Source organism: Pteropus medius, unplaced genomic scaffold, assembly GCF_902729225.1.
Source record: "Pteropus medius unplaced genomic scaffold, Ma_sr-lr_union100, whole genome shotgun sequence".
NCBI lineage: Eukaryota > Metazoa > Chordata > Mammalia > Chiroptera > Pteropodidae > Pteropus > Pteropus medius.
Window position 1 is genome coordinate 1 of NW_024353787.1, and position 548719 is coordinate 548719.

Here is a 548719-nt window from a genome sequence, read left to right on the forward strand (position 1 = left end):
ATGACAGCATCTCTCTCTCCTCTCTCTCTCCTCTCTCACACACACACACACACACACACACACAAATCTGCCTCTTGTGCTTTCATTCCCTGCACAGGTGTCTGTGTCACTGGGCTTCACTGTGTCATGGCTGTCATAGCACAATTCTCTTGAGTGACTTTTCCACTAGACTGTAAGCTCCACCAGAGCTGGGACCAGTGTCCCCAGGGCTCAGTAGGGGACCTGGTTACAAAGTAGACAAATTTTTATTGAATGAATGAAAGAACATACCAGTATAAAATAATTGAAACAATCCTGCTTACCATATCGATTGAGTGAAAGACAAGGCATCCATGTGGTCTGTAGTTCCCAGAGTCTGAGACGGCCTGGCCAAAGGAGCCCGGGTGGAGGGATCTGACGTGCTCTTTCTCTCCCCCAGGCCTGCTCTCTGTGGCCAACTCTGGCCCAAACACCATTGGCTCCCAGTTCTTCCTGATGTGTGACAAGACAGATTGGCTGGATGGCAAGCATGTGGTATTTGGGGAGGTCACAGAAGGTCTGGATGTCTTGCGGCAGATTGAGGTGGGTGGCCGCCTGGGCCCTTCCTTGGTGCCCAGCCTGGTGGGAGAGCTGGGGCGGGTGCCCTGTGGCCTGGAGAGAGGAGTCCTGGCTGCCTCCAGGAGGAGGCTGCCTCTGCTCAGGCTGGGAGTTGGGGGCTGTCCCTGAGCCACCTTTTAATCTTTACCCTCCCTCCCCTGGTTTCCCCTCTTCTGTTCCACCCACAAGGGCCCAGGGCAGCAAGGACGGAAAGCCAAAGCAGACGGTGATCATCTCTGACTGTGGGGAGTACGTGTGAGAGGCACGTTCTCTGCGCTGCCCCTGCGTGTCCAGGAGCAGTCAGCCTGGGGAACCAGCACCCGAGGGTGTCCTGTTAAGCAAGGGTCTGTGTCCTGGCCCTTCTCAGGATCAATTTGGAGCAGCTCCTCTGCAGGCATGGCCTGGGTTCTTCTGGCTCTTTCCCAAGCGAGACTGTGGGCCTGGGAGCCAGCACAGGCGCCAACCCACTCTCCCCACTGTGGACAGCTGTGCATAGCTGTTGCAGCTTTGCTGCCAGGGCGTCTCCTGGGCCCACCAGTGTGTCTTCTGGACATTTCTTCTGATAAATTAAACCCTGGTTCTTGTACTGCTGCCTGCCAGCCAGGCCCCTATGACTGGGCCATCCCTCTAGGACAGACTGGAGCACCTATCCTGCTGCTTCCCTTCCCCTGCAGGCTGTCCCTGAGGGCACACCCTTGTCAGACAGTGAGGCAACGGGTCAGAACAGGTGGCAGAAATGCCTGTATTTTCCCTCGCTCTTGCTACCAGGAAGGCGAGTCGGACTAGCCAGACTGTGTTCTTGCCTTCACACCTGCTGGTCGTGTCTAATGGGCACCTGTATTCAGTCTCAGTGACCCATTTACTTTTCGTTCGTTCATTCGACCAGTAGTCAGAATCATATTGCTATAGAATGCCCAGGGCCCTTCTTTTGCCAGGCACTGTGCTTGGGACACAGGAAACAAGCCAGAGGTGGTTCCTACGTCCTCCCCTCACCCCAGTTCCACTTGGAAATTGAAGTTTGGTGCTACAGTTCATAGCCTGTACTAAGCTGGCCTCTCACTCTGCACCATTTTTTAGCCAGCCACGCCACCACGTCACAGGACCAGAAACTATCAGTTCCTAGAAACCTCCTCCAGAGCTGCTACCTGCTCTCCTGCCGCCTGCAGTGTTCCCAGCAGAGACCCCTGCTCCTTAACCTAGATCCCCCTCCTCACCGGTGGTCAGTCACAACTGTCAGGACAGGCAGCAGTGAGGCCAAGAGAACAGCAGCTGTTCAGGGCTGATGTGACATCCAAGGGAGAAGGAGGGCATATGTAAAGTACTCAGCACGGGCAGTCTGAGTATGACATGCAGGGACATGAAGGCTGGCCTGAGGCCCCAGGAAGAGGACTGATCTTACAACACTGTGAAACAAAGGGAGAGGTTGTGGCGAGGACTTTATCACTTACTCTTCTTCCCTGGTTGCCCTGAGGAGATGGACCAGTGGACTGGCCAGGAGGCCGGTGGGTTGGGGACCGTGGGGTGGCATTACCCTGTGCTGTGCAAGAGCATTCCCAGAAGTTACCCCATGGGTTCCACCCATGACCTTTGTATGGGTGGTGACCTGAGACGCAGAGGTGAGGTGCCAGGTCCAGGGATTCCGGGCTAATGGCCAGCCCAGTGACCGTGCAGGCATTGTCTCTTCTGGATGCTGGGCGGGGCTCAGATGGGAGGGTGGCGGGGGCCCCACACGGCCCTCTGGGGAAGGAGCGGTGAGACCTGGTTTGTAAGTGAGAAAACTGAGGCAGAAGTCAAGGGATAGAATGCTACTGGAAGTTATGTTTTCAAAGATTGTTTAATACCAAATTTTCAAAATATAAATTGAATAAATCAGATCACCAAGCAGTGCATAGAATATGATCCTAACTTTGTAAAATATCCACGTTATGTATAAAGACAAATATGTATGTGCCAAGAAAAAGACTGGAAGGCAATATTAATGATGGTTTCTCTCTCTGGTGGGATTATGTATGTTTGTATTGTTTCTTATTTTCAAAGATTTTCCTGGCATAAATGTAATATTTTCTTAAGTGAGGAAAAACTTAACAAAGAGAGTTAAAATGGTTGCTCAGGGCCTCCCAGTAAGAAGAGAAACCTCAGAAAATTTCTCCCTTCAGCTTCCTGTGAGGCTTCAGATGGGCGCCACGCTCCCTGGCAGGGCTATGAGGGAGGTGGGGCCGTGGGCCACTGCGGGTCACTGTCAGCCTGGGCTCCTTCCACGGGCAGGGGAGGGTGCCAGTCACACCTCATCCCAAGAGATTGCCAAGTTTAGATTTTTTAGGAAAAGCACAGCTTTGAAGTAAATACAGCAGCACCTCCTGGATACATTCTAGGAAGAGCGAGTTTTCATAGGAAGGCACACAAGGAGGTCCACATTTGCAAATTATTTTATAAAGTAAGAGCACACTCATGTTTAGACATGGTGCTAAGTGCTCTGTGGACGGACCTGATCCCCATCATGGCTTTATACATGGCATGTACATGTCTAACTGAGAGTTTATGTAATTTATTCACATTAACAAGAGGCAGAGCCAGGATTTAATGCCAGGTCTACTGACTGCAAAACCCACCATTCTGTTTAGTCTCATTTCCTGTGAAATTGTAGGGGATTTCTTGGAGCGCGTTACCTACTTCCCTACACAGAGACACAAAGGAATAGGGCTTTGCCTGATAACCTGGCCTCAAGGCCAGTGCTGAGTGTGATTGTGAAGATGAACACTTGGCGGGGCGGTGAGGTGGACAGAGTAGTTTGCCCCACACTGAATGGCCCCAGACTTGGCCATTCCTTTGCATCTTCCCTTCATGTCAGCATTGACTTTGCCATCAGTGGGCCTGAGTTGACCACCCTTATTTATACTTCTACTGTGCAGCCTTGAATGCAACCTGGGTTGCCAGGGGCAACCAGTTAAACAAGATGGCCTTGGTAGCTGAATACTGCCACCTTGTCTTCTATGTTTCCAATCTCCCTTATCCGAGGCCTTTTCTGTTGGGTTTCCCGTGGTGGCTGCCTGGACCACTGAAGGTGCTAGAAGTCTCAGGAAGGCCATGGCCACCATGGCTTCACTGCATGAAGAGGAAATCCTGTCATGGCCCTCACGTTCCCAGTCTGCACACTGGTGGGTGAGGCAGTCCGCATCCTTAAACTTTTAATTTCAGACACCTTCCCGGTAGCCCAAGCCATGCCAAGTTCTGTGCTGTAGGCATTGGAAAGACCACACATTGCCCCTGTTAGACGTTTCCAAGCCTCCACGACCTTGATATTGGGAGGAGACATGGTGCTAAGTGCTGGGCCCTTGGCTCTGAGAAGGGTTGGGGTGGAAGGCAGATTCTCTGGCTTGAAGGACCTCTGCAGAATAAAGAGTCCTATGTCCTCATGTCATGGATCAGAAACTAAAGCCTGAATCAGGAAGGGGACTTGTCCAGACACCAAGCAGGTCAGTGGCTGAGTTGGAACCAGAATACAGGTCTCCTGACATCCCAGCTGGTGCCTAGTCCAATCCCTGCCAGCCTGAGCACAAAGCCCAGGCAAACGGGGGTGGGGGTGGGGGTCTCTTCCTCTGCACTTGCTCCCATTGTCTCCTGGTGGGGGGGCTGCTGCCCCACAGCATGGCCCCAGCCTCCACCCCTGCTCTAGACCCGCTCTCCGGGAGCCTGTCTTCAGGGTGCAGTGAATTCCAGGATGCGTGTCCTTGGGCACATGGGTCGTGCTCCCTCTGCGGGCTGTGTCTGTGGGTTGGGGTGGGCCTAGGACCTGCTTTTAATGACACAGTATTTCAGGATTCAGGCAGCTGGACTCCGTGTGCTCCAGCAGGTAAATTACAGGCTTAGCAAGTCAAAAATCAAATAAACACTCCAACTGCCTCAGCTGCTCCAAGGAGAACAGTGGTTTCCGGGAACCTCCCCACGCAGCTCAGCCTAATTATCGACTCCCCCGGGACAGGGGCCTTTTCTTTGGCTCAGAGGCCCCAAGAAACAGGACAGGACTTGGGCACACGGGGTGACCAGCCTGTTCTTACCTCCTAGACTCCAGCAGACACTGACAGTGTCTGGCCAGAGGCGGCCCAGGCACCGTGCTCTGGGGCAATGGATTGCTCCTTCGCATGGCAGGAGCAGGAAACCAGTTCATTTCAACTCTGAACCGCTGGTGGCTGCCTAGAGATTTGTGCTGAGGGTCCTGAGGCCCTGTCCAGGTTCAGTGGAAAAAGCACCCAGGTTGATTCTGATGGCCATGGGCAAGGGGATGGGCAGTGGGGCATCTGTGCTGTGTCTGCCAGGACCACTCACTGCACAGACTCTTTGCTTCTGCTGAGAGTTAACTTTGTCTCGGTGCTGAGCTCCACGTGGAGACTGAGGGAACTGGAAGCCCCCAAGGCTCTTGCTTCCCGGGGGTGTCGCCTCTTCCCCAGGCAGGAGAAGGGCAGGCCCAGGGCATGAGGACCCCCAGCTTGTCCTTTTTCTAACGTGCTAACGGCCAGCGGGTCAAGTTAGGAACTCAATCGTGCACTGTGCTGAGGGCATGCACATGCCCGGAAAGGCCCAGCGTTGCCCTGGGAAAAGGCAGACCCTGCTCCCACACCCAAAGGCTGTGGTGAGTGGCGCAGAGCCCAACAGCCGCACTTATGCTCCAGGTGCAGCTCAGACCGTCCCAGGTCGGCCACAGTGTGGGCCAGGACGGCCAAGGACAGGTCCTAAGATAGGCCTGTGCTGACCGCAGACAGCGCAGTCAGCACACCAAGGCTGCTGTGTGCATCAGGCCCTATGGGATGGAATGGGACAAACCACAAACCCCAGGGGAGGGGGCAGAGGGGCCTGGAGAGGACCAGACCCTGGCTGCACATGGACAGAGGTGTGAGGGCCCTCCCTGTGGCCCGGCCAGAGCTCTGCTGGCATTCGAGGGTCTCCTGCCCCTGGAGAGGGCCCGATCTGGGTGGCGCTGCAGTGGCTGCCGGGCAGGGCCTCAGTGGCAGCCGCAGGCCTTGACCACCATGTTGCGGTGCTTGCGCAGGATGACGTTGTTGCTGCTGTCATAGTAGAGCACGGAGGTGGCACTCAGCTTGGTGGGTGCACAGCACGCCTTGGGGACTGCGTCCGGCTTCATCAGGTGCACCTGGCCACAGAGGGGGCGGCAGGCAGAGGTGAGCACGGTGGCTTCTCCCAGGACCCGCCTAGACGCGGCCGAGCTCCTGCCTGCACCTGGCCTCCTGCCACTCTCCTGTCCCCTGCTTTATTCTCGAGCCAGGGCAGATGTCACGTGCACATCAGCCCCAGCCCTGACCTCCCTGACCCATTTGCTGCCCGAGGCCCTCAGGGCAAGGCCTGGGCACCAGCTCCCTGCCACAGCAACTCCCCTCACCTGAGGACCCTGCTGGTCCCAGAACAGTGTGGCACCTGGTGGCGGGTGCCTCTGCCTGATGCTCCTGGAGCACCAGCCCTCTGGGGTCCCCTCCGCCCCCTCTTCCTTCTCTGTGCTTCTGTAACAACCCTGACCCTGTCTTGTCCGCTTTGGCTGTTTATGGTCTTTCTCCTCCTCCTCCAGGGAGCCGAGGGACCGTGGAACAACTGGATAAAGCCTAGGATTCTAGGTTCACCCCTAGGTGTTCACACCATTATTTCTCAAAGTACTTTTCACCCCTCGTAACAGCTTCTAAGGGAAGTATTATTCTGGGAGATGAAGAAATGGGACAAGGCCACGTGACCTGTAGCAGGACTTGGACCCGGGTGTACTGATCCCACTCCCTCCTTCTAAACAGCTTTACCCACCGAAAAAAAAGCCTGATCGAGGAGCTATTTCAGCCTCCATACAAATATTTATCCTGAGACTTGGCAGGGTGAGCCGAGTTTACACTGGACTCCTCATCAAGGCCCCACATGGACGGGCCCTAAAGACAGCCCCAAGCTATTGGGGGCAGGCGGGAAGAAAAGCCTGCTTCCATCCACGTGTGTTGTGGCCACTCTGAGGGGCCAGGACCGCCCGGCCCTCACGGAGGCTGCTGAGCAGGACCTGGATGAAGCTGTCTGATGGGGTGACCTGTGTGACAGCCTGGCTCCTGTTCCCCAATGCCCAGCCTTGTCCCAAAAGCCCCAGCTCTGAGCCAACCTGCTGGGAGGGCCGTGAGACGCCACTGGGCTCGCTTGGGCCAGAGCCTCTCTACAGCCACAGGGGAAGCCGAGGCCTCTGCGGGGATGTCCAGCCAGACTGGGACCTGAGGGGCCACTGCTCCCCAACTTCCTAGTCTCCAAATGCGGTGTCTGGCTTGGCATTCATAGACCTATGTGAAAAACCAGGTGACACCAGCCTGGTGTGCCAGCCATGGGCTCTAAGTGGCTAGAAACTGGGGAGGGCCTTTCCTGAGAGAGAAACCGGGCCCACAGGGCTGTGGCCATTCTGTGACCCCACCCCAGACCAAGCTCGATCAGGTCAGCGACAGAAGAGAAACGGCCTTGCATTCCATCTGGCACCAAACAGATTGATTTGCAGGGTCCAATGTGCCATTCCGTTAGATTCGCCTTGAGCCACTAGGAGACCAATCAGAGGGTCTGTCACTTTGAGTACAGTTCGCTCACTGTGGGCCTCAGTTTTCTCCTCTGCAAAATGGGTCTAATGGTACTTTTCTCATTTCCAACACAAATGTATCTCGGACACGTGCCTTGTGCCTGCCGTGCCAGGACGGGGAGCACAGAAATGTCCCCAGACATGGTCCCTGTTCTCAGCCTCGGTGGGGTGGGAAGGGAACACGGACAACACTCCAGTAAACAGCCAGGACCCACGGAGTGGCACGACAATCGCATCGGGCCCTGAGTGCTGTGGGAGCACGAGCATGGCGACCACTCCTGGCCGGGAAGGACGGCAGGTGAGGCTGCGGGGCAGGCAGGAGTTGGCGGGGCCCAGAGCAGAGGGGGAAGCCCCCCCGGGTGGGCCGGCAAGTGCAAAGGCAGGGAGGTGGGGACCCGGGGCACGCGCTGGCACTGAGTGTCTGCAGGGAGGCGAGGGCACTGGGGCGTGTACTAGGGGGCGTGGGAGAGGTCAGTAGGGTGGCTAATGAGGGGCCCCGCGTCCCTGGCTGAGGGCTCAGACTTCCTCCTGGAGATAATGGGCGGCAAAGGGAAGTTTCTCAGCTGAGAATGAGGTCAGATTTGCGCCTTAGTGAGACTGCAGAACGGCCCGAGGGTGAGCCTGGAGGGTCATCTTCCTTCTCTTGGCCCCCAGGACACCCCGAGGCCCTCTCACATCACTCCCCCAGTCTCCTCAGGGCTCCTCTTCCTTCACAGGCCTCTCCTCTCCTGGGCCTGCTGTGTCCCCAGAGAATCTCATCTGCTCTCAGGACCCAAAGACCAGGCATGGGCCATGTCTCAGTGCAGAGCTTCAGCCTGGCCTCTGAACTCCAGACTCAGGGATCCAGCCACCTGCCTGCTTGGTCACATGGGGTCTCATTGGGCCTCAAAAAGTGGTGGCAGAAGCAGACAACCATTCCAGACCCATTCCCCCAATCCTCCTCCTACCCCAACAACTCTGCCCCCAGGCCTCACACACCAGGTCACTGAGCCCTCACCCGGAAGCCCCTGGTTCCTCCCCTTGTCCCTCCCTCCACCTGCCTCCACCATCCCTATGGCCTCAGCCACTTCTCACAACCTGCCAGCCACCCTGGTCCTCTTGTCAGGTGGCCACAGCAGCCTCCTCACTGTCTCTCGGCCTCCTCCACCCTCCAGCCATGGTCCAGCCTCTCATCCTCTCACTGCAGCCAGAGAGATACTTCTAGAGAGTCAGGTCATGATATTGTCTCCCTAAAATCCTGCAAAGGCTTCTTGCTTTACTTGGGACTAAATCCACCCACCTGCCACCTTACCAAGGACCCCAAGGCCTATGTTAGGGCCTCTCCGCACCCCAGTGTAACCTCCCTCGGCCTTCCTTTGCTCCCCTCCAGCCTGGCCTCCCTGCAGGCCTTGAGCCCATCCAGCTACTCCTGTCCTAGGGCCTGGATCCTTCTGCCTGGAACGTTCTTCCTCCTTGTGGAGGCCTAGTCTTCCTTTCTCACAGGACCCATTGTCTTGGCCTGTGCTTGGCTCACGTGTTCACTGACAGACCTCCTCGAGAAGGCAGTCACTGTCTCGTTTGCCCCCAGCACAGCCTGAGGGCTCACTCCTGCTGACCTACCTTGGGGATGGAGGGCCAGGGTCAGGGCAGAGGCAGGGGAGGGAGAGCCCTAGAGATGCAGGTGCGGCCGTCAACCCATGTCCCTCTCAGGCCCTGGGAGATGCATGTGCTTGAAGAATGGAAGCCCCGGTGGCCATCACACAGCGTATCCCCTCTGAGCGTCCCCAAGGTAGGCGGCCCCTAGGGTCTAGCAAATCCCATTTGATGTTGAGAAAGGAGGCCTTACAGGGTCAAAGCCACTTTTTACAGTCATTTACTCTCACCCTAAGGCATCACCTTGACAACCTCTTATCAGATAAAAATAACGCTAGGGATACTAAGAACTAGGAGTCTGGGTAAATGGTTCAGAAAGAAGTTTCAATACAACAGACATTTAAAACACTGAGCGATAAGCAGTAGCAATGATATTCCTCACAGAAACTATTATTCGGCATTTAAAATTACCCCAGAAACCAGGGCATCAAAAACCACACCATCCGTGGAAACACAAAGAGCTGGGAGGACCAAGGGAAAGAGCCAACAGGGAGCAAACAGAAGGCGGAGCCCTAGTCAGAACTGCCCCGGCACATGGGCACACGGTGACTCTCCCTGCACACGTCCTGAAGAGTGAACACACACAGCTGTCTCACCCTGTGTGCATGTGTCACAGAAGGTCGGACACACCAGGGTGCATGGGTGCACGTGTTCAAATCACACAGGTGCCGAGGTGGGTTACACATCTGTTCTGTGCGTGCATGTGACCACAAGCAGGCCGCCTTCATGAGTCTGGGTTCCACCACCCGTACCTGCATGTCTCCATATGCATGTGTGTGCATATGTGTGTGCACCTACAGAGTCTACACATGGTGTGGCCCCACAGGGACCAGCATCTACACATGTGTGGGAACCTGACTACGCTGCACGCAGCAGCAAAGGCTCCATGCTGAGGGAGCTCCGAGACCTGAGCAGGCACTCCCACTGCCGTCCTGGCTGTCTGAGACCCTCTTCCCAGTGCACCCTCCCCAGGGGTCCAGGCAGGACAGGTGCAGTACTGACCAGGGACTGCAGGATGGCGTGGTTGGTGGCATTCATGCAGGAGTCCAGTGGGAAGGAGCACTCTCCCTCACAGTAATAGGCTGAGTAGCCTTGGGGGGCGATGACCCAATCCTGGGGGTGAAGGGGGAGAATGGAAGAAGGTGCATCCCACCATGTGGCCCCTCCCGAGCCCCTCTATCCAGCACCTGTCACAGATGACTCAGGGCTGCCCCTTACCTTCCCCCATCAAACCATGCTCGGGCCCCTCCCAGTGGGCTGACATCCCGTTGAAGACCCTCAGCGGACAGGACTGGAGACAAGCTGTGTCCCCTTCACCTGCCATCAGCACTCAGCGTCATCCTCCCAGCCCAGCCCCCACCGACCACGTCTCCTGTAGCTGCTGCTGCAGCAAAGGCACAGAGGCGCCACCACCCTGGCCTCGGTTTCCCTGTTGTAGTTTTGACATTTTATGGCTCAGGATTCAAACTGTCTCCATTTTCATGGTTTTACAGAAAAGCACTTTCTCACTATAAAAGAACAAACTGGTGATTGCCCGAGGGGAGGGGGGTTAGGGGCTGGGTGAAAAAGGTGAAGGGACGAAGAAGGACAGACTAGTAGTTACAAAACAGTCACGGGATGTGGAGTACGGCAGAGGGAACAGAGTCAATGTTACTGTCACAGCTGTGTGTAGTGCCGGGGGGTACTAGAGTAATCGGGGGATAACTTTAATAAATTATGCAAATGTCTAACCATTGTACTATGTACCTGAAACTATATTTTTTGAAAAAAGTGACACATTCTCCCTTTTTGAAAATGTGGAAAACTCAGAAGAAAATAATACATGAGAAAATGAAATTCCCCATAATTCTGTCTCCTCCTGGAGACACACTCACGATCTTTAGAGGGAGGTTGTCATTTAAGAAAAAGGGGGAGAGTAGAAATTACCAGCCAGCCGAGGTCCTGGAAGCTGACATAGAGCTCGTGCCGACGGCAAACATGCCGGCCGTGGGAGCCGTGGACGTCATCTGCAGGGGAGAGATGGTGCGAGGTCTTTTCTGGGGTCCTGCTCTGTGCAGCAACCACGAGGGCTCCCAGAGTGGGGGACGCCCTGATAGGCATATTTGTGGAATGAATGAATGACGGGAAAGTAAACCATTTGGTCTCATAAAGCCTATTCCTGCAGCTCTGCTGGTGCCATGACCCAGCTCAAGAACCTTCGATGGCCCCCAATGGCTCCCAATGGCTCCAGAGTGACCCTGCGCTCAGCTCAGCCTCCCTGCTTCCAGCCTGTGGGCCTAATGCTCCAATAAACAGCCCCGGTGACGCTTGGTCATTGGGCCGATGCCTCCCACTCTCAGCTCACCTCCCCAGCCACACCTGTTCCACGAGTCACGTGGCTCACACTGAGGCCAGCTGAAGGGCCGACTCCAGTGAAGGAAAAGAGGGCACATAGTCAGGTCAGGCCTGGTGGGGAGGCCTTTGCCTAAACAACTGTGCATCCTGCAGGGTGCCTGGGAAAGAACTGAGGGCCGCCAGGGCCCGGGCTGCCTGATTCTAATGGAGATTTCTGGGAAGGCCTGGTGAGCCAAGGGAAGGCAGAGAAGGGACAGGGTAGCAGAGAGGCCCGAGAGACAGTGCAGTGGCCAGTCCTCAGGGGGCATGGGACAAAGGAGGCTATTAGGAAAGGTGGCTGGAGAGTGACCATCGGCTTGAACCCTACAGAGAGCTGGAGGGTTCTGTCGCCACCACTGGTTCTCGGCCAAAAGCCTGCGGGCTCCGACCCGGGCCAGCCCTGGACCTCACCGAAGATCCCTGGGAGCTTGTTCGGCTGCGGCAGCTCGTTGGTTTTTTTGGGCAGCCTCCTCTTCAGGGGCCTCACTGCCCGAGGGGCTCGGATGGGGCTGGAGCTTGCCCTGAAAAACGTGACCATGAAAGGCTGTTTGGAGCGCGGCGCCCGTTGCCCCAGCAGACCGGCCAGGCCGGGATCCACGCTGTGCCCTGAGACAGAGAGAAGAGAGAGGGCGGTCACTCGAGGGCAGTGGCCAGGCACACGGACACAGCAGGGACCTCTACCGGGCTTGGGTGAGGACTTGAGCAGGACTCACTGTCCCCTCGGTTTCCTCCTCTGAAGACCTAAGTCCCACGTCCAGTCCCAGCCCCCAGGCAGGCAGGTCTGAGGGAGATGGTGGGAGACGGGCCTCGTGACCGTGGGGTCGGTATTAGTGACAATTGAGTACACTGCCATTCGTGAAGCATTTTACAGGTTTCAACGTTATTTCACATGGATGATCTCACTCATCTTTACAGTGATCCTGGACCTCATATGTCACCGAGAACTTTCACAGTCACCCCCTGCTGGCCCGGAGCCACACGGCCAGGGACTGTCAGAAACAGGATTCCCACCTTGGTCTGAGGACTCCTAGGCCTGAGGTCTACCTCCACCGCCCATATAGGATTGATAACACTCTACGGAATGGAGTGGCTGACAGGGCTTCTCAAGTGCTTGCTCTGCTGAACAGGGCCCAAGAGCAGAAAAAAAGAATGTGTTAAAAAAATTACTGGCTCCATCCACATTATCCATGATTCCTTTAACCACTTTTCTCCATTTCTACTGTTACTCATAAGCCCCTCCAAGCTCTCACCTGGACACTGGCTCCCTGGGCCTCTCTGGCTTCACTTCACTCTTGTTTCCCACGGTTTCCACCTCTCACTAAATTCAGGAGGTGTTTATTTTATGCATGTAATAAAAAATTTTTTACTTAACAATAGTTGAGATTTACAGAAAAATTGCAAAGATGGCATAGAGAGTTCCCATATACTCAGACCGAGTGTCCCCTGGGAAATGTTAACATTTGTAGTATATGGTACATTTGTCACAACTAATGTACTGATATTGGCGTTTTATTAATTAAACACCACAATATATTCGAATTTCATTAGTTTTCCCCAAAGTCCTTTTTCTCTCCCAGGATCCCATCCAGGATGCCACATTGCGTGGTTACACTGCCTCAGGCATCTCTGGGGCTGTGACAATTTCTCAGGCTTCCCTTGCTTTTGATCACCTTGACGGTTTTGAAAAGCACTTTTCAGGTATTCTGTAAGAAATTCTTCAATTTGGGTTTGTCTGATGTTTTCTCATGGATAGACTGGGGTTATGGGTTTGGGGAGAAGGCCCCTGAGAAGGGCGCCCTCTCATCTCATCATATCCAGGGTACACTGGAGCCATATGACTGATTCATGGGAACCTCGATCACCTGGCTGAGGTGGTGCTGGCTAGCTCTGTCCACTGGCAAGTTACCTCCCCCACCCTCTACACTGTCCTCTGGGAAGCCAGTGACTAAGGGTAACCCACACTGAAGGGGTGGGAGTGGTGCCACAGATCCTTGAGGGGGGTGTCTCAGAGGGGTCTTCTATAAAAACCTGAATCAGATCCTGCCATCCTCCACTGCTACTAAATTCAAGAAACTCCCTAAAAACCTTTACCCTGGTTTACCCTCACTCAGAATGCCCCCTGCCTGTCTCTCTCAATCTCCTCTCCTTCCAACCTCGCCCGGGCCTTCTCTGCTCCAGCCACGGTGGCCCCTTGCTGTAGTCCAACACGCCAGTCCTGTGCCCACCTTCAGGCTTTCTATCCCCACTGCCTGGGATGAAGGAGGCTCTCCCTGCCTAACACCTGGTGAATGAATGAATGCGTGAACCCTGCTTCTACAGATGAGAAAACGGAGGCTTGGAAAGGTAAGTAACTTGCCAAGGTTACAGAGTTATTAGAAAGCTGAAGAGCCGGGACTCAAACCTAGGCCTCCCTGATCAGAGCCTAAGGGCGTAACCAACTGCCCTTGTGCCCCTACCCAGTACAGAAACTCCCAACGAGAAGGCTCCTCCATAGAAAGAATCACCTATTTCTTGGGGAGAGAACATGGACTCGCTCCCTTAGCAACTCCAATGCTGGTTCTGCAGGAGAGGAGGCAAACCACTGCTGCCTGGGGCCTCCAGCTGCCTGGAACTATGGGGACCTCACCCTCTTTACCCCCTGAGCCCTGGAGTTTGGGAGGGACGTTATCACCCCAGCGGCACAGCTGAGAAAGGAGTGGCCTTCAGGCCAGTCGAGGGGGCTCCAGCTGCGCCTGCTGCCAGCAGCCTCGGAGGAGCCCCCAAGAGAAGGTCCATTGCCCAGGCCCTGAGTCCTACCGTCCTCTGTTTCCACATAGAGGCGGAGTCCCAGGTCCTTGTTACGGTTCAGCAACCAGCGGTCACTGGCTGCTGTCACGTCCAACACCAGCCAGCCCTCGTCCCCAGCTCGGAGCGTCTGAAGATCCAAAAAGAACAAGTCAGACTCCCTGTGGACATGAAAGAACAATTAACTGAGGGCTGGCACAGCTGCCTCCATGTTTCCAGTGCCCGCCTGGGGGACTCTGAGTGGGGCGTCGACCCCCTGGCTTGGGCTGGGCGCCTCGGGTGCCTCATCTCACTGTATCTACCGTAGAGAGGTGTTACTGTGCCGTGGACAGATGGGGAAATAGGCCGGGAGCTCAATGGCCCGTTGCAGGTTCCACAGCCAGGATGGCAGGGCAGGGACTTGAAGCCACAATTGACACTGGGCCTCTCCCCAGGGTGCCGGGGCCTCAGGCCAAGCATCCCTCATCTCTGGGGGTGTGCTCCCAGAAAGCTCCCCTTCTGTCCTCTGGGAAATGTGCACCCAAGGGCTGGGCCGGACACACCAACAGGCTTGACCGGAGCTGGGGCGCAGGGCAGGCACCTGTTGGCCTGCTCCCTGACCACTTCGAACATGCTGACATGGAGGGTCCTGTTGAGCAGACGGGTGCTCGGCAGCTTGTAAATCCGGAACTCGGCGGCTGTGACCGCCTCCCCGGCCGGGATCTGGGTCAGGTCGAAGCGGAACTCCTTCCAGTGGGGCTCCTGGTGGCCCAGGGCGCGGTCGAGCTCCACTGCAAGACAAGGCGGGGCTGGCGCTCAGCCCTGGCTCCAGGCTCGGGCTCTGGAGTGGCAGGGCCCAGTGGGAGCCCAGGGCCGAGGAAGCCTGGGCAGGGGGGTCTATTTCCTCCTTGGGAACAGGCTTGACCCCAGGCTCTGCCCTCCGGGTGCTGAGGGGGTGCTATGAGGCCTGTAGTGAAGTGCCCAGCACAGCGCCTGGTACATGATGAGTGCCAGCAAAGGCAGCTTTCATTGCTTCCCCCGCAAGCCTCAAACCCTGCAGGCCCTGGCTCAGCCCCTCACTGGCTCTGGGACCCACAGATAAGGCAGAGGACAGGTCCCTCCTCTGGGGAGATGGACGTCAGACCCAAGGTAGAAAAGGGCCAGCCTGATGGGCAGGGACATGGCTAAGTACTTTTCAGAGTCTGCCGATGTGTGTGGATGGGTGTGGGGGAGAGTGAGTGCTCACAGCCTTGAGGGGTGACAGTGAAATTGCCACGATGTCATGGGAAAAGGACACTGCAGAGGAAGGACCAGGGCGAGCAAAGGTTTAGAGCTGAGGGACAGACAGCACAGGCAGGAAAACAACAGCCAGAAAACACAGCAAAGTGGGGAAGAATGGCAGGTCCCTGTTAGAACAAGGTGAAGGAGGAAGGGCCAGAGGGAGAGGTGGAAAGGAACAAGAAGTGAGGCAGGGGTGACCTCTCCTAGAGAGGCTAGTCAAGAGCTGGGGAAGTCGGAGGGTCCCATGGTGTGCTGGGATCTGAGCAGGTTTCCTGGAGGAGGTGACATCTGAACTGGCCTTGAAGAATGGGACAGAGTCTTGGAGGATGGAGAAGGTGGTGGGGAGGGCATGCTAGGCAGAGGGTACGTTGTATGCACAGATTGGGGGTGCCGGGCCACCCACAGATCACTGGTGTGGGGACGGGGCGTGAGCCTGGCTGTGGCCTGACTGTGGAGGGCTGGAGTTCCGGCCTGGGAGCGTGGGCTGTGGCCCTGGAGCAGGGGCCAGGGCTCCGGGCAGCAGAGGAGCGGGTGGCTGGGTGGAGTGGACGCTGTGCGTGGAGGCGAGAGTAAAGCACAGGCCGGGGGGGACCTGAGGCGGCGGGGCCTGGTGCGACGCTGGGCAGGAGGCCGCGGGCGCGGAATAAATCCCACATTTCCCCAGCTGCCGGGAAATGCCCAGGACCGTATATTTAGGGCCATCTCACTTTAGCCCCTTGTCCCTTTCAAACACTAAAAATCTGTGTTTCCGGAAAGCAGGGGTGGGAGCCGCCCAGCACCTTCCCCAAAACCCAACACTGAGATTTTAATTACACGTCTGTGAGTCTTTTTAAAAATTCTCTCTTTGGCTACTGGGTTCAGTGACCACAAGTCACCAGGCTGGTGGCAGAAGCGGATGTGGGGAGCACTTCCTGTCCTTGAGGTAGGGACATGGTCCAGTGATGGACAGGCAAACAGCTGTGCTGGGCGAGGCCAGCGGGCATACTTGTTTGGGCAGGAGAGATGAGCGTATCACCCCCAGACTGGGGAGGATTAAAAATAGAACACCCATCGTCAGACAGGGTGCTGGACACACAGCAGATGCCCACCCGGAGGCAGGCTGTTTTAGGTGCAGCTTGACACAGGGTGGCACTGGGTCCTACTGCACAGGTGTAGAGGGCAAGGTCCTGGACCTTCTCCGAGAGATGCCACCATGAATTTCTACACGAGTACCCCCCTCCTTACAGACATACTCACACACACACACACACACAACTTGGGTGACAATTCCCATGGATTCAGGGGCCACACAGACCACCACCATCCTGTGGCTGTGTAAGAATCCCCAATCCATGGGAGGAAGTAGGTCCAGGCTGTTGGCTGCCACAAGGTGCCGCACGGAGGGTAGGGAAGGGTCACTCCACCACACCCTTCTCCAGACTCCTCTCAGAGCATCATTAAGTGTATTTGACCCCAGGCACAGCAAGGGTGACGGGTGGGTCCCAGACGCTCACTGGGAGTCTCTGTCTGCAGATCTGATGCTGATTTCATGTTGGATCTGGGAACCGAGGGGACAACCCACAAAAGTGCCAGCTCCGTGTGGGCACCAAGCCATGCAGCCTCCCTCCCTTGCTGGGTCAAGAGCACCTTGTTCACCTGAACTGACCTCATTTCCAAACTTCCGTTCTGTGGGTTTGAAATCGATAAACCACGCAGTAGTTCCAGCAAAGGAAACAGCCCACCCCGACTGTTCCAGGCAAGTACCAGAGGGTGGGAAACTTTTAGAAAAATAATTTTCATCAAAAATTGGTGAAATTTCCTGAAGTGTGAAACTGAGGAAACAGAGCAAGTCGTTTATCTGACGGTCAGTGCGGAGGATGGGAAGATACCTGTGGGTCCACAGCTTTTTTAGTTAGGAGAGATATTTCCCAAAAGTGGTATTCTGGGAAAGCATTTTCTGGCCCCTCTGTTTCTTCCTTGATAACTAAGCAGGACAAGTCTGCTTTAGCCAGTGAGGTAGCTTCGGGCAGTGTGGAGCTCTCTAACCAGTGGTCATCGCAGGCCTGACCCTGCACCAGCCAGGCATATATTTCCCCACTTGGCCTTGTCTTTTCCTCTGTGAACTGAGAATAAGGATACTGCCCAGCCCTCCTCACGGGGCTATGAAGGGGCTTTGTAAACAGTCAGACCACGGGCAGGGCAGGGTGGCCATTCAACAGGAGTATCGGATGAGCCTGACTTACAATCTCCCAACTTTGTGCCAAGATGTGATACTGTCAGGGGGCCAAGCCAGAAATTCCAAGGCCGTGGGGTGGTGGGAAGGGGAGCCTCTGAATGACGTTTTTCTAAATAAATGTAGTCATTTGCTCACTTGTTTGTTCATTAATTTATAAATGAATGTATCAAATTCTTACTGTATAAAGACTCAGTGCTGGACCCTGGGAATGGGGTAAACAAGACGGGTAAGTCAGGTCTCTGCACTCATGGAGTTTACAGAATATAAACAAAAACAAGTAAAATAGGGATATTTTAGCTATCATAAGTGAAATATAGACGGTTATGGGCTCAAGAGTAATGGGAAAGGGGTGGGGGTGCTTTTCATAGGGTGGACAGTGTGGCAGTCCTCTGAGAAAGAACTACGTAGAGTGGATGAGAACACTCTCACACGACGCTAGTAGGAATGCGATAAAGAGGAATCTGGCAATATCCCCTTGTAAGATCCTAGCACATACATGTGAATTTACCCTTTGACACAACAATCCCAAGGACACAATAGAAAAATAGGAGAAGCCATATGCACAAAGCTATTAATCGGGCATGGGGACCAGACAAAGTTATCCCTGGCTCAAATAGAGACCTCTAAATGTTTATTTTCAACAAAATTATCAGAGCTGCCCAAAATGTCCAAACATTGAACCAGCTTCTGTCTGGGAAGCAGCAGATGAAATTAGTTTCTGAATTGCCTTAATGTGGCTTCCGGAACAATAAATAATCGTGAATCACCGTGTGGTAATGGGACTCTGGGCCTTCTCCAGCCCGTGGTTAAACAACCTTTGGGTCCCACATCTATGGGAAGAGACTGCTATGGGCAAGAGGCGGCCTTCACCGCCTGGTCGCCATCCACGTTCTGCCTCTCCATTTCTGGGGTCTTGCATCAGCCACCTACATGCTACACCTCCAGATGCCACACCACACTTTATGTCCACCAGCCCGACACCAGCAGAGACTTCAGCTATTTTTATGCCCTGGACAAAATTTAGAGTAACCCAGATGACCTAAATCGGTTGTGTTTCTGACTGAAAAGTAAGACTTCAAAAGAAACCTCCCCTTCCTCGAGCCCAGAGCCGCTGTTAAGAGAATAGAATCTTCTGACCTGTCTGTCTGTCCTTCCTGCCCTCAAACCCGTCTCCCCAGGCCTGCAGGCTCCCCAGGAAGAGCCCAAGGTCCGCTCTGTTTTCCGGGACCCCCTGAGCTGGCCCATCCCGTCCACATGGCCTCCTGGGCCTCCTGGCTGCCATCACCTCCCCCAGTCCCTCCCTGAAGCCGCTCTCTCCTGGGTGGCCCCCATCCCACCATGTCTAAAGGCTGCTTTCCTCTCGGTCCAGCTGTAAAAGCCCCTTGTCCTCCTCTGACCCCACACAGACCAGCCCGCCGGTCTCGCCCTTTCCCCCAACCCAGGAGTCCCTGTCCCTGGTTCATCTGCCCCGCTGGATGGTGAGCAGTTCCAGGTCAGGGAATGAACGATGTGGGGTGGGAAGGGAAGGCTGCAGCGGTCCACTTCTTAGGCCCCCTGTGTTCCAGGGGCCCAGAGGGAGGCTCCAGCCCCTTCTTCCCAAGGGCTCCTGGTCCCCTGGAGAGTGGCTCAGTGTCCAGCATCCACGGGTCCTTGGGCGGGTGCATCTCTGCTGGCCTGGGAGTGGCTTCCATGTCACAGCATGTCTCCATCAGAGGCCACCCATGTTTTTGCTTTGCTGTGGGACTTGCTCCCCCAGGGACCCGGAGGCAGATGGGCTGGGCCTGTCTGGCTGGTCTTGCCGGTCACAGAGGCTGAGGGACCCACTTCAGACCTAAAACAAGACCCAGGTCCCCACGGCCTGTGCAGGCCCACAGCAGAACCACAGAATTGATTACCTATCGATTCTCACCCCGAGGGCTTCCTCCCACCCAAAAATCTCAGTACTGCCAAAAGGAGGCCCAAGCCTTCATTTCTGAGGTATTTTTAGACAGTTCTCATTACTGACTTCTTTCAGAGCTGTTTCCATAAATGGCTCTGCACTCACAATTACCGGTCTGGGCCTCAGACGGCTTCAGACCGCAAATTAAAAGGGAACACCCGCGCGCTCTACCACATCAAGCCCGCCAAGGCCGAAAATAGGTCCAAGGAGATGTGAGCAAGAAAGACAGGATTTCTCCAGTTCAAACCGGGGGAAAGAGCTGCACTGTGGGCGTTGTTCAGAAAGATCTGGTCTTGGTGACACATCCCTCTCTCCCATGGGGATGGGCTCCCATGAGGAGGTGGGCTGGGTGTGCCCCCTGCCCTGTGCCTCACCTCCGACAGCCCCCACCAGGAGGCAGGGAGTGGGCACATTCTCTGGAAAGGCCTTCAGGGCAACCCTGAATAGATGGGGAAACTGGGGCCCCGAAGGGGTAGAGACTTGCCAGGGGTCATGTGCCAGGTTAGGGGCCCTTCACGTGGACTTTCAGACTGATGTAAAATGAGAGGCCCTAGAGATCCTCTGGGTGGCAATACCAGGATGAGGGATCAAGGTTCTGTCAACAGGTGCCCCAAGAATGCCTGCTGAAGCCCCCTTCCTCCCTGCAGAGACTCGGGATCTCAGAGGAGGACCCAGGGAGATGCTGCACCCTTTGTTGGCTTCCGAAAAGACAGGGAGGCTGGCCCCGCTTTGCCCCACCTGGTCCCAGCCCTGCCTCCCACTGAATTCCTCTTTCCTTCACGCAGAGGCTGGAGTGCACAGCGGGCTGGGGGGTGTCATGAAGAGTCTCAGGTTGTTCATAGTTCTCTTGAGAGGAGGAAAAAGAGGGCTAATGCCCCTGAATCTATAGGCAAAAAGTGACTAGAATCCCAAGAGGAACACACACAGTGAAGCCTGGGGGCTCTAACTATGGAAGATGCCTTGGAGAAGAGATACTTGTCTAGAAAACATATTTGAAAGTAGTGGAAGAATTTTGACAAGCAGAAATGGAGCACAGTGTACTAGACAAAGGCACAGAGGTGGGAAATAATGTGCCAGCTCCCATTTTGAACTGTGTCAGGCACCGTATTGGGCACATTATACACACCATTTCTGCTCATGCTCACCCAGGCAGCCTGCTCCTGGAACTTTGCTCTTTACCACTTGGCTGCAGGTCCCTAAGCAAATGATGGGATAGAGGTATAGGTACACACAGCAGGCTCTTCCCTCATCATACTGACAGCCATTCCGAGCAGGTGTTTGCTACCTTCTTGGTTGCCTTCCCTATTTACCCATTCTACTATGACACAGGCATTATTATCCCAATTATAAAAGTGAGGAAACCGAGATGCAGAGATTTTAAGTAACTTGTCAATAACTCACAGCTCTCGAGTGGTGGACAGAGGATTAAAACCCAGTCCTATTCCAGAGTAATTTACCATCCTGGTGGCCAGACAGGGTTTCAGAGAAAAGGGACCCACCTCCAACTCTTGGGAAGAGAAATACCTTTGGAAACAGACCACCAGCAAAATGAAAAGTCAACCTGTGGAATGAGAGAAAATATTTGCAAACCACATACCTGATAATATCCAAAATACATAAAGAATTCACACAACTCAATAGCAAAAAATAAAAATAAAAAATAAAAAATAAAAAATTTTTAAATTTAAAAAAGGGTAGAGGAACTGAATAGAATTTTTCCAAAGAAGACATACAAATAGCCAAAAGGTACATGAAAAGGTGATCAGCACCACTAATTATCAGGGAAATGCAAGTCAAAACCAAAATGAGATATCGCCTCATACTTCCTAGAATGGTTATCATCAAAAAGACAAGATAACAAGCGTTGGCAAGGAAAAAAGGGAACCCTGTGTACTATTGGTGGGAATGGAAACTGGTGCAGCCATTATGGAAATCATTATGGAGGTTCCTTTAAAAAATTAAAGATAGAACTACAATATGATCCAGCAATCCCACTTGTGGGTATTATCCAAAGGAAACGAAAACAGGATATCAAAGAGATACTTCTCCACCTCACCCCATGTTCATTGTAGCATTATTCACAATAACCAAAACAACCTAAGTGTCCATTGATGAATAAATGGATACAATAGAATATGACTCAGACATGAGAAAGAAGCAAATCTTGCCATTTGTGACAACACAGATGGACTTGAGGGCATTATGCTAAGTGAAATAAGCCAAACAAAGGTAAATACAACATAGAATCACCTATATCTGGAATCTCAAAAAAAAGAAAAAAAATCAAAGTCTTCATAGAAACAGAGAAGAAAGTGGTTGCCAAGGGCTGGGGTGTGAGGGAAATAAGAAGAGGTTGGTAACAGGGTGCAAACTTTCAACTATCAGCTGAATAAGTTCTGAGGATCTAAGTAAGGTAAAACATGGTGACTGTAGGTGATAACACTGTGTTTGTATAATTGAAATTTGCTAAGAGAGTAGAACTTAAATACTCTCACATACACAAAAGAGAATAAATATGTGAGGTGATGGATGTGTTAATTGACTCATTGGGGGAAATCCCTCCACAATGTATACATATATCAAATCATCATGATGTACACTTTAAATATCCTATAATTGTAAATGTCAACTATACCTCCATCAAGCTGAAATAATTAATTAGCTTTTTAAAAAGAAAAATACCTTTGGGCATGTGGTCACTCTAATAGTAAGTTTTTAAGATGGATAAAGAATTTACTGTTAAATAAAACACAAAGTAGCAAAACGGTGGGCATTTATGTCCCACTCTGTAGAAAAATAATAAAATGTTAGCATCTATAGTGATAAAATACCAGGGCCGGTTGTGGAGGGTTACATCAAAGAATTAACACGCTGGTTTTCTCTGAAGTAGAGGGAGGCTTACTAGGGAGGCTTACTTCCAAATTATGTTTCTAAATATATGGTCTGAATTTTCTATAATAAAATTCTCTAATAAATCTATGAGTTTTTTACAATGAACATGTTTTCGTTCTATAAATCCCAAAATATCAATTTTCTTTAAAAGAGATTCTCGGTTTTCAACATACATTCAGTACAGTCCGATTCAGTAGCACTTACTGGACCTAATGATGAGCCAGGCCTCAGGGTGGTGGAGAGGCAGAGACCGTGCAGGTGGGGAAACGATCTGCTGTGTGGCCTTGGGAAAATCACCTAACTTCTCTGAGCCTCACTCTCCTCTTTAAAACAAAGATTGACAGTAACTGTGAGATGCAATGTCAGAATAGACGTGGATATAGTCTGGGCATATAGTCATCACTAGGTGTCATTTCACACGACCCCTGAGCGGACCCACAGGTAAGAACTGTGACAGTCTCCATTTTATAGAAGAGGAAACTGAGGTTCCAAGAGGTGAATTGGAAAGTCCAGATCACACTGAGAGTAGGTGGAGGAGTCAAGATGCAAATTCTGTCTGTCTGCGTCCCAGATCCGAGCCCCCACCCCGGTCCTGTCTGCTCACCCACTGTTCGTCCCCTACTAGTTTCCAGATGGGGGAATGGCAATGTCTAGACCACTTGACGATCATCTTTATGACTTCTGTATGTGCTATTTGTCTCTCCCACTAGGTCAGCTCTATGACGGCAGGGACTTTGCTCTGTTCACTGTCATATCCCAGAAGCTAGAACTGTGCCTGGCACAGAGCAGGTACCACATGACTATTTGTTAAATAAATTAATGAAAAAATGAAAGAAGCCCTTGGTAAAGAATCAAAGACAGTGACTCTTGGAGTAAGTGTCAGTCACCCCTTCAAGGTTACGGGGCTGAGCAGGACTTGGGCCAGGTCCCTCACTGGGTCCTGACTCTCCCAAACCCAACATCCTCAGCTCGTTAACACTCCTGTCCTTGGCTGCCTGAGACCCCAAGAATAAATTAGTCTGGTGCAGGGAAAAGTCAGGACATAAGTGAAGATGGCTCCATTCATTTCTGACTGGACTTCTGCCTGCATGGCTGTTCCTGCCTCAGTGTCTCGATCTGGAAGATGGGCACCTGCCGCTCTGCTGACATGTGGAGAAGAATTTAGGAGGAACAAACAGAGTTGGTCCTTCCTGCCTCTTTCCTCCCTCCAGAGGGGCTGGGCCAGCCAGAGGTACAGCCAGCCAGTCACACCTGCCTCGGGTGAGGGGATGGCATGGTGTTGTCAGAAGGTGCTGGGGGCCCCTCATTTTTCTGACACTGCAGACTGGATGAGAAACCAGAGGCCCAGAGAAGGGAGCGCGGCATGATTTGGGACATGGAGGAATCGATGGCAGGCCAGACAGGACAAGAACCTGGGTGTTGCCTCCCAGCTCAGGGCTCTCCCCTCCCTGAGCACAGACGACACCAGGGGCAGGCTCTGTCTGCTCCACGTGGGTATTGGCCCCTATTACTGTGTCCTGGCCAAGGGCAGTCAAGATTCTACAAAGCTGAGAGTGATAGGCCAGCAGGGTCTCTGGCACTCACCACAGAACCCTGACCCATATGCCAGAAGCCTGAGAGAGGCCCATGGCCTCTGGGTCCCACAGGCTGCCACTGATGATCAGGTACTGGGCCGGCACCAGGCCTGGCTTCTCTGGAGGCAGATGAGGCCAATAGGAGAGGTGGAGCTGGAGGCAATAGGTGTGGGAGCCTGGGCGTGGGTGCTGACAGCACAGCGACTCCACGGTGGTTTAAGGGCCTTAACCTTTCATGGGCCTGGGGCCAGGGCCTCCAAATGAGGAAAGAATCCTGCTAAGCATCTAATCACCCACATCAGCCTAGATAATTACTAGTTAAAACCACTCTCACTGACAGCTCTACTAGTGCAATTAGTATGTCAGAATAAAGAAGGCCCTTCTGACAGCTGGCTGGGCCCATTCACAACTGGGCTTCCACTGAACAAGGACCTGCTTGTTGATCCCACAGAGTCAGAGGCCTTAGGTCTTAATGAAACACTCAGATGGCAGGGGAAGAAGCTGGGGTTTGGAATCCACAGCCTGAATGATGCCATGGACATGCTGTGTGGCCATGGGCTGGCCATTTAACCTCCCTGAGCCCATGAAATGAGGCTGGTAAAACAGCTTCGCATGGTGCTGCATATGAAATGAGAACTTTTATAAGGATATAGAACTTCGAATGCTGGTTTTTATTCTATAAATAGGTGGAAACACCTTTGGTTGGCTTTCAAAATCTGTTTCTGGGTTTTATGTGTGTATAAGACACGCAGGGACATTCCTGTCACATCCACACCAAGGCTGGGCAGCAGCTGGGAGGGACCAGGGCCAAGTTCACTCTAAAGGAAGGGCTGACTTTTTGCTCCTTCCACCTATCAACCAATGACATGGCAACTCTGAGGATACACTGATGACCAGGAGCCCCATTTTACAAGTAGGGACCTAAGGCTCAGAGGGGCTTGAGATCACATAGCAGAGTCAGAAGGGGAAGCAGACCTTTCTGAGCTCAAGGCGCTGCTTGATTCACAGCAGCAGCTCCCACTAGGGCTGGGGGAAGCAGAGGATGCTGGGGGAAGCAGGACGTGGGCTGGGCAGTAACTCACTCTAGTAGATGACTCCCCTGGGGCCATTCTCAGAGTGATTGCATCCACAGCTCTTCTAGGTCCTGAGCCATGAGTCAACATGTCCGGAAGACAGAGCCTCAATTCTCTGTCCCAAGTGCCCATGCCTGTCCTCTACAGGAAGGCAGCATACAAAACTCACCAGCTGGAGTCTTGTGCTGGGCACTGGGCTCCCAGTAGAGGTTAACAGGGGCTTCCTGCTGTTTACTCCCCCACCTCAGCCCACCACCAGTTCTGGGGTAAGAGGCACAGAGGCCTCCTTGGCTGTCCCTTCTTTCTGTTTTTGCTTAGGAAGCAATTAGCTGAGGACCCCACAACATTTGTTGCTGCTCCATGTCCCCTGGATTCCTCTGCCTAAATCACTCTGAAAGCTCCCTCCACCCTGAAAGCCCATCCTCTTGACAGTAGAAATGTCCTTGAGGACTGGATATAAGACCAAACAACCTGGGCCCATCCTGGCTCGGCCACGTAGAGGTTGTGCTATTCTGAGTGTGACATGGCCTCTCTGAGCCTCGCTGTCCTCATCTGGGAGATGGTAATGAACATTATGATTGTTAACTGGGTTGTCGGGAGGATTGAGAGTGATGCTGTAGGTGAAGGGAGGCTGGTGGCCTTGGCAAGGGTCCTCTCCCTGCTCTCAGCCCCAAGCTCTCTCCACCCCAGGCTGAGTTGTAGTTCTTGGGTCCCCAGGTCCCAAGCCCAGACCTCTGCCCCTCGCTGGCCACAGATAGGAGGCAGAGCAGATGGGGAAACAAATATTCATGACTGTAGATTAAAGAGAGATTAGTGATGGAAAAAGATATCTTTGAGAATTTTAAGGGTAAGTGGCTCCACGATTTAGAGTGAAATTTCTGCAGAAAGGAAAAGCTGGGCTTTGCCTGGAAGAACAATGAGGGTCCGAGCTGTCCACAAGGTCACTCCACAGGCCTGGACACTCAGTGCATTTCAAGCTATGTTCTGGGTGCTGGTCATGAGTGACAAGACCAGGGACTGCCCCACTGAGCTGTCTGCTCCTTCTCTGCCTGCTCCCCTGACAGCCACACCTCCACCTGCAGGCTCCCAGGCTCTGGCTATTGTGGACTCAGGACATCTGGGTTATCCTCTCAGCTCTGGTCATTTCGGTGATGTGACTGGGGTTTTCCATGCTGAACTTTGCCCCTCTCTTCAGTACTGACCTTATCACAATGACAGCATCACAGCCTCTGTTTACTCATCCATCTCCCCAGGACCAGACTGTCTTCCTGGCACTGCCCAGGTCCACCCGACATTACATGATTCCTACTCTTGGGTGTGTTTGGGAACGGGGTGACTGTACACACCCCTGGGACTCACATTCCTGCATCCGCCCCTCCCCACCCACAGCTCTCCGACCCCACAACCCTTAGACCTGGTCGCCCTGACCTGGCAGTAACCACTCCCCTGTGGGGCCCTGTCCACCACACAGCCCAAGGTTGTGCAATCTCCTCTGCAGCCCGTGTTCCCCCCCGAGGGGGCGCCCGGACACTTGGGTCCCCGTCCTCACACGCGCGTTCTCGCGGAGGTCGCACGGGCACAGCAGGGTCACCGACGCCCATCCCCGGAGCCCGCACTCACCCATGTTGACGAAGCTCATGACCAGGTCCGCGCGGCCCAGGAGCCGCTCCCGGGAGCCGCCATCCTCGTCGTCGTCGCCGGCCATGGCATGGTAGAGGTCCAGCATGAAGAGCGGCGCCGACAAAGGCAGCCGGGCGCCGGCAGGAGGTGCGCGGGGCCGGGGCCGCCCAGGCAGCCCGAGCACCGCTAGGATCTCGTGCTGCAGGTCGCGGCGCTCGCGCGGGCCCAGGCGGCGCTGCGGGCAGCCGGGCGCGGGGCGCGGGCCGGGACCGCCGCCGCTCAGCGCGCACAGCGCCAGGCCCAGGAGCCAGAGAGGCCCGGGGCGCGCGGCCATGGCGGGCTGGACCGGACCGGCGCTCACCGAGCGCTCATCCGCTCCGCCGCCGGCCCGGGGTCCTGGATCCCCGACGGCGAGCTATACGTCGGGCTCCGGGACGGCGGGACCTGACGGGAGTCGTCCGCGGCCGCAGCGCGGTGCCTACAGCGCCCCGCACGCCGCACCTGTCTTGTCGTCGGGTCGGGGTGGCTGTGGCTGCCAAGACCTCACGGCAGAGGCTACTCCGGGGACTGGGGGCCGTCAGCTAGTGTGTATGTCGCCGCTGTCCTGTCCAGTCTGATTGCCGCGAGGCTCGCTCCGTCTGCGCCACGGGAGAGCTGCCGTCGGGTATCCCTGAGGCTGGCGCGGGCTCAGCCGGACCTGCTGTTTGTGGTCAGCTCGCCCGCAGCTGCTGCGGCAGGTCCCGCGCTGCACAGTCGGGGCCCGCCCCCTCTGGGCATGGCCAATGGGGACGCGGGGGCGGGGCCGAGGCAGCAGAACGCCTGTCCTGAAGTGCGTGGGGGCGGGGCTGGTTAGATGAGAGATCCGCAGCCCAGGCGTCGTTGTCATCTGGGGAGTCAGGGTCGTCCTGGGTGACCCTCCCATCCTCTGGCCGCGCGATTGGCGCGGGGCCTCGGCCTCGGGACCCCAACGTAGGGAAAGCGGCCCGAGGCAGGGAAAGCAGAAACCTGCGCTCTCGCGGGGCATGTCCTTAAGCGCCCTCGCACGGGCGGAGATCCCGAATCTCATTCCCGCCAGCCCCAACTTGGTGCGCGAAGTGTCGCCCCCGACCCAAAATGAGGCCTCAGTCCCTTGTGGAAGGGCCCCATTGTGCCAGCCCAAAGAGTAAGACGTCTTTCTCTGCAGCCGCGCCCGGGTTCCTAGCCACAGCAGCCCCTCGCCAGCCATCTGGCGCTCTCCCCGCCGTCCCCTTGCGTACACCGCTAAGGGCTTCTCCTTCCCCAATGCCTACTCTGTCGCTGCTCCCAGCGCGCCCACCTACCTGGCTCTTGTGTGCTCCCGACCAGCACCCCCACGACCCACCTATGGGTCGAATCTCCCAGGCGCTGACACCCGCGACACCAAACACCAGCTCTAGGGCGCCCGCTGTGGACCCTGCGTGCTGATCCAGCCATGTGCCGCAGACGCGCACCTGCCTCCAGCCGGGCCAAAGAACTCTGGGGCCCTTCCTGAGCTCCTGGGAACCGCCTTTGCTCATCTTAATTGTCAAGGTCCTCCGCGGCTTGCAAGAGAAGGCCCGTAAAGAAACTTCTGGATTGACCAGCACGTTTCTGCACAGCCTGCTCTTCCCTGCTCTTTCGCACTGTGCTTATTCATTTATGATTAAGGCCCTGCGCTGTGAAGAAGTGACTCCTAGACTGAGCTTGGACTGTTGGAAGGAATTGGTTGGGACAACAGGAAAGGTCAGTGGGAAGAGAATGTTCCACTCAGAGGAAATAGCTGTCAAGGCCAGAAGATTCCAGAGAGCATAACGACGGCAGGTAACACTTAGCACTTACACCTGTTGGGCATAACTTCTTTCACGTTCACACATTGTTATAGGGTAGATGCCAGCTAAATTCTCTCTTTAAACAGATGAGGAAACTGAGGCACGCAAGGTTAAGGGATTCCCCTGGTCACACACAGTGGAGCTAGGTTGGGGCCTCTGTGCATGTGCAGGTGAGCATTCAGTGGAGCCTGGAGAGTGTGGGGGCATTTGGGGAGGCTGAGCATGAAGGGTGGTCTAGCTATAGCCCCAAAATGGACTTGCAGGGAGGGTAGATGGGGGCTCTGTACACAAGGTGGTTATGGTGTCTCAATGTAGATTCAAGACTGAACCTCAAAATAAACATGATGTCCAATCAAATTCATTTTCTCATGATCACTTCAAACTTTAAAGAAATATCGTCTTAAATCTAAACAATCATTTGCTGGTGCCTTAAGCCCATGCCTAGTCTACCTTTTACCCAGCAGATAAATTCCCAGTTTGTAAATGCAGATAAGAATGCTGCAAATTAGCCATTGAAGGCGTCCAGTGCAAGGCCAAAGCCTGGATATAGTGGGGACTATGAATTGGAGGGTGGGAGACTGGAGTCAGGCCCTGTACTGGGAAGGGTAGAGAGGATGATGACTGATCCTCTAATGGTGATGGGGAGAAGGGCAGAAAAGCTATTTAGGAGGCTGAATCCACAGCACTTGGTGATTGCATGCAGAGGCAGGGAACAGAGTAAAGGGGGTATTCCCTGTATCAGGCTCTGTCAGATCTCTGAATCTCCTGCCCACTTCACTGTCTTTTTCTGTGCCCCTGGGCATCCCTCTGCACTCCCCTTTGAGTCCACATCACATCATTTGGGGCCTCGGACATAGCCTGTTTCAGGTTACGTATTGCCCAATGTTGGACTCCTGGCTAGACTGGAAACAGCCCAGGGCTGGGCCGATTCTTGTAGTAACAGGAATCACTTATCTCAATTTAGGATGAGTGAAGATAGCTGTGTTCTTTAAACAATGACCTCACATTTCCATAAACAGGCTGCTCTGTGCTGTGCCCTATCAGAGATGAAGCAGACCAGCTCCCTGCCCGCAAAGCTCCCACTCTAACAGGGTGACAGGTGAACAGTCTTTTTTGAAGGCAGAATGAAGGTTGTGCTGAGGGGTCTGCAAAGTACCTGGAAGAGACAAGTAGGGGCGGGCGATGTGTGAATGGAATCCCGGAACTCTGGAACTGGAAGGGAACTGGGTGGGGGTTTCTTAGAGAAAGGTATCAAACAAGGGCTTTCCCCAGCCACCTAGCAACTGTAACCTTGGGCACGTTACTTAATCTCTTTCAGGCTGTTTTTCATCTACAAATGGGGATCCCGATTATAGGATTGTGATAGGGACTAAATTGAGATTGTATACAAAGTACTTACGTGACTGGCATACAGTAAGCACCTGATAAATGGTAGCTATTGCCATCCAGGGCCTCAGGAGCCCCCATTCATCTGCTACCCTACACCAAATTTGCATTACTGGTTTAGCACTTGTGTCACGACTAATCTTACTTTAACCCCTTTTCTGGCGGCACTTTATTTCCCACATGGTCTTGCATACAAGTGTTTGCTGAATGAAAATATACTTTCCGCAGTTTCCACCACCAGCTGAGCTTTGTCGCAAAGACTGAGGGAAAACCTGAATTACTTGGAAAGAAAAACAAATGACCAGGGTCAAGCTGTTTTTAGCATATTTCTGCAGCCAGGAGGCCTAGAGAGGGAAGCAAACTTAGGTGAAAACACTATCCTATGCAAAGTTTTGGCATCAGTTCCTTGGAGAAGAGTAAGCACTTCCCTCAAGATTCCTTTTCATCTGGATTCATGGCTTCTACAGCTCTGGCAAACATGGCCCATGTCACCAAATTCTGCCATCAGGAGAGGAGTATGACCTAGTGAATAAGAACACAGGTAGCTGAGTTTGAACCTCTCTTAACCTCTCAAGTTCTCTGCTTATTTCCTAGTCTAATTTGTTTTAGAATTAGTTAATATTTGGCCGTTCTAATTATTATAAAGCCAGCTAGGAGCTAGAGGAAATAAAACTGCCAGACTTGAATAGGGAGTCAAGGATTAGATTCAAAGTCCACATTTGCTATTTATGCTGTGATCTTAGGCCAATCATGTTCTCATCTACTTTCCCATTCCAGTTTCTCCCTGTGTAAAACAAAGGAGCTAGATTCTATGACCATTTTGATTTCCACCTCTGAAATTCTATCATTTAACTTGAAATTTCAGTGTACTGTGGGAAACTGGCCCCATTTTCTCAAACCCCAAGATCTCTGTGCTTTCTAATTAAGAAATTTTACATATTGGTATTTGTTTAATCAGATAGGTGGGGGCAGATTCCCTACAGATTTACATTAATATTCTATTTCTCTGTTGCCTTGTTAAATGAGGATAAACAAAAAAATCTAATAAGGTCCATAATCTATCCGTTAAGACATCTTGATTTGAATGATGCATTGAAAGACCTAAAACACAATCATATCCCAGAGTAACGTGTTATAGATAAGGTAATGGTTGAGAAGAAAATCAGGAAATACAAAATATTTGTTACTGCAAGCAATTTTAATACAAAAGTGTCTTGTTTTTAAACAGTTCATTGGTAGAGCTTCAGTTTCTGCCTCAATTAAAACCAATTGAGATATCACACAGCAACATGGTCGGAGCTGAAGAGGAACAGCAGCTAAAAACAGGAGCCTCAGACAGCTCCTCTTCATGGTCACTTGGTCAGTTGACTTTATTACGCACAAAAAAAGACGGAAGCAAACGGGACTTGTTAACAAGTGTGCTGGTGAACTCCTTTAAAGGACGAGCAAGTGTTTATGTCCACATTTTCAGAATAGGCTTGTGGAATTCATCCTTCAGTTTGTGGGAAGTTGATCGACCATTTAAATAAAAGAAAAATTGCAGATAAACGAATCTATAATTCACAATGCCGCCAAGGAATCGCCCCTTGCCAAGGGACTGGTCCTGGTGAGCACAGGAGTTATTGGAGGCCGGGCTGGATAGGAAGTTACAAACCAGGACTCTTAAAAACCCCAATGTTCTGACATTTTCCGAAGAGTTACAGTTACCCCTGAATTCTAGCAGCTATTTGTCCTTTAAACACCCATTACTGAAACAGTATTCAAAGACAGTATTGCAATGAAGTCCTTTTGCTGTATTATGTGCAAATGTTACCTAGATGAGGTTCCCTCTCTTCAGCTAAAATCACACATTAAAAATAATGGAAAAAGCAATTAGAAGTGCCCTCCCCTCAGTTCTTGCTAATTGAGGTGTCTGTGATTTACAAAAAAGAGTTCCTTAAACACTGCAGGATTCTTATTTATTTTTTTTTTAAATATAATTTATCTTGCTGAGATAGCAAGTCAAGTTTATAAAGATGCATTTAGGAATAATCCTAAAAGATAAAGCAGGTTTATAACCCTGCACCACGCAGAAACCCTATTTAGAGGCTTTTTTCTTTTTCTTTTTTTTTTTAATACATATTTGTATCTTGACCTTTTCACTTGTTTTTCTCAAATATTTCATTTCTGGGCCCCATCCATTACAGGGTTACCAGGAGGCAAATTTTATCTACATAAATATTCACATGAAAATAGTAACTTACAAAAAGAAAAAAAATAAGGCAGCTTCATAACACAATTATTCTTTTACACTTTTAACAATATAACTTCTCCCGTTCAGAATAAATATACACCCAATGTATGGAGCAGGATTCAAAGTGGACAGAGGGATGGGGGTGCTTGTACAGTGTTATCGCTTGGGACCCAGAGTCCTGGGGGAGGCAGTGGTGGTCTTCTTAGATATGGTTGGGATTTTGGAAGGCTTGTTCAGCCCTCTCCTGGAGTTGCCCTGGCCCCCAGCGGCACTGCTTTCTGAAGTATCTGAACAAGCAGACTGCGTCTCTAAAAGGTCAAAGTCAGAGGCATCACTTCCTCGCCGGCTGCTGGCTCGACTCCCGGCTCGGCTCCCAGCTCGGCTCCCAGGGCGACTGGCTGACTTTTTAGGGTCTAGAATTCAAGAATAAAGCAGCAGCCTTAATAGAGATGTCAGGGTTCTGAACCTAGTACCACCGTGCGACCTCAGACAGAGCCCTTCCGAACTCCCATCTCCTCATCTACACAGAAGTCGCTAAAAGCTTTTCTGGCTTTGTGAGTCTGCTAAAGAAACTTGTCTCCTGAGGATTAGAAACCAGCTTCTATCAGGGGCACTGTTAACCTCATATGTCCCCAAGGTGGTGTCGAGCAGGACTGATAACTGGGGTCAACCATGGGCAGATTGAGAATGGGGGTGAAGTGATGGCAAACAGATGTGATCTTCCCTTCACTGCTCACCAGCAGTGATAATAAATAAATATGGGGTATTGGAAAAAGTAACTAGAGAACTGCCAGTCGCAACACTGGACAGGCTTCTGTGGAAGGCCCTGCTTCAGGAAGCCCGTTCTTCCTTTTATATTCTCTCAAATATGATCATTTCTGACCAAGAACAGGTGGTTTGGCTTTGGCTGTGGAAGCATCTGCTCGCAGAAGGCAAGACTGAGCTGGCTGTAGTGATAGGAGAAAAAGTAAAGGTCAGAAAATCTGCAGGTCTGTCTTTCTGGGCATCACACCTAAGTGCTGCTCTCAAGGTCTGCTCCTTGTGGAGCAGTGAAGCACTGACGATGGGCTGCGGTTTCCCAATTCCGGGCCTGGCCGCCCCCTGCCTCCCATCCCAGTGCACAGGTATTATGACAGGTACTTACCTGCCCGATTAGTTTTGGCACCTGTGGAGGCTGGGGAAGAACTATTGCTAGTATCACCAGCAAGGGATGTTCGACTAGAATGAAAGGTTGGTGTTGGCCGTTTCAACTTACTGCCTGTTGATGGAATAACCTTAAAAAAAAAAAAAATAAAAAGGTTATATTTACTCGGTGAAATCTTTGATAGAAACTAAAATATACAATTAAAAATTTAAAAGGCTTCCTTATGTCTAACTGAAAAGCAAATTAAAAGTCCAGGAAAACAAAGACTGATTTTGAGAGTGTCCCAGGTCATATATTTTGATGATTCCCAAAATAAAGGTTTCATGTTCCAATTTAAAATTTCAAAATACTTCCAATACTCTTTATCTTACTGCCAAATTTCCACTAGAAATGGAAAAAGAAATCCTCAAATGGACAATAGTTATAATGAACAAAAATATAGCGAATGAGTAAAGGAAAAAAATCCAAATAATCCCAAGCATCAAAGTTTTGGGGTTAGAATGTGAAATGAGTTCTAGTCCCAAATATTTAATATGGAGAACCAAACATTAATCTCTATCACTAGGTAGGTGCAGAAACTTCAAGTCTTTCAATCTATTTACTCACTAGTTAAATGCAGGGAAAATTACTTGACTTGTGGATTGAATGATCAGAAGTACACAAGAGGGGCTACTGTGATATCAGGAGCCAGAAGACCTGGGCTTGGGTCTGGGTCCCATGATTCACCTAAATTAACATCTGTGTCTTTACTTCTCTCTCAGGAAATCAGGGCTAGGTCTTGCCTTTCGGACTTCATTTCTCACCTACCCCCTCTCGTTCAGTCCATCCCAGCACCACTAGCCTCCTTGCTGTCCCTCTGACAGCCCAGGGAGGTTTCCTGTTTGTTGTCTGTCTTTCCTGTATTAAAGTATAAACTCCATAAAAGCAGGGATTTTGTTTTGTTTACTATCATACCCTCAGCACCTAAAACACTGTCTGGCACAGAAGAGGGGCTCAATAAAAACTTATTGAATGGATAAATCATGTGTTGAAGCACTTCCTAAACTGGAAAAGAGCTGCTACCAGTAGGAGCTACATTTCCTGTTTTTTAAATAAAGACAGTAGTAGACCTAATTTGGAGAAAGAGTATTTTAAATTTGTTTAAAGTATCACTTTGTGCCACAGCATGATATTCTATTTTTTCTTTGAAATCAACTGTGTAAATTGTTTTCCAGGACCTTTAAAGATGTTTATACAAACAGAAGAGTAAAGCAACACATTTCATTGTGATTCTTGTATTTCTTTAATTTATAAAGAAACAGCAGAAGCGACAGAAAGTGATTAACATTTAAGCGCAAACCCTCCTGGCCCACACAGGAGGAAGAGCACCAGTTTCAGAATCTATCATTGGTGATGACCACAGCCCCGGAGAACCTAGGCTGGGATCCGCAACAGGAGATGGCCTGGCTGCAGAACACCAACAGGCAAGGAAAGATGAAATCACAAAATGAAACGAAAGGTAACACCATAAGACAAAACAAAAAGGGTGACCTATCAGAATCCTATGAGAATTTGCAGTTCATAATTAAAACATTTAAAATTTTAGAACCTTTGGAACTTTCATGAAACTGGAGCCATTAAGGAAGAAGAAAAGCAAGAAAAGCAGGTTGAGTCTTGGGGTTTTAGTGGCAATAGGTCCCCAGATCATATTCTAAACCAGATCTGTTTCTGAACTGGAGTTTTAGCTTGGAGCGGGGTGAATCCCAATGCAGTGGTCCATTCACAGGCATTGGCTTCTTGTACCTCTCGAAATCTCGGGCTGAAGCACTACATGACTGAAGGCAGTGCGATCTTCTGAGGCACAAGAACCCAATGTTTCCCAGCATGAGCTGGAATGCAAATTGTCCTGCTATCAGATAAGCTGCTAGCCCATGTTTTGTTTCTGAAACACTGCTCTTCCAAAAGTGCTGGGGCATTTTAATGATCGCACATGAACATGCTCGACTGTTCATATGCATTCCAATCAAGGCTACAGAAACCCAAGTGCCTGGGCCAAGAAATCCAGAAGCTAAATTCTGAGCCTCAGAGCAGTGTTTGCTGATAGTGCGCTTGGCTGAAGTAGGCAACACCCACGTCCCAAACTAGCATAGTGACGCCAACCACCCTGGGGATGTGGCTCAGGGAAGGGGCACCACTCTTCTGTTCTCAGCAAAGACAGAAAACTCTTGAACATGCACCATACTTGAATTTCAAGTGTTCATAACTCATCTGTGTATCTGACAACTGTAGGTTCAAAGAAGCCTGATTATAAATAATATTAATATACAAATCACCAGGAATGACCTATGTTTATCACCCTCAACCAATATCATTCTAAAGACTATTAGAAAGTTGTTAAACAATCTAGTTTTAGGCATCTCTTATTTATTTCTGATTTTGGTGAATTTGAGTTAGAAACACCTGAAAAACACTTGACTAGATGAATTGGCTGTGAGAGCAAGCACCATAAAGATGGAAAAGAGCATGGACTTGTGTCAGGAAGAGCGGCCGGTCAAGTTCTTGGCATCAGCGAGGGCCTCGCCTTGACTGTGTCTTTTAGTCAGCAAAGCCATACTCTACCTCGGGGCTGGGCAGCTGGAGGTCAGGATAATGACTGTCCCTGACAGGGGTGCCAGCTTTACTGTTTACCAACCAAGGTTTGTCATAACAGCGAGAGAACTGAAGTGGCGTCTGCGAAATGGAATCCAAAGGGAAGGACAGGAACAATTGAAAATGGAACAGAAAGGGAGCAAATTGGGAACATAAAAAAACAAATAGAAGACACTAAATTTTAAAGAAACAGAAAACAAAAACAATATGCACAACAGTCCAATGGGATGAAAATAACCAGGCAGAAAGGCAACAGCATTCTTCATATACAACCCATCCTAACGACAAACTTTTCTGCTAGCTCCAGCTGCACAGACAGTGCCTGGATTTTCAAAATCCGTAACTCTGGATGGGCTGAAATTCAAACTGAGAATATGTGGAAAAAAAAAAAAAAGTACTTCTGACTTAATGATGGGAGTCCATATTTTAGTGAACGTCCTTTGCAGTCACCTTAAAGGCCCTTATTTGTGTACTGCTAGGGCCTGGTCAGCCTGGCCTAGGTAGAGCTTGGTGTGTATGTCCCATGTTCCTCTTCTCTGAAGCCTTTCAGAGGCTACACTGAACAGTGACATCTGCAAAGACGGAGGTGGGGAAGGAGGCCATAAGGGTGTTCAGTACGTACCTTAGTACCACTTGCTGGGGTGGCTGGAGAAGACGGCATGGATGTACAGCTGTGGTTACTCTGACTAGCACTTGAGCTGGAGCGGGTAGGGGAAGCTGCCCGGGAAGACGGTTTGGACCTTCGACCCCGTGACCGGAAAGGTGTCATTCCCTGGGACGCTCCCTCAGGGAGGATGAATTTCTCTCTAAGTTCAATGTTAGTTCTACCTCGTGCTATAAAAGAAAATAAACACACACACACACACACACACTAACGTTAATCTTAAAAAAATATATCTTTGATGGTCATACAGCTGCTTGACCCCATAAATTATATAAGTTATGAGTTTAGTACTATCTGTGGATTCTTCTAAAATAAGAGATTAATCCATGAGCTATTAGCCTTGTCATGATTCTTGCACACAGCAGACACATTAATAAGCCCTTTAGTTTGCTGTAATCAAGAAATCTTTGTATACAAATGTATACAGAATGCTACTGCATTCTGCTGTCACGAGTGTATCTTGCCACTGTCACCTGGGGTAAGCACATTGTAGCTGGTCAGGGAGAGCAGATGCAGCAGTACAGACTTCTGAAATCGAACCCCTTTTCTCTCTCATAGGACATGTGTACTTTTTAGTCAGCTCTTGCAGGATACATGGTAATAAAAATGTGGAGAAAAACAGATCATTGAAATTGACATTGTCCAGACTCTTCTATTTGAATTCAGTCGATAACAATCCTAAAGGGGCCCAGGAACTTGGGACATTAAAAAGGTCAGGACAGAATCACTAAGAAGTAAACATGTGGGAGGAGAGAGAGAAAGAGAGAAAGATCAAGACCATGCATTAAACTTGCCAGTGAGGAACTGTTAGGTTAAAAACTGAAAGCTTGAGGGACATCTACAAGTGGGAGAGAAACAACAAGGTAGAAAGAAATGGAAACAGCAGTGAAGGCCAACAGGTGCTGTCCGAGGCTTTCTAGAGCTATAAGACCAGAACTTAAAATGTGGATTCAGTCAGAAGATACCAAGTACGGCCAACACAAATGTTAAATGTGAAAGACGTCAATTCAAAAGAAATAATTCCTCTGGAATATGTTCTTAGATTATTTCTCACTGAAAGGTGTTATATTCCAATAACGTTCTACTTCCTCATCCATCCTCAACTATTTGCTTTTTAGAATGTAGTAGAAAGATCTACACAAACAGGACTGCTGGTGAAGCTGGGGAAAAGAGAACCATTATAAACAAAATATTTGTGGTTCTTTTTTATATTAGATTTTTTACTTTGGCCAGAAACTACAAGTCTAGAAGGTTACAGTCAATTGTGCCTACTCTCGCTTCTGCCCAACCCAGTATGTCCTCAAGAAATCTGAGGAATCTTGGTAGATTCGGATTTTAAATCCGGTTGTATGGGTGTCCCAGCAGAGTGCTTCCATATTCCTACATTAAATCCAAATTCTTCTCAATATATTATGTTGATATGACATACCAAAGTATCAGGTTAAAAGGGCTAACCTGGATGTCTAAACCTCCGAGTTTACAGTCCAGGCCCTGCTGCCAACCAGGTGTTCCTGCTCTGGGTGGCCTCGGTTTCCTCAGGGTTACGAGAGGGGATTGGGCTGACTGATCTCTAAGACTAGGGTCTTCCTTGTCTGCATGGTCTATGATTTAAAGAAATGCTAAGCTGTTTCTTTCTTTCTTGGGCCCCAACAGAACGTGCCCCTTGCAGTTCCTTCCCTGGCCCTCAGTTCTCTAATAAGCATTTCTGGACTTGAGTGCTATACTCTGTGCCTACACTAATGAGTCTCAAAAAGAATTTCCTTCAGCACTAACTTAGGTACATCAGTAAGACTTCACATCACTAAAAACTTATTTATCTTGTGTTTGCTGAAGGACATCCTAAGAATTGTTTATTGCCTTAAGCCATAAAGAACTTCAGATGTGTGGTTAAACCTAGTAAACATTTAATAGTTCACTTCTGAATCAACTCTCCCAGAAAACAACAAGAGTGATTCAAGAGGAAGACTGTGAAATGGCATCTCAGATGAGGGTAACGACATTTTAAATGTAATAATGTAATGACAATATTCTGTTTCCCATGCTCTGTATAACTTACTAAGTGTGATCAGGGGCAGCAGTACACTTGACTGTCACCAGCAACCAGTCAGCCTCTCTATGTCAAATACAAAGAAAGAGCAGCACTCACAGAGGCTGAGGTCAAGGAAAGTCATGGTAGAGCTGGGACTAGCACTGATGTCTTCCACGCCCCCACACCCCCTCGGCTTTTTACATCATCTACGCTAGTTGTCTCCACTCTCCCCTCATCCCACTCAGGCATAGTTCTATCCCCACCATGCCACTGAAATCACTCTGGCAAATAAACACTAATAATTCAGGAGGGAACACTTCTAATTGTAGAAGTTTGTAAAAGACAAAAAAAGTACAGAGAGAATAAAAATTGCTTAATCTTACAACCTAGAGGACATCACTATTAACATGTTGGTGTGTCTTTACTCCCTTGCACAACTGTATATAATATTTAATACAGAAATATGAGAACATTTCTTCATGCTCTACATGTCATGCATAATTTCAACCAGTGGCAAAGTATTTCATCATATGGACGTCAATTTAACCAATCTTATGTTTTTAATTTGCTTACAATCTTTTAAACATCGTATACAATGTGATAAACAACTTATAAAATTTTTGCAGACATCTGATGTTTTCCTTAGGATAAATTTCTACAAGTGGGTTTGCTAAGAAGAAAGAGGCAGACTTAAGGTTTCTGATACATGTCAAGTGATGTCTAAAATTTTATACCAAGGTACAGTCTCCAAAATAATGTACGAATATATTCGATTTACTTCACTCTGGCCAATGCTCCTGTATTATTGAGGGAGAAAGAGTGAGTGAGTGAATGAGAGAGAGAGAGAGGGAGGGAATGCGCATGTGTGCAGGGGGAACACACATGTATGTATGCAGGTAAAAATCTACCATGTGACAGGTAAAAACAGCTCTCTGCTGTTAATATGCACGGAGGGTGGGATGGGGGGTTATTAACTTCTCTTTTCCTGAAGCACTCCCCTCCCTTGGCTCCTAGGACACTGCTCTCTTGCTTCTGCTCCTTCCTGCCCACTTCTTAAACATTGATATTCCTTTGGGTTCTGTCCAGTCCTGTTCTCCCTCTTAGATTTTCAACCTGGTGATGAGCTCATCCACCTGAGACTTCAGTGCCATCATAGGTCATGGCTGACTCCCAAATATATCCCAGCAGACCCTACTCCTGGAGGTCAGAGGTTTTGCCAATCATTGATTAGACATGGTCAAAGCCAGAAACTTGGGAGCCAATACAGGTCCCTCCCTCCTGATGGCAGTTTGGTTTATTGATAACCTTCTAATGCTTCTTGAGTCCTGGAGTCTTTCCACGCCCTCCTACACTGTGTGGTTCAGGCAGCATCTCCTCCACCCTGGATACTGTAAGGGGCTTCTAACTGGCCTCCTTGGTTCTCATCTTATTCCCCATTCCTCCCTTACTCCTCACCCCTGACTGCAATTCTCAGTAAAAATCTGATATCTGTAGACGACTCAAAAATCCTTCCATGGTCTTTCATTGCTAACAGAATGAAGGATTTGAGGAATCTCCTACAAAAACAAGTTTAGTAAATACTGTATGCAACATTTCCCCGTGGAAAGCCCTAACACAATTGCTACTTTGTAAGCTCTGAGAAATCCTGCAGTAACGAAATATGCATTTGACCATTATTATTTTTTTTTTTGTTTTTGAGGATCACGTCTTGCAGACCAGACTCTGAAGGTAGCCATTTCAAGTTCAGTTTTCAATTACCAAAGAGGCCATCATTTTCTAAGGAACTTATGCTAGCCACCTGATGTTGGCTACAATAGGCTTGTTAACATTTGATTCTAAGCTATCGTTCAATGGGTATAGTCTTGGTTTTATAAGATGAAGTTCTATGGATGGGTGATGGTGATAGCAAAACAGTGTGAATGTACTTAAATGCCATTTAATGTAAAAATGGTTAAGACAGTAAATTTTGTTATTTATGTGTATTTTATCATAACTTAAAAAAAAAAAAAAAATCAGTTCTAAGCCAAACCGTGTCTTAAATCTTTAGAAAGTTTTTCTATATTTTCACTAAAATTTGGGAGAACTAATTGGTGTAATGCTCAAAAACATACACAGTACCCTAGGGTAAAGGTATATCTATTCATTAGGTGGGGGCATTGTTTTTATCTCCATCCAAAACATCATGATTTCCTTTGCCATGGATGGATTCAGAAGCTGAAATCTCTCATTCTGGCAGTACCAGGAACCTACCTAGTTGAAGATTTTCACTTTTTACATTTGGCTAAAGCAATGTGCAGTTTGAGATGTCTTTTTAAACAGTTGTGTAAAAATAAATGATTGTAAACACTGGTATTATAACCTTGTGTATTCTGTCTTCAGTATAAGAATCGCTATGATCCAGAGAGCCAAGGAAAAGCAACGAATACAAAATCTACTCCAAGTGGAGCTTCTAGAAGCCACAGTGACCCTCACAGGATCCTAGGCAGCTTCAAGAAATTTTTCTCATGATGCTCATGCCTTTCCAAGTCACTTATAGTCACCCGAGCCCTTAAGTGTTCACCTCCTAGCACAATTTTTATTTGAATAGAAGTAGCTCATCCTGTCCATCACTGGTAGAGTTATAATAGCTAAGGCTGCCGGGGAGTTCCGGATTCTGCAACCAAAGGAATTGAGATGATTATTGAGCTCTAGGAGGGCACACCTATAGAGGCAGAGAGGAAAACCTTACCTTATGTGCTCCAAGGGATGCTGAAAAGGGTACTATGTTCCACAGAAAATAGCTACTAGATGGCCCTCCAAATTTCCCTGGGGTTCCAATTTTTAGCTAATAAGGACAACGCAAGCAGTGCTCTCCTTGGCCAGCAGCATAATGTTATCATAAATACAGCAAGAAGAGCAGGCAGCAAACAGGCATCCAAAGATCCCAAAATGTCACATGCAGTGCCTCTTTTGTTTAGTCCAATCATACATGACACAGAAAATAAAACCTCATTAATAGATTTAAAAAGGAATAATGTTGTTTTACTGAGTTAAGGTTAAAATGATGTCTATTACTCCTCATTTAAAATAATGAAAGAGGACTTTTATATCAAGGAAATTGGTTTGTAATATAATTAAATTCTAAAACTGATTAAACCCTTTCCAGTTTTGACCAGAGGTGTTTCAAAATTAACTATTTTCTTAAAAAAAAGAATTAATGAAAATTGTTACTCTGGTTTAGTGGAATAAATGCAGAATTAGTTAAAATAAGAGGAACCATTTATGGGAATATCTGAATTCATGTGAGAACTGTACCTTTTAGATCTAAATGCTTCAGAATATGACTATAAACCACTTCCAAAGAGGTTATGTAACCATACTATAAACATTTTTGCTAGGTTTATAAATAAGCCTTAATACTTTAATTATGCAGGCTGAACCAGTAATGCACACAAAATGGGGGAGGTGGTGGGTATGTCAGTTCCTGAGCCACACAGTGTATCGGTCAGGAGCACATACTCTACAGCCCGACTGTCTTGGATTTAATCCAGTCTCTGCCATTTATTACTTGTCTGTTCTTGCTTAGGTAAGTTATTTAACTTTCCTATGCTTCAATCTCCTATTATTATCTCTAAAATGGAGATAACAATAATAACTACACCTTGTGTGGGTGTAAATGTGTTATTGTAAAGTGTTTATAATAATGTGTGGCGTATAAAGTTATATGAGTATTTGTGAAATAAATAGAACTCAACGAATTCTATGGGTTTTGGCTCAATAAGAGTATTATATGCTGTCAACTTGTAGTTGTTAGAAAAGCTATGGTTTGGCTATTTCAAAGCATTCATAAAGGCAGCAAATACAGAGCCAAGAGGTGCTACAGTTTATGAAGCAAAGCCATTCTCAGCAGGATGGGGTAAGGGTAAGAGGGACAAAGCTTAAAAGCCAACCTATGGGAGACTGACTGGAAATCGAAGAGCTGGAATCAGAGTGCTTTATTTTACTCCCAGGATGGTGAACTAGAACAAAAAATATATAAACACAAAGAAACAGAGCAGGAAATGCAGAAACTAGTCAAGAAAGACACACTGGCAGACAGTGGGGGAGCCTCTTGTATACCCACATGCAGCTTGGCTAAAAGGAAAAAGGAAAGGACGCAGTTGAGAGGATTTAGCAACTGGAATTTGGTTATTTCTCCCCTTGCTGCGGTCCTTACACGTCTCTAGCTGTAGGTGCCACCACTCATATTAGATGTACTGTTTTCTTTTGTCTTTGGGCTGTAATGCCAGCCTTTTCATGTTTAGCAGACATACTCCACGGTCTTGCTTAGGTAATCATCTGTCTTAGAAGTGTTCAGGCTCACTGCTAGGTGTTCCTTATCTCGCCTCCTGGTCAAGGGAACGCCCCAGTCCTTCCTTGCATGGGAGGGGCCTGATACTCTCCCCTAGTTTCAGACAAAGGGGTCTGGAGCATAACAGGGACCCAATAGGGCTTCATCAGGCTCCTTTCTAGGCTACTGTTTATTTAACACCACACACCGTAACAGTCGATGACACCAATAAAGTCTCATTACTGTCTCCCCCAAGAGCATGAACCTCTCCTGCTTTCTCCCCATGGTCTACTCTGTCATCCCCAAGTTCTAATCTGCGCTAGTGAGATGACATCTGGACAGCTCAACAACAAAATAAATGAACAGACCCTACCACCAACAGTTTGTATAAGCACAAAAGACCAGTGGCGAGGGCGTACCTAACGTGTAATTCATGTTCAGGATGGTTCCTTACCTCGGCAGGGGTCGTTTTTCACTAAAAATTCGTCCAGGGCCATCCATCCTCCACCGACGCGGACCATCACGGTGCTGCGCAGGATGCGGACCAGCCGCAGCTGCTGGGAGTCTCCGAACTGCAGGACCAAGGAGAAGCTGATGAGTGCACGCCTCGGCGCAGGCAGACCACCTGCCAGAGCAGACTGTATTCAGATGCAATGGCCATTTGACAGTGTGGAGAGAACTCTATTTTGCATTTTTCACAAAAGAATTTAAAATATGGAAAAGCCAAAATATCAATCTAAAGGCCAGTGGCTTGATATATACTTTCCACTGGGATAAAGTTGACTTCTGATGGTTATGCCCCAGACCAAAAGGGGAAGGAAGAGGGTAAACAAAATGTTAGCTCACTGATTCTTTTAAAGATTCTACCCAAATTAAAACCCAGTAATAAAATTTTTCATAAAAGGTAGATATAAGGTAGATGTCAACTTCTGAATACAGTGTGCTCCAAAGTTAAATGGAGACCAGCAAATAATATTTCAAGCTTATGGAAACTCTTGCAAAACCATTGTTATTATTACAAGCTTAGAAGGAAATTTGATTTTCCGCATCAGGTTTTCAGAAATAAACCCAAAGTATTCTCTAATTGTGATGTCACCAGCAGAAAAGTTTCTTCTGTTGAAAAAGTGATTAGGTCTAGTATTTATACTAAAATTTAGTTGAAGAAATCAAAATTTTAATTTACCATGCTGATTATAAATAGTATTCAACAATCATTTGGGGATGTTAAGCATGACTTTCTGATATTTATTTTTCTCTTTTTTCTTGCCTAACATTCTTACTTCTCAGCTCCACTAACATTTGAAGTTTCCCACTGCATAAATTACGCTCTTCCCAAAATAAACTATAAGACAACAAAAGAGAATTATGCTGAGATTCCAAAACAAAAATCGAACTGTTGGAGAAATAGCATTCCTAAAGTTATTTAATTCAAGGAAAATGTTGGGGGGAGAGGAAGGAAAGGGATTATTTAATCACTTCATTAGGATTTTCAAAGTTATAAAGAAAAATCATAACTTTGAAATAATGCACAAAACCTAAAATGTCAGAAAGGAATGTATTTCATTGCACTGACTTAAGTGCAGTTTATATAGGTAAGGTGACTAAATAAATATCCCCCTTCCCAAAACTTTACTTTGAAAATAAAGAGTCCCATATCTTTCATCCCATACAGTTTTCAAGTTTTTATACAAGGTGACCACAGCAATAGCATGGTGTAGTGTGAGGAGCACTGCAGTGGGGACCGAGATGTGAGGGAATAAACGTCCTGTCCTGGGAAGGAAGCTGCCCCTCTGGCTTCTTCAGGAGTCTCCCTCAGACACTGGCCCAATGAGTGAAAATGGGGAGACCCTTTGGGAGGAATTGAGGATTCCACCACACCCAAGGGCAGTAATGGCCTGACTCAATTCAGAGTTCTAGCCAGACAGGTGAGGAGAGGAAGGAAATAAGGGCCTATGTGTTCCAGGGTGAGTCAGGAAGAAACCCCAAGATGTACTTTATTCTTACCTTACTGTGCCCTGTAATTTATTTTCAGTCTTTAGAATTACTCCATATATTTCATTCTTTTTCTCTTTAATTTCTTACTAAAGCTCCCTCTGAAAGATTCTAATTTGTTTCTGCTGAGCTACGGGGAAAAGGAGGTTTGACCCAAGCCAGTAGCCCAAGCGGCTGGGGAAGCTGAGGACAGAGTGATAAGTGGTGGAAGGGGTTATAGCAGCTCTAAAAATGGGGACATGAACAAAACTGGCAGAGCTGGGTTGTCAGTGAGGCAGAGCTCAGAACAAAGTCTGAGTCAGAACAGTACCTTGTTTCCTTCTCTTAAATGGAATTTCCCTTGCAATGACATGAGTTTTTGCAGTGGTTGTATTAGCTGTTTGACTGTTGGCATGTGACCCTTTAGGCCTCAGATGTTTTACGTATAAAATAAATTGCATAATTCTGTTCCCAACAATGGAGCCAACTCATCTAACCCTCTGCTGGTCAACAGAACAGTAGGGAAGGGCATCAGTGCCGCTTTGAAGGGGCCCTTGGTACCTGCATGCAGTCATCGGCAAACGGTTACATCTTCTAGGTACTACTTGGCACTCTTATGCAATGATTTATTTAAATCAAACTTCACTGTTCTTGTCTTTAGTTTCTTTCTATCCTGTTCTCCCCACTGGCCTAGAAGGTTACTGTAGCAAGTGATTATTATAGCGCCTGGAATTTAATGGTGGCCAAAGGCCTCAAATCAACTTGGTGTTTCTGATTTCATATCACAAGACAAATTTTACTCATGCAACTTCCTTCCATTTGAAGACACAGGACCCCAGAGCCCTCAAAAAGATCTGAAAGGTTAGTGTTACCAAGTGGAGTCAAAGGCATTCAATCTTTCTGCAAGTCTAATCTGATCTCATTAGATTTTGGCTGGCGGGCATAATCAGCAAACTTCAGGCCAGGGCCAATTACAATTTCCACACTATACTTCTCTGGTACCTTATAAGTACCAAATAAGTGTTAATATTATTAATATTAATAAGGTATTTAAACAGACAGTATTTACCCCAAGGCTTTTTAACTTAGTGTACATTATAAAATTTGTATTAACTATCAAAAGACTTTGGTATAAATCAGAAGTGTGCTATCTGGTATTGACTTCCAACACAGAAGTACAAGACCAGGCTCTTTTTAGAAGGATAGACTGATATCACAGCTTCAATTTCTCCTGAACCATATTACTTATAACTCAGTTCAGCATAATATCATCATCGTCTTTAGCCAATCTAACTGAATGGAAAATTTCATCTCTTTAAAAAAAAATAGACATATCCTTCTGCTGCTAAGACAGCTCTGTAACAGTAGCCCTGTTAGCAGTTTCTCTACTTGGTAAGACAACCATATGTGATGCAGGCATGCTTCAGATTACATCCTCTCCCCACAGCAAAGAACAGGCAGCATTAGCTACACAGACCACTTCCACCAAGGGGAATGTTGCAAGGCACACTGTACCTGATTGCCGAGGAAGAACTACAGACAGTAAGAGCAAAGGACGGAGAAAAGGAAGGAAAAAAAAACAAAAAAAAAAAAGAACATTTTATCAAATTAAAACTATGGAATGAAAATATGTAAACATGTTACCAGTCTTCAAGCATAATGACACATGCTAATCATATTCTCACCAACCTCCTGCCACAGGGATGTGGTTATACAAATTAAGACCTAACTTTTCCATTCTATGTCACTCTTATTAACTCATTTCTCTCATAGGTAATTAAAAAATCCCCAGCAAATAAAACTCAATAAGCAAGCAAAAGACTGCTTGGAGCTTTATTAACTAAATGCACTGAGCTGGTCCAAGGCAGAGTTAGCCAACACACCTCAGCTAAGAGTAGCACCGTGAGCTTTTGGTGTACTTTGAAGACATTTTCGATATACTAATGGAATCTAGTTTTTTCCTGTTTCTAACCTGGTGCTTGTAACTGTAATCTGACATGGCCATTTAAATCAAATCCTCTTTGCCAATCCTAGATTTTCCTTAGGACTTCAGAGAACACCTGACGAGCTGCTGAATATATTTTAGGAGCCCTGTTGCAGACCTCTCCTATGTCCTGACTCTGGTCCTAAAAAAAAGCTAAACACAGCATAGTTCACTGTCAGTTATGGCCGCACTCAGCAGGGCTTCCAGGAAAGACTACTGAGCCCGGCACCACACGGTGCATCCAGGCCTTTTGTAGCCCAGCTCAGTGTAGGCAGAGCGATCTTTGGGGCCTTGACACAGTTCCTCTGGCCCTCTCTGAGCCCAGGCTCATAATGACCAACTCTTTGGTCAGTTAACAAGTTATGATCAGTCATTAGATAACTGCTTCCTTATCTTACAGTAGAGGTGTCTTCATTTCTCTAAAGACTTTAGTCACCAGTAAAGACAAGACTCTGAAATGTCTCCTATACTGAATTCAAGTATAAGCTACTGTTAGCTAGATATGGCACACTTTTTCAGATGGACCTATGTTAGGGCACTAAGCTTAGCCCAACACAACACCTGAAAGTTGGAATCCATAGAGACAAGGGCCAAAGAATGACCATATCTCATGTCCCACTGGCTCTGGTCTTCCAATCACCAGCATGGGAAGCAAGGTGGAATCATCGAGTCTGCTGTGTGTCAGGTTGCTTTCACCTGTAAGGGACATGTGGGTGGAGCGACTACCACAAAGGACTGCTTTGCTCTTCCTTACCCGGTATTTATTCTCTCCAATTTGCTCCACCTGAAACCTTTTTGCACATTTGCATTGAGCCACTTGTCTTGTGACCTATTAGTTGTGAACAACAAAAAAAAAATGTAAAGGGTAAAGTAATACTTCTTCAAAGAAACACAGATTTTTACATGTAAACAGAAAAGCTATTCATTATATATTTTTAAGGCATTTCAGGCTCTTGGCACACACATTTAACTTCTATTCTGAATTAAAACACATTGTTCTAACTAACTGGAATACTGACGGCATCCAGAGGGAAAAAGTATAAGAAATTCTCAAGTAACTATAAAATGCATTCTTCCATCTTGCTTCGAAATTCTTTCAGAGATATGTATTAATATGCACGCATCAAAATCAACTAATAAGACAAATTATAAACTGATTTAAATTTCAACCAAGGAGTCCAAGATTCCCCAGAAGTCAGTCCTGGGGAGTTCTAGGCCACTCCCAAGACCTGCCCTGCTGCTTCTCCTTTCTGGATCAACAGATCCTGGGATCTTTATGTGCTTCTAATCAATTTGCTGTTTTCAATGTCGTATATATAGTTCTTAACTAGGCAGAAAGCTTGGGGGGTACATAGCATCTTAAACATTATATTTCACCCTTAAATGCTACATTTGAAGATCCACTTCCCCCAACTTCCCCCAGAATCCTAAGTCAGGATGCTCAGGACTGAGAGGTGAACCTGGAAGGTTCTCTGCAAACTGTAAAGCACCATACAGATGTTATATCACTTGAATGAGAATTCATTTAGACTGAGCTAGAGTATAACAGCCAGCAATGCCATCCAAAAGGGGACCCCCAAATAGAACTCCAAACAATCACCTCCCAACAGATAAGTCGCAGGGCTGATATAGCAAAAACATCTGACCAAACTCAAGACAGTAGAAACCTATGGTCAAAAATGTACTCAAGATACAATTATTTCTCATACCTCATCTTCAATTTTATCTGCATCGGTTGTTGGTCGATAAGCATCTTTGTTGGGATGAAGAGCAGCCACAAATTCATAGTAATCAATGTAGCCATCTCCATCTCGGTCAAAAATGTCAGCGACAGCCATCATCTCTAACTTGGTAGTAGGGAACTCTGGAGAAAGTTAATCACATTGGAACATTAACTAAGAGGGCTTACTTGGTTGGTTGGTGGTTATATAAATACTTGAAAGAAAAAACATTTGTCATGATTTTTTTTCTGAAAAGCAAAACATGCTCTACTTTAGAAAACTTAGAAGACAGACTACTCACTAAAATTTCTGCTTGTTCCAAATGCAATTAAAAAAAGGTAATATTTCAGATATACCAAAAGGCATAAACATAATATCACTAACACTCAACTTAAGAATTTATTTAACCACTCTACTATTAGATTATTTCAGAATAATGACAATTCGGAATAGGATAAAGTTTTTTTTCCTGATAATTGCCTTAGATTCTCAACAAATTGCTTTCCAAAGAAGGTTAATATTTACAGTTTTATTTAAACTATAAATCAGATTATACTGTCTCTCAGCTGAAACCCTCTGGTGGCTGCCCATTGTCCCACTATCTCTAGAATAAAATCTAAATGCTTCACCATGGCCTATGAGGCTCTGCATTAAGCTGTAGCCTATCCTTCCAACTTTATCTCCTACCTTTTCCAGTCATGTTAACCTTCCCATGCCTAGAACTTGCCAAGTTCATTCCTACTCTCAGCACTTTGTATCTGCCGTTCTTTCTGCCTCTCTTCTCTCAAATCTTGAGGTGGCTGGATCCTTTCTCATCATCTAGGCCTCAGCTCAAATACCACCTCCACAGACAGACCTTTCCTTTACTACTTCCATTTAAAGTAGCAGTACAGCTGCGGGATGTGCTTTGTGATCCTGGCAAAACACTTAACTACTTTACGCCTCAATTATTCCTTTTGGCAAAAATAAATGAGATCATATACTTTGTAAGCTGTTATATAGATGCCAGAAACTGATCTAATGAAAAACTTAATTTTTTCAAACATTTTACTTAGAATGTCATCATTCACAAAAGTTAGCTCCTTATTTATACCTCAAATATGTTTTGCTTGCCACAATGTGTCAAACAAGACCTGCTTTTTTTTATTCTCAGTAAAATGAGGTTATTCTCTCCATGAAAACAATAGACTAATTTTAGTAAGCAGTTACATTTCTTTCCAAAGACTACAGTTTTAACTTCAAAAGGACTGATTAACCAGATTAAAGTCTGCTTCTTAAAAATAAGGAACCTAGGTGTGACTGTGTTTGGAATTATGACTGGACTCACTGGATGCTAGAATGCCATCGATAAACTCCTGACGTGTTATCTTCCCATCCTGGTCCTTGTCAATCCGCCGGAAGAAATCCATCACCCGAGACTTTTTGTGATTCATCCAACGCATATACTTTTTCCTCCAGACATCAAAGTCAAAGTTGGCAAACTCTTTCAACTAGACAGAAATTGGAGGTGTCAACATGACCCAATGTACAGCCCTCAGACCTGCCCAGAGCACACTAAAACTTTCAGACACTCCGTAAAGCTATGCAGGCCTTCTGGAGGGGCACCAGCAATGACATCCACGTGCTGCCTCTTTTGTGAAGGAACACTCTGGCTCCTTCACTTAAAGCCACAATTACATGAGCTGTGGTATAATGGAGCAGCGGGAGAAACAGCAACTGAACAACCACCGTGGGAAATACGGAGCACGGAGAACAAGAATGGGTGGAGTCAGCCTTGCTTTCCCTCTGCACTTTTTCAAAAGGCTCACCCTCCTAAATGTAAGGGAATGGATTCTACCCCAGAACAGATGTGCTTATTAGCACTCCTCACTTATGTGATTTTGGAAGGAACTGTGCTCACACAGAGAGGCCCATGTGAGGAGGCTCCATGTTTCCCACCACTTTCTGAGATGAGAGTTCTGGCTAGAGGCATTAAGAATCCAACCCTGCATGCAAGCATGTTTCTTTGGAATGGCACCAGAGAGGGCAAACTGCCCATCCGACCTCCATGTTAAACATTTGGCTTTTACAGACAACAGCAGGCCATGATGTAGGCAAGGCAATATTTAGCTACTTGGATTATGTTAGTGATACTGACTCAGAATGACTTAAACAGTGCAGCAGTTTTTCCCCTGGTCTTTCAAACTCCAAAGTTGGAAGGAATGGGGAAAAAAGAAAAAGCCAAAAACCAAATATGCTTAAAGCTCAACTGACCTACAGAAATAACAACAAAAAACACAGAACACTCACTTCTGGGCAAAGCTGCTTTGATATGCACGAATGAAAAATATAAGATATTAGAGGTTTACTTTAGAAACTAGGAAATGTGGTACTATGTTTTTTAGACTGCTTTTGATTCTTCGAAATATATTTGCTTTTCATAATCTAGTGAAACTAACAGAATAGCAAGAATATAAAAAATTACTCTTATTTCATAATTGTGTAGCTTATAGCTTTTACCTAAAGGGCACTATCGTGGTCATTTTTGTGATAAGCTCCACAGCTAGAGGTCACTTTGCAAAGTTATGGTCCTGATTCCTGACCACAAACAGGTGCTGAGGGGGTGTGGGTCACAGGACTGGTTGCTTGCTTTTCACAACCAGGTGCTGTGGCCTATTTTGTTGTGAGTGGTTTACTCACGGCTGTCTTTTCTCCTACGGGACCTGAAGGATAGAGTACTGGCTCACACTGGTCTGTTCCCATTTCTGAAGGAGTACGTCAAGACACACAGGTGATATTCAGATAGCTCCAGAAAGGCTGTCTTTGATAAAGTCACTTCCCCTCAGTGATGGCTGCCCAGCAGGACCTTACCTCCTCCAGTCTATCCAAGGCATCATTCAGCTTTCGCTGACGCTCTAGTGCTAACAGCCACACCTGCTGCCAGCGGGCAGAGAGCTGGTTAATGCGCGGGTTTTTTGCTTCAGTTTGTGAAAGGATTGGCATGGGAGGAGGTGTGGGCTGACTCAAGGACTTCCCTAAAAGGAAAATAACCACGAGATCAGAAAAGTTGGTTTCGTCAGTTCAAAGAGAAACTGCCATATGTATGTATGTACTTAGGAGAGCTCCAGAATGATACCCAGTCAGTAACTAAGAAACACGGGAGCAATATTTAGCTACAGAAGCTTATTACTTTCAAAACTACTGACTCTCCTCCCAGCTGACAGGTACCTACCTGTCTCTTATTTTCAACCAATTCTATCCTACCTCAGTGAATGGAGGAAATGTCAAATCAACTAAAAAAGCAATGGTTCTAGAGATTCATTTAGTTTACACTTAAATTAGTACAAACCGAATGTAAAAAGCTAGCACTGATGACCAAAATGATGAAAAGGGCACTGCAAAACAATGTTTATGAAATTTCATAGTAAGCCCCCAAAATAGAGTATAGTTACTATATGTCAATATAAGAAAAGTGAGTTTCAAAAGAGATTTTAGTTCAAATCCAATATGGTTTTTGAAAATGGAAAAGACATCGATATTTAGAAAGTGCTCATCTTCAACTAGCAGGAACGAAGCATCCTAACACAGTGGGTTGGAAACATACTGCTGCCACCGCGGGATTTCTCAATGAAAGGCCCATGGGAAGGCTCTATATTTTTCCTTTTGTATGTCTTGGTGACCCGGTCCACATCAGGCTGTTTGCGAGTCATCTCCTCCATAAATGTCTGTTAAACACAAACAGAAAAAAAGAGTTGAGAGTTTTCTTGGAATAAGATGGAATCAGGCAACTTCTTACTAACAAGGGCCAAACCCGTGACAGGAGACCAATTATGACAGATGACTGTACACTGTCTCAACTCATTTCAAAAAACACGATTGAGCAAGGCACTTCATCAGGTGCAGGAGACCTGGAGGAATAAGATTGGCTTCTGCCTTCAAGGTGCTCACAGCTGAGTGAGGAAAACCAGGAAGTCAGAGCAGTGAGTGCCAAAGGAAGACCTAGCACAGGCATGCTGCAGTCTAAGTTGCCTGGATGCTGGTGCTTGACCTGAGTACTGAGGAATGAAGAATTAGCCAAAGACTGGGAGGAGGGCAGTCCCAGCAGAGGGGGCAGAGTGTGGGCAGACCCAGGGAAGCCTGACAGTGAAATGAGCCAGGATTCTTCTGATCAATGGCTGAGCCGAGGCTGTCATCAAACTGGCAAGAGGGAGGGCAGGAGAAAGATGCAGAAAGGCCTTATGTCAGACTAAGGGATTGGGATTTTGTTCTGGGAGCAATGGGGGGCAACTGAAGGATTTTGATCCAGAAGAGACATGATCAGATCTAGTTTAGTGCTTTTGCTCTGGCTTCAGTGTAGAAGGTAGAGCATGGTGGGGGACAAGTAGGAAACAACTGCAGTAATAGATGCAAAATATGGTGAGGGCCTGAACCAGGGCAGGAAAGATGGAGCCAAGAGGTATTTTGAAAGTAGGACAGATAACACCCAGTGGCTGGCTAGATGTGAAGAGTATAGGAAAGGGAGGAGTCTCACACATCACAGGCTTCTACGCTGGGTGACTGGGTGGATGTGAGAGGAGACAGGTTTGGAAGGGAGATGGGATCAGGGAAGGATAAAATGGAGTTTTAGAGCTATCCCTGGTTTACTGCATGTCTGGACTTTAGGAGACCATGGTGCTGGAAGTAAGGAAAGAGATGTAGAAGTCTTTGATTTACAGGTGATGGTTGAGGTTGGTGTGAGAAGAGGGTCAAGAATGGAACTTCAGGGAACAACAATGTTAACAAGAGAGTAAGGGAAGAAGAACCAGCTAAGAAGACTGATAAGAAACAGCGAGATGGGAGGGAAATAAGATGGAAGGACACGTAAGTCAAAAGAGTTTTGAGAAAGAAGAGGCAACTATGTTACACATAAAATAAGACAAAGATTGAAAAGCATCTGTTGGATTTAGCCAGTGGGATGTGACTGGGACAGTGTCAGTGGTCTGATGGGATATGAGAGCCAGACCACAAGGGCCTGGGTAGAAGACAGGGAACAAGAGGCTTAGCTGAAAAGGAGGAAACAATGGGGGTAACTTAAGGGGATACAGGATTGACAAGACATGTCTACCAGATTCAGAAGAAAGCAAATAGGAGAGCTTGAAGACACAAGGAAGAGAGCGGGTAACAGAATCAAGGATTGTTCCTGAATTGAAAGAAGATAATTTCTTAGTCAGGAGAGAAGGTGTCAATGTAAGCAAACTTGATAGGAAATACAGGGAAGTCTCACTGATGAGGCAAATTATTTATATACATGAAAAAAGCTGTATGCCCATAGCATAACTAAGCAAGACACACGCTCGTATTCAATATAAATAATCATGGTTAAAAACCACATTTGCCTCTTAAAGGTATACTATAAAGACAGCTCAACTGAGTTTTTCTTCCTTCAGTTTAGTTTTAGACCCTAAACTTGATGTGTTGTCTTGGTCCATTTCTGAGTTCATGCAAGAGTTCTTTCTGAACCCAGGAGTAATGGAGACAGACTAATGGGACCTTGGCTCAGAGAAAAGTCAATAGAAACAGGATGTGGTGGGCAGATTTCTGAGACGGCCCCTAGGATTCCCACTCCTGGTGTATATGCCTTGTGTGATCCCCTCCCCTTGAGGGTGGGTAACACCTATGAAAAGGATGAGATAGTCACTCACTCCCTTGATCACATTTTATGATATAAGATCTGTCAGAACAGACTGGGGCATTTCTCCTGCTGGTTTTGAAGACTTAAACTGCCACGCTGTGAGTCCCATGTAGCAAAGACCTGATGGCGGCCTCTAGGAGCTGACAGCAACTCCTGGCTAACAGCCAGCAAGAAAATGGAGATATCAGCCCTACAACCACAGGAAATGAATTCTGCCAACAACTTGAATGAGCCTGGATGAGAACTGCAGCACTGGCTGATACCTTATTTTTGGCCCGATAAGACCCTAAGAAGAACCAGCAAACTCATGTCCAGACTCCTCCTGCCCCACAGAAACTGAGAAAATAACTGGGTTGTTTTAAGCTGGTAAGTCTGTGGGGATGTGTTAAACAGCAATTTGAAAAAGATACAAAGGGCAAAGGAAATGGGCTCCACAAGCAACGCAGGAAACAACAGTGAGCACACAATGTGGTAAAGATACCTGATGCTCAGCAATAAGGGCTTTAACTCGGTCAATGTTCTGAGGGATTGGCTCCTGATCCCGCTGGATGAGGGTGGTCTCTGCCCACTGGATCCACGCCAGAAGTTCTTCCAAGAGCTCGGCGTTAGCCACCAGTTCTGACAGGGCTGTTTCAAGACGCTGCTGGTGCTGCTTAGCCCATGTCAGGACCTGGGAAAGAGAAACCATCGCCTATTTTAGTCAAGCACATCCTTTTGCTTTTTTCAAGTCCTTTTCATCTGATCCTAACAGTGACTTTTTAGGAGAAAGACCATCCAAGTAGTCTAGAGACTTCACTCTTACTCAAGTGACAGAGCTGGGTTAAGAGACGGAATAAGAAAGCAGCTCTTCTGAAATCAAACCTAGTATATCCTATTAAACCAGACTTCTGAGGAAAGAGGAAGAATTCACAACATGTTCGCTGGAAGCCATCAACTAACACATCGCTACACTGGCCCTTGGTCTTCCAGATTTCTGCACATTACCAAGCAAACAGCCATTACTAAAATGCTAGCTTAATTCTTGTTGAGGTTTTCCCAGTGACTGAAAGATTCCGTATCTGGGGGAAAAAAGGAAGTTCTGTAGTATTTTATCATTTTATTAGGCACATGTAGTCTTCCTCTAAAGCCGAGAACATACCTCCTCAAAGCGGGCCCGGATGATGGTGATCCAGTGTTTGATGGTAGTGATGCAATCTGGATGGCAGACAGCCAAGATGACTTCTCCCATTGTCACTGCAGTGTTCACATCCACTCGCTTTTCTTCCACTTTTTTCATGAATTCCTAAACATAAAAGATTGGAAAACAAAAACTTAAGAAATCTACTCTAGCAGAACTGTTAGTTTACACTATGAAGGGGGAAATTTTCTGTGCAATTTTTCCCTCCATGTGTTTATAGACACAGACGTCTAAATGCCTGTATTTAGGTGTCCTTTGCATTTTCTTTTCAGCTCTAAAAGACATGAGAAAGTGAAGGGTTTATACAAGAATAACTTTCTCTGCTACAGATGACACTGGGTATGCCCCTTTTCCTATTCTGAATTAGTTTCTCTCTTCAAAATTCTGTTTTTATTCATTTCCGTATGTGTAAGTAGTACTATTTTTGACAAATAACAACTATAAATAACACTATAATATTCTTAAACTGCCTACAAAGAATACAACGACAAAACCAAGATTTAAATCTCCCAGTGGGTAAGAAAAATTAAAAAGGGAACACTTCCTACTACACTAGGATAGTCACACACTGAGGCCCCAGATACTGCATCATATTCTGCAGCCTGGTAAGAGGTTCTAGGGGGGCTGGTCAGGCCTGAAGCTAGTAACAACAAAGAAAGTCAACAAAGTTGTGTGCAGGTGAGGAATAAAGAAGGTGGAATAGTCTGTTTTTTTCTTTATATAATACTATGATCTTTGATTTGTTTAAACCAACACATATTAGTTTTGTAAAAACAAATGAATCATGATATTTAAGGTGTCACAAAAACCAGTCACTTCCTTCTCATTCCTGCTAAACCAACAAGCTGGGCCCATTCTGGTTCTGCTCCTTTGCACATGAGATCTGAAGTTTGCGAGCAAAAGCTGCTTTCCTTTAGTGGGGGGGCGGGGGTGGGGTGGGTGGGTGTCAGCCCTCACCATGGTGGGCACCCTGGGGGCTGAGTTACCTTATGGGTGTCGATGAGAGACTGTAGGGCCTCTGTGTCATCAGGAAGTGCTCCCCGAAAGCGAAGTGTTTGCTCTGCTTCTGAAAGCCATTCCAACAGCATGTGGACTGTGTCCCGAAACTCTTCTGCCTGAAATAACCAAGCACAAAAGACTGAACCTCTCTCTCTGCAGCCAATGTCCTGGACACTGAGAATGCCATAGAAAGGATCTGGGTCTGAATTTGTTAGTACATCATAGACATTTGAAGAACCTATCAGAGCCCCACAAAGGTTGTCTTTCATTTGTAGATCTTTGAAAACCAACTGAATTCGTTACTTCTCTAATATAAACGAGTGTGAAAATCTTGTAGAACATTCAGAATATAAATGTTTGAGTTTATGTTCATTTTTGAGATGGGCTGGAACTGATCCTAATACAGACACTAGAATGAATCTGCTCAGTCCCACCCTGGGGTTGTCCTCTAACGTCTCTGACCTGTTTTAAGGCCTGCTCAAGCCGACTTTGTTTGGAGACGGAGAGTTTACACACAGTGTCCCAGCGAGTGCTCAGTTCCTGGAGCTGCCCTTTCACCCACGTGGTGTCATCGCGACTATTCTCAATCAGCTCGCGGCCTGACCGCTTCAGTACCTGAACAGTTCCTGTTCGCTTTCCCAGTTCCTTCTGGAAAACCTAGAAAAGAAAACAGGTGAATTAGCTTGAGAAATGTTTGAATCCAAGAAGGAAACCCACGAAGAGAGTAATCTTTTAGTTCAGTGTTCTTTGGTAGGTTCCAGTCATGTGTCTTATGCACAGAAGGAGGCAGGACAATGCATAAGAAAACTCAACCAGAAAAGATGGCTCTAAATATAAGCAGTGTGACTTTGGGTAAGTTGCTTACCTGGAGTCTCAGTTTCCTAATCTGTAAAGCAGGAATAATGTTATACCAACATTTCCAGAATTGTGACAGTTAAATAAGGACATGTATGCACATAATAAGAAAATGATTTAATTTCAAGGTAAACTGAATGCTTTTTGCTAAAGTAGAGAGACATCATGCAGCTCAACACGACAGGAGTAGGTTACACCAAATACTGGTGCGCATGGTGCTGGGCTTGTTAGGTTGAGAAGGAGTTAAAAAAGCACTCGTTTTCATTTTAGATGTCAGTGGAAATGGGTATCTTAAGGGGCTCCTGAATTTAAATCCATTCCGTGACTCAACTGAGAGATACAAACAGGAAGGGGGTGGGAGAATCTCAAAGTGAAGTTTACACATTGCCAAGTCGGAATCAAACCAATTTTGGTCAATTCTTTATGACCAATGTAGAATTCCGGCAGCAATTTGTTTAAATACAAAGAGCAAGAAGCCGCCCCCTCTGACAAGCAGAGATCCAAGCTCTTTCAGGCTTCCTTCTTTCCCTAGAAGGCACACATAGGTGGAAGTCACAATGGCTGTGCCCTCCATGCAGCCCAGATTTCACCCCTTACCTTATGGGCATCCATGAGGTTCATGACAAGATCGAGGTCTCCATGCACGGGCTGGTCCTCAGCCAGCTGCGGCTCCACCTTGTACAACCAGTCAACCAAGGCTTGCAAAGCATCCATGAACTGGCCTGAAAACAGCAGGGCCTCCTCCAACTTGTGCTGCCTGAGAAAAGCACACAAACCTTATCATTATTAGAGATTCTTTTATGAAAGGCCCACAATTCTGGCTGCTGAAAGGGAATACTGCTTGAATTCTACATAGAGAGGAACCTCCATGTTGGAATGGTTAGAAATACAGTAAAAAGTGAGTAAGAGAGATGCCTAGACGTTTTTAATCAAACCACTCTCTAGAATCGATAAAGTGTAGTGCAGGAGACAGGTATAGATGTCCTTCTGGCACTTTCGAGTTGACATATGGACACACCCTAATGACCACAGTCTGTGTTCATTACCTCATACCACTTCAGTAGAGATGATGATGACTTTGGTAATGGTTTGGAGCCAGGAGTTCAACTCCTAGGTCTATATCACTTATGTTTCTTTACCTCTTTGAACCTCAGTCACCTCATCTAAAAATTGGGATTACAAATAATATAGAGATACTTACTATAACACTGAGCATAGCATAGTGGGTAGAAATGGATAAAAGTACTACTTTTAGAACCAAACTGAATGGCTTCAAATCACAGCTCTGCTTCTGAGTAGCTGAGTGACCTTGGGGAGTTAAGAAACCTCTTTATGACTACTTCCTCATTTGTAAGATGAGAATAACGGTACCACCATAGTGGCTGTTGTGAGGGTTAAATGATTAGTAGGCACATACACAGTAGAAGTTACTCAGTACGAGTCAGGTATTGTGATGGTTAAATGAGACAATACATGCAAGGCTTTGCATAGCGTCCAACACATGGTGAGAGCCCTAAGTGAGAGAGCTACTAGTATCACAAATTAGTGATTTAGTTACTGATCTTTTATGGTTGGCTTGATTTTATGGGTCTCTCTCTTCCTAATACAATAGAATCAAGTTTAAAATGAGAGAATTTTAATATTTTATTTAAATTATTTCATAACTCTCATTGAACTAACTGGAGATACTGAGATACTACAAAACTTATTACTGACACATTAGCTTTATTACCACTTATGGACTCCGGTAACAGTCTCTTAGTTTTGGCATAATACACAGACCCATGAAGGGGACATTCATGCTCACCTCTCCACAGACTTGCCACAAACAGTATCCCATTTGTCTCTGACTTCTCCCAGTAAGTTGTCAAGTTTCTGAGTGTCATCAGAAAGCAACGTCTTTTCTTTCAGGGCTCTGCCAGTTCTAATTGTGGTATCATATACAGGCTGTTTGCCACCAAGAGTTTTCTGAAATTCCTGTTTCCAAAGAGAAAAGAAAAAGACATGCTAAAGTGAGAAGACATCTTGATTTGGAACAAAGAAAAAATTTTTTGTGTTTTCAGGTTGGTAATTAGATACAGTATGTCACTACTTCCTGAACTACAACTAATAAGAGCTCATCCTTAACAAATTTACGAATTTGTGTTTATGCCACATACAGCACTGCGTATTTCTAAAAGTCTACAGTTTTAACTGTTTGAACTGTTATTTAAATGAGCAATTGTCATGGTTAGACACTGTCTAGACATAAAACGGAATGCTGGCTTCATCATCTTGACTTTTTAACATTAACCGATTAATTTTCTTTTGACTAGCTCTGATTTTCACTTTTAGCAAGCTACAATCTTCAGTGAATACCAAGCTCTGGACCGAAAAGAAACAAACTGCTTTACCTTATGCTTAGAGAGCTGAAGTTTAATTTTGTCTGGGTCATTGGATATCTCCAGTTCTGAGTCCAGGTGACTCTCTGCATCTTCTAGCCAGTCAATCAGTTTTTTCCAAGCTTCATGGAACTACAATTATGTAAGAAATAAGTTATAACAGGAAAGAATATGCAAACTATATAACACTTTTATGTGAACCAATCCAAAGACTCAATAATACACGTAGCCCAAGGTTGTTCAGTAAATCAGTATCTTTCTTTTATAACTTACTTGTTTTGCTCGCTTCCTGGCATCATCTAGTGATCGCCCTCTTTCAATAGATCGCTGGACAACCTTCTCCCATCGAGACTGGACACTAACCAACAAATTCTTGATCAGAACAACATCCTGCTTTTGGCTAAGGAACTTTAACTGATTGCCGGTTTGATCCAGCTCAATGATCTGGTCTCGATGAGCATTCACTTCATTAGCAAAAACCTGAGACAAAAATATTGCTTTTAAAACTGAAGACAAGATAGTGGTGCATCTCTTTCAACCAGTCCTTTCAAAAGGAAGGCAACATCATAGTGTCATAGTTACCTTGTGCTCCTCTATCTGGGAAAGGACAGTGTTTAGAATCAGGCTGGGAGGAGAAGCGATGTTTAAATTCTGCTCTGCTAGAGTGAGCCAGTTGATAAATTCTTGCAGGGAATTCTGGAATTCCGTTGCCAGGTTGAGGGCCTCTTCCAGCTTTGACTGAATTTTAATTAAAACACACACAACACACACACAATGAAAAAGTGCCAAATTCAGGAATTATAGCTTCAAGGACAAAGGCGTTAATTGTACACCAAATGAAACGACCTCTAAAAAGGAAGTCTCATTTAATCAACTGCCAAACATTCTTTGTTTGCAAAGAAGGGGACACTTTAGTGTCTGAAACTGAAAACAACTGTATGAAAAAGGAAAGATCACAATTTGCAGCTGAGTTGCCTTCTCTGCTATTTCCTACTTCCTAGGACATTAAAGAATAGGATAAAACTATTCAACATGTAAGTAAGTGAACAGACCCATTAGTGGTGACAGGTTCTGCAGCCTGCTTTGGGCAAAGTCTCATTTTCTTTTAATGTTCTTTTTGTGGCATAAAAACAACAAAATGAAAAGTACTTTACTATAAAGATGATGCTCACGGCAGTGCTCTCTGTTTAAATGTTTTCAGAAAATATGGCGCCTAAAAATGTCTGGGTCTGAAACTTATTCTTATGCTATGAACAGAAAAGGTAATAATAAATATTTCAATAATGTACAGGTCCGATATAAATACATCACACGGAAAAATAAAATCTACCTCAAATCTATTATAGAAATGCTAAGGAATATATTGCCAAGTTAGATGGCAAGAAATCCTCCACATCATTTTATTGATATATTCTTTAATATAGCACCACACATACTTAATACACGATTTTAGTGAACCCGAAATGTAATGTTCTTGTGAAATCTGAAATAACTATCCTTTGCTTGACCAGTTCCATTGATGGGTATATCTTGAGGCAACATGCTCCACTGCTGGGCAAACCCTCTAGAAACTGATTTTAAGCCAGAATCTGCCTTGGTTTCTTTAATTAGTCTTAGTTCTACATTCTGCAGGAACTGTAGGCAACAGCCTGTCCCAAGAATTAGAACATAGCCTTACACCCAGGTCCTCTAGCCATTCTCTGTATAATAAAATTACTAGACCCTATGTTAGAAAAATTGTATAAAATTAATGATCTCGAATCACTTTTCTTTTGAAGAGAATTTGACTTTTGAAGAAGTGGGAAGAGGCCACATAATTTACTTCTCTCTTGATTTTTAGTACAATTCTTTGCATACTATACTTATACTAGAATCCAAATTCCTTGTATGAAATTATTTATTAGTCATACTACCTGAATGCTCTGTCCCCACCCTCCCAAACCTAAGTCACCAGTTCCAACATAACCTTGTTTTTAAGTAGGAACACAAATCTGATTAGCAATGGATACAGGGTCCACCATTGAACATAATGTCTTAACTGGCAGATGCTAAAAAAAAAAAAAAAAGAATACAGGCAAATATTGGCGGAAGCTGGTATCATCAATGCAACTTGGTGTGGATGGAAAATAGAAATTTAACGGCAGAAAAGATAAGATGATTAGCACAAAGGCAATTCTGAGACTATCAATTCTGCAACTTCTGGTATAATATACTAGTCTTAAAAAAGTCCTCATAGAAACCAGATGGTAATTACATGCCACCACCAAGCACACCATGCACTACACTATATTTTGTGGTGATACCTTTCTTTCTTCCATCTTACTGCTGACCACATGCCACTTCTGTTCCAGGAGTGCTACACTCTGTTCCGTCTTTGAGCCAGACCCAGAATCATCACGGCTTAGAAGCATGAGCCTGCCCTTGTCAAGTAGTTGATTATAAGTCTCTTCCTTGGCTTTGAGCTGGGAATAAAGTTCCTACAAGAAAAGGCAGGAAAGGTATCAATAATGCCAATTCCCTGAAAGACGGCCACATACAGATTATGAGCACAGTATGGAAAAGTCCAGGAAGGTCTCGTCTTGATTAGAATCCTTTCTTTTGGATTCGGTTCAACTGCTGAGCAATTAGGAAATGAAACCCACCAATATTCCTTAATATTAAAATAATCTGCTGCCAAGTAAACAGAATTTTTTTAAGGATCAGAGATTATAAAAATAGACTCCAATAATTTATTTCTCCTTTTCCTGAAGGACTTGCCTAGAAATTATGTTGCTTTTTATTCTGAGCCACTTTCTTAAAATATTGCTAGTATCTACTGAATTTCCCTAAATCCCACCTAAGTAGTCTTTTTCTTAAGTACGACTGCATCTGAGTTGTGTATTTGTCTTCTTGATGCTCTCACTTCAAGTCAACATTCTTGTGCCCACCGAACTAACTCAAAATTTACCAGCTCACTAATGTATTTCCAGCCAATTCTCCCTTGTCACCAGTGGAAGCCTGTGGCCACAGGCTTTCAATACCCTTGTCTGTGGTAGGGTATTAAAAGCCTGCATATAGGCAGCAGTCTGCAAGGTTGTACTATACTGTCACTAAAAAGGCACTACTTTGTAGACTCCCAGATACATATCTTTTTGTGAACTCAGAAAGGAGCTATTGAATATGAAATGCTTCTGCTCAATTACCATATGTGTATCAAGCTGCTCCCTAGCAGTTTCAGGAAGTCCTCCTGTGGGCTTAGATGCAGAAAGTTGGGTCTCCATTCTAGTCAGTTCCAAGAGGAAATCTTCAATTTCACTGTGGAAACCCTGGGCCTTTTGATAAAAGACACATCAACAAGGTCAGCAGTCGATTCTAGCTTCAAAAGTAAACTTTCTAAATGACCAAAAGAATAATCTATCTTGAGGGAAAAGTTCTGAGCTGCTCGCAGGCAGAGCTGCTCTGTTACTGGATTAGCATGGGGCCAATATATTTATTTACTTTTAGAATCTAGCAGAATCTTTCAGACCTCACTGTAACATATTACAGATGTCTGACACAGTTGAACTGGTTGACTAAGGTACTGTTGAATATGGATATGGAGGGACCTGACTTGATAACTGAATCTGTGGACAAGGTTTTTTATAGCAAAGATCTACTAACTTTGAATAGTAAACAAAGAGACTGGACTACATACTGTCTCCCCAAAACCCATCAAATCAAAAGCTGTTCTTTCCAGAAAAGTTCTAGCACAGAAATGACCTTCCTCTCTAGACACAGGGGGCTCCATCCCAAATAGCTTTCCTTTTGTTGATTTAGGCTTTCTTCTGAATGTTGCTATGTGCCCAGCTCTCCTTACCTAACTGGGACGATGCACGTACCTGCTGCAGTGTCGACTGAAGCTGCTGCTCCCTCTCCTCTGTTTTTTGTAACACTGACTCCCAACACTGGTTCATAGTTTCCAAACGGCTCCTTAAGCTGCTGGCATCATCTCCAGCACTAGACTCCAGTAGTTCATTGCCAGCTTTGTTGACTGTTTCCACTGTGGCTTGATGCGCCAAAACATCATTTTTTAGAACCTAAAGAATGTTGAAAAACATAATTTATCTCTACAGATAACCTCAAACCTGGTTCTCTAGGTACACGTAATATCAAAAGACCTCTGGTGGCAATATCTGGTCTCAAACCAATAGGCTTAGAGATGAAAAATAAAAATACTTACATGGTGCTTCGCGAGCTCAACTTCAATGACTTTTGGATCTCCACTTATTGGTCTCTGAGCATCTAACAACTCTTCGGTGTGAATCAGCCAACTCATTAGTTCTTCTAAGGCATGCTGGAACTGGCCAAGGGCCAAGAGAGCACCTTCTAGCTTATGCTACTCAGAAAAAAATATAAAGAGAACAAGACATTGTTAGAAAATTAGAAAACAGCAGGCAGTAGTCCATTTATGTACGCCGCCATTTGCTTTACCTGTCTGTGGGCAATTTTTTCACCTAGGTTCTCCCAGAGGTGTTTGAGTTCCGTCAATGGTTCTCGTATAATGTCTCTGTCTGTTTCATCAGTAGCTTTCTTTAACATCAGTTCGCCCTGGTGATTGAGCTTTTCCATTTCGATTTGCTGTTGGTAAACTTCCACTTTGAACTCCTATCGAAAACATAATGTTAGCATCCAACCAAGTCTTTAAAAACTATAAAGAAGCAAACCTTCTTCAAAAGCCATTCCCAGATACAAACCTTCATTTCATTTAACTGATCTTTAACAGTGTTGAGGTCAGTGCCGACAGGGGGCATGGTGCAGAGTTTAATCACAGTGTTATCTAGCCAGTCAAACATAGCCTAAAATAAAAATACAAATAAGCAGTCAAAAAAACAAAAGCGTAAGGAGTCAGGAGAGAATTAGCATTATTTCTGCTTATTTATCAGAGATAAAGTACCATGTGCTGTTTGTTTTTAGGTGAAAGGCAGTGGTAATTTATTCCAGTAATATGGGGATTTAAGAATAAAGGCAACATTATTGAGATAATATCCAAAATAAACTATAATCTGAAAAAACTCAATGTGAATAAAAGTAACATTTCTCATGGTCAGCTAGCAAGCTCATAATGTGCCAAAGCTACTGTGCCAGGTTGTGCTTCAAGATAACCTGGGTTTGGAACATCTCTCAAGCAATGATTTTCACAGCAAGGCCATCTTCACTGCATAGCCACCATGAGGATAACTATGATGAACACAAGATGATGAAAAACACGGCAACAAGGGTAGAAATTTGGGTATCAGTACTTTTTACACTTAGAAGTCGGAAACTGGTTAGAAATACAGAAACAGGTTGTTTTAGGCTTGAGAATGTTGTGGTCCTTGTAAAGGTGGTCCACTCTCATGCTGGATTCAGAATATGCCAACACAGAACCTGTTATTTCTGTGGTGATCACCTTATGGTTTCTCACCTGAAGAGTATCCTGATATTGCACAGCAGCTTGCATGGCATCCTCAAGCTTTTCTAGCCTCTCTTTCCATGTTTTGTTTAAGTTCTCCCAGGCATTATTCATCTAGGGGAAAAACAGATTCTTTAATTAATACCGCTCTTCAGTCTGAGTCCACTAGTATCAGAACTCCTTATCCATTTCTCCACACCTCATCAATGCTTTTCTTCACTTCAGGCTTCTCAGTTTCTCCACAGGCAAAAATCAAATCTGCTCCAAGGATTCGAATAAACTCCAGTTCCTCATGTAGACCATCTGTCTCTTCCTTAATAGTCTATATGTAAATGAAGAGAACATAAGCCAAAACAGAAGCAGAACAGAACTTCTCAAACTTTGCAAATGTAATTATATACCATCAATAGCAGATGTTAAACAGGACTGTCAATTTCACAAAAGCCTTTCAATGTTCTTATAGTATTTCATTTATCTAAATAGTGAAGTTTCAGACTCTGGTTATTTATCATATACATATACAAAAAATAAGTGTTTCAAGTCTATTTATATATATAACTATAATTAATAGTCTGTGAAAGGTACAATAAGCTTCAATAATTTACCAAAGGTTCATCCTTCCTTCCTCCAAGGAGATTATAATCTATAGCTAGAAATCTATTATAAAGACATACATTAACGAGAGTAAATAATATAGCACAAGTCACAAATTTAATTGAGAGACTTGTATAATAGACTTGCTAGGCTATATAATCTTGAAGAAAGCCGGTTCTGTGCCAGATCCTAAAAAGTGGTTCATGGACTGGCAATGACAGGGGTGGGGAGAGGGAGAATGGTTGAAATAAAAGACATAAGAGAGACAATATCAAAATAGGCTTGGCTTGAACTAGACTGAAAAAATGAGGAGATAAATGCATTTAGTAAAAATAAAAACTAGGCTCCCAAAAGACTATAAAAGGTATGTCAAAGAAGCGACTGTTATCTTCGGACGATGAACACAGAATTTATTTTTCTTTTCCACCTTCTACTCTTTTGCATTAAAGAAATTTACTTGAGAAATAAAATAATGTATACTATAGCAAGGACTAAATTCAGAAATAAAAGCAAAACTGGATTTTCTAAGCATATTATACTAATTTAAATTAAGTTTAAAACTAATGAGAAAATTAGTTTTGTGTGATGAAACTGTTCTATATCACGATCTATAAGCAGTAAAGCTTGTATATATAAAAAAGGAATCTACTATTTATAGATATTTCCTTCAAGTGGAAAATATCCCATTAAACTTACAACAGCTTTTAAGGCACTCAGCCTGGCTAAGCAGTTAGTTAACACAATGTACTTGGACAAAACGCTTTTCTTGAGGACAAACATATAAGGGTGTTTTTTGTTTTTACCTCAGCAGCTTCAACTTGTTGTTTGATGATGGATGGGTCAATGCCTGGGCTTTCTAAGTCATGGACGATGTCCTGGGTGTCTTTGATGGTGGTCAGGAGAGCTGCCATGTCATACCAGAACTTCTCTGCTAGTTCAAGGACATCAAGGAACTTAATTTCTCGCTCTTCAGCCCGAGCTTTGATGTCCTCCCAGAAGAATACCATTTGATCCAATTTGTCCTGGATTTCTGAGGGTGTAAAGGAGGACTGCTCTAAGTACTTGAAATCAGTTTCATCAGAAATACCATCTAATTTTACTCACATTTTCACTGAAATTATCTTTAAAAAAGCTCTAAGAATTTATAACTGAAGGATAGTTTTCTATCTTAGTTTTATTATTTCCACATTTACATTTTCTGCTTATGTTGGTCTCACATATAAAGAGATCGCAGTGGTAATCTGGAAAAGAATTATCATCTAATATAAAGGTACTGGAAAGATACAAAACACCTAACCTGCTAACTTATAAAGGGACTGAGATTTCTATTTCCAGTGTTCTGTGTTGAATTTGCTGTTTTCCATGAAAGTGTTATAAAAGGCAGTTATGTTCTATCCACTATTGATACAGCAGTTCACTTATATTAGGGGTTAACGGAGCATTTGTTTCCTGGCCTGGGAATCTAACTACCGATTGCAACCTTGTTTAAATGAGATGTGTTTTGAATTTTAAATGCCTTCCAAATGACTTTCTGGAATAGTCATTACTTGGGAACTTTCTACATTCAATGAAGTACTTCTGGTGGGATGCTGGAAGTAAACACAGCTTAGAATTTCTTCTATTGTTTTTCCTTAAAAATAGTTAGATTCATTAAGCACCTTTTGCAGCCAGATCTTTGTCAGCTCCCTGAGATCGCCCAATGAGCTCTTCTCCACGGCGCTTCAGGGCCTCAAAGGAAGGCTGCAGTTTTTCTAGCTCCATGGTTGCACTCTTATTGTCACTGATGCACTCTCTGATCTTCTCTACTTCAGCTGGGATCAGTGGTGGCATACGCAGGCGAGAAGAAAGATTCTCCAGAGTCTCCAACATGGGCTCAATTTTATCATGGAACTAAACAAATGCCAGACCATTAGCCATCACAGCAATATTTCATCATACTTGTGGGGGAAGCGTCAGGGAAGATAACACCAAGGTATAAATCTACTTCTATTTAGGATAACCTACACACAGCCATGCCCAGTGGATGTTGGGCTCGGCTTAGGAACTGTTTTGGGCATAGTACACTAGAGCTGGCCCATCAGAAAAAGAAAGTAAATGTTTAAGAATCAAAAAGATATTAAGTAATATACTAGAAATGTGACGAGAAAGGGACAAGACTATGAAACTGGTGAAAGTCAGTGTGTCAACATCTCAGATGACAGTTGCATGCAACAGATCAGACCAACAAGTTAGATGCCCTCCACCAACTATGTAAGTAGATGGGGAACTCAATATGCTAAATGACTTAGAATTTTAAATTATCATAGCATGCAACTTAACAACCACTGTAGATAACAGTGAGAAAGGAAAATGTTGGCACGATGAAAAAAAATTAAGGAAGGCCAAACCTAACCTTATTCTAAAAGAACAATTTCCTCTTTTCTGGTACTTTGAATAAAATGACTATAATTGGAAAATTTTCATTTACAATCTGAAGCAGAGAGGGGAGAAATGGGAGCGAAATAGCTAAGCCTGCCCCCTAAAAAAGCTATCTAAAACCTACTTTGGATTCATTAATTAGAATAAGGCTTATCCACTGTAAGTGTCTGACAGGAAATAGGTGGTGGGGTTTCCTTAACAAAATCACTTCCCATCACTCCTTTACTTCTAGGTTCCACCCCAAATGAAACTGGCATAATTAACTGCACTAATAAAATTCGTTCCACTGAAGTTTAGGGAAATTTCCTTATAGGTAATCCTCTCAATTCTCAGCTTCATAAGAACACTCTAATCCCAATGGGGTTGGGTACCTTACCTCTGTAATCTGTAATGGTGGGCGCGGTCAACACAACAATGAAATGTGACGATGTGGGGAAGACAGGAGCAGGCAGCAACAACACAAAGTAACACATTCCACAATGTGAGTGAGAGATGGGACGGAAGGTGGGGGGAGAAACTCGAGTAAGTACAAATATTAACCAAGAATATTGACTAAACATAGGAAATAAAATACCCAGACATGACAAAAGTACCGTTCACAGTAATATATTAGTTGAAAAGTATGTAGTTACATGCTTTAAACTCCACTGCTGGTGGTTTATGCTTCTCTTCCACTCTTATGTCTCCCTACTCAAGCATCTTTCTCTGAGCTAGGAGCTAGCAAGCCAGTGGCCTCTTGAGTAGAGAACTAATGTGCTGTCTTCTAAATCTCAAAAGTTAACAGGCCCAATAATAATCTGACTTTTCTTTTCTTTTCTTTTTTAATGTCTACAGCACATGGTATTCCAAGGTGGTCTCCCATCCAAGTACAAATCAGGCCCGACCCTGCTTATCTTCTAAGATCAGATGAGATCGGGCAGGTTCAGGGTGGCATGGCCGTAGACTTAATCTGATTTTTCTTAAGGCATTTATTACTTTGAAATGAATTTATCCAGAATCATCCCTGCTAAAGGATTGTCACAATATAAAGTCTTTAAGGAAAGCATCAACAGACAATATATACCAACTGAGACATGTTTAACCCTCCTGACAAGTGTCAGCATACCCATGCTCCTTGAATGAAAATGCAGACTGGCAAAGGTTCCTAGTCTCTGATAATGTATCACCAACACGCTGGTCTAGACACTCTTGAGCATAGAAAATACTTGATATACAGACTTCTTGCTTAGACTAAAGGACAGTGGAAGGAGTTTATGACACACACGTACCTGAGCTGACTGGGAAATAGCCTCGTCCAGAGCCAGGGCCCGCTGGCGTACCTCCTCTTTTATTTGGGCATACATGTTTTCTGCTTTCTGATATTTTTCTTCCACCATTTCTCCCTCTTCAGGATTTAGCTCCTTTAGTTGTGGGCCTATCTTTAGCAGTTTATCAATATGAGGTTTGTGTTCAGCAATGGATTCCCTTAATTGCTATGTGAAGAAATATGGATTAAAATGAGCATGTTTATATCAGTTTATTTAAATATTTAATCAGAGCGCATGCCAACTTTGGGAGGAACAAAATGAATTACTAAACACCAGCAAGTCCCAGCATTTCATCATTTATTGAGAGGGAAAAAAACATCTAAGTCTTGGGCTCTGGACACTACCTGATTCTTTAACTATTAAAAGCCAGTGATGCCTCATCGCCCAGGGAGTGTTCCCAGACTTTCACCCTCTGATATAAGTTTATCCCATCATCTTCTGTACTCATGAATACTTATGCATACTAATAGTAATTTCCATCGTTTAATACCTTTCTCCCTCCCCAGGCTGAGAGACACTAAGCAGGACGAGCTACAAATAGCAACATTTCGGGTAATCCAATCACTCCTTGACTTTACTGCTGACTACTTCTAGTTTACAACTTTCCAATTACAGGAATGCAGAGATAGGAATGAGCACAAGCCATAAACAAATATTATAAGCATTAAAAAGTATCTTTTTACAGTGGTAATAGCATATGTTGAAGAGTCTACAAACTTCCCTTTCATCTCAACTATATGCAGCAAATGCTTTCTGACATTCCTTCATGGCTCACTCCAGCTGGGGACTAACCGAATGGAAAGAGCCACCCTATTGTCTACTGGAAAGATATTAAATTCCCTAGATGTTTACTTAGTTCTTTGTTTACTTCTGCAATATCCAGGTTCCTGGTATTTCCATAATATTTTCTTTAACTGATTCATATTAAAGGACAAAGGAAATAATTCAGATACGTATTTTTATTGTGTAAAGAAGTTCTAACCGATTAAGCATTTTATAACATAGACCTTAACACTCAGTAGGCACTAGTAAATATGTTTTTTAATAGATTGTGGAGTCCATTTTCAGTTCTGCAGTTAAATGAAACTCAGCATGCTCCTTACCCTCATTTCCTCTTGCTGTTGCCTGAGCTGCTCATGATCAATAGCTGGAGGAGGTAACTGTGCTATTAGTGCCCGAGTTTCTTCAATCCAGGGGCTGAGCTCCTCATAAGTTTCCCAAAATTGGTTCACCAAGACCTGTGCCCGCTCTAGACGGGCATAACGCTCTGAATTGAGTAGACTAACATCTTCGTATTGCTGTATTAGAGACTCTGTCTTTTCCTATGAACAGAAGTATTACTATTATGAACTCTTCTAAGAAAAAAATGTAGGTATATATACATTAAAGTCTAAAGGACAATATGATTTCACTCATATGTGGGATATAAAACTGAAAGCAACAAACAAACACGACAAACAGACTCATGGATAAGAACAGTAGATTAGCGGTTACCAGAGGGAAGGGGTGGGGGAGGTAGACAGGGATAAAATTGGGTCAAAATATTTGGTGATGGAAGGAAACCTAACTTTGGGTGGCAAACACACAACGCAATATATATATGACATACTGTTGATCTGTACGCTTAAAATTTATTTGATTTTATTAATTGATGTCACCCAATAACTTTTAATTAAAAAAAGTCTAAAAGAATAGACACTAAAATATTAAAAAATATAGATTAATCTAGTAAGATTAAAAGGAATTTTTATTTTCTTTATACTTATCTGAATTTTCTACATCATACATATATGTATTATTTTCCTATCAGATATTTTACCTGTATGATTTTTAAAAATATGAATGTTTCAAATATAGTAAAATAGCATAAGCACGATACAGTAAAATTAACATTTTAGTGAATAATCTTTTACAACTTTCAATACAGCATTATAAGAGATCAGTTTAAGACTGAACATCTCAGGGGCTAAGATGAAGTCATTTGTCCATCAAGTTTCACTTGTCTTTTTTCCTGATAAAAATGTCTCCACAAACCTGGCATTTATGCTTTATATGTTTAGAATGAGTAGCTAAGTCAATTTATGAAAATTTCTGAGGAAATAGTGGTTACCCGTGCCCTTTATAAAAATAAACAAACGAAACTAGAATACAAATTAACTCTCTTGGCCAAGCCTTTTAGAAATGGGGATTATGTTTTGGAAGGACCTATAAAAAAAAAATTCTGCATATGGTTCAGAAAAATCTATCATAGATTTTTGAAAGGTAACTCTTAAATCACTCATGTACTGAGAATAAGCAGCAATTTCTCTATTATAAAAAAGATGGATTTGTAACATGTTTCACATTACGTAGTACAGCTGTTTAGACATTTGTGAAGACAGGATTAGGAGTATGAACTCCCCAAAACATCGCTTAGGACTTTAGTACCATAATTAGTAATAGAGGAAAAAAACCTTCTTAAACTATAATTTCACAATTGTACTTCTAATTCACCATAATCAAGACAAGACTATGGTAAATTAATAAATGCAATTTACCTGTAATACAGCTTTTTGCTCCTCTCCACATGTGCCAAAGATTTCACCACGATGACTAAAGAGTTCATCCATTGAATCTTTGTGTCGAATGATGTCAATGGAGAAAGCCTTTGAAAAGTAAGCTACAGTTAAGAAGAGGACCCCAAGCCTGTGTCAGTGAAAAGTTAGATATAACCTATGAAAAGTTCTTTGCTTTAATAAAGCCACATCAAAATTATTCTTATAAAGTTTGACACTTTGCCTACCCACACATCTTCAATGTTTATCTTTTAGTAGCTAACAAAAATATCTTTCCTCCTGAAAATCATCCAGAAAATTATTAACCTTTCCTGGATTAATGAGCCTATTACTCTCTCTTCCTCATCCTAATAAAATATTTATAAAATCAACCTCTATCCATACCATGACATTGAATCATTCCACTTGTCTTGGAATACTAGTCAGAAACTCTTCTAGTCACTCTAAGAGACTGCTGATTATACGAGCTCAGGACACAGTGGATGTGTCAATGTTATACTTACCTTCTGTACCTGCAGCTGAGCTGTGGTCTGGTCCTGTTCCAGGCGAATTGGACCCAGTGCCATCAATTTCCGTTTTGTTTCAGCAACCCAAGCTAGTTCTGCATCAGCAGCTTGCTCATACTAATAGACATATTGAAGAAAAATGAACATATTATATATGCAGCCAGGGTCTACCTTCTTGGAATTCTAATTTATTCAACACAGAAAAGCCTGGATTTTCAATGACACAGTTTATATCTCACAAAGTAAAGCCAAAACTGGGGAGAATGTCATAAAATCACAGTCAAGATGCAAACAATTTAGAACCAATTATACTTCAACATATACGAGTTGATCCTATTTCAAATTCTTTAGAAAGATGTTAGAGAACCCAGTTAGTGGTCCTACAGCTAGCAATGGCAATGGAAACTGACATCTTAAAAAGAAATATACTTCTAATCAGTTTTTTTATGAGGCTGTGCTCTTTCTGCCAATCCTCTTTCCTATTCATACACTGAATAGTAGGTTTTAGTCATGTTTAAATATAAACTTAACATGGCAGCAGACAGCTAAATCAAGTGAACTTGGAAGCCTCAAATTCCAAAAGAACATCAAACCTTTAAACAGTTAGGCAGTAACAAAGGAAAACTAAGAACATGTTCTAATGTGACTGCTGTTTAATGAGGGTCCCTCAACCTTTTATCGCTTCCTTTGCCAAACTACACTGATATTTAAAGAGGAAAGAAAGCTTCTCCCAAGCACAGAAAGTTTCATACTGAATTCTGGCCAAGATTAGGGTTATCAATATAGACTCATCGAGGATGCACTTAAGAGTCAGAACAAACTTCTATGTGGTTCACAAATCATTTGCTTATCACTATAAACCCAAAGAGTTATGTTATATTATTTTTTTGAACATTAATATTATATTATTTTTAGCACATTAATAGGTGCATATCCAGATGCAAAGAAAAGTAAATAACTTTTTCAAGAAAGCAGGAAGAAAAAAGATCAAGGGAAATATGACACCTGTGTTTACTGGGAGGTTCTATTTTGGATGGCTTTGCTATTTTGGTTAGCATATTTGATGGTAATTATAGTTCTTGATTCCTTCCCCTCTTCCATCTAATGTTAAAACTGCCGATTATATCAAACTAAGATTGTAATGCATTTGGATGTTTTGGGTCTAGATATTATATACTCCCATCACCACCTGCCTCTTAGCAGGGCATTATCTAAGAAGAGGGCTCGCATAGACCTCCTCAAGTTCTCCACTCAAAGAGGTCAAGTATTTTGGGTCAAACCTGGAGCCATCCTCACATACCTTTACCCAATCACTTCTCATCACTGAAAGAGTCTGTTGCATCAGATTTACCTTGATCTCATTTTTCCTATTCCTGAGGCTATATTTTCATAGTTTTGTACATCTCACATATATCTACGCTGCCTAAAAAAATCAATGCATAAGTGTTTATAAACATTACCTGTTGTGACCTCTGAATAGCAGCATCAATTTCATCCACTCTCTGTCCAACAGTATCACTGACTAGCTTGTATTGCTCGTTGGCATCAGACACAAGTTTATCCAGCCCTTCTCTGGCTCTCCAGGGCACCAGCTCTAAGAGTGCACGGCTCACTTCATTCACTGTGTCCAACACCAGCCTGTGCTCCATGACCTCCTTCTTTAATTCCTAAGGAGAGAAAGAGTTTTCAGGCCAGATCTTGCTAAATTAAGCACATTAGCAGCTGTGCTGGATAGAAAGTGCTATCTCTGCCACACATCCCATAAGGGCTTTGACCTCCTTCCTTCACTTATTTTTTCGTTTCTTGGATTTTTCAATCATTCCAAGGCTGATTTTAGGTTTAGCTGTTGCTTAGAACTGTCCATAAGACTTCTTGAGTCAGACTGTCTCTGGGTAAAATAGTGCTTTTTCTTTTTTTCCTCCTTACTTCAAAAGAAACGATAAATACTGCTTTACTCATAGGCATTTAACTCAATAAGTATCTAAACAGTATTTCTATGCCTCCGGAACTACACTAGATACTGGAGGAAAATCCAATATAACCATGAAGCACTCTTCAGAGACTGACTCATAAAAGTAATTCCTAAAATGTTACGTACAAGTAAACCTTCCAGGGACTTGGAGTCAATCTGTTTTCTTCTTCAGACCATAACAAGTGTTCTTATATCGGTCTGTCTTTATGTCAAATATTCCTGTCCATGAGTAAACAAGAAAGGAGGCAGGCAGAAATTTTTCGTTTAGATTTAAGGTAGAGATAGTTGTTGACAAACTTAGGTATTTAAAATTAAGGTTTTGACTAAGGGAAACTTCTTTTCCTTTTATAGTGTGAAATGACAGCTCACCTTCTGTCTTTGCTGAAACTGGGGTATTTGCTCCCCTGTGGGAGACTGTCCTCCACTGGCTGCCAGCTCTTCCTCCACCTCCCTGAGCCACCCGGTCAGTTCCTCATAAGTAGACTGGAACTTGGTAGCCAGCTGCCGGGCCTGCTCTAATGTTCTGAGGGCCTTGGAGCTAGTGACTGTGATGTCTGTGTAGCGAGTCTTTATTCCGTCCAGTTTCTCTTGGATAAGCAATACCTCTTCACCTGTGGGAGATCACACACAATTATTCATATGCAAGAGAATACGAGGGAGTCCTTAATCCCTTTCTTCAAATCAAGAGCATATATATGCTTTCTCCCTATAATAGTGATCTTCACCTAGCATCCCACACTAAGGGAGGAAATAAACCTTTCAATCAATAAAAGGAGTCTTTTCTGAGATTATTAAGATCTGAGTTGAACTGGAGGTATTTCTAGATGTTTTCATAACCTTTCAGTGAATGCTGGCATTTGACATATTAGAGGGCAGAGGGAGTCATCATCTATTACCAGATGTGAGACAACAACAAAGTCTTTTAGTTTTCAAAAGATTTAGCAGGAAATAGGAACCCAGGCCACCGGCCTTCTGGGAGCACATAATAATACAATCAGTGAATACTAAGCTTCTGTATACAAAGAGAAGTGCTAAGTGTAAGGTGCTCTTTTCCCTGGATATGTAATTATATGACCACAGAGGTGACAAAAGATGCATTTTTTCAAAGTACCTGTGGTTTGTTTTAGAAGAGCCTGACCATTTTTAATTGCTTGATCTACATTCTTCTTTCTATTAACAATTTCTTCATTTAAAGCCTGAAAAGATAGAATATCATTAATCCTTAAACTATGGAATGACAAAGAGAAAGAAATGAGACCTCTTAAGATGAAATTTAAAATAAGGAGATGAATACCAATTTAGTTTAAACAGCAGATATTTGATTCCTTCATTATCTCTTTGGTTACACCATTAATTACTTAAAATAATTAAATCGGATACTTACAGGGAAGCTTTCCTTTGTATTGGATAGAAAAGTTTTAGGATTAAATCAGCTTTACCAATTTACTGAGACTTAACCTGAACTCAAGAAAGGTAGAGCAGAATTCAGCAAAAATGTCTACTATGTCCGAAACAAAGAGTAAGACAGAAAGTTCAAAACAAAGTCAGCGAAAACAGGCACACTGAAATCGGATCCTGGTTAAAAACTCTCAATATATGGTATCAATGAAGCAGAAGAATTTGATTAAAAACAAAAACCCCCCACTTTGCCTATTTTTACCATCCCAAAAGAAATTTCATTAAAATGAAAAGGGCAAATTCTAAAAATATTTTAAGTTATAGAAATGTGATCAAACCTTGGGTACTAGTTAAGCAATCTAGTTTTATGAAAGTTTCTGCTCAAATGGAAACTGAATGATGCATTATGTAATGATGCAAAACATGAGCAGGAACTGAGATGGCCCCTGACTATACTCTGGATCATCTTCTAGAATTATTCAGTTTGTTAAGTGCCAGTATTTCCATGGATTCATTAGAAAACAGATTAGTTCTTAGCAACAAGTCTGTAACTATGTACTTGTATATAAAATAAAGTTGAAATGTTTGGAATAAAAAAGAAATGAAGAGAAACATAAATTACAAAATAACTTAGTAACATAACCAATAAGAATGGAAAATATGAATACCAGGTGGTCAGCATGCTGTTTCTGTAGGACATCCTGTCTGTAATCCTTTACGAACACTGAACTGAGCTTGTCCTCAACCTCAGCCAGCCAGTTGAGCACCTCCACCTCATCCTCCCCGAACAGTCTAGCGTTAAACAGTGCTTGTTCAAGCAGGGCTGCTTTCCGACAGCACCGGTCTTGAATCTCACTGAATCGAGCCTGCAATGAGTCTAGCTTTTCTGACAGCACACCCTGTTCTGCAGAATATGTCAGGGAGGAGAGGGAGTGCCCAATTTTGACTGCCTGGTGCACATCTGTTGCATGGCTTTCTATTTCTTCCTCCAGAGCCTGGAAATCCAGATGGAAAAAATGAATAATGGAAACAAAATAAATGAAAAGTAAACACAAAACAATGAATAACAAATGAAGTAATAATTAAATAATAATATAAAAAGTTTACCTATTGAAGGCAAAAATAATATAAAAATTGAGAACAAAAGCTGTTTTTCTGGTGGTAGCTTATTACTTAATATCTATTTTTAAGTATGTGACTATTCCAATTAATAATCTGACCATATTTTAAATTAAACTTTAAACCGCCCCCACAAAACATATCTTTTAGAATGTTGCAGGTAGTTTTGTAAATTTCTAGGACTTCTGACTCCAGTTCTTTGTTTTCATTTACCATAACTCCTTCCTACCTTGTGCCGAATGATCTGCTGCTGTATTTTGGCAGTCTGAGTGCCAACAGGTTCTGAGTTAGCAAGCTTTTTCTCTGTGACAGATAAGAAGTCAGAAATAGGCTCAGCTGTCTCATGGAATTGCTTGGCCAGAACCAGGATATCTTCCAGCTGTTTTTGCCTACACGAATATATAGCACAAGCTGCTTAGGCAAAAAGTCACATGAAGACGGATAATAGTACTATATTCAGTAAAAGACCAATCTTCATAGGCACATTTTAAATACCAATAGTAAACAGAATATATAGATAGCACTTTGCGGTTTTAAAGGGTTTCATAAGCCTTACCTTATTTTGAGTCTGTTATAACCTTGTAAAGTAGGCAGAATAATTATCCTACTATTGTAAAAGAGAAAACCAACCTGACGGCTTAAAGAAAGATTTGTCCAAGGCACCCAGTAAGTAGCAATAGTACAATGAGTAGGAGAATCAGACCTTCTAATGCTTTCTCCTATGGAAGGTAGCTCATGCATTATCTGAACAGGTGACCAAAACAAAATTTAAGATAGTCAAAAAATCATCCATCTTCATTTCTTTCTCTCTCTGCCACTGCTACCTTCACTTTTGAGTGACGAGAAGAGAGCATTTGAAGGGCAAAGGCAAACTATGAACTAGAACTCCCTTCCCATCTCCTCAAATCCAGTCAGGCTTCTAACAATTTCAAGCCCCAGAAAATAAGTCTGAATCCAAATTTAAGGCAAAAAATGACCTCAGACTAACTGAATTTACTAACACAAAGGGCAGAACTATGGACTTTATAGCTCACAAATCTTATTTAATATAACATTAATACTAAGCTTAGATTTCAAGTTCTCTATAGATTAAAAGCAGCAAATTACAAAGGAGAAAGGTAGCCTGAATATTGGAAGCAGCCTGACAAGGAAGAGACAGAAAAACAACTACAGAACTGCATTAGCACCCAGATTAATAATAAAAGGCCATAACCATGACTCTGAATCATTAACAGACTAAATGCTATGTCATTTAAAAAGGCCTGGGAATGTATGATGCCTTTTAGTTCAGCAAATCTTTACTGAACATTTACTTTGTGCCAGGTCCTATTGACAAACTTTTCTTAGTTTGTTTATGCCAGTCTTCAAAATACATCTTTAATACATCTAAAACATATAATCTTAAAGATTATTATTAAACTAGAATTTCATGCATTTCTTGAATGCATTTATATTTAACAGAACCACAAACTAGCTCCTAGATGCAAAAACATCTAATATTATGATAAGCTAACAGAAAAGAAATATGAAAAATTCCAATTCCAAGTATTGAAGATGTTATTTATAAATATGAAGGGGAAAAAAATCTGTTTCAAAAACTCGGAAAATAACTAGCTGGATTGTAGGAGTCTGTGTCTGTCATTTGGAACCATGATTATGCTGCAGCAAAATAACACGCAGAAGAAAGAGCCTTCTAGTTCTCAGAAATTTGTGGAGGAGCTGAGGCTCATTTCCTGAAGTTATTCTGGTTATGTGGATCATCTCTAAGAATGTACCCCTCTTCAAGATAAAAGCCACTGAACATCTTCCAAAGCACTGTATGAATCATCAAGGAGCTTTCAGAGTACCTCAGTGATAGGCATCACAAACGGGACAAAATGAATCTTCTCTGACCCATTCCCAAAACCCCTTTGACCTTACCTGGCTGCTGCTTTGGTGAGCAGTCCAGTCCACCTACTTTCTAGACTCTCCAACTGTCCAGTGATTTTCTCTCTGTCAGCCAGCTCAGCCGACTGGGCTATTCTGCCTCCTTCTGCTTGAAGCATGTCTACCGTAGCCTTTCGATCATCTAGGAGCCGCTGGAGCAACTATTGTACACATGTTTAAAGCAAATAAAAAGTAATAACATGGAGTCAGGTTATAATCTGAAATAAGGATAAAAAACAAAATTCCAAATCCCTAGCCCATCAAATCCTAAGCTTAACTGAATAACAGAAGTTTTTTTTCTTCCTGAAGCAAAATCATAAGATATACAGCATTGTTCCTACCATCCATATAAACTTTTCATATATTTAAGTTCTTAAATGGTAAAGTGACTGTCATTATTTGACTAACAGGAAACTTACTTTGAACCAGGAGAAAAATGCACTGAAAGTTAAGCCCTGCCCTGCAAAAAACCATATACAGATAGAATCTTAAACATAAACACACAATTATTTAGAATATTGCTGACCCTGAAAACACTAAAAACCTCAAGATAAAGCTGTTATTGAAACAATGAAATAGGATTCACAAACAAGTAAAATTGTTCAGTCTACTATATACCACACTAAGCTAGTTGATTAAGGTATGATATAAATAAATTTCCACCTTTCTTTCCAGGATCACACAAAGTAGGTGAGGCTTCTACTAAAACTCCTAAATATGCTCCTTAAACTATAAGCAAATGTGTTGTCTGCCACTCCCTGTGGCTGTTACAGTTCACTGTCCCAACATTCTCACTTACCTTCTGTTCTTGGATCTGTGCCTTCACCACTTTATACTCAGCAGATGGAGGTTTTTGATTGGCTATGAGCTCCTCAGTGTCTGCCAACCAGCTGAGCAATGGCTCCAAGGCATCTTGAAACTTCCCACAATGCAACAAAGCCTCCTGTAGCTGTGCAATTCTTTGTGCAACCTGTATCACAAACGCAGAGGCTCATTATAAGAAAGGAGAGAGCTTTTAAATTACTACTGATCCATTTTCGTAACTACAGATTGCGACTGTTAAATTTTTATTTGCATTCAGGTTCCGTGGAAACCTTGAATTTAGATGTCTCTTTTCTATGCCCTCCATTCCCACCCCACCCCTTGCAACTTACCTTTTTATTCAGTGTGTTCCATCGAGCATTGATCTCTTCCATGTCATGTTCCAAACCCTGCACATCACAGTTTTTTCCAGCACTCTGAATCAATCCCTGGCCAAGTCCATTCACTTGCTGTAATTTCATTTGAAGAGGATCCACCTGTTCTTTCTGAAACATCTAGATAATTATAAGCCAAAGATGATTTAATCTAATGGCAATCAGACCCTCTATACCAGCAGTCCCCAACCTTTTTGGCACCAGGGACTGGTTCTCCTATGAGAATCTAATGCCTAATGATCTGAGGTGGAGCTGAAGTGGTGATTGATGCTAGAGCTAGGGAGCGGCTGCAACTACAGATGAAGCTTCACCCTCTCACTGCTTACCTCCTGCTGTGTGGCCTGGTTCCTAATAGGCCACGGACAGTACTGATCTACCAGTGGCGGTCTACCACCCTGGGGGCTAGGGACCCTTGCTCTACATCACAGAGTGACTGGTTATTCTTGGGAGATTTATGATTCAACAAAGGACGGCCAGGAGTAAAAAGTGAAAACAAGCCATTTGTACAGGGAACCATCAAAGAAACAGATGGTTTCATATTTCAACGCAGTTGCCTATGGACCAGTAATTACAGAGAGTTATGGCACTACTTACATCTTTAGCCCAATGACTCATGGTTTGTTTTTGTTTGCTTGTTTTTCTTTTTTAAAACTGTTTGCTTAATTTTTAATGCAAAAAATCTACAGAGAAGAGAGAAGCATCAGCTTCAAGTTATCATAAAAGTGTGATGTATGTCAATCCTAAAAGAGACGAATTGATACCAAATGACTACTATTTAAGATTAAAAATACCTTGGGGAATAGCTTTAACTGACCACTGATATATGCAGTGCTCTTCTCTGACTAGGACTGATAAATCAATTAGCCAAAACATATTAACAGTGTGAAAAATGCCAACCTCATAGCTTAAACCCCCTGTGGCCATTTAACTCCACTCTGTTCCAGGGCCACAGACCACACACAGCCAATAATCCTGAAACAGTACTCTTCTGATTACAAAGGGAAACAGGCCAGTAATGCTGGGAAGTGCCCTTAACAACTTCAGACTCATACTCTCAGTAAAATGCAGATATATATATATATATATATATATATATATATATATATATATATATATATATATATATATATATATATATATATATATATATAATATTTCAAAAGTAATATACTGTATATCCACGTTCACAAAACAAAAATCTAAAACTATGTAAAGAAGTGTAATGAACAATGTGCATGCTTCCACTGTAGTTAAGCTCCATCATGACTTAGAAATTTCTAAAGGAAACAAGAGAATGGTGCTTTTGCCACTCTAAGCAAAAGAATGAAATAAGTATTTGTCCCTAAGATCAGATTTCTTTCAAATTATCAGAGGATAAAAATCGGCCATTCCTTTTTCTTCCATAAAAAAGTTTCTTCAGTTTCAGTGAGAGAGCTGTCAATTCAGACTGAAGGATGACAGAAAATGGAAGAGGACAAAAATAAATGTAAAAAAAAAAATTTAAGTTTGGGTAAGACTAATTTTGGCCTATATGAGACCACAGATCACACGAGGATTGGGAAACTGATTCTAGAAAGAATGGTCTATGGCTGGATGGATAAGTGAGTCATCAGGGAGGAAAAGCCCCAGGGAACACTGAAAAATAAAGGTTACAAAGGTAATTACCAGTGGGCTTCATTTTATACTGTAATTTGATTACACCATATTTTGTTAGGCAATACTACAAGGCATTTCAGCTAAAAATGACTGTTTCCCTAACATGGTTCCCAGAAAAAGCAAGTGCTATGATTCCAATTTATATCAAAGATGTTTTCACCGCAGAAAAATCAGAGCAGAGGGACTCCTGCAACTCCCATGTTCTAAGTTGCTTAGGTGCAACAAAACGGTGGTGTTAAGATGGGAGTTGGAAAGGTAAAGAAAGCAGAAAGTCAAATGTACAGAGGGAAGATGTCAAGTCCACTGAAGTATCCCCGTTTACAAATAATCAAATCCTGTCTCACACTTTGGCTGACATTTACATTCTTTATGTGTTGTCCAATATGGTAGCCACATGTGGCTATTTAAATATTAACTAAAAATTCAGTTCCTCAGCCGCACTAGCCACATTTCATGTGGTCAACAGCTATGTGTGGCTAGTGCCTACTGTATTAAGTGGCACAGATAGAGACTATCTCCATCTTGGCAAGAAGCTCTATTGGATAGCGATATAAATTTAAACACAGAGAAGGAAATGTATTTAAATAGCTTAATAATCTCTTCCACATAGTAAATTCTTTTTTTTTTTTTAATTTGGATTTACTTTGTTTATGAACATTTCCTATAGAAGCATTAGATTTCTTTGGTTCCCACCTCCACCCTATGGATCGCATTGACAGGGAATGCGTACTGTCTCATATTTTCTCAGAAGTTTAAAAATATATGAAAGCAACTCTAAATAAATACTATCTAAATATTTATTTTGAACACAAGTGAACAGAATGTTAGAGAAAGTAAATTTGAAAACACTTGCTCCTTTCTTTCAACTCTCAAATAAAACTGTTTTGCAAACCCAGTGCTTTAGACATATTAAAATTCTGACTCCTTAGTATTTCAATGGGACTGTGCCATGCTCTTAACTAACCAGTATTGGCAGACATTTCCCAGAGCAAAATACTAGTAAAAATCATTGCAAGGATATAAGGTACAACAGGAACATAAAACAGAAAATTTTGCAAAGAACTTCTTAAAACACTTTTATCTTTGGTAATTTCACATTCTCCCAGTTTTCATCCTGACTGATCTTTTTTTGACGCCTTTTGCTCTCTTCCTCTTTCTCTTCTAGACTGCCAAATGTCAGTCTCTGGCGGCAGGGAAAAGGCCCTCTTCTCATGCTATACTCTTCTAGGCAATTCCATCCATTCCTATGGCTTTCAGTGCTAACCATGATAAATACTTATGTCACTAAAACTGTATATCCAACTACTTTAATACTGCCATACAAATGAATCACAGGCATCTCGAACCTAACCCATTCCAGTATCGAACAGTACTTCCTATTTTCCTCTCTCTCCAAACCTATTCTTCCCTAAATCAACTACTTACTACAGTACCCATCCTTTCAGTTGTACAAACCAGAACCTAGATTCAATCCTTGATATCTTCCTTGCCCTCTTTCTGAACATAAAAGCCATTATCAGGTCTTGTTGATTCTACCTCCAAAATATTTCTTGAATCCATCCAAATCTACTTAAATCCCTCTAGTCCAAGCCACCTGGACAACTGCAGTAACCTAGCAGGACTCTCTACTCTTTGATCCCCTAAATCCATTCTCCACAGAGTAGACAGTGTAGTGTGATTTAAAAAAAAAATTGCACACCATAAGTGTTCTCTGTATTTACACCAATTATCTATAATACAGACTAATAAAACATAAGACAAAATGAGCTCTATAAACCCCAAATGATGTTGAGAACGTTTACTGTCAATGTGGACTTGTTTTCTCTAAGCCGAAAGCAATTAAAAAAAAAAAAGTAAATGAAATCATTTCACTCCCCTACCGAAAATCTTTGAATACCTTCTCAAGGTTTTTAAGGTACAGATCCCTTTGAGGACATCTTCCTCAGTCTCTGCATCATCTGGCCCCCTGCTTACCTCTCCAGATTTACTTCAAGGCACTCTTCCGGAACACTTGGTCACTGTGGTCTAGCTATTTCACCACCTTTTAGTTCTAACATGCCAAGTTCTTCCCATGTTCCATTTCCTTTGTCTAGAATACTCTCTCCTCTGACTCTCTGCCTAAGTAACTTCTACTTATCCTTCAGGTTTTAGTTTTAAAATCCTTTCCCTGACATCACAGTTGAAATTAAATACCCCTATAATTTGTTATCATGGCCTTTATTTTTTATTCAATACATTTATCATAATTTATAACTACATTTGTGTCATTTTTGCTTAATGTCTGTCTCACTCACTATAAGTTCCACAAAGGCAGGGACCATGCCCAATTCTATTCACTGCAGGAGCCCCAGTACTTGGTACAGAGTAGGTACTCAATAAATATTTATCCAGCGAATAAACGAATCCTTGTATAGCAATGGTGTTATTGAAAGCAAACAAATTCATGAAGGTTCTGCTTATGAGTTGAGGATTCAAACCTAATTTTTGCTTAAAAAGACTTTTTTGGGGGGCATATTTTAATTTTATAGAACCCTTATTTTATACATAAGGTTTTTTTCTTCCCCAGTGATTGGAAACAAGAGTAAGGAAGTCTATAAATGAGAAGAGCGTTTAAATAACCACAGATTGCTCTCAGTGGGCCTAGACTCCCACTATAGAAATAGCAAACAAATTCTGACATTTTGCTTCTTCTACCAAACTCTTATTATTAGAAAGCTTGTACCTATTTAACCATGTATACGTGTGTACATTTATACATAGATACACACACACAGAAGATCTAAAACAGATCATTCCAAATCACATTCTGGATATAACCACTTGTTAAGTTCTAAGTGTTTATGTATAAAAATGACAGGTTCAATTGCCTCTATGGACCCTTTTGGAAGAAATTAAATCCACACATTTTCTAATCTTGGAAAAACTTTTTTTCTTCAATAATATTTCATCAATTTAGCAAAATCTGTATACTCATGTTACCTCTATAATGATATTTGTCTTGTTTCCATAAATATTTTCAAAACAGACTCTGTACATTCTTTTTAGTAACAGTCCTGACTGTGGCTATGGCTTATATTTCTCCTTTTGTACACAGATGTAGGCATCCTGCTTCTATATATTTCATAAAGTAACCACATTTCAATAATGATGGACTGATTACCCTGCAGCTGGCCTACTATTTCCTTCTCCTGTCATTTATATCAGGCAATATGTCTTAAAATGACCACCTCCTGTAGTTATAAGAATCATTAGGTATTACCTAGCCTCATCTACTCATTTTGCAGATGGAGAAGCAGAGGTCCCAGAGACTGAAAGAAAGAGGCTTTCCTGAATTTTTTTTCTTTATGCATATTTGATTGACTCCTTATAAATTTAATTCCTATATTTCACTGACGATTGCTGTGGTCTTTATACTAGAAATATTCTGTATGATCAAGAATGCTTGTGACTTTGGACAGGTTACTGGGATCTTGGTGTCAATCCCAAATCTGCTAAAATTCAGAAAACTGAATCAAATCCATCAATATGAAAGGTGATACATTCTAATTTGATGGGATGCTACATTTCTAAATAACTGGTGAAGCCCAAGGTGACACCGCCACCACTCAGCTGAGGAGGAAGATCTGTGGCAAAATTAGCAGCGTATGGCCCACAAGCGAATGATTTTTCGTTGCTGGTAACTGCCTGTTTAAGTGGTGCTCTAGCTAGCTAAGGCTGCCCTGAAAGGCTCTGCAATGGGGTGATGAGAGAACCCATCTTTCTTGAAGCATCCATGGATATTCAGGAGACTGACATTCATCCAGGGAGCCAGTCAACAGTGAATGCCTACTACAAGGAAGATATTGTTTCGGGTCCTGAGGATGGTGTACATTCAAAACCAATTTTGTACTCAGTAATCCCTGACTGTACTAGATTAAACTTCTAACTCTTATACTCCACTCCTTACCACTGACCAAAGGACACTGGAGCAGTGAACTACAGACAGGTGATCTCAAAACCTTCACTTCCTAGTGAAGGAGTGCTCAAGGATGTGGACACTGTTCCCAACAGCTTCCTAACATAACATAGTCTATTCTCTAACTTTAAGAATCTCAGAATGAGGAGCTAAGAGAGACCCAGGAGAACACTTAGCCCAATTCCCTTATTTCATAGGTTAAGAAACAAGAGGTACAGGAAAGTGACTTGGCTCAGACCACAAAGTTTTACAAGATGACTAAAATATCTTTTTCATAAACATTATTACGCCTTATTCTGGCTTTAAGAAACAGGTTTGTATTTAAAAGCTATTATTCACAGATCTGTATATTGTTTTTAACCTGCTTTGGTGAATTCTTTCAACTAACCAACATAACTATTCGAAAGGAGGAGACGACAGATATTGACCGTGATTGAAATCTTATATACACTTAGTGCTTTAAATGGGTTATCTCATTTTATTATCACAAATGAGGAAATTGGAGACTCAGAAAATCTAATTTTCCCAGAATGGTTAAATATCCCATGTCCTAGCCCAAAGTCCACTCTCTGGTCTTTACCTGACTATTGACATCACTGATCAATTAGCAGTCTCTCAATTTAGGAAAGAAAATGCTCACTGTAATTTTCAAAAGCAGAATCATCCTCTCCTTCTAATAATCTTTGTCAAAATGTAAACCAATAACTGTTTACTTTCCTGTTTTCTTTGGGCTTGGGTTATCACTGAATAAAAAATGGAATATGAATTATAAAGTTTTTGCCAGATGAAAGTAAGGCATATTCTCCCTCTTCCCCAATAAACTCAATAGAAAAACCAGAAAAGCCCAAGCATCCCAAAGAGAAACAAAGTATTCTGTGCCCTTTCTAATCACCACCAAGTCCTAGAACTTGCAAACCTCATTATACTCTCCAGATCCTTCAACAAAACGAGCAACAATTACCTCATTTGAATTTAATCCATCAGTTGCAGCCTGAGGCATTTTCCCAAGAAGCACTGTGCCTGTCACCTCCTTTATTCCAAATGCTGGGGAATCAAGGTCCTCCTTGATCCACATTCCAGCAGGAGGATCCTCTTCTAGAACAGAAGTTCCTTCTTCTGAGATAGGCACTGAATCAGTGTGGGCAGTATCTCCCAGGAAGGGCACATCAGCAAGGAAAACTTCCTCCATAACAGGCACTGCACCAGTTGCAGATTCCTCTGGGGTGGGCACTGCAGCAGCTGGGGCTGTAGGTTCCTCTGTGGAGGGCACTGCAGCAGCTGGGGCTGTAGGTTCCTCTGTGGAGGGCACTGCAGCAGCTGGGGCTGTAGGTTCCTCTGTGGAGGGCACTGCAGCAGCTGGGGCTGTAGGTTCCTCTGTGGAGGGCAGCAGCTGGGGCCAGGTTCCTCTGGGTGGCTGCAGCAGCTGGGGCAGGTTCTTCTGGGGTGGGCACTGCAACAACTGGGGCTGCAGGTTCCTCTGTGGCAGGCACTGCAACAACTGCAGTTGACGCCTGCTCTGGGGCAGGCATTGCAACAAATGGGGCTGCAGGCTCCTCTGGGGCAGACACTGCAACAGCCGGGGCTGCAGGCTCCTCTGGGGTGAACATTGCAACAGCTGGGGCTGCAGGTTCCTCTGGGGTGGACACTGTAACAACTAGGGCTGTAGGCTTCTGTGGGGCAGGCATGGCAGCAGATGGAGCTGCAGGCTTCTCTTGAGTGGGCACTGCAGCAGCTGGGGCTGGAGGTTCCTCTGGTGCGGGCACTGTAGCAGCTGGGGCTGCAGGCCTTCTGGGGCACTGCAGTATCTGGGGCCGGCGTCCGGGCTGGCACTACAGCATCTGGAGTTGCAGGCTCTTCTGGGATGGGCACTGTAGCAGCTAGGGCTGTAGGCTCCTCTGGGGTGAGCACTCCAACAGTTGGGGTAAAAGGCTCCTCTGAAGCAGGCACTGCAGCAACTGGGGTGACAGAACCTTCTGGGATGTCATCCCCTGTAGTAGGCACTGCAGTAGCTGGGGCAGCAGCCCCCTCTAGGGCTGATACTGCAGCAGCTGGAAAATGTGCCTCTATGGTGACCACTGAAGCAACTGGTATGTCCTCCTCTGGAAAGGGCACTGTAACAGCAGCTATAGCAGGCCCCTCTGGGGCAGGCACTGTAGCATCTAGGGAATCTTCTATAATGGGCACTGCAGCAGTTGGGGCAGGTTTCTGTGGGATGGGTATCCATTCCTCCAAAACTGGTTCAGTATTACTAGCCTTGGTAATTTGTTCCTCCACCGAGATATTTAGCAATGAATCTGAATCTTTCATTTCTGTTTCCCTTCCCTTCAACGACACCACATTTGGCTTGGGCTTTATGTCGTTCACAGTTTCCTCTCTGCTATGTCTCCATCCTCCACCCAGCAGGTGCAGATTCAGAATCTCTGGCTCTGGAGACATCCTCTGAAGTCCCTGGAAGGCCTGTTCTGGGAAGTCTCTATGAAAATGTGCCGAGGCTTGGCCCTCCAAAGGCTGGGGTTCATAACCCAGCTCTTGTGCCTCACCGTGAACTGTCTCCATGGACAACAATTCACAAGGGTCCACATTTCCCAAGGAAGTTGGACTGTTATTTTCTTGATTAATAACTCCTTGCTCAGTTTTCAAATGAATTTCATCTGTTAGTAAATGTGAACCATATGATAACATCTCTACTTCAGCTCCTGAGGTAACATCTGTTAGTTTATAGCTGAAAGCAGAACTGAGGGGAACCCTCTCAACACGCTCTTCAACGTTCCCCTCAATTTGACTGCAGTCTACCTGGGACAAATTGCCATTTTCTTTGGCAAGCTCAGCTTCAAAGGCTGATAAGTTTTCTTCAGGGGAAGCCCTGTGATCAGAGCTGGGCAGTCCTCTCGGGTCCAGCTCTCCCAGAGACTCCAGATAAGCAGGGTATTTGAATTTAAGTTCCCCTGCAGTCGAGGGGCTAAAAGGCACTTTTTCACTCTTCTCACTAACAGTGGAAGTGTCCCTCCTGGTATCGGAGTGGTCAACAAGTTCCACAGCATTAGGCACCTGAGAATCATCCAGGGCATGAAAATATTCACAATCCAATCCAGTATCATAGTCCTTTATCCTTACCTTTAAAAGTCCTATGTGTTCCTTTTCTAAGGCAGCCCCTGGAAAATGACTAATTACCAGTGAATTTTCTGCATCCTGGGATGGGGCCAGCCCTTCAAAAGAGGCTTGGTTCTCCAGCTCAACTAGAGGAGTTACTCCTTCACATAAACACTCTTTTTCAAGTTCAAGAAACATCTGCACTGAATCTGTGTCAGAAAGCTGCTCTGAATCGACAGGACCAACAGTGCTCTCTAAATCAGAAACAAGATCCTTCAGCTCCTGAGCAGTTCTGTTTATCGACTCATCCACTACACTCTCACCTGTGACAACATAACTGTAATCAAGAGGTATATCCTTGAGAACAGAAGCCAAAGGGTTCTTAGCTTGCTGTAGGTCATCAGAACAATAAATCTGACCAAGAGCTAGGTGGTCAAAGGTCCCCAAGACAGCAGCTGAGCCATTGGCTCCGTCCTCCACCAGTGCCATAGTGTTTGCTTGTTGTCTTTCTTCAAAAATATCTGCCAGACTGTTCTTCTCATCTGCCATTAGAAAAGTGTTTCCTCTCTCTGACAGTTTCTCCTCCTCCCACTCCTCCTCAGCCTCCATCATGATCCATCGCTCATCCTCCTCAAACTTTAGTTCAGACTCTGTTTTCTCTCTCAGGCTGGGAGTTATGAGAACATGCAATTCTGGATCCAACAGCTCTTCACTCAGGCAAGGGGAGAGAGGTGGCATTTCCACAGTACAAGCTGTGTCCCCAAGGGGGTGCTGCTTCTCACTGAAGCCTCCCTTAGTCAAACTTTTCATGGCTCTGGGCCAGGTTGCACTTGAGAATCTGTGTTCCTGCATTACATCTGTGTTACCACTTGCTGCTACAGCTTCTGATTCTAGAGGCTGGAATTCATGGGGAGAGCTCTCACTGTGTTGCTGAAATCTGAAGTCTTGGCAGTCTCCACTTAAGTTTTTCACATCCTGCACTTCTGGAACACCTATGGATCTGGACACATGTTCCAGAGTTACTGACTCTGACTGAGGTTCCCTGTGGTCCAAATGACCAGAACTTTCTGTTAATGCAGAACTGGAGTCCTTTTTCTCTTGCAAAGAAGGATTTGAAGCACCAGCTTCTGAAACTTCACTGAGAGAAGCTTCCATCCTTTCTGCAAATTCTGGGAAATTGGGTGGCATGAAGGACTTCCATGATCTCCTGTTAACATTGTCTTTGCGTTCTGCATTTGGTCGCCTTCTGGGCGGAACAGGTGCTGACTTCTGCACATCGCTGCTTAGCTTCAGTGCATCAAATATTATTCTCTCATCCAGTTTTTTGCCTTCTGGTGCTCTAGACTCAAAAACATTAGATGCTGCTCCTAACGTACCATTGCTGGATATACTACTTCCTTCCATCTTTTCCATGGTGCTCTTTGAAGTCTGATTAAGCTTTGACCCCTGGTCAATTTGTTCATTTATCCTCATTGTGTCATATATAGACCGCTGTGGAACATAGCAATCCTCTATATAGCCATCCTCTTCCTCTCCTTTCCCCAGGCAGGTGGGGTTCTGCCTTAAACAGTCTGGCCTGCTGAGTGGCTTACCCATACTTTTTAAATCAAGATGAACCTTCAACCTTTTAAAAGTTTTTCATGAGTTCCCCCAAAATGCATTCTGCATAAATTAAAAACCTCTTTACATATTCATAATCTCAAACCAACTGGATTTGCCCTTCAGAAAGGCCTGGAAGTCCCACTTTGAAACCATTCGGGGGGAAGTTCTAAGAGGAACAGCTTTTTCCTCACAGGCTAGCAGCCTCATAGTTGCAGGTAAGTGACCATTTAATCAACAAACATAAAATAATTCCTTGTATGGCTTCTGTTTTTAAAAGAGCACTGCTCCAATTTAGTCAATAAAAAAAAAAATCACGTGATATTGACAAGTCTTATTCAATATCTAGTTTCACTCACTTCTCTCCCAGAGTTGGAAGCAGAGGATTTACCGATTGTGTCCTTTAACAACAATGGCACAGCCCCTTAGTCTTCATGTATGGCCCAAGCTCCCAAGAATTCCTTTCATGTTATCCTCAGTTCCAACCCTGGATAAGGAGTCCAGCTGGTCTGAATTAGCCATTCGTCCTCCCTAGTTCGGGTGTTTGCATTTGAACTGGGCTGGTAGGCGGATATTCCTGCAACTTTAAACACAGGAAGTCCTTCATTCGGGGCCAGCTTGGGGCTTCCTGTCTCCAAAACATCATGGCATTGTTGTGGCTCCCAGAACAGCCCTTCGCTGTGACCGCAAAACAAGGCGAGTGGAGCCCGGCGCCCGGCCTTTCAGAGGCCGGCAGGCTGCAGCAGCAGCCGAGGGTCTGTTGGAAGGTCTAGCTCAGCGCGGCCCACTCCCCCGCGCCATGCCACGCGCCCCAAGGGCCAAGGTCGCCTCACCGCAGGCTGGCAGGTGGCTCCGGGCCGCGGCGGCCTCCCGGTCCCGCGCTCAGGAAGTTAGTTTGTCCCTCCGGCAGCTGAGTCCCGCGTGCTGTGGGCGACACCTCCCCCGCCGCCGCCGCCAGTCCCCGGCCCGCAGCCGCCGTGCCGTGGGCTGCATGTCAAGCAGCCGTCTCTATTCTCCGCCGCCGCCAGTCCCGCCGTCCTCCCCGCCCGCAGCTGTCACGGTCCCGGCATGCAAACTTCTGGCTGGGAACAAAAGGCTCCGCTCGGGCCGGGCGGGGGCGAGCCCTCCTCCCTCTCGTCGCGCAGCGCGGCCCGCTCGCCCGCTGCTCGCTGGAAGTGCTAGGCTGGCGAGCGGCTCTCTCCCCCTTCCCGCGCCGCCGCGCCGCCCCGCCCGGGCAACCCCCCTGGAAGCCCGGGAGCGCGAAGCGGAGAGCCCAGGGGAGGAGGGCGGAGGCGGAGCCGCGGCGGGGGCAGGGAAAAGGAGCGACTCGAGCGGAGAGAGAGGGAGCGGCGGAGAGGATTGGAGACCGAGGCATCGAAGGAGGGGCTGCTGCGCGGTTCTGGGCGAGGGAGTAAGGACGCCAGCCGCTCGGCTCAGCAAGCCCACGCCCCCCGCGCCCCCAGGCCCGAGGGAAAGCCCCGCCCCCGAGAGGGCGAGAGGAAGGGAGCTGCGCTGCGCTGCGCGAGCCTCGGCCGCGCCGCGCAAATCCCCTGACAAAGGAAAGGCCCGCCCTCCTCCTGCCTGTCAAGCCCCCTGCCGCCCCCGCTGGGTCCCAACCCGCCGGGCTCAGTTCTCAGTCCAAGGGCGAGCAAATCCAGAAGGGGCTCCCCCGCCTCCTCCAGCTACCAGGCTGTCTGGCAAGGGCCACTCGGGGCCCCATCTGCCGGCAGGGTCGTGCCGGCTGCAGCGGGCCGCTTGCCTCGCTCTGCAGCCAAAGGCTGTCCGAGTCCCTCCAATGTCACCTTTAGCGCGCCCCTGCCGGGCCCAAGAACACTCTAGCCTTAAACCCAGTACTTTCCGGGTGTCCGAAGGAATTCAGTCACGCTCAGAGTCCAAGTTATTGGATAAACTACAGGTACCTTCTCTCTCCCCCTTCTCATGTACATTAGGTTTTGGTCCATTTTCCCACCAGGATCTCGCTGCCCACAGACCTGAGTAGTGTCATTAACTGAGGAATAGGGATTGGGGGAAGGAGGCAGTGGAGATGCCAGCTGCAATGCCCCAAACTGAAACACCTGGGCTCCTTTATTGCTGCCCACACCCAAGGAAACCTGAGCCTCCTTGGGGCTAACTGAAAAGCATGAGTCTGTATTTAAGGTTTCAAGACGCAAAATACTAAAGAAAGGTGGCCCACAATCCCATCCACAGCTTTTTGGCTTTTAGAAAAGCCATACAGTCAGTCACCTGGTGACTGTTGAAAGTACAAAGGGCAACCCAGGAAACTGTCCACCAGAGGCAGCTACTTTGCTGAAGGAGTGCAATACTCTGCTCCCTTTGTGGTTATTTTCTGAAAGGAAAACAAAAGAGATCTAAAATTTCCGAATCTCTGTTGGACCTAGGGTCAATATAGATGGTCAAACTTATGGAAAGCTATTTCTATTCTTTACACAAACACTAAGTGAAGCCAACAGTTGGTGTATGGAGATCAAACAGTGAAACCTTGAGCTGGGCCTTAGGCCTACTTAGGGAGCCAGAGGGGTCCTTGGGAAAAATGAGGTATAGGCTGAAGCCTGTGATCAGAATTAAGTAAGTAAAAGACCTTTCACTGGCAAAATGATTTACACTTCATTTCTCATTTCCAAAGAGGCTGCTGATCAATTCTGCCCACTGAAATCCAAAAGACTCTCTCCCCGTCTGTAAACTGACCCGGGCGGGGCGGGGCGGGGGAGGTGCGGCAGTGGTGCAGACTAGATTGTTTTGACAGACTTTCTAACTTTAATATTCTTTAGTTCTAAAACTTTTAAAGGAGCTGCCCCCAGAATCTTGAGTCCTCCTGGTCCTATACTGCAAGACACTAGAAATCCTTGTCCTCTGAGGAACAAACAGCAGAAAGAACCAAGAATGCCTAACTTAGGGAAGGTTTCAGGCAATATGATCAACAAGAAATATCTGAAGGACTGGGATGTGGGAGGAAGGAAGCTTGTTCTGGATGTCTCCTTAAGCTGGCACATTAAGATCCAAGGGCAGAATTCCAACCAACAAAGAGCTTTCTCACAGCTATTCAAAGAATAGGGTGGCCCCTAAAGTGATGACATTCCTGACCCTGGAGGTATTTGAGCAGAAATTCAAGCAATCACTTGGTAGAGATTTGAGGAAACGAATTTACAAATCCTCTATTAGTTTGTTCAGAATAAATTTTAAGGTCCTATCTAACTGACATACTGTGTCTTAGGGCTTGATCAACTTACAAATCTGATACTTAACATTTCAGGGAATCCAGGTTTTAATTTTCCTTTAATTATTCAGTACAATTGGAAAAACCCAGGGAAGGCAAGATCGATTTCACTAGCAAATCTCCCTAGCCAAATACACTCACTTAAGTGTTCAGATATCATAACAGGCTGTTTATTGTGCCAGGGCCCCTCTGGTTGGAAGAATCTGAGGAATTCTGGCTCTGGACTAAGGGTGGATGGTTATTCTATTATAAAGAATGATCTTGATTTGGAATCACAAACTTCATGGGCAGAAATTCCTTTCCTGTTTCCTCACCATGTCAGTTGCCAATCAATTCAATATTTTCTTAATCCCACCCCACACCTATCTACCCTATTTTCACCACTCTCACCAATGCTTCAGATTATAATACAAATAAGTGGAGCATTTTAGCAACTATGAAGTTCAGATTCAAATTACTTTTTAGCTTAAGTCACACTCTCTCTGACTAAAGTTTAGGACAGTATTACAGAGAAAACCTCCAAAAATTCAAACACAACTCTGTAGAAAGGATAACATAAAGTTGACCAATCCCCCAACCCAAAACAAGAAGCCAAAGAGTGCTTTGCTCCTTATTTTTTTTTCTTTTTTTATTCACTGATATGTTTAGAAAGAAATCAAGAGAGGAAGCACAATGTCTCTTTCCTCCATGTCTTTTTATCTGTTCATGAGTTTCTCTTTAGTTTTGGTATGTGGAACTCTGCCAATAACCATTGCAGTGACTGAAATAAATACCTGATACAGCTTTCAGACTCTTGTTACCCTGATAGCTCCAACAACAGCAACAACAACACAAACAACAACATAAAACATCTGTTCATTATATACGCTGTGTGTAAACTTTTTAAAAAAGAAGTACGGGGAGCTCCAAAGAACCACTTCAGATGCTCTTCCTACTCCTGTAACCACGAATATATATGCTGAAGCCAAATTTCAAATTAGTTTCCAGTTAGTTGATTACAGAGTTCAAAGAATTCTCTACTCATTTAGAAATTCCTAAGAACAGAATTTGGTGTCAGATTTTCCTTCAGTGAACTTAGAAGAAAGAACAATCCTGGCCCTTCCTGCTGTCTTCCTAATTAAAGACAGCCGGGTAGAGTCTCTACATGCCCTAGCATAGCTCTCTTTCCAAATTTTGGACCTGGCACTTTGCCTTTTTCTGCGCCAGACTTAAACCACTAGACCCCTAGGACAATCTGGAGACCCCAGATCCACACTTCCTCAGATTTGATAATGCCTTTTCATCCACCCCCTCTCCTGGAGGATTAGTTCTGACTAGAGTAGGATACAGAAGACTGGTTGGATCTTGCACATTTTAAATCTACTAAATGCCTTTCATCTTAGGATCTCTAGACTTTATAAGCATTTATTTAGTAGCAAGTGGAAACTCCACAGTATATTAGTCTGTACCTGTTGGGCATCAGTCACTACCACCCTTCGATGTTTTTATTATATAAACATGGCTACTGAATGGCTTATTAAGCAATAGAGCAAGATGTAAAGCTTGCTCTACATGGGATACTAAGGATTTTGCCGCTATTTGAGCTCTCATGTATTCCTGAACCCATGAGAAAACTTGCCACATGCCCTGCAGGAACTCTCATGACCCCTGTAAGCCCTTTCCTGATTGTAGACTTTCCAAAAGACAGTGTATTAATCCCTCTTTTAGCCACTCACCAAGACAGTGCTGATGACGAAAGCATGGGGCTTTGCAAGTTAGAAAAGACCTGACAAAAGAGTGGGAAGAAGGCAGGCGGGGGAGCAGAGAGGCTTTATGGAGAAAATTAAGTTTACTCTTTAGGACTTGTATATATAGATATGATGAAGATAAGAATTTCTAAGGGATAGAGGCAGGAAAACTAAAAAGGCAGAGACCCTAAAGAAGCAAATCTGAAGTTAGTGTGGCTTGAAAACAAGGTGTATGAAAAGGAAAAATGAGAGGTCAGAATGGTAAGTAGCTCAAAGTCAATTCGTGAGGGCTCCTAAATACTAAGCCAAAGAATTTATGCTTTATTCAGAAAACCATTACTATGTCAAGATTTATTTGTTTAAATCTACCAGGAGTAATGAGAGTTATTGAGTGGTGTGTGAAAAGTTTCCTAAGAATTTGGGAATGAGTGTTCACTCAGCTGCCATTTAATATATATTTTCTCATTAAAAAAATCCAAATCCTTAATTTATAAATGAAACTTGGGATGGTAAACTTACCTGTCCAAAGTAACAATTCCTGGAGTTGAGCGTATAGGTCTAGGGATGCTGCATTCGTGTTAATATGTACAGATAGATCATACAAATGAATACTGAAGTTGGAGCAATCAGTTAGGAGGATTTTAGGAAAGAAGTAACAAAAGCCTGAACTTGTGAAAATGAGGAAGGGGGCTATAAAAGAAATTGCAGAGGCAGGATATTTGGATTTCAAAACTGACCAGATAGCAGGTAGAGGTTAAAGGGAAAAATAAATTTAAAATAATGCTGTAGTATTATTCTTGGATTCCCGAAGGCATAGTACTACTATAAAATGGCAGCAGGGAGGAAGAAAATATTTGAAGATAATACAGTCAATGTAGAGCATACTGAGTGTGAAGTACTCAAAGGCTATCCATATGGAGGTGTCTAGGAAGGCCTCTCACACAAAAGATTGATGTTCAGGGTAGAGATACAGCTTTGGAAGCCTTCTCCCATAGAACAGTGAGGGGTTGGATATCTCAGAGTTCACCTGTGGAGTGGGGAAGAAGGCGAGTGACAGAATTTCAGGAATCACATGTTTGGACGGTAGGAGGACAAACCAAAAAAGAAAGCAGAACAGCCAGTGAAGAGAATGGAGAGAGTACAATGTCGGGAAAGTAAATGGACAGGGGGGCTTTAAGAAATGCTACATAAAGGATGAGGACAATGAGTATGACAAGGCCACCAGACTTGGCAACTAGGAAGTCAGTGAATACTTTCAAGAGAACAGTTTCAGCACTGTGATGGGGTGTGGATCAGATTAGGGATTAAGGATAAGTAGCGGTGAGAAGTAAGTATTGGTCCTCCCCTCTTAAGTTTCTGTTCTTTTGGCTTCCATTGCACTTTGCTATCCTGATGCCTCTTTTCTAGCTGGTCCTTTTTTGTTTCTTTGGGCTCCATTTCTTGACCTCTTAAGGCAAGTAATTTCACAAGGTATATCCTTGATTCTTTTCATTCATTCAACAAATATTTACTGTGGTCTACTATGTGCCCTAAACTATGCAAGGGAGAGTGATAAGCAAGACGGGTCAGGAACTCACATTTTAGTAGGGGAGACAGACATTCATTTTAATTCAATTGTGACAAGTACTCTGGTAACAAAGCAAACAATGCTATGAGAGCATGGATTAAGGGGCTCAATGTGGTCTGGTGGTTCAGGGGAGGCTTTCCTGAGAAAATGACCATATGGGCTTTCACCTGGGACTGAGAATAGTCTTTCAAATTCAGGAGTTACATGACTTCACAACTTTTACAAATTAAAAACTTCATAAAGTTGCTTGGCTATTTCCATTTAACAGGTCCCTGGGTTGAATCTCTCAAGGAATTTTGCTGTAGGGATCCTCTCTCCAATATTAGAAAAGGAGATAGAATAAATGATACAGATGAAAGAGATTTCTGAAGATTATCTCTTACATTTTATTACTAAAACAATTCTCATCATTGATTACAAATAGGTAATCTAGGTTTGAATTTAAATAACTATATCAAAATCAGAACTCTTCCTTTGGGAGTGAATTGTAAGATGATAAAGATATTAAATGGTTCACTTGAATGGATACAATAAATTCAAGCTGGAAAAGACCTAAATTCAATTTCTTTGAATTTGTATCTTCTTCCCCTGACTCATATATATATATTACCAAATATTTGAAATACATATTTGCTGAAACTATGAAGAATTGAAGCTTTCTTATAAAACATCTTGATGTGGTATAAATATTTGGCAGAAAGATGAATTATACCTGTGTTTTTGAGCTGCTTTCCTCTGAAATTAAGATATTTTTTCCCTTCACATCTCAATGTTTTAATTAATGATTAATGTTAAGAGGTGTCTCTCCCAAAGATGCTGACTTGGTAGTTGCCATTGTATGGCAACAGAGGACAAGAACATGGTCTATGTTAAAAACTAATTAGGCCAAGGACCCTGAGATCAGTAAAGCTGATCTGATGGGTAACTCTGAGTGACTGGGGAAGTCACTGAGCTGGTAACTGGCTTCTGGTTAATTCTGGCTGATATAAAAATACCATTGATTTGTACGTATATAAGCCAAGGTCAAAAAGAAGAGGTGGGATTCTGATATGAATAAATTAACAATTTAATGAATAAACAAACACATGTATATGTATGTATGTATACATAAAGTATATTTAAAACTGTGTTACAGAGTCATGAGCTAAACCCACATATGTATTGCTGCTCTAGGATTAGAAACAAGCCCTACACTTGTTCCCCACAAAAACTGCTCAGGGAGGCTATTTGTCCATTCACTTGTTTCACAGCTTTCATCAAACTAATTTTAATTTATTCTCGTTTGCATTTTTCCAAGAAGAAAAGAATGAATCTAATCTTGGGCTGGGCCTTAGATTAAGTCTTCTGGAGAATGATCATCCCTAGGCAAAACTTTCATTATTTTTTAATATAAAATTAGAAAATTTAATATTCTAATTTGTATGTCTGGATAAACTTTTTTTTTTTTTTTAAATAAAAGGATATTATCATTTATCGATCACTTAATATATACTTAGGGCTTGCATCTACATCACTTTATTTAATTCTTATAAAAACTCTAAAGGTATGATTTACCACTCCTCACATTTTATAGTTGAAATAACTATACAGAGGTTAAGTAATTTCTCCGAAGTTCACTCAGGTAGTAAATGATAGAGCCAGAATTTAAAGTGGGATATTTGTGACTCACACTCATATTAAATTTTTTTCACTACATCAAGTTAAATGAAATATGAAGACTTCTTAACTGCCAACTGATTGCTTAAATGACAATGACTCTAATCTGGCTTTCTTTAAGTACATCTGAAGTAGCAAATTCCTTTCTTAGTTTTGCTTTGTTTGGGCTAATACTGAAATGAAATTGTGTTCCTCTAACATATTCTAACTGGTAGAAAAGGAAGAGAGCCCAGAAGCAAGATGGAGAGATGAGGAATCTAGGCCAGGATTAGAATTTCTCAGGACACACAAAGAATATACCTCGAGTCTTGCAGAGTAGACAGAATTTTGAATCCTCACATGGCTAATGAGAAATAAAGAACATTTATTTCTCCATTTATACCAATATGCTAACTACTTTGAGGGACACAAAAACGGATTTATTGAGATGAGAGACAAATACATATAATCAGAAAATGCCAAAAATAGGAAGTATATGATCAAGGCCAAATGAGTTACACATATTAAATGATCTAGGAGATCAGGAGTGGTGAGCTGGGGAGATCAAGATGGCTTTGTGGAGATATAGGACTTTAGCCAAGGCTTCAGGTATGGGTAGAAATCAAATAGGTAAAATATATAAGGAGTTTGGGGAATAAGTGGATGGAGTAGATGGTCTATATAGGAAATAAGACTGGAAAGATAGTGGGGATCAAAAATGTAGTTTCCAAGACTGGAAAAGAAAAAGACTGAAGGCACAGACACAGAACAGTTCTGAAGAATGCCACCATTTAATTCATCAGATCAGATGTCTCTTGCATTGATCTGGAGGAAAGATAAACATTCACAGAAAGAAGGGTTAAAAACAGACAGAAGCTAAGGGAAAACCACCTCGGAAGCCCAAGTTTTAGAAGGCTACAGCATAATTTATGTGGTTTTTTTTCCGTGGGAACCATGTGCGTACACGCTGGCTGTCCAATCACACTAGCTTTCTGCATTCTGAACAGAGGATCCTTTGTTCCTAACAGCAAGGCTCAAAAGAGACCGTCTGATAAAATCACACTGAGATCAGCACTCCCAGCTGGTGTAGGGGCTGATGCCATTCCATAACACACCCTACAGGAAGCAGCTTCAGATACACAGCTGATTGATTTCCACAGCAGGAGCCTTGTGGCAGGGTGGGGTGGGGACTGGTCAAGCATGGAGAGAATTCTTTAGCCACTGACTCAAATTAGTTTACCAAGATCCTGACTTTATCCAACAGGTCTGTATAAGTCACTCTCGGAACCAACACTATTTCTTAACTAATTCTCGAAAAAAGGGAGGAAAACCACGAAACTTCCCCAGGCAGTGGAACTATTTCATAGTAAGTTAACTCTTACTTGTCATGGAATCTGAAGAGGGCAAAATACCAAACCCTATCTTTCCAGAAGTAGGCTGAATGATTCTCTGTTGTAAAGGGCTATCCTGTGTATTATATGATGTTTAGAGGCAGCAGCAGCCTCCCCGGTCATGACAATAAAAAAAATGTCCTTGGACATTGTCAAATGTCCCCGAGGGGCAAAACTGCCTCCAGTTGAGAACCACTGGTCAAGCATGAGCTTTGGTGCCAAAAAGACCTTTTCATTTCCAGTTCTAACATTTACTTTGCTGTATGGTTTGAACAAGTTACTTAACATCTTCAAGTCTGTTTTCTTACCTGCAACTGGGATTTCAAATGTCTGATTTACTGCGGGGGTGGGTTAGAGATCATTTAGACTTGGGTCTCTCTTACTGCACTTACTTCTACATCACTACCACTGCAATTCTTTGTGTCTGTCTCCCATACTATACTATTGTCTTGAGACTCCAGCACCTACCACAAGGACTGGCACAAGCGCTCTGTAAGGATGGACAGAAAGGAATATGGAACCCCTTACTCCTATCCCCCACAAAGGGATCCATAACCACGTAGACCATAACCACGTAGCACTTATTCTCATCCTTAAGTGGTCAAAGTTCTGAAAGGTCCACATTTGAAATCATAGTACTGGTAGTAGGAAAATAGCTTGTGCAGGCCTAGGGAATAAGTGTATCCCATTAATCTTCCACAGCCAATACCAGAGACTGGTATTTGAAAAGCATTTGGTAGTGGCAGTGGCATAATTTTGAGGAAGGTGGGGAGGAAGCACATTCTCCCCATAGCTAGGTTTTTCCAACCCAGACAGCTGAGACCTGGGAAAAATCTGTTTGGCAGGAGACAGACTTTTGGCGCAGTGACCTGACACGACTCCCCGTGGGACTCATTTTATTCCTGGTGGACCAACCAACTCTAACAATGAAACCTTCAAAGCAACTCATTGCACTTCCTAGGGGCTCACTACAGTTCGTGTGCCACCCAGCTAGCTAACTTAAAAGTGCCCAGGGTACTTTTCTGAAGTTCCAGGACTAGGCTGAGGCTGAGACCACTTACCATGCATTTCCAGACACAGTGAGAAACTGGCCTGTTCTGCAAGTCTGTGTTCATCTCAATCATGTTCTCTCGTCGAATACTCAACAATAAACATGAGTTCTACATGCGGTAAATTCTTGTTTTTCTTGTACAAAATCATAAGAAAAATCTTAGCTGCAAATGTTACGTGCTGACACTATATGTGAAGAATTTCAGTAAACTGAAATCAAACTGCTCAGTCCTTTCTTCTGGTTGAGGATATATTCGTTTAGTTGCTTTAAAATCCTCTCTTGCTATCAAAATTTCCAGACAGAGTTTTGTGAAAGCCATCAGCACTTTCTTACAACCTTCCATTAGGTTTTCCAACATTCACTAAGGCGTAAGGCTCCTTTAAGATGATGTAAAGGTTGCAATCTTGGGATTTTGTTTGTGGTGCTGATGTTTGAAACACTAATGGCGATACTTTAAAATGGGGCTGGAAAAAGTTCAACGTGAAGCAAACTTAAAGGCTCCTTCACCTTCTCCCCACCCAGTTCCTATGGTGGGTGTGGAGAGGATTATTACAGAGCGGTGGAATTCTTTTTTGGGGGGGGATGAGGGGGGTGGGACGGGAGGTGGTCACATAAGGGATATAAATATCAGCAGCGAGCTGTGAGCTCCTGGGCTGAGAACAACTGACAGGCTGTAGTCTCCCCTTAAAGGCACAGAACAAGGAGGCTCCCTGAAGTATTTCCACAAAGGAAGCTCCTCTTTAGAAATGCATCATCAACCAACACCTGCATCAACAACTTTAGGCAAAACAAACTGCAGATGCTAGGGAAAGTGACTAGGAGGTTTTTAAACCAGGCACAAATTGATACCCATGAAAATAAAGAATCCAGGGCCTGGCCTAAAGAAAGGCTGACTTAGAGGCAGTTGTTGCTACTACAGACACATAATCAGATTATCAGAAGTTTGCTTACTACATAAATATTTAACTTAATCAATGAGCACTCTTTCCAACTGAATGCTATTTCCCACATATAAATGGCAAATTTCTTCCAAGGCAGTGGTTCTCAATTGAGGAAGTCTGCTTTCCAGGGGACATGTGGCAATGTCTAGAAGACATTTTTGGTTGTCATACTGGGGAAGGGCTGCTACTGGCATCTAGTGGATGCAGATCAGAGATGCTGCTAAACATCCTACAAAGCACAGGATAGCTGTTCAACAACAAAGAATTATCCAGCCAAAGATGTCATGCATGAGTGCCAAGGTTGAGAAACCCTGTTCTAGAGCATTCTTTTTATATCCTTGGAACCTAGTAGTTACTGTTGGAGTAGCCTTGTTTAAGAAGGGAGAAAAAAATCAACAAGCCAAGCCACGGGTCAGCACAAGGTGGGGATAGGCATGCCTATCCAACTTATCTTGGCTGCTGTAAAGCTGGAGATACCTAAACCTCCCAGTGACAGACAGGTCATACCAAGTGTGATTTCCTTTCTCTCCAAGGGCAGGTAGCTAATGCTGACCTCATTTGCTTTATTCTCTAGTGACTCTAACCGGCCAAAATGTAGATGGGCTGATCCTGTCCTTGTAATTCAATGAAAGGAAGGAGTAAGTATCTTTGTGCAGATTGGCAGTCTTTCAGCTCCGTGTCAGGCTCTGTCTTCCAAGGGTTTTCACATGTGCTCTTAGGGAAGACTAAGCTTGCTTTCCATGATGCAAAAAATCAAATGAGGTTTACAGGGTTTTCTCGTTCTGGCTCCATAGTAGGACAGACAGTAGCTGCCAAGTATATGTAGTCCCTGACCCTGGACTCTGCTCAACTTGAATTAGGACAGAGAATAGTCCTAGAGAAGGCTGCTGCACTGACATCCTGTCAGCCCAGCCTCAAAGACAAGGAAGGAAAAGGCCGACCGCCTTAGATGCTTCAAATGCACCACTAGAGGAAGTGAACCTTGGTGAGAAACCTACGGACCCGAAAAAGGCTTCCATTTTTCCCTCTTGTTTTTTCTTGTCTCTGAGTGGAAGAGTGAGTCTGAAGCCTGGCCTGAATACATAGTAAATATAAACACATATGAAATACAGAGTGCATGAAGGCACATGCAGGTTTCTTGATATGGCTCATCAGTAGGATGCCACCACCACCACACACTTCCAGACTGAAAGGCCAGGCTGGTTCAGGGGGTGCAGGCGGGGAGGTCGTTTAAGGCTCAGAATGATCTCAACTCTTGACTACAAAACCTACATAGGGAGAATTTAAAAATGAGGAAAGCCTCTTATTTTCAGACTTAATAGATTTCTTCTCTAAATTTCAAGTCTTTTTCTACCCTTCCCAGAAAGTTTACCTTGGGAGAATTCTTTGGCTTAAGTTTCAGTGAAATAAAGGTCTCTCTCCTTTCTCGCTAGTCTCCTGCTATGTACATACAAGTCCTTTTCCTCAATAATTAGAGTCTCTCTTGTTCAGGAAAATGGAATTTCCTGAAGAGATTAGCCAAAGTCTTTTCCTTCCTGTTTTCTGAAAACATGCTCAGTATTCTCCTTTATGATTTCTGGAATGATTTCTTCCTTTCTACTTCTAACAGAGAGATGAACCCAGGAAAGTGCCCTGAAGTCTTTGCCATTTCCATTTGCTAGATCCTCACTGGCTGACCATATTCTATCAATTATTCAGAAGTAATCGAGGAAAGAGCTTTTCCTAGCGATAACGACTTTCGGTTTTTTGTGTTCATTTAAGGAGGACATAATTTTTCCCATAGGCTAACTGCCTCTCCCTGCATTTATCACCACTATTACACAGTCCCAAATAAGACTAAGGTTCTCCACAGACTTGATTCATCTGTCTATTCCATCCATCCCCAATGGGCTTATTAGCTAGGTCAAAGCAGAGCCCATGTTTCTGTCTCACAGATTCGTATCCTCTTCTCTTCAGGAGAGTCTGTCCTGAGAGCATGATACCGTTATAAAAAGAAGAGCTGAAAACAAAGCTTATGATTTTTTTTAAAAACATTTATCTTCATCTCTGTTTTTTGCCTCTATTAAAAACAATTTTAATCTGAAAGCAGTAATACTTTATGAAGCTGGTGTGAGGGAAGAATAATCTATTGCGGCACAGTAATCCAGGAACTCAGCACACAAATCAAGAAAATGACTTAGTCCTCAGAATGGGTCCAAGAAAACCTTCCCTTTACTCAGCCCCCAGGGAACTGTGGAACTGACAGAGCTTTTCCTCTCTCATTGTTTTCACTTCCCATGAGCTCAGTATGAACTAAGCCACAAGTGTGCTCCTCCCCTTATGACCCCCAAGACCTTTGCTGGGAGGAGGCAAAACTGCCTCCCAAAGTCTTTGACTTTATAAGGTGGATCTTATAAGGTGGAACCAGGCTTCTGATTTGCATCCCCAACTTGGGGAGGATATAAGGTGGATCTTACTTATAAAGTGGAACCAGGCTTCTGATTTGCATCCCCAACTTGAGGAGGACAGACACAGAGCATTCAACTTTACCACTCTCCTTCTCTCATTCCTCTTTCAGTTTTGCCTTGTCAACACCAGTCCCCTGAAGATAAAACACACTGTGCAGGTGACCAGCTGATCAGTGTCTGGTCCCAGCCTTCACATCTCTAGTATTGGTGGTGGGAGGCTTATTCTTAAAAGTCAGTGAAACGAGACTGCTATAACAAGCAACTAAAGCAGCTACTGAACTCTGAGCACTACTACGCAACATACTAGGACACAAATAAAATATGGTAATGTCCAGTAATTTCTCAAACCTTCTAGCAACATCAAAATTCACAATGTCTCTAGAAACCCAGGATTAAATGAAAAGGAAATGATTATTGTTCTCAAATCCAAACACTCTATATGCCTGCCTGTGAATCCTTTTTAAAATTCTAGCTGGTATTTAACACAATTTTAACAGGCTTGTTTACTTCATTTTCTAGCTCATTGAAGGCTGGAAGAAAGGGGTAGGTTGCTAAAGGCAGGCCCAGTGACAGCAGTGAAAATAACAGCAGTAAGAAATAATACCTGATATCATGGTAATGGAGAAAAACCAGAAACTACACACTGTCCCCATACGTATATACACACTGACAATCCAGCCAGTATAGCAATGCAGAGGCCCTAAACAAGAACTTCAATACAGAACTCAAACTGCACAGCTAATTAGGAATATTTAATACAAAGCAGCTCCAAATGTTACTAATATTCTTGAAGAATCACCACAGGAGAGAACGGTATCATCTTTTTAGTAATGTTAACCTGCACTCATAAAGAAAAACTTACGCATAATATAGTATTTAGAAAATTAGGCAAATAAAATTTAAAATAATTCCCATATATGCCACAATCTAGTTGATAAAACTATTTTGAAGCCTAAAGGGATAAGTTTCAGTTTTATAAGAAATGCATTTAGTTGGTTAGACAGTTAATTCTAAGTAAACCGGATCCAAGTAAACTGGATCAATGAAGCGTGCCTGTAGAAGAGTCTTTGTTTTCAAAGAGCTTACAGTGGAAGAGGAAAGGAAATCGCATATGCTGAAGCAGGGAAGGTCACCCTGCCCCTGGAGCAGAGGTATGGGAGTCTCTAAGAGGAAAACATGTGGGCCCATGGGTTTGAATTTTCTCTATCTACCCTTTCCTTATTTGGGTGCCTCAAGAAACCCAAATACGATGACTTGCGTTGCTCCAAACTGCGCTATTTCTAAACATGGTAAAGGGCCGTTAGCCAATGTCTCACTGTAATGCTGAATATACCATAAACTCCCAGAGAGGCTCTTCTGAAACAGCCACCTTTCTGCACTTGGACCTTTCTACAAATTTGTGATCTCTCTCAGGACCATGTGGATCTGACCTGGTGACAACACCATCTCTCCACCCATGTTTTTAACAGAAAGAATCACAACAGGAAGGGACTCGGAGAGACAACTTAACTCTGATGGAGTGTTAACTGTGTAAGTGGGAATAATCAACACTAGTGATGGAAATAAAGTGTGAGAAGTATTCTTTCCAAATCCACTCCATACATCAAAAAGGAAAAAGCAGTAGAGAGGCCTCTAGCAGTGGAGTGAGATAATTTTAGGTATTTACAACAAAGTAAACTTTTGGGGCGAAAGGCACATACAATGAGAGCCAAGACCCAAAGTCGGTTCCGAGTTCCAAGATCCAGACCCACCAAACTTGTACTTTGAGTCAACTCCTCTCATCGTCCCCTGTTGTTTTAAATTAAACTCACAAAATTTTGGGACTCAAAGAATTAAAATATTTTTTTGCAACTAAGGCAACATATCTCAAACTCTATAGGCAGAGAACTTGTATTCTTGAGGAATCTGGGGTGTAATTTTAAGCTACTTACTATAAGTGGAAAATTTCTTTCAAGTGTCATGTTTTAATTTAATCCTGAGAATTCTGCATTTTATTCTATAATATATTAATCAAATAATTTTCCCTTGAAATCTGTGATAAAAATCAACACTTTAGATAGGTGAGCATGCCATGTTTATCTTATGGCTTCTTATATCTCAATTTGAAAAACAGAAACCTGAAGAAACAAGCACTGCTATTATAAAATCAGTTAATCTGAAATCAGAATTTCATAAGAGGAGGTTCTTAAGAGATGAGATTTGGACATTTCTTTCTATACCCTTAATTGGTTATAAAAACTGAAATAAATTTTAACAGAAAAATGTTTAAACTAATTGCTCAGAAGTCCAAGAGACTGTTCAGTTTCCAAAAACTATGCTTTGATGGTGATGGAAGTGAGAATAATGAAATCAGGGACAGAAGTTAAGATGTATACTCAATCAGTTTCCAAGTTACAAGAAAAGAAATATACATATTAGATAGGAAAAGACTGAAAAACAAGGGCAAGACTTACTTTAAAGTCTGCTAGTTGTTGGTTGATGATATCCACTTCAGTTCCCACTATCCATTGGAGGGCCTCTCCCTCCTCTGCCGCGGTGGTCATGTCATTGAGTACCTTCAATGTCCTATAGAAGTCCTCTACACGGCCCAGTGTCAGCTCCAGCTGCTCCTGACGAGCTTTACTCCTTTCTGTCAATTTGCCACACTGTTTGTTCAGGGCTTCTAGCTCCCTCTTGAGACCTAACAAATCCAGAGTCCCCTCTTCTTCCAGCATTTGTCGGCACTCTGCTTCAGAGGCCTCTATGTCTAACTTGAGAGCTTGGATTTTGTTAAGGAATAGCTGTACATCCTCAATTTGGGACTGGAGACTGTCAGTGTCTCTGCCGATAGCACTCATGCCATCTAGCTCATCATCCAGGTCTGCCAATTGAGAAAACATCTCTCGGACTCGGCAGTGAAATTGGCCGATTCCCTCCAGCTTGTTTTCCATCATCATGCAACTACTGTTCACTCTTTGCTTCACTTCTAGGAACTCTTGCTGGGTGACCTCAGCTTGATGCAGAAGTTGGGAAGCATCAGACCCATCTGGAGCATCTTCTACCAGACCCTGAGTAAAGTTCCTCAGATAGTCTACCTGAGGCTCCAGGGCCTGCAGCACTTCCTGTTGGGCTCTTAGCTTCTCCAGGTTCTTGTTGCTACAGGCTTGAGAGCCTAAAGCATCAAAGATCTCAAGTTGGTGTTTGGCCCCTTCGACCTTCTTTTCAATATTCTTAAAGCTTTCCTGGAACTCCTTGAGTCTCTGAGTCATTTCTTCGAGTGACCCTGTTTTGGCCTGTAGCTCTTCTGTAACAGAATCCATGTTCTGGTTGATTCTAGCCTTCTCATCTCGGATATCATCCTCATCTGTTTCTGAAGAATTGATCAGAATATCAGCAGCATTGTTCAATATTTCCAGCAGGGAACGACGCTTTTCCACCTCACTCAGCATAGCCTTTGATCTCAGGAGACTGGACTCTAGCTGCACTGGATCCAGAGTGACCTGCAAATCAGACATCTTGGCCTTACAATCTTCTATCCATGGCATGAGGTCTTCCACGTGCCACTGATATTTCTGAGCTTTCTGCAAACAGTCCTTGAGCCTGGATTGTCTGTCTGTGGTTTTTTTACTAAGTTCTTCCCATTGGCTTTTGAGCTCAACCAACTGGTTTTGTAAAGTCTTTTTCTCTTCTCCAGGAGGTACAGAAAGAAGCAGAGATTCTCCTTCAGCCACAATCACCTCATAGGAACCACTGTGTTGGTTAAGACTCTTCTGAAACTCTTCATTCTCCTGTAGCTGAGACTGTAGCCGCTCCAATTTTGCAGAAATTGGGCAGTTTTTTGCTTGCTGACTTTGTTTGTCATCCAACCAGGTTCTAAGCTCATCAAACATTTGCTGGAACTGCTGGGTGCTGGCAAGAGCTGCCTGGAGCCTGTTCATGCGATCAGCTGAAATGAGGAAATCAAATTTAAATCAATCAAGCATTTAAAATGTTTGCTGAGAGTATAAGGTCTAATCTTAGGGGAAGGAACCTAAGGTTAATTGAAGGCCTACCATAAAGGAGGCATATAGCTAGGCTCCCCCACTTACTACATCTTATTTAATACTCATTAAATCTTGTAAGGTGATCTAAGTAACAGAAGTAAACTTTTATTTCTAAGCTGGTATAAAGGCACAAAATGTCTCCAGAAAAAAAGGCAATGAATTAATGACAAATTTTTTCTTGTACAAGGTCATGATAAGAAGTCCAGAACATGTTCTAATTTTGTAAATGCGTGTGTATAAGTGCATGGTATAAAGAAAATAAGTGAGCATTAGCAAGGAATAAGTGTGTAACTCCACCTATAAGTACATCCATGAGCATGAATCTCTAGAATTATGCTATGTAGTGCTTCATATATTCCTTATGCCCAATCAATCTGCAATGACCAGCTCTCACTGCAGCTGAACAAAGGGATATATTAACACTATTCTGAGTCCAAAAGATACTACAGGGTCATTCTAGATTCTTGGAACTACCACTAAACCACTCCTTCTTTTGGTTTGCCATTAATAATGGCAGCAGTGTGCTCTTCACCCCGACTCACCTGCAAGGTCTTCTAAGCCTTTGAGAGGCAGGGCAACTGTTTCCAAACGCTTCTTCAGCTCATCCTTGAGGTACTGCTCACCAATGAGCACTGAGAGTTCATCGCAGAGTGTCTGCGCCTCCTTAATCTCATGATCTAATTGTTCCACATCTGATCGAATCTCACTGGTCTCCTCCAATTGCTGCTTTACAGCCTCAGGTTGGGTGCTGATGGCCGATTGGCCACTAAGTCGCTGTCCAACTGCCTTCACTTTCTGTGATAGGTCCTGGAGCAGTTCCTGGTACTGGGTGCTTTTGACAATAGCTTGGTCAATTTGGCTGGAACGGGAATTGAGTTTGTCTGTCAGCTCAATCCATTTCTGATTGATGCTCTGGAGTTCTTTCTGTACTTGGCTGCTGGGTGGAGAGACATCTCCAGAGCCTGTTAGGATGCCCTGAGCTGCCTCATTCAGCTGCTCATGCTGTTGCTTGCGTGCTTCAAATTCCTTTAGCATAAACTGTAATGGAAACGACACCAGGATGTTTAGAGAGAAAAGACAGATCTAAAAATGGTGTCAAAACAAAAACTGACTTTGGATTGTGCCAAGTAGTACTAACTTCTTTTGAACATAAACCAAAAAACTCCAAAGACCAGGTTATTAGGAATATACATATTATTTATATTGACTGCTGAATAAAAATTTGTTTTGAAAGGATCATTATGTCCATTTTATTTATTTTCCTTATCAGTCCTACTCTGTTTTAACGTCGGTTACTAAGGTCAGCCATGGTTGGGAAATTAAAGTTTGTTTTCCGGATTGGTACTTATCAGCTTTGCCAGGCAAAACCCAGGCTTCTGAACTGGGCACCTGGATCCCAGAGCCAGCTATATTACTGGCTGGGCTTGCTGTCTGAACTCTCAATACCTCTGTTTTCTTAGTTTCTTTCTTGGCATTCCAACAGCACATACAATCTGTACATTATAATATAGCACAATTAGATAATGAGCTTCTTTAAAACAAGTACTATGCCTTTTTATGCTTTTCTATCCACTGCTTTACTCATCAAAAAAGTTAGGATTTATAGGTTCTGGAGTCAGACTGTCTGGGTTCAAATCCTGACTCCATCCCTTAATAGCTGTATAAACTTAGGCAAGTTTTTAAAAAGTTCTCCAAATCTTAGTTTCCTCTTCTTCAAAATGAGGATAGTAAAGTACTTACTTGGCTGTTGTAAGGATTAAATAAGAAAATTTATGGAAAGTACTCAGCACTTACAGTGCACAAAAATAAGTAAGACACAACCTCAAGGAATAACAGATGTGTAAATAATAAACTATAGTAGAATATAACAAAAGTAAAAATGTTAAAACACTAATGTGAACATGAAACTGTGAAAGCAAGGAGTAAAGGTGATTAATTCTACAGGGGCTGACAAAAGTAGAAGTGGGCAATCAGGAAAGGCTTCACAGATGACATAATAAAGAATATGTAAGAGCAGAGAGTAAGGCTGGCTGAGGGGAGGCCCTAGGATTAGAAAAGGCACAGGGCTGTATGAGTGCGACATGTTCGGGGAAAAACACATTATCTGGTATGGGCAGAAACCTGGGTATATGGGGGCAGAGTTGAAAATGAGGTTGGCAAAACAAACTGGGACTAGATTATGAAAACTCTTATATATCGCATTGAGCAGGTATTTGGACTTTAACAGGCAGTCAAGAGCCACTGAAGCATTTTAATATATTCAGATATATGATTTAAGGAGATAACTTGATAATTGTGTGGAATAGAGACTAGACAAAGAAGCCCCTTAGGAGGCTGTTGCAATGGTTTAGGCCTGAGATTAAGCCTACCGGAGGCATTTAGAATGGAGGAGAAGGGATGGATTTAAAACAGTGGTTCTCGAATTATGCCCGCAGGAGTCCTAAATTCTTTCAGGGGATCCATGAGATCAGAACTATTTTTATAAGAATACTAAGGTGTTATTTGCTTTTAAAATTCTTGTTCTCTCATGAATGTTCAATGGCGTTTTCCAGAGACATGTGCTATCACAGCAGATTGAATGCAGAAGCAGATATGAAAATCTATGAGAAAATTCTATTAAGCTAGATAGTAAAGAGATTAGCAAAGATATAAAACAATGCCACTCTCATTAAATGTTTGTTTTTGAAAATGCATTTTTTATATAAAATGTTACTTATATTAATTTTATCGTTTTATCATTATTTTAAAATTAATACATATTTAAAAAGTTCCTCAGTGTTTTAATATAGTAAATATCCATAGATAGCAATAGATAAACACAAGCTCTTTGGGGTCCTCAATAAGTTTTAAGTGTATAAAAGGGTTTTGAGACCAAAAAGTTTGAAAACCACTGGATTAGAAAAATATTTGTAAACTGACTGAATGGGACTTGATAATTAATTGCATGCAGGGGCTAAAAGAAAGTTTTCTATCAAAAATTACTTAGGTCTCAATTTAGGGGACTTGGTGGATGGTGAAAAGAAATGCAACAAGTTAGGGCGGATGTAGAACAAAGAAAGGTTCTAGGCAGAATTTCATTGGAAATGACATAATTTGGCCTAAATTTCATGATGTTAGCCACTTAAGCCAATTTTTTTGAGGTTTGGTCAGCAGAAAAGCTTTCAGTAAAGCCAGAAGATATAAGTTATTGCATTAAGTAATGTGGATGGCTATCACTGGGGATTATAAGTAAAATATGATTCTACAATTTAGTCAGAAGTTCACTTTCTCACATCACTCATCTTACTGACTATTAATGATATTACTAATAATTGTTGACGATTTACTGTTTGACAGGCACCATGACAAAGACTTTAGAAATATCTCATTTGAACTAAAGATCAAGACTCTGAGAGGTTAAATGACTTGCCCGGGGACTTATGAAACCTACTTGCTGAGAGCAGCATGCAAACCCAGGTTCATGTGACTCTAATTTCTTTGCTCGAAAGCATTCAGCTATACTGCTCACCTGGACCTGCTGCTTTTGTGCATTCAGCATGTTGGGGTCAATAGACAGGGGCCCCAGCACTCCCATCATCAGTTCCTTCTCCATCAGCCAGGGCCGGAGTTGGGATTCTGCAGCCTGGAAGCAGGCCAGATGACTTGCAGATTCCTCTAGCTGCCTTTGCCGAGCCATCGTCACCTCCGTGGCCCTTTCCCATCGGGAATCTGTAGAGAGGAAATGAGAAAATATATTCCTTCACTCTCATCAACCACAAGCCTGATCCCTAAATTATGTTCCTAATATACTACAGGAAATGACTTATTTATTTAAATGTTTAAATATTTTTTTAAAGTTAAAAATAATCTTCCATTAATTTTAACTAAAGTAACACAAACAGTTTTGTATCTTGATTGTGGTAGTAGTTATATGAAACTAGACAGGGGATAAAACTGCACAGAAGTACATACACACACATAAATGAGTGCATGTAAAGTATCTTACACTATAAAGATATTATTTCATAGCCTTTTAAAAAATTTTTCTATATTATGAATATCTTCTGTGCCAATAAGTATTTTCATACCAATATTCATCTACATTACTTATAGTTCAATATTATGAACACAGCATAATTTATCTAATCCTTTCATTGACTAGTTAGATTATTTCCCATTTTTATCATCAATGCTCTATTTAGTTTTTGATTACAGCAGACTGTCACTTTGACTTGCCCAAGAAAGCCAAACTCCTGACACTTTGAGTGTGAAATCTCTAAATTTTTTTCCCTAATCAAGCTCACTCTTTAACCCTATCTGGACTTCTTATTTGCTTATGAAAATTAACTAAAAATAATTCCTGCTTTATAGGATATGCTAAAATGCTGTATTTGCTTTGAAGACAAGCAGTTTAGACAAAGTGAATTTGTAACACCCATGTGATAACTTACTGAGCTCCTCCTGCATTTTCTTCCAGTTTTCTGCTTCTTGTGAGTTAGGATATGCTATTAGTAATTCAGCTAGGGCTTCCTTTACTTTTTGGATTTTTGGAGAATTCTGTTCCAATTCCGCCAGGAAGGCCTAGGGAAAGAACATCATGTATGCCATGAGATTTCTGGATGGGAAACAAAGATGTGAGTGTGGAGGAAATGAGTGGAAGGTTGAGTGGCTATCAAGGCTCTAATTCTGATTCTATCCGTGACCTGTTTAGCTATTTAAGATACTTAACCTTTCTGCTTCAATTTTTATTTAAAATGAGAATCTAGATGGTAGTATCTAAATTTTTTTTATGTACAACACATCAGTAGAACCCAATAAGAAGGAATTAATAATCCCTATAAACTAAAAGTGTCGATACAATCATGACGATGATGATAACAATGGTGATGCTTATGTAGTTGGAGATGACATGCTATGCTCAATTGGAATATAAAAAGTTTTGGCAAAAAAAAAATTTTTTTTTAGGTGAGGCAACCCTTGGTTGACCTCACAGATTGCAAGGACCTTGTCAGTTTACAATCTTTTATTTTTTATTTTTCACGCCTACAGCATCTGATCTTCCTAGGTGGTTTCCCATCCAAGTACTAACCAGGCCCGACCCTGCTTAGTTTCCGAGATCAGATGGGATTGGGCTTGTTCAGGGTGGCATGGCTGTAGACGGTAAAAAAATTTTACAGGATTTTCTATATGGTTTTATTTCTTCTGATGTTCTTCCTAGTCCAATGTGTCAATCTGAAGAAAGAACTGCAATCACAGATATTTAGATCCCTCCAAGAGCTGGAAAGTCACTTGTTATGAGAATGGTTTGGTTTTAAGCATCATACAGAAAATGAAATCACATTCTCAATGAGCTCATGCATCTGAGGAGGGTTATTCTCTTTCTCCAAACACATCTGGTTTTGTTTCTGAATCTGATTTATAAAAATTTCTAATTTCATAGGTAAGAAGATTCCCTAGGAGAGTTTAGGCATATTCCTCATTTGAAAGTCAAACATGCTGCTCACCATGGCCCTGGGTGGTTGGCCATGTCTCACTCTCAGGTCCCTGGGCTCAGGCAGGAACACTGGTGCAGCAGTCTCTTCCCCTTAGTTTTTGGGATGCAGCTAATGTAAACAATACCTTGTTAGATTCGGCTTGGGCTCTCACTGTTTCTGTCTTGGTTGGAGATGAAGAGGCATCCATGCCTTTTAGGATTTCCTCTTTGGATTCCAGCCACTGTAGCACTGAGCTTGTCTCCTTCTGAACTTCCTGCATTCTGCTGAGGATAGCCCGAAGGTTTTCCTGGTGTCCCCGAAGTACTCCCCCAAGTTTCTCATATTTCAAGTTTATGTCTGACATGTCACATTGGATCTCCGTCAGATCTAGTATCATAGAAAAACAAATCAGATTGGGCATAGCTCTCCAAACAACCCCACTGGTTCCTAAACACTAAATTTCTCATCAGGATTAAGCATCTCTCCTAGTCCTTCTCGTGAACTAGAGATTATCTTCCTGCTAAATCACATAAAAGTTCCTATTTGCATACACAGAGTGAAAGAGCTCTCATTAATCTGCTTTTTGATTTCAGCATTATTACTCACATGTATGAATAAAACATGGGAACAACAAAAGTGAGGGGAGTTAAGGATCTGGGGCATTCTCCTGCTCTCTCTTCTCTGAACTACAAAGAAATCACCTAACTGGGAGGTCGAGGGTAGACTAGACTACCTCTAGTATAGCTTCTTTAAAATTCAAAGATTCCCATATTTTATCTTCAAGGTCTTTCCTCATTGGTTTGACCTAGTGGTACAGTTTTTATTTCTTTAGTATCTGATTTCACTTGCTGCCAACCCGTTAGCCTATAGCTGGCAAACAAAAAGGCATCGCACTTGCTTCTTCCTAGATTTTTACCCTCACACCCATCCTGGCAGCAGTTCTTCCACACATATATGGAAACATACACAGGTTCAAACACGAACACTGTCCTAACACACCCAACAAAGAGGCACTGTTGAAATGGCATTCTCACCTTTGCAGGTGTGGTATCCGTTTACACTGCCTACAGAGCTTCCTACAGAGGGCAGTATGGAACCTGAGCAGAAGGACAGAGAGACAAACAGGGCAAGACAAACGTGTTAGGAATACATAGAGGCACTGAATTTGTTCTTTGGCACTCACTTTGAGCTCAGGTATCAGGAAGTTAACACAGCACAAGACAACATACTCATGGAAAGAGACAAATCATTTTAGCTGCCAGGCAACAAAGTGTTACTTGAGGTGTTTCAGCTCCTTAGCAGTAATGATTTCTAACCCTTTCTAGAGGAAATCCAAATTCCCTTCTTAAATTTCCAACTTAAATTCTTTGGACCCTTCCCTAATTTTGTGAAGTACTGGTAAAATGATTAAGTCTTTAGAATGTTATTTGACATCCTTTAGAATGAGGATTTATAATGAAGCCAAAAGGTTCAACTTTAACATCAATGTCTTTCAACATAATAAAAATGCATAATATGTACAATCAAGGACATAAAAGTACCATTCTTTTAATAATGACATTAAAACCAACTCTTCTTATATTGTTTCAAAAGGAAGATTCCTTATCTTTTCTCTCATGACTTTCTGCTCTCCTTCTTAGATCAGAAAACAAATTCTAATTGCCAATAGATTTGGCTCATAAACGTTCCCATGAATTCTGCTTTAGGCCTTTGGTTCTGCTTCTAATTACCACAATTTCACCTGTGTTCTCCCCAAGTTGATTTCTTGTATTTTGGAGGCGTGTCCCAAGTTAATATTAGGTCATATAATTATAAAGATTAAACAGAAATCTGAAGAATATTCATGATATACTGTTGCATTAAAAGGACGGAATAAAACTCATGTACCCTGATTTTTCGCTGTGGAAAAAACTCAAGTTATATTAAAAAATGGATCAAACAGAAAGATCATATTCAATTGTAGTGTGGTGACAGCCGAAGGAAACTGGACTCGTAATTAGGTGAAGAAGGTCCTAGTCAACACCATCACTAACTCCATATGTGAGCCTTCTTCCCTAGGATATGAAGATAATACTACCTATCTTGTCAGCTTTCATGGGGTTACTGGAGAGAGGTGGTGAGGTAATGTATATGAAAGCACTTTATGAAACAAAAAGCATTACACAAATGTAAGGAACTGGAACATTCATGGTTTTTCAGAGTTGGAACAGAACTTTGAGAAAAATCAGGCTGGTGATTTCAAACTGATTTTCAAAGCACCTAAGGAGGTACTCTTTAGGGACTCTGTAAATGTTTGGTTCAAATTTAATATTCAGAATGTATTTTGAACTACTTAGAAATGGCAATAAAACATGCATATTCAATTATGTTCAACCACATGTTAACCCACTAGATACAACCAATTTACAGTCGTCTCTCAGTAACCACGGAGGGAATGGTTCTAGGACACCCTCAGATACCAAACTCCACGGTGTCAAGTTCCTTCTATCAAATTGTATAGTATTTGCATATAACTTATGCACATCCTCTCATATACTTTAAATCATCTCTATATTATTTATACCTAATACAATGTAAATGCTATGTAAATAGTTGTTATACTGTATTGTTTAGGGAAGAGGACAAGAAAAAAGTCTGCACATGTTCAGTACAGATGCAACCATCACAGGCCTAACTACATAGTACATGTCTGCAACAATGTGACATTTTCCCAAATATTTTTGATCTGCTATTGGTTGAATTGCAGATGTGAATACTGAGGGCCAAGTGTATGCTCCTTTTGGGGGGAGAGCAAAGAAGCTCCTGATGTATACATTTTAAGTTCTTTGAGTGTCATCGATTGGAAGGTTGTAGCTCTTCACCAGCACTCATTTTATAATATTCAAACTTACACATGTCCATTCATGTACAAAGAAAAACATACAGCATATGTGTACTACATTAAATAAAATGTCAAAAAAGGCTGAGGCAAAAAAAAAAAAAAGAGAGAGAGAAAGAAAGAAAGGTTGAGGCCCATCTTCTTAGAGAAGGGTCTCATCAAGGTAGAATTGTCTAATAATAGTATTCAGGTCATAATGATGTTGGATGTTGGGTTATAGACAATTTTTGTCCTCAGTGCCAGTTTTAGGTGCCTTCCATGTTTAAGAAAAAAATGTGAGCCCTCAATGAATATTCTTGTTGAATTAACGTTGAAACAAGAATTTCTCATTATATCACTTTCAAGCTTCTAGTTTAGTTTAATCAAAGAGTATTCTGAGAATGTAGAGTGAAATTTTAAAAAAACATTTGTCATCATTTTCAACCATTTATCTGTGTGAACCATATTTTCTGGATGCAAGGCAACCAAACAAAATTTAGAAATAAATAAATCAGATGATGCTGTCAACCAAAAGGCCTCTTTAAAAATTTTTTATGTTTACAAAGATAAGTCTCAATATTCTCATTAATGGATTTCATAATAAAGAAAGACTAAAATGAACTTATAAGGGAAATTTATGCCCACAAAATATCTTTCTTTCTTTGCTTTCTGTAGTAGAGTTCTACATGAAATTTAATTAAAAAAAAAAAGAGATTCTGGTGCTTTAGAAAGTTTGAACAACCAGGAGTTAGCAAGCGATAGCCCACCAGCCATATCAGACCCTCTGCCTATTTCTGTACACAGTTTCATTAGAACACAGACACGCCCGCACATTTATATTCTCTGTGGTTACTTTTGTGCTACAATGGCAGAGGCATATAGATGTGACAGAGACCACATGGCCCGCAAGGCTAAAATATTTTTTATCTGGCCCTTTGTAGAAAAAGTTTGCTAACTCCTGATGTAGTCATACGCTAAGTCACTGAATTTAGAGGTTTATGTGTCAGAATATAAGAATCACCAATTCCCTGAACTGTTGTCATTATTAAATAATTCAATGTTGAATGCAATTCAATACTGAAGTTCTGGGGAGTTCTAAGAGATCTTTAAACTTTAGGATATGGTAGAAAAGTAGCCATTCTCAGGAAAAGGAGTGTAAACTTTTCCTTTACTATTTAAGTGGCTATAAGAGTACACTAACATCGTCTGGTAATAAAACCTACAAGATATCAATTAACAACCAGCAAGTGACTGAGTTCATAATGAATTTGTCTGAAAGACTTAATTTGCAGCCAGAGATTATTCAGGTATCTAGGCACAATCTTTGTATCTACTTCCAAGAGATGTGTCAGTCCCTGGTGTATCCATACTAACTCCTAAATATTAGCCTCTCCCCAAATATCACATTTATACCATCCAGAGCTGATCCCAGTATAAAGATGATGTGTAGCCATCCATTCACATGTACAAAAGAGAGAAATTCCTCAAGATAGAAAATTCTGTTTTAATATTTCTATGTTCATTTGACAGTTCTAAGCGGGCCAACTAGTCTCTTTACTTTTTCCCATCGCAGGAAGAGATTTTGTAAAATGGAGCAATGTTATACAGCAAATGAGAAATAGATCAGGTTGAGTGGGGAAGACTGCTTCATGGATCCCCATTTGTTCTCATAGCCGACCTTGATTCTGACTTTTATTAAATAAGAGGTCATCACCAAAGGCCAAAGCAAAGAATGAGGTTTATTCTCTATATGTTTCAGAGCCTGCACTCACCTGTTTTGGCCTGGGAATCAGGTGCTGTGATCTCCATGATGAGATTTTCTAAAGATGTGCCTGTGCAATTGATTTCTTCTACCAAAGTTCCCTTACTTGTCCAGTCATCTAGGAGACCCTGTTTCAAGAACAAAAAGCTAAATGTAACATCTGAGAGCTTTCTCCTCATAAGTGGGGATGTCTGTTCTTCTATATATACTCCCTAGTTATGATGAATTAAAAGACCATCCTCATATATTGAGCCATTTCAAGATCTTAGACAGCCAGGTATGAAAGAATGATACCTTGAAATAATCAGGACCTTCGCATTCATTCATTCGTTCATTCATTCATTATTTAATGAGTATTTACTATAGGCCAGGCATCATGTTAGACACTGGGAATACAAAATAAGGATACAGTTCCTAAAACCAAGAGTTCAGATTATCAATTGCATTGTAATGTAATATCTGCTATTACAGAAATATAGACAATCAGTAAATTTTGAGAACACAAGAGGAGATACAACTAACTCTGGCTAGAGGGAGGAAAGCTCTGAGTTAAGACAAGAGGTTGCCAAGTGGCCAAAGGTAACAGCATGCATGTAAAGAATACAAAGGAAATGGCCTCTGCAAAGTAAAATGAGGAGCTAAACAGTGATGTGTAGAGACATACACAGAATCATAGGCTACACTTTGCATTTTCAAGGGAACTTTTTATTGGGTTTAAGATAGGAAATAATGGCATCTGTTTTAACACTTAAGTAAGTACCAAGTCATATTGTGTCTAAGATGTGGACTGCCTACCATGGTAATAAGATTTTACTCTAAAATAGGGACACCATCCTTGCCTTCAATCCCTTCCTCCGCACTGAATTTCCCTGATAATTAGTTTGCTTTTGACTTAAAGCTGGAGAGCAGCAACAGAGAAAGACAGAGAGCCATGAACATCTAGCAAGCTCATGCTGCCTAACTTCAAACTGAACCTTATCAATTCATAGCTGCCAATTTTTATTAATTACTCTTGACTCCAAAGGGCCACAGTTCTCAAATTATGCACTGACTCACAGGACATCTTAAATTTTTGAAAGAAATACAGTGACATCTGTTGGACACCATATGAACAACTACTATATTAAGTTGTTTGGACTTGACCACTTGGCAAGTGAGGTTTTCTATTTTTGTTTTTGGCCTTTGTGCTGCCATGAAAAATTTCTTGAAACATAAGGGTACTATGAACCAAGAAATTGGGAAACTTCTGTCCTAGTGAATTCCCTACACCAAATGCTCCTGGTACTCTCTTCTGTTAAAGCAATCAAACTCTTTTCTTTCATCTGCTCAAGATAAATCCTGCTTTACTAAGATAATAAGGATGAATGCATAAGAGTTAGTTGGAGGCTGGTTTCAACAAGAAGAGATATGTTAGAAGTACAAGCAGAGGCCAGATGACTACAAATCAAAGATGGTACAGAAAGACTCTGCAAAGGATAGGAAAACGGTGTTCTACCTTTGAAGGCACCTTCCAAACATCTGATCCTAACCTTTCCTTTATTAGTTGTAGTACTAGTTCTTATCTCCTTGATTTCATAATCATATATCTAGTCATTGGCTCGCATATAATTGTTTAATTCTCAAACATACAATGAGAGGTTAAGCTTCTCAAGGACGGAGTTTGGCAACTGTCTGTCTTTTTTATGATGCACCATAGCATGAGAGGCATCTAAGAAATTGCTGAAACTTTACAAGTACTAGTCCCAGATTATTGTTTTGGTTTTTTAAATAGGAGATGTTTTGGTGCTTAGTGCTTGGGTAGGGGTGGGTGGGAATTTCTATATTGATGCTCATGGATAAATTGCATTTCTCATACCACTTCTCCACCACATTTGGAGATGAGTCCATACACGCTTCTAAACCGCTGTCTAGCTTGATTCCTAGAGATCTTTTTGTTCGCTTACCTTCAGGTGTTCGATCTGCTTTTCCAGCTCTTTAGTACTCATGAAAGTCTCTGTAGGTGGAATACTCCCTTCAGTTTCTTTCAGCCATTTCTGGAAGGTCCTAACCAGCTTACGGAATTCATCCAATTGTTCCTGGCAAGATGACGCATCTTCTTCTCTGTCAGTGAAGACGTTTTGTTACTTGCGAAACTAAGCTATGTGGAAAGTTAACTTGAACTAAAACAAGGTTCATTCTTGGATTCTAGGCATCGGTTTCCTAACAGGGCCTTTCCTTTCCATCATTTTTTCCACAGCAGCTCTGGCTAAACAACCACATATAATATAGGAGAGCATCAAACTAAGGAATCTGTTGCCCTTGTTTGGACATTTCTGGGGAAAGAAGTCTTCAATCTTACTCTAGGCCAAAGTGAAAGTGAGAAAAACTAAAGGGAGCCTGCTATTTAGGTACTAGGATACAGTGGAAAGAATGCAGGCTTTGGATCCCAAGTCCGGCTCTGTTACTTTTTGGGTATTTGACTCTTTCAAGGCCTAATCAAATGCTAATTCCTTTAGTAATTAAGATGCTAAAAATGAAGCTCTAAGAAGTTAGGCTAAGTACACCGATATATAAAATAAATCAAGGAGAAAGGATTTTGATTTCTCCTTTCCCCTTGATTTATTTTATATATCGGTGTACTTTTTGGAATTCAGTTTTAGAAATGGCCACATTTATCAGACTTCAAGCCAGGTATTCTGGTTCCTCAAATAGCTAAAAGGTCCTCAGCAGAGAGGAAGAAACACAAAGCCTTCTTGCCTTTGTCCGCCTCCCTTTCACTAAATAACCTGCTGCTTATAGTATTGGTTTGAGCAATTTCTTTCCTCTAATCAATAATGCCAATATTTGCTATTATATTTATGGCTAAACCAAGAGAAAAAGTCTTATCAAGCTCTTACATCTATGTGAGGTTTTCTAATAGAGGAATCATGGCTTTTCAACAATGAGCAGATAACCTGAAACCAGCCACCTTTGTCATATATTTCCATGTTTGCCTTAAAAGAATACAGACACTCCTCTAAAACAGCAACTTAAATGTGGTCAAAACAAGCAAGGTGAGTGCCAACATAACCTTTAATTATGCCTGGGAAATCTCCTCTAATTTTTCTCTTTATTTCAAATCCTGCCACAATCCTACTTGGTCTCCCAAATTTGTTCTATTTGGTTCAGGTAGCCTGGGTTTTTGATGGTACAGAGAGGAACTGAGCCCCATTACAGAGAAGGAATTATTTAGTAATAGAAAAACCACTAAGCATCAAGTAGCTTGGGTAGCTGTGGCTGAAAGAGGCACTTTTCAACCCACTATGACTCATTAGCAGAGTTCTTGATGCCATCTTTTCTAGTGAAGAAGGAACAGATAATCATTTCACTCAACAGCAAGAAAAAATTAGTTCCCCAACACTGACCAATGTATTTGAGAACTCACCTTTCTTTAACTGTCTTCTGGAGTTCTGTGAAGTCCTTTTTGAGGTTCTGTACCCTGTCCTGGTGCTGGGACAGGTCCAGTGCAAAGCCACAGGAGCTCAGTTCAGTGACCAGATGCTCGAGAGTCTCAAGGTTCTCCTGTTGGTCTTCCATTTCCAAATTGAGCTCCTGTCAAGCAAACAGGAAATGTATTAAGTCCTCTGGTCCTTATAAGTAAATATACACTAAAAGATGGAAGATATCTAGACAGCATAACAGAGTGGAGGTTTTTGGAGTCAAAAAAAAAACAACCCCTGAAAGTCAATCATGGCTTTGTCACTTATTAGCTTGTGATCTTAAGCTATTAAACTTCTCTAAGGTTCTACAGCCTATCTCTTCTCCTGTAAAACAGGCAAATACACTCTCTCCATTATTATTTAACACTGTATTGAAGATATTAGGTAAGAGAAAATAATGTGCGGCATAAACATTTGAAAAAGAGGTAAAACTATATTTTCAGATTACATGAAAAGATACTTGCAAACCCAAAAGAATCAACAGTACAACTAAACCAAACAATGAATTCAATAAATAGCAGGACATAAAACCAACATATGAAAATCAAGAATGAAAACTTCATTTACAATAGCAGTACAAAAGGTACAGCTTTAGGAGTCGACTAACAAGAAACGTATAAAACCTTTATGAATAAAACTTTAAAAAACTTCTGAAAGACACAAAAGCAGATCTAAATAAATAGGAAAGATCCATAAAAATACGTGTATGTACGTATACATGCATGTATGAATAGCTTAATTTAATGCGACCCAAATAAAAATACCAACTTTTTCTCTCTAGAACTAATAAAGTTGATTCTGAAGTTCATATGGAAAAACAAATGTGCAATTATAGCTACGAAAAAGCCTGTAAGAAAAAAAAGTAATTAGGAAGACTGGTCTTAGATATTAAACATACCATGAAGCTTCTATAATTAAAAATAGTACGCTATATGACTAGGTAGACCAGTGAAACAGAATGGTGCAGCCATTTGAGAGCTCGAGTTGGCCACTCCTTGGTCAGATGAAGTACATGCATATACTATAACCCAGCGATTCTGCTCCTGTACATACATACATATCCGTGGTAGGTAATCCTTCTCACCAAATATTTCTATTTCTGTACATTCTAGGTACATGGTAGGATTACATTTCACCATAGTCAGATGTGGTCCAGTGAAACTTGCTTTGACTAATAAAATGTGAACATATATGATATCCCCTCTTCCCACTGAAGCGATAATTATGGAAGCTATGTCAGGATGAAGTTTCCATCAACTTGAGTCCCTGAGTGACCATGATGAGATGAGTAACTTGCTAATTTGGGTTGAACATGTAATGTGAGTGAAAATTAAAATCTAGGCTATGTTTTTTAAAAATGGGAAAACAGTGCCTGCTTTAAAGGATGGTTGTGACAATTCTTTAAGTTAGTGCACGTAAAGTTTCCAGTATACTGATTGACATATTGTATGCTCAGTAAATGTTGGTCCCCTCCCTTGCCCTTCTTTTGCCTTTATTCTGTTAATCTGGGAGATAATCCTCACCTGGATCTGCTGGAAAAAGTGTGCAATATCTTGATCTGGCTGATTTCCAGAGGCCAGCATCCGACCTTTGTTTTCCATGAATTGCTGCAGCTTATCAGAGAGATGTTCAAACATCTCTGCCTGGGGCAGGAGCTTCTTTAGGGAGTTCTCCTTCTCTTGCTGTTGTAGACAGAGCTGCTCGAAGCGTTGGCTCACCTCTGCCAGTTTGCCCTGCAGCACTGCTGCTGTGGTGCTGTCTGCTGTCTCCATGAATCGGGTCACCATCTCACGGGTAGCCTCCAAGCTGCTCTTTTGCCGAGCAATATCCTGCTTCAATTTCTGTCATCAAGAACATGTCTGTCAGCTCCTGGCTCACTTATTCTAGGATATCTGAGCCACAAACTAATAAATTTCTAATAACTACATGTTCACCTCCTCAAAGATGGTTGGAGGATTGCATCTGAGCCTTCAGAATACCATGCATCTCATCCCCTTAGTTCTCTAACCAATTTCACCAAATCACTTTGCTATCACCACTGTTCTTACAGTTTAACAATGGTTTAGAAATTGAGTAGAAATATCTTCACATGGATTAGCCATCACCCCTACGTCTCATTAGAAGATTTATAGAAATGACTTCTGATACTTTTTCAAAAATGATGCAGTTATGGAACATGGCAAATATAACCTTCATGGGAACTCAGGGTAGAGGTCTTACCATGTTAGTGGCCAGAGCTTCTTGGATGACTCCCGAGGACAGAGATGCCACCTGCTCTTCTTCCAGATTTTTTTCAACTTCCCTGATGGACTGTAACAAGCTCTCCAGGCTTTCCTGGACACTCTGAGATTGAGCAATTGCCTTCTGCAGCAGAGCAGAGCGCTCAGCCAGGCTACAGGAGAAACTTTGGAAATGGCTAAGTATGAAACCTGGAAAATCAAGGCCATGAGAAGAGAGTAGAGACTATTTTTGAGTTGTGCTTTTAAAAATAATGTATTTAAATCTCACATGTTTATTATAATAACAGACATCAAGATGAATAGAAGGAATAAGCTTAAAGGGTATTAATATTTGAGCCAAATTCAATAAGCACTATTTATTTAGCCCTTACAAAGTGCTAGGAATTTCTGTCATTAAGAACATATCTGTCCTAGATGCTGAGGACTAAAGATAAATCAAGATAAAGTCCCTGCTTTCTACAAACTTAAAATTCTAAAAGAGAGCACAGGCAGAGGAAGGGACATCACAATTAACCATGAAAATAAAATCCTAAGTGCTATTTTGGTACTAGGAGTTCTATACTGGAAGAGCCAGAAATAAGAATGGTTATTTATCTTTTATATACCTGGGGTGGTAATCATGACTTTATAAAATGTAACCTCTTGGCTATATTTTGAAGCATAAAGAAGATTTCATGATAAGCAATATTATCAGCTAAGCAACAGGAGAAACTTCAGGAGTAAAGTAATGAAGAAATGACCAGTTTACTTTGGAAAGAAGTAGTGTGTGGCTAGAAAGCAGAATGCCTGGGGAACAGAGATTGAAGCCAGAATGCAAAGGTACTTCGATGATGCAAGAATGTTCATTAGAGGGTGAGCTATTATTCATGTTTATATCCTCAGCACCTAGCTTGCGTCGGATACTTGTGCAACACATTGTGATGTATTACAAAACAGAGGTACATACTAGGAATTGAGAGAGCACTATTACTGTTGCTGCTTCATACCTGTAGTTTCTTGAATATGCTTGTGGTCTAGGGCTGGCTCCCCTTCAATTTCCATGAGGTCATGAGCTACTTTTTGGAGCTTTTCTACAGGTACTTGGTGCTCAGCCAATTCCTCCTGCAACTGCTGCTTGTCCATGAAAAAGAACAAAAGAAAAATATCTGAGTGAGTAACCAAAGCTGGTTCTAGGAATCTAGAGTTACTAAGCATCTTATAGAGTAATTCTCAGCTTATCCACAGCCACAGATATTAAAGTATTTAGGGATCAGATCTTGTCCAAAGAATCCCAACCATGGCATTTAACCTATGCCAGTATTAGCTTTGCTTTGGGGTACTCTAAGTAATGCAATACAATGGCCAGTGTCCTGGCTTACCTTTGTTGTTGCAAGCTGCTGTTGCAGGACCCCAGGGTCAGAGGCAACAGTATCTGAGAGGAGCTTCTCCACACTGGCCTCACAAGCCTGCATCCAGACCTGCAGGCTGTCGGCACTGCTCTGGAACTGCTGATACTGGCCTAGCAGCATGCTCAGGTGAGAGCCCAATCGTGTACACTGCACGAGAGAAAGAAGGGAAAGCAGGCTTAAGCAAGGCCAGGCCAAAGGCAGAAGCTTCCTAGGCATGGTCTAAAGAGAAACCTGCCTTTTTTACAGGGAACTCACCGTCACTATAGTTAGGGGCAGTGCGGGGGTCTCCACGGACAGGGATAGCAACCACCTTCTATGAGTGGGGTCTTCATTGTTTGAGCCATACCATTCACCTCAACTTTATTATATATAAGAGAAGATTTAGTGAGCTGTATAACAAACCACCAAAGAACTATACATCAGGTTGCAGGCAGAAAGGGAATGAGAGATACAAAAGGTGTTCCTCTTTGGAGGTTAGGGGTATTAATAGAAAACACAAGACAGGTAAGAAGAACTGACTAGATCCTACATCTTAGGAGCTAAAGGGAGTTCTCTGATACAGAAGAAGATAAGGATTTACCCTAGATGCTCTCTCCAGGAATATAGCCTGTGTACTTGGTTTAAGTTTCCCCTGTACATGTCTCTAGGGAGCCTGCGTCTCCTGGTCAGAACAGAGGAAGGCGAACACCTCTGCCTTCATCACTGGAGTGAGACATCCCCCGATATTGCTAGGAACAGATATTAGACTGTGGGTCTCCATGTTTTTTGCATTTTTGTGCAGCTTGTAACGACATTCTGCCTGTGGTTGATATACAAATTAGCTTGCTTACTATGTCCTCAGGTTTCTGAGGCTCAGAAATCACCCACAGTTGTGTAAGGGCAGCCATGATCATTTCATCACAGGCTGCCAGGAGCTTCTCCCATACCTTTGCATGGAGAGCAGTGTATCTCTCTGTTGCATCCTTCAGCTTATCCTTCACTAAGGTTCCAGTTGCTAATGGTTCTCGGCCTTCCTCAAAGCTGTTTTCAGTGTCCAGCACTTTCTGTCCTGAGATAGTCACAAATCTCAAGTCTCCTTTGTGGGAAATTACGTCTTCTGAGAAGCTCCCTTGCCGCTTTAGCAGGGAGGGAAGGGCTTCGGGGCTGCTGCCACACTTATGCATATTCTCCAGCTCCTTCTCAGACCGTTCCAGCCAGTTTTCAAACTCTCTATGGTCCTGCAGAAACTTCTGTAGCTCATCTCGTAGCGTCTGTACCCGCTTCAGCTCTGCTTCTGACTGGGCCAGGGAAGTCGCATATTGTTCTTTTAGCTCTCCTAGCTTCTCTTGCAACATCTGTCTTTCCTCAGGTGTGAGGTTGTGGCCATGCTGGTCCAGGAATGCCTGAGCTGACTGGGTGGCCAGGATGAAATTCTGCTGCTGAGACAGCAATTCTTGGTGACAGGTCTGGCAAAAAAAAAAGCCCCCAAAACGAAGGACAAAATCAGTAGAAACACCACAATAATTTGTTTACATTTACAGCTAGAAATAGAGATCTCTGTAGGTCACTTTTCTAGCTGCTTGGCAATCACCAATATTTCTCTTTCTCTAAGCATTATGCCATATGCTAATCCAAACTGAATTGACATATATAGAATCTTATAGTTTTCAAAGAGATTTTACATGTATTATCTCATCTGATTTATGGTACAATCTGCAATGTAGGAAGACAAAATTGTGAATACTAAAAAATGTACTATGTTTTGACTGAGGTCATACAGATAGTTAAGGGATGAACTGATAATAATGGAAGGTGAGACTAAGTTGGGTGAGCTGTATATATGACAATACAATGATTTTTAATTCTTAGCTGTGAAACATGCACTCACATATTGACGAAGACTGTCCCTACTAGAAAGATCTAGGAAAATTAATTCATTAAGTAAACAGTTTATATATTAGTGAGAGTAAACTGTGTTTCTGGATAGTATAGGTAATTTGTATCTTTATGTGCATGTGCTATGTCTATGTACTTATAAACAGAACTTTTTTCTATTCCAATGGAATATTAGTTCTTTCAGAATAGGGGTTGTTTTAACAATGTTCTTCCCGACTCTTACAGAAGTCAGTTAGGAATTCAGTCTGTGTTCCTGACTATCTGTTTATGCAACCACCTAGAGAAGGACTATAGCCTACTTTTCTTCAGAATATTGTCTAGTTTCAATCTGTATCAATAGCAACCTGACAACTTCAGCTTCCAATGTCATCTCAGGGAAGCTGAGATTCCTTCCCAGAATGGAAATGGTACTTGGTCAGGCTGATTGCTGCCAGTGAGAGGTGTCAGGGAGGTCCCTATAACAGCAGGACCATCTCTACTCTGTGTTGTTGTTACAAGATTGCCAGGGCCTTAGGGGACACATTATAATAAATCTGCCAAGTATAGAAGTGGAATGCCAGAGACGGAAATCCTACTAATACAAAATAGGGCAATAGCCTACATAAGCCCTTCAATAGAAGCACTCCAGCTAATTCACATTTTCTTTCCTAGAAAGGTGTCACGACTAAAATATGTGATCTGTGTGTTTTATAAGTGCCCTAAATATATAATTATCTTTCAATCATGCAATATAATGTGCCTGCATGTGCCAGTTAATGTCCCAGAAGATGGTTTATCTGATTGGTTCACTGGTTTATCTCTAATGCCTGTCATATAGCAGGTGCTCAATATTTGCTGAATGAATGAATAAATGAGTAGCACTATATAGTAAGAAATAGTTTCTTGAGGGCAATAGGGAGCCATTAAAAGGATACACACACATATCTCATTTTAGAAAGATCACTTAGTGTGGGGGATGGATTGGAGGGTAAAAGCCAACAGGCAAGGAGACCGGTAGAAGCTACTACAATAACAGAAGTGAAAGTTGATAGTAGTCTTAACTACAATAACATCTCAGTGGATATGAAGAAGTGTGGCTGACTGTGAAAGAGATATAAGCAGCATGAGATTTGATGACTGAGTCGATACAGGACAGTGAGATAGGGAAAGGAATCCAGGATGATGTCCAGTTCAGGTAATTAAGTGTGAATACAGAAAATAGAACATGTTTAATTGGGGAAGGGGTTCTATAGTAAACAGAAGTTCTGTTTTTCATTTTGAGGTGCTTGTGGTACTAAGATGCAAAAAGACATGTAATGGTTTGAAGCTCAAGATAGGAATCTGGCCTGGAGACAAATATATACATGGAATTATTTAGTACCAATGATAATTGAAGTGTTGTGAATGGATGACATTATCCAAGAAGAGTATATTCTGAAAGATGAGAAGAGGTCTTGACTATTACTTGGAAGCACATCAATATTTCAAAAGCTGGCTAGGGGAAAGGAAGAGATTATCAGGGCACAGCAGTGCTATGGAAAGCAAGGGAGAAAGTATTGCAAGGGGTGTGACCAACAGTGTCAAAGCTATTGAGACATCAAAGAAGATATGGACTAAGAAGTGCTCACTGGATTTAGGAGCAAGAAGGTTATGGTGACCTGCTTATGCAGAAGAAAGTCCCTAGCATAGTGTGGACAAGCTAACATCCTTACCTTCATCTTCTCACATTGCTGGTCCAGTTTCTCTGAGGCTTGGTTGACCCCCATGTGACCATCGGTGGTATCCAAGGCTCCTCTCTCCAGGCTAGCTCCTGAGAACTGCTGCATTTGTTCACCAGATGATCTCACTGAAGCCACCCAATCTAAGAGAGCATCGATCTTACTCCTGTTCTCTGCCAGTTCCTTGGCTGCTTTACTCTGAAAACCACAGAGGAAGTCTAGTGATAAGGCCCTAAATACTCAGCAATTAATGTACAGGTTATGTAAAGGGAGAATTTTTTATGCTTAAGAAAAAGAGGAACTCTAAGACGGTATAAACAGTCTTTGAACCCATAAAAAAGAATGAGCATCTTCTAAATTTGTTGAACAAATAATTATTTAAAACGATCTCTAGATTTTGTCTACATCTTACTGGTTTGAAAAAAAGGCGGGGCATGGGGGAACAAATCCTAGGATTTAAAAAGCTTTATTTTATTAAGAGATGATTTAGTTCTGGCACCTCAGCAAGGCTTCATGGAATCCTTTCTAGGAACACCCAAGTGATACACTGGCTTGCCAGGGTAAGAGCTAGTAGTCACACTCAATTACCTGGCTGCTCTACTCTAAGAGAAACACAGACCTCTCCTATCCTTTTCTCTGCCAAACAGAGCACTGAGTTCTGAAACTAACCTCTCAAATTCTATTTTCTGACTCTTTTCAAATATTTTAGTTAATTAAAAAGTATACGCCAGGTGATATATTCATGTAGTTTAGAATTCATCTTTAGGCATTTCTTGTTTTTCTACCTCCTTTGTTAGCATCAAGAGTCCATGGCCAGACAGAAGGGTCTAATTCAATCTGCTGGCGCCGAGTGGGATGCAGGAGGCCATTTGTAACTACTTTCTCCCAGGCTTATCCTAGTGCCATAATTCCCACAGAGACTACAGTGGCAGCTTGGGGATAGCTTTCGGCCCACTAAGACTCCTCAAATGGTTCTCCCAGCCCTCTGAACCACCAGTCCAGATTCACGTTAGAAACCTGCCAGTTGCTTTTTTCTCCCCAGGGTAGTATTACCCTTCCTCACCAAGTTCTTTCTGACATTAGTCAGAGTACTGAGTACACAGAGAGCAAGATTTTATTTTTTGGTGGTGGGGATGGTAATATGAACTTTCCATCAACTATCCCTGACTTTAAAAGTCCTTCAGGATGTTTCCTATAAAAATAAATACTGGCTCAGAGACCAGCTCCTGAAGTTGCCCTTTTTTATGATTTTATGCTTTCTGTAAGGCAGTTTTCCCTCATTACCTTGCATTTGTGTAGGTACTGAAATTTTCTTTAAAAACAAAACAAAAACAAACCCCAAATATCATAGCAGTCTGGTTACCTTTTCAGTCTCCTGCTGTAAGGCTGAGGTCACTACTTCCTCCAGCTCTTTCTGGGCCACCCGTGTCCGTTCCTGGAGAGCCTCATATTGCTCCTTAGCCTGATTAAGTTTTTCCCGAAGAGCTCTCAGTTCCTGGGAGCTCAGCTTGGTCTGGTTCTCTTCCAGGAACCCTTCAATGTCTTTGACAACACTAGCAAATGAGGCGGCACGATTCTGAATGTTGTCCTGCAAATCCTTAACACATGAAAACAGGGATGGCAGAGCCTTCGACTTTGGTACTCTAAAGACCTCTAAGAGTATGAGGATGGAATGACTAGGATGATGTATCTGCAATGGGTATATGTCCCTGACTACTATCTGCTTAAGGTTTAAGCCTAAACCAGTGTGAATAATACACTTAAAAATATTTTTAAGACATTTTCTAATTAATTTTCCAAGCAAACTATAAATTTCTAAGCAGATATTTAGTGAAGACAAAAAATAAACTGCCCATAAACATGTTGTAGAACAGAGATTTTTATTTTGTAATAAGTTATCCTCAAAGAGATCATTCTTCTATAAAGAAGAGTTGACAACTGGATTCTAGGTGAGTCAAGGCCTGGTTGCTCCTTTATAATCTCTTGGTTATCACTCCTTATCCTTAAAGTAGCCTTTAAGACCCAGCATGATATAGGTTCTGCCTAGTCTACAGCCTCATCTTTCACTAATCTTCCCTTTGTTTTGGTCTTTGTAGTCTAAATGCACTAGCTTTCTTTCAGTTCTTGAATATGTTGTTCTCATTCCCATTTCCACCTCAAGAATGATGCATAGGCCTCTGCCTGGCATATTCTCTTCCACCTCCTGCCTCTTCATGCATTAACTCTTACATATTCTTCATTTCTCAGTTTCAGTGACACTTCTTTGAGGTAATCTTTTCTGACATCCGAAACTAGATGGGGTCTCTCTGTTACATGTTCTCAGATAACTTTTCCTTTATAGATATAATAGTTAAAAATTATATGCTCATTTTGTGATTATCTGTATAATATCTGTCTTTTCCACCAGACTGTAAGTTTCATGAGAACAGGGATGGTTACTATTATATTGCTAGCACTGAGCACTGTGTCTGGCACATAGCAAGCCTTAATAAATATTTGTTGAAGGAAGGAAAAAAAATGAATTAACTCATACTAACCTTCAAGTCACTTTGGTTCTTCTGTAAAGCAGAGAGATCCTGCTGGGCGGCTTTTCCTTGGTGGCCCACCAATGCTCTTTCCACCTGTTCTACCCAGCTGCAAAGATCCTCCAGTTTCTGGTGACAAGTATTTTGTTGTTTCTGCAGAGTCTAATTAAAATGCAAAGGGGCCAAGAGACAATTAATAATTCTCATTTCACGAATAAAAGATAACTCCCTGAAATATAAAGAAAGAAGGTTATATCTTAAGAATGAAAAAGTTGACGAGAGACTAGAACAAGAAGAAGCACAGAAATCATATTCGGAAAGCTCCCCTCATTTGGACAATCTGTTGATCTGGGTCTATGGTCTGGATTCTCATCAAGGGTAATTTCAAGTGAGAGAATGCTCCCAGGTTTTGGTCCGGGAGCTCCTTTGCTAGATTGCTATTATCCTTGGAAATGGGGAACAGAGAGGCCAGATACTTGAAATCCACAGATGATAATAGTGATGATAATAAATTAGTGGTTCTGATCAATTCCTCCACTAGAACTAGAGGATGTGGTACATATTAAGTCAAAATATGCAAAATTAGAAGTACTGGACTAGGAGGAAAAATCAAGATACTGAATGACAATTCATAAGCTGATTGAGCTTCTAGATAATTTAGCTGACTTTATAAATCAAACATCTTACAAATGCAGACACCCATTAAATGGAATGATTACATGCCAGACATGAGGAACGTGACTATTTTGAGAAGGAAACTCCCCCAAGATTAGCAACTGGCTCAGTCCTTCAGGTGCCTACATTGATATCAAAGAGAAAAGCCAGGCCCACGGGGAGAGAGGGAATATGTTTCTGTGCCTGATCTTTGCTTCAGATCTCATCTCAGTTGCCTGACATTGAAGCACCTGATTGAGCAATTGAGCATGATGCGTTCTCCTGACCATCCTTCTAAAACCATTTTCCACCAGTTTCTACCTTCTGATGGTGTTTTAGTCACCTGCACTTACAAACAGGTGCCCAAATTGGCCCTCTCTCCCCCTCTTTAGGACAAATAGAAGGGCTGTGGAAGAGAACTCCTAAGAGCTTTTCAGCTGTAAAACGGGATCCTCATGAGTTAGGATGGGTGCAGACTGAATCTGAAAAAAGCAAAGCAAACAAGTTAACACACAGACGTACACATGCATTCAGGGCAAATATAGAGAGAAGCAGAACATTTCTGACAATAACAAGGTTAATAAACATTGTGAAATTAATTACACACTCAGAGAGAATGCTCACATGCAGTTCTATCACCTACTGCAGCTCAGGGGCCTACCCTGGATCTGGGCTATGTCTTAAGGTGGCTCAGATTAATGCTATTTCATTAACTGTCCACAGGTTACATAAATTCCCAAGTGAGGACACTGCAAATTTTCAGATTTGGAAATTAACTTAAAACATTTCATTAGTATTTTATTTCAATTTCAATTTCAATACAGTCGAAATAACTAAGCTGTAATGGAGGACAATGAATTGACTAACCTGATTTCCTTTAAGTCTGACTCAAAAGCTCAATTCTGCTTTGCACAATATTTAATAAAGGGGACCCTGAGATGGACTTGCTAGTGACAACAACAATTCTAATATTGTCTTGCTGAATTCCAACTTATTATTCAAACAGCAGAAATGGCATAAGCATCATTCTTGGTATTCTAAGGTTATTTTTCTCTTAACGCAGTTATGTTTTGTAAGAGGGCTGTGATGGAAGGTGGTAGGATTGTTATTTTCCCAAAATGTATCACTCCTGCTTCTACACAGTTTTCCATACTTGAATAATCACTGAGCACTATAGTGTGAAGGTGCTGAAAAATAATTAAGAGGTGCTGAAAAATATGATTCTGATAAAAATTTCCTTGTCAGTTGTTTGAAGGTTGTTAAAGAATCTTATTGTTAATTATTTAAAAAGCCCCATAATAAAACTAATTTCAAAACCATTCTTAAGAGCTCAGAGTACCTAAATGTTCCTAACAGCTTTCAAAAGAATGCTGAGGGAAAAATAAGGGCTACGAATGTGATTTTCATTTGTAAGTCAGAGACAATCAGATACAGTGAGGGTAGAGTCTCATTAAAAGAGAAAATACTTGCACAGGCATATACACATAACACATTCTTTCACGTGCACACATAAAACCAAAAACATGGCAAGAAAAACAGCCAGAACAGCTGCCTCCTGGACCAGAACCAAACTGGCCTGAATAATATGAAATTTCAAAATTGGTAAATGCAGGCTCTTAGAATCATGATAGACGGAGTTTGGCCAGAAAATCCAAACAGAAGACATCCCAAAAGACAAATTGAGCCCAGCTGCTGGTTCAGTCTGACCTTGACCTGGGCTGCCTGCTCCATTTGTTGAAGATGGCCCTGTAAGGCATTCATCTGAGTTGCAGTCTGCTCCACAAGGTCCTGGAAGGACCTCTGCAGTTCATTCAGAAGCCTCAGCATCTGTCGGTTCTGCTGAGGGGACAAGTCCTGGGCATGCTCAGAGATAAAGAACTGAATATCAAAAGCAAGAGCATCCAGCTGAGATTTCCTTTCAGACATGGGCTGTTTCAAATCCTAAGGTAAGTAAGGAAAGAGAGGAAAAAAGAAGAAAGAAATAAAACTTCTAATTCTCTGTTGAAGTCGAAGCTTTTGGTTCTAATCAAAGAACCAACATAATCACAAGAGGTTAATTTCCTCTGTATTTTTATAATTGACACTGATAATTTCTAGAGCCAAATCAGCACCGGTGGTCTCTCTTACTTCTGGTCTCTCCGCATTCCTCATAAATTACAATTAGGTTTCCTTTACTGCATATTCATTTCCAAATGCAGCAATCTTTCATTCATTTATGTTACAGAATTACACTACTGCTAATCCCAAATATCTGCAAAAAATATTTTTTTTAAGTTTTGGAAAATATAACAAATTTCTGGTCTGAGATATATCTGTCTAATTGTATTTTCTTAGGTTCAAAAATCTATTTGCATTTGTCCAACAGCGAGTTACCGGTAGGTCAGAAGGGAGAAATTACTCAACTTATTTGCAGTTCACTAAAATTTGATTTTTACAGTAAATAATGTTGCTTATACATTTTAAAACTATAAAGGATTATAGTCAGACTTTCTTATGTGTTATATTGCTCCCTTAAAGCAGTAAAAACTGCCTAAACACTAATAGTATCTGTTTTCAGATAATTAAAATCATGTAATTTTTCCACAAACGTTTAGTGACCATCAGATATATTACACTGGGTACAATAAAAACAATTAAGATATCTATATCTCTACCACTTTGAAAATGAGAGCAGTCAGCAATCCTGCAAAGCAGGCTGGGAGGGCTTCTTGGATATTTATCATAAGACCATGCTTCCTTCATCTGTGAACACATAGATTTTAAATTATGTGGAAATTATCACTAGGGAAACAATGGCTTTTAGTCCATAGCTCTCTTCCCATAAAAGAATTCACAGAAGTTATAACTATGGGAAGAAACCAATGCATGATATGTTCTGTGTTTTTATATCTTATACTAAGTCATAGAAATTTTTCTCACCCTTGATTCTTTATAATATCCTGTCAGTGAACAGATAGAGTCGGCTACTCTTTCCCCTAATTTTATCTTGAATAAAAGGGTATGAAAGAAGAAGGCAGGTCAACTCTTGCGAGATAAAGAGGAATGAAGTTGTATACCAGGAGCCTGACAATGGACAAACCTTTTTGTCTGTTTCTCTTAAGACTAGGGAAAAGGGACAGGATGAAACAGAAGGAGGGGACATTTCTGGTTCTGCTCTGATTTTTAAAAGAGTTTAAAGAGAGGGATACCTATAGCAGAAGGCAGATAAATCTTTGTAATATCTAATATTATCTTAAATATAACCCCCACCCCCCAATCCCAAAAAACAAAAACCAAAAACAATGTTGTGGAGGAAAACCCTACTGCTCATATGTATCTCAGAATCTTACCTTTCTCTCACTGACATAAAAAGAATCAATTAATTTGGGGCTTAACAGAAAAAAGCATCTTCCTAGATCATGGATTGGCAATCTACGGCCGCCGAACTCAAATCTGCCTGTCACTTACTTTTGTAAATAAAGTTTTATGGTAACATATCCACAACCATTCCTTTATGCGTCTATGGTTACTTTCATGTTTCAATGGCAGAACTGATAGCTTGCTACAGAAATGGATCATTTGAGTATGACCTGCAAGGCCTAAAATATTTACTCTCTGACCCTCTACAAAAAAAGTTTGCCAAGCTATGAACTAGATCATTGGTCAAAAATTCTCCTGAAATTGGTATATGTGCATAGAATTAGATTTTGGGCAAAACAGAAACAAAAGACAGATACTAGATGCTCAGTTATAAAGAGGAGATAAAGTTGACAATAATAATCCATTCTGTAGACTCTCTCAGAGAATAGCTGAAAGAAAAAATAATCATAATCTCTAAAGCTCTCAGGGGTATGATAACCTAAAAAACTAAACATAGCAGACTATTTCTGAAATAGAAAATCAGACTTTCTAAGGAAGATAAGTACAGATACTGGTTTCCCTAGCTGGAAAATAAAGTTCACATAACTCAAAGGACAAATAAAACATGCTTAAGAATGGGTAGAGTTTACCTCATACTGTTGGAGACACTGATTCAGGCTGTCAGCATCTGTTTTGCTGTTATACTCCTTGTTCAGAATAAGACTGGTATTGCCAACCCAGGCTCTCAGATCTTGAAGTTTGCCTTCTAGTTGTTCATGCTGATTTAACACTCTCATCTAAGAAATAAATGGCAAATTAGATTATAAAAATCTCCAATCCTGCAAAGACTTTGTGGATAAAAACAAGAAGCTACCTTTTTTACTTCCACAGCATTCTGGAGGTGGAGTAGTCTGGAATTCCAGGTGTTACTCACAGAGCTAAGAGACTTTTGAAGATTCTTGGCGTCTTTCTCTAGAGCCTTCAGCAGTTGAGAGGGGACTTCCTGAGGCTGGCTGATGATAATCTGATTCACACACTCCAACTCCTGATTCACCAAGGTAGATAGCTCCTCTAGCTCCTTGTCTAACACCTGAGGGGATAAAGTGGCATTACCTCCAAAATCAAGACTAAAATCTTGCCATCGAAAAATTGGCTGCGAACACATTTTTTTCTTACCTATAGGCTTCAGGGCTACTAAAATGTTTTTATATATGTTCATTAGTTTATTTGGTTCTCACAATCACTAATCCTTGAGGTAAGCAGAGTAGGTATTATAGTTCTGAATTTACAGAAGAGATGCCTTCAGCACTTAAATATAATTTTTTAGGGGGCTGAGGTCACCTCACTCACATTGTAAGCAACAGAGCCAGAACTTGATTCAGATTTTCTGACTCAGTGCAATTACCCTTCCACTACAACTTGTTGCCTCTCCAAGACTGTTACTGCCTATATCACGTTATGCAAAATAAGTCAATCAAAAGGAGAACTCTCACTCCTAATTCCAAGGGGGCAGAATCAAAGAATATAAAAATATCCCAAGCCAGCTTTCCCACTCAGATCGTCTACAATATTGTGGTCCTCAGCTGAGATACCGGAAATAAGCCGTGGAAAAGCTACGTATATCTTTTGGGCATCATCGTCCTCAGCAGTATCTGTACTTGGCATCTTTCTCTAGAGCCTTCAGCAGTTGAGAGGGGACTTCCTTTAGCCACTCTACCCAAGGCCATACTCTTGCTATTGAGAGAACTGGTAAACTCTACAATCTCTGCCCTCACTGTGACTCCAAATCTGTGACAATTCTTAATTTCCAGTTCCAATAAAAGAGCTCTTCTTCCTCCCTTGTCAAGGCCGTCTAATTCTATGTCATCAGAAGCCTCACTTCATCAGTCATCGCTTTCTCTCTCCTCTAACTTCAAGTTCTCCTTTTCTACTGGTTCTTCCTCCTCAGCTCAAAAATATAATCAAAACAATCATCTTTCAGTCCATCTCCTTTAGCTAGTGTCCTACCTCGTTCCCTGCCTGCACCACCAAACTTCTGGAAAGAATGATTTACATTATTTGTCCCCACCTTCCAACCTCCCATTTATTCCCACTGTAACCTAGTTTCTATTCTACCACCCCACTGAAACAGTTCTTACCAAGATCACTAGTGACCTTCAGGCATTACTCCCTCTTTTAGTTCTCATTGTACTCAGTCTCCCTACTGTAGTTAATACTGCTGACTACTCCAGTGAGCCTCTTCTGCTGTAGTTTCTTTGAAACCAGTATTTCCTGGTGTTCTTCACAGATTTCCACTTACACTTTTTTAATCATACCAAGAAGTACCTTTTGACTCAACAAAAGCTCTTAAATCGGAAATTACAGTTTCTAGAGTAGACTTTAAATGGTGGTGTTTTTTAATGTATTTTTCTTCCTGAACAGTCTCTATTTCCTCCAAGCTGGTGGGTCTGGAGGAAGTGTCTGGAAACCTACCTTGGCCTGACACAGCCGATCCTGTAGCTCTGTCAGGCTTCGCTCCAGAGGTTGAATTTGTTTGGTTCTCATTTCAATGTCTCGTAATAGAGACAGGTAGGATACCAGCTTCTCATCGTGTTCTAGACAGAGTTGCCGGTTAAATACATTCTGTAGAGGAAAACAAAAAACAAAAAACAAAACGCATTCAGACCTGACATTCTCCTTTAAGTTTGCTTTTCAAAGCAGGCTGGGTCTTATTGAAAGACAAATAGAAATTTTTACTACACTTAGGGTGAGATGAAATCACATGCTACTTTGTCTATGTCTTCTCAAATCAATAGAAAAAGACTGATTTTATTAACTTCTTCGGGGAGCAAAAGCTCATAATTATCACTTTAGCAAAATTTCCAGAAGCTATTCTGACTGACTTCAGGTAGCATCACCCCAGTATTTCAAGTTAGCTCCAGTGTTAGTTTTTAACTTAAAACCCTTGCAAATTTCAGAAAGACATTCAGAGCCATTGCCTAATTTTCCAACAACTGTGTTAAAAACAGATAATGGTAAATTAAGTTGCACCTTAGAGAATCATCTAGTGCTCTGAAATGTATGTATGCATATAATTATATATGTAAACTCAGTATCCAGTCAAGAGTTTTAGCATTAAATTAGTTATTTTTAAAAAACAAGACATAACAAAAAAACATGTACAACACAACACACTACTGGGAAACTTACTTTAGTTGCTCTGAAGGGCTCTGGGTTTACACTTTCATTTCCCTTTTCCCTGGGTGCAGTCACGAAGGGAGTTTGTTCACTGCCAGGGCTTTCTCTAAGCTTTTCTTGTGGTGTCTTCTCATCCATCTTTATTGTAGGGTATATGAGGGGCTTTGTCCTTTCCTCACTAGTCTCTGGTACAGTGGGACTAATGGTGGCATCCGGCTGCCCTGTACTCTCTTTTTGAGACACATCTTTGAACAATTTCTCTGGAAGCGGGAACGCCAAGACTCTAGGAACTCCCTGAGTCACTACACCTTCAGGGGATCCTGACATTTCTAGAAACTTCTCTCCAGTTATTTCCTGAGTTGCTACTATTTTAGACTCAAGAATTCCACAAAGTTCACTATCACTTTTGCCATTCTGATTATGGAGGTCCTTTCTCTCTGAGAGTTCCAGATAATTGACTTCTTCTGGGTCTACTCTAGAAACTGTAATTTCCGATTTAAGACCTTTTGTTGAGTCAAAAGGTACTTCTTGGTATGATTTTTCTTGATATTCATTAGATGAGCAAATCACATCTTTGGTTTCCTTACTCTTAGAAGTAGCACAGGAATCTTTATAATAGTTGGTCTCCTGTCTGGTGGTTCCTTGGAAAGACTTGTCTGTTTTGGAAATTCGGGATGTATTTGCAACTTGGGCTTTTCCAACTGATTCCTGGTAGTGCAGTCCTTTAGGTCTTGGGGCCATAGACGAGAATGATTCACTCTGGGCCCCACCAGTAGTAGTTTGAGATAAGTTTTCTTCTGGTTTTAAAGTCAAGGAGAGGCTTAAATTGACTTTTCCTTCACTGACCTGATTAGAGTTGAAAAATGGTAAAGCATCTTGATTTCTTACAGAAATTTCTTTGGGTACCATTGGGGAAGAAGAGTCTTCAGCTTTACAAATAATAGAAAATCCCAGCTCTCTATCAGTTTCTTTCCCTTTTTCACTTACGGTTATTTCCACTGACTGACTCTTTATACTGGAGTCACCATCATCTTGAATGGCAGTTTCTTGATTTGACTTTTCTTTCGAAAGAACTGATAGTTTACATGTTTTAACATTTTCTTCTACAATCATCTCCTTCTTCTCTGTCTTCCTTTTCTCCTTGGTGTTCACTGCTTTCTGCATTTTGCCTGAAGTTTCACAATTTGATTCTTGTGCTTCTGGTATAATTTCTCCTGGGTTTTCTCTTATTTCTTTAGGAGCTAAACCTGATGCAGACTGTTTCATATGGGAAATAATTTCTATTTCTGGTAATATTTTTTCCTGTACTTCATTTGTATCTTTTTCCATGTTACCTTTACAATCACGATCTTTAGCATCTGGTAAAGCTCTCCTCTTATCCTGATCCTTGCACTGCAATTCATTGAATGAAATTTTTCTGCTCTTTTTTGCCTGTTCCCCATCAGAAACTCTCGTTTTAACATTTTCTTGTACAGATTGACTTTTGATTTGAAATAATTTCTCACTTTCTCCTATGCTACAACTCATTTCAGCAGTCTGATTACAAGCAGTTAACATTTCCTTTCTTAGAAGTTCCTTCTTTAATTCATATACTTCGATTCCACTTTGCTTTTCAATCTGAGTCTCATGATCACTGGATTCTAAAGTATCTACTTGGATCAAAGTTGCCAGTTCGGGGCTAATAAATCTTTTCTCAACAGCTTCCTTTAAAGTCACTCTTTGGTCATTAAATATGTCAACAATTCCTCCATTTAATACCTGATGAGATGCAATAATTCTGACCATGTTTTCATCCACTAATTTCTGTTCCAAAGCTGATGCCAATGTCAGTCTTCGTCCCGTGGCAATGTCTATGATTCCCCCAGTATTTGCTTGAGCTTCCAGAACCTTCAGTGTAGATGTAAAGTCTACCTTTCCAAGCTGAGTTGCTTGAGACAATGTAAGTACTTTGTCACTAATTCCATCTTTAATGTCTGAGAAGGGAATTACTTCTAGATATCTCTGTCCAGATTCAATATCAATCTTACATTTCTTTACTAATTCTGAATAGGGAACAATTCTGTAATTCTCAGGATCTACAATCCCATGCATCATTCCTGAAGACAATATTGCTTTATTAGTTAACAGTCCTTCATTTTTAGCTTCTGCCAAGGTCAATCTCTGGCAAGAAATGAGATCCATGAAGCCTCCGGTTGATGCCTGAATTTCTTGGATTTCTCTTTTCAAGTCTGGGGCAACAAGATCTAATTTTATAGCTTCAGGAAGGGAAATCATTTCCTTTGTTTCAGGATGAAAAAACTGATGGTGGCTTAAGTTCTCAACTTTTTGTAGTTGCTTGGCTAAATCTTCATCAATGATGCCATGTTCAAAGGCATTATCAACAGAAAGTCTCATCCCAGATACATGGTGAATGATACCTCCATCTACTACCTGCTTTGTCAACAACTGAATGGCCTCCTCTCTCTCCAAAAGTCCTCTGTCAATGGACTGCATAACTGTTAAAGGGGCCTTATTATCAGGGTCCATAATTCCAGTTGTTTCCATTTGTAAGCTAATTAATCTCTCCCTAACTGTTTTTTCAGCACCTCTGCCTTTGGAAGCTTTCTCCAAATTTATAAGCTCTGTCTGGTTAGCACTGTCCACCAAGCTAAGATTTGAGGCCAAAGTCACCGAAACCTTTTTGCCTCGTTTCAGGTCAACGATTCCACCAGTTACCACCTGCCCCTCTAAAATTCTGGTGGCTGTTTGTGTGTCAAGAAGTCCAGCTGCAACTGCTTCCTTCACAGAGCAGAGTGTTTGCGTACGGGGGTCTAAGACACCACTTATAGCTTTGTCTGCCATGAGGACGTTATGTAATAATTTCTCATCCATCAGCCCTTCATTGATGACTTCTTCGGTCGTCAAAGACTCACAGGTCTGAGAGTCAAAGAAGCCCCGAAACATGTTCAGCTTTCCCATGAGTTTCACAGCAGTGTGACTGGGCACAATGCCTTGGGCTATTGCTTCATTCAGTAAGAGCCGTTGACCCGTGTGTTCATGAAAGATACCACCATCTAGTAATTGTGCAGATAATATATTTAAGGTAGCTTCCTCAAGCAAATCTGAAGGATGACTGCATGACGGGGAAATTTCACCATCATTACCTGCCTCATCTGTCTTTTCTAACATCATCAGACTACCACCTGCAATGTTTTCTCCTTCTGGACTTTGTTTATGGTCATTGCTACCTGGAAGTGTTTTATTTAAGGCTTTCTTTTTGTCCAGAGAATAAACATTCATGTCATTTTCAGACTTTAGTTCCGATTCTAAATCTAGAGTTTTCTCTACCTGAAATTTTGACTTTTTGCTTTGGGGTTTCATGAGTGGTCTTCCACTTTCACCTGGAATATGTTCAATTTCAAGTGTGTTTGCTTGTTCTTCCTGACACATAAAGGAAGTCTTTCTGAGAGTCTTCCATTCTTCCTTTGGTATTTCAACAGAAAAAGGATCACTGTCTACCACCAAGGTCACGTCTTCTTCCTCAGGGGGTACTGTAAGGAGAAATCCTCTGCTGACATTTTCTCTGGTAGACACTTCTGTCAAGACTTCCTTTTTGGTACCTAACGACTGCCTTTTTAACTCTGATTTAACTTTATCTTTGACTTTCAAAGTATCAACATTTGGATTTCTCACTATTTGTTTCCCTGCAAGGTCCTTTTCAGGGTTGTCTACAAAGGAAACTTCTGTTTCTATAATGGTCTTTTGGCCTTCTGCTTCAGTGCAATTTGCCTGATCAGGATATTCTTTGTTCTGAGAAGAGAACTGGAGCTCACATGGCTTCACAGTCAGCCTCTCACAGAAAGTTTCTGTGGGTTTCACATTCACTGATTCTTTTAATTCCTCAGGAGTTTCTAGTCTCTGATGCCTAATTCCAAACACTTCTGGAGGACTTATTTGATGTTCGCCTTTTGCTGTTAGTGTCTCTATCAGTTCACTGTCTAGCAAGAGCAGCCTCTGTCCATTCTGCACATTAATATAGCTGTGAGTCATCAGTTGAAACAACAGCTTCTCGTTTTGGTTTGCCATGCTCTCAGTTTGGCCCTTGCTGCATGACAGACCTGATACTCCAGGATTAATGTTTAATTTGCTTCGTTCTGAAGAATCTGTTAATTGCATGTGGGGCATCACATCAGGTATGCAAATTGATTTTAAGTTATTGGCAAGATCTTTGTCCAATACACCATTTTCTATTGCTTTTTTCCAGGAACAAATCTCTGTGGTTGCTGGTAGAAACAGAGCTTTAATATGCTGTCGGCCACTAAGGATTTTATGAGCTAGTTCAGTAGACACAATACCTTGTTCCAGGGCATCTGTAATTGGGAGGATCTCGCCAGATTCAGGCCACAGCAACCCCATGAATGACCAAAGGGACTCCAGAATTACAAGAGCAATCTTAGCAGCTACCAGATCATTGCTCACTGCTTCATCTACTGTCAGCCTATGCCCAGTGACAGTGTCTATGATGCCTCCTGTCTGAAGCTGCCTTATGAGAATGGCACAAGCCATATCTTGGTCAATCAAATTATGTCTTACAGCCTCTTCCACTGTAAGTCTATGTCCTGTTCTCGGATCTACTATGCCACCAGCAAAAAGCTGAGCTTCCAGCAGCCGGACAGTGACCTGCCTATCTATTAGCCCTTCCTGAACTGCACGGAAAATGCTAACCTTCCGGCCTGATTTCAAGCTCACCATTCCCCCTGCCAATTGCTTGACAGGTAGCAATTTCTGCCCTGATTCTTGGTGGACAATACATCTCTGCATCAGATCCAGCAAACCGATTTTCTCAGCTGTGTTGGGGTCTATCAAATCCTTGGATGATCTCAGGTGAGACTCTAACACTGAGTGAAGCCATTCAGAAATGAGGCCTTGTTGAAAAGCCTCCTCTAGGTTAATACAGTTCTCATTAGAGGGGAGACTGAAACCTCCGGTTGCCAGGTGAACTTCTAAGATTTTCAGTCCAATTCTCTCATTGATTATTTTCTTCTCAATTGCTTCCACTACAGAAAGAGGGCCTTTGCTCTCAGTAAGCCTGCTTATTAAGGACAGAGTATCTTGTAGCTTCTGGAGTTGCTGGAACATCTGAGGATTAATGAGGTTTCTGGCTAGGCCCTCCTCCAAAGAGAGCTTTTCATTGGTCTCAGGGGCAATAAGACCAGACATGATAACCTGGGATTCCAGGAGCACAAGGCCTGTGTCTTGGTCAATGAGGCCCTTTTCCATGGCTCTGAAGATGGGAAATATCTCCACTGTGCCTAGGTCAATCACCCCAGCAACTGCTTTGCAACCCTGAAAGAAAAAATGAAAAAGAAAACAAAATCAGAGAAGCACAGTTGTTGAAAGGAGTCATTCAAAGAACTATAATCTATCAAACTCTGACAATAAGAAAAACTCAGCCTGGGATGAGCCCTAACAGGAAGGGAATACTCTGAAGCCTGGCAGTGTTAATACTAAAAAAGAAGTTTTCTAAATTGCAGAATGTCTAACATGGCCAGAAGTTCACAGATTACTTAAGGGATGGTAGCATTAAGCATATCAAAGTGATCAGCTCTACAAAGTAGCAAGCAATGAGAGGAAAGCTATCTTTAAGACTAAATCACAACAAAAGTTCTTACAGACACATACCAGGTCCCAAAAGTGAGAATTCATCTTTATATAGCAATTTCAAAGTGCTGCAACCCATGCAGAAGACTCTTGAAGCAGTACTTCCCTGCTGATGAGTTCAGGACTGGTCCACAGGATTAAGAGATATCTAAGCAGCTTGACAGCCACACAACAGATGTGTATCTCAGTAAATGCCTGTGTATGTTACTCAAGCAGCTGTTTAGCAGCTGGGGTAGTTATACTCTCAGTGGCCAATGCTAGCATCTGCTAAGGCAACGACTCCAAGTTAAATTAGTCCTGGGAATTGGAAGTAGCAAGTCAAGGAAGGAACAGACTGAGGACCCTTGCCTGTGGAACCACTAATAACTTTTCTTCTGGTCTAGGCTAGAATGGGTAGTAACCACCATGATTGAGCACTTAATAGATTTACTGAGCACTTAAAATGTTTATTGAGTTTATTTCTTGATATTTAACCCTCACAGAAATCCTAGGAAAGCAATTATTTTAATTTTTGGTTTGCAGATAAGAAAATGAGGCACAGAGAAGTTAGGTAACTTGCCGAAGGTCACGAAACTAGTGCGCTCCAAAATCAAACCAAGGTCTGACTCTAAATCTTGGGCTGTTCTTCTGCCTTTCCCGTCAGCTCCAGAAGAACATGAAGGATAAGGACAGTGGAGTCACCATCTTACACAAGAATTGTGTAAGTGAATAATTACTGAGGTGAGTGAATAAGGCATACCTTATACATAGTTTATCTAGCCTTGCAAAAAAAATCTAAAAAACAGCTCATAAAGAATTCTTATTCTGAAGCCTTTTATCACAAAATAATGGCATTCAGAAATTAAATCATTCACGTGTTTTACCACTTACAACACTTCATCACTTTTACTACTCTCAAACTTTCTAACTGTTGTTCACATTCATTACCTTAATCTTCTCATATGGTTTCATCTGTCTGTCTTTGGTCAGTATTAATTTCTGATCCTTATTTAACTCTTTGACTTATCCATGGAGGATCTTATTGAAGCAATTGTCAATCACTTCCCTGCCTCTTAAATAATGCATTTTACTTCTGTCTCAGTGGAAAGTGCCGTAAGAGCAGGTACTTTGCCTGTTCAGTGTCTACGAGCAGTACCAGCAATTCAATAAACGCTTGAAGAATAAACAGATTGATAAATAGTAAAGAAATCCTTAACCTCATTAACTTATTTCCCCCAGATTTTAGAAACGTGCACTGAAGATTTCAAGCTTGATTAATAGCACACTCTAAGAGATGCCAAATGGATAGCAAATGAAGGAACAGATTTTGTTCACTTCTCCATCTCGCTAGATTTGTTCAAATAATGGAACGACTGACAAATTGTCCATATTATTTAAAACACGTGTCATTCCCCATCTCGCCCTTGTTTTCTGACCCAGAATGTCGAGTTTAACTTGTATAAGGTGAATGTATGTTACGTGAATCTACTAGGTATCTAGTCTATTGAGACCGAAAGAAAAATTGCATTGCCATATGACTCTTCGAGATATATGAAAAACAATTTTGACAAAATTCATGTAAAGACTATTCGGAAGTAGATAATTCTTTTGTAAATTTTTAATTTCTTCTGTGAGATTCATGAAGTTTCGGAATTCTGATATTGAAGAAAGGCCTGGAGTCTAGCCAAAGAGAAAAGACTACACAGGAAGCACTGAGCTGGGACATAATCCAGAGAAGACCATTTCAGTCCCACCAAACATGGGCATTCTGACCTAAACAAGCAAAAAAAGACAGAGGGAGAGGAGAAAAGAAAACATAAAAGGCTTTTACTTACCAGAGTTGCAGGATACGCCTTGGGCAGATAAGAGACAGAGCCTTATGGAGCAGCTCAGCCGTATCGCACACACAGTGTAAGCTTGGTGTTAGCGTCCAGCATGCGACTGTTTTTGTTTTGTTTTTGCAATAAAGAACCCCAAACAGGTCGTCCTCTTTTCCCTTTGTGCATTTGTGCTTAAACTCCAAAGGGTTAGTGAAACTTGTAAGCAAGGATGTCAGTTAATCAGAACAATACTTCACATGAAACACACACACGGTAACAGGGACACATCATGCTCAATGTAGTGGTGCTCAGCAGCTTGTCTTTCTTTTTTTTTCCTCCCCTTTTTTAAACTTTCAAAATGAGAACTGAATGTTCTCAGCAAGCAATTGTTAAAACTTTTCACATAATCCCTTATATGGTGAAGCAACAAGCCATTAAAAGTGGGCCACCTTACATAGAGAATGCTAAACCAGCACATTCCTTTTGGAAATCTACTCTCAAATAAAACATAGCTGGTTCTGTCTTGTGATCTTTTCAACTCTAGCTCCTGCTGCACAAATTTCATATCCATGGACCAGAGTCAAAGCATATTTTGTCTGAATATCATTTTGAGCATCATCTATACCAAATTTGGTTACCACACGAGCTTTAATTTTGGCTTGCCCCACATAGGTTGGCCATTGCTTCACAACATAGGAAATAAGCAGGCAAACACACATATATATCCCAGAGACACATGTATATAATATGGTAGGTTTACATATACACACAAGTATCCAAGAAGAACTTAGGACAACCAGCAGGAACTTAACACTTTCATATGGTCCAGGAAATGAACATGAGTGGGAGCTGGTAAAGATGTCACATGATAGGATGACTATGGATAAGGGGAACCAGCGTCTCAGTCAGTGCAGCTAATCTATCAGTTTGCTTTGTAAATGAACGCTTCTCATTTATTTAGTAGATATGAAAAAAAGTATAGGGGAAAAGGTTCATGGCCTTTACTTCCCAATATTTAGAACTCTTGGCTATCAACTTTTGAGTGACAATACCACAAAGGAATATTCTTATTGCTCTGTATTCAGATATAAAATTTATTTTCTCCTCAACTGCAGTCTGCCACAAAATGGTAGACAACAAAAACAGTAAACCAGGTCAAAAGGGTTAGCCGTAAGTGCCTTCTAGTACTTTTGACTGACCAACACATCATGGAACCCCAGAAAAGAAACACAAGACAAATGGCTGCTATGGTGAGGTTAAAAATTAAGTCACACTGCTCATGGAAAGCTAGTGATCATGACTCTCAATCAGCAAAGCTGTTTTCATACCATTCAAAGGTACCCTCCCAACATTTGGAGAGTAAAACTACAAGTACCTTTTGCTCTGTCTGCTGGGCCAACTGGCTCTGAAGCTGCTGAAGCTGGTTTGCGGAACCGTCACAAAGATCATGGTAAGCCTTATTCAGGGCATTCAATTGCTCAGATATCTGTTCCTTCTCTTTTTCTGAGAGCCTACAAGATGAAGAATTGAAGCTCTTTTAGAGAAAAACCTTTCTCTAAAATGTCCTTTATTGCTTCAAAATTATGACTCTTCCATCTTGGATGGTATTCTTAGTCACTATTGACTCTGGATCATCGAGTCAGAGTTCCACACTCATGGAACACTTTGGCATCTAGCTCAACGTTTTCTTGTCCACCTTAAATCAAGTCATGATTCTTGGTGATGTTAATGTTCACGTCACCAACTGTCTAACACTTCACGTTTGTAGTCCTGCAACCTCTCAATCCAAATGGCCTCCACCCCACTTCAGCCCCACCCCACACATGGCAAACCTGACCCTGCCATCGATGATCAAGAATTTTTCCACTTCTGAAATTTTAAACTTCAAGAATCTACTATTTAATTATAACTTCTAATTATAACACTAACTTTCCAGTTTTTTTTTACTCTTATACCTCTTTTAAAAATATTTTAAACAGATCAAAGAGAAGAATATACCAAGCTCTCATTTATCCAACTATTCAGCTTTACCATATTTTATATTTTACCACATTTGCTTTAGATCTCTTTCTTACAAATAAAACATTATGGATATAAAGTCCAATGAGTATTTGTCATCAACCCTGTTACTTTCCTTTTCTCCCCAGAAACAATCACTATGTTGAATCTGGTGAATTTTGCAAGTTCCTTTTCTCATTCTACATTGTTTTTGAGAATGAATCCTATGATTCGTATTACAACTATCCATCAACTTACTGAGATTTCCCAAGTCTTCCTTGACTCCTCCATTTTCTCTTAATCTATCAGTCTTCTCTATAATATTCAGTTTCTTCTCTTTAGAGTCCAGACCCCACAGTTCATCATCTCAGTCAGTTCCTTACTATTATCCTTGCATTTCCTCTTCACTAATCTGATGAAACTCTAGCCCAAGACCAATCAAGCCATTGGACTTTTCTGTTCCCACATACAGGCTGCTAAGTATATCTGGTGGAGAGGGTAGGGAATCCCACAACCATGTAGAAGAGCTCTTACTGGTTTCCAACCTGTACTGGACTCTAATGCTTTCTGACAAACCTCTTGGAGGCTTCCCGTCCATCCTTCCTTCCTTCCTCTCAGCATCACTCCAACTTTCATCAAACAACCTCTCTATTTCAAAGAGGAAATACAGACCACTGGGTACTAATTCTCTCACTTTCTAGCTTCACTCCTGGCTTATCAACCTCTATCCATACCTTTTCTAATCTTTCCCTCAGATCTCTGAGAAAAAACTGTTCCAACTATTTAAGGTTGTACTTCCTACCCACTGATGAATTTTATCCTCTGGGACCCCTCTCCGATTATTTCAATATCTTTCTCCCTTTGGTCCTTGAGACATGGTCCATAAATACACTTAACACCCTCTGATATTTTAAGAAAACAAAACTATTTTTCTGATCATGTATATATTCTACTTTAATTACTTACTGCATGCATTATTTCTTTCCTTTCCTATGGCTAGCTTCTTGAAAGAGTAGTGTAATTTCACTATCACTACCTTCCTACCTCACTACATGTGCTCCCTATCATACTAAATCTGACACCATCCCCCAACTTTTCACCAAAAACTTCCAATTTGCCAAATTTAACAGACATTTCTCAGTCTTAACCTTCTTGGGATCTGACCATTCCTTCTTTTCGGAACTGTTCTCTCTTTAGTTCTGAGATATGTTCATAATTTTCTTTTACTTTTCTAGCTTCCTTTACAGGCCTGAGAAGCACTGTGAAGACCTTGAGCCTTTATTAACTAATTCACTCTTATGGTTTCTACTATACTGATGACTCGAATCTCCATCACTTTAGACTTCTCTCATCAATTCTAAATTTATATGTATAGCTGTCCTTTAGATAACTTTAGCGGAACTGTGTAAGGCATAAATTAATGTATTAGGTGCTTCCTAATACATACTAGGTATTTCCATTCTGATGTCCTGTGGGATCTTCACATTTATAACATCTAAAACTAAAGATGTCCTCTTCTCCCTCAATCCACACCTTCTTCTTAATATCTCTCTTGGTTAATGGTATCACGATACACCCAGTGACCTAATCCAGAAACCAAAAAGTTACATCTGATATTTTCTGTTTGTCACCAAACTCTGTAAGTTTATCATCCTTAATATCTTTTTAATCTTTTTCCCCTCTCCATCCCTTGTCATTTCTTGCCTATATTATCAGAACAACCTCTTAACTGGTTTCTCAGGCCCCTACTCTTGCCTCATGTCAATCCATTCTCTATTAATAAACTGTTCTAGAAACCTTTACCAACAAAATCCAATCATGTTTAACATCCCTCCACATAGATAAAATGTGAACTCCTCAGCGTGAACTACAAAGGCTCTTTATAATCAGTTCTTGCTGCCCTTAATTCTCCAGCCTAAATTCTCATCACAGCCCTAAGTTTTAGACAGGTAGATCTGGTTCCCCAAACATGCCATAATCTCTCATTTAATATTTACTTATGACTATGCTTGGCCAAGAAGATCTGTGAAGTTTTAATGGCCTCAGAGACTTGTTCCCTCTTGGTTGTCAGCTCCTCTGTCAGAACCTATTTAGTAGAAATAAAGAGAAAAACTTTAGAACCTTAAAAATTAAAGCATCAAAAATGATTTGAAATAACTTTTTTAAAATCCTAAAAAAAACCCTAGCTTACGTTAAATTATTACTAGTGAGCTATATTTAGCTGATTAAAAAGGTAGAAATATAAATAAGATGTCTCCTTAAGTTTCAAGTACTGCGAGTTAACATTTACTGTAATAACAATTGTTCCTGGGTGGCCCATATGTGACTTGTATTATTCCACCTAATGCATTATCATATATTATTGTGACAGATGGACCTTCTACTCACCTGCTGTTCTAAAATAGCCTTTTCAATGTCTGCTGATTCTTTGGTCTGAGATGAGGTAGCTTTGCTTTGTGTATTCCTTGCTAGGGTAGACACCCAGCCCAAAAGTTCTTTAACCTTCTCCACATGTTCCTGTTTTTCCTCTTCTACCACTTTCTAGAACAGGAAATAGAAAATCAGTATGTTGGAGAGTTACAGTGAAGAGATTAAAGTCTACAGAGATTAAGTGAGGTAGGTACTGACATAGAGGAAGATTTTTGCTAAATTTATCCTGGCAAAAATTGGTATGGGTCAATGTCTCCAAAAGCATTTCTTTTGTGAGTGGCTGAATATGTGGAAACTTATTTTACAAAGACAGAAGATTTTTATAATTACAAAATATTACATATCATTACAGGAAATTCAAACAATCTGAAATACATAACATATACTTCCTTAATCTCATTTCTCTAGAAATTTGGTATATATACTGCTAAACTTATTTGCATGCTCATGTTGTGTCTTTGTGGTACATACAGCTTTGTTTTTACTGAAGTCATAATTACACACAGCATTCTAACTTGCTTTTATTACCCAAATAATATATTATGAATAACTTCCTATGTCAGTTCATTTAGATTTACTTCATTATTTTTAATAGTTTCATATTTCATTGTATAGAATCTAGATGTTTCCAATATTTCTCTTTAACAAATTACACTTTGTTAAGGATCTCTGTTCATATTCCATTCTTCATAGTTATATTATTTCTGTAATACAGATAGGTGGAAATGGGAGTGTTAGTATATAGTCAATCCTCATAATTATTACAATTCCCTATTTGTGATCTACTCATTAAAATTTATTTGTAACCTCAAAATCAATACCTGCGCATTTTCATAGTCATTCTCAGACGTGCAGAATGGCAAAAAATTTTGGTTGCCCAATGTTCCCAGCTGGGGTAGAACAAGGTGACACTCTATCTTCTTGTTCCAGCTCTTATACTATAAACAAGTGTTCTTTTCACAGTCTATTTAGTGCCATAGTTTTCATATTTTTGTGTTTTTTTGTTGGTGATTGTGCTGTTTAAAATGGACCAAGTGTAGTGCTGTCCTGTGTAGGATCCTAAGTATAGGAAGGCTGTAACATGCCTTATAAAGAAAATGTGTGTTAAATAAGCTTTGTTCAGGAGTGACTTAGAGTGCTCTTGGCCATGAGTTCAATGTTCGTGAATCAACAAAATATACTTAATAAGGTGTTTGTAAACAAAAACACGGAAAACAAGGTTATGCTTTATCTGCTGATAAAAAAGTTGTGATCGGAGGCCAGAGAAACCTAACACTCACTATACTCCCTCTAGGTGCAGAAGTTTAGTATTTGCTAATGAAGCATTTACAGCAACCTCGTAGAACAGGACACTGTGAATAATGAAATCAGCTGTGTGTACTTTAAATTCTGATAGATAGGCATAGGGTTTTTACTTCCATTTTCAAGATGATTTAGGATCCAACTATCCTCACCTCCTCCTCTTCCAGCCGCCGGAGCGCATCACTGATATACTTTACATGCTGAGTTGTTAAGGTCACCAATGCTGTGTAGCGAGTCCTTAAGTCCATGAACTATGGTTCGAAAAAACAATTTAGATAAGTTTTCTGCCAGAAAGTAAACGAAAATAGTTGAAAATATGAGGAAGTTTTCATGAAGTCACATGCTTAACGGAAAGGTGAGCCCTAAGTCAAACTGCAAGGCCCAAACAAAAGAATCTTCCTTAAGGGAAGACAGTGGCTTATGTCCTTCTCCCCCTTTCACCTCTTGTGTGATGGCATCTGAAGAGGAAAGCATGCGACGGCGCTTGCCAGGAGATTTCTGCTGTGACTCTACAAAAGCCTTGTATGTCATCAGCTGCAATTCATAGTCCTGAGGAGGAAGAAATTTCACTATGTTTACATAGGGCTTTATAGCTCACACACGTCATGTAACAGTATCATAGTATTTTACTGCTGGAAGGCATTTTGCTGATTTTTTTAAATTAGAGGTTAGAAACATTTCCTGTACAGGGCCAGATGGAAACTACTGGGCCATACTATCTGTCAGAACTACTCAACCCTGCCATTGTAAGTGAAAGCAATCAAAGACATAAGTAAATGAAAGAGCAAGTCTGTGTAACGATAAAACTTTACTTATGGACACTGAAAGTTGAAGTTCATATAACATTCAGGTGTCATGAAGTATTATTTGTCTTATGATTTTTCTAGCTATTTCTCATGAGCCATACAAAAATAGGTGTGCAGGCTGGATTTAGCCTGTGGGTCAGAGTTTACTGACCTCTGAGTTTGCAGTTTGATGTTTGCTGACCATTCCTTTTCATCTCACATATGGGAAAACTAAAGCCCAGAGACAGGAAGTGAGTTCCTGTAGTTAATTCAATGGGTAAGCAACAGAATCAGCCTTCCAACCTCTAAACCAATGCCTTTCTCAGGCTGCCACGCTACTGTCAGTTCTGCAATCCTGAGAATGCTGCCCTAGTCCGGGCCCTCTTCATCTCTTACAAGGATGGGTGCAAGAAACTCTTATTTACTTTCCTGCCACCAGAATAACTTTTCTAAAACACAAAGATAATAACTACTGTGTTCTGCTTGAAAGCTTTTGATGACACAGAGCAGAGCTTTTCAAGTATCAACATGCATAGTAATCATCTGAGGATCTTGTTAAAATGCAGACTCTGATCCAGTAGGTTGAAGATTCTGCATATCTGACAAGCTATTAGGTGATGCTCCTGACTCAAAGACCACATTTTGAGGAGAAAGAATAGAAGGCAAAGTCAAAGGAACTGAACAAGGCCTTTCATAGGTTGGCCACAACCTTCCTTCTCATTTTCCAGTCACTGCTTCTTATGTACCATATACCTTCTAGCTCTACCAGAATATTTGCTATTTCCTCATATAATCATTGTATGGTCATTCCTCTATGTCTTTGATTATGCAGTTCCTTTTGCCCAGAATGTCCTGTTTTCTACTGTCTCCTTAGAAAACTCTAGGCATGAGGAACACATGGAATGAGATTTTTTGTGCTGTCTGTTAAAAAAAATAGTAGTAGTAATAATAAAAGCATCTGCTACTATTTACTGAATGTATTTTAAGTTTGTGGCACTGTCCTATGTATACATTATCTCATTTAATCCTTACAATTACTTGGTAAGGTTAGTTACTGTCCCCATTTTGTAAATATAGCAACAGAAACTCAGAGAAGCTAAGTGCTTGCTCAAAGTCTGAAGCCTGGAAAATGATGAAGCTAGGATTTGAACTCAATTCTTTGTGACACCAAGTCTTCTGTTATTAAAAGAAATTCATTCATTTGAAAACTATTTGTTGAGCATGTACTATGTGCCTGTCATTGTTCTGAGTGTTACACATATAGTGGGGAACAAGTCAGGAAAAAACCCTGGAACTGACATTCTAGTGAGAAGGCACATAGTAAATAAGTAAATATATAATAATCTTGGGTCATTTTTATTTAAAGATGTTATCAGAAAAGTAGGAAGTGGGGAAGCAGATCATCCATAGCCTCATAAACCATATAAGGATTCAGAATTTTATTATGAGTATGATATTGGACAGTTTTGAGCCAGAGAGTGACAGGATCCAATTAACTATGTTTCATCTATTATAAGGTATACATTTTCCCCACATTTTAGAATCTCTAAAATCAATGGCATTTGCATAGTTGGCAGAGTTTCTTCTCTTTTGGTAGAGCATAAAATAATGGTAAGGCTTATAATCACTGGTGTCTGAGATTCCATGACATACAGTATGTTCTATAAAGGTGAGTCTCTCTACAGTGTGGGAAAATAGCCTATTGGCAGGAGCAGAAGCAAGAGATCTGCTCAGAGGTACTAAGGCAGTCTAGGAAAGATTCCTCACTTGGATATAAACCAGGAAAATGGTGAGTGGGTAGGTAATGAGAGGCAACTGGATCCAAGACATACTGGAAGATGAAGCCAACTTGTTCACAGACTGAACAGAAAGTTTAAGGCAAAGAGAAGTGTTAAGGATGGCTCATGGGTTTTGCCTCAGCAAATAGGAAAATGGTGATACTATATCCTGAGATAAGTAAGACGGTGAGAAGCATATTTGAGAAGAAAACCCAAATGTTGTATTTTTGACTTGGTAAGTTTAAGAGGCCTGTGGGTGATCCAAATGGAGACTCCTCAAATCACAGCTGATGTCTGGTACTTCTGAGCATCCTCAAATGCAGAGCCACAAGGAGTACACACCCACACTAATGGAAAGATGGGGCCAGCCTCTAGTAGAAGAACTCTGCTGATTTGCAGCAACAAATCTATAGTGACAATGCAGATCTTCCTAAGCTGGAGATCATTTATGTTCCTTTTGGGACATGTAAAGTTACCTTTACGATAGTGGAGTATTGCTGGGAAAATTTTTGACACTGGTCCAGTTTTGTTTGATTTCTCTCAATTTCTGCAAACAAATCCTAGGAACCAAAATATCATAACATTATTGTTGTCATGACCATCACTGAAACAGCTGAACATCTGTTAGGTTCTAAGGCAATAGTTTTCAAACTGTTAGCTGCATCGGGAATCACCTGGAAGACTGCAGAAAACACAGATTCTGGGCCCCACCTCCAGAGTTTCTGATTTGCTAGGTCTGGCTTTGGGTCTGAGAATTTGCATTTCTAACATGCTTCCAGATGATGCTAATGCTGCTAGTCTGGAGCCCACAGTTTGAAAACCACTATTCTGAATATTTTACATGTACCGCTTTATTTAATCCTAACGACAATAACCTTATGAGATTGGCTGAACAAATAACAGACTATGTCTATTTTATTGATGAGGAAGTAGAATATTGAGAGATTAAGTAATTTGTTCAAGGTCTCATAATAAGTGAGCAAGCCAGGACTGGATCCAGGCGATATAACTCAACTTCATACTCTTAACTATAATGCTAAACAACAAAAACAAACCCCAAAATACCCACAAATAAAAACTGCTTTGAATGAGATAATTTTCTTCCGCTCACAGGTTTCCCTGGGTTTTCATTCTCCCATATTCTAATCCAAGTAAATAAAATGTAATATCGAAGAAAGTAAAACAAGATAATTTTAATCTGTTCATCTAGTGATTTTAATACATACTACAGAAACTGAAGATTAAAAGGGACCTTATAGGTCCTCTGGTCTAAATGCAAAATCAGTATCTTGAGATCATGCTGCTTGAACCCTTTTCCGAAAAGGGGGCTTGAATGTATTGCCATTTGAGGAGAAGCTTAATTGCTAGCATATCATCATCTCCTTTTATGATGATCTAACCTCCCCTACACCCCCCACTAGACTGACTTCCATGGTGCTACTGCCACACCCACCGTCTGCTGGCTGAGCTGCTCCGATAGCACTCTGCTATCCTCTGCCTGGCCTGGTTTCATCATTTCCTGCTGGGCAGTGGTTTCCTCAATCCATCTGATGAGAGTTCCATGGCAGGCTCTGTAATCTCCTAGAACTTCCTGAATACTTTCTAGCTCAGATTGGCTGGAGGAGCACAGAAAGACTACTATCAGATATCTTGGTATCAATACAATAAAATAAATGAAGCAATTCCTTTCTTAGCTTATGCCTCCAGTTAAGCGTGACCACAGAGGATACATCCTCGAGGGGAACAGCAATGCAATTCTGAGTGAAAGCATGTACCCAGTGCCCCACCAAGTAAAAAGTGAATAGAAACCAGTTGTGCCCTGCTGGCCTTGGAAATTGCCTGGGGCCTAGCATCCCATGATAATCCTTGTCAATTTTTTTTACCTAGGTTGCCAAGGATTACCAGGGTTGCCAATAGGTAGTACTGGCTGTACACTTCTGTCCTCTGTTCACAGAGTACCTGTTAGATTACCCCAGCAATGAATTATGAATCACTGTAATTTCTTGAGAGGACCGTGGGGATGGGATCAGTAAAAAATAGTAGTTATTTACTGTTAATTTCAGTAACAGTTTCTTATATCACTTTTGATAGCCTAACCAGCCTTGGGATAATAAATCAATTATAGAGAATCAATCTAAACTTACACAAGTTGTGATAACTCCTCTCTCCATATATTTGCCTGCCTAGCCTAGCTTCAGATAGGTTGATTTCTGTCTTTCCTAATTCAAATCTGTCATCGGAAACAGGACCTTAAGTTACAGAAATAAAAACCACTGTATTAACAAATGAAAAGGAAGCAAGAAACTCTGCAAAGGTCCACTATGAAAACGGCTCATATTTAGATTCCAAACTAGTAAAATAAGAACTAGAACTCAAGTTCTGTCCTTGAGAAAAGATCACCAGGTCATCTGTCCAGTCTATATTCTAAGACACCATTGTCATCATGGCTTAACTGGGTAAGACCAGGGACACCACAGGAGAGGCACAGTTTAATAGGACCATCTCTGCTGATCCAAAAGCAAGCCTCAAGTCTGCTTCAGGGTCGGTGATCCCAACTTCCTGTCGCTTCTCTTGCCCAGAATTAATGCTGTCATTTAATTTCTACCTCTCCCTACCTTTAAATGTGAACACACAGATATAACTCATTTTTTGTTTAAAGTTTAAAGTCTAGTTTAAAGTCTAGTCCCTGAACTCTAATAGGAAAAAAGGTGAGGCCACCACTTACCGGGTCTCAAGCTGGGCAATGACCCGGTGCCAACGATCCTGCAGCTGGGAGCCTTTTTCCTGATAGCGCTCCAAATCCAGGTTTCGCTCTGGGGTCAGACGACTCAGCTGCTCTGCTACTGCCTTAGCTTTGGCAATTTCCTCATCCAAGACTGAAAATACTGAATTCTTGCCCTTCACATCACTAAGCCAGTGCTATAAAAACATAAGTACAGGTTAAATATATTCCATGCTAAAAAGTAAAAAACTCAGACTAAGGTAGACCCCAAGGACATGGTCTACGGCTGGCTCCACATTATATTTGTGATTCAGAAGCTATGCCCTACAAAGAAGTGCCTCCACAGTCCTCATGCACACTGGGAAGTCAATGGCAGGCAGTATAGTAAAGAGAAATGAGCAAATAACTTGTGTGTGAAACCTGGCTCCACCACTTATAAGCCATGAAACCAAGACAAGTCATTTACCCAATCTGAATCTTGGTTTTCTCACCTGTGAATGGAGATGAAAATCTCTTCCCTATCCACCTCACAGATATGCTTGCGAAAATCAAATGAGATAACAGCTAAGTGATTTACAAACTTTACAGCAAAATCATTAATTGTATTCAATTATGCCTTGATTTCATTGGGGAGAAAAGAAATAGGCATAGTTCTTTATCTCTCTTTTCTAGCTAGACGTATTTCTCAGTCTCTTCGTGGAATCCATATTAAAATACATTAAATATGATACTCTGCTTAGTTCAAATACAACCTTAAGTCAGTGTCATGCCATCCAAAACTGTATTGCTCTGCTAACCCGAAGTAATGGGTATGTTACGTCAACCTCTAAGACACTCAGAACAACCAACCCGTAACGTAGAGCAATGGGACTCCAGAGCTGAGAGATCTGCTGGTACTGCTTCTTCTTGACTTAGCTTAATTTCATAACCTTTGACCAAGAGTTCAGCGTCCTGGATGCTACGCACTATAACATCGATTGTCTTGAGCCTGTGAGGGTAAAATCACCTTCATTAACACACTCATTTTGAGAGCTGCACCACAGACCTGGGGCACTATAAAGAAGTTCAGAAAACATAACTGCCGAAATCAATTTCATCATTACTAGATGATGACAGTTTCATAAAAAAAGAAAGCATGGTATACATGCTGCCAATTAAAGTTCTAAGTGGCACTGGGATATATACACATGCAATGAACTCATAGGAGAAAAGGCATGAGGCCAGAAACCCACTCAACACACTGAAGAATCTAAGATCTGTTATTCCTCAAGGTGGGGATAGGTAGGTAGAGGGAAGACCTTCAAAAACCAGTATTTAGTTTAGATTAAAATTTTTCTTTTTATTCTTTAAAGTCCTTTTTTCTTTCTTTTTTTTTTTCCAGAGGCATTTAATTAAACAGAAATGAGGTAGAAAATAGTCCTAACACTGCAAATCAACACCCACACTGGCATTTTGTTCACTGCGGCCCATATGAATCCGCTCCATACTTAGAACTAAAACCAAGGTCTCTTGTCATGGGTGCATGCTCTTCAAGATCTGCAGTCTCTCTGGATTGTTCATGAAAAACTCTGGACACTTTCCCTTCTCATCCCAAAGGAAAACATTGCCTTTTGGACCCAAATCCTCAGCTTACTCACTTGTTCAGATAAACAGTGGAGAGACCATATACATGGTCCATTTTTTCCACCACCAGATTGAGTTCTGTGCGCAGAGTTGGGACACTTGAACCAGACGGGGACTGATGGAGAAAGCTGTTGCATTTCATGGAAACAGCCTCCAAGTCTGACCTCACTTGCTGCAAATCTTCTTGGGTACGCTGTCAGGAATAAGACATACAACAAAGACGGAGACAGAATGAAACAAAGAAAGTAAAAAGAAGTCCTTATTTGTAATAGCAAAATATTGGAAACAACCTAAATGCCAAATATAAGAGAGTGGTTGAATAGACTATGAAACATCACTGAAGGGCACAGAAGGGAAAGAATATGAACTAATTTCTGAACAAAGTATCTGGATTATCAACATACCTTTAGGCTAATGACAAAAAGAACTAGAAATAACTTCAGTGAACTTCAGTTAACTACTAGTTTTTATAGTAGTATGAGTTAGCAGTTCTGAAACTACTATCTCTACATGTTAGAATTAAGCAATAAGTGAAGTTGTTGCAGATAATGTGAAGTAGGTTTTTTAGTCTTAGGGAAGGGAAAGAGGAAAGGTTAGAATAAGTTCTGTGGTATTGGTTTGGAACTGGGTGGAGACAGGTGTGTTTGTGTGTGTGTGTGTGTGTGAGAGAGAGAGAGAGAGAGAGAGAGAGAGAGAGAGAGAGAAATATATTGATCTACCTTTGTGATATATTTATATATATATACACATATGAGCAGATGTATGTATAGATATAGGTGTATATGAATAACAGGGGTGTGTCTGTATGTGTGTATGCATATATGGTTGTAAGTATTTTTCTAGCTCTACTTGCTGAGCAGTCCTAGAGCAGTGACACCCCATCAATAATGAGCACACTCGGCACCCAGATCTTGGTTTCTAAATAACATTCACCACCTAAAGGAAGTAGGACTTCTTGAAGAAGTGGCTGATTCCAGGGTTGGGGCTGGCAAGATGAACCTGGAATAACCTGCTTTGTTGAGAAATAATAAAGCACTCAAAGAATAATGATGACATGTTAAAATGACATAGAAGCCAACTTGAAGGGGTTCCCAATGGCTAAATTTGGAAATATTTGAACATCAAAATAAAGATAGTAGCAAATTACAAACCACTAAATAAAATAAGAATCTGTAAGTCCATACTGACATAAAGAAGGAAGAAAGGAGAGAGGGAGGAAGGGAAGCTCTTCTCTTTTAATAGAATGGAAATTTTAAAATGTAAAAGGAATGATAGAATTAGAAAATCACCTTTTGGCAAAAGTCAGACTAAATCAGTCAAGAGTCAACAATAGATGCTAAAACTAGTTGGTGAAACTTTGATGTAAAACAGGTTTTTACACAGTCTCGAGGTATCTCCCCACAAGATATTTAGTAATTGTAAAGCGGAAAATAGCAACAAGTGATAAAACTTATCACCACTAGTGGGACAAATCAACATCACATGCCTCCTGATATCATGCACCAAGGACACAACATCACTTCTGTGGTATTACTGCCAAAAATGTGTAACTTGTATCTAATCATGAAGAAGCCTCAGATAAACACAAATAGAGGGACATTCTACAAAATAAATGGCCTACACACTTCAAAAATATTAAGCTCATGAAAGATGATGAAAATAGAGACATTGTTTCAGGTTAAAGAAATCTAAAAAGAGACAGAGCAACTAAATGCAATGTGTGATATTGGATTGACTCCTATATCAAACACTTTTTGTTTTCTTGGCAAGGGGGAGAGGGTGAGGCAGGAGAGGGGTGCTACCCCAAAAGGCATTATTAGGTCTACTGAAAAAATTTTAATAAGGTCCTATATCAATGTTCATTTCTTGATTTTAATTATTATCCCATAGGAATGTAAGAGACTATTCTTGTTTTGAGAAATGTACGCTGATGTATTTAGAGGTAAAGGAGCATCATGTCGGGAGCTTACTCTTAAGAAAAAAAAAGATTATTATTTTGTATACATATATGTAGAAGGAAATAATAAAGCAAATATAGAGAAATGTTAACATCTGGGGAGTCTAGGTGAAGGGTATAGGAGAATAAAAACTTTTCTGTATTTCTAAAACTATTTCAAAATAAAAAGTTAAAAAAATAAAACGTCCTTCAGAAGAACTGAATATTAAACTTTATTTCTTAGAATGGTCTTGCCTTATTTCTTAAGATCCATACTCTCTTGCCATTCGATTCATTCTGAAAGCAATTACTTGGCAACCAGCACCTATCTTGCTCTTAGGGCTTACCTCTTGCTCTGCAATCCTTAATGCACTGTCCTGCCGGGCATCTTTGTCAGTTCTAGAACTAGCTGGGGTCTGAATTCGTTTAACTAGCCTCTGTTCACACTCCTCCAGGTGCAGTCGGATATTCTTCAGCTCTGAAATGTACATCTTGGCCACAGTTTCCTCTTTGTCCTCTGTGAATGTACAAGCACAGACCATTAAGCACCACACCAGATATCAGCAAACCTGAAAACAACAGATTCACCCTCAGACAGAAGACACCACTGGTTCTAGCAGACCTGATATTCCACCAATGAAAGCAAGACCTTATATGGGGAATCTCATGCCTGATTCTAAATTCCCTGCATTATATAATGATCTTTAAAAATCCAAACATGTTATTTCCACAAAAAAACATGATAGGTCAATTAACAATAGAGACTGAAATAGGGCCTCTTCTTCCATGATCTGATTTTGAGAATTCATCTCTACAAATTTTTCATTTTAGTGGTGACAGTACTTTCTAGTTACTATGATCGGTCTAGTGGCACCCTTCAGGGCTTTCATTCCACCAGTCCTCTCCCTCTTCTCAAGGCACACACCATTTTCCATGGATTTCATCAGGTGCTGGAAGTGGGTTTTACAAGCCTCCACCTCCTCTTCCAAGCGCAGACGATCAGCCACTGAGAAGAGCACCGAGTCACAGCTATCCTGCAGAAAGTCATCACAGTGGGCCTGAAGGTTCTTCATAACCTGGTGGCACTCCTCTGGTGCTAACGATCGAAGCTAGAGAGGGAAAGCCATAAGAAATTTCAGTAGAATGGAAACACAAGCATCTCTCCCTCTCTTTTATTGACATTTAATATAGATGCAAAATAGTGCAAAACCAAAATGGTAAATATGTTGATTTTTTTCACAAATTGAACTTGTCCACATAATCAGCATTTAGATTAAGAAACAGAACATCACTAGCATCGCAAGAAGCACCTTTGTGCCCCCTTGGACATAACCCTTAATAGCGGTTAATTCACCAGTATTCCCTTTACTACATATATCTATGCCAAAGAGATGCTTGTTTTGCAGTAGGAAGAAGACTACGGCCTTCTCCCATTACCAGGAAGACCAAATATGTTATTTATTTCATTAGGAATTTCTTTAACCATTCAGGCTGCTGTTTCTAGTTCCTAAGATCCTTAGGCCCCTAACTCTGAAACACTATCTCTGACTCTCCATTATTCCAATTGGGTGGGTAGATGTCTTAAAATAATGAAAAAAGTTTCTCTTGAACAAATCTTGGCAGTTGGATGTGAACCTGGGGTAAAGTTTTCACAATTACCTTTTCCAGGTTCCAGGTCTTTACAAGGTCAAGGTCCTTCCTTAGATAGTTCCAGGAGATAAGGCTTTTGGTATTAATGTGTAGCTGATGCCAAAGGGTCATCACTTTTTGATAAGACTGCTCCACTCTAGGAACAACACAGAACCTGGTTATATCTTTTACAAGACTTGAGCTTCATATTAGAGACCCTCTAAGGAAAAAAATGTGATTGCCTTAGCAGAACTGAGCTTATATGCTGAGCAGAGAAAGGCAACAAGTCAAACCTAACAGCACGGGAATGTTTAGAACTAAATTGAGATCCCCAAACACTTTGAATTTGCTACACTATTAGTTATAGTATGTCAGCACATATTTAGTAATCTCGTAAGTGTTACCTGAATGCAATATAATTATGAGAAGTCAGAAAGGAAATACCCAGGGAAAACAATAATAGAGAAAAGTCATGGTACAATAACTGCGTTTATAATTGCTAAAAATGATAATATCAACCTTTACAAAATGATTGCTAAAAATGATAATATCGACCTTTACAAAATGATTTGCTATGTTTTATATATTTACAAAACTGCTAAAATATTTGGAAATTAATAGCAATTTAAGAAGTTAATCTGACACATAAAAAGGAAACTGCAGTATGAAGACCTTTAGAAGAATTTTTTTTAAGCATCCATGCCTAATTCAATTTCAACTTCTGGAAGACTTACAAACACACAGATACACAGACATATTCAACAAATACCAACATACCTTGAATTTCTTCAAAATGAGAAATGTTGATATTAAGAATAGGATGGAAAACTAAAAGCCAGTTAAATAAAAGACATTAAACACATTAGTTTATCTTCTCTTTTTCCAAAACTTCCACTAAAATGTCAGCAAAGTTGAAATAAAAGTCAGGAACTCTCAAAGAAGAATAAAAATACAAAGAAATATTAAACAGAAAGAAAATTAGAGAATCTGTTCAAGAGGTCTAACATCTGACAAATTAGAGTTCTTGAAAGTAAGAACAGAAGAAACACAGAGAAGAAAATAATTAAATAATCCAAGAAAAATTTCCCCAGATCTGAAAGATATGGGTTTCCAGTCTGAGCTCAGGGTTAGCACAAAGACTACCCCGAACATAGAGCATTCCCTCCACAGATTAAAGACAAATGGAAGAATTTTAAAAGCTTTAGAGAGAAAGATTTCATTCAAAACGTTCTGCATCATTTCCTTCAAACTGTTCTGTATCATGACTGTAGTGGGGGATACACAATTCTATGCATTTGTCAGGACCACAGTTTTGCTCACTACAAAGGAAGAATCCGACAGTTGTATAAAGTATTTAAAAAAGGAAAGATAAAGAATGAGAATGGTACTGTACTTCTCAACAGCAAATACTGGAAGCTAGAATCTCCCCTCAAGATTTAGAGTGAAAATAATTTCCAAAAGAATTCTGTAAATGACCAATTCATTATGAAGGGAAAAGAAAGACATTTTCAGATATGAGAGGTCTCAAAAAAATTTATGTCTCATGTACCCTTTTTTCAGTAAGCTACTGGAGACCGTACTCTCTTCAAAGCAAGGAATAAACCAATAAATAAGGCTTGGTTTCTAGGAATCAGAGGGTCTAGCACAGAAGAGAGGTAAAGAAAATCTTCAGGATGAAGATGAAGTGAAATGCCAGGGAGGCAGTACTGAAGCAGGTCTACACAGCAGGCCCAGACTGGAAAAGGAAGATAGAATGATCCAGAAGAAATGTTTCCAGGAGAAAATAAAAATTATCTGTGGTGTTTGGTCATATTGAGAAGCCTTTTACAGTAAAGTAGGAGAATTAGGGAATAAGTTCATAATATGCAAATAGATAACTAAGCAAACTTAAAAACAAAAGGATTATCATCTCCAAGGAAACAAAAAGTTATACAATAAAATAAATGAAATGATTTATTCATACACCCACCCATTCATTCTTTTCTTCAATAACCACCTACTGAGCACCTACTATGTGCCAAGAATGATTCTAGGTGCTGAGGCTATAGAGGTTAAAAAAAAACACACAAAAACCTGTTCTTTTGGAACTTCTAACAGGAGGAGAAAGGCAATAAACAAATACATAATCTGTTAGGCAGTATTAAGTGTTCTGAAGAAAAAAAGATGAGTAAAGGAGACTGAGAGTGATAGGCAGTAAGTGGGGTGGCGGGGAGGCTGCATGAGGGCAATAACATGAATTGAATGAAGTAAGGGAGTGAATCATGTAAATATCTGAAGTAAACAGAAGAAGCACAAAGACCTGAGGAAAGAATATCTGTGTGGTGTTTGAGAAACAGGAAAAAGATTAGCGACTAGAACTGAGCACAAGCAAGGAGACTGGCAGAGGATGAGTTTAGAGAAGTAAGGCACAATGGGGTGAGTCTTAGCTATAAAGAGTTTAATATAATAATAACACAAAAAGAATCAATTTAAACAAAAATTGTGACATAACTACATTTGGAAGATGAGAAAAGGAAAAGTGTATGCAGGTGTGGGTGCAGCAAGCTAAATGTTAATTTCCTAGAGTAGGAAACTAAAGTTGGAAAAATCACATTATTTAAAAATTTGGAGTTAAAACCAGAAAAATCTGCTTATTTAATCTGGGAAGCAAAACTCTGGGGTGAGAAGGTGATTGCTAGTTTTTATTAAAAATAAAGTAAAAAATACATTACTTTAATAAAAAAGAAATTAAAGAAAATTACTATCATTTGTGAAAATTAATCTAAGAGTAAATTGTTTCATAACCAAGAATTCTTTTTAAAAGAATTATCATAGAATATATTTCAATTGAACATAAGCATTTACTGAAAATCTACTATGTAGTTGGTAGTGCAAGACTTGATATCCTAATAGGAGGTCTTTCCCTAATGAAGCTTTAAAACTGGATTGCTCTGTTCAAGGAGATCACAAATGCAGATTCATCCCTCCATCAGTTGACCCAGGGCAAATAGCAGAGGTGGCAGTACAGAGTAGAAGCTGAGCAAAGTTACCTGCTGGCCATCTCAATGGCATCCTTATTGGGTGGGGGGATGAGAAAGCAGACCGATGGCACCATCGCCTCATTCCCTGTGGGGCTGATTACTTTCCACTTGGTCCTTTGTGAATTATCTTCCAGCACACATTCATCATTCTTGCAAATAGTGATCTGAAGAGACAAATTTACAAGTTATTGCTAGTGGATAAATCAATAACCTATTATTACCTGGAGCCTGATCCCAAGGCTATGAATTCTTTAAGAAAAAATCATTTTGGAAATCTGTCATCACTAAGAGTTCTTGATTCTGACAAAAAGATGACACATAAAAATACCTAACACAGGAAAGGTTGTGGACATCAAATAAATCAAGGAAGCAAGTGTTTATTAAATGCCTGTTATATGTCAAGAAACTCGGTATATCAGGGGTAAAAAGAGACTGTAAGACCTCCAAGAGCCATCTCTGCATCCATAACCATTAGGGTAAAAATTAAAGGGCCATCAATACAACTTTGCTTCTGTGATACTTCCTCCTCTTCCCTTACTGTCATCCCACCCGAATCCCTGAAAATGTTTAAGCATTTGGAATCAATAATTCTCTCCTGGGAAACAAGAAACCAGCAGCATTATCCTTATTTTACAGACAGAAATATTGAGACAGAAAAGTACAGAAAAGTTCATTCTTTTGTGTAACAAATATTTGAGCCCACTACATGTCTGAAAGAATGCTAGGCCACTAGAGACAAAAATGGTAAAATGGCAAGCTGACAAACATTGTCTGTATTCCACAAATTCTGGTGGGGTATATAGTTACAATATTGTGTGACAAATGAATTTACCAGGGGATGAATACATGGAAGGGACTTGAGTCTTGGTTAGAGAAATAAAAAAAAAAAAATTACTCTGTCCTTGAAGCCACATTAAGGAATTTAGACTTTCTAAACAGAAATGGGGAATTACTGTAGGACTTTAGCAGGGGAGTGACGTTTTTTGTAAAAGATTGTGCTGGTGGTAAGACAAAGAATGCACTGAATGCGGAGGCTGATGAAATGATCCAAATAAAAGAAATTATGGTGTAACTTAGGGCAGCAGCAGCACAGACAGAAAGAAATATATCTAAGAGATATTTATTTACAAATTAGTGTTGACTTGGTAATCTTACTAGCTATGGGGTTAAGAGGGAGAAGTCAAGGATATCTCTCAGATGCTACAAAGTATCATTTCTGTCACTATTTTGGCAACTGGGTAGATGGCGATGCCAATCACAGAGGCAGGGAGCAGATCAAGATTGTAGAGGTGAAGCTTTTAATGATAAAGATTTGAGCATGTTTAAGTTCTAATTTTTAAAAACTCTATCATTTGATTTTTCCTTATTATAATAAGCATAACTTAAGGCTTCCATTCTCCCTTCCTTCCGTCCAGAGTCAGAGGTACCCTTTTTGCCTCCTTACCTCGATCTGCCGATAGTCACAGATGGCCTTTACAGAAATGGTGCTCTTTAGCATGTGGTCAGGACTGCGTGGCTTTAGCTGAACAATGGTTTTTGATCTTCCAACAAGACTGGCAACGAACTCTTGGACTGTATAAGCTGCTCCTTCTCATCCTACAAAATGAGAAGAAAATCCAAAGGACATTAATGTTGTTACTCAGGGTGACTAAGTCAACAAAGAAAACTGAATGCTCCACTCCCTCAGAGAATGCCATTTCTCATAGGGATCCTTGATGGAGCCATCTTAGAATCACAAAGATAAAGAAAAAGAGAGAATATTTCTCGTTTTCTACCAAGTACTTTTGGACTCAAAATTTGCAGCTTTCTCCCTGTGCCCTTTCAATGAACCATAAAGCCGCATGCAAAATAAAAAAATAAATAAAACAAAGAACTTCTAGCTGTTAAATACAGCTATAAAGCTAACAAAGGATTTTCCCAAATCAGATTCAGAGAACATGGATGTTAAAAACAATAACGATGTTGTTATTGTTTTACTATTATTCAATTTCTCACTGGTAGAAGCCAGTTATTGCCTTCTGCTTAGGGAAAGCTAGAGTTATACGCTTTAAAGTTTTTGTTTTTTTTTTAAATTATATCTCCCAAGCTCTACCACAAATGTTTTACTTTCTTCAATTGAATCAAACTTTCTACAAAAAGATCTTATTTCTTCAACCAACAGTCTACAAACCATACTGTCAGTGAAGGCATGACAAATGATTTAGAGTTTACTTTTTAGTATCTTGCTATGCCACAGTCATGTAAATTTGATTGTTTTGAAAAGCAATGCCATGCAAAATTGAAACTCTCAAGTCTCTGCAAACCCAATTGTGTAAAAACTAACGAACCTCTTGTCAAAAAAATTGGTAGCAATCTACTACCAATTCCATTAGAGTAAAAGATTAACCAGGATGTTTCAAGCCCATTTTGAGGTATAAAAACTCCCCAGAAGAGGGCTTTCTTAGGATGGAAGTAGATGTAATGAGAGTAAAGAGTTAATAATGTTAAGAAATGCCATTAAAGAATTAAGAATATATAAGTAAAGAAAAAGAAATGCTTAAATAAACTACCTGTGCCTGTCCCCGGGAGCATGATTGGAAGAAATACAACTTTAACTTATTAGTTAAGAAAGAGGAATGGAATATATCAGGGAGACAGCCACATTGTTCCATACTTGAGAGCTGATCTACCCGTGTCATTGTCCTTGCAATAAAGATGTCAATTTCTGTCTAACCCACAGCCAAACATCTCAAACTCCAGAGACCAAGTGCTCAGCGTGGTAAAAGTTCTGAAAGAACCAGAAGCCAGGACAGATGCTCCAGAACCTGACGGACAAGCTGAGGACAAGCTGAGGAGCAGACCCAGGTGACTCCATGCCCCGATGACGCCGCCAACCCGATGCCCCTGACCTGGAGAGGAGGGAACAGAGCAGCAACCCTCGAGAAGAGAAGATATGACAACAATTGCAGAGAAGTTACCCTATGACAGGAAGGTATTCTGTGGGAGGGAGGAGATAATAGCCAAGGATTATTATATTCCTCCTTCATATTTCAAGGACCTCCAAGAGACAGACATTCTAGAGACAACATCTGAAAAGTCAGGTTTTTACCCTTCATTCCAAATTAATTAACAGGTTATTTGCCCAGGTGAAACACTGAATGTAAACCCATTCATAGGTTTACAATACTTGAAAGTGTAAAAAACAAACAAACAAACAAAAAAACTAATGTTCACAAATGCCCAAATCTCCACCCATGAAAAAACGACACTGTTTTGAATTATTCTGGTTCTCTTATTTATAATATTTTATTGAAATGTGAAAATCCTCTAGCTTCTCATAAAATATAATTCCTCAGGAAATATAATTCTCTATTACACACATATTTCTATCTCAATTTGAGATGTACCTTGAGCCCTGTCTTGGCAACTCTATATAATATACATTCAATAATGTAAGTAGTCCCGTTGCTGATTTCATTACCAGCACTCTTGAAGGAATAATTCATTGGAGAAAATAAATATAAAATTGATTTGGATTAAATACTAGATGATACTATTTTTAAAAAGTAAATATTGCTACATAAATATACTGGATACTATTGCATTACATCTAAATAAGATTTTAATGTTGTCCTCAATTAAAATAAATTTTCTAGTACTTCATCATTACCAAAAGAAAATTGCCAAGGAGGAAAAATTTGGCTAAGGTCTAGTTCATTGGAGTTTTTTTGTTTTGTTTTAATTCTCTTTGCATGAGAGAGTAAAAAAGAATTTGATATCAGTTAATCCCTTTTAACCCTATTTTTCATGCTCTACACTTCATCTTTGGCTCCCGCTATTGAATTAAAATAGATAAGAGCAATGCAAAAGAAGCATGAGGAACACGAGGGGGAGATGAAGAGGCCTTTATTTCAATAACATACCCAAAGGAATCTTATTAGCAACTTCTCTAAAGAAAGAAGGGAAAAAAGGAAAAAGAACAAATAGATTAAATTCTATCTGCATGTGACCCAAACATTATAACAACAACCCACTGCCCTGGAGCTTTCAAGGATATAAACAGCAGCCGCTGACAGTATTTACTCTGTTTCTCAGAGTATGTTTCTGTAATCATCCCACTGATACGACACCCACCATGGAGTCCTGAAGCAAGTCCTCAAGGCGGGATAAGCTGGTGTTATGGTCACAGGAATATTTTCGTTTGATGGAGTCTTGGAGGTTCCTCAAGAATGACTCCAGGTCTCGTGCATCACTGAAGAACTGTGGGGATAGAAGGGAGGGGCGCCTTGTGCTCAATATGTCACAACACCAAGATCTTCACTGAGCAAGAACAATCTTACTGTGCAGAGCTGAGCAAAGCTGATCACTCTCTCCTGGATTAGTGATGGTTCATTACAAAGGCCACAGAAGTATAAACTGGAGATTTTATAATGCTATGACCGGGAAATGTTAGTGGTAATGAGTACAAAGGCTACTGAACTCTGTGGGAAAGTCAGTCTGTTTCAGCCCCTCAGAAATCACTGCTGGTTCCTCCTGACTTCTGGCTAGTGACAGCATTTGGCTGTGAGGTGTATCTTACAAAAGTCTAGTGGTAGAGTGATTAAATGTTTCAATTCATTGATAGGATTACACTGATAGGGTTATTTAATTTAGGACAAAACCAAATAGAGATAATAGCTTATTTCTTCCTCCTGCCCTCACCTGAAAACAAGTAGTATAATCTTTATGCTGTGACAGATTGTAGGAAAAAAATGGTCCTGATATTTTACAGCTCTTCTTATCAAGAAATGGAGTTTATTTCTCTTCGTTGAAGCTGGGCATGGCCACATGACTTTTTTTGGCCACTGACACATTAATAAATGTGACAACGCAGAAACAAGTACACTGGGGCTTACTTTCTCTTATTGCTATGGAACACAGGCACTGTAGGAAGAAGCCTAAGATAGCCTACTGGATGTTACATACTTGTATATAGATGTACCCTACATACCCCAACCAACTGTCAGCCATGACAGTGATGCCATTTGGGACCAACTAGCCCCCAGCCTGCCTGTCAGCTGCCTGCAGCCATGCTTAAGCCAGGCAAGATGAAAAAAACCACTCAGCTGAGCCCAGCCCAAATTGTCAACCCACAGACTCATGAGCTAACTAAATGATTATTGTATTAAGGAACTAAATTTTGGGGTGGTGGTTTATACAATAGAAGCTAAATGATGTAGATGAGTTTTTAACCTCACCTTTCCCATGCATATGCATGTACACACACATACACACACACACACAATTTTTTGCCGGAATGAAAACAAATATTCTTCTCCTCTCTGATGCACACACATGTACACACAGACATGCACACAGACAAACACAAAGTCCACATACCTGAAAGTAAGCAGTATTTTCTTTCACATGCTGCTCAACACACAAGCACAGCTGCTTCATCCACTGCAACTGGGACTGGACAGCGGCACTATAAGCCTGCAACAATCAAGCACACACACAGAAGGGCATGAATTTAACAGATCCAATGTATATGTGCAATGCTCTCTTTTAAGTACAACTCTGCTAATGATGGAGAGGCCAACAGAAGATAAGTGGAAATACTTGACTAGCAGCTGCTGAATGCTTCCCTAAGAGGCTTGCTTTTAGCCAACATGGATTTGTTAGAAGGGGTTACACAGAAAAGGCCTTTTCCACACATGGTTACAACCAAATGATCTGGCCAATCAAAACCCAAGCATAAATAAATCCCTCCTGCATTACTCCACCGTCTCTCTTCTCCACACAAAGAAACAACACCAAGAGGCAGAATCTGTCTAGTTATTTGAAAAATTATGATCCAATTCACTTTTCCCATGAAGTTAGAAGTTAATATCTATTCTTGTTTCTTGTAGTATTCTCTTTAGACCATCAAACTGTTTGCGGTCTTTTGGGGGCTGGGAAGAAAAGGGAGAAAACCCAAGACAAGTGATCCTGACACTTCCTCTAGCTCTTTCGGCAGAACAGAGCCTCTGATCTGAATACTTTTATAACATCCACCTCTGAGCACTTGACCCTCACATATTCTCAAGTCACATACCTCCACAGTCTGCTTGGCTGGATGGTTCTCAAGTGAGAGCAGCTCTGCTGTATCTTGTAGAGACCGAAACACATCCTGTTTCTCCTCTAGTTCCATTATCAACTCCTGAAAATTGAATTCAGTTTTATGCAATCAGTGCTATTAAGGGAAGAGCAGCAATAAAGAAAAGACTGTGTTCTCTGCCCTACTTTAAAAAAGCCTACAGCTTTTTGGCTACTGGATTAGTGCCAAAATGAGATGTATAAACAGTACATGCCAGAAGATTTCAGAGAAGAGCAAAAATGCTGGAATTACTGGAGAATGATTCACAAAGGATATGGGACTCACGTCAGACCTGAGAAAGTGGGGGAACACAGATGAGCACTGGAAGCAGTAAAAGGAGATAACTTGGCTAGCATGGCTAGTTCGTGTCAACACCCACCTAACACAGCATCTGATACACCAGTGGATCTGTATCATTGACTGGCTGGCTTTGCTCAGACTATTCCCTTAGCCTGCAGTGCCCTCCTCTGGCTCTAAATTCTATTAACATTATGGACCCAATTTAGATGTCAGCTCTTCTGTGAAGCTGGGTACTGAGACTTACTATTATATCTGACCCCTTCTCCTTGATGCTTTCCAAGCAGTTTCTTTATATCACTACCACAGCCTAATTTCCGTTCTCATACAGACTGGTTATTGTATTATTGGATCTAGCTTTTCTTCTTTTCTTCAGAAGGATCATATGCCACTCTCTAATCAGGAGAAGCTTATTTTTCCTTTTTAAAAATCAAACTCTAAATTAATTGAATTAAAGTATCTAAAGTATGTGTTAGTAAAAAAAAGTTTCCTTTTGTGTAAGATTTACAAAATGTTTAAAAATCCTGAGATGTAGAAATACTAAAAGGAGCAATACTAACTCTCCTTACTTGTATACATCTTTCACTGAAACAAATACAAAGAATTGTCCTATAGTCTAATGTCGAATTTTCCTTCCCATTTACAAATGAAGAGATTGAAACCAAAAGATTATTAAATGAATTTAAGAGAATTCAGCATTTGCGAGAAGAGTATACCTCAGTTAAAAAATACTAAGCCCGATACAAGTCCTTTGCTATTTTAGCTTATTAAATCTTACTCCATCTTTTACACAACTCTTTGAAGTAGTACTATTATCTCATTTTACAGAGGTCAAAGGAGATTAAATGACTTGCGCAAGGTCACGGAACTAGAAAATGGAAGACTAAGATTTTGAAATTAGGTCTGTCTCACTCCAAAGCCTGTGATCTTAACCACAAAACTATATTGCTTCTGACATGACTCAACTTGCAGGCTGCTGCTCTATCCACCCAAGACGCTGCCTTTCTAAATGCATTCTAAATAAATTCTAGGGCTCGATTTCCCTCTCTTCATGTACACTTCTCACATGTACAGATGCATTAAGTAGGGTCTCTATTTCTATCCAGCAGAATGCAAATCCAGAAACCTAAGCTCTCAGCAGACTAGCTCTTCTGTCTCCTTCTGTTGCTATTACATAAATATGACAGGCCTGTTGTGCTAGACTCACAGAGAAGTAATTTCTCTTGGCTGAGATATTGGGATTGTTGTCACTCCAATCATATGCTAGTTCTTCCTCCTCCTTCTCATTCAACCAAATCAACTCAGCTGTAGCTCTGGCGACAAATTTATGCAGGCTCTGAAGGTGCCTCATCCGGAAGCTAGAAGTTTCCTAGACAAAGCAAGGATTACAAGGTTAGACTACCAACCTCTCATCTATAGCAGATAGTACATTTAACATCAAAGCAAAGAATAACTCAGGAAATAAATTTAGCCTTGCTTTTTAATCTCTGGGTGGTTCTTCATGGACTTAAATTTAGTACAGGTTTGGTATAAAACTCCCAGAGCCCCTGTCAATCCTAGCTAGAAGTCAGAACCCACCAGGACCTGTGGGGCTCTCTGGAAAAAGAATGATCTTGGGTCTGTCCTACTCTGGACAATCTGGAAAGACAGGAATGAAGAACAACAGATAGAAGTCCCCTCCCTATCGATCTCAGACTTTTAGTTTTGGTGTCTCAAAGCACATATAGCCACTGCTTTGGTGAAGCATGATGGCTGGGATAAGCTCTACTTACTTACAGTTTGCTGAGGCAGTGGTTTCTGATCCATTAAGAAAATGTTATAATACATATGAACAACTGCATAGTAAATGACATAATCTAATAAACAGAAAAACAAAACAGGGCCAAACCAAGAACTTTCTAAAGTAGGGAAAAGAATTGTTTGGACAAAACCAGATTCTTCATGAACAGACTGTAAAAGAGTTAATGAAACTTACCTTCAACTTACAATACTGTGTCTCCAGCTTTCCAAGAGTTTCGACATAACTAGTATGAAAATTTTGGGACATTTTTCCCTGATAAGAAAGGAATGAAATAAGAATACATTAAAAAAAAAAAAGGTAAGTACTAGGAATACCAGGTGCTGTAGACATTAAAAAAAAAAAAAAAGAGTAAGTAAACTATACTTATGGTATGGTTTCAACTATGTAAATGCTATATCTGCGCATGGGTAAAGATTGGTTACTCTAGGGAAAACAAAACAAAAGATGCTTAGACAAAAAATCTCTTGTCTATTTTATAGCTGAGAGCAGCACTAAGTGAGGAATAAAATTTAGTACTTAAATTGGACTTAAGTTCAGCAGGATGAATACAACTAACAAACCTCACTATCGTGTACTTCCAGTAATTCTGGGAGGTTACTAAGCAAAGCCTATGCCTAATGATTACCAAACCACTCAATTGCTATTTTGAAAGGGAAAGTTGAAATAAAAAATGAGAAGGCAGAATGAGTGAGGGAGAAGAGAGACTGTATAGTTTCTCTATATCACCTCTCTACTGTAGACAGAAGAAGTGGAAAGAGCATAAACTTTTGGAGCAGAGGGCCTGAGTTTGAAAACTGCATCCACTACTTAATAATTTTGACCTTAGCTTTCAGTATTACTTTTCAGTGCATACTGTTCTGATTACTCACACCACCCCACTCTCCATAATGGACTCTGACTGCCACATACCTCATACAACCTGGCCTCTTTGACACTTAAGCCCAGTTCTTCGACACTGGTGTGAATGTGCTGCTGTGTTTCCAGCTGCAGCTCCACGCTAGGCAGGTCATTGCCCCACTCTGCTCGCTCCAGTTTCATCTGAGAAAGAAAAAATACAAATATGATAATTTGCTGCTAAGTTGGCAGAAGAAGAAAATTGTCAGAATCAATGTTTAGACAAGGGGGCTTGGGGTAGAGGACTGGGCAAAAGGACATTTTAACCATCTCCATCATGGCCTCTTACATGAAAATATGCCATAATCACCCCAAGAAGCTGGGGACTAAATCTCATCAGCTATAGCAACAGAGGCAGCCTTTCACTGCTACATTATGGGAATATATTCCTAAATTTACCAACCAGAAAGGTGCTTTCATTTCCCTTAATGGAGTCTCTTCATTTCACAATTGGGATGAATATAAAATATCTGAAAATATTAAGCTTCATTCATGGCCATCAACCGTTGGCCAACAAATTTTAAAACATTAGCTTGCCTTTGAATGTTTTTATTTATTGGTACATGAGGAATCCATTATCAGGAGATGGGAAGAATTTTTTTTTTTTTTTGCATTTTTTGTTTTTTTTTAGGTGAGGCAACCCTTGGTTGACCTCACAGATTGCAAGGACCTTGTCAGCTTACAATCTCTTTTTTATTTTTTATGCCTACAGCACCTGGTCTTCCTAGGTGGTCTCCCATCCAAGTACTAACCAGGCCCAACCCTGCTTAGCTTCCAAGATCAGACGGGATTGGGCTTGTTCAGGGTAGCATGGCCGTAGACAGGGAAGAATTTCAAAGAAAACAAAAGGGTTAGAAAAGTAGGACAATATTGAACTTGAACCATTATCTTAGAATATGTGTAAATAGTTCTCCTTAGGGATATAAAGTACAGCATAGGGAAAATGGTCAATAATATTATAATAACTATGCATGGTATCAGATGGGTACTAGGCTTGTTGGAGTGATCACTTCATAAGTTATATAAATGTCTGATCACTATGCTGTATACCTGAAGCTAATATATTATATGTCAACTGTAACTGAAAAATAAATTTTAAAAAGTAGTGCTGTATTGTGAAACACAGCAGCCTTGCTTAAATGTAAGAGCTAAGGCCAAAACAAAAAGTGAAGAATAAGCTTCTCTGCCAGTGAGGAAATTTCAGAAAAGATAACTAAGATTTATAGACTCTGCAACTTCTCCCACAAGCCACCATTTAGAGCACAGTTATCTGAAGGGTACAGATTCTCAAAGGGCTTCAAATTAGAAAAGCCTAAACTATTTGGTGTGAGATTTTGAAGATTTGAACTAATCCTATCCATTTAAAATTTAAGAAGAAAGGTGTCTGGGTCATAGACCGCATCAATAAGTGAGTCTATACAAGCAGCGTAGAGCAACTTGGTCCCCTTAGACAAGTTGCTGGACCCAGTAAATCTTAGCATGCTGTATAAGCATTTGGAACATACACACACCTGCATTTCTTCTACCCAAGACAGTAGTTCATACACAAATCGGAGATTGCCTTCATCTTCAGAGGACGAGATAGACACAAGTTCAGCCCTAGTCATGGGCTTTCGGAACCAGGAGGTAGAAGAAGAATGGGTTCCCTTGGTCAAGGGTTCCGCCTTCAGATGAGTAGTGGTTAAAGTAGAGGGTGGAACCAATTCAAGTGAAGTGAAATGGCCCTTCCGATACAAGTTTGTGCATTCTAGACGCAAGGTGACTAGCTCATCCTGCAGACGCATAACCCTGAAATGGAAGAGAAAGAAGGAAGAGACTTAAATTTGTAACATACTTTTTGAAATAAAACCTTCCTTATCCATTTGACAAGGATGAGGTAAAAATAAAAATGAGATCATATCAGGAAACATGCTTTGTGAAAGAAAAAGTGTTATATGAATGCAAGGCGGTATTAATATCTTCATTGTTTAGAGTTGCCTTTGAGACAAATACCAAGTTATAGTGTTAACTGGAGGGAAGCAAATCAACATCAGTTTATATAACTCCTAGATGGTAGATGTGGGCCTTAGTCTTGGCTCTGTACAAACTATGTGACTTTGATGATTCTCATCCCCTCTGTAGGTCTGGGTTTCCTCCTCTATAAAATGATACATTGGATCACCAGTAGTTCTAAACAAGATGTAGTACCAGACCCTTGCAGGTCACTTGGAAATAAGTAGGAAGTGATGCCACAATGACTGGGAAATCCTGCAAGTACTTAGTGGGCGGGGCCTGCAAAAAAGGAAACTGTCTTCCACCATGAGAGTTTTCCTGCCAAAATACCTGTAGTAGCCCCACTGAGGCATTGGCCTCTAAGTTTCAAGTTACAAGATTTAGTACCTGATTCTTGACCCATGAATCTCAGCAATAAGTAAACCTTCCTTTTGAGTCCCATGTTCCTCACCTAAAAGCCAGCTCTTCTAGCTGGTAATAATTCTCATCCCGTAGGATCTGGAGATCCACCTGCAGCTGCCTGATAAGACCTTCGCATTCCTGAATGTACATGATGACATCTGACTCGCACTGTACTGGTTGTCCTGATTCCAGGTGAGCAGCATCCTGAGAAAGAGAGAATAAGAGTAGGAAACTCCCATTGCTCCCACCCACTAGGACCCGAGGAAGCCAAGGGGCCCACTGCAATTCCAATAGTAAGGAATTAACACAGCTGGATTCCTCAATGGTTAACTTCGATCATTAGAGCCCAGGGTGAGAAGTGGAAAACATATGACATAAGAAGTGAAACAAAACAGAGGCTTACGGCCTGCAGTGTATTCTTAGCTAGTGTCAATTTTTCTTCACAGTTCAAAGCACCATTCTGGATTTTGTTTGCAATCTGTAGCAGCAATTCCAGCCTAAAATAAGATCAGAAAACCACAGTCAAGTTATGGCCCAGTAAGTTATGTCAGATCTCCTTCAGGCTCTGGACCCACCTCTCTACAGCTGGTCGAAGTGATTTCTCTCGCTCCAGCATTTCGATGATGAGCTTTCCCCACTCTTCTTCTACATCATTAGGGTGATAACCTTGAGGCAGTTTAATTCGGCCGAATTCAATCCACACCTGAAAAACCCAGAGATACCCTTTTAGTCCAATACACAGCCATGCCCTTGGGCCCTAGTTTTAATTTATTCTTCCCATATCACTTCTTGCTTCTTTATCCAGCCATTCAGCAGTTCCCCTGCCGCCACCCCCGCCAACGTCTAATAAGAGAAAACAACGGAACATTTAGCAGTACCTCACCTTGAGGTGAGAGCAAAATAATCACCTCTAAAATGCAAGGACTACCTGCTCTAAATCCGTCCATTTCTTCTACATTTTACATAACTCTCAATAACTACCATTCTGAAAAGGTCAAATGCCTATCTCCACAGCTTCGAATTCTCTAGGAATCACAATGTGAATGGGACTCTCTTCCTCTGCCCCCCACCCAATTCTTGTTTCTCAGAGGGAAATTAGCTTCCCTCTGAGAAACAAGAAAACTCATCCACAAAACTTAAGATTTCTGAATAAATGTATGCCATTTTTCGATCGCCCCTTTAAAAAATACAGATGGTTGCTACTACCCCTTTATCGCAAGTTTTTAAGACCAGCCTGAGAGTGATGCTAGATTTGTCACCCTGAGAATACTGCTGTGAATGCAGGATGGAAAGAGGATGCAGGGGCTCTAACAAAAGCAACAACAGGGCAAACCAGCAAACCTCAAATCTCAGCAAAAGATAAGCTTTCTTACCTCTAATAATTTATATAATTCCTCAATTCTTCCTTTTTCTCTCTCCTTGGCCAGAATTTCTGTTTCTTTGAAGTGTATATACTGGTTATAAAGTGCCTACAAAATTAATATTCGGTAAATGAATGAATAAATGAATGAATGTATATAAGCAACCTGACCCAATTTTTTATACCATCTCACCCAGAAACCAGCAGCAACAAGCTCTGAGACTTACTCCCTAGAAAGAATTTATAAAAAACAATTTAAGTCCATGACTTTACCTTTAGTTCAACAGGGTTCTGGGGAAAAGTTTTATCTGACATCAGTATTGTATGCTGCTTGATCCAAGGAATGAGGGAGTCCACTCGGCTTTGGTATTCTTGCCACTTGGAGTCTACTTCCTATTGCCAAAAGGTAAATATCACACACTTTCTGATTAGTGGTATGTAAAACGACCACAGGAGAAAGTAGCTCAAGCCATCCTAAACCACATAAAATCCTTCCCCTCTAATTGCCTACCCAGCTGCTCAGTTTAATGCTCAGAGTCCCATTTTCAAAGCTCCTCCCTCAAGGGCTCTCAAGATGGGATTCAATTTCCTGATAACTAGATTAGTGTAGGCTGGATGCTACAAAATTAACAATATTTAGACTCATTCCCAGGGACCACAGACAATGACCATATATAAAGACCATGGTGTGGGTTCGGGCTGCTCTGTATAAAACCGCTCTGGAACACAGTTCATATAGATAGATAGATAGATAGATAGATAGATAGATAGATAGACAGACAGACAGACAGACAGACAGACAGACAGATAGACAGACAGACAGACAGACAGATGGATGTACATGTATATACATACATATATATACATGTACATCTATCTATCTATATATATATGTATATACGTGTATATATATGTACATATATGTGTGTATATATATATATAAATAAAATGAGTGCTTAAGAAGCATGGTCTAATCAATACATTCTAACCAAACAAATCAAAGTCAGAAAGTATCTTAAGAATGTGTTCTTTTACCATAGCATTGATCCCTTCTCCACCCTCAGGGACTTTAGGGAAGGCATCATAAATTGAAGACACATAAGTGATCACAGACTTTTCATCTGGAGATGGCACATCCACATCTGAGAGAGAAAGGGTAAGACATTTCTTAGAACCTGCCAGAAGGAACAGTGAATATATGCTACATACATACAACTTCAGTCGACTCTTACCTTCTGCATCCAGTAGTCGAGTGACCCCCAGTCTTTCTGCCACTTCGAAAGCCTGTTCCAGATTCTCTCGGTTACTCTGGATTTGTACCCTCTCCATGTCTACCAGATCAGGTCTGTAAAAGTTCACCAAGGTACATGAAAGGCCACCATCTACACACCACACACCAAGTCCACACAAAGAAAACCTCTTAAAAGTACCCAGAGCTGAAAAACACTCATTGAGTTAGAGAGAAAGCAAGAGATTTAGAAAGGTATTAATCCCACTTTTAATTATAGCCCAGAAGTCCAGTGCTCCCTAATTCTAACCTTACACAACAGTAGCCTTGTTGGATTTCATGGAAAAGGTATCCCAGTACAAAATGAAAATTGGGGCATATGTATGACCACTAAGAGTGTACTAATTTTGATTTGTCATTCAAAATTCCTGTCTTCCTCACTAATCTCACTCTAGTCACCTGCTATTTCTCAGGCACTCCAAGCAAGCCCCAGCTTCAGGCCCTTTACACTTGCTATTTCCTCTAAATAAACACTCCCTCACGGCACTGCTCCAGAGTCCTCATCAGAGAGGCCATCTCTAGCTGCCCTGTCCAAAATACCACAACCCCATGACTCTCCATCCCTCCACTGCACTTACCACTGAATGACAGCATATATTTGTGCATTGCCTAATAAATAAATAAGCTCCATGAGAGCAATAATTTTTGTTGTTTTGTTCACTGCTATTTGAGCCCAGTGCCTAGAATACTAGGAGTTCAATACATATTCCTTTTTTTTAATGAATAAAATGAATCAGATTCTCGATTCTTGGTTCAGGAGGAAAAGTGACATTAAAACTAACTACAAACAGATGAAAAGAAGCCCCTCCAGGCATACTGAAATTCTACTGTATTTACCTGTATCGGTGAATAAGGGCATTAAACATCTTCCCATCACTCCAGCAGGAGGAAAAGTTGGTGCATTTGATTCCTGTGTAACCAGCTGTCACTTTCTGGGTCCACAGGAGCAGCTTTTCCTTGGCTGACATGTCCCCTGACTCTCCGCTAATGTAGATATCAGAGATCTGCCAAAAGACAGGACACAGAATAACTTTCTCTTCTTCATACACTACAATTCTCAGAAGAGGGAGATCCAAGGCTGGCAGCACCTCAGATGACAACCCTAACATATATTCACTCTCTTTGGTTAGCCAAAGAAATGCAAATTAAAACCAGGAGAGGTCACTTTTTCACCTATAAATTAGAAGTTGTGTGTTTTGTTTTTTTTAATGATACTACTCAGTTTTGGAGAGAATATTTAACATTGGATGTTCTCATGCACTGCCACTGGTGAGAATATAAATGATGGCAGCTTTGAATGAAAAATCTTAAAATATACATACACTTAATAGAAAACCATCAGAGACGTGCAAATTTTATCAAAATATGATAAACATTAGAGCAGAAAGTTATAGAGCTTAAACTCTAAGAAGGGATTGATTAATCACATATTATAGTATATACACATGGTAGAATTCTTTGTAGCACTTAAAAGGATGTTAAAAAATTTTAATGACATAGAAAAATGATCACCATATTTTATGAAAAGAAAAATACAAAACAATATACATAGTAACACTGATTTTATATAAACAATATATATTTAACTATACATACATATATATGTATAATGTATATAATAGATGTATATATGTATATGAGTATAAACACAGGAAATACACCAAACTAGTAATCATAGTTATCTCTAAGTCATAACATTATAGGTGATTTATATTTTCCAAATTTTCTATATCATGTGCATTTTTATAAAAAGAAAAAAGTTATTTTAAGATCTTCCCAAAATCTATCATAGGACCAACTTTGAGAGATGACAGTGTGGGAGAGAAGAAAGTACATGCCTTTGATTTCACATAGACCTGGGTTTGAATCTCAAACCCAAACTCAAACTCAAGCTAGACCTCAGTTATAAAACTGGGAAAGTGAGAAAAACACCTATTACTTTTTCAGGACTGCTGTGATCATCAATGAGGTTACACACAGTAAGGCACCTAGCCCAAACACAGGGCTGTACTCAACAAAGTGTCCCTGTTGCTCTTTCTTGTGCAGATGATGGTCTTCCTTTAATTTTTACTTGTCTAACTTCCACGGCACTAATACAGCCTGTATCATCATTTAATTAAATGTTATCTTGCATTATTGACTATTATTTCATATATTTCATCTTATCTCTTCAAGACTGTAGGTTTCCTGGGGAGTTGACACCAAATCTTAATATTCAGAACCATCTAAAATTGAATAGCAGCCTCCATTAGGAAGAGCTCCTTCACCCAGGACATGTTCAAGCAGAAGCTGGGACGTCGTGGAAGAAATCACCTCCGGCTCTGAGACTCAGTGATCACAGTCCTTCCGAGTATCGCTCATTGCACCTAGCATTGTGCTGGTCATATGGTGAATGCTTAACATGTTTTCACTAATAATCTCTTGGTTTATAAATAATAAAAATAAACAAATGTATTTTGGGGTTAGGTCCACTTAGAACCCTGAGACACATTACTTTTACGACAGCAAACTTACTTAACAAATTCAAAGCAGCATGTATAATCAAACAAATTTGGGCTAATATTAATAATGGTTGTCTCCCCTGGAGACAATTTTCTTTTTCTTTTTTTCAGACTTTAAATAAAAAGTAAGCATATCTTACTTTTATAATGAAAACTATAAAATCATTTTGTCAATAAGAAAAAGCATAAGCCTTTGGATCAGACGGATATGCATTTGAAAGGAGGGATTTACTAAGAAATGACCTCAGGCAAACTACTTAAGCCTCTTGCACTCCATCTTCCCCATATTTAAAGCAGAATAATGACCTTCTCTTAGGGTCACTATAAGGATTAAATAAGGTGGTGCAGGTAAAGTGCCTGGTGAATATGTATTTCCTTCCCATAATAATGAAACAGCATGCCTAGCACAGTTTTGGGGCTGGGTGATTTGGGCAGGGAAGGCAGTGCATGTCAACAGAACAGCTGTCTCTCAGTTGTCTCCATCGGGTACAGCACTGTGAAAGTAATAGCCTCCCTGGTGGCCAGTAAAAGGGACAATCACCAATAAGGCACTTCTGAGTCTCTGAGTGAGTATTAAATTTACAAACTCACCTCATAATAGGTTAGATTCAATATCAGCAGAAGACACTGTAAAATCAGAAAAAACAGGGCCAGGAACTTCTACTAATACTTTATTTAGTGTAAAAAAAAGCTGCAGACTAAGAATTCTTACTAAGAGGTCGAAGAAAGACAGAACAAAAAAGTATGGGTAGCCTGCATGGAGTCCAGAAAAAGGAAATCAGTATGTGTTTCCTCTAAGACTGTGTGAGAGAGAAATGGTGACCTAACCAGCTCATTCCAGGATTCTTGTTCCCTTGACAGGTACATTTCTGCAGGAGAAATCAAGCTGCCAAACTCTGATGATGCCAGCTAGTAATATCATCCTGCAAATCTCTTCTCTACCCACTACCTCTCTGCTTTGACTCCATGTTCACCTGACAACCTCCAGATTATTACCTGCTTCCCATATCATACCCTAAAGCAACGAAACGCACTGAGTGGCTGATTCAGATACTGTTATCACTTGGCAGTTAAAATTCATATTGTAAATTAGTAAATTTAAATCAATGTCTAACAAGTATGATCACTGTAAAGTCAATCCCCTAAAACTCAATCTACTCGGAGTACACTGGGGGTAGGGACGGGGAAGAGCTACAGAGTTGCAAAGCTGAGGATCCAACCATGGATAATAGTGTCCAAGCCATCATCCTGTGAGTACAGGGAAAACAGCCCAACCCTAGTACCAATTCTGTTGCAGTTCTCCTTAACATTTCCAGCTGCTTGTTTCAATGGCTAGATACCAACCACCACTGACATATCCCAGTACTTTGACTGTAGCCACTTCACATACATATTAAGGCTAAACATGTATGTGAAGCAAACAGGAGATTTGTTGAACTAAACAGATAGAACTTGAATAAGCCAAATGAAATCCGAATGTTTATGTTTTTTACCCCAAAAAGAAATTCCGGTTAATTAATTGACATTGTTATGTCCAGTGCAAGCACGCTATCTCTGATGGTATTGCCTACCTGCAAATCACAGTATCTTTGTATATTGCACTGAAAATGGTTCAATGAATACCCTTACTTCAGATTTTCCACACAGAGAAGTGTTTGGATCTCTCAAGGGGGAAAAAAAATATCCTGTTTGAATTAGGGCCCTGCCTAGACTGTGAACTGGATGAGAAAAATGGGATTATCGTCACAATCACCTCAGTAATTAAATTTGGCTTTTGTCCATCTCTTCAGTTAATACTCACATGTGATATGCACAGTGCGATCCTTTGGAATACACAGAAGCTTTTACCTTAATCTTTCAAATGCAGAAACCCAGTTTTAGTGTCAGGGAGCTTTCCCCTTCATCTAGATTTGTAATGGAAAGCTATTTCGAGAGGGAGAAAAGCCTCAATACCATTCCAGAGACATGTACATCTACCTGAATTCTCTTTCAACCTACACTTATCAGGGCTTGACTCATTCCTTTTCTGAAGCATATCTAGAAACTTACTATGTTCTTAGTAATTCAATAAGCATTTACTGAACAACACCTCATCTGTGCTTAACGCAATTCCAGGCACCATGGAGAACAAAAAAAGTCAAACATCATTTATTCATTCGGCTGTTATTTCTTGAGTAACCATTAATGTTCTAGGACCTGTGTTTAAGTTCTTGGTATCTCAAGATAAAAGTACATCCTTGAGCCTCAAGCTCAAGAAATTTAGTAGAGGAGATAATGTGTTATACAGAGACTAATGCTGTGACAGAGGTAAGTAACCCAAACAATGCCAAGGAACTTCTCTGAGATAACAACATCTATGCTTAGTTTTAAGATGTAAGTAGAAGTGAGCCAGGTGAAAAGGGGAAACAGAAAAATAGACATGGTTACCCTGTAAGAACTTATTTAAGACATGTCGTATTGGCTAAAATAAGGCAGTCCCCAAATTTTCCCAAATGACAACAGATGGATGAGAGAGCAGAATGGAGGAAGGGAAGTGTGGTCCTCTTGAATACATAAACTTGTAGAAATTTATTTATACATATACACATATTTAAAATTAAGCAGCATATCTAATGCAATAATTTAGTATTAATGCCTCTTCTATTTTTACATTTCATAAAACCATGTTATTCAAACTCTGCAGCTTTGACATCAATAAAACTACTTAAAAAAATAAAACTATAGTTTAAGTAAATACTCTAGAAAACATCCTCTACATTTCTTTTTAAGATTTCTGAGATTTGACAGTACTTTTCTGAATCCATGCAGTCACTAGAAATTTTACCCTCAACCATAAGAATCCAGTTGCATAACATTGCGTTAGTCTTTTATTCATTCTGTTGGTATTTATTTATGATTTCCATAATATAAAACACACATAGCAAGTGGTTACAAGTGATATGAGTGATTTTTAAAAGTTTTTTGAAAATATGATTAAGACATATACAATTACATTCAACATTTCAAATTAGGTCATAGTCCCAAGAACAATAACTAAAATTTTCTTAGATTTTTGGGCTCTCTTTTTTGTTTAACCAATTATGTCAGCTGATCTCTACAAAAATTGATATAAATTGAAATAGCAGATGGTGACCCAAATTCATTCATCCTTTTGATGAACTGACTATAGTTTCACCGAGAGCCCAATAACAAGAAAGACTTAATAAAAAGTCAAATACAAAGAGATTCCCTTTTTTCTGAAGGCTAATTTCTAGGGGAGGAGGGGATCTTACCTTATATTTAGTCATATGTGGTAGATCACACGAAAGAGTTATATGTAACTTAAGGCCCCCAGAGAACAACAGTGATATAGTAAATAGTAATGTCCAAAAGAGGATCAACAGAATGAAAAATCAGTATGGCTGGAGTGATAAAAAATATTTCTAAAGAAGTATGAGTTAAACTAATACTTGAAGGGTACTATAGAATAGACAAAAAAAAAAAAAAAAAATTCCAGGTAGAAAGTAGATGCAAAAATTAGAAGTTGAAATAAGTTGAAAAAGGAATAGTAGATGGTTAAGGGGTTGACCTATTAAAAAGGAAGGTTCAAATTGGGGACTGATATAGGAGAGAAGATTCGATTACGAAGGGGTTGGAATACCAGGCTGAGGAGTTTGGACATTGTCTATGTAAGTCTCAGGGAATGAGACTAGATGTAATTAATAAATAGATCTTGATTTCTAGCTGACCTCAACCAACTACAGAGAAGGTATGAGACTGAAAACTTTCACTCAAGAAGCAGATGAGAGCACGGAGCAATAGTTCATTACAAATGCTTGGCTAGAAGGACCTAATAACAGCTTTGTTTCACCAACATCAGAGATAGGTAAAGGTCAGGGGTATTCCTTTCGATAGTATTCCAATCAGAATCTTGGAGGTCTCTCGAGGGAATATAATTAGAATGGAAATCCTAGGGCATAGAATATGGGTATTTTTCAGTTCTACTAAGTAGTGTCAAACTATTTTCCAAATAACAGTACAGTTTATACCTCTACTCACAAGGTATGAAGAGGTTTTCTGCCACTCTACATCCTTACCTACACTAGGTATTCCCAAACTTTTCATTTTCTGCCAATACGATGAGTGTTAAAAGTATCTTATTGTTGTTCAGATTTCTATATTTTTGATTACTAGTGAGAAAGAAGCATGTATATGAAGCATTTTTGGTTTCCTTTTTTGTGAGTTGCTTATTCCTGGGCTTTGCCCTATTTTTCTACTAGGGCATATTTCTTTTTCTTATTTGTAGTGATTCTTTAAATAATATTATTAATAATTAACATTTCTTGTGCTTTACTTGTATTAACTCATGTAATTCTCACAGCAACCCTGCAAATTTTATACTATTCTTAACCTCAGTTTACAAATGAGAAAATTATATCACAGAGAAGTTAAGTAACTTGCCCCAAGGTAACACTGCTAATGAATAGTTGAGCGGAATTCAAACTCAGCCAAGTTGGCTCCACTTTCTTAACCATTACTCCTATACTACATTTCCTATATTCTGGATATTAGTCCTTTTTTGGTATATGCATCATATAATAATTTTATATTATTTTTCTTAACTGTCCATCTGAAATGAAAAATTTCAAATATATACAAAAAAAGACAGAATGGTATAATGAACTCCTATGTACCCAACACCCATTTCCAACTACTATTAACTCATAGCTCAACTTATTTCATCTGCACTCCACCTACTTCACCCTTCTCCTATTATTATGAAGCAAATTCCACATATATCATTTCTTTCATAAACACTTCAGTATGTATCTCTAAAAGATAAGGACTATTTTTAACATAACCACACCACACCACTGTTATACCTAAAAAAAAAAAAAAAAAAAAGATTCCTTAGTTATATTTTTAATTAAGTATATTTTTTTTTGAAAAAGAAAATCTAACTGTAACTTCAACTGCTACATTCCTCCAATAGTATCATCTGCTTAATTTTGCTTTCTTCTTGCAATATAAAGCCAATATTAGTAAAACAAATTATAATTAAAGAGGAGAAATGGGAAAGGAATACTTGTACCCTGAAAAGGCTGAACCCGGAAAATAATATACCAACTGATCTTTTTCTCAGCATACCTAGCATCCAATGATAGATCCTACTATCATCCAAAATTGCAGGGACTATAAGATAGGTTTGTGGCAAGGACACTGGAATAGAGCCAAATTCTTCATTCAACAGAATCTACTAATAGTGTGGGAAGATTAGCAGTAGGAGCCAAGATAGGAAAGAGGAAGGGTTTTCAACAAATTTCCTTGCTCGCTCCATAAGCCAGGTGGTGTGGACACTGATGGCAGCTGGGAATAGGGAGTCCTCCTGAAAGAAGGAATGGGCCAGAGAAGGCCTTGGTCCAATGTCAAAGTACAAGGCTGTTAATCTGTTCCCATCCAGCTCCAAATCCTCATCTACTTGTCACTCTGAAAACCATTTTTGCCAGCTGGCCCCTGCCATCTTGTATCTGTTAACTACTTCCTGACAAAGGAAGAATGAACTATATTAGGTAAATAAGAAAGCAGACAACTTATGTTCTATTATCTAAATGCTGCGCTCAGCAAGAATTAGACTCAGTTCCTATTTATCTCTATCCTGTAAAGAAACAAAACACATTGCAAAGTTTATGACCAGCCATAGCTGGGTCCCACTCCCATTGACATACCCTGGTCTGATCAACAACAGAGACAATGTGACCAGAGTTATGCCAAGGACACACATCACCCTGAACTCGAATTATTCTCTGAGGAGAGTTACTACTCTAACATATTAAAAACAAAATGAGCATCAAAAAAAAACAAAACAAAAACAAAAACAAAAAACAAACAAACAAACAAAAAACCCCCAACCTTCCCCCAAAAATCCACTCTGTTGAGCTGCCAGCTGTCTCCTCTTTAGGAAGGAGTTGGTGTGTGACTAGCAGCAGCTGCTCCCCTGACCCCCATGTCCTGCCAGTGCTCTCAGAACTCAGCAGAGGGAATTCAGGCTCCAGTCAGATGCTCTCACCTCGAGTCTCAACACACATTTTACAGGCCTGCAGTGTCAGAACACGCTGCCTCTGTCTCTCCGGCTGCTACTATCCTCAGGCCTTGTGAACAGCCTGCCAATGAGGGAGCAGCTCCCTGGAGATAGTCTCTTCAGAGGCCAATGAGGGTCTCGGGCCCCTTGGCCTTAGGGACTTGGATTCCTCAGAGATATTACACTTATTTTGAGAAGTTACTTCTTATCTGTCATATGAAATGGCCAGTCTGTGGTCCCCACATCACACAATGGACACAGAGTCTCAGAAATGTGTCAGCTGTCTGAGCTGATGGTCAGTTTCTCAGCCTGGGCTATACAGCTGAATAATCTGACTGTGCCTGCTCTGAAAGGGTAGAAGGGATGAGATGTAGAGCTTGGCTGCCCCCAAAATGCCATAATTTGATTCACATACTGAACAGCAAAAGAAGTCACATGACTGTCAAACTACTGACCATGGTCTAAAGGTCTCTCCTACCAATCTTTTCTTTAAGACTCCTCTCAGAGTTGTTCAGAACCTTCCCTTCCCAGTGTGAAAACCCCATACTGAAAGTGTCAATGGTCACCTAAGGTCCCTTATCTAGAACTGATTTCCACTAGGAGTCTCTTAAAATTTTACACTCCAAACTTTTTGAAAATCTCACACTCAATTATGAGCATGCATCTTAAATATTATGTCTCCACGACTTCAACTTTAATGCTAGTGGTATCAAAAGAGCAATCAGTTTGGCAGTTGGTTTTATCCCCAAGTACTCTATATTCATTCCACAGAAAGATAAAAGCACAGTTTGACATTCTCTCTCATTTGATGAAACTCAAATAATTGTACACCCCACCCCAGGTGCCCCTCACTGCCTTCCTTCCCAACATCTCTCTCTCTCTCTCATATGGAAAATCCCAAGGAGGTCTCTTGCCCAACCATATAATATTTTTCAATGGTCACTTTTCCCTGTAGCTATTGGGAGTCTCCAAACTCTATACTAACAAAGGGCACTGAGATGGGCCTAGCCATGAGGGAAATTCATCCCCCAAAGAGGGCATTTTAAACATAGATCAGCTAAAAATTTGTGTCTCTCCTTAGCGTCACGCTGTTGGTGATAAGGAGGGCACCAGCAGGTAAGACGTCAGGGCAGCTACCCTCAGTCTCAGCAAGGAAAACGCCCAGCTTCATCTTCCACCTCTTGCTGCTCTGGGATCCTAAAGTGTTTATTTCTTCTGCTGTAGAGGCTGCCATGCCAACAAAAGTTCTTCATCACTGGTGAATTATAACTTGTCACCTACACAATCACACACCCACATGCCAGACCCTGTGCCACTCAGGGTCTTGCTGAGTCCTCCTCCCCTCCTCTCTCAGTGTACACATCTCTTGAATTCTCACTTGTTCCTTGACCTTAAAAACATTCCCAGCACCCACCGCCATCACTACTAACACCACCTATGCCAAACAAAAACTTGGAGCTATAAACAAGTCCAATCAGAAAACCAACTTTTATCTAGCCTCAGACCTTCAAACTTTCCCAATTATCTCCTCTGGATTAACCTCCAGATAACTCTATGTCCCTCTCCTCTAATGCCAAAATTAGGAACCAAAGGAAGATTAGTCCTCTCCACCTGTACAAATATTGATGAGAGTTGTCACTAGCAGTGTCCCTGCAGGAGTGGGATTGCGTCAGCTCTCGTAAGAACATCATTCTCTCAGGGAGAAGAGCAATTACATGAAGATAGCTGCTTCGACCCTCATCCCTTCGACGTCCCTCACTCCATCTCCACTCACTCCAGGCTCGACTAGGCCTCCATTATCTTTTGTGCCACACCGCAAACTTCTTGTGGCAGGGAGGCTGATATGCAGACCCACCTGAGAGTTAAGTATTAACTAGCACTGAATCTTGAGAGAGAACTCCACGTGACAGCTTGAGCAATTATGCTGCATGGTTACTCAGAATCAAGGATTCTCCAGGGACAAGACTTGGTTCCAAGCATCCTGGGGCGGACCCAAAATAGATTCATTTGCCAAGCCCAGGAGTCACTAACTCCCAGTCCCTGACATAGGGGTAAGCTTGAGAAGAAGCCCCAAGATCCTCGCTGCTCACCACACTAACTTTGATAAGTTTGAGGGCCAGGAATCCAAACAGCCGTCTGCGCATCCCTTGGACATGCCCACCTACCTCCTCCAGACCCCACAATGGGGTGTGGTTTGCCTCCAAAGAAAGGGTGCCATCCTCTTCTGAGAAGGACGTGGAGCTCTTTTCAGGTTCGGTATCTTTAGGTTGGATCCCATGTAAGTGAGGCCCGTCGCTGCCATAGCCAGAGGAGGAGGGCAAAATGCTCACAGTCATGCCACCAATGGACAAATCACTGTGAGAAGCAGGCAGCCTGGGACCATGGGGCGGCACTCGACCCACGTGGGCAGGCTCTGTGCGACTATGGCCACTCGACTGGTCCAGTAGTGATGAAGGGACAGAACACTCTGCAATCCAGGAACCTATTTCAGGGGCACTTAAAATACCCTTGGTTCCTCCACCCACACTCCAGCCCTCTGAGTCTTGATTTCCTGTGTTGGTGGGGAAGTCTGTCCTGGGGAAAGCGCTGCTCTCATATCCAGGCTGAGTATCTGCTTTCTCCACTGCAGTCTCTCCTTGCAAAGGCAGCAGCACGGCCCGGCTGCTGCAGGATGCTGTCCTCGGAAATTCCACCAGTTGGCTCACTGACTTCTCACAGTTCCTTTCTGCTGGGTTATCAAGCAGGTGAGCGATGACAGTCATCCCCTCTTCCGGGGAATCCCAAACCCCTCCAGCAAGTGAAGACTCATTCCCTAGCAAAAGGTGGGCAGTCTGGATTTCACCCTGGAATCTCCCCTTCACCTGTACAACCATTCCCTGATCTCCAACCTGTGAGTTGGAAGCCGAGTCCCCAGGAACGAAAATGTCTCGGGGGGGATGCTCTACACCTCCCACTCCTTCCTTTCGGAGACTCACTGTTAACTTCGTTGGGGCTTCAGTCTCTTCAATGACTCCAGCTCCTTCTACGGGTTCTTCCTCAGGAGATACCTCTGGAGTAGGGGTTTTCTTCCCCCTCCACTTCCTTTTGAACCTAACTCTTTTCTTAGGAGATATAGGAGCCTTCTCAGGAACAGCTACTGAATCTTTCGGCTCCTTAACACAGCCCAGTGAATTTCCCATCGCTTTCCCCTCCTAATCTCAGCAAAAACGCAGCTAAGCTGGTCCTGGGAACCCAGAGAAATCCCAACCTTGGCTTCATCGGATTAGATGCACATTTAAAAACATGCACTATGCCGGCAAACCCTCCAATTCTTTCTCCCTCCCTCCCCGCCTCTCAGTCTCTTCCAGCCGCTGCTGATTCAGACAGCCATCTTACAGGCTCAGAGCTGCAACAAGACAAATTCAAAGCATCTCACTGCAGTTCAGAAATCACTTGACCTAAAAGCAGACAGAGACCGGATTGGCTGCAGCTCCCTCTCTCCAAATATGAGGTAATTGGAGCACTGCCCTCAGAAACACAAACAGAAAGCAAAAAGGAGCTAGAAACCAAGGGAGGGGAGAAATTAGGGAGCGGGAGGAGGAGAGGGAGATTTTAAGAGTAAAGAGAAAAGGGAGGGGGAAAGAAGAGGCCATGGGAGAAGGTAACATGAAGGAAAGAGGAGGAAGAGAAGGAGAAAGAGGGAAAAGGCAAATCAGCGCTGCTGGTACCAACTAGGAAGGGGTGGGCCAAGAAGAACCATGGCTGGGATGCTGCAATTATGGCCCCCAGACTTAAAAGATTTCAGTTGTTGCAGCAAGATGTCCATAAGAAAATAACAAGCAAGACAGATATATTTTCTATTTTTTCAGTTGGCAATAAAATTATTTTAATCAAATTATAACCTAAGAGAGACCAGAGCCTAATCCTCACAGTTAAGAAAAGAAACACAGGCTTTAAACACAGGTTTTGCTAGCCTCCTATAGCATTAATTTAGAGGGGTGGGGGAGGAAGGAAGAGAGAAAGAGAGAGATCTGTTAAATCTGCTGACCGATGATACAAAAAAAACCAGAAATCGGTCCTGAGTATAGTATATGGACACTTGGTAAAAAAGACACCACTTCTAAATACAACAGAGAAGCAGCATCTCTGCTGAACAATATGTGGCAACAGTAATTACTGCTGCTAACATTTTTTTTAGCATTTATGTGCCAAGCCTATGTGCTAAGCTATGGATTATCTCCTTTAATTCTCACAGTAACCATAAAAGGTCAAAACTATTATTTAACATTTGACAGGTAAAGAAAGGGAGGTTTAAAAAAGTTGATTAGTTTGCCCAAGGCTACAAAGCTGGTAAGTGGCAAAGCCAGAACATGAACTCTTGTTTTTTAAAACTTTTAATTCCAATCTCAAGTCATGCTATCTTCTAACTCTCGCATGGATGGGAAGTCTGTACTCAGTTAAGTAAAGCAGAAAGATTCCCTGCTGTTCTGAACTGATAACTAGACTTATAAGGACCACGGGCTCAAACAAAGAGATAACACTTGCTATTTGGAGTAAGAGAAGAAGTTGCACAATGAGGCCCAGATGATTTATACTTCAATTGCAATAAGGCAGAAGTCGGAAGTACAGGTCTAAGAAGTTGAATTCAAAAGTTATGTCAATGGGATTTGCCTACTCTGATTTTTTAGTACAGTGTCTCTAAATGGAGTGGAAGGAAAGAGATTATATAAGTTTCTTCCCAGTTGCGGTTGTTTAGTCTACACCAAAAGGATCCAGACCACACAGCAGAGAGAAATAACCTACCTGGCTCTATGTCAGCCCTAAAGATTTCTATTAGTACAGCCCTACCCACCTCTCCTGGAAACCTGAAAAATGCCCTCCACAAAAGGAACGTATTAAGAAGCCCTAAAGCAACAGCTCCTACACATACACTTCTGAGACCCAACTGGTTCCCCGTCTGCTTCACAACTGCAATGGGTATTTCTTCCCAAAGCCTTTTCCTAAGGCTAACTGCAAAGCTGCAGCACCATCTTATGGCCACAGCCAGAAACAAGACAAGGAGAATAGCACGGGACAGAAACTTATTAATAAGACTACAGGAAATCATTTAATTAGCAAAAAAAAATCTGGCATTCTAATATAATTCTCTAGGCTGGCACCAGGCCTTCATTCTCCAACAAAGAGAACTGGAACTCTGGAAATTTTAAGATGCACACCCTAAGGCATAAGCTTGAATTTTATTCATGAATTACAAGCCAACCAAATTCCTGAAAGTGATCACCTCAGGGCCAAGAGAGACAGCTGTTTTATATGACTGCTGCTGCTGGAGGGCTTTTCTGAGAAGGCTGACAGAACTGAGCATATTTACTTCTGGGAGCATTTTCTTTTTAAACTTCTGCATATGTCGGCCAAATCGGGCCTTTATTTCCTTCTGCTTCAAAGGAAAATTGGCCTAGGAAAGGAGCAGAGAGATTTTAGTAGGGTAGACAGACCTAGGTTCAAATTTCCAGCTCTGTTAACTTAGTAGCTAAGTAGCTTAACTTGCTAGGTAATTCAGTTACCTTACCTGTAAAATATGGATTCCCCTTACTTAATGGGGTTGTAGAAAGAGTCAATGAGATAATGTCTATAAAGTGCTTGGCTCAGTGACTGGTCTACAGTAAATCTCTTTTCTTCCTATGTGTTATTGGAGCTAAATGGTTTGAAATACTCCACCACCGCTACCACCACCAGGGTCCAAAGTTCGGGCACTTGTTTTCCTTTGCAGGCGCTCTGCTTCTACTTATTTAAGTAAGTTCACTCTGACCGCCAGGACTTTCCCCTGGGCCTTTTTCTCATTTAGCCTGAGTTCTTAACAGGGGACCTGCTGCCTACTGGGAAAGCACTTTCAGGGCCTACCAATTCTTAAAGTCTCTTCCTTTGGCTTTCTCTCATTAACTGTTTACTCTCCATAGGTCTTCCATAGAGACAGCCAGAGGAAGGAGCTCATTCATTTATTCATGCATTCTACAACCGTGAATGGTGCCTCATCTACATGCCAAGCACTAAGTACCATAAAGTACACAAAAATGTGAACCTCAAGTCTCTACCCAGCTAAGATCACTCCTAACCTGAACTCTCTAAAGTGTTTAAATTTCTGAGTGCTAGACATACACTGTATTTAGTAAACATTTGAGAGATGGAAAACTAATTTTGTCAGATTCTGACTTTCAAGAACTTATCTTTTAGAAAAACTGTAAGTCCTAACATGTCCCTTTAAATAGGCTTGGACGAAATCAAGCAACAAGAAATCTTATTTTTAGTATCTGGATGTGTAATCCAAAAAGTCAGTTAATCTCAGTGTTTCAGTTTGCTCATCTGAACAAGGGGACAAAAAATAGATTTTACAGTCTATTTCTCTGGTCTACCTACCCCACAGCTTTGAGACCATATTCATAAACTATCCATTCATTTAACAAATATTTATCAAGCGTCTATTTAATGCCGAGCAAAGAACAAAACACAAGAGACAAAATCCCTGCCATTATTAAGCTTGCATCCTAGTGCAAGGATCTATGCTTCTGAGAGCAATTTGGCAAAATAAAGGAATGTGTACAACCCAGCAATTCCAGTCCAGGTATCTACCCAAAAAACCCTCTTTCCTATATGCATAAGGACACATGTACACAGATATTCACTGCAGTAATGAATGCCTTCTTCATACAATTAAATAATAGACGGCAAATAATAGCTCTGTTGCACAGCTGCAGGGGGCTGCACTCACATTATAGTCTACATAAATTAGTTAAGATGAATATATTAGGTCTTCCTTTATCAACATGAATAAATCTCAAAAACAAAGTTTAGTTTAAAAAAGAAAACAGGATATGTAGAAGATACTCTTTGTTTCAAACATGAAAACATACAAACAACAGCACATATTGTTTATGATTATCTCCTCTGTCATAAAGGTACAAAAGCATATATGGGAATGATACACATCAACTTCACGGTAGCGTTTACCTGGGGTTAGAGGGAGCAAGAAAGTTGGTTGCATCTGAAATGTTTTATTTCTTTAAAGAGAAAGAGGAAAACAATCTGAAGCAAATGTAACAAAATAGAAACATCTGTTTTATTTTTAAAGTGACCACGCACATGAAGATCTGTTGTATACTTTTCTGAGTACTTGAAATTTTCATAACTAAAAACTAAAAAGAAGAATCCCTATTATTTAGCATACATTTTTTTAATATGTGTTCAAACATTTTGGAAATCATAAACCTCTTTATAAAGTTACCAATACTACCAGTCACAACAGTAGTAGCAATTTTTAAATCTGGAACCAGCCTCTCCCTCAACTGAACACTCCTTTGAGATGACAGCCACCACCTATATCCGTATTATTATCCTAGTTCATTAGCACCAATAACAGAGATCAACTATAATGAGTGTTTTACTGATCCCCTAACATTTGATGGTTCTAGTCAGCATTTCTATTTTGCTTTATAAAGCACATGTTCTTGGTGAGAATAGCTAATAGACACTTCATAATAAAATATTAGAAAACCACAGTGATACATAACTAGCAAGATACATATCACACCCTATCTGAAGCAAGACAAGGAGGCTGAAGACTCTATGTAATCCTTTATCAGCCAACCAAAAGCTTTGCAGGCAGGGACCCTTTCCCTACACTCCCAAACATGTAGCTAGTCATATAGGCAAAGAAAGGAAATCAGTAGGAAAAGCATCTGGGAAAACACTTTGGCAGCAAAACTTCCCTCACTGAGAAGACAAAATAAGCAGTCAGCTAAGTTGAAACAGCAAACAGAGAAAAGCAGGTAGCCAATACGCATCCAGAAGACAGACTGAGCCAAAGCTGTTTATATCTTTCAATAAAACTGATAACAATGCAGAAAAACAGTGGGCTAGGTTGAATGCCCTAGAAATTATAAGATCCGTTAATAATTATAACAAGTTGCTATGAATTACTGAGCACATACTATATTCCATATCCCTGTCCCATACCTCCCTGATTCTTTAAACCTCTATCAAGTTGTGGATGTCTCTTCTCACTCCCTTGAATTATACAGTCAAACTGGATGGAGTCTGTGTCTATTTCAATTTTGTTATCTCCCACAGACTCTACTCAAGACCTTGCTCATAGCTGGTCCTCAGTAAATGTTTGTGTAATTCAGTTAAAGAATACATTTTTCTACAAACAAAAACCACAAAGAAATACCATTTCGTCCTGTGCTGGCTATTATCTAAAGAGCAGACAACAAATGTTGGAGAGGATGTGGAAGAACCCACATACATTGCTGGTGGGGGTGTAAAATGATATGGTCACTTTGGAAGACAGTTTGGCAGTTTCTTAAAAAGATATACAAAAACTTACCCTACAGCCCAGTAATTCTACTCCTGTGTACATATACAAAAGAAATGAAAAGACTAATACTCAAATATTCATATCAACACTGTAATAGCAAAACAACGAAAACAATCCCAATGTTTATCAACTGCTGAATAGACAAAACATATGGTATGTTCGTACAACAGGATACCAGTCAGCAATAAAAAGGAACGAAGTACTGATATATGCTATGACATGGACGAACCTCAAAAACATATGGCAAGAAGCCAGACAACAAAAGCCCATGTATCATATGATTCCGTTGAGACGAAATGTCCAGAACAGGCAAATTCATAGAGAGACAGAAAACAAGTGGTTACTTGAGGTTGGGGATGGGAATGGAGAATTGTAAATGAGCGACTGGGATTTTATTGCAATGATGAAAATGTTCTAAAACTGGATTATAGTGACTGTTGTACAACTCAAAAACCATTGAATAATACAAGGAAAATGGGTCAATTTCGTGATATGTAAATTATACCTTGATGAAGTTGTTTTTTTAAAGTATGTATTTTCCTAAAACAAACAAACAATAGAATGATAAACAGAAAAGTTTTTAAAACGTTAGCTAACTATAGAGAAAGGAAAGAAACAAGATGGAGGAAGCAGAGATGGAAGCTAGACTTCTTTGAGTATAACCTGTACACATTTTTAAAAATTTCTCTTTGGAACAATGTAAACACATAATGTATCAAATATAATCTACATAATGTAAAATGAAATTGAAAGGGAGCAAAGCAATCCCTAAAAATTGAGAGCAAATAAAAACAAATGAACCTAATAGTGTATTGAATTGATGGCTTAACAAAAAAGAGAGAAATTATTTCACATAACTTTAAATTACATTTATTTGTACGTCCTTAGAAAATATACACTAAGGACAAAAAGAAATGCAAAGAAATCAAATACTTCTTAGTAATCATATTGTTAATAACACTGATATTGTTATTTTGATTCAAATATATTACATTTATTATATATGATTTTATAGACACATGTGTATGTGTGTATGAAAAAGGGAATAGTAATATGTTACTGTTGTTAGGATCAAGATTTTTAGCCTAAGGAAAAAAAGGACTATGAGAAATGAACCACAATGTAAACACACACACACACACACACACACACACAACACACACACACACACACACAGTCACACACACGCCTTCTTCATTAAAAATGTACAGCTGAAACTTACTGGATTTCTTTAACCAATGTCACTATAAAAAATAAATTAATTTTTTAAAAAATGTTAAAAAAAGAAAAAAGGATACAAATATAAAGTCAAAGAAGTTAAATAAAGCTCTGTAATTCTAAATTTGATTAGAAATATCTATTAATCCATGATTTTTTTTAAAAGAGAAAAATACAAATATTGGCTAGCTCTGTCTACAGAAAAAGCCTAGAAACAATGACCAACCAGTAGCACTCAGGCTGTCAATAAAGAATTAGAGTTCCATGAAGAAATTGCTAATTCCAGGCGTAGGACAGGAAATATAAAGAGCCTGGAACATCTCATCACACAAGAAAAAAAATTATCAAAGACTATGAGGATCATGCCAAAGGACTCAGAGTCAACCTGAAAAGGCTCTTATTGGCCGAAGATGAAGCTATATATAAATAATTTCTTAAATTGATCAAATGTCCAGATTTTTCTTAAATTGATCAGTGTCCAGATTTTCTCCAATTATCTCATTTTAGAAAAATGGTTGGTCTGAATCAGAATCCAAACAAGGTCCACATACTGCACACATACACGTACATACACACACAAATATGAAGTATTAGAAAGCATTATAGCTATACGTGATTGAAACACATTTAAGTCTGTTAAAAAATCCATGAGTCATAGTGATAATAAGGGGGGGAAAAAATCAAGAAAGAAACTGTCTTAATTACCTTTGGAGAATCTGAGGGAACCAACTAATTATTCTGAAAACTGGTAAATAGAGGTAAAGACAGTGCATTTATCTTTTTTATCTTGCCTTTCTTACAGGAGCTATCTCTCCAGGTAATTGATATGGTGAAGTTCTTGATACAAGTATTCTAGCTAAACTATGAAGAAAGAATTACAGAATTTGAGTATCATCATTTTGCCAACTAATGAAATAATAGAATTAGCAATGATGATCAATAGCTGCTAAAACTATTAGATGAAGAGCTAACAGGGAATGTAGAATGGATGGATCAGGCTGATAACACCTGACCCCATTAATCAATCTTAACATCATGAAAAGAGAGACAGCAGACATTATGAGCCTCCTGATATATACAGCAATAAAAGTATACAGCATAGCATTGCCATCCTTGCCCTGTCCCACCCCAATGAACCTGAATGCGATTGAGCCTCAGGTCTAGAACTAAACTACCAGTTTATAGACAATACAATAGAGGGATGGAGGACATTGTGAGAAAACATGCCAGAGATGCTACCGGCATCTTTATAAACCTTACAGGATAAAAGACTTGATTTCTTCAACAAATTGCAAAGGGAGTAAAGGGGGTAAAAGGAGTGTGGTGGGGATTTAATATAATATGTGGACCTTGTTTTGGATTCTGATTCAAACCAACCATTTTAAAAAATGAGCTAACTGGAGAAATCTGAACACTAATCAGATATTTGATGATTTTTAAGAAGTTATTAATTGTATGTTCAAAATATTACGGCTTGCTTAAAAAAAAGGGTATCTTTCAGAAATACACACTGAAATACTTACAGATAAAAGTATATAAAGCCTGGGATTTCTTTCAAATTAACCTACTGGGGTTTGGGGAGTGAATCAGGATATAGAAGAAATAATACTGGCCATGACTTAATAATTATTGAACTAGATGATGGGTAGTTTTTCATATTATTTTCTCTACTTTTATAAATGAAATTTTTCATAACATCACAAATTTTTAGAGAGAAAACATTTTCCTTATGGAGCTCTTCAGGATGGGAACAGACCGATTTCCCCCATCTCCTCTGTCTCAGCAATGTTTTAATTAATCAATTCAGTTTTCATTCCTTAGCCCGTGTTTTCTTGCTAAAGAGGTTCAGTTGTAGTCAGGGTAAACAGAGACAGCAGACAGATTCCTCTTACCTCACACCTATGAGACTAACATTTGGCACTCACAGTGAGGGCAGGTTTGTGGCAAAAATACGGTTTCTCTGAAGAAACAAAAACCCTCCTCTGTTTATAAGAGTTCCAGCGGGGTAACTCTAGTCTTCTATGAAAGCTCAACAAAGTTTCTGTTCCCACCCTTGCCAAGTTCATGTTCTTGATTATCCCTATATCCAAAGCATACCTGAGACCATCCCGTGGTTCCACAAAAATACATGTTACCTCCACACTTCCTAAGCCTACCCATGCTGCCAACTGCCAGCAATGGCTCCAAACCAGAGCCTCAAGAAATAAGCCCTAAACTCAGAATTGTCTCTGGTCTTTAGGAATTCTGGTATAGCGCTGTTCTGCAATCAACCAGCAGGTGGCGCTGACTCCCCAACTAGGACATGACAGTGGCCTCAGTACCTGGAGTCAGTCAGTGCCTTGAGATGTTTGTTACCTTAGCCTTCTTTCCCCACCTGCCCCAAAAGTGCTCCCTCTAATTGATCAGCCTCTTGTACAGCAATTGGGTATAGGAAAGCTGACTGAGAAATAGCTTTTTTTAGTTTGGCTAAAGTGATTCAAGATAGACTTTATAAAAATAGGGCTGTACTTACTTGAAAAGGCTTTGCCTTCTTAGAAGGCCATGTGACCATGTAAACACTACCAAGATGCCACACTGCTCTTGGGTGTGATGGATGCTACAAGGTTGTACTTTTGAGCACATATACAAACCCAGCTACTAAGGTGCTTGCTATGGACTAAATGTTTGATCCTCTCAAAATTCACATGTCGAAGCCCTACCCCCGAAAGTGATATAATTTGGAGGTAGGGCCTCTGGGAGGTAATTAGGTTTAGATGAGGTCAAGATAGTGGAGCCCCTATAATGAGATTAATGGCCTTATAAAGAGATGAAGAGACATGAGATCTCTTTCTCTGAATGTACTCGCCAAGGGAAGGTCTTGTGAGGATATAACCAGGAAGAGGGCTCTCACTAAGAAGCCAATCATGCTGGCATCCTGATCTCAGATTTCTAACCTCCAGGACTATGAGAAATAAAGTCTTTTAAGCCACCCAGTCTACAGTATGTCATTACAGAAGCCCAAACTGACAAAGAGAGTGCTACAATTAACCAGGCTTATTTTAAGAGCATTAAAGATGAGGGAAAGTCTACATCAAAGCAGGATTATAAATCTTCACTCCACCCTCCCGAAGCATCGAAACCAACCTCTCTCCCCACCCCTCATACTCTGAGTCCCTAAAGAGTTAGTTTTGACTCAGCCGAGCCAACTTCTAATAAGCAGACTGTCAATGACAGGGCCAAGCAAAACAAGTGAAAAATCCCATTTCATCAAGAAAATGATTAGGAAGTTCTGGGTTTAGGCTGCAACAGCTTTGTCTCCAGGCCAATCCTTATCTTCCTTTCCAACTCCCACTCTTACCCTTGTTCCCTGCCAAATACAGAGAAGGAAAGCTCAGTGTGTCTGTGGAAGGCAGTGCAACTTCAAGTTCTTTCTAGGCCATGTCCAAACCAAGCAACAAGGATTCTAAGCTTCACAGACTCTACCTGGAAGTGCAAAATAATGGTCCAGATCAGGCCTAGGGTCAGTTTCGGGTTGCCATCTGTGATGTCATCATTGCGAATATTCACTAGTTTCACCTGAAAAACAAACAAAAGCTGGTCTCAGAGTGCTGTGACTTTTGATTTCATTTTTATAGATTTTCATCATTTATATGCAGTTAAACTGATTTTTTGGTGTACAGTTCTGAGTTTTAACACATGTATAGATTTGTGTAACTACCACTGCAGTTAGGATAGTAGAACAGTTCCATCACCCCAAAAAGGTGACCTCGTGCTATCCCTTTGTAGTCAAACCTTGCACCCACCAACTCCTAGCAACCATGGATCTATTCCCAGTTTTGCTTTTTCCAGAATGTCATATAAATGGAATCTTTTGATACTGGCTTTTTTTTTTTTCCACTCAGTGCAATGCCCTTGAGATCCCCGTCCAAGTTGCTGCATGTCTCAATAGTTTGCTCCTTTAAGTGCTGAGTAGTCTTCCACTGTATTGACACTACACTGTGTTTACCCATGCATCCACTGAAGGACATTGTTTCTTGGGGCAATTATGAATAAAACTCTTATATTCGTGCACAGGTTTTTGTGTGAGCATATGTTTTCATTTCTCTAAGGTAAATTCCTAGGAGTAAGATTACTGGGTCATATGGTATACGTTTAGCTGTATGAGAAACTGCCAAACTATATTTTCTAACGTGACTGTACCATTTTGCATTTCCAGCAAGCAACCTTGCAAGCACATGGCATTATGAGTTGCTTTTTTATTAAGTCATCATAGCCCTTTTTTCTTTTTTGTTTTTTAAGGTAAAGGGGTAGGGGTGGAGGAAATGCCTCTTCTCCCTCATCAATCTTTGGCCTGTTCTGGCCTCCATTTTCCCTCCATTTCCACCCACTTTGTCGCAGATATCCCCACCTGCCCATGACTCACTCCCATAGCATCTGCTTTACTCCTAAAATCTCAATCCAACAACACAATGTGCACAGACACACAGGCCCTCCCCTCTCTAGAATGACCAACCGTCCCAGTGTGCTAGAAACTAAGGGGTTTCCTGGGACATGGGACTTCCAGTACTGAAACCAAGAGTGGCCCAGGGAAACCAGCCTACTTCTACCTCAACCCTTGTGAGCTTTTCAACTTCTGTCACACCCTCAGGGAGCTCCTGTTCAATTATGGCAAACTGTCCTTAAGCTGCCCTGCCCTCCCTTTATGTCTTTAATTGAACTGAAATCTGCATGTCTCTAAAGAACTCTAGTTTAGACATCAAACAGAAGCCTCACTTCTTCCTTACACTAAGGGTGACCAGTACCATGCACTGAATACCTGTGTCCCTCCAAAATGCATATGTTAAATCCTAACACCCAATCTAATGGGATTTGGAGGTGGGGCCTTTTGGGGTGACTAGGTTATGAGGTGGAGATCTCAGGATGAGATAAATGCCCTTATAAAAGGGACTCGTTACCTCTTCCATCATGTAAGGACACAGCTAAACAGCCATCTCTGAACCAGGATCGCACTAGATACTGAATCTGCCTTGATCTTAGGCTTTCCAGCCTTCAGAATAGTGAGAAATCTCTGTTGTTTATAGGTCACCCAGTCTATGGCATTTTTGTTACAGCAGCCTGCATGACTTAAGACACCTGGGAAAGTTCTTTCCTTTTCTGTCTCTCAGTCACTCTCTGGGGGTGGGAGAAACTGCCCTTTCAGTTTCAGAATGAAGTTTTTGTAATCACTAATCAGTAACAACCCACAGTTAGTTGGCTGGCAGTATCGGCCTGGTCCATATTCCTCAGTGCCCCTCCCTCAGCATTCCTCTTTAATTCTGAAGACCATCTCCCTGGGCCAATCCACTTTCCACCCTCTGCTAACCCTTCCTTGATGTCTTCAGCATCTAACTCCTATTCTTCTTTCCTACCTCATCTTCTGCCATCTTTATTGGCAATTTTAGCACCCATCTGAATGACCCAAATATCACTCTGTCTGCACAATCCATCTGCCCTCTCAATTCTGATGACTTTCATTTTCATTCTGCTTTGAACGCCTCCACAGCTACAACTTGGACCTTACCTTACCATTACCAAGAACTGTTCTAAAGTGCTCTCTGCCCTTCTCTGAGTCTACTGTGCTTACCTGTCCACATTTTCATTCTATCATAGTAACTAAATCTACTCTTGATCCTTTAGCCTTCTGGCCAATCAACTGTTCTCTATTTACCTTCCACACTAAGGCCCCCTCTGGTTTCCTCTGACTCCACACATAGACGTTTCAGTGCTGTTTTCTCCAGCGCCCTAAACACTTCAGCCAACAATTCTACTATTCATTTATCAATTTATTTCAACAAATATTTATGAAGTGTCGATTATGGACCATTCATCATGACAAGAGATGAAGATAAAAATGTTAAGTAAGATCATGTCATCCTGTCCTCATAGAGCCTATAGTGCATTACAGCAAACAGAGAAGCAAAATTAAATATTATACTAGAAGTAAACTGCTGTGGGAGCACACAGAAAATTTCTGAAGTTAATGAGAATTGCTGATAAGAGTGACCAAAAATGAACTGACTCCAAAAATATGCATACCATTTAATGTCATCTTGACCCATGCTGTTGCCTAGCAACTGTAGCTATCCCAAATCTTTCCTACACAGCTCTCTCTAAGCAGATGAAATTTCTGACTCCCTCATCTGTCTTCCTCTCCACCACAAACTATCTTCATCCCTCCTTCTTTCCTTTTTCCTTCTTGTATCTCAGAAGAGTGGAATTTTTTTTTACCAACCTCTTCCCCACCCCCACCCCTATCCCAACCTTAAACCTTGGTAATGACTAACCTGTCCTCCATTTCTATAATTTTGCCATTTCAGAAATGTTATATAAATTGAAAAAATACAGTATGTAGTTTTTGGAGATTGGCTTTTTTTTACTCAGCATTAATTTCCAAGTCGTTTTGTCTACCAATAGTACACTCATTTTTATTATTGAGTTGTGTTTTATAGTTTGAATGTACATTAGTTTGTTGAACCATTTATCCACTGAAGAATGATTGGATTGTTTTCAGTTTACAGCTATTATGAATAAAGCTACTATGAAAAATCATGTAGAGGTTTTTATATGAACCTATTTTCATTTCTGACATATGCCTAAGAGTGCAATTGCTGGGTTATTTGGTAATTGAATGTTTAGTTTTATACTAAACTGATAAGTAGTTTTCCAGAGTAGCTGTATGATTTAACATTCCCACAAGCGATATATCTGTGATCTAGTTTTTCTGCATGTTTGTCAATATTTGGTGCTGTCACTATTTTTTTATTTTATATTAGTTTCAGGTGTACAGCATAGTGGTTAGGCATTTATATAATTTGTGAAGTGAAAAGAGGCTTTTTTTTTTTTTTTTTTTTCAAAGAGAACCACACTGGCTGTGCTCTGAATCTCATCACTCAATCCCTGGACCTGGTCTCATCAATTGGGAAGCAATGGGAGGAAGGTCGGTACATAGAAAACAGCATGGATAGTGGAAGAAGCATTAAACTACATGTCAGGAGACCTGGGTTAAAGTCTCAGCTTTGCTCTAACTTGTGTGATATGGGGCAGGTCATTTCACCTATCTGGATCTCAGTTTCCTTAACTATAAAATGAAAAAACTGGACCAGTAGATCTCTAAGGTATCTCTAGGTCTCTTAATTCTCCTCACTCTCATTTGCAGCCTTCTTCTTCACTGGCTTCTCCTATGTCTAAAAATGTGTTGCTGTCTTCCTTTCATCTAGAGAGGAGAAACTTATTTTTCCCCTTCCTATATCCAGGTCCAATATATTCTAAATACTTTTCTTCTCTATTAAAACTGCTGTCTTAAGTCGCCAATGCTTAATGGCTAAGAGCTTCTCCTCAGACCTGATGCGACACCACCCCTTCATCTAATTTTCATGATAACATGATAACATGGCACTCTGGTTTTTCCTTTTCCTGGGTGCTATACCTTTTCCCCACCTTCTTTGGTGGTTTACCTTTCATCTTCCTTTTGACCTGCGTCTAAGATGGGTCCATACAGTTCAAACCTTAGCATCTAGATCTTCTGTTAGGTACTCCCTCTCAGGTAGGCCATAAGCCCAAGCAAGGACCACCAAATGATTTGTCCAACCATAATACAATTGCTCACTAGGCGAGTAAGACTCAGAACTGGGTCAGTCAGATTTAGCAATTACCGAGGGCTTATTAGGGGCACTGAGAACATCCTTAAATAGGAACCAAACGCCAACAGTTCCCGGCAGAATGGGGAACACACGGGACACTCTCACCTGTCGCTGCTTTAGGAAGTCCAGGGCAATCTGCACATTCTGCAGCCTATGAAAACGCATCCTGCCCTTCTCCCGGGGCTGCAAATGAGCAAAAAAGAAGGAATGTTCATTTTAGCTACACCAATTTACCTAGGCAGACCATTTTCCTCCTCACACCAAGGACTAGAAGACCACAAAGAATTCATCGCGGTTGAAGCCAGGCATGGGAGCATTACATAAAGCACCCTTCAATGGCAGGAACTGTGTGTGTTTCACCATGCTCTCTGAGGCCTCCAAAAGGCTTTGTTTATCGACATGATTCCCGTAACCATAGCATGTTTCGGCCACTACCACTGAATCAGTACCGCAGCTCTACAGGCTCTTCTGTAGTCATATGTGGCAGAACTTGATTCTGGATGTGAGATTAATGGGAACAAAGACTTTGGCTCTATAGCCCCTAAAATTACTGTTAAAGTCTATTGTCAGGGAAAGGTGGAAAGTCCTAATTGCATATTGCACAGTAATGAACAGAGCCAACCTTATTGCAAACCTGGCAAAAGATTAAGATAGATGTAGCTAATTGTAAACTAGGAAGTGCTCAATAAACAACTGAAAAAATCCAAAATTAGAGGCAAAAATCAGGAAGAAACCCATTTTCCGGGAAGATGGGTGTCAATATAGGAAAGCTACCCTTTACCCCAGTATGAATTACCCAGAGCAAACAAAATCTTGATGATGTAGGGATGTTCAACATGATAATCCAAAGAAAGGTAGTTTCTGCCAGTCACTCAACCCTGGATGTCATACAAGCCACACTAGAGAAGCCCATCTGCATCCGGTGCTTCTGGTGCCCTGTCCACAGCTCAACTACTATCCAACCAAAAGTGTATGAAGTTGTTTGCCCAACGAGTATATGCAGGGATGGTTATCTACCTCTGGAATGTTTTCTCCCACTCACTTTCCACCATTGCTTTTATTTTCCTAAAACTGGGACTAAAGCATCACTCTGACTAGATTATACCCAGTTCATTTGTAAATGCCAAATTGGTACTAATTAAAGGTTGATAAAAATATAAAGCAGCTCTTTTGTGGGTGCCTGCACAGAGGAAACGCTCCCCCAGGTTGAAATGGGAAAAAAGTAACCCAACACGTGGAATAGGTAAGGGTGGAAGGATCTCTCCGGGCGCCTCTCAACACTTCTAGGCATCACTCCCAAACTATGATAATCTACAGATGTTGAGGCCTCTCTGGGCAACAGGATAACTTTTTAAGTCAAAAGTTTAGGAAAAATCTTTTTAGCAAAAACCAGTTCTCAGTCATTTCAGCTAAATTACTGTGAATATATATTAAAAAAATTACTGTGAATATGGCTTAGAGAATGACAGAGCCTAAGAAACTGAAAATTCTAAGGCAATGGGAAAGGAGATCAATGAGGTAGAAAGATGACTAAAATGACACGGAATGGGAATACTGTCTAATATCTGTTTCTGGAGAAAGATCAGGGGCTATAATTTAGGGCCTGCAAGCAGGACATGCCCCTCCACCACACTCTAATCTTTATTCCCATGTACACCAAAAATTAATAACCTTAAGAACATGCAAGTTAAATTTCTGTTCTCTATTGTAACTACAAATGTTATTGACCAAGGCAGAGTATCTCCATGCAGTGAGTGATTTACAAAGAGCAGGCTGTTTTGAAAACAAATGACATGGTGTGTAGTGAGAACCTAAGGGCTAGCTAGAGAGGTGGAGAGAGAGTACCAGTTAGTCCAGATGAGCAATTAACTGTCATGCTGTCAAATTTTCCAAAATTCTGCAATTTGGACTCACACAACACAGCAAGGCCACCAGAAAGCTATGAGTCTCCAGGTCACAAAGGGACTTGACACCTCCAAACACCATTATTCTTTTTGTGCCAACCATTCTCAGATAAGCAAAACAATTCCCACTTCAAGACCATCTAACAGTAGCAAGAGGCACAATTAGTTTTAACCACTTTCTTTGGGACCTACATTCCCAGGTGGACAGGGAAGAAGGCAATTGGTAACTGAGCTACTGGAGACCTAGAGAACCTCAGACTCTCTGATGGCCCTGCAGTGCCAGCTGGGATGCTGGCATCCTCAGGAGAACCTACTACATCATCATCATCTTCCTCCTCCTGCTCCTCGCTGTTTGTATGGCGCCAGGAGGGCATGCTCACCAGACGGAGGGTCTTCAGCCCTGCTGGCTCCTTTGGCCACCAACCAAGGCAAAGACATGACAGAGTAACAGGAAATTTACAACACAAAAATGAAAAGGAGATGAATGCAAAATTTAAAAATATGAAAATAAATATGAAAATACCCTCCCACCTCCAAACATGCAAAACCAGAGCAGATGGTTTTATTGGACACATCTTATGTTGAAACACATCTTCAATTCTCCAAGGGCCACCTACCCTCTCTGCTTTTATGAATCAACTAAGGGATAAAGAGATAATGTGAATAACTGTGAAAGAGCTATTTGAATGGTTTTTGGTGATAAGATAATATTCTATGACAAGCTCCATATACACCTGCAAGTTTTCGAGAATTAGGAAAAGAAATAAGGTTGAAATGGTTTTAACCTGTTTTGCAAGCAGTGTCAGCAAAAATGTCGCTTTCCAATATAAAATCACTACAAATTCATCATATATACCAGCCAAGTTGCACAAAATATAACTTGTTGAGCAGTGAAAAGTAAAGTCCAGCACAGTGAAGTTAAAATTTCAATTACTTATGAGATTTATAAATGAGGGCCAGAGAAGAACGAGAATTCACCATGTGCTGCCTGTGCTAATAAAAGCATCTGTCAATATTAGGACAATAAAAATTATAAAATTAATTCTATTGCAAGGCAAAATGATGTGAAAACCAAGCCCAATCCTAGAAGAAGCTGAATATTACTTAAGGAATAAGGTCTAACATGCCAAATTCTGTTCTAGAAACACAACAAACAATGACTAAGAATTCACCAAAGGCAGTGAGTGGGCTGAGCTTCCCAGACCACTCAAGCTGTGCACCTCTCCTCAGTTCTCTTTCCTCGCAGATGTTTCCAGTATTCAACCCACACAAAAGTATGTTGTCTACGCTGCTAGAGACAGAACAGAAACTGCACAGGATCACCTGCTTCCATTAGGCTCGAATATATGAAACAATAGGACCGCCAAGTGAGGTTGTTTTGATCCTGCAAACAAATCAAGAATTCTCAACTGACAAGCCAAATCACGCGGGATATGCCCTCAGATATGTAGGTGTTTCCTGCAAGCAATGTTTAATACATTTTGAGAGGTGGCAGGCATAATTAATTGTCCAAGGAGCCCAAATGTACTGCATCCAGGGCTATCCTCAGGTATCAACTTCAGCATTTCTCTAAACCTGTGAGACTCAGTAAATCATAGAAGGAAGAAAGTAAGGTGAATTGGGGGAAAAAAACCTCTAAACATCTGGGCTTTCATGTGTAAACTTCGAGTCCTTAGCTGAATGCAGAAAATTAAACAATTCACAATAAATGGAAAAGTGGGAGAAGTCTATAAAGAAATAGACATTCAAAAATGTTTAAATATGAATCTACTATTCCTGAAATATTACTAATATCTATAGATAAGATAAAGAACAAGTAAGGAGAAAACATGAAGTTGTGAAAGGAATATCACTGATACTTGAATCCATCATGTAATGAGAATATATGAGATACATCGATGTAAATTAAGATAAAATTACATCATTTGTAAACTCTATGTCACCAACAGGGCCACACCTGCGACGTCATTCATTAGGATAAGAGAGCAGCTCACCAGTTTGATGCCCGAGAGGACCTCCAGCAGAGAGATCAGGTTATGGCCATCACGCAGATCTTCGTAAAGATCGTTGATGTGCTTGCGGACCTGTGCGCAAGAGTAAAACAGAGTGCTTTTTATTTGATTCTGAATTATTTTATTATCTACACAAGAATCTCTGGTTCAAAGTAAAACACAAATTTAAAAATTTGAGACTGGAAACAATGATAAAATTCAGACACTTTCAGGTTGTAGTACAACACATGAAATAGTAACCCTTACCAGAAGAGTGTATGTGTTTTTAAAATTGAAGCCAAATCTATTACACATTCTAGCCAACGCTGAACAATATTCTAGAAAGTACAGACAAGAAGATGGAGAATCTTAAGCATCGTGAAACATCTCAGAAGTTATTATGGACCAAAATGTGGTACAATGGCCAATAGTGGGTAGATGAGTCCAGAGGAGCTAGAAAAGCCTTCCAGAATGCTACGAAGGAAACTAAAATGTCAGGCGCTCCATGTTTCATGGGCATACATCTAATTTAATCCTTGTCTTACCAAGTTCTCATAGTGAATTTGAGAGTTATTTTCTTTTGGGGAAAAATAATTCCAATTTTATATCTGAAACTAAAGAAAAACAAATCTCATTTTGGAAAAATGTGTGGTTAAAGTTAAACACTGTGCTAAATGCTTTACATGTTTTCTCATCTATCCCTCACATCTATAAGGCAGGTTTCATTATTATTCCTATTTACACAAGGAAACGAGGCAAAAAGCAGTTAAGAAACCTGCCCAAGGTCACAAGTAAAAAAACTGCTCTCACTTTGGTCTTTTGGAGTCTTCGCCATTCACTACTATGCTTTATAATCACCATAATCTCATTTTATTTACTGAATCCAAATAACTGCCCTGTGAGCTTTGTTTATTATCCATATTCTATAAGAGAAACTGAGGAAGCTGAGGCTCTGAGATGTTGAGGTCACATAGCTTAGGTAAGTGGCAGTAGGTCTTCTGACTCATTCTAAGCCTAGTGATAACTTCATTGAGTGATAATTACAACACAGAATCAGAAGATTAGTGGAAATTACAAGGAAGGGGATTCATTTCAACATAATTTTCTAGACAGTGATAAAAAGGGCTACTTTCAGAAGTAGTAAATTTCTAGTCACTGGAAGTTTTTCAAGCAGAGACTGGGATATTGGGATTTCTACATTTGCAAGGAAAACTAAAATGTAGTCCTTTCCAATTGTTATATTCTAACATTCAAAATGGGAAGGAAATCAGAAAAGATAAAGACTGGAAATATCTGGGAAGACTTCCTGAAAGAGAAAACACTTGAAGGGTTATCAAATGTTTTGATAGAAAGAAAACGGGAAAACCATATATGACAACTTACAGAGGTAGAAACATGCAAGGTATGCATGCTTGTATGTGTGTGTGTTAAGGAGTAAGGTGATGGGTAGATTACCCGATTGGAGAAAATGGTTCATGATGAACTGCATAACAGCTTTTGAAAACTGAAAGAACATTTCTTCGATTTTCTGTACTATTCACAATGTACTCACTAAAGACATGATACACTTTTTAGTTTAATCTGCAATATCTACATTTTTCTCTATCACTTTAAACCTAGACAATGAACAAAATAATATGCCCAGCTCGGACTTGTACCATTTGTTGATTTCCAGGATGTAAATATTCCCACCATGACCAATTTCAAGCTGCTAATATAATATGACAGAATGTGATGTTGGGAAGACATGTACAGTAGCACACCATTATATAGTATATTCATCACAGAGATACAGACATAATTAACCTCAAAAGCACAGACAATAATAACATGTAGTAAAATAATTATGAAGTGATGAGTTTTAAGTAACGTTACCTTTATTTTAAATAGCATTTAATTGTAAATTTAGACAATTTAATTTTCAGTAATGGTTGTGCTTACAAATCAGCTCATAAAATTCCCCCACATGTGATATTTAGCTCTGTGAGCCCATGTAGCTGGCTCCAATACTTCAAGACCTTTCCCTCCAATGGGTCCAAGGTTTCAAGCTTTGGGCCTGGAACAGCCACAGTGCGCCACTAACAGAAACGAACAGTCACAAGGGTTAGAAAGGAAATGAATTTGATAAATTCAGTTTTAAACATGTTGAATTTAAAACAGCAACAAAGGAGCTACAAATGGAAATGTTTTTACAGCAGCTGGAAATACCAGAATTCAATTTGGGTCAGCTGAGAACTTAAGTTTAGAAGTCATATGCATAGAGGTGCTAGCTAGAGACATGGGAAATGTTGGGTTTTCTGGGTTAGGGGCAAGAAAGAAGAGCAGAGTGCTAAGGACTGAGCCTGAGGGAAAAGCCAAAATTAGAAGGCAGGAATGGAAAAGCAATCAACAAAGGAAGAGGTGGGGGTGGAGAAGCAGTGAAAGAGGTAGGAAAAAACCAAGAAAGTGTAATCAAGGAAGGGATGATCACCAGTATCTAATTCTACAGGACAAAGAGGATGAGAACTAAGAAAGGGATTTTTTAAATTTCCTACAAATATGAGTGTTTTGTGAAAATAATTTTCTAGAGAGTAGTGGAATGCAAATCAGACTATAAATAAATGATAGATTTTTTTAAAGTCAGAAAATATTAAATACTTGGTGTTAAGGATTAAGAAGAAAACAAACAATGAGGAATTTATTTTTGATAGGTAAGATCTGGATATAGGCTATAAAAATTGAGAATGGGCATTAAATAATTATTTAAATAAATTCTAGTAGGGTTGAAGACCAAGTGAGATCATGTTACAATAGAATACTAAGTACCACAGAAAACTGAAAAGAAAAAAGTCACTTTGAAATGTAAAATTAATTTCACACCAAGGTCCCAAAACTTCCTAAAAATTCCAGTATATTTTACACTTGTGAATAGCAAAATTCAATGACCTTATAAGAAACTTAGAGGAGAACTAGTTTATTATATCTCTCAGTATTTGTCTGATTATAATAACCAAATAACTATGAAAACCAATAGAGAGGGATATAGACAGAGGTAATGGAGGAGGGGAGTGCAGTGAAATTTTTTTTCTTGGAGAATTTTTAACAACAGAGAACCATAGCCTGTTTCTGAAGCTCTGCCTAGAGAAGGATAAAGAATTAGCTAACATTTACTAGTGCTTCTACGTAAGAAAATATTCAGATGCAGATATGGCATCTGGAGGGCTCAATTAACATCCTAAAATCACACAACCAGTAAATGGCCAGGCTGATCAAATCTAGGTTTGCTTCATTCTAAAGTCTTTACCTCTTCTGCACAGACCAGGCTGGCTCTGAAGTTTCCCACAAAATCTCTTAAGAAAAGGTCTCATAGACTAAGCATCAGAAGTTTTAGAGGCAGCCACATGAAGCCAAGCGTGCCCAGGAATCATCAATATGTATGTTTCTTTCCAACAAATAATCATGCTACTCTGTTAACAAATAAGATGAGTGAAAAACTTCAACTATCCAGGTCCTTGACTGTTTGCACTCCCTGTGAAAATCACTGTCAAAATTAGTCGATGCCTCTAAAGAATACATACAAATGGCTAACAAATTCATGAAAAATACTCAATATCATCTTTCCATAAGGAAATCTATAAGGAAAATGTAAAGCAAAACTACAGTGAGATACCACTTCACATCCACTAGGATGGCTACAATCAAAAGAACAGATAAGTGTTGATGGGGATGTAGAGAAATTGGAACCCTCATACACTGCTGGTGGGAACATAAAATGGTGCAGCTGCTTTGGAAAACAGTCTGATAGGTCCTCAAAAGCCTAAACACAAGTTACCATATGGCCCAGTAGTTCCGCTTCCAGGTATACCCAAGAGAACTGAAAACATGTCCAGAAAAAAAACTTGTACATGAATGAATGTTCATAGCAACATTCATTGTTCATAATAGCCCCAAAGTGAAAACAACTCAAATATCTAACAATCGATAAGTAGATAAACAAAATGTGGTTCATCTATATAGTGGAATATTATTCAACAATAAATACTGATACATGTTATAACATGGATGAACCTTGAAAACATTATGCTAAGTGAAAGAAGCCAGTTACAAAGGAAATGGCCACACATTAGATGATTCCATTTATATGAGATATCTAGAATAGGCAAATCTATAGATAGAAAGTAGATCAGTGGTTGTCTAGGGGTGGGAGAGAATATAAGAGGGTTAGGGGTGATGACTAAGGAGTACAGGGTTTCGTTTGGGGGTGATGAAAATGTTCTAAAATTGATTGTGGTGATGGCTGCACAACTCTGAGAATATACTAAAAGACACTGAATTATATACTTTAAATGGACGAATTAATAATGTAGAAATTAAATCCTGAAAAAACTATTTTGGAAAAGTAATGAATAACTAAATTTTGAGAGGCCAAGTCCATCCTAACCCAGGCCAATCCTCCCCAATCCCCCGTGCATTAATAAACCAAGGAAATCTCTACTCTCCCAATCTTTTAAAGATTGTCTTGAAGTTATAAAAAAATAAACAATTTCTGAGTGGCTAGCAAAGGGAATAAATTCCACTTAGGTGCTTGGAATCAGAATCTGAGCCCAGAAGACTTTAAAGATTACTTAACTCTAACACTCAGTTATATATGGGAGAAGTGTGGCCTGGAGAAGTTAAGTAACCTGTGTGAGACCGTTTAGCTGGAAGTGTTGGATCACTCTCTCCTGACTGAGTTCAATATTCTTTCCCTTCACAGGCTTCCATGATGCTTGAAGGGTGAAATGACATATTATCAACATTATTAAGTTATAAAAGGACTCCCCAAACCCTCCCAAAAGAACCGAGAATTATCGTGTAGTATTATTTAACACCTGCAGAAAATCTGATCTAGAAATGCTTTCCTAAGACTGTCAAAACACAAGCAGCTCAATTTCCTTGATCCAAACTATGTTGAAGAGCAAAAAATAGGTCAGAGGAGAAAGTTTTAAAGAGAAAAGTGTGTTAATTACTCTCGTCTACACTTATTGAAAGGTACAGGGAGAGTGAGAGTGAGTCTGGTAACTTGGAATGGATTTACAAATTTACAGATTTCTAAACTATGAGAGGGTTATTTTGTATTGATTTAGTGGCCAAATCTATTCTCAAGGAAAAGCCTATTGCTAAAAAATCAGATTATAGTTGGCCTAGACTTTTCACTTGGGGAAAAACTGTGCTCAAATGCAGGGAGTAATAGTGGGACCTGGGGATCCCTGTTGAAGTAAGAGGGAGAGAAGGGAGCAAAGTGTGAGGCTTTTTGCAGATAAGAATTCTATCATCTCTCAATTTGAGAATTCCTTAAGTTTTGAGAAATCTAACAGTGGTACCAGCCAACCCTGATTAACAAAGATTCTCTGAGGATGAGGATGATTCTAAAACCCTTAAAGGGGAGCTTTACTTAATAGGCAGGCACTTACACACAGAGAGTAGAAAATCTAAGCCCAAATGTAGGCCCAAAACTTTCAGTGGGGGTTGAGATGTGCTTAGAATCAAATCAAGCCCTGAACACTCAGGTCCAGGAAGATAGCCACAAACCACCATATAGTCACACTTTGGTAACAAAGGCGACACTCCTCTCCTCAGTGTCTAACCAGCACTACGTTGTCAATCTCTTAAACACCACTGCTAGTCTTCTTCTGACCTTTCCCACAGACATGAATAAGCAGAGTTGTGAAAGTACACCCAGTGCTTAGCGAGCAGTGAGCGGTCTCATGCGGCTACAGCAGAGGATGCACAGGAGAGAGTGCCTGCCTGGAATCATCAGAGCTGTATACTACTCTGTGTTCAACCAGAAGACCTCAAACAGACAGAAAAATTGAGAACATTAGCAAAAATTTAGAGTTTAAAAACTTTTGCTCATTCGTCAGGAATTTTTAACTAAAATCCAGAAGGCTAGTGGCTTCTAGATTGCATACATAAGTAAAAAATGAAACAAACTATTCCATCTGCTAGATTAAATACTGGCCTTTCTTTTCTACATACAAACTTCTGAAGTCAATAGGAACTGACCAGAGAAAGCATTTCTCTTCCTTCTTACAAGCTCGAGCTCTCCATTCTGTCTCATCCTCTCACCCTTTCTTGAAGTTCTCTCTGAGGGGATATACTTTATCAGCTACTAGGACCTAGATATATGGCAAGGATAATTTAAACAAAACCTCATTTAAAACCCTAGATTTTTCATTTTGGATGGTTCTGGCATATAAGCAGAATTCTTGGGTTTATAGGCTTGTATTCTAAATTAGGTTATTTATATAGTTCAGATGCTTACATCTTTAACAAACTTCTTTTAAGACTGAATCGGTAGTGTTCTCAACTAATAAAGAGGAATTAATTTGCTTGTTCCAGAACAGATGAATATTTGGGAATCTGAAAGATCCCAGGTCAACTACATCTAGAACTGGAGAGACTTGGTTGTTTTGATCTTATATCAGTCTACTTGCCAACGGCAATAGTAATCTGTGTGTACTTGGAGAGCACAGCAAAGGATGCCTGCATTTTAAAAAACAAATCTCGATACCTAATTCTCAGCCCAAAGTTCAAAAAATTCCAGTAAAGGAGAAATGATTCTGATTAGCAGTGACTCTCTCTCTCTGAAATATCCCAAGATGAGAAAACGCCATTGGAACAGTAAAGCTGGAAGTCTGAGAAGAGATGACAGATAGCTCTGGCTAGCCTCCAATTTCTAACAATGCTATGATATGTTCATCTAGTTTCTCTCTCCCTGGGCTTCCTGTCATCATACAGCACTGAGGCAGAGGTCCAAGAGGCAACATTAGCTACAAATGAACAGCAGGGAACCAGAGGATTTGTATTCAACTACAGAATTTAGGGGGACAAGCTTGAGGCTGGATAAATTCAGTTCTTCCGATTATTAGAGACGAGATATAAAAGCAGAGCAAGTTGCAGGCATAGTCAGTAGAAAGAATAAGTACTTTTGGTCAGAAGACTCATGATTGATCATTAGCTCCATCCTTCACTAGCTATGTGATCTTGGGGAGTCATTTCATCCTTCTAATTCCCACCTTCTTTAATTATGAAAATTGAAAGGCGAAAATACCTTGACCTCCTTCAGGCTGAAGTCAGAGAAGAATGTCCTTTATAAGCTATAAAGCATTATCAAAATATTATTCACTCACGGCAACAAATACTTATTGGGTACTTCTTTTGTCCCTGGTGCAGTGCTTGGTAGAGAAAGTAGCATAATACAGTCCTAGCCCTCAATGAGAGCTCTAACAGAGGACACCAATGTGTGAACATACGAGGCATCTCTCCAAAGTGGTATGGAATAGAGATGAAGGTGCAATTAATTTAGTCCAAGGGATGGAGGTCAGTCTTAGGAAGGTAATATTGGACCTGTGTAAGTAGATGATGGCCAAGCAGAGAAGCTAGGATGTGCATTCTAAGGGGAGAGAAATGAAGAAGCAAAGAGTTATGAATGTATATAGTGTTCAGGGAGCAGTGGGTTGTCTTGTGTGGCTACAACACAGGCTACACAGGGGAGAATGCCTGGAAATAAAAGTAGACAGATGAGAACCGGCTGAAAAGGGTTCTGCATTATGACAGAGTTACATGTCATCAAACTAGAGGCAACTGGTACATACTGAAAGAATGACAGGGGAATAGCAGTTTTTTCCTCCCCTTTCTTTGTCCTCGCACAAAAAAAATAAGAAAGAATATCTACCTTCAAGTTACAATCCAGCAAAAAGATAAATGCTACAGGTATTATAACAGAAGTATGTACGGAGTACAGGGAGGGGCATAAAAAAAAAAAGGGTTGTCAATTCCATATGAGAGTCAAGAAAACATTTATTAAGGGGGTGTTAGTGTTACCCAGGTAGAACAGAGTTAGAAGGGAGCACAAAGGGAGCAGTGAAAGCAAAGATATAGAATCATAAAATAGCCTGGCACATAGTTCAGAAAGAGCTTAAGGTATGAAGGGAATTTGATGCTATAACCTGGAAAGGTAGGCGGAAGCCGGTGACAGTACTGAAAAGGTGAAGAGTGCAGGTTCTAGACTTTAGGTTGTCTGAGTTCTAAAATTTCAGTTCTGCCTCTTTGTAGTGCTGTGACCTTGAACAGGTTACTTAACCTCTCTAAACCTCACTGTCCCCACAGACAAAATGAGAATATTAATAGAATCCACAGCATAAAATCACTGAAGGATTAAATGAGATAATTCATGCGAATGATTTAGTTTAGAATGTCTGATGTATAGTAAACACTCGATAAACCACAAATATTATCATTATCATTATTATAGAAAACTTTATTAGAAAACTATTATAATGCTCCAGGCAAGAGATGAAGAGGTCTTAGACTAGAGAAGAGTAATAGGGATGGAGAAGAAAAGTTACATGCAACTCTTTCTGAGTTGGAAGTGATTGACTAGAGTTGGTGACAAGGGAGAGATGATGGGCAAGACAGAATATAGTATGATTCTAGGTTCCAAATTTGGATAGCAAAGTCCATGAGTGAAAATATTTAGCAATTTGGGATGTGCTGAGTATGGGATATGTCTGGGTAACATCCAGATGAACATGTCAAGTACACTGTCAAATATACAGGACCTTGGCTTAGGAAAGAATGCAGGAAAAGGTTCATTTTCCATATCTTATAGTTTGAAAATCACCCTCACCTGTAGTGCCCGTTAAACAAGTGGCCCTAAGGAGCCATGTCTGATTTATGCAACCATTTCCATGGCCATAGTTTACTGAACTGTAGATGGACACCTGACTCATGGAGGAAAAGAAAACCCCAACCAATCAGGTTGTTTGTGTTTGTGTCTTTAGAATTATGTAGTTGTGGGGGTTTGCATCACCATTTGAGGGACAGTTCACACACAAGCAATGGGAGATATGCAGAGAAATGAATGTAGGAGACATACAGAAAGAAATAAAAATGAGGGACTACAATGCTTCAAAGAAAGAAAAAAGAGAGTAGCTATCCCATAACGTTTAGTTTTCATAAAGCCCAGATGCATCCAGATATCAGATCCTGTGAGATGGGCCTATATCCTTTTCTGTTTGTGCTTCCTTGCATTCCATGCAACCAAACAATCTCCATGACTAACACAGAAGAGGAGTTAGACAGAGGAAGAAAAGCCAGTAAAAGAGGCAGGAAAAAAGGCATTCATAGAGGGAAGAGGAAATTCAGGAAAAAGCAGTATTCTGGAGGCCAACATAAGTAAAGGCTTTAAGGAGTATTAAGTTAGTCAACAGTATCAAGTGTTACAGAGAAATCAAATAAGAGGAAGACAAAACTAGGCTACTGGATATGGCAATTAAGAGGTCACTGATGACCTTTCCCAGAGCAGTACTTATGATAACTCAAAAGCTGTTTTCAAATCTTTCGTGGGGGCGGGGGGGGGGGGGGCGGTGGTGCATTTTTTGCTCAATATGTCTATGAGACTCATTCATGTTTTTGTATATGCAGTCTTTTTCACTGCTGTCTATTATTCTATTGTACAATGATACCAGTATTTACTCATTCTACTTTTGATAAACATTTGGGTTATTTCAGTTTGGGCTCTTATGAACAAAGCAGCTATAAATATTCTTGTACATATGTTTTATAAGTCCTCATTTCCTTGGGGGTATATGCTCATAAATGGAACTGCTGAGTCATAGTGTATACAATTTCCAAAAGTATTGTTTTCAAATCTTGACTGCCACATTAGTCATACTGTTTATCCTTAGGTGGGCCTTTAATATGTCTGCCTTGGTTTCTCCTCTGTTTAAAAATAAAAATAAAATCTTCCCTCCATATTGTCCTAGCCAAAAAATTGATCAGTAAAAGTTTCCATACTGTTATGACTGTGTTCATCGTTTAATTGGCGGCGGGCGGAAAAGCCACACATGTATCTCCATGAACTTGAACACACGGCAAGCAATCTGAACTATCTGAGAGAAGGGATTGATAGATCCAGATTAAAAGCAGCCAGAGGTGCTAGGGCAGCATCTATGAAGGAGTCTTACCTTCATCAAGTGCTTGTTGACCCATTTGGTGAACGTTTTCTTCTGAACGCGGTCTCGTTCATCTGTAAAGGAAACACAGAAGGCACTGGCTTAGCACTACCTGGGCAACAGATTCCCACACCCGTTTCTCCAGGACCATGGGGACAATTTCCACAGAACTGTGAGACAGTATCTTATTGTTGGGAAGATTTGACCTATATGAACTTCCTCTTCCGTAATGACCATGTTGTTACTTTCAAGAATACAATCATGTGCCTCAAAAATCATGACATGGCAAAATCTCCTTAGCATCATAATTCTCTGGGAAGCAGAGTGATTCCCTGCTTTCCCCACAGCAAGCTCCAAAAAGCCAAAGCTGTGAATACCACCAACAGAAAGGGTGGAGTGGCCTCGGCATTTGGGACATTCGTGTTGCAGTGCTTAAATCTCACTCTTCTTACACCATTCTGCCTGATCAATGCTCTACTCCTCCCCTCTCCTACCCCAGTACTTCCTATGTTCTAATTTTCTCATCAGCCATTACCAGCCAGCCAAACTCTCAAAGCTGCCCAGTGTTCCCTCACTGCACAGCTCCTCCCTCCCTACCTTCTCCTAAATCTTACAGAGCCCCCATTTCTTTGTAGGCAAACACTCCATTCTCAACTTTGTTCACCTCTCTGACACAAATATGACTATCAATACTTGAAAATGACTGCTCCACAGAGGCTCAATCCTGCAGAGGACTCACTTTCTCCGACAACTGCCAATTGCCTGGAGCCATTTTCAGAATACTGATCAGCCCTACTCCTCTAATTGTTTGAAGCCCAAGCCATTCCCTATACCATCTTGTTCAAATCATCCTCAAAATGTCATCGCCCATTTCCTGTTGCCTGCCCCCTCCACGTGGCAAATCTACCTTAACCTTCCCTGACAATTTGGTTCACATTTATTATTTCTATAAGTACCCTCTGGCAGGATCCCCAAATTACTTCAATATATATGCTGACGATGTATCGGAGCCTGGTTGGCTCCACTGACCTTTATCTCCTAATCATATTCAGCCACATCCTTTCTTCAAACATACCATTTGGCAGTTACCTTGATCAATTTCTCACACCTCCTAATCATTCTCAATCTTCAATCACTCAATTCTTATTTTCCCCTATTTATTAAGAACATCTAAGATTATCCCTGTCTATACCACACAATATGGTTAAGCGACTCAAAGCTGCCTTCACTAATACCCCAGGGACTCCCACCTGCCTAATATTCTACTACTTTGTTCACCATGACAACCTCTAAGCCTGAATTATCGACATTGATTAACTCATCCATTTCTTCTCCAAGTCAGAGAACATTTCAGAACAAAGTGGCAGAATTATACAAATCTAGTTCACTAGTAATTCATATAAACTTCAGTTAGGTTTTCTCTCCTACTGCCCAGTTATTCCCTTCATTCTAATCCCCTAGTAAAAGCTAAAAAGGGGCCATTCCAAACAATGCCAACACTCTCTCTCTCTACTTCCAGGTAAATGCATATCTGCTTACTTTTCTAAGTTTATAACCATTCAATAGTCTTACCTTCACATCCTTCCTTTCAGCCTTGAATCCTTCCCTGCTTTTCAAGGAAAATTTATCTCTTCCTACTATGGGACCACAAAACTTAGGAATTGGAATGAACCTTAGAAGTTATCTAATTCCCTGCTGATACACAAATCCCTCAACAACAAAAAATCGTATGTTCAGAGCTGAAAAGTCTGTCTAAACCTTGGATACATCTATAATAATCCTGATTCTTAAAACTTATAATAGAGAAGTCACTTTCTCATAAAGTAACACATACTAATTTAAGTCATAATCTGCTTCATAAATTCTACGTATTGGTTCTCATTTGGAACTGTTATAATAATAGTTCATAGAATTCTGCAAGCATTTGAAACCAGGATTTTTATTAGATTTGACCACTGTCATTCCAACATGTTGATCATTTGATCTTTTTAGATGATGATTCAGTTATCCAACATCATCATCCTTTCCAAGCCTGTATCATGTGCAAAGTGAATCAGCTTGCAACTTTAGTCTCATTTAAATCACTTTCTCTTCACAGCATGCTTCTTTCTTCCTTTCCATCTCTCCAAATGCTTATTCTTTAAAATCCAGCTCATTCATTCACTTATTTATTCTTTAAATAAATCTTTTTTAAGGACTTAGGCTGCTTGGAACAGACTGTTACAAAAAGTCATCACAGTCCCTACCTTTAAAAGAGATGATAGGCTAGCAGAGAAGAAAAATAACTTTAATACGCTCTGATAAATGCTATAACAGACTTAAGCACAGAGGGCTCAAGAACATAACACAAGTGGTTAAGCCAACCGGAGAAGGGGAGGGAAGCATGGGAGGTTAGTGAAAGTTTCTGGATAAGTGGCTCCAATTAAACCTTAAAAGATGAGTTGAAGTTGACCAGAAAGAGAAAGGACAAAGTTTTACCTAATACAAATTCATGGAGAGAAGGAGGAGCTTATGTTCAAAGAACGGCTCAGGATTAAGGATGGTTGACAGATAGGCAGTGTATTAGGTCATGGTGAGAATTAAAACTAGATAGGATGGCACGGGCCAAATTATGACTTTTCATGACAAGCTAAGGAGTCCAAACTTTATCTCCAAGAAACTGACAAGGGGAAGGTAAAGGGAAGCATTGAAAGATTTTAAATAGGAGAATGACATGACCAGATTTGTTTGAGAAAAATTACTCCAGCAGTCTTTCCTTTCTCAATAGCCTCTTTGTTCTCCAAATTTTTATGGTAGTTACTATGCTAATCATTCCATCAGCACTTATATAATTACATAGAGCTCTGACTTTTAATACACTATTCTTACATCACCAATAAGATCATTAACTCCTTAAGGAAAGAGATCATGCTTTACTTTTTTGTATCTCCCACAGCTTCTAACAGCTAAAGCTCTATATAATAAGACCTAAAACAAGAACGAAAACTTTCTTGATTGGCCAATATATGGTTAGAAGACTGGCTAAAGAAACACATAGAATGAAACCAGAACCAAGTTACCTACAAGAGTCGAGTCCATAGGTTAATATCCCAATACCCCAACAAGCATCTTCATCTGTGTGCTGAGACATGCTGACATGACAGAAAAACAAAATTAAAGCTAACTAAAAATTCTGCCCACCACATTTTCACCAAAACCAGACCGACTCTGCTTCACTATATTTATTACCTTTATAACCAAGAATAGTCTGTTTCTAGTTGTATAAAATTCTTACTCTGAAGTCATAAGTTTTCTCTTATTTTTCTTTTTAGAATTTCTTTTACTATAAAAGTGACATATGCTTGCTGTAACAGGTTAACAATACACACATAAATGGAAAAGAAAAAGTTAACAGATTTCCTTTTAAACTAATCAACATTTTGAAGAGGTAGAATTCATGTGATTCCTTTTTTAGTCCACTGCCTTATTTCTTTTATCTGAAGAACTAGCAAATTGAGTCTTTTTAATTTTACTATTCATAGTTATTCTGCTCACCTACCAAGCCCTCCCATGGGGATAATGGACTCGGGAAACCTGATGGTGTCATGTCAGTCATGCTTCCAAGAGCTAAAAAACTGACTTTCAATTGAGGGGGAAGAGGTCCAAGTACTTATTCTGAATATAAATGTAAGGGCAACATGATCATAAGCCCTTCCCAAGAAACAGTTTGCCTGCTCAGAGCTGAGCCGTAAGTTCCTCAGAAAAGGTTTTATAGAACAACTTTGCCCCAAAGCTGGAAGATTCTTTTTTTAGGGTCCTATGTTACACCCCCATCAATTACATGAAAGTTCTTTCATGATTTAAGCATCAGGACAAGAGGATATTACAGAGCATGGAGTTTAAGATCTTACTATTTTAGCAAGGAAATTCATTAGGGAAGCCAAGAAGCAACTTTAACACAGACCTTCAGAATGCCCCAAATAGCCCAGACTTTCGAAGTTAGTAATAAGTCTAAGCTTTGGCTCCCTAAACTTAAATCCCTAATTTAATTCCAGGTCCAGCAAAGATCTTTCTGGAGGTAGAATTTTCAGAAGGTACCCTTATATGAGAAGAAAACAGTCAATCACAGAAAAAGCGATATTCTTTTAGATGTTTCTTATAAGTTCAGCCCTACCAAAGGCTATAAACTGACAAAGGAGAACCCAACTGCTCACTGGAAAATTCTTAGGTTGAATACACTGAGGCACCAATTAATCACTTGGGGGTTACTTAATTAGAAGGATTCAATATTTGTTTCCAACTTTAAAACTGCTACAGGCCACCAAGCTATCAATACCTACCCTAATTTTCTTTATTTTCATTTTACTGGCAGAGATATCCCTCCCTGTAAACCAGGCAAGTCCATCTACCTAAAATATGGATCCCACTTCTTCCCTTCTCCCCAGGAACCTTAATCCAACAATTATCCCCTAGCTTGTATATCTTGTAGCTTCCACCTCTCCTTTCCCCTTGGCTTCCTGAAATATGATGACAATGCTGTCTCCACTTGCTCACCTCTTACTCTCCCAGGTAACCTGGCTTCCAGCCCCACAAATTCACTAAAACTTTTTCCTATAATCATCTAACTGCCAACCCAGAAGACACTGATGATCATTCTTTCATCTTTTAAACCTATTCTCCCTCTTGACTCTGAGGCTCCATTGTACCCTGGCTTTTGTCCTTCCTCTTTGGTAGTTCCCTCTGTTTTGCCCACCCTTAAATGTTTACTCATCCTTACTTAGCTTTTTTTCCTTTTCATTCCAGATTACAGGTTCTTGGGACATCCACGGATCCAAGGATCCATAGATGGGTTTGGAGATAAGGGTGTTACAAACCATCTAAAAATGCATATGCAAAACATAGTTTTTCACACACATGCACTGACAAAATAGTTAAGAATAGCTGTTCTCTTACATTCTCCCCGACTGATTTCACCTACTCCCATGGTTTCAACTACAGCCTATACATTGATAATTTCTAAATCCATATCTCCAGTTAAGCCCTTTATCCTAAATACTACTCTGTGTCTCCTAAAAGTTTGGACACGTATTTTGCCTCCTAAAAATTCCATGCTCATCTCAAACTCAGCTTATCAAAAACTGAACTCTCCTTTCTTCCTACTTCTAACAAGTTTCCCTGCTATAATCCATATGTTATGAATTGAATGTTTATGTTCCCCTGCCCCCACAAATTCATATGTTGAAACCCTAACTCTCAATGTGATAGTACTAGGAGAGGAGGCCTCTAGGAGATGATTAGGTCATGAGGCTGGAGCCCTCAGGAATGGGATTACTGTCTGTATAAAAGGGACCCCAGAGAGCTCTCTCGCCCTCTTTCTACCATATGAGGGTAAAGTGAGGAGACAGCCTACAACATAACCTACAACGTGGCCCCAGTGCATCATGTATTATTAAAAAAGCAAATGAGAAAAGAGCCTTTGTTTGTTTCCCTGAAGGCTGCAGAAAAATCACAAGTGGTTCAAGAACCCCAAGAAGCACCAACTGCCTGGAAATTTAAAACTGAGATACCTGAGCTGACAGAGAAGGGAAATAGAGAGTCAGAATAGGCCTGTTCACAGACTTCATGAAGTCTACAATCTAGTGGCAGAGACCAACATGGAAATAATTAACAATAACACCGAGCAAATAATACAACAGATACAAGCTGCATAAAACACAGAGTTGGTTAATTCTGACAGAGGGATATAAGAGTTCATGGAAGGCATGGTGTTTGAACTATAAACCCTTGGGTGACAAGTAGGATTTTGGCAGCCCAAAAGGGGGTTAAGGAATTCCAAACTGAAGGAAAAGCACGAGCAGCGCTTTGAAGATATGTAAGTATACAGGATGTGTTTTAGGGAATGGTAAAGCTATGTACAGTGTACATTCAGCAACATTATAAGAAAGGAAGCTAGCAAGATCAACTGAGGTCATATCACTCCAGAAAGCTGGATGACTATGTACTTAATTCAGTAGATAAAAAAGTATCACTGAAATTTTCTGAACCTAAAGGTGTTTTGAAAAGATTAATCTTCCATTGGACTGAAGGCCAGACTACAGCAGAGAGACAGAAGAAGTAGAAGAACCAGTTAGGGGTCTACTGTGAAAACCAAGAAAGACATCTAAGATCTTGAACTAGCACCGTGACAGCAGGAATGTAAAGAGGGCAGGCAGATCCACATGATAATAGCCCTTAACTACAGGACTAGAAGTGTTCAAGAAAGGGAGAATTCAAGATAGAATAATTCTAACATTCCTAGTCAGAACAACTGGGAGGAATAAGTACCTTGAGATAAGGAAAATAAAAGGAGGCACAGACTGGATGAAGGTAGGTTGGGTAAAGTAGGAGAAAAATAATGCGGTATTAACAGGATCTTCTGGCAGAGAGTTGGAACTTTAGGCCTATAGTTTAGAAGAGTACTCAGAATTGAGGGTACAAGATCTGAAGCTAACAGCTGACAGCTGAGATTGTGGTAATGGAACAGCCTATTTTGACAAATCTTCCTAAATCACCACTTTGCCCATATTACCCCTCTATTCAAAATCCATTAGTGGCTCCCAGAAGACCAGAGGATCAAGTCCAACTCCTTAGTTTCCATAGCCAGTTACAACCCTATGAAATTCAATTCCAGTTTTTATTCACTAAGGTTAAGTGGCTGGAAGAGATAAAGACATGGCCTCTGACCTGAAAAAATTTACAACCTACTCTTCCAACTTTATCTTTACACTCTCCCCTGTGTGACTCAACTACATCCAATCTGATCTCATTGTTTCCAAACTCCACTTTCACATTCTTGCCTTTGTTCACCCTTTTCCCCCTACTGGAATATCTATCTACTCTCCTCTTCTTAGTTTATCTAATTTAGAGCCTTCTTACCAGGTCCTCCTGAAGTCTCACTTCTTTTACACATTTCTGGCTATGCCAGACACCTTTGGATGCTTATAGATGCGTGTTTATTCAATTTACTTGGTATCCAGCATATAAATACTACTGTTAGCTATCTCTATATGTAAATCCCATTTTTCTACTTCTCTATCTGAACTTTTAGGGCTTTGGAGTCAAGAATCATGTTTTATATTTCCTTATATATGTAACATTTAGGACAATAGTAGTCACTCAAGAATACTCATTCATTTAACAAATATATACTGAGAGTCCACCATGTGCCAAGGTTACATCTATAAGGATACTTTAAGAGGGTATTTTCAAAGTCAGACTAAGAAATATTCTCAAATAATAATTAAAAGATGGCTTTTCAGCAGGGAGCAGAGATTTCCATTCGGATGTCCCCTCTACAATTAGCTTTCCTAAATTCTTGCCACATCTGGACCCAGGTGATTTTGCACTACTTAATGTAAACTCAAAAATGGGCTGAAATGGCGATCAAGCAACTGTAATGTCTCACCAATAATGCATAATGACACCAGCATGATAAATGATTCCTATCTTCGTTAGTATATATGTCAACTTTAGGAGATAGGACTGACCTAGATATTTATTGCATTTACTCTGTGTTGGCAGGTACTATGCAAAGCCTGTCTTATTTAGTATTTGATTTAATCTTCATAATTCTATCAAGTATGCATTATTTATCCTTGTTTTATAGTTCAAATTGGTGCTCAAAAAGGCTTCTTGATAATTTGCCCAAAGTCGCATAGTAAGTAGAATTAAGATTCAAATTTCAGTCTATCTTGGACTTTTAACCACCAAACTCTACTGTCACTATGAAATTATTAGAAGGCAACACAGTATCGTCTTATACAATGAAGGGCAGAGGAGAGGTCAGAGCTATAACTATAACAGGGATTCATGAAAGGCTTCTATCATCAAAGGTTGGTGCAGACTCAAAATGTCTCAGACTTGGGAACTTGAGGAAGTGATAACCCTAGAAACTTCAACGCAAAATTAAAATTTTATGTTATTTCTTAGGAAAATCTTAACTTTATTAATGATAATTCTTTTCACTATTGGGAATCAAAGAACACAGGACAGATTAAAAAAAAAAAAGCCAGAAGAAAGCATTTTTGACAAAAGAAAGCCACAGAGATGGAGAGAGAGGCATATAAGGGAAGAGAAGAGGGAGAAAAGTTCAATAGTTTCTACAGTATTTATTGGAGAGCCACATTCAGGAATACTAAACACTTCACAGATACAAAGAGATAGAGATTTAAGAATCCTTAAAAAAATTATGTTAAAGATGGAGAAATCAAAGTCAAGAGAGATTTAAGAACTTAAAAATGTCACATGGGGGCAGAATCAAAACTACAACTTAAATTCCTGGCCTCTGGTCTACGGTTCTTACCTTATAGGCACTAATCTCTCCCTCTGTGAGTCTGAGATTCAAACTGTAAAATGAGCAGTTTGGGCAAAATCAATGGTTTCTAAATACCAGTCTGTGAACCAGCCATACCAAAATTACCTAAGGAGTTTACACTGGGCTAAGTGCTTTAATCTCATATACTCCTCACAATGTCTCTACAAGTTAAGGACTATTTCAATCTCCCGTCAACAAATGACAAAACGAAGGCATAGAAAAGTTAAGCAATTCTTCCAGTTCCTATAACAGCTAAGTGGTTAGAGCAGCAGCCCCATGCAGATGATTGATGCCGAAGTCCATTTTCTTAACTATCAGGTCCCACTGCCAGGGGACTAAATAAGGTAGGATGCGCTGGGGGATATGTTTTTGCGGTGAAACTTTTAATAAAGAGTCTAGATTTCCTTATACTTCTCAGATTACAGAAAAAAAAAAAAATCTTCTGCCTTTTATCTCCAGGCAGAAGATTCTTTCCTCTAGATTCCAGAGAAGAAATCTCAATGCTGAGAAGATAGAAAGCTAGACTACATAGTAATAACTGACTAAAGCTGCCCCTCTCTGTGCCCCAAACACTATTATAGTACCAGCTTTGTTTTTCAGGAAGCACTTAAATATTTGGCAGTACTGGCCTAATAGTCAGGAGACAGGATCAGAATCTACTTGGGTAACAATTTTGTTCTGCTTTAGAGACAGAATAGAAAATCAAAAGATATTAGTAGATTATCAATCCAGTAGTTCCCAAACTTAGTTTTCACAAACCAGTAGATTCTCTAAAATAAATCAGAAAACCTAACATTGTCAACTTTTTATTTTGCTAAATAAGGACATCTAAAAACAAGCTACCACTTAATAATTCTTTCATAATTTTTTGAACATAAAAATAGGAAGGGCAATTTCAGAATAAAGGGCAGTTCTTTGGGTAAGTTTAGCTTTATGAAAGACACATTATATTTTTCTTATCTATTTATTTTACCCAGAATTGATGAATTAATATCTCATTCCAGTACCAGTCTATACGCCCTAGTTAAAAGCCAAGGAAACCTCTAGCCAAAAAGGCTAGGCCACCTGCTCAAAGTCACAGAACATTATTTAAATGAATTCTTCTCCTTTATCAAGAGAGATCTATGTCATAGCCAATAAGACCTTCCTCCTGGCCTCTAACTCCTTGATGTCCCAGCCCCAGACCATCATCAATCCTTTCCTCCTTATAGCTGGCAGAAGATAGTAAGTGTAAGAGAATGAGAAATCAGCTCCAAAGAAGAAACCTAAGCCACGACTCCTCCCTTCTCTCCACCCCACCCCACCTCGCTTCCAGTTTGCTCAGAGGTAGGCTCCCTAAGCAACCAACTTCTGCTAAAAATACACCCTGCACTTTCAGAACTGTGCAACTTCAACTTAAAAGTGGTTTCCTGATATAGGCAGAAGCGTGAGCATGAATTCAGTCTCTATAAAAAAAAGTCCCACACCCAAAGCTTAGGCTCTTAATTGCCAGTCACTACAAGCTTAAGAAGTTCCCCAGGAAGTAGGGCTCCCCAGCCTATTCCACTGCATGTTTTAACAAGCCCAAAGTTTGTAACGCCTGCAAGGCTTCAAAACCCATGCAATCCTATGAGTCAATGAGCGCAAGGGCTATTTGGGACTCTCAGGACCAGGCAAGGAAAAGAACTTCACATACTAACCCATACAGCACATGCGGCAAACCAGGTGGGCGTTGAATTCGTGTTCATCTTGGTAACTGGGCCACATGGTGCCCCTGTGTCTGCTGACCTCACCTAAAAGGAGGGTGTCCCAAAGGCCCACCGGCTAGTGGTCTGTGTACCCGCTGCAGCTCTTCAAAAAAAGGCGTTGAGATGAACAGACAGCCAAAGGGCTGTGCGATGAATAGAGAAAGACAGCAGAAGTACGGAGAAGTGGCTCCGCCCACCACTTCCTACTGACCTCCTTCTCCTCTTGAGGTCAGAGAAGAAGCTCCTCCCCAGGGCACTTCCAAAAACTGGGTCCAGGTATTCAGGCAAGTAGCATCCTATTTAAAAGCAGCACCAGTTCAGTGTTTTCAAACCAAAAGCAGCATGCACAGGTGGCAACTTCATATGTAAAAGTCTAGCCGAGTTATTAAGTGAGAAAGCCTGAGCAGATAGAAGCTGGTCTTTGAGTTATCCTCTGTTTGCAGAGCAGAAGCTTGTGACCTGGTGAATCTTAAGACAGTGGCAGGAGAGCTGGTGAGGTAAAATGGCTTACTTCCAAGTCAGGAACAGTACATTCATTGCTCAACAACCCACTCCTCAGGCTTGCCTCTTCTCAGGCAGAAGTACATATAAAGTGTTAACCAACTGAGAGGATCCCACAATGGGAGACACTATAGTAGAGCGAACCCATACACTGTCTGCTGCCAACAGATTTCTAGATTCCAAAGAGAGCTTCATTTCCCCACATTTACAGCTGCCCAAAGGGAAGAGTCGTTCTCTCCCCAATGATTCCACCTACTTTATAGAGTAGCTCAGCCCCAGCCAGCCTCTCAGGTAGATTAGCACCACAGATTTCATCAACTTCAAAAATACCATTTGCTTGTTGCTCCATTCTTTCCCCTCATCCAGCCAAGAATGTCATCCCAAAGTCCCCTTCCTCTTCCTATGCCCTCCGACTTTGTATTTGCAATCAGCACACTTAACTCAGCTGTGCCAGAAATCCCTTTATCCATCAGTGGAAGGCTGCTTGCTTGTTGTCCAACTTGTTTTCTGAGCCTTGGCTAATTGTACCAGACACTGGAATGCTGACAAAACACAATGAAGGGCTTTTTCATTCAGATGGCCTAGCCCATCTATTGCTTCTTCGTAATTCTGACCCAAACAGGGGACAGAAAAGCCGAGCCTCTCCCGATGTCAGGGAGACAGACACCCTGATCCTGGCCTCATACCACTCAGAAAGGCTCCACTAAAGATAAGGGCCTAATCACTGGCCCTCTGCTCCAGGTCCCTAAATAGAATGACTTCTTCAGGCTAATGCTACTTCCAATCCTGTTCCTGAAGGCAGGGAGGGAGAGGCAGCACCCAGTAAAGCAAGTTTCCAGAGATAATCCCAAAAGACTTCAAGTGAAAAAAAAGTAAACCAGAGTTTGCCTAGCAGGCCTTTCTGATAAAAAAGCCCTGTAACCTGCCTCAGTCCCCTGACAGCTTCCTTCACTTCCTACTGGGCATCCCTCCCACCTACAAACTGCTAATAATCCTGTTACCACTTACTAATAACGGGACTCGCAGCTGACTTTATCCCTCCTTGACTAAGCTCCCAGTCACCCCGATAACCTGTGACAACTCTACTCAGTTTGTTCCTCTTAATAGACTCTTCTTAGTCAACTCTGGAGAGGAAGGGTCCTCTTAGAATTTACCTTGTCCTAGGATAAGAAATGCATAAGGAATACGGAAGAGAGAATAGGAAGGAATAAACATCTCCTGATTCATATTTAGTAACCTTTTCCTTTATTAAATTTAATTCCTCAAATGCAGAGTCTACCTTTTGTCTTTATATCCCAGTCTCTAACATACTTAGAAGGTACTCAATAACCTAAGCTAAAATTAAGTGAGCATCTACTATAACTGTTAGTTCACAGGTAATGTGCTAAACACTTTAAATATTATTTTATTTAATCCCAACAATGCTCTAAGGAAGGTATTACTACTTCTATTTTAGAGATGAAAATACTAAGACTTAAAAAGGTTAAATAACTTGACCAAGATTACAAGCTCTATCCAGCTCCAAAACTATGCCTCCTGTTATACTCTGCTGTTTCTGAGGGGGACCTAAACCAGAGTAACTAAACTGGGGTGGAGGAGCTGTTATGTGTAAGGAGGTAGAATATTCTTAGGAGGAACACTTGACTATGGCCAACTGGAGATTTAGGGCATGTTCCAAACAAATATGTGGGGCTATTTCTAGAAATACTAAATAATTTTACAGTCTCCAAAAATCAAAATAATCATTACTGGGTAAGGGTTGAAGAAGGTGAACCAAAGACTGTCTTCTCAGTCTGCTGGCATTCAAGCAGAATCTTGCTCCTGAAGGCACTGCAGACTGAGGAAAGTATGGGAGAGTGTTGAGGACAAGGTCAGTCTAGCTGCCAGGAGACAGGCCTTCCCTTCAGGTTCCTAGGAGGTCCTGAGCCTCAAAAGGGAAGCTCCTGCTGACAGTAGAGTCAGCTCTTAATTATCCAGAGAAAACCAACCTGTATAGTAATTATCCAGGCCATTCTCTTTTATTTTTGCCCAACCACTAGTCATTTCATAGTTCATTAGATGTCCGGGGATGTTAGAGGTAGGAAAAGGTGAGTTTGGCTGCTACCTGCAGATCTTTAAAATGTTGAGGGAAGAGGTTCAGGCCAAGATTTCTACACATGACCAGAAGTTATCTGAGGATTTACAGCTACTGGCTTTCTTACAATAACACAGATTATTGAAGTTATATATTTATTTTCTAAAATGTCGAAATCACCCACTATTAAGGATATTAAAGCTGATGCAGAAGTTTTTCTTTCCTTCTAATATATAAGATAATGATTCATAATATAACACTAACTTTTTATATATTCCCACATTGGCTTTTATCATATTTCATTTTTCACTTAGAAAAATTTTTTTACGTTCATTATATTAGTTTCATGTGTACAGCAATTTCTTTCACATTTCTTAATTCCCAGTTGTAAAGACAAGCACTTATATTTTGTTCCAGCATCCCACAAGAAAATATTGTCAATATCTTTTGTGCAAAAATTATGATAGCGGAAAAACAATATAGTCTTTACCATATGCAAAAGGTGTCCTAAGAGCTAACTCAAATCAACCATGCAGTATTATTGATCCCGTTTTACAGATGAGAAAACAGAGGCCCAGATATATTAATGTCATTCTGTCAGTAAGGGCAAGAGCTAGGATGAATACGCAGGCAGTCTGACCCCAGACTCTCAACCTGTTCTCAACCACAATTCCATACTGCATTCAAGTATGGGCCAGATGCTCACACTTCTAGAATCACAGAAAATTAGAGATTTTAGTCTTTTTTCTTCTCATACAGATTGGAAATTTGAAGTCCATGGGAAATAAGTCTAACATCACATAGTAGTGAGCGGAAGAGTCAGGAGTCAGAACCCAGATCTTCTGACTCCAGGTTCAGTGGTCTTTCTACCATATTGCACAAATCTAGGGAAAAAAAACCTAAAGAAAGAAAAGAATAAAGACTGCGCCTTAATTAAAACACCTAATGCTTTAGTTATTTGAGCAAAGATACATTCAATACATGACCACTTATTTAAATATTTATTGAGTGCTTATTACATGCTTAACAAATTTTTAGATAATACAATGGGAAGATGCACGGTTAAAGTCATAAATAGAGAAATCAAAGTTCAAAGCAATCTCAAAAAGCTGCAACAGATCTCATAGGAAAAAATTTAACGAGGATACCTATAAGTCTTATGCTTTAGTTCAAGAAAACCAAAGGTACAGCAGTCTCTGGAGGAGAGACAATAATTTGTGTACAGGGTTTGGCCATTTTATAACTAACTTAAGTTCAATATGATTCAACAGTGTGATAGAGCCGCTTTAAAAAAAAAAATGATGATGGTCCAGATCCAGGGATTATAGTTGGTCCTCCTAGAAGGATGCTGGAAATGGAAAAAACCTTAAGAGATTGGGTTGTCCAATCCTTTTGTTTTATAGATAAAGAAAACAAGACCCTAGAGAGGAAAAATTTTGTCCTTTTGCAAATACACAAAAATGCAAATGTTGTTCTCAACTAACTAGAAAGTTCTTTTCTTGTTTATACTACCACGATGTGAGATATTAATAAACTAAAACACAGGGCAACTCTATATCATTCAATTAATCTATAATGAGCACCCACCTCAGGCCACACATCAAGCTACGCCATGCTCTATAAATACACAAATGAACAGGATATAGTTAAATTGCTAGTTTATATCTAATGCTATCTTAATTCCCTTTTTATTAGTTCAGGTAACATTTACTGACACCTCTTTTGCTTGACACTTGAGAATCTGAGATGCCTAAGAGTCCCTGTTCTTAAAGATCTTATAGTCAAATAGAATCTAATTAGTGAGGAGAGAGACAAGCTAAGAGAAATGACGATACAGGTTTGAATAAGAAGTACTAACAGTACTGGGGCACAGAAGAGTAAATCTTATTTCAGTCAAGGAAGGCTTTCCTGAGGTGCTACTGGGGCACAGAAGAGTAAATCTTATTTCAGTCAAGGAAGGCTTTCCTGAGGTGCTACTTACCTTAAAGGACAAGTATCAAGCAGTCCAGTTAAAAAGAGGGTACAGGCATTTCAGGTAGAGATCTGCAAGTTTTTAAATGATGCTAGAATACTAAGTGCTTGTGAGGCCACGACAGGAAATGAACTAGAGAAATAGGCAGGGGGCAGATCATAAACATCCTTTCACGTCATGCTGTAGAGTGTGAAATTTCTTCTAAAAGCAAAGGGGAAGCATTGATGGATTTTAAGCAAAAGAGTGACACAGCTCTGTATTTTAGAAAGATCACTCTGGCTACAGTTAGAAGACAGTTTAGGGGTGGGTATGGGGGTGGGCTGAGAATGAATAAGGGAAAGAGATTATTTCAACAGTCCTAGAGAGAAAAAGAATGAAGACACACAATAAAACAGTAGGAAGTTCTGGAAATAATGAGATAATATATATAAATGAGTGTATGGACAGGATGTTTTGAAAACTATTTAAAATTCTAAATACTAATTGATCGCTAAACTCTTATAAGTATTATAAGGCTTCAGTACAAACTGTCTATGTCTTCTGTATCTTTCTGACATCTGCTGAAGAAATAGTGACTTGGGAACACTGTTGTAAAAGCCATGTACTTATATAACCAGATCTCACCAATGGAACCATAACACCTAGAAAAAAATAGCTAAGGTTAGCTAAGGGATAGTGATCAGTGATTCCTTCCCCATGTTTCTGCTGCAGTCCCTTCACCTGCACACACACACACACACAGAGAGAGAGAAGAGAGAGGAGAGAAAGAGAGAGAGAGAGAGAGAGAGAGAGGAGAGAGAGGAGAGAGAGAGGAGAGGAGTGAGAGGGAGAGGGAGAGGGAGAGGGAGAGAGAGAGAGAAGCCACCGCATTTTCAAAGCAAAAACAATCAGTTTAACTGTCCAAAGGGAATACTAGAAAGATAAGGAGTTAGAAAATCATATATAGTAATGAAAAGGAAAGTCTCTAGGCTGGATAAAACAGCCTTCAAATACAAGCAAGCCTGACACCTAGAAGGGAGAGTAGGCTTGATCTTAGCCAGGCTGAATTTGTACTAATGTACATAAGTTACAAAGACGCAAATTTCAGCTTAAAAAAGAATTCAGCAGTTATCAACAAAATGAAGAGCCCACAGTTTGTATGTTTAACAATCAGAAACCTTCAAGCAAAGGAAGAATTACTTCCGACAAGAGGACTAAGAGATTGGACTGATAAATATGTAAGGTCTTTTCCACCCCTAAGAGCAAAATAGAAGATGTTATCAATTTTAAGGATGGAAGAAATCACAAATCTATACAGTGAGGATTTACTAGAATACAGTATGTTAGAACTGCAGTGCTGAAAGGAACCTCAGGAATTATCTACATAGAGGTTTCTACTCTGAGAGAATACTTTTTCCAACAAATCTTATATGGAACTCAACATATAGGATAAATAAGTGCAGTATTTAATAGCATAAATCAATCATAGAGGTTCAAATTTATTTTACTCATGTTAAAGCCAAATAACATAACCAAGCAGGTAATTGTGATTGAAATTAAGAGATTAATTACAGTTATATCAGTCTCAGCTTCCAATTTATTTCTATGTTGTGTTTTACTGCATTTAAAAAAACTGATTTACACAAATAGAAACAATAAGTTTTACAATTTGCTTGGTAATCTCAGGATTTTATTCAAATAAATTGATATAAGAACCTGAAAGAAATATGTTTCAAAGTTGAATACTTTCAATATCTAAAAGCTATGTACATTCTTTATGATATGTAAATATGAATAGAAAAGTAGGGCAACAAGCACAAAAACTTTTAGTACACACATCGAGCCAATATTACAATGGTATCACTCAGTAATGTGTTACCTACTCACTATTATAGGAGTATGTGAGCCCATACAACAGAGCCTTGCCCAGAGCTTAATAGGCACAGGACGTATGTTCTGCAATAGTGTACACACCGCCAATTAAAAAAAGACAAGAACAGGACAGACAATCTTCACCTTTTTAATCAAGTATACATTTATAAGCAGTATGATAAACTTTATTCTGGTGATGTCTAACTTTTAGACACTACATTAGTGTAATTATTTTTAAGTACATTTTAAAATATACATCTTAAAATTAGATTTATAATAAATGGGTACAGAATCTCTTAAGTACTTCTGTGGTAGCTTTGGTATCCACAGCCTCCAATCAAAATACCACTGCTCTAATTTTATGGATAAACTGAACATAGCAAGTACATTCCCAGTATAAGGTACCAGGATCAAAGTTGTTTCATAGAGATAAAAAGGCTTTTACAAAGTATTTTTCTTTTTATTGCAATATAGTTTATGGCTGTTTATGAAATTAATATTTCTAAAATATAAAAAAGTATTTAAAGATAAGACTGTGATTCTTAAGTTCCACAGAAAATTCCATACTAAAGATAAACTTTTAAAATATTAATCAATATTAATGATTAGTAGTTTAGAAATGTCATTACCATAACGCATAGGGAAAGGAAAGCAGCAGCTTCCGTCTAAATGATATTTCTTTCTCTCATGATGTATGAAATAGTATACAGGGAGAAATAACTCATAGCTGCCTACTCTGTTCTTTCTAAGCTCAAATACAGGCTTGCATTTCAGGAAAGCCACTTTGGGGTACCTTTTAAAACACACCATCATACAAGCGAACATATTTCTAAATGTCCTTCTGTTTTTGCTGACATAGAAACAAGCTGAGATCTGAATATTTAGTCAAAAGCTTTTCTTGGACTTACTGGAAAGGACGCTGGGAATGACTAAATCTAATTCTAATTCTGTCAAGCATTCATGAACTTTTAATAGAAAGCTAAGTAATGTCATCAAATCTCCGTCTTAGCTTAAAAGACACCAAGTAACATGTAGAGCAATACCTAGTCTGAAGGTAGTCAGCAGATCACAATGACAATACTGAAGTCACTGAGATCCAACAACATACTCCAAGAAAAGTTAGGCTTCATTAATCCTCAACTATGAAGGTTCAGAATCAGCCAAACATGGAGCTGATCCCAGCACTGGGTGTTCAAAAGTTAAAAGAATATAATGTAAAGAATAGCAATATGAGATGAAAGCAGGGTCTGTTGCCATCTAAATTTTTTTTTTTAATTTTTTAAATACAGTACCCAATTCCCTGGGGAAAAGCACAGTTAACTTCTTTAGATTGAACAGAATGACTTAGATACACAAACTGTAGAGGTGCCTGCGGGGAAAGAAACAGTTTCAATCATATCAAAGAGAACACAGGCACTCCAGTGTTCCAAGATGCACCTCGGCAAGGACACCACTCAACCCTTTCCTCTCACTGACCTTTCCTCCTCTGCTTTTTCTCACCCCAAAATACACCAACTCCAAAAACTTCTCTAATCCTACAAGTTTTCCCACATCTATACCTGGAACGGGGTGACAGAGTTATTATATGCTTTTGGTTAAAAACAAAGCCCCAAGAACCACTTTGAGAGTGAGAAAGTAAGGAAAGGAAGGGGTTGATTCTCTGAAGAAAGACAGAAGTCAGTCGAGTTGCCACTTCCCTCAACTTCCAGCCCAGACATCACCTCACCTAATCAGCACCCCCACCCCCAGCCAGATTGCTTCATAGACCAGGAAAGAGCCTGGATTCCCAAACTGGTCCCAGGGCAGCCCAGTTTTCTCAGTAGGTCCACACGCACATTCAAGTCTGTCAGCACTCCAGTTAAAAGGAAGTACTGGCCCTTTAAGGAAAGCAACTGGGAAGATCTCTGTCTCTTATCCTACCCTCAAAAGCCCCACAGTAGATTTAAAGAATAACTCAGTAACAGTTACCTGCTCTGCTTCTGGCATATCTCTTCCAGTATAGAACACCAGCAATTCCAAGAATGTGAGTCAAAATAAAGATGGTTGATGGCAAATAAGTTGAATCTAAGAAAGGCATTGCCAGGCCCGTCCTTTCTCCTCCACTGAGTTAGCCACAAGCCCAGAGCTTGGTGAGGGCCTCCTAAATGCCTTTCTCCTGAGGTTACTGCTGTCCTTTACTATCTGCACAGAGGCAGAGGCCGGCAGCTCAGCGTTGTCAGAAACTTCCTGGCGGCTTTTCCTCCATCTCGCCTCTGACTGTTTTTCAGCAACCAGTAGTAGACAGGGACTAAAACTGTTCAGTGTGTCTCAGACAAAGCCCAGGAAACAACTGCCAGAGGGGGAGGGGAAAGGGAAGGAGGAACAAGGAGAGTGAAAATGAGAGCCTAAGCTAGTGTTGAGCTGACTCAAACTCTATCTCTGGCATCCTCTGTTTGGCTTAAACAAACAAACCTCAGACCCCTCTACAAGAAGGGAGGGTGTCAGAGGACGTCACACTCAACTTTCCATTCCCAGCCTGGATGGAATGCCAGACTTCAGGATGAAGCCAAAAGAAAAAGGTCACGGAAGCACTAGGGAACCACTTTCTGGGAGGAGGCAAAGTGCACAAGGATGTGTAAGTGTCCACAAGTATCCTGGCACAGCTGGAGAGCAACCCTTCCACACCTGTAGCCCAGGGTGAGGCAAGGGACCTGAATGTCACTGCAGAGAGGACCACATACAGAACAAGTTCCATGAAACAGACCTGACATCAAAGTGTAATGCGGATGAGCAAGGAGAACAAAAATCTACCTAATTTCCACTCGCGCCCAAGGGAATATCAGAACACTCAATGACAGCAAAAACACAATGCCTTCCACAAAACTAAGGCCTGCTTACAAATGAAAATTTGATATGGATGTTGCAGCAGCAGCTCAAAACACTTTACCACTACACTCCTACTACAGTGACTAAAATTCCAAAAAGTGATAATATCTAGTCTTGGCAAGGATATGAAGCAACTGAAAATCTCATACACTGCTGGTGGGGTTATAAATTGGCACAACCACTTAGTTTGGCTAAGCATACACATACCAGATGACCAAGCAATATCATGCCTAGGTATTTATGCAAGAAAAATGAAAACGTGTCTACACAAAGACCTGTATGTGAATGTTTACAGTAGTTTTACTCAAAATAACTAAAAACTGGAAACAACCCAAATGTTCATCAACTGGTGAACTAATAAAATTGTGGCACATCCATACATGGAATACCACTAAGCAATAAAAAGGAACAAACTACTGATACATAAAACAGCATGGATGAATCTCAAAAGCATTACGCATGATAGAAGCCAAACACAAAAGGCTACATAATGTATGATTCCATTTATATATGACATTCTAGAAAAGCAAAACAGAAATCAGATAAGTGGTTGCCAGGGGCTGGGGGTGAGGGAACGGAAGTGACTACAAAGGGAGACAGGGAACTTTAGAGGGTGATGGAAATGTTCTATGTGTCGATGTGAATGATGGTTCACACTGTGATGATGGTTCCATGACTGCATATATTCGTCGAAATTCACAGAATTGCACATCCAAAAGGGTGAGTTTTACTGTATATAAATTATACTTCAATAAACCTAACAAGCACATTTAAAAGCTGGAAAGAACCTGAGAAGTCTGCATGACCTAAACTGAATATGCAAACGTCTCGTAGTACCAGTACAAAGGGTCTTTGATGGAAGAACTAATACAATATGAACATTTTAATTTAGCATCAAGATCACCTACAATTCTGTTCTAACCGACATTTCATTCATGAAATATTTACTGTGTACTATGGGCCGGGCCCTATTCTAGGTACTGGAGAACAACGCAAAGACCTTATTCTTGTGGGGCTTATATACTAGTAGGAAAATAAGATAAGACATAAAATAAACACAAGTAAATATATATTTTGTCACATCAATGCTGTGGAGAATAATAAAGAAGATGAAGAAGAGAAGGGAGTGCCAGAGGAGGAAAGTTCCCAGTTTTGTCCATAGATGGTCATAGAAGGCATCTCTAATAAGTTGACATTTGAGCACAGACCTACAGAATACTGGCAAACAAGTAGTATGGCTATCAAGAGAAAGTACCAAAGAAAAGAGCAAGTGTAAAGGCCCTGAGGCAAAAGCAGGTTTGGAATGTTCAGGAAACTACAATGGTTGGAGCTAAAAGAAAGAAAGGGAGAGTGTTAGGAGATAAGGCCAGAGAGTGGGGTCAGATCACCTACGGCTATATAGGCCATTTGTAAAGACTCTGGCTTTTATTTGAAGTGAAATAGGAAACCTTTGGAGGGTTTAGTGTGACATAGTGACATGACTTACGTTTTAAAAGGATCACTCTTGCTGCTATACTATATTGAGAACAGACTACTGAGAGGCAAGAGTAGAAGCAGGGAAACTAGTTAAATTGCCATTATAATAATCCAAATGAAAATTGGTAGCTGAGAAATGATGATAGCTGAGACCAGGGAGTGGTGGTAGAGATGGTGAGAGGTGGACATCATCTGAATAAATTATAAAGAGTCATCGGGGTTTGATGATCGACTGGATAGGGAGTGAGGAGGGAAAGAAAAGAGTCAAGAATGGCTCCAAGGTTTTTGGCCTGAGAAACTGAAAGGACAAAACTGCTATTTCCTAAGATAGGAAAGACTACCAGAGAAGCAAAGGGTTTGGGGTTCATTGTGGTTGTGGATGTTTGGTTTTTTGGGGGATGGATGGGAACTCCCTTTTGGATACATTTGGTTCGAAATGCCTAGCAAACGTTCTAGTGGAACTTTGCATATGCAACTCAATACATAAATCTAGAGTCAAGGAGAGATCTAGGATGAAGTTTGAAAGCCAGGAAACTGAGTGAGATCACTTAGGGAGTAAACAGAGAGAGAGAGAAAGGAGAGATCAAGTTCAAGGACTAAGCCTGTAAACTCTCCAATAATAGGTTGGGAAGAGGAAGACTCACCAAAAGAGATTTAAAAAAAGAGAAGTCGGTGGATTAGGAGAATCAAAAGAACTGCTGCCCCAAAACCAGGTGAAGGAAGTGCTTTAAGAAGTAGTAATTAAACCATGCCAAAGCTGTTACTGTGTCATGATGAATCTGACACTGAATTTAGCAACGTGGAGGTTACCCATGACTTTAAGAAGGGCAGTTATGATGACATGGCAGAGAAAGGCCTGATCGGAGTGATTCAAGAGAGAATGGGATTCATGGGGATGTAATGTACAGGCTGCTAATTATAATTAATAATGCTGGATTCCATGTGTGAATGCTGATAAGAGAGTAGATCTTTTCTCATTACAAGAAAAAAAATTGGGGTAACTATATAAAGTGACAGATGTTAACTAGGCTTACTGTGGTGATTGTTTCGAAGTGTATACGAAAATCAAATCATGTCGTACGCCTAAAACTAACACAATGTTATATCAGTTACTCTTCAATTTAAAAATAATTTTTAAAAATTAGATATAAAAAAAGAGAATGAGAGGAGAGAAATTAGTAACAATAAATAAAAACAACTTTTTCAAGGAATTTTGCTGTAACAGAGCAGAGAGAAGGATATAGGGTCAAAAAAGAAGATTTTTTCTTGACATGTGAAATATAATAATGGAGTTTGCTGAAGGGAATAAGCATTAGACAGGGAAAATTGATAGTGCAATCTAGTGGACACTAAGCTGGAGCTCCCTCTAGAGCAGGCTCTCTTGTGAAACAGAGCATTTCATTCATTCATTCCATTTAAAAATATAGAGCATTATGTTAGACAGAGTAGACACCAAGATGATAACGACACACCCCTTACTGTGGACACGTTCCGGAGCTGGGACAGTCAAAGAAAATGGACTTGCTTGGAAGAGCATTTATTACAATATACTATACTAACACTATAATATACTAACATTTATTGAGCAGTAACTAGAAAGCACTTTCACATCTGTTACTTCATTTAATCCTGATAGTATCTCCTAAGAATCCCCATTTTAGAAATCAAGAACTTGAGGCTCAGAACATTCAAATTATTTTGCACGATCACAAAGTAAGAGAATGAACTGACATCTGAATTATCTGTCTGATTTCCAATCAAAATATTTTAGCACGCTGCCTCCCTTTGCTAAAATGTTCTGGCAAAATAAGTACACTAACTTGAAATTAAACAATTTTAGGTATTTATATGTTTGGAATACTTTCTCTTTGTAAGGAAGACTTAGACTATACCTTAGCTCTACCTGGCTCTAAGGAAAGAATCTCACTTCAACTCAAAACATTACAGTGCTAGTACTGTCTATATCATCATTATACAACTGTTTTCTTGCAATCTTATAAATATCCTCATCAGATTTCATTTCTCAAAGTGAAAGCCATTTCTCTGCCTTATTCTGCTACCAGAAGCTACTGTTAAACTGTCTTAATTAGAAAATCAAATATCATACTTGTTCCACTCGAAAATACCTAGGAAATTTGAAGGAAAAATAATCCAAAGCACTTAAATACCAAGATTCCTTCTGAATCTACCATTATTAATAGAGAAGATAATGAAAGGTAGCCAAAGTCATTTATTCTTCTTAAGATCTTCATAAGATGGCATCCTATACCTTGGATACACCATTTTTCTACATGTACATATGTTTGTTTGAAGGAAGAAAAAAGAGGGGAACTAAAAATAAATTTTTCACTTAGCAAAACTAAGATGAATCTGTATGCTGTCATTTATAGGAAGTGGTTAGAGGCTGGCAGGAGGGAGTGACAGTTTCTTTTTAGAGATCACTTATTATACAAGAATGGGCCATTTAAAGTCATATTTAGCACCCCCCAGGATATCCCTTGCTAACAGCAAATGGGCAGGGCCCCAAAGCATCAAAGAAGCCTTGTAGAAGCAAGACTCTAAACTTTGTTAAGATTTTTAGACCAGGCCTCTCTTTAAGATTACTTCACTCACAAGAATTTAGGATGGTCACCCACAACCGTTACCCACAAGAAATCTCAAAACAAGGCAATACCCCAGAATCACTTTAATGTTTGTGACAAGATGAAAGCAAGTCTGTGAGAGGGGAGGCTGTATGTCTTATTCATACTGCCATGGAGTTACACTTGGTCTCAAAATAGCACATCCATGAGCATAACTTCAGCAGATACAGACTAAAAATGTAAGACCCATTGCGATTAAAATTTCTGAACTCTAGAAAAAGAAAAGTAATGCTTATAAAGAGAGACTGAAAAAAAACAACAAATATAGCTGAGATTGTGACTGATAGGATGGGAAACCTTGGGCTTCCGGGACTGGCAAGATCCAGGCATCCAAACCTGGCCCTGAGCTCTGTCATCTGTCTCCTTTCATGAGTCCAGTAGGCATATAACTATAGATAGGCAGGGGATGTGGACTTCACAGGAGCTAACTGGGAAACATCATGACTCCTGTCTCTAATGTTAGCAATGTGAGATTAAGACAAAAATTAAGATGCAAAGGCCCAGAATGCCTTTAAAGAATATTCTACAGACCCAAATGTCAATGAATACGGTAAAGTTAGAAAAAGCTCCCAATTTCTTGCTCAGTAACCTAGATGTCATGAGCATTATAGAAGTATGGCAATTACAAAATCAATCTTAAACCAGTCTGCCTGGGTTCAAACCCAGGATCTACTACATGTGTCACATTAGTACCTTGAGGCAAGTAACTTCATTAACTTCACAGACTTCAGTTTCCTGGTCTGTAAAATGATGATAATAATAGTACCTGTCTCATATAGTTGTAGTGAGGATTAAATGAGTTAACTCATTTAAGGCGCTCAGATAGTACCTGGCATACAATATACACTCAATAATTATTGACTATTATTATTATTTGGAGGAGCAGCAAATCACAACTGACCACAAAGACCTCTGAATACTGTTCAGACTATAGGAAACCTTGATAAACTGATAATTTACCTAATCTAAATTGCCTAACTCCGGTCTCCAATCTGCCAATGCTGTCCTCATCCACTGTGAGATTAATGTCCCTAAAGCATGCACAATAACTGGCACACCTTAAATGCTCAATAAATGTTTGTTTGTAATTTCATTCTAAAACTTTCAATTCCCCACTGTCAGCAAATTAACTCCAAAACTTTCTGGCTTTACAATATTTCCCTAGTGTATCCTAGAATGTATATCCTTCCCATCTCCACATGTCAAAATCCCATTCCTATGGACCAGCTGAAAGCCAATACCGCCACAGAATTTTCCATGGGATAGATTCCCTCTATATCAGTTAAAAGTAAACTTCTCCCCCTCTTAAATTTATATTATACTTTACATGTTTCTCTCATGACGTTTAGCATTTCCTACTTTATAATATAGTCGTGTGCTTATTTTTACTCCCTCACTAAAGTTTTTGAAGCTGGATAAATTCTGTTCTATATAAAATTTAGTTACTAAATAACTATTTGTGGAATGGATGAGTAGAAAGATAGATAGATAGATGAACTAATGAATGAACAAGAGAGTTTAAAGGGCACTGCGAAAACAGGAGTGAAAGAGCAAAACTAGATCAATAAACCATGAAGATTCCCAAAATAAAAGCAGTTCTTGGGAATGTACACATTTTGACCACAAATACATACACCAGAGAGCAAATACCTCAACAACTATACATCTTATGGCAGGAATAACTCAATATGCTCTTCTAGATAGGCCTACAGATAACATACACTAACAAAGAGGTCGAGCCACTTTTAACACTGAAACTTCCAAATCTATCTGGGAATTTAAGAGAAAAAGTAACCAAGAACACTAGTATAAGTTCCGCCCTTCTTTACAGCTGGGAAAAAGACAATTTCTTGATTAGAAATTCTACTTCTACAAATCTAACCAGAGATGGATTCTGCCCAATATCCAAACTCTGGGTGGCCTTCTTGTCCAGCTCAGCAATTGAAGCTCTTACCCTTGAAAAGAAAAAGAAATGGAAAGTAAAAGAGTAAAGGTAGAAAGTAAAGTGGGAAAAGCTCTGGTGTAGCACTTAGAAAACTCACTCTTAAAACCCAAGTGCCTTTCTCTCGGCCCAGGACTCTACATTTACTATAACCTGTTAGCCAAATCTGTATTTAAATTCTGACTTCACAGTTTTGAACCAATTATTTATTCTCTTTAATCCTCAATTTCATCATCTGTAAAATGGGGACAACAAATTACCACTTCACAGTGTCACAGTAAGGATTAAGCGAGAAAATGCATGGACTATTTGGCACACGGTTAACCCATTAACTCATTAACGTTAACTATTGTTATTGTTACTACACTAGAGCATTTATGCCCTAGCAAGGCATCAAGTCATCTTTGGTAGCCAATGCAAAGAGAAAAGTCAAGGTAAAGTGAGTGTTATTTAACAGCGCTAAGCCACCAACTCAATGAATAAATCGAATTAGGCTTCAATGGCATTGCTTCAAAAAGGGAAAGGGCAAGAATATTTAATCTTAATATCCATAGTACTATTTAAAATAATCCCTCTCTTTTGGATCATTTGGATTCTGACCATTTCCACCAAACAAAATAATAAGATCTAGTTATTAAACTTTTTCCAGGAACGTCTGGTAGTCAGTATCTTAAATAAATGGAGAAAATTCAAAAAACAGGAGCCCTATGGGGACTGCTTCTAAATTTTGCCAAGGTTGTTATTTTTGTCCAGAAATATCTCTCATCCCAAATGAATACAGAGTGAAAAAGAAAGTGAGCATCTTAATTCTACCCAACCTGCATGCATTTTTAAATACTTCCCAAATAAAAACAAAAAAATGGTCTCAGACCGCATATTTTTTAGTGTGGTCTGGCTAAGAAACACGTGATCCACTTTAGTTTTCCTGAGACATCTTAAGTACCAGAGGGCAGGAATGGGCATGTCATTGAAAGGGATCAGGAGCTCAACAATGAGGGAACCTGGTAGGCTTGAGAATGCCAATAGGTAGTTACGTCTCAGGCTCAGAAAAAGAGTCTAGGTAAGGGTAGATAAGAGAGACCAACTTAAACTATTTAACCATGGACACCAAGCTTTGAACATAAGGAATTAATTTCAGATGTGAGATAGTTTTCCAGATCCTGGCAATAGCCCTAAATGAAAAAGAACTTACCACTTGAAGACAGACAGACTTGTCAGCTTCTTTACACTTGTGGACCCTTGCAGCCTGTTCTGAAGCCTAATCCACAGCACAGTAATCATCTCAGTCTTTGTTAGGAGAATCTACCACCAGGCTCTGCTTACTTTCTAATAAAACCTGCTCCTATGACCCCCTTACCAGGGTCAAAGGAGCCAAGTCAAAGGAAACATGCCTACCAGGATCTCCCCTGGTAGTATCACTATTAAGTGACCTTAGGGAATCCACTTAATAGTTCTCAACTTCAGGTTCCTAATATGTATGTATATAAAAATATCTATTGTTCAGGGTTCTTGTCAAGATTAAGTAAGGAATAAATCTAAAGTAGGTAGGTATAAGCCAGATGCTTAATAGTTTTCTTCTCGTCTCCTTTCATTTTTTTTTTAAGTTGCTCTTCAAATCTTATTCATAAAACAAATTCCATTCTCAGCTTTGGTTTCTTGCTTCACAAAGCATTTGGAATAATCTGTTCTTTAAATACTCAATAGATCCACAAAGTTCTTAATACAGGTTTGCATCTTTTGTTTCTGCTCTAATATAAACAACAACAACAACACTCAATGTCCAAAGATGCCACAGTAAAAACAAGGAATCTGATTGATCTCCATAAGATTAGTGAGTTTTTCTCATTTAGAGCTTAAACCCCCAGTGACCCCTACTGGACAAAAAGATACAGAAGACTGAGTTTTATAACCAAGACAAAGAGATTTTGTGATGGCTTTTATTGTACTGAAATTCTCACACATAGAACTTTCATTACACAAGCTCAAGCTTGCCTCAAAACCCATACCCATCCATAACACAGAAGGCAACAGAAGTCCAGTCTGCTCATTCCATTCACGGGAAACATTATCATCGCAAAGTTGATTGGCTTATTGGCAGCCCCAACTGGATCCCCATGTCCCTAGCTTTGTGATGAGTCCTTATAGAGAAAAGCACAGGCAGAGAAGGAGCAGTCACTGGCACACAACTCCTACCTCTGAATACCCTGCAATTTTTCCATTCCCTGAGCTGACTCACACTCAGCTCGGCCAGAATGCCAGCCAGCAGTTAGGGCTACTACGTGTGCCTGGTGAGTAATGCTTCCCCCATGCATCCTCCCAGATGCTCCTGACTTAAAAAATCATAAAAGGAAATATCAGTAACAGTTTTAAGGGAAGAGAACACACGCCCCATCCTGGAAACATGGATTGTTCCTCTCAGATGCCCTGCAGGGACTCAGAGCTATAGTGAATTCCCCCTCACGGCAGCCAGGTGGCAATGCAGAAACAGGCAAAGGCAAAAACACCAATGAGTACAATAAATCCTGACTCTAAAATCTGGGGACAACAGTTTCTATTTTGGATAAAACCAAAAGTGATGGGCATGAGGCAGAGCCCAATCCAGCCAAGTCGGTTATGGTTCATTCCACCATAAACTACTTGTCTAACAAAAGCTCTGCCTAGTGGAAATTGCAAGCCAACCCCAACATCAGACCATCTGCCATTATTCAGCCTGACACTGTGAAGTAAAACCCTAATGGAAATCAAATCTCAGAGGAAGAGAACAGCCTCTTAAGTAACTGCCCACCCACCCTCAAATGCCCAAAGTAGAGGATGAAGAAAAGAATGGCATCTAGATTTTGATCAGTGACTGGCACACTTGTTATGCATCAGATCTTAGACAATAGTTGTAGTTCAACTTTCTCACAATAGCTATTTCTGGAGCATCTAACTCCTCTGACATGATTCTCTGGAGCTATCTCAAACATTCTGGAAATGACTACCAAGAGCTAGACAACCCAGGGAAATAGAGAATGATCTTTGACAGATAATTTACTTTAAAGATACGTTGGACAATGATCCTTGATGAATCATCAAACAGCAAAACTTTAATTAACTAGGACCTGATTAAATTGGGTCTGTAATCCAAATACATAATATCACTAATTTTTAAAAATTTTCCTGAAACCAGAGCACTTTCAGTACAGCTGCCTACATTGTTTTTTTCTCACCTATAATCCATGAATCCCTGATACGTTGGAAGAAAACTATTATCCAGCTCATTTTAGACAAAACCCAGAATGTTCAAGATCCCGATTTATCAAAAAAAAGAGAAAGAACCTATGACTATTACCTATGACAAAATTACCTAATTACTAAGATCAAAAAAATACGTACAAAAATTTTCAACAAGAATGAAACAAAAGTGCCCTTTGGTTAACCTTGTATTAACCAGAATATTTAATTAAGCATATATCATATTTTATCGCTACATTTAGCAGCTTGAGAATTTGAGAAGGAGGTTATATTTCCAGCTTTGTCCCTAGCTTATTATATGACTGCAGGATCATTTACTCACACTGGATCTGTTTATTCATTCATAAAATGAGTTGACATTCTAGATCACTAAATTCTTTTCCAGTTCTAAAATCCTGTGGTTCTGTGAAATATTTAGTTGCCTAAGTTCTATGTTAATTGTTAAAATAACAAAAATAAAATTACAAAACCAGTCTTATAATGTACTATACTTTAAGAGCTTACAATTTAGGGAAGTGGTATGTGTATAAACAATTACAGCATAAGGCAATGTATGCTGTGTTATCAGGGTGGCAAGACCACAAGAATTCAGTGAACAGAACTTTAGGAATTCAGTCGATGGGATGGTCATTTCCAGCTAGAGAAATTTAAAAATTAGAAAGAAAGGCTTCCATGGATGAGGTATATAAGCTGGGTCTAGAAGAATACGTAGGACGTTAACAGTCTGAAATGAGAAGAGTAGACATTCCAGGAGGGAAGGTGGCATGAGCAAGAAAATGGAAAAAAGAAGGCATGAGTGAAGCTAGAGCACAGGGTTTGTGTATTTAAGAGAGAGAAATTGGAAAGATTTCACTTCTGCCAACTTTAGGTTACATGTAGCCAACTTAACATGCACATTTATCTCCATTTCTTTCTGAAACCTTAGAAAAATGATAATAAAGGAATAAAAATGGCACAAACCCACATGAAAGAAAATATAAACAAAAGTTTGATAACCTGAAGAGTGAATAGATAAATGGTCACCAATTTAAATTTCAGCTTTCTCTTTCTGCTAAGTGCCTGTGGGGAATGAGGGACAATAAGAAACAAGGTACACTGTGCTGCAGGACTCAGTCTCAGGGACTGGAAGCACCAGGTACCTCTGAAGTCTGGTGGGAAGGGGAAGGAGAACTGTAGGGCGAGGCTGAAAGCAAGACCGGTTGAGTGTCTTCAGGCCCTGAGGAGGTGAGAAGTGAGGTGCCTTACTGAAAACAGGGGTATTAAGTGAAATTTGACTTAATGAACAAGCCTCTCCCTCCTGCCTCACTGCCCTGCTTGGCAACCCCAGGGCTCTCGCTGTCTGGCTTAAGAGAGAGGCCCTAGACAGGAAACCAGCCAATTCCTCTCTGAAGAAAAGGATCTCTCCTACCTGGTCATTCATTTAAGAGCACACCAATCAACAAGTCCCACCAATTAGATTTTTAGGGGCTAACTCATAAATATGAAGATCAGCAAAAAACATCAGACATTTTAAGAGAGTCTCTAACATGAAAGACAGAGACTAAAATGAACAAACAGAAACTTGAAACAAATAGAGACAATATTGGATGGAGAGGAAATCATTGAAGGGACTGTAATTAATATCCTCAAAGTCCTAAAGGGCAATATTGCCACAAAACAAGAACGAGTAGTATAAAAAGATGGATGGATGTTCAGAGAATAAAAAAGTTACTCAGAAACAAAAAAATTGCAAAAATAAATAATTCTAAAGAAGTGCTGAAAAACAGAGCTAAGGATCTTTACCATAAACTAGAATGAGAAAGACAGAGAATTGTAGAGGGGGGCAGAAAAACCAGAAGATCCATCAAAGTCCAATATCCAACTAATAGAAAAACAAGAAAGAGAAAATGGAGAAAACAGAAGAGAGGAAATTATCAAAGAACTAATAAATAAAAAAAGAGTGTTTTCAAATAAAACAGACACACAGAGAACTCAACTCAGTAAATTAAAAAAGATCCTCACAATCCTCATCATAATTTTCAGAACACTAGGGATAACAATAAAATCCTAAAACATAGTAAAACTAAAACAAGTCACAAACGAATGTCAGGCACCAGGATGGCACTGGACTTCTCAACAGCAACACTGGAAACTCGGAAGAGGTAAGCCTTCAAAATTCTGATAGAATGTCATTAATCAAATGAAAAGTAGAATAAAGACATTTTAAGATAGGTAAAATCTCAAAAATATTTATCTCTCATGTATCTTTTCTCAGAAAGCTACTCTAAGATATATTCCAATGAAGAGACAGAGTAAACCAAGAAAAATAAAAGCCTGAGATCCAGGCAACATGAGACCAAAGATGGAATAGAGATGAAGGAATTTCCTAGTACGACGGTGAAGGGAAGTCCCAGGATGACAAATTTACTAAATCCTTCAGTTGGAGAACAGATATCTCCTAGGGGATATCTCCAAAGAAAGTGTTGAACCAAAAGATTATTTGATATGTTCCAACATATTTAGAGTTCTCTTAGAGTTTCATGGGAGTGTGGAGATAGGTACATAGAACAGTAAATAAATGAGAAAATAGGGCAATTAGTTCCAGGAAAAAGTTAAAAGGTAGTCAAGAAAGAAAATGTAATTGCAGAATACTATGTAGCTCAGGTTTAAACAATGTATTATAATCACAATAATCTAAGCACTGAATACCATGCAATGGAAAGATGAGGAAGAGGAATTACGTGTGTTAAGGGGGTAGGGATGAAAGAAAGAAAATCTAATCTTTTCTAGTAGGACATCAACAGATAATGTCTAAAACTGAAACATCAAGAATCACTTGACAAGAGTATATTTAAGAAATGCAGTGAAAAATACTAAAAGACACCGCTAAATGACTTGGAAGCAATTTTCAGAGGTGGGGAGGGATGGTACAGAAGATTATTTTTCTTATATACCTCAGTGATATTTGACCTTTTAAAATAAGAATAAATCTAATTTTGATAAAAATAATTTCATGGAAAGTTGGGCTGGATTATGGAAGATCTTGAATGACAAGATGAGTTTGGATTTTATCCTATAGGTGATAATGGGCCCTTAAAAAGTCCTTTTCCTCCCCCACCAAAAACAACAAAAAACCACCTCAAAGATATTCTGAATCCCAGCCCCCATATATCAATTCCCTTAACATTCTAGTTAATTGGCGCATCAAAATAGTTCTCCCTTACCACTGCTCAACCTCTTAATTAAAGGCCTTTCGCTCATAACCAAAGGAAGGGAGAAAGGAGGCAGAACATGTCTGGATCAAGACTGCTCCTGCACAGACTCATCTGACTCAGTGGAATCAGGTGCTGACTTCTGAAACAGCATTATCACAGATTACTCGCAGGGGGGCTCCCAAATCAAGTCCGCCCCAGGGACATTTTTCCCTGGGTTCTTTGGCATTTCAGGTTGAAAGTCTCTTCTAATAATTTGTTACTTCATGGAGACATAAAGGGAGAAGCACAACTAGCACGGAGAAGGAATACTGCTAACTAGGGCCCAGGAAGTCCAGCATCGTTCTTTAAGAAACGAGTTATCAGACTCAGTCCCTCCTGGTTCATGTCCTTCTTACCCTACTCCAAAGATCAATTTTAGTGCCACAGTGTATCTAATAATATTGTCCAAAAACAGAACTCAGGACCAGTCAGAAGGATGCAACAATTAAAGAGAATGCCAAGTAATACGTAAAGCTTTCCTCCTTCCCATTCCAATTTCGGGGGGATTTTTTGTTTGTTTGTTTTTACTTTTTCATCTTGCTTATGATGTATCTTAAAGAGTCAGTATCTTCTGCTTTTTGGTGGTGTCCTATGCTACTTAAAAGTCTGTATCTCCATGCCTGTTTCAGATGAATGATTTATAAAGCATAAAACCTGTAAGTGATAATGTTGTGCCATCTCTCCCCAGATATTCCTCGAGAGACCTAAATCCTGAGGCAGAATACTACCAATAAATATCCCCTTTTGTCTTTTTGTAAACTGCTGATTTAGCCTCCAACCTCACAATGACTCAGACTCTGGCAGTGCTAAGGCACAGAAGTGACCTGGAGCACTCTCTTACAACCTTAGTATAAATGCGAGACTGAATAGCTAACCAAATTTAGTGCTTTGCAATATGAAAAAAAATAACAAAACTTATTTATCCTTCCTCCTTCCTCCTGACTGTAAGTTTCTCCAATTCTGCGGTTCGTCCATAAATATCAGGGAGGGCCCCCAACTCAAAATAAAGAAAGAAAAGGGAGGAGGGGGAGGGGAGGGAAGGGAGAAGAAAAGGAGAGAGAGAGAGAAAGAAGAAAGAAGAAAGAAGAAGAAAAGAAAAGAAAAGAAAGAAAGAAAGAAGAAAGAAGAAGAAGAAGAAGAAAGAAAGAAAAAGAAAGAAAAGAAAGAAAGAAAGAAAAAGAAGAAAAAGAAAAAGAAAAAGAAAGAAGAAGAAAAAGAAAAGAAAAGAAGAAAGAAAGAAGAAGAAAAGAAAGAAAAGAAAGAAAGAAAAGAAAAGAAAGAAAAGAAAGAAAGAAAGAAAGAAAGAAAGAAAGAAAAGTGTGGTTAAAGCAAAGATACAGCTCTTATCAAAACTCTGGACAGAACCAGAGTACTTTTGGCAATAAAGTACCTCAGACGTGACCTCCTGATATCCACGCAAGTTCCTGTATCTAATAAATCGGGGTAAATGCCACACCTCAAGCCACCATGAGCATGTGAGGTTCAATTCCAAGACATAGACCCTACTAGCCATGGGGCTGATGCACAGAATGCAAGAACCCATACACAACACTGCATATAAAATCCATGCCTGGCACAGGATGCTCACTCAGATACAAACACGGTACACCCAAAACAGGCATAGACTTGACCAAATGCTCTGAAGGCACATGAACAGCACTGCCCACACCAGGGCTCATGAGAAAGGAACTAAAAAACAGGTGACGTTTCTTATGATCTATGCTAGTCAATCATTCTGACTGCCCAGGCAACTGCACTATTCGACACCTCCTTCCTGTGCCTCAATCAAGGTTCTTGTCTCCACTTGCTCCTCTGACATCATCCTGTCTTTATATTTTCTTTGAAATTCCTTGGATGAAAAATGAGTCATCTCTTCCTGCCAATACAGGCCTAAATCCCTTCCAGGTAAGTCATTCTTTTAAAGTCAATCCTCTGAGGGCAGGGCACCTCCTAGCGGCTACTCCAGCTACCATTTCCACACCTCCCAGGAAAGAATGCTTCAGACCAAGATCAACAGCCTGCAGGAAAAATGTAAGAAATGAAAGACGTGAGGTTCTTGGCTGAGCTGGGAATGGGACCTGGAACCCAAGACATAAATTATGCATTCCAGTGAGACGCACAGTGAGAGAGTAAGTAAGAACTGAAGTAGGACACAGAGTGTCACACTTAAAACTTAGAAAGGCTTCAACCTCAGAGTATTCACCTTGAAAGGTTTGGTTCCTGATATAAAGTGCCATTAATTATTCTGCAAGAACTGAGTGCAAACCTAATTTCTCACCTTAAAGTGCTGAGGCGACAGTAATCTGCCCAGTACTCAAGACAGTGATGCTCTAACTTCAAGATTCACAGTGGCAGGAATAAAAGGCTGAGTACAAACTGACAAAATACTATTTATACATACAAATCATCCTAAATATTTTTGATAACAGCTTTACTGAATTTAATTCACATACCATATAATTTATCCTTTTAAAGTATACAATTCAATAAATCTTAGTATACTCACAGAGTTGTGCAACCATCATCACTGTGTAACTTTAGAACATTTCGTTACCCTCACAAGAAACCCTATATCCATCCATTAGCACTCACCATTCTACCATTCTACTGGCAACCACCAGTCTACTTACTGTCTCCATGAATTTGCCTATTCTTTATAATGAATTTATACAATATATGGCTTTTTGTGTCTGACTTCTTTCACTTAGCATAATATTTTCAAGTCTGATCCATGTTAGCATTAGTACTTCATTTAGAATGAATATTTTATTCCTTTTTATTGCTGAGTAATATTCCATTGTATGAATATGCCACATTTTGTTTATCTATTTATCAGCTGATGGATTTTGGGTTGCTTCCACTTTTGAGCTATTATGAATAATGCTGCTATGAACATCTGTATACAAGTTTTGTGTGGCTATACGTTTTCATTTCTATTGATGTATACTTAGTGGAATTGATGGGTCATGTGGCAACTCTAACTTTTTGAGGAACCGCCAAATTGTTTTCCAAAGCAGCTGCACTATCTTACATTCCTGACAGCAGTGTATGAGGGTTCCAATTTCTCCACATCCTCCATGTGTCTTTTTGATTATAGTAGCCATTCTAGTAGGTATGAGATGGTTTTGATTTGTATTTTCCTAATGACTAATAATGTTTGAACATTTTTTTCATGTGATAATTAGCTATTTACATATCTTCTTTGGGGAAATGTCTATTCAAATTTTTTGCCTATTCTCTCATTTGTGGGGTATTTTTCACTTTTTTAATAGTATGCTTTGAAGCACAAAAGTTTTTAATTTTTAACTTTATTTCTAATTTTTATTTTTTATTATTATTTATGCCTACAGCACCTGGTCTTCCTAGGTGGTCTCCCATTAAAGTACTAACCAGGCCGGACCCTGCTTAGCTTCCAAGATCAGATATCGGGCTTGTTCAGGGTGGCATGGCCGTAGACCATAGACCATGGCTCCACTGGGGCGCAAACCCAGGACCTTCTGCATGTAAAGCAGGCGTGATAACCACTACACTATGGAACCACATCCAAAGTTTTTAATTTTGATTAAGTCCAGTTTGTCTATTTTTTTCTTTTTCTTTTGTCACTTGTGCTTTTGGTGTCATATTTAAGAAACCATTGTTTAATCCAAGGTTGCAAAGATCTCTAAATTTTATCTTAATAGTTTTATAGTTTTAGCTCTTACACATAGGTCTATGAGCCATTTCGAGTTAACTTTTGTATATGGTATGAGGTAGGGGCCCTATTTCATTCTTTTGCATATGGATATCCAACTATCCCAGTATAATTTGTTGAAAAGACAATTCTTTCCACACTGAATTGTCCTGGCACCTTTGTTAAAAGTGAATTGACCATAAATATACAGGGTTATTTTTGAACTCTTGATCTATTTCATTGATCGGTATGTCTATCTTATGCCATTATCACATATGGTTGATTACTGTAGCTTTGTAGTGAGTTTTCAAATTGGAAAGTGTGAGTCCTCCAATTATGTTTTCTTCTTCAAGATTATTTTGGCTATTATGGGTCCCTTGTGTTTCTATATGAATTTTAGGAGCAGCTTCTCAATTTCTACCAAAAAAAAAAGAAAGAAAGAAAAGCCAGTAGAAATTTAAGAAAGGTTGCATTGAATCTATAGATCAATTTAGGGAATATTGCCATCTTAACAATATTAAGTCTTCCAATTCATGAACACATAAAATAAAAAGCAATCTGAGCCACACTGTTTTCTGATATTTCGAGACAAAAATACTCAAATTTCCTTACGCCCTTTCAAATACTTAGCACACTGAAAACACGAGATTTGAGGATCCCTCCCCCCAAAAAATAATATGCTAAAAGCCACAAAGTATCTTTCAATTTCAAAGCAACAAATTATGCTTTGTTTCCAAAACAACCTAGCACTCAAAGACCTAAGACCTAGAGACTTAGTCAAGCATAGCTGGGGCTGAGAAGGGATGGCAGAGGCTTCGTGATGTGCCAGGCCCCACTGGCCTTGGCTTATTCCACTTTAGTAAAGAAAAAAGTATGGAATAACCATGATCCATTTCTCTACCACAAATGCCTCAAATATGACAAAATAAAGTGTTCAGAAATTATCTCATATCTTCTTTTATGCAAATTGGCCACAAATCATTCTTGAGGGAAATGAAATCTTTGCATCAGTACTAGGATAGGGAACCAGAAATTTTATATAAAATGGACTTGTTTGTAACAATCTGGTTAGAAGAGGAGAGGCAATCATATTAAGTCTTAATCCAGCATTTATATGACAAACACTTCATTTAAATTTATATATTGTGGCCGGGGTGGTAGTGGTGGAGATTATGGGGGTGCTAAAGGCCCTCTTAGCTCTCCTTTGGGTTGCTGCTACACCTACCAGACTAGAATAAAGACAAAGAACAGGATAATTTTATACATTAATATATAAACTATACAATTAACATTATGTAGTTAAGTAGGCAAAAAGCTAACCAAAGGCACTCACTTTAAAGCCTAGCATCAACTCTGACCTTTTCAATCACACAGCAAAGCTCTCACTTTCAAACATAATTAAATGCCTACTATATGTGCCAGGCAATGATCTTTACATACATAACTCTAATGCTCTCTAATTCCTACTCTTTCAGGTAGGAACTGACACTCCCATTTTACAGAAGAGAAAATTGAGATTTACAGAGACTAAGTACTTGTCCAAGATCACACAGCTAATAAGTAGCAGAGCTAGGACTTCAACTCAAGCATCTTCGATTCCTTATCTGGTGCTTTTCCCATTAGTCCAGTGGCTTTCCAAATATTCCAAATCTCTTGTCCATGCTTCATACCAAGACTTCAAGGAACAAAAGACACAGAAGGGCAGCCAAGTCCTACTCCAACTCTGTTCTGAGTGGAACTGGTTTTCCTAGACCAATTAAAGTGAGTGCCTTTGGTTAGCTTTTTGCCTACTTAACTACATAATGTTAATTGTATAGTTTATATATTAATGTATAAAATTATCCTGTTCTTTGTCTTTATTCTAGTCTGGTAGGTGTAGCAGCAACCCAAAGGAGAGCTAAGAGGGCCTTTAGCACCCCCATAATCTCCACCACTACCACCCCGGCCACAATATATAAATTTAAATGAAGTGTTTGTCATATAAATGCTGGATTAAGACTTAATATGATTGCCTCTCCTCTTCTAACCAGATTGTTACAAACAAGTCCATTTTACATAAAGAGGGTGATGGGGGAGAGGGACAGAGAGAGAAATATGATTAAAGACAAAGATGGACATCATTAAAGAAGTGTGTGTGGGAGTTCACCTTGCAGCTAAGAAGGAACCTGAATAAAAGCAAGCGGCCCTGGTCAACAAAGAGAAGATGACTTTTTTTCCTGATGATTTCCATTTCTCCCCTGCAAACAGAAGTTAAAATATCATTTAAGCACTGCTTAATCATTCTCCAGAAGTTCACTGTGGTTTAACTTATTATATTCTGACAGCATCCAGCATGATCCTAGAAAACCCTGGAAGGGAACTAAAGAGACCATCAAGAGATTGTCCCAAGTTGGGCTAAAGTTGACAAGAAAGCAGAAGAAAACTTTCAATAAGCATAAGGCTCTACTTTATCAAGCCGGAAGTTTTATATTAAGTTCACAGGCCACCTGTTCTTTCAGCTTCCCAATCTGACACCTAATTCATGCCATGGCCATGGCTCACTGAATAAGACGCCAGACCAGAATTTCACTCCTGAGGGCTAGGGCTTTAAGACTACTGGAATGTGCCTAGTAAAGCCTTGGGGGTGTCTGGGCAGCTGAAAGCCTCCACGAGGGAATTCAGTAAGGACAACTGCTTTCCCTCAACCCGAGGTTGTGAATTTAAAAATAAACTTCAGTGACCCTTATGCCTTAAGAATTATTTGGGAAAGAATGTTGTTGAATCCAGCAACTATTTGTCCCATTGGGGTGAACCAGAGAGAGGGAAAAAGAAAGAAATGCTTATACCTCTCTCAAGGAGTCTGATAGGACAAAAAGATGAGAGAAATCCCAAGTCGGCTTTCCCAAGAGCAAAAGCTCATAAACTACTATATGTAGTCTATTTCTAAATGACTTGTATTTTCTGATTTTAAGAAGGATGTTAGAGCACGTGCAGCATCTGTGAGGTACTGAGATTATGTTCAGTACGTAAAGTATTTTTAAAAGGAAAAACTACAGTGTATCTGTAAAGCAGTTCACTTGCAGGCCCTCTGTGCTCTGCCTGTCGTACTGGGGAAAAGAATTTGTACATAGAAGGCAGTGGGGAATAACGGTTTCCCTGACAGCCTAGATACTGTGGAAATCCCCTTCTCAGTGATCCCATTTCTCAACTTGATTAAAATAACTACCACCCAGATTCTTGGAAATTGCCATTTTCCTTATTCAATTGGGAGCTTTATCACCATGGCAGTGCAGCTTTTCTTTACAGCTAAAGAGCTACAGGATTTCAGCATTATTCTCACCCAAATGATTCTTAAGACTTGACGGTCACTGGGAACAGCCTAAGGGCACTTTAGAAGGCAGTGGCTCTCCCATTCACTATAGCTGCTGGTAGATACAGCAAAGTAAACAGTGCATAGAGCAGAACTGAGATGTTTCCACAAAATCACCTCGTGGAGCTGACTCTCTGAAAGGTTATATTACCAATGCCAATTAGAAACTGGGCACAGGGCCTGCAGTCCTACCTTTGTGCACACAAATCCCCCTACCACTACCACCTTCCCTCTCTCCGTTAGCAATAAAAATGTTATAAATGACATGTGGGGTGGCTCCCTCTCTGATGTTCCTTTTCGCACAGCAAAAGGATGACAGCCAGGGCCTAATGTAGCTATTTGTACTTTAACCACCAATCTGGAAAACTGTTACATAAGAAATTGTTAGGTAGTCCAACACCTGAGGCTCCACAAGTCAATCATGGTTATTGACGTTTTTGTTTTATTGGAGGGTTTTAGTGGTTCATTTTTCTGTGTTTTGTTTTCTCTGGGGCAAAGGAGAAATATATGGGCTGGAACTAACCCATTTCCCTTCCTTAGGATTGAGAGGGCAAGGACTACAGTTTTGACCTTTGTTACAATGTGATGTTTTAAAGCAACAAAAGCTGAAGGAGCTGACAATACTTAAGGGACAGGTTGGAGCAGGGTAGCAATGACCAGAACAACTGTATGCCCTTCCCTTCCCAGCCAGAAGCCAGAGGCTCCTACTGCCTCAATGTCTGAAAACACTTAATGCATAAACTTCTCCCAAGCCTGATGAATTGTGTGATTTACATGCAGCAAGGGCTATCCTTTGCAAATCATTTTTCTAATTTTTTTTTTTTTCTGATAGCCCCCACTGCTCAAAAGAAATAGTTGAGAGGGAGAGAGGAAGAGAGGGGAAGAGAGGAGAAGATAAGGGGAGAGAGGGGGAGAGAGTTTAATGCTTACCAGTAGATTGTAGACGGAAAAACACTGGGAAGAAAAGGGAGGAAAGAGTATAAAGAACCCCATTTCTTTCAGTGAGTCAATACAACTGGACCTTGAGACCCAGGAAAAACCCCACCTTGACCTATCTGAGGACCAAACTAGCATTCAGTGCCTTGTATTTGGGGATTGTTCCTAGGTCCCAATGAACGGTAACACTATCCCCTCCACATCTGTGACCAAATAGGACAAAAGAAATTATAGCCTCACTGAGGTATCTCTCCAAATACACATACTACCTTCTTTACTCAAGTTAAGACAGGGGTACTGCAAACCCCTTGAACACAGGGGCCAAGTATGTATTCCCCAGCACCTAGTCCTTTGTCTACAAAGAGTGAAATTCGATAAATGTTTGTTGACCTTAAAACTGCCCTTCTGTGTTCCAGCTGATTCCTACGCAAACCCTCACCCTCCCAGAACTACGGTCACCCATCTCCCTTGTCTCAAACCTCTAGGCCAGTGACAGTGATTCCCAGTCCTCCAAGTAGTATAACACAACTCTAAGTTTCCAGACTACCCCAAGAGATTTCAAACACATCTTTGAAATGGAGCTAATTTTAACCCTCTTGAAGTTCATATTGTCTAGCATTTTTAAGGAAAGGAAATGAAATCAAACTAAACAAAAGAAAAGTCACAATTCCCTGAAGGCTGGGAAAAAGGGAGAAAAAAAAACAGTTAAAAGTTCTTACAAAGGACTGCTCCTATTCAAGGCTTTGAGGGCAAGCAATGTGATTCAGAGGAAAGACTATATGTCAGGAACCTGGGTCATGGTTTCAGCTTGTCATTAACCATCTCTGTGACTTGGGGAAAGTGTCCTTTGACCTCTCTGGGTGGGCTCTGCTCCTCATCTATCACTTTAGAATACTATGAATTTGGGGTTGATCCAAGAACCAACTAAATATCCGGAGCTAAATCAGTGTTGGTTAATAGATATAACAAGAATTCATTTCTAACTGGCCCAGCACAAGCAGAAATTTTCTACTGGAAAATGACCTAAAGAGGGAAAGTCTTTCCTAATGAAGGAAAGAAAGGACCTTCTATACAAGGGATAAGAATCAAAAGTTAGTAGAGGACCTGAGAGGAAAGTAAAAGCTATGACTACAGAATTTAAATGAAGACGACTTTAGAGGTCTTCCCCTCCCACTCATTCTCTCTCCTTACCACTCTTTCAAGAATCCTGAACTCTGAAAATAATTAAGAAATGCAACACACCGACACACAAACAAGCATTCTAGACAAGAGAACTGCCGAGAGCTATAAAACTGGTTTAGAAGAAGAAAATAAGAATTTACAAAATGGAATAAGACAAAAAACAAAAAAGTATATATAGGAGAATCACAACACACTTACATTTAACCACACGAATTTGACCAGAGAAATAAATTAAACACATGCAGAGATTTTCTCACAACTCCACTAGATGAAGTTTTACACCAAGGTGAGGTTATGTCCTGGGGTGAACATGAGATGAGAGGACATGAATCCGAGACGTCAGCAAGTCTCAGTTCCCATGTGCCTCTCACACTGTAAGCACCTGAATTATGAATATGATTCTAGTACTTGAGATTACTTATTTTCATCTAAAATATCCCCTAATTACAGGCCAACTATACACAAACCATGTTTATATACTTGATTGATGGGTCACTTAAAATATTTTTCAAGGATAATTTTGATTATTTGGGATTTTCACTTTATGTGCTGACTTTAGAGCCTAACTTCCTGCAAGAGGTAAGATGAGACTTCACCTTGTGCGGAGGAGAAGGAGAAAGAAAACACAGATGTGGAAATCCTTCCTAAATGCTAAAGACAATATAGAAAAGGGCAAGAAAGAGACAACAAACTTAAATTTCTGGGTCGCTTCCTTAGCCCCTACAACTTGGGAAAGGAGGTGGTAGCTTATAAAAGAGCCCAGAGGCGTAGGGTAGATCATTCAGCAGATCTCTTACTCACGGCCAGGGAAATACAGTGGCCAAGCACTTGCTCAGACCTTCCACTAATGACACTCCTAGCCCTGGTTCTAGAGTCACTGTGACCAGCCCAGCCCCAAGGATACCCGCTTCTTCCCTAACTACTGTATATTTGGAGGACCAGGGCCCCCTCCTCTACAGCTTGGTTCACGCTCTCCTGGAATGCAAGAAACCTCACTACCCTCAGAGACTGAGAAAATGGATAACTTCCTGTAGTCATGACCACTCCCACTCCACAAATAGGAACTGCTTTGTCAAAGAGTAATAAGTTCCTCCTAATGAAATAGATTCCCTTGCTGACATTCAACTAAGGAGACACTGAGCCTCTATGATGTGTCACATAGAGAATAAACCTGTGCCTTTGCCTCCAACTAGTAAAAATATGCTGCCTAATGTGAACATTTAGACTAACAAGGCAAAGGCCTGACTCTGCTAGCCCTAGAAAGCCACATTTGGAATTAGTGATCAGGAAAATAAAGCTACACTCAACATTTGCCATAGATTATATTTACTGAAATAGTCGTTGATATTTCCTGAGCACTTACTTAAGTGCCAGGCATAGTTCTAAGTACTTTCTACATGTTATTAACTCATTCAATTCTCATTACAATGCAGTGAAAATGGTCCTATTCTAACCCTCACTTTCAAGCCGAGAAAATCTGGCCTAAAAAGAAAGGTTAAGTAACTTGCCCAAAGTCACACTAAATGGTAGAGCAGGGTTCAAGTTCAGATCAGCCCTACAGGTCCTTCGGGAACTACTGTTTTGGATTGATTTCATAAACACAGGAAGAAAGGCTAGTAAAAGCAGTCACCAAAAATTGGACAGATTTTACTGTTTTTTTTTTTCTTTCTTTCTTTCTCCCATCTCTGCATAAATGAGTGGTAAAGCATGATTAAGTCTCTCCAAGTTCTATTTTGCTATCTGTCCTTGCCCCAAATCCCTCAAACAACACCTTCAGCGGCTCTGAAGTCTTCCCACAGCAGCTTAAGAAAAAAAGAGACAGAAGAAGGCCTTAATCAAAAGCCCTTTTCTTCTGGCAAACAAAAGGCCTTGGTATTTCCACAGACAGACTAGTTTTTCTTAACCCTAACCAAAGATTCTTTGGCAGAGAAAGAAATATGAAAATGTTAGGCTTGGGGGAATGGCTTGTGCTTTAGGCTTTTGTGTCCCACTCAGTAAAGCCAGCCCACTGAAACACAAACCAGCGGCCCCTCAGTAACTCTAGGCCAATTCAGTCAGCTCCAGGATCTAGGGAGAAAGAGAGTAGAGTCCCCATTCCTGATGGTCTAACCTCTTTCTCCCCACCCCTTCCCCTGAGAGTTAAATCGTTATAAAAGTACACTAGAAATAAAATACATTTGAAGATACAGACACATAACAGATCAAATTCAGATAGTGAAAAAAAAGCAATGAGGTAGGGGAAGAGGACAGAAGGCCTCGCTTCCGTGCTTCTCATCCCAAATAAACAATTCAGAGTTTAAGCACTTTCCTAAGTAAACTGTTAGGACCTGGCAATTGTTTCAAGGGCTTAGTCCACTCAACACTGGGTTTCAGAGGCATAGTGTGGCACTGAACGGCCTTAAGTGGTCGACATTTTCCCAACAGGGTAGAGAGAAATTAAGTCTATTTTATATAATAGACCAGTAAGGGGGAAAAAGGAAGGGAGATAGTCTGCCAGAAGACAAGCAGGCCTAATCCCAGATACAACTAGATCAAACTCAGAATCTGTGACGCTCCATTCTTTGCATGAGCATAATAGCATTACTATAGCAAAGTGCCAGAAGCATTTACACCTAGTCAACAGCACCCTCCCCTTGCTGTCTTGCCCAGGATATTATGAACAAAAACCAGTATGAAGACATCTCCTAGCAGCCAGGTCTCTATTACAGTGGGGAACAAGAGTAGCCAGGTATGAGGAGTCTCAGTTGGTTTAGAAATCCCCTGCAGTGAGCAGCCCAAATTAATGTGTGATTACTATCTATAATGGTACCAATCCCCCAAGGTATTAAACCATGACGTAATAAGGCGCCATGTGGCTCAGATTCTGAATCATCTCTGACTACCCTGGAAGTAGGTCCTACTTGCTCTCAGGCAGTATCAAAGGTCAAGAGAGTAAAAGGCACTGCTCAGCCAGGCTCAACCGATGGCGAGTTTCCAATGTCTGGCATATAGTAGGTTCTCATATATATGTTGAATGAATAATGTATAAAACATTTAATCTTCAACTGCTATAATCAGTTCCTTCCTACACCCAAGGAGGTAGGAGTGTCAGAGAAGAATTCTAGACGGTAGAAAGAAAAACTTTTCTTTTCCCTGGCAATCAAGCTCTTCTGTGCAAAGCATAATGCTCCCTTCTATATAAAATTCATTACTCAACTGTTCTCTCACAGAGAGGGATAACAGGCCACACTATCCTGATCACGTACAATGGTTCTTCTGCAGCTGGTATGCAACATACAGAGTCCTCTGAAAGATGGCAGAGTATAGTCAGAGAGATGTCCACTGTAGCAGTTTTTGTAACAGCAACAAGTTGGAAACAACCCCAACAGGCAACAATAAGAGAACGGCTAAGTAAAGCCATTATCAAAATTACAACTTAATAACTTATGACTATAAGGAAACACTAAAAAACTTATTTGTATATGTTACTATGTGAAAGATGCCAGACACAAAGGCCACATGTTATATTATTCCAATTATATGAAATTCCACGATGCAAAGCAAATTAGAAAACAGATTGGTGGTTGCCAGGGCCTGGAGGAGGAGGGTGCTGAGGACGGTGCTGGGGGCGCGGGTGGTGGGGAGGTGGATGGGGAATGACTACTTAATGTACAGGATTTCCATTTGGAATCATGAAAAAATTCTGAAACTAGATAGCCGTGACAACTGCACAACCCTGAAAATGTACTTAATGTCAAGGAATTGTATTTTTTTATATGGTAACAATAATAAATTTTATGTTATATGTATTTTACCACAATAAAAAATGGATTGGAAAAAATATATATACGGACCAGAATTACAATTATGTACAAGTAAACATGGACCAGAAAGGAACACAGACAAATCCCAATATCTGTTAAATTAAAATGGGACTTAATTGATGCTGGACAATAAAAATCAGGAAAGAAAAATAAAAATGCCAGAAGCACACAGCCAACCCTAAAGCCATAATCACAAGCCTACAAATAAGTGCCTACCAAGTGGAGGACAAGTTACATAGCTCACAGAGGCGCCAGAACAGCAGGTGTGTGTGCTATGGGGTAAGGAAGAGAGGTCTCAGGCCCTCTGCAGCCCAGTACTCTCTAATCCCCCTTAAAAACACTCCCTAGGGCAGAGGAACCATCTGTTTCAACAAAGCCTAGAGCCCTATAAGCATATTAACTCTTTCAGTGCTGACCTCCTACAGATGGGCTTCACCCCATATTAAGTGCTTTTAATTTTTAAAATGCCTCTAAATGTTAGAACATAAGCTCTCCAATGGAAGAGATTTGACCTGTTCTCTTACATATCCTTAATGCCTAGAATAAATTGATATTAGTGGGTACTCGATGAATGATTTTCTGACTGAATCCATTAAATGTCTTTTCCCTACAATAACTGTTTCATCTATGCCTTATTTTCTAAAATCTCCCTCTTGTCATTTGTCCTCAGAGTCCAACCTGGTTTCCTCAAATTCATTTGACCAATCAATATCTGTCAGCTTACAGTACAGTATAACTAATCTCACTGTGTGATTTATTGCTGGATCCCAGTGCCTAGCACAGTAAGCATGGCAGGTGCTCATACATATTTGTCGAATGAAAGAATGATTCACTTTAGTCACCACACCTTCTAAGTGCTCAGTAATAAGCACTTAAACTTGATTAGATATGAGCTAGGTCCTGTGAGAGTTGCAGAAATATAACGCCCATGAAACAGTCTCCTCAAAAAGCTTATAATTTTAATAGGAAGACAAAACTAGAATGTGGAAAGTGATATGTCAACATGAACAATGATAATCAAAGTCTTCCTGGAGAAGAAAGACCTGAAGTGGAAAAATGGAGAGATTTCAGTTAAGTGTAAAGACCAGGGCATTCCAGATAAAGAGAACTGCACAAGAAAAGGCCAGAGGAGAGAATGAATGAAGTACTTCAAAGCACAATGGAGAGATGGACTTGTTTGGAGCTAAAGGTGTTCTAGGAAATTATGTGAGACAAGCCTACATAACTGGAGCATGTCACAGCATGAAAGGTCTTACTTACTTTGGGTAATAGAAAATACTACAAAGTAGCTGGTAGTGTTAACTGGAAGGGAGAAACAGGACACAGCGAACAAAATATGAGGTAATTGCAGTAATTCAGGCATGAGGTGATGAGTGACTAGAGTCATGGCAAAGGGAATGGGAAGGAAAGGGCAAACTTAAGAGAAATTCTAAAGAAACAAAAGAACTTGATGACAGATTAAAAATGAGGGTTGATGAAGAAAGAAGAGTCAAAAATATCTCCAGGGTTTCTGATCTCGGACACTGGAAGAATGTGAGCACAACTGTCAAAAATGGGGAATAAAGGAAGAGAGCCAAGTCTCAGCTTGGTTTTGAAAATACTGAGTTCGTGGTGATATCCAAGTATAGATGTCCTGTAGGCAGCTGGAAAAAAAGAGACTAAAAATCAAGAAATTTTTATGCCCACAATGAAATATTATTCAGCCTTAAAAAAGGAAATCCTGTCACATGCTACAACATGGATGAACTTGGAGGACATTATGCTAAGTGGAATAAGCCAGTCACGGAAGGGCAAATACTGCATGATTCCACTTATGTGAGGTATTTAAAGCAGTTAAACTCATAAAAGCATAAACTCGAATGGTGGTCGCCATGACGGGAGAGAGGGAAAAATGGGATGTTGTTGTTGAGTATAGAGTTTCAGTCATGCAAGATGAAAAAGTTCTAGAGATCTGCTGACAACCAACATGCAAAGAGCTAACAAAACTGTACCATACATGTAAAAAATTATTAAGAGGGTAGATTTCATGCTATGTTTTTTGCTACAATTTTTAAAAACACCTAAAAAACTGAGAGATTTTAAGCAGTAGAAGACAGATGCGGGATTGCGCGATTTAAAAGAAAAACTGAAGCCAGAAGAACTGGCTAAAGAAAGAAAGGAAGGTCAGGAGTAGCATAATAATAATGCCAGTTATGTTTGTACCATGTGTTTATGTGCCAGCACTGTGTTAGAATCTTTCCCTACGCCATTCCATTAATCCTAATAATTTTATGTGAGAGATATTATTACCCCCATTTTACAGATGAGAAAACTGAAGCTCAAAGAAAGTGAGCCACTTACCCCAAGTACCATAGACACTTGGATTTTAACCCAATCCAGCCCGGATCCAAAGCTCGTGTTCTTCCAACCTCACCACACTGCTTCACTCCTCAGGAAACTACCAGAGTAAGAGTCAGAAGGAAGAAAAGACCCAGCAAAGGCAGACAAACAGCAATCATGATGGGTAAAGGAAAACTAAGAAATTCTCTCACTGAAGCTAAAGTAAGAGAATATTTTAAATAGGCAGGGAAATAATCAACAGTGTCAAATGCCAGCATTCCCACACAAAATGAGGTCGACATTCCAAATCCACCTGTAAAGGGTCACATAAAAAAGCCCTGGGCCAGTATTGAAGTCCAGAGAATTTCAAAGAAACACAAGCCCTAATCAGAGCTAAATGGGCTTCTTTTCACCCTCTTATCACTGACAGACACGTGAGGCTGCCCATCACCCCACTACTCCATAGGCATCATGCTGAAGAGGATCATCTGACCAGTCCCAGGAAATACCAATCCAAACACAAAGCATTGCACAACACTAGGCTGGGTTCAACTTGAGCTGTGGGAGAGATGGGATCTCCACCCCAGCTATATAGTTCAACGTACATTTTGTTTCTAAAACCAAACTTCTTTTTGAAAGATTTCATATGCTTGCTCTCTTTACCTCTTCTGTCATCCTAGACAAACTAAAATCAGATACATACTGGTTTACCTGCAGCCCCACTTCCCTATTAAGCGATCTCTTATACTTCTGCCAGTTATACTTCTTCCTCACACCAAAAAAAAAAAAAAAATACACACACACACGTATATAGTTTATGTCATTCCTCTGCCTTAAAAATATCTAGTGTCCTGAAATGCCTACCATTATTCCTTAGCCCTTTATAACAAAGACTCAACTTTCCATTCCAGCTTCATCTCTCTCCCTAAACAACTACCCATTCTCCCCAGCTTCCTACTTTATAATACTTCTCATGCTTCCCCACAGGAAACAGAGACTTTCATGAGTCTATTCCTTTGCACAACCTGCTGTCTTCCCAGAACACCTTTTCTCCCTTAACTGGCAAACTCCTACCAACTTCAAAATTCAGCTCCAACATTAATTCCACTGTAAAGTCTTCCAAATCATCCACCATGCTGCCCCTAGTAATCACTCCATCTTGTTCTACAGCACTTTGTTCATATTTCTATTATGGCACTTGCCATAAATATATGTTACAAATATATATGTTTCCTCACTAGACTGTATATAGGACTGACAATCCTTCAGGGACAGGGGCTGTCATTAATCTTTGTATCTCCACTGCCTTGCTTAGGGTCTGGCATACAGAAGGTTCCCAATGAAAGAAAGGAAGGAGAAGGATACAGCAACTTCCAGCGAAAGATACAAGAAGCATGGAACATTACCAGGGAGTGAAGTAGTTAGTTGATAACGAACTGTAAAAAGTGATCTTTCAAATCAAAGGACTTCAAGATACATCAAACCAGAAGAGGTTCTTGCTACTCCACAATGAACAAAAGATGCTGTTTAGCAAGTGGTGTGCATTCAGAAGGAGCATCTCCAGTTGCTGTAATGAATAACACATACAATTAGGATTACTAGCCTGGAGTTTCTCCAGAACAGACAAAAGAAACTGAGGCAGAATATTGCAGATAAGAGCCTTAACCCCTTAATACTAAAGCCTACTTCAAAAAAAAAAAAAAAAAACTCAAGACCAAGGATGGGAAAAAAGTGATCATTTATTTATACTTTCTTAGGCATAAAAGCTCCCTCTTTGAGGAAAGATAGTGTAACACTCATCTCCAATTAACAAAAACCACAGAACTATCCCTACACATTTGAGAGTCCAGAGTGCTAAGCATTACACCATGGAACCCCATATTCCTCACACATTTCAAACCAGCAGCAAGAAAGGACAACCTCAGTGTGAACTTGTGCTGATGCCCCTCTTCGGCCTCTTCAGTGACAGGAGTAAGCCTAAAAAATATACAATTAACAAGAGGATAAACTTAAACAGTACAAAACTGTTAAGCATCCAGACAAGTACAGGATTTACTCAGAGTCTACAGGTGCCTAGTGCTGAAAAAGGTGTTGGCAGGTCTCACCCCAGAAGCACTCAGACTCCCAGATTCCTTGTAGTGAAGTGAATTGCCCCATTGTGATAGGTTTGCTTAAGGGCTCTGGGAATAGGAGGAGCTGACAGTTCTCACTGTAAAGGATGCAATCCTGTTGGTGACTCAAGCCACTTTCCACTATCCTGGCTGCTGCAAAGGCATTCTTATTGACCCTCCTGCACACAAAGTCCCACACATGTGCCTCCTTCTCTCAGGCCTCAAGCTAATCTCCAAATGCCCACAGTCAGTCTAACATCAGTTAGAAAATCTCACACTGTCTGCTCCAGGATGTCAATTCCAAGTCAGTCTAAGTAACAGAAGCTGATTTGTACTTGACTACAGTATATTGATTTAAACACACAGCACCAATTCCACTTCTTCCAGAGGCAGACACCTACCCACAGCAAGACGACATAGTAGAATTTGTCAATCTATTATATCAGGTTAAGCTGGCCCAATTTACTAGCTAGGGGCTAACGCATTAACAGCAGGAAAAGAAAAAGAGAATCTCAACGTCATACTAATCTGGGATTTCAATATGGTATTTCTAAACAGCACTGATTAGGTCATTCTTGGTACCGCAGTTTCCTGATCAACAATGACGAATCTCTCCCAGTACAAGAGGAAAAGGTACTATGGTTGGGAGGATCAATGAAGCCATTTAAATGTCTGGAGCTTCTGGGAGAAAAGCTTCAGAGTAAAACAGTGCAGTGATGTGATGATGACATGTGGGAGCTGCTGACTAAGTAAAAGAGACACTTGGCACCTATCCCATGATGAAATTAACTGGATAATAAAACATCTGAAACTAGCTGGCCATTAGGCCTGAAGATAGGGCTGTCCCTAGATATCAAGGGGCCAAGAGCTAACAGAGAGGTATTCATAGTGTTACAGGTAACTTTTAAAAGTGAAATAAAGTTCAAAACCAACACCTAGAGCTTTGAATATATGTATTAAGACCAGTAATTCCATTTATAGAAATCTATCCCAGAGATGCACAGGAAAAATTACTTATAAGGATGTTCACTATCATGTTATGGTAGTGAAAAATTAGAAATGCACATGCCCACAACTGGGGAATGTTAAAGAAATGATCCTTCCACTTGAGGATTGGCTGTTAAAAAATGATGTTATAGACAACTACTTTTAAAGGCACAAAAAAATGCTTACAAAATAACAAAGAACAAGAGAAAGAACTGTATTACAACAATAATAAATATATAAAAACAGCATTTTATATAGATATGGATAGAAAAAGACTAAATGGAAATACAAGAAAATATTAACATAGTAATCTGTAGCATGTAGGTAGGTTTTGGTGGTGTTTTGTTTTTTGTTTTTCCATGCTTTCTATAAGGACAAAATAGTGCATCTACTTAATGGCAGGGGCAAAAAAAATAAAATCTGTTTTTTTCCCCTAGCATTCTCCTTTAGCCACATTGAAGAGAGAAAAGAACATTCCCACCCCCCAAAAAAGGACTTTCCTCTCAGGTGTGAAGGCTTGTCCTGCTTGCCCAGACATGGGAATAGGGGCCAGGCTTCTAGGTTGGATGACTAAGTGGATGTCCAAAGTAAAGCTAATAAGATAAAGATGATGTGACAAACATATCAGAACTAATGGAACCAAACTGAGTGCATGCCTTCTCATTAGTTACCTTGTTCAATTAACAATGTTGCCGCTGCCCAAAATATACCTGGAACCTCTCATGAGGAACTGCTTACAGACTAGTACCATCTTTCGGATGTTTTCAAGAGCAGTACATTTCCATTCTTTGAGAATGAATTTAATGTTTCAAAACAGCCAGTCTTGGAAAATATCATTTTCTGACCAAAAATTAGGTATGGCTATAAAATGACTACAGAGTTTTTTATGGGAGTCATAATCTGGCACTGAAGAGAAAAACCACAAAAAGAGGTTTTATAGATTTATACAGCACAGGCAGCATTGTCAGAGTATTTTTTTAACCTCTTGTGTTGACTACTGAAGGACATTGAGATATATGAGTTTAGTTCAATTCCTCAAATGTTTCTTAATATGTACCAGGCAGTATGCTAGATGAGGAAGATAAAAGAATAAATGAGACACAGTTCCCACCCTTAGCAACAGTATATAACTAACGTCTCCTGGGCTCTTGCGCCCTACCAGGTGTTCAATTTACCATTTCATTTAATCCTCACAACATCTGGAGGTAAATTCTACTATCATCCCCATTTTACAAATGAGAAAACTAAGGCTTACAGAAGTTACAGAAAACTTGGCCCAAAGAGTAAAGACTAGCAGGAAAATTAAATGTTTAATAAAACAACTTTAACAGTGTGATATGCTCTAAAGTATGTTTAAAGTGCCGTGACAACACAGATGAATAAAAAAGAAATAATTCTACCTAGGAACACAACAACAACAGCAACAACAAAAACTATGGGGGAAAGTGACATTGAGCGAGGCACTAAAGGATGAATACAAGTTTGGTACAAGGAGAAAAGGGTAACAGTCTAGGCAGAGGGAGCAGGACAGTCTATGCGAAGGAAGAGAATGATGAAAGCGCATAGGAATTTTGGGGCATTTTTTTTTTTTAATCATTATTCACAGACCTATCACAAGTTTTTCTTAGCAAAGGCTAGAGAACCACTTTCTCATCACTACCACCTCCTTGCTGCCTCCCAAATTAATCCCCAATTACCAGTCACAGCACAGGACTGGGCTCTGCCAAAGAGCAGAACTTGGGCCAACAGTTTGACCAGTCATACCTACAGGAGAGGTCTACCTGGGCAGAAATTATTCAATGGCGATGGTTTTTGTCAGCCTTGAAAAATAAAAGTTAAAGCCTCCCAGAAGCAGCAGAAGCAGCAGAAGAAGAAGCAGCAGCAGCAGCAGCAGCAGCAGCAGCAGCAGCAGCAGCAGCAGCAGCAGCAGCAGCAGCAGCAACGGAATATATTGCACAGCAACCCTGGCATCAAAGCACCAAAGAGTCCCTGGAAACTGGGGACTAGAACTTTAAAAGACTTCTCCCACTGGGCTCCCTTCAACAATTACCCACTAGATGATGGAGGAATGGCTGCAAGCTGAACCATGTCAAGAAAAGCAAAGTCAGTAACTAAATGAAGAGGGGAGCCAACTACCTCTTTCTGTCAGCCTCTCTGGAACACACAGAGATACAGGTAAAATGAAAAGCAGCAGCTATTCACCATAATCAGGGGACACAGTGGGTGAAACTCAACCCACAAGAGAATTTGACAAAGGCAATGGTTTGTATGTAATTGCATGGCAGCCCAGGGTTCTCTACAATGTTATTTGTCTAAGACCTATACTAACATTCTAGAAATGATAACAAGGACTAAACCAAAACAGCCACATGCCCTCTTCCCAGGAACTCTCCCACCTGGAAAAGATTCAGGAGAGAAAGAAATTAATCAGATGTTTTCTTTGGGTGAACAAGACAAACTGCTGTATATTATCTGTATATTATATACCTTATGACATAAAGACTATTGTACAATGTATATAAGTGAGTGAAGGATTAGAAAACAAGACACAGCTCAAAGCACCAAACTGCTACTCTCCCTCAGAGAGGAAGGTGCCCAAGTGTGTTTTATACAAATACATGGTCAAACATGGATATTTTCTCCCAGCTCACATGGTCCCCAGCATCACACAGCAGCACAATATAGCTATTTTGGCTGCTATACTCCCAGGCACTATTATGTCCTTAGCAGAACAGATGAACCCTGCTCCATGCCAGCCAAGTTGGGTATACCACTGTAAACTGTCTATGTTATGGGAGTATTATAAGAGCTACATTGAATACATGTAAAGTGCTTAGGACAGTGCCTAGTCCATAACTAACATTTGCTGAACACTATTGTTATTATTAATATCACTAATGCTGTTGTCTTCCAGTCTAAACCATCATAACTATCCTATGGTGAGATCGAGTAAGATCTGAAGCCAAACATGTGAATGGGTGACAAGGGCTACAACTTCCCAGTCAGACGGTGACCTGATCCAGCTTATCCTGGACCACAGCAGGCACTGTGATTCAAATAAGTCTCCAGGACGGACAGAAGAAAGAAGAGGTAGAACATTTAGTGAATTCTGACTACATATCAGACACTAAATTAAATGTATATATCCTCTTGTTTAATGCCTATAGCAGTAAGTGTTTCAGAGTTCATCTTAGAGGTACAGAACCAAAATAACATGGCAGAGAGCACATGTCTGGAGTGGAGTGGGAGCTGTACTGCTGTGGTCTTTTCTCTGATTTTGGCTCCATACAGAACATTCCCCATGATGGCACATCTGGTCTGTTATTCATTCCTATAAATGTTATTCATTTATTCCTAGTAAATACAGGGCAAAGGAAGGAGGGAAAAAAATAACTGTATAGGTGGGCTGAGAAAATAAATAATTGCCAAGCTAGTTTCAATATAACCTCCTCTGAAAGCAGAAATAACCCTTTGTAGGGTGCAATTTCAAACCTCTACATCCCTGAGAAGATCAAATCAAGAGCTATTTGTTCCATTAGCCCCATTGAGAAAGTCAGGAGAGTTAGAGGAGATTGGGGACCAAATCAACTCCTATTTAGGAAGTAAAAAAAGGATTCCTTCCTCCACGCATGTTTTATGGGAGGAAAACGAAAGCCCCCCCCCACCAGTCATACCTGCTCTTTGTTCCTGAAGCACATACAGCAGAGGAGGAGAGTTATGAGTGGTACCGTTTCCTGAGAACGTCAGGAATCTACTTAGGTCACTTCTAAACCTGATCCACACAGGCTGTGGCCATCTTAGTGTGGTTAACTGCTCATCTAAACCCTGACACAAAGGGGAACCAAAAGGAAAAATTATCCCCCAATCCTATGGATTAGTAAATTTCCAATAGTTCCATCCACCACCTGTCTATCTTCAAAAAGCTCTGGTCTTTTATCAGTAGAATGACACTAAAGGTAATAAGGAGCTCAGTGTTCAAGGAGAGGAACTGATTCTTCTACTGAAGGAACATGCACGTTAATTAAAGTTTATTAATCCTTCCAGGAGTTTTGTAAATGCAGGAGGGAAAAGGCCCCTGCTATTAGGTGGGCATCATGCCCAGGAATATTGAAGGATCCCTCTAAGACAAGAAATAGGGCAAAAAAGGAGGACTCTTGCATGGGACAAGGGTACATTCTTACACCTCCCTTCATCCCCCAATAAGGCCCAAGAACTAAGAGTCACTGAGAAGGACCACTGGTTTCTGTCCCCCATCTCTCATCATTCCCCATGAGTCTGGATGAAGCAGCCCAGACTCTCTGCCTTCTCAAAACTTCCTGTGACAGGAAAGCAACAGTTAATGTCGCTCATTCTTGCTAAGACCTGTCTGATGTGTGATGAGCTTAGAGTCCTGAATCTAAAAGCGGTTGGCTCCAGCTGTCAGAAGTTCTGAAAAAATGTTTGTATGGAATGTGGAGAGAAAATGGAAGAGAAGATAGAGATAACTGAACAGTACTTTATAGCTGCAAATCCCTTTGTGGCATATAAAGCTCTCAATATATATGACCTCTTAGAAATAGTTTTTCAACATATAAAAAAGTAAAATATCTATTGACTCTGGCATAACAAGAGTCCAGATCTCCTGCCATTCCCCTCAACTCTAAAGAAACTCACTTTACAACATTTTCCTCTACCTTCCCCTACTCTCTCCACACCCCACGGTTACTCTGGATCCAGAATCCTAACTGCTAATGAAAGAAGGGGGGTTTAAGCACCTTCCTGAACAGACAGATGGCAATAAAACCACCTTTTAATTGGAGAAAGGGAAGTAAAAAGATTTCATTCATTTTCCTCCTTAATAGCCAAAAGGAGTGCTTCATCGTCATATCTGAGAGCATTTTTCTCATCTACAGTTAGTGAAGAGTCTCCAACCCTGCAAAACGAACACTATCCTCTTTAAATACCATTTTAATAAAAAGACACCTCCTTTTTAGTCATTGATTTACCCTTCACAGCAGCATTTCTGGCCTATCAATCTGACTCCTCCTCTCCCACAACCACTCCTGACTCCCTGTTCTCTCCAGATGATCTTCTGACTCACTGTAGACACAGGCAAGTGGAAAACCTGGCCCAAGAAACCTAATTACACCTAGGTGAGGCTGCAGAGCCCAATGGCAAGAGCCCTCCACTCACACTGTCTAGGGAGTGCCGTGGGCTCTGCTGATCTCACGACAGCAGGGGACATTTCTTCAGTGCCCATTCAAGCCAGAAAACAGGCTGCTGCTGAAGTAGCTGAGAGGATTCCCTCCTACTCGCCCATGATCATGTTTATAAACTCTTTCCCTTCTATGTAATTGCCTAAATGTGGCCAGCTTAGAGTAAGAGGGCTTTCTAAGCCCCTAAGGGATTGATGAAAAGTAAAGACCCCATACAATAGAGAACCACAGTAAGTGTTCACACAATCAGCAAGGACAAAAGGCAGGGAGCCAGAAAGCTTGTAATAATACCTCTAAGGTTGTTGAGTCCCTCCAGGAACTTCTGGTACTTGTAAGCATTCATGCCCCGGCCCAGCTGTGTTGGTTCAGTGGCTGGAAGTAGGCGCCATGGAGCACTGACAGCTGAGAAGTGAGACTGATCTCTACTACTGCGTCTCCTAGCCCCCAAGAACTGGACTTTGACCACATTTACAAGTGACGTCACCAGAGAAGCCTCATTGCATTACAGCCCTTTGTGTACCCTCATTTGTTGCAGTGAGCGGAAATACCTCCCTAAGAGAGGCCAGCTCCTCCTTTGTGCAAATGAGACAAGAGACCACAACAGCCCCTGCCTATCATCTGCCTCCTCATCTGCCACCTTCTCTCTAGACCCCAGCTCAGGCTCCACTGGGATTACCTACCGTTCCTTTGGTTTAAACTCTAGGGAGAGAGGCTAAAATGCTTTCAGGACACCAGTTAGGGGCTCATCTAACATTTGAGAACGAAACCTTTAAAGGGCCACACTTGCCACAAGAATGTAACCATAACAGGAGCTCCTGGGCAAATATCACATGGTAATGGGGCAGGTTTTACAAAATAAACAACCAACTCTGCACTCTCCTCACAGCAGTCATGTTTACAGACTGGAATACAGCCACACACACACAGGAGACACTGCACATCAATACAGCCCAAGGCAGGGAGAGGAGAGAAGCAGAAACTGTTAAGCCCACTCCCTAAATGCTGAAAGCACAGTTCAAGGAGGCAGGACATTCTCTATAGATAGTTAGGAAGAAACTGCAGTCCAGACAACCATCCACTTGCTCTCTACTCCAGGGCACGATTTCACTCAGCTGATTTGTTTTTGGTGAGTTCACTAGCTGCTACAAATTTCATTCTAGTCCATTAGCCTCAAAAAGATGAGCCCTTCCACCTCCCGCCACCACCCCATAGTTACAGGCTCTTAGGATAAGCTACAGATTATAATCAGAGGAGAAAAACAAGAAATTTCTACAGCATGTTTGTTGTAAGAAATTCGAAGTGGTCCATCTGCGTTATTATACTCATTTTAGAAATGATTTTTAAAATAAAATAAAAAAATGTAAATTTTCATTTACAGATGAGAAAATAGAGGTTAAGCAATCTATCAAAAAGTCACACATCAGGCCAATGACACAGCATGGAAAGAACCTATGTTTCCCAAACCTGAGCTTGGAATTCTGGCTCATCTTACCTTGGCATCCTAGAAAACCATGGGCAACTGAGTCTGACTCTGTTGTATAACCCCTCATAAGAGGGATATCCCTCTCCCAGGTTTGAAGTTTTTCAGAGCAATCTGCCATGCAGGCTGCTGTTCAGTGACTTGGAGAAGAATTGACAGTGTGCCACATATAATGTTCCACAAAACTCCCAATTATACAGGTTAGATAGATGCAGGTGGAGAAACTGTAAGTAGCATTGAGAAAACAAAGAGAAAAGGGAATATAGTATGCCTGTTTGAAAAGATCAGGCTAAATAATATTAGCAGCTATTAAGATAATGGAAAGATAAAAATTTAAATGCTACTGGTCAGTCAACAGTACCAACCAGGTAGCCAGCCACTATGTGCAGATCTGAGTATTAATTAAGAGTCACTGGGGACAAAATACATGATTCCCTTTCTTAAAGAACAATTTAATGGGCAAGATTAAAAGGCCAAAAAGGAGTTTAATGCTTACAGAGCATAAGTTAGACAGTGAAATACAGTTTAAAAAAAAAAAAACAAATATAGATTTTACAATATACTACTGTGAGAGTCAGTATCTCTGAGGTCACCTAGTTCAACATACCAGGTGCTTTTGAGTTCTCATCTGTGAAATAAGGCTGTGGATGAGAAAGACAAACATTCAATAACAGTTTGGATCATGTGTGTCCATTTCCTGGTGTTATTCCACCATTTCTCCAGAAGAATATGGATAATAGAGTACAGTGGAAAGAACTTTGGTTGTAGAGTCATGACACCTGTATGCCAGAGTCTATCTCAAGATCCAACTTTGCCACTAATTAGCTATGTGAGTGGGAGTTCCAAATTCCTATAAAATGCTAGTTCTTAACTTTTTTTTTTAGGTCACAAACTCCAGTGAGAATCTGATGAAAATTAAGGATATTTTTCTTAGAAAAAGGCACATATTCACCTACCCACAAACTTTTGTTTACAAGTGGAGAGGGGTCAACGAACCACAGGTAAAGAACTTCTAGAATGATCTCTAAGACCTCCTTTGTGCCATGATATGAAAGCAATTAACACAGTGCAATCCAAATCTAAGCAATGAAAGAACAAGGTGTAAAGGAACGATCCATCAGCCAGAGGACAGCTGCGTCCTCTTGCTTTAATGCCACTGTAAAATTCTATCAGACACTCCTCCCACCTGAGGGAGGAAAAGCAGCCCAGACGACAGGAGTCTAATGGCAGGAACTGACTTTTTAAAATAGCCACTTGAACTAAGTGCATTTAAAAGACAACATATGCTAGTTTGTTATTTCCTGTGTGTTTCACCATATCAGATAAAAAATAAAGAAAAACAAGGATGTTTGGAATGATTAAGTGAGTGATGGTTCCAACGTGAGGCTCTTAGGAAAGGGTGGGGAGGGTACAGTGGCCTGGATGGACTCCAGTTCTTGCAGACGATGGACCTTTCCCCAGAATAAGAGCATTCCAAAGCACCACAGTCTAACATGTCCATACACCCTTCATGGCTGTTCACCTTTTATCCTTCAATGGGTCCCACAAGGGTGAAGAGTGAGATGTAACACCGGGTGTAAGAGAGATCCTGCCCTAAATTCCAGACAGAGAGACAAAAGTGAAGGGCTAAGGATCTGGCAGTCCAACAGGCACTCTCTGGCCAACTGCTGACAAAGGGGAAAAGAAAGCCCTGCTGTCTCCAACAGCCTTTACCAAGGCACAGACACCTAAGAGCTGAGTGGAACTTGACTGAATGCAGGCAGATCAGGAAGTCCAGACTACAGTGCATGAGGTGTGGTCCTTATGGCTTCTGACTCTATAACGCAGATATCAGTTAAAAAGGAATACCTGCCCTGCCCTGGAGTGGGCTCAGGGATGCCACAGCCTAGGTAAGGAGAAGACCTGAGTCAGGTTCAGGATGTTGCTCCTAAAACAGGCAGGCAAGGAAAGTTCTAGGTCCATGAGGAGAGAACTTGGAGTTCCCACAGTTCCCCTAAACCATCTAGAAATCAATACCTCCTATAATTCCTTCAAAGCAATCTCTCTCCTAAAAACAAAGGTCCTCTTCCCACAAAGCAATTCCATAAGCCCCTCAGTGACACTAAATCTGGATTGCCAGTTGAAGGAATTCACCCAACCACTCATTCCACGTACATCTGTTGCACACTCACCATGCACCAGGCACTGACCTAGGTGCTGGGAACACAGAACTCAGAGTCTAATAAGAGAAAGCAGGACAAAAAAGGATTGCCTCTGTCTCCTCAGGTTCAGAGAAGGGTCATGAGTGGTCAGACTGAGGGTACAGCAGACTTCTAATGGTTCATTCTCTAGACCAGCCCTGAAGACAAGAGGCTCAGAGACATGAAAGGTAACTCTCCTCAGAAATACATCCATTTTCTTTGAGGCAGAACTGACACCCAGACAGCCAGTTGCCACTGTTACCCCACTGTTACTCCAAAGCAGCTGCTGACCCAGGAAGACAGCAAAAATGTCTCCGGTGACTTAAGAAGCCAGTAACAAAAGCAGGTGCCAGGTTCATGATCCTATTCAGGGAACAACAAAGATCACTTTCTTCATTGTCTTCCCCTGGCAGCAGTGTCTGATGCAGTACGGGGTTGAATTACACCTTGTCCCTCTGGTCTGCTAGAGAAAATGAGTTTGCCATCGGAAGAAAGGGTTGTGGCCAGGGCCAAAGCTCCCTCTGCAGAGCTGAGGACCAGAAGAAAAAAGGAGTCAGATCTCGTATGCTTAGAAAGAGAGGACTGAAATGGTATGACCAAGGGAGGCCTGCATGGAAACTAAGTGCTGGTTTGGCAACAGGGCCTGACAATGAGCCCATGCTTTCGGCCACAGATCCTCAAATCACCTCTCGCTCCTTGATCCTTTTCTTTTTGGCTCTGTGGTCCATGGAGAAATAGGTGAATCCCATGAATCTTCTCCTCCCTACAGGGGTTATGTAATACTATAAGACCAAATAAGATAAAAAGGGCTGAGCAATTGGGAGGGAAAGCAAAAATACCTGCTCTTAGAGTGAATCTATACCTGCATCACTTCAGATTCTAGCTCTACCTAAAACTAAGGCTCCTTTCTAAGTTTATAAAATCATAGGATAATGTAAATGCCTCACTGCTGGGAATTCTGAGGACCTAAATAAAAGATCAGAGGCAAGAGTCTCTGGAATGAGGTTACAAACCTCTGTTGAATTTATTTCAACAAAAGCATACTGAAACAGCTATACGTATCCAGGTATAATAGAGATCAACAGCTTCCCCACCTCCTCACAAGAATGGTTTCTCTCATCAACTCTACCAGGACCCAGACAGAGAATATAGCTGCACTTCCAAGTCATTTAAAGCAGGGATCCCCAACCCTCGGGCAGATCAGGAAGTCCAGACTACAGTGCATGAGGTGGTGTGGTCCTTATGGCTTCTGACTCTATAATGCAGATATCAGTTAAAAAGGAATACCTGCCCTGCCCTTGAGTGGGCTCAGGGATGCCACAGCCTAGATAAAGAAAAGACCTGAGTCAGGTTCAGGATGTTGCTCCTAAAACAGGCAGGCAAGGAAAGTGAGCTGAGGGCCAATGAGCAAAGCTTCATCTCTATTTGCATCCGCTCCCCAACCCAGGTAGCACTGCCTCAGCTCCACCTCAGATCATCAGGTATTAGATTCTCATAGGAGTACCGGTCCCTGGTGCCAAAAAGGTCGGGGACCGCTGAATTAAAGGAAGGCACCTGCTGAGGAGAGCCACACTTAGTTATTCTGACAAACCTGGGTGTGGGGGGAGGGGTGCTTGCTGACTCAATTCACCTGGGCTCCTCCACCACCAAATAAAACGAGTCTCCAAAAAGGCCACCAATTTCCTTTGTTGCGTCTGAGCAGAGGAAATAAGCAAAATAAATATTTTTGAGAAATCAGATTCTAGACACTAAAAATAGTACAATGGAATTTTTCTCGGAAGCTGTCTTTTGCTAACAATGAGGTTATATTAAAAAAAAGAAAAAAAGAAAAGAAGTCTAAGATAGACTATATAGACTCCAGGATGGCAGGGTATAAGCTCTAAGAAACTTATTATTCTTGAGTCCAATATAACATTCTGTGGGAGGACACCACATTGTTACAGAGGTGCTAAAAGTACCTAATTGGCAGAACCTCAATGAGGGTGTCAACATCTGTTTAATGAGAAGTGGGTACATATGTATCTGCTATCATATTGTCTATACTTATCTATATGCTTGAAACATTCATAATAAAAAATTAAAGCAATGGATGAAACTATCCATCAAATCTATAAATATGCAGATCCTTTGACCCAGTAATTCCACACCTAAGAATTTTTCCTAAAGATATACATACGCAAAGTGACAAGTGTACAACAAAGTTTTTCATTATAGCATTTTGTAAAAAGCAAAAGATTGGCAACACACTAACTGTCCATCAATACGGAACTGGCTAAATAAATAATATATTCATATAACAGGAAATAAACATGGAGCAAAAAAAGGTCTCTATAGGCTGACACAGTTTTTATGTGCTGATATGGATGAATCTTCAAGATATAATAAGTGAAAAAAAACAAGGTCAGACTAGAGTGTATGTTAGCTCTCATTTATATTTTTAAACAGAGGAAGAATATATAGAATTTAGGTTCCATAAATACAAGGATTTTTATTTGTTTTGTTCACTGTTTATCCCCAGAGCCTAGCATAGTACCTGGCACATACCAGGTACTCAATAAAAATTTGCTTAATTAATTTCTTACTTCATAAGATACGTGAATGAATAAATGCACAACACATGTCCGGAAGGGAGCACAAGAAAACGGATAATACTGATTATCTTCCGGAAGGAAAAAAGAATGGTGAAAAAAAGATTTCTCACTGTGAATCTTTCTGTACCTTTTGAATATTCAATTATGTGACTGTGTTCCCTAGTCAAAAAATAGCTGGAGGTGTAAAAGCCAAAAATGTGAGGTTCTGAATCCTGATCCCAGCACAGCCAATCATTCTCACTCAATCATTCATACATTTAACAAGGCTACCCCGTGTGCCTGCCCTCTGCCAAACGTGAAGAGCACTGAGATGAAGGGCTCAGAGCCTCTTTCCCCAAGCAGTTTACAATCTAGTGTGGGAGACAAGCAAGTGACCCAACACATAATGTAGTTCAGCCGATGCTGATAAAGGTGCACAGAAGCATAGAGAAGAAGCACAGAAGCCTAGGGAAGGCTTCTGAAAGGAGACGATGCTGGAACTGGGACTTCAGGACTAGAGAGAACTAGATTGATGGGGACAGGAATGTTGCAGACAGAGGAAACACTATAGAGACATGAAAGAACATGATGCATTTAAGGAACTTAAAATAGTTTGATATAGGGCACTCTCAATCCTGGAAGAATGATGGCAGGACATGAAAGCTTTGCATGCCATGCGAAAGAAATCAAACTTCAACCTAAAGACAACGGAAAGTCACTGAAAGGTTTAAGCTTGGGAGTGACAATTCTTTTATGACCAAACATTAATTTTAGAAAGAGCATTCTAGCAGTAGTGAAAAGAAGGGGAGCAAGGCGAAGGGAGGGGAACAGTTAGGACACAGTTAGGTTATATGCTGAGAAACAAGAGAATCCGAACTAAGAAAGTAGAATTTGGGATGGGAAGAAAGAAAGGGATGTGAGAGCTGAGGCAGAATTATACAGTATTTGATCACTGTTTTATTTGAGTTGGGGTGAGGTGGCGCAGATGGACAAAGAAAAGGAAGATTCTCAAGTTGCTTGTGAAGATAGTGCCTTAAATAAAGTAAGGGACAGGGGAGAGAAAAGCAGGTTTCCTGGGGTGAAGGAGGGTTTGGTTTGGAACATGCTGAGTAAAAGATACCTATATACAATATCCCAAAGAAGTCCTCCCTCCAGTACTGAGAGATAAGTGTCTGGAGTTCAGGAGAAAGACCTGGCTGGGAGATCTGGCCCAGCAGTTGAAGCCATGAGTATAAATAAGGTCACTCAGAAAACTACATAGAGGGCCAAAAACCAAATCCTTGAAAACATCTTTATTTATGGAAGATAAATCTGTAAATGAAGAAAGAAAATCAGGGAAAGATAAGGTCACAAAAAGTTAGGGAAAGAGAAACTTTCAAGGAAGATAGAGTGTTTTATATTAGTGTCAAGTACCACAGAAAGGTCAGGTTAAGATCAGGGCTGAAAATTACCATTGGATTTGGCAATTTGGAGGTGACTGGTGACCCTGAGAACAGCAATTCAGGAGAGTGGAAGGTGCTCTTAAGAATCTTGGGGGAAACAAAGAACATGTCTGTAAAAGAGGATTCTCACTTAACATCTCTTATTTTCCACTTCCCCTTCCATAATATATCTGAGTGTTATTTTAAGATAAGTAGGAAAATGCACATAAAATAGTGTTAGCACTATTAGGTGTTACGTACTGAATGATAATAATCCAATGTGCTACTACTTACTACTACATTAAAGTTGGTTCCATTTACTCCATAAATCACCAAATTATGTGTGGACACTTATGTGCAAAACACAGAGCTGGCAATGTGGGAGATAAAATAGTTTATAACACTGTCCTAAACCTCTAGGATCTCATAGAAGAAAATAAAACGTATATACAAACAGGATATGAAAATACCTGAAAAGAAGTGACCATTAGCATTTAGGTAGGAAACTGGAAACTTACTTCCAGCAGGGTGATCAGAGAAGGTTTCCTAGAGGGCTTTGAGGTGGGTTGTGAACAATGGGTAAGGTACAAAGCAGACAGTGAGTGAAGGTGCTTCAGGAACAGTTTTGTCTGGCTTAGATGTAAGGAGGTAGTTGGCAAGGATGCTGAAAAGGTTATTATGGAGAGCTTTCGATACCAGGCTGAGAAAATGGAGTCCTGCTTCTCTGCTAACTGCTGCTCTGCCGTGCCACCTGCCTGTGGGGTATTTCCACCTAAGCATACCACAGCAACTAGAACTCAAGTTATTAAAAGTGAATCCACATCTCCACTTCCCTAAGTCAATGCCTCGTTTTAATTTCCCACTTTGAGTAATGGCACCATCCTTCATACAACCCACTATCAAGTCCTATCGGTTCTTCCAAATGCCTCTCGATCATCTTCTTTATTCAATGGTCAACCTCTCCTGTCTAATCCTTACTACCTCTCACCTGGATTACTAAAATAGCTCAAAAAATGGATTTCCCTCCTTCTTATCCAATTCATGTTGCATGTGCTATCAGATCAATCTTTGTAAAACACAGCCTTAATTAAATCATTCCAATACATAAAACCTCCAACAGCAACACAAAACCTACCACAGAAAAAAAATCTCAGTGAAGTGCAACTCAACCACACGGTATAACTTTTGTGGAGCGTAGTCTAGCAAAATGTATCCAAATTTTTTAAAAGTGTGAAATGACTTTTTACTCAGTAATTTCACTTTTAGGAACTTATATAAAAGAAACGTGGTTAAATATGCAAACACGTGCGCGCGCGCGCACACACACACACACGTATATTCATCTCACTGTTTACAACATCAACACAAAACTACCTAAAGTTCAACAACAGGGGACTGGCTCAAGTGCAGTGCACCCATACGAGGGACTATTGGCAGCAATAGCAACTATTATATGGATACATATTTAATTTAATTTTATTATTAGTTTCAAGTATGCAGTACATTGGTTAAATATTTATATAGTTTAAGAAAACATTCCCCCAGACTGCTCTTTCTCTCCTCTGCCTCTACACCTAGCCATTACATTATTGCTGACTGCATTCCCTATGCCGTGCTCCCCATCCCTGTGACCATCTATCAACTACTAATTAGTACTTCTTTAACCCTTCACCCCTTTCTTCCAGTCCCTGGACACATATTTTTTGACACTGAAAGATTTTCAGCATATAGTATGTGAAGAAAACAAGTTACTAGTAGTATATTTTTGCAAAATATGTATTTACATGTATATATTTGCAGAAGAAAATATCTAAAAGGAAATAAAGCTAAATGAAGAGAGAGTCTACCACAATACCCAATAGTAGCATAGCTCTTTCAGACTTTCCAAACATCCTTTTTCTGGAGATAGCAAGAACTTTATATATAATCCAACAATTCAACCAATTATTACAGCACCAAAGAAACTAGGGTGAAAAAGTACAGTGTGCCTTCAGTGAACTCATGATCTAAAGGAGCCAGACAATTAAACAGACAATTGTAAAATAAGATGATAAGTATTATTACAAAGGGATGTGTAAAGTACAAAAGGATGAGAACTCAGATGAGGAGGTACATTAAATTTTTCCCGGTTGGGGTGGGAGGAAAGAAGCTGAACCACCACAAAAAGCTAGTTAGTTTTGAGCTAGAACAATTACTTTACTGAATGAACAAGAGTTTGTGCAGCAGATAAAGTAGAAAGAACATTCAAGGCATAGGAAACAGCATAAACAAGGAACAAAACTTAGAATCATACAAATGCTCAGAAGTCTGAACTGTACCCTGTGAAGGAACAGAAGGCAGTGAGCACTGGAGTTTTTAAGAAGAGATATGGCATGATCACTGGTAGTAAGCCAAAGACGATGAGAATCTGAAATAGGGCAGTGGGTCTAGCCAGGATGGACAGGAAAGGATGATGTTGAGATGTTTCAGAGCTAGAACAAACAGAACTTAGTGTCCAATCAGATTCGGAGAATAAGGAAAACAAAAAATAAACAAACAAATAAACCAAACTGAATTTCCTAGCTTGGGCAAATAGGTGGAGAGTGATACTGGTATCTGAAACAGGGTGTATATGAAGAAAAGCAGGTTTGGGCAGGGGAAATAAGGGGAATAATGATTAGCTTGGTTTCGAATATGTTACATTAGAATTTCTGTTTACTTCAAAGTGGAAAAGAACAACAGTCATTGGGAAACATAAGTTTGGACCTCAGAAAAGTTCATATTTAGAGATTTTTGATCTGAGAATCATCACTGTACACATAGATAAAGCTGATAAATGAAATCACCAAAGTAAACTGGTCCAGAGAGAATATGCAGAGTGAGGGGGAAAAAGGAGGTCCAAATAGTGTTAAATGCTGTGACAAGGTTACACAACAACTGAGTAATGAATATTGCAGCTCATCACTAGTGAGAGCGAATTTGGTTGGGTTGGTGGGCACAAAAGCCAGGCTACAGTGGGTCAAGATGTCTAAAGGAATGTAAGAAAGGCTATTAAAGAGGTTTGGGGCGGGGTGGTAAGGAGGAGAAAGTTAGTTTGAAGAGGAGACCAGCTTAAAATAATTTTTCTTAGGATAGAAAAAACCTGAACATATTTATAAAGTCACTAGGTGGAAAGAGACTAAGAATACAAACTATGTACACACCCAGAGGCCTGCCCCTGAAATATGAGGAATGAGGTGAGGACTAGAGAAGATCATAGATAAAGTGAGAGGTAGAGCTATGGAAAGTAAAAGGCTCAATGACTTGAGAGTTTACGAGGTGGGGTGGAGTAGCAAGTTTGAGGAGAGTGGTGAAAGTATGGAATAGCTGCTGGAGGGAAAAGGAATGGGAGCCAAGAAGAGAACAGAAAGATTTCAGGGCAGGGCTGAAAGTCAAGCTGTGGCTGGAGCTCATAAATATGTAAAGAAGTCAGTCAGCACAATGTTATGCAGTAGAACTCAATAGCCCAGTGAAGAAAATGAACATGGGTCCAGCTTTGGGGAAAGGAAAGATGGGTGTGGCAAAAAGAGATGAGAACGCTAGTCCAAGTGTTGTTGTATAGGACAGGTAGGGAAGGCAAGGACACCGTATAGGGGCTGACTGGGAAATGAGCAGAGACCAGGTTTTGTGGCAGAAGTGGAAGAAAGGAGGCTGTGACCAGACTCTGGGATTTCCAGGAGGAGGGGAGCAATTTTAGACCACCTCGAAGACTTTTCCCCAAGAAACTTAGCCAAGACAAAAACTGATGCCATGCTGACTTCTAAGCCATGTTCTGATATGTAAACTAGTTCTTCAAATGGGGCTAACACATCAAAGGTAGTCTCAAAGAATTACAATGAGAAAGTGGCAGGACTGAGTTCTCCTAAGCTTCTTCCTTCCAGATTTGATCTGGATCTCTGGGCTCAATATCAGTAACTATTCTTTTTATTGACTGGGAGATCATAAGAGTTGTCGCGCACGTGTGTGTGTGTGTGTGTGTGTGTGTGTAGTGGCTGAACCTAACCTTTAAGAAACTGCCTAATTGCTAGTTTAGCAATTCCCTCAGGGTCCCAGAGCCAACTGCTATAGGACAAGAGTCACTGTCCCTCTCAGGGCCTTGGATCCTTCCCCCAGTACTGAAGTACAACAGTAAGGACAACAAATTGAGCATAATAATCACATTCAACAGGGAGGTAGAAGTTGGAGTCTGCTAATAAGGTAAGTGACATCTAAGATAGAAGTGGGAAAGTGAGTTCACTTCTTTTCACTGCAAAAAACTGCAAAAAACTAATTCTAACCCTTGTATCACAAGGACAGAACAGTCTCAACAAGCTACTCACTCATTCCCTAAAGATCTGGGCTTCTATCAAGCCTAATATCCCAGCCTGCACAAAAAGAAAGATTAGATTCCTCTCAGAGGGGCTGCAAACAAACCAGAATATTCCGCCAAAAGGGGACTACTGGCTTATAGTGCCGATTCACTCTAAGTGCTCCGACTTCCTTTCAAACTTTCTCCTATCACCCAAAAGACAAAGGGTAGAATTATAAAACGTAATTTCTCTTATTAAAGTACACTAATCAAAAGATAGAGAATTCAAGAGTTGGTTGTCTGGATAAGCATCTGGAATTTGGCCTCACATCAGCCTGGTCATTCACTCCATTTGGACTGAGATGGACCTGCTGTGCGAGACAAAAAAAAAACTAACCAAATGTTTGTTTCATGTAGCTCTGGTCCACCTTCACTCGGGTCACCGCCTTCTTTTGCTCACAAACACATAATTGTCTCTAAAAAGTAGGTCAGGGCCTTGTGGAATAAGCTGGAGGGGCAGCTAAGACTCAGCCTATCACTCCAACAGGCCTGGAGAGGCCCAAGCTGTGTCTAGGAGACCAAGACCAGTCAACAGGGCATCATGCCAAGAGCAGTCCAGGTGCTCCAGGCGGCAACCTGGCTACTGTCATTCCTAGGTGGTGATTCAGCAAGCTGGGAGAGCAGAAGATGCCCAGAATTCGGGGCTGAGGCTCATGTGAGTCCAAAGAAACACTTGTCCCACTCTGATGGCTAATGAGGTGTCTCTAATCATCCCTGAATGGAGAGAGCAAGAGGTGAACAATCAGAATGCTAAACTTTCCCCCACTGTCCATATGGGCCCTTCTGTAGAATACCAAGCATTGCTCAACCATATATGGAGCTGTCTGAACTTCTCCTCACTTCTTCTCCCAAATATTTTCTTCAGGATACCCAAAAATAAGTACGACTCCTTATCCATTGGCTAGAAATACATTCTTAGCACTGTAAGATGTCATTTGAGCAGACCTGATGAAGAATGGGTTAAAAATTTTTAATAGGATACATCTTGTTCCTGGGCCCAAATACTCCATCCATCCAAAACTCTAAAGTAAGAGAGACTCCTTCCCTAGAGCCCCCTCCAACCTCTAACTGGCTAGTTCACTAAATATAGGATATTGCTTCAAAGTCAAAAAGAAGGGGCCCAGGCAGGCGACACAGGATGAGGCGACACAGGGCTGGTAGTTTGGGAAATAGCTACCAGAGGGCCAGCTGTCCAGCTGGCTCTGGAATCTGAAAACTTCCAAACCTAACAACTGCCTTTCTCAGCAAGAATCAAAAGAATGTGAATCAGCTGTGGAGGATAAAGGCTGCAGAGTCCAACTTCAGAAGCCAATAGCAAACCATTTCCTTAGCCATTGTTCCCCACAAAGAGCAAACTGCCATGAATTTCACCTCCAGATCAGCTACAAGCTCTAAGAAAGAAATGGGAAAAGGAGTTAGTTATCTCTCTGACAAACAGTGCAGGCATCTCTCTCAATATTTCTCATTCTCAATATCTATCTACCTATTTCCCTCCCACTCCCTCTCTCCCTCCAATTCTCTGGTTATAAAACCAAAATCACTAACAACCCCAATCTTTCTAAATTCTGACAATATAACTTTGCATTATATTCTGCTCCCATGTATCTGTGCTCTTCCTGATCTCCCACTGCTTCTCCTGCCCCACAACATACATGCACTTCACCTCTAAGGTACTTTAGAGTCAGAACCACAATAAATAATACCTGACTTCAAACCATTTTTATTTTTTTATTAGATTTAAGTCTAGTCTTTGTAGTTATACTGTCAAATCTACAAAGGAAGAAAGGAACCATGTCTTAACATCACTATCGTAGCTAATACTGCACGTTTACCATGAGCCAAGAACCATTCTAAGCACTTTACACATAATATTCCATTCAATCTCCATAAGAATCCTATGATATAGGTGCTATCTGTACAGCCACTTTATAGATAAGAACTAAAGCACAGAGAGGTTTAAGAACTTGCCCACTTTTAATGGTAAATGGCAGAGCTTAGATTCAAACCCTTATAGCTTAAATCCAGAGTCCATGCTCTTACGACGCTCTATACAAGCTGTCCAAGACCAGCAGCATCAGCATCTCCTGAGAACTTGTTAAAAACACAAATTCTCAAGCCCTACCACAGACTTACTGAGTCAGGAACTAGGGGTGTAACCCAACAATCTGAGTTTTAACAAGCCCTCCAGGTGATTCCTGATGCAAGCTAAAGTTTGAGAACTGCTCTACAGAACTGTGACAAGCTGCTTCTGCTTTTCTTTGAGTCACACCTAAGACAGAAAGAAGTCTAGAAGGAACTAATAATGTAAAAATATCCTGAACAACCGATTATGCATAATGTTGTTAAGGGTGCATGTAGATTCTAGAGCTGACTGTCAATGTAAAACCTACCTCTGCTGCTTACCTATGTGGCCTGGGCAAGTCACTTAGCCTTTCTGTTACTGTTTCATCAAGTATAAAATAGAGATAAAAATAGTACCTACCTTCACTTAGTTGTTGGGATATCTGAACAAGTTAATGTCATGTTTTATTAACTATGGTCTTTGGTCCATTTTACAATTAAACAAATTAAACAAATATTTATTAGGCATCCATGTGCCAAGCATTGTGCTGGACACATGCATTCATCCATCAACATCTCCCCAACCCATAAGCAGCCTTATATGCAATACTCTGTACTATGGGATATGAATGCATTGTGCTGGACACATGCATTCATCCATCAACATCTCCCCAACCCATAAGCAGCCTTATATGCAATACTCTGTACTATGGGATATGAGAGTCACAAAAAAAACAAGGCATTAATCCTTCCTTTAAGGACAGCACAAAGTAGTGGACCAGCTACACAACTGTAACACATAGTAGCGAGGGATAAGAACCATAAGATAGCATTGTTCGGTGGAAAGAACATGGGTTTTGAGGTCATAGGATTTATATTTAGTTCTAGCTGTGTGTTACCCCTCAGGCCAGTTACTTAACCTCTGTGAGACTCAGTTTCCTCATCTGCAAAACAAATGTGATAAACTATCTGTGAAGCTCAAAGAAGCTAACATGTGAAAGCATTTTGTAAAAGGCTATGTAAATGTCAGTTGAAAATATTATTACTATTACTTGTAGGTGAATTTCTTTTAATACTATGTAAGTTCACAAAGATATGACTTGTACCTGAGGAATTAAGAAAGGCTGCACACATATGCACAATGTGACATTTGAGATGTAGGTGGAAGGACAAATAAGATGTAGAAATGAAAGGAAAATCCAGGTAGAGGAAACAGCATGAGTAAGGCACAGAAGTAGAAAAACACGGCATATACAGGAAGGGCACGAGTTCATTTTAACTGGAATGTAAAGAATAATGGGAGATAACATTAAAAATGTAGGTAAAGGGCAAACAAGGGAGAAAAATGAACAGATCTCCCTACCACAAGCATCTTTGATAATTCAACTAGGAGTAAATGATAAAACAATCGGTTAAAATTAGTTTTTCAGAGTTACCTGTGAAGCTGAAGTACCCCACACATGCTCTGCTCCATTTTCCTGAGCTGATTAAGAGCCAGATATCTTGTACGTATGGAAAACGGAATACCTAGAATTATGCAGCTTGTGTGGGGGCCAACCTGAAAACAATGCTGTTATTTCTCATCAAAGTTTCCCACTGGAAACTCAAGAGAGAGACAAGCTCACAAAGACTATTTTGGCCTTTAGGACCTTTCGACATCATTATTCAAATAAGAGAAAGCTATGTTTATCTAACACCAGCTACAAAATGAAGTAGAAAGGGTTCAATCCTCAGCCATCTTTCGAGTGTTTGTTAGTACCACTATTCAAATAAATATGAAGTACATTCATTTTGTTTTGGTTTTTGTTTGTTTTGTTTTCATTCATAATTTTTGTACAATTAGTATGCCAACAAGATCCTTGAATGACAGGTAACACGTAGTCTAGAGTAGTATTAATTTGTTAATACAGAAATTGAGGCTTCCAACAGCTTGTTTCAGACAAATTTTTTAAAGATTTATGTATGTCGAAACTGCTGAATGAAATAATGTACTTTTAATCTAGAAATTCTTGCTTGCCAGAGAGTATCGGAAAGTAAGAAAATAAATTTAACAAACTTTGAAACAAATCCATTTTTAGTCAACTAAGAGTAAATATAACTTCTCAATCATGCCAAATATTTTATATTGAAAATCTAACTGGCAGTTTTGCATGAAGAAAAATGCATTGCATAAGAGAAAAATATTAACTTTCAAAGGAACAAGTTCAAAAATCAAACTGAACACTCTTGTGCTTGTCTTTACTGTCGTACAAGTGCCCCCTACTGTCGTTCATATTTAATCTATATTTCTCTAAGATAGATTCTTTATATATTCACTTTCAAATCCTTTCCTGTAGTGGCCTTCACAAACCACAAATATAATTCTTTAGTCATATGTACTTATACAATCATAATTGACTAATACTGTGATCCTTACTAATTTAATATAAAATTCTTTATTATATTGACAACATAAAATCATCCTGAATAGCTTTTGAAAGATAACTAGTATATAGGCATTGGAGGTTTGAAGCAGGAAATGTGAAGGTAGGCCAACTTGGTTGGGGAAGTGAACTGAGTGGATGTGTCCCTGTGTCCATGACACACTGGGGCAAAAACCCCAATGACACTGCAGTCCCCTGAAGCACAGAGAAAGGACTGGGGACATATTGGTATAAACCACCTTTTACCCACTACAAATAAACAGCAGAGTCCACATATAGGGATCCAGGAGTTTGAAGGGGCTGCCTCTCCTTCTCAGCCTCCAACCTCTATGTCCAGCATAAGTGCAGGACACAGAACTCTGGGATCTTGGACTTTTCCAGATCTAATTTAGGTCTAACTTTTTTTTTTTTTGAGAGCAGAGAAGTCATAGCAGGAGAGTAGTCTCTCTTCAGAATTTTGGTAGAAACTGCAAGAGCCTGTCCTAGCTGTCAAGATCCTCCTGCTAAGGAACTTTATGCTTCAGTCACCTTGGAGACCTCTCCCATCATCCTAGGGACTCACTGTTGTTAATATATATATTCTCTAAGATATAGGTAGGCTGGGTTAAGAGGGGAGCCAGAGGATAACATGTATCTCCTTTATTGTATTAATTGTCAATGACAGAATATGTATGTGCATATACATATGCATAGATGTGTGTGTACATATATGTGTATATATATCCTACAAATCCTACCCTGGCAAGCCAGTCTGGCACACAGCTAGCCATTCACTATGCTTACTCCATGGCTGTACAGCAATTTTTCCTCAGCCCCTGACCTGTGGCAAAACAAACTGGGTCTAGATATGTCACACCAAGGGTCCCATTTCATAGTATGAGCAGAGGAAAGAGGCAGGGAGGCAAGGCTGTCAAGCTATAGGCACTACAAAGCAGTCTATCCTTGGGGGAAAAAAAAATTAGGCTAGAAAGCAGTATTTTTTTCCCTATAGGTCTGCCAAGCCCAGGTCCTCTGAACAGGCTCTAGTGTCAAGCTCTTATCAAAATGGGTCCCGTAACCAAAACCTAAAAGATGAAGTCAACACACAAGCAATAGTTTCTTTTTTTGCTTCATTCTCTTCCTTATAGCTCTGGGAGCTCTAACTATAGAGAATCAACCCAACAACATTACTATAAAAATAATCATATTGTTTGCAACCCAAGTGTCTATCAATGAGTGAATGAATAAAATGTGGTACATACATACAAAGAAATAGCATCCAGCTATTTCTTTAAAAGGAATAAAATTCTGACAACACTAATGAACCTTAAAGACATTATGCTAAGTGAAATGAGCCAGTCGTGAAAGTATAAATATTGTATGATTACACTTATATGCAATGTGTAGTCAAATTCAGAGACAAAAAAGAGAATTTTGGTTGCCAGGGGCTGGAGGAGGGGGTAGAAATGGGGAATTATTGTTTAATAGGTACAGAATTTAAGTTTGGGAAGATAAAGTTCTGAGTATGGACAGTGATAATGGTTGCATGACAGTGTGAGTGTACTTAATGCCCCTGAATTGTACACTTAAAATGGTTAAAGTGGTAAATTTTATGTTATGTATATTTTAACGCAATAAAAAAGTCATATTATATATGACTCTTACTAATAAAAAGAAGCTAAGGTTACATACCTACTAAGTGCCAAGCAATGTGCTTTACATATATTAATTCATTTAATCTTTACAAAAATCCTCCAGGATAGTTATTAATACCAACATTTTGCAAATGAGGAATTAGAAAAAGCACACACAGCTCAGAAAGGTTAAGCGACTGTCCAAGGTCACAGCCAGTAAGTACCAGAACCAGGATTCCAATGCCTACACGTTACCACTGTAAAATGTTTTCCATCATCAAGAGAAATTTATCTGATAACATAAAATAGCCACAAACTGCAAAAACCCTGGAGCAAGGAAAAAGGGCACCTGGTCAGCAGCAGAGATAAAAGGAAGAATTTACAATGACACACCGAATAAGGACATTTCCATCAACGTGGACAGCATATGGCATATACAACGGTGGTCCCATAAGATTATAATGGAGCAGAAAAATTCCTGTTGCCTAGTGAAGTCATAGCCTTTGTAACATTGTAGCACAACACATTACTCACATATATAAAAATACAGCACATATAATTAAGTACAGTTCATTAATACTTGGTAACGATAATAAATGACTATGTTACAGGTTTATGTATTTACTGTCCTATACTTTTCATCATTATTTGAGTGTACTCTTTCTACTTATAAAAAAAAAAGGAAGTTTGCTGTAAAACAGTATGCCGTAAAAACAAAACAGTAAGCCATACTACGCCAGTAGTAGCCTCATGCATCTCATGTTTATTGCCTCTCTTGATTGCATCACTTTCTCTTGTGTTTGATTTAATCTCATGATGTTTTGTACAGCAACATGCTGTACAGGCTTGTAGCCTAGGACAACAGGCTATACCATACAGCCTAGGTGTGTAGTAGGCTGTATCATCTAAGTTTGTGTTAAGTGTCCTCCATGATGTTCGCACAATGAGGAAATCTCCTAATGACACATTTCTCAGAACCTATCTCCATTGTTGAGTGGGGCATGAGGGTACTGTTGAAAGTTAGGTACATACATGTTCACTGATTCTACTTATACGGCTGTTCTTCCTCTGATGATCTCTAAGAACTTTAAACACATCGTGTAAAACCTAGCCACGTAAAACCTCAACAAATCTAGGAAACATCATTTGTGTTAACCACAAAACCCAAAAATGACATTTCTCATAACCTACCAAGCAATGTCTTATGTCGTAAGAACTTCTCCAAGGTCAACAAAGAAAATCTGAGTGTGTTGCAAAATTAAACCCCAACTCGCCAAACACTAAGCAGAGCTCCACTAGAAGCAAAGGGGATCACGATGGCTTCCTCCCCACTCTTCCCTTTTCTAGTCCTCAGTTCTCACTCCAGATGGATCAAGAACAGGCTAGTCTAGATGGTCAGACAGCTCTTGGTTAGAAAAACAGAAGCTGTTGTTTGGATCCACAGGTGGAGCTACTTCTTACTAACCAGCTGCCACCTCCTCCTCCCTTAATCCCACACGCACCCCCAGAGAGGAAGCTGCAGGGTCTGCTTGGGAAGACAGGGGACAGGAAATCTGGATGGCTAGATTCCAGTCCCAGAATGTGTCATTCAGTCAAGGCTCAGGGGGGCATCCTACCAGGTTCCATTCCAAGGGTGGTGTCATTTCCACCAGGAACTAACAGTTGCTCCCCAGTTTCCGATTTAGGCACTAAAAGGATTGATCAGAGGATGTGTAAGAGTGGAATCCACAGCATGTAGGTCTCCATGAGCCACCAAGCTTTTCTGACTAAAGTAAGAGAAGGGGCTTTACCACCACAGGTCAGGTAGGAAAGAGATTCAAAGCGATTCCTTTAGGTTCTGTACCTCTCCCAGGGGAACGAGGAAGCCTGGGTTCATGTATATGCTTTGAATTCCTCAAATGAAAGCCATTCTGCTGAAAACGAAAGCAGCCTCCATCCCACCCCCACATCCCAACTGATTTATAGTCAGCAAGTGTCTCCTGGTACTAAGAAAATATGCTATCAAACAGGAAATGAAAAAATATCCATTTCTTCCAGAAGGAAGGGTGAGGGAACACATCCCTCAGACACAGGAAATCAGCTGATCAGGATCCAAGCCAAGCTCAGGGAAATGACTGCTCCCTTCTCAAGGCAAAGGGGTTGTGCAAAGCCTAGTTCCTATCAGGCTTCAATCACTCCTTATGTAAGAATTTCCAAGTCTAGGCCATCTTGTTATAGATATTTACTAGTTAAAAGGGGGAAATGAAGGCACCTCATGCCCTAAAGCCAACCAAAAGTACATCTTCACAAACGTCCTACTTTTTGCTCATGGGCTAAAGGAAAAGAGCCAAACAGTAATGTTTGCACAATACTCAGAGAAACCTCAAGAGACATTTGCCAACTGCTGCAGGTGATCCAAATATTTAAAGTCTAAATCCACTCAATCTGAGATTGTGGCTTGGTGTGGGATATAAACCAGAGAAGAGGCTGAGCAATCATCACAGTAACAGCTTTATATTTCTACAGTGCCTGGCTAGCAGGGGCTCAAATTTTCTTTTCCCACCCCTAATCTAATTCTGAGCCCCACTGAATTTGCAGAATCCCTCCATTTGAGAGAGATAGGCAGGTATCTTTGGTCTCTGCTACAAAAACGTCACAGTGACTTGTACAAGGTTATTCGCTAGTCAGATGAAACTAACACAACTTCTAAATGCTTTCCCATGTAAAGGAAGACTGCAAAAGAACTATTTCTCAAGAAATTCTTAGGCAATAAAAATTTCTGTGTCCTATCTATAAAAATTCCTTTCTTTCTCTATCTCCCTTATCCATCTCCACTTTATACTAATATCTCCCAACTCGATATGCCAAATATGTATCTGCCTGTAGTCAATTCATTTAAAGCTTCCCTCCACTGTTCAACTCAACATATATTTATAGAGACTTCAAATTGGGTACTGTGTTAAACATCAGAGACACAAAGATGAATGAGATGCTATCCCAGCTCTCAAGATGCTCAGTCTTATGGAGGACAGAAAGACACACAAATAACTTATTCAGAAGGATCAATAACATCAAAAAGGAAAAAAATATGCTTAGAATTCTTTACTTCTCAAGCCATAGCTAGGGAGGTTTGGTTTGCCCAGTAAAAAGAACATTTCTCTCAAAGAACCTCTGAAAATATTTTTACTTTCTTTATTTCCAACTTAACATCTCCAAACGATGCTACCCAAAATGCCAAGACTGTATACTGGTACATGTAAAAACAAGAACGTCACCATCATGGAAGAGAACTCTTGAGTCAGCTCTCAGAGGAAGCTCTGCAGAACCGCACCCAGGAAACAACCTGAACAATGAGGTGAGTGTACTCACTTTTTCCCCTGTTCACCCCTCCCAAAGCCAGAGAATGAGACAAGTAGGAAGAATTATCTGAAGAGGGAGAAAGAAGTAGACACCAAAACCCACGTCATCCCCTATGGACCAAAACCCTCCCACCAAGACAGTCACAGTAACATAATAATGTTTAATGATCTAAAAAAAGTCATTTAATATTGTTAGTCCCTCCAGACTAGTCTGCAGTGAAATCATTCCACAAAAAGTAGAGGCATCTAGCTTAAAACAATGTTATTTTTAAAAGGGTGTTTTCAAAAACAAAAGCCCAGTCATTACAAATGTATTAAAGTCTTGCTATATTTATACTCTGTTCAAAGCACCATTAATTCTCATCTTCTGATAATGAGATATCCCCTAATAGAGAAAAAAAATCAAGTCCAAGAGTGATCTTTTCACCTTCAGGGCAGCTACCAACCCCCTACACAAGACTTTCTCTGGGTCCATATTACTCAGAGCAAAAGAATGAAGAATGCAGTGAGGTCTATCAACAAAAAACTAGATCCTCATATTGGAAGGCCCCAAGACCCCTAAATCAAGCAATTGAAACATTCTGCCCTGTAAGCCACAGAAGACTTAAAACTATCACACTCCATTTCCTTTTTTCTACCTTCCTACCATCTGGAGAGGGCAGAGTGGAGGATAGAGAGAGATTACATTTGATGTCTTCCAGTAACAACCCTTACTAGCAAATACAAGGAGATCCTGGCAACCCGAAACATCTAGGGCTGGTAAGACAAACGAGAGAAAGGAATATTTCCATCCCTTGCCTCACTGTGACTATTCTGCATTTCTTGGATTTCCTAATTCTGAACCAAACCCTTTCTCCAGACTCACCCTAATGAGAAAGCAAGTAGCTGGGTGGTACAGCTTTATTGCAAAGAAAATAAATGGCAATTAATAACTGGTTTGCACCAGAGAAGCTGGTTTGACTAATCAGCCTACTGGTTCGAAGAAGCTTCTCTCTGCATTACACCATCCTTTTATTTATGTTTTTAATAAAGCTATATCCCCACGTCTAATGATATATTCTCCCTTCCTTCCCCCTGTCAGCCCTCCTCCTACACCTCTCTTTTCCCCAGTGTGGAATCTGAATCCCATTCATTAGAGAAAGAAACATAACCTGTTACACAAGTATTTCATCGGCTGACACTCCTCTCAATGACACACACCACATTATGACAGGCAGCCAAGATGACGTCATCAGTTGAGTGTTCCCTCAGACTTCCCGCTCTGAGCACCTAATCTTTAAAAGGGTGTAAAGTACTAAGAAAATCAATCACATCAACATTTGGTGAATACCTGCTAAATGAAGGGCACTGTGCTAGGCAAAATGAGGAATAGAAAGAAAACTAAATCATCATCTGTGAGCACCAGAAGCATAATCTAATTGGGCAAATATATGGGAAGTTAAAAAACAAATAATAAAATACAGCATTACATGGTCAACTGACTATGAGTGGCAGAAGTTAATGCTATGAGTTCAGGATAAGAATAAATTGTCACAGGATTAGAATGGTTTGAAAAGGATCAATAGGAAAGGGAGAACTTGAGCTGAGTTCTGAAGACCTGTAGGATTTCCCTAGGAGAGGTGGGGAAAGGTCTTACAGGAAAAGGGGATGGCTCTAGCAAAAGTACAAATCCTAAGCACCAAACAAAGGCTCAAAAGTAAGCTAGATGTTCAGCAACAAAAATAAATAAGAGGCAAATATAAATTAAGAAAATCTGTCACCAGGAAGCTATCCTATAGAATACTGGTAAAGAGTTTTTCAGGCAGAAAAAAAATGATCCCAAATGTAAGACTGGACATTCTGGGAGGAAGGAAAAGCAACGTTAAAAAAAAGGTAAATATCTGGTAAATCTAAATGAATATTGTCGCATAAAACAACAACCATAATTGGGTTTTTATTTACTTAATAAACAATAAAAATATACTAAAACATTTGCATTAAAAATAAATGGTATGATAAAATAAATAACGCATGCATAGAATATTAAAGCAGAGAGAAGAAAGTGGATAATTCATTCATTTAAAAGAGCTCAAAAAGTCATCATTAAAGACATAATATTTGGAGTGCATCTGAAAGTATACATTTTTCAATAAAGTAGACTTAGGAGGACTTTTCAGACAGAGACAGAAGTGTGAGCAAGGCACATGGACAAGAAACAATCTGGAGTGTGAGTAAACTGCCAGCAGAGGGGCTTAAATACAGCAAAGGATTATAGGGGTATCAGGCAAGAAATGCAGCGAGGAGCCAGGGTGTAGAGAGCCATGTCTTCTAAGAAATTTCACCTTATGCTACACTGGCACATAATCTACAGTCTCTCTCTCTCACGTGGCCCTTCACAATACAAGACTGCTTTTCACAGGGCATGTAGGTGAAGGTCACCTTCAGAAAAAATAAATAATAAGAGGTCAGAATGTGAGACAAGAGGAGACATGACGACATGAAGGAGTAAAGGAGAGAGAAGGGCAGAGCCAAAGTACGTCTGGCAAGAAAAAAGCTAGAAGAATACACACTGAACCTTTCCTACTGGTTAACCTGACAAGTAGGACTAGGTGGAGAGACAAGGAAAGAGAACTTTTACCTTTTTTTGGTACTGCTTAAATTTATTATAATGAGCATGTACAATTCTGTAGTAATAATAAAGAGAGTCAGATAAATATAATAGGCCTGTGTTTTTCCTCTTCAGTTCTAAAACAGTATTTTTTGTTTTAAAGAAACTCCCAACGTCCCACACCTGACTAGGGCCCCTTGGCAAGACTTAAACCACTAAGTAAAAAGTGCCAACTGAAGTCACACTCCCTTTCCCACTCAAACAATAAGAACTTATAAGAATGCAAGTAAAGGTCACTTCCCTGACCCCTTAAGTCGGCATGATTCCAGAACTAGGACTTTTTAGAGAAAAAAAGGAGACTCAGCCAGACAGTTCTATTCAAGTAAATGAAGGGAAAGTATAATACCATGGTTAAGAGCTGGATCTCTGTTGTCCCACAGAGCTAGATTTGAATGCCTGCTCTACCGTTTACTAGGTGTGACCTTGGGCAAGTTATTTCACTGGCTGAGCCTCACTTTTCTCCTCTGTGAAATAATAAGATCAACTTTACGGGGTTTTAATAAGAATTAAATGGGCTAATATATAATATAAAGTGCTAACACAGTCCCTGGCACATAGTAAAAACTCAACTAATGGGAGCTATTATTATTACTATTATTTTTATTAATCTACTCAGCCCATAAAAGGGAGACATCTCCCATCAAGCTACAAATCAGGCTCATCTCAGCTCTCTTCCCTAAATGCTGCCAAAACCTAAGTGCAGAATTAGCCAGACGGGGGGTGAACCTGGGTTCTTCCTGCATCCCAACCAAGAGAATCTTAGTAAAAAATAAAAAGTCTTAAGAGACCAGCAAAAGTTAATTTCAAATATGCTCTTCTCTACAGGTTAGAAAGTAGCTAAATCTTCTGTTACAGGTTGAATTGTGTCTCTAACAAGATGCTGAAGTCCTAACCCACAGTACTGTGATGTGACTTTATTTGGAAATAGTCTTTACAAATGATCAAGTGAAAATGAAGTCATTAGCGTGGAACCTAACCCAATATAAAACTGGTGTTCTTTTAAAAAGAGGAAATTAGGACAAAGAGCGAGACACATACAAATGATTTATAGGCACAGAGAGGGAACACCATCTCCAAGTAAACAAACTCCTGAGGCTATCAGAAGCTAGGAAAGAAGCCTAGAACAGATTCTCCTTCGGAGCTTTCAGGAGGAACCGACCCTGCTGCACCCTGATTTCAGACTTCTAGCCTCCAGAACTGGAAGACATTAATTTCTGTTGTGTGAGCCACCCAGTGTGTAGTACTTTATTATGGAAGCCCCAGAAAACTAATACACTATCTTTTTTTTAAATTTGTATTTATAACATTATAAATTATGTATTTTCAAAAGGAATTTTAATTTAAAATAAAGGTGAGTTATTGAAAAATGACAGGACCTGGTTATACGCACACTTCTTTCTGTACTAATTCTCATCTCCCAACAATCAGAGTACCACCATGGAAAAAAGACATTAAGACCAAGAGAAATTCTTACTCCTTTTGAATCTAGTATTTCTGCTTCCATAACCATTACTTGATGAACAGAAAGCAGGAAAAAAAAGAGAACTCATGTATACTGAGTATCCCTTGTGTGCCTCACATATGTTAGGTGCTAATAATACACATTATCTTACTTAACTTCACAACGTCCCTGCAAGGTATGAACTATTCTCCCTTTTATTAATGAGGAAATCGATGTTTAGAAAGGTTAAGTAAGTTGCCCTACATGAGATAGCCAGGATTCAAACCTCTTGTTCTCAACTACACCAACTTTCTGGAACAAGTACTTTTGAAGCAATTCCCTAGATATGATTTCCCACCAAATTTTTTATTTCAATCATTATGTGTTGATTGAATCAGTGAAGAGACCTTAATAATCTTGTCTAATTCCTCCCAGTTTTACAGTAAGAAAACTGGCCCAAAGAAATTAAGTAAATCAATGTCACGAGTTAATGGAAGAATCAAGTATCCAACCCAAGTCTCTTAATTTCATTACACCAAATAAGTTTGAGGACAATAGCAAAATATGAAAAGGGCGTGGATATTAGAATCAGAATCCTTGATCCAAATCTTGGCTCCGCCATTTACTGGCTGTGTGATCTTTGGCAAGTCACTTAACTTCTCTGTTCTGTTTCCTCATCATCGGAAAATCGAGATGCCTTTCTCACATGGTTACTCTAAGTACTGAATGAATTACTGTATACATAAAATACTTAAAATAGTGCCTGGCACATTTATTTGTTCATTGCTGCTGCTACTACTATTAAATAATGCTAAGCAAACACCAGAGTATGTATGTGTGTGTGTGTGTGTGTGTGTGTGTGTGTGTGTGTGTGTATATATATACATATTATATATACACACACACACACACATTGACTCCAGTTTTATAAAATTGCAGACAAATGCACTCGCTGAGCAATGAAGAGAGAAAAGAGAGGAAAAAAAAAGAGGCTGTTTATTTCTGTAAATTTGCTTAATTTAATTATTATTAATAACATGTATTTAATCTGTGCCAGGCTCAGTATCTGGTGCATTCTGACATTACTAAATCTTATTAAATCTAAGACACCATCAATTGCAAAATGCACCAATATTTCATTTACTCTCAACAGCCCTATTAGGTAGAGTTCATATTTTGTGGATATGAAAATGAGGTACATAGAGGTTAAGTAATTTATTCAAGGTCACACAGCTAGTAAATGGCCAAACCAAGTTTCAACCCCAGGTCTGTCAGACTCCAAAGCTCCTTGTACTAAACCACTTAATCACCAACTCAGTGCTTCTCAAACTTTAATGTGCACAGAATCACCTGGGAATCTTGCTAAAATGAAAACTGACTGAGCAGGTCCGGGGTGGAGCCTAATGTTCTGCATTTCTAACAAGGTCCTAGGTGTTGCAGATGCTGCTGGTCCTGGGATCATCACCCAGTGCCTGACTATTGTGCTTCCCATTACAACTGCTCCCCATCCTGAGTCTCCATCCCCCTCTCTGCAATCAGCTAATGTAAAGGGCCTTAACTCCCAAAAGACAGAAAAAACCTCCTAATTAAGCCTTTGTTTCTCTGCCACTTTCACTATTCCTCTCCCCTCCTGGGCCACCTCAGCTCAGTCCATACTCTCTAAGGTAGGCTACACAAAGCTACCTGAGAGGAAACTAACAGGGAGTTCAAAATGAATGGCTGTGGTACTAAGGAGACCTCTTAATGAAAATAATGTTAACCTGATGCTTACATGATTTGGGGTGACAAGGAGCCAATTCAAAGTCCGCATCCCGACTGTGACTCTGAATGGTGAGCGAATACTTCTGGAGTAAATTGGAAACTAAGGGTTATTTACTCCCATCATTTTTCCAAAGATAATAGGTGTGACCTTTCCCTACCCCCACTCTGAGCTCTGGTCTCTGAGCAACACAGGTAATTATGGATCTGCCTACTTACTACAGAAAGAGCTAGTTTCAATTGGGTTGTCTTCCCCTGCTCTACCTGTCCTACATTTTAGGCTTCATCTTTGTGCCTAAGAGCACTACTAAACACACTTGGAAGTGACTGTACACTGCACAAGAGTGTGACATAATCACCTTTCTAAAGTTGTCCTGGATGCCCAGATTAAAAATGAAGTCTGAAATTCATTTATATGTGATATAATTGAGTGGAGGTATATAGCACTACCCACAGCATAGGACTATTCAACTCAAGAGCCCTTACAGACTCCTATTATTACCAGAGCACCAGTGCTCCATGGAGTTGTCCATAAACAATTTTTGCAATTCTACTTGAGCAGCAGTTCCAATCAGACCATTTTCAAGAGCAGTCTGACTTGAAAATCTTAAAACAACTCAGACACAAATTCAAAAATCATATTGTACTTAAGGTAAGAAGGCCTATTGCCAAGTGGAGTTAATCAGGCTTGGGCTCAAAACCCAGTTCAGTCACTTGCTAGCTGTTTGACCCTCGGAGAAGTTATTTGGGTTCCGTAGGCCTCAGTTTCCTCATTTGTAAAATCTACTAATGTGATTGGACTGTCACAGGATGTCATCTGTGGTAACTAAATAAGAGAAAGCACCTGGCATTTAGTAAAGGCATCAATACATATTAGTTTCCTCCCTTTCCCTCCCCCATCCATGCTCATAAAAATATACAGTTAAGCCCATAATGCACATCAGTATCAAATTACATAAAGGAAATGTGATTATGTGTGGTTTCATTAAAAAAACACCACTCATCTGGTGAGGTGATGTGGCTTTAATACTAACTAGTTATATGACCTTGAGCAAGTTATTGAACTTTGCATGTCTCACTATGAGGAACAAAAGTGAGCTGAACTGATTTCTAGTTCATTCATTCAACAAATATTTACTGGGAACCTACTGTATACTAGACACTCTTCTGGTTGCTAGGGATACAAGAGTTAACAGATAAAAATCTCACTCTCAAGGAGTTTCCATTTTAGCAAGGAGGAAGAATCAGATAATAAACTTAGTAAAATACATTAAATAACAACAAGGAGTTCCAGGAGTAAGGTGAAGTAGAATTATAACATTCCAAAAGAAAAAATGAGTTGAGAAATAGAGGTTAGGGGCTTATATAGTTCTAAAATTCCATTAGATGGGAATTAGAAGATCATATTAGTGGATTTTATTATATTCTGCACATTACAATTCTCCATTTGATTGTAACACTGGCCATCAGCTCCTGGAAAGGATAGATTATACATTTAGTATACTCAAAGCATTTAGCACAGAAGCATCTCATACTAAATCCTAGCCATATACTCAGATCAGAAAGCCAGAGATCTAAAAGGGTCCTCAGAACATCTGGTTCAGTTTTCTGTCTTTGGCAAATGAATTAAACTATCCATGAGAGTGCTCTATTTTCTTCTTGAAAATCTTAAGAGCAAAAATGACATACTATCCTAACAATCTAATGTAATTACCTTGAAGCTTAGTGGAATTTCTCCTATTATTATTTTAAGCTGTATCTTCTTATTATTTAGATTGATTTCATGCAGTGAACAACATTTATAACAAATCTATATGCACACCTTCGTTTATTAAACATCTCTCCAGTACCTTTATATGTCAAGCACTGTGCTAAGGCTAGAAAACGAAGTGTGGAGAGGAGATACCATATAAACAACCAAACTATAATCCTCTGTGATATGACGTGCATATTAGAAAAATAAACTTAGGTACCAGGGAGGAAAGACATTCACCATATAGAAAGAGAGGGTAAGGCAAGGCTTCCGAACAATAACAATGTCTGAACTGTGTTGAAAGGTAAACTAGAATTTGCTGGCAGGTGAGGTTAATAAGTGAAAGAGGAATTCCAGGCAGAGAAAACAACATGGGCACGTAGAGATATTCTCCAGCCTGGCATGCTAAGGAAGCTAAACATAATTCATCCTGACAAAATGAAAAATGCAAGGAAAATGAGGTTACAGAAGTGGGCAGGGATTAGACCATCACGGACTTTGTTGCATGCTTGGTCTTTATTGTCTAAGCAATGGAAACCACTGAAGGTTTTCAAACTATACATATTCGCAACTCAGAAAATGAGATGTAACCAACAGAAAGAGGAGGAGGAGGAGGAGGAGGAGAAAAAAAGAATGCAGGGACAACATATGTAGGCAAAGGGAATCAGATAATGACAGCAACAAACATTTTCTGCTTTTATTATCGCCTTAATATTGCCCCCATATCTATCTTCATACCACCTATGCTACTGCCTCCACTGCCTCTCCCCTTCCTAGGAGCCACCAAAGGATGATCAAAGAGGAGGCCTGAGAACTGGGAATCTAATGCTCCCTCTATCTTTCTCTCCTCAAGGGAGGACGGAGGGAAATTCCAGCCCCTGACAGATCCCCATTCTTCCTAATAAAGGCAGTATCTCATGAATACTGTTATTGTATGAATTAATAATAATAAAAACAATGAACCTGTCCTACAAGAGAGGTGAAGATCTCAAAGCATCCCAAATACACTAGTCTGGTCTCTGTTTTCCATCTGTGAAACTAACAGAACATGAAGTGGGTCCAACTTTCTTTCCCACCTATAGTTGCCCCAGACCAGGCCAGACCAGCTTCTTTCCAACCCAATGCTGACCCCAGGGCTCATGGCTCATTTGCGGCGTTTGTGAGCACACAAGTGTCTGCAGTAGGTCTGGGATGAATTTCCTCATGTTACAAAAACAATTGTACCAGAAGACCCAAGTCTTCTAGGTGTTCCAGCCACAGGTCACTGGAGAGTGAGGCACCCTGGTAGGAGCCTGTCCTGGCTGTATGGAAAGAAAACATGGCAATATAGCCCTGCATGACTGGAAAGGACATTAGAGAGAAACTGCTTGGCACCAAAGCACTACTGATGGCAGCTCCTGTGCCTTCCTAGTTGGAACAAAGATGATCTTGTCTCTGTCAATCCCCTCTCCCTCTGGAGTAAGTCTCATTTTCGGGATATCTTTGACTGTGAAAATGATAGCTAAATGAGTGGCTATCCATTATTTGTTCAACTATTTACACATTCTTGTTTTTGTCATTTGTAATGTCTATTGAATACTATAAACTCCTAGAGGGCAGACAAAGGGTTTATGAGCTCTATTCAATGTTAGACACTATACTACATGCAAAGAGACTCTAAGTAGAGGCATTTTTCCTGATGGTGATGACAAAGGTAGTAGAGGGAATCCATACATGTTGTGGCTTCCCCTGGAATAGACCATCCACTGCAATATGTGAAATCAGAGGCAAAGGGACACACCAGTATACATGTATACATACACACACACACACACGCCCTTCTTGAAGGACATAGAAAGAAACTGTACCAGATAAGCTAAGCCAGAGACTGAGACAAGATCAAAGATTCTCCAAATTAGTGGAGACACACCTTCCACTCCCTGGAGTGACTCATGTCAAGTTTATCCAATACAGAGTCCAAATTTACAAAACAAGGAGCAGAAAACAAGCCATACTGTGGGGAATATGCCAGTTAAGGACTAAAAAATGCAGAGTGTGCCAAAAGGAAAAAGAACTAAGTCCGTTCTGAACTGGACCTAACACATTAAGAAATATCCTCTACACTAGACTAAGGGTGAAAAGAAAAAACAAAACAACAAGCAAGTAGAGGACAAAAAGAATAGTAACTAAAACTCTTTAGATATAAAGGTCAGATAAACTCTGAAGGACACTATCATGATCTGAGAGGTAGTGATTATATTGAACCTGTTAAGGTTATGGCAGGGAGCGTTCTGAGTCATGAGAACAAATACATCACGTTAGTTCGCTGTCCGCCTGCCAAAATAAACGAGGAGGAGGCTGCATCTTCTACAAAAGCCACTTTCTCTAGTCTTGCCAAGAACCCGGGTCTTCACAAGCCTGGTCTGATGAGAAAAGGGAATATTAATTCTGCAGTCTTTATGGAAAGCACAAATGTTTCTAAGCTCAACTACCCTGGGGAGAATAAGTGAAGCTAGCCTGTGAGATTTATGCAGAAGCTAAGCCTGGAGTTCACTCTCAAACCAATGAATCCTTTACTCTCCATATCAGATAGTGAGCTGAGGATTAAAGATCACAGGTGAGAAAAGCCTCTTCTACATCAAGAGTCAAGATACCCCTGACCACAAAAGTCAGATTAAGTCAACAAATAGATAAGAATCAATTTCTGCCCTGCACTTTACTAAATGCTATAAAGGGATACAAAAATTACATAAATGGTTCCTGCTCTGAAGAAGCTTACAGTTTTGCTGGGGTGACAAAAATAAGCCAACCAAAGAACAATCAAGCAGATGTTACACTTTTTACAAGGACTCCTTTTTCTTCCATCAAACCTTATGCTGGAAAATTCTCATCCTGGATCAATCCACCTGTCTGCTTTCTCAGTATCTACAACCAGGTTGTTGAGTGCTTCTGGCGCTAGAGGGAAAGAGAATGCATGCACTTCCACATGCACACACGTAAGCACATACACAAAGACACGGCCCCTACTCTTAGCAGATAACTTCACCCCCTACTTCACAGAGAGAATAAGAGCCATAAGGGGAAATCTCCCAAGTTCCTACACCTCTAATCAACCAGCTTAACCAACTGCATTCTTGCCTTTCTCTGTCTTTCTCATCAGACACATTTTTCTTTTGATTCTGGATCCCATGCTCCCATTAATTATTGTCCCCCTTAAATTTTATTATATCTCCCCTTCTCTACTGATTCTTTCCAAACAGCACTTAAACAGGCTTAAGTCTCTCCTATGTCACAATAAACAAACAAAACTCCCTCCATCCTACATTCCCCTCTATACTCTATATAATGCCTTCCTCCTCTCTGTTGCTTCAAAATCCAGGCTTCAAAACTAACTGACTCCACTTCTGCACTTCTCATTTACTTCCAAACCCATAGCATTCTGGATGCACTTCCCACAGCTCCACTGAAAATGCTCCACATAAAGGTGACCTTTATGTTAGAGCCCAAAGTCCTTATCTTGCTTGACCTCTGCAATAATCTGACACTGTGGTATAACTTCCTTCTTGAACTCCCTTTAGGTGGACCATTTCCTTCAGAGACTACTCTTCCTCTGCTCCCAAAAGTACTCTCCCCTTAGAGTTCCCCTGAGATTTTGTTTCAAACCTCTTCACACTGTACACACACTCTTAAGCAATCCTCTTGTTCACAGTCCGGTGGTTTTGATTTGCTAAGGTGATGGCTGCCTCAACTATAGCTCTCTGAGCTCCACATTCTATACAACCACCTACCTGCTAGACACCTCTATAGAGCATCCCACAGAAACCTCAACCCCAAAGCAACCAAAACTGAATGGAGTATCTTCCCCTGCACCAGCACTGCTACCACGTTACCGCAAATAACCTCTCTTCTCTTATATTCCCTATTTTAGTTAATGACACCACTCACCCACACAGAAACCCAAGCCAGAAACCTGCAAGTCATCCTAGGTTCTTCACTCTCCCCTAATACGCCACATTCAATTAGTCAGCAAAACACATGAATTTTACCCCTTAAAATTTCTTGATTTGCCCACTTTGCTACATTACTACTTTTACAACCTTAGTTTAACCCCTAATCACTCCCTGCCTAAATTACCAACAGCCTCCTAACTGGTCTGTCACTAATCTAGAACCTCTCCAATCCTCCTCTGCACTGCTGCCATAGGGAAAATATTTCTAAAATGTAAATCTAATCATAGTCTTTCTTGCCCAAGATCCTTCAATGGCTCCTAAAACCCCGTAGGATAAAGTCCAAACTTTATACAGCATGACACAGAAGTCAGTTAACTTCCCACCTCATCTCATTTCTCCTTCTCTCACATCCTACATTCCAACCTTACCAATACCCCATATTCACTCTCCTCAAGCTCTCTCATCCCCTTACTTTCGTTCACGCTGTCCAGAATGCCCTTCACCGGAACTGTCTGCCCAGAGTCCCAAATCCTTTAGGTGACAGCTCGGTCATTTCCTCTTGGATGCCTCCCCTGACCCTTTCTCACCTTGGCTGTAGTGGGTACTCTTCTTTACTCCCAAAGCACCAGCATTTACCTATATGATAGCACTCCCTACACTGGTAGTAATTGTCAGTTTACCAATATGTTTCCCTCATTAAATTGTTAGATCGTACAGATGCAAGGACATCTTAGTTTCCTCAGCCCTTTGCCTACTGCCTAGTTCAGAAGAGACATTTAATAAATGTTTATTCATTATATGAATGAAGAAATCCTTCAAACAAGCCCCCTGACATCCTGGGAGATTAGCAGTTCAAGATATAACTGAAAAATTTAGAGCAGATTTAAGAGGATTTCTTATGCCATTCTTGGCAGGTATTCCTAGAAGCATATAGTGACGTTTGTCCAGAGTGGCTAGAATAGGTGTTCTGGGGCACATAGCATTGCTAATTTAAATGAGAAGACTCAGAAACACAATCTTGAGTCATAGGTTCAAATACACAGCCCTATCTAACAAGTTCAAAATGAAGAAAATCTTTAAAAGAAGGTTTTAATACAAGAAAAAAGACTTCCTGGAAAAGCCATGAGGGATAGTTAATTTTTAAGACAAAATATTCTAGGAAAGAGTTAACAATGTTATTATCTAAATTTAAGTCCCTATATCTGCCCAAAATGTCTCTCAGATACACCCTTCTCTTCACCAACTATCTCTTAATCTAACCTCATGACTCAATTACAACAGTGGCCTCTTAAAGTAGATCTCTACTTTCATCCATCATTTATATAGCCACTACATTAAACCCACCCACTGTATAAAACTGAGTTTCCTCATGCTTACATTCTGGATCTTCTCTCTCTCTACCCCTAATCTTAATATCATTCTCTCAACACTTCTAAGTGGCCACCCAACTCCCCACTAACGTTACCTTTCCCCAACACAGTATCTGCTTATAGGTACTAATAGAATGCAGTGTTCAAAGTGAGCTTATTTCACTGCTGTTGACTGACTAAAAAGCGACCACGCGCCCCCCGCCTCCCCAAATCTCTTCTTATCTGTCTCAATCCAATATTATCCTGCAGGTTGAAAACCATCTAAACTTCAATAGACACTTCAAGCAAGCTCATTCTTTTCATCAACACAAAGGAATTGTGTTTACTTTTTCTGAACAAAAATCATGACAGAAATTCGCTGTGGTAGAAGAAGATTCAGCAGTACAACTGGCAAAGTACTTGCCCAAAGAAAGATGTTGAGTGACCAATTAACTTGTCCTAGGCGACCACCAAAATCATCCCTGATGACTGGCACATCCCTGATGACTGACTGACACATGGTCTTGCAGAAGAAAGCAATTTTCAATAGAAAAAGAAAAATAAATGTTTGAGCTCAATGAAAGCAGACTTATACTATAACACAAATTTATGGAGCCACAGCTATCAGATCCTAAGCTGGCCAAAAAGGGCGTATCTTTGAGGACTCCATTCTGTTCAGGCAGGCACATCTATCTATATTGGTCTGCCTGCCTCCCCACCCTATCCCTACATACACCCTCTCACACACACACAACTAAGGAAGGCCTACTATCTAAAGCTCTATATACACTTTCCTGTATTTCTTACAATTTTCTACATTAAACACATACTTTTATAATACGAAAAGAAAATTATTTTAAAATATAACTTGAAAGTACTGACTGCCCCTTCTCCTGAAGGAAATTCCCTGTCAATCAACCACATATGAAAGAAATATAAAAAGTCCCTACATTATAAGCACATAAAACCTCAGGGAAACGATTCTAACAGATGTGAGGCAATATAAGAATACAAAACAGTATACAGTTAAGAAACTAATTGAGAGGTAGACATAAGAAATCAGAGAAAGGAGAGATCAATGTCTGATGAGTAATAAGCAATGGGAGAAAGCTGCATGGAGGACACAGGTCTAATGCTTAGCTTTAATGTAAAAAAGAGGTAAGATCTGAATAATTAGAAAGAAAGGGAGAGAGCATTCAAGGAAGAGAGAATATAAAAGCACAGAGGCAGGTATGAGGACCTAGGGGGAAGGATTACTGAGACCTGCCCAAAGGGAGCATAGAGAGCTGTGTTGGGCATTAACAGTTGACATAATCAGGTATGGAGAGCAAATCAAATTATGAAAGGACCTGAAGCTGGAGACAAAGAATTAGAGATTCATTGTAATTTATTCCAGGAATTGGGAAGTTCTGGAAGGAAAAATAATATTTTATTAGAAGTAACAAAAAAGTTGGAATAAATATTCTTACATACTACAAGCCAACTCAACAGGTCTGAAAGGCTTCTCCAGGTCAGGAAATTAGTAAATGCCCCTGGTAGAAGCAAGACAACAGACTTAAACTCCAATCAAAAACATGAAGAGCAAAAGCAGGAGCTTTAGCACACCACACAAGCTAGTCACAACATGGCTCAACATATAATTACCAGAAACTGAAATGGCCAACCGTGTTTAATAAAAGGAGTAAAGCCTGGGTGTTTACAAGACCACTGAGAAAAGACTACAAACTCATTTTGCAACCCATAATTATTTACTTGTGACTTTTGATCTTCAGATGCTTCTTTTCCCAGATGTGCACTCTGAAGTATTCTTTCTACCATGAGCTCTAAAACCCGAAATTGGCACTTAAAAATACTAGGACAATAAGGCGTCAGCTTATGCATTTCCCTGGCCTGTATTATGTCAATTACCCAGCAAGCCCAAGACCAAAGCAGTAGCTCCCATAAGTACTGTTAGCATATGCACACATTTTATGATTTCAACAGCATGAAGGTAGCCAAAGCTTGTGATTTCCCAGCAGACGGACTTGATTCACTTTCTGAATTAACAGTGTCCATGTCCAGAGGTAGCAATTACTTTACTGTTCTGTCTAGGAGCTATCCACTCCAATTCAAGAGTTGTGGTCTAAAATGGAACTTAAAAACTGAGTCTACATTTAACCAAGAGGTTGCATCAGAGTATCACTTAGGTAAACAATACCAAATCCTCAGCCTATATTTTCCAACCAGGGTGTTAACAAAACTTTATCACTTCGCACTTCATTGCTTTTGATAAGAATTTCAAAGTGATTTATATGCCATGAAACCTCTCCCATAATGAGAAAAGAAATTCTCTGTAGTTCATAGATTTGTAAATGTAGGCCACATAAGGTGTGTGACTTATAGATCAAGAGACTAAAAACTATTAATAATAATACTGACAAAGCATTTTCACAGTTATCTCACTTAACCCAAGTCACTGCTCTGATTTTAAAACTTCTTTCTGAGATACACTGTGAAATCATCTTGAAGTCCAGATGCTGGGACTTGGATAATAATTTAAGTCCCCATGCCTAAATTTACTCATGTACTTAATATCTTCCTTACAGGATATGATAAAGGTCAAATAAGATAATGCATATAAAACTGCTTTGCAAAATAAAAAGTATTATATACATGAAGGTTTTTCTAAACATTAATGGCCTAATCCTTATATACTCGGGAATCCCAAGGAGTTAGTATTATTGTCTCCATTTTAACAGACGAGAAACCCAAAGTTTAGACATTAAGCAACTTTTCCAAGGTCACACAGCACAAACAGTAGAACTAGGACTGGAGCACAAGACTAAAAAAATTCAAAGCCTAGACTCTTTCTACTATATCATGCTGCCTTGCTGGTTTTGTACATTAAATAATATGCAAACCCTTTACTCCTCTCTGTGCAATAAGTTGTGTTAAGTTGTTTTCTGTGATGATGAACAAAATCAGTCCCTAACCCAGCTTCATATAATCCATGACACCTAGTAAGAACTCTTTAAGTTTTTAAGTACCAGATCATCCATGTTACCAATGTCGAAATGTGAATGTTCTCTTTTATTTCTAGTCCGGCCTGGCACATAAAGACTCATTAGTCTTTAGGGCTTTGCGAAAACAAAAAGTCTAATTCTGCCTGAGCCAACTTACGTATTACTTTTTCTGCTTAACCAACCACCATGAACCTAGATTGTGTTTGTTTTTAAGCCTCTTTTCCAAAACCTAAAACTATGCCCGTATGTGGCCAGCTTCTTCGTAGACTTTGTCTCTATCCTAGAAGAATCAGGTCTTGGTTCTCCTACCTCTCTAACTGTTCCTTCTTGGTTTCCTCTGGTGTTCCTGAGGACCTCAATGTACAGAGAGGGAAATCTTGTGACTGGTTCATATCATCAACTAGATAGAACAGTCCTCAGTACAATGCACCTCTCTTGTCTCCACGTTGACCAAGCAATCATCTGATTGCTAGCTTTATAAACACTTTGGTGTGGGAAAATGGTGCCCCAGACAGCGATGTAAGTGTTCCAATCACTGGACAAGTATGTCCTCTACTATAAATCGATAAAATTGGCATACTAAGTGTTGCTTTTTAAAAAACTTTCAATGATTGACTCCCCCACTGCCCACAGAATAAAGCCATAAAAGAATCTTTACAAGCTGGATTCAGGGTCCTTAACAGTATCATCTGCTTCCATCAAAACTCTAACCCTTTAGTCACACCTACCTACTCACATTCCTCAAAACCCTCCATTCACTTTCATACCTCCATGCCTTTGCACATGCTATTTGTTCACTCGACCTTCTCCCCTCCCCACCCTCCTCCATCTGACCAAATCCCATTCATCCGTAAAGGTGCTCTGAAGTGTTACTTCCTTTGTCAAGTCTCCCACTGAACTCCAAGGAAAGATATTCATCCCTCCTCTTGCTTCCACAGTACTTTATACATACCTCTATTCTAGCACTTAACATAGTATCATAATTATTTGTTTACATATATCTTTCCTTTGCTAAATGTGAATAACCAAGAGCAGAAACCAGATCTCATTCATAATTCTCACATCTCCAGGGCCTAACACTCTGTTACCTCTAAGATATTTAATAAATATTGGAGTACTGGAAGAATAAAGGACATATCCTGGCTCTTTTGGTTGCTGCCCACTTTGAACTGTTAGGATCCAGAGTTATTACCTAATACCTCCTCTTGTTTGCTGGCTAGTCAGGTTCTGAAAGAGCCTCTGGGATATTTAGGAAATGAGAGAGAGTGTTTATGTCCATGCTGAATCATCTAATCCTGCCAAAACTATGCTTACCTCCAATACACAGGGAAATGGTTGCCAGGCACAATTCCGGAAAATCCATGCTTGACAACCATTCCTAATACAGCTATAATATACTGCTCTACACTCTTACACTGCAAATGCGTCATTTTCTTTCTCGAACCTTTGCCCCTTCTAGGGGCAGTTTATGTAGCTGAAAACTTTAGTTCTCCTTCTGAATACAGAAATCCTGTTTCATTTGTAGAATGAAGCACTACAAAATAATAGCAGCAGAGAAAGAGATCCAAGTAATTTGGTGACCAACCAATGAAAGACTAGAACCCCCATAGTCATCAATATTTCCCCAACTCTCTCCAAATCAAATTCCTGGCTTTAACTTCATAAACTACTTCCCCTGATCACTCTACTGATTCCAGCTTAGGCAAAGAGTTCTCCTATTAAGGCAGTAAGGCGGATTTCTAAGTCTGGAAAATGCAGGAATTCCATACAGCATAGTAACAAAGGCCCAGCCCAGATGCTAATCCATCCTGGCTTCCCAGTGAGAATGGTGCAATGGGGAGGGAAGAGAAATTCTTCTGCAGCTACCATAGGGCAGAATGCACAACCTCATACAGCTCAAGTTAATTTACTTGGGCCAACCATTTTTGATTCATTCCCCACCCCTCAAGAAAGAGATCTGTGCCTAGGAAGGATCAAATTCCTACACACCTGATCAAAGTCCTTCAGAGGAAAACCAAACTGAGTGAGACAGCTAAAGTGACTCAACACAAGAGGCCTCTCCTGGAACAAGCCCTACTTCCCCTTTCTTTCCTAGTTTCATTTGCTAGAAATCCAACTTCCTTTCAGCTGGAGGCCACCAGCAATATGATCCAGTGAGGTACTGAGATTTCTTCACCTGTTTTTGTTTTAATTCTGCTGATTTTCCAAGCTGCCACAGCCTGAGGCAGGCCCAGAGTATACTCCCTCTGAAGAGTGCAGTGTTGCTCAAAAGCCTGGAAATGAAATTTAATAAAACCATTCACTTAGCATTTTTTTCAATGAAGTTCAGCAGCACGATCTAACCTCTTTGTGTTCGGAAATGAACCACATTTCTTAAAAGATCACAGGGGGTTGACAGAAAACTTGCTGCAGGCAGGAAAACCCGGACTTTCTCCTATTTGATTCAGCTGTGACTGGGCCTTTAGCTTACAGGAGCTAATGCAGAAGGGAACAAGTAGAACTCCTAAGCTGGTCCATGTTAGCATTGCATCCATCTTTCTCTCTTTCCCTCCCCTCTCTCTCTCTCTGCATTCCCAAGCAGAGCTCCAATGGCACAAGGGGAAAAAAAGGAGCATTTTACAGCTTCTTCATTAGTTTCCCTTCACTGGGTAGGTGTCGTAAACAAGTATGCTGGACTCAGTCAAAAGGGCTGAAGTTTCCTTGCCTCAGATGAAAAGAAACTAAAGGCCCAGTCACAGCTGAATCAAATAGGAGAAAGTGCTGCCTATGTAGTTTCTGGGAAAATCTCCATGTCTGTGGAAAGCACAACTGCCACACAAAGCAAAATCGCAGAACTGGCTCTTAAAGATCAAAGCTTGGGCCTCCCAAGGCCACGCATCCGTGGCTTCCACTTAAGGAGCAGCTACAGCAGTTAGGGCGATGCTGTCCCCAGACTCTCAGGCCTGTCAAAACTTTCTCGATCTTCTATACTCCAGATTTAGGTGAGGCATTAACTTGCAGCACTGCTTAACAAGAGAGCCTCTAGGGGCCGAAATCCAAGCTCTGAGACAAATCTTTATTTTTGAGAAAAGAAGTAATAGACCCCTGCTTCGGTCAGGCTCAAAGTCTCCCCACCACCCCGCCCCAAGGGGGATGAGGGAGGGAGGAGGCCTTGCCACCAAAACTGCACACTCACGACACTAGCCCCAAAGAAACCATGTGGGTTCACGACCCCGGCTGCCACGCGACTGATGGGAGACTGAAGGAGACAAAAGGGGGCGAGGGACCCTCGGCGGGCACGCAGATGTCCGAGACTCTGCGAGGAAGACCCGCACAGGAGGCAGAAGGGGTGGCTTCTCTCCCGCCCCACTCCTACTCCCCGGCAACTCCCCACAGCAGGAGGGCTCCACAGCCAGCTCCTGGTCTCGCCTCCTTCCAGCTGGGCCAGATAAGAAGCAAATAATGTAACTGGCGCTGTGGAAAGCGCCGTCTACTGTTGGAGAGGGTTCCAGGTCCTCATCCGGATTCTGTAAATAAACTGGCCCAGAGAAACAGCGCCCAGGGGCCAGCCCCGGCGCTGGGGTGGGCGCGACCCCGCCCGGCCGCCCCACCTGCAGCGGACTTGGAGGGCCACGCCGCGCGCGCGCCCGCCCGCGGACTCCGGTTCCCAACGAGCCCCCGGCCCCGACCCCGGCCCCGGCCCCGGCTCCGGCCGCACCTTTGTAGCGCTCCAGCACATCTTCGTACGCCTGCACGAACTCCTTCTCCTGGCTGCGGTTGGCCGGCTGCTGACCCGGCACGTAGCCAGCCATGGCCGCCCGCGCCGCGCTCTCCCCGGGCCCCGGCCGACGCGGGTTCCAGGCTCGCGCGCTGAGGCGGCGGCGGCCCCAGCCTCGGCCCTTTGTGCGGCTGGGGGGTGGCGGCGGCGCCTTCGCTCTCGGATCTCGGCTCCCCGCCCGCCTCGCCCGGCCTGGCAGTCCGTCGCGTTCCGCTCCTCAGCCCGCTCGCACCCCGCCGGTCCCGGCTCGCGTTTCCGCCACCCCACCCCTCGGCTCCGCTCCTCCCTCAGCCCGCCCCGGCGTGGCGGCGGCGGCGGCTGGTGGCGGCGGCGGCGGCGGCGGCTCCTCCTGTCAGGAGCGCCAGGCCCGGCCCGTTCCCCGCCCCTCGCACCGCCGCCTCCGCCGCCCGTCGGGTCCTCGGCCCCCCGGCGGCGGCCGGCTGGGCCCCGGCTGCCCACAAGGGTCCCCCGGTGGCCGCTGACCAGCGCCCGCCGAGAGACCGAGAGACCTGAGCCCGGGGGGCGGGGAGGTGTTCGGCCCGCGTCCGGCTGGGTAGGAGGCCTCACGCGCGTCAGGACCGGCCGCCGCTGCGGGGAGACCCCGGGGCCGACTCCACGGGGTGGGCGGAAAGCCGCATTCAGCGTTGACCTCCACCCAGACCTGGGACAAAGGAGGGAGCCCCCTGGCTGGAGCGCAACCGAGCTGGGCCTGTGCAGCTACTGGAGAAGGACCTAGAGAAACAGAAGGGAAGGGAGAGAGCAGAAGATCTAGATGCCTGAGATCCCAGGGCTAGACAGGGTCAGAATGAGGACAAGGGCAAGACCCACACAGGCTGCAGTGTGAGGCCGAAGGGAACACCGAGACCACAAAGAATCTCAGGAACAAAGGGTTTCCAGAAACGGAAGAAAATGAACTCATAAATGAGAAGGCAGACCAAGCACCATGAAGTAAACCAGGCCAAGGAAGAAGAGCCAGAGGCTGAGAAATGACAACTCAGAGAGGAATGAAAACAGGATTCTAACTGCACCATGGGTGAATCGGAGCAGAGACCCAACAGGATTATTACACTGTGACAGCCATTCGAACAGACTTAGATCAAAAGGGAGAAATGTGGGAACCTGAGATTGAACCAGGACTGTTAAGGAACAAAGAAATGGATTCTGGAGACTTAACTGGTCGGGGAAGAAGGAAAGAGAATGATCCTCTCTACCAGGGAGGGAAAAAAAAACGTAAAGAAAGGAAACTGGCAAATATGGGTAGAGATTTATGTGGGACCATTTTGAGGAGGGCGTTCCCAACATCTTCTGATCCTCCATTCAGCTGTGTATCCTTCAATCCCAACATTCTTAAGATTGTGTTACGGCCAAGAACTGTGAATGAGGAATTTGGGTAAATGCAGGTGATCTTTGTGCCCACATCTACCCCCAGCCAGCCAACATCATCTTCAGCTTCATCAAGTCTGTTAACTCGATTTTTCTAGGGGTGGAGAGGTGGTTGTGGGTAAAAAGTTAGGCTGGCTGATCTCACAATAACAGCACAGTAACAAGTAAAAAAAGAATTCATGCGACATTGAGCAGCCAAAATTGAGACTTGGGCTTCCATTATAATTCCCATTCTCTAGCTTTTCAGAGAGCAGCTTCTTACCCTAGGGGGCAGGGCCTGCATCTTTGTACACTATGAGTAGTGCCAAGTATTTGGTCAATGCTCAGCACATTAATAACAAGAAGAAATGATGCTTTTCACTAATAGGCGTACACTGGTTGTTTCCACATCACGCCATGATCAGAAATCGGGTGAGCAAGTCATTAATCATAAATTTTTCCATCAAGTTTTGCTGGCCTGCTCAAGTTCTAGGCATAGAGATCTTTAGGGAAGGGACTACAAGAAGAGAGACAGGGAGGTTCTTGGACAAATGCTCATTTCCTCCCAGTTTAGTCCTTTGTGCTTAAAAAAAGCTAGTTCACAGTTTGGTGTCAGCTGCTAATGAGCTCAGTTGAAGAAAAGGAGGTGAATAAGCTTGAGGTTTATTCTTTTTTAAAATAAATAAAAGGCTCTTAGTAGAAAATGCAGGATGAAGGAGTTGGTGATTGATGGCATAAGCACATTTTTCGTAAACAGCAGAGAATATAGAAATGCTAACTCTGGGGATCTTGACTGTGTCAGTGCTGAGTCATCTGCATTTCCCATATTATTTTATGTCAGTAGGGCTAAGAAGGCCCAGAAATATTCTTACATGCACCTCCACCCTCACCCCCGAATAGACATCTGCCTCCTCATTTTTATTACAATAAATAGAAAATCCCCTCCGTCCCCTCCTGGCACTGCTACATGCGCCACTTTGTGAGCAGATCCCTTAAGAATTGTAACTGAGACTCACCAAAGGTGAGGAAAGACAGGGCAAGAAGGGAAAGAGAGTCTGTTCTGGGAATCAGGCTTTGTTGAAGGCTTGAGAGGTTTGGGGGGCGAGGGCAAGGTGTTGAGATTCCTCTTACAAAACATGGTAATCAAGGAAGAAAGTTCTGGTTTGGGTTGTGGCTAGGGGACTTCTCAGACCCAAGTAGCTTCTCAGACTCAAGATTTGCATTTAAAAGCTCCCATGAGATTTTGAAGTAAAGCATTCTTCTAATGAATGGAAAGGGGGAAGTCCACATGTTTGGCTGATGTTCCTGTTTTATTCAGAGAAAATTTTACAAGGATAGAGGAACAAAGCAACTTCTGGGGGGATGGGAAGAAGGAAGCCTAGGAAGGGAAGGTTTTTTATTTTTTCCAAGAAACAGTCTAAATTTATAGCCTGACCACACAATTGGGACAGCTCTGAGGCTTTCTTCTCTTGGTCTATGATTTTCCTTTGCTCCTGATGGTGAGACTGCTGTTGCATTTCTAAGGCGCCTGCAATGGAGGAGAGCAGAAGGAGGCTCATGTACTCGGAAGGGCATCTAGTGGGAGGAAAGGGTAATACAAGTAAATAAAGCCCTATTTTTTTTTTTTTTGGTTGGGGGAGTGTCCTCCCCTCTTAAGCCTCTCAAGTGCGTTCTCCCCAAGGCCCAGCTACTTTCAACTTCTTTCAGCTCCTCAAACATGCTCTCTCACCTCAGAGCCTTCCCTCCTACTTTTCTCCCAAGCTGTAATCCTTCACTGCTCTCTTTTGACCTGGCTCATTCCAACTCTTGCCTCTGCTGAAACTCCAGCAGGGAAGCCTGCCTTGATCCCCAGGTTTAGTAGGTCCTACCCGCTATACTCCCCTTTGGTAATATCCTCCAACCTTGAAGTTATAGTTTGTGTTTTTCTTTCTTTCTTTCTTTTTTTTAATGCCTGTAATATTTATTTAAATATTTGTTTAAAAGTTTGATTATATTCATGAATGAGTGAACCAGATGACCCTCAAATACTCAGCTGCCTGTGGCTTCTGACTAAGCTAGAGGGCCAGGGTATTTAAGAAGAAAGTATGCTTATCTCTCACGACATTGCCTATTTGTGCCTGGCATTCAAAGTCCTCCATATTTCGACATCTACCTTCCTTTACGAGCTTATCTCCCATGATACCCTTATGTGCAGCATTTTCTATAATCAAACTCTAAGCCTTTGCTTGGAATGAACTCCATCCCCCAACTCCACCTACTGAAATCCTACCCATCTTGAAAGCTCATCCTACATGACTTGAAGTTACTTTTAATCAACCCAGGTAGAAGAGGCTCTTCTCAAAATCCCAACCACATTTTCTTTCCGCCATTCCTGGAGCCGCCACATATGTGCATCACTGTGTCTGCGTCATTGCCTCCTTAACCTCCTGGTCCTTAAGTTCTTTGAAGCAGAGACATCTATTTCATCTTTCTTCATTATATATAGGGCCTAACACAATGCTTTGCACCTAGTAGATGTTCAATAAATATGTGCTGAAGACATGAACATCTCACTGGAGACATATGGGGGTGAGGGATGTGGGCTAGATCTATGATTCAAGACAATTGAGAACTCAATTCAGTGTCTACTCAATGGCCAAGAGCTGAGGGCACTTCATGTGCAGAGACAAAAGAAGGAAGTGCAAAATTATTTCTCCTTTTACTACTACTCCTCATCCAACCTCTAGAAGGCTTACTTCCAGCACATCTTCAGCTTGGCTTATGCTGCATTATTTTACGTTTTACATTAATTGATGCTTTATAAATAAATTCTTTGCTAGTAGGGTGCGTGTGTGTGTGTGTTCATTCTGTCTGTTCCTCCTTGCAGGGATAGGCTGTTTCCTGTGCCTTTTACATTACTCAACAGTAACCAGAACCAAACACAAGGGGCTGCCCCAAGCCCTATCCTTTGGCCAGCTTTTGGAAGAAAATCGTCTAGTCCTAGACTCTGGAGACCTGTCTCAAGCCCCAGGCCCACCAACCTTTCAGACACCTGAGCTTTGGCCATCCCAACCAAAACTCTCTTTCTGCCCAGCTGCTAGAAACTAAGCTTTGCCTCAAGTTCCCAAATTTGTTCTGGGGTAGGAAGTCTTTGCCCACTTTCATGCTGCCCTCTTCTGTTCAGAAAGTGCAACATCATTAATTTAAGGGGCCTGAATGGTGCCAGCCACCCAGGAAGACAGGATCTCTGCCACCCAGCAGCCCGGCACCCCATTACCATAGCAACCCTCAAAATGGTTACTCAGCCATCTGGGTTACCATAGCAACCGGCCAAGTCTCCCCACCTCAGCCTCTCCCTAAGCCTTTTCCCCTGGCTTGTCAGAGCCAATGCTAAAGAATCTCAGGTCCTTGCTGGAGGAAATGAGCAGAGACTGGACCCCTGCTAGGCAGCTGTCCCCAAGAGGCGTGGAATGCCTCACCAGCTAGGGGCTTGGAAGCACAGTGGAGATAATGGGTGTTAAGGCACTCTGTGAACCTTGAAGTGTAGCGCAGATGTTAGCTATTATTAAACTACTGTTCCTTGTAATGGGGGAGGCAGTTGGGTTGCCCTAGGCGGAGATTGTGCCATTCCCAGCTTGCCCCTTACTGACTGGGAGACCCTGAGCAAGTTACCGAACTCTCCAGGTTTCTGTGTACTGTAGCACATCTGCCTTCTAAAATTGTTTTGATGATTAGGTCAAATAAAGCATGTAAGATGCTAAGCACAAAGCCTGGCACTTGGAACATATCAATAGTAGCTAGAAAAGGTATTGGACCCTCTGTGAATAAAACCTCTGGGCATGTTTCTTGATTCTCTGGAGAGAATCAGGCTAAAGTGAGCCCTGCTCACTCAACCATACCCAATCTCCCTTCATGCTCTGGGGCAGGGGAGGGTCTCATCCAGTGTGACTCCTTACCTATGAAGCTCCTCTCCACTTGAAAGTCCAAATATCTCCCCATCAATACTGCCTCAGGATGGACACCTCTACAGGGGCAGTGACGGGAGGCAAACTTCTACAGAGGTGGTGACAGGCAGTACAAATCCTGAAAAGGCTCTAGAGAAGTGGTGGCTGCTGCTGTTGATTGATGTTGTTGTCACATGGGACAGTTTACCAGCATTAGGTCAGGCCTAGAGCACAGGCTTCTCTTATAAGGCTAGAAATTCTATGATTTTAAAGACTTCAACCCTATTGCGTCTCAGCTTCAGTCTCTCAAGACTGAATCATCAAAATCCATTTTCAGAGTACTTTCCTCAATTCCTCTGGCAGGGTCCCAGTTCAAACCCAGGATCCAGCCTAGCTCTGACCCTGCTCACACTCTAACTCTCTATGTTCTGGAAGGACTGGAGAATCAGACAAGCAACACTGGAAGGGACACGCTTCCCCTGGGGTCCTTGCATTTAGGAGTGGACTCTCATGATGCCTCTGCAACATGGGTCAAGTGGGACTGGTTACAGTCTTCTGATACGGCTGCTGAGTAGATAAACCAATATATTTACTACTGGGCAAAAAGTGGTATAGTAGTTTAAAAGTTTGGGAGGTACAAGTATGTGAGCACTGGAACTTTCGTCTATATAACTGGGGAGGCAGGAGTGGGGTGTGTGAATGAAATAAGATTGCCATGAATTGATAATCCTTGAATCTGGGTGATGGTGGTTCATTACACTATTCTCATTACTTCAGTATATGTCTGAAATGTTCTGAAGAATGCGAGGGATTTTGAATTAGGCCAACTTGAGCCACAGCAGTGAAGAACTCCAAAGGGCATACTGCACATGTTGTGTTCCAGGGGGCGCCCTGCACAGTCAGCATTGCTGACCTCCAGCTCTACGCTCTGCTTGCTGTATGATCACAGACAAGTCCCCTAACTTTTCTCCTTTGTAAAAAGAGAGAATAGCAACAACTTCCCAGGGTTTTCGAGGATTACATGATATGTGTAAAATACGTCTGGCACACATCTAGGACCCAACACACAGCTTTTCCAGCTATTATTTACAAGGGGATCCCAGCTGGCATCAGCTCACAGGAGCTCCTGGACTGACTCCAGAGTTCAACTCCCCAAACCACCCTCTGGATTCTTTAATTCTTAACTTCCACCAGCTGTTCTCTCTTCATTTCCCTTCGTTCCTTTCTACTGAGGCCAAAGAAAGGAGAGCAAGAATAGAAATAAGCCAACAGGGATATACCCTCTCTCTTCAGGTTGTTCTAGTAAATCTCTATTTTTCCCCCAAGTCCAAATCAAATGCTACCCTGCTCTATTCTAGGAGTGAGGGCAAGGAGTAGGGAGAAGCCCTTATTCATAACTTCCTAATAACTCTCTTTGGGTTTGCAGTGTACATAGCTCATGCCTCATTCTAGCTGCCTTCATAGAAGGGAGCTGGGTTCTGAAGCCCAGTCTGAGCCTAGCACAAAGAAGTCATAGAAATAATATTTGTTAAATGAGCAAGTACATAATCAGTGAATATGCAAAGGGATGAATCAATACATTCATCAATTAGTGAACAAGTATATGAGTGAATGAATGATATTAATGAGAATAGTTAATATAAACCAAGAGCTGGCTGCATAGCAGGCACTGGGCCAACTGCCTTACTCCTACTGCCTTGTTTAATCCACCCTATAAGACTCTGCACTCTTGGTCCCCTGTTTTAACCATGAGAAAGTGAGGCTCAGTGAGGTTAGTAACTTCTCAAGGTCACCTAACTGGCCAGTGAAGGAACCGGTACTCTAACTGACTCCCAAAGCCATTCCCTTGAGTGAATGAATAGAAGAGTGAGCAAACAAGGAAATTAATAAAGGAAGGAAGAGGGAAGAACAGGGCCAGAGACACACCCCCTGAGGCTCCAGGAAGAATCCTCCCCTTGACCACAAGGCAAAAGCCTGGTACCTTCTGGGGGAGAGGTGAGGCACAGAAATTTCAGCTCATAATCACTTTCCAAGTTACAGGGGCTCCCAGACCTTCTCTGCAGAAGCATCCAAAGTCCAGGAGGAGATTCCAGCCAGGTGCACCAGTTCTGCTATTGCAGGAGAGCCAAGGCAGAGCCAGGAAGCTGGCCAGCTTCTACCTGACAGGTGGCAACAGGCAGACCCAGGGCCAAGTCACAGCAGGTCCTAGCCACAGTAACTGGCCAGGCTCAGGACAGCACTTTGCTGATGATGGGTTATTAATACTCACACCCAGGTATATTCACAGACTTTTCTCCAGGGGAAAGACTGCTGAAATAAAAGACAAATGCAGCCATAGATCCTGCTGCATTGTCAGCTCCTCTGGTGGCATCTAATCTCAAATCCTATGGGATAGAAATGGCAGCCTTTCACCACCACCAAATTAACCAGTCCTTCGTCCACATTCCTAACCATAGTCCTTGGCTACTCCAGAACAGAAAGGCATGTCAGACTGCCATTCCAAACCTTTTTCCTTGTCACCTGAGCAGTCACTAAAAAAGCATGATGGTTCACCTCCAGCATAAACACAATGCTTTGCAATGCCGCAAACACCTTCCCTCACCAGCTGGGGTCCCAGAGGGACCCTGAGCTCGGAGAAAAGACAGCTTGGCTGTCTTTTCTGCTGCCTGCACAGAATTCTGCCCACATGATCATTTTCCATCCCTCCAGCTACTGTGACCCAGATTTACTTTCAAAGAGCAGGGGGTGAGCTGGTGGTGTGTAGCTACAATTCATTCTGCCCCACTTTCAGGAAACTCTCCTGCTCATCTCTGCTACTGAAACCAAGCTCCAGGACAGGGCCAGGGACTCTGAGGACACTGCCAGGAAGAAGTAGACAAGCTGAGGAGGAGGGAGCCTCCCTGGGTGCAAAACTTGAAAAGCTTCAAGGCAAGGAAGGTTGTCTGTTCAGGAGTAAGAGTTCTCAATACAATTGTTTTTAGGGCCAATTTCCCACCCCTGTATTCCCTTCTCCTCACCATGGCTTGGCCAGGAAAATACCACTTCCATATGCTCTCTGACAAAGCTCTAGAGTGAACAAAAGAAAGGGATGGATCTAAGAGGCCTAAAGCCCGTTCCTTGCTTGCCTGGAAAATTGCTACCTTTCTAGAGTCTCCACCCCCTCTTTTAGTTACCCAGGGAAGTTACAAGAATGACGCTGCTAGCGCAGTAACAGGCATGTGAACTTGTGTTTGTCAAGCACATTCTGATTCTCACTCAATGATCATTTGAAGCGGATATCATCATCTCCCTTTTACAGATAAGGAAACTGAGGCTTTAAAAGGTAATGTTGTTTGTCCAAGTTTTCTAACTCTAGATCCAGTTGTCTCCACGGTACCTTGCTCATAGCTGGAGCTAAACCCATTTTTTAAATTGAATGAATGAATGAAAGAATGAAAGAGTGAGTGAGTGAGTGAGTGAGTGAGTGAGTAAACAAGCACAGAAGTGCCTTCCAAGAGCTTCTATCCTGGAGGACAAACACATGGGCACAGAAGGGTAGGCTCCTTCCTCTGACCTGACCCAGGTAATCAAAGCTGCCTACCCCAGGGCAGGCCCTGGAGTGATTCCAGCAGCTGAGCTTAGGCTCTGAGACTAGGAGAAAACACTGGCATCTGGGCTACATTTAACCATCCTCACTGAGCCTCTAGATTCTAGAGCCCACACTCAGAGATCCTGGGGCAACACTAGGAAAGGTAAGATGGACTCCTGACTACAGTGAACACCAGGGTAAGATAGACTCCTGACTACAATGAGCGCCAGATCTGGTGGGGCAAATGTGCTTATAAACAATGAACTTTAATATAAGACCAAGTGAAACAAGGGTTGGGTAGAGATATAACTGCCACCTGACTAGAGAGATCAAGGAAGGCTTCCTGTGGGAGGCAACACTGGAGCAGATGTTGGGGATAATGATTTCACCAGTACCTGCTGAGAGGCTCCCAAGAATGAATTCTATAGCTATTATCTACTGGTTAAATAGGAGCCAGTCCTTAGCCCTGAGTCACTGTGCCCCCTCTTTCATAATACACACAGGAATGTAATTATTTTTTCCCTCTGTCCTCTCAACTCGACTGAGTTCCATGAAGAGGGGACCATGAGTTCCATGAAGAGGGGACCATATCTTCAGCCATCTTTGAATATCAATGCCAAGAACAGGGATGCTAGAATGGATGAATACCTGATTGATAGGTGGATGATGAATTCCTCCAGCACCCAGTCCATCCCTGAGCCAAAAGTGATTCCCTCTTCCAGACACTTTACTGCCATCTGCAGGAAACTTGTCATAATAAATACACAAATCTACAATGACAAGTATGAATGGCTCCCCCTAGAGTCATGCAGTATATAGCCATGTGACATGTCCTGTACCTCGTTTTTCCCCACTTCCCACAAGCCCTGAGCGATACAGCCTTCTTTCTTTCCTCCTTTTCAACCCCTGTGGGGTTGAACTCCTTGTTAGAGTAACTTCCCCATCTCCCCAATTTCTTGTTGCCTCCTACCAATAAATTATTCACCCATGACAGAGCCAGAGGGGAAGAGATCTTTGTCTCTGCCTTTTGCTATAGGCCAGGATCTTAAAGTCTCTCCCAGAAGTGACCAGAAGGTCACTTGGATGAATCTGGAGGCCAAGTCAGCTATTTAGATTGTCACCTTCAGAAGATTCAGGCTGGCCTGGTGGTCAGGTATTACCTAAGGAAATGTAAACAGCAATATACCTGGAGTTAGAATGTCTGGGTCCGCCAGTCCTGTGTGACTACAGATGAGTCTCTTAAACCTTCTGGGCTTCAAACCCTAACACGTGTCCTAACACACGTAGTTATTATGAAATCTCTATGTAAACCATAACACCGATCAACAAAAACAAAGCATTCACATTGATGACTATTGTTACATTTCAGTGTGGCTGGGCTTAGAGAGTTGAGAATAGGGCTGGCAAAGAAGAGGGTAAATGGAGGGAAAGGATGAGGATGGGAAGACTCATGTTACAGCATGCATGGAGCCCCTAGAACTTCTTTTGACTTTGTAGAATGAGATCAGCAGTTTTCTCAGCCCTGACACGTCTTTCCCCTCTGACATGTGTGATCAGCAGGGGTTCACCATCAGGCGACTCAAGCCCTGAGACGAGCTCAGGACACCAATGGGGCCAGGGAAGGGGGAGGTCTCTGTAACTGCTGAGACTGATTCAGACACCCCCACTTGGCTTCCTAACCCAGAACTATAGGGAGGAGAAAACTGCAGAGGCCATAGCTACATTCCTGTGTAAGACTGACTTCATTTCCTCCCAGAAAGAAATTTCTAGCTTCTGAGAGCCTCAGAGCATAGAGGGTCTCCCAGAACTGTCCCTCCTGCACCTCACAGGAAAGAATCCCTGCAGAGTAAGGCTGCCTTGTTAATTACCCTGCTAGAGCCCCCACCACGTTCTAAAATCACAGGAAGATTGCAGCCAGGCCCTGAAGTAGCAGTCCCGCCTCCTCTGCTGCCTCTCTTCTCTCCTGCTCAGGAAACACGCCCAATTGCAGTGCACAAGTTATTTTTAACCATGGCAGCCTCCCCATTTTCAGCCTCTCTGGCCCAGCCCCCTCCTCAAGACAGTCATTGGCAGTGTCAGGATATAAAGAAGATCAGTATGGATGCCTGAAACACAGCAAAGCACCCGCCGCCCCTTTGCTCAGTGTTGCTCAGGCACTCCCTGGGGATTAAACCTTCTTGAGTCCACTCCTGTTCTAGACTCAGAATGTTCAACAGCAGGTAAATCATCCCGTGGGGCTCCTTGGAGAAGGCTGGAAGGGCAAATGATCATAAAGGGACCTATAAGTGTGCATGCCTGATGGTGGGGGTGAGGGTGAGGGCGGTGTAGCTAGAGGGCATAAGGAAGGGAGGAGGCCTCCACGCTGCTACCTTCAGGAGACTGAGGAGTTTGTGAGTCCAGAGGCTCCTCAGTTGTGGCCCTTCAAGGCTGGAGACTAGTAAAGTCCTTCCTGCACCCAAATGACATCTCTGAGAACTCTATTCACCAGTTGATGCCACAGGCCCAAAGATCTTGAGATGAACCAGAGTCCTTCTTCCGAGAGCTCCCTATTGCCCAACAGAAAGAGTTCGAATTCTCCAGCCCATCTTCCAGGTCTCCTCCCTTGCAGCTCACTTCCTCTAAAATACTTTCCTGATTACCGGAGCCTACAGAACCCTCTCCCTGTCTAGCTTGCCATTACAGCCCACTGCCTGTTCCTGGATTACAATCTGTCACATATTGTCCTCTAAACACTCCTTGCATCCATTCAGTCATTCAGTGTTGATTGATCTCCAACATGCACAAGGTCCTGTGCAAGTAGCTGGGGGTTAAAACATAAACAAGACACAGTCCTGAGGGAGTGACAGGCACCCTGTGGGATAACTGCTATATTGTACAAGGGAACACAGAGGAGAGAAAAGTATGAATACAAGAGTGGAGGAGGGAGCTTTGGATACCACTGGAGCATTAGGGACAGAGGAGGCGGCACTTAAAGGAGGAGGCGGGGTTCCCAGCACCTTGCAGAGAAATTAAAGCACAAAGGTCTAATCCTGCAAGATGTACGGTTCTGGGCTCAAGGTACAGTTAAATGTGGTAGGGTGCTTGTGGGTACAAGGTGAAGCTGAAGAGGTAAGCTGGGGCCTGATTTTACTGGATCTTTATGAGGTAGCCTTTATTCCACAGGCAATGATGAGGCAAAGAGGGTTTAGAAGCAGCTGAGTAACAGGATGGGGTTTGCATTTTAGAACAAAATACTGTGTTAGTCATGTGGAAGGAGGGCAAGTCTGGAAGGAGAACTGTTAGATGGTGGGTGGAAGGTCCAGGTGAGAGATAATAAAGTGAAGGGGGTAGGGGGGGCAGGATGCATTATTTGAGAGACACAAAAGCCCTAGCGACAGAGGCCTTGGTGATGGATTGAAAGTGGGTGATGTCACTGAATTAGCTGCAGGCACTGCTCTATCTTTCTGTCTGCACTCTGGCACCAGCACCTGCTGAGATGCTGAGCACAACCCATGGAGGCAGCTCTGGATGCCTTTGGTGGGAGCAGCAGAGAGAGCACTTCACAAAGTTCCCCTCCCTGAGCCAAAAACTGTGCTGAGAGCTTTACCTCCATTTTCTAATGCTCAAGGCAGCCCTACACAGAAAGCATTTTTAAGATGGGGAAAGTGAGGCTCGGCCAAGATAAGAGACTTGCTCAGAGCCACACAGCTGGTCAGGGGCAGGGCCACAATCCAGCCCCTCACCTCTCTGACTCCAAAACCTATGCTTGTAACCACTGCACTGCCCTGCTTCGCTGCTTGATGAAGAAGTGGGCAACTCCCACCACAGGAGGAGGCAGCCCCAGCCCTCGCACTAAGGCCAGGCTAAGCATGTACCACACCTTTTGAGGGCAATGTGAGTGAAACTGCCCTCTCCAAGGACTTTATCCCAGGAAATAACATAAGTCAAGTGTTATTATTCATAAAGATGTTCACTGCAGCACTATTATGGTGAGAAGGTGAAAATGAGTAGGATTTTTAAAATCATAAAATATTACACAGCCTTTAAAATGTTAACTATAAGCCTAAGGTGTAATATGGAAAATTTTTTTGATATAAAAGTCAGATCCTGAATGGTACATAAGCCACAAAAGCAACTGCATGGAACACATAACTGCGTGGGGACAAAGGCAGGGAAAAAGTTGTGAAAATGAAAACAGGTCTCATGTTAGCATAGACAAATTAGGGTGGTAAATTTTCCTCTTTCAAGTTCTGCTTTAATGTTACTTCATCATCTTTCCAATAGTCAACATAATAAATCTAATTCATAGAGCCCTGGGTTGGACCTCTCCCCTGCTCACCTAGCCAGTGCACACTGGCCCATTCTCTCCTCCAGCCTAAGGCACCCAGCTCACTCAGGGCCTCCCTCTCTTACCAGCAACTCTGACCACAGCACGTTCTGCAGGGTCCAGCACCGAATCCTGGCTTTTCCGCTTTTTCTGCTCATGTAGTGGTAGGTTCCAGGGTAAAGTGTCCCCTGGGGGACAGGGAGACAGGCTCCCTGACCGCTCACTCCTGTAAGACCGTTCACTCCGACACGACCGCTCACTCCGGCATGACCGCTCACTGAGCGTTTCTTCATCCGAGGAAGACATGGCCCAGGTGGGGACTGCAGCAGGAGGGCCTAGGGGCCCAGGGAGAAGTGATCTGGAGGAGAGAGGAGTGCATGTGAACATACTGAAGGGGTCGCATAAGGAACCCTGGGACTTGGGAGGCAGGGGTTCTAGTCTTGGTTCTGCCATTGATTTCATCTCTTTACCTCTCTGAACCTCAGTTTCTTCATCTGGAAAATGGGATAATGATAATACATGACAAAACTAAATCACAGGGTTTGGGGGAAATCATATGAGGTAATATATGTGAAGATCTCTAAAAATCTTAAAACACTGTAAAAGTTAGCTCTTATTACTAATAATTGCCGTGATTCTTAATTGGTACATTCATTTGAAGGATTAAGTTTATAGGTCCCATAGACAGAAAGATGAAGATTCAAATTCTATCCCACTATTTACTAGCTGTGTGACCCTAGGGAAGCCATTTAACCTCATTGAGCCTCAGCATCCTCATCTATAAAATGGGGGTGATGATAGCACTTAACCTGACAGGTTTGTTTACAAGGAATAAATGAGATCCTGCAGGTAAAACACTTAACGGTACCCAGTGTCCAATAAGCACTTAATAAACAGCATCTATTATTACATTCCTGTTCTACTTACCTCCCAGGAATGTTATAAGGATAAAATAGGGCAACAGATGGGAAGTAGTTTCAAAAAGCTAAAGCATGATCTCAATGGAAGTCATGAAACAAAGCATAAACTAGAAGAGGTAGAAATTCTTTATTTCTCTCATTCTGTCTCTGGCAGATATATTAGAAAAAGTTCTAAACATAAAGCAAGACAGACCAGAGTATAAATTCTGGTTTGGCCACTTACAATTGGTGTGATCTGGGGCAAGTCACTTAACCTCTCTGAGACTCAGTTTCCTCATCTGCAAAATGGGGGTAATATTTCACCTTAGATGATGTTTTAAGAACATAGTGAAATGCAAATGTAAAACTGGCCAGTGCCATGCATGGCACACAACAAGCATTAGATAAAATGTCCATTTGCTTATTCCAAGAGCTGTAGGAATAAGTGGCACAGCATGGGTGGTGGGGGAGGTCAGCTTAGCTAGTGGAGCAATCTGAGTGGAAACAATCACTCTGGGGCCAGCTGGGCTCCACCAGCCAGACTGGGCAGCCTTCCCTCAGCCAGGCCAAGCTTACTTCCCAGAACCATCTGCTACGTATGGCCCACCACCCCAACAGCCCCATTGGAGCCTGGATAGTGCATGCCTTCAGCTACCAGCCTCCAGGAAGATTCCATCCCACGTTCAGCCCAATTAACCAGCTCTCACTGTAGCTCTAGGGTCCAGGGAGGGCAGGAGACCGCTGAGTTTCTCTTATGGAAAACACCTGCACACAGAGCTGTATGGAGACAGTGAGGTGGCCTAAATGACTAGACACCATGGGTCTCTGGGCACAGCTCCTCCCGGACTCTGGGAATCTCAGCCCCGAGGCAGCAAAGGGCAGAGCCAGCCTCCTGGGTCATTGGCAGATCTCTACCATAGGCACGAAATGGAAACAGATAACAAAAGAAACATCACACTGTGCAGGCAGCCTTGGGCAGACAGAACAGCCCTGACAGGGCACCTCCTGGCGAGCATTTGGGCCTCTTCCCGTGGAACATCAAAAAAGGACCAGGCCACAGAAGGCGGAAAGGAAGGAACCCATGTCCTGGCACAGCTTTACCTTTTATCCTAGCATTTATCCCCTCCCTTCAATTACCTTCTGGTGCAACCTCCCGCCTCTTATATGGCAGGTCAGCAGGTGCTGAAGTGACTGCCCCTACCCCGGGGAAATTCAGGCCGTGTTTCCAACCCTACCTTCAGCCCTGGGCAGGAAACGCCTCTCCTCCCAGACCACCTGCTTCATCCCAGAACCGCCTATTTCTCCCCAAGTCGCCCATTTTACTACAAAGGCCCGCTCATCCTAGGCGTTCTCCAGGAGAAACCGTCCCTCCCCGGCTATACTCGGGCCAGTCTTCCGACCCCCACAAACACCTGTTTGACCTCGGGGTTCTCACCCCACCCCTCGGTCACCTGAGTCACTCCATCAATTCCAGATTCACAGGAGCGCGCGCCCACGCCCCCAATCCACTCCGAAGGCCGCAGAACCGGTCCGCGACGGGTACCTCACCTGGAGCTTCCCAGTGTGGCCCTCCCACTGCCTCGCTCCCACCCTCTTCTCCACCGCGGAGGTAGGGGCGCGCCACGAGCCAGGGGCAACACGGGTGGGTCCGCGTGCCCGCCGCGCGCGGCTGACAAAGAGCGGGGCCGCGCCATGCGGACGCGCGACTGGGAACCCGGTGGACGCCGGGGCGAGCGGCCGAGACCTGAAGCCGGAAAGCGACCTAACATTCCCGGCCTTGCCCGCTCCCGCAGGTCTCTCTCCCCGCCCGGTTGGGCTCAGTGTCCCATTTTCTCGGAGAACGAGCCTCCCTTTGGCCCGGGCAGCGCCCGCCAAAGGAAAACCCCAGCTCCGTGCGCTCGGCACTGCCCGGCGCGAGCCGCCGGGGCTGCAGGTGCGAGGCCGGGACGGCCTCAACGCCCGCGCCTGTCAACCCGCCTTCCCGCTGCCGCTGGCCACCCGGGCTCGGGCGCGGCCGCCCTGCAGGATCAAGCACGCGCTCCACTGCCGCGGCGCACCCGATGCAATCAGACAGGAGCCTGCATCCAGCCCCGCGCCCCATGCCTTACCCTGGGAGCCGGAGGAAGGGAAGACCGGCCGACGGAAGCAGCAAAGGCGGCAGCGGTGGCGGGGCGCGCCCCAGGCTGGAGCGCAGCGGAGTCGAGGGGAGCCGCTCCCACAATGGCCGAGCTCAGGCGCCGAGCCCCCCGCCCCCCGCGCCCTAGCGGCAGCGGCTGAAGCCGAGCCGGCGCAGCCGCCCAACTCTCTCCCCCACCCCCGGCGCCGACACCGCCCCCCGCCCCCGATGCGCCTCCCCGCCCTGCCACCACCACCTGCGGCCGCAGCGCTCCCTCGGCGCCCCTGCCAGGCCGCTGCCTCTCGCCTGCTCTGTGCTGACCCCTCGTCCTCTTGATGCTCGAGAGCCCTATCTCTCGGTCTCTCCCCCGACAACTCCTCCCCTGCGGCCGCTGGTGTCTCCGGGCCAACTCACACTCCCGCATTCCCTGTCCTCTGCTCCCGCGCCCTCTCCGCCCCGGCCCCGCGGCCGCTCGCTGACCCTGGCCTGGCTCACCCGGCCCGCCCCCTTGAAGCTCCTCACCGCCGGCGCCCGAGTCGCTCTCCCAGGCTGCTGGGCTGTATCTCAGTCTGTTTTCCTGCCTGCCGCCTTTTTGCCCTAAACCCACATTCGGTCCCGACTCCTGGAGCTCCCGCTCGCACTCGGGGAGAGGCTCTCCGCCCGTCCACATACCCGCCTGGCTTCGGAAACTGATTGTAGGAGGGACCAGGAGGACCCATCTTCCCCGCAGGGTAAAGCGCAGAGGGGAACCGGGCCCCAGGAAGGAACGAAGATTTTTGTTTAGACAGCACCAGCCCCATTCAAAGCCTTGGAAGAGGCTTCATCCACTGTGAAAACATTTATTGACCTCTTCTGCGTGCTCTGCCTCGTAATACTGAAAATAAGAGCCAGGAGTGCCTTCAGTTCTCTCATAGCACAGATAAATGAATATGCCCACCGAAGAGAGGATATTTGCCTAAAGTCACCCCATTAGTAATCTGCATAGCAACAGCTACTATTTGAGCCTGCCTCTTGGGGACCTTGCCAGGTGTTTTACCTAGGTCATGTCATATCTAATCCTCACAACCTTGTTCGTTCATTCAACAAATATATACTGAACATCTACCACTTGCCAGGCCCTGTGCCTGGTGCTAAGGATACAATGATGAACAAGATGCATCTGGTCCCTGCCACTGACTCCACTGGGCTTAGCAGTAAAGATAGATAGAAATCATAATGCATCCCATGAGGTAGTATTACGATCTTCAATTTCTGGATGTAGAAAATGAGATTAGATGATTTACTCAGTCATCTAGGAAGAAAATAACCAACACAGGCCTGAAATCCGTGTCTTCAGACTTCATATCCTGTGTTCTTTTTTTCACTGTAACTGTTGGGAAAATGTGGGTTGGACCAACTTACAGAGGCTCTTGAATTTCAAACTAAGAAATTTAGTCTAAATTATATGGTTATGAGCAGCCAAGGAAAGTGGAAAGCAGAAGAGTGAAGGGTAACCCAAGGACAGGTACAAGGTGGGTGTGAATGGTTATGCCTGGAGACTACTGCAGTAGTCCCAGCAAATGTAATGAAGCTCTGATCCCAGGAAAGGACAGTGGGGGTGGGCAGGAATGATTTCCACTCTCTGACACCTTCTGTGTTTGCATTCATTCCCCCACATTAAATAAGAGAAAGGAACTACCATTTACTAAATTCCTACTAAGCACTAGGCAATGCCTTGGATATTTTGTGTATATTATCTGGTTAAATCCTCTTCATACTCCTGTGCAGTAGTACCCTTAATATCATCCTTTTACAAAGAAGGAAACAGAGACTTTGAGAAGTTAAATGACTTACTAAAGCCCATAATGCAAACTAGTGTTGAGGCTTGGTTTAAAGCCCAGGCCTGTCTCTAAATCTCATGCTATAATTGCCATTCTCACTGTCTGGAGCCAAGGCGAAGAACCCAAGTTCTTCGACTCAGCTAAGTGTTCCTTGGTCCACAGGTATCTCTGAGACTTCCAGAGAAAGGCCAGGGGTCTATAATTGTACCCTAAACCATACCTAGACATCACCCCACAGAAGCCTGCAGGGGCTCTGCCCAGGAGAATTCTATAGTCTGGTCGGAAAGTTCCTATGGGGGTGGGCTGAGAGACTTTGAGGCAGAAAGCTGAAGAGGCAATTAATGAATCATCCTCAGCTTAGAAATGAGTGCAAAAGCCCTTCCTTGGTAAGAGAGGAACATGGGCGCCAAGCAGGAAGACAAAATGAAATATAGCAAAAGAGTATGGAGCCTGGGTATGGAAGTGAGTCTCCACAGCTGTGGGGATCTGTGAGCAGGGCCAGCTGGGAGAGCTCTTGGGGAAGAGCTGTCAAATCACCCAGGAAGCCTGCAATCCCAGCCTCTCTGACTAGAGCGTTTCTAAATATTTCTCTCTTCTCCAACCTCAATGTCCTTCCCTAATCTGACCACCAGTCCTGTCCTGAATTATTCATGCTGTGGGCTGTGAGAAGGTGAAACTTCTGGAAGCTTCCGGACCTCAGGACTTAGGACATTCATTTGTGTTTCCCTTGAGCTCTAGCTCCAGCAGTGTTACCCTGGGATGGAGCTGCTAGTGAAATGTGCCAAGCTTTTTGCAGCTGGCAGCCACCCAGTAACCTTGGGCTACTGGGCTTAGATTCATTTTGGCAATCTTTTATTGAAGAATACTATGTGCTGGGGACAGTACTGGGTTTTGTCGGGAACACAGAAGTGAATCAGATCAAGTCTTCGCCCTTGAGGATTCACAGGATGATAGAGGGGGCAGGCACTTAAAAATTATTCCCTTCTACAATGTCCTCTGGGTCTTAGTGTTCCCCTCTACTGTCCCCCATTTCACCAACTGAAGGCCTCTGCTAATTCCCTCCAGAAGGTAGTGACTTTGGAACTAGGGAACCTTGCACCCAAACAATTGAGCAGAGTTCTCTCCTTGGAAGGATGCCGAAACTTCTTACCCATGTACATATTTGGAGTCGTGACTAGGCCCCCAGATTGCTGCTTTAGCCCCCAGCTTTCCAGTTGCATCAGGAGAATGACATTCTCTAACCCATCCTTTCAGCAAGCACTGATTCAGCATTGACTCAATGCCAAGTGTTGAGCTTTGTGCTGCTAGTTCAAAAATGCATCAGACAGATATGGCTCCTGTCCTCATGCTGCTCACAGTCTAGGTGGGGAGATAGATAAGCAAAAGGGCAATTATACTTCAGCTAATTCCTTCTGAGATGAGAAAAGTACAGAGTACCCTGGGAGAGAACACTGAAAGGAAAAGGGACACTTCCTAGAAGCCTGAGGCCAGGTAATTTTACCAGTCCTTTCACCCTTGTCTTTCTAGGTCCTTGCTTGAATGGAAACTTTCAGTCTTCTCTCTTCATGGAAAAGCTTTCTTCTTCCATATTGGCTTCTCCTTCCACTATCTTCCTCTATCCCAACCTGTTCCTCTGGACCATCTAGAATCAGACAGGTGTCCAATTGAAGGTGAAGGTGAGAGAAAAATGAGCATGGGTAGAGGCTGGAGCCCCCCTGTGAAGGTAAAGCTATCCAAACAAAGGAAATATCACAGAATCCCCAAACTGAGAAGGACCTTAAAGATTTCTAAACTCTGCCTAGAATATTTTTTCTCCCACCTTTCTCTGATTGATCCCTCCCATCTATACACTGATATCGTACAGATTTGTATACCATCTGAATCTCCATCTCTCATCTCTCTCCTCCTAATTCCAGACTCATATCCAACTGCCTCCTTAACATCCCCTCCCACCTGGATGTCTGATAGGCATCTCAAACTCAAATTGTCCCATATCTCTTGATATTTGTTCCCACCACTCACAAAACTTCCTCTCTCAGGCTTTGCCATCTTATAAAATGGCTCCACCACCCACCCATGCACTCAAGTCAAAGATCTAGTTGTTACTCTTGATTTTTCTTTCTCTCATTTCCCTCATCTCCATCAGCCCAATCTGACAAACTACCTCCATAATATATCCTGAATTCATCCACTTCTTCCACTTTTATATTACTACCTTAATCCATTGCTCACCTGGACAATTGCACTAGCCTTCTGAATGGTCTCCATGTTTCCACTCTTGCTTCCACCCCATTTCAACCCATGAAGCAGCCAAGAGTGAATCTTTTAAACCATAAGTCATGTCATGTCTCCTAACACACACTTCTAATTTTTCTCTTAGAATAATATACAAACTCCTTATAATGATCCATAATGCTCTGCACAATCTGGCCCTTGCTTAGACCTAACCTCAAGACTCCTTGGTTACTGGATTCCAACAAATCTGTTTCTATGAGTTTGGCTTTTTTTTTTTTTTTTCAGATTCCACATATAAGGATACCATGCAGATTTGTGGTCCTCCTCTGTTTGGCTTATCTCCCTTTACATATTGACCTCAAGTTTCATCCATGTTGTGGTAAACAGCAAAATTTTCTTCTTTCAAATGGCTGAATGATATTCTCTTGCATATATATACCGCGTCTTCTTTATCTGTTCATCTGTTGATGAACACCTAGGTTGTTTCCATATCTTGGTTATTGTGAATAAATGAGCATGGAAGTGAAGATATCTCTTTGATATCATGTTTTTATTTCTTTTGGATACATAACCAGGTATGGGATTGCTGGATCAGATAGTAGTTCTATTTTTAATTTTTTTGGAAACCTCCATACTATTTTCCATAGTGGCCGTACCAATTTACATTACCATCAGCAGTGCATAAAGGTTCCCTCTTCTCCACATCCTTGCCAACACTCTTTATCTCTTGTCTTTTTGATGATAACCATTCTAACATTTTAAATAGGGGAGGGACTTAATCCAGTATGCATTGTAGAAAAACTCACTTTGGGTGTTGTGAGAATAGACTACAAAGAGGCTAAATTGAGTGTGAGAAAGCCCCTGGTAAGTGCCAGTTAGAAGACATTTAAACGTTTCCTTGCAAGATTGAACAAAATCTTGGACAACAGTGATAGTGAAGATAGGGAGAAGTTCATAGCATGAAAGGTGCTTAGAAGAGCATCAATAGGACTTAAGGATGAACTAGATACAAAGGGTGAGAGTGAAGAGGTGCTAAGAATGACTTCCAGATTTCTTCCTCAGACAGATTAATGGTGTCTTTCTCTAAGGTAATATAGAAGGAGCAGGTTTTGGAGGAAGATGCCGTGTTCATTCTTAGACATGCTCCCTTTGAAGTGTCCTTGGGCTACTCAGTGGAGATATCTAGGTCCAAAGCTCAGGAGAAAGGCCAGGGCTGGGAATAAACTGGTGAGTTGTCTGTGTAAGGATAGAGGTAGATCCAAGTTGAGCTCATTGGGCAAATGTGAAGAGTAAGGAGAAAAGGAAGAACTCTGTGCCGTGTCAACAATTAAGGGGTAAGTGGGAGAGAAGAACTCAGACAAGTAAGAGGAAAACTAGGAGAGTGTCATGGGACAAGGGAGAGATGACTTTCAACAAGAAAGAGGTGGCCGAAAAGTTGAACACAAAAAAGACTGAAAATAACATTGCCTAAGCCAGTCAGTGATGGGCTTTTCCTCTGTCCACAGAGACTGGTTTTGGCATGGACATGTGGCCACTTCAGACTGGAGAGACACAAAGAAGATTGGTAAGATTTCTTACTCCCAAGACAGTAAGGAAGACCCTCCTGCTGTTGCTTTTCTCTTGTTGTCATTACTGTCATTGCCATTATTGTCAATGACAATAGACAAGAGACCTTTGGATTTAGTGACATTGAAATATGTCAATTAATTAAACAAGTATTTATTGGGCACTGACTATGTATCAGGTACTGTTAGAGGAGCTGGAGATACAGTGATAAACAAGAAAGAAGAAGTATCTGCCCTCACGAAACTTAAATTCTAATGGGGGACACAGACATTAAACAAATAACTAAATTTATGGTATATTGCAGTTATTAGTAAGTATGAGGAAGAAGAATAAAGTAGAAAGGAAAACATGACAGTGGGAGCTGTGATTTTAAATAGGGTAGGGTGGCCGGGGAAGCCTCACGGAGGGGGTGATTTTGAGCAGAGACTTGAACAGAGGAAGAAAGGAGACCTGTGAATATCCAGAGCAATGCTGTCCAATAGAAATATAACATGAGCCAATGTGTGATTTTAAATTTTCTAATAGCCACATTAAAAAAGAAAAAAAGCAAAGAGCAGTAGTTGCCAGAGGTTTTGGGGGAAGAAGGGATGAATAGGCAGAGCATAGAGAATTTTTAGGGCAGTGAAACTACTTTGTATGGTAGATACATGTCTTTATACATTTATCAAAACCCATAGAATGTACAACACTAAAAGTGAACCTTAATATAAACTGTGGACTTTACATGATAATGATATATTAAGTTCATCGATGGTAAAAAAAAATGTAACACTGTGGTGTGGGTTGTTGATAGTAGGGGAGGTTGTATGTTTAGGGGAGTGGGAAATATATGGGAATTCTGTATTTTCCATTCAATTTTGCTCTGCACCTAAAACTTCTCTAAAAAAATAAAGTCTATTTTTTTAAAAGTAAAAAGTAATAGGCAAAATTAATTTTAATGATATTTCAATCATATAGTTCAAATATCAATATATTTAGTCCTCACCACAACCTACGTATCTAACATATCTGAAATATTATCATTCTAAAATATAATCAGTATTAAGCAAAACCATTAATTAAAGATTTTATGTTCTCTTTTTTATGTACTAAGTCCTCAAAATTCTGTGTGCATTTGACACTTGTGGCACATCTCAGTTTGGAGTAACCGATTTCAGGTACTCAGAAGTCACACGTAGCTAGTAGCTTCCATATTGGACAGCGAGCATAGAAGAACATTTCAGGCAAAGGAAATGGTAAGTGCAAAAGTGCTGAAGCAGGAATGGCAAGAATAAGTTTTGTGAGTTTGAGGAGACCCAGCAAGGACAGAAAGGAGTGAGGGGTGAGTGGGTGGACTGGTAGATGAGGCTGGTTACAGACAAGGGCAAGAGCCAGGCCCTGGATGGCCTTGTACAAAGCAGTTGGGAATTATTCTAAGTGTGACTGGGAAACCACAGACGGGATCTGAGCAGGGAACATGTTTTGTCCCTTTGTGACATGAAATGCGCTGTGGATGTTCTTTATCGTTATATTGCTTCTAATTACAGAGGAGGCAGTGTGGGGCTCTATATCCCTCTTGGGTTGCCCTAGGAAACCAGCTATCCAGTTTCACATTTGCAGACTAGAGGCCCAGAGACAAAAAGGCCTGCACCAGGATGCACAGCAAGTCTTTGTTATTGCTGATTGGGCATGAGCAGAATTAGCAGACTTTGTGGGGTAGAAGCAAGGCTGGAGTGGGTTGAGGAGTAAGAAGAAGATGGAGAAGTTTGGCAGTGAAGGGAAGGAGAAACGATAGGGTAGTAATATGAGATGTGGAGTTGGGGGTTGGTTGGCTTATTTGTTTTTAAGCAGGGAAAGATTTGGGCATGTTAGAATACTGATCTGAAAATAGTAGTAGAGAGGGAGAGGTTGGAAAGAATGGATCATGGATGGTGTGAGGTTACTGAAAAGGTGGCAGGGACCACTGTAGAGTAGGGGAAGGCTAAGCAGTGATGGAGGTAGACCTGGAGACTTGGCAGCAGGAGAATCAGCTGCCTCTGTTCCAGCCTTCCACAGCCCCTGTCCCTCTGCCATGTGGATTCCTGGGACCTGTGTGCCGCCTTAACCCTGCTGCCCACTCTTCTCTTTGCTTGTCAATCTCAGGCTCCCCAGATCAGAGATGATCCTGGCAGGGGCTGCTACCCACCATCTGCCACTTCTCCACACGCTCTGAGTTCCTGAGCTCCTGCTAGGAAATGCTATTTAGAACCTGCTTTTCTTTTACACTCTTCTATTCTCCTGTCCCAATTTCTGGATGCTGAGTCACTCTCCCTTCCAAGCCCTCTGCATGAGCCTCCTGGTTCTGACATACAAAACTCAAAACTACCATGTTTTGAATGCTTACTGTGTAGGCACAATACTACATGCTTCACAAATATCAGTCTATTCAGTCCTTACAACTCTACAAGGTATATACTATCATCATCCCATTTACAGATAAGGATAAGCTCAGAAAGGATAAGTGTCTTGTACAAGGATTCATAGTAAGTACCACAGGAAAGATTTGCCCAAGTCTGTAAGCTCCCCAAACTGACCTTATTCTATGATACCACACTATCTTTTAGGTGTCAGGAATAGAGCTAGATGCTTTGCAGATCTTTTCCCACGTGGGCAATGGGCTAGGATATAAGCAGCAAAAAGGGGGCTTAGCCATGGGGATTGGTTCCAAGAAAGAATGTAAGCTCTACAAAGGCAAGAATGGTGCCTGTTTGGTCACTACTATAACCCCATTTCTCAGAATAGTATTTGGCACATAATAGTGCACAATAAATGTTTATTGAATGAATGAATGAATGAATGAACAAACGCTGGCCTTTGAAAGGGCTGATCACAGCACTGAGATTAAATCTCATAAGAGTACAAGGCAGGGACTAAGGGCCCAGAACTGGCCCCTAACCAAGTTAAGTTTTGGTTATAGGAAAAAGACAAAGGTCCAGCATTCTTCCCCAGTCCAGTGGGAGGGATCTTGTAAGCTAAGCCTAAGCCAATCAAGGCATTTCATTTCTTGACCACAAAAATCAATTCAGAGAAAACCACATAAATAGCTCCTTAGTTCTTTATAAACAACTGCATATAATTCCATTATGTATATGGATCATAATTAATTTCATCAGTCCCCTATTGATGGACTTTTAGGTGATGCCAAATTTTTTGCTATTACAAATAATGCTGCCATGAACCTTGTATAAATGTCAACACTCACAGATATGTCATATCTGAAATATAAATTTCTAGAAGTGAAATTCTCAAATCAAAAGGTGTATGCACTTATAATTTTCATAGATATTGCTAAATTGCCCATATTATGGTTGTACCAATTTATACTGCCTTCTAAAATGTGTAAAAAGATCTGCTTACCATATTCAGGTCAAAATGATATTATCAATATTATCCTTGATAGTCCAATAGATGAAAAATGAAATGCCATTCCAGCCTTACTTTGCACTACTCTTATGAGCGAGTGTGAGCATCTTCTCATGAGTCTCAGAGGGTTTTTTCTTTAAATCCTACTGCTTAAAAAAATCTCTACAGCAAGAAGTAAAAATTTGCTTCTACTTCCAGATTCCAAAAGCAATTACTGTCAACGTGTTATTGTGTATCTTCCAGACTGTTTCTTAATTTCATATAAATATATTTATACAATTTCACTTAAAGAAAATATGTGTGTGTTTATACATAAAAATATACTTGAACTCTGAAACTTGCATTTTCTTTCTTTTTTAAAAATCTTTTGCCAATATTTTATTTGTTATTTTAGATGCCTTGTGTTTTCTTTTAATGTAGAACTTTTTCAAGGTCTGCCTCTCTTTTTTTTTTAATGGCTACTTAAAATGACATTTGGGGCATGCATAATAGTTTACTATTTCCTCTTTGACATTTTGCTTATTTTCAATTTGTTAAATCCAAACGACACTACAACAAATATTCTTCTTAATGAATTTTTATGTACATATGCTATTATTTCTTTAGGCTTATTCTCAGAAGTGGTCTTTGGTTGCTTTGAATGATAAACTGGTCTGAAGCTAAATAGATTGGTCTGGGATGGGAAAGGTTTCCATTTAAATATTTTATCTACTGTCTTCGGCACATAAAACAGGTCCACTTGTCAATTTGTTCTTAAATATGAACTTTCTTTCATATCATAAATAGCTGTGTGTTCCCCTGAACGAAGGGCATTACAATTAATCAGCAGCAAAGGATTCTTAAGTGGCTGCTGGGTTCACTGTAAGGATGGAGTTAGACCAATAGAAACGTCCTACACTCCAGCTCACAGTCTAATAGGGAAACGGTGTAGAAAGAGAAATAGTAACCCAAATGATACAAAGATTAATCGTCCCTGGTCCAGACTTTCTTCTCCGATGTCCTAGGACAGAGAGAATATAAACTAAGGTTGGCTGGTTGTATGTGCTTACTCCTTGGACTACAAGGAGAAGAATGGCTCCACATAAGTTAGCAAGAGACAATCTAAATTATGCCATTATGCCGGAGGCTAGAGTTGCTTTCTCCTCTCCAACGTTTGATAAACATATACCTATGTCTATTCCTTATCAGATGCTAGAGAGGCAAGGGAACCCTTGCAATGAAGCGCTAAGTAATCTATGTTGATTTGTAAGGTATTGGGTGGCAAAAAGTAGAATATTCCAGTGTTCAGCCTAGAAAAACTCAGGCTGAAAATTGATATATTTTGTTTGCTCCACATACTTTTGTTTTATTTTTGTTTTTTAACTTAAAAAAACCCAACTTTCTTGAAGCGTAGTTTATATACAATAACATGTACTCACTCATTTTCAGATTCTGGTTAGATGAGATTTGAGAGCTGTATCCACCCATATAACCACTACCACAATCAAAACATAGAACATGTCCATCATCCCAAAAAGCTCCCTCGTGCTATAAAACTTTTTAAAAACTTGTTATTTTGAAATAATTATAGATTCACAGGAAATTGCAAAGATAGTACAGGAAGGTTACCAGTTTTCCCCAATGGTTACATCTTACATAATTATAGTACAATATAAAGAGCAGGAAATTTACACTCATACAATGCGAATAAGCAGTTCTGTGTAATTTTATTACCTTTCAATTCCAGCAACCACTTTTGTAATCAAGACACAGAACGGTTCCATCACCACAAAGAGCTCTCTCATGCTGCCTCTATATAGTCACACTACCCTCCCCCATCATCTCTATTCCCTGGCAACCACTAATCTGTTTTCCAGCTCTATAGTTTTGTCTTTTCAAGAATATTACGTAAATGGAATTATATGGTATGTGACTTTTTGAGATGGTTTTTGTCACTCAGCCCTTGGAATCCATTTACATTGTTTCTGTATCAAGTGTGGTCCTTGTCATCAATGCATAGTATTCTATGGTGTATTTGTTTCCTACAGCTGTCATAACAAATTAGCACAAACTTGGAGACTTAAAACAACAGAAACTTATTCTTTCATCGTTCTGGAGGCCAGAAGTCCTAAATCAGGTTATCACACTCCAGTCTCTGCCTCCATCTTAACATGGCCTCCTCCACTATGTCTGTGTCTTTGCCTCTTCTATCTCTTATAAAGACACTTGTCGTTGGATTTGGGGCCCACTTAGATAATCCAAGATGATTTCATCACGAGATCTTTAACTTAATAACAGCTGCAAAGACCCTTTTCCCAAATAAGGTCACATTCACAGATCCAGGAGTTAGGACATAGGCATAACTTTTTTGGGGGTCCACATTTAACCCACTATACAAAATATGGATGTACCCACTTTGTTTAACCATTCACCTAATTGAGAGATATTTTGTTGTTTTTTTTTTTTCTCAGGTTTTGGCTATTACAAATAATGCTATTGTGAACAATTGCCTATAGGTTTTCATGTGGACATAGTTTTCATTTATCTGGAATAAATAACAGGGAGTGAAATTTCTGGATCATATGGTAAGTGTACATTTACTTTTTAAAGAAAATGTCAAACTATTTTACAGAGTGCTGTTATCATTTTATAGATCTACCTACAGTGTGTGAGATTCAGTTTCTCTACAACCTCACCAGCATTTGGTATTGTCACTATTTTTTATTTTAGCTGTTTGCATAAGTGTATAGTGATATCTCATCATAGTCTTAATTTACATTGTCCTAATACTGATGTTGAACATCATTTCATGTGCTTATTTGCCATATGTCTTGTCTTTGATGGAATGACTCATCAAGTCTTTTGTCCATTTTCTAATTATGTTTTTGAGTTTTTTTTACTGTTGAGTTTCGAATGCTCTTTACACATTCTAGATTAGAGTCATTGGTCAGATATGTGATTTGCAAATATTTTCTCCCACTCTGTATTTTATCTTTTCATCCTCAACAGGATCTTTTGCAGAGCAAAAGTTTTTCATTTTGATGAAGTTCAATTTTTTTCTTTTTTGAAATGTGCTTTTTTTGGTGTCATATCTAAGAACTCTTCACTGTGCCCTAAGTCCTGAAGATTTTCTCCTATGTCATCTTCTAAAAGTTTTTATAATTTTATGATTAAAACTGTGATCGTTTTAATTTTTGTATAAGGTGTGAGGTTTAGTTGTTAGAGTTGTCGTTTTCTTTTTCTCCCACTACCTTTCCTCCACTGAATTTCATGGGCTATTTCTGGCCTCTCTATTCTCTTCCATGGATCTATGTGTCTCTCCATTTGACAATACTGCATAGCTTGATTACTGTAGCTGTATGATCATTCTTTGTATTGGGTACCATGATTCCTCCCGGCTTATTCCTCCTTTTCAAAATTGTTTTAGCTATTCTGGTTCCTTTGCCTTTACCTGTACATTTTAGAATAACATTGTCTATACCTACAAAAAAAATCTTGCTGGGATTTTGATAGGAATTTTTTTAATCTTGTTTATAGATTTGGGGAAAATTTACATCTTTGCTATGATGAGTCTTCCAATCCATGAATACAATATGTCTTTCTATTTATTTAGATATTCTTTGATTACTTTAAAAAACATTTTGTGGTTTTTATCATATGAGTGTTGCACTTGTTTTGTTCGGTTTACATCTAAGCATTTTTTAAGTGACCGGTATTGTATTTTAAATTTAATTTTGGTGTCCATGTGTTCATTGCTAATATGTAGATATACAATAGATTTTTGTATGTTTATCTTGTATTCTGGAACCTTGTCAAATGTACTTATTCATTCTAGGAGTTTTTGTTTTGTTTTGTTATATTTTTGTTTTTAAGATTCCTTGAAATTTTCTATGTAGACCATCATGTCATCTACAAACGAGAACAGTCTTATTTATTCTGTCCAGCCTGTATGACTTTTATTTTTTTCCTAGTCTTATTGCATTGGCTAGAACTTCCAGCTCTTTGTTGAATAAGATTGGTGAGAGTGGACATCTTTGCCTTGTTCCCATTCTTAGAAGGAAAGCAAATGTATTGAATTTTGTCAAGTGCTTTCTCTGAGTTGATAGATTTTTCTTTAACCTGCTAATTTGTTGGATGACATATTGGTTTTTTAATATTAAACTAGCTTTTTGTTTCTGGAATAAACCCCGCTAGGTCATTGTGTATAATCTTCTTATTTAATGCTAAATTCTATGGGCTAGTATAAAGAGTTGCTGTATTTATACTCATATTGAAGGATATTAGTGTGTAGTTGTCTTTTTTCAGGGGGTATTGTCTTTTTCTAGTTTCAGTATCAGGTAATACTGACCTCATAAAATGAGTTAGGAAACATTTCCTCTCTTTAATTGGTGTTAATTCCTCTTTAAATGTTTAATAGAATTCTGCACTGAAACTATCTGTGCATGGGGATTTCTTTTTGGGAATTTTTAAAATAATAAATTCAATTTCCTTAACAGTTATAATACTTCTCAAATTATCTTCCTCATATTGGGTGAGTTGCAGTGATTTGTGCTTTTTGATCACTTGGTCCATTTCATCTAATTTGTTAATGTGTACAACATTGTTCATAGTTTTCTTTTATTAGCCTTTGATATCTGCAGATCTATAGCGATATCCTGTTTTATTCCTGATATTTGTAATTCCTGTCTTCTCCCTTATTTTTTGTCAATCTTGCTATATGTTTGTCAATTTTATTGATCTTTTCAAAGAAACAGCTTTTTGTTTCATTGATATTCTATATTTTTCCCCAGTTTCATGGATTTCTGCACTTATACTATTTCCTTCTTACTGCTTCTTTTGAGTTTTGTTCTTCTTTTCTACTTTCTTGAGGTGGGAGCTGAGATTATTGATTTGAGACCTTTCCTTTTTCCTAATGTAAGCATGAATTACTATATATTTCCCTCTCAGCACTGCCTTACCTATGGCTCAAACATTTTGATTTGTTGTATTTTCAATTCCATTCAGTTTAATGTACTTTTTATTTCATTTGAGACTTCCTCTTTTACCCAAGAATTGTTTAGAAATGCGTTACTTAGTATCTAAGTGTTTGGAGATATTTTGGGAGATTGTCTTTCTGTTACCGATTTCTAGTTTGAGTCCATCATAGTCAAACACTCTGTAAAATTTTAATTCTTTTAAATTTGTCGAGGTTTATTTTATAACCCCGGAAGTGGATGATCTTGGTGTATGTTCTATGGGTGCTTGAAAAGAATGTGTACTCTTCTATTGTTGGGTAGAGTCTTCTATAAGTTTTGATTGCATCCTGTTGGTTAATGGTGGTGTTGAGTTTTATATCCTTATTGATTTTCTATCTAATAGTTTCATCAATTGCTGACAGAGAAGCACTGAAGTCCCCAACTATAATTGCAGATGTGTCTCTTTCTCCCTTCAGTTCTGTCCATTTTTGTTTCACTATTTTGCAGCTCTGATGTTTGGTACATTTGCATTTGCTATGTATTCTTGAATGAACTGATCCTTTTTTCATTATGTGACATTTCTCTCTTGCCCTGGTAATTTTCTTTGCTTTGAAGTCTATTTTATCTCATTTTATTATAACCACTCCTGCTTCTTGTGATTAATGTTTGCATGCTATACCTTTTCCTATCCTTATACTTTTAACCTACCTTTATCATTATATTTAAAGGAAGTTTGCTTTAGACCGCACATAGGTTTTTTTAATATGCTCTGCCAATCTTTGTCTTTTAATTGGTGTGTTTAGATCACTTGCATTTAACAAATCATCGATTTGTTAAGGCGTAAGTACGTTTTTGTTTTGTTTTCTGTTTTTTCTATTTTTCATTTCTCTATCTTTTTCCTGTGTCCTGTGGGTTACATCAATTGTTTTTAGAATTATATTTTGATTTATCTACAGTGTTTTGAGTATACATTCTTGTATTGCTTTTTCAGTGGTTTCTCTAGGTATTACATTATGTATACATAATTTATCAGTCTACCAGTGTTGACATTTTACCAGTTCAAGTGAAATGTAGAAGTCTTACTTCTCATTATGTCCCTCTCCCCTCCTTATTTATAATGTAATTGTCTTAAGTATTGACATACATTGAGAACTACATTAGACATTACAATTTTTGCTTCTACTGTCAAACATAATTTAGAACATTCAAGGGGAGAAGAAAAGTACATTGTATATTTATATATTTGCTCTTCTTTCTTTTGTTCTTTTTTCCTACCCGATGTCTCAAGTTTCCTTCTATTACCACTTCCTTTCTGTTTGAACTTCCTTTAGCAATCCCTATAAGGTAAATTTGCTGGCAATTAATTCCCTTAATTTTTCTTCATCTAAGAATGTTTTGATTTCTCTTCTTTCCTGAAGGTTGGTTTCACTAGGTATTAGATTCTAGTTGCCAGTTCTTTTTTTTCAGCATTTGAAAAACGTGCCACTTCCTTCTGGCCTCTACGGTTTCTGACAAGAAATCATTTGAATTTTCTCTCTAGAGGTAATGTATCATTTCTCTTTTGCAGCTTTCAAGATTAATTTCTTTGTCTTTAGTTTTTAGTTTCCTAGTAGGCCTTCACTGCTACCACACTGGCCAGGAGGGGGGCGGGTACCTCCTTTCTTCTCCCATGTGGCCTCTGTGGGCATTATGAGGAGAGATGGCCTTATTATTACTGATCAGTGGTAAAAGTCCTGAGTAGATAACTAGGCCTCTTCTGGTACTACCCTAGAGTGGAGGGGAAGTGGTGCCTCATTACAGCCTGGCAAGGGTATAAATCTAGTCTTTTCAGTTGGCCTTGTCTGATGTGGGTAGACATAGGACTGGAGTAGAGAGGGAGTATTGTCTAAATGTCTGTTTTTCTAGGCTGCTCCTTTTCTAATGTTTTGACTAAAGAAAGCAGGTTTTCCTTAGGGCTTTTGTCTGTATCCATTGGCATTTTTGGGGTTGTTGGCTTCTCCAGTAATCTGACATATATGAGGCAAAAATAAAACTCAGGGAACTCACTACTGAGTTATCCCTTGGGTCTTGAGGTGCTAGCCAGTCCGCCTTCTTCTCCTTCAGAATCTTCTTGTGTTTGTTTTATATATAACGTTCAAGGTTTTTAACTGTACTTAGCAGGAGAAATAGTGAAAAGTACATCTATTCCATCTTTTTAGAACCAAAAGGTGTTCCATATACTTAAAAAAATTAAAAACTGTATTTAAAAATTACCTATTTGTCCTAAACTCATAGACTTCTGATTTTTCATGAAACATTGGAAGATAAATCATCCTGGCCTATATTTCTGCTTGGTAACAGCTGGCTGGAGCTGGGCATCTACTGCCCCTGTAGATGGGTGATAATGAGTTTACTGTAGGTCCCGTCCCTCTTGAAATGAATATATTTATACTTACAAAAGACTTGTATCCCTAGTTCTTACATTACCATAGGAGTCTGAACTTGCTACCTCTGTATCAGAACTTGTGTTTCATCTCCAGGAAGTGTTGGCCACAACAAAGATTGAATGTGACACCAGAAGAGGAGTCACTGGCAAGATCCTTAAAACATTCTGCTACATCATTGCAGAAATGTTTTCTCTCTCCCAGCACAAAACTCTATTTTAGCACAGAGTGTTCTAAAGTGGTTACAGTAAAAGAAAAAAAAAAATCCCCTCTCTCATCTCACAAAACAGCTAGCTCATTCCTCCTCTTCAGAAACCCCTAATCATGAAATGACCCGGAGTTAAGCTCTCAGCCCATTCTTGTGGAAGCACTACAGAGTGAACCAGTTGGCCCATAGAAACATGTTAAGTCAGCAGAAGCCTTGGATTCTCAGTGGCTGCAAAGTGAAGCCCCGAGGGGAGGTAGCTTTGTGTTTTAAAAGAGCAAAGAATGCTATGTTGGTAGCTCTAGACAGATTGGTGATCCTGGCAATGTGGAATTTTCAGTAGGTCCAAGGAGAGGCCTGAAATGACCTATTTCTCATCATGGGTTCAAACAAATAGTTCTGTTAACCTGGTCAGCTCTACCATTTCAGTGCCCAAACTTGTCAGCACCAGTGGGGAGGCAGAATCACTCTCGAGGCAGATGTTTTCAAACTTTTGCGTTCACTGATCCTTTTCAGGGACATGAGAAGACTTCATGAGCCACCTGGCCTTTTTGATCTAGTGCAGTCTGGCATCTCCCTGAGAAGGAACTATCAAGAGGAAGGCATTGATCTTCTGTTGCCTGAATCCTCACTCCTCCCAGTACCCAGCTCATCACCTCTGGAGTTCTATGGGCAGGAACAGCCACTGCTGCTTCTGACCAGAACTGAGAAATGATGAACAACCTCTTTGCTCCTAAACCTACAGGGGCTCCCTAGTGCTGTCAGTAAACTTTTGTCCTTACATTCATGGCTCATCTCCTGTATTAGTCAAGTTTCTCTCTTTGTTTCCCTTTGGCTATTCCACATTGGTCCCCATGGTTCCTGAACTTTTTTTGGTTGCATTAGATGCTAACACATAAACCATTTCACAACGGACAACCTCTGGTTGAAGAGGAATTAAGGGATCTGCTAATAATCCCTTCTCCCTTTCTGTTTGAAAACCACTGCTTGAACCAAACGATTTTGATCACAGTTGTTCTCAAATACTTCTATGCTTTTGCTCACGCAGTATCCTCTGCCTACAATACCTGGTATCTCTCATGTCCAAATCTTATGTCCTTTAGGGCTCAACATGTTTGCCACAAAGCCTGCAGCACATCCCTGCTCCCTACCCCCACATCCACTCTCGCCCCACAAGGCTTTCTCCTTTCTCTGAGCTCACACAGGACTTGTGTTTCCCCTATGGAACTGAGTACTTTCTACCATGGACTGATTATTTGTGTCCACATTCCATCTCTCACTGTACTGTGAGCTCCATGAGGGCAGGAACCATGCTCTATCATCTTTAACTCTTCCACAAGGCCTAATATAATAGCTTGTACTCAGTTTCATGCCTAATGCCATGGCTTGAATAAAAATGTTAGGTAAATGAAAATAGGCTGGCCAATCTCAAGCTTCATCCTGTGAAAGAGAAATTTCTATCCTTTTCTTTTTCAAACTGTATATTGTAGAACACTAGGCCCATGAAATGCTTCATCAAAAATGGGTTCTATCACCAAATATGATTAGACTACATTCTATATTCTAAATAGCCCTATATTCTATTTTTTTCTTGGAGATCACAAAACATATTAGCATAGTAAAGTCTCTAAGAAATTCTAACGTTAAAAAAATAATAACTTGGTTTACTCAGCATTACTAAACTATATTTGACCGTTTCTAATTCCTCCAAAGGATACCTATTGACATTTCATAGAAGTACTGCTCTACAGCACACACGTAGGAAATGCTGTTCTAGATTGAAAGCCTGGTCCTCATGTTCTCTTTCACATGACCAAAGATGACATTTAAGGAGACCTGCTTTAAGTCAAACACAGCACTGATGTTGAGTAAGACTGTAACATCTTTCAAATTGGGGACCTTTTTTCTGCAGGTAAGCATCAAGAAAAGGGACATACTCATAGGGAAGGACTAAATTTATTGCCTTCCTTCTGCAGACACTTCTAGAACCCTGTACTCTTGGGTAAGATTCCTCAGCCTGGAGGTCACTGCCCCAGTTTGGATCCTCCTGCCTTTTTAGGTTTTCTCTTCACTTCACTCTCCCCATCCCCCCAAACATCTAGTCCTCACTCCAAGGATGGGGCTCTTGCTCTTCTCTGAGCAGAGCTTGTGCTTGCCAGTGACCACACCTTTGCCCATCGAAGCTCTGCCTGCACAGCCATTCTCACGAGTTTACCAGTGGAAATCCTGGCCACCTTTCAAGCCTCAGTGCAACCTGCATTAGATTAGCTGGAATTTCATAGATCAAAGAACTTGAGTGCCGAAAGAAAACTTAGAAATGATTTAGTCCAAACCCTTTGTTTTATGAAATGGTGATTCAAACTGGCTTATGTGACTTATGTGAGAACGCTCCGTAAAAGGTAATTCAGGAAAGAGTTCCTCTTCAGAGTCTTTTAAAATTTCTCTCCAGTTGTTATTTATCCTATTATGTTTGAATTACAGTTAAACTTCAAGTCCCTCGAAGGACAGAATTTACTTTTTATCTCCATTACTAAGTCATAATGCTGTGACCAGAGAATACAGATAGATAAGATGTGAATTCAGTATCTTTCAAGAGTATGAGCTTTGGAGTCAAATAAACAAGGACTTTAAAAACTGAGGTAACATTTACAATAAAATGTACACATTTTAAAGACTATAGTTCTATGAGTTTTGACAAATATAAACACTTGTGTTAACTACCACCATATAATAAAAATGTAGAACATTTCCTTACCACCAGAAGTGCTCTTGTGCTGATTCTTACTCAGTCCCCTTCTCTCCTCCCTCCCCACTACCACCGATCTGACTTTTCCTTTATTAGAGTTTCTCATAAATGGAATCATACAATATGTACTGTGTATGGCTTCTTTCGCCCAGCACAAAGATTTTAAAATTCATCCATGTTTTTGCATGTTTTTATACTTTATTCATTTTTATTGCTAGGTTGTATTTCATTATATGGGTACACCACAGTTTATCATTTGGGCTTTTCACTATTATGAATAAAGCTGCTGTGAACATTCGTGTGCAACTTTGTTTAAACATACGTTTTCATTTATCTTGAGAAAATATTTAAGAGTGTAACTTCTTGGTCATGTGGTAAACGCATGTTTAACTTTGTAAGAAACTGGAAAATAGTTTTCCAAAGTGGCAACAAATACCATTTTCTATTTCCACCAGCAATGTAAGAGTCCAGATGCTCACATCCTCACCAACATTTGGTGTTGTCAGTTTAAAAAACAATTTTAGCCATTCTAGTGGGTGAGAAGTGCTGTCTCATGGTTTTAATTTGCATTTTCCTGATTAATGATATCAAGCACCTTTTAATATGCTCGTTGACCACTTGTATATCTCCCTTTGGGGAAATATTTATTCACGTCTTTGTCACTTAAAAAAAAACTGAGTTGAGCTTTTTATTGTAGATCTTCAGAAATATAATATATACATGTCTGTGTAGCATGTGTGTACACACACATACACTCTGGATATAGGACTTGTCAGATACATGTATTTTGGAGATTTCTCCCAATCCCGGTTTGCCTTTCATTTTTTAAATAATGTCTTTTGATGAGCAAAAGTTTTAATTTTGATGAAATCCAATTTATCAAATTTTCTTAATGGTTAGTGATTTGTGTTCTTCGTATCTTTGCAAACCCAAGATCACAAATATATTCTTATGTTTTCTTCTAAAACTGTGCTGTTGGTCTATTTTCAAGTTCACTGATTCTTCCTTCATTTTCATTCAGCTACTGAGTCCATATAGTGAGTTTTTTATTTTGGTTACCCTATATTTCAGTTCAATAATTTCAGATTCATTTTTTAATTTATTTTTCCACTTGTTGAAATCTTTATTTTGTTTCAGTGGAGTTTGCAATTGTTTGTTTAAGCATTTTTATGGTGACTGCTTTAAAACCTTTGCTAGATAATTCTAACATTTAAATTTTCTTTGTGTTGACTAGGTTTTCTCACTCAAGTCCTTAGTTCTTGGCATGATGAGTGATTTTCTATTGAAACCTGGACATTTTGATATTATGAGACTCTAGATTCTATCTAAATCTTCCATTTCAGCTGGCAGTCACCCTACTTAGTTTAGTGTGCAGGTCCTGGCTTAATTTTGTGAGCTGTCATTCCAAAGATGATTTAGTTTTCAGAGTGTCTTGCAATGCTATTCTGTTCTGCTTTGTTTGTATGCTACCAGAGACCAATGTGAAAGTCTGTGTGGTATTCCACACTGTAATATTTGCCATTTAATTCTATTCAGTTTGATATGTGGGTCATTCAGTGGTCTGTCTAAGAATTCACATACAGGTTTAAAGAACTCTTTCCATCAGTTTCCTCTCTTCTAAAACCCTCCTCTGGATGGATGTGGTTCACTTTGTTACTGCTGGGTGGTAGGAGTGGGGTGGGGTTTCAAAGTACCAGGCAGCTTACAACATGGCAGCTTGCTTCTTCAGAGTGAGCAAGTAAAAATGAGCAAGAGTGAAGCATAGAGACCAGCAGGATGGAAGTCACAGTCTTTTGTAACCTAATCTCAGAAGTGACATCCTATCACTTTTGCCATATCCTATTTGTCAGAAGAAAATTACTGCGGGAACCACGTACAGCGTGAATATCTGGGGATGGGGATCACTGGGAGTCATTTTAGAAGCAGCCTACCACAGTCTTCTCTAATTTCTCTCATCATTATTTTCTAGTTTTAATACACATTGAGAAGACAAAGCCATATTTTAATTATTTAAGAAATAATTATTTGTTAATTATTATTTATTAATATGGTTGGGTTTAAGTATACCACTTGGTATGTTTCCTTTTTTTTTTATCTCATCTGTTTCTTGTTCCTGTTCCTTTTCCCCTGATTTCTTTTGGATTAATCTAATACATGCAGTAAAATACACAGCTTTTAAGTGTATAATTCCATGAGTTTTGATGTGTGCACTCATGTAATCACTATAATCAAGATATAAAACACTTTCATCACCTTATAAAGTTCTCTTATGTTCTTTCCCATTTAATCCCCATCCAACTGCCTCCGAGGCAATTACTGTTTTGTTTTCTATTACCAGAGATGAGTTTGCCTGTTCCTGAAGTTCCTGTGAATGTAATCATATAGTCAAAAACATCATAATGTAATATAAGTCAGACATATATAATGTGATTGGATTTTGAGGTTCCATTGGCTTTTCTGCTATCCCTCTTTGATCTATCTTTGATATCACTGAACCTTTCTCTTGCTGTGTCTAATTTGTTAAGCCCATCTAGTGAATTTTTAATTTAAGATATTGTAGTTTTCAGCTCTCCAATTTCATTTGGTTCTTTTTTCCATGTTTTCATTTCACACCTGAGATTTCTCATCTGTTCATGCACTGTGATTATCTTTTCCTTTAAGTCTTCAAACATTTTTTAATAGATGCTTTTAAGTCCTTGTCTACTGATTGGACTTCTGAGTCTGTTTCTGTTTACTGCTCTTGTCTTTCACTATAGATCACATTTCTTGTTTATAGTATACATGTCTATTCTATATTGAATGTTGTGAATAAAAGTTCTGGAGACCCTGGCTTGTTATTTTCTGTACTGTTGATTTTTGTTCTGTTAGGCAGTTATATTACTGGCTGCTCTTGAACTTGATGGAAACTTGATTTTATCCAATGTTAAGATGAGTCTTCAAAAAGACCCTCTAATTTGTACACGGTGTAAGTTGGTGTCTAATTTCATTCTTTTACATGTGGATTATCCAGTTGTCCCAGTACCATTTGTTAAAATGACTATTCTTTCACCATTGAATGGTCTTGGCATTCCCATCAAAACCTACTGACCATAGATATGTTTATTTCTGGACTCTCCATTCTATTCCATTGATCTATATGTCTCTTCTCATGTCAATACCACACTGTCTTGATTACTATTGCTTTGTAGTAAGTTTTGAAAATGGGAAGTGAGGGTCCTCCAATTTTGTTCTTCACTTTTGATCGTTTTGGCTATTCTGGGTCCCTTATAATTCCATATGAATTTCAGGATCAGCTTGTTGATTTCTACAAAGGTCTCTCAAAGCCTTCTATAGTTAGAAGGGGAACTCTAGACCTAGATTCAAATCCTGCTTCTAGTACTTACAGATGTTTGATATGAGGTTACATTACTTCACTCTTCTAAGCCTGTTTCCTAAAGTGTAAAATGAGGCAATTTTGATACATTTGCTATTCACTTGGGCCTTTTTTCATTGATGAAAACCCAACCAACACTGGCTTAGACAAAAAAGAATTTTTGGCTCATACAACTTCAAAGTCCAGGGATAAGGCTAGTCTTATGAAAGATCTGCTGCAGAACTCTTATTACCAGGAAGCAGTTTTTCTCTTATTTCTCTTATTGCTCCTCTTTATCTATTGCATATACCTTTGTATTTCTCTTCTTACAGTAAAGTGGGTGCTTAACAAATATTTGTTAGTTGAATGAATAAAATATGTCTTAAGCATCTACAGAACTTAAACATCCTCAGCATTAAATCCAGAGGAATCCTCCCTCTTCAGGATTCCAAGCAAGTCTCATTTATTGGCTCCAGTTAGATCACGTGCCCGATGAAACATTCTTGAAAATGCATTAAGGGAAGAAAGCAAAATTATGTACACAATTTGCTAACAATTGTTTTAAAAAGGGCAAAAAAAAGTGTGTATGTATATGCACAGATTATCTCTAGGATAATCAAAAACACTGGTTGCCTCTGGGGGAGAGAACTAGATCACTGGGAGAGGTTTTTCATTACATATCCTTTCTACCTTTGAACCATATAAATTACCTATACAAAAAAATTAAATGAACATTTTAAATGTAGTTGCCAAAACACACAGTGGTCCCCCTTGTGTATTGGTTGCGGCAGTCAGGGTTAAAAAGCACAAGTCAAAGGGGTTATAAATCCCATTTACCAGAGTGCAAAGAAGGAAGGGAGCAAGGGCAACAGTCATGATGTTTTAAAGGAGTAAGTAACCTGTCCTCTCAGAGTGTTTACTCATCAATTGTAAAGAACCTCAGTTTTCCCACCCTCCCGTCCCCCAATCTCAGTTCCATTCTCTACCACCTAGGTGGTCAAAAAGATACAGTCCTAACTATGCTTGTTCTTATTGAACAGGGGTCAGGGAGCTGGCTTCTTGCTTTCACTGGCTCATAACATTGCTGTCCTACTTTCTAAAAACAAACAAAAAATCCTGCTAAAAACAAACAAAAAACCACTATAAAGGCACAAAGTTGACCACATATACAAAGACAAGAGGCTAGATTGCTTTGTCCCACAGCTGTTTATGGTTATCTGATATAAATGAAGGCTTTCGATATCCCATAAAGACATCAAAGCAATGCTTTCAACAAACAAAATTAAGTGTTCCCCGTCACTCATGTTTTACCTGTAGGTAAATACAATCTAACAGGATTTACCTTCCCTTCATTCTACAACCCAGAGCCCAGGAATAAAAGATATCTTTGAATGAAAGGGCATGTACCTACTTTGAGCTTTGATTAATATTCTGCTTTCCTCTCTGGCATTTTCAATTGGCTTTTGATTTTCCATAAGTATGTATGTATTTAAAGCCACTGAGACTAAAAATTCAGAAGTTTGTGTGTACAGAGCACAATTTAAAAAAATCTAACACAGGGCCACAGCACAGAATTTTGCTGGAAGGACTCCAGCTGGCTTCTCCACTGCAATTGATAAGTGATTTGTTTACGAAAATGCTGCTTGGCTAAAAATTTGCTCTTTAATACAAGGAATGAGGATGATCCTGGTCAAAGCCAAATCAAATCCCATATTTCCAATTTTGAGATTAGGACACAATGTACTTTTCCTTTTGAGGAGAATTTTATTTTCAAGCCCTACTGTTGATGTATATCACTCAAAATGCTGCAAGACTAACAATAAACAGTCTGAAAGAGAAATTACAAAAACAATTCCATTTAAAACAGCAAAAACAAACAAACAAACAAAAACAAAAAACAAACCCACACAACCAACCAACTTAGGAATTAACCTAACCAAATAGGTGAAAGATTTGTACAATGAAAAGTACAAAACACTACTGAAAGAAATTAAAGACATAAATGAAAGCTATCCTATGTTCGTGGCTTGAGACTTATTAAGACATCAATATAACTCAAAGTGATCTACAGATTCAATTCAATCTCTATCAAAAGTCCATTATTTTTTGAAGAAACAAAAAACCCATCCTAAAATTTACATAGAAACTCATATAGAAACTGAATAGCCAAGAGTCTTGAAAGGAACAAAGCTGGGGAATCACACTTCCTGATTTTAAAACTTACTACTAAGTTACAGTAATCAAAACAGTGTGGAACTGGCATAAAGACAGACATATGGACTAGCAGAAGAGAATACAGAAATAAACCTTCACACATATGGCCAAATAATTTTTAACAAGAGTACTAAGACTATTATGAGGAAAAGTCTTTTCAACAAATGGTGCTGCAAATCTGGATATCTAAATGCAAAATAATGAAGTTGGACCCTTACCTAACACTATATTAAAAATATTTACTCAAAATAAATCCATGACCTAAAACTATAAAACTTAGAAAACATAGGGCAAAAGCTTCACAACACTAAACACTGATGTCTTGGATATGACATCAATGGCAAAAACGACAAAAGACAAACTGGACTTCATAAAAACTTAAAAATTTTCTACATCTAAAGACACTATCAGCAGAGTAAAAAGTCACCTTACAGAAGGGAAGAAAAAACTTGCAAATCATATACATCATGCACCACTTAACAAGGATTATGTTTTGAGAAATGCGTCATTATGTGATTTTGTCATTGTGCGAACATTATGGAGTGCACTTACACAAACCTAGATGGTATAGCCTACTACACACCTAGGCTACATGGTATAGCCTATGGCTCCTATGCTATAAATCTATACAGCATTTGTACAGATCTATATTGTACTGAATGCTTTAGGCAACAGTAACACAATGATAAGTATTTGTGCATCTAAACATATCTAAACATAGAAAAGGTACAGGAAAAATATCATACAGAAACTAAAAAATGATACATCCTTAGAGAGCACTTACCACAAATGGAGCTTACAGGACTGGAAGTTGTTCTGGTGAGTCAGTGAGTGGTGAGTGGATGTGAAAGCTGAGGACATTACTGTACACTACTATAGACTTTATAGACTTTATAAACAGTGTACACTTAGGTTGTTACAGTAAATATATAAATCAACACGAGATTAAATCAAACATAAGAGAAAATGATGTAAACAAGAGATGCAGTAAACATGATACATGAGGTTGCTGCCAGCATAACATGGCACTCTGTTAAACAGCAAACATTTTTTTAGGAGTACGCTCTAAATAATAAAAAGTAAATACATAAATAACAGTCATTTATTATCAACTATTAGATATTGTGCATAATTATATGTACTATACTTTTATGATTGTCAGCTCAGGTTTGTTCATACCAGGTTTGTTGTTATGTTACAATGGCTACAATGTCACTAGATAGGAGTTTTTCAGCTCCATTATAATCTTATGAAACCATCCTTGTATATGTGGTCTGTTGTTGACTCTATCTGATAAAGAATCAATACCCCAAATATGTAGAGAACTCCTAAAACTCAACAACTAAACTAGATTCAAAAATAGGCAAAGGACTTGAAGATATTTATCCAAACAAATTAAGCAAATAGGCAACAAGCACATGAAAAGATGCAACACTAATCCTTAGGGAAATCAAAACTACAATGAAATATCATGTCACTTCCATTAGATGATTATTAAAAAAAACAAACAAACAGAAAATAACAAGTGTTGGTGAGGATGTAGAGAAATTGGAACATTGTGCAATTTCAGTGGGGATGTAAAATGGTATAACCACTGTGGAAAACAGTATAGCAGTTTCTTAAAAAACTAAAAATAGAATTACCTTATATCAGGCAATTCTACTTCTGGGTATATATTCAAAAGAATAAAAAGCAGGGTCTCAAGGAGATATTTGTACACCAATATTCATAGCAGCATCATTCACAATAGCTAAAACATGGAAGCAACCAAAGCATCCATCAAGAGAAGAATGGATAAGCAAAATGTGGTATACACATACAAAAGGATATATTCAGCCTTGAAAGGAAATTCTGACACGTTATGACATGGATGAACCTTGAAGATATCATGCTAAGTGAGAAAAGCCAGTCACAAAAAGAGAAATACTATATGATTCCACTCATATGAAGTACTTAAGGGTAGTCAAAATCACAGAGATAGAAGACGGAAAAATGGCTGCCAGGAACTGGAGGGGAGAATGGGAAGTTTTTGTTTAATGGGCAGTTTCAGTTTTCCAGTACAAAGAGATAGATGGCAGTGGTTGCACAACGTGAATGTACTTAATGCCACTGAACCAGACACTTAAATGTGGTTAATAAATTTTGTTATATTTTACCATAATAACAAAAGTTGGAAAAAAAATGCTGCAGCATATGAGGTTTCAATTACATTCTCGACACATATTAATTTTCTAAGGTTTATACCTTTCCTTCTACATCCGGACTTTTCTTTTAAACACGTTTCTAAATGTGTCAGTTAAAAGTACTAATAAATATACCACTAAGGTAAGATAGCAAATTGAAACAATGGCAGTGCTTCTTCAAAATTATCTGAACTGGACATCTGCTTAGCCTTACAGTTAGACTTCACAGACTTTATAGTAAACACACAACCACCGTCTCTGCTGCTTCTCCCTCTCGGCCCATCTGTGCTTCATGGAAAATAAACCAGAATCAAAGCATTAAAGAACACTGTAACTTCTTAAGTTGAGTTACCATTTTTAAAGTACCTCATACATATTAAGCATTCATTAAATTTTACTTATTATTCCCTAGATGCTAATTTTTAAGGCATAGGTAGAGGCATTTTTCCAAACTTAAAAATTGGTTGCAATCTGTTATAGAAAAGTATGATCCGGAGAAAATAGAATAGAATGAAGCAATCTTTTATTTTTAGACACTTTAACAAAGAGGTTGTCAGTATGTTAACTTTCCAGTGGAGAAGAATAAACAAGAAAATCAGCCCCAGCCATCAGCAGCTGCTCTGCTCAGAGTTTAGAATCTTCCTTCCCCAAGTGGTGGGGTGGAGGCGTGTACTTTCCCTCCTTTATTAGCTTATCCCGTTGCTTCATGATGGCGCTCAGACGTTTCATCTGCCAAAGGAAAAAAGTATTTAAACGAGGGGAAGATATGCACCAGAGAGTGAGCACGGGAGAAACTGAATGAAAATTGGTTTCATTTTTAAACTATAGAAGCTTTTCATCCTAGAGGGCCTCTGAAATGAAACTCAGAGTCTTTAAAGAGCTAACTTTAAATCATGTCTCGAGCTTTTAACTAATAAATTTCTGGTATATATAATATCTCCCTGAAAACTAATAACGAAAATGCTCCTGTTATATATGGGAATACAGTATTTACAAAAACAATAACGAATAGATACAGGTCCAAAACCTTCAAGAGGCAAACTTGTGCACAGTAAAATCTTTTAAAATATTAAAAGCTGAGATCATCTCACAGCATATGTATTCCTGACTTCTCTATGTGAAGGTGGCACTGCTGCTGGTGACTGTTCAGCGGGTATGAATGATGCAGAAATAGACAATATAAAGTCTCTTTTTATCACATTGAAATAAAAGACCTGATATGTGCTCAGCTACTAGTCATTACTAGTTGAGCCCTGAGTTCTGCTTCATCACCACACTGCCTCCTCTCGGTGTAAATTTTCCTTGAGTAAAGTCTTAATCTGAGCAAGAAATAACAGGTTTGCAAGAAGAGAAGTTAAGACATGTTGTGAACTAAATAGCTGGTGGGTGGCCAACCATGACCCATTCACTGTCCTATAATATACACTACACTATAATATTACTCACCTAGTAATCGATATTCCTGCAGAGATCAATACAAAATTATTACCTGACACTCTCTCATTCCTTCCAAGTTTGGCTTCACTTTATCCAAATGCCAATAGCAGATGTTAAAAGATAAGAAATTTTAAATTTTGATACAGTTTACTTTGTGATCAATTTAACTGAAAATCTAAATTGTCTTCCTAAACTCTAAGGAATTGGGAGTAATAGAAACATTTCTATTTGTTATATCTGGAGCACAGAAATAGGTAAAACGACAGTCCACATCCAAAACTTTTTCTAAGGGAGAATAGGGCCCTAGATATTAGGCAACTCACTCAACCCTTTAGGAGGCAGACACCATGCTGTTAGTATTCTCTCTTTCCCCTGCATTTTTGGTTAGGCTCACCTAAAGCAATCACATTAACACCTCCATCTTCCCCAGAGTAGAAATGAATCTAGAGATTGTTATATCAGGTTCAGTCCAAGAGACCTGCCAGGTTTTAACCTCTTACCCAATGAGGGTTCAATGAATTTGAAAGATTTTTACCCAAAGATTTTCAAAGACAAATATCCAAGACTGGTTGATATTCTTTGCTTTATGGCCTACTGCAAAGTAGAAAGAGACACATGTAATTTCTAATCCGATGGCTACAGCAAGGTACAATGCTAAGGAAAATATGTGAGATGAAGAAGGACACTAAGAACAACAGGTCCTCCTCAGATCTGAAGGCATTTGACTTCCTTGACATGGTATCTAAGTAGAGGGATTTCACCACAAAAGTCTTGCCAATTCACACTGGGCAAGTCACTACCCAATGACCAATTAAAAACACTGAAAATAGCCCCAAAGAAATAAGGAAGTAATTCAGCTCTCATCTCCATCACTCCCTCACCGTTTTCTGCCGAAGCAGACATTCTACAAAATCATCATATTCTATCTTGCACTCTTTCTCCGCGCGGATAAAACCGATTCCATGTGCACATTCTATCCATTCTTTTTCAAAAGCATGGCACCGAGATGAAAGCTTGTGAGGCTGCTCAGCACTTTGGATTGACATCCAGCGGTCTAAGTCAACGCCCAGCCTTTTCTGTATATCAAAGAAAGGCATGGCTGAAATGGAAAATAAAAAAGATATAATGTCAAAAAAGTGCAATTGAATGAGAAATTTCTAAGTAAAATGAAATAACTATGAAAAATAGCCCTCTAGAAAGATATTTTACACTATTCTCCCAATTTCTTTTCACCATTTTTTCATTAGATTCTTCAGTTTATGGTAGATAAATAATTTCTGTGCTTTCACGAAACCCAAGGAAAAGAAAACTAGAACTAAAAAACAATGCATAAAAATCCTCTCTTATTGACAGTCATTTTTATCAAAGTCAAAAAGTTTGTTTTGATTCAATAATCCCAATTCTTTCAGACAGATCTGAAGATCTGATAAGAACAAAAAAGCATAAGCATAGAAACATTTTATATTATTCATTATCACTTAAATGACTCCTCTCCCGAAAAGCCATCCTGACGCTAGTGTCCCTTCTCTTGATAGTATATCATTCTCAACTTCCCAGAGTGCTTTGTATGCCACCGTAATGGACTATTTACCTGAATGTCTCTCCTACTGGACAATAAATGCTGCAAGGGCAGGGACCAGGTAGGGATTCAGTAATTGCCTGTTGAAAAAAATTAATTTCAAATAACTTGAGTGTGCAACAATAAACGGATAATTAAACCCAGTATCTACTAAGTAGAAAATGATAGATATTGGGGAAAAAAGATAACATACATGGAACATACATTTTAATATCAAATGAAGAGAAGGACTACAAAATAATGCCAAAGAAAAACTGTCTGAAAAAGAAGACTAGAAGGAAGCACACACAAAAATGCCAATACAGCTATGTATGATTGGTAGATTTACAGGTGAATTCATTCCTTCAGTGATTTACTGCGTAATAACGTTTCAGGCACTGGGATGGAAGAAGCAGCTGCAATGTAAGTGCTAGGATAAGATACACAGCGAATTGGGAATCCCAAGGAAGGAACACAACACCAACTCTGCCCAGGAAACTTGAAAATGCCTTTTAAGATGGGTTGAATCTGCCAAGTGAAGGTCAGTGGGCAGAGTATTCCAGTAGGGCACAGCACGAGTTACAGCCGGAGGTGCTGGGTATGTCTGGGGGACACTAAGGACCCAAACGTAGCTGGAGCGCAGAGTGCAAGTCGGGGAGAACGAAATGAGCTGAAGCGGTGGGTAGGGCAGAAATCACGCAGGGCCTTGAAAGCCGGGACAAGGAGCATAGGCTTCAGGTCAAGGAACAGAATGCCAACGCAATAGTCCCGCAGAAATCTAAGTTACCCTGGAAAGGTGCGGTCTACAGGCTTTGGTGACATTGGCTGTGTGGACAAAGGAACCTGGGAAGGCGGAAAATAGCCCGGAGCTCGGGCCAGGGAGAATGGACACCCAGCAAGCCAGGAGGAAATTAGTTAAAGATACCGCGGAAGAAAGCTCCGCAAGCTAAATTACCCCGCAGACATATGCAGGCCCTACCGTCCACCTCCGGTGCCCTTGCCTCCTCGCAGGCCGCCGATAGGGGATGATCTGCTTGGGACACCGAGAGCTGCCGCAAAGAAGGTCCGCCGCGCGACGCTTGCAGCGCGACTCCGGGAGTAGACCTTCCTTCCGCCGTCTCGCCCCGGAAACCATAGGAACCAAGTCCGTCGATCTGCGTCTGCGCGGTTGCGTGCGTTGACCTCTGGAGACATTGACTGTGTGGATAAACTGACCTTCCCTAAAAAGCTGGGTTAGAGGCGGCCGAGTGGTTTTTCAGTTCCTGTTGCCTCCTCGCGCTGTGCCTAGCACTCTCGCGACAGCTTTGACTTGTGAGAGACTTGACGAAAGCCACACGAGATAAAAAAGTGTCCCCTCCGCCTCTCCAAGCGAGGTTAAGCTCATGTACTGTGGGCCCACCACGCCGGGTGGGTTCACATTCTGGCTTCGCCACTTGTGTCTGACCCTGGGAACGTTTCTTAACCTCACTATGCCTGTTTCCTTAAGATAAAAATATGCTCTTAAAGATATTAATAATACCTACAGCGTAAGGTTGCTTTGGGGATTAAATAAATGCTATGTAAAGCAGAGGCGGTTCCTGGAACGTGGAAAGCATTCTAAGGCAATCTTAGTTCCCTGATGTCTCAGCTTCTCAAGTTCGCGGATTCGTCAAAGTCGACGAACACCATGACCCTCCTGTTTCAAAACCTCCAGTGGCTCCCTTTGACTACAGCTCCCCCGCCCTCCCCGCACCCCGCCCCCTTCCCCCGGCAAGTGGAGTGTATGTATTAGTACCATAGGGTGTGTGCGATGATACATTGCAGGTGTGGGAAGAAGATACTGGAATATCTTTAACCTTTTTTAATTGCCATTTTTATGTTTATAAAGTGCATTACATCACTGCAGTTGTATATATAACTTGTAAATATCTATGTGGCGGTTGAGCAAGAAATTTTTCAAGTGATGTGCTCCTAAAATGGTTTAGAGAAGTCCAACCTTCCAATCCTTTCCAACCTCATGGTCCATAATCCCCTGCCTAATGCCCCAACCAGGAGCTCGGTTGTTCCAATGTATTACAGTAAAAGTCCTGCCATCCAGTCTCCTTGATTCCCCCCTTCCCCCACTCCTTTGGAATGACGCCATTTCCACACCATCTCCATTTTTGCATGCCAAATTCCTGCGTCAGTATGGGTGTGAGGGATGTTGGTCTAAGGTCTTCCTCTACCACAAATTTTGGGAAACTACAATCTCCAGAAACCCCATCCCTGACTGAGCCTGCACTGTTGCTATGGTGATCACACCAGCCCTTTTGGATTGCATTTACTGTGATGTAACTCAACCTTACAGGAGGGTTGTTGCCCCCTTCTCCTCTACTCCCTTCTTCCCCTTTACCTTCCCACTGTTTTGCAGATTCTTTGCTTCGTGGAAGTGTGATTTTACAACAAAATTAAAGGATTTTATGCACAGGGAGGCAAGCCTGAGCGGTTGCTTCTTCCATTTTCTATTTGGGAAACTGAGGCTCAGAGACCTGATGGCACACTAGGCATTCACCGCTGCGATCTGTTCTTCCCAAACATAGCATTGTTTCCACCTTTAAAACATAAAGAGCGTGGGAATTGAAGGCACCCATTCCCATCCTTCTGAAAACTAGCCTCAGCTGCTGTGTGAGTGTGGGCTGTAGACTGTCATAGGCTGTCTGAAGCCCCCTAGGTCTCCATTCATGGGACTTTTGTCTTTGACCGGTAGGATTTCCTCTTGTTTACATACCTCTGAGTCATAACCTGAGAAAAGCATTAACACTACCCTTCCATAGATAGGCTATCTATCATTTAGCACACTGGGAACTTTAGGCCTGTATCTGATACCACTGCCACACAAATTTAAGTAAATTGGGTAGCTCATGGATCCTAGCACATTTGGGAAAGTCAGTGAGTTTGTACACTTCCACCCTGACCCTCACCTGCAAGCCCAGAGCTGTAAGGTAGAGGCAACAAAACCAATAAGCAAACCTGAAAGACAAAGTAACGGGTTTTAGAATATAATGGAAACCAGAGTGATCGTTTAAACTTAAAAAAGAAATGCCATTTGGGGATGGAGGAAATATCAAGTTAGAGGTGCAACAGAATCAGGAACCACTGAAGCAAACTGAAGTGGAGAGGAAGTCTGTGTCAGGCTCACAGTGGCAGAGGTAACTCGATGTTGGTAAACACTCCATGCCTAGAATTCACTCCCCCCATTCTGATATGTGGAGCTGCCTCTTAGCTTTGATTAGGCTTCCCAAGTGGTATGATTACATGAAGAAAACACACTATTAAGGCCAATGAGGCAGTCTGCTACAGCTGAACGTATTTCTCATCATAATTTAGCACACTGGAGTCTGACTTTGTAGACCAATATGGTTTTCAGATCAGGGTTATTAAACTACCTGGAGGAAACCTGCCAGGGCAGCTGAGTATCCTTCCCCATGAAACACCCTGCTCGCTCGTTCTCCGGATACACAGAACACTTATCAAAGCAAGTTTTATCATATTTCTACTTACAGTGTGAGCTTCTCTAGAGTAAAGATTGCATCTCTTACCCTGGCTACAAAAAGACAAACTGCAGAAGGCTTAAAATTACTTGATCTGAGAGTTAAGGGAAAGAGTTTCAGGCAGTGCACTGTCTGGAAAAGGAGAGGAGCCCCCTAATTCATTTAGTCGCTCATTTAGGAACCAAGAGGGATTAGATAATAACTCAAGGTGCTACTAAGAGCTCTAAGAGCCACTAAAAATGGAAGAGTCATGTAGATACATAAAGCATTATACAGCTTTAGAAAGGCATAAAATGAAGTGCTAAAATGAAGTGCTATGTTAGTACATCTCCTCAGAAAGATCCTTACAATCCAATTTAGGCATCTAGTTACTCCTATTGCCATTTTCCTCTGACACTTTTAAATATTAAATGAACCTGTTTACTAGTTTGCCTATTTTGCCTCACAAGAATGTAAATACCACAATAGCATGGACCTTATATGTTGAGCTCAGTGGTATAGCCCTAGGGCCCAGAACAGTACTTGGCAAATAGTATGCGCTCAGTAAACATTTATCAAGAACTTAGAAGATATCGGTAATGCTTGAATGACTGAAAAAACTCCAAGCCAATATTAACATGTCTTTCTCAACTTAACTCCCATTAACACAAAGGAATATTGAATATCAAACCAGGTTAACAGCCTTCACAGACAATAGCTCCGATGAGCAAAAAGTACATAGAAACTTGCATTTCTTGAAACTGAGCATCAGGAAACTTGGAACAACCTACTGCTAAGTCCAACTAAAAAGCAGCAGAAATATAAAAATCATTTTCTTAAAAGCATAAAAAGTCTAACTAGGTAATGAGGAATTACTGAGCCAAAATCTGTATCAGCGAACCGAGAGAGCATAGAACTCAAAGCTGTTCTTTCCCTTAAGGCATTTATCAATCTGGAAGAAGCCTGAGATGCATTTTTAGAAGGCTCACAGACTGAAGAGGACAAAAATCAAAACCTAAGGCCAATTAAAGGTGGGAACTCCCACCACCGATACCTTAAAGCTAGGATTTAAGTATTATACTTTCGAGATACGGGTAAAACAAAAACCAGTCCTCACATGGACCTGATACCTAGTTGTGTGCCATCCGGATGATCTAGGGAACCTCCAGCCTTTGATCTGAATTAAGGAGGTTTGGTAATATTCTCAGGCACAGGCAGCAAATCTTTCCTAGAGGTAGACACCTCATCCTTGTCCTCTTTATTTCTACAAATAACTTTCCAAATATACTCACAGATAACCTGGCAAAAAAAGAGACAAGATACTATCAACAACAATCAGTAAAAACAAGAGACCCATGAAGTCTTCAGGTCTTGAAATTTTAGAAAAAGTTATCACACCTTCCCTCCGATGAAGTGCCAATTATTTGAAAGTATGATAAACTTGCTCCTTTCTTCCTGAAGGTGTTCACCTTATCCAAGGTCCAGTTTCACTGTAGCTACAGAAGACTGTAGGACTCTCTGAAGCTATTTTAAAGGACTCGCCAGGGCAGCAGAGAAGTCATCATTCCTTATGAACAAGTCAATTATCTTTAAACTCATGTTATCTTCTAGTAAAAACAAAATCCTCATAAACCACTTTTGTATCTAGAATTTCAAATAGGCCGAAGATGAAATAACTAGTCATTGTAAACCTCCCCCACCTCCAATAGTATGCTGTCTCCATCCTTGAATTACTGCTCTATAAAGTTCATTAGCTTTTTTTGTACCTCGCTTTGGCAATGTTTTCACTTGTAAGCAGTGGATTTTTTCATCATACCTCAATCTGAGGTGTAACTCCCCTAGGAATGATAAATTAGGGCATGTGTCCACCAATCCATGATGTATCGAGTTGACCTTGTTTGTGGGCTTTTTCAAATGCATATCATGCTACAGGGGCCCACAAACTTTTCTGTAAAGGGCCAAAGAGTATTTTCAACTCTGTGGCCCATACTGTCTCCGTCTCTGGAGTCGCAGTGTGAAAGCAGCCACATGCAAACTCACAGGTGTGGCAATGTTCAAATAAAACTTTATCTACAAAAACAGGCCACAGTTTGCTGATCTCTGATATAGTGAATAACAAAATACAGATTCACTGAAAGGCATCACTGAATTCATTTGTCATTCATCTTTTATTGTTTTCTTAGTCAAACACTTAAAAGTACAAATTCTAATAAGAGAATGTGAAACTTTGATGTTAACAAGGGGCTCTTCATACCGGAAAGCTGAGAATCACTGCTGTTGAAAGGAAGATTTAGGTCTTCCGAGCTAATGAAGACCACTGAAAGAAACCTACTGTAACATTTTCAAGTGTATATTCTATATCCCAAGCTGTGCTAAATACTTTCTTTACATGGACTATTTAATATAATCTTGCATTTGAAAACAAAACCCAATGATGTACATACAATTACCCTTGTTTTACAGATAAGGAAACTATGGCTCAGAAAGTTCAGTAACTTGGCAAGGCTCACATAGCAAGTTAATGGCAGAGCAGACTAAACCCTAGGGCTACAAACATCTGAAGGCCATTCCTTTAACTACAATATTAGCCAAGCAATCCTTCCTGGTGGGCAGAGAAGACTCACCATGTATGGAAGTTGGCCCAAATTCTTACATCTCCTAACGTTCTTCTTTCTCCTTGGGGAGTTCCTAACAATTGTTGCTGCCTCAGAACTTTGGAACTCTGCTGTACCCTCTGACCTAGGCAGGGACACTTACTCCTTTCATGCCCCTTAAGCTTAAGACTTTGCTAAAGATAACAAATAAAATTAAAATGATAAAAAAAAATTAACTAGCTCACTAGATATGGCTGTTCTGTGACCACAGGTTCTGGTCCATCCTTATAGATCTCTGTAGGTTTACTTCTTCCCTGGGCATTGACCTATGTCCATGGGACAAAGACACTTCTCTACCTGGGAATGTCCCTAAATTCAAGTCCTAGAAATCAAGATCTAGCAGGAAATCCTTTTGCTAGTCTTTAAGACCTACCTTACAGGTCCCCATAAGACAGGTCCTAGGAAATGTCTTAAAACAGTAAACATGTCTAGTCCCTTTGGAGGAGATCCTAAAACCCAGCCATGGTGGTGTGGTTTTATCCTGTGGTCCAAAGGGCAATCATATCATAATACAACAGCCTGTTATTTTCCTTATAGAAACTCACTCTACTTTCCAGCCAGAAGCCACTTAGGAGGAATGGGGCCGACGCTTGCAATAGTGAGTGGGCATATCACACTGATTTGTAACAAGACTTCAGTCTGGCAGCATTCCCTATTCCTGGTCTATCCTTCAGGACTTCCGATGGCCCCTACAGCTGCCCTTCCTTTGTTCTGGTGTGACTATCCCACTGTAAGGCCACTCCCATTACTGCCACTGCTATGCTCCTCTTCCAGGAACAAGTGACTACCCTGGAAAGAGAAGAGATGAAACAAACTGCCCTTCAAATATGAAGTATAATAATTCTTTAATCATCAAAAGATCACTGCTGGGATTTAAAAAAAAGTCTATAACTCTTAAATGTAGTGTTGAACAAGGGAAATGGATATAGCAGCCTCACATAAATTATTTTAATAAACATTATCACAGTATTAAGAAGGCAAGGTAAACAAATAGCTTAAGTATTTTATTTGTTTGCAACTAAGCTTGTTAACACTATATAATGAAAATGTACAAAGAATAACGTTGCAGTTTTTGGTTAGATTTAAGTCAAAGACATTCATTAATAAGGAATCTTCCAATGTGAATATCCCAGAAATTTCTCTAAGCCATCTCATCAGAACTGTCACCGAATGTTACCTTACTTTGGAAGGTATTGGCATACATTTGAATTAAACTCAGAATTTTTCAAAATAAGCCCTAATTTAAAAAAAAAAACTATTCTATATTCGAACTAAAACAATTTTAATAGAACTTTCCTTTCCAGAAACAATAAATGAAACAAGGCATTTGTAAAATGTGGTCCTGAACAAGTCACAGTAAAAAATAAGTGTGTACTTAACTTCCACCTCCTCAAAACAGAGGCTACTTTCTGTTCCTCAGCCTTACAAACAAGGTGAAGAACAGTCTGTAAGCAACTTCGGGTAGGGGGTTGCCAAAACAAAGATCAAGCAGTTGAACATGGACACCTGTCAAAAGAATTTGGGGGAAGCTGACCAAAGGATCCAAATCTACCTGTGATAACTGATACAAAGGTGAAGTGGCTCCTCCCAAGTAGCAGTGCCATCGGGGCCTGGCCCAGCCCCGTGCTCAACCTATGGTATGCTCCCAAGCAAACCCAGATGTTCCTGATTCTGGGGAGACTTTTTTTCTTTTCAGAGGTTCAGTGTCCACGGGAGCTCTTTGTGTGAATGAGGTGAGCACAGACTCCATGTGGGTATTTTAAGGCTTGGAGTCAAAGTATTTTTCTAACACGGCTAGGCAGAGTCCATGTGTCAAACGGCCCGTCTCCGGTTGGTTCTAATTCCTCACCACACATCTGTAGACCTAGGACCACAGAGCTATGTCATCATAATCACATCTAATGTCCATCCTAACGTATGATTCATATTCTGTGCCTGGAAACAGTCCCTGTATTTAACAGTAATACCTACACATAAAACAACCCACTGTTACAACTTATATGGTCACAAAACATTAATGATCTTCTGTAGATCAAGCAAATGTTTTTAACCATAATTGTCGTGCATCAAATTCACAGCCAGGATCCCCAAGATCAAAAAAATTTGCACAATACAAATAATAACTTAAAATACACATACACACATATACACACACTCTCACACACACTTCTTACAGAACTGTGCTTGGGGAAACTCCATTTGTTGAGTGCCACTGAGGGCATATTTTGCTAAACTGCTGCTCCAGGTATTGTTTGGAAAATCTATCACAGTAGGGCACAGCTGTTTATTGGATGAGCAGAAAAGAAAGATATGCTTGTGGCAACCAGAAAGTTTTAAGGTCTTTCAAGTTGTATAAAATGGACCTGCAGAAACATTTAAGTGTTCTCAGGATGCAAAGTTGGAGTTGAAATGTGATATCAAACCAGTTGCAAAAAGTGTACAGCAGCCGTCTCTTGAGGTCAAACCTGGTACCCAGATATGCAAGAAAGCTTCAGGACACATCTATAAAGTAGGATTAAAAACAAAAGAGTGTAAGAATAGTAAAAAATATAGTGTTATGCTTTTTAAATATTAACTAATGGTAAATGTGATAAACTGCATGAAGGATATGGGTCATCACTTAAATTCTCAAGAATTTAAGAAACCTGGCTCGGTTGTTTTGTTTAGATATACAGCTATTTATAGATTATGCGTTGAGTAACTAACTAGTAGTTGCAAGATGTTTAGAATTAAGAAATTCTGACCATACACTTGATAAGTTACCCTAAAAAAATCAACTTCCATAAATTAACAGTTGAAACTACTTTTCCAGGGGAAGGCCACGTAATAAATTGGCACTGGAGTCAGACTACCTAGGTTTCAACCCTGGCTGAACCACTAGCTTGGACAAATTATTAACTTCTTTGAGTGCTATCTTTACCACTCCCTCATATGGGTTATTGTGGATGAATTTAATGGTTCCTCCCTCATAGGGTTATTGTGGATGAATTTAAACTTCGTGAGGATTTAAACAGCTCAGCACAGTGCTGTGCATGTAAGTATTCTTTACATGCTAGCTATTATTTTACTTCATAGGGTCTTTTTGCTCTTAGGATATAAGGTATTCAGTTTCAAATTTTTGCTCTTGGGAGTTGGGAAATTCAAAGAAAAACTTGGTAATACTTACAGCTTGTGGGCCTTGTCCCATATCGTCGCATAATCTGATCATGTGTGAATTTCACAAAAGATTCATATTGTTCTGTGAGGGGAAAGACATTATATACTATCCCCAGTAACTCACCCCAGTTTTTCAAGAATCAAGTGTCAGGATTACATCTAGTTTCTCTGTTTAATTCATCCATTCTCAGGCCCTCCTTACAATAGTCACGCTGATATCTGTTACTTCCTCTTAGATCCCAGAGCCAAACCTTGGCTCTTAGATTTGGTTATCGATCATCTATAACATAACATTTTCCTAATAATCTTGCCCCTGCCATAACTCTATTTCCTACTAATGGCTTTCCAAGATACAGACAGATATGCTCACTACCACAGACAAGCAAATTTTAGGACATCGCCTATATGACCTGAAGCTTGAAGCTCTTTTCTGCACTTTATCATGCTATAAATTTCAACACACACACTGAGTGAAAGAGGTGGGATGACTATAAATCTAAGAGAAAATACCTAATTGTAGAGTTCCACAGAAGAACCTTCCTAAAGGGAAACTCATTAGACAGAAGGTTGTCTGACATCTGTGAACACAAAAGTGACTTAGAGCCAGCTGGTGTGAATAATTTGGGAGGGGGGTAGGAGAGGGGAATGACATACCAGTTTCTTCTTATAATACACATTGGTATATTAAAAGATCAAAAAAGGTCTACTATAAAGAAATCCATTTAACTCTGTTGTTAAACCAACAGTTCCCACTTTCAAGCAGACTTATTAACATTCTGAGGAACCATGTGGTGGGTCACCAGATTAGGAAACAAGTTACCAGAAGACGATGTTGCCTCAAACCTCTCTCTGCTCATAACACTGTTCTCTTTCACTAAACAGGTACTTCTTACTCCTGATTTAGATCCCTTCCTTTCACAAAAGGCTCTAACTTGTGGCCATCATTAATCACTCCCTTTGTTCTTTCCTGACCTGTGCTTTTCAAACTTTAATGTACCTCCAAATCACAGGGTGCCTGACTTCCCACATCCACAAAGTGACTCCCACCAGGAAGTCTGATTATGTTGGGACACTGGACTATAAACCATGCTTCCCAACCACCTGTTGAGGGTCAGCACTATCCTAACCACCAGTCTACAGGCCAGCTAGCCCAAATAACCCACTCAATGCCTTTGTTCATATAGGAAATTCTCAACAGAAAAGCTTGGTTTATCTTATTTTAGAAATGTAAATGAAAAGTCCTCCCATATAAAATATAAATAAAATGTTTAGAACCATCAAGGGGAGTAACTTAATATAACTCATTAAACCTTCTTGCAGAATGTCCTACTCCTATATTACCATTTACTTAACTGGGGTTAATACTCACTGAACCTCATTAACAATGGCATAGCCACTGCCTCAGCCTACCTGCTAGTTTGGTATTGAGGATTTGCTCATACTCCTCTCGAATTTTATCTTCATAATCTTTTAAGAGACGCTCACATATTATGCCAACTTGTCGGAGAGTAAAGGTGGGCTGGTCTTTCTTCATCCAGGAGGAACCTGGCCAAAAGACAAATCTAGTTTACATAATAAATTTTAGTTCTAAGGTTCTAACATCCTACAAATAGTCCTAAGATATAAAAAATGTTTAGAAATATGATATTTTCCACTACTTTACATGGAATATTTTCACAAATTTTTCTGAGTTTCTGACATTTGTTTTACAAAGCAAGGACAAAAGTAAGTTAAGTAGGAGGAACAACATGTATCCAGGTATACTAGCTGATCTGCATAGAGAAAAATAGTTCTGATGCCAACAACCTGAGCTCAGATTCAGGGAACATTTGGTAAAGGACAAGAAGAAAAAGTTTAAAGATGACATAAAGCCTCTATTCTGGATTAGAGAAAGTAGAGTCACAGCACAAGAACTACCCAGATGCTTTGAGAACATCTAGATCTATGTTTAACCAAGGTGGTGCATCATAATTGTCTGTGAAATTAACAACAAAAAGATACACATTCTGATTTAATTCTGGGGTAGGGCTTGGGCATATTTTAAGTTCCACAGGTGATTCTGATAGGAAAAGGTTAGAATTTTGACACTTAGGAGACCAAGTGACTTGCCTAATATGAAAAACTGTTAGCAAAGTCATTGAAGTATGAATGGAGACACTAAGGCACTACAAATCTCATCCTTGATCCCTTTTTGAATCTAGGCTGAGAAGAGTGAAATGTTCATAAGATAGTAAGTAGGAACCAAATTATCCACTGGAATGCCAGAAAACATGAAAATCGACTTCCTGCTCATGATAAAGGCAGCAGCTCCATTGATAGCCCAGTTCTGAGTTGTTCTTTAAAGCTTAGCCTGGAACCTGTTTCTTTGATTCTTAGTGTCTAAACTATTTAATACCCTGAAATTTATTTTTTGCTTAAATCAAATTTTTTTCTCTACAAATGAAACTTGACCAAAACATCTAGCCAATTATTATTTGTAATTGCTCCTCTACCCATAACATATTCTATTACTTCAAAATTATATTATTAAAATCTTGAGAGAAAATGGAGACTTGCTAACTATTACCACTGAAAGGTCTGTCATTCGTGTATGTGCAAGAGCAGTTAGAAAGGATGTTGTTCCACAGTCAAAACCTTTGGGTTATAAGACAATTTTAAAAATTATTTGAGTCTACGGCCATGCCACTCTGAACGTGCCCAATCTCATCTGATCTCGGAAGCTAAGCAGGGTCACGCCTGGTTAGTACTTGGGTGGGAAAGCACCTAGGAATACCAGGTGCTATAGGCATAAAATTAAATCAATCAATCAATCGATCAATATTTAATTTGGTGAAATTCACATAAAATTAACTATTTAAGTGACGAATTTGATGGCATTTAGTATAGTCACAATGTTGTACAACCACCACCTCTATCTAGTTTCCAAACATTTCTACTATTCCAAAGTAACACCCTTTAACAATGAAGCAGTTTCTCCCCCATTTCCCTCTTCCTCTAGCTCCTGGCCAATCCCAATTTGTGTTCTACAAAGAGACAATTTTTAATCAAGGTAATTTTAATTCTTAGAACTAATAAGAAGTGGAATACTTTGTGAGCAAATAAACTCCTCTACTGTTAAAGGAGACAGAGTTCACCACTTCTGGAGATGTTCAAGCAATGGCCTGTTTGTCGACTCTTTGCAGGATATGGCAGGCAAGACTGGTGGCTAAACTATATGACCATGAAGATTCACTCCAACCCCAAGATTCTATTTTTGAGCACATCCTCTCTAACCATTTGTCAATGATATACAGCAATGCAGTCACACAGCTTTCTTCGATGACATAAATGTACTATAGTTGTGCTAATACAACAGCTACATGTAGCTACTAGGTACCTGAAATGTGGCTACTACATCTGAGAAACAATGTTAAAATTTTATTAAATTTTAATTAATTTAAAATGAAACAACCACATGTGGCTAGTGGCTATGGTATCAGATGCTGCAATTATAGAGGGTACTGTTGCATTGGGTGGATGGAAGCCCAATCGAATCAATCTAAGGTCTTTTCCAATTTCATGACTCTATGGTTTTAAAGTATTTATTAGTAGTAATATAATACATACACTTTACAAATTTTATTACTTTAGACAAAATCAATTCTAGATTAGAAAATCATTTTAATATCATTTACAAACCTTAAATGCGTTGTGCAAACTAAAGTGTGCTTACCTGGAGAACTAGGTGCTGTGAGTGCAGAGGAGTGAGGCTGACTTTCTGAAGTACAAGCTTCATTTTGATTAAGAACAACTTCTAAATGTCTCCACCTCTGATAACGACTATATTCTTGTTTTATATTCTGAAAAATTTGCTCTAAATAAAAAAGAAACAAATCTGAGCATTCACTCTGTCATTTCTTCAAACTTCTTATCCCTCCCATGTTATAAATATTAACAAGAAAAATGTTTATACTGAATAAAGCACTCCACCTAGAACCCGCAAAGTGTGCCCTCTTATTGTTGCTATTTCAGCAATACAGAGAATAGCAGCTATTTTGGCATAAGCTACCCAGACAGTTCCCTTTGCTTGTTTCCTGTAACAACGAAGACCAGATCTGCTGTTTGCTATAGGATTAACTAGAACAACTTACAAGAGGAAAAAAAAACCCTTCAACCTAAGAGGGAGCTGTTTTTTTTTTATCTCCTTTAAGTTGCACAATTTCACAAACTGGAGCATTAGAGGTGAGTCTCTTACCACCTAAGACCTTCTAACAGTGAAGCTCTCATCTTGTTTGGGACTCAAGATCTTTAGAGAAGAGGAAAGTAGAAATTACTATGTTCACAGACAGGGGAAGCCCTGAGATTTGTTGCTTGGAATTGATGATCTGTACTTACAAATTTTCTGATCTTGTAAGAGGCAATATTTGGTAGGATTCAGATTACTATTCTGAGTGAAGGTAATCACAAACCAAATTTAACATTATTAAAAGGAGTCCAGGATACACAAATCACTAACCACTTTGAAGTACACTCCTAGAGACAACAAAGAATCTGGAAGAATATGGTTTTCAAGTTTTGCAATTTTGTGGCAGAATATATATTCACTTTCCAGATATTAAAGCCTCCTTATCAAACAATAGCCAGAAAAATTTATCAGCTCCTCAACTCACATTATTCTAATTTATATTTTGCTATAGCCATATTTTTTTTTAATGGGGGAAGTGTTAACAATGCTATTTTGCTTCTTCCCAGCTGTGTGACTATGACCTTGGGAAGTCATTCAGACTCTTAGGCTAGTTCTGCAATATAAATGTTAAATGCCTGTCCAATAAAGTTGTGAGAATCAAAATCAAAGATATTAATAATTCCATGAGTGATGGTACAGCCCAGGAACTGACATGAACTCACGGTTGCTCCATTTATCGCTAAATTCTGTAACGCCCAGCCTAAACACTGGAACAAAATAGTAGAAGCGAAGCTTTCTTTTAATACTATGAAGTTCATATTTTAGATCCTTGACTTTATGAAGTCTTTGTTTCATCTTTAAAATGTATTATTCTCCAAGTATATACTTGCCAGATACGATACAAGATTGTAAGGAACTGCAAAGACTTGAAACAAGAAAGGACAAGTATGAGGACAATTCTCGTGAGAACAGAAGGCCTTTGATAAACCTCTAACTTGTCTCCTGTATGGCAAAGTGAACAAATGTAAAGATACAAATTTGAGGCTGGTAGAAGGACTAGGAAGTCCAAGAATCTAAACATGGTATGCACAGAGAAAAATAAGGAAGCAGAGGTGATTTTCTTTTCAAGGCCACATGAAATAAGAAAAGGCATTTTCTTCTTAACAGTGAATAATTTTAATCTTTGCCTCCCATTATTATGAGGTTGTTCTTCCAAGTTATATCAGACTAAGCCCATTATTATTCCAGTTCCATCTCCCACTACAACCCAGTTGCATTAAACTAACCTGAATTTGTGGGTATTCTGGCCTTTGCTCAAGCAGTTTTGCTTTCCTTGCAATGGGGAGCCACAACATTAAGACCCAGCTAAAATGCTACCTCAATCTGCAAGTTATTCCCCAACCCTCAGGTCACGAGCAATTAATTGCTTTGCATCTAGACTCACTCCATGTTTACAGACATATCCATGAAGTCAGCAAGCCTCTTGTATGCTTGGTATCCACCTCACTCATTTAAGCAATAAAATACTTAATTTTATAGGCCCTTTCCACAAAAAGACACATATCATTTTTTTTAAATGAAGTTTTAAAACATAGTTTTTTGATCATTTCTGAGAGAACTTAAGAACCCTTGAGGTAACAACTAGGATGTTACAAAGTGAAGTCACTGATTTTTAAATTCACTTTTCTATTAGTTGGCTTTATTCTTTCTATTTGTATAGCAACTAATATTTCCTACCCCATTCTTCCTTTTTTAATCCAGAGGCATCCTTTTCTTAAGCCAAAGCATCGAATAATGAATTGTTCATACTTTCTTTCATGACAGAACCATATTCCAATAAGCATTAAGAAACAAATATTTTAAATAAAATATTTTAACATAAAAATGTCCAAGAAGTTAGTTTGCATAATCTATGCAAAGATTAAATTTTAAGATTAATTAAAAATCTAGTGACCCCATTATAGATAGCACTCTGCCATATTCAGGTTTCCATATACATTCAACAATCATTTATTAATTATTTGCTGTAATGTGAACTGTAACAGAATTAGCCTAGAGGGTGGTATTGGAAGAAATAAATCATTTACATAATATCCATCGAGGTAGATGGGGCAAGTATTAATTTTATTTGCAGAAGAGAGATCCAGAAAAATTATGTGGCTATCTTTGGGTATCGGTAGGAGTAGTGGAAGAAAAACAACAACAAAACATCACTTTAACTGGGCATCTACACCCCTGCTTTTGAAGGGCTCTTTACAAAGAACTTCTGCAAACATTCTCATTCAGTACATAAGGCTTTTTGCAACACTAGGTGGTTGTGGAATTTAAAGTAGATCAGAGTTCCTCAGGGAGCTGGGTTAGTCAAGTAAGAGATGGGAGACTTAAGGAAATAGAAGGGCATGATGGCCAGGATACAGACAGCCAAGAGGGTCTGGGGGAAAAGGGCAAAGGCAGAGTTTGGAAAATGTATAAAAGACTGATTAGGTAAGATATGGTTATAGTCGATAAAGCTTTTCAATGTCAGCATAAAGAAGAGGTGAACATGAGTAAGGATAGTGTCTAGGAGAGCTTGGCTGAGAACTGCAGGAATCTTGGTTGGAGAGGATGAGGGCCTGAAAACTGCATTGTGGATACAGGAGGAAATAAAGCCTAAAAACACTGGTAACTGAAAAGGGGTGAGAAAAGAATGATTTTAAGGCACCCCAAGGTTTTGCTTATGCTTGAAAAATAGAAAAAAAACACACAAAGAAATGCCTTGCTAAAGTCCAGTTTTGAGACTCCCCCCATTTCCGGGAGACCTTTAAAACTTCTAAATATTAATTCTGATGCGCTTTCTCCGCAACTCCTGCACAGTGGTTAGGGTTTTTTTCCTCCTTTTTTTACTTTATTGTCACACAAGCCCTCCCCTTTTCTTGGCCAATTTGGAATCCCTTATTGAAGGCGAGTCTCTCTGCTACGGATTGTTGAATTCTTGCTTCCGGAACCTCTGTATGTTTAAGGATACTCAAATTCTAGCTAACGACCTACCGATTTCAAGCCATATATGGTACAAGACAATAGCCATACAATAAAAGAACATGGCCAGTCCCTTAGAATTAGGATGAAATCGGATTCCATGACTTCTGCGGCGGCCTCTGGTCCCTAAAGACTTCTAGAAATCAGGTCCCCCTATTGCTACAGTAGAGTGCTAAAGAGCACACGCTCGGGCCCATTTCTAGTAATCAGCCCCCAACCCCCATCCTCAAGGCCGGATTCGTGAGTGGAATCCAATTTTCCACTGCCCACTGGATCTGCAGGGCGCCTCGTGCAGGCCCAGGCAGCAGAGACAGAGGGGGCTAGGGGAACCGGGAGGGCCCCAAGCGGTCAGAGATATTCCCATCTTCTTGCTGCCGACCCCTCTAGGCTCTCCAGCTCCAGGAAAACCGAAAACCGACACTGTGGCCCCACTACCCCTCCCGGATGTCTCCCATCCCCGGAAGCGACCAGGCCCAGCGGCACCCCAGTTCCCTTTTCTCAGGGCAAAGAAGGGGTCTGTGGGTGAATTAGACTAGCGTCCATAACCCTCCTCCCACCCCCAAATGCCAGGGCCTGGCTGCCTGCCAAGCCCGCAGCTTCGGTTACCCGGAGTTGGAAGGCGCCGCTCGCTGCCGGGCGGGGCGGGCTGCTGTTGAGCCGGCGGTGGGGTCTGCATCTGGAGCGGCGGCGGCTCGGCGTCCGGGGGCCTGAGGCCCGGAGTGGGGCCGGGCAGAGGGGCGCAGCGCCGCCGCTTCGGGGAGCCCGGGCTCAGCAGCGCCGCCTCGAACTCCATGGGCCGCTTCAATGTCGCCCCACACGCCATGCCGCTGACCGGCCGGAGACTAGGAGCGGCCGCGGTTGTAACTGCGGCCCAAGATACAGCTCCTCGGAGGAGATCGCAAGCTAAGCCGGCTCCAATGGCGCCTCCAGCACCCGGCAGCGGCGCTGACCCCGCCTCCTGTGACGTCACGGACTTGGCCACCACCCGGTAGAGGGAGGAAAGCCGGAAGAGGGCCGCTCCGGGTGGTCCATTAGCAACGGTCCAGCCCACGGCAACCCCTCCTGAAGAAATGGAACGGCCTAGGCGGAGAGCTTGGTCACTAAGCAACCTGGGGAAGGCCCCCACCCCCGCCTCCGCCCCTCCCAGGGTCCCATCCCCCCCACTCCTTCCCGAGCCGTCGCTCCGGGGTGGCCCCTTAGGTTTTCGCACCTGCGCGGCACGGGCATGGGGGAGGGGAAAGCTCGGAAGGGCCTGTTGAGAGCCCGCGGGAGTCAGTGTCCTCAGGTCCAGTAACCTCCTCTTATCTAGTTCTAGTCCTCGAGCTAAAGGAGAGGGTGATTCTAAAAGGTCCTCAAGGGCATTCCCCTAATTCCTGGGAAGTCTTCACTTGAGCATAACCCGAGATCTGAGGATGGACTTTAGGAAGTACACCAATCTCGTGAGATTGTGTGCAATATTTTGTGTGTGTGTGTGTGTGTGTGTGTGTGCGCGCGTGCGTGTATTTTAGGATAGATGACCAATACCTTCATCAGCTCATGAGAGGGGTCTGTTACTGAAAAAAGTTAAAACAAACAGAAAACACCAACTACTTTAAACCATCCAAGAATGGTGTCAGAGTGTTAACTTCAGCTGATAGCTGATAAGCCAGTCTCTTCGTCTGACTTGGCAGCTCAGCTGCTTCCTCAGTTTTTTCCGAATTCTCGACAGCAATGCCACTGTAAAGTGATTCTGTTATTGAAGAAAGACACATAACAGGAGGGTTCTGCTTTCAGAAACTGTGCTTGTATGATTATTGAGGAGCAGATCCAGCGCTTCCAACAAATCTTGAAAGGGATCTGTGATCCAAAAAAAAGTTAAAACCTTTTCATAACTATTCGCATACATTAAATAATGATGACTGCTGGGATCTGTGTGCTTCCACATATATCTGGGATTTTCAAGAACAATCTAAATTTCAGATACTCTCTTCTCACAGGTGATATGCTGGATCAATGTGCTCCAATATTTGAGTTGGAGAATATGGACATACTATCTCAGTCCCATTCTTTGTCCCTTTCTGTTGCTTTTCTCTGGGCCCTCCCCAGTTTCTCCAAAGTTTATAAAGATGCAAACATAGGTCAAGGGTTTTGTTTTGTTTGCATTTATGTTTGACAAATAGCAGAAGTAATTCTAAAATGCTTATACATAACAGATGTAAAATTTATTTTATCTCTTTTCCATAAGGACATAAAGAAGTTTACAATAGGCTAGAAAACTAGAAATAGAACCTTAGGGCCAAAGAAAAAGATTATAATTATCTTTTAATTATGATTATCTGGGATTGCACATGATTGAATTTGAAATTTAGTTCTGAGCTTCCTGACTGCCAGGGTAAAAATGAAAACAGTACATGTTGAATAGATTTTGTCATCTGAAAGGAATCAGTTCATCAGGGGAGACAGATCATAGGTGTTTTTGTTTTTGTTTTTTTTCCCCATAGCACTAAATTCTAAGGTAGTTTCTTATATGACTTTATTAGGAACCAGTGAATGACATAACAAAGCAGTCAAGAAGATTTGAACAACAAATGCAAAAGCAAAATTCATACAGGTATTTCTTGTTATGTCCAATAAAAGCCAAGGGCATAAATAGCAACCTAGTGATGGTTATTTCTTTTTGAGGGGCTTGTCTAATGTGGTCTGAGGAAATTGCTTCCTTGTGGTCTAAACTGGTTCAAAGTTAGAGCTTAGAAGGTTTAAAAGTTTGTCCCTTGGGTCATCATTCTAAATAGCACTTCTAGCTAGGGTTTTGCTAAGTGCTTTGATAGTCACACTTTTCTCTGTGATCTTTTAAAACTCTGACCATGCCTTGTAATATTAGTGTTTTAAAACGAGAAGTTATAATTTGTTTACAAGTCTGTGCTTCATAACTAGAAATTCCTTGAAAATGATAATCAGGCTTCATTCTTTTGTGTTTCCCCAACCTCTGCACAGTGTTTGAATACAGTAGGGGTAGGCACAGAATAAATATTGGTTGAATGAATAAATGGTAATTATTTCAAGGTTGTTCTCTCTGTCCTTGAAACTGAGAGTTCACATTGCTGAATGAGGGTGGGTTCAGATGATTCAGAAACCAAACAAGTAGGTGGTATATCCTATTACGTTGCAGTTGACAGTAGCCCAACCAGAGAGATGTCCTTGAGAGAAGCAGATGGGCTGCTCTGACAGCCACTCAGTGTGGTGTCTCTTTATGAGGTCGCCACAGTTCAGATCTGCTTTACTTTGTGTATCCAGACACTTGACTAGTCATATACACAAGCCATGTGTGCGCGCGCGCGCACACACACACACGTTACTAAGTACCTTTCATGTGCCAGGCACTATACTATTAGGATTGAAGGTACAATGGTATGAAAAGAGACACAGTTCCTGCCCTCCTAGGGCTTCCACTCTGTTAGAGATGATACACATTAATCAAACAATCACACCAACAAATATACAATTAAAAACTGTGACAAGTACTATGAAGGGAAAAAACAAGGTATTTTGAGAGAGTACAATGGAAGTCTTACTCTGTCTTGGAGAGCAATGAAGACTTCTCTGAATAAGTCTGATTTGAGCCAGAGATTAACTAAGCAAAGAGGGGGTGGGAACATCCCAAGCAGAGAAGGCAGTGTATCTAAAGTCCAGTGATAGAAGAAACCATAACGTGTTTGAAGAATCAAAAGAAATTCTAAAGTGGCTGTGGTACAGAGCATGAATGCAGAGTCAGGGGAGAAAAAAAATTGGTGAAGAGTGAGGAAGGCAGGAGCCTGAGCATTTAATGCCCTGCTGGCTGTCATGAGATTTTTTACCTTTCTTAAAAGCAGCGGGAACAAAAGAGCTTACATATGATCAGATTTACATTTGAGAAGATTCCTGAGAACAGGTTGGAGAGCTGGAGGTGGATAGAAGAGAACAGTAAAGAGGTTATTGTATCTGTCCAAATGCATGCCTTATAGTATTAGTTTTACAATATTGCAAGGAAACTCCCACCTCCTGGCACACAAAGATTCTTTCATATTCCCACCTGTGGGTGTTTTTATGATAGTGTACCTTCTAGAGAGCTCAGCAATAGGTCTGAGACTATTTACTGGTGCCAGCAGTTGTCTGTCCCAGGAGCATAGATGGCCTAAAGTTGGGGCTGAAAATGAAAGGAAAGAAGGATACCGATCTTCCAAAATCTTCCAGGATTCTTTGCCCAAAGTTTCTGAATGAGTTGTCTATATTTGCTATCTCCTTTTGCAAACCTTCCACCCACCACCCATCAACCCACACTCATCTGATTTCTGCCCCTCCCATGCTACTAAAACAGGTAAAGTCACCAACGATCTCCAGTGGACTGAGCAAAGTTTAGAAGATGAAATGAATAGATGTTGGTGAGTATTAGGTAAGGAGGTGAGAGAAATGGACTCAGGCATGACTCGTAGGCTTCTGGCTTTCTCAGTACCATTTTCTGAGAAAGTTTTCATTAGACAAAGACCAGACTTGAGAGGAATATATAAATGTGGTTTTGGACATTTCGAGTTATAGTTTCCTTTATAGTATCAGTTGGGATTCTCAAAGGTGTGTGTGTGTGTAAATACGGGTCTGAAATTCAAGAAAAGTCTGGATTGGAGAAACAAATTAGGAGAGCCATTGGTGTAGAAATGGTCATTGAAGTTGTAGGGGCAGTTGGGTTTGTCTAGGGTAGGAATTCTTAGCCTTTCTTGTGTGTGCTATAAACTCCTCTGAATATTTTTAAGTGTATTTGATAGAATACATACGATTACAAAGGTGATCAGTTATATATATATTTCTAGATAGTCTATCAATATCCATTGGCTATTCATTTGATACTGATAGGCTACCTGGAAATATGTAATATATATCTAGTGGATATTAGAATATTAATAAATTATCTGGAACTGTATAATATAAAGGGTAAAAAAATGATTATTGAGATAGGAGAAACATACTACAGGAAGGAAATTCCAATTATAGCCTGAAACAAAGAGTACCACATTGTCTGAGCAAAATCGAGGAACTGAAGTGGTAGTGAGGAGAAAAAAAGTGGTAAAAACCCATCTAAAGGTTTCATGTGACTGGAGAATGGGGAAATAAAAGTATTCTAAAAGATTTTATCTTGTTGGGAGAAGGAAAGGAAAGGAACTAGGTATCTCATAAGGCAAATAGTTAATGTATTTTTAAAAAATATAACAACAGTAGCAAAATATATGTGCAATAATAAGCATAGAGAAAGGAAAAAATCATACGTAAAATGGAAAAGTGTGGTAGAACTCAAAAACTAACAAGAAAAAGGGAGAATAATGGTAATTTCATAAAACCAGAGGACTCAGCAAAGTAAAATAAATAATAAAATAGTATCAGTTGGCAGAACTAAAGTATTATCAATTGCCATTAAATGTAAATATACTGAACTATTTCATTGAAAGACAGAGGTTGGTAGATTGAGTTCAATATAAACCCAATTATGTACCGTATATTTGAAAAAAAGATTTCAAACACAGTGATAAAGAAAAGTTGAAAATAAAGGAGTGGGCAAGTCATATCCAACAAATGCTAAATAAAGGGAGAGTAGAAGAGGCAATGTTAACATCAGGAGGAATCTAAAAAATAGCACTAAATGGGGTAACATGATGTAATAATGAAAAATATAATTTAAGAAGTTTTAATAATCATAAACTAAACAATATGACAGCTAAATTTATACAGCAAAAACTATTAGAAAGGCAAAGAGAACTTAATAAGAATTCAATCACATTATGATTAAACAGATTTTGTACTGAATAATAGGCAAGGACATAGAGGAATTGAATAATCGAATAAACAAATTGGATTTACTAGTTATTTATGGAACCTAATGTCTACTGAATAAAGAATATCTTTTCTCCCGCCACCCCAAATCAACATGTGTCATTTACAAATTAGACCATATACTTGGGTCACAAAACATTAGCACATTGCTTTTAAAAAAGCAAGCTTACAGGTCACACTTTAATCATAATTCAATAAAATTAAAAATACATAATAAAAGGTAATAAAACCTTTGGATGCCTAGAAATGAATAAGCATACTCTTAGATAATATCAAAATCAAAGAGATAATTAAAAGCGAAATTGTAAACTATTTAGAAAGCAATGAAAAAGAACACTTAAGATTAAAACCTATAATATACAACAAAAACTGAAGTCAGAGGAAATTTTATAGATTTATTGCCTTTATTATTGAAAATGAAGTACTAAAAAGCCATTAAATTAAAACTTGTCTTAGGAAATTAGAAAAGGAACAAATAAACTAAAAGAAAGTAGAAACAGATTATTGATAAAGGTAAAACTGAAAATAAACTAGTAAAAAGAATGAAAAAATCTGAAAGCTTTTTAAAAAAGATAAACTCCTTAAAAGACCCACTAAGAAAAAGAAAAAATATTTAAGATTAGAAATGAGAAAGAAGACAATCACAGATGCAGAAGAGATAAGAAGCATTATAAGAGAATACTACTTGCAACTTGATGGCAACATATTCGAAAAGTTAGAAGAAATGGATAATTTTCAGTTAGATTATAAATTATACAAATTAACACACACAAAGGTAACTGTGTGAAGTGATGGTGTGTTGGCGTGTTAATTAACCTGACTGTGGTAATCATTTCATGATGTACACATATATTAAATCATCACATTGTAGGCCTTAAAAAGTCATGTTGTACAACATAAGTAAATTTTTTATTTGTCAATCATACCTTGATATAGCCGAGAAGAAAAAAGACACTTTATCCGCAAAGTATCTGTGTAAACTGAAGGTGCTGAAAACATTTCGGTAAAATTCGAATACGTACATATAATTTAAAGGGGAAAACATTTGAAAAAAAGTAACTCTTTTTCTTTCATATATAGTTTTTAAAAAAGAAATGGAAGAAAGAAAATGTAGAAGACAGTAAGTACGGCCTAGGTATAAGAGTAGACCGAGGTGGTAAACTCAGAAAAGAAAGATCTACTTGACTTAATGAAACCTTTAAATAAATTTTAAAATAAGCAACAAATTTGGGATAAAATGCAATAGAACAGAAAATTAATATTTATAATGTAAGATGGATTCCCACACACTGGCAGGAAGGGGACTGACAACCCAAAAGAAAAATGGACAAAGGATATGAAGAAATAATTCACAAAACAAATCTGAATGGAGAAGACGCATATGAGAAATGCTCAAGCTCCCTAATATCCAGGGAATTGCAAATTAAAATAACAATGAGATATCACTTTAGACTTAGGAGACAGTGAAAGTTTAAAAATTCATATGTTTATTGCTGGTGAGATTGCTAAAAAGAGGCATTATTATATACTGCTATAACTTGGTACAGCCTTTTCGGAAAGCATTCCAGTAACATCTATTAAAAATGAAAACATACCCTTTCACCAACAAATTTCACTTCTGGGAAGACACCCTATAAAAGGAAAGCGCTGGAATATATTTACATGGAATGTTTATTGCGGCATCGTTCACATTGGCCAAATGCTGAGATTAAAGAGAACATTCATCATTCAAGCAGTGATTGAACAAAGTATGGTACATTTAATGCAGCTATTAAAAACAATGGATCAGAAGTATGTAAATTTACATGGTAGGATTTTAAAAAAGGAAACTAAGGTATAGAGAATTTATGTAATTGACTAAGATTGCATAGATACTAAGGAGTAGGGCTGGGATTCAAAAAGTCTGGGTCCAGAGTCCAGGAATTTAGTCACTATACTATGTTGCTATTGGAGGGGAATTGAATAGGAAGTTGGTAGAAGGTGGCAAATAAAAAAGAGAAAAAGAGAGATATAGCTAAATATTATGAATATCAAAGGAGCACAGAACAAAGGGGGAATAATCATCCAGTAGCAACTGTTTTATCCCAGGCCTCCAAGACAAGACAAGACAAGACAGCAGAAGCTTCGGTTCCTAACTCTCGATATGGTGTGAGAATGGTGACTTCGTAGGCCACCAGAGGTCACTCCGGCTTCCTTTGTTGGGTTACAGAACCTGTTGAGTCTTGGCAACAGGTACCACAGTGCTTTGGGTCTTCTTGCTCTCCTGCCCTGAACTGCTCCTATGTCTCTTCTCTGCTGATGTGACTCTGACTGCCACTTCCCCTAGCTGTGGCTGGTTCAGCTACCCCTTTCCAGAGATGGGAAGTAACAAGGCCTCTCTTCTCCCTTTCATATAGCAGTGATGTGGTTAAAACACGGAACTGGGGATCAGGCAGATGTAGAGTCAGGCAGCTCTATTATTGATCACTTTAGGTAAGCCTAAGCCAGTTACATCTTCTCTGAGCCTTGGTCTGCCCACCTGTAAAATCAACCTACATCACAGATTAATTATCAGAATTAACTGAGATAATGTATCTCAAATGCTTAGCACAGATCTTATTATTAACAATCAGAAAGTTTCTCTCAGTGCAGGCACTTGTATTCAGCTAGTTTTCCTTTACTTTTCAACTCATAACCTTTCTTCCCAGCATTTGCGATAAGACTCCAATAAAGAGTTAGCCAACGAGCCAACTGTTTTGCATACCCTCTAAAATAACTTTGAAAAACTGTGTACTACTGTGCATTTGTTTAAGTTGACATTAACATTTTTTTCATTCTAAGATTAAATATTGCAAAGGATAGAATTTCCAGTATATTGCAAATATCAAAATTATTAAATTAAAAAATTATATAACTGAGTATATTGAGTGGAATCTAAATAGGATGAAGCGGTCTAGAATGAGTGCTCTGACTAATAAGGGCACCAAATCAGTGTTCAACCCACCTAAACATATCTCTTTATGAGGCATTTGACTATGCATGAAACAGCAGACAAAAAGAAGGCATAAGCAAAAACCACGAGGTAATAGCATCTGGGAGAAAGAAGAAATCAAGAGGGAGATATAAGGAGAAAAAAGAGAAAAGCCATCAGTAGAAGTAGTAGGGAGAAGTAGGGTCAAGGACAGAGATGAACTGTCAGGAGGATGGAGGAGTGACTTGGGGAGAAAGCAGTAAATGACCATCGATGGGTGATGAATGGAGTTGTTTTTTTATGCATTAGAGCTGTTACCGTATCTTAAATGGCAAAGAACAAGGGTTCAGTTGCACAAAGCCTGATTGTCCAGTCTGAGATGTTTTTTATGGTCCTTATCTCTGAATCTTAACAACAATAAACTCCCATTTCCTGAGGTAAGCTGGGAATGCCTTTGTTTCCTTTGGTCTGAAAGAGCTTATAATGTAGAAATCAGCACCAAAGGTGAGGTTGTAAGGAGTAGACCTTCAGAAGTTGTGAAGAAGTGAATGTGGCAACCATAGTAAGATGGCGAGCAGTGAGAAACTTCTATTAGTTGATGGATAGTGTAGCCATTAGGAGCATAGACTCTGGAGCCAGATAGTCTGAATGTGAATCTGGCTTTGTTGGAAGACTTTGGGAAAGTTTCTTCACTTCTCTGGGCCTCAGTTTCATCCATAAATGGGATATATTAGTTTCCTATGGCTGTAGTAACAAATGACAAACTTAGTGGCGTGAAATAACAGAAATTTATTCTCTCACAGTTCTAGAGGTCAGATGCCTGAAATTCGTTTCACTGGGCCAAAATAAAGATGTTGGCAGGGCTATTAGACATCTGAAGACTCTAGGGTAGAATCTGTTCATTGGCTCTTCCAGTTTCTGGTGACTACCAGCATTACTTAGCTTGTGGCTGCATTATCCCAGTCTCTGCCCCTATGGTCACATTGCTTTTTCCTCTTCTGTCTGTGTCAAATTTCTCTCTGACTCTGTCATACAGTTATATGATTGGATTTAGGGCTCATCTAAATAATCTAGGATAAACTCCCTATCTCAAAATCCTTAACTTAATTATCGTTTTCCACATATGGTAATATTCTGACATTAGTGTACTGTAATACAATTCTGGCACTTCTCATCCAGAGTTACTGCAGAATCCATAAGTTAAAGGGTGTAGTTCCCAACAAAACTGCTCTCACTTCAGATGACAGCTGCACTTCAGTCATTCCCAGGTCACTTGCACTTTTGATCAACTAGCCATAAATTTTGGGGTTCCTATAACCTCCCGAGGTTCAATAATAGGTAGAATGACTCATATAAATTAGGAAAGTGCTAAATTTACAATTACAGTTTTATTATCGAGAATACTAGTCAAGACCAGCCAAATGAAGAGACACATAAGGTAGGGCCTGGGAGGGTCCCAAAGGCAGAGCTTCCATGCTCTCTCCCTGTGGAGTCAGGGCACATCACTCTTCTGGCACATCAGTGTGTTTGCCAACCAGGAAACTCTACCAAAGCTTCACTACCCAGAGTTTTTATTGAGGTTTCATTATATAAGCATGATTGATTGAATTATTGGCCATTGGTTGCCCATCAATCATTGGTTGAACTCGAAGTTCTTCCTCCTCCTGCTTCCTCAGAGGTCAGGCTGATATCATATATGTATGCAATGATATCTAATTGTTGTTTTTGATTTGCATTTCTCTAATGACCAATTATGAATGATGCTGTACCTCTTTTCATGTGCTTATTGAACATTTGTATCTCTTCTTTGGAGAAATGTTATTCAAATTCTTTATCAATTTTGCATTGAGCTGTATGTCTTTATTATTGAATTATAAGAGTTCTTTATATATGCTGGACAAGTCCCTTATCAGATATGTGATTTTGCAAATATTTTCTGGGCTGATTTTTGTGGGCTGATTTTTTACTTTTTTAGTGGTATTGTTTATGGCACAACATTTTTAACTTTGAGGTGCCCAATTTGGTATATTTTTACTTTCATCAATTGTGCTTTTGATATTGCATCTAGGAAACCATTGCTTAATCCTAGGTCCAAAGATTTATTACTATTTATCTTCCAGGAGTTTCATAATTTTAGTTCCTTCATTTAAGCCTATGATCCACTTTGATTTACTTTTTGTGTATAGTGGTGAGGTAGGGGTCCAACTTCATTCATTTGCATATGGATATCCAGTTGTCCCTGTAATATTTGTTGAAAATTAGTACATTTTGAGCCAGATGTTCAACAGTTCCAGAGTGCTAGATAGACACAGAAAGTCTTCTTGCCACATTTCATGATGGTTCCGAATTTTAAAATTTGCTTTGAATTGGGAAAACTAAACTAGAATTTTCCCTTTCTTGCTGTAGGTGATATAACCAATTACCTCTATCTTACATGTTTCAGCTTGTAAAATTGTTCTAATCAAGTCCTCAATGTCTTACCTTCAGAAGGCACATCATCTGGACATCAAACAATTACAGTTAATTAACTGCCATAAACAGCAGATCACTATAGAGTGCCAATCAGGGTTGTCGGTTGCAACAATAGAAGCCAAAAGTGGCTAACTTAGAGGTAAAAAAGGAATTTGTCAGAAGAATATTATGTACCTCATAGAAAGAAAGGGAAAAAGGGAAATTCAGGCTTGGAAAATGAACATAAAGCCATTTGTCTGGCTAAAAGAAGCTAGATAGCTTTAATCATCTCTTACCACAGGAAAAGTATATGTACTCCCTGCACCACCACTGGACATTTGTTGCTGCTAGATTCTTGACGTCATTGCTGCAGCCCTTTATAATCTCAAATTGAATTTTTGTAAGACTCCAGATTCCCAGGTATGAGCATCTTATTAGCTAAGCCTCAGGTATTGGCCCATGCCTAGATGATAAGAGAGAGGGAAGGCAAATACCTACGTCTCTTCAAACTTCTATAATACAAGTTGGGCTTCTTCCTCAACTGAGACCTATAAATGAGACCTTCCCTCAAAATATAAAAGGTATTCAGACATGAGATGGCCAAGGAACAACATGGTTCATAATAAAAACAGTAGCCAACATTTATTGAGAGCTATTTATGTACAAGTTTTACACGTGTTAACTCTGTTAATGCTCACAACAGCATTATGAGTAATGTTCCATTTTTATCCTGTGTGGTAGATTAAATAATGGCCCCTGAAGATATTTATTTCCTAATCTCTAAGACCTGTGAATATGACAAAAGGGTGACTATTTCCTATCTATAATAAAGAATTTCACTGGTCTTTGTCTCTGTTATGTGAATTATATGTCAACAAAGTGTTAGAAAAATTTATTAATACAGGGTAAAATTGCTATGGAAGAGAAATCCGACTTCACCATGAAGGTGGGCCTGCGGCCACCAGCAGTTCCAGACTCGCATAATCACAATTTTTTTAACCGGAAAGAAAAGGAACATCTTTCTCCCAACTCTGCTTTGAAAAATCTCAGGGAAGATGCTGATTAACCTGTCCTGGGTTATGCTCCACCCCTGTGTCCCAGGGAGATCACAGGTCTGTGATCAGAAGAGGGAGATGAGTCTGGGAGGACAAAAACAGGATTCCACTGCAGCATAGAATACATGCAGACTAAATTGCTGCAAAAGTTGCCTAGGGAATTTTGGCAGAATCGGAGAGAGAATCTAGGAGCTTGACTTTCAAGGGTCTACCACCAATAAACAGCAAGTGCAGTTAGATCAGGCTTGCTTGTTTGCTTTGAGGAATCTCAGTAGAGACACAAGATTTAAGGAATTAATTAAGGCTGTAACCACATCCTTAATAGCTTGCAGGGCTGTGACGCAAAAGTGGAGCCAACACTCTAGCCAATGAAGATTTTGGAACAATGTAGGGGAAGAAATTCAAAGGCATAAAAACTATACACATAAATTGTATAATGTTATTAACCAATATTATCCCAATAGATTTATTTTTTTTAATTCTGAAAAAAAAAAAGAGAAAACTTTACACATATATAAATGTGTAAAGAGCTATTTTTACACATAGCTCTTTACACATTTATAAATAGATAGATACAGATAAATAGATACACAAACTACAGCAGCTACTTTTTGGAAATGAACTTGAAAGAGATTTTCATTTTTCACTGTTAATCATTTTTGTACCATTTAAATATTTTCAAAAATATTTTATAAAAAATAAAGAAAGATTCTTTTAAAGACTGTGTGAAAAAGAAATGGGGTTCTCGTTGCTGTTGGATTGTCCCTACCTGGTGTTAGGTTTCCCAAAACTCCTCTTCCACTGCTGTTAAAAGTAGATGGGAAAAGAAAAACAATATTTTATGCTCTATATATGTAAAACAAAAGAGAGGGTTATATAGACACACATGCGTAGATTATTTTTGGAATGATAAAAAAGGAAACTGGTAAAAGTCAATGATTCTTGGGTGGAAAACTGGAGGACTGGAGGACAAACGTGGTAAGAGACTTTTCATTGTCTAGTGGTGATAACGTTTGAATTTTCTTTACCATATGAATGTATTGCTTATTTTAAAAAATTATTTTTAATGTGCAGCATTCAGAGATTGAATAAGGTGGAATAGGTGGCACATGAGGCAGATAGACTAGGTCACTTGCTCAGTGGGTGCACCAATCCCTTCCTATCTTGCCTCTCTATGCTGCAGAGACTGGAAAGCTAAATTGGATTTCCTAGACCTCCTTACAGTTAGGTCTCCAGATGTGTTTTAAGTTCGCCGATCAGATCCATGCCTAAGGTTCGTGAATCTGGAACTGAGTTAAATGGTGGGAAATGAGGATTTAGAATGTCATGGTTCTGGAGCCGACAGCTCTGGCAGTGGCTTCCTGTTCCCCAGGTTTTGGCTAAGATGCATGTTATTTGAACCAATAGTTAAGAACGTGGCTTCCTAATTTCCCAGTTTTCTGTTGTACTGGAGATAACAGTTTTCTTAGTGGTAGCTTGATCCTGACTTAAATCAACCCTCATTCAATATCCAGCTCTAAGTATAGATCATTACAACTTGTGAGTCTTGTTTACAGCAGGCTCTGCGAGGTATACTGGCACCAGGCCAAAGTTGATGCTCCTGGCAGGGGTGGTCTTGAAGGTTAAGGGTTTAATGGATACTGCTGGATACTTCTTTTGGGCCCCCAGGATTGGAACCCCCTGTCCTACATTTAGTGAATTCCCTCAGGTTATGAATCTGAGATATAGGGCCTATTATCCTCTGCAAAAGCTGAAAGTAGAGGGCTTCCTTTCCCACATCCCTTGCTAGAGCACTGGCATGTGGCCTAGGCTCTGCCAGTCAGGCACACATACCTCAAAGCTAGCTAGAGAAACTGGTTTCAGGAAGTTCAATTCTTGGAAAAGCAGTGACTGAGGGGTGGTGACGAGTCCAATATTCAATGCTAGCGGCATCGCTGGTATAAGTTGTAAGTCTAGAGCTTCATAGCCGTGGTAGTAGTATTCTTATCACCAGACCAGTTCTGCAACTTGACTTTGGCTGTTTCTCATTGTGTAGTCCAGAATATGACTCTTCTCTACAGTCCTCCCACTGATTCTATGAGCTACTTAATATTCTTTGAATGCTTTTTTCTTTTCCTGTTTAAAACACCCAGGTTTGGTTTTTGTTACTTGCAGTTAAGAATGCTGGTGCATAAGTAGGAAGAAGACAAATCCTCCCACTTGGATAGGGTTTCTGCCAGCAAGATTTGCAGTTTAAGGAACACACTTTGCATTAACAAAGTATGGCAATAAGTGATAGCATATATTTGCTCGTACTATCATATATTCTAGTTCTATTAGCCGGTGTTCTCCAAATGTATACATACATACATATGTATGACAAATTGGCTCACATGATTATGGAAGCTGAGAAGCTCCACAATCTGCTGTCTACAAGCTGGAGACCCAGGAGAGCCAGCAATGTAATTCAGCATGAATCCAAAGGCCTGAGAACCAGGGTTGCTGATTAAATCCCAGTCCGAAGGTCAAAGAAGACAAGAGGAGATGTCCCAACTCAAGCAGGCAGCAAGCAAAAGGGGTGGATTCCTCCTTCCTCCACTTTTTCTTCTATTCAGGCCCTCAATGCACTGGATGAGGCCCTTTCACATTGGGGAAGGCCATCTACTTTATTCATAACCTTTCCCTTGGTTGTACTTTTAAATTCCCTCTTTAATTCATTTCAACATTAAACATAATTAAATTATATTTGGTAGGTAATAATAACAATATTTGCTGCTTCTACTTGTTGGGATTTGTTTTCTTGTGTGGTTAGAGTCTTTTTTTGTTTTTTGTTTTTAATTGTAAGTCATGTTACTTGAAACTCTGAGAATCTTTGAGGTCTGGGTTGAATGGCATTCTTCAAGAGAGAGTTGGGGTTTGCTTCTTCCAGGCACCTATAGGTCCTAATAATCCAGAAACACTTTAAATTTTCATCTTGGAGTATTTGAGGATACACAGATAAGGTGAGTATGTTGCTAGGTGAATGCATATTAGTGGAGGTGTGAGGCAGAGAATTCTCAGGAGAGACAGTTTTTTGTTTGTTTATTTTTTATTTTACCCTGATCCAAGGCTAGGACAACACAGGACCACATCCCCACTGTCTCTCTAGTTTGGCAGGGGTTTTTGTTTGTTTGTTTTAGTTTACTCATTGCCCACTGAGGATATTAGTGGTTTTAGGGCTTAAGGATTCTCAATCTTGTCTTCAGATTTTATTTCCTGTATTCAGGTTAAAGATCTTTCACCTCCATGTCCCATGAAAACATAGGTACTAGGTCATTAGGGACCCATACATGCCCCCAGGGCAAGTAGGGCTCTCACAATCACTTACTCCTACAGATTCCTTACCTGCCAGCCAAGATCAGGTATGATTTAAAAATTCTTTTTCTTTATATCTTATCTAAGTTTTTTTTTTTTTTTAACTTCCGCTGTACTGGGTTTTCTGTGGATGGTTAGTATGTCTTTTTTCCTAAACAGAATCTCTATTTTTAAAATTCATACTAAATCTCAGAAGGAAAGCTAATTTATTGGGAAACATATTTTTCAGCTTTTCTAATACATTTAGGAGAGAATTCATCATTTGGGAAACATTCTTAGGGAGTCTGGAATAATGCAGGTAATTTTATGCAGCCTAGATTATATATGGCACCTGGGACCTCGGAGCTGTCTCAGGTGGTCACTCTGCACACCTCCAGTGACTCACCTACCGTTTTACCACCCACCATGGATTATGATTCAGACAGGGAGCTTGTTGGCTAGAAGCCACAGAGACATAACTTGACGCTTGCTGGTGGCTAGGGAGCCTTCGCCTGCTAAAGGAGGGAATCTTATCATACTCCCTAGTTCGAAAGTTCAGCAAACATTTATCGTTTCATACTTTGTATCATATTTTGAGCATAACTGCATGGGTACAAAAATGAAACAGAGAAGGTTATTGCTCTTAAAGGATTCATACTATGGGGCATGCCCTTTAGCAGGGAAAGAGAAAGACATAGATAGAGATAATTTAAATACATTGTAGTAGATGTTATGATGTGAGTAAAATAATAAAATATATATATTGGTCTCTGCCCCCAGTTCCTGGCACAAAGCCCCTAAAACCCTCATAATTTCCCAAGTGATAAGAGCACTAGGAGCATCTTTTGTTCTAATGAGACAACTCTGAGTGGGATCCTGGATGGGGCTGGTCACCAGAAAGACCAAGTCATGGTTAGAGCTTAGAATTTTCAGCCCCCTGCCCACTCTCTAGAGAGGGGCTGGAAATGGAGTTAATAATTGATCATGCCTATGTAAAAAAGCTTCCATAAAATCCCAGTGGTATGGGATTCCAAGAGCTTTCAGGTTGGTTAACATCCACATACTGGGAGGGTGACACACCCCAACTCCATGGGGACAGAAGCTCCTTTGCTTGCGACCTTCTCAGACTTCCCCCAATGTATCTCTTCACCTACCTGTTCATCTGTATTCTTTATCATATCCTTTCATAAACTGGTAAACGTATTTCCCTGAGTCCCCTGAGAAACTCTAGCAAATTAATTGAACCCCAAAGGAGGGGAACATGGGAACTTATGATTTGTAGTCAAGTTGGACAGAAGTTGCAGGTAACCTGGGGACCTATTACTTGTGATGGCATCTGAAGGAGGAGTCAGTCTTGTCGGACTGAGCCCTTAATCTGTGTGATCTGACACCATCTCCAGGTAGACAGTGTCAGAATTAAGTTAAATTGTAAGGCACTCAGCTGATGTCACAGAGAATTGTTTGGTGGGGAACCCCACTCCTCACTTTTGATGACCTGAAGTGTCAGAAGTGAAGTGTTCTGTGTGGGTAGTGAAGGAGACACAGAGGAGGGAAAGACTGGGTTTTCCCCCAAATAATGTGGTAAGCTCAGAGTGCTGTGGAGATTGGTTTACTCTGCACCTCCACACAAGAATTCTCTTTAGCTCCAAGATTTACTTCTTTTAGTTTCAGCTAAAAAAGCAGAGACAAAGTAGAGTCTTCTTATCCCTATTGCAAATTTTTAGGAAAGGGAGAGGAATTGGCCACCCTGAGTCTAATGTCCTCCGTCTCTAGTCCAATCACTGTGACCAATGTCCCAATAACTGTGACAATGTTGATCACAGAATACATAAATGACAGCCCAAGTCCCAAGAGATGGTGTGGGTAGGAGCTGTTCTCCGAGAAATGGGGCTGTAGTTGGCTGGAAGGATGTCTGGCCCTTGTCTTTCTGCACCATTTAGACCTGAATCAATCCTACCACTCTCCTTCCATGTTCTTTGTCTGAACAGCTAAGAGTTGCTGGAGAAAAAAAAAAAAAAAGCCACACAAATATTTTTAGAAATTTAAATTGAAACATCTAAATGGGAAAAGATCCTTTAGGCCTCATGAGAGATAGGGAGGGATGATGCTAGGTTGGGTAGAAATGTGGAGAAGACTGATTTGCTGACCCCAAAGGGACATAATCTTGGTGAAGTCAACATAGTCCAGGGTCAGGCTCTGAATTTTGCAAGCTTAGAAACGTGAGCTTGTCAAGATCTTTGAACTAATGTGATTTGTAGGTACTGATTCATGTTAATGAGCTTCCCAAACAACTGATATACAGCTCCTAAATAAGAATTTATTAATTTACAAAAAATATTTATATCAGCCCTCCTCAGATCTGTTTTGCAAATACCTTTTTGAAACCCAACTCAATACCACGCCCTGTGCTGGTTGCTGAGGACACAGAGGTAAATAAGATACAGGCTTTGCTCTCTAAGTGCTTCCTAACTTAGGTGCATCGGGTATGGGCAGACACCTTCACTTTCTGAAATTGCAGAGCTGGGAAAGAAAAATCACAATTAGGAAGCAGCTTTTTGAGGATGAAATCGGACAAAGGAGGTTGGTTGCAGGGTCGGAATGGTCAGTCGTATCTCTGACAGCCTGGGTCCAGCTTTACATGGTGGGGAGAACTAGATACTGGAGTTGACCTGGCACAGCCACCTTCCTCTGTGCAGTTCTGTGACCAAGAACTGTCGGTGTTTGTCTCATGTGCTCTTCGCACTTCCATGACTGTCCACAGCCCTTTTGAGCAGGCGTCAAAAAGAACTCTGCCTTCTTTCAGGAGACATTTTCCATCTTATATGAAAATTTAATCTCCAGTCTTGGGGGTCAAATGGTATTGGTGGCATTCACCTTGGGTCTCAACCATTTTGCATTGACCTGACTGTGATATCACCTGGGACAGGACCTGCTTTTCTCACTTTCTCACTTTCTGGGGGAACCTCTCACTCCTGCCTCCTTGTGGATCTGATTGGGATCTGGTCACCCCTCGGTGAACCTCTACATTACTTTGGTCGTTTTTCTCTCCTCCTAGCTGTTTTTCAAATATTTGACTATTTCCTTCAATCTCTCACCCAATCTTGATCCCTCCAACTCCTAGCAGGTGACCTTATCACCTACTTTAGCTAGAAAATAGGGGTGGGGTGCACTGACGTCATACGTAGGTATGAGCTCCCCACGAAACACCTCAGCTGCCCCTCTCTCCTGCTTCAGGCATCTCCCAGCCTCCTGCTCTCCTTCAGCCTACTTGTTTCGTCCCCTCCAGTTCTCATTTACTTTTAAGGGACCTGAGTCTTGCCTTTGGCAGATAGTGCTATGGACTGAACTGTGTCCCTTACAGCCCCAATCTGTATGTTGAAGCCCTACCCCCCAATGTGATGATATTTAGAGATGATGCCTTTGGGAGATAATTAGGTCATGAGAGGGTAAACTCTTCCCATAGTCACTAAGCCTCACAGTGCTATCCTCTAAGCATCTATTGCATCTGGCTTCCCTCCAGAGCACAACCAGATGCAGAGTGATAGAGACCACCCTGCTAAGGTCTTTTCCCAGAGAGCTGAGAATAGAAGGCAGAAGACCCAGACATAGAGCAGGAGGGTAGGACTTGGAGGAGGAATGGAGTTCAGTGCCTCCACTACGGAGAAAGAGCAGAGAGGCTGTCACAGGCTCCCTGGCTCAGGCCCAGGCAGGAGGAGGGGGAGGACTCATTCATCCAGGGCCAGCCCAGGAGTGAGACTGCCAGGGCTGGCTGGCTCAGCCCCGCTCAAGGCTGGGAGGGGATTTCCTCAGGCTCCCTCCCCCAGTGCAGACTGCTGGGAACCTGTCCGGCAAATTTAGTTCTGGGAGGGGCCAAGGAGCGCCCGTCTAGGCGGGACCGGCAGGGTAGTAGAGGCAGCCCCCTGGCCCAGAAGGCCTGGAAGGAGGAGAGCAGCCAGCCAGTCCTGTCTGGGACGCCTTTGGCCTCCAGAGGGAAGGAGGTAAGCTGTGGGAGCTGGGAGCGGGTGGAGGGGGTCCCCTTTGGGGACAAGGGAGTTGGTGGCAGGAAGCATGGGGGCAGGAAGGGAGGCAGGCCAGGGCTAGTTCGGGAAGGAGACTGACTTGTAGGGTGCTTCCTTGGCAACCTCCCTTTTGAAGTAGCCTCGAGAAGTGGCCGTTTGGGATCTTGTAACTTTCTTTTTAAACTTGGCAAAATGTTAGGCCACAAGTCAGGGGGCTGTTTCTTGGCTTCTCCCCAGGAACAAGGTGGGGGCCAGGTAATGCTCTTCTGCTTCCTTGCCCTGGTCTTCTTTTCCCTTCATCGCATTCTCCCCAGTAAGCTACCCCCCAACTCCTGCCTCCCAGTGTTTCCTTCCCTCCAACAGAGCTCGTTCCTAGTTCTCCTGGGTGGCTTGTTTTCTGCCCCTATCCAGCGCCCTGGAGACCACAGCCAGGGAAGACAGTCTCTGCTTTCTTCCTGTATTTCACCTCCCCAGGGTTATTTGTTTCCTTCTTCCTGGTACGGCGCATATGAAGGATATCATTCATTCATTCATTCATTCATTCATTGATTTGTTATTATCCATTCGTTTATTCATCATTGTTTGAACATGTATCTGGATTTTCTGGGGTAGGGGAACACACGATTTCTGCTCTACCTGGGAATAAGAAAACTGAAACTTATTAAACAGATGTTTAATGATCATCTATAAGTTGGTGGGCAATGTGGCATAAAGGAACATTTTTTTAGAGTCGCAGAGACACTTGGTTTCATATCCCACCTCTCCTGTTCTCTTCCTGAGCCCCAGTTTCCTCATCTGCAAGCGGTATTATTATGAAGATTACGTGAGACAATGCATGTCGATATCGAGCCAGCACATAATGGGGCCTCAATATGCATCTGTGCTCTTCTCTTCTTCTTTGGCCCCCTTCCTACGCGTCTCTCCTTAACCACCACCTCCCGTAGGCTTATAAAGATATATAAGACAACCCCTGGCCTTAAAAGCACAGAACTGCACTGTGAAGAAACAGAGGCCAAGAAGGGGGGGGTGGGGCGGGATGAGGCTCAACAAGGAAGGAGCCTCCTGGGAGTCTGAAGTAGAGGTCAGGGCCGGGACCTGGAGCTGGAGGGAGATGTTGTCCACTACAGGCTATACTATTGTGTTTCTAAATCTGTGCACTCACACTGAGCAAATGGTGGGAACTACAAGTTCCAAAAAACAACTCTGCTTTTAAATGCATTATTTTATTTAATCATAGCCCTGTTATATTATTATCCTTATTTTACAAATGAAGAAATGAAGATACGCACAGGTTAAAGGACTTGCCTAAGGTCACATGGCTAATAATTTTCTCTATATCAGACAGAACAAAAGGATATCATCAATCTCCAACTTCCTAGACACTGGCTTCGTACTTCCTGTACGTCTCTGCTCTGGCATGCTTCATCTGAGTGGGGAGGAGCACATTCCTTTTCTGATTCATTAATTCATTCACTCATTCATACATTATTTATTCAATCAAGTGCTCTGTTGGTCCCAAGAGGGCAGGGACAGTGTCTGTTGGTTCATGGTTGTATAAGCAGTAACTTGTATGTCCTTGGTATAAAAATGTTTGATGAATCCTTTGTGAGTTAATGAATCCAGCAAATATTTTAGATGCATTTCATGGGCTCCATAATAGGGATTTGAAGATGAATAAAACAGGAGTCCTATTCTCAGGGTGCTCACAGCCTTTGTGGAGGAGATGGTGGTAATATAAAGATGACAATAGTACCTTAGACAGGAACAGTTTGCTGAGAGAACTAAGAGGGGCATTTAATTCTGCCGTGTCTGCTTTGTTCTCCACTGTATCTAGTGCCCAGTGCAATGGCAGGCACATGGTAGATGCTCAATGTGCCTTTACAGAGGAGGTGTTTAGGACAGAGCCTTAAAGTGGGTGTTAGGACTTCACCAGGAGAACAAATTGGGGAAGGAAGGTATTCTAGTAGAGGGAGGTATGTGAAAAGGCCTAGCAGAGAGAGAGAGCTGGAATTGCTTGGGGGCTCAGTATGGCTGAAGTATAGGGTGTATATGGAGGCATGGCAAGAAATGAGACTGTATAAATAGGCAAGACTCAGGTCGTGAGGTCCTTATGTGCCTTGCTTTGGAACCTAGATATTTTATCAAGGGCATTGGGTAACTATTGGAGGGATTTAGCAAAGGGTGAACATCTGATTTATGTTTCAGAAATGTGGTTGATGCATAGGGGTGGAGGAGATGACACCAAGGTCTCTAAGCCTGATGGGGTCCCTATCTGTCCGAGGAAATAATCCTTCCTTTTTAGGGCTTTAAGATGGTTCATGAAGGGCCGGCCTCCTGAATGGTCCCATGTCCTGATCTATGGGCTCTTGGCCTCAGCTATATGCTGGGTTGCAGCTAATCTATTCTTCCTAATAAAAGTACTAAAATTTATGAATGATTTACATTTGTACAACCTGGAGCAAATTCAGGGATATATTGCTTACTAATCTACAATTCTTGCTCTTTCTTAAGTTAAATAGAAAGAGATGGAGTTTTAGTTGGGACACCAGGAATTATATCAAGCTCCGAATGTGCCCAGGGAGTTTGTGTTGAATACACCAGTGCCCTGGAACTGGGGGAATGTGGACATGGATAGCTTTAGGGGAATCAGTTTCCAGATTGTCAAATTCCACGGGTACTCTTTCCTGAAAGCAATCTGCTTATCTGGATTTTTTTAAGTTCTCCTTTTCAACTCTGCTTTCATTATTTCCCTTCTCTTTACTAGATCCTCCCTGAATCTTTCTACGGTACGTTTCTTGGGGATTGTTTAATGCTAATTATGTGCCTGGCACTATCCTAAAGGTTTTATAGCATAATAAACTTGTTTAATACTCATATCAGATCTATAAAGTAAATACGTATGCCGTTTTTACAGATGAGGTTCCCAAGGCACCCAGAGGTTTATTTAATAAGTTGCCCAAGGTCACAGAGCTATTAAGTGGCAAAATCAGGACTTGATCTCTGTACCTTTCCTCTATAATGTGTGCTCTTAACCATTATGCTTCTCTATCTTAAACAAAAGTGCTCTAGCTCTTTATCTATGTATTATAAAATTAGAACTGTGGGACTTGAGCTTGTTGTCATGGGGATGCAAATGAACTCATTTATAGAAATTTTTAGAAATGAAGGTGGATTTTCTTACAGTCAGAAATATTCTGGTTTGGTTGATTGATTTGATAGGGAGGACTGCCTTTGACAATTGGATTATATGGTAGACAATTTTGTGGATCAAAGAGGAGCCATATTCTAAATCTGACCAAGCTCAGGGGAGGCCAGCATGGGCGGCCCTACAAACTCAGAGACTGAAAGTAACTACATAGGATGGTCTAAGCATAAACATTTTTAATGAAAAGTGGGCCATGACACATAGTCACATCTTAGAACTGTAGCTTTGTTGACAAAAGTCAATTTTCACTTTAAGTGAGCTTATCTATTGTCTTTTTGCATCTAAGATAACACACCTTTGAAATGTCATCATACTCTCCTTTTCCAGACCCCTCAGGACACACCTATTGCATTAGAGCAGTGGTCCCCAACCTTTTTGACACCAGGGACTGGTGCTCCTATGAGAATCTAATGCCTGATGATCTGAGGTGGAGTTGAGGCAGTGATGCTAGTGCTAGGAAGCAGCTGCAGATATAGATGAAGCTTCGCTTGCTTCCCACCACTCACCTCCTGCTGTGCAGCCCGGTTCCTAACAGGCCATGGACCAGTACTGGTCTATGGCCCAGGGGTTGGGGACCCCTGCATTAGAGCATGAGACTACAAAACCCCTCATTGTTATCTTGTTACCTTTATACCATTTTTATGTGCTGTAAATATTAATTATTAATTATCCTGTACCCACCACTGTAAAAGAAGTATGTGTCTATTTTACTTTTTATCCAGTCTTATAGATTTTACCCCACTTTGCTTTTTCCCACCCCCTTAATCTAAACCAATGGATTTTATGTAATCCCCTTTATGTCTCCCCTTTTGATTCTAATATATAAAATAAGCTGCAAAATTGCCATTTTGGGGAGCACTTTCTCAATCCATTGAGATTTTGCTTCCCAGCAATTGTTGTCAGTTTGGCTCAGATAAACTCATAAAAATTCCCTATAGGTTTGGATGTTTCTTTCATTGACAATTTCCATAAACTGAAAAACTAAATCTTAGCTTCCAAGTTTGGGTGAAAATATATCTAAAGCATGTCTCTAATAAAGACTGTGCCAGAAAATTCTGCCTTGGAATGAATTTTAACTTGAGAAAAATAATTTTAGTTATTAACTTAAAAATGTATGAGAGGGTCATAGCTTTTTCAAAATTCTTATGAGGGCTCATGAACAAAAAAGTGAAGACTTCTAGTATATGGCGCACATAACATCACTGGCCATATGCATCTTGGTGGGGATGAGGATTCTGATCAGGTGAGGTGAAGTGGCTCGTCCATAGGTGAGCAGGGGCAGAATTGGAGCAACAAGCGGGGTTTTCCGACTGCCGTTATTTTAGTGTTCTCTCTACTACTCTATACTTCCGTCTTCTTTCCTTCTTCATTTACATGATGGTTTATTAGGAAAGACTTCCTAGGGAGGTGTTATTTGTTATGAAGGAGCTAGCCTCGTGTATATGTGTTGGTGTGTGTGTGAGGGACAGAGGAGAAGGAGTTAGGTAGAGGGAACGGCAAGTGCAAAGACCATGAGCCTGGACAGTGTGGTATGTTCCTGGGACAGAAAGAAGGCCCTGTGGTATGCAGCCTAGAGATGTTGGGTGAGACTGGTAGGATTCCACAAAGAAGCAGGAGCCAGGTCATGCAAGTCCTTATCAGCAATGGTAAGGATACTGTTTTTATGAAGATGATGGGAAACCATTGAAGAATTTTAATCAGTCATATATTCTGATTTACAGTGTGTTGTGTTTTGTTTTGGAGGGGGCAGGAGTGGAAACAGATGGAGACTAATTGAGAGTCTGTTTCAAGTGAGACGTCTGCATCTCCTTTATGGAGGGATAGGAAGATGAACAGTGTTTGTGGGAAGGCAGAATGGCATGGGATGTCATTCTATCTTCTAGTTCCGAGGAGGTGTGTTGGTAGCTATGGCTGTATAACAAACCACCTCAAAACTTAGTCTAAAACAACAACCATTTCATTTTGTCATGATTCTTTTCAGTTCCTCTGCTCTATGTGGTGTCAGCTGGGGTCATTCACTTGGTTGTTTCTGACTTACGATGGTTCAACTTAATGATTTTTCGACTTTACGGTTGTGGGAAAGAGATATGCACTCAGTAGAAACTGTACTTTGAATTTTGATCTTTTCCTGGGCTAGTGATATGGAGTACATACAGTGTTCTCTTGTGATCCTGGGTGGTGGCAGTGAGATGATTTTGCCGAACTGCAGGCTAATGTAAGTAGCGTGAGCACTTTAAGGTAGGCTAGGCTAAGCTATGATGTTCAGTAGGTTAGGTGTAATAAATCCATTTTCAACTTACTATATTTTCAACTTACATTGGGTTTGTCAGATGTAACCCTATTGTAAGTCAAGGAACATCTGTATTCAGTTAGTGGATGAGCTGAGCTGGAAGATCCAAGAAGGCTTCATTCATAGGTCTGGCATCTTGGTGCTCTTCTATGCGGCCAATCTCTCCATGCGAGTAGCTTGGACTTCCTCATAGCAAAGTAGCCTCAAATAGTCAACCCTCTTATATGGTGTCAGACTTCACAAAGGGAGGAGAATTCTAAGAGGAACCAAAGTGGGGGCTGAGATCTCTTGAGGCCTGGCCTTGAGAGGTACCCAGCACTACTTCTGCCATGTATCATTGGTCAAAACTAGTCATAAGGCTGGCCTAATTGTAAGGAAGGGAAGGACAAACCCCATCTTTTAGTGGGAGGAATGGCAAATAACATGTTTCGTCTTTAATCTACAACACTGGGCTTCTGGGAACTGAGTAACTATAACCACCCTGATGATGCTGACCCATTTTAAAATCTAAATTGCTGTATTCTATATTGGAACAATTTGTAGGTCTTTATTTCTCACTGGATAGAGAGAGCCTGGGGAACAGGAGGTGGCTGTTTTTTTTGTTTCGTTTTGTTTGCTTTTTTTCCTTGTGTTTCCAGAGCCTAACATATACAGGGCATTTAGGAAATGCTTGTCCAATGAATGCACACATCATGTAAGAATTCATTAGTTATCAAACTGGGGTGTACATAAGAACCCCCCGGGGAGCTGTTAAAAAGGCATGCAGATTCCTGGGCAAGACCCCTGAGCAGACTCTCTGAATTCAGATTTCTAGGGGAGGAATTTTTAGTTTTGGCTGCACATTAAAAAATACTGATACCCAGGCCCTAGTTCCAGAGACTCCGATTCCATTGATCTAGGGTGAGCTCAGATGTCAATACTTTTTTACAGTATTTTCAGACAATTCTGATGTGTAGTCAGGGTTAAGAACCACCGCCCTAAGATTAGAACCAATTGTCTTTGCCTGACATTCCCAGATGATTTTGATATAGGTGGTCTATGATATGGTGACTAACTATCCTCAGTTTGTCCAGAACTGTCCACATCCCAAGAAATCCTTAGTTCCATGCAAACTGGCACAGTTGGTCATGATCAATGGACCACTATTTAAGAAACACTGTAGATGAGGCAGTGAAAGAGTTTTGAAAAAACACCTACAAATATCTAATCAAAGCAATGATTCTGCCTCCTTACTGAAGGGACTAACGTAGAGTCATAATATGCTATCAGAGTCAAGTTCTGGAATTAAGGAGGAGATGGCTCAGGGTCAGGGTTTTCCTTCAGCTCTGTGTTCTTGTGTGCTAGGTCTGTTCACAAAGTTAAATAGTGTGTCCATCTTTGAGAATTCTTCTGGACTGTATTCCTCAGTGTACATGAGGCAGCTTTGAAGCCCGACTGCAATCAACAAGGAAGATATGTTGAGGATGGTATGAGATACAGGATGAAGTTCTTTGTCTCTGTACCAGTGTGTATTATTATTAGTATTTTTCATATTGTAATAGGGTAGTAAAATATACGTAATATCTTAAATAGCTCCGTGGGGAGGCAGTGTGGCGTAGTAGAGAGCCTAGGATCTGGCCTCAGAAAAATGGGTTGGTGCCCTAGCTTTGCTGTGACTAGGTATGTAATCATAGGTGCCTCTTTTTGCCTTGGTTGTTCATCTGTAAAAAGGAATAATAATGACGTCTTGGTCCCAAGACAGCTGGGAGGATCCACTGAAATAGTATAAGTGAAAATGGTTCTGTAGACTGGGAAGAAGAGATATTGTGATTGTCTTGGAATGGGAGAGACACAAAGAAACTATTGTGCTGAGTGGCCTTGCACATGACCAAGACCCTGGTCCCTCCACCCTGAACCACGGCCACAGTTGTGGGATTCCAAAGAAGCTTTTAACACATTGTGGGCATGCAGAGACCTCAGGGAGCAGAGTGTCCCTACCTGAGTTGCCCTCACAATTGAGGGCAAGCTGCTTTGCTTCAGGAAGAAGGAAAACTTTTGGAAAAGAGGGTTTGTGAAGGCATTTTATGTTTTTAGATCTTTTGCCTATTTATTCCAAGTGTACCCTCAAAGACGTAGCAAAAAGAAACAACCACAGCCACTAACCCATAATATTGAAAAGCTGGTTCTTAATTTGTGTAGCTAAAAAAGCACTCTTTCAGGCTATAACCACAGAGATTGCTGTAGGCCTCTGGAACTGGGAATAATGATGGTTTGCAGTATGATGAAGGAGGCTCTTAATCTTTGTGGCCCAGAAGCCCAATCCGTGGCCTCTCCAATTACCCAGGTTGCCTAGCAACACCACCAAAAGCCTTCCTGCCAGGCCCAGCTGGGCAGCAATTGGGCACACCCAGCACAGCCTGCTGCCCAGCCTCCTGCGCTCCCAGGCCACATCAAGGCTGCACTCAACCTCGGCAGGGGCCCGCCTGGTACCGATAAATGAATGTGGCCAGCTGTTTAAAAAAACAATTCAGATATTTAGAAACTACTTGTTTGAATGCAGCTAGGAAAGCAGCACAAGCTAATGATCTAAAATTTCTTCTGCCTGAGAGGAGTTGTCTAAGGTGGTGGCCAGTGTTCTCCTGAGTGAGGTGAAGAGGAGAAGGTGAGCCTGACTTAGTCCTTTGGGTTCTTAGAGAGGCAAATCCTTCCTTTCTGGGACGCCTGTCTCCACCCCGACTCCTTGTGGCAGACACGGGAGTGGTGGGGATTCCCAGCCCCATCCCCAAGGCTTGATGACCTGCCAATTCTTCTATAGCTCTGGGAACTCCTAAGGTCTAGTTTGGGTCAGTTTGGGGAGCTGGATGAAGAAGAGGGAGAGTAGGGGTAGAGGGAAGGATGGAATGGAAATAATCGAAATAAAGATGTACACTTCTTTAACACTTGGTGTGTAGAAATCAAAGGGCAGAGGACCATGTGGAGCTTTTGGAGTCAGATGTCCTAGGCTCATCTCTGAGCCCTCCCCTCACTGGCTGCAGGACCTTGATCAAATTCTCTGGAGGCCTGAGTTTCCTTATCTATAAAATGGGGACATTATCATCCTACCTACGAGGTTGTTGTGAAAATTAATGAGAATAATTTTGTAAGATAACCACGGGAGAGAAGAGCTCTATTTTATAGCTGAGGAAACTGAGGGCCAGTGAAATTAAGCATGAATTCTGGGAGTAGAACTCAGATCTTTACAGTTCCAAGCACAAGGAATGGTGGTCCTCAAAGACAGGCCACGAGCCCTTTTGTAGCCATTATAGCATAATGATTCCACAGGTCACCGCTGACAGCTCAATGATGGCGGAGCGATAATGGGGTGGGGTGGGGGTGGGATGTATGTGCAGAAGAAAAGGGTGGTGGGAGGTGCTTTTCAACATGCAATGATGTAACGGTTTATGTGGTGTGGGTAAAATTCCTTCCTGCCCGCTCCCTCCTCCTTCCCTCCTTCCTTCTTTCCAGTATTCTTTTAAATAAGCTTTTTCTTTTGGAATAATTTTAGATTTACGGAAAAGTTGCAGAGAGTTTCTGTTTACCCTTTACTCAGATACAAGTACTTTCTGAACACCTGTGTGCCAGGAAACTTTTGGGCACAAGGAATACAGCAATAAAACTGTGTCTTCCATTAGAAGGTGAGAGTATGTGAGATGGAGTGGACCTTGGAGATCCTTAGTTTATGATTCTCAAAGGTGCTGCTGCCTCCACTTCATTGGTATACTTGTCAGGGATCTACTAAATCTATTAAATTAGTTTCTTCAGAAATGGGGATGAGGAATCTGTATGAAAACAGATGTTGAAAAAGAAGTTCCTGAAGGGATTCTAAAGCATAGCTTTTAATGGTCTAGTACAGACTGTTCACTGTGCATGTGAGAGAACTGTTGCTCAGAACTGGGGAAGGATTTGTTCCAGGTCGCATAACCAGGAAATGGAAGAGTCTAGACCAGAAAATAGGTCTACTGGTTCTGTGCTCTCCTTACACTATGTCTCCCAAACACAGAACAGGAAATGAGTTTACTTGTAACAGGAAGACCCCAAATAAAGTTTCAAAGAGTTTCCTGGCTATTCAGGTGTGTTAGTTAGGTTCTTGGTTGCAAGGGACAGAAACTGATTCTGGCTGATTATATCAGTAAATAAATGTTATTGAAAGGACACTGGGTAGTGAAAGGAAAACTATTTCTCTACTCCTACTCACACTTCTGGCACCAAATGTGAGTTTTCTACGACAAGCAATTCTGATGCTTAACTGCCCCACAGATGAAGGGCTCAGTCTCACAAGACTGCTCCCCACTTCAGATGCCAATTGCAAGTCTGGGTTTCCAGCACTTCTGATTATACATTGAGGGTTTCTATGTTCCCTTTCTCAGGTTCAATAATTTGCTAGAGCAGCTCACACAACTCAGGAGATGACTTTCCTTACTATTACCAGTTCACTGCAAAGGATACAACCCAGGCATAGCCAAATGGAAGAGATGCATACGGCAAGGTACCTGGGAAGGAATGTGGAGCTTCCACGCCCTCTCTGGGTATGCCATCCTTCCAGCACCTTGATATGTTCACCAACATGTAAGCGCTCCAAATCTCTTTGTTTAGGGTTTTAATGAAGGTTCCATTACATAGGCGTGATTGATTAAATTACTGATGATTGGTGATGAAACTCAATCTTTAGCCCTCTCCCTTACCCAGAGGTGGGGACTGAAAGTTCCAAGCCTCTAATCACATGGTTGTTTCCTTTGGCAACCGGCTCCCATCTGCCAAATGTCACTTTGTTAGCATAAACTCTAGTATAGTTGAGAGGGGCTTATTATAAATAACAAAAGATGCTTCTCTCACTCTTATCACTCAGGAAATTCCAAGGATTTTAGAAACTCTGTGCCAGGAACTGGTAATGAAAACCAAATATTTATTTCTTAGTATATCATAATATCACAGGTAGACTATAAAATCACTAGAAGGCTGTAGAAACAAGGTTTGGGAAATAAGCAGACACAAAGGGAGACCCAGCACCTAGAACTATGCACAAATCACATCACAGAGCCAGGTAGGCAAAGACAGCCTCATTGTTGTTGCTGTATGCTCACTGCTGCGGCCATCATCAAGGATACCGCTAGCACTGGATGCTGGATGCCACACTGATCCCAATGGCAAAGGTTGGATACTAGATATTGCTGCTACTGCTTTACAATGAACTATGTAAAGAATTTCCCCCATCTCCAGCTGTAGCATCAAAAATCCTAAGCAAATCCAGCTGCCGGGTCAAGCTGAAGTCACATATCTGAGCCTTAGCTGTCTAGGAAAGTGAGTGTTGGTAATTTTTAGCTTCTGTAGTGGGAAGTGGTCCCTGCTGCCCACCAAGATTCATAGGATGAGGAATTCTCCAAGAAAATTGACAAACGATCACTACATAGGCATTATCAAAAGAATACACTGTTAGTCCTTAACATTTGCAGATTCAAACTTACAGCTTTCTTATTTCATTAACTACCCTCAAAACCCATTGTAAATGAATGTGACTTGAAAGACTGGCTTTTCCTGTGTCAGTCATTTACCAGTTAGTGAGCTAGGCCTACTGTTGCACCTTGACATCGTGCATGACTTAACTGTTTATTCTCTACTAGTGATAGCCTTTAAGTAACCTGCATGCAGTGATTAAAATCTTTGTTTCTTGTTGGAGTAGAAATGACTCATAAAAAGAAATCACTTGATAGTGCCAGAGAGAGAAATGAAAAGAAAGTGACTTTTTTTTTTGCCATAAAGAGAAGTTTTGGATAAATTGTCATGGAATAGCAAATTTGGTGGTGTCTAGGATCTCTGATATCAATAGATCGCCATGTGGGTCACACAGGTACAAGGAAAAGTTCTTGGGAAGTGGTTGTAGTGAGTGCTTCACCCAGTGCAGAAACTGTTCTTTGAGAGAGATTAAACTACCAAAAGATGAAAAGAGACACAAGTTTTCCTTTTCTTTTCTTCTTTGGGACCTCAGGTGCAAAGCGTTGAACATGGTTAATTCTCCTCAAATGACAAATTTTATAAATAACTTTACTTTGGCATTCAAGAATGATTTAGGTTCTGAAACAGAATCACTTAAAACTTTCTTACTCTAATTTACAGCATAATTGTGAGAGACGCTATGTGGCATATAGTGAATGAGGACACCTGAGAGGTCTTTGGAACAATCCCTTGCTGATGTTAAGAGTCTCCTCTGTAAATCTCCTTATGAAAATTTATATTACAGTTTTTTTTTAAGGGTGGACGGCTATTCTGGGTAAATGAGCACAGCCCTGCCCTTCCCAACCCTTGGCCAACACACAGGTGCCATGATTCATAACACAAACAATGCTTCTAGCAGATAAGTCAGGAAGTAGGGAAGTTCATTCCTCTTTTCCTCTTCTGAAGAATACTTGCCGGCCATGAGGGGAAGGAAGATGTTTGGTTCTTGCAGTGCAGGGAGAACAGCTCCATCTTTAACCAGAAGGCTATGAGTCTTTTCTATAACTCCAACATTCTTTCTAAAAATCTAAGCCTGCTGGTCCCTACTAGTAGGATGAGAACATTTCACAGCAATGCTATCCCATTTTGGGGGGTGTGTGTGTGTGTGTGTGTGTGTGTGATTTCAACAAAGAGTAGGCAGCCACTTGCTACAGATAAGAGGTAGGAGGTGAAGCAAAAACATCAAGCCAATATTAAAGAAAGCTCAAGAAACCTGCATGATCTTTGCTTAGTAAGAAAGTACCACCAGTGCAGTAAATAATTCCACTCAATGAGTAACACTGTGATGAGAGTGGCCAAATAAATAAGCTGATAGCTGTTGATGCTTTTATAACTCTGCGAAGTTGTGATCATGGCTTACTTGTTTTGAGACTCCTGCCCTATTCAGTTGGACCTCCCCAAATCCTGGTAATACGAAGTTTTCAGACACTCCATCCCAACTTTGACCTACAGAGGCCACACGCACGCAGGGACAAAATTAATGACATGACCTTAGATTAGACTCGCTTTGTGAAGCCTTAGGAAACTTTCGACCCACGAGCAGAAGTGCTGGTGAGCAGATTTCAACACAGAATAAGGAAGAACTACCTAAGAATTAGAACTGTCAGAAAATGCGACGACTTGATTAAAGTACATTTGGTTCTTTGTAATTTTTTACTGCTCTAATGGTTCTGTCCAGAACTTCTTTGAAATATGCCTTGTGTACTTGCTCAAATTCATTTGTAGGATAGATTTCTAGAAGTAGTGTGGTTCTATTAAAAGGTAAATGCTTTTCATACTTTATAGATACTGCCCAATTGCCTTCCAAAAAGGCCACTTACACTTCATAAACTGCACCTATTTCCACACACCATCATAAATATGGATCAGTTTATTTCTTTGTTGCCAATGTGTTTGGTCATGTTTTCAAGGTGGTGAATTGTGCTCAGAAATTCAGGAGTGGGAGCAGAAGATAAATAGGAGTGAGAAAGATGGGGCATGTCAGTGACTAGAAGCAGCACCTGTGAACATCCAGTACCGGATGCTGAAGATAAGATGAAGCAGGGAGAGGCTCCTGTTCTCAGGGAGCAAGGCACACAGACAGGTATAGAAGTCAGAGTGTGACAGTGATTGACTGAGAGGTAAAAAGAAAATGCTGCAGTCGCTACCAACGCACTCATCTGTTAGAGCCTAAAGTAGCTGGAACTACATGTCGGATCCCTTTACTGTACATGCCAAGAAGAGAGCAGACAGCAGTGAGTCTCAGAGAAACCCAGTGGGTCCGATATCTTTGCAGCACAGGAAATGTATTTCATTAAAATATCTAAAATATTGGGCTTGAAAATTTCTGGAAATTTTGAAATTGGGAGAAAAGAGAAAATTGAAGGGGAATGTACACCTCACTTTTCTAGTGTCTTTTATAGATATAAAGTTGTATTGTTAACAATGTGGAATTTTATTTCTTCATAAAATGAACGTATATGGTGTTAAAATTTACAGTAGGGTTTATTAATACTATGTGAATCATCCCTAACTGAACTTATTTTAAAAGTGCTTTAATATTTGTGCTTAAAGCTGCTGATCTTAAATTCACACTTTCTTGCCAATTATGAGAAGTGACAAAAAGCTAGAAATAATCATCAATATCCAAGGAAAATTAAGAAAATAGTTATGTCTGTGGACTTAACGTCTGACCTTGCAAGTCTGGGTGAGCGCGAGGGTAGAAGATGGGGGGAGAGAAGGAAGAAGCCTTTCAGAAAAGTCACCGGGGAAAATAAAATGAAAGGAAAATTCTCTTCTTCCCTAGATTTAAACTCTAACCTACTGTAATGTGGAAACTTGCCTGATGAAATACATTTGAAAACACAATGAATTTGACTTGATTTCCAGTCATCCATCTATCCACACACCCACCTTTCCATTCATAACCAATCATAACTAACAATTATGGACTGTTTACTACGTGCCAGATACTATTCTGAGTGCTTTACATGCGTTTTCTCAAAAATCTTCTCAACAATGTTCAGGTAAGTGCTATTATTATTCCCACTCTAAAATGGAATCTGAGGATTTCTCAATAGGTTAAACGTAGAATTACCATATGACCCAGCAATTCCACTCCTAGGTATATGCCCCAAATAATTGAAAACAGTTGTTTAAACAAAACTTACACAGGAATGTTCATAGTTGCTCTGTTCAAAGTAGCCAAAAGGTAGAAACAAGCCAATGGCCTTCAAGAGATAAATAGATAAACAAAATGTGGTATATCTTTCTATGCAATGCAATATCATTCATCTCTAAAAAAGAATGGAATACTGACACGTGCTACGACATGATAAACTTTGAAGACTTTTACTAAGTGAAGGAAGCCAGACACAAAAGGCCATATATTGTACAATTCCATTTAAATGAGACAACCAGGATAGCAAAATCCATAGAGACAGAAAGCAGATTAGTGGTTGCCAGGGGCTGGAGGGAGGAGGAATGGGTGACAAAGAAGTTTTGGAATTAGATAGTAGTGAAGGTTGCACAACATTTTAAATGTACTTAATGCCATTGAATTGTACAGTTTAAAATGATTAAAATGGTTAATTTTATGTCATGTGTATTTTACAACCATTTAAAAAATATAATTTGAGGCTCAGAGAATTTAAGTGATCTAAGGTTACAGCTGATATGCTGTAGAGTTGTTTTAATCTCAGTCATCTGGCTCCACATGTCATGCTTTAAAAAATAATTATTTTGGGGTCATTTGGGAGGTGTAGATACATTAAACTAAGCTGAAAACATCAGTGGCATTAGATACTATTTATTAAGTGCACACTGGTGACGAACATTATATGCTATCTAGTCTTCACAATGACCCTGAAAGTTTAATGTTACTGTTTAGTTTTTGTATGTGTGTGGTAAAATACACATAACATAAAATTTACCATTTAACTATTTTTAAGTGTACATTTCAGTAGAGTTAACTACATCTACATTGAGCAACCATCACCACCATCCAGCTTTTTTGATCATGGAAACTTTCGATTGCGTGATTTAAGTAGTTTAATTTAACCAGGAGTGAAAAAATAACAGAACCAACCCAAAAGGAGAAGGACAGGACAGATAGCATCATGGCACAGGGAGAAGAAAGAGTGTGTAAATCAGGCCTCACTGTTGTAGACATGCTGCCCAATATCCTAGTATCTGCCTGGTACCACTTAGCACTGTTGTAATTATATAATTATTTGTGTAATTTTTATTGACCTCTGTCACTTCCATTACATTATAAACATTTTGGAATAGGGATGGTGGCCTGATACATAGTAGGTTTTCAATGAACATTTGTTGAATAAATGTCCGAATGACTGAATGTTGAGGATTGAGTTCAAGGGAACACTGGGTGTAGAAATTAGTAGAAACTCAGCCAAGAGTTTTAGGTGTCAGAGAGTTATCGGTTAATTTTATGTCAATAAAATTAAATAAAATTAAAGTTATTAGGAAGATGGATTTCAGCAAGGGTGCTGATGCTGTACCTGGAGAACCAGTAGGGAATGGCCTCGTTAACTCAAGTGTGTTGCAGAATAGGCAGCAGTGATGTTTTAGAAAGGATACTGATAATTTCGAAAGAGAGGATGTAAGTTTGAAGTTTATCAAAATTATGCGGTTTTTGGGAAATGGGTGGGAACCTGCCTTTTATCTATAAATGGAGCTACAAATCCCTACTTCCTGGGGTTGTTGTGGGAATCCAGTGAGTCAACAGATGTGACAGTCCCCAGCATAGTCCCTGATACATAGTAGATGCTTAATAAATGACTTGATTCTGAATCAGAAACCTAGGAGTGAGATGAAGCAAGATGAAACAAAGAGGGGAAAGGAGATTGCTCAGTTAAGCTAGACAAAACTGAGTTCAATTATGCAGTATGTATGGTTTGGGTTCTGAGACACATCACCTTTGGGGCAAAACTAATGGATGATTTGAAAGTCAGTGGCAGAGGGGAAGGAAGGGGTATACAAGGTAGTGTTGCCACTTCAAGACTCCAGTCCATCCGCTTGGGTGGTGGCAGTAGATGAAACCAGAATTGACCCCTGGGAGCCTTGTCCCTTGTTTGGAAAGACCCTAGCACTTTGTCACAATTACACACTGGTGATGAGGATATGGATATTATGAGTATTTGGGCACACAGCAGGTCTTCAGTTGCCTTCTATTAACATACAGTAAAGGCTTTGGAAACCAATAATTATGCCAGAAAACTCAGGAAAGAACCATGGCCTGAGGACTATAGGGTCATTTGGTTTTCCCTGATATTCATGTCCCTTTCAGGTGGAGGTAGGACCAAGGATGATGGCTGCTGCTCATGATTTGGAGATGGAGGATGTGAATATGAATATGGGTAGAGACATAGAAGAAGAGCTGGAGGAAGAGAAGGAAATGAAAGAGGATGGAAAAGGTAAAGATCCCTTCAAGAATAAAAAGGTCCACAGGATTGTCTCAAAGTGGATGCTTCCTGAAAATGTCCGAAGAACATACCTGGAGAGAGCTAACTGCCTCCCACCTCCAGTGTTCATCATCTCCATTAGCATTGCTGAGGTAAACATGCTGGGTGGTGGGCACTAGTGTGAGTACCATTGGGAAACTGCAAATGAACTGGGGTTTAGCTCAGATCTAGGTAAGAGACTGGAAAACGTGTGAGAAGAGAGTTCGAGGGTGGCAAGTACAGCATGCACATAATTTAACCTCAGCCTCTGCAGAGTTCCCTCTCCAGGTTTTTCCTATATTCCCAGTTATTTTTAGTCAAAGGTTAAGCGTTATTTTTCAAACAAGTCCCCTGCCCGGCAGTGACTATAACTTCAGTGGCTTCACTTCATTTTAGCTGGTGGGGGTTTTGGAAACCAAATATTCTTGAGACGGCAAATTGGTTTGATTTCGTGAACTGACTTAGATTGGCTGGTGAGCCATATATTTACAAGAGTTATTGGCTGCCTCCAAAACTTAGTGGGAAAAAAATGGGAGCCTCTAATGATGTCTACAATGGGCAGCATGAGTGTGTTTTCAGACTCAGATCTAGTCAGTCCTCTTGTTTTCCCAAAGAGAGTACAAGGCCCGGAGATGTGGAATAACTTGCTCCAGGTCACATACATAGTGACTGAGCCAGGACTGGGCTTCTCCTGAACCTCATTAAACTTAGGCTTTTTTTCCCACACCATGAAGTCTCGTAAAGAAATTGGCAGAGGACTTCAAGGGCATTTGGAAGTCCTTAATGTAATCCTCTTAATTCCCACCAATGCCTCAACTTCCTTATCAGGGACTGTGTTGGTCAGGGTTCTTTAGAAGAAACAGAACCAATAGGATGTGTTTATGTACACATCTATCTATCTATCTATCTATCTATCTACCTATCTATCATCTATCTATCTACACATATATTGAGAGAGAGGTATTAATTTAAAGAATTGGCTCATGCCATTGTGGAAGCTTGGCAAGTTCAAAATCTACAGGTTGGGCAGGCAGACTGGAGACCTACGGGATAAGAGTTACAGCTGGGATTTGAAGGCAGTCTGCTGGCAAAATTCCCTTTTCCTCAGAGGGCATCAGTCTTTGTTCTATTATGGCCTTCAGCTGATTGGATAAGGCTCACCCATATTAAGGAGGGTAATCAAAGTCTACGGATTTAAACATTAATCTTCTCTAAAAATACCTTCTGAGTATTGTGGTCTAGCCCAGTCAACACATAAAATGAACTATCACTGGGATGTAGCCTCTTATGGCTCAGATAAAGATAAGACTAACGTGTAAAGATTCCTGGGAGAAGCTTTTGTCAAGGCTGTTTTGATTGGAGAGGCATAGCTCTAAGTTTTCTCAAGGGGTTTTATTGTGAGACAACCTGCAATTAGGAAGCCATAAGAATTCTTTCTGCTTTTTTCAGCATTCTATCTAGTGTTCTCCTTTTAGCCACATGTCCACATCACGTGGTGGCGGTGGACAAGAATGGGATATGGTCACATGGTACACAACATGATGGCTTAGACAATGAGTGCTATGGACAAGGCAGTTTTCCACAGAAAGATTATGGGGCAGGTGCTGAGATACCTGCCTGTCACAGAAAGAGCAGCTTTTTTACTAAAAATTATTTTCAAAACATTTTTTATTTAGAATAATTTTAACTTGATAGAAAAGTTACAAAGATTGTACAGAGAGTTCCCATGCACCCTTCACACAGTTTCTCCCACTGTTAATATCTTACATTTCCATAGTACATTTGTCAAAACCAAGAAACTTGTGTTGGTATATTACTATTGAGTAAACTCCAGACTTTGTTTGGATAATTACCAATTTTTCCATTAATATCCTCTTTCTGTCCCTCCTGTACCCTCCAATGCAGGATGTCACATTGCATTAAGTGTCATGCCTTCCCAGTCTCTTCTAATCTGTGACAGTTTCTCAATTTGTCTTTGTTTTTCATGACTTTGCTAGTTTTGAGTAGTACTGGCCAGGTATCCTATAGAATGTAGGATTTGTCTGATGTTTTTCTCATGATAAGACTGGAGGTATGGATTTGGGGGAAGAACACCAAAGAGGTGAAATGCCCTTCTCTTCACATTCACATTGCATCAGAGAGTAAAGGACATTCCACCTGATATCCCTGATGACATTAGCCTTCATCACTTGGTTTAGGTTGTGTTTGCCAGGTTTCTCAACTGTAAAGTTACTATATTTCCCTTTCCCTACTCTATTCTTTGGAAGCCAGCAGTGACTTAATTTCATAGTAAGTTGTAAATGAAAGACCAAATGGTGGAGGCAAGAATGATGAGCGCAGTGGGTATTTAAGAGGAAAAAGAGGTTAAGAAAGAGTCTTTGCAGTTTGGGCTAGGGCTGCTCCTAATTTCTTAAGGAAGTAGGATATGACCACAATTATATGGTCAAATATATGGCAGGGAAATGTAATTTCTGTCATCTTCTGAACACATGCTACGGAGTGTCCCACTTGACAGCTAACCATTTGAAACAAAGGTAGTGCCCAATGGGCTTTGGGAGGGCCTCTCTGCAGAAGGTGTGGTTAATATCCATGTCTGTCCCTCCCTGTCAGCTGGCAGTGTTTATTTACTATGCTGTGTGGAAGCCTCAGAAACAGTGGATCACCTTGGACACAGGCATCTTGGAAAGTCCATTTATCTACAATCCTACGAAGAGGGAGGAAGCCTGGAGATTTATCTCATACATGCTGGTACATGCTGGGTAAGGAATGACAGTTAAGTCACTGATGTTAGAAGGGACTATCAGTAATTGTAATCCTTAACATTTGTTCAGTGCTTTACCATTGATAAGGTTCTTTCATGTCTATATCTTGTTTGAGCCTCACAGCAACCCTAGAGGCAGGTGTAACTCTCGCCGTTTTATGTCTGAGGCTTAAGGGGTGTAGTTACTTGCTCCTTGTCACACTGCTAAGTTGCAGAGAGCTAGGACCTCACCCCATTAGTGCTGACTCCAAGTCCAGTGTACTTTACATTGCATTATAACTGCCTAATACTAGTATTTACATAGAGATATTAATGAGAAAAGATCAAATCATTACCGAATCAAAAACATGTCCCCTGGTTGTCTGACATTGTTAAATGTTTCCTTTAAGAGATGAAACATCACTCCCCACTCTCTCTGCCCTATCACACACTTAAAAAAATTAATTCATGAACATTTTGATGAATGTAAATACCATTATCCATCTAAAATAATACAAACAATAGGAGATGCAGTGTCTGCCTTTTACTTTTGCTTGTAATTCTTAAATGCTAATAGCCTTTTATGACCTTGCTCAGAATCCATGATTCATCATGTCCACTGCAGACGGTGGACAACTTGCTGCTGGCCCCACCTCTGTGGTGGACTTTTGGAGTTTCAGATGAGGCCAACTTTATGTGACCTAGCCAGCCCTGAACCTTGAAGGATGACTGTAGCCTGTGGCTAAATAGCATTCCATGGCAGGATGTGGGCTCAGAGGCTTGACAAGTCAGGGACAAAATTGCCCAGTTTTTGTGGACACTTCCACACTTTGGTTTTCCATTTAACAAGTATGTTGTAAGCAATTGTGGCTCCTGCACTCAAAGAATTTAAAATTGTAAGGGGGGAACAGTTAACTAATAATGCAAGGCAGTATAATATTATAATATACAGTAGTTACTTAATCTCTTTGTGCCTCAGTTTCCACATCTGTAAAATGGGGTAACAGTACCTACCTCATAGGGTTGCTGTGATTAAATCAGACAATGATTATAACATAATTTTCACATAATTGACACACGTTAAGGCACTCAAAAAGAATATGCAAGGCTGTGTAGGACATGTCACATATGGGGTTGCATAAATTAGGAATGTTTTTCGATGCAAGTAATGAAAAAATCTAACAGGCTTAAACAAATGAAGGCCAATTTTTTCCCGTGTAAGCAGCACACAGGTAGGTGGTTCGTTCACCAGTTTAATGAAGCCAGGACTCTAGGTCCTGTGCTGGAACCCCGGCTTTTCCCTTGGCCTTTCTTTCATGGTTGCAAGTTGGCTGCTGTGATGCAGCTAACCCTACCAAAGAGAGGTTAGGAAAGTATTAGCTCTTCTAGCCTCAGTAGAGGAGGTAGAGAAGGGATAAAAAAAATAGATGTTGGATTAGCTACGGTAACATGAACAGAAAGAGAGAAAGATCAGAATGGGGATAGCTTCACAGATGACATGAATTTATGTTAGACCTTAAAGGGTGAATAAAATTTGGATGAAAAAATTAGTTATTTCTATTTCAGGTATTTGATAGGATCTTATCTCTCTGCTACTTCTACTCTGGATGTTTAGCAGCAGAAAGAGTGCTTGGGGTGATTCTTTGGGATTTTTGTGTTATTGGTCACCTCGTCTTCGAGCTGTTTCCAGAGGACAGGATGGGATGGATGACTTTCTTTGACCTTGTTCGCTATCACAAAGTGCGCATGGTTCCAAATCCCCTTTATGCTTGAGGTCTCCATAAGACTAGTATAACTGTCCTTGCTAGACTATTCTTTGATGAATTACGTTACCTCTCCTATATCTGTGAAGATGGCTTGGACAGAGAGTTGTGGCTGGGTGCGCACATGGCCATAAGGGTAAGTAATCTGTTCTGCCAGGTATGCCCAGGGAACCTCTTTAGTGATCTGCTGGATATTTGTTAAGTAAATGATAACGTAAAACAATACAAAATCTGCTGCATTTTGTGGAAGATCCAACAACTACTTTGTTTTTTAACTTTTTGCTTTAACCTGAAATCTCTTAAAAAAAAAAAAAAAGCATTGTGCTACATAGCCACTAAATTGAGGATTACTCTAATGGGAGAATTTAGCATATTACATTCAGAGATTCTCCAGAGATCCTTGTGGAGTGTGACAAGCAAAATAATATGAATTTTATTTTAAAATATTTTTACCTATTTAAAAACTATAATAAGAAACACTTGTACTCCAATATGTTATATGCCAAATTGTAGTACATGAGAGATTCCATCTTTAGCTAGTGTTTCTAGGTAAGTTTTTTTTATTCTCACAAACTTTTTTTAAAAACTGGAAATGAGGTTTCTCTTGCCATCTCTGTTTTATTATAGAACATTCTGAGATTGAAGTTGTTTAAAAATCTATTGAAATGTAAACTCAGTATGAGTGAATTGGCATTCTCTCAATACTATGCAACTGAAACAAAATCAGATGCTAAGGCTGACATAAAATGGCAATTGTTCTCTAAGCCTAATTTCAAGTTTACACTCCTTAAGCCAGTCTCATTGCTCTCTGTTTGACGTTATCAGTAATTATTATTAAACAGAAATTGTGAAATAAATGTATGCTTCTAAAATACCTTTTTATCGGTTTTCCATATTGAAGCTCCATGTAAGATTTTATTTAAAAAAAAAAAAAAGTCTTGCTAAAAAATTTAGAAAATGGAATTCAAGTTAAGCAAGTCTTTAACTAGAAACAACACTTCAATGCCTATTGCTCCCCTAAGGAAATAGCTGCCTGGGTTAGAATATTTGACAACTGTATTTGTCTCTGCAGAGTTCAGCACATCTTGGGGAATCTTATTATGCAGCTCATTTTGGGTATTCCCTTGGAAATGGTCCACAAAGGCCTCCGAGTGGGGCTGGTGTACCTGGCAGGAGTGATTGCAGGTTAGTGTTCCGAGGGCAACATGAAATCAACACCTCTGGACTCTTAGTAGGTAATAAAGCAAAGGTAATAAACATTGATAATGGGCTTCTTATTTAAGATGTATTGTACTTCTAATACGTGCTAGGAAATCTAATAAGCCTTGGAGATAAGTTAATTAGAGATATCAGAGAAAAGATAGGCATATAGAAATAACTCATTATGACTATCCTCAGGTAGCTATCTCACAGACAGGGTTTTGCACAATTGGAAAATGAGTAGTTTGATGCCTAGGTGCATATGTTGGGTAAAGGCCTAAAGTCAGATCATGAGGGCCCTTATGTGTCAGACTAATGATTTTGGAAAGTAACCTGATCAAATTTGCATTTAAGAAAAAGAAATTTAAGAGAATTTAGAGAATAGTTAAAGAGGCCCAAAGACTGAGTAGGGACTAGTAGCATATACCTGTGATCTTTAAAATTGGTTGAGCCTAAGATGATACATTACAGTATGGGCAGAAAATATCAGAATATTCATCTATTTATTTATTTATTTATTTGAAACATTTTTTAAAGTTAATTTATTTTGAGGCAATTATAGATGTACACTGCAGTTGTAAGAAGTAAATACCTAGAGGTACCATGTACCCTTTATCCAAACCCCACAATGGTAACAGCTTGCAAAATTATAGTACGGTACCACGACCAGGATATCCACATTGATACAGTCAAGACACAACACATTTCCAACACCACAAGCTATGCCCTCTTCCCTCCCACCCCCAAACCCTCCTTTACCCCGGGCAACCACTAATCTGGTCTCTATTTCTATAAGTTTCTCACTTCAAGAATGTTATATAAATGGAATAATACAGTATATAGCTCTTTGGGATTGGCTTTCTTCATTCTGTATAATTCTCTGGAGATTAATTATCTAGGTTGTTGCATGTATCAATACTTCATTTTTATTGCTGAGTAGTATTCCATGGTATGAATATACCACCATTTATTTAACCCTTTGCTCATTGGAGGATATCTGGGTTGTTTCCAGTTTTTGGCTATTGCAAATAAAGCTGCTGTAAACATTTGTGTACAGGTTTTTGTGAACATCGGTACAGAGTTTTGTGAACACGAGTTTTCATTTCTCTAACATAACTGTCCAAGAACACAGTTGCTGGGTTGCATGACAGTTGCATATTTAGTTTTATAAGAACCATCTAAAGTCTTTTCCAAAATGGCTGGTCCATTTTACATTCCTCCTACTATTGTATAAGTGATTCAGTTTTCCACATCTTTATCAGCATTTGGTGTTGCCACTGTTTTTCATTTTAGATTTGCTCATAAGTGGGAAATGATATCTTATCACGGTCTTAATTAGCATTTCTCTAATGGCTAGTGATGTTGAACATCTTTGCATGTGCTTATTTGCCATCTGTATCTCTTCTTCAGCGAAATGTCTGTTCATGTCTTTTGCCCATTTTCTAATTATTTTCTTTTACTGTTGAATTTTGAGAGTTCTTTATATATTTTAGATCCTAGTCCTTTACCAAATATGTAGTTTGCAGATATTTTCTCTCAATCTGTACTTTGTCTTATCATTAACAGGGTCTTTCACAGAGCAAAATTTTTTAATTTTGATGAAGTTTAATTATCAATTTTCCTTTTATAAATCATGCTTTTGGTGTCATTTTCTCCTCTGTTACCTTCTAAAAAAGTTTTATGTTTTACATTTAAATATGTGATCCATTTGAGTTGGTTAATTTTTATATAAGGTGTGAAGTTTAGATTGAAGTTCTTTATGTTTGTTTATTTGCCTACGGAAATCCAATTACTTCAGAACAATCTGTTGAAAAGACTATTCTTCCTACATTGAATTACTTTTGCACCTTTGTCAAAAATCAGTTGGCGGTAATTGTATGAGACTATTTCTGGATTCTCTTTTTTTGTTCCATTGATTGATATATCTATCTCTCCACTAATACCACATAGTCGATACCACTGCAGCTACATAATAAGTCTTGAAATCAGTTAGAGTAATTCCTCTCATTTTTCTGCTCATTTTGGAGATTAGTTTTTGCATTTTTCCCCCTTTTTTACAAAAAGATGGCTATCTGATTTACTGGCTTTTTTTCTGGGATGACAAAAGGGTTTCAGAAGTAAGCTATCTAACAGATGTTAAAAAACAAACACAAAATATGTCCTTTTGAGGACATAATGTTATTTTCTCTTAAAGAATAAGAATGCAACTGCTTTTCCAAAAATATTTATGCTATGAAAAGGACATTTTGAAAACTGGTCTTTGGAAATCATTCCATTTTTATGTGATTTTGCTTCTGAAAATGATGCAATAACTCTTACAAGTTCTCACTTTAAGAGCTGGGAAACAATTTCCTAATCTGTTTTAAAATTTCTCAGTGAAGAGTTTTAAATTTATGTATTGCAACTCTTTCTGATTAGTTTGCAAGAATCAATGACTGACATAAGGAAAGGTGGGAATTAATAGCCAAATTACAGCAAAATTTTTGCATAATTGGAGTAAGCACAGCCAACGATGTAGTTCTTCCATTTTAAATTATACATCATTTAAAAAGTTTTATATTTTGGCTATGACAGTGATTCAGAAAAAATTTCTATAGGAAAGTAACTGAATTTAGAAGTATAAAGTAGTCCCCCCTATCTGCTAAGGGTAGCTTCCAAGGCCCCCAGTGCATGCCAGAAACCACAGATAGTACCAAACTCTCTACATACTGTTTTTCCCTATACATACATATCTATGATAAAGTTTAATTTATAAATTAGGCACAGTAAAAGATTAATAACAATAACTAATAATGTAACGGAACAATTATAACAATGCACTGTAATAAAAGTTATGTAAATGTGGTCTCTCAAAATATCTTATTGTATTATATGTACAGTGTGGATATGCTGGACAAAGGGATGATTCACATCCTGGGCTGGATGGAGCAGGATGATGTGAGATTTTATCATTATACAATGGCACTCAATTTAAAACTTATGGATTGTTTATTTCTGGAATTTCGAATGAATATTTTTGGACTGCGGCTCACTAAGGGTAACTGAAACGGGAAAGTGAAACCACAGATAAGGGGGGACTATTGTATCTGTATTTCTGTGTCATGATATTTAACCAGGATTTAAAAAAAAATAGGATGCTTATTTAATAACACTGCTCATTGAAAGATTTTTTTAAAATTAAAGATTATTTTTTAGAGCAGTTTTAGGTTCACAGCAAAACTGGGAGGAAGATACAGAGATTTTCTAAACACCTCTATCCCTACACATGCACAGCTTCCTCCATTATCAACAGCCCCCAACAGAGTGGTACATTTCTTACAACTGATAAACCTACATTGACACATCATAATCACTCAAGTCCATAAAACATAGGGTTCACTCTTGGTCGTGTATATTCTATGGTTTTGGGCAAATGTGTAATGATATGTATCATCATGGTATCATAGAGTATTTTCACTACTCTTAAAATCCTCTGTGCTCCACCTATTTATTCTTCCCCCAACCCCTAAGTCCTGGCAACCATTGATTTGTTTACTGTCACCATAGTTTTGCCTTTTCCAGCATGTCATGTAGTTGGAATCATAGAGCAGGTAGCCCTTTCATATTGGCTTCCCTCACCTAGTAATATGTTTTAGTTTCCCCATGTCTTTTCATGGCTTTAAGGCTTTTTTTTTTTTGTTTAATTAAAAAACTTTAAAAAAATAGTTTTTTACTTCATTAATTATGCAATACAAAATATTGTGTAATTTATATGTCCCATCCTTTAAAATTTGATTTTTGTGTTTTCAAAAAACAAATTAGTGCAGTAGCACACATACGTGTAATTTATAAGTCAGTAAACATACCTATATTGTTGTGGATGGTTATACTAGTTTCCTACGGCTGCCATCACAAAGCACCACAAACTGGATGGCTTAAAACGACAGAACTACATTGTCTTACAGCTCTAGAAGCCAAAAGTCTGAAATCAAGGTGTCAGCAGAATCATGCTCTTTCCTCTGATCCTTGCCTCTCTCTCCCTAGCTTCCGGCAATGGCCATCTGTCCTTGATATTCCTTGGCCTGCAGACATAGCACTTCAATATCTGCCTCCAATGTCACATGGTGTTCTCTCTTTGTGTGTCCCTCTCTCCTATTCTTATAAGGACATAGTCATATTGGTTTAGGGGCCCACTATACGCCAGTATGAGTTTATTGTAACTAATCTCATCTGTAAGAGTTCTATTTCTAAATAAGGTCACATTCTGAGGTGCTACAGGGAGTTAGGACTTCAACACGTCTTTTGGGGGTTGGGGCACAGTCCACCCATAGAGGTGCTTAAAGTTTTTTTACCAATCAAAACTTTGTCAGCCTCCTAGAGCAGTGGGGATGGAGAGTGGGAAGCAGCTATGAGACAGAACTGGCAAGACTTAGCGACAGACAGCTCCCCATCCTACTCTCCTCCTACTTTTGTGGGTCCTGTTTATTCACCTTCTAGTTCTGTTCCTGCATACACCTTTTTTCCTGACCTTGAAAGCCTTTTGTGTTTCCTCCACAGCATGATTTCAACCTGTGGAATCAGCTCTGCCCCAGTTTCAGAGAAGGGAGAACATGAATAACCTGTTCAGATCCTTGCCTATTTTTGCAATAGCTTCTTGGCGGGTATCTCTTTGATATTATGGTATATACTTTACACTGCTGCCTGGGTCACCTTCCTCAAACACAGATTAGATCATATTATACCCTTCCCAGAACATTTACAGAGGCCAAAAGAAAATCAAAACGTCCAAGATTGCTCTTTATTACCTTTCACTGCCTGGTTCCATTGCCTTACTCCTCTCTCTCTTTTTTTCTCTCTCTCTCTTTCTCTCTTTATGGAAGAATGAAGTTCTTTACTAATGTCTGAAAAAGAAATTATACATGAAGAGGTTAGGGGAAGATTTGATGTAAAATGTCCTTTTTTAAAAATCTTTTTTTTTGAGGTATGATTGACATACAAAAATCTGTACATATTTAATGTGTACAACTACATGAGTTTGGAGGTAAGTATACACCCATGAAATCATCACCACAATCTCCGCCGTAAATAAATCCATCTCCTCAAAAAGTTTCCTCTTGCCCATCGTCTTTCTTGGTTTGCTTTTTTTCTAGATTCCTTCATAGGTAACATAATTCTAGTTTCCCTACTCTTGCTCCTGGCAAAGTGTGGTCCATGGATCAGCAGCATTCACATCACCTGGGAGCTTGTTAAAATGCAGAATGTCGGACCCCAAACCAGACCTATTAATGAGAATCTGCAGTTAAACAAACGTATAGGTGCTTGAGAAGCAATTCGGCCCAGGGACCCCAATCTGACTGATCATCAGAATCAACTGGAGAGCTTGTTACAGCTGATGCTATCCAGATCCCACCCAGATCTACTGAATCAGAATCTCTGGTGATATGGCCTTGGAATCTGAGTTTTTTGTTTTTCTGTTTAGTGAGGTGTAATTGACAAATAATAAACTGTACACATTTAAAGTGTACAATTTGATGTTTTGATATGTGTATATAAAAACTATCATCACAATCAAGACAATAAGTGTATCAGTGCTCCCCCCATCCTGCCCACTTTTGCTTGGTAACCACTGATCATTATAAATTAATTTGCATTTTCTATAATTTTATATAAATGGAAGCATAAAGTATTTATTTTCGTCTGGCTTCTGCCACTCAGCATAATAATTTTGAGATTTATTCATGTTGTGTATATCAATAGTTGATTCCTTTTTATTGCTAAGTAGCATTTCATTGTATGGATGTACCACAATTTGCTTACCCAATCTTCTGATGACGGACATTTGGATTGTTTCCAGTTTGGGGCTAATGCAAATGAAGCTACTATGAACATGTGTGTATAAGACTTTGTGTGGATAAATACATTAATTTCTCTTGGGTAAATACTTAGAAATGGAATGGCTAGATCCTGTCATAGGGTGCGCTTAATTTTTAAGAAACTTGCAAACTTTTTAAATAGCTTTACTGAGATATAATTCATTATACAATTCACTCATTTAAAGTGTATAATTAAAAGATAAAGCGTATAATTAAATGTGTTAGTTTTTTTTGGGTTAATTCACAGGGCTATGCACCCATCATTATAACCTAATTTTAGAACAATTTTGTCCTTCAAAGAAACCCTATACCCATTAGAGTCACTTCCGACTGCTCCCCCTACAACCCTTCTCTGGCCTTAGACAACCACTAATCTACTTTCTGATCTTTTAGATTTGCCCATTCTGGACATTTCACACAAATGGAATCAGATAATATGTGGTCTTTTTCACTTAGCATAATGTTATCATTTATCCATGTTGTTGCACATATCAGTGCTTCATTCCTTTTTATTACTGGACAATATTCCATTGTATGAATATACCACATTTTCTTTATCCATTCATCAACTGATGGAAATTTGGTTGTTTTCACTTTTTGGCTATTATAAATAATACTAATACGAACATTTGTATACAAATTTTTGGGTGGATCTTTTGGGTATATAACTACGAGTGGAATTGTTAGTTCATATGGTACAAAGTGCTACCATTTTACATCACCAAAAGTTGTAGTTCCTTCACATCCTTAACAACACTTGGTATCATCAATCTTTTGAATTTTAGCCAATCTATTGGGTGTATAATGATATCTCATTGAGTTTTAATTTGCATTTCCTAATAATTAATGATAGTGAATATCTTTTTATGTGCTCATTTGCTATCCGTATATCTTCTTTGTTAAAGTATATTTAAATCTTTTGCCCATTTAAAATTGGATTATATTCCTTATTATATATATTATATATTCTGATTACAAGTCTGTTATCAGATATATGACTTGCAAATATTTTCTCCTAATCTATTATCTTTTCACTCTCTTAATAGTATCTTTGGAAGACTAGAAGTTTTAAATTTTGATTAATTTATCAGTTTTTAAATTTTAGAAATTGTGCTTTTAGTGTCATAGCTAGGAAATTTTGCCTAGCTCAAGGTCGCAGAGATTCTCCTGTTTTGTTCTAGAAGTTTTATAATTTTAGGCTTTACATATAGGTCTGTGATCCCTTTTTATACACAGTATGAGATATATTGAAGGGTTGCTTTTTTGCATGTGGATATCTAATTGTTCCAGCATCGTTTGTTGAGAAGATTTTGCTCTATTGTTTTCTCATTTGCATCGTTTTCAGTGAGAAATCATTTAGCATCTTTGTCTTTTTACTATGGCTATTTTTTAAAGATTTGCCCTGTTTTCAGCTGTGTGATTTTGTTGTGCCTTGATGTGGTTTTCTTCATGTGTCTTGTGCTTGGGGTTGGTTGAGCTGCTTGGATCTGTGGGTTTATAATTTTCATAAAACTGTGGAAAATTTGGCCATAATTTCTTCAAACCTTTTTTCTGTACTTGCCGCCTTCTTTTTTGGGGAATCCAATTATGTATTTTTTAGGCTGCTTGAAATTGACCCACAACTCAATGATACTATATGTATTTTAAAAAATATTCTTTGTGTGTTTCATTTTGGATAGTTTGCCATGTCTTCATGTTCACTTATCTTTTCTTCTGCAATGTCCAATCTGCCAAAATCCCAACAAGTTTATTTTTTATCTTAGACATTGTCGTTTTCATCTTTAGAAGTTTGATTTGAGTCTGTTTTATATCTTATATGTCTCTACTTAACGTTTGAACATATAGAATATAGTTGTAATAATTATTTATTGCCCTAATCTGCTAAATCTAACAGCTGTGTCAGTTTTGGTAGGTTTTAATTGATTTTTTTCTCTTCACTATGGGTCATATTTTCCTGCTTCTCTGAATATCTACCAATTTTTGTTTGGATGTTAGACATTTTAACTTTGGATGGTGAATATTACTGTATTCCTATAAATATTTCTTAGATTTGTTCTGTAACTCAGTTACTTGGAAGCCAGTTTGACCCTTTCTGGTAAGATTTGCTAGTTGAAACTATGTTTTGAGTCATGTTTAGTGCTAAGTATTCCCCACTGCTGGTGTAGGACCCTCCTGCATACTTTACTCAATGCCCCATAAATTATGATGTTTCTAGTTTGGAAAGTTGCTTAGCCCCTCTGGTGTAGTGTGAGCAGGAGGTACTTTTCTCTCAACTCCTTTCTGGTGGTTCCTTTCTTGGCTCAGATAATTTCCTCACATGATCTTCTCTAGAGTTCTCTATGCAGCTCTGTCCTCTCTGGTGCTGTCTTTCAAACTCTAGCTGTCTAGATCTTTCTGGACTCTAAACTCTATTTCATCAACTTACTGAGATCTATCCAGGTTCTCCCTTCATGCACTGCAGCCCTGTAACCTCTTTCAAGGCAGGAAACTGGGAAATCAGATAACTCATCTCATTTATTTTTGTCTCTTAGGGTTCATTGTCTTTTGTTATCTGATGTCCAGTATCTTGGACTATTGTTTTATATATTTTGTCCTGTGCTTTTAGCTATTCCAGGTGAGAGGGTAAATCTAATCCTTGGAACTCCATCATGGTCAGAGTGGACATTTGTATTTGTAGTCTAAAAATAAATTTCTCATTTGATTAAGATGCAACCACCTCAACCCTAGTCTGTAGTTTAACATTTGAGAACCACTGCTCTAACCCTGTTGAACTACTACTCACTGATCTTCAGTCATCCATATACCTTCATTTCTATGTCTTTGCTATTCCAGATCCCTAAGTCCTAAATATCTTCTTTCTCTTTGTTTTCAATGTCTAAATGTTAAAGATTCTTCAGTCTAATCAAAAAGATATTTCCTTCTTCTGAGTATCAGGGCCTCCACCCTCTCTGCTGTGAAAGTCATTCCTTCCTAGGTGCTTCCACGGCAAATTTGTTACTTTTTAAAAATTAGAATTGTTATATTCTGCATTTTAAAATTGTTTGCTCATCCATTTGTAAGATTCCTAAGGTCAGACACTTTGTCTTTCCTGCACAAAGTAGGTATTATACCATTCCTATGGAATGAAGGAGGGCCTTGAAAGCAAGAGACTAAGTAATAGAGCTAAGCAGTATAGAGAGAACATCTCAGAGTTTGCACAAGGTGGTTTTAAAGCCTTGTTTTGGTTCAGGCAATCTAAGATTGAGTTACCAAATAGGTTTCATCTTGCTTGGTGAATCTGATTGAATGGTATGTTGAGAAAGATTCTGAGGCCACGTCTAGACTTTATGAGAAAGTTAGCCATTAGATAATAAAATGGTGGCATGTCTATGATATTTCAATAGTTTTGGCTAAACAATGGGCTACTCTGAAACAATAGCTAACAAGTATATAAAACCTGTCAGGCAGTGTTCTAAACATCATGCACACATCAGCTTCCCCTGATAACTTACTGAGGTAAATTCTATTAAATCAATATTTTGACGGTAGAGAAACTCAAGCACAGAGCAGTTAAGACTTGCTCAAATCACACAGCTGGTAATTCTGGTAATTCTGGCTCCAGAGTCTGTGGTTTTATCACTATTATACTGTCTTCATATTGAACATTTAGTGTTTTGGAAAAATTAAGGTAATTAGCCCACATAGCTATATGTTTATAGTATGGAAGGGACAAAGTGAATATGTTGCTTGTTACCCAAACTTTTACCTTAGATTAAAAAGATTTATCTCTCATGATTCTTATAGTCATATTTGATCCTTTTTGTTTTATTTCTTTAGGATCCCTTGCCAGCTCCATCTTTGACCCACTCAAATATCTTGTGGGTGCTTCAGGAGGAGTCTATGCTCTGATGGGAGGCTATTTTATGAATGTCCTAGTGGTAAGAACTTTGGGAATGAAATCTATAGATCTTTTTTATAAAACAAACAAACAAACAAACAAAACAGTAACTGGTATTTGGTTTAGGGAATCTTCATTTATCAATATTTACTGAGAATTCATCTTCCTCTTGACCACCAGAGTTTTTCTTTTGTATTTTATCTTTTTTCCCCTGATCTCAAAAGTAATGAATACTAAATAAAATTTTAAATTGAAAAATAGAAAGTCAAAATCCCCAATACAATATTTGTTAAGTTTGATATATATACTTTCAGACCTTTTTAAAAAAATATGTATTCAAATCTTATCAATACTGCAAAAATGGAACCACACTTACATTGTTCTGTATCTTAACACTGAATAATATTCTAACCACTTACCCACATCAGTACACAGAAATCCACCTCAATCTTTTCAAGTGTTTCATAGCATCCTCTATCAAGCTGTATCTTGACTTAATCTTTCATTGTAAAACAATGTGAGGTGATTCTAGCTTTTCACATTTACAAATAATGATGTAAAGAATGTTCTTTTACATTTACCTTTTCGCATTTGTGTAATTTTTTTTGTAGGATAAACTCCTAGAAGTGGATTTTAAAGCCAAATCACCCTCCAAAGTTTACATACTATTTTACACTCCCATGATATAGTATGCGAGAATGCCAACTACTTTTTAAAACAGGCTAAAATCCTGGATAGTTAACTCTTTAACCATGCAGGTATACTTTAAAATAAAGAGTATTTATATTTTATTTATATTTATACTTTAAAAATACTGTAGGAGGAAAAATATGAGGCAATTATAACTGTTTCAAAAATAGAAGTCATTTAGAAAAATGTTTTTCAAACTTTGGATTAAAATCCATTAGTTGTTTGAACTCAATTTAACTGTTGTGAAAAATTAAACAAAAAGAAAAATATGAAAAATATTTCCGTATGCACCATGTGTAATAAAAGTACTATTTGATTTATGTGTGTACTGGATTATGTAAATTATTTCTTACTGTAGGTCATGGTCACAACAGTTTGAAAATAATTGATTTAGAATAAACAGCTATCCTTGCATCTTTACTACTTGGAAAGAGAGTTAATAACTTGAAAGGGAAGAGAGAAGTAACTCAGTAAATGGAAGGGAAATGTCTTTCTGATCAGTTCTCTTGTAGCACTGCAAGCTGGGCTGAGATTTTTCAAACCTAAAATCAAACCGTGTTTTTTTTTGACCAATGTTTACAAGTTTTTTTCAAATTATCTCAAAAATTAAGGTAATACTCAAATTTTAGTTAAGTCTTTCTTAACTCCTGCCTGGAAAGAGGAAAAAGAAGTATCAAATGAATTTCAACCAAAAAAACTTGGAAATAGTTCATCAGACTTGTTTGACAGCATCTATCTGCCTGCCTGCCTATCTATCTATCTATCTATCTATCTATCTATCTATCTATCATCTATCACATATTAAGTGTTGATTTTATATTACTTATATTTAGATTATTTCCTGATACTAAAATTATGCCTAGTTTGTATCATAGAATTAAATACCATGTTTCATTTTGTTCTCCAAAGTGCACCAGTGTTGTACTTCCCAAATACTTTTGAAAACTGGGCTGTTTCACCAATGCTTTGTTTTTTGCAAATATTTGACACTCAAACTTTATTTTAAATGAAAAAGCAGTTGAAGAGGTTTCATTTGCCAATAGTTTGTCTTATTATTATTTATATCTTTGCAAGAATTTTCGAGAAATGATTCCTGCCTTTGGAATTGTCAGACTACTGATCATCATCCTTATAAGTAAGTTTGTTTCTTGAATACTTCACACCTTCAATTTTACTGCTTCAATCTTCAGAGGTCTTCTCACATTTCCTAAACACTAACCTGTAAGTTGATTGCTAGCCTAGAGTTAGAAAATTGTTGGCTCCATAGGTCAAAGCAGAAAGGTGTAAAAGGAGGGGTTCTCACAGGTGATTCTTAGACATGCCTCAGCTGTGTTTTTGCTTTCAGTTTCTTTCTGAAGTTGGGGAAGTCAAAAAAGCAAAGCTCTGTCTACTTAAAACACAAGAACTTCAAATTTATTTTTTATATACTGAATTTTTCTTGTTCACATACTGGATTCTGTATATAATTTTTTTCTGAAAAAGGAAAGCTTGAAAGCTACTGATATAGTCTATTTTGAAAGCCACCGATATAATTTATTTTCTTCCACAATTTCTAAATTTCCAGGTTGAAAAAAAAATGATCTAAAATATAAGAATGGAGCGGTGGCTGAGGATTGGAGATGAGAGCAGAGGGGAAGGAACTGAGAGGTCAGGGAACTATGAGGATGACTAAGATGGCTCTTGACAGCTCCAATAAATTTACAGTAGAGAATTACCTGCTAAAGGAGTTTAGAGTGTTCAATCTAAAGGGGAGGTAGAATTTTAGCTGAGTCTGAAAGTTAGGGTGGATTTTGGATGGTGGCAGGGCAGACAAAAACAAGAGCGAGAATCCAAGAAGTGAGAGGAAGTTGTAGGCACAGACAGGAGGGAAAGCGTCTGGGAGTTACTTAGGAGAGTTCCTGTGGGAGCAGAACTGCCACCGGAGTTAAGAGTCACAACTAGAACTAAGGGACAAGCCCTTTGATCAAAATATGTTGTTATACAAATTACCTGGGTCTTCAATCGGCTTCTTTTGAGTAATTATGAATAACTTTTAAAAAATAAGCCTCAAACTCCCGATGGGGAAATCATTTTTATACTCTTCTTTAATACTAGTCAATGTTGGAGTAAAAAAGCCTTTCCTCATGCACAGGGTTTCTCCAGAGGTAGTTTATATATGTTATGTCATTCTTGAGGTAAGTAATAAAGTCACTGAATGATGGACTTTTATGGTATCCTACAAACAGAGGTAGGACACATTAATTTTCCCCACTTTCTGGCACACATCATTTCTAAAAGTTCTGTGGCCTGGTTTACTTACTGTTGAAGATAAGTTACGACACATGCCAGGTTAATACAAGTACATTTTCATTTTAAACATGTTTCCTTGAAACATGTATACATATATTTAATGGTAAAAATTATTCTTAATTGTGAAGGACAACTGGTCTCAAGGACCTTCTTTCATTAAGCATTATTTGTTGGAAGTGTTTTCTAATGAAGCAACTGAGCTTCCCTTAGGAAAACGTTAAGGAAATCTCACATTTTCATCCTTCAAAAAAAAAAAAAAAAAATCCATATAAAGGCAACTCTCTTAAAATGAGTGTCAAGTCTGTAGTGAGGATAATGACTTGGTTTATTAGAATAAAGGCTTCTTTTCAGGTGGGAAGATGTCTCAGTGTAGAGACTGCAGCAACTTAGAAGCAAACTCCTAGGAAGCAGAAAGAGCCAGGCAGAGATGTGTTGGAAGAGGGCAAGATAAGGAAGAAATGGAGAAATTGACATGACAGTCTTTTTGAGAGGAGGCCTCCTACCCCAGAAGACTAGATCAGAGTAACTGTTTCCAGTAAGTCAGCCCTGTTCTCTGGCAGTAGTTTTCTTATACTTTCCTGGTCCCATATCTCTGTTATTTACACTGGACTAGGAAATGCAAATGATTGGAAATACCATATAGCCACATTTATCCAGAACTTTGTGTAACAGTCATTTCACAATTAAATTAATATTGAATATTTCCATAACCTCAATTCCTGCCCAGTGACTTTAACCTCAATACAGTATTGAAAAGGAAACTAGCCAGAACACATGGTCTGATGCTATTTTCCCAAAGGCAAGGACAGGGTTTCTCCATCTCCTAGGACACAGTGGCTCAGTAAGTAGAGCACAGGGAATTGGGGATGGGTGTGGAATGTGACAGCTGCATGAGATGTTTCCAAGTGCTGCACATATACACCGGAGTTCTAGGCCAAGAAACCCCACAGGCTCCTTTTGCAGCACAGATCAGACTTATTTGAAGAATGTCTAGGTTCTGGTTCTCTGTTCCATTGGAGAATGTGGACTCATTCCCTTTCTTGGCCCATCTTCAGTACTCCTAATGGTAATTAGAGGCAATTAGTGTAGTGGATGAGAGTGGAGCCAGATTGCTTAAGGTTCAAATCCTGCCCTTGCCTCTGAGCTGTGTGGCCTTTGGCAAGTAATTAACCTCTGTGTCCTGGTTTCTTCATGTATAAGACACTACCATCATTCTTCACTTGGATTGCCGTAGTAGTAATCTAGTTTGTCTTCCTGCACCTGTCCTTGCTCCCATATAGTCTATTACCTTCTATAGCAGTCAGAATGATGATTTAAAAATATGTTAGATCATGTTACTCCTGTGCTCAAAAATTTTCACTCAGAATAAAAGTCAAAGTCTTTACAGTAACCCATAAAGCCCCTGCGTGGTCTGTCCCTTGCTCATCACCTATCATTTTATCCCTAACTGTAGTCCAGAATCATCTGGAAGTCTTGTTAAAACACAGCCTGTGAGCCTTACCTTCACAGTTTCTGATTCAATAAGTCTGGGGTGGGCCTAGACTTAATTTCTAATAAGTTCCCAGGTGATGCTACTACTGCTGCTCTAGGGGAGGAACTACATTTTGAAAATCACCTACAGGGCCAGGTCAACTGCTTTGGTATTCCTCAAGCACACCAGGCACATTCTTGCCTTAGGGACTTTGTACTTGCTCTCCTCTCTTCCTGGAAGGCTCTTTCTTCAACATGGCTTGTTCCCTTGTCTCTGTCATATTCTCAGTGAGATCCTCCCTGACTCTGCTATTAAAAATCACACTCTACTCCCAGCATTCCCAATTCTCCTTTTATTATTATTATTATTTTTTTTACTTATTTGCTTGCCTCCCCCAACTAGACAGCTCTATGAGACAGGGCTGTCTGATCTGTTTACTGCAGCATATATACTACCTAGAATAGTACCTAGCACATGGAAAATAATCAATAAATACTTGTTGGGTGAATAAACCTGCAAAATGGGATAATGAAAATACTGACTTCATAAGGTCACAGTGAGGATTCATGATGCGAAATTAATACATGTAAAGCTCTTAGCACAGCATCTGGCACAGAGTGACGTCTCAATACATGTCAGCTGCTACCATTATTAGTGGGAAACCAAAAACATTTGGTGCTCTGTTGTGGTCTTGGGGCTTCATCGGGTTGTTTTTCCATTTAGTTGTGTCGGACGTGGGATTTGCTCTCTACAGAAGGTTCTTTGTCCCTGCAAACGGGTCACCGGTGAGTTTGGCTTACTTTTTTTAAATAAAAATCTGTTTATCTATCATATAAATAGCTAAAAAGCGTCATCAAATGGAGCAACAATTTCGTGATTTCAGGCAGTCAAACTTCCATTTGAAAGAAAATTCCTGAGGAAATCAGAATTTTGTGTTGTCCTTTTTACTCAATTTTCTCATGGCCCTGACCACTGGCTCTACTTCTCTGCACCTGCCACGTTGGTAGCTATTCTAGAACAGGAAAAAAGGGATTTCATGGTCCACAGAGAATGAAAAGCAGATTGGAAAACAGCAATGACAATTGGGGTCCAGGTGAATTTACAATATAAAGAAAACTGACAAAGATTTTACTTTATTTGAATTAGTCTTTGAATTTGGTAGTTTGTGTTTGAGTATTTGTATTGTATCTTACCTGTGTTTTCATTCTGACATTTTATGTGAGATCAGATTATGCTCTATAGAAATTCCTTGTGTAACTGAATTCTGTTCTCTTGGTTGGCACTATATAGAACCATCCAAAATTTGATGATCAAGAAGAATGAGAAACAATGGCTCTGTCTCATGTACTCAGAGTTAGTGAAATGACATTTCTTAGCTTTATATGTTTTAGAACATCTCCTTTCTGTGCACATGGAGTTTTTTGTCTTTTGCCCAACGTTGTTCTTCAGACTTTTAAGACTGTGATTGTGATGGTAATCACTGTTTAGTAAGAGAGTTGCTACTGAAATAATTAGCATTTTTTTCTCTTGTTTCCATTTTTCCCCTTTTCTCCAAAGGTGTCTTTTGCAGCTCACATTGCAGGTGGATTTGCTGGAATGTCCATAGGTTACACTGTGTTTAGCTGCTTCGATAAAGCACTGCTGAGAGATCCACGGTTTTGGGCAGCAATTGCAGCTTATTTAGCTTGTGTCTTATTTGCCGTGCTTTTCAACATTTTCCTATCCCCAGCAAACTGACCTGCCCCTAATAGAAACCAATGAATAAAAAGAGCCATCTGGGGAAAAAACTGGAGAACTCTACGAAGAAACAGAGCTGTCCCAGCAAATGCTATAAAGAGGGCAAAACACCACTGAAGTCATCAGTTGCAAAAGTTGCTAACAAAAGGACTTAGTGTTTAAGGAAGCCGCTTCCAAAAGAAAGGGGAGGGAAGAGAGAAAAGGGAACAACAATAAAAAACAGAGTGGGTCTTTCCCAGGCATATGGTGTGCATACATGTATACTCTAAAAGAGACTAGCTCTCCTTGGATAATATATTGTAGAAATTGCTTGATAGAATCTATGAATACTGTACTATGCTGACAATAAAAACATTTCATACCTGTGTTAGACTATCAATAATCACTTTAGATCACTGTTTGAGTTGATAGATCACTGAGGTGCTTTATATACATCATTGCTAATCTTTTTAGCAACTCAGAAAGCTGGCTATTACTCTGTTACCTTAGGAAGATATGGAAATTCTTTTAAAAATTCAGGGAGTTCCAGTCAAGATGGCTGGCTAGGTAAAAGTGGGTGTGCCTTCTTCCATGACTGCATTAAAATTACAACCAAATTATAAAACAAATAACTTTGAGACCCACCTGAAGTCTAGCTAATCATAACACATACATCTGAGGATATAAAGAGTGAGCCACTTTGAGGCTGGTAGGAGGGGCAGAGACATGAAGTGGGCTGTTCCCACACCCATGTGTGGCAGTTGAACACTGGGAGGGAGAGTGTGGCTGTAGAGACCCCCCTGAAGGAACGAGGGGCCTTAGCCCCACACAGGGGTTCCCCAGCCCAGGGTTCCAATCCTGGGCAGAGGAGGAGTTCCCACAAAATCTGACTGTATAATTTAGTGGGGATTCTGGCTGTCCAGGTGAGATGGAAAGAACCTGAAAACCCAGACATCTGCCTTAAAGGGCCCGCTCAAACTCACTCACTCACAGACACTCATCTTGGGCTGTGGCGGAGGGTCAGCAGCTCAGGAGCTGTAAGAGATATATAAGGAGGGACTGAGTTGTGTGGCACCAGAGTGAGGGCTGGAGGGACAGCCACCATTGCTCCTTTGTCGGCCCCCCTCCTGGGCAGTCTATGGATGGGTGCCATCTTGCCTATGTTGAACCCTCCCTTTTCACGGCCAATTCTGAAACTGCACTGGCCTGGTGAGACCAGCCGGCTCCACCCCCTTGTCTCCCTGGGACCTAGCCCCACCCAACACACAAATTGTCCCCAGCAGGCTGTTGCCAGGCAGCCAGCCCCACCCTGCACCTTTCCTGGGCTGCGCATAGATGGGCAGGGCAGCCCTCAGCTTGCATCACCCATGTGTGGCCCGTTCAGTAAGGGGGAGACTTTTGGTGGTGAGCCATTGGTGCTGGCCCAAACTGCAGTGTCTCTTGAGCAGATTGCTGGGGTCTGCAGGCCCGAAGTGGGCTGTGGCTGGCCTTGCTGTGATCTATGACTTTTGTGGGAGCCCACAGGCTCAATACTGGCGGCAATATGCATCGGCCTGATAGATTCAGCTCGCTCCACCCTCTGTCTCCCAGAGACCCTACACCACCCAACCCACAAATTGCCTGCGGCAGGCCCATTGCCCAGCAGCCAGCCCTACCCTGTGTTTTCTCTGGGCCATGGTTTTGACAGCAAACAACAGTCCTTAGCTTGTGAGGCCTGCATGCAGACTGTGCATCCCTGGAAAGACTTTTAGTGGCGGGCCACAAGGCATGCCCCGCGCTACACTATTTTATGAACAGATCCCAGGTGTCTGTGGGCCTGAGGTAGGCAGCGGCTGGCCTTGTTGTGACCTGAGACTTTCGTAGGAAGCCACAGGTTCAGCATAAGAACAAAACCTGATTCTGCATTGGCTGGGTGAAATCTGCATGCTTTACCTAGGTGATTCCCTGGGTCTCTGCCCCACCTAACTCCTTACAGCTGTGGAGACTTATGGGCAACTGGCAGACAGCCTCAGGCCTTGAGGTGCACTGGTCCTTTTGCTGAGCCACCCCAGGGCCAGTACTGGGGGTAACCAACCTCATCTCACAGTGTTGTCTCTCCAGATCCAGTACAAGCAGCAACCATTTGTAAAATACTTGTGGCTCCTACCAGGCAGCCCTGAACAATCAAAGGCAGTGGCTGACCTTGATTTACATGGGGCCCTAGAACTAACATACCCGGAGGCATAGCATCAGATAACAACAGAGCACCACCTGACTAGCCCCATAAGTGGCACACCAAAAAGGTGGTCTCAAGAGGTACAGGAGCCTGCTAGAGCAAATCTCACTCCGTGGGGTCAGCACCACACAGCAGCTCATACCCTGTGGGAGTGGCCAATCCCCACAGCCAGTCAGCCCAAGAGTCAATCCCATCCACTGACTGGCTAACAGCAAACAAGGATAAGCTACAACAAAAGAACACACAACCCACACCCAGAGCTCCCTGTGCAGATGATCAGGGAGACTGTGCCACTGGGCCACACAGGACACCTACTGCATAAGGCCACTTGGCCAAGGGTGGAAAACATAACACATATTTCTAATACATAGAAATGAACACAGAGAGACAGTTAAAATGAGAAAACAAAGAAACATGCCACAAATGAAACAAAAGAAGAAACCTCCAGAAAATAAAAAAGAAAAACTAAGTGAAATGGAAGCAAGCAACCTACCAGAGACAGACAGTTTAAAACACTGGTTATAAGAATGTTCAATGAACTTAGGGGGAGAACAGATGATCTCAGTGAGGACTTTAACAGAGAGATAGTAAGCATAAAAAAGAATATAGAACCATAAAAAAGAACCAGTCAGAAATAAAGATTACAATAACTGAAAGGAAGAATACACTAGAAGAAATCAACAGTAGATTAGATGAAGCAGAGGATCGAATCAGCAAATTGGAAGACAAGGTAGAAGAAAACACTCAATCAGGACAACAACATGAAAAGAAGAATTAAAAAAAAAATGAGGAAAGTTAAGAGATCTCTGGGACATCAAATGTACTAACATCTGCATTATTGAGGTACCAGAAAGAGAAGAGAGAGCAAGAAATTGAGAACCTATTTGAAGAAATAATGACAGAAAACTTCCCTCACTTGGAAAAGGAAATAGACATACAAGTCCAGGAAGTGCACAGTCCCAAACAAGAGGAACCCAAACAGACCCACACCAAGACACATCATCATTAAAATGCCTAAGATTTTATTTTTAAAGGGAAGCAACCCTTGGTTGACCTCACAGATTGCAAGGAACTTGTCAGCTTATAATCCCTTATTTTTTTATTTTTTACGCCTACAGCACCTGGTCTTCCTAGGTGATCTCCCATCCAAGTACTAACCAGGCCCGACCCTGCTTAGTTTCCAAGATCAGATGGTATCGGGCTTGTTCAGGGTAGCATGGCCATAGATAAAGAGAGAAGCTTAAAAGGAGCAAGAGAAAGGCAGTTAGTTATTTACAAGGGTACTCCATAAAAATGTCAGCTGATTTTTCAACAGAAACTTTGCGGGCCAGAAGGAATTGACATGAAATATTCAAAGTGATGAAATACAAGAACCTATAGACTACTCTACCCAGCAAGGCTATCACTTAAAGTTGAAGGTGACATAAAGAGCTTCCCAGATAGGAAAAAGCTAAAGGAATTCATCACCATGAAGCCAGAATTACAAGAAATGTTGAAGACTTTGTAAAAAGAAACAGGGGGAAAAACTCATAAATACGAATAACAAAATGACAATAACTATGTACCTATGTCAAGATGTAAATGGATTAAATTCTCCAAAAGACATAGGATAACTAAATGGATAAGAAAACAAAACTCATACATACATATACTGTCTACAAGAGACCCACTTAAGGTCAAATGACACACACAGACTGAAAGAAAAGGGATGGAAAAAGATATTTCATGTCTACGGCCATGCCACCCTGAACATGCCCAATCTCATCTGATCTCAGAAGCTAAGCAGGGTCAGGCCTGGTTAATACTTGGACGGGAGACCACTTAGGAATACCAGGTGCTGTAGGCGTTAAGAGAAAAAAAAAAAGATATTTCATGCCAATGAAAATGAAAAAAAGAGCTGGGGCAGCAGTAATTATATCAGACAAATCAGACTTTAAAACATAGGCTATAACATGAGACAAAGAAGAATATTTCATAATGATAAAAGAATCAATACAAACAGAGGACATAACCCTAGTAAACATATAGGCAGCCAACATAGGAGCACCTTCATATATAAAGCAATTATTGACCGATGTAAAGGGAGAGATAAACAGTAATACACTCATAGTAGGAGACTTTAACACCCAATTGACACCAATGGACAGATCTTCCGACAGAAAATCAACAAGGAAACAACAGCCTTAAATGACACAGCTGGATTTAATTGATATTTTCAGAGCGTTTCTTCCCAAAGAAGCAGGATATACACTCTTCTCAAATGCACATTGAACACTTTCTAGGAGAGACCGCATGCTATGCCACAAAACAAGTGTCAGTAAATTTAAGAAGACTGAAATCATATCAAGTGTCTTCTCTGATCACAATGGTATGAAACTAGAGATCAACTACGAAAACAAAAATAAAAACAAAAACACACACCTGGAAAATATACAAACATATGGAGGCTAAACTACATGCTACTAAACAATGAATGGGTTAACAATAAGATCAAGGAAGAAATCAAAGGATACTTAGAGACAAATGAAGATGAAATCACGACGACTCCAAATTATGGGACACAGCAAAAGCAGCCCGAAGAAGGAAATTCATAGTAATACAGCCCTACCTCAAGAAACAAGAAAAATCTCAAATAAACAATTTAACCTTATACTTAAAAGAACTAGGAAAAGAATAGCAAACAAAACCCAAAGTGAGTAGAAAGAAGGAAATAATACACATCAGAACGGAAATAAATGAAATAGAATCTAGAAAAACAATACAAAAGATCAATGAACCAAGAGCTGGTTCTTTGAAAGGATAAACAAAATTGACGAACCTTTAGCCAGACTCATCAAGAAAAAAAGCGAGAGGACCCAAATAAATAAAACCAGAAATGAAAGAGAAGTAACTAGGGACTCCACAGAAATACTATGAGCAATTATATGCCAACAAATTGGACAATCTGGAAGAAGTGGATACATTCCTAGAATCTCTCAAAACTGAGTCAAGAAGAAACAGAAAATCTGAACCGACTGATTATCACCAACGAAATCGAATCAGTAATCAAAAAACTTCCAAAAAACAAAAGTCCTGGGCCAGACGGCTTCATAGGTGAATTTTATCAAACATTCAAAAAAGAATTAACACCTATTCTTCTCAAACTATTCCAAAAAATTCAAGAGGAAGGAAGTCTCCCTCTTTTTACAAAGCCACCATTACGCTGATTCCAAAACCAAACAAAGACAGTACAAATAAAACTATAGGCCAATATCCCTGATGAACATTGATGCGAAAATTCTCAACAGCAAACCAAATTCAGCAATACATTAAAAATATACACCACGATCAAGTTTGATTTATTCCTGGGATGCAAGGCTGGTTTAATATCTGCAAATCAATTAATGTGATACACCATATTAACAAATTGAAAGATTAAAATCATTTGATCATATCAACAGATGCAGAAAAAGCATTTGATAAAATCCAGCATCCATTTATGATAAAAACTCTCAGCAAAGTGGAAACAGAGGGAACATACCTCAACATAATAAAGGCCATATATGACAAACCTACGGCTAACATCATACCCAGTGGGGAAAGGCTAAAAGCACTTTCCTTAAGATCGGGAACAAGAAAAGGATGTTCACTATCACCAATTCTATTCAACATAGTATTGGAAGTCCTAGCTACAGCCATCAGGCAAGAAAGTGAAATAAAAGGCATTCAAACTGGAAAGGAGGAAGTATAACTGTCATTATTTGCAGATGACATGATACTACAGAGAACCCTAAGGATTCTATCAAAAAAAAACTGTTAGAACTGATAAATGAATTCAGTAAAGTAGCAGGATACAAAATTAATATTCAGAAGTTGGTTACATTTTTATACACCAATGATAAACTATCAGAAAGAGAAATTAAGAAAACAATCCCATTTACAATTGCATCAAAAACAATAAGATACCTAGGAATCAAATTAGCCAAGGAGGTAAAAGACCTGTTCTCAGAAAATTATAAGTCATTGAAAAAAAATTTGAAGAGGATACAAATGGAAGCATATACTGAGCTCATAGGTAGGAAGAAACAACATCGTTAAAATGGTCATACTATTCAAAGCAATCTATAGATTCGATGCAATCCCTATCAAAATACCAACGACATTTTTCAGAAAATGAGAACAAATAATAAAAAATTTTATACGGAACCATAAAAGATCTGAATAAAATGGTTCAATAAATGAAACAAATGAATGTGCGGAGTTTTTTTGAGGGGAGAGGAGAGATGAAATTCTAAGCATCTGTGACACTTTTAGAAACAGCGGAGCACAGTGCTTTCATAGAGCAGTCCCTTAATGTTGGCTGAAATTTATTTGAAGATAGAGAAACTAGTACGCAAACCCAAGGTAGGTAACAATTCAAAATTACCAGCCCATGTTTGAGAATTTAAAGCCTTACTTTCTGTGAAAACGCTAAAAATTTATGTGGAAAATGGACTAGTTTCATTTTTTTGCATGTATCTGTCCATGGCAATCTTGAGAAAGAAGAACAAAGTTGGAGATTTGAACAAGAACTTAAAAAGATAAAACTCCCTTTTATTTTCCCATCCTAAACAGCTTTTTTTCCCCAGTGATGACTGCTGTCAACAGTTAGGTGCACATTTTGGACATTTTACTATTCAGGATGAACAGAAAGGGAAATGGATTTTAGCTGCTGGCTGACTCATTCACTGTACTGAATGGCACTAAATCTGCTCTGCACCCCCAAAGGGAGAAACTCAGAGAAGCATGATGTGCTTTTCTAATGTACCTAAATTATGAAAGGTTTGCGTTAACCTGTTTTAGCTAATTAAATATACACACGAAATATAAGTTTTAACAGGATAAATGAGGTCACACTACAATTATTGTTCTGTAAATTGCTTTATAATTGATGCAGGGGTCTATCTCTTTTAGTGTACAGATCTTTATTCTCTCAGTTGCTCAGTGATACAGATGTACTAGTGTTTATTTAACCATTCCTCTATTGGACATTTAAGTTGCTGCTGATTTTGTACTACTACCAACAGTACTATGCAAACGTGCAGTGTGTCTTTGAGTATATTTTGCTGAATGAATGAATATTTCGAGCATCCAGAAGCAGAAATGTTTTGTTAATTTTGTTAAATTTAAGATGACTTTTTAAAAACTTGACATGTTTATTAGCCATCGCTTAAATTAAAAAAAAAAACTGCATAGAAAGTAAACATGTTTAAAAACTTTTTTGACAACTATGTACTTTTTACTTTTATATTCAGTTCTTTGTAGAGTTTTCATCATTATTACTCTTTGAACTATTAATTTTCCCTCATCCCTGTAACAGAGAGTTAACACTGATGGACTTTAGACACATTTTTAAAAAATAGCTGTGTCCATTTATATTCTTACAGTATATGAGTAAGAGTTTTCTCATACTCTTGCCAAAAGCAGGTATTATAAATCTTTGAGAAATTTCCATTTTTATAGTTAAAAAATACTTCATTTTAATTTGTATTTCTCTGACTACTGAGGCTTAGCATTTTTCATTATTAATAATTTGTTACATATAATATATAATTGATATAATATATAATATGCACATATACATATATGCATATAAAATTTCCTGTGACAAAATGTTTGCATTTAATCTGAAAAGTAGCTAGTAGTTAGCAAAGAGGCCCAAGGAATAAATATTCATCTGCCATGGCCAATCCACCAGGTCACCAGCTCTGAGGAGAGACCCTGAATAACCTAAAGGACAATACAACTGTTAGTCACAGAAAACTAGACAGAGCAACAGGATTTATCTAACTGTGAAACTGGACATGACCCATTGATTATTAAGACTGATGACTAAGAAGTTATTATCTAGTCAGAAAGATTTTTTGGCACTAGAAACATTGTTCACATGACCAAAAATAGTGATTATCTTATGGGGTTCACCAGGAACAAAATTACCATTAAAAAAGCACACAAACATCTGTTTTAGTTCGACATCTGAAAATTACAGAGGAACCATTAACTCAGCTTAATTTGGGGCTCATAACTTTAGTCTTCTACACTGTGTTGTGCGATTAGAAATACTGGAAGTAATTTTCACCTGTGCTGTCCAATAAAGTAGCCACTAGGTACAGGTAGCTCTGTATATTTTAACTAAAATTAAAATAAAAAACTCAGTTCCTCTGTCACACAAGCCACATTGAGAGTGCTCAATAGCTAGCTACATGTGGCTAGTGGCTACATTATTGGATAGCACAGATAGAGTCTATTTCGACATCACTGCAAAAAGTTTTATTGGACAACACTGTTTTAGAAGCAAGAATATGCTGATAGGAAAATGGATTTTAGCTGGTGGCTGACTCATTCACTGCACTGAACCAAACTGAATCTGCTCTACACCTGCAAAGGGACAAATTCAGAAAATAAGTTGAAGATGGCTGTGGTATAATTTCTAAGCATGATTTGCTTCAGATTTATCTAAACTAAGAAAGGTTTGTAATAATTTCTCTGTTTTAGCTAATTAAGAGCCATTTGAAATGTTTTTACCTTTCGCTTTTGAATTCTATAGTACTATATCTATGTATGCTGGTATTAACATCATTTGCTACGAAAGCTTTAGAACCTAAGGTTTGTAGTGAAATAATACTGCTGCTTATTTCGGGAAATGCTATGCCCTTATAAGGGAAAAAAAATCTTTTATTTCTTTTTGTGATTAGAGAAGTAAAGTGTTCACGGTAAAAAAAAAAATGATAAAAAGTTAAGTCAATTGTAATTACACTACCCAGAGATAATCAGTTAACATTTGATGAATATCTTTCTAGGCTTTTTTGCATGCATCTCTATATGTAAGTAAATTAACAGTAATAGGACCACACTATTCAATGTTATAACCTAAATGTCACTGAAACAATATATCAAATGTCTTTTTATATTATTATGTATTTATCATTTCTACTGTTTGCATAGTATCACACTCTGGATATACTGTTATTTATTATGTACGATATAGTCTTTCTTGTATTGACAATCATTTTGGATGTTTTCAGGTTATGATTATGATCATGAATATGTGCTTACACTTTAAAGTGCTTTGGATTGTTGGGTCAAAGAGTATATTATTGCTAACATAATAAAGTCAAATAGAAATTTTTCTATCTCAGGAATACAACTAAATTTTAGAAGGTTGATGCTTTTGTAAGTCTTTTTAACTGTATATAGTTATTTAAAAAGTCAAAGCTATCACTATTTAAATAATTAAAAATTTAAGAGTAAACATGATTTCTTAATGTCTCTTTGATGCAAATTTCAAATGTTTAAAGAGGAAAATAACAGTTTAGTTAAAACAGTTAAGAGCTGACTTTAGAACCATACTGATTGAATCTGAATGCCAGTTCTAGCTGTGTGACTTTGGGTCATTTAAGGTGTGTCTCAGTTTCCTCATTGTAAAATGGGGAGCAACATAATTACTTCATAGGAATTTTGTGATGAAAAAGCATAGCCTATATCTTGTAGCTATTGTGTAACATTTCCCTTTCTATAAGGGATATAATACATTTATATTTTATATGAGAGTGAAAATATTCATTCCTTTTTCTTTTCTTTGGGATGTACTTCCTCTTAGATATCCTAGGATATCAACCTTAATATAAAACCTACTGGCTGATAATCCAAGCATGTAAATTATAACTTGCCCCATTGCTCCCTCCACAAAAGCAAGCTACATGTCTTAAATAGGTCAAACACTGTTACAATGAAAATTTCTATAACACCACCACCACACTAATGTTCCATTTATTTCAAGTAATATCTAATAACATCCTGGTAATACCAAATAGTAGAAAATTTTTGGAGTTCATTTTAAGATGATAAAAATTTACAATATTTTTCATAGCAAATTACAATAAAAATGTTATGAATACTCAAATATATTACTAAAATGACTTCTGACAATGCTCAAAAACTGTCATAAATCTAGAATTTAGAAATTTAAATGTGGATTAAAAAACTAATCTAAATTCTTATAGCAAGAGCCAGATGTTTCCTCTGGTTTCATTAGATGCTGTATCTTACTGAATTATAAAATGAAACACATTCATTTTCCTTTGCGTATAAGTGAAATTTTAAAATTATTGACTTTGGTTATAACTTTTATATAATATAATCTTAATACATTTGTAAGATCAAATCAAGTTTAAGGAACTTCTCCAAAAGCTCTGAGTTTAAAAGATTAAACAACAAACTTCTGCTTAAGGAGACTCCTTTCTTATAGAAAATCCTACAGTTCTATTTTCATAGAGTTTATACACCCTTCCCCAGGTATCATGTTTTTGTTTTTTTCATTGCATTGAGGTCTAAACATGTGATTTTAAATTCCTGACATCTTAAATATATTCTTGGTAACAGATTATCACAACTCTAGGGAAAAAATAAAGCAACTTGCAAACTGAGTGATACTTTGTTCATATTTTGGCTATAGGTTTGCTTTAAGAAATAGCACGCTGTCAGAATAGAAGACTTTATCTGCCTTCTTTGTGACGGGGTTCAGAGCTAAGATGGCCGACTAAATAAACATGGGGGACTGGAATTTCCTTGGAGGCATTCTGGAGGAAGTTCACACCCACTCTACCATGATTGGAAAGATCTGGCTCACCATCTTGTTCATATTTCGAATGCTTGTTTTGGGTGTAGCAGCTGAAAATGTCTGGAATGATGAGCAGTCTGGCTTCATCTGTAATACAGAACAACCTGGCTGCAGAAATGTATGCTATGACCAGGCCTTTCCTATCTCCCTCATTAGATACTGGGTTCTACAGGTGATATTTGTGTCTTCACCATCTCTGGTCTACATGGGCCATGCTTTGTACCAACTGAGAGTTCTGGAGAAAGAGAGGCAGAGGGAGAAAGCTCAACTGAGAGGAGAACTGAAGGGGCTAGAGTTTGAAGTGTCTGGGGATCGGAGGAAATTGGAGAAAGAACTTTATCAGCTGGAGAGAAGAACACTAAATAAAGCTCCACTCAGAGGAACTTTGCTTTGCACTTATGTGATACACATTTTTGCTCGCTCTGTAGTTGAAGTTGGGTTCATGACTGGACAGTATCTTTTATATGGATTTCATTTAGAGCCTCTATTTAAATGCCATGGCCACCCATGTCCAAATATAATTGATTGTTTTGTCTCGAGACCAACAGAAAAGACAATATTTCTATTATTTATGCAATCCATAGCCACTGTTTCACTTTTTTTAAATGTTCTAGAAATTTTCCACTTAGGCTTTAAAAAGGTTAAAAGAGGGCTTTGGGGACAATATAAATTGAAGGATGAGCATAATGAATTCTACAAGTCAAAACAAAATCTTGCCAAATATCAGAGCACATCTGCAAATTCACTGAAGCAACTCTCTTCTGCACCTGATTATAATCTGCTAGTGGAAAAGCAAACACACACAGCAGTGTATCCCAGTTTAAATTTATCTGCATTTCAGGCAGATCCTGACAATCACAAAGGAAATGATGAAAAATGTATTTTGGATGAACTGGAAACTGTACTTTCCAATGAGAAGTGCACACTTAGTACTACTTGTAGTCATATTCAATCCATCGGCTCAAGTACTAATGAAGATGCTCATAAAATATTTAGAAAAGAAGTTAATGGTAACCACTTAAGAGAAAAGAAAATTGATGGCAAAGACAGCAAAAGGAACCAGAATGCTAGAGGTAATTGTTCTATTCCAGGTGTTGCTAGAGATCTGGACAACCACATGGGGCTGACATCCCAAAGAGCTTTCTCTCTGCCAGCTAACTGCATGGAAACCCCGAGGTGGCTTTGTGCTACACTGAGTCCCTCTATAGAAGATGAGAACTGGGAGTCACCTCCTAAAGGTAACCTCAAGGGCCAGTTCAGAGATGGCACAATCAGAACCCTTTCTCCTTTACAAGGGGACTTCCAACCACTTAATATTCCAGACACTCCTAATTCTTTAGGAGAGTTGTCCTTTGGATCGGAGTTTGTCAGAACCTGCAATAATCCTACCACTTGTCCTCCAAATCATTTAGTGTTGCTGACAAACAACCTCATTAGTAGGCGGGCTCCCACAGACCTTCAGATCTGAACAGCTGTTGGCTTTTAGACATTCTGCATATTATCCTATCATACAAGTAGCCTAGTGGTGGCGAAGCACAGACTGAACAGGTAAGGGCAGCTCTAAAGCCCAGCTGTTAAGACAGACAGCTGCAAACTTATTTCGTACAGAGCAAACAGCTTAAATTCTGAATTGTGAAGGTGTAGTTTTAAAATCAAAGACATAGTATTACCAAAAAAGACATAGTATTACCAATATAGAGCAAACAACTCAAATTCTGAATTGTGAAGGTGTAGTTTTAAAATCAAAGACATAGTATTACCAAATCAGGGTTACTTTTTCACGGGCTCCCTTCAGGATTTGTGAAAACTGATGTTAGAAAAATCATATGTTCAGAATTGAGGCTAAATGGATTGGAACGAGGTTTTTTTCTCGAAGCCTTGAAGATTGTTCTTAATTCCTCTTTTTAGTTACTGATCTTTTATTTCTGGACATTGGTTAAATTTTCTTTGCTCCTGGGATTTAACTTAGTCCTTATAGGCTGCAATCTGATGTGTCTTGTGCATAATCATGTTGTTATCTAGCAAATAAAATCTTAAAAAGACCTGTGGCTTTCTTTGACCAGTTTATAGCATTGTGATTCGGTGCCCAAATTGAAGTCTTGGTTCTACTACGAACTGGTCATCTAACCGCACCACTTTACTAACAGTTCCTACATCACAAGTAGAGAGTCAAGATTAAATTAAGAAACACATGTTTTAATATCGAGCCTAGCCCACAACAAGCGCTCTAAAGTGCTAGTTATTAGCACGTTACTGCTCATTCTCTAAAGGCCCACGTCAAATTGGCCACAAAACAAGGAAACTCCAAACATAAAAGCTAGAACCGAAAGATACGATTCTAAACACATTCCTCAAACCATTGGAAATCCAAGGGTCGCCCTGCGTCAGTCGTGAACACTCCTGCAGAATGAGAGGCAAGAAGTCAGCGGGTAGGTTACCAAAGCTTCCGAAGTCCCAGTTGAGAAAGGTACCCCCACAACCGGTGTCGAGAGTTCTTTCGCCTCGGCAATAGCCCTAGTGCTCCAGGGCTCCGCATGCCCCGCCTCCGGGGGCCACGCCCATCTTTGGCCCCACCTGGACATTTGTCTCAAGTTACCGAAACCGTGCCTCTCACCAAGCAACCGAATCGCGGCAGGGACCGGAAGAGGAAAGAGAGGTGCTGCTCAGCCAGCCAGATGGGCGGGCGTACGCAGCCTCCTTCGGAACGGCCCACTATGGGGCATTCAGAGCGTCCCGGTCGCCATGAAAACAGGCCACACCCCGGCCACCCCGGACCGTGGTTCCCAAGTGCGCAGGCGCGCGTGCCCTTCCGCGCATGAGCAGTGCTGCTCAGAGCCCGCCAGCCACGGTCTCCGGCGCCAGCTACGCCGCTGCCGCTGTCACTATGGCCCATTACAAAGTGAGGGGGGCGCGGCATGGCTGGGGGCGTGCGGGCGGTGGCGAGCCTCTGGTCGGCTCCAGGTGGGAGTGGGGGTGCGCGCGCAGGTTTTGGGGGCCTGAGGTAGCGAAGCAGAGGCGGGGTTTGCCGAACTCCCAGCGCCTTCTTCCTGCTCCGGCCCCCGGGTTTCGGCCACTGACCCGCCGTGTCTCCTCAGGCCGCCGACTCGAAGCGCGAGCAGTTCCGAAGGTACTTGGAGAAGTCCGGGGTGCTGGACACACTGACTAAGGGTGAGCATGGGGTAAGAGAGGGTTCCTCGTACCCTCTTCGTGCTCCTCGGGGCTGCGCCCGATGACGGGCCGTGGCGTGGGGAAGGAGCGGGTACAGGTGGGACGCGTTCGGGGTCCAGCGAGGTGGGCCTTGGGGATCCTTGGGGACCGGCGCACGCTAGGTTGCGGGACGCCGCCCGAGTCGGATAGCCTTGCTCACGGCCACCACTCTCCCGGCCGGGAGTGAAACTCTTGCAGCTGTTGCAAAGTCTCTCCAACTTCCGTTGCTTTGCCTCGAGCAGCCGCAGTGGGCATGTTTGCTAAAGACCTTGAGATCCCAGTTCCTCCCGCTTCACAGTTTCTGCGGAGTCCTCAAAATACTGTTAAGAAACATTTAATCGCGAACGAAGGGCAAGTGGGAAAAATTACCGATTTCAAAGTGCGCTATGAAGTAGCTAAGTGGACTTCATCTCCAATGTAGGCGATTCATAGTCAATTAGGCTGTGGCTTTTCAGCCCAGTTTCCAGTCCATGTCAATTCCTACGTTGTGCATATTTCATAATTAAAGAAGCTTGAGGACACATCAAAATGGTTATATTGTTTTTACTTATTAAAATGTAAATTGTTACACTGTGTCTCTTCCTCCGAGTTTCAAGATAAGGTCCTTGAAGCTGGAGGGTTCCAAGAGATAGTTGGGGTACTGCTTATTTCATCAGCTCATCAGTAATTTGAATGTCTGTTATGTATCACTCAACTCTTTGGTTGAGGCTTTCAAGGGTGTAGAAGAGTTGGCAGGGATGAGTACCCGGGTCCACATGAGAAGAACAGTAAATGCCTGGGAAATAATTTGGTAACTGCTATTTGGCCAGAAGCAAAGGTTAGGAGAAAATTCTGGGAGAACTATGAATCACAGCAGAAAATAGGACTTTAAATTCTCAAGTATGGGCTGGTAATTTTGAATTGCTACCTACCTTGGGTTCAGGTGCTAGTTTCCCTATCGCTTTGCATATAAATTTCAGCCAACATTAAGGGACTATACGAAAGTGCTGTGCTCTGTTTATGGAAGTGTCACACAGATGCTTAGAATTTCATCTCTCCTCTCCCCTCAAAAAAACTCCACAAGTTCATTTCTTTCATTTATTGAACCATTTTATTCAGGTCTCTGTTCTAGGCACTGGGGATACAACAGTGGGGGAAAAAATTCCCAGCTTTAAATGAGTTTACATCCTAGTTAGGGGACTAATAATAAATACATAATGTCAGCCAGTGGTGTTATGAATAAAAACAGTAAAGTTGGGGATAAAGAACACTGGATATGCCATTTTATATTACTCTCTTAATATTTGAACAAAGACCTGAATGAAATAGTATGTTATGTCAAGAGTTCCAGGAAGTATAAGGAGGCCAGAGTGGCTGGATGGAGTGAAAGATATAATGGTAAAGGGCAGCAAAGTGACCCTTGTGGGAAGTAACTGAAGATGAACAGCCTGTGGCCATATGTGGATATTCCTTCATGAGAGACTAGATTTCCAGTTTCCTAAGTAACATCAGACAACATACTATCTACTGATGAGATCTATTTAAAACTTGATTTTCAGCTTCAAACATAGGTACTTTACATAGATTTAATTTATAATTTTTACTAAGCTTATTTCCAAGAGGATTTGAAACTAAAAACACTGTAAGACAGGATGGCTAAAGATAAAGATGGTAAGTCATTTGGAAGAAGAGGCATTTTAGTTATTTTGAGCACTCTATATCAACCTCTAAAAATCCTGGCTGCTAAGGCAAAAAGGGGAACATCGGGTATAGAGTTTTTCTTGTCTGAGTTAAAGGAAGTATATTCCATCTATAGAAAAGCACAGGAAACTTGACATTTACATTATGTTCTGTAATTACCAACCTTGTACCACTGACAGAAATTTAAAAGTTGAAAGAAATAGGATGGGCGAAGAAGAGGAAGAAAGGATAAAGTGTATTCATGTCTTAGAAAATTAGGACTCAGTAGAGATCAATGGAGATTAATGGAAGAAACAGAAGTTTGAGTATATAATTTAAAGAAAAAGGTAATAAGTTGAAGGTACTATAACATACTGAAGGGAGGAAAGAGGATTGGGTAGTGGTATAAATATATCAATGTCTCAAAAGATAGTATATTTAGAGAGATAAAGAGTTACTATCAGAACTCAATTTAAGTTGTTAAATGTAGTTGCCCATTTGAGTTTTTCCATACTGCATATTTTATTTTGAGGAGTTATTAAAACACTTGAAAGATAAAAGGGAAGCATGTAAGTTGGTTTAAAACAGGAGTTCTTGTGGTATGGATATGCATATTTTTTTGTGTGTAGTTAAATTTGTTTTCTTGGCTTTTATCAGACTGTTCAAAGGGTTCCATGCACAAAAACTTAACCCCTGGTTTAGAGAGAGTTTTATCTGAGCAATAAATCCTAGGAGGAGTTTGTTCAATAGAAGATGAGCAAGGTAGTGCTGACGTGAGCTAGCTATAGGATATGAAACCACTGAAGTATTATATGTTAATGTTGATTTGAGCATGTTGATCACTGGTAAAGTTTTTGGTTGGAGGTCATTTAGCATGTCGTGTATGAAACTTCATTCTTGAAGGATATTTTGAATTCAGAGTTTTTCAATAATTACCATAGCCATGTTGATTCTCTCCTAAATTTTTCTCAAATTTATCTACATTGTTTCCACCCCTCTGTCACCCTAGTGCAGGTCACACTATCTTTTCAACGTGATTACCACATCAGCCTCTTAACTGCTTTTCCTGCTCTTATCCTTGTCCCACTTGTTGATTTTCCACATAGCAGTCAAGAGTGATCCAGTCACTTTCCTGCTTAAAATGTTTCTGTGTCTGTTCTTAGGATCAAAGTCCAACCAGACTTGCAGGATCCTCTCCCTAGTCTGCCCCGACCACCTTTCCAGCTTCTTCAGCCAATCACTGATAGCGAATACTCCTGCAATATTGTTCATAACTCTATCTAGCCACACTTGAATTTCAGTTCCTCAGTATGTTGCCCCCTGCCCTTCCCATTTTATCTACAACCATCATCATCATCTAGGTCTCAGGTCTTATCTCCCTTCCTTTAGGAAGCCTTCCCTGGTGCCCTAGGCTGAGTTAGGCGTTCTTCCAGTGTGCTCCCATAACCCATCATTCTATATTGTCCCTTGATACTTTTTTTTTTTTGTCTAGTTCCTTGCTTATCTTTTGCACTAGACTGTAAATTCATTGAGAAAAGGGTCCATGCCTGTCTTGTTGATCATAGTATGGACAGTCCTAGCAGTGTGCCTGGCATATAATAGGCACTTAATAGATACTGGGTTATGGACTATAACTTCAGTCATTCAAATTTAAGACTTTAATTGTTGCTTTTTCTGCTTTTTGATTTGCAGTATTGGTAGCCTTATATGAAGAACCAGAGAAACCTAATAGTGCTTTGGAGTATCCTTTTCATCTTTCAAGTCAGAAAAAGGCCTTATTTTTGGAACTCTTATTTTTTCACATAGATAATAAACCTTTATAATACTTTTGATTATTGAAAAAGTTACTTTCCTTTGAGTTTTTGGATGATGATCTCTGGGTAAATATGGGAGGTAGGGTGGGGTGACTCTGATCAGAGATATTGATGGTACACTGGGCTATTTCATTAGTTCCATTCAGCTCAAGTAAATTCTTAACTTTGATATTAGTTTTTTAAAGCATCACTTAGGAGCTGCTACCCCAGAAAATCCAGAAATAGAGCTGCTTCGCCTAGAATTGGCAGAAATGAAAGAGAAATATGAAGCTATTGTAGAAGAAAATAAAAAACTGAAAACAAAGGTAAATTTTTAAAAAGAATTCATGCTAAAAATTAATTTTACTTTTAGCGATCAAAACCTCACTAAAATGGACAGTAGGGGAGGGAGGAGGGTGAATATCAATCTCAATTAATTGTAAGGCTGAACTAATGCCGTTTAGAAAACCATAGACAAATTATAAATAGGACAAGCAAGTATGGTTAAGAAAAGGTTCTTGGGAACTTACATCAACAAAAATGAGAATATTGGTCATGCTGCTTATAAAAGTAAATGGAGATTTCTGAGAGTCTTAAGCAGTTGATTTAAGTAGGTCAGTATAGGGCCATTGTTTTGTGAATGGCACCTCTTATGAGTTGTGCAGTGCAGTCTGCATAGTCATGCGTGGTGGCCCTGTAATGGCTCTGTAAGTTTGTTTGCACTCAATTTTGTTTAGTGCTGAAGTTTTTTCTTTGTTTAAACTCCTGTGAAAATTTTCATAAACTTCAAATTAGTCAACTCTAAGTCTTTTGAGGTTTCACCACACTCTGAATCACGTAATGTATTTTTTACATTATTCTAGGCATTTCTCGTAATGTTTTATCTTCTCAACTCTGACAGCTAAATGGAGCAACTGAAATCTTAGCTTAGTGTTCTTCCAGGGAACCACAACTTAGCATAAAAGAAAACACAATATCTTAAATTACCCAGATTCCACATTGTGCAAATGCCAGTTAACTCTTGGGCACCTTTTAAGTCAAAGACATTAGCAGCTCTTCATTGACTGGCTCGCTTCATATATGTCACATAGTTCTTTTTTTCTACTTTTTAGGAGAAAGTTCAGTAAACTTTTGGTGGAGGGGAAGAAAGTACCTTATAAACCTCAGCATCTTTGGGGAGATATAGATTATTACATATAAAGTATTTCAGCAGTGTAGATATGAATTGGAATTAAATTTTAGTTTAGTAATATTAAAAGTTTATGTAAAAAGAGTCTTCATCTTCATTAGGTTTGATTGTATTAATCGTAAATTACTGAATTGTTTAGAAAGGATAGATTATTAATATAAACTTACTGATTCAATGATTAGTTAACTCGTTTTGTTACTATTAAGTTTTTTACCCAATTTAGAATAAAATTCACCTAAAATCCTCTGTCTTTGCCCTATAGCTTGCTCAGTATGAACCACCTCAGGAGGAGAAGCGTGCTGAATAGGATTCTACTCAGTTGAAAAAGACATTGAAAAATGGTTTTGTATGACTTGAATAGTTTGTATAGTATATAATCTTTTCTGAACAGATGCTATAGAACTCTTTTAATATGTTAAATTCACCTATCACACTTTAACTGTTATAAACACACAGAATCACCAATAAAAACTCAATATAACCTTCTTTGGGTCTTAAAAGCAGGAGAATCCTAAAAAAAAAAAAAATCTAAACACAGCTATCTAATTCATTACCTTAAAAGATATTCTGTATATTAGTCTGACTAGGAATAATGGTACTGGTTGTATTTTAGCAAGGAAGGTTAGCATGGGGGCTGTTCTTGGGTTAGTTCAGGATATAAGCACAGGTATAGTCATTCTTTAAAATGTTGTTTATATTCTCTATAGGCAGCTGGAGAGATCTGTGTGACATGAGATGTTTTTGCATGGGTTCCCATGAATCTTGCTCGTTTATATAATGTGGAACAAATAATTCTTCTTTGCCACCACTTTGCCTTAGATAACCGTCTGTGTGCCAGTTTGAACTCTGACACATTTTCCTTCTATGCAATCATGCCCTATCTGATGATGTTGCCTTGCTTGCTCTGTGCTTCAGTGGGTCCTACTTGTACATTGGCCTTTCTGTGTTGATTTTCAATTTGCTATAATAGCAGTTATCCTGATTGTAATTTATATGACTTTAAACAGGATTGCACTGTTTCTCTGCCTTACTTAGTTGCTTAGTTGAGCACAGCACAGAGGCAACATAAAATTCTGGGTTCATGCACAAGCTAGGATGAAAAGGGGAATGAGCCATATATCGTGGAAAATTATAGTTTGCGGGTATAATTATATAGTGCTTTTTTCCCTCAAAGTTTTTTTCTAGTCTTGAATTCATTTTATCTTCATTATCCCTGTGAAGTAGGTACGGCAAGTATGATGGGAGGTTGGGTGCTGCATTTTTAGGCCAAAGACTGATATTAATACAAATTATTTACTAACTGTAGAACCTTGGGCACATCAGTTAAACTGCTCTGAGATTCACTTTCCTCATCTATTACATGAGAATAATAATATCTGTGCTGCCTACCTCACAGGGTTGTTGTGAGGGTCAAATGGAATGTATGTGAAAGATTTGTAAATGGTAAAGCACTATATTCTTGTTTGTTAGTCCTTTTTCCTTTCTTTTGGAAGACCTACAGACAGATGTTTTGTTTTCTTGATCATTTATTTTCCTTACTGATTGATATTATTAAGTAGTAGCCTATTTCATGTATCCTATCCTGATTGTTAGAGAACTCTATTTTTTTTGGTCAAAACACACAGAAAAAAACAATCCAATGAATGCTGGTTTAACTAGCAGAAGTCTCAGCACCTGCTGGAAACTAAGTCAAATATAAGGGCATTTTAATCAGTCATGTTGGCAGGAATGTGGCAGTGGTCTGTACCTCTTTTAGTCACCAGTTTGGTTTTGGAGGGGGCCAGATACTACTGGAAGAATATTCACTTTAATTGGTTTATCTTTTGCCAATGTGAGTGTCTCTTACATGGACAGCAGTGGGTTGAGTTCTGGGTATTACAAAAATGGATGACTTGAAGTTATTCATAAGACACGTATATAAGCAATTACAATATGGGATAGGATGCGCTAAGAATCATAATAATAAAATGCAGCCCCGTGGTGGTTTTGGAAGAGAGGGATACTTGGCTTCTTTAAGCAGTTGATATGACAGTCCCTTTGTAGATACCGACAAGTAGCACTGTTCTGGCAGTGAAAACTCGTTTGCTTTTTTCCCATGGGACTAGTATTAATATTTATGTAAGTCAGGTGACTATCTCTTTTACCATCCTTTTGTACAGAATGGCAACCCATGAGTTGGATAATCACACTTTTTGCTGGAACTGACCTGCTAAACTGTTGTACCGGTCAGTGCTATTTAAGAATTCAGGGTCAGCCTGGCTTCTGGAGGTCGTCTTCAACATTTTTGTCAATGATTTGGACAAAGACAGTATACAAGAAGAGGCTTAAGGGAAGGATTCCATCCATTCAGTTCCTGCTATGCTTCAGCTAACTCATCTATAAAATGCAGATTTCATATCTTGCTTACCTCACAAGGTTGTTATAAGGACAAAATTTAATAGATGAAAAAGTACCTTGCAAATTGTAAACAACTACATATGGGTCAGATGGCAGTAATGCCAGACCTATAAATGCCACAAAGTTGGAAGGGCGGACTGGTAGACTATATTGAAACAAGCTTGAAAATGCCTAACTTGGCATACCCAAGCTTCTGGACCTAAATCAAAAAGCTGAAATGTGAAGTCATATTATTTAGATTAAAAAAATGCAGTTATACAAGTTTAGGCACTAGGATTGCTGACAAAATAGTACTTCCAGTGATTATCAGTGGGAACTACATATACTCTCTGGATATTAAAAAAAATTCCACTCTGGTAAGCATTAATAGAAATACTGTCCAGGTGTTAAACAGTTATTCTGAAGGCTGTATTGGTCAGTATTGCATTGTAGGTATCAGACATTTGATGAATATTGACAAGCTCAAATGCATATAAAGGAGAGTGGCCAATATGGAGAGGGCATTTGAAAATCAAGACTGCACTGTCCAGTATGGTAGCCATAGCCACATCTGGCAAATAAAATTCAGAATTCATTTCCTCTGTCACACTAGCAACATTGCAAGTGCTCAATCCACATTGTCTATTATATGGACCAGTACAGATGCAGAACATTTCTATCATTATACAACATTCTGTTGGACATCACTGTAGAAGGAATCACTGAAGTAACTGAGTATGTTTAATGTGGGGCAGATAAGACTTAGTGAGGAATGAAGACTTCAATCTAGGGCTGTCATGAAGAGATGAAGACTACTCCTGTATTCTTTATAAGCTCCAGGGAGTGTGATTTTTGGCCTCAATAAGAGACTTTTAAACAAGGTTTTACCAGAGTGGAACGGGCTGCCTTTTGAGAGAGTGATCTCTTCCCTTGGACTACTGAAATGTATGGTATACCTCTATCAGATACTATAGAGTAGATTCTCTTTAGGTAAGAGGTTGGACTACATGATCTCTGAGGACGTGTCCTACCTTTAACTTCTAAATTCAGACATAACCAAGTCCTAGACCTGCATTAACATGCTTACCCTTCATAATGAAGAAGTTAGTTTCTTTGGAAGATCAGTACCACCAACTTTATGAGGAAGATCCTCTTTTGTCAAATTTCCATTCTAAAGCTTGACAAGGGTAAAAATTACTCTAGCTTTCTCCAATATCTGGTGACAAGCATTTGCTTTGGTTTGCTTTCATTATTCATTCCTTTGGTTTCTGATTTCAGGGAGGTCATAGAGAAGGCAATGTTCTATGGAGGGAAGGGGATGAAATTACTGGAGTAGTTTGACTAGATGGGTAAGGGAGAAGTTAAGTCCTGTTGAGTTTGAATAGGTAGCAATATCCACTGCCAGTGATTTGCTGAAGAAAGAAATGATGTTCTACTTGCTAGAATGAACTGTATTGCACTCATGACTCTGCCTTGTTTGAGGTTTTGCCCTCACTTTTGCTGGCTCCTCCTCCATACCTTTGAATTTCCCAGCCATATCCATCCATATCCATCCATCTTGACCTGGCTCAGACACCAACCAGCTCCTTCTACTTTCTCAGCCTCCCAACTCCCGAGCATTTTTACCTGTACCTTTGACCTTCCCATTCCACATTTCGCATCGAGGCTACTTACGCAGAGGTCCGCTATCTATCAATCTTCGAACAATTGGAGAGTAGGCAGGTTCCGGGTGGTCCTAGTTTTGTGCTCCTTGTGCCCCAGGACTTCGAAGGCATCAATAAACGTTGGTCTGGGCGAGTACAATTGGGGGAGGGCAATCAATCCTCCCAAATGCCCAGAGAGCATCTCCCGTTGCGATGGCCTCGGGCACTCCGCAGAAGCAGGAGAGCGGTGAGAAACAATGCGCGTGGCTGGGCAGGTCCTAGGTGCGGGCTCCGGCGGAGGGCAGAGGGCTCGGCCTGGCGGGGCCACCCTCCTCGTGACTCCTCCTCCCCCCTCCTCGGCACGGAGTCAGGTGATTCCGGGCACGTGACGGGCACCACCTACCCTGCTGCTCCTGAGTGGCAGCTTGAGCGGCCAATGAGAGGCTGGGCCTGGGAGCGGAGCCAATGAGAGCCAGACTCTGGGGGGCGGGCCGCACAGCGGTGGCGGCTGCCGGGGGCGGCGGCGGCGGTGAACTGGGGAGGAGGCGGCGGCCTGGCTTGGCCTGGCCTGGCCTGGCCTGTCAGGGCGCGGGTGGCCGCGGCTCGAGCACCATGTCCCTGCAGTACGGGGCGGAGGAGACGCCCCTCGCCGGCAGTTATGGCGCGGCGGATTCGTTCCCAAAGGACTTCGGCTACGGCGTGGAGGAGGAGGAAGAGGAGGCGGCAGCCGCGGGCGGCGGGGTTGGGGCGGGGGCCGGTGGAGGCTGTGGCCCGGGGGGTGCTGACAGCTCCAAGCCGAGGATCCTGCTCATGGGGCTCCGGCGCAGCGGCAAGTCCTCCATCCAGAAGGTGAGTGGAGCCTCGCCGCGTCCCCCGGCCCTCCCCGGGGGCTCGGGTGGCCGCAGGGTGGGGGAGGCCCCCGAAGAGGGCGGCGGCCGCGGCTGGCGGGCTGGCTTGTCCCACCGCGTTTTCTCTTCTCCTCTGGGGAGCAGAGCCGGAGGCGCGGCTGGCGCCAGGACCCCGACCTCTGAGTCCACGCCCAAGTCAGCTGAGGCCAAGTGGGTCCCCGAAGGCGAAACTGGCTGGCGGGAGGCAGGTGCCCGTGGCACCGCCCGGGATCTCCGCCTCCTGGGACCCAGCCCTGTGCCTTTTACGAAACCGAGACCTACTCCCCAGTTCTAACTTGGAGAACTTCACGGACTCCCTCCCCAGCCCATTTTTGTGTGTTCCACTCTCTTCAGGTGACCTGAGTTGCAGGGCTTCCCAGGTGAGCCCCAGGGAGCAGCGTCAGAGAGTTGTGACTAAGTTATTGGCCATTTGGATGCTTGTTGTTGTTACTAGTATGAAAGAGACTTTACTGTAACATTATTGGGAATTGGGGATTATTATTCCACCTATTTTAGTATTTGTGGCCTGGCTAGTGTAACGCTAGTGATGTTCCTGCCTGTGTGTGGTTACAGAAATCTGAGACCCTGAGAGTATTTGCAGACATACATAGGTCAGTCCCTTTGCTTTCACTTGGTGTCTGAGGACCGAATGGAGGGCTTTTTAGTACGGAGAGAATAGAGGCAAGATTGATCTCTTTCATAAGCCATGCCCCCTTATAGAGTGAGCTGGCCGTAAAACGTCAGATACCTGCTCTTTTGCCCTTTCCACTGGGTTGCAAAGGTCTATCCAAAATAAACCTGTGTGGTATTTTGTAGACACGATGTTTCTGAAAAATAGCCTTCTTCCGATTTTACTGGATTACTGTGTTTTATTTATCTTACTTTTCACCTTTACAGCAAAATCTGTGTTCATTTATGATAGGTTTTTAGCAAACTGATTTTCTTTTTCACTTATTACTGACTAAATCTTATCAGTAACTGTCCATTTTTCTTTTCTAGAAAGTAAGTGAGAGGAAATTTACTTTTGTTAGAGTTGTATGGATTGTGATTATTGGGATTATTAATGATCGCCTTTATTATTTCTTTTCTTATGGGAGTTGACTTTTCTCTGTCTATTCCCAATCTCCTCTGCCCCATATCACTTTCTGCTTGGTATAATTACTGTCTTTGTTTTATTTCTTCCACTAGACTGCAAACTCAGGGTAGGGTCCAGTCTCATTTCTGATTATTCTTTCAAACCTAATGTAGGCATTCCAATAAATTTTCAATGAACAAAACTTCTTAAACTTTAGCTATAAGTTTCATAATCTTAAAGCAGATTTTGGCAGAATTAGTACAATTTAACAAAAAAAATCAACTGAGACGAGAGTGCTACTCCTAGTACTGAATATGCTGCAGAGAAAATAGAAGTTTCAGCTCCAAAATAGGCTGAATGGAAAGTAAATTTGTGTCTTGTGTTTTGTCAGAAGGATAGTGACCACCAATGGATATACCATTCACTTTTTATCTCTCAACATTTTTGCTGTGGGATCAGATTCTTTAAATTATGTTAATTAAGGGTAGCATTTTGAACTTTGTTACGTCAAATAGTTAATAAAATTGTCTCCTTTCTTTTAACAGGTGGTATTTCATAAAATGTCACCCAATGAGACCCTCTTTTTGGAAAGTACCAACAAGATTTATAAAGATGACATTTCCAATAGCTCCTTTGTGAATTTCCAAATATGGGATTTTCCTGGGCAAATGGACTTTTTTGACCCAACTTTTGACTACGAGATGATCTTCAGGGGAACAGGAGCATTGATATATGTCATCGATGCACAGGTAGTTAGGAATTATGTTTACTTTACTTTTCTGGTGACAAAAGATGTAGAAACAAAGTGGAGTTGGTTATCTTCTTTGTCATGTGCTTCTTTCAGCTTATTTGTTTGCCAGTAGATTCCCTAGCAGTATAAGAGATGCAGGGGTGCTTTGGCAGCAGACATGCTGTTGTGCAGGTACAGAATAGCAGATGATTAGGAGATATGGTCTATATCCTTGAGTTCTAGTTAATGGGCAGCTGTTATTTGTTAATAGAAGATATTGCTGTACTTTATTAACTATTACAATAATGATGTCATTCACTGAAAAGATCTCATCAGTTCCTATAATAGGAGGAGGAATATGAAAACTGAGTAAATATTAAAGTGAATAGTTTCCTTAATTGTCCAAATGAAGTTTACCTCAACAAGCATTTATTGAGGGCCTACCAAGTGGCAAGACACTCAGATGAATGGAGACATGTTCCTATCCTTAAGAAGCTTACTTTTTATAAGCTTAAACATTAGTTAGGAATGCTTTCTGAGTGACAGGCTCTGTAATGGGTGCTTTCACATAGCCAATTGAATTTATTCTTCGCAATACTGTGAGGTAGGTACCTCACAGTTTTATGGATGAGTAAATAGATCACAGAGTTTAAGCAACCTGCTTAAAGTCACACATCTAATAAATGGCAGAGCTGGGATTACTTAAAAGGTATTCTGTTGGGAAGAAATGTCCATTTTTTTTTCCTTATTATCAAAAATTGCAAGCACTAACTTTGTATTTGAATTTTTTATCTTAAGAGATTAAAGATTATTTAGTGGTATAAGTTAATATATTTGAATGTTTGAGTATTTATGAATAATTAGGATAATATATTTTCTGTGATTGGGGAAAGAGGTGGTTTGAGGCTTTCTTAACGCATTATTTGACTTTTACAAGATTTCTTTTTAAAAACTATTTTGTTCTGACTTACAGGATGACTACATGGAGGCTTTAACAAGACTTCACATTACTGTTTCTAAAGCCTACAAAGTTAACCCAGACATGAATTTTGAGGTTTTTATTCACAAAGTTGATGGTCTGTCTGATGATCACAAAATAGAAACACAGAGGGACATTCATCAAAGGGCCAATGATGACCTTGCAGATGCTGGGCTAGAAAAACTCCACCTTAGGTAACAACGTCTGTTTTTGATATGGGAGCCCTGAAAAATGTGTAAATGTATTCCCATCTCTGTCATTACGAACATATAGTTTTCTGTTACTGGTGGCCTTTCCCAAATCTATAATGTTTTTGATCTCTTCTTTGTTAAATTCAGGCAGTTTGGGGAGCCTGATGTTATTGAGAAGTTACTTTCCCCCTTTTTTGCATTTTCCTGGAGGTTGAAGTCATGTGAAGTGTTTCTGTTGGTGCTTTTACAAATTCATCCCAAGAGACTGGAGTCAGGCTGTTTCCTCATGGCTTAAAACTCCTTCAGGACTCTCCTTTCTTGGTTTCATCATTTTTTTTTCCCTTCTTGCCTTAGTTCGAAGACTCTCTGTCACTTCTGCTGTAGAACTCTGTAGTTTGAGTTTTTAGTATTTTTCTCAGTACGAACAGCCTTTTAAAGAGGGTAAACATTCAAGTCTGGACTCTAATATATCTTGTTTATATTTTTAAAAACACTTTATGCTTTTATGAAGCTAAAGTTTGGGTTAGGTGGGTTTATCCTATAAATCTGCTTAGGGCTGCTATTAATTTTAAAGAACTGATTTGTTAATTAAATACTATTAAGGAATTATTAAAGATCACCTACTAGATAGGATTGATGATTTGCGTCCTTGCATTTTAAAAGTGTATGAGGAGTATATCCTATATCTCATTTATTTATTTATTTTGGTGTTATAGGTAGAAATGAGTAATAAAAAGTACACAAGAAAACGTTCTTTTGATATAAACAGCTTAAAGGGGAAGCAGGAGAGAGACACAAGTATAGCTATTTCCTTATCCCTGGTCGGTTACGATGACTTCCTTATAGGCTGAAGCCAACCCCCCTTCCTGCCCATAATATTCCTTAGGGTCTCAGGTTCCAAGGTCTTTCAGTTGTTCTTCTGGGAAATTATGTAGAACAGTTTCAGTGGTCCCTAGTTTGCCTGGATTAAAATTTAAAAATGTTTATAAGTAATGCATGTTTAAAAAAATTCATCAGTATTTGTAAGAGAAAGTGAAAGTATCTCTCCATGAAACTCCTCAATCATATTTTTTGGGAATACACTATTAAGAATGCTTTTTAAGGCTTGATTGTCCCGTGTTCCCCACTACCCGTGGGAATCCTTCTAATCCTCTACACCATGTCTGTGTCCCTTTCCAGGGCATCCTACCCTAGTGGTACACACCATCCCTTTCCCAGTTTTTTTAATAGGGCCCTAGGCTTTGTTAACCTCAGTAGAATTTTGCATCAAGTTTTTAGTAATTACTAGCAGTCCTGTGGATGAGGCTCCATTCGATTTTTGCTTTCCAGAAACTCAGCTTCCTAAAATGCCCTGTTCACCATGTCCCTATCCACCTCCAAGCTCCACTGTCCCTGCAGGACCTTCTTAACATGGCTAAATTTTTTGCCTAAAGGAAACACTAAAATATTCCTTAGTCCCTAGTGCCTTTTGGTGTCATCTTGGCCTCACCTATTCCATTGCTCTCGTTTCTAGAGTAGAACCCCATCTTACATAGGGTTAAATTCTTGGTCAACTCTTTGGAAGTACCTTTAAATTACCTGTGAAGTGTGATATACACAGTTTTGTGTTCCTGACTTTGTAATATATACTTATAAATGTGTCACGGCTACAACTATATAATGAGGAGTATATTCTCTGAGTGAAAAAGCAGGTAGAATTGTCCACACTGTTTAAATTATTAAAGGCCTGTCCCTCTCCCCCTTCCCCCCACAAGGGTTTTGTTAAAAGATACTACTTTTCGATGGTAAATCTTTTTGGGCCACCAGATTCCTGTCCCATTCTCTATAGGGCCCCAGCTCCCATTCTTCTTTGTATGTTACTTATATAAATTCTAATCACCAGTTGTATTCATTTGTTTATGCAACTGTTCAAGACAGTGGGCTTGCAGCTATAAGCAAAGCAAGACCAACAAAGTCCTTGTGGAGCTTACATTCTTATGAAGGAGGCAGCTCAAAAGCACTTATAAATAAATGTATAGTGTAATCTTAAGTACTTACCTATGCTTAAAGAAATATGAGGGGAAAGGGGTAGAAAGCATTGAAAACAGGGGTACTATATTAGATAGGGGGCTCAGGAAAGAACTTCCTGAGAAGGTGACATTTTAGTAGTGATCTGAATTATATGCTTATTTACTAAATGTCACCTATCTCCTCTGAGCTTTCTTTTGGTTTTTGTTAGTTATGGACTTAAGAAACTAAGCTTTTTGGATCAAATTGCAAAGACTTAGGTGAATATACGAGTTTCTGCATGTGAAAATGCTTTCCTGGGTACTACCTCAATTGCCCTCTGTGTAAATGCAATAAAGGGATGGATAGCTTACAGGCCAGGTAGGGACACTGCATTTGTCATCTTGAATGATGGGAATGGAGGACAAGATAGATAGGCTTTATTTAAACTTAACTGAAATCAGCTGTTAAGAAATTTAAAATTTTGTGTATTATAATTGTCCCCAAACTTAAGATATTTCTCAAATTAATCAAACTGTGTTGTTTTTCAGCTTTTATTTGACTAGTATCTATGACCATTCAATATTTGAAGCCTTTAGTAAGGTGGTGCAGAAACTGATTCCACAACTGCCGACCTTGGAAAACCTATTAAATATTTTTATATCAGTAAGTGAGCTATTTAATTCACTATAGTTTTTGGTTCTATTTTAATTGAATATATTATCAAATTCTTCAAAAAATGTCTCGAATTTGAACCGAGTTTAAAAACTAAATGTTACATACTTAACATGTAAAATAATAACATTAAAAATGGCTTGAGTTATTTTCTGAATTCTTTCCTTAGTACTCACCCTTTTGTCTTAAAATGAACTGATGAAAATTTCTTCATGCTTTCTAAATTAAAAATATCTTTATATCTGTTTCTTGAAGGAAGTAGTAATACCTGGAAAGAACTGGGTTTTGGGGATTTGACTCAGTTTAATCTCTGCCTTATTGGAGGTCACATTTAAAAATTGGTCTTTTCCTTTCCTTGCTAACTATAATCTTAGTATCATATTTCACATTCTTGTATTTTGAGGATTCAACTTAGTAAAAAAGGATATCCGTCCAATAAGTTTAGCATTCGGTCACTATATTTTTTAAACATTACTTCGAAGGACTCAACGTATAGTAATCTGTATTTTTTTGGGTTATGCTAGTTGTTGACATCAAACTAATTCTTTAATGTTTTGCGAATTGTCCTGTAAAGTCCTTCTGGTAGCAAGGTCATTCAATATCAAGAAAATGATATTGAAAATGTAGCATGGCTTGATTTTTGGAGGACTTTTTTGGTTAATATTTTTGGTGGTGTCTTAGAAAATAATTCATTTACGTGAAGAGGAAGAAATAACAAATTTGACCTATGCAATTATGTCAGTAAATCAAAACAATTTCATTTTTATTCTTTGGAATAATAGTGTCTCAACTAAGTACTTTTTGGTTATTTTGGTACTAGATTGTATAATTAAAAATGTTCTTGGATGTTCATCAGTAATTCAAGATCTTAGATAAGTTATGAAATGTGATTCTTAAAAAAACCTGAACACTTTTCCAATTTTGTTTTTCTAAGAATTCAGGTATTGAAAAAGCTTTTCTCTTCGATGTTGTTAGCAAAATCTACATTGCAACAGACAGTTCTCCTGTGGATATGCAATCTTATGAACTTTGCTGTGACATGATTGATGTTGTAATTGATGTGTCTTGTATATATGGGTAAGTTATATGTATATTTATGCAGGATCTCAGGTGGAAAACTTCCAGTTTGATTTGTTAGGGGGATTCATTTCTGAGGCCACTAGCAAGTACTGTCTGAAGTGGACATGTTCTGACCGTAGTGCTTCAACTCGGAGCATGGGCTGCTGGACTTTTTCAGAGAAGATGGATAAGAACATGAGTGTGACTAATGCCCGACTTAGACATCCCTGAAGGTTTCTCCCACCATTAGTTGGGGGGTTTGCGCTATGTCTTCTCACTTCTCACTTCAGAAAACTGGATTAATTTATTTAAAACATTCTGAGTAATAAAGTACTGGTTCCCGATTTAACATCAGGCTTTGTGGAATGAGGAGTCCTTAATTTTTCAGAGAGCTAAGTAACAAGGAAATTGGATGTCGGGACTTATACATTTAGAAATTTGATTCATACATCTGATCTTCCAAAATAAATCTCTCAAATGTAAACTCTTCCTTTATGTAAATTCATCAAACTACATACAGAAATTTATAAAAGCCAGCAAAAATGTGATTTTATAGATTAGCCCAGAGGATGATTGAAAACTTTGGTGAATTAACTGATATTTCGAAAGCCAGTTACCTCTTTCCTCTGATAGCCGTGATTCCTCTAATATGTTAACATCAGCACTCACAAGGCACTTTCTGATGCTCTGACATTACCTTTACTTTCTGAGACCTGTGTCCTTTATCCTTTGTTCCTCTCTACTTCACCTAGTCAATTCCTCTTTCATCTCTTCCTACCCTTCACCTTTGTCTCTCTGCCTAATATGTCAGTGTCTTTCTCCAGCTGCCTCTGAGTAGAATGCATTCGTCTTACCTGTTCTTGTCTACTCCTGTCTGCCATTTCTATTTTTCACTTTTGTGATTACATGCTTTCCTCTGTTTTAATTCTTTTCATAATGAAAACGAGATGTCTGTTTATTATATCTTTCAATAAAGTTTCATGTTCACATTCTTGATTTTAAAAATGGATGAATAGATCATTTGCTTTTTCTTTAAAATAAATCAAAATTTCATAAACGATATTTTTATAATTAAAAGAATCAAATGTAGTTGTAAACTTAATTTTCAGTATAAAGTACATTGTAAAATATGTTATGAAAGAAAATATCCATTATTCTTAACACAGTCTATGCGTGCTTTATTTGGTGTGCTTTATTATAGTTTAATTTGCTTCTTACTTGACTGTTAATTTATATTTTTTGAAGGGGGATTACGTATAACAGTTCTAGAATGACAATTGTAGTTTAATGAAAGCTTTCAGGCCCTGTAAGACTCACTTTGTAAGCATCAGGATTCAACAATATCTTTGATAGATTGTATTTATTTTAATTTTTTTCATACTCTTTTTACTAATGGCAGTTTTTGTATTTAGGTCCTTCTTTATTTGTAGACTGAGTCAGTATAGATTGGTGTGAGGGAAGATCGGAGCCCGCTGTATTCCATACATTTTAAATAAACAAGGTGAAGATGTGAATGCATGGAATGTTGCATCGAAGTCTGGGAATCCTACCTAAACGAGAACTTCTGTTCCAGTGTATTTAAGCCAGTATTCTTCCGTCTCAGATGACATTCAGGAAACTGGGTGCAAAGACTTGTCATTGTGCAAATTAAATGTGACAAAATACCTAGTTGGGAACACTGTAATGAACAGTACTTTCTTTTAAAACAGGTTAAAGGAAGATGGCAGTGGAAGTGCTTATGACAAAGAGTCTATGGCAATTATCAAGCTGAATAATACAACTGTCCTTTATTTAAAGGAAGTGACTAAATTTTTGGCACTGGTCTGCATTCTTAGGGAAGAAAGTTTTGAACGAAAAGGTAATGGCATTTTAAGTTCTTGTCATAATTTCTTAGGTTCTTGAAAATGAGAAAATAATATAGTGCTAGACAGTTAAAAGCTCAACTACATTTGTCACTTTTCCATATATAGTCAGGCTTGCTTCTTCCTTCTTTTGATTTTATATTTTAAATCAAGTTTTTTATTCTAGTCTCTCTTATTTAGAATCCTTTCATTAGCTGCCTGCCCTTTGGCTTCCACCTGAACCAGTTTACTGAGATGATTCTTTCGGAGGTCACCAGGTTACTTTCTTGCTGTGTTCAGTGGCCGTTTCTCATTCCGAAGCCTCTTCAGCCTTCTGGAGCATGTGATCTTGTCTGTCCCTCCTTTCTTAAAGCTTTCTTCTCTCTTTCCTTCCCTAACATTTAACTCTCTGGATTATTTTATGTGTTTGTTTCTCCGATCACCTCCCCTGTTTCTTCTATTTTCCTTTTTCTCGATTCTGAGTGTTCTAGAGCCAGATCTTTCTCCTCATTTCTTATTCTCCAGGTCAGCTCATCCAAGCCATGGCTTCAGTTAATCTTCTCTTTGTGGTTGATCAAAAAATTCACATCTCCAGCTCTGACTTAGGCCTATGTTTCTGTCCCATGTTTGGAGCTGTTAGTAAGATGTCTACACTTAAATGTTTGCTTGTTGTTTTGTCCATGATGTCAAAAACTGATGAATATTTTCCCCTTAGTTTCATGGTCCTCTTGGCCACCCTACTTCTCTTATTAGGACGTTTTTCTGGCATCCAAGCATAGATATCTTGTATATCATAGATATCTTGTATATCTAGGTAATCGTGTGGTGATATTGCTGAAGGGGTAATATTGCAGATAGGAGGGCATTCAGTGTTCTCCTTTTTCCATTCTTTTCCTGTATGGTTTACATTGACTTTTCATCAAATCTTATTGTTTGTTTCTTGGGTTTTCTTGGGTTTCCTTTTTATTTCCATTGTCAGTGCCTCCAGGCTTGTGGTACTGCAGTGACTTCCTACTTGAGGTTACACATTCTATATATATGTATTAGTATGTATCATCTTTTATTCTAAATGTAGACTAGATTTCAGAAAATTACTTTTATCATGTTGTTTAACTACTTACAGATCTACAATAGGTCCTTATTATTCATTGCAACAAGTCCCTGCTTTTCTGCTTGAAAGTTTAATATTAATATTAAATGAATTAATATTATTTCATTAATATTAATATTAACGAATTCAGATATGCAAAACTTTTTGGATAAAACAAAAATGTTTGTATTCCTTTTACATTAAGAACTAAAACCTGACAAATACGTATATATCCTCTGTATCTTTGATTGAAAACCCCTCCTTTGCACTGTGAATGTAATGTCGAATATAATGTTTTATTCCATGAATGATTTATTCTTTTACTTCACATCTATTCTCAAATAGTAGAGAGTATTGTATATCTTTGTGTAAATAATATAAAAATGTAGTCTCTTCTGCAACTTGCTTGTTCCTCTTCATTCAAGATTGTTTTCGAGATTTATTCATATTGATAACATGTAGCTCCAGTTCATTCATTTTCCCCTGCCACACTATATTTTATGGGTTATACCACAATTTATTTTCTTGTTGCTGGACATTTAGATTATTTTTAAGATTAAAAATAGTTTTTCAACAGATGCTCATGCACAAGTTGCCTTTACGCATGTGGAGAATTTCTCTGGGTATGCACTTAGGGTGGAATTTATAGAAGACATAGCATATTTATTAGACATTGCTCTCCAGTGTAGGTTTACCATTTGCTCCCGTGGCAGTATCGTGTGAGAGTTCTTACGTCCTAGATAATGATCGATGTTGTTAGGCTGTTTAGTTATTGTCAGTCTGGTAGGTGTGAAATGATATCTCACTTGGCTCTAATTTTTACTTCTTTCACTAGTTAGGGCAAGCGTCTTTTTCATGGCAGTTAACCTTTTTATCCCCAGTCAGGTGTCTTCTTTGGTAATTTACCTCTCTGTATACCTTAGTCTTTTCTGTACTGATTTTTTATGTTCTTTATCTTTTCTGTAATTCTTAGGAGTTCTTTATCTCTGCCAATGTTTAAAAAAAAGTTTAAAACTGTTGGTTTTGTAAATTTCTAGATATATGCAAAAGTAGACCAGCACAGTGACTCTTCGTATACTCATTTCCCTGCTTCAGTAATCATGCACATATGGTCAGTCTTGTTTTCTGTATATTCTTACCCCAACTAAATTATTATTTTTTACTCTTGTTGTGAAAACTGTCAAACATGTCCAAAAAAGTAGAGAAAATTATATAATGAACCCTTTCTAATCTGTCACCCAGATTTAGTATCATCAAAATTATAACCAGTCTTATTTCATTTCTGTACCTTTTTCCCTACTGGATTATTTTGAAGCAAATCTCTGACATCAAATCTTTTTGTCTTTGTAGATTTCAGCAGATAGCTCTAAGGGATAGTACTTTTTCTCAAATGTAACAGTGTTACCATTAATAAGTATAATCAAGTTAATGATTTCATAATATCATCAAGTATCAGGTCAGTGTTCAACTTTCCCTGTCAGTTTTATTTTATTGTTTGCACAGAAGTCAGTTTTAATGTAGTAAACTTCTTTTATACATTTTTTTTTCCCCTGAGTCTAAAAGACCTCCTTAATTTCACTCTAACTTAAGAGTTGATTCCCAGTACTTTCTACCAAGAATACTCTGCCCCTATCTCCAGTCAGACTAGTTTCTTCCCAGTCTTCCACCTGTGCTATGTTCTCATTGCCTGCTCCCTGCTGTTTTTTATAATCTTGCTTCTCGTTCCTGCCTAATCAAATCTTTCCTGTTTCCCCAAAGTTCTGCCTCATCCCTAAAGCTTTCATTGGCTGCTTTTGTCCTGCGCTTGGCTTTCCCTCCTTTGGACACCAGATTATTTTGATTTGTTTCTTGTGTATTGTCTTTATGTTCCAGTATCCTTGAGGGCAAGGTGCTTTCCTTTCTGCTCTGCTGTTCTTAGCACTGACTTCTATTCTTAAGGTCCAGAATGGCTCCAGGAGCTCCAGCCATTTTATTCATATTCCAGACATTAAGGAGGAACAGGGGTGATGAAAGAATACCCTCTTCCTTTTTAAGGAGACTTCACAGGTCCCACATACTTCCACTCATCTCAGTGGCCAGGTGGTCATCTGGCTGTGCATAACTGCAGGGAAGGCTGGGAAATGTAATATTGTTTGACTAAATCTTAATTAGAAGCCAGTTCATGAAACAGATGAAGGAGCTACCTTGAAGAGGGGGTACAGAGTGCCTGGGTTCTGTCTGATGTGCCTCTCTAGTACCTCTCAAACCTCAGGGCTCTACTGAGCAGTTTGCCAAACTTATATTAGCTGTCCTTTAGCTCTTCATTGGCTACCCCAAAGATGTGTAAAAGGAAAAGTTTGTTGTTTCAAAAAGTATTTTACTTTCATTTTAGATTTCATTGTAACTTTTCTTAGCAAATTTACTTTCCTAATTGCTTTATTTAACCTTTCCATTCCCAGGCCCCAGAGGTAACCAGTGTTAACAATTTGGGCACATGCTTTTATCTTGTTTCCAGCATAGAGAATTCCTTAGTTGGATGTATGTTTTTAAGTAAATATTGATTTTTTTTTTCCTGTCACCAAATGTTTCCTGGTAGAGAATTTCACAGTGGATATTCAGGAGGCCTGATCTTTTTTTCTCTTGCAGGTTTAATAGACTACAACTTCCATTGTTTCCGAAAAGCTATTCACGAGGTTTTTGAGGTGGGTGTGACTTCTCACAGGGGCTGTGGTCACCAGACCAGTACCCCCAGCCTGAAAGCATTGACACACAACGGCACACCACGAAATGCCATCTAGCCCGAATTCCAGTGGTCGGGGCTCTGTGCCAGCTTACTCTTCCCTCCAGGGTCAGATGCCACGTGCTCCAGGACATGGGAGTTGCCGCTTGTGGGAATCTGGTACCTGCCCCACTAGAGACAAGGGGTAAAGGTTCTCATTCGGATGAAAACCCCTTCAAACAGTGGTGTACAACTGAAGCTACTATTTCTTTTCTTTTTTTATTTTTTTTAATGGCAAAAAGGAATTCTAGAGACGACAGAACTCATGTGTTTCTCCTTTTGGGGTCCTACTTTAAGTAGTTGGGATATTTTGGACCTGGAGATAACACCACTTATCCATCTTTACCAGGGGATGTTGCCATTATTTACCAGTTGAAAATAATAGAAAGAACTGAGTTTTTATATGCTTCACTTAGGTTTTCATTTGAGTAGTCTCTAAAAATCCTGCCTTGCTTAAGTTCTAACACTGCCTCTCAGATTCCAGTTTTGGACATCGCATACCTAAGACCTTTTAAATGCATTTGCTTGCTAACTCAGAAGACTCATGGTCTGACTGCAGCAAAGGACATTCCTGTTACTGAAGAAATGAGAAAATTTTATGCTGCATCAGGTCAAGGGCAAGGGTCAACAGTGGCTACATTTGTTCTTGGAAGTATTGAAGAAAAAAATTTTAAAACAGAAGAAAATTTTTGCACATGTGTTTTGGGTACCAGAGATCTAAAGTAAATGATCATGATCAATGTAGCAAAGGGAATTGAAAAAAATTGTTTCCCCCACAATCTCCTCCTCCTAGGGGAGAAACTCATTATGTCATTGAAATATTTAGCTCATTTTTCTTTAAACTTGATACCAGCCGCTACATACTTTTTATTCTAAGCTGTCTAGATTCTTTAAGTACTGCTGTTTTTGTTGGCCATGAATGACCTGAAGGCACTGGTGGACTGTCCACTGGGAGTTGGAGAGAGCACATGGCACTACACGTGTTGTTAAACATACTTCATCTCCAGTATTCTGACACCAAGTGTCAACTGTGGTACTTTCTTCACCTAGGATATTAATTGATAATTGTTTCTTTTTGTTGATGGTTGATACCCTTTCTGTTGATTTAAACGTACACATTATTTTTACTCCACATGCCCAGTAGTCATATATTCCAAAGCCACTGGACCACTTGAGTACATAAGTGCCACTGTTTAATGAAATATGTATATTCAGGTCTGTAAACCTAACAGTGTGACTTGGAGTGCTTCTTGCAGATGACTCTGACTGCTGAGTATTTACATGGACCATGGTGATATCCAAAAGAAAAATGCTTTTATATTTATAGATTATTTCATTGAACTATATAAAATGGGTATCAATAAATGTATTTACACCAAAATCAGTTTTTTATTTGCCTAAGATATGAGAGGGTGGGGTAATGGGATATTGGGTTGTCTCACTCTGTCACTTTATCATCCATTTCCTTTCTTTTGCTGCCTCATGTCGTTAATGTGCCTACGTTTCAGGATTTCAGGTTCTGTCCTGAATCAGGAGTTTCATGCCTTGTGTCCAGACATGTCTCCGGGCCCATTTTCCCTTGGGGTATGAGGTCTAACTAGGCCCAGGTGAAAATGTTTTTTGGTTGTGCTATTTCATACTAACAAACCTCACTCAGAGTGGGGAATATCCAGGGCCTGGCATAGTGAATGTATTATATCCAAGCTAGGAAGGGATAAGGAGATGAATTAAGTAGAATACCATATAAAAAATTTGTATTGATTCCAGCTTGTTCATTTCTTCCAGTTCTTGAGATACTCATTATTGACCCTTAAATGTCAGTTAAATCAATGTTTATATAGGTGCTTCTATAATTAGGGTGGGTCTAAACTGATTGGAGTAAAGTATACATTTGTTTATGGAAGGGAGTGGGGAGGTAGAGGTTGAAAGATCTTTAATTTCATGAGTAGGCTACTTTAGAAGTTCAGTTATGAGACTCCGAAATGGAAATCACAGAAACAGATTTAAAAAAATAGTGTCAAATCCTGTTCCCTTTTCCACATTATAGAAGCTGAAGCCCTGGGGGTTAAACAGCCTTGTCTAGGATTATAAATGGGGTATGACTCTATAACAAGCTCAAACCAGGGTACTGTTGAGGGTGGCAGAGATGCCATTAATAGTGATGTCAGCACAATAGGTATAAACTGTACTGTCCTAGGTAAAACCAAGGGTGGCCAACCTTGTCCTAGATCTAGCTGGTGGCCAGGTGAGATCTGTTTACCAGATCTGGCAGCCCAGTGTGGCGTGCCTTTATCTTTGGCCTCAGGCTCCCATTGGTTAAATGGAGGTAATGCCTCAAGATGAGTGGAACATGCCATGTGGGTGCCCAAGAAATATTTTTTCCCACTACTGTGGAAAATTAGAAGTTTATATGATCTACTTCATTCATCAGGGAGTGTTTAAGGAGAAAATGGTGAAATAGAAATAAAGTGAATGAGGAAAGGTAACAACTCAGGAAAAGGGAAATGGAAGAGTCATTAAATTGTTAAGAAGGTTTCGCCTGATATGTCTTGCATCCTGATGGATGTTTATCTGTACCGGGCTACCTCAGAGAGAGCTGGGAAAGATGGTGAAATAAAACCTTTAAAATCTTCTGCAACAAAGTGTTTTAGCTGTTTCACACACCACTACCTCTCCCATTCACACACTCCATGTACCTGCACATATATGCACACATATACACAAGCAAATAATGATTTCCCAATGTAGAATACTAAAGGAGTTTGTGAAGTGCTTTAATTTACCTGCTACATTTTGAGTTCTGTGCTTATACAGAAAAACAACTGATTTTAAAGATAAAATTCCAAAAGTTAACTTTGTAGTTGGGGAAAGCAACGTGTGTGATTTGTAGACTTTGTTAAGGTTTTCTGTTTGTCCTGTTTTGCTTTACAAATGCTGAAAGTGCTTCCAGTTACATCCAAAAGAAATTATTAGTGAATATCATTATTGTTTTCCATCTTAGCCAGTAATTCAACTTTAAACACCCCCATTTTCTCCTAGAGACCCTAAAGGAACATAGTTTTTAAAAGAGAATTTAGGTACAAGCAGTTGGACATAACTGGAGTGTATTTCCGTTAATATAGCATCTTCCCTGAACTGCTCCTACAGAGTTGAGAGATTGTGGACGTAGAGAGCATCCAGGAGGGACATGAAGGGATAGCAACTACCACCAGGTATTTTAGGTGGTTTATATGTATTACCTCATGTAATCTTCACAGTACCTTGTAGAGTGGGTATGTGTTCTTATTTTGTAGATGGGGAAATAGTCATAGAGAAGCTCAATTGTGAGTGGTGGAGTTGGAGCCTATGTAGTTTGATTCTAGAACCTGCGTCCTTAAACTGCTGCTTGACCTTGCTCTCCTAGTAGGGAAGAAGGATTTGCTCATGGGGTGTGTTGCAGAAAACAAATTTGATTTTTAAACTCTAGAACCAGCATCCTGTAGTCTATTGGAGTTTTACTATATACAGTCAAATATTAAAGGTTCTGAGAAGATCTGCAATAGAGAAGTCTCTTTCCCTTGGTTTATATCTCATATTCCTAAGTTTATGTGACCCTTTATGAAAAGCTTATTCAAGAAGCATATAAGTATACTGAAGGGCACTTTACTGAAACATTGTCAGTAGGATTAGAAGTATGATTTTTGTTCTATTTTCAAGTGTATTAATACAGCCTTCTGCCAACTGGTGCAATTATAAAGCTTGTATATTTTCACAATTGAGCTTAGTAGCTCATACTGATCCTTCAGCCTGGAATCTGCTTCTCTTGGCCTGTAGAAATTCTATTGCCTTACTAGCTTAGCTTAAATGCCATATCCTCCATGAAAGCCCTCTGATCATTTTCTTTCCCCACCTCTGCTACCCTCCCTGCACCTTGCCACAATAGGTCTATTTTCTTGGTTCTTGGTGATTTGCTCAGTACCTGTCCTTGTAGGTAGTGGTGGGGGAGGCATATTTTGCTGCTCTAGTATTTCCTCAATATTTCATGTTGAAGAAAACCTGTGCTCACTTAAATTGTCTTGCATTGCAGCTTTGATGTGAAGGCGAGGTACCTCTGGTTTGGGCAGTAGCTTGTGTAGCTTTTCACCTGTTTTAGCTGTGGTGTCCAATTTTTATTTTTTTTGTAGTGTTTGACCTCTAGGTGGCGATGTTGTATTATTTAAACACAGCTTCTAGCTTTCCGGAGCCTGAATATTTGCTCTGTTTTGAAAGTTTAAATTGCCTGTATCACCCAAGGTACACCTAACTTAGAGATATAAAGAATGGCTGACTTTAGTTCCTCTGCCATAATATTTAGAGTTTATTTGAGACAATTTATTGGAAGGGGATCAATTTGCAATTTTCTGTTTTTGTATGTGCTGTCAGCTTTTTAACAAGTTTGGGTAGGATGCAGGTCATAAGATCATTTACTTCATTGATTATGAGTTACAAAGGGACTTTAAGACTGCTCTATCCACATTCCTATAGTCGGTAGAACTACTCACTTCCTAAGCCATCTGTTTTATGTGCTCTTAAATGATCCCATGGAAGGAAATGCCACATATTTGAGTTAAAATATCTTTCATCACTTTCTTGGCTTCAAATAAGGTCTGTTGTAACCATTCACACTTGAGAGTTACAGGACTACCACAGAAAAGGCTGTAGCCCATTATCCTCCCATCGGTGCTTGTTTTTCTTTCTTCTCGACCCATGTCATCTCTCCCCAGTCCTCAGCTGTGACTTTGTTCTGCAAAGAAATTTTAAAGTAAAGATACGACAGTGTATCTTCAGAACCGTTTAAAATATAATTGAGAAAATTGCAGAAGGACAGTTATAGTGAGGAATTGAGCAGAAGGAACCTAGTTGCCCCTCCCCCAGCTTCGAAGCCCGATTTTACCAGCACGTTGCTCTGAGAGTGCTGCAACTTCCACTTCAACATCCTCCACTTTCGAAAGCATCTTTTGAGCTAACGTGATCAAATATCAGAAGGCACTGGGCAGACGGTTAACTTGGTTTAATGCAACCTAACCTGCAGAACAGACAGAAGCTTGGGCTATAAAAATGGAATATTAATCTTCTAGAATGTGCTGTTTGCTGGTTTTTGTTTTGTTTTTGAAAGAGGTGCTGGTACACTCATTTTGGTTGTTGTAAATATTCTTTCTTTTGTTTCCATGCCCTCCTGTCTCTCTTCAAAAAGGCATGCAAACTTCATGCTCCAGGTAACAACTGGGCTGAGAACGGCATGTTAATTTATTTGGGCAGAGTAGACCTATCTTATTCTGAAAAAGCAGTGCTGGAACTCTCTGTACTGGCGCCTTGTCCCAGAAAAGGCATTGGCTTTATAACTTTGGGATATGAACAGAGAAGTAGGCGTATAGCCCTACTGACCGTTTCCCTAATACCTGTCAACTTTGGAAATAGAGCTGTTTGCTATTTCCATGCTCAGAGGATGCCGTTTTGCTGTACTGTAGCTCTTCCTGGTTAGCTGTCTGAGACTGAAGCTGCTTTGGGCTCTGTTTCCTCAGTACATGACCTCCGTGGCAGTCTATTGAAAGAAATGGGATAATTGAGAAAGGCAGGCTCTTTGGCACAAAGGAACTCGTTTAGGTGTCAGGGGTCACTGGTTCTCAGTGGACATGCTCCCTGGACAACTAGCGTGATTAAGCTGGATAGAGGGGAAGAAGGCTGAGCTGAAGATTGAGCTGGCACACTGAGGGGGCAGGGCAGAACTTTGGGAAGGCTATGGTCAATCAGTGGAAGAGGATTGCTGGGAAAGAAGTCAGAATGATCCTTTCGATGAGAAGAAAACCAGGTAGACTGAAATGTGAAGTGCAGCACAGAGGCCTGAAAGATGACAAATAAGAGACCTTGATTTTGCCTAGGAGTATTGGTGACCTTTGAAGATCTCCAAACGAGATCTGGGCCACTTTATACTTCTCTAGGCCCTTGACTCTCCTCTCCCAATGTATTATTAAATCTCTAAATTATTCTTGATTTCTTTTAGGCCCAAGATAATGGTTGTAGAAGTGCTTATTTAAGTGGTATTCTTTTTTTATTTTCCAGCCAGACTCTTACCACATTTTATGTCAGTTCTTAAGGAGTCTCAGCTTGTCTCTTAGATTCTCTTCATTTTCAAAAGCTGGACTAGCCCATAATAATAATAGCAATATTTTTGTTATAATAATAATTATTAGCATTAGTGTTATGATATTCGAGTGCTTACAACTTTCCAGCCCTTGTGCTTAGAGCTTTATTTCTGCCTTCTCACGTAATTCGCCCAGTGTCATGAAGTTGGAGCTGTTGCTCTAGTCCATTTCACAGATGAGAAAACTAAGGCACAGAGAGGCTAAGGAACTGGCATGAACATATTGCTAATTATTGGCAGAGCTTGCACTTGAAGTCCCATCTGCCTTATGTCAGAGCAAAGGTTTGTCTTCTTGGTAGTAGCAGAGCTCCTTAGGGGCTGAGTATACAAAAGGAGGAAGGATAATGGCTCCCTAGGGACTCTGAACACCTTGCTCCAGAGCTCTTTGAGAGTATCTGTGGACACCCATTGTGGCAGAGGCCAGATCCCCATTCACCAGACGAGTTTCCTCCTCTTCTTGGGCACAGGGGTAATATTTCCAGCCTCCCTTGTGGTTAGGATGGTTATGTTATTAAGTTTTGGCCAATAGACTATGAGTGAAAGTGATGTGCACCACTTCCAGGCCTAGCCCCTAAAATCCTCTCATATGTGAACCTCCAAGGGCGACCTTTTTTCCTGTCACCAGATCGCTGCCCATGAGCACAGCAACACTTGCAAATGCAGAGCCTTGACATGGAGAAAAGCTGGATTCCTGGATCACATTGTGGAAGGCTCATCTGCTGACCAGAAACACTTGCACTGGACTGTTACATAAGCAGTGAATAAATGTCTGTGATGTGCAGTCTTTGGGATTATGGGCTTTATTTGTTATAACGGCTGGTGTCATCCTAACATACACCTATAACGCCATGTGGGTCATGATTGTTGACTAGGAGCTCAGGCAGGTAGGGAGTGAGAAAGGAAATAATCTCTGGAAAGAAGCTTTTGTGGCCAGTTGCAGAATGCTAATAATGCTTTTCAGGCCAAGGCGATTATGATTACAGAATTTGAAGTCTCGGGTTTGCTGGATACTCTTCAGGGCAAACTTTTAATGCAAAGAGTTCACTGTGTGACCTTAGGAGTTAACGAATGGGCTCCAGGGGTTTTGAGAGCTCCTGAATTTGTGTGTAACATGCCAACTGGACAGAGGGAACTTGGCCTTTCTCTGTATTCTCCAAGGGGTCTGCATCCAAAAAAGTGAAGAACCAGTTGTGAATCTGAACACAAACCACACAAGAAGCTTATTTAGAAATGAAAAACTCAACTTAGCTGAATGTGCTAGACTTCACATTTTTTTCCTGGGGTTTCCAGTTCTCCCCTTTGTAGATGTAAAAACTATAAAAGAGCTTTTCTTGAAACCATTACATTAGTATGTGGTACAAAGTATCAGCGAGCAAGTAAAATAGTCTGGGTGAGGGAAATCATGAATACAAAACGTACCTGTCTTGTGGTCAAGTAGCACATGAGGCCAATAGTCTTAGGAATGAAAGTTAGCCTAGATCATGGTTTACCATCTAGCCTGCCAGCTTCCTTTTCTCTGTGTGTCGGAAGTGTCATCCTTCACATCCCTTGGAGCTCCCTCCTCTAACAAGCCTTCCCTGCTCCTGCTTTTCCCTTCTTGATCTCACTTTTTAAAAAGACTCCTGGCCCATATTCTGGCCCATCTCATCTTTTTTTAATCTACAGGTATAATGAAATCCTGCTAGGCCTAGGCAGGGTATGTGCATTTTGTATCCGCCAGCGGTACTCAGACCAGGCCTGGCCTCACACTACACACCCAGTACCTACTTTGGGTGACCAATGTTTACTGGTTGTCTGCTCTAGGCTAGGGTCCACGCTGGATGCTTATTCATTCAACAAATATTTCTTTAGTGTCTACTAGGTGAAAGTCTCAGTTCTTGGTTCTGGGGATATCCTAGAGAAGAAGATTGCAAAGTTCTTGCCATTATCGTGGTGACTGAATTTTATTCTGACAAAAGTCAAGTCATAGATGGACGAAAACGGAGGCTCAGAGAAGTGAAATGGCGTGCCCTAAATTACAGAGCTGTTGAGTGTCCATCTTCTGACTCTTAAGTCCCAAGGCCTTGTCAACACACAAAGAGGGTAGGGAGGAGAGATGTGAAAGTTATTAGAGGCAGTTTAACAAAGAGTTCTATTTATTGTCTTTTTTTTAAACACATGAAAAGCTTTATGTCAAAATGTGTACTATACACAAAACAGAAACTAGGAGAAATGTTTGCTAATGGGTAATACAGTTAATATTCTTAATACGATTTTACAAATCAGTAACAAACACACCCCAAAATAAATGAAGAGAAAATATCAGTGTGTGACACACGCAAGTAGAAGAGGTCAAAAGCGTGAAAAACCATAAAACCTCATAAGTAATAAAAGAAATGCAAATTAACAATGAGTTTTCCTTTATTGAATGGGCATTTTTTTTTCCAAAAGATGATACTCCACGTTGCCGAGAGTACAAGAACAAGATCTTACATGTTTTAGCAATTAATTGTAGGATGTTTTTAAACTGATTGATTTGCGTACCTCTTTAAAATGACAGATTCAAAGTCTCTTTTTACACCTTTTTAACAGTGAGTTCCAGTTTTTCTACAATGATTTTTTCTTTTTTTACCATTAACAATATACATACTTACTCATTTTAAAGAATCTTATAAAAAAAATTGAAGGAAAGATGAGGAGATGTTTATTGGTTTTCTTTTTCCCCCTCTTTAAGTCCCCCTGCCCCACCCCACTTCCACCCGTGACTTATGGATGTTGCGTTTCCCCTTAAGAAATGGATCTCTGAAGGTGGGGCGTCTCCTCCCACAGGCTTGCAGCGTGCACCCAGCCCCCAGGGAATGGTCCGTGGCTCTGCCTGGGGTGTGAACCCAGGACCTTCTGCATGTAACGCAGATGTGCTAACCACTACACTATGGAGTCAACCTGTGTATTGGTTTTTAACATGCAGTAGAGCATGGTCCTAGACTCAGTAGGGGGGAACCACATTTTTTGTCTACTGTTTTCATTGTGTCTAATCACCCTTCTTTTATGCACCCTTTCCTGGCCCCTTCTGTGGTTCTCTTCCTTTCAGCCCCTGGTCAGAGCCTGATCATCAAGTCTCTAATTCTCTGAGCACAGTCTGTGCAGTTGCTGTTGTTATGTCGAATGCCTTTATAGTAGTGCTTCTCAACCCTGGCTGTGCTCTAGAACCACCTGGGGTACTATTAAATAATAGTGACACCAGGTCCATCCCCAACCAATTAAATAAGGCTGTCCCTATGTCACTTAATGTCAGTGTTGTTGAGAACCACTGGCCTGTAGGCTGGATCTAACTACATCTAGATATTTTGTGTACTCAGTCCTAGGTCCTGTGACATAATACACAGGCTTGTTGAACTGAGTCAAAACAAATTTGGTCTACTAGCTCCTCAAGCACAAAGAATTCTGATTTTGCCACTTTTTTTTTTGAATGTGTCAGAGTCATACAAGAGGTGTCAAATATGTATTTGTTACATATTTGTTACACTGTTCTTTTTTCTTCTAAATTTCTGGGTTGTGGTAGCTCAATGTATCTGTAGTTAGTACTGGGCTTATTGTGAAAATTTCACGGAGAGGTGGATTCTGATTCAGTTGGTTAAACAAATATATTGCATTGCACTATTTGACAGAAGCAATAGTTGGCCACCACAGGGTAGGTACTGTATTTATTCACCTCTGGCACTTGGTAGAGTATCCAGTAAATAGAGGATGAATGAATGAGTGAGTGAATAAGTGCGCGAATGACCAGATTGAAACCAGTTCTGTACAATGTCTCTAACTTTATACTTGTCTCTTATAAAGGTCTCGTTCCTTCAACTACTACCTGTTTTACCTTTCACCACTAATTTTTTATTTCAGACTTAAGTTGAATATCACTGTTTCGGTAGTGTTTTATCCAAAAACAACTTGCAAGCACTACATAATCTTCAAAGTAAACTAAATTATGGGCTAGGATATGTTCAAGAACATTCACTCCAGAACTTGGGCACCTATAGACAGTCTGTCATTTTCTCAGGTGCCAGCATTTGCTCTCATACAATATTCTCCCTTCTCTCCTTCTGACTAAAGACTCTAAAACACAGGTATAATAAGCCTCACCAAACTTCTCTCGTTGCATATGCTCTGTCGGCAGGCATGGTACTGTGAAAGCAAATGTCATTGCCGCAGCCATAATTTAAGACGTCCTTTTAAAAAATTCCAATTTCATCATTTCACAGAAGAATAGATCAATATTTCTACAGTTAAGAGTTTAGTTAAAAACCCTGCTGTGCAATGAAATAATGCATCTGCTATTGGCGTAGAGCGACTGGGATGTTAATTCCCTGGTTTTGTGTCAGTTAAGGGCAAATTAGCCTTCCAGCACCAGTCATGACTCATTATGTCATTATGTAGAAGGCACTTACTGTACCTCCACTACTATGCAATTTAGATCCAATAAAAATTGTGACAGCGTTTTTATCCACTTCATTAAGCTACTAATTTCTTGTAAAAAAATGTACATTAATCTTTTTATAGCTTCATGCAGAGTGGCATATTTTTAGACTCTAACATTGATTAGGTCCTGGTTAAGAATAATTTTCACAGTACTTTTAAGAAATGTAAATAAAGTTACAATAATTTAATTTTTCAACATAGTTATGACAGTATTGATCTTAAAATGAACATGTTGGCTGAATTAAATGTGTAGCCCAAATGAAATACAGACTGAATATTTAAACATGCAACAAATTACAAAGCACGGCTTAACAATACCCTGCAAACAGAATGAAGAGAGGGAGCAGGAACCTCCATGGAAATATTAATTGCTCATATTTTAAAAGACGTAAACGGGAGGGTTTTTTTTTTTTGACATCTGACTTTTCTTACCCAAATGTTTAAAAAATACAGTAAAAAAATTGTCTTCCTCCTTTGATTTTTCATTCCTTGTGAAGTATTAATGACTCTTCTGCCTGCATGCGTTAGGGAGAAATGGAACAAGTTTCCTCTGCCGGGGTTGTGATGTTAGCAGGTTGACATCAGAGAAGATGTGCCCAGGGTTTTCAGAGAGTGCTGCGGGAAGTCGAGGGCAGGGTGTGACATCTGGGTCCTTGGTGGCAAGAGCTGCTCCTGTTCACTCCAAGCACCCAGGTCTTTTATGAACCGGGCTGACCAAGCCATGAGTTACATCCTCATTGGCCGTAAAGGTGAGTTCTAAATGCTGGCTGGCATTTGATGCAATTACTCAGATTTCCCATTAGATCCTGACCTACCTCGCTGGACCTTGTCTCTTTGCTCTGGACTGAGCTACATTCTAATTTTGCTTCCCTTTAGCAGTGCGGTCTTCTGCTTTCCCAGGCCAGGGAACCCCAGCTCGCCCTGGCCTCCAAACCTACCCCATTCTAGTCCTTGCCACCACCTCAGCCCCAAGAGACATGCAGGGAATGAGAGGGGGTGTGGGATGATTGGACTTTACTATAGGAGACATATAAATTGTGAGCAGTACTGTACTGCAGTCAAAAACTTAGATTCTCCCAGAAAGTAGCTGTGTCCCCTTTCCAAGTCTGTCCCTGTGAGAAGGCTGTGCGCTAGGTTATTACAAAGGGCTGTAAGAAAACTGAAGTTCTAGGAAAGACCACTCTCTCAATGTAGAAATTTGTTCCTGGGACATCCCTGGTGGACTGTGAGTGGATGCTTCCAATGGGAAACTCACTTCTTTTTCATTTTTTGAATGTATCGAGTCCCGTATTTTTCCTGAAGGGATTTAAAGTAGGAGTAGATGGGGCTTCCTGCCTTATAACATCACATTCACTTTCATCAAGACAGTATAAGTCAGAGGAGTTCTTACCAGCCAGTCACATCTCAGTATGAAAGACGCTGCAGCTGTTGCTAAGGGTAATGATTTTCCCATCACCACTGTCTAGGTCCCTAGTTCTGGGAGTGTGATCGTTCCCAAGTAGGCTTGCGTGGGGCCAAAGACCTGTCCTTAGCTGGTAGCCCAAGCAGCTTCTCTCTGGCCTTTGGTTGCTTTCTAGAGAGCCACAGTGTCTGGAAATGGTGGTTCTGCTTTTTGACTGCCCCAGAGTCTGGGCTCAAACACAGTCTTTTCTCCATAGTGCTTCCTTAAAGCTGTTCCTCTTTGCAGAAGCCACTGCTGCTTCCAGCTGTTCACTGCTAGTCCATGCTGTTCCTAATAGTGAAGCTCCTGTGGTGGTGGTTTTCGTCTGTGCAGTGCTTCACCTGTTGGGAAGAGCAGTCAGTCTCGGTCCCCATCTCATCACTGCCGCTTTGTGAGGCAGGCAGGTAAACTGAGACCCAGAGAGACAAAGTGACTCACCCGAGGTCACACAGCTAAGACACAGTCAATCCAGGAGTAGAACCCCGGCCTTCTAAGTCAAAATCCTGTGCTCAGTATATCGGAGCTTACAAAATGCTTTTGGTAGCAGGACAGAATAGTGATTGTGAGAGTTTGGGCACTAGAGTTGGGCCCAAACTTCAGCTCTCCCACTTACTAGTTTACTTAGCTTGAATAAACTTAGGCAGCATAGTTAACTTCTCTGAACCCGTCTCATCTTGTATAAAGTGGAGATAAATACTTTTTAACCTTACATGGTGTGATGAGGATTAAATGAGATAAGAAGCACTTAGCCTTGTACCTCGCACATATTAAATTCAATAAATGGTAGCTATTATTATTATTATAATTATCATCATCATTACTACTACTTAATTCGAATGTCACCATAACCCCACGCAGCAGGTATTCATTCACTTATTCATTTGTCAGTATATATAATCATAACAGCTACCGTGGACAGAAGGAAGATGAGGCCTGGCATGGTTTGTTGGGCTGTCCTTGAATCCTGCTCCTCTATTTCTGCCCGTGCCCCGCATCACTTTGTCAAGCCCAGACCTACAAGGTCCTTCCTTCTAACATCCTTACACATACTTAAACTCAGGGATGCTGAGTCTCATGGCTGGATGGCCTCTGGTTTCAGGAAGCCACCGAGGTGACATCGATGCAGTGCCCGGGGAAGCAGGATCCGGCCCAAAGGAGGAGCTGAGCTGTGCCCTAGCCTCTCTCTCCGGGAAGAACTAGTGTTCTGGGGTCACGTAATTACTCCCCACGGAAAGCTCTTTCAACTTAAATATAGGGTTCTCTATGTGACGCTGTCTACAAGGCAACCCTGAGGACTGACAGGAGGTTAAGTTCTGTTTCTCTTCAAAACAAAGATTCCTTTGAGGTTTATATAAATACTCAATCAGTTTCCTATTATGACAATGTGAAGGAGCAGTTGGTTGCATCTTCATAATTAAGACTTGAAGAAAAGTCAATGACAGTGAATAAATTATACTTGGATGTTTTTCACCCACCCTGTCCTTCTTCTATACCTTAGTACCCTCCTGGGACCAGCCCACTGGCCTGCCCTCTCCTTCCCTAGGCATCAGGCTGAGGGGGATGGGCTGTGGCCATCCTCTCCCCACCAGTCTGTGAAGTGCCAGAGTAGGAGGGGTTGAGGTTTGCAGGCTCCTTTGCCAGATGGCATTTGATACGAATATTGATGTTAATGGCGTTTGGATAATGCTGCTGTCTGTGGTAGGGGCTTTATTACTGTTATGAACGGCACAGTCCTGGAGGGAGCCATTCCATTTAGTTACCTTTGTGTGTGAGTTGCAAATGTTTAACAGAAAATTGTCAAGAGACGGCATTCTAGGGGATTTGGGTTTTTCCTGGATTCCCAGGCAGGTTCTGAAATAAGTCGGTGCCCAGAGCTTAGGTTCCTTAAGCCTGTCTGGGCTGCCGGAAATTATTTACTTTCGTGCAGGGGTTGGTCACCCCATCCCAGTCTCTCCTGTTTGTCTTTCGACAAGGCTTTTGCATTCTCGGGAGAGAGTCGGTCTGCTTTGTTGCAACCTCTCCATACCAGCTATATCAAAACCCTACCTTTTACACTTCCTGGGGGAGTTTGAGCTTCTTCCTATTAAAAATGAATAATAAAATCCTCCGCTTTCATCCTAATGGGGTTAGTAGGAGGTGTTTAGCTTTTTATAGCTACCTAGATGATCGAAGGAGGCAGATGAAGCCATCACAAAATTAAGGAAGAGGTCATCATTAGAAGGCCAGGGACCGAAGTCTTTTAAAAGCATTTCTGGTCTTAATTCAAAGCGCTTCTCCGGAGAGCATCGGCGAGCAGAGACTGCAGGATTTTTCTGTTGGAACCAAAGCTTTGGCAAGGTGGGGACTGTGCGTAGCAGGCTTCTCTTCAAGTCCTGTGGAAGGACCAGTCCCTTCAGAGCAAATATGACACTTTCAAGATGGATTATCTGGCAAATACTTACGCTTGTTTCCCTGCATCGTGCAAAAGTTCCTCATGAGAGAGAAATGGATAAAAGAATGAATGGACCTCAGGTGTTTTCAGGGTCCTGGAAATGGTTTTAGAGGCTGCGCTGGTGGTCGCTACCAACCGAATGCTCCTGGGAACTTAGATATCAGGCAAAATGGGAAATCAGGAGGCTGAGCTGAACTTCTGGAAACAGCATAAAAATGGATTGTTGTGTGTGCTCCCAGCACAGCTCTAAATCTGAATACAAAATAGAGAAGATGCTCTTTTGCTCCCTTCAGACTAATGATTTTGTCCTTTTTCCCTCTCCTACTCGTTTTATTTCTCCATCTATAACATCTGCAAGAGGGCAGCCAGACTAATAAAACTGCGCTAAGCTCGCCTAATGCCAGCCATTGATCCAAGGGTGGGACCCAATTAATCAATGGGATTTTAGCAATGTTCACGTCCCCAAGGGACATCAGGCCCAAAGACAGCTCTTGCCTCTGAAGAGGGGAGGACTGTGAGAACTGATGGAGCTGTGATTCTCTGTGTGGATTCTGGGAGGTGGGGAGAGGCAGGGCAGGTGCTCACCTCTTCCCCCTCAGGAACAGCCTTTGTGTTTGATGGCCTTGGGATTCTCACTTCCTCTGTAGTGTGACATCACTGCAGGATTTGCTGGGCTCCAGGAGTTGGTCCTGTGGGAGACGAAAGAGGGTTTCTAGAACAGAGAAAACCTCACCCAACATACAAGGCATCTCTCACACAACTATCGCCCTGAGGAATCATCTCCTCTAAACCCTTTCTTGTGCAGTAGAGGAAACTGAGGCCCAGAGAAGGAAAGGCCTTGTCAAAGGTCATTCAGTGAATCGGTAATGCTGCAGAACCAGAATTCAAGTCTGGGTCAAGCTCGTCACCTTCCCTGTATCTAAAAGCTGAGTCAGGATTAGACTCTGTTACAGCTACATGAGAGGATCAAAGCGTTGATACAGTAGTTATAGAGAATTCAGGCAGGGTATAGACACCCAAACTGAAAATTTTAGTTTCAAAAATCATAATGCATTTTAAAAATAGGCTACATACTCCTTTTCTTCCTTCTTCTTGATCATGTTTTTTTTTTATTGTGTGTTATCGCATTTTTTAAAAGTGCCTAAAACCCATATAATATGACAAATAAATTTTAAAACAAATACCTTTGCAACCACCAAGTCAAGAAATAGGGTATTGCCAGCCTCCCAAGTCCACCGTGTCCCCCCTTATCTCAAACCCTTCCCTCCTAGAAGTAATCCCTATCTTGACTTTTGTGATGACCATTTCCTTGCCTTTCTTCATTATTTTCCCACCAAAATAGCTTATTGCTGCCTGCTTTTAAACTTTATAAACATGAAAGCATTCTGTATGTATGTGCTTTTTTGTGTCTTGTTTCTTGGATTTTGAGATTCATCCCTGTTTTTTGCCTATAGCTGAATTTCATTCATTTTCATTGCTAGTATTTTTTCTTTTTTTACATGAAAACTACCTTAAAGATATCTATTAGAATAATGCCCTGTGAAATAAAGTGTGATCCATAATGCAGTTCAGTCTTGCAGGGGAGGGGTATTAAAACAAAGGTGCCCAAAGAGGTTGTCTTTTGGACTTTGGTTTTGGCCGCCCTGACCAAATACCACTAAGTTCTTTTTATTTAGCTTTTGGACCTGACTAATTCATGAATTCCTTGAAAACATACACTAATTTAAGAGAAACAGGATTGTGCAGGGGGAGAGAATCCCAGAATTCCCTGCTTGGCCAATGAGGCACCTGGTCTAGACCGTGAGCCCCCTTAGGGGCAGGAGCTATCTGTCTTATATTCCCAAGGTTCAGTATAGAGTCAGTCCATAGCAGGAGATAATAAAGGTCATTCACAGCCCTCCACAGGATGCCTGAATTTCCTCAACAATATGGTCTTCAGTGACCAGTGACCAGAACCCGAGGAACTGCTTCCTTGGTGGGCTGATGGAGGCTGCCAAATGCAAACAACCAGCTTAGTAGTGGTGGAGGCAGGACTCTTGGTCATCCTTAGTACATTTGTCTTACATTCAAAAGGACCTTAGAAAGGTCAATGTTAACCATAGACTCACCATTTCTCAAGAAATTACATAAAAGGGAGTGTGGGGAAGAGAAGCTCTTATTAAAAACAGCCTGCAATGTGCTTTTTGCAGGAAGCTGCTGGAGAGCTGAGTGGGGCTGCTTCAGGTCTCCTGCTCTGAAGTGTAGGGTTTGTGGCCACTGAAGCTTCTCCGGGTGGCTCTGGAGCTGAAACAGGCCATCTCTGCTCCTTCGGTGGGTTGGGCTGGCTGGACAGCAGTCCAGTGGGCTCTCTGTGCTCTTCAGCTTAGTGACTTTCACCTTACCCAGCCAAATCAGGCATGAGGACAGCTATCATGGCAGTTGAAGATGCATAAGCATATTACTTGAATTATTCTTAAGTTTTTAATTTGTTAAAAAGCTCATCCTTTAAGAAATACCTTAAAATATTTAGGACAGTCATGGCAGGGTCAACTTCCTCCCCTCCCCTCCAAGGGCCTCAGGAGACTCCCAGAATTTTCATGGAATCCATATTGAAAGTTAAAAATCTATACTGTACTTTTTTTTGAGGCACTCACTGTAATTTGTTTGTATTTATTTGTTAGATTGTTCATTGAGTCAACCTTCCCCACCAGATGTGAATCCCACCTCTATTTTGATTACCAATATTCAGCTAAGCGCTTAAGTAGGTAGTTGGTGGTGGATAAATATTTGTTGAATGAATGATGGGTGCCTGCTGAGGGATGTGACTCAGTTGTGGATTGAGGGAAAAGACCTCTGACCCCACCCATGTCTCGAAGGACAGTTCAGAGCTCTCTCCGGAACCACCGCTTGTAAGCCCCTGGGAGGCCTGGAAGGCGCGGCGGGGAGGCCCTCCTTCCTGGAAAGCCTCGCTCTGAATTGTCTTCAAAAGCTGCGACGCAGCCCCCGGAGTTTGAGCACGAATAAATCATTAGCATTTTATTTACAATTCTGGATTTACAATTCCTAGAAAAAGATCCTGCTGTTCAGTGCGGATTCCTGCTTTGCAAGCTTTCCGCAGCGTTTCCTTCTTCTCCCGACTTTGGGGACCCGGGTTAGCTCGAGACTTGGTTGGACACCATTGGGGTGCAGAGAGGACGCGCGGAGCGGGTGGCCTTGAGGAAGGAGGGTGCACCACTCCCCGGGGCTCCCGTTTCCCGACGACCCTGAGGAGAGAAGACGTATTGTCCCGGTTTACCGGGAAAGGAGGTTTGATTCAAAGAGGGCTGGAAAATTGTCCAAGGTCACACAGCTCGTGCTGAAGTTTGTACGCCAGTGTTGTGGCCAGCAGACCCTGCCACGCTGCCGCAGACCCGGGAACACTCTGCGTCCCAGCCCGGCTCCGGTCACCCTCGGCGCCTGCCCACCGTGCCCGCTAGATGGCAGCCTTGGTCTCCGCCGCTCTACACCGGCTACCCGGGGCTCCGCGGGCGCCGCAGCCACCCTCGGGAGGGTTTGGCTTGAGACCCCCGCGGGCTGCTCCATGGGAGGCGCTGCCGTTGGCACCCAAGCCGGGGGTTACAGGGTCCAAGTGACCAAAAGAAGAGGGTTGCTGGAAGCAATCCAGGATCCCCTGCCTGAAACAAAATGGGAACCTGTTTCAGGCTCTCCAGCTCTGGGGTCCGAGGGCGCGGCAGATTTCGGAGTGCTCTGCTGGGTGGCGGGCACTTTTAGCCCTGGGCTATTCGTACTTGCTCATGGGGCCGGAAGAGGCGGCGTGGGGCGGGCTGGCGAAGTCGTGCGGGGTGAAATCCTCAGCAGGAAGCCACCTGGTTTCTGATCCAGTCCCTTTAGACGTGGCCCAGGGTTAAGCCTTATTCCTTCCCTCTCACCTGGATTTGGGTGTTCTGAGCCTCACCCTAATTGGGATCAGTCACTGCCAGCCTCTTAGCCACTGCGACGCTCCCTCCACCCAAGACCCAAAATGGCAGGTGAAGTCACCAGCGCCCAACCTCAGGGCCACACCTTTGGGGAGCAGTGATTGGCGAGTCTCTGAGGCTGGGTCACCTTGGGACTTGGGCCAGGCCACTGGAAAGAGATGTCTGTGTAGAGGAGGTGGCGATGGGGGTGGGGCCTTTCTCAGATTGGAGGGGAAGTGGGACCCAGGGGGCTGGTGTCAGTCCTGTTTTGTTGGACCCTTTATTTGGGGCTCCGAGTCTTAGGGTCTCTGCCTTCAAGGGTCTTACAGTACTCTGATGGGAGCTGCCTCCTGGGCGGGTGAGGTCTGTAAACACTCTCTCCCACCTCCCATCTCCAGTCAAGTTCCTTCTCAGGAAGTGGCTTCTCTGCTTCCTAGGAGAAAGCGGACTCAACCTGAATTTCTCTTGGCCAGTGGCCACCTTTATGCATTGGTTGGGGACAGATCTGAGCAATTTCAGGTTCTGAGAAATTGAGTCTTGTCATAGTGCTTGGAGGTCACTCCAGGGCACCCAGGTCTCCCACTTCAGCACTTTTGCTGCTGTGAGGCCTGCTCAAAAGATTTTCTAGTTGAGATCTGACAGTCCTTGCAGAGTTCACGGTTTGCATTGATTTTGAGAAGCATCTGAGCCTTTGTCCCAGAAAGGCTGGACCAATGGGCCCTAGGAGTAAGGCCAGGCATTGAAGGGGCATCCTTTCCCCTCAAAGTGGGTCTACAGGCCATGCCTTTTCCAACCTGGGCCCTGCAGTTCCGTTCTAATGAGGGCAGGCCTGAGTTAGGGAATGATGGTATGATCATCCACTGACCCATCCCATCCATCACCCCCTACCTGCAATCCGGCCTGCCAGGCAGTGTAGGGAGCTGTAATTGGTATCCACCACCTATTCCTCTGTGAAGATCACAATTTCCATGACAGAGTCTCTCTCTAATGGAGCCTGTCAACTCGCCTTGGGACGCAATGGCTCAGACACACCCGCGAGAGGGCTCTGCCAACGTGGGATCCCTGGCGTTAACTGCGCTTTGCACACGGAGGACGCAGGAGAAGGCAGAATTCGAATTTGAAAGGGACTTGGACCCGGCACTTATCAGGCCTGCCATCAAATTACTCGGTAATTATTACTCAAGGCCCTGCAATCGGCTGGGGTCGCGGGCGATCTGGCCAGCAGACGGAAGGGGAAGGTGAGTGTTCCCGGGGCCCTGCGCGCGAGGTCTGGGCGGAGAGGGCTTCTCTGAACTCGTTGGATAAGGCCCCCTTTGACCGCGTGCAAGGGCCTGGAGCAGCCGGCTGTCTTTATTGGCAGCCGGAGAGGCTGTTTGGGGAAATGGAAAAACTTGTGTCGGCGGCGTCAGTCTTGCAAAGAGGGTAGCCAAGCAGTTTGCAGCGCGTTCTGTTCCTCGCGCTGCCGCCACCGCCTCGGCTCCTCAGAGCCTGCTGGGGAGGGGAGAGGGGGAGGAGGTGACCGAGTTCACGTCCCCACCGCTGCCTCTACAGGAGTGATGGATGGCTGTCTACTCAGGCGGGGGAGCGCCTGCACAGCTCCCTCTGCAGGGAGCGGCGCTCAGCCTCCCACACCCGGCGCTGCGGCTTAGTCAAATTCCTTTTTCCTAAATGCTCGGGAACTGGGGGCTCTGGGTCAGTTAACTCGGCCGGTTATTTTGCTTTAATGAGACTATCCTTTTCAGTATCATCCTTATCTCTGGCAATCTTGCACAAACGTTCATCTCCTCCTCTGGGCTCCACTGGCCCAACCTCTTACAAGAAACCCACGTGGGTCCTTCCTCAGATGCCCGAGGCTCAGGAGTTGCCAGGACTCACCTGAGTTTTCTTTGGATGGCACTTTGCAATTGGGTTAGGGAACAACTTACCTCTGGGAAGGCAGATGAGAGAGGATGGGTATTGTTCATCTCTTCTTTAAAAGACAGTACATTAAAAATTTCCATTAATCGAAGGCTCTAGTTAATCTATTAATTACAGGAATTAGATTCTGTTTTGACTTTCTTCTCTCCCTAACCCAAGATGTCCTTACTACATCTTTCATAGCTGGGAATTCTGAAATTAAAACGTGGGGATGGCACTGAGAGTTGGGGAGGGGGAGCTCTTTAAATCGAAGGGGCCTTTAGTTTGCAGTTTGCCTCATGTCATGGGATCCTTGGGTCTAGTTCATGATGCAAAACCAAATCCCAGCTGTGGCTTCAGGGCAGGACACGTGGATGCTACTGCATCTGGGGGCCAAAGTGCTTTAAAATGGCCTCACCAACAATAACGATGATGAAAATAATAATGGACGATAGCTAACAGTTCTTGGACGCCTACTATGTGCCAGGCACTGTGTACTTTGTCTTCACTATCTTGTTTAATCTTCAGCGCAGACATATAAAGTAGGTGTTATTGTTACTCCCGTTTGTCAGGAAGGAAACTGAGGTTCAGAGAGGTTAATTAACTTGCTTAAAGTGAAACAGTCAGAAAGGGACAGAGACAGAACTCAGCCTGAGTCTTTCTGATTTCAAAACCCTAGACTTCATCACTCCCCTCTATCGTTACACAAACTTGTAGTTACCTTGCTGAAAAGCACATTTGTATGTCGGGAAATATCCTTTAAAATTATTTTATAGTTTTGCAATGAGTAAATATTTGGTTTTGCTGCTTCTCTCTCTTCAAAAGAGCAAAAAACAAAAACAAAAACCCCAACTCTCACTTTCCAATGGGTCAGCCAGATGAGAGGAAGAAGAAACTGCTGAGTTTCACTGCTGGCTTATGTAAAAGAGAAGTTGCCTTAGAATTATTCGCCTTAAAATATGACCCGTCAATTTAATATTTAATGCACTTACCGTGAAGTCATCTGGAGTGTCTTCCTTTTGCCACTCTTTTCAGCATGCCCTAGAGTCCAGTTAGAGCTAGACAAATCCGTCCTCCCTTGGTACCCCGCCGTACTTGCCTTTCACCTTCTGGGAGGGTGGAGAGGGCTAGCCAATGAGAAACTTCTGCACTGGCTGCTCAGCTGAGTTGGCTGTGAGTTGGCCCAGAGCCATGGAGAGTGAGAAACTTTCAAATTTCAAAACTGCCCTGGGCCAATTTAATAAACTCTGCCACCTCTATCCTCTCCACATTTTTGAATTCTCAAAAATTCACTCCCATCTAAGACACATACAAGAGTGGAAGGATTTTGGAATGTTAATAATGCAGAATTTTATAGCATAGCAAGGTGAATTCTCAAGGGGTAACGGTTAACATCTGCTTTCTCTTTTCCCAAGATAACAATGCGGGGAAACCTGTGCTCTGCCCCCGCGCGCGCACACACACACACACACACACACACACACACACACACACACACCAAGCCAGGATTGTGAGAGCTGAGTTTCTCTCTCAGCAAAGAGGTAAATGTCCCCAGATCTGGCACTAGGAACAATAACCAGAAAACTTGGATGTAGCAAGAGTGACAGTGATAGGGGGCGGGGAAAAAAAAAAGCCAGTCTCTCAGGGGGCGCTTTCTGGGCTGTGAACAAGACCCTTTCTTCCAGGGGGTCTGGAAGATGGCAAGAAGCTCTCTGCTTCCTCCCAGCGGGGCAATTCTTAGCAATCAGCATCAGAGCTATGGTCTTGACACGTCCCCAGGGAAGCAGCAGGATGCTTTATATCAGAAGGAGACAAACTGAGAGAGCTCAGTCTCTAGTTCTAGATACAGGCCCTGGAGCATTGGGGTGGAGGGGTGTCTTATACATGTCTTCTGTGATGGTTTCTGTGCTGTTGCCATCATATCTGCCCTCCACGGTAAAGGGGAGTGACTACCAATAAGCTCTAGAAACAGAGGAACTGGGGTCCCGATCCCAGATCTGCCTTTAAGAACCCGGATAAGTAAACTCTCTGAGTCTTAGTCTTCTCATTTGTAAAATGGAGATAATGATACTGGCCCCATGGGGTTTGGGTTGCTTAACACAGAGTCTGGCTTAACACTTGGTAACTATTTTTAAAAAACCACACATAAATAGCTAACGTCCATACTCGTTTTCTAAGGCCCATTTCACATCCCCTGAGCTGCTCATTTTAGGGAATAAAATGTTCTCTGACTTGGAACCGGGTGACCCAGAATATAATGTTTGATCTAGCTTTGCCTTATAGGTTCACTTGAATTGTTCTATGGAAATGATCCAGATTCGACTCTAGGAGCAGTACAGACATCCTTTTTAAGGGAATCTCTTGGTTAGTTTTACTGGTTAAAAAAATGACCCAGCAGTTATTTTTAGAAATGAAGGGTGCTAACCTTGTGCTTGCAGCCACCTAGGGATTTTTATCACGGGATTTTTTTTTTTTTTTTTTTTTGGTGGCTGAAACAAATGCTTCTATATGTTACAGCAACATCTTGCAGCTCAGAGAAACGTGAAGAAATGGCCAGGCATCACTGTAAAGATGCCATTCTAGCCGAATATTGGAAGCCCTGAACCAGTGCAGCGGCTTCTCTCTTTCGCTTGCATAATGCAATTTAAATCCCTTGTTAATTTCCAGGTCGAGTTTCATTCATGAGGATAATCTTTAATTGATGTTAAATATAGGGATCAAGTTAAGTGCATTATTTCTTTTTTACAAAGTGCTAATTGTTCATGTTCTCATAAATTATTTTCTCTTCTCATGCAGCAGGTTTTATGAAAGAACTTTTCAGCCAGTGCTTTTAACCTCATTGTATGAATATTATCCTGTAATCAGCAGGTCGTTCAGATCCTTCCTGTGCTGATGATTTCTATGTCACCCTTCAGAGCAGAAAGGAGAAGAAAAATGAGCTCATTTTGAGCATATGTATATATAGGTGGCTCACAGACATTAAAAAAATATATATTTATACCCAAACATTTTAAACTTCAAGCGCATATTTTCAGCTGCTCTGTTTCTTCTGAGACCCTTGAGGGATTCGGCCTACATCTACTATTTTTTAAAAGGCCCGAACCAATTATTTTATTTTAGTTTCGTTTTAATTGTGGTAAAATGTACATGGCATAAAACTTACCACGTTAACCATTTTTAAGTGTACAGTTTAGTAGTGTGACGTACACTCACAGTGTTGTGCCACCAACCTCCAGAATGTGTTTCATCTTGCAAAACTGAACTTCTGTATCCATTAAACAATAACTCCCCATTGCCTGCTCCCTCACCGCCTGGAAACCACCATTCCACCTTCTGTCTCTATGAGTTTGACTACTCTCTCTAAGTGCCTCATCTAAGTGGAATCGTATAGTGTTTTTTTTTTTTTTTTTACTGGCTTATTTCACTTAGCATAATGTCCTCGAGGTTCATCCATCCATATGTCACAATTTCCTTTTTAAGGTTAAATAATATTCTATTTTATGTATGTACCGCATTTTGTTTATCCATTTATCTATTGATGGACAGATACTTGGGTTGCTTCCACATTTTGGCTGCTGTGAATAATGCTGCTATGAACATGGATGTACAGCCCGAAACTACTTTTGATTGTTTCATTTATTCTAAAAATGTTTAACCATGTTTGGAATTGACACCGTGCTGAGCTTCTGTAAGGAGATGAGAAGGAGGCTATGCCTGCCCTCAAGGAGCTTGTGGAAAATGAAAGACGAGACAATAGTAATACCCACTATTTACTGAGCTCTTACGTGCATCCTATTATTTAATCTTCACTATGACCCTCTCAAAGAGATCCTGTGCTATTCTTATTTTACACACAAGGAAAGCGAAGTTCCGAATCATTAAGTTACTTGCCCAAGATCACCACAGTCAGGGGAACTGGGATTTGAACTTCGGTCTGTTTGGCTCAAAACCTGTACCCTTAACTCAAACAATATTGCGCCTCTTGCAAGAGCCTGAAACCCCATACATAGAAGGTGAGGGAGCCACAGACATTGTGCTGGGACAGTTCAGAGGGGCTGAGATGGCTTCCTCTTGGGATTAGAGCAGGATTCTTGGAGGAAGTCATGTTTGGGCTAGAGCTGGGAGTACAAGAAGGATTTAGATGGGCAGAGATGGGAGGGAAGAAGATTTTACTGGAAGGGCATCATGAACGAAGACCCAGAGGAGAGAAGGCGTGAGGAATCCGGGGCGAGGCAAGGACTTTGGGTGGAGTGCGAAGGGACTTCCTAGAAAATAAGGCTGCAGAGTCAAGACATCTGAGCTGGACGGGCTGAAAGATGAGGACTCTCATGTCACAGATTAGGAAGCCAAGGTTCCCGGAGGCAAACAAAACTCAGGTCTCCAGACTACAGACCAGTGCTCGTTCCACAATAGATCACAAAAGGCTGAGGGGGCTGGTTTGTGGGGGTGATGAAGAGGCACTGAATATGTTTGAGCAGAGATATGAATGACGTGGTTTGGACTACCTGGGCATTTTGACCTTGTATTCTGAGCCCCAGAACCACAGGGCAGACCTAAACTTGAGAGTGGTGTCAGGGACAGGTATAACACATACCAGGGCTGTTGTGGCTAAGAAGCCTTGCTGGTTTTGGCTGTGGGCCTATGCTGAGTGGACAGGCGGCTTCTCCTGCAAACTTCTGCTGGAAGCTAGTAATTGTGTCCCTGCAAAGCTATTGAGTTTGCTTCTTCTATCATGGGTATATTTCCAGACTTCTTTTAAAGAAAAAAAAATAACAACGAAAACCAAAAAACAATAACTGGTGACAGTATGTGTAAGGGTGGTTAGGAACACAGGCTCTGGAGTCAGAGAGATGTAGGTTGGAACCCACCTCTCTGTGCTATAGTTTTCTCAGTGCAAAAAGAAGAATGCAATAGGACTCACGCAGTTTAATGAAGAGAGGAGGGTGCTTGGCATTAGCAAGCACTGTTAAGTTAGCAAGTTCAATGTCAGGACTGCTGTGAGTATTCCCAAGATGGCTCAGCAAGATGTTTCCTCCTAAGTAGCAGCCCAGTTGGGGCAGTCAGCACTAACCAGCACTTGGGCTATAGTTCCTGCCCTTGATCTAGAACGACAAAGAAACCAAAGAGGGCCCGAAAGGCCAGTGTCAGGTGTCAAGCATCTGATTTTTGGATTTTGACAACCCTGCTTAGGTCAGAAAAGCTTGCAGCTTGGGAATGAAGTCAAGCCTTTCTGTTCATCCATCCATTCCGCAAATTATTATTTGTTAACGGCCTACTATGCCAGGCATTTCTCAAATGGTGTCCACACATGGAGGTAACTGAAGCAGTGCAGGCTGGGCTTGGCACTGCGTAACTCCTATCCAAGGTGTGGCCCTTCACGATCCATTAAAGCTTCTTGGCGTATGCTTGTGGTAGGATCTATTTTTGACATATGAATGCATTTTGCCTTTTCCCCCCACCAGTCCCCAATCCCTCTGCTCTAAGCCAATAGTCTGGCCCTTCAAATTCCTCTGCCTCAGAGATTCTTGCACAGAGCAAAGGAGTTGATTGAAGAGAGGGCTCTCATTCTGTAAAAGTCAAAGCTCCTGCAATAAATGATACTGGGTGTCTTAGAGTGGGGAGTACCTTGGAAAGTATCGAGAGATAGAGAAGACAGAGCCTTCATGAACCTGGAATGGGAGAAGGTAATAGGGCCCTCCCAGGGAGCCTTTGGGACCCATTTCCAGTAGAGATAATATGACCTTAAAAGGCTGGCTGTCTGGCATGGAGGTAGCAGAACTGTCTGGCCAAAGGGACTGTGAGGCTGGGCCTCCTGGGCAGGTCCTCAGGATGGGCATGTCCTCAGGAACAAGAAGGGTGGGTGACTGCTGATGACTAGAGGGCCTCTCTGAGGCTTGGTGCCTCCTAAGACCCCAGGACCCCTGAGAAACCCTGGGTCAGGGAAGAGCCCCAATAATAACTGATTAAATTTCCCATGGCTTTAGAGGGCCGAATCTTTGGGGCTGGACTTAAAGAAAATAAAAATATTCCTTGGACACTTGAGTTTGAATATGGTACTTAATATCTGCTGCACTGCATTTTAGCCTCACTGCCCCGGGGAGGGGAGTTGGGCAGGCATTGATAGGTGAGTAAGCACACTCGGAGAAGGCCAGAAGGAGCAGGGTTTTTTCTGTGGTGACTATGCTGGTTCAGTGTAGGGATTTGCTTGTCCCCAGGGATGTGTTCCAGGGACCCAGGGGAATGTGGGTGGACAGTATCGCTGGGAGGGCCAAGAGATCAGGACAGAGGCCAAAGTTGTGGCTGAAATGCCCCTTGAGGGATCATTCGTTCACCTTTCCTTTCAGTCACTTATTCAACACAGATGCAGAGAACTTACAAGCTTGGGGACAGTGCTGGGTTCTCAGCACTGGACATGATGATACAACCCCAAGAGGCTCACAGTTCTCAATTCATCTTGAGAAACCCAAGGACAGAGAGCTGCTCTGGGGACTTTGGGAAGAGGGAGGAGGTGTAGTTTTCCTAGGTTGGAGGAGGGTGGGAGCAGGTGGTAGGAAGTTGGAAGGGTTGTTTCCAGAGGCCGTGACATCTGAGCTGCGTCTCGAAAGATAGGTGACTATCAGCCAGATGGATGAACAAATGATGGGGGTTCCAGGCAGAGAGAAAATCACATGTAGAGGTAAGAAGGGATGGTGAGTTGAGGGTTCTGAGGGGAGACCAGGGTAAGGGCAGCATCGTAGGTTGGGGCAAGGCATGAGAGAGTGTGAGTCTGGATCTGTGCAAGTGTATGTCAGTGAGAGGGACGACATGGCTGCCCACTGTCTTTGGAAGAAGGCCTCAGTTTCTTACTCTGGCCCACTAGATCCTTCCCGATCTGGTCCTTGTAATCTGCCCTCTGCCCATTGCATACCTCTGTGCCCCTCACACTCTGTTCTCCAGTCCTTCTGACTTCCTCCAGTTCCGCCATCATGACTCTTCTCTTGCTGTCAGATATTTGATTCACATATGCTGTTCCCTTTGCCTGGAACTCACTTCCTTCTTGCCGCCCAACCTGCCTAACTTTTAAAAGGACTTTTACTTGCACAGGTAATGCAAGAACCCCTACTCTTTTTAAAAGTAGTTTTATTTAGATATAATTCACGTACCATAACATTGACTCATAAACATACAATTCAGTGGTTTTTATACATTCAAAAAGTTGTGCAACTATCACTATTAGCTAAGTCCAGAACACTTTCATCTCCCCAGAAACTTTGTGTCTGTTAGCAGTCACTCCCTGTCATCTGTTCTTGTTCTCATTGGAGCATCTTCTCTTCCACCCACTCCCCAACTCCTGGTAACCACAAATCTACTTCCTGTCTATAAATTTGCCACTTCTGGTCATTTCAAATAAATGGAATCATACAATATGTGGCCTTTTACGACCGGCTTCTTTCACTTAGCATAATGTTTTCAAGGTTCTTCCATGTTATAATATGTGTCAGTACTTCATTCTTTTTTATGGTCGAATAATATTCCATTGCATGGAGATCCTATATTTTATTTATCCATTCATCGGTTGATGGATATTGGGGTTTTTCTACTTTTTAGCTATTACAGATATGCTGCTATAAACATTCACATACAGGTTTTTGAGTGGACATATGTTTTCAGTTCTCCTGGGTAGATACCTAGAAGTAGAATTGCTGGGTCATGTAATTCTATATTTAACTGTTTTCCAATGGCTGTACCATTTTGCATTCCTACCAGCAGTGTATGAAGGCTCCAATTTCTCCACATGCTGTCTGTTTGGTTATAGCCATCCTAGTGTGTGTGAAGTGATAGCTCATTGTAGTCTTGATTTGCATTTTCCTAATGACTAATGTTGATTATCTTTTCATGTGCTCATTGGCCATTTGCATATCTCTTTTAGAGAAACATCTATTCCAATTCTTTCTCCATTTTAAAATTTAGGTATTCGTCTTTTTATTATTGAGTTGTAAGAGTTCTTTATATATTCTAGATACAAGTTCCTTACTAGATATATGATTTGCAAATATTTTCTCCTGTTTTGGGGGCTATCTTTTCACTTTTGCTTTTTAGCACAAAAGTTTTAAATTTTGATGTAGTTCAACTTATCTTTTGTATGTGTTTATATGTGTATGTGCACACGCTTTTAGTGTCACATCTAAGAAACTATTGCTTTACCCAAGGCCACAAAGATTTACTCCTATGTTTTTTTGTTTGTTTGTTTGTTTTCTTCTAAGCGTTCTATAGTGTTAGCTCTTACATTTAGGCCTATAATCCATTTTCAGTTAATTTTTGTATGTGATGATGTGGCTCTCCAGTTGTCCTAGCACCATTTGTTGATAGGGCTAGTCTTTCGCCATTGAATTATGTTGACACCTTTGTCAAAAATCAATTGACCAGAAATGTAAAGGTTTGTTGCTGGCTTCTCAAGTCTATTCCATTGATCTATATGTCTATCCGTATGCCAGTGCCACGCTGTCTTGATCATCATAACTTTGTAGTAGGTTCCTCCTCTCCAATTGCAGTTGCTCAGCGGGTACTATGAGCACGAAGGGTGGAAAGAGGCAGCCACTCCCATTGACTGATGCCAGGGCAGCAGGTGCGTACACACATCCACTGAATCTCAGGGCTTCTTAACTCCTTATAAGTTGCCACCCCAAGCACAAGCATCTTCTCCAGCCTCCTCTTTTGGGTTCATTTGTTCTGGAGATCCTTCCTGGCCTAGAAAACTTGAGTTGCATACAAAGTGCAGGAGGAAGTCTACCTTAGAGACAAATACTTGGCTGCTTCCCCCAGCAGTGCAGAAGCTTCCTAGCTGTCAAGACCTTTGCTCTTGCACCCCTCTGAGCCCCATTTACTTTGACAGTATTAATACCCACCTCTCAGGATTGTTAAAGAATAAATTAGATAATGTATCAAGCACTAAGGTAAGTGCTTTACAAGCATTTACTCCTATGAGATAGGCACTCGGCTTCATTTATAAAAGTAGGGACACTGAGGCACGCACAGCCGAGGTTGTAGACCAGGGCTCTGTATCATTCCGTGGCAGCGCCGAATCTCAAGCCCACGCCACTCTGGCTCCAGAGTTGCAGGGATGAATGGCAGGGAGCTTCCCTGAGAGAAGACCCCACTTGGGGCAAATTCTGGGGTGAAGCCGGCCCCTTCCTCCTCCCTTGCCATGCGGTCCCAAAGGAGGTCTGGCTGGGCAGGGCGGGAGGCAGGGGTCCCCAGAGGCGGCTGTCCCAGCTTCTAAAATCAAGGTGGCTGCGTTCAGCCTTGGTGGCCCCGCTGCTAAGTCCGCGGCCTGGGCGGTGAGGAGTATTCGGGCTGGAAAACGAGCACAAAAGAACAAACAGAAAGGCCTCTAAAATGCTAATGCGGCGCCCGCGCGGCTGGCGGCGGCGCAGCCCGGGGCCGCAGTCACGGCGCTGTGCCTCATTATTGCTGCCGGGGGCCGGCGAACGGGAGCAGCGGGGCGCGGGGCCGCACGCGGCGCGGCTGATGGCGGCGCTGATGGCGCGGCGGCGCGGCCCGCGGGCTCAGCGGGCGCCCGGGCTGAGGGGCTGCGCGCTCCGGGGCCCCGCGTCCCCGCCGCCGGGGCGGGAGGTTCGGGTGTCTGTGCCGAGAGCCGAAGTGGGCGCCTTGTCTCCTCTTATCGCCCTGCTGCGGAGGCCTGCACCTGATTCCTAATTCTCATGAATTGTCTAATTAAAAAGTATTTCTTTTAAAACAAAAAAGTGAAAAGCTCAAACAATACAGCAATGCTAAAGTAAAAAGAGAAGGTCCGTTCAATTTTTCCTTCCCAAACTTCCTCTCCAGAGAGATAACTACTGTTTACAGATTGACATGTAGCCTTCCAGACTTTTTAATACTCATAGCGATCCGATTTTAAAAAAATCAAAATAAGATCATAAACTGTCCCCCCCGCCCCGCCCCGCCCCAAATGCAGTCCTGTTATATATTCTGGTCTCTTGCTTGCTTTTTTCGTGTAAGAAAGTGCCTGGAGATCTTGCCACGTTATCAGGCCTAGCCTTGTCTAATTCTTTCCAAAAGCCATATACCAGGGTACGATAATTAATTCAACCTTTCTCTTGCTACTGCTAATTAAATGCTTGCTACGCCAGGCCTTTACTAAACACCTTACCTGTATGGTTAATCATCATAACAGAGGCAAATGTAAGAGATCCCTTTGAGGAATGAAGAAATAGGCACAGAGAGGTGAAGGAACTTCCTTGAGGTCACACAGCTAGGAAGAAGCAAAGGCAGGATGCTAATCCAGGTGCACTTGACTGAGAATGCTTGCTCTTCTCCCAAAGCTCAGTGCCCAGTCAAATGTATCATTCAAGTCACTGACTACTGGCTGGGGGCTCTTTCCCTCCTCTGTCAGTTCCTTAGCCCACAAACAAGCTCTACATCTGTGTTTCTATGAGATTCTGCTGATTTCATCCTGGTGATTCTAGCACAATCGTTTTGATCTAGAGATTAAAAAATTGCAATTAAATTATATTTACTTGGTAAAAAAACAACTACTAGAGGGTATGAAATGAAAAGTGATTCTTCCACTCCAGATTTCCAGTTTCCTCTTCAGAGGAAACCCCCGGGAGCAGTTTCTTATGTATCTCTCCGAACATTTTCAGTGCATATACTTTTCCCTATCAATGATAGCATACTAGATAGGCTTCTGTACCTTGCTTCTTCCAATTAACATTATATTTGGAGATCATTTTATATTGACATATATACATCGATCTTATTCTTTTGCTCGTGGATTTTAAAATTCAATTTTGTTTTTGGAATAGGTAATACATTCAAAAGATTCAAAAATCAAAATAACAAAAACAAAAATACATGAGAATTCTGATTCCAATCCCTGTCTCCCCTGAGAATATTTCTCTCCCAGCTTCTGCATCTGCTTTTATTAGTATATTTTCCAAGGTTTCTCTATACACTGTTCACTATATTTATGTATTTAAATATCCTATTGATGAATGGTTAGATTTATCAGTGTTTTTTTTTTTGATTCCATAAAAAAGCTACAGTGAAATTCTTGTATATACTTTTTGCACATGTGTGTGAGTATATTGTAGGAAAAGTTCTTAGAAGTAAAATTTCTGGGTCAAAGGACATGTAGGTTGAAAAAGTGAAACTTACCGCCAATTTGTCCTTCAAAGAAGTTGCACCAATTTATACCCCTATTGATAGTATGTGAGCATGCTGGTATCTCCATATCTTCATCTGTACTTATTACATTTCTAAGTCTTTGCCAGTGTGATAGATACAAAATAATAATTTATTATCTTAATGATGCAGAGGAGGGAGAAACTTTCCTCTACCTTCAAGGTTCTTTCAGCTGGTCTAATAATCAAATAGACGACATAAGACAGATTAGCAAGAGAAAAAAGACCAAATTTAATTACATACATATGCATGGGAACCCCACATGTAAGAGAGAGTCAAAGACCCCCACAAACATGAGCAGTTCTGAGGCAGAAAGGGAAAATGAAGTAGATGTGACATTCTGAGCAAGGGATGAGGTAAGGCACGTTGGGGCTTCAGAAGCTCATTGCATGGAGAGCACATGTTCAGTAATCAGTAGTTTACCCTGCCATATATGTCAAAAAAGTTTATCTCTGATAATTTCTTATTTTGAGCAAGACCCCTAATTCAAATTCCTGTAGATAGTTAAGGGGGAGGCAGAAGTGCCTCTTGAGCCTGCAGAGACTCAGTTGCCTTTAGCTTAAAATAATCTGCGAACCACTGAGGCACATCTTGGGGTGGCTCATTCTGAATGCTTACAATGATGACTGAGGCTGAACATCTTTTAAAAATGTTTAAAAATCATCTGTATTCCTCTTTTTTGTGTCTGACACCATTTTTCTATTGGGCTGTTTGACTACTTCTTCTTGAATTTGGAAAGTTCTTACATAATATGGAAATAGCCTTTTCCCAGCTTGTCATTGCTTTTTGATTTTGTTTTTGTTTTGTCTGGCAGATATTTTCAAATTTTTGTGTAGTTAAATTTGTTGATTTTAAAATAATTCATAAGACATGTATCTTACTTAGACCTTAAAAGTATTTTTCAAAATTTCAAAAATATTTTAAATGTTTTCTTTTGTTGTTTTATAATTTTTAAATCTTTAAATCTTTTCTCTATCTAGAATATGTTTTGGTATAAAAAGCGAAGTAAGGATTTAGCGAGCCAGTGTCCCAACACTATTTATTAAATAGTCAAAAATTTCCTCATTGTTTTGAAATGCCATCTTTATTACATACAAAATTCTGATATATGTTTGTGTCTATTTCTAGACCCTCTATTCTTTCCATTGATTGGTTTGTTCTTTTCATGTTTCAATATCAAATTGTTTTAATTACTGATGATTTGTAATATGTTTTAATATATACTAGGGCTAGTCCCCACAGCCGTTAGCCTTTTTCCCCCCAGAATTTTTCTAGTTATACTTACATGTTTATTTTTACATATAAATTTAGGATTTACTTGTCTTGTTCCAAAAAATATCCTGTTGGTATTTTAATTGGGATTATATTATATTTATAGCATAATATAGGGAGAATTAGTATCATTAGTGAGTATTCTTAATCAAGATCACAATCTGACTTTCATTTACTCTGGAGCAGAAGCAGTAAATGTTCACCAAGTATTTAATTTATCCCCCTATATTTTGCCACTTCTTACAGATGGTAGGGCTACATAACTCATTCTGGCCAGTGAAATATGAGCAAAAGTGACATGTGACACTTGGGGCCAAGGCAATGACAAACATAAGCGTGATTCTCTACTTTCTCTTTTCTTGCTTTGGTGATCATGGAAGCAAGAGGCATTAAGGATCAAAACAAGCCCATTGCTGAACCACACATGGAAGACAGTTGTCTTGAACATTTGCCCAGATATACAACTGACTTCAAGTGGGAAAAATAAGCTGGTATTGTGTTAAGCCACTGAGATTTTGGTGCCAGTTGTTTCTGCAACGTCATTTAGTTTATATTGCGTGGTACACCCTCAGTAGAATTTTAAAATTTTTACTCTTATAGATCCTGCACATTTCTTGTTAGGCTTATTTCTTTTTTGTTGCTATTATTATAAGATTTTCTTTTTCTTCCTGTATATTTTCTAATGGCTTGTGATTTATATATAGGAAAACTATTAATTTTTATAAGTATATAATATCTGTAATCAGTCATCTTACTGAAACTCTTAGATTTTCTAATAGATTTTCAGGTGATTATTTTGGATTTACCTTTCCTTTTTTTTCCTATTTATTTGCTAGTATGGAGGTTGAAAATGAACTGCTCCAGGGCCAAATGTGTCTTCTGTATTTACAAAAAAATTATACCATCTTTTTTAAAAACTCAAGAGTTTTCTCACATACACTAAAACTGGAATTCTAGGTAATTATTACCTGAAATTTTAGGTAATTGGACAATATTGGGCTGGTGGTGTTCCTGCAGGAGAAAATACACTGCAGCTCTTGAGCTGCTGCCCCAAGATGGGTCATAACTCTAGTGTTTAACTGATCCCTATTTTTTAAAAACCTAATTCTCTTCACTTTTTTACATCACCTTCATGGTCCCTGAAGGCATTCGAGTTTGCAACTTTGCTAGTTCTTTCAGATAGACATTAAATAATATTGGTGATAAAAGGTATCCTTGACTTATTTTTGACTTTAATGGCAATGCTTCTTGTATTTTACTGTTAAGTACGAAGCTGACTCTTTCTTCTAACATTTTATTATGAAAAATTTCAAACATCCGGAAAAGTTGAAAGAATTGTACAGAAAAAGTGACAGAATTGAAAACCCATATACCCAGAAGCTATTTGCTACAATTAACATTTTACTATACTCGTTTTATTACATATCTATCCATCTACCCTTCCTTTTATCCATCCATCAATCTATCTTATTTTTTGGATGTATTTTAAAGTAAATTGAAGACATCAGCACACTTAATCTTCAAAAATTTCAGCATGCATGTTATTAACCAGAGTTTGGTATTTGCTTACGGTTCCTTTTTTTCTTTTGAGGTAAAATTTACCTTCAATTCAATGAACAAATTTTAAGTATACCTTTTATGAGTTTTGACAAATTCGTACACTTGTATAACTCAAACTCCTATCAGAATATAGAATATTACCATGATTCTAGGAAGTCCTGTTGTATTCCTTTCCAGTTCAGTTCTCATGCCCCCACCTCAGGTAACCACAGTTCTGATTTTTGTCCACCATAGATTTGTTTGACCAATTCTAGAGCTTCATATAAAAGGAACCATACTCTTGTGTAAGGCTTCTTTCACAAAGCATAATGTTTTTGAGATTCATCTATGTTGCTTAGGTATCAGCAGTTCCTTTTTATTGCTGAGTATTGTTTCATTGTTATGGATTGACTGTGTACCCCATGCCCCCCATCCCCACCAATTCATATGTGGAAGCCCTAACCCTCAATTTGATGGTATTTAGAAATGGAGTCTTGGGGAGGCAATTAAGGTTAGCTGGGGTCTGATGGGATTAGTGCCTTTATAAGAAGAGACACCAGAGAATTTGCTCTCTCTTTCTTCCATGTGAGGACACAACAAGAAGGCAGCTATCTGCAACCCAGCAAAAAAGACTTTACTAGAAACTGACCTTTCTCTTGGACTTCTCAGCCTCTAGAACTGTGAGGAAATAAGTTTCAGATGTTTAAGCCACCCAGTCTATGGTGTTTTGTTATGGCAGCCTGAGCAGTCTAAGACATTCATTATATGAATTTACGACAGTTTATTTAACCATTATCCTGTTGATGGATAGCTGGATCCTTTTCATTTTGGGGCTAATATAAATAAAGGTGTTATGAAATTTGCATAAAAGTCTTTTTGGGGACATTTACTTTCATTTCTCTTGGTAAAATACATAAGAGTAGAATTGCTGGGTTGCACAGTTGGTGTACAGTAGGTCCTCACTTAACATTATCAATAGGTTCTTGGACTTTAAGGGAAATAATGTATAATGAAACTAATTTTACCATAGGCTAATTGATATAACAAAGAGTTAAGTTCCTACAGCATCTCATCAATGTTATAACGAAACAATGATGAACAAAAAAACATATCTTGAGGACCTGCCACATGCTTAATTTGATAAGAAAGTACCAGACCTTTTCTCAAAGTGTTTTGCGTGTCCTGGTTGCTCTACACCCTTGCCAACACTTGGTGGTGTCTGGATTTTGTTTTGATACTTAAGATGTATAGATCATGTCAATAATATCCATCTAATTCATATTTTATTAAGAATTTTTCTTTCTGTTTTTAAAATCTGGAATGAACGTTGAAATTTGTAAATTCTTTTCCAGAATCTATAAGATGATCATATAGTCTCTATTCTTTGATTTGTTGCTGTAGTGAATTAAGAAATAGTTTTGGAAAAATTGAACCAGGCTTCATTCCTGGGATAAACTCCATTTAGTCATCTAATATGTGGCAGGATTCTGCTTGCTAATAATCCATTTAGATCATTATTCACTATTCATAAATAAGACATTTTATTTTGGGTTCTTCTTTTGTAAAGTTTTAATTTTTATTGGCTTTGAAAATGGAATTGGAAGCTTTTTAATGTCTACTACTCTGACCCAGTGATTTTGGACTTGTGGTTTCTGTATGATTTTTTTTTTCAGCTTGTTAGTTGGTTGATTTTGGCCTTATAAACGTTACCGGCAGACCCATGCTGCCTCTTGTGTGTGAGTGCTGTGCCTATAGTCACAATATAGGCAGTGTAGCTAGTGGTTAAGAGCATAGGCTCTGAAACCTACTGTGGTCAAATTCTAGCTCAGCCATTTGCTAGCAGCATGGGACGACTGAGGCTCAGAGGGGCAACAGACTGGATCTGAACATAGAGAGTAAGAAAGCTTTTGACAATAATAGTATCTGTCTCCCAGGTAGTTAGGAGATGCAGTGACAGGTAAAGATACTAGCACAGAACCTGGTATGTCGTAAGCATGTGGGAGACATTACAGCAAAGCTAGTTCCAACTCCTTAGTTGAATTGAATCAAACTGTTGCAGTTCTCTGCCAATCTACAAAGTTTGTGTCCTTTCTCTGGTGGCAGCTTTGTTTGTTTATTTGTTTGTTTGTTTGTTTTTGACACAGTGTAAGGATATGAAAAAAGTCAACCCAAGCTTCCCTGGAAGTTCAGCTGGGTTGGTGATAGGAGCCATCTCCCAGATGGTTCCAGCCTGACCCACTCAGACCCATAGAGACTGGTACCAGGAGTAATGTCTTCTCCATCACTTATTCCCTTTACCTGCTTCTGTTTTCCTTGAAGAAGTGAAATTGATGAGTGCTTTGGAGCTGGCTAATTTCCTGGCTGTGACTGTATCTTCTGTCTGTTTTTTTCATTGTTTTGAATGTTTTTTTTTAATTGTAATTTTTTCAGACGCTAGCTCTAAGGCTTCCCTCTTATCATGCTACCTCTGAGGGTGGAAGGCTTCCTGGGTCTCCCCAACGAAGAGGCAAGAAAGAGTAGAGGTGCTGATGGGGGACAAGGACTGCTTCAGAAGGGAGTAAGCCCCTCTCCATCCAGGTGTTTGAGCAAAAGCAGATGGCCACTAGATATGGAGGCTGCAATAGGGATTCAGGCATTGGATGATGGGGCTGGGCATGGAGAGTTAGGGTGGGGGGAAATTAGACTCTGAATCACTATTGGGAAGAGCTCTAAAGGGGAACAGACCTAAGTATAAATTCCCACCCCTGCAACTCCCCAATAGTGTGATTTCTGGCAAGTAACTCAGAGATTCTGTGAAGCTGGGAGGACCCTTCCTAATGTTTAATACTATGAGCATTGTTGTTTTTGGCATCTGCCCCTTTTTTTCTGCTCATCCTTATTTTTCCACAAAGCACAGAGTGTACTTGGCTTTAGAGGTTTCACATTAGAGAGTTTAGATTGTGTGGAGGCTGTGGCTACAGGACCAGTCACAGATGTCACTATGAGTGGGTACTGCTGTGTATTTGGGTGGTTTCTGTTACATTTGGCCTCATTGGCTACTTTTCCCAAAATTTGTGAATTAGATATGTGGGCATCATTGGGGTGTCCAATTTGGCAAAATGACCTTCCTTGGCCTGGAATTGCAATTGCCTGATGAATTCTTGTGGGCCTAAAGAGAGTCAGGTTTGAGTATTCATTCCATTGTGCTGGAAAACAAAAGAATGCAGTTGAATACCAAAGCAAACCATTACATTTTTAAATGTTCAGCTAACAATTTCTGATGCAGAAATTTCCAAGAGAGAAAAGATTTGGAGCTTAACATATAAGCCTGTCTTGAGGTTTGATGGTTAAACACTACATTCTAGAACTACAAGATGTAATAATAAAAAAATTTGGGAAAATTTCCCTATAATGGCAGATGGAGATTAAAATGCATTTGGGGACATTTCCAACATACATGAGCATAGTGGATGAAAGCAAGTCCTAAATGAGCTAACCTGTGGGAGCCAAGCTCTGCCCTCACACCTCCAACTGAGGGGGGCGTTTGAAAGACTGACAGGTTTAGCTAATTAGATTGTAAGGGGCGGGGTAAGAGTTAAAGAGCTGCAGCAGCAGGTTGGTGAGATAAAGCAATTCTGGAACAAACATCGTTTTGGTTTGGAGTTTCAGATTATAAAAGATGCCAGCACCAGCGAAGATCTAATCAGTGCAATTATAGATGCAGAATGATGCCCATTCTACGGTGAGGCTAAACCGAGGCTCGGAAACACAAAGATTTCTAGAGGCTACCCAAAGAGTCACGTGTATTCGTGATAATAACGTACATCTCCTTGTCGTGGTCTTTCACAAGAATCCTCTCCACTGGATCTAAATGCCCTGTCATTTAGTTTAGGCTGGCATGAACACCACCAGGATTACAGATTCTCCTTCTGCAGGTGCTAATTAGTAATGCAAAGAAAAGAAACCGTCAAATTCTAGCCAAAAGCTGTATCCCATGAGCTTCACGTAAGGCAGATCTGGCTGCATCATTAGCCCCAAAGTTCGTTCTCCTAGGAGGCTGAGAGTGAGGACTCCAGGTGCTTCGTCACCCCTATTGCAGAAACAATTTAAAGACGTGGGTCCCTGGTAGAGGAAGTGTCCCCGTGATGGTGGAATGCTTGTTGCCACTTATCAGGCTGTGAGATCTTCACTAAGCTGGGACTGAGGGACCAGGATGCCATGATATGTACTGTCATCTGATGCAGTCCCTCCCTCTCCCTTTTCCCCACTCCCCACACTACCCAAATCTTCATAAATTCTACTTGAACTCACCTAATGCTTAGTGTGAATGGATTTCTAGCAGACACTGGCCAAGGGGCTGAGCTTTGCACCAGGGGTGATATTGGGCAGAACAGAGATGTCACGAGGGAGCAGAATCTAGAAAAAAAAAGGTGTGTGAATCTGGAGACTCAACTCACATCTTGGGAGGGTTTAAAAAGCCCTTTTGTAGGTCTCTCAGGCTGAGGTGACATCTGGGTTTCATTATCAATATCTTCTATTTATAGCAGAGGAACCCGAGCCTGGAGAGGTTTTTAGATGGCTGGCCACAGGCTTCGTTCTCTCCCCATCTGGAGCTTTAGATCCTGACAACAACACTCTAGCCTGCCTCTCCTGAACTCCCTCATGCCTGGGGAGGGAACTGTTGGAGGTCAAGTGGCAACCCACTGAGTGATGAGCTGTGAAAGAAGGGAGCAAGGCGGTCCAGGAAGCAGGACTTTGGGATGAGTCAAGACCACTCAACCCACAATCTATGAAGACTTTGGAGGCTGCTTTCTGGAAGCCTGAAGCACCCAGGGACCTCTTCACTCCTGGCTGGCCGAAGGCCAGCCCACTCCCTGAACAGCCCCTGGCTCCTCTCCATCGCTTTGTACCCTGGGTCCTGGCCCCAGAGGTCAGCTTCCCATCCCAGTATCCTCAAGACGTCCATGCATACGTTTCAGCGCTAACAACAAAAACACTAGAGAAAAGGGGACTCTTTTCTCTAGAGCATTTATTATTAGGGGCCAATGGTTACCCGGAGGAAAAAAACCACCGACTTCCAAATTCTGCTCTGGAAACCAAACCTAATTTAGGGAAGTACAATGTGCTGAAGAAAGATTGCCTCTTAATTTTAGATTCATGCGGAATTCAGGCAGGGAGGCAGAATCCTTTAACATAACACAGGCTTTTTGGTGGTGTAACAGAATAATAAATCCTTGAGGAATTCCCCAAGCAAGGTAAAGTAGGATAATATACATTTCTTAATATTGCAGAAGTTTCCTTAATCTTATTGTTTAAACTTTTCAATAAACTGTAATGTTTATTAGTAGTTTTTCATTTCCAACTGTCGGATAATTCCTTTTGCTAAGTTGGGGTAAAGGGGGTCCCCCGGTGCCTCTGGTTTCAGTTTCGTGTGATATATATCTGACCAGACACTTGATGTAATAGAGAAGTATTGTGTTTTCCAGTGTTGAACTTAAAGGTTCAAATGTATTAATGCAATTGAATTGATTGTAATATTTTATAAAAGTTTCTCCAACAGAAATATGGTTAGTGAATCGAGTTGTCAGAGGTTATGAGAACATATAGAGAGGCTTGCTTGCAGTGCTGGAAGTTTCTGGCTAAGTACTGGGGGCCGTCAAGGAGGCTTGGTTTGGAGGCTGTTATTCCTTATTTTCTCGGAAGAGATTCATCAGAGGGGAGGACAGCCAGGTTTTCCCCAGAAAGGTCTACAGCAGGAACCACATGCATTAGTGTTTTGTAAAAGCTGTGCATTTACCCACCACGAGCATGGCATGGCTGGTTCCACATAGCACCTGTTTTGCTGAGCACCCCCAGCTAGAGTCAACTGGGAAGTCAAGGAGGCTACAATAAGCAGGGACTGAACTGGAGAATTCTAATCCCCTTTTGCAGGAAAGGGTGGGAGACGGTAAGGTTAATCACCACTGAGAGAGAACTTTTTCTTTATCAAATGCCCTAGAAGTACTGTTATTCTTTGCACTATCCCCGCAGGAGAAAATCCTATCTTAAATGATCAGCACAAATGATGAAGAAATTCATTTTTACCCTCTCCCTTGACTCTTTTTTAATTGATTTTTTTCCCTCTCGGAAATGGCAAATAATTTAACATTGTTACAAAATTCCTTCCGCTCAATAGCAGATGGGGAAAAAAAACCCACAGTAAGAAAAAGGGTAAAAATCCCACTCGGCTAATGAGGTCTATAACTGAGCCATTAGTTCTGCTTGAAGTCCCTGTCAGCCCCAGGTTAGTTGATAGCCAGTTTTTAGATTCCTTTGGTAGCATACCCTTTCACCACCTGCTGGGTGGCTCTGGCATTCTGGTCTCTCAGAATTAAAAGACAAAAAATTGGCCCGGGATGTTTTCTGCTTCCTGTGCCGGTGCTGGTATGATGTATGATGGAGAGGATGCTCAAGGCAGAAGCCTGTTGGTTTTCCAATGCTGAATTCCAGCTCCCTGGCCTTCTAATATTTATTGAGAGAAACGGTCTGAAGATAATTTTCAGAAAAGACTGGATTGAATGGAACAATCAGTAGAAAGGATTCTGAACTCACCTTTTACAATTTTTCCTTTTCTCTTCTTTAAATGATGCTCCAAGCTAGTTAAGACCCACGGGGACTGAAGGCACAGAGGTGAGCCTGTCTTACGCATCATTGTCTTTGAGCCTTGAATTTCTTTTCTGCCCTAGGATTTAGACCTGGAGTCTGGGCTGTCCAGTACAGTAGCAAGTAGCCACCTGTGGCTATTTAAATTTAATTTCAAGTTAATGAAATAAAGCTAAAATTAAAATTTAGTGCCCCAGTTGTACTAGCCACATTTTAAATTCTCAGTGGCCACATGTGGCTAGTGGCTACTGAATTGGATGGTGTAGAACATTTCCACCATTAGGGAAAATTCTACTGGACTGTACACTATGTACAGTGTCTGCGTGAGGCTCTGGGTCTGGTTATGCATGCTGGAGGGCCTGACTACACAGGCATGCACCGTTTAACACAGGGATATGTTCTGAGAAATGCATCATCTGGTGATTTCGTCATTGTGCAATCATGACCGAGTGCATTTACGTAAACCTAGATGGTACAGCCTATTACACACCTAGGCTAGATGGTATAACCTATTGCTCCTAGGCTACAAACCTGTACAGCATGTTACCGTACTGAATGCTATAGGCAACTGTAATACAATGATAAGTATTTGTGTATCTAAACATAGAAAAGGTACAGCAAAAATATGGTATAAAAGATAAAAGATTGTACACCCATAGAAGGCACTTACGGGTGAATGGAGCTTCTGGCTTGGAAGTTGTTTCGGGTGAGTCAGTGAGTGATTGGTGAGGGAATGTGAAGGCCGAGGACGTTACTGTGCACTACTGCAGACTTTATAAACCTTGTACGCAATTTATAAAACAACACAAGATGAAATCAAGCACAAGAGAAAATGATGCAATCAAGAGACGTGGTAAACACGAGATGTATGAGGCTGCTGCTGGCACAACACGGCATTCTGTTTTAAAGCAATTTTTTTTTATAAATAGAAAGAGTATACTTTAATGATAAAGAGTACAGTAGAGTAAATAGTAACAAAGTTGTTTATTGTCATGAAGTATAATGTACTGTACATAATTGTATTGTGCTGTACTTTTATACAAATGGCAGTGCAGTAGGTTTGTTTACACCAGCATCACCACAAACACGTGAGTAATGCTTTGTGCTACGATGTCATGATGACTATGATGTCACTAGGCAAAAGGAGTTTTTCGGCTCCGTTATAATCTTATGGGACTGCCATGGTATATGTGCTCCGCCATTGACTGAAATGTCGCTATGTAGCATATGACTGTACTTGAGGCATAAAACTGGAAAGCACACAGAATTTGATGCTGTTTAGACAGCAAGGCTTACTGTTTATTGGCAGAGAGCAGGAAGGAACTCATACATACAGCCCATAGAAGAAGGAACATACGAATCTGGGCTCTCTTTGAGCAAGGCTGCTGGCAGCCACAGGCTAGGGTAAAGTGGGGCTCTGCCATGTGGCTCTGCCAGGTGACCATGATATTATGCTGTGATTCGTTTTATCCCAGCTGGCCTTAAGGTTCCCAGCAGAGGGAATGAAATACGCCAAGACCCCGAGGCAGGAAGAGAATGGCACATTCCGGGAATTGGAGGGCATCCCTCGTTCTAAGGAACTGGCAGGGTAAATGCTCGTCAAAAAATTGGCTGTGATTGAACACATTGTGTGCAGAGGCTGAACATGTGAGGAGGCTTCTTGGAGAAAGAGAGACATGCCCGAGGAGCAACTTCAAGACCTCTTCCCACTCGGGATTTCAGAGGGTCTCTCCTATGTGTGACCTTCAGTCGAAGCCCCAGGTTACTCACCCTCTTCCAGAGTTGGAGTCATAAGCCTTTCTTGGAAATGGTGTCAGCCTGGCTTCCAGCCTCCAGGAGAGTGCTCATGAAAGGTATGGCAGATTATAATTTCCAAAAATGGCTGCACCAACATACATCCCACTCATGCTCTTCCTACATTGTGAGATTAATCCTCCCCTTGAAGCTGGGTGGACTTTTATAATTGCCTTGACCAAGAGAGCATAGAGGACATGAGACTGCATGACTTTGGAGGTTAGGTCATAGAAGGTGATAGATGGCCTCTCTTCCCCCTTCTCTCCGCTACCTTCTCCTCCCCTCTCTTCCCCTCCTTCTCCTCTCCATGCTTCTTGGGAGCCCTGGGCTGCTGTGTAAGCAATATGATTACCTTGAAGCTGATGCTGGAGAGATCATGTGAAGAGGCTGCTTGGAGAAAGAGAGAGATGCCTGAGGAGCCCCACCTGCTCCAGGATCTAGCTGGGGCCCCAGAGATCATGGAGCAGAGACGAGTGACCCCTGCCATGTCCTGTCCAAATCCCTGACCCACAGAACCCAAGAGCATAATAAATGAATGTTTTATGCCATTTAGTTTTGGGATACTTTGTTACACAGTCATAATAACTGGAACAACAGGTCTGGTGGGATCCTTGGAGGTAGGGAAAAGTATCAGCTTTTCATCTTGGGTGACCTGGAGCATCCCTGGCAGGTGCTGGAAGCAGCAGGGTGCTTTTGCCAATGCAGTCAGACCTTGTGAATTTAGAATTTGGAATTTGGTTTGTTTTCTAATCCAGGCTGGGCTAGAACTTCCCAGAGCATCTTCCATCAAGATAGAGTTTACAAAAGCAAATTAGAATGGCTACTGAGCGAGGGGGAGTGCTTTAGTTACCTAAGAGGACAACTGCTTTTGGAAAGACCCAGCCAAGTGTGCATTACTATTTACACATAAACGATTGATATGTTTACCATAAATCCTTGTCAACCCACCAAAGCGGGCCCCTAAGGACCTAGTTATGGGAACTACAACTCGGTTTGTTACATTTGTTATAAAGTTAGCTTGGCTAACGTTAATCTAGTCACTTGCATTTAAACAAATAATAATTGATGAGCATTGCCCAGTGGTTCTTAAAATCCAGTTTTTACTTTTTGAGATTACACTAGGCCCTACACTGGTCTGATGTGGACAAACATCGCTATTATTTATTGAGAGCTTTGACTGTGCCAGGCAGACACTGTGCTGAGTGCTTTAACTTGGAATATTCTCATTTAACTCTTGCAGCATGACTTCGAGGCAGGTTCTAGAAGTATCCTTGAGGAAATCATGGATCAGAGAGGTAATGGGACTTACCCAAGGTCACCTGGCAGTCTGACTCCAGAGCATGAGTGGGTCACTACCATACCCAGTCAGCCTCTTCAAGGGAGCCTTGTTTCATCTTCCCAAACGGTCTGGTGGAGGGCAGCCGGCACAGCACTCAGGAGCTCCTGTGCTTTATGAATGTACATGGGTGAGAGGTCTCCTTGGGGGTGCCAGTGCAATGGGCTGTGTGTGACTTTGGAAAAGTCATGTCCCAATTGGTGGAAGGTGGCCTTGAAGCTCTCCAAGCTCCTTTCCCAGTCTTGTCAAAAAAGGCTCTCTGAGCCCAGAGTAGCAAATATCCCCTTAGGTTGCAGCTCCTGTTTGTAAAGCCTGTTACAGATGCCTTAATTAATTATTCAGGCTGACTTCTCCAGCTCCAAAAATCACAGGGTTGAGAAAAGATCATAGGAATATAATCAATGTGAACTTGGCTGATAATCGCTGGTCCCAGGGTGGTGTAAAGAGAAGAAAACCCTCCAAATTGGTCTTCTTTTACACTTTGGCCTTAGTTCTGCCAGCGGCCAAGGTAAAACCGCCCTTTCTCAATAATTAATGAGCAGGAGCGCCCCGGGCCTGGGCCCCGGGAGGAGGCCCCTCACAGTGGCTGCGCCTCCTGGACGCCTGCGTGCGCGCGCCCACGTGTCCCAGCCAGCCTGTCGGGGGGCGCGAACACTGAGTCACTGTGGCTGACCCAGCAAAGTGCTGGGAGTGTGACCGGAATGAAGGGTTGCTCTGTCTGTCTCTGAGGTGGCGTGGCAGATCAAATCACAGCGGATCAGGCGTCGAGATGTTGCCTTGCTCTGAGTGACAGAAGTTAATAATTAGTGACAATGATTGACAGATACACTCCATCTGCTGCTCTGACGCCTAGGAGCAGTTATTCCACAACTGTCTGCGGGCACAATGAACTCCCCCGGGAGCGCGGGCTGGCCCGTGATTGACAGCTGCCTCCAAGAGAGACAGGCCACTGACGGGAAAGTCGCTGTCAGCAGAAGCGCTCTGGTCCCCCCGTGTTCCCGAGGAGGCTCACTCGCTGTATACATTTATTCTGTTTCATTTATCATGTCAGCCGCAGTTTTAAATAGATTACTAGCTAGCCTGTTTTTTAACCGGAGAGTTTTCTACGGGTAAATTAGAAATAACCGCGAATGTCAACTACTTCCTGGGACTCAGGTCTCCCTCTAGTTTGTTCTCTGGGTAGATGGAGGAGAGAAGAGAGGAGCTTGCCTGAATTGTCGATTTAACAGATCTTTCCATTAAAATCAAAATGGAATCTTTAACCAGAAGCCCTGTAAAATGGTGCTGAGCGTTACTTGGTAAACTTGGGCTCAAAAGTCCAAACGAAGGCATGAAGGCACCCTATTTTTTTCCCCTAAGAAATAAACATATCTCTGAGAGTGCTTTTAGATGATACAACGTGTAACGATTGCTCCTTAAACCGTATTTGCATTTTTAGAAGACAAGAATTCCTTGACAATTCAGAACTGTTTTTCAGGATGAACTGTTTATTCCCTTGCGGTTTCATGGTCGAAATCTGGAACTAACTAGCTGGGTATTCTTAAGTGCGGGTTACAGTTCTATCTAGACCGAAGTCCCTGCCGTGTTTCTTTCCCGAGTATTTTTATCCTAAATTAAAGCTCGGTTTCAAACCAGCCCACATGTAACTGGAGGACTCTGACAGCTTCTAGCCCTATTATAAATAGGAAAACAGAATTATATATATATTTTCTACTAGAGGAATTGTCGTCACCTAATTGTTCCTACTTATAATTTGTTTGGCTTTCTGGAAAAAATGCATTTTAATTTTGCTTCATTTAGGATCCCGCAGATAGGCTTTCTGGGCCATCACTTACTCCTCTTTCTTCTTTTGTCCCCATGATGCTTTAGCATAATTTAAAGGACTGTCCATCGTGGTTATGAATAAAAGCCTACTTAAATCCTGCTATTTAAAATACAATGAACCCTGTTTATATTGATCTCATTCAGAATGTTTTCCCGCATATGATGTCCATCTTTTAAAGTATGGGTCATGTTTCCTCTTGAGATGTTTTCTTATCTTATTCCCCTAAAATGATATAAACAGTTTCAGTATTCTTGATAATTAGGTATGCGGGTAAAGAAAAGACATCCTGTTCTTTCTCAAGTTTTTAAATGATCGGGATACCAGAAAATGAAGTCATGAGGAGTACAAATGTTTGCCTCGCATCCAGAGATCTGTTTTCCTCCTTGTTTCTATAAAAAAAGGAAATTTACTAGGATACAAGATGGTAGTGGCACCTTAGCTGACTCCTAGGGTGCATTAGTTCTCCTCACTGTTGCCCCAGATGGCCCCAATTGTCTGCCCTGGAGGCTTGGAGTGGAAGTGCAGTAAGTGGGGGTTGGATATTGGAGAAGAAATATGTAAGTATGATCTGTCCCCCAACCCCCGCCTCCCTGAGTTAAATTTGTACTTGCATGTCCTGTAATAAGTGAGCCTATGAAATACACCTACATGTCTGTGTGGCTTGTGTTTCTCATATCTTTTCTAGAGAGACTTTGAAAACAGTGTGTTGATGGAATGTGTTCGTTTATGTATTTATTTTTGATATATCGTTTGGAAGATCACCACCCTCCATTTTCCTACTTAGAGCTTGCCCCATTTAGGACTATGATGGCCTTAAATAGCCAGGCACTGTGCCAGTCCCAGGAATGCAGAGAGACACCCTCAGAAGCTTACTACCCTATTGAGGGATTGGACCAGTCAATGGGACTTACACCATTTCATGAATAATGCTTGATTGGGGAAGAGGAAGGGCTGAGGGCACCTGGAAGAGAGGCGCTTGCCAGGCAGAAACCTAATGAAGGAGAAAGGTGTGTAGGTAAGAGCAAAGGTGTTTCAAGCAACAAGAATGGCATGTGAGAAGGATCTAAGCAAAGTTCAGGAGGTTGCCATGGAAGGCTGGAGAAAGAAGTAGAAGTCACATCACTTGGGCCTTATCTGCTGTATTGAAGAATCTGGACTTTATGTTAAGGATTTGCACTTTAAGAAATCACTCCACGGTGATCTTGGCAGCATGGCTTGGAGTGTGTGTGAGATGGGAGGCAGGGTGTGGTTGGGAGGCTGTTGCAGGAAGGACCTTGCAGGTTAAGGGAGCATCTAAGGGAAAGGAGAGGCATAGATAGATGAAAGAGGCCCCTGGGCAGTAGACTCAATAGTCCTCAGTGATAGGACAGAATGAAGTGCTGTGCTCTAACTTACATGACAAGGTGGAAGGAGGGGCTGTTTTCTGCGATGAGGAACTTAGGAGCAGGAGCTGGGGTGGGAGAAAGATGATGAGTTAAATTTTGGCCGTGTTGAGTTTGAAATGTCTGCAGTTAAGGCCAGCTTTCAGGGTATGCAACCTGAGCAGTTGCTCTACACTCAGAAGGGTTCTGCATTTGGTTTAATGCTCTGTTGTCACTGTCCTGAAATTCATAATAAATTTTGAACAAGGCTCCCATATTTTCATTTTTTTTGTACTGGTTCTGTGCACAGTTCATCCAAATAAAGTCAGGTAAGCAGCTCGATATCTGGCTCTAGAAGTCAGGACCAGACAAAGAGTTCAGCAAGGAGAGAGGTATTTAAAATCCTGGGAGAGGATGGATCATGAGGAAGAACATGAAGAATGGGAAGAGAAGAGGGTCTAGGATAGGACCCAAGATACACAGAATTTTGGGGATAGGCTCTAAGGGGGAAAAACTTTTAAACACAAAAAGTTTTTCTACTAGAGGAACTGTCATCAGGTCTGGTTACTTTGTGTTTCCTCCGTGCTGACTCAATGATTACATGGACCCTACTCTTGTGATTAGTCAGAGATGCCGCCAGCAAACCCCAAGTGCAAATGCAGCAGAGCGCAGTGAGTGCCTGCTCTCACCTTGCTGGCGAAAGCCCTGAGAGACACTCGGCATGGAATGGCCTGGATCCTTTGCCCATCTCTGAACCAGTCCTCTGCCCCGTAATCTTTGCAGTGGTCCAGTGTGGAAGTTGTCCTTATTCACACTTCACAGCTAAGGAAGACTGAGGCCAGGAGAAGTGAGCGACTTCCCAGGGTCCCACACTTAGAAAGTGGCAGACCAGGCTCTCGGACCCTAAAGTTTGTGCACCCTTTGCAAGAGGACCCAAGGCAGAAGATAAATACATTTAAATACATCAACTCTCTCCAAATCTAAGGCTTAAAGGTGACAAATTTAAATAAATATGGAAGACTTAATTAGGAGCATGATTAGGCAACCAGACGAACATGTAAATTACAATTGCTTAGGAATTTAGTGTGATCCTTAAATTATAGAGATTTAGATGTTTAAAGACCCTCCAGTCCAGTCTTTACCTCTGATAAGCAAGGAAACTGACATCTGTAAAAGGGAAGGAATTTGCCTGGTTACTCAGCAAGTAGAGAAAGGGCAGGGCTGAGACACCACCACTCGTGGGTTACCTAGTGAATAGTCACGTCCTCTTATCAACTTTATCATTTGCTGATTTAATTCTCCACAAATTTTTCTTGGTGATAATAATAACATCACACTCTCGAGTACTTACTGTATACTAGGTATGATGCTAAGAACTTTACCTGCATCATCACATTTCATCCCACCAACGACCCTAAGAGATAGGTACTCTTTCTAACCGCTGTTTACACAAGAGACAGTTGAGCCTTAGAGGGATGAAGTAACTTGCCCTTGGCCATGGATAGTGAGTGGTAGAGCCTGGATTTAAATCCAAGTCTGTCTGATTCTCCAGCCCAGGCTTTTAACCACTGGCAGAGCAAAAGTTTTTCTTTTTCCTTTTGAAAAAGAACATTAAAAACTAGTAATGGATACAAAGTATAGATTGTCACTTTCCCAAACCCTACAAGTACTTTTTTTTTTCCTTTTTGAGGTGGAGTCAGTCCCTGCTGGGAATAGAAGCCATCAGTTAAGTAGCAAAGCGCCCCTGATGCTGAATGTGACTGAGGCTCGGAGCTAAAGACCTTGATAAGGTGCTTGACTGGTTGGTTCAAAGGGACTTTGAGGCTGAACGAAACAGAAAGCTCCAAAGCCCTAGGACAGAGCCCCTCACTGTTCTCTGGGCTGGGACGTCCCTTTTGGGAGGGAATTTATGCATCTCTGTCAGATGCGCGGTCTGTGAGAGGTTTTCTCAGGTTTCACTGTCATCAAAAGTGCCAAGAGAATTACCGACTCGAAATAATCATAACAGCTACCACTTACTGAGTGCTCATGTGCTAGGACTGGCTGAGAGCTTTATGTAATTGCCTCTCTTAATACTCATAAGAGCTGGTAAGACAACAGAGGTAGGTAGGTCCTGTGAAGTACATACAATTATAATTCCTGATTCACACAAAACAAGTTCGAGACTTGCTCAGAGGATTGGATGGCTCGCTGAAGGTTACAGTTTCTAAGAGGTAGAGCTGAAACTTGAAACCAGTGAAGGCTGCCACCTTAGCCACCAGGCTATAAACCCTACTACAGAACTCAGAGGCACTTTTGAGGTCGCTGAGACAAACTGAGGCCAGAGAGGGGCAGGGACCTGTTCGAGGTCTGGAAGCAAGCGGCAAGCAGAATCAGGACAAGAATCGAAGTATCCTGACTGTCTAGCACTCTTTCAACATACTGTAGAGTTTCTGAGCAATTCGTTCTGTAGGGATTCCTAAAACTGTCCTAGGGGAAAAATTAATGAAAGTTCTATTCCTAAAACACTTTCCCAACTCAATATGCAATTAGCCATTATTACTCAGAGAACTTGGCTTCAACCCTGCCCACTGTCGTGCATTTTTCAGCAGCTGTCGATGACCTCATCTCCATCTTCATGAGTTCATCTTTGTTGAAGGACAGTAGCGTGCTCAGCCAATGAACCTTCCACCCTTAGCCCATCATGCCATCCCCAACAGTGAGTCTCTTTGGGGATCCAGAGACCAAGCCCAGAGATATGGCTATAAAACAAGTCGCTGCTTCTGCACTGCTTTGTCTCTGTGAATGTGCACACTGCTAAGAGGAGCCAACATTTTCGGGGGATTTACTATGTGCCTGGCTCTCTATAAAACTTGTCTTGTTTAATCTTTACAACTGCCCTTTGGAAGAAGTTCTACTTTTAACCTAATTTTACAGATGGAGAAAATAAGGCCCAGAGAGATGATGAGACTTTTCCAAAAACATAGCCAGGAAGCAGCAGAGTCAGGGCTTAGGCCTCTAGGAGAGTTTGTGTGATTCAAGATTCTATGCTTTGCCCTGTGACTCTGGACTACATTTATGGGAAGGTTATCCCTAGATTGTGGTGTGAAAAACTAAGGAGACATTTTTCTTGCACATGGCTCACCTTGTTTTTTGGACATGGGCCCAAGGCACCCCCATAACTCCGAACAAGGACAAGCAGATGTGCCCAACAATTGTCACCTCAAGCCTGAAGATGATCTAACTGAACTGTCAAGCTCAAGCTCCAATACAACAATCAAAAGACCTTTCGTCTCCTGCTTGAGCAGGTATTTTTTAAGCCCCTTGTTTGTTGGTTACCGCCACAGTTACTGGGGGTGGTGCTGAGATTCAGGCTTCCTACCTTCCCTCAGTGCGTAGTCTAGTGTGGGAGACAGACAATGAAACAAGTAATTACAGTATTGTGAGGTGAGTACAATGGAGCGAGTACTCAGGCAGGCGCACAGCAGGGGCATTGAAGCCGGGGTGGGGTGGTTGCCATTAAGGAAGGCTTCCTGGAGGAGGCGAGGTTGAAGCTCATTCCTAAATCAAAAATAGGAGTGTGTTAGGCAAAGAAGAGGTGGAAGAATATTATAGGCAAAAACCTGAGGTGAAAGAGAGAAGATGGGAGCCCCTTTTAAGAGAGACCAGTCTCTCTTTCCTACAGCTTTGCATACTCCTAACTGTATGTGAATAGAGTAAAACCGTTAGGCTCCAGAGACAATGCTCTTAACCTCCACTCCATGTTTCCTTTTCTTTTCCTGGACATTGTTGTGTCCAGATTTGATGGCTGAATTTTTTGCCCCTGTCTCCGCACCGTAAGGGGAGCCAGCCTGAGTGCAGTGCTGATTCACTGAGGATGCACAATGCAGACATGTAAAGAACCTGAGTCCTTGATGACATCGTGCAGCTTCTGAATCAGTCTGCCCTGGAATCAGGCTTGCCTCGTCTACTCTTAAATGAAATAATATAATGTTTGAGAGCCTAAGGTTGAATCTCCGCTCTGCCACTCACTGGCCATGGGACTTTGGGCAAGGTAATGTTTCTGAGTCTTGGCTTCCTCATCTATAAAATAGGGAGAATAATAATTGATAATCACTGCACTTACCCAGCGAGCGAGGTTGTGAGGATTACATGTGTTAATGCATGTCACGAGCTCACAGTAACGCCTGGCCTTAGGAAGTGCCAACAGATGGAAGCTATCAGTATTGCCAACACACATTTCCGTAGTCAGCTCACACTCCTAGCCTTTTCAAAGCTCTCAATTAATAACAGAGAGACTTGGGCTAATCACAGTGCAGGTCGATCAGTGCTGTGACAGAGCCCAGAGCAGGGAGCAGTTAATTTTTGCGGGAGGGAGGCAGGTGAAGGTCTGTAGAGGCCATGTGTCTGAGAAAGGGCTCAAAACATGAGCAGAAGGTTGAGGGTAAAGAGGAGGAGGAAAGGCATTCCTGGTGGTGAGAGCAGCCTGAGCAAAAGTGTTTTAAGTGCTTTGTAAAGGACAAGTAGCTGGTGTGGTGAGAATTTCAGGTGTGGGTGCATGTGTGTGGAAGGGAGGCCATGGGGCTGGAAATCTGGGTTGGGGCTAAGTGTGGAAGGCCTGAGTTCCAGACTGAGGGGTTTGCTGTAAGTCTTGAAGGGGTTCCATGGAACCATAGTCCCGAGAGATGCTGCTTAAAGCAAGGACTCCATGGCGGTGAGGTCAAGTTTGGAAATGCTGCACACTTAGCAGTCCGGCAATGACCAATGCATATTAGCATAATAAAGGCTCTGACAAGTCCTGTAGCAACAAAATCTGTTTAACTTGGTTTAACCTGTGCTTTACAAACTTATCCAACTAAAGGAGCCCTTCAGTCACCCACCATCGATTACTTTACGGTGAGCCACACTTGAGGGGGTGCAGTTCTAGTCATTGGGAAGCTGTCAAAAGGTCTGAAGCACCAGAATGAGGGCTCAGTTCTGTTTTCCAGAGATTCCTTCTAATTATTAAAACAATAAGGGGTCAAATTAAATCACAAGAAAGCTGTTTCAAAGGTTCGGTTTGCTCAGCTGAGGCTCTTTTATTTTAATTGGGTGACCTCTCTTGGCTGTGTCCCTCTCTGAAAGCCTTCTACCTTTCAAGTGTCCAAAGCAGAGAAACTTCTTGCTAAGCACTGTAGTTTTTCTTCTGACCTTTTGCCAGTGGCTCTTTAAAGCTGAAGGTTAGATAATTCAGGCTCAGCACTGGGACTGACACTTGAAAGCTACAGTGGGGCTTTTAGGGGTTAAAGGTTATAGTCACAGGAGCTGCAGTTCGACTTGAAAACATTTTTGAAGTTTCTTCTTTTTATTCCTTCCCTTCCCTTCTTTTCTTGTCCTCTTCTTCCTCCCCCACCTCTTCCTCTGTCTCCTCCTCCTCCTCTTCTTCCTCATTTTCTTTACAGAAGGCCCAGTTGAAAATGATGCTTTCCAACTTGGCATATCCTGATGCGGACAGAACATATGATAAACATGCCCCTTTTGAAGATTTTAGTAAAGGCTGGGATTTCTCGACTGCCTGGAAGTGGGAAGGGGCTGGGGCTTATGAAACATAAACACTCCAGGGAACCTGCTTCTTGGGCGATTTGGGTGCACAGTAAAGTTTGAAAACTACAAGCCCGAGAACCTTCAGATTTTTCAAATCCAACTCGCAGATATACTGTAGATGGAAACACTTTCTCTTTATCCATCTCCCGTCAGTGCCGCCCGTCCTGCCCATCCCCCAACCCGCTTCTCCCAGGATTCGGTGCGGGCCCTATCCCCGTCCGCACAGACTCTTGGCCCCGCCACCTGGATCTCCAGTCTCTGTCCTTGCTCTTGCTCCCCTGCCGTAGCCGGCATAGTGGGACAGTGAGGAATGGGCCCAGGTGCAGAAGCAAGGTCTTGGGGTGATAGAGGTGGTAGTTAGCATCCTCAGGAATTAATGCCGTCAGTGCTGTCCAGCCCCATCGTGCTATACCTGGTCTCACTTTATGGGTATCTGACTCCTGTAGGGCTACTGGTGTAGGGAAAGTTTCTCTGTTTGGTGTCTCAGAAACTCTTAATCCCTTCTGCTGTGTCCATCTCCTCCCACCCCCTTTTTAAAATCTCTTCATCACTGCAACATTGCCTTTGTCCTCCACACTGTGACAGATCACCTCCTGAGGGCTAAGTCACCGGTGGCCACATTGGTAATAACAAATCCTTATGACTATTGTTCTCATCCCCCTTCTGCTCTTAAAGGAAATATCCCATCTTCTACCACACCAGGATCCCCACCTATGAGGCCGTCTCTTGCTCCTTGTGCTAGAGAACAGTTTACAGCTCTTGGAAGAAAATGCTCCAGGCTGGGCTAGTTATTGAAGAGATGAGTAATATCTTCCCCACTTGGAGCTTTTGGTGCTCAGGCTCTCGTAACAAAATACCAGAGATTGAGGGGCTTAAACCACAAGAAAGGATTTCTCCCAGTTCTGGAGCCTGGGAAGTCCAAGATCAAGGTGCCAGTAAGGTTGGTGTCTGGTGAGAGCTTTCTCCTTGGATTGTAGATGGCTACCTTCCTGTGGTGTCCTCATATTGCTTTTCACATGGAGAGAGACAGAAAGAGGAAGAAACCTCTGTAGTGTCTCTTCTTATAAGGGCCCTAGTCTTATCATGAGGGCTTCACTCTCATGACCTCATCCAAACTGAATTACCTCCCAAAGGCCTCATTTCTAAATACCATCACTTTTTTTGACGGGGGAAGGAAGAGTCTCAGCATGAATTTTCTGGGGATACAACTTAGTGTATAGCAGTCTCCACGTCTTTGTTCCAAATATAACTCATCTGTAAAAGAACTCATCCTCTCCATTATCCTTCTTTCTCTCTACTGTTATCCTGGGTGGTCTTATCTAGCCACATGACTTTAAATATATATATACATATATTAGCCAGAGTTCCTGATTATAAGCAACAGAAAGGAACTCTGGTTGCTATAAGCAAAAAGTAAATCTATTGAAAAGCTATTGGGGTGCTCCCAAACTAGATGGGAGCTGGGACACCAGGCCTGGAAAAGACGTGGAGGGGAGGCTTGGCAGCAGGAGCTGCAGTGAAGGTCAGGTCTCAGGGAAAGTCTCATCCTCACACATGCTGGCCACCTCTGTGACTCTGACCTTCAAACATGCCCTCCAACTCTGAAGCACTTGCTCGAGCTTCAAAGCATCAGAAACAAGAGTCTGTAGACTCAAATTAAATCACATGCCTGCCTCAAGAAGTGCATGGAGAAAATGCAAAGGCCTTTGAGGACCTCACACCCCCTTCCCCAGCTCAGCCATCTGGTCAGAGCTGCAGAGGATAGGGAATTAGCCTCCCACCACGCCTACGGGAGCATTCTATTAAAAGGGAGACCAGGATGCTTTGGGGGAAGGTAGGAGGTTGGATTTCAATCACAGAGCAATTAACATTCACTATACCATTTGTTTGTAGAAGACTTCAGATTTATACCTTTAGCTCTGACTCTTCCCTGAGCCCCAGTCTTGTCCAGACGCCTACTTGATGTCTAATAAGCACCTTGAGCACTAGGTCATCTAATAAGCACCCTGCCCTTAACATATCCACTTGATTTTCTTCTTGCTCTTGACCAAATCGGTCGTGCCTACCCCCTGCTCCCCACCCTGTCTAAGTAAACAGATCTACTAGTCATCCAGTTTCTCAGACCACAAAACTAGGAGGCAAATCTGACTCCTTTCTCTCCCTTGTATCCCCCATCTGTCCCCTTGCAGGTTTGTTAGGTTCTACTCAAAACATAGCCCGTATTTTCCAGTTATTATCACCTCTATTGTTACTACCCACATCCAAACCACCACCGTCTCTCACTGGACTACCTCAATAGCCTTCACATTGGTCTTCTTGCTTCTCCTATTGCTTCCCTACAGTCCGTTTTCTACACAGTGGCTTTCTGAGGCATGAATCATATCACGACTGTCCCTAATTAGAACCTTGGAGCCATCTAAGAGTTTCCCTTTTCACAGAAAAATAAACTCCAAACTCTTTGCCATGGCTTTGAGGGCCTCCACCTGATCTGGCCCTTATCCATTCCTCCAACTTCTTCTCCAGCCACCTCCCCACACCTACCCTCACATCTGTCTTCTTCCGCTCCTGTAACATCTGGCCTCTGCCTGGGTCAGGCCTTGACTCCTGCTCTTGTCTCTGTTTGAACGCTTTTCTCCCAGATCTGACAGGGCTCCTTTTCATCATGTGGATCTAGAATCAAATGTTATCCCTCCAAAGAGTCTTTCTCTGACCCCCACCCCCACCCCCAACCAAAGGCACTCCCCGTCTGTACTCTCTATCATATTACTATTTTATTGCCTGTACAGCAGTTCTTTTTAATATAAACTCACCAAGGGCAGGTTCTTGTCTATTTGTTCACTGCTGTGTTTCCGTTGCCTAGGATGGTATCTGGCACATGGTGAGCACCCAATGGCTGTGGGCTATTTATGAAAGATGGTCACTAATGCTACTGATCTGGAGCCCTCCAAGCCCAGAGTTCCACTTCTCTGTGTGAGGGTAGGGGGATAGGGCAGCCACCCAGAGGCTGGAGTCCCAATCTCTATCCAACCTGTATTTACCAGCCCCACCTGGGCACAATCCCCTTGGTGCTCCATGCCGCTGAACAGTGCCATGGTCTCCATGTTTGCCTGAGCCCGAAGACCAGGTGTGATTTTAATTCTTTTGACTTCCGTATTCCCCACATCCAATCAATCACCAAGCCCTAAAAATCAATAAGAAAAAGACAAATAACCCACCAGCAAATCAGACCAAATCTGTAAATAGGCAGATCACAGAAGAGAAATACAAACAGCTAGAAACATATGAAAAGATGCTCAACCTCATGAGAAGGAGGGAAATACACAGTAAAATGAGCTTTTCTTATATTCCCTTAAGACTGATAGAAATTTATAAATATGGAAAAAATATCTCACGTTGGGAAGCGGAGAGGAAATGAGTGCTCTCGTGCACTGTGGGTGGTAAAGTGAGTTGGGTGAGCCTCTTTGGAGAGCCACTTAGCAGCATCCATCAAAAACCAGAACGCACAAACCTTGCAACTCACTCATGCCACCTGTAGTTGTGTATCCCAGAGAAATACTCACATGAGCATTCGGAGAGCGAGGATGATCATTGAAACATGGTTTATAAAAGCAAACATGTAGGAACAGCCCAAGTGCTCACCAACAGGAGAACAGTTAAAGAAGCTGGGTACTTCCTTTGTATGGTTCAGTGCAGTGGGCCAGGGGTGCGGTGGTTCAAAAGAGCAAGGTACAGCCTTAGTATTGATATGAAAACACCTTCAAGAATGCAAGACATGCAGTTAAGTAGAATCAGAAGTTGCAGAACAATTTGATAATATGAGCTTGTTTATGTAAAAATAACAAGGTATATTTATAATAAGAGCTAATGTTTATTTATTAAATAATAATAATAACTAATATTTACACAGTGCTTACTCTGTACCAAGCACTCCTTTAAGTGATTTAGAAATAGTGACTTATTTAATCCTCATAAAAACTCTATGAGGTAGATACAATTATGATCATCAGTCCCACTGCTAGATGAGGAAATTGAGGCACAGAGAAGTTTAATAACTCACCCAAAGCTAAACAGTTAATAGGTAGTGGAGTTGGGATTCAAAATCGGATCGATTGTGTCTTTTAATTATTGCACAAGAGTAATAGTTAGGCACTGTGCTAAGCACTTGGTATGCTTTTATTAGTATTATCCTACTTTTACAGATAAGGAAATTTAGCTACAGAGAAGTAGAAAAAATTCACCAGTCACCTGGTTTGTAAGTAAAAAAAGTCAGATTTGAACCCAGGTATCTTATATCAGCACCTGTGCCCTTAACTATCTATTTCTCAATATTTACAGAGATTGATGGCAAAGGTCTTACAGCAAACAATTGAGAAGAACACAGGGTACAAAGAGATTTTCTCCTTTTCCTCCATCCCTTTCTCACTCCTGGTGAGGTCCTGGCCAGGCAGGACAGTCATTTGCTACCTTAGCCTGGCAGGGGTGGGGCTGAGGCTAAGACTGGAGGCTGGGGTCAGAGTGGATCTGCTTGGTTCTGGAATGACCACCTGCTGGTGGCCACCCTCAGTGGGAAGGGCCTCATCTGTGTGGTTGGAGCATTGGGGGAAGGGCCAGGTCGTGCAGGTGGCAGCATGCCTTGCAGAAACACTGCATGAGCCCAGGTAGCGGGTGGCCTGGTTCCAGATGCCCGGATCCTGAGCAATCTTTGTGTTCTACACAGGCTCTGAGCTCCGTGTCCCATGACATGAATGTGACTGCCCCTTGAGGCTTCAGAGAGGTCTCCAGGGAGACTAGTGAAAGCTGCTGTGCCTCCTGCTCAGCAGTTATCTGGAACAAGAGGCCACTGCTTCCGACCTTGCCTCAGGAAGATTTTTAGAGGTACTCCAGGACAGGAAGGATTTTTACATGGAATTTTGTACAAATAAGCTAGATCCACGTCTATAAACACTAAGTGACCCTCCAGCCCCCTAGAAGGAGGCAGAGGAGTGAGTCAGACACAGTCTACTCCTGCACATAGGTTACTCAAACTCTGGTGTCTGAGCCTGGGGTGACCCAGCTGGTGATCAGGAAAGTGTGTGTGAAGGTACCAGTTAGAGGCCAAGTTACTTGTGGCTCAGTACAAGGGCTCTGCAACCTGACAGCTTGGGGCTGAACACTGGTGCTGCTACTTTCTGGGAAAGTGTAATACTGGGGAAGCTACTTTATCTGCTAAGCCTCAGTTTTCTTATCTGTGAAATGGTCACAATGACAACTGTAGTAACTTCTCACCAGTTCACTGTGAAGATTAAGAAATGAGAAAAGGAACGTAAGGCACTCAGGTAGGTGAGCAGGCTCTCACTGCATGTTAGTAATCGTCTCCTTATTTTAAAAAGTCATTGTCTCTTTTCCAGCAGGTTTCATGTTGCGCTTTCCCTTCACGATCCTTTTTAGTCTGGCTTTTGACTCCTCCGTTTCCCCAAAACTGTTGTCCGCAGGAACACCACTGACCTGCTAATGGCCAAATCCCATGGCGGCTCTTCTGCTTGCATCTTTACTTCTCATTTCTGCTGCCTTAGACACTACACCAGGAACTACTCGCCTCACCTTGAAAATTCCCACGGGGCCTGTGACTCCGCAGTCCCTGGAATTTCTTCCAGCCTCTCTTCTGCTGCTTCTGGTTTCCTTCACGGGCTCCTCATCTCCCTCCCTCCCCGCAGGGCCCTGTCCTCCCTGCACTGCTTGTCTTACTCCACGCTGTTCGTCCTCTGGCCTACCACTGACGTGCGATGCTCTCCATCCTCAGGGGCCATCCCCAGAGGCTCCCCTGAGCTCTAGACTCCATCTTGGGTGGCCACCAATATTGGACCCTCGCTTCCTGCCCTCAGTATTGGTTAACAGAGGCAGCACTGGGTGACAGCTCAAGCTGGAAACCACAGAGCTGACTGTTCCCCCAATCCTCCTGGACACCTCCCTTCTCTTCGACCCTCACAACCCCATAAATTGCCAAGTTCTGTCAGTCTAGCCCCGTGGTAGGCTGATAATAGCCCCCAAAGATATCTGTGTCCTGATCCTTGGAACCTGTGAATGTCACCTCATAGGGCAAAAAGGACTTCACAGATGTGACTGACTTAAGGATCTTGAGATGGGGAGATCATCCTGGAGTATTTGAGTGAGCTCTAAAGATAATCACAAGCATCCTTATAAATGAGAAATAGAGGGAGATTAGATTATAGAAGAGGAAGGAGATGTGACAATCAGAACAAGAGTTTGGAGTGATTGGAGGAAAGGGTCATGAACCAAGGGATGAAGGTGACCTCCAGAAGCCAGAAAAGACAAGGAAACGGATTCTCCTGTAGAACCTCCAGATGGAACCATTTCTACCCACACCTTGTCTTTGGCCCACTGAAGCTGACTTCAGACTTCTGGCCTCCAGAACTTTGAGGGGACAAATTTTTGTTATCTTTAAGCCATCGAAATCTGTGGTAATTTGTTACAGCAGCCATAGGAAATGAATACGACCTTTCTTTTAGATGTTTCTTCAGTTTGTCCTCTTTTCCCCCAAGCTTGCTAGCCCTCAGCATCTCTTGTCTGCATCGCCTTCTAAATCTTCTGCATCCTGAAATGATTTTTATAACATATCAAAGGCAGCCCATCATGCTTAGAACTAAGCCCAAGGCCCCTGACATGTCATTCAAGGTCCACTCTGATCAGTCTCCTTGTAGCTCTGGCTTCATCTCCTGCCTCTTCTGACCTCACCCCTTGTGATTCAGTATAGCCACTCTGAATGTGGGGCCCACGTGCTGACGGGTTTCCTCTCCACCAGATCTTTATAGCTAGGCTCCAGAAGGCCTGTGAACGTCCCGAAATCAGAGCAAAACTAGTGATGCCTATGTGTGCTCGTGTGTGTTCCTGCAGACATGATCCACAGATGGCCTTAGGCAGGCTCTTATGCCCCTAAGAAGATTACACACTGGTGACAGCATCTAGTTCCCTGAAGACATCACACTGTTTCACACAGCATACCTTTAACTCCTGGATTCCATCCACCTGTGTGCCTTTCTCTCAGACTTCCCTCATTTCATTCATGTTTCTAGTCTGTGCCATGTCAGAGAGGACCCTGGAGGAGGTGGCGTGTAGGAGGACCCTCTCTTACCCCTGCCCAGGAACATAGAAGAGAACCCCAAAGGAGGGACCTGGGGACTAGAGTTCAAGGTATTTTCTCAAAGGACAACATTTTCCTCCCTAAGAGAAATTCCAGTGACAGCTGTTAAATAATAATTTCCTCACCTCATTACCTGAACCACAAACCTAGAAGAAATAAATGTTATAATACTGGTTTTAGAGCTATCCTTCGGAAGCAAAGAGAATTGGGTGATTAATTCCAACCCAGAGGATTATGGCAACTCTACAGAAGAAATGTCACTTGAGCCATTTCTTTTCTCATTGAAGGATGGGGAGGAATTTGATAAGGGGAAAAGGAAGAAAGAAATGGGAGAAAGAAAAACATGGAGGCAAGAGAGGGCTTGGTGTGGGGGACAGGGAGTTGTTCTGAGCTGATTGAATCTTTGGGTTTTTGGAGGGAGCCTCGTGCTGGAAGGTCCTGCTGGTGTGCTGAGAGTGAGCTCTACTGTGTAGGCAGTGGAATGCATCAAAAGCCTTTGAACAGGAGAATGATTATCGGCTCTGTGTCTTGTTTGTTTTTGTATTCTCAGCACTAAACAAGCACGTGACACATAATAGGTGCTCAGAAGATGCTTTTGCATAAAGGAGTGGTAGGGAGGTGTGATTTTGGGAGGAGGGCCACATGAGTTTTATAAGTGATCAGGTTATGCCCCCACCCCCATCCCTCCCCAGAGAGAAAACTCTGAACAACACTTTTCCCAAGGGCAGGAACCTCATTTGTTCTATCTCGGAATGAACCAACATTGAAACTCAGCTTAAAGCAGGCATTTTTCATCTCTGTCCTCAGCCACCAGCTCCTCCCAGAAGCCCTCACCCTGTTATCTCTCAGCTTGGCATGGCCATCAGTTTGGACTGGGACAAGGCACTATATCTCATGGAGATTTCCCTGATATCAGCAATGGGCTTTCACTTCAAGTCACAGCATTTCTAAATGTTCACAAGAAGATGGAGCTGGCCTGATGCAATGTTAATTATTTGGAGATCCTGAAGGTGCTTCTAGATCATAGTTAAACTATGGGGTATCCCTAATTTCTTATTCTGAAGATGCTGCAAGAGCCCTGCAGGACTCAGTGCATAGGGAATCATTGTGGCCATTTGGGGGCTCAAACAATTTCCCTGCAATAATTTTGGGTATGATTTGTTTCTATATCCATTCATCCATCCATCCATCCACCCATCCACCCATCTACCCACCTACCCTTTCATTTCACAAACAGTCATAACAGGCCCATGCTAGAAACTAGAAATATAAACATGAACAAAATAGACTTACATATTTTGTTGCTCAGGCAGACAAGTAAACAGGCACTTACGATATATGTCGAGGGCTAAAAGTTCAAGCAAAAACAGTCAACGGTAAAATATGTTCCAGAAAGGGGATGCAGCAGGTACAAAGGCCTTGGAGAAAGCATGATGAGTTCAGGAACTCAAGTAATCAATATGGCTAGGCGTAGTATGTATGTACATGCATGCTCATGTGCGTGTATGCCCATGCACTAGTGGCTTTGTGTGCACATGTATGTATGCCATGTAATGTGTATACACACATGGCATACACGTGTACATCCATATGTGAGCACTTGTGCATGTGTATGTACGTATGCAGATGTGTACATGCACGTGTATGTGTGTACACATGCACATGGGTGTGTGTACATGTGCATGTGTGTGTGCATGTACATGCGCACCTTGTGATGGTGGGGTACTGGAAAGAGATGAGGCAGGGAGATCATCACAGACTCTTCAGAAAACTCAGGATGTAAGAAACAAAAACCAGGAAGAGAAATGTTTCAAATACCACCTCTGCCCCGCTTCTGGATCTTTTGTCATCAAACAAACCTCCCAAGGAAAGGAGGCACTGAAGGGTCCGGCCACCTTAATGGCATGAGTGAGAGAGCAAAGGGAGAATACTCACAACTCGGCCACTCGATTAGGATGCTCCACACTCCTATTACTGCAAAGAAGAGTTAAAATATTCCTACTTCCTCATTTCTACCCTTGCCGTTCCGGCTCATGAAGAAGTATCGAGTGCAGCTCAGAGAGCAAAGGTGTGTCAAATCTCTGCCCGGGGCTAGTTCTCCCGACAAAAGAGAGTGATGTTGCCAAATGGAAATTTTCTAGGCCAGTTGCTGACACCCCAGTCATGCATTTTTTTTCTTTGCCCAAATGCAGACCAAGCTCCCTCTCTGCTCCAAATGTGAATCCTGCGCATGCAGGGTCATCGTTTGTGTTGAACAAGTCTCTGGAAGACTGGCATCTCATTGGGGAGCAGGAGTTGGGGGTCACACTACTCAGCCTCTTCTGCCCAGCCCAGCTCAGCAGGCCACCAGTGAAGGCCGGATGGTGGTCCCCACATTTGTCCTGTGAATCAGAGGCCTGAGATCCATCCCAACACTATGCCCACTCCCCTGAGAGCCGAGGGGTCTGGCCCTTACTCAACCTTTCCTGGGAGCCCACTTTATGGCAGGCCCTGGGGGAGGCCAGTGCTGTCTCGCTTTGCATTCCTTTCTTTGAAGGGCTGGGGGAAGACATGAAATGGTTACGTACAATACAGTGTAACAAATGCCACAGTGGAGAAGTGCTAAGGCGCAGTGCTGGGAAGCTCAAGGACAATAACACCAGCGATAATATCTAATATTTTTTGAACTCTTATTTGTAGTAGGTACAGAGTGGGAATGGGGAACATAACAAGAACATAACAAGAACAATAGTGTTTACTGAGAGTTTACCAAGTGCTGGGCACTGGGTTTAAGCTGTTTGCACGCATCGTTTTATGTCATCCTCAGACACAACCTCATGAGATATCTGTGGGCAGAATAGTGGCCCCAAAGATGTCCATGTTCTAACCCCCAGAACCTGTGAATATGTTACCTTACATGGCAAAAGGGACTTTACAGATGTGATTAAATCAAAGATCTTGCGATGGGGAGGTTATCCTGGATTATATGGGTGGGCCCAATGGAATCACAAGGGTCCTTATAAGCAAAAGAGGGAGCAGGAGTGTCAGAGCCAGAGAGATTCTATGTGAGAAAGACGAATCTGGCCATCATTGTCTGAAACGTGGATATGCTCTATACTTCTATTGATACTGGCAGAGTAGAGCATATCTAGGGCTGGCAAACAGTTTCACAGTCAGTCTGTAGTGATTGCTCGCAACACTGTGTTGAAAAAGATTCAGAGGCTGTGTTGGGAGGAGAAATGTGAGAAGGGAGAATGGGGCACATCGGTTGGTTTTTGCCATCCCAACTCTGGCACCCCATCTTACACAGATGAGGGAAATGAGGCCCAAGTAAGGAAACTGACTGCTCATGCCTTCATCTGCCCTTCTAACAGCAGCATGTCACTTGCAGTGGCCAAATATCCCTTCCCATCTGGAGTGGTGGTTTAGGAATGGGTATCTCTGAACCATCAGGTTCTTCTAAGTCTTCGATTCTAATACTCACTTGAGTTGGCTGAGGGCCATATAATCTCTGTCCCAAGAGTTTTGTAATTTTCTGACTGTTGGAGCTTCTTCAATTCAAGCCAGTCCACTGTAAGGTAGGGAGCTTCTCATCACCTCTGGAATCCTGGTGTTCTATTCCCTCTCAACAGTAAGCTGGGGCTTAGAGGTGGGGTAACCTTGTAATGGATGGTATTTGGGACTGCTCCCTTCTAGGACTCTGAGTGGAGCAGATTAAGTGAGGAGTACAAGTTAAATGTGGGAGGAAGATTACCAATGGAAATCAAAGGGCTGGCAAGCTGCAGCCTGCAAAACATGGAGGCATGTTTTGGCATCAAAAGATGAGGTTGTGAAGGGCATCTGAAACTAGATCATGGAAGGTCCTGAATGCCATGTCAAGGAATTTGAACTTTAACTCCTGTGACCAGGACCTGTGAAGTAACATTAATCAACAGCTCCATCCCTTCAGGTCACTGCCAAGTTTCTCATTACCTGGTTAAGTTGTATGATTTGAAGGTGGCAGATAGCTGGGGAATGTGCCTGAAAAGAATGCGCTCTTTTTGACGGACGCCTGAAACGATGCTCAGGCTTTAGAATGATCCACTTCAAGGACTCTTGGCTTTTGTATGTTTCAACTCTCAATTGCAACACTACACTAATGTGGTTTTTTGCATTGAATTAAAATTAATCTAATACTTGACAACTCTGGCTGGATGCCTGCCAAATATGGAGACTGGAGATGCTTCCTGTAAATTCTGCCATGGAGGATTCTTACGATTCAGGGAACATCTCATTTATCTCACTGCTATGCACTCCTGACCCTAATTCTCCAGAGATTCCTTCTGTACGATCCTCTTGCATAAACGTGAACATGTTCCAAGGCAGTTACTTTTCAAATCTGTATAATCTCTGGGGACCAGGATCATCTGAGGTGCAGGGGAAGGGTCATTTAGATGAACCAACTCTGCTCAAAGTCAGTCTTGGATTTTTTCCAGTAATAACCTCTTTCGTCATTAATGGCCTGCTGGGTGAATCTTATTATATCTCCTTAAAATAATTTAGATGCTAATATCTCCCAGTGACCATTATGTGGGGAACACAGGGCTGGAGGTGGTGGTGAGGACTGAAAGCTGTCTTAATTCTATGTTCCTTTTCACAGCTGGAGACCTTCGTCCGATGCACTTGGAAAAGCTGCCCCAGCAACCAGGATTTTCATGCCTTTGCCCTTAAAATGCCTTTGATTGGCCTTTCTAAAGTTCTACTTTCTGAGAAGAAGAGCCAAGATTCTGGGTGAGCAACCCAAGGGGATTCTGGGTGAATATTTCAAGAGAAGTCCGGGTACATGATGGAAGGGCATTTGTATTTTTGATCAGATAAAAGCTTAAGGGTGGGCTAGGGGAGGCATGAAGAAAGAGGAAGGATCTGGCAGTCAGGAGTTTTGACTTCCAGTTTTAGGTTTGTTACGACTAACTGAATTCATGCAGTCTTCTGTTCATTCATTCGTTTATTCAGTAGCTATTGATACTTACTCTGTGTCGGTTCCTGTGCTAGTTCTGAGGAAAGAGAGACAAACAAGTCATCATGACAGCTTCAAGGAGCTCATAGCTTGTGTGTGTCTTTCTCCTTCCAGAGCCTCAGTTTCCTTATCTATATGGAGAGGGGGCTGGAGTAGAAGCTCTCAGAGGGCTCTCCTACAGTAAGTGTTCTGGGACCATAAGAGCCTCGATATCTGGCACCTTTTCTTTGATCTCATTCACTAAACTCTACCCACACACCGCCTCGTGGGCCAAGGATGCTGGCTTGCATCAGCACCTTGCTCTTGGCAGGCTCGGGGCAGTTGGAGCAGTATTTACACGACCTAGAGGTAAATGGGTCAATGTTTGTTTGTTCAGAGCCATGTGGGTAAGCCAAGGAGGGAACAAACAACTTTGCTTAGGGATGGTGACTGTGAAAGCCTGGGAAGGATCCCCAAGCTTCGTGTGTCCCAACCTCCTAGAATCCTTGGAAAACCCCAGCCCAATTTCAGCTGACCCTTTAATTCCTTTCTCTGGACAAAGGGTTGTCCAGGATTGGCTCTTCTCTCACTCTTGGGATCTTGGAGAATAGGCTGAATCTGCACTGAGGGTCTTGATTTTGAGCATCAGGAAATGTGCCACCACCTAAAAACAAAGTGATGATATTGTTGACATTTTAACAGAAATATTTCTTGTTGAATGCTAAAGAGTATGCCAATGATGTTTTCTTAGAACAGGAGGAAGTGTGAGGTGTGAGTATAAAGCCTGATCGTGTAGCATATGGGTCCCAGCAGCCAGAGGGATAAGGGTCAAGATGGCATCTCAATATCATCCTAAGGATGCTATGTCTCTGGCTCTGTTTCAGTCTGTCTGTGGGGACTCCAACTCTGTTTCATCCCAATAGATCCTGAGTGTTCCTGGCTAACTTGAACTGAGTTTCCCCAGAAGCAGATTCTGAGACCAAGTGTATTGGTGAGGATTCAATCAGAGAGGGGCAACTGTCACCAGAAAGAAGCAAAACATGTCCAAGTGGGGGTTTTCCAGAACTCTGAGTGGTACACTTTGTTTCTGGTTCACATTCAGGGGATCTGTTACAAAGATCGGACTTTACACATTGCGGGAATCTCTGTAAGGCTGTGGTCACAGTGCCTGTTGTTGGAGGCTGAAGTCCACAGGGCATGCATTTGGGAAGGGAAGATGGATGGAAATCAAAGGGCTGGCAAGCTGCAGCCTGCAAAACATGGAGGCATGTTTTGGCATCAAAAGATGAGGTTGTGAAGGGCATTTGAAACTAGATCATGGAGAGCAAGGATATGCTGAGACCCCATGAAAACTCTCTAAAATTAGGGCCTTTTCTTGTTGCCTCTGCTGGTATGGTATGTCCTCCTTCGCCACAGAGCTAAACACACCTGAGCTGGTGGCCAGGGAAGCCTCAGGAAGGTCCATGGGAAGTGAAGCAGGTGTGTACCTCATGCCGACATGAGTCAGCCATTCAGCCATGGTGTGTGCGAGCCACAGAATGGCTACTGCCTCCCTTCCACCCTCCAAAATTCCAGCAAGACTTTCTTTGTGGCCTGCCTTAACCGGAAACACGTGGGAAATGGAATTTAACCTAGTTTAAATTCGTAGTTTAACCTAGCCTGGCTGACCCATTACAAAGGCACCGAACAAGGATGCAAGTCCTAGTAGTTTATTCGAGAACTGATCCCAGGAAATATCGGTGGTGGTGGCGGGGGTTGGGGACCTGAAACAGGGCAGGCACAGAAGCCAGTGAAAGGAGAGTGTCGCTAGTTCCACTGTAGTCACCTAGAGCTTGATCCCCGCAGCAGCTCTGGAAGACAGTCTGAACACATCTCCGAGTTCTCTCACCAAAGGGCTGAGGAAGCTGGGGACGGGTTTCTCTGTTTGTCATTGGTGGAGGCTTGCTTCCAGCCAAAGAGAAGGCTTTCGGGCAGAAAGTCGCAGGTGTCCATGATATGCAGCCTTTGGGGGCAGCGAGGGTGCTGGAGCCAGTGCTGAAAGGATTCTTTCTACACTGGGGCATCTTGGCTATCAAGTGTCCCACTATTTTCTGGGGCCTTTACTCTGGCTACAGAGGTGGCAGCTCCTGTGTCCGTGGCCACTTTTACTTCCATGCCCACTACGGCTGCTTTACTACGTGGTCCTCAAAGTGAGGTTGATTTAGGTTCTCTCAGACCTCTCAGAGATTTAAGGAGAAAATTTATTATGTATTCATTTGTTCTTGTCTAATTCTCTCCTGTACTCAGCTGAGCGTGGAATATGGGCCAGAAGATGTCTGCCGGCTGACACAGTGTTGTTTTCAGAACCAAACCTCTTTTCTGACCAAGACCATGGGCTCGGGGTGTGCTCTGCTGAGCAGATCCAGGCTTCCCTCCACTCAGGCCCAGCAGGATCACACCTCAGCCTGGCTTTGGGGCATCAGAGCCCCCCAGAATCTCAGCATATCATAGCTGGAAGGGGCCTACCAAGTCAATCTACCCAAAATCCTCACTTCACAGATGAAGAAGTTGAGGCCCAGAAAGGAGATGAATTTTTCTGGGGTCACACAAGTATTTAATGGGATTCCAGAGTGTCTGAATCCAAGGCCAGTTAATTTCTATTATATTGTGCTGTGTTCCAGGACAAAGTGTCTGGTGGCTGTTCCATCAATATGTACCTCATCACAAGTGGTTTTGGAAATCTCTTTGGTGGCTGACTTTGAGCCTGTTTCATATCCTTGTGTTACAGCCAGACCTTTCTTTCCCTTTCATGGGCAGGCTCATATATATGCCCTTAGAGGCAGTCCCTCCAAATGGACAGAGTGTGGACATTAGACTTGGATAGCCTGGGTTCAAATTCTAGCTCGCCCACTATGTAACTTTGGAAAAATTACTTCACCTTACGTGCCCCATTTCCTCACCTGAAAAAAGAGGGTAATGAAACTTACCTCTCAGGGTTGTTGTACAGATTAAATGTGCTCATGTACATAGAACACTTGGCACAATCTCTCGCATATAGTAACTGTTCAATAAGTAATGACGATGGTGATTGTTGCCAAGCCATTGTTGATTTCAAGGCTGTTTGCCTCCACTCTAGGGGCAGCTGATCACATCACCTGTGTAAGTCTGTCTACTTCAGAGGTTCATTCTCAGAAAGCCTATTGTTGCTGCACACCCAAGCGCCCCTTCCAACCATGCTAGTATTAATAAGAAAATTGATACTTTGATCTCTACCTGTCTTGCTGTTTTCTATTCTCTTCAGTTAGTTCAGAGCCTAAGTGAGGAAAGTGGGGGTATTTCTTGAGTCTGCTCAAACCCCTCAATAATAGGTTTGTCCATACAAAAATTAAAAAATTCAGAGAATAAAAAGAAGAAAAAAATTACCCATAGTGTGTCACCCAGAAATAACCTTCTTAAACTTTGTTTTTATGTGGGTATATATTTTAAAAATTGTATTATAGTGTATGTTTTATATATACTTTTTCACTGAAAGAATGAATTCCTTTTTATGTTTTTTTCTTAGCATAATTTTTAATATCTGAATGTTATTCAATTGTATGAGTATCCTATGATTTATGGAACCAGTCTCCTACAGGTGATGTGCCAGATATTTTGTTTGCTCTCAGATCCACCTTTGTACCCTTTCTTGACTTCCATTGACCCATCAACAGACTCCCATGCCCTAAGCGCTGTGGATTCCCAGCATGGCGGAGAGCAGAGCAAAATGGGTGTGCTCTGCTGGCTGGCAGGTCTTGAAGAGGAAGAGAGGGATAGACTGGGCTATGCAAGGCAGTTCCTTTCCTAAACTCGCCCATCAGGGTGGGGAAGCTCTGGCAAAAAACCAGGAGTGTTTAAACAAACTTCCTCCTTGTAGAACCAAAGAGAGTGGGGGAAAAATGCTATTTTAAAAAGTCAAAATACTGTCCCACACTCATCTTGATTAATCCTCACAGCTAATCTGTGAGGCAGATAATAATATGGATTCCTACTTTACAGGTAAAGTAAACCAACTTTAAAGGTAAAGCTCAGACAAGTTAAGTAATTTGCTCAAAGTTACATAGGTAGTGGGGCATCATATTGCCTGGATCACAAGCCATGGCTTCTACCCCCAAGATCACCCTCTCAGTATGGCTTAGGAAGGTTTTAATATTTGAAGTAAGGTTGCTGGAGTGTGGTGGGCCAGGCTTTTGGCAATTCTAATGTCAGGCTGCCCAAGAACCCCAGATGACAGGGAAAACTAATGGTACTCCAATTCTTACTCAGAATCTGTGAGGGTTCCCATTGGAGCCTCATTGGAGCTACTGCCCTCACAATAAGCCCCAAACTCACCTGTCCCAGTTTCCCCACGTGCCTCGTGCTCCACCAACCTCCGTGCCTTTGCACATGCTGGCCTTCTTCCCAGAATGCTTTCTTTACCTGTCATCCCTTGTGGAAATGGTCTGTCCTTGAAGAAACAATTGAAATGCTCTCTTCTCCACAAAGCCTATTTTGACCCCTACAACTGAATATGCTCTCTCCTTCCTCCGAATCTCTTTTATTTCTATGTGGAACTGGACCATGAACCCCCACAGAAGCCTCTGGCAGTGCCCTTCCCCTGGCTTCAACAGCAGCTTATCCTTAGTGGGTATGCAGCTGTTTGTCAAATCACATCAGAAGCAAGGGATTTTGCCTTTTGACATTGCCCTGTGCATTCCAAGATACAGAGACTCAGGTTCTGCTCTGAGTCTGCAGTAGCAATTCTAGGGAGTGCCCCTCTCGGCCTCCCCCGCCAGCACAGAGCCACTAGCTGCAGGCCTCACTCCATGTATACACGTTGTGTACACAATCTTCATGATGTTTTTCTCCTGACCCTCATAATTGTCTCTCTCCTCCCCCACCTCTTCATCACTCCAGATATCAGTCAGCTATTGCCATGCAGCAAAGCACACTGAAACCCAGTGGCTTAAAATGGCAATTGGTTATTTTTCATAATTCTCCGGGTTGACTGGGTTCCGCTGAGTGGTTCTGCTCCCCATGCTGTAACAGGGGTCACCTGTGTGGCTGCATTGCAGTGCCCGGATGGCCAGTGATCTAGCTTGAGGTTCTTTAGATGGCAGCTGGCTTCCAGAGGGGAAAATAGAAAGTGTCAACTCTCTTAAAGCCTGCATTTTATTTTATTTTTATTTATTTATTATTTTTTATAAGCTTGCCTTTTATGGTCAAAGCAAATCACAGGTCCACCCAGATTCAAGTGGACTGATCTGCCGTTCTCCTGAGCATATCTCCTGAGGTCAGAAGAAAGGTACTTTCCGCTTTTGAGCCCAAACATTTTAAGAGTGAAATCTTCATTTCCCCTCACTATGCCCTGTAGTCTTGGAGATCATGCTCACCGCTAATCTTTTTTATCTTCCTGCCTTACACACTTGACAAGTGAGGATTTGACTTCCCTTCTCTGGCTCAGATAACAGGTGATATGTGAGATGTGGATTATTTAAGAGTGATTGGTTAGGGCTTTATGTGAATACATTTTAAGGGTTTCAAGATTAAACTTTTTCTCCTTCCATGTAATTCACTTTGGAGATGCAACTTTATGCTTATTTTATTTCGTAGTCAACTTGTACTCAGAAGATCCTTATAGCCTAAATGATCACTTTGAATCTTCCCAGGAGTATACTGTACTGGTTAAAAGCCCAGTCTCTGGCCTCAGACCTGAATTCAGTTCTCAGTGATGTCACTTCTTAGCTGTGTGACCTTGGACAAAATGCTTCAGCTCTCTGATCCTCAGATTCTACAAATTGGGTCTGATGATGGTCTCTACTCAATAGCGTTGTTGTGAGGATTTAATGAGTCACCATGCAGCGCCTGACACATGGAAATGCTCCATAGGTGTCATTTCTCCTTAGTGTAAGTGAAGGCAGTTTTCTCAATTGGCTCAGCCAAAAAAGGGGAAGCAGCTCTTATAAGACGAGACCTCTCCTTCTCTTCTTCCTTTCTCTCTTTATCAAATATTTATTGACCTCTATTATGAATGAGACACTGTGCTTGGAGTTAGAAATACAATATAGACCCTTCCTAGGGCTTACCGTCTAGCAAGGAAGATATATATATATATAAATAAATATATATTTATATATATATTCTTTTATATATATTTATATGAAAATATATTATTTTTTATATATAAATATAAACATATTTATATATATAGATATATAAATATATCTATCTATCTATCTATATCTATATATATATAAAAGAAGTTAGAACAAGGGTGGAAAAGGTTCCCCAAGGGAAAGGTAGGTGCTGTAGCAGGGAGCTCATCTGGGGCCCAGGGCAGGTGAGTGATGGTTAGGGAAGGCCACTTAGTGGTAGTGATATTTAAGCTGAGCCCTAAAAGATTACAAAAGTTAGTAGAGTTGAGAAGAGTGTTCTGGGCAGCAGCAACAGCATGTGCAAAGATCCAGAGGTGAGAGAGTTGGGCATTTTTAGACTAACTGAATGAAATTCAGTACGGCTGTATGAGAGAGGTGCAAGCCTCATACAGGGAGGACTCTGTGGGTCATATGAAGGAGTTTGGTTATTTTCTAAGATGACGGGGAGCTATTAAAGGGTTTTAAGCAGGAACACAATGAGGTATGCATTCAACAGATTTATCCCGGTTGCCTCATGGAGAATTAATGAAGTGAGGAGTAGTGATAAGAAGAAGGAAGAGAAGTGAGGCTGATGTTGCAGTGGTTCAGGTGAGAAACGTGCATGGCCTAAGATGAGGCAGCTGAGTTGTCACCTGAGTGCAGGTGAGGTGAGATGAGGTATGATGAGGATCGTCAGCTAATTGGGAAACAGGAGTTAGAGGCAATGGGGCTGTTTCCATTCTGTCATTGGCCTGATGAATGTTTAGGCCTGAAAAGTACTGGTAGAATTCCAGGACCCATTCGCTGGGTTGGGATCCCCCAGGCCTTCTGGTGGACGGAAGGGGATCATGTGGCTTCCCGGAGGCCGTATTTACCTTTTAGGTTGAACTACGTTGATGTGGTATGAAATGGTAATTGCAGTGTATGTGCGTCTTCTTTGTCTGAGTTATGTTCACTGTGCGGAGGGACAGCTCAGTCACCTTGAATCTCATCTGGAAAACGGTGGTAGTAACAATTCTCACGGCTTAGGATCACCATGAGGACAAAACGAGCTGGTGCCTGTCAGGTGCTGGCCCAGTGCTTGGTGCCCAGCAGGCGCTATTGCTATCTCTGCTGTTACCATGGTAGATGCTATAGCTGAGTCTGAGTGTATCTGTGTGTTTTGGCTGGGGTGTGGGGGTGTGGGGGCTGCTGGGAGGACACCTATTTCCTTTAGCACCTATATCATGAAAAAATTTTATTCTGGGAGCTTAGGATGATCAAAGGATAGACTCCAACCCACAGCTCTCAGGGGATGTGGACTCGGTTAGTAGATAGACCATTAACCAGGGTCAGGAGCCTGGAGTTCTGGTCTCAGATCTATGATGTGACTTAGAGTAAATTTGTTCCTTGTCTAGTTTCAGTTCCATCATCTGAATAATGGGACAGGTAACTGCTGCCTTGCTGTGTACACTTTATATTTGTCTTCATCCCTCTCTTTTCTTAGGGGACTGGAGATTATACTGGGGTGGATGGAGGTGGAGGGCTGGGGCTCCCATACTATGGGGCATGTTTAGAAGAAGAGAGAAGCAATGCCATGCAGCTCTGTCCTGTCTCATTGCTGGTCTTCCTCAAAACACAGCAGGCTCATTACAGGTCACTGTGGAGTCCCTGCCATAAGTGGTGTCCCTCTTGCTTTTGGATGGCACCCTGAGGAGTCAGGATGTCTTTCGAGAGTGTCCACTACAAAAGGAAAAAGAAGAGGCCCTGACACCATCACATGATCGATTCTGAGTGTGGATTAAATGCAAATGCCCTGGCATGGCATCAGGTGCTGCACAAGCACCTTCGACCTCCCTTCTTCCTGCTCCCCTTCCCCAGGTGTGACACTGTTCCAGCTCCACGAGAATCCCTAAAGTACTCTCCCACCTTCAGGCCTGTGCTCAGGTTCTTCTCACTGCCTGGCCTAGTCTTCCTCCAGCTTTACCTCATGAACTCCTCCACACTTTCAAGGCCCAGCTCAAACACCTCCTCCTCTAAGAAGCCTCCCTTGACTGACCCAGGTAGCATGCATTGCTCTGGCTCTGCTCTCATAGTCAATGGTTTGGGGAGTGACAGTGAAGCATTTACTCCAATCTTTGGTTCATCTGTCTTTATCTCATCTAGGCTGGGAACTCCCTGAGGGCACGAATGGTGACAATTCATTCCTGTGTTTTCTGGGTGGGTCTTTGTTCCCCAGGTACAAGGGGTAGGTCTGCAACGGGTGTCAGTTAGCACTAGTGTTGTAACCAAGAGTCCCCGGGCCTCACAGCCTTTGGGTATAAATGAAGTTCTCTTCATTTGTAAACTTGTCTCTCCTGTGCCCAACAGCCCCTGTCATTTCCTAACTACCAGGGAACTCAGCAGATATCAGGGGTGTCACTGCATTCCATGAAGTCCTCTAGATTTCTCTAACCACAGTGCTGTGGCAGTCACTATTTGTGTCCCCAATAGAACAGTGTACCTCTGGCTATACCACTGCCTCTCCCATCCGCTGGACCACCACAGCCTCAGGGTCTCTGCTGCAGGGGGGTCTGCTCTGAGCTGCACTCTCCCTCCTCTTCTCTGTAGACTGTCATCACCGCTCCCTCAGGACTACACCTGTCACCCTGTTGCAAAACGTGTGGAAATTCTGTCCCCTTTGTCATGTTTTGCTTTTTTGAGGAGGGCCCTGAAGCAAGGGTGCTTGGGCCCTAAGGTGCTACAGCTCTTTGGGTTTTATGCCTCCCAGGCTTTCTTTCTCCTCCGATTGGCTGTGTGGGGCAGGCTGGAGAAGCAGCTGCAGGGAAGCACCACGCCTCTCTGGCCCTCAGGTCAGTGATGAGCTAGACTATTCTCAATGTGGAGTCTTTCCCAGGTTCTCACAGACCCTCCTTGGGATTTGACTCCTGTAGGCTCTAGACTCCTGGGAATGTCTGCGTCTGTATACAGCCTGTATGTAGCTCTGCCTCAGGTGCTGACATTTTTTTTCCTTATGTCTCCTTAACTGCTATGATCAAAATGTGTGTGTGCATGTGCGTGTGCATGTGTGTAGGATCCCTGGATCGCACACTCAGGCTCTGCTTAGGATCTGCTGAAACATCCTGTTACTGTCGAGAGAATGAACAAATTGGTTCCTGCCCTGGCTTCTCAGAGATGCTGAGTGAACAGCTGGCATGAGTTCCTGGGGGATAGGGGAGTGAATGGATTCTGGATCCAGTTCGTGTGTGTGTGTGTGTGTGTTTTTTCCCCACACCAACAAGCAATTTCCAGACACCGGCAGGAATTTAATTCAATCCTGTCACTATCTACTAGGAGATAGCATCAGATTCCTTAAGTTAAGGGCTCAGGCCCACAAAACTGCCCCTACTTCAGACACTTGGGCTTCTAATTGACAGGCTACAGGTGGAGGTTCCAACGAACCTCTCCAAATCAGGGTGCTAATTGCAAGTCCAGGTTGTTGCCTGTATTTCTGATTGACTGGCTATAAATCAGAGGTTCCCACGACCTCCTCCTCGGGTTCCATTAATTTGCCAGAACTGCTCACTGAACTCAAGAAACACATTTACTCACTAGATTACCTATTGATTACAAAGGCTACTAAGGGATAGAAATCAACAGCCCGATGAAGAGATATAAAGGATGAGGTCCTGAACAAAGGGGCTTCGGTCTTCGTGGAGTTGGGCCCCTGCATAGTGACACGTGCAAGCATTTTAGTTCCCTAACATGGAAACTCTCTCAAAAGGGCTGACAAGCTGTCCTTTTTGTTTTTTTTATGAGGGCTTCATTCATAGTCATGACTGACCAAGTCATTGGCCATTGGCAATTGAGTCAACCCTCTCTCCTCCCCAGAGGAGTGGGACATTGCCAACCAGCTCCCAACCTTAGGTGTTTCTCAAAAGTCACCTTATTAACATAACAAGAGACACGTTTATAATTCTCAACACTGAAGATATTCCAAGGGTTTTAGGAGCTGTGAGCCGGTAACAGGACGAAGACCATATATATATTTCTTATTGTAAATCACAGACTCACAGCAAGGGATGAAAGGGATGTTACTGGGTTTGACACCTTTTAAACAGGCTCTGTTTACATTCTCTCTGGCACTTACTAGCTGGGTAAACTTGAGCCAATTGCATAACCTCTTTGAGCCTTGGTTTCTTCTTGTGTAAGACAAATGAAAAAAAGTACGGCCTGTGCGGTCTCTGTGCATGGTGAGTGATACCGTGCTTACTTTCTAGGCTTGTAGTGGGGGGAAAATGGGATACTGTGGGGTAGAGGTTTCCCAGTGAAACACAAGCCTGGCATGGAAAGTTCTGGCTTTGGGACAAGATCAGGAACGGGGAGCCAGGAAGAGAGAGCATGACGCTGGGGCAAGAGAGCAAAGGAGAGGCATGGGAGGACAGCATGGGATTGTCTTAGGGGGTCTGTCCTTCAGTAGGGAGTCTCACTGACCCCAGACCCCACCACTGGGAGGCGGAAGCAGAAATGGAAGGTGTGGTTTCTCTAGGGGAGGGTGGGAGAACAAGGAAGTCCCAGGCTGTTTCATGACACCTACATCTCTGTCCTTCTAGTTGAGGCTGTGTCTGTCTCCTGAGGCAATTTAAGGAGGGCTCTGCCTGCTTCTACCTCCAGCCTCCCCCGCCCCGCCATTCCGTGGTCCTCAGCTGACCCTCTGGCTGCGCAAGCACAGGGAACTGCGTTCTTGGCAACGAGTGGGGAAAGCATTGCAGATTATTTTGGGGAGTTTGGTCTAACTCTGCTCATTGATCAAAAACAATTTTTCCTAATTTAGTCAGATGATTTCCTTAAGAACATTCGCGTTTCCACAAATGAATACATTTGCATAATCTATTCCATTGTGACATCCCCGCCTCCCCACACCTGCCCCATCCTGCCCCATCCGCACTCACCCTTCTCTGCCTCCAGGAAGCCACACAGCTTCCGGGCTAATTTGATCAAGATGAGTAAAAGCAAAAACATCTGGTTTCTTTCGACAGCTGATTCCAGAGTTGCTATTGTAAAAGACCTGTCTTCCAGGTGGGCCAGCGAGGCGGGGGTGGGGTGGGGTGGGGTGGGGGTGGGGTGGGGTGGCGGGGTTGTCTCTCTTTGCAGAGATGAAAGGGCTCAGCCTGCTACAGAATGCCTCCGCCAGCATCAAGCTTCCAATGAATCACATCAAAGGCCTCCCTGCCAGTGCTGGCCCCTTCCAGCTGGGGGAAAATGGGCTCATTAGAAGCAGGAAGAGTACATTGTTTACATTAGGCGGTGCTGATTTACAAGCCTGGAGCTGCCATTTTCCCTTCACCTTGAGCTCGGCTCAGGAGAGCCCTCCACTTGCCCGCAATGGCTCCTTTGAAGGCAAGCAGCCTCCTGAAAAGGAGCGCTGTGACTGCCCCGCTCCCTCCACGCTCTCCTTCCTTCACTAATTAGGTTGTTACCAATTGAGCAATATCTGGGGCTTGGGTAGAGACTAGCAGGGGGACTGTCGGCAAATGCCTCTGCATAATTGTGTTGATTAAGAGGTACAAGGCTGGAAATGTTGTCTTCCTTCAAGATCAAGTCCCTGCTCTTGTGGGAGCCTTGATTTTCTGGGCCAATTTGTTTGTGTTGGCCTAATTGCTCAGGAAGGGCATTTTTCACTGAAGTTGCAGCCTAGATGGTTTGGTGTAGTTCTGCGGCCCAACCTCCAGGACTCCCAGGTGGGCTGTGGGAGGCAGCCATAGGTCTAGCTGTCTGTCGGTCCCGGGGCGGTGGCGCCCTGTCC

The 548719-nt window shown here is 41.1% G+C and overlaps 9 protein-coding genes, 3 long non-coding RNA genes, 1 other non-coding gene and 6 pseudogenes across 16 annotated transcripts in view; 8 read left to right on the forward strand and 11 right to left on the reverse strand.

Annotated features, from left to right (window-relative positions):
* Positions 1 to 42: 42 nt before the first annotated feature.
* Positions 43 to 2555, forward strand: LOC120593256 (uncharacterized). The gene is made up of 2 exons (XR_005650332.1): positions 43 to 561; positions 766 to 2555. It is a non-coding gene; the product is annotated as an uncharacterized LOC120593256 (long non-coding RNA).
* Positions 2556 to 3905: 1350 nt separating this feature from the next.
* Positions 3906 to 26864, reverse strand: BMP8A (bone morphogenetic protein 8a). The gene is made up of 7 exons (XM_039850988.1): positions 26531 to 26864; positions 14538 to 14727; positions 13970 to 14118; positions 11585 to 11779; positions 10727 to 10806; positions 9803 to 9913; positions 3906 to 5722 (listed from the first exon to the last, which is right to left on the reverse strand). Exons 1-7 carry the CDS (start codon positions 26862 to 26864, stop codon positions 5573 to 5575), a joined length of 1209 nt encoding a protein of 402 aa, XP_039706922.1. The 3' UTR covers positions 3906 to 5572.
* Positions 26865 to 31408: 4544 nt separating this feature from the next.
* On the reverse strand, positions 31409 to 329030 carry MACF1 (microtubule actin crosslinking factor 1). Its single transcript, XM_039850987.1, is given in 94 exon segments — positions 31409 to 32388; positions 33120 to 33249; positions 36370 to 36581; positions 43204 to 43321; positions 47459 to 47533; positions 48414 to 48568; positions 49753 to 49915; positions 51276 to 51439; positions 52009 to 52129; positions 54557 to 54745; positions 55214 to 55357; positions 56239 to 56367; positions 56714 to 56908; positions 57704 to 57863; positions 58914 to 59083; positions 59500 to 59619; positions 59761 to 59967; positions 60070 to 60225; positions 61791 to 61964; positions 62670 to 62798; positions 63345 to 63542; positions 63686 to 63841; positions 63937 to 64110; positions 64200 to 64301; positions 64910 to 65011; positions 65097 to 65219; positions 66295 to 66521; positions 67150 to 67381; positions 68286 to 68294; positions 69178 to 69381; positions 70320 to 70538; positions 71754 to 71861; positions 72275 to 72394; positions 73738 to 73944; positions 74619 to 74860; positions 75361 to 75445; positions 76316 to 76642; positions 76996 to 77155; positions 78687 to 78853; positions 79492 to 79662; positions 79847 to 80008; positions 106636 to 108107; positions 108747 to 109242; positions 111713 to 111912; positions 112635 to 112764; positions 113803 to 114044; positions 114692 to 114754; positions 118287 to 118404; positions 120220 to 120376; positions 121680 to 121846; positions 123258 to 123575; positions 123955 to 124163; positions 124961 to 125084; positions 125333 to 125509; positions 126289 to 126807; positions 128929 to 129132; positions 130298 to 130531; positions 131472 to 131621; positions 147444 to 147579; positions 150064 to 150152; positions 150455 to 150607; positions 151951 to 152049; positions 152240 to 152347; positions 154838 to 154921; positions 155815 to 155977; positions 157087 to 157280; positions 157933 to 158071; positions 158721 to 158899; positions 160990 to 161159; positions 161568 to 161751; positions 162302 to 162428; positions 165301 to 165455; positions 166736 to 166854; positions 166857 to 166887; positions 169405 to 169530; positions 170650 to 170745; positions 171347 to 171451; positions 172893 to 173054; positions 173661 to 173738; positions 174396 to 174524; positions 175892 to 176168; positions 176824 to 176978; positions 177178 to 177271; positions 177350 to 177477; positions 178148 to 178243; positions 178408 to 178527; positions 179170 to 179276; positions 179367 to 179479; positions 180260 to 180426; positions 201009 to 201101; positions 205310 to 205387; positions 209103 to 209192; positions 219089 to 219150; positions 328811 to 329030. Coding segments are annotated over 94 exon segments (16269 nt in total). The 3' UTR covers positions 31409 to 32131.
* On the reverse strand, positions 68735 to 68853 carry LOC120593316 (uncharacterized; annotated as a pseudogene).
* LOC120593342 (uncharacterized) lies at positions 113224 to 113342 on the reverse strand (annotated as a pseudogene).
* Positions 175084 to 175202, reverse strand: LOC120593325 (5S ribosomal RNA). Its single transcript, XR_005650343.1, has one exon. It is a non-coding gene; the product is annotated as a 5S ribosomal RNA (ribosomal RNA).
* LOC120593260 (uncharacterized) lies at positions 181045 to 197464 on the reverse strand. The gene has a single exon (XM_039850989.1). It carries the CDS (start codon positions 191158 to 191160, stop codon positions 189985 to 189987), a length of 1176 nt encoding a protein of 391 aa, XP_039706923.1. The 5' UTR covers positions 191161 to 197464; the 3' UTR covers positions 181045 to 189984.
* On the reverse strand, positions 254267 to 254382 carry LOC120593330 (uncharacterized; annotated as a pseudogene).
* Positions 329031 to 359304: 30274 nt separating the features above from the next.
* Positions 359305 to 362928, reverse strand: NDUFS5 (NADH:ubiquinone oxidoreductase subunit S5). Of its 2 annotated transcripts, none has more exons than XM_039851068.1 (4): positions 362773 to 362928; positions 361827 to 361894; positions 361117 to 361334; positions 359305 to 359527 (listed from the first exon to the last, which is right to left on the reverse strand). In XM_039851068.1, exons 3-4 carry the CDS (start codon positions 361330 to 361332, stop codon positions 359423 to 359425), a joined length of 321 nt encoding a protein of 106 aa, XP_039707002.1. In that variant the 5' UTR covers positions 361333 to 361334; positions 361827 to 361894; positions 362773 to 362928; the 3' UTR covers positions 359305 to 359422. The 2 variants fall into 2 exon arrangements, with proteins under 2 accessions (XP_039707002.1, XP_039707003.1); XM_039851069.1 differs by having other exon boundaries at positions 362749 to 362899.
* A 4502-nt stretch (positions 362929 to 367430) lies between these two features.
* AKIRIN1 (akirin 1) lies at positions 367431 to 379228 on the reverse strand. Its single transcript, XM_039851067.1, has 5 exons — positions 378878 to 379228; positions 374804 to 374944; positions 372502 to 372636; positions 371102 to 371173; positions 367431 to 370437 (listed from the first exon to the last, which is right to left on the reverse strand). Exons 1-5 carry the CDS (start codon positions 379092 to 379094, stop codon positions 370427 to 370429), a joined length of 576 nt encoding a protein of 191 aa, XP_039707001.1. The 5' UTR covers positions 379095 to 379228; the 3' UTR covers positions 367431 to 370426.
* Positions 373761 to 373879, forward strand: LOC120593331 (uncharacterized; annotated as a pseudogene).
* A 7761-nt stretch (positions 379229 to 386989) lies between the features above and the next one.
* LOC120593282 (uncharacterized) lies at positions 386990 to 449501 on the reverse strand. Its single transcript, XR_005650335.1, has 5 exons — positions 449227 to 449501; positions 436927 to 436970; positions 424825 to 424920; positions 391332 to 391366; positions 386990 to 389295 (listed from the first exon to the last, which is right to left on the reverse strand). It is a non-coding gene; the product is annotated as an uncharacterized LOC120593282 (long non-coding RNA).
* On the forward strand, positions 397636 to 436335 carry RHBDL2 (rhomboid like 2). Of its 2 annotated transcripts, none has more exons than XM_039851040.1 (8): positions 397636 to 397872; positions 414184 to 414450; positions 416948 to 417096; positions 419913 to 420025; positions 429709 to 429809; positions 431534 to 431594; positions 434943 to 435004; positions 435777 to 436197. In XM_039851040.1, the coding sequence occupies exons 2-8, from the start codon at positions 414202 to 414204 to the stop codon at positions 435954 to 435956; spliced, it is 915 nt and encodes a 304-aa protein (XP_039706974.1). In that variant the 5' UTR covers positions 397636 to 397872; positions 414184 to 414201; the 3' UTR covers positions 435957 to 436197. The 2 variants fall into 2 exon arrangements, with proteins under 2 accessions (XP_039706974.1, XP_039706973.1); XM_039851039.1 differs by having other exon boundaries at positions 397741 to 397872; positions 414184 to 414310; positions 419913 to 420075; positions 435777 to 436335.
* On the reverse strand, positions 439260 to 439378 carry LOC120593320 (uncharacterized; annotated as a pseudogene).
* LOC120593322 (uncharacterized) lies at positions 439878 to 439996 on the forward strand (annotated as a pseudogene).
* Positions 443771 to 448634, forward strand: GJA9 (gap junction protein alpha 9). The gene is made up of 2 exons (XM_039851037.1): positions 443771 to 444638; positions 446624 to 448634. Exon 2 carries the CDS (start codon positions 446718 to 446720, stop codon positions 448254 to 448256), a length of 1539 nt encoding a protein of 512 aa, XP_039706971.1. The 5' UTR covers positions 443771 to 444638; positions 446624 to 446717; the 3' UTR covers positions 448257 to 448634.
* A 28-nt stretch (positions 449502 to 449529) lies between the features above and the next one.
* MYCBP (MYC binding protein) lies at positions 449530 to 456105 on the forward strand. The gene is made up of 5 exons (XM_039851041.1): positions 449530 to 449687; positions 449884 to 449956; positions 453347 to 453395; positions 453644 to 453773; positions 454899 to 456105. Exons 1-5 carry the CDS (start codon positions 449604 to 449606, stop codon positions 454941 to 454943), a joined length of 381 nt encoding a protein of 126 aa, XP_039706975.1. The 5' UTR covers positions 449530 to 449603; the 3' UTR covers positions 454944 to 456105.
* Positions 456106 to 459159: 3054 nt separating this feature from the next.
* On the forward strand, positions 459160 to 473307 carry RRAGC (Ras related GTP binding C). The gene is made up of 7 exons (XM_039851038.1): positions 459160 to 459504; positions 461163 to 461366; positions 462321 to 462520; positions 465055 to 465169; positions 466113 to 466255; positions 467947 to 468095; positions 471794 to 473307. The coding sequence occupies exons 1-7, from the start codon at positions 459268 to 459270 to the stop codon at positions 471943 to 471945; spliced, it is 1200 nt and encodes a 399-aa protein (XP_039706972.1). The 5' UTR covers positions 459160 to 459267; the 3' UTR covers positions 471946 to 473307.
* A 63231-nt stretch (positions 473308 to 536538) lies between these two features.
* Positions 536539 to 548719, forward strand: part of LOC120593236 (uncharacterized) — a 23544-nt gene continuing 11363 nt past the window's right edge. Inside the window, exon 1 of one of the 2 annotated variants that reach the window (XR_005650329.1) lies at positions 536539 to 536622. This is a non-coding gene — a long non-coding RNA (uncharacterized LOC120593236). Of the gene's footprint in view, positions 536623 to 547123; positions 547167 to 548719 lie in introns of those variants that run through there. The other variant, XR_005650328.1, reaches the window with a different exon arrangement.

What these genes read in the sequence shown, in the direction of transcription:
- AKIRIN1 (XM_039851067.1), bottom strand. Translation starts at nt 379,094, where the DNA reads ATGGCGTGTGGGGCGACATTGAAGCGGCCCATGGAGTTCGAGGCGGCG. An exon ending in GCGGCGCCTTCCAACTCCGG is followed by an intron (nt 374,945 to 378,877) that starts GTAACCGAAGCT and finishes TTTTTTATTTAG; the next exon opens with AGCAAATTTTTCAGAATATA. An exon ending in CCTCAATACCAAACTAGCAG is followed by an intron (nt 371,174 to 372,501) that starts GTAGGCTGAGGC and finishes TTCCCCTCACAG; the next exon opens with AACAATATGAATCTTTTGTG.
- RHBDL2 (XM_039851040.1), top strand. Translation starts at nt 414,202, where the DNA reads ATGATGGCTGCTGCTCATGATTTGGAGATGGAGGATGTGAATATGAAT. An exon ending in TACATGCTGGTACATGCTGG is followed by an intron (nt 417,097 to 419,912) that starts GTAAGGAATGAC and finishes TTGTCTCTGCAG; the next exon opens with AGTTCAGCACATCTTGGGGA. An exon ending in TCCCTGCAAACGGGTCACCG is followed by an intron (nt 435,005 to 435,776) that starts GTGAGTTTGGCT and finishes TTTTCTCCAAAG; the next exon opens with GTGTCTTTTGCAGCTCACAT.
- MYCBP (XM_039851041.1), top strand. Translation starts at nt 449,604, where the DNA reads ATGAGCAGTGCTGCTCAGAGCCCGCCAGCCACGGTCTCCGGCGCCAGC. An exon ending in TCACTATGGCCCATTACAAA is followed by an intron (nt 449,688 to 449,883) that starts GTGAGGGGGGCG and finishes GTGTCTCCTCAG; the next exon opens with GCCGCCGACTCGAAGCGCGA. An exon ending in ATAAAAAACTGAAAACAAAG is followed by an intron (nt 453,774 to 454,898) that starts GTAAATTTTTAA and finishes TTTGCCCTATAG; the next exon opens with CTTGCTCAGTATGAACCACC.
- BMP8A (XM_039850988.1), bottom strand. Translation starts at nt 26,864, where the DNA reads ATGGCCGCGCGCCCCGGGCCTCTCTGGCTCCTGGGCCTGGCGCTGTGC. An exon ending in CAAGCTCCCAGGGATCTTCG is followed by an intron (nt 10,807 to 11,584) that starts GTGAGGTCCAGG and finishes TCTCCCCTGCAG; the next exon opens with ATGACGTCCACGGCTCCCAC. An exon ending in ACGCCATCCTGCAGTCCCTG is followed by an intron (nt 5,723 to 9,802) that starts GTCAGTACTGCA and finishes CTCTGTGGCCAG; the next exon opens with GTGCACCTGATGAAGCCGGA.
- RRAGC (XM_039851038.1), top strand. Translation starts at nt 459,268, where the DNA reads ATGTCCCTGCAGTACGGGGCGGAGGAGACGCCCCTCGCCGGCAGTTAT. An exon ending in CTAGAAAAACTCCACCTTAG is followed by an intron (nt 462,521 to 465,054) that starts GTAACAACGTCT and finishes GTTGTTTTTCAG; the next exon opens with CTTTTATTTGACTAGTATCT. An exon ending in GATGTGTCTTGTATATATGG is followed by an intron (nt 466,256 to 467,946) that starts GTAAGTTATATG and finishes CTTTTAAAACAG; the next exon opens with GTTAAAGGAAGATGGCAGTG.
- NDUFS5 (XM_039851068.1), bottom strand. Translation starts at nt 361,332, where the DNA reads ATGCCTTTCTTTGATATACAGAAAAGGCTGGGCGTTGACTTAGACCGC. An exon ending in GTCTGCTTCGGCAGAAAACG is followed by an intron (nt 359,528 to 361,116) that starts GTGAGGGAGTGA and finishes TTCCTTTGGCAG; the next exon opens with ATGAAACGTCTGAGCGCCAT.
- LOC120593260 (XM_039850989.1), bottom strand. Translation starts at nt 191,160, where the DNA reads ATGGGAAATTCACTGGGCTGTGTTAAGGAGCCGAAAGATTCAGTAGCT.
- GJA9 (XM_039851037.1), top strand. Translation starts at nt 446,718, where the DNA reads ATGGGGGACTGGAATTTCCTTGGAGGCATTCTGGAGGAAGTTCACACC.